Source organism: Nycticebus coucang, chromosome 1 (genome assembly GCF_027406575.1).
Source record: "Nycticebus coucang isolate mNycCou1 chromosome 1, mNycCou1.pri, whole genome shotgun sequence".
In the NCBI taxonomy this organism is placed as follows: domain Eukaryota; kingdom Metazoa; phylum Chordata; class Mammalia; order Primates; family Lorisidae; genus Nycticebus; species Nycticebus coucang.
In genome coordinates, this window is record NC_069780.1 from 152,217,897 (window position 1) to 152,738,119 (window position 520,223).

Consider the following 520,223-nt stretch of genomic DNA (forward strand, 5'->3'; position numbering starts at 1 on the left):
TTCCCAGTCTGTTCACAGTATTTATCTCTTCCCTCAAAAGGTTCCCCAATTGACTCACTGGACATTAAGGGAGGAAAAAAAATTTTTTTTTTTTTTTGAGACAGAGTCTCAAGCTGTCACCCTCGGTAGAGTGCTCTGGTATCACAGCTCACAGCAACCTCAAACTCTTGGGCTTAAGCGATTCTCTAGCCTCAGCCTCCAAAGTAGCTGGGACTACAAGCGCCCGGCTATTTTTGTTGTTGTTGTGATTGTCATTGTTTCAGCAGGTCCGGGCCGGGTTCGAACCCAACAGCCTCGGTGTACGTGGCTGCACCCTATCCACTGGGTTACTGGGGCCGCCCAGGGAGGAAAATTTTTAAAGAAACCACTCAAGCTTTCTCCCTTCGCCTGCTTCCCTTCAAAGGCGAATGAACAGGATACTGGGTTTGGGGCTTTGTTTGTGATTTTGTTTTCAAGAGAGAGGCAGGACTTAAGAACATAACGGTGACACAAAGAAGGGTTAGACGGCCCAAATCCTCCAACAAGCAACAACCAGTTTCACCAAAAAGCGCTTATATACAACGGTACTACAAGCATCTTTGTTCCGAGGAAAAGCAGTGCAAGGATTGGTAAGACGACTCCTTGGCCTCCTCTGCAGGCCTCACGCCCAGATTTGGGGCACCAAGGGAGTGTTAGGACTTTCAGGCAGAGGGCGGAAAGGCTCCAAAAAATGGCTTCGAGCCCCCGCCCACCCCATCTGCCCTTTGGCCCCAAGGACCGCCACCGGGAAGCCCAGACGGCCAGGACCAGGCAGAGGCCGGGGCTAACTAAAGAAAGGCCCACTCACCTCCCAGCTGGTTGCTCTCCCCGGGGCCTCGCAGGTGCCGACGCCGCTTAAACGGCTGCACGTGCAAGACGCCCACTGCGACTGCGTCTGGCACGCTGCTCCAACAACAAATGGCACCAGGCAACCAGCACCACCAGCCAATCAGCGCTCAGAAGGCCAGCGCGGTCCCTCCCCCCGCCACCCCGTCTCTGGAGCGCATTCCTTACTTGCTCGCGCTGGGGGCTGCTGTCGCCGGGTCTACTGGCCTTTTCACGGAGTGGCCCGTTGGGCCTTAGGGTATGAGGCTGGCTGTGGTCCTACTACCCCACTTGTATCCACATTTTGGGGTGGGATGCTCAATCTAGAGAGGCTCTAGATTTCCCCTGTGTTAGGGTTACAAGCCAAAGATGTCTGTCTCCCCTTTTCTAACAAAAAGTAAAAACCTAGAAGACAATGCCCTCCCTCAGATCCCTTTAGCATTCTCTCTCCTTTTATCTACCACAATTTCTGCCCCAGGCTGTATTTCTGAGAAGCCTGTCTGCACATCCGGGGATTCCAGGTGCCTCAAGGTGCAGCCCAGGCTGGTAGAAGTGGTGCATTCTCTTTCCCTTTTCCTCCTAGTAAAAAGGGCAGGTGAGACTCCGTTCAGCTGTACCCGAGGAAGCCTGTAAGAATTGGGAGTCCATTTCTTTAGAAAGAAAACAGCCTGTGATCCAATAAGGAAGGGGAAATTGTTGTTCAAATAGGTTGTCCATCAAGGTTTGACATTGTGGTCCATCTGTTTATATATGTTTGGTGCTGGCCAAAGTGGCACAGGGTCATTTCAGTACTTAATGCTGTCATCAGATTTTCTTCTTCCCCCCCTCCCTACCCCTGCAAAAAGCAGGTAAAAATCCCTTAGTATTTTCCTCATCCCTCCAAAAATCAGGGCAATGGGATGCTTAAAAAATGCAGTTCTCGGGCGGCGCCTGTGGCTCAGTCGGTAGGGCGCTGGCCCCATATACCGAGGGTGGCGGGTTCAAACCCGGCCCGGCCAAACTGCAACCAAAAAATAGCCGGGCGTTGTGGCGGCCGCCTGTAGTCCCAGCTACTCGGGAGGCTGAGGCAAGAGAATCGCTTAAGCCCAGGAGTTGGAGGTTGCTGTGAGCTGTGTGAGGCCACGGCACTCTACCGAGGGCCATAAAGTGAGACTCTGTCTCTACAAAAAAAAAAATAAAAAATGCAGTTCTCATTTTTGGTTTTATTTACATTATTTTTCCTTCTCTGAATCTTTGAAGAAATTCCAGAATATCTCACTCAGGAACACAAATCTGATCAACACAACCTAATACTTAGGCATAAAGGATAGGACACTTTATAGGCTCCAATTTGCTTCACACATTTTATCTTTAGAACCACCAGGAATGTCAGGATTTATCTAGCTCACACTAATTCTCAAGATGAATTGTTTTTAAAGGATTATATTTGACAAAGACAAAACTGTCACAACTCCATAAACAAAAATGTCTTTTTGCAGTTGTTTCAAGTTCCCATGCCAGTAAAATTTGCTGACCAGAACTTTGTAGGTTTCTATTTCACTGATCCCTCCCTTTTGAGTTGTCAGAAAGTTGACCCTCCTTGCGGTAGCGAGATAATCACTATGCCTTACACTACTCAATTGATCAGAGAAGTCAAGAGAAGCGGCATTCTACCTCAAATGTTGCCCAAGGACCCGCTGAGCAACTTACTTCACATCACCAAAATAAGCACAGAACCAAAAGATGACTGATATTAACCCCTAGCTCATTACCATACTAAAATATCCATCCTAGGAGGGGCTTATTTGCCATTTTTGATCATGTAATACATGTACAAGTGTGATTTCTCACTGCTCTTGGATGCCCTGTACTACACCTCAGACCTGTAATACGTTCACCTACTGGGTCCATAGTAGGATATAGGCTAAGACAAAAAGAATTGCAAAAATATAAACTATTTCTAGGCTGGGCAAAGTGGTTCATGCCTGTAATCCTAGCACTTTGGGAGGCCAAGGAAGGAGGACTTCTTGAGTGCAAGAATTCAAGACCAGCCTGAGTAAGTGAGATCCTCATCACCTCAAAAAACAAAAAAATTAACCAGGCATGGTGATGGTTGACTATAGTCCCAGGTACTTAAGAGACTGAGGCAGGGGGATAACTTGAGCCCAGGAGTTGGAGGTTGCAGTGAACTGTGATGATGCCACTGCACTTTAGCCTAGACAAAAAAGCAGACCATTTAAAAAAAAATTAAAATATAAACTCAGAGTTAATAACTCAGATATAATAAGTTCACATTCTTAAATTTGAACTGGAAATATCAGTATGAACTCACGATATATTAACTCCTAAAAAGAAATTCCTAGCTACTGAAAAACCCTAGAAACAATGACCAACATACTATCAATAAGCATTATAGCACACAGATTGCAGTCTCTAAATACCATTTCCTACTACAAGAAACCAGTATCCTCAGCAAAAAGCAAGAAAGTTTTCAAAACCTTCCACAGCACAAGAAATCAACTCAAATGGGCTCCCTTTGGCCAAAATCTGGGACAATTTGATCATCAAAGTAAACAATGATAGTAACAGATTAAAACTCACTGAATAAAATGAGAACCCATGACATACACTAATAAGAAAGGAGGTAAGCCTTTCTTATTTTTTTTTACAACAGAATGCTAACAGAATATAAAAGAACTACTAGAAAGGTTGTTTCACTTGTGAGACAGGATCTTGTCCTATCTCCTGAGCTAGAGTACAATAGTGTCATCATAGCTCACTGGCAATCTTCCTGCCTCAGTCTCCCAACTAGCTGGACGTATAGGCACATACCACCATGGTTGGCTAATTTGTCTGTTTTTTATAGAGACAAGGTCTCACTCTTGCACAGCCTGACCTCAAAATCATGGCCTCAAGTGATTCTCCCCCCCTCCACCTAGGATTATAGGCTGAGGGTTTTTTAAATTACCATTTTGCAACTATCATAGTAATATTTCATTCTAGCTTATTAAAACTAACAGCCAAAAGTTAAAGAAAAAATTACATTAATAATATTTTAAACTAACTCCCCACAAATTTCTTTTTAATTAAAAAGAAAAAAATAGTAACTATAGAATGGCCAAACCTGGCAGACACTATAACCAAATGATCAAAGTTTATTCTGGTGATCTATATAAAATTTGGTGGCTTAAAATAATTTATTATTATTCGTGGTTCTGTGGATTGAAGGGGATCAGTTGGGATCTCTCAGACAGTTACATTCAGATGTTGGCTCGGACTTGATTCATCCAAAAGTTCAATATCAATTTGTTTAAACATCTAAGATGGCTACTTTACTCAGACATCTGGTGGTTAGAATGGCTGAAACAGTTGGGTGCTGGCCAGACAGCTAGCCGGGCTTCCTCACCGGTTGGTGGTCTCAGTCACACTTCTCATGACTGTTGCCTACCCCTAGAGAGAACATTCCAACCAAACAAACATTCCAAGGACAGCAAAAGCTGAAAACTTCTTCGGATCTAGTGAAAGTAACACAGACTCAACGTCTGTCACATTCTATAGTTACAAGCCATAGGGCTAGTCTAGATTCGAGTATGGGACTACATAAGACCTTGAAAACTGGAGATATGATTCACTGAAGAACTTCAAGATGAGCTATTAATGATGACCAATGGGCATAACTTGACATCATGTGCCTCCTGGTGGGATATAGTGAGAAAGACATTACAATACTTGGGCTATTTATGCCAAAAATGCTAACCTTGAATCTAATTATTAGAATATTTCAGATGAATTCAGACTGAGGCACATTGTTCCAAATGGCCTGTACTCTTCAAAAATGTCAGTGTCATGAAAGAGAAAGAATAGCTAAGGAATCATTCTGGAGTAAGGGAGCCTAAGGAGACATGGAGACTAAATGCAATTTATGATTAATCCTGCACTGGATACTGTATGAGAAAACAATTACTCTGCAGGACACTGGTAGAACAATTGGCAAAATGTGACGAAGATCTCGTAAATGTATTATAACAAGATCTAATTTTCATAATTGTACTGTGAACATCCCTATTCTTAGGAAATATACATTGAAGAAACTGGAGGAAGAAAAATATTGTCTGCAGCTTAATCATAAGTGGTTTAGGAGAAAATGTGTGTGGAAGAGGGGAGGGAGAGAAAGAAAAAGGGAGCAATCATGACTCCATCAGGAGAAAAGGAAAAAGAGAATGGTAAAACAAATATGGCAAAAAATTAACAATGGGTAACTCTGGGGGAAGGATAAATGGGAATTCTTTAATACTAACTTTATAACTTTTTGTAATTTTGAAATTACTTCAAATTAAAGCAAATTTAAAGAAAATTCAAAGGATTGAAATACACCAAATATTTTATAATTCCATGGCTTTACATCATAATGATACCAAAACAAATGTCAAAAGCAAAAAACCTCTGTGGCCACCATTGCAGGATGCTAGAGAACCAACACATTTGGAAAACTGGCCAAAAGAAAGAGCAAGTGTATAGACTGCATTTCCTAAAAACACTTTATTTTAGGCAATCAAATTGTTGATGGCATCACAGCTCACAGCAACCTCCAACTCTTGGGCTCAAGTGATTCTCTTGCCTCAGCCTCCCAAGTAGCTGGGATTACAGGCACCCGCCACAATGCCTGGCTATTTTTTGGTTGTAGTTGTCATTGTTGTTTGGCAGGCCCAGGCTGGATTCAAACCTGCCAGCTCTGGTGTATATGGCTGGCACCTTAGCCGTTTGAGCTATAGGTGCTGAGCCTAGATCAAATTATATTCTTTTGAATCATATGTCTTCCAGCCCAGTTTTCAGTGGTCACTATCATCTCAAGCAATTGTTGGGCAAAATCCAACATGGAACAGGAAAGACAGTGGTGTCCCATCTGATTTCAAGGTTTGAGAGGTTATACGGTAACAGGTAAACACATCCCATTTGTAAGCAACTGTGGTTATTTAAGAATGAAATAGAAATATTCTTTCTTTCAATTTATGTGTATTTTTAATTTTTCAGAAAGAAACATTTCATAGGAACCTATGAACAGAAGCTGTGTCCTGGTAACAAGAGACATGAGATGGTGGATTCCATCATTATTATCCCCAGCCAGTAAGCTAGACAGCCCAGGCACAATAGGATTTGGAAAGCAACCTACAGTTACCCAAGGCTAGTTATCATGTCCTAACTGCCCATCAAAGTGGTTCCATGGTGATGTCTGAACCATGAGGAAAGCCTAAACCAGGCACTATAAAACAAGACTCCAAACCAGGGGCTCCTCCTGTTAAGACAGGGGTCCAGTCATGGTCTGTGCAAATGTATTTTGCTCTTGCTCTGTCAACCTGCATCTTGCTGTTGCTCTATAAACCTATCTTTCTCTCCCCCAATAAACTGTTTTGTACTTGCCTGGCTTTTTGGTGTTTCTGGTCATTCTTCGGTCAAGAGCACACCAAGAACCAAGAAACACAGACACAACTGCATGAACCATGACACAAGTAACTGGACCTAGGTCAAGACCCCTCTTTCAGTTTTGATAACAGTTCCAGAGTCAGTGCTAAAGGAAAAAGTATTCCCTGCTCATGAGTGTGGGTTAGAGATATTGGTGAAAGATTGGGGACAGAATATAGCTTAGGCTGACATTCCAGAGGGTTGGTTGACAAGTGCCTGGATTCCTCAGGACCACCCCACCCCGCACATGGTGACACATGCACACTGCACATAGTTCAGGGTTGTAAACAACCTTGTTCAGCAATAAGATTGCCCAGAGCTAACATTCCTGAGTTCATGGTCAATAGCATGGACTCCTGTGATACCGGCACACCCACCCCCCACACCCTGTGCTACACACAGCACCAACTGTGGCCTGAACAAAATGTTTAGCAATTATAAATTAAGATCTACTGGGCAAGTCAAAGTATAGAATGGGACCAATAGACTCAAGTTTACCTAACTTTACCCCCTAAGCCAGTGGTTCTCAACCTTCCTAATGCTGTATCCCTTTAATATAGTTCCTCATGTTGTGGTGAACCCCAACCATAAAATTATATTCATTGCTAGGCAAAATTAATTTTATGGTTGGGGTCACCACAACATGAACTGTATTAAAGGGTCGTGGCATTAGGAAAGTTGACAACCGCTGCCCTAAGCATTGTACCCATTTCTTTCATAACTTTTTGAATTTATGTTTATATGATGCTCTTAAGATGTTCTCTTTTGTTTTTTCTATTCTTTGTTCTTCACTGTTATGGTAAAAATGACACTTATCCTTATGTTGAGTAATGAGGTTAGAGTTTTTGTTTATAATTAACTTTTTATTCTGTGAATAAAAATGAGGAAAGCCTAAACTAGACACTATAAAACTATGTTAACACGTATGCATTTTTCATGCTCTATAAAAGATCCCTGAGGTTTTCTTTCGGGCAGTATTTCCTTGTTACTTTCTGAGCATGTGAAGTTGCTTGCGCCTCTGAGCTTCATCAGTTATTGCACTGCACATAACTGAGTGTGAGAATTTTCTTTCCATGCCGACCCCTCGCCAGCTTATGCACAGGTAGTAGAGGACTACACAGGAGTGCCTCCTCCTTCCACTCCCCCTGTAACATGATCCTATATAAACTATTTTATCAAGGAACTCTTCTGAGTACTGCTTTCTCCAGTAGAGTGTTTCTCCAGCAGCCCCCCAAACAGCATGAGTATGTCATTTTATGTCTTTTATTCATAAGGGTAGCTTCAGTTAACGTCCCATAGAAAGGCAATAAATGCTATTCAAGAGAAAACTTTCTAGTCCAAAATCCCAGTAGTTGCCACTGGGAGGAGTTCACAGGCTTTTGCAGTAAACTGCAGTAAATGCTCCACAAAGGACTCTCAAGTGGAGAATTTGTCCCCACAGCATCCCCGCCTCTCCTCTGTCCTCTGTGGGCTCTGACAATCTTACTGATTCTCATTTAGCATGTCCAATTAATACTACTCCAAGGTTAGATTTACATGCCTTCTGATTTACAATACTAGGTGGGAGAAATAATAAGATGCAATCTCCATTCCCATAAAACATTTAGGTAAAGGAAATACAAACACTTTACATAAAGCCTGGTTAAACATTCTAACTTTCATAATCCTATCAACATTTACATTTTTATGTTCTAGTCCCAGGACCTTCTTCACCTCTAGATCATCTAACCCTCTCTTGCAAGAAAGGATTTGGGTTCTTGGCAAGGGTCCGGAGCCCTTTTGTCAATCTTTCTGTTGAGTAACCCCCTTGACCAGGCGTCCTCAAACTGTGGCCCACTGGCCACATGAAGTGGTGTGAATTGTATTTGTTCCCGTTTTGTTTTTTACTTCAAAATAAGATATGTGCAGTGTACATAGGAATTTGTTCATAGTTGTTTTTTTTTTTTTTTAACTATAGTCTGGCCCTCCAACGGTCTGAGGGACAGTGAATTGGCCCCCTGTTTAAAAAGTTTGAGGATGCCTGCCCTTGACATTGCCCCTGGCAATTTTTGGTCAGCTTTCTCATTGTAATCTTTGCCTTCTGATTGTTTTAAAATTTCTTCATTCTGGGTAGATACTAAAAACTGGTTTGGGGTCCTTTAATATTGGGGGACCAGCAGGGTTTCCCTTTAATTTACTCAACTTTCTGTAACATTGGATTAAGAGCTTTGTTTTAATCCCATCGATTTGTGTTTTATACATTCCATTTTATAAAAGTCATCTAAAAATGTCCACCCTGCTGGGATGAATCCCATGACTTTTCCCCACTCCTTTCTAATTGCAGTTTACTCAAAAGGTAAACAAAAATATTTTATTGTCTCATTAATACTTAGAACATTCATTAATACATGAAATCTTATTTAAAAGAGAAAACCATAGGGCCAGTCGCAGTGGCTCCTGCCTGTAATTCTAGCACTTGCAATGCCTGAGCTCATGGGTTCAAGACCAGCATAAGCCAAAGCCCATTTCTAAAAATAGCCAGGCACTGTGGCAGGCGCCTATAGTCCCAGCTACCTGGGAGGCTGAGCAAGAGAACTGCTTGAGCCCAAGAGTTTGAGGTTACTGTGAGCTATGACACCATAGCACTCTACTGAGGGCGACAAAATGAAACTCTGTCTCAAAAAAAAAAAAAAAAAGACAGAAGGAAAACTGTATGTTACTTTTAGTGTATGATCAATACTAAAGCTAATTTTAATAAAATTCATAAACAGCTAGGTGCAGTGACTTGTGCCTGAATCCCAGCTAGTCAGGAAGCTGAGGTGGGAGGATCACTTGAGGCCACTTATACCCGAGGATCACACCAATCCCTTTCCCTCCTCCTATCCTCCTTCCAATTTTTTTTTTTTTTTTTTTGAGACAAGAGTCTCACTATGTCGCACTTGGTAGAGTGCTGTAGTGTCACTGCTCACAGCAACCTCAAACTCTCGGGCTCAAGCTATTCTCTTGCCTCAGCCTCCCAAGTATCTGGGACTACAGGCACCGCCACACTGCCCAGCCATTTTTTTTGTTGTAGTGTCGTTGTTTAGCAGGCCCCTGCCGGGTTTGAACCTGCCAGCCCCTGTGTATGTGTCCAGCACTCCAACCACTGAGCCACAGTCACCAAGTCGCCCCTCCCTCAATCTTGAATTGAATTGAGTTTTTCTCTCATTTGGGCATGTATTAGATCTGGTTTCATATTAGTTCTAGAGTTTCGAAAACAGGTGACTCTGACAATTTTGCCAGCTTATTTGTTACCTTTGCAGAGAGATGGAGTTTTTGAGTTCCCTATTGTGACATTTTTGCTATAATCATACTATACACTTTTGTGCCTCCTAGCCTCACTTAAAATTATTTTCTCAGCCTGGAAAGAAAAGAAAGAAGAAAATTTTGCTAACACCGAAGCTAGCAAAAAAAAATGTACTACTGACTTGAAGGCAGGACCAATGAGCAAATGCAAAACTTTTTGAGTAAGGACACCATCAATAACAAAACTTTTATCACCCCTTAAAGCAACATTCACTAAAACACTTGCCATGTACTTGTAAAGCCTTCTAAAACAGAGGTAGTGTTTGAGGGTAAAGTTTGAATTCCAGATCTGATGCCACTTAATAGTCATTTGGCTTAGTACAAGAGACTTTTCCAGGTTTTCTTAGTTTTCCTTAGTTGTAAAGGGTAAAGGGTAAAGACTTCCATTATTGTGGTAAAGACTTAAAAATATATTACATGTAAAATTCTTGGCACTCATTGTTAACTATTTAATTTGAATTTTTAAGTTCTAGTTCTTTATTGTATTGTTTTTCCTGGTTGCACGGTTAAAGAAAAAAAGCCACTGGCTTCATATGTAAAAGGTGCTTAGTGATTGCCATATAGTTTTCCGGGAATTACCTTGAGATGTTTTTCATTACAAATACATTACAAAATTTTGCTTGTATGTTTATTTGCGGTGGCTTTGTGAACAATTGCTGGGGAGGGTCCAACCCTTCTAAAGCCTCTCTTTAGTCTAAAGACTCATTTTCCAAGACACAAAAAAACAAATCCACATGAGTAGACTAGGGAGGAAGCATGCCAACCTAACAATTTTGTTTGTTTTTTCAAATCAGCTTCCCTTGCTGACCACAGGATCCAAGCACGGGACCACAGTACAGAATATGAGCCGTGAAAGCCTAAGGCAGTGGCTCTCAACTTTCCTAATGCCGTGACCCTTTAATACAGTTCGTCATGTTGTGGTGAACCCCAACCATAAAATTATCTTCTTGTTACTTCAGGAACTGTATTAAAGAGTCGGCAGCGTTAGGAAGGTTGAGAACCACTGGTCTAAGGAGTCAGCCCTATTTGGAGATGGCGCACCAGCGTTTTCTCACGTGGCCTCTGAGAAAGCCTTCCTCCTCCTAGATCCCTAGGGACCTCAAGTGGCGAAAGGAGGTTGGAACCAGATCACGTTTGGACCACACTTGCCCCTGCGCTGGGGACCGGCAGCACGCCGCCCGAAGCCGGAGGGCTGGGCTCTGCGGGGAGGAGCGTGTCGGCAGCCGCAGAGCTTCCTGGGAGTTGTAGTCCGCGGTGGTGGCAGGCTTGACAGCGGCCGCCGGCTTGGCTCGCTCAGAACTTCAACCCCCGCCGGTCCCCGCGGCGAGGCCGTTTCGCTTCCTGTTTGGTGGACAAGGAACCCCGCGGTCACAAATCGCTAGGGTTTGGGAAAGGGTCTTTGTCTTCCCGCACAGTTCTCTGTGATTTAGGGCCTGGCCTACCCAAGTAGAGCACGTTCCCACGTTGAGCAAACTCACCCCTTGGGGAGGTGGGAAGGGAACTGAGGGGAGGAGGCTCGAAGGGCTGAGCAAGCGGCAAAGCCAGCTGTCAACCTGCGGTAGTTCTTTGGCGCAACGCGTCGGAACAGTGACTTCTCGGGGGAGCGGTAAGGCCAAAGCCGTGGGCTGCAGAGACTGCCCCGGAGGGGCGGCGCGCGCTTCTCTCAGGGCTCGAGTGCAAGAAAGCCTGGGAGTCCCGCGGGGGCTGAGGATCGCCGAGAGGCTGCGGGCGTCGGTCAGAGCCTTAGGGAAAAGGCAGGGTTAGGATAGATGAATATCCTGAACCCCAGGTGAGAGAAGGAGGGAGAGGAGAATTGGGGGGATTTTAAGAATGGAAAGACTGTCTATCCCAAGAAGGAAAGAACTGGAGAGGGGAGATGCGGAAGGAAGCCCCTTTGAGCTAGCGCCACGGGTGCGGTGAGGACCATGACTGGTAAGCCCTCGCCAAGCTTTTCACACGAGTCATTTGGGAGCCTCAGTATCTTTTTTTTTTTTTTTTTTTTTTGGCCTGGGCCGCGTTTGAACCCACCACCTCCAGCATTTGGGCCGGCACTCTACTTCTTGAGCCACAGGCGCCGCTGGTTCTTGAGTATCTTGATAAGCGGGGTCTTGACATCTTGAAACTCTAGAGCTGAAAAGGGAGTTAGAGAGCAGCTAGTGATGTGCATTCTCCTCACTTCCTACAAGGTAAGGAAACTGAGGTCCACCGAGTTGGAGAAACCCACTCGGCAGCAGACAGCAATTTAGTGACAAACTTGATTAAAACCTAATTGTCATGACTCCCAGACAGAACCTTATCTATTGCTGACATCAGATCAGCAAACCACCCTTTCTTTTTTTCCTTCAGACAAGATAAAGATTTGATATGTTCAGGATAATAGGCAGTCGCTAAAGTTTTTTTAAAGTTTTCAATAGGTCAAAATAACACTTGTTCTAACATGAAGAAAACTCTCTGCCTCATGAACTACAAACTTCATATTGACATAACAGATTAGTAGTAAAGATGTCACCTGTAGTTCCTTTTGCTTCTAAAATAATAAAATTAATCTTTCTTTCTCCAACCTATGTCCACTAGAGCTCTGGGAACAGTTAGCCTTAGATTTCTTTTCACAATCTTAAATGCTGTATTTTTCAGTTATATACATAAAAATAATAAGCTTTTAGTTGTGTTATTATAATACCGTAAATATTTACAATAGAGAATGAACTCAGCATAGGAGGATGGAATACCAATCCGAATTACAGGCTAAAATAATGCTGTATAGTACTTTTTCAAAAGGATATTTGGATAAAAGTTTTTTTTAAAAAGTCTTTAAAATCGGGTGGCGCCTGTGGCTCAAGGAGTCGGGTAATGGCCCCATATACCGGAGGTGGCGGGTTCGAACCTGGCTCCCGCCAAAAACTGCAAAAAAACAAAAAACAACAACAAAAACCTCTTTAAGAGGTTAACAATTTCTATCAGGACTACTTTTTATTATTATTATTATTATTGGGGATTCATTGAGAGTACAAGATGTGTCACACAGTAGACCCCACCCTCCCTCCCTCCTCCTCTTTCTGCTCTCCCCTCCCCCCCATGTCATTAATTGTCATTAATTGTCCTCTAATGACAAGATTGAATGCATAGGATTCATGCTTCTCCATTCTTGTGATGCTTTACTAAGAATGATGTGTTCCACTTCCATCCAGGTTAATACAAAGGCTGTAAAGTCTCCATTTTAAATGGCTGAATAGTATTCCATGGTATGTAATTCAGGGGTCCTCAAACTACGGCGGTATGATTGTATTTGTTGCCGTTTTGTTTTTTTACTTCAAAATAAGATATGTGCAGTGTGCATAGGAATTTGTTCATAGGTTTTTTTTTTTTTTTAAACCATAGTCCAGCTCTCCAATGGTCTGAGGGACAGTGAACTGGCCCCCTGTTTAAAAAGTTTGAGGACCCCTGTACCACAGCTTGTTAATCCATTCCTGAGTTGCGGGCCATTTAGGCTGTTTCCACCTTTTGGTGATCGTAAATTGAGCTGCAATGAACAGTCTAGTGCAAGTGTCCTTACGATAAAAGGTATTTTTTCTTTCTGGATAGATGCCCAATAGTGGGTTTGCAGGATCAAATGGGAGGTCTAGTTTGAGTTCTTTGAGGTTTTTCCATACTTCCTTCGAAAAAGGTTGTTTTACTTTATAGTCCCACCAGCAAGGTAAAAGTGTTCCTTTCTCTCCACATCCACACCAGCATGTGTTGTTTTGGGATTTTGTGATGTGGGCCATTCTCACTGGGGTTAGATGATATCTCAGGGTAGTTTTGATTTGCATTTCTCTAATAATTAGGGATGATGAGCATTTTTTCATATGTTTGGTAGCCATTCGTGTCTTGAGAGAAGGTTCTGTTCATCTCTTCCCCATTGATATATGGGATTATTGGCTTTTTTCATGTAGATTAATTTGAGTTCTCTATAGATTCTGGTTATCAAGTTTTTGTCTGATTCAAAATATGCAAATATCCTTTCCCATTGTGTAGGTTGTGTATTTGCTTTGGTTGTGTACAGAAACTTTTCAGTTTAATTAAGTCCCATTTGTTTATTTTGGTTGTTATTGCAATTGCCATGGCAGTCTTCTTTATTTTTTTTTTTTGGTTTTTGGTCAGGGCTAGATTTGAACCCGCCACCTCTGGCACATGGGACCGGCGCCCCATTCCTTGAGCCACAGGCACCGCCCGGCAGTCTTCTTTATAAAGTCTTTCCCCAGGCCCATATCTTCCAGTGTTTTTCCTATTCTTTCTTTGAGGATTTTTATCATTTCATGCCTTAAATTTAAGTCCTTTATCCATCTTGAATCAATTTTTTTTTTTTTTTGCAGTTTCTGGCCGGGACTGGGTTTGAACCCACCACCTCCGGCATATGGGGCTGGTGCCCTACTCCTTTGAGCCACAGGTGCCGCCCATCTTGAATCAATTTTTTGTGAATGGAGAGAGGTGTGGGTCCAGTTTCAGTTTTTTGCACGTGGATATTCGGTTCTCCCAGCACCATTTATTAAATAGGGAGTCTTTCCCCCAAGGTATGTTCTTGTTTGGTTTATCAAAGATTAGGTAGTTATAAGTTGTTAGTTTCATTTCCTCGTTTTCTATTCGATTCCAAGTGTCTATGTCTCTTATTTTTGTGCCAGTACCATGCTGTCTTGACCACTATGGTCTTGTAGTACAGCCTAAAATCTGGTATGCTGATGCCCCCGGCTTTGTTTTTATTACTAAGAACTATCTTAGCTATACGGTGTTTTTTCTAGTTCCATACAAATACAGAATCTTTTTTTCCCAAGTCTTGAAAGTATGACGTTGATATTTTAATAGGGATGGGTTGAATCGGTATATTGCTTTGGGAAGTATAGACATTTTAACAATGTTGGTTCTTCCCAGCCAGGAGCATGGTATGTTCTTCCATTTGTTAATGTCCTGTACTATTTCCTTTCTTAGGGTTTCATAATTTTCTTTATAGAGGTCCTTCACCTCTTTTGTTAGGTATATTCCTAGGTATTTCATTTTCTTTTTTTTTTTTTTTGTAGAGACAGAGTCTCACTTTACGGCCCTCGGTAGAGTGCCGTGGCCTCACACAGCTCACAGCAACCTCTAACTCCTGGGCCTAAGCGATTCTCCTGCCTCAGCCTCCCGAGTAGCTGGGACCACAGGCGCCCGCCACAACGCCCGGCTATTTTTTGGTTGCAGTTTGGCCAGGGCCCGGTTTGAACCTGCCACTCTCTGTATATGGGGCCGGCACCCTACCGACTGAGCCACAGGCGCCACCCAGGTATTTCATTTTCTTTGAAACTATGGTAAAGGAGGTTATGTCCTTAATTAGCTTCTCATCTTGGCTGCTGTTGGTGTATACAAAGACTACTGATTGTAGACATTGATTTTATATCCTGAGACATTACTGTATTTTTGATGACTTCCAAGAGTCTTGTAGGACTACATTTTTTTTTTTATTTTCTCTATACAGTAACAATGTTTAAGATAAGGACTAGAAACAAAAACCTTGTAAAGAATGAACAAAGATAAATACATTCAGAAAAGAAATCAGATGATTGCTGCAACAAAATATTGAGCAATAATAATGATGCAAAAAAAGTAACATTCACATTGTCAGATAAAGTATGTCTACCATAAAATGCTTTGACTCTGAGGTTAGTTTGGAGTCATCAGTTAACTTCTTCTTCTTATCTTTTTTCCAAAGTCTCAAAAAATAGACAACTAATATTATAAATAAACATAAAAGATAATTTATCATGCCAAATCTTACAGACAATAGGAAAAGAAGAAATACTTCAAAATCACTCTACTTCATCTGGATATACCTGATATTAAAATTGGAAAAAATATATTATTATAAAGGGAAATTACAAACATATTTCACTTATAAATGAGGATGCAATATCCTAAACAACATATTAACAAGTTGAATTAAAAATTAATGTTCAAGTAATGTACTTTGGTCAAAATTAATCCAATTTATGTGAGAATTAGTCACTATTTTCTTTTCCTTTCCCTCACCCCCTCCCTCTTTCTCTCTCTGTCTGCTCTCTCTTCCCCCGTACCCCCACCGTGTCATTAATTGTCATTTTAATGGACTACATTTTATAACACATTTACACTTCAGTCCTCTAGTTCTTTCTTTCTTCCTGCCTAAACATTACTTGAGCATCTAGTGTTACTGATGTAGAAGGAGAGGTTCTTTGGTGCTATAGCATAGCTTTGACTGGTAACTTATCAGACCACACTGTCCTCTAGCACTGTGAAGCATTTATTGATCGGGTTGGAAGTATGTTCCAACTGCCACATCAGAATTGGAGCATAATGAGATCTGACAATAAAGTTTGCGAACTTGCCAATGTATGCTTACATTGTTGGCGGCACTGTACAAACCACTCATAACCTTGGTATGACCCAGCTGGGTTTGTGTTGTGTGTGGCTGTGTCTTGCCAAGTGGCGTTCATTATTATTGCATGTTTTTATGTGTCATTACAAGAATATCAGAGCTTAGAGTAATGAACAAACATTTAATTTTTTGTTAAAGTTAACAAGAGTGGAAGTGAGATCAGGGACATGGTAGTCCAAGTTTATGGGGATAATGCCACTGTATAAACAGATTAAATTTTTTCTGAGGGGGGAGAAAGTGTCACCGATGAAGAGAGGTTAAGATAGCCAGTCACAAGCAGAACTGACGAAAACATTGCAAAAATTTGTCCAGTTGTGCATCAAAATCATCAGCTGACTGTGAGAAGCATAGCAGACCAAGTAAACATTGATAGAGAAACAGGAAAATCTTAACTGAAAATCTTGGTGTGAAAAAGGTGTGTGCAAAAATGGTCCTGAAGGAGCTCATCAATGAAGTTTGCCAATTTTTGGAGAGGCAGGACAATGTTTTGGGCCATGTTATCACTGGTTATAAAACATGGTATACCAATATGACCCTGAAACAAAACATTCCAGTGCATAGTGGAAGTCAGACAATTCTCCATGATCAAAAGTGTTCTCTCAGTCCAAATCAAGAGTCAAAACAACGTTGCTGACTTTCTTTGATGTCAGCGGGATTGTTCGTTATGATTTGTACCAACTGGACAAACAGTTAACCAAGGTTATTATTTGGAATGACCTAACTTTTCACCAACAACTCATGGCTCTTGCATCGCGACAATGCACCAACTCACACAGCACTGTCTGTGAAGGAGTTTTTAGCCAGTAAACAGATAACTGTATTGGAACACCTCCTTCCTCACCTGATCTGGCCCCCAATGACTTTTTTTCTTACCTGTAGATAAAGAAAATATTGAAGACATTTTGATGGCTTTCAGGACATCACAGCTTTGATGGCTATTCCAGGAAAAGAGTTCCAAAATTGCTTTGAGGAATGGACTAGGCCCTAGCATTGGCACATAGCTTCCCAAAGGTGACTACAGTGATATTCAGCAATGAGGTTTAAAGCACTTTTTCTAGGGTGAGTTCACAAACTTAATTGTCAAATCTCATATAGCTCTTATTGGTTCCTAAGGAAAGGATTTAGATAAGTTTGTTACTGGACTTCATAACAATTACAGACTTATATACAAGAAAATACATAAACATAGCATAACGGCTTCCACCAAGGTACCTTTCCTATGGTGTGTTCTGTTTGCTTTTATCTTGACATTCTATAGAGGTAGATAAACTATGACAAAATTTAGCCTACTGATAGATATATTTTCTTCTTATAAAGTTTTATTAGAACACAGCCATGCACATTCATTTACATATTGCTTTTCATGCTTAAAGGTAGAGTTGAGTAGTTGCAAAGAGCATATAGCTTGGAAAAGCTTAAAATATGTACTGTCTGGCCCTAAGAGAAAAAAAATGTGTCAACCCCTCGCCTAAGTAAACTGAACATAAATACAGTACTTGGAACCCTAGAACATGCAAAAGTATTAGGTAATACTAATTTTTAGCATCTGAGAAAGAACATGTAAATGCTTGTATGTAGGTCCATAGTCCCATATGTTTGGGTACAAGCTAGCGTATTCTATTATAGATTTTAGCATCTTCACATAGATATTATAGATATTGCTTTTGCAAAGAATCTGAAGTTTCTAAGCCTGTTGTGGAAAGGGCTGATATTCTTTGAGACATACTGATAATCACAGTCAATACCTTTTTAAAATAATATCGCACTGTCTTTCTTTGGTTGTTCTCTATGTACTTTTTATGAAGAGGGGTGCACCAACATTTTAAATAGAACTTGAAAGTACCAAGCAAGTCAGTGAAGCTTTTGATTCTCTACTCGGACCTTTCTCAGTCTGTTCATGCTGCTATAACAAAACACCTGAAACTGGGTAATTTATAAACAACAGAAATTTAGTTCTTATGGTTTTGGAGGCTGGAAAGATCAAGGCAACAGCATGTTTGGTGAGGGCTTGGTTTCTGCTTATAAGATGGCCCCCTGTAGCTATGTCCACACGTCGTAGGAGGGACAGAAAGGCCAAGAGCAGCCTAGCCAGTTTCCTTCAACCCAAGCAGAAGATTGCTAATCCCATTTGTGAGGACTCTGCTCTCATGACTTAATTATCTCCATAGGCTTTACCTCTTATACTATAACATTGACGATTAATATGAATATGAATTTCTTTTTTTTGAGACAGAGTCTCACTCTGTTGGCTAGAGTATAGTGTCATCATCATAGCTTACTACAACCTTGAACCTGTGGGTTCAAGTAATCCTTCTGCCTCAGCCTCTCAAGGACTACGGGTATACACCACCATGATTAGCTAATTTTTCTACATTGCTCAGGCTGTCAACATGAATTTTGGAGGGAACACAAATACTCATATCATAGCAAGACCCCATATTAAAACCAGTCTTAAAGTAAACAATTAGGGACTCATTATTAAATGACTGAGATTTGACTTAGTAGTCTTGCATCTGGGACTTTTTTTTAAACTCAAAGATTGAGTGAAATACTAGAAGTGAAATATCTGTTTACATCATGTTACATATTTAGCTCCCACCAAATTATATTTGTGTTATGTCTATGACAATGCTGTTGGAGTATTTAGCATTTTAATAAATTATTGATAGACTATTCTGTGTTAATCTATATAATATTGGCTGTGGCACTCTGATTTACCTCTCAACCTAATTCATCAAACTTCAGAATATCTTATCGTTCTTACTCTGGAAGACATTAAAGAAGGCATTACATTTCTTTTGAAACAACATTCATGAGGAATTTGAAGATCAGGTGAATTGAGACAACTGAAAATTACCAATTTCATTATAGTTCTTCATATTTTCTTGAATAACATTAAATTTTTGATTAAAAGGAAACAGGGACTTCGGGCTCCTCATTTATGATATGTTATTAAATCACTGTGCTACTATCAGTTTTCTGCTTGTTTGGAATAAATAGCTAATTTCACTATGCCACAAAATTTCAGATTTGCTCAGAACAAACCCACATATCTGACTAAAATGGAACCTTTCATTCCTGAATTCACATTTCCCTCTAACCTTGATTACCACTTTTTGATAAGATTGATTGAGATCCAAGTATCTGTCTAGATTTCTCCCCATTCCTGGCTTCCTCACATTCAATCCTTAGTTAAATTATTAATCTCTAGAAGTTGATAGGATCCTCTTTCTTTAAACCACATTCTCAGTTTTGGTTAGGAACCAATACTGCGGAGTGTAATGGTTTACAAAGTAAATCAAGAAGTGTCGCCATGTATTTATGCCACTGTTTAAGCACATATCTTTTTGCTACTCTGGGCTATTGTCCTTTCATCTATTTCATTACCACTGGCGGGAAAGGTTGTTGCTGGCTAACAAAATATCTAGCCTTAAGACATAATATGCAGCAAGAGAAACAAATTCATCTAACCTAGTTTGCTTCAAGAATAACAAATTCATTTTGTTTAATTTTTAATCTGGTTACCTAGGCATGCATTTTTACTCATTCTAGTCCCAGCCATTTGCTATTCTAGGTATTATTGATCTTTTACTTACAAATCTAGAAAGGAGATTTGATTTTCAGGTGTTTTTTTGTCTTCAAAGTAGGCTAATTCCTTCTTTAAGGCCCATACAAGAGTATAGTGGAAACAGCATCTGGGATCATAATGACCTGGTTTCAATCCCAGATATGACTTTAGTAGCTAAATGATTTAGGACAAACTATTTCTCTGAGCTCCAATTTTTTTCTTTTTTTGAGATAGAGTCTCATTATGTCACCCTGGGTGGAGTGCTGTGATGTCACAGCTCACAGCAACCTCAAACTTTCGGGCCTCCCAAGTGTCAGGGACTACACGCACCTGCCACAACACCCAGGTATTTTTGGTTGCAGTTATTATTGTTGTCCACCTGACCCAGGCTGGGTTCGAACCCGCCACCCTCCGTGTATGTGGCTGGTAACCACTGTGCTGCAGGCACCATACCTGAGCTCTAACTTTTTTTATTATGAAAGTACTACCCATTTCCTGAATTTGAAGGATTTGTCAGAATTAATATGTAAGACATTAGGGCAATAGTAGGCATTTAATAAATGTTAGTTCCACCTCCCACCTTTCTTTTTTTTTTTTTTTTTTTTTTTGAGGTGGAGTCTTACTATGTCGCCCTTGGTAAAGTGCTGCGGTGTCACAGCTCACAGCAATCTGTAACGCCTGGGCTTCAGCGATTCTCTTGCCTCAGCCTTCCAAGTAGCTGGGACTACAGGCACCTGCCACAATGCCCAGCTATTTTTTTTTGTTGTTTGTTTTTGTTTCTGTTGCAGTTGTCATTGTTGTTTAGCAGGCCAGGCTCAAATCCACCAGCTTCATTGTATGTGGCCAGCACCCTGCTCACTGAGCCACGGGTGCCAAGCCCACCTCCAACCTTTCTATTAACTTGTCTTTTTTTGAGATTTCCTCCAAAATGACACCCAGTTTTCTTTAGAAACAAATTTTTTTCCTTTAGCACTATTTTATTTGTGATGGTTCAGTAATTCTACATATGTCAACCTTTTTATTTTTCAGACCTCACTGAATTTACTTGCTTTACACTAAATGTGTGTAATGTCAGCTGATTTTATTCTGACCGAATTAAACTAATATATAATTTTTCTAGTTACTTTTAAAGAGCTAGATTCATAATAAAAGTGATAACTATATTTATTGAGTACTCACTGTGTGCCAGACACATTGTGTGTATTGTTTCATTTAAATCTCAAACTCTGTAAGATTTGGATTTTTATTATTTCCCAGATTGGTGAGTCTTAGAGAATTTAAATAAGTTGCCCAAAGTCACATAGTGAATGGAAGAGCCAAGATTCAAATCCAGGCAGTCTTACATGTAAGACTCTGCTTAATAGAGACCACCAGACTCTGCTTAATAGAACTGAGACAGGCCATATCCCAAGTTACACAAGGCGTATAATTCAGACAAATGATGCCTTGGCAATTCTTTCTCAAGGTGTTCTGTTTTGTTTTGTTTGTTTTCGAGACAATCTTACTCAGTCTCCCTGGGTAGAGTGCTATGGTGTAATAGCTCACAGTAACCTCAAACTCTTGGGTTCAAGTAATCCTCTTTGTCTCAGCCTCCCAAGTTGGTGGGACTACAGGTGCCCACCACAACACCTGGCTAGTTTTTCTATTTTTAGTAGAGATGGGGGTCTCACTTTGCTGAGCTCAGGCGATCCACCCACCTCAATCTCCCAGAGTGTTAGAATTATAGGCATGGCATGAGCCACTGCGCCTGGCCTCTAAAGGTATTTTTATCAGTTGTTGTAGACTTGGGAATGATAGGGTTCTGCCCACTGATCACTATTAAAATTTTTGTCTAGCATTTAACGACTCTATAGATTGCTTTTCCTCCACGTAGTATAAAAGTTTCCTTAAGTTCAGAAATAATAATACGAAACTCTTATAAAGAGTTTATTAGTGTTTGACATGGTTCTAAATGGGTCTACATATGAGCTTATAGATTTTTTTAAAAGTATGTGTTTTAGATTTTCCGTGTAAGTTTTTCCCAAATTCTTATTCTTTTTGGATATTAGCTTCCCTCTAGTCATCTTTTCAGTTTACAAAATATTTAATTTTTTAAATTGAGAGACTGCTATGAAATTCTATAAAGCTATAACAAAATTTTAAATGTAACTTGTCTACAATATATTTATTTTCTAAGCTTTTAATTCCCATGCTACACCTGGCTTATTTATAAATGTATCTTTCATTAGTATGTCATATAAAATGTTTTCCCCCATTACATTCAGGGAACCATTTTTTCAAGTTAGTCAAATTGTAACTTAGTTGTAAACTATGCCAATTTAATAGAAGTGTTATTCCTAATTTCATAGATTAGTAGATTAAAGTAATTTTGAAAAATTCTGCCTTTTAGTTTTGAAACTTAAGATCAGATAAGTCAATTGAATTGTTAATCACTTTTATTATATAGGAAGGAACTGAAAGATCAACCTTATGGTTTTTACTTTTCAACTGTTTTAATGAAATTAATTAAATTTATCTTAATTGCTCCCATCTCATGGGATTTTAGTAAAAATTACCATTGAATAATATACTTTATATTCAAGAACATTTCTTATGCTATGAATTTGAATATGTATAGTACATATGAATCTGTTTCAAAGAGTCAACTAAACTTTTTGCCTTAAAAGATTAAATAGTGCACTGATATTACTAAGCTAATTCAGAAGCTAGGGTCAACAGTTGGTGTAGAGTTGAGCTAAAAGTAAAATGATGAACTGAAAATTAGAATCAGTAATTAGTATCCTATTAGGTTTTATTGTAATATTTAAGTGATTTAGGACAAGTTACTTGACTTCTCTGGACTTCGCAAATTATATTTTTTAAGTTTATTGAGGGTGACTGACTTTTTAAATTAAAAAAAAATATATTTTTCTCGGGCAGCACCTGTGAGTCAGTGAGTAGGGTGCTGGTCCCATATACCGAGAGTGATGGGTTCAAACCCAGGCCCGGCCAAACTGCAACCAAAAAAAAATAGCTGGGCATTGTGGCAGGCACCTGTAGTCCCAGCTACTCTGGAGGCTGAGGCAAGAGAATCGCCTATCCCCAGGAGTTGGAGATTGCTGTGAGCTGTGATGTCATGGCACCCTACTGAGGGTGATAAAGTGAGACTCTGTCTCTAAAATATATATATATATTTTTTTTTTTTCTCAATACCTTATCATTTTGTGGGGCTCATTACAAACCTGTTGAATTAATATATAGGGGGGTCCATAAAGCTCATGTGCAATTTAAAATAGTTTAACATAGTAAATTGCACACTAACCTTTATGGCCACCCTGTATTGTTCAAAGTTTACTCATTACTCAGTGTTTTAGTTGTTTGATTTAAAAATAATCATTTTTACCATCATACTACTCTTTGTTATAAGATATAGAAATAAGCCCTTCTTGTTAGGAGAATATTTTGTTTTCCCATTTTTTTTTTTTTTGAAAAGTTACTTTAACTTTTTCTTTAAAACTTTAATGTTTTCTTTAACATTGTCTCTGATAGGACTAAGTTAAGGAGAGCTTTAACTTGCTTAAATGTTAGGCAGGAAAGCAGATGAGCAAAATGAAAAGAAAAGAAAGAGAAAAGAAAATGTACATATTTGGGGAATAGAACATGTCATAGTATCTGTGTCATATAATAATCAGTGGCATGTTAACATTTGCCTAGCTATTCATTACTGAAGAATTTTCCACTTAAAAAAAGGAAAGAAACCTTAGGAGGCTGCATATATTTTTTTAAAAAGCAAATATTTTAATTTGGTTTTTGATGAGAACAGTAATACATTTGAACATTTATATTTTCCCATTACCAAGTACTAACTGAAGTGTGCATCATCTCACTGAATCCTCAAACAACCTCGCAGAATTCATTTCAGTTTTGCAGATGGGAAAATGGTCTCATGAAGGCCAGATGGCTAGTGCTAAATTACACAGGTAGTAAGTGGCAGATGATACAGACTTCTGATTCAAAAACCTTATTTTCCTTGTATTCTTTCATAAATGTTACATTTAAAAAATTAAGAAAAGTGGATGTAAGGGTCCATTAAACACATATGGCAATAATAAAATAACTTATTAAGTAGTCTGAAAAGAAAAACAAAAAAGTAGTCTGGGCAGTAACAAGAACAAAAGTCGATGCTGAAAGACAAAGAACTTACAATCAATCCCAGCACTATGGTAAGTAGAGATGGGAGCGTCACTTGAGATCAGGAGTTTGAGGGCAACCTGAGGAAGAGTGAGACCCCATCTCTACAAAATAATAGAGACATTAGCTGGAGTGGTGGTGGACACTCCAGTCCCAGCTACTCAGGAGGCAGAGGCAGGAGGATCACTTGAACCTAGGAGTTTGAGGTTGTATTGAGCTATAATGGTGCCACTGCACTCTAGCCTGGGTGATAGCGTGAGACCCTGCCTCCAAAAAAAAAAAAAAGAGAGAGAAAGTAAAAAAAAAAAAAAAAAAGGCAACAAACAGAAGAGACAACATGAGATAGTAGTGAAAAGTACAGATTCTGGACTTAGACTGCCTAAGTTTGAATTCTAAATCAGCCATTTACGAACTTTATGATGAGTTACTTAACTTCTCTGTGCTTTGTATCCTGATCTACAAAATGCGGATACTGATAGTAACATATCAGATGAGTAATAAAGACATATCACTTGCCTTTGCATGTTAAAACCTATTCATTCATTTCATTGTATAGAGTTCTCTGCCTTTTTAAATTGTGAAATATACATATAGACAAGTATACAAAACATATGTACACACACATATATAAAATAATTATAAAGCAAATGGCCATGTAACCAGAATCAAATTGAAGAAATCAAATATTAGGCTGGGTTTGGTGGCTAATGCCTGTAATCCTAGCACTCTGGGAGGCCAAGGCAGGTGGATTGCCTGAGCTCATAAGTTTGAGACCAGCCTGAGCCAGAGCCAGAGCAAGACCTCTCCACTAAACAAATAGCCAGGCTTTGTGGTGGGTGCCTGTAGTCCCACCTACTTGGGAGGCTGAGGCAAGCGAATCGGTTAAGCTCAAGAGTTTGAGGTTGCTATGACCTGTGACGCCACAGCACTCTACCAAAGGCAACAAAGTAAGACTCTGTCTGAAAAAAAAAAAAAAAAGAAAAGAAATATTGACTTTACCATATAAAGCCCCATCCTGTCCTTCCATATCTCAACCTCCTATTTTCCCCTTGGAATAGGGTTTCCTAGCCTCAGAAGTACTGAGATTTTTTTTTTTTTTTTTTGAGACAGAGCCTTAAGCTGTCACTTTGGGTAGAGTGCTGTGGCATCACAGCTCACAGCAACCTCCAACTTCTGGGCTCAAGCGATTCTCCTGCCTCTGCCTCCCAAGTAGCTGGGACTACAGGTGCCCGCCACAATGCCCGGCTATTTTTTGGTTGCAACCATGATTGTCGTTTGGCGGGCCCAGACTGGATTCAAACCTGCCAGCTCAGGTGTATGTGGCTGGCACCTTAGCCGCTTGAGGCACAGGCGCTGAGCCAGAAGTACTGAGATTTTTGAGCTGAGTGATTCTTCATAGTGGGAGGCTGTCCTTTGTATTATAGGATGTTCAGCAGCATCCCTGATCTCAACCCACTAGGTGCCAGTGGTATTCCCCACTTTGTAGTGGGGTGAGGCCAAATTCCTTTTTATCCCCATCTCTACAATTCTTTCCATGCTATTTAAAGAGGACACTGTAGGGGGATAAGGGAGAGATTGTAGAAGCAGGGAGCTGGATTTGAAAGTGTTGCAGTAATCTTGGTAGGAAATGATGATCAGATTCTGAATATATCTGAAGGAAAGCCAATATGATTTCCTAATGGATTGAATATAGGTGTGAGAAAAAGAAGTTATGAGTGATTCCAAGAATTTTGGCTGAGCAACTAGAAGGATAGTGATTCCATCAACTGAAATCAGGAAAACACTGGGTTGGAATAGTTTTGGAGGAAGGAAATCAAAAGTTTAGTTTTTGGACACATTGGGTTAGAGTTATCTGTTACATTCCGGTGAAGATGTTGAAAAAGCAGTTGGATATTCATGTCTGAAATTCATAAGAGAAGTTTAGGCTAGAGATGTTAATGTGGAACATTAATGTGGTTAGCATTATCATTGTGTAAATCAATAGAACTTTCTATAACAATGGAAATGTTTTATATCTGCTAACCACGTATGACTTTTGAGTACTTCAAATGCAGCTAGTGTTACTGAGATACTGATTTTTTTATTTTATTTAATGTTAATTTAAATTTAACTAGCCACACGTGACTAGTAGATACTATATTGACAAGCAAGGGTGTTAAAACCATAAGGATGGATAAAATTACCAAGAGATTGAGGGTAGACGGAAAAGAGAACCAAGACTAAACCTTGGGACTCTGCAACTTTAAAGAGCTCTGGGAGTTGAAGAGCAAATAGCAAAGGAGCAGAGGAAGAGGAAGGACCAGTGAGGCAGGGAGAAAACCTGGAGGACTAATGAATCTAGTTTATTGAAGAGGAGATAAACATTTCCCTTTTAGCAAATATTTCTGACAGGTCAAGTAAGTTAAGGACTGAGAAATAACCACTGGCTTTACGCAGTCTGTCAGAACAGACTCGGTGTAGTGATAAGAAAGATAGCCTGATTAGCATGGGTTTGAGAAAGAATGAGAGAATCTTATTTATCTTATACTTTGTTTTTCCCACCTATTTTATATTTTCTTTTCTCTTTTTTGCCTTATTTTCACTTTTTTTTTTTATTTTTTTGTGGTTTTTGGCCGGGGCTGGGTTTGAACCCGCCACCTCCAGCGTATATATGGGACAGGCGCCCTACTCCTTGAGCCACAGGCACCACCCATATTTTCACTTTTTTTTTAATCATTCTCTTCTATAGATTTAAAGTTACACATTGTTTTCTGTTATGCTAATAGTATCTTTATACTGTCTCTGGGAGGCTAAGGTGGGTGGATTGCCCAAACTCAGGAGTTTGAGATTAGCCTGAAGCAAAGTGAGAACCTGTCTCTAAAAATAGAAAAACTAGGGCGGCGCCTGTGGCTCAGTCCGTAAGGCGCCAGCCCCATATACCCAGGGTGGCGGGTTCAAACCCAGCCCCGGCCAAACTGCAACCAAAAATAGCCGGGCGTTGTGGCGGGTGCCTGTAGTCCCAGCTACTCGGGAGGCTGAGGCAAGAGAATCGCTTAAGCCCAGGAGTTGGAGGTTGCTGTGAGCCGTGTGATGCCACGGCACTCTACCGAGGGCCTTAAAGTGAGACTCTGTCTCTACAAAAAAAAAAAAAAAAATAGAAAAACTAGCTGGGAGGCTGAGACAAGAAGATCACTTGAACCCAAGAGTTGTGAGCTATGACACAACAGAACTCTACACAGGGTGACTGAGTGAGACTTTATCTCAAAAAAATATATATATAAATATATACACACACACACACACCTTCAATATGTTATGTTGTCCTGGGCCTTACAAAGATCTTTAACACTTAACTTCTAAGACCTTTACCTGACTTTTTTTTCTTGTTGATCTGGAATTTAATTCTTTTTTTTTCTAACCATATACTGTATTGTTTATTAATTCTCTTAGTTTCATTAAACTTATTGAATCTGCAAATTGTATCTTTTATGAATTCTGGAGAATTATCAGCCATTATCTCTTCAAATATTACCTCCGTCTTCTCCATTCTTCTCCAATTACATGTTTCTTATACCTTCTTATTCTATCCTCCATGTCTCTTAACCACTTCGCACGGTTTTTTTGTCACTTTTTTCTCTGCCACATTCTAAATAGTTTCTTATAACTTATCTTTCAGTTCATTAATTTTCTCTTCAACTTTTAAACTTATCCATACATGTTAAAGTTTGGCTATTGAATATTTTTTTCTAAAAATTCACTCTTGTTCCTTTTCAAACATCCTAAGTCACTTTTTGAAAATGTCCTTGTATTTATTTAAACATGGCATCGTTGTTTTATTTATATTTTTATTCTGACAGTTTTTATATTTGAAGTTCTTGTGGATCTGTTTCTGCTATTTTCTCTGATCCTCATAGTGTGTTTTCTTCCTTTCATACTAGGTTATTTTCATCTTTGTACTGTTTGTTTCCTTAAAAGATTGTTAGCAGGACTTTCTTCAGGCATAGGATGGAGGTGTGTCCTCATAGGAAAGAGTTACATTTGCTTCTATATCAGTTACCTGCTACCAAGCAGGTTAATCTTAAATTACATTCACAGTTTAAAGTGCTTCTTGACCGTTTTGTTAATCTCCATGAAGTGCAGTTTATGGTAACAGATGATCAGTTTATGTTGACCAATATAACAGTTCCCCCTGCACAGATAACACTCACACACCCTGGCTGTGGTCAGCATTAAGAATACTTCTCTATAGTTCCCTTGTGAGGGAGTTAGGCACTTTTACATCCTATTAACCCCCACTCCGATGGTAAAGTTCTTTAGAGTTCCAGCTGTATTGTGGTGGGGAAGTAGAGAGAGGGGATAATTTCTTACCTTGATCATTCCTTACTTGGGATGAACACCAGGCTTTGTCTTCTGTTTCCCTGGTACTACAAAAAGCTTCGAAAACCTCAACCCAGATTCTCCTGGTGGGGTAAATACCTTCCAGGCAGCAGCAGTCTCCTTGCGTTTTTTACCTCCCTAGGTTCCTTAACTTCTTCTACAATGGCCTGACCTTTCTCACTATTTTTGATGTTTTTCAAAAATTTTTTGAATATTTCACCTGTATTTTTAGTTGTTTTCTGCAGGAAAATGGGTCCATATAGCCTAATCTGTTTTATTATTAGAAATGGATAGCTCCAATTATTTTTTGGTTAGCTGAAGTGTCAATGGAAAAGAACCTAAACTCTATAAAATAATTTCAAGAGGTTTATTCTGAGCAGAATATGTGCAACCATGGCTCAGAGAGCCACACCCAAGAAGCCTTAAGGAAGTGGTCTCCCTGTGGTTGGTTACAGTTGATTTTATACATTTCAGGGAGACAGGAATTACAGGTGTTAGAGTCAAAGGTGCCACAAAGAATCAGGCTTAGAGAGTGAATAGCAGAAGGTTGGAGGGTTATCTGCTGGAAATTTTTTGTAACCTGGAAGGAATGTTTTAACACAATCATAAAAACAAGAGAGTTCTATTCTGTGCTTAATGAATGTCCACTGCCACTAGAGCCAGAGAAAGACTAACATAACATGTAAAGTCATAAATCAATACATGGAATTTATACATTGGTTCTGTCTGAAAAGGCAACACGTCTGGAAGGAGGGCATTCCAGCTTATAGGTGGGTTTAAGGATTCTTTGATTTATAATCGGTTAAGGAAATGAAGCTTTAAAGGCTTGAAAAGTTTTAAGTTAAAATAAGGAAGTCTGTTAATCAGAAACTAGCCTCCAGGCGTGTATTGAACATAGACTCAAGTGACCTGTTAAGTAAATTGATAACCTGCAGGTGTGGTTTAAGCTTTGTATTGTATACACTGAGACTTGTTAGTGAGTTATAAAGGACATCTGGGAGAAGGGAAGGGGCCATCACAAGGAGTGTCTGACCTCCCTTCTCATGGCTAGCAGCTCAGCTTTAGGGTACTTCTGGGGTCTCCTTGGTCAAGACCAAGTCCATTCAGTCGGCTAGAGAGCTTACTATTTTATTTCAGTTCACAGAAGTAACTCCATTTCAAGTTAGTAAGCTTCTGATAAATATTTAGGCATGTATGTCATTAAGAGATCATTAGCCAGTTCCCACATTTTTTCAATTTCTTATGCATGCACATGTACAAATAAATAGTAAAATATTTTTAAATTAAATTATTTCTCTTCTGATTTATTTAGGACTAACTTCCTCAGTGCTTAGCCTCTGAGGAAAATGGCAAGTATGGATAGACATCCTCTCATCTCTGAGGTAGATCATGAAATAAATCCTGGTCCTATGAATATCCAGTTTGATTCATCAGATCAAAGATCCAAAAGGTAAGTGTTTAAAGTAACATACTTACTTTATAATTGGGTTTTTAATGATTTAAGTAGAATTAATTGTAACCAAACATGTATAGGTTTGATTATAAAGTACTCAATTTCTTACAGGATTTGTATGTAAATAAGTATATAGGGGGTAAGTAAATAGGAATACTATTTGTTGATATTTGAGATTATATATATTTTTTAAACTAAACTTAATATTTCTGTTGGGGGAAGGACTGGGTTAAGTTTTACAAAGTAAGCTACATTCATGTAATTTTTTTTGACAAATATGTGTTCCTTACCTGATTTATGCAAGTTAATATGCTAGGTGTTGGAGATAGAAGAGTACAAGTAATAGACAATCTGTATTACCTTTATTGATCTTAAATTTTAGCAGATAGTTCAAGATAATTTTAGTTTAAATACTATTTTATTATATACTGAGAAAACTGAAAATAATCCACTGAAAAACTATAAATAGTAAGAGAATTCAGTAAAGTGCTTACAAAATAGGCAAAAATAAATGGCTTTCCAATGAGAAAATTTAATGGAAGAAAAGATAATATATATGAAAAGAGTCTTAACAACTTGTGGCTCAGTGACTAGGGAGCTGGCCCCATATGCCGAGGGTGGCGGGTTCAAGTTCAAACCGAGCCCCGGCCAAACTGCAACAAAAAAATAGCTGGGTGTTGTGGCGGGCGCCTGTAGTCCCAGCTGCTTGGGAGGCTGAGGCAAGAGAATCGCTTAAGCCCAAGAGTTAGAGGTTGCTGTGAGCCGTGTGACGCCATGGCACTCTACCAGAAGGCAGTACAGTGAGACTCTGTCTCTACAAAAAAAAAAAAATATATATATATATATATGAGAGAAACTTTAAAGTGCTCCCAAGAGACATAAAATAAGATTTAACCAGTATTTCATCAACTCTGAGATACTACTGATTGTAAATTGCATTTCATAGAATGTTAACAGCAAGCAAAACTGCCACCAGTACTTCTTTTTTTTTTTTTAATTGTTGGGGATTCATTGAGGGTACAATAAGCCAGGTAGTACTTCTTTTTTTTTTTTTTATTTTTTTATTAAATCATAGCTATGTACAATAATGCGATCATGGGGCACCATACACTGGTTTTATAGACCGTTTGACAAATTTTCATCACACTGGTTAACATAGCCTTCCTGGCATTTTTCTTAGTTATTGTGTTAAGACATTTACATTCTACATGTACTAAGTTTCACATGGACCCTTGTAAGATGCTCCGCAGGTGTAAACCCACCAATGACCCTCCCTCTGCCCCCCTTCCTCCTCCTTCCCCTCCCTCTCCCACTTCCCCCTATTCTTGGGTTATAACTGGGTTATAGCTTTCATGTGAAAGCCATAAATTAGTTTCATAGTAGGGCTGAGTACATTGGGTACTTTTTCTTCCATTCTTGAGATACTTTACTAAGAAGAATATGTTCCAGCTCCATCCATGTAAACATGAAAGAGGTAAAGTCTCCATCTTTGTTTAAGGCTGCATAATATTCCATGGTGTACATATACCACAATTTATTAATCCATTGGTGGATCAATGGGTACTTGGGCTTTTTCCATGACTTAGCAATTATGAATTGGGCTGCAATAAACATTCTGGTACAAATATCTTTGTTATAATGTGATTTTTGGTCTTCTGGGTATATACCTAGTAGAGGAATTATAGGATTGAATGGCAGATCTATTTTTAGATGTCTAAGTGTTCTCCAAACATCTTTCCAAAAGGAATGTATTAATTTGCATTCCCACCAGCAGTGTAGAAGTGTTCCCTTTTCTCCACATCAACACCAACATCTCTGGTCTTGGGATTTTGTGATATGGGCGAATCTTACTGGAGTTAGATGATATCTCAAAGTAGTTTCGATTTGCATTTCTCTGATGATTAAGGATGATGAGCATTTTTTCCTATGTCTGTAGGCCATGTGCCTGTCGTCTTCAGAGAAGTTTCTCTTCAAGTCCATACCCAGCCTGCCATGGGATCACTTGTTCTTTTCTTGCTTATATGTTTGAGTTCTCTGTGGATTCTGGTTATTGTCTGAGACATAACCTGCAAATATCTTCTCCCATTCTGAGGGCTGTTTGCTTGCTTTACTTACTGTGTTCTTGGCTATGCAAAAGCTTTTTAGTTTAATCAGCTCCCAGTAGTGTATTTTTGAAGCGGCTTCAATTCCCGAGGGGGGGGTGGAGGCGGCGCTCCTCATAAAATATTTGCCCAGACTGATTTCTTCAAGAGTTTTCCCTGAACTCTCTTCTAGTATTTTTGTACTTTCATGTCTTAAGTTTAAATCTTTAATCCAGTGAGAGTCTATCTTAGTTAATGGTGAAAGGTGTGGGTCCAGTTTCAGTCTTCTACAGGTTGCCAGCCAGTTCACCCAGCACCATTTGTTAAATAGGGAATCTTTTCCCCACTGAATGTTTTTAATTGGCTTGTCAATTCAAATAACCGTAAGTAGCTGGGTTCATCTCTTGGTTCTCTATTCTGTTCCATACATCTACCTCTCTGTTTTTGTGCTAGTACCATGCTGTTTTGATCACTATCGATTTATAGTATAGTCTGAGGTCTGGTAGCATGATTCCTCCTGCTTTGTTTTTATTTCTGAGTAATGTTTTGGCTATTCGAGGTTTTTTCTGATTCCATATAAAATGAAGTATTAGTAATTCAAGATCTTTAAAGTATGACAGTGGAGCTTTAATAGGGATTGCATTAAAATTGTATATGGCTTTGGGTAGTATGGACATTTTAACAATGTTGATTCTTCCCAGCCATGAGCATGGTATGTTTTCCCATTTGTTAACATTTTCAGCTATTTCTTTGCTTAGTGTTTCATAGTTCTCTTTATAGAGATCTTTCACGTCCTTTGTTAGATAAACTCCCAAATATTTCATCTTCTTTGGCACTACTGTGAATGGAATAGAGTCCGTCACTGTTTTTTCAGCTTCACTATTGTTGGTATATATAAAGGCTACCGATTTATGAATGTTGATTTTGTAACCTGAGACGCTGCTGTATTCCTTGATCACTTCTAAGACTTTTGTAGTAGAATCCCTGGTGTTTTCCAGGTATACAATCATATCATCTGCAAAGAGTGAAAGTTTGATCTCTTGACCCTATATGGATACCCTTGATCGCCTTTTCTTCCCTAATTGTGATGGCTAAAACTTCCATTACAATGTTAAAGAGCAGTGGAGACAATGAGCAGCCTTGTCTGGTTTCTGATCTGAGTGGAAATGATTTCGATTTAACTCCATTCAATACGATATTGGCTGTGGGTTTGCTGTAAATGGCCTCTATCAGTTTAAGAAATGTCCCTTCTATACCAGTTTTCATAAGTGTTCTCATCATGAAGGGATGCTGGATATTATCAAAACCTTTTTCTGCATCAATTGAGAGAATCATATGATCTTTGTTTTTTAATTTGTTTATGTGCTGAATTATACTTATAGATTTATGTATATTGAACCAGCCTTGAGACCCTGGGATAAACTGACTTGGTCATGATGTATAATTTGTTTGATGTGTTGCTGGATTCTGTTTGTTAGGATCTTATTGAATATTTTTGCATCTATGTTCTTTAGTGATATTGGTCTATAATTTTCTTTTCTTGTTGGGTCTTTTCCTGGTTTGGGGATCAGGGTGATGTTTGCTTCATAGAACATGTTGGGTAGTCTTCCTTCTTTTTCTACGTTTTGGAACAGGTTGAGTAATATAGGTACTAGTTCCTCTTTAAAGGTTTGGTAGAATTCTGATGTGAAGCCATCTGGTCCCGGGCTTTTCTTTTTAGGGAGATTTTGTATGGTTGATGCTATTTCAGAACTTGATATAGGCCTGTTCAACATTTCCACTTGATTCTGGCTAAGTCTTGGAAGGTGACGTGTTTCCAAGTATTGGTCAGTTGCTTTCAGATTTTCATATTTCTGAGAATAAAGTTTCTTGTATATTCATTAAGGATTTTTTGAATTTCTGAGAAGTCTGTTGTTATTTTGTCTTTGTTGTTTCTGATCGATGAGTTAGAGATTTTACTCTTTTTTTCCTGGTTAGGGTAGCCAAAGGTTTATCTATTTTATTGATCTTTTCAAAAAACCAACTTTTTGATTTATTGATCTGTTGTATTATTCTTTTGTTTTCAATTTCATTTAATTCTGCTCTAATTTTGGTTATTTCTTTTCTTCTACTGGGTTTGGGGTTGGAATGTTCTTCCTTTTCCAGTTGCTTGAGATGTCCCATTAAGTTGTTAACTTCCTCTCTTTCCGTTCTCTTGAGGAAGGCTTGCAGTGCTGCAAATTTTCCTCTTAGGACTGCCTTTGCGGTATCCCAGAGGTTCTGATAATTCCTGTGTTCATTGTCATTTTCTTCCAAAAATTTGGCATTTTCCTTAATCTTATCTCTGACCCAGCTATCATTCAGCATAAGGTTATTTAACTTCCAGGTTTTTGTATAAGTATGCAGATTCCTGTTGTTACTGAGTTCAACTTTTATTCCTGGTCGTCCGAGAAGATGCAAAGAATAATTTCTATTCCATTAAATTTACTGAGGTTAGACTTGTGACCTAAGATGTGATTGATTTTGGAGTATGTTCCGTGGGCTGATGAGAAGTATGTGTATTCAGTTTTGTTGGGATGAAATGTTATGTAGATGTCTGCTAAATCTGAATGTTGGATGGTTAAGTTTAAATCTAAAATTTCTTTGCTTAGCTTCTTGTTGGAGGATCTATCCAACACTTCCAAAGGAGTGTTGAAATCTCTGACTGTTATGCAGCTGGAGGAAATCAAGTTGCTTGTGTCTGTTAGAGTTTCTCTTATAAATTGAAGTGCATTCTGGTTGGGTGCTTAAATATTAATAATTGAAATCTCATCATTTTGAGTATTACCCTTAACATATGAAGTGACCATTCTTATCCTTCCTTACTTTTGTTGGTTTATAGCCTATTGTGTCTGCAAATAGAATTGCAAAACCTGCTTTTTTCTGATTACCATTTGCTTGAAATATGGACGACTATCCTTTCACCCTGAGTTTGTATTTATCTTTTTAGGTAAGATGTGACTCTTGTATGCAGCAAACATCTGGCCTGATTTTTGTATCCAGTTAGCCAACCTCTACCTCTTTAGAGGACAGTTTAAGCCATTCACATTAATGGAGAATATTGATAAGTCTGGTAAAATTTGGGGTATCAAGTTTTTTGAAAGTCTAGTGGACATTTTTAATCCTTTCGCTGTTGCGGAAGTTGGAGTTTGATCAAAAGTTTCTGAGTGAGTTTACTCTTGTGGTAGAGGATTGGGCTGGTCATTATAGAGGATAGGTCTGAGAATATCCTGAAGAGCTGGTTTGGTTATGGCAAATTTCTTCAACATATGAATGTCATTAAATATTTAATTTCTTCATCATAAATGAAACTCAGTTTAGCTGGGCACAGGATCCGGGGTTGAAAGTTATTTTGTTTTAGGAGATCAAAAGTCAATGACCACCCTCTTCTGGCTTGAAAAGTTTCAGCAGAGAGATCTATAATCATTCTAATATTCTTCCCTTTGTAGGTAATAGATTTCTTACATCTGGCTTCTGTCAGAATTTTCTCCTTCATATTAACTTTAGTGAAGTTAATTATGATATGCCTGGGGGATGTCTTATTCGGGTTGAGTCGTGCTGGGGTTCTGAAATTGTGTACTATCTGAATTTCAGAATCTCTTGGCATGTCTGGAAAATTCTCTTTCATAATTTCATGGAGAAGAGCCTTTGTGCCTTGTGAAGCCACTTCATCACTTTTAGTGATTCCAATGAGGCGGATGTTCACCTTCTTTGAATTATCCCAGAGCTCTCTGAGAGACTGATTCATTTTTGCTCTCTATTTCTCTTCCTCTTTGAGAGTTTTGGAGCATTCAAAAGCTTTGTCTTCAATGTCAGAAATCCTTTCTTCTGCTTGCTCCACTCTGTTACTGAGGGATTCTACTGTATCTGTTACTGAGGGATTCTACTGTATTTTTCAGATCTTTGAGGGCTGCAAATTCTTGCTTCAGTGTGTCAGAATCTTTGGTGGTTTTGTCTTTAAATTCATTAAATTCTTAGGCAACTTTTGAATTTCTCCTCGAATTTCTAATTCTGACTTTTGAATAGCTCCTCGAATTTCTAATTTCAAATTTTCTTCCATTCTATTAATCTTGTTTGCAATCCAAATTCTGAATTTGACTTCTGACATCTCAGCCAGCTGTGTATGAATGGGATCTTCAGTTACATCTTCCATATCTTTCCTTGGGTGGTGGTGGGGTTGATCTATTCTGGTTATTCATGTTACCAGAGTTTTTCCGCTGATTCTGCCTCAGGGGTTTGCACCTGCCTGAATCTGTGTCTGCTCAGCCAGGCCGCTGCTCTCTGCCTCTATCCAGCAGGGGGGAGGTGAGGCCTAACAACCTTGGGCGCTTGATGGAGGCTGGGGGTTGTTCACTCAGTTCCAGCCCCGCCCCTGATTGATGTTACTGAACATCAGTAACATCAGAACAGAACAGAACAGCTTTGTGGGAATTTGTTTCTGTCCCTGTTAAATTCCCCTGCAGAAGAGAAGTTGTTTTGAGTTCCTAGAACCTGCGCCTCAGGCCCTGTCTTTGCTCCTGTAGGTTTGTACTCGCAGCACAGTTAGGTGTCAGTTCTAGCCTCCTGCCTTCCTTTATCTATAGGCTGACGATCCCCTGAGGGCCGGGTGAGTCTTAGGCTCGGTAAAGCGGTCCTCTCGGTCTGCCCCGCCCTGGGAATCTCCCAGCTCTGCGTGTGCGTTTTCTAGTCCCTGCGCTCTACCCAGGCCAGTACCGCCTCAGGCAAACCCTTTATTCACGGGGCCTGTGTTTCCGTCCCAGATCTGTTCCGTGGTGGGTGCCACCTGAAAAGATGCCCAGTTTCCTCTGGTTGCTCAGAGAGACAGGGGGTGTGACTTCGGAATATCCGGGGGTGAGCCCTATTGTTGCCAAAAACGGCTGCTGCTATGCGCCTCAGGGCACTGCCACTCTAGCATCATTCCCTCTCAGCCGACCGTCCTCTCCTCACTCTCGTGCTGCAAAATCAGCACTGACCAGCTGCAGTCCAGTCCCTGTCCACACCCCTCAAGAAATCACCCAAGAATCTGGACTCCTGGGGGACAGGCCTCCAGACCTCAGAGTGAGAGTGGAGGGGAGTGCTGGGAGCTCAAAATTGCAGGTAGAGAATATATACAGTTTCATACAGTTTTATGCCTGGCAGGAGAACACCACGGCACCCTAGTAGGGGAGGTAGGTCCAGTTTTTTAGAGGGTCTCTCCCGTGGAGTGTAGTGGGAGGACCTTTGAACTCTGCTCGTTTGTTTGTGCGGCACGCTGAGCTGTTCTCATGGGGGAGGGGATCCCATCTGCTTGGTGATGGATTTTATACCTTTTGTTTGCATCCTTGAGGTCGCAGCTCGCCTCAGTGGAGTTGATGTATGTTCTTCAACCTTCTCTCTTGGTGCAGCTCTAATCCACCAGGTTACTTGCTAAATTTCTGTCCTTTAACTCTCCTTCTGGACAGGAGCCTCTGTGGAAAGCTGGCTTCATTCAGCCATCTTGTCTCCGCCCCCCGCCACCAGTACTTCTGATGCAAAATCTCTTCAAACTTAGAATTTTTGTTTGTATTTACTGAACTCTTGGACTTACTGGATATTTTATCATATATTTCTTGTGCAATTATAAGAAGGAAAATTCAAATTATATCAGTTATTATTAATTCCTTACATTAGCATCTGATTCTTCTGAATCGCTTTTTGACTCAGAGACTTCAAAATAGGTGTTTTTTTACCACCCTGAAATTATCCTTTGTGCCATTAAGAACCTTAATGATCTAACATTTCTTGAAAAGGTTTTCTTCCGAATGACTGCCATTTTGTTCTGATGCTTGCACTTTCCTGATCTTACCAGAAGGTGTCACAGAAGGTTTTTTAACATGACTCATGTAAGACGCGTGGTCATTAAATGGTTCGTCTGAAATAACCAGGGATAGCAGTTACCCCTGTTATATCACCAGGAATAACTAATATCATATTGCCACCTATTAACAGTGATTAAAATGTGTTTTAGATTATAATTAGATACATACTTATTTAGAAATGTTTAATGTATATGTGAGGTTTATTTATTTATTTGTTTGTTTATTTATTTAGAGACAGAGTCCTGCTCTGTTGCCCTGGATATAGTACAGTGGTGTCATCATAGCTCACAGCAACTGAGCTTAAGCAATTCTTCTGCCTCAGCCTCCTCAGTAGCTGGAGTGTGGTACCACAGCTGACTGATTTTTCTATTTCTGATAGAGCTGAGGTCTAGCTGTGACTCATGATAGTCTGGAACTCCTGAACTCAACAGATCCTCCCACCTTGGCCCCCACAGTACCAGAATTATAGTTGTGAGCCACCACATCCAACTTAAATGTATGTAGCTAGAGGTAGCATTGGAGTTTATCACGTTAGAAATTGATAATTTTTGTTTATTTTGGCCATCAGAAAAGATAATGAAATGAATATTTTGATTCTCACTTATATATTTCAACATCAGTAAATATAAGCACTAATGAATGGTGACTGCTCAGGATTTCTTGAAACCTCTAAATTCTATGATAAATAATTGACCACTGTGACAATAGAACATAGGTCATAAAAGTGTCTTCCAGTACAGTAAGTTGGCAGGAGTTCAAACAGTCCTCTGAAAATTTCTTTAGCTTGGTAGATTAAATGGAAATACATTTTCTATAACAAAACTTGTCAAAGTAAGAGGGAATCAACTCTTTATAATAATGGCATAACTACCTAGGTAAGCATGTTTTGAGAAAGGCAAATATAGGAACCTAGTGATGCTGAATGTTGATTTTCGTGTGAAATAAATTCTATGGAAGAAAACAGAAACTATTTCATGAGAAAAAAGTGTGAGTACCATAAAACATTGTTATTTCTGTTAAAATATGGATTACTTTAAAATTCATATACACTAAGAAAAAAGTATTTTCCATTAGAAGAACCAGCTTAGACAACTATTTCCAAAATTTCATTTTAGAGTTGGCTTATCATTTTGTTTATATATCAGTATCACTTGTGTAATGTTATAATTTAATATTTCTTAAACTCTATTTACTTTTTAAAATTAGGGTTAATTTAGCTTTATCTTCACCTATTTGTGAAATGGTGAATTTGAAGTGTGGTTTATACTTTTTTCTAATATGCATTGCAGTAAATACCAACTACTTAAAATGTGTTCATCCTGTGCCACCTAGAATCACCTTACATATCACTATACTTTAGGAAACTTCTTTGGCTCTCATAGTACAAAAAACATATTACACTTTTGAATTACTGGTCCTCATATTAGCTTGTGGTTTTCAATCTCTTCCACTAGGTGGCAATCAAAATCATGTATTAGTTCACATGTAAGAATTTTAATAACTGCTTTGGACTAAAAGATAACATGCTGGACTTGCTTATCATTTTGATAGAACTGGGGTTCCAACTAAACAGGTGGAGGCAGGAGCATGGCATTATAGGGAAAGTATTCATGTCATAATCATTTGAATCATTTGGGGAGCTTTTCCAACTATACGGCTTAGTTTTTGCTCTGTACACCCTATCAATTTTCCACTTGGTTTGGGATGGTGAGACAGAAAGGTTTAGAAGTATCTTATGTTGATATATTTAATATATTCTGTTAGTAATTACAGGTCTAAGAGATTATTTTCCTGCTTTTCTCAGACTTTCTGTTAACCGACTATGCCCTGGGGGACTTGACCATCCCAGTCAGCCTACAACCAAATTGTGACAGTGGTTAATTTGGTTTTGAGCTTTGTTTTTTGTTTTTTTTTTTAAATCTTCCTCTACCACTGTTTCCTCTTCTATTGTCTCAGGTCCTAGGGCTTTCATATTCTCCTTTGTTTGTCCAGTGTTACCCAGGGCAAGAATTTGTTCAGATTTAACTCCCTAGGCAATACCTTGTAAACCATACTTTTCTTCTGCCCTTTATTTACCAGTGCTCATTGGTCCTATTCCTGCCAGCGCTCGGTTGTTACCTTGGTATTATAAAGGAAAACAATCTGATGTGTCAGAAACCGAATCTAATACCTTTCTGTGGCTATCCTGAAAATACAAAATCCTAACCTAAAAGGTCAAGGTTTTTCTAATAGATAACATTTCAAGTGCTCTGATAAGCCATTGGAGTAGAGGTGAGTATTTAGAATAGACAGCAGTTCTAGTGTCCTTAAACGCATTAGGTATGCTATGGCACCGTCTTTCTTATAATGTCTTATAGTCTGTGCCTCTGTAACTGGCCCTTCACATTCACCTGTCACTAATACTGTCATTGTAAAGCAGCCTAAACTGACTGTTGTTGGTGCATGTGGTCTTAGGAGAGAGAAAAGAAGAAAGAAAAATATAGAGAAAAAAGAATTGAAGAGGATAAAAGGTTTCCAGTAAGACTGGAAATAAGGTCCCAGTCTAACAAAGTATGCATTTAGTTTTAAGGCATCTCCAACTTGATGGCCATGATTGTCCTCTTGAAGCATAAGTAAGTCCAAGGCCATATGTATTTGGAGAATCCTGAAGAAAATGGTAGCTTAGTTGGGTTTGCCTAGAGCATTAGGGCCAAGTCAAAAGTGTGTTTTGTCGGGAGGAAAGGGTATAAAGCATTGGGCTAGCATCATTCTCTGATCAATATTATAATATATCCAAATATATATTTAGTCAAAAAGGTTTTAGTGCAATAATGTAATAGTACTGAAAAGCAATGAAACCAATGGCAAGTATATAACAAGAGATTTGAGACTTCTTTTAACAGACTTAAAGCCAAATAGTTGTTGAATTAGTGGAGGCACATGAAATGCAGGATCTTGTTAATGTCCAGCGATATGGAATTCTTGTTATTAAAAATCGCATAACGAGATTATGTGTCTTTGGCTTGCCTGGGTTTGTTTGTTTTGTTTTGTTTTTTTGGGGTGTCTTATTCTGAAATTGTCCCAAATTGTTCCAGGGGTTCTTACATTGATATTTCTTCTTCCAATCTGTTCTCTATTCCCTTGTCCCAAGTTATGGTTTCAAAGGTATTTTAAATATTAACAGATAAATGAATGCTTCAACATTTTAAATTAAGAAATATATTTTCCATAAAATAGTATTGGGAATTATTTTGGTGCTATACTTACAAAAAGGCCCAGCTCGTTTGCAAGAACATCAAGTTTCTTAATTTTTTCTACTTCAGTACTTTCTAGTTTTATTGGCATGTTATCACTACTTCTTAAGGTTATTTTTCTTTTTCATTTATTCAAACACTGGGTTTTTTTTTTTTTTTGTAGAGACAGAGTCTCACTTTATGGCCCTCGGTGGAGTGCTGTGGCCTCACACAGCTCACAGCAACCTCCAACTCCTGGGCTTAAGCGATTCTCCTGCCTCAGCCTCCCGAGTAGCTGGGACTACAGGTGCCCGCCACAACGCCCAGCTATTTTTTGGTTGCAGTTTGGCCGGAGCCGGGTTTGAACCCGCCACCCTCGGTATATGGGGCCGGCGCCTTACCGGCTGAGCCACAGGCGCCTCCCACAAACACTGGGTTTTTTTTTTTTTCTAATACTAGTTTTTATTTATGCCTACCAATACTCTGTTTCATTTACCTATACTTCATATATAGAATGGCTTCTTAAATCCTGGCTTATTTATTACAAATAGAGGCAAGCATTAGTCTTCTTTCTTATATCTTTGAGAATAGCTATGCTTGAGAATCTACATATTAAAATACATGTAATTTTGGCTCAGCACCTGTAGCTCAGCAGCTAGGGTACCAGCCACATACACTGGGGCTGGCAGGTTTGGGACTGACAGATTCAAAACTGGCCCAGGACCTGCCAAACAACAATGACAACTGTAACAAAAAAATAGCCAAGCATTGTGGCAGGTGCCTATAGTCTGAGCTACTTGGGAGGCTGGAGGCAAGAGAATCGCTTAAGCCCAACAGTTTGAGGTTGCTGTGAGCTATGACGCCATAGCATTCTGCCGAGGGTGACATAGTGAGACTCTGTATCCAAAAAAGAAAAAAAACATATAATTTTATTGTAAGTTACTTTCATTTTATTTCTCTCATGGTAAGAATTATTTTATTTTAAAAAATGTCTATACATACATGTATTCTCTATTTTATTAAGGCTGGTAAATGGGGTATTAATTGCTTAAAAAGAGGACATGGCCTTTGTTCACACATTGCTGGTGAATGGAAGCAAGGTTCATCCATTTTTTGAGAACAGTTTGACAGTCTCTCTTTTGAGGGACTAAACAAAGTTATCATATGACCTAGCAACTTGCTCCTAGGTATCTATCCAAGCAGACATTTACACAAATACTTGTGAGTACATGTTCATCATATTTGTAAAGACCAAAAGTATAAACCACCCAAATATCCATCAATTGAGTGCATTGATGGTATAGTGGTGAGTATAGCTGCCTTCCAAATGTCAATCAAAGTGTGATATATGTATCCATACACTGAACTATTATTTGACGATTTAAAAAATGAAGTACTGACATGCTACAATATGAACCTTGAAAACATGCTGTATAAAAGAAGCCACTCAAAAAAGATCACATATTATATCATTCCATTTATATGACATGGCTAGATTACGTAAAGCCATGAAGACAGAGAGTAGATCAATGGTGGCCAGGGGATAGGGAGAGGAGAAAATTGGGTCTGGGGATCTTTTGGTGATGGTAAAAGTGCTCTAGAGTGGATGATATGTAGTGATGGTGGCACAACTCTGCAAATGACAAATTAAAGAATTTGGACTGACCAAGTTGTTGAGAATAACTAGAAAAGTTGAAAAAATGTTTTTAAAACTGCACTCGAAGATACACACTATGGGTTCTAATGTACCCATAATAATTAAAAATAAAATAAAGGAAGGAAAAAGTATGCCCTAATAAATACTGATTTTCTCTAAAAAAATGAAGAAATCTGGTCGGAGACATGGGAAAACTACTAAAACAACAAAGACTTGAGGCCTAGAGCAGGAAGAAGATAGAAAGCCAGAAAGGAGACACCAGCATTTCCTCAAGAGTGGCTGCCAGGTCTAGGTTATTAACTTCGGTGCTGAAGTACTGACATGCTACACTATGTGTGAACCTTAAGCAGAGCTTTTGACAGCCTTATAGACAAGAATGAAACATTGGAATCTAGAGCCCACTAAGTAAGAATAGGCTTTCCATAAACTTTAGGTTGGAAGCCCAAAGGACTACAGCTGAGAAATAGGAGTAAATTTGAAATAGAGCAGCCTTGTTGCAGGGACTGAGGCCTAGCTTTAACTTGTTCAGTCCTCCAAACAGGATTAAGGTAAATCTAGGATTGCTCCTGTCTCAAATTGACTTTCCAAAAGCAATATGAACTCTTTCCGACCATCCTGAACAACTAGTAGTACGCGTTACTAAGCACCCCATAGGATCACCCGGTGAGCGACTATGCTGTAGGTTTTGGCTGAGCCCAACTGGGAGTGGAACAAGGTCATTTTTAGAACTGATGGTTAGGTGCTTTGGGAGGGTTTCTGTACAGGTCCTGCCCTGTGTAAGAAGATATGTTGTAGTAGTTGAGCTGAGGTTAATTTTCTTTTTGTTTGGTTTTTTTAAATTTGGCAGGGCAGGTTTTATTTTGGACTATTGCCTTTATATGTCTGTCTCATTTAAATATGAGATTTTGCAAGGGATAAAGAGGCCTTGGGATTCCTGGTTCTAAACATTTCTAAAGGGAAACCCTCTTCAGCTGCTCCCTGACATAGATGAGGTAAGGGCATTATAATCTCCTCCCCATTTATCCACTTTGCCCAAGAAGCAGAGTAGAAGCCTCTCCTCCAGCTCTAAGTCCCTGAGGGGACCTTCAGTGGTCTAGAAGTTGGCAAATATTTTCTATAAAAGACAAGACAGTAAATATTTTAGGCTTTGTGGACACATGGACTCAACTTTGCCATTGTGTGGTGAAAGTAGCCAGACACCAAACCTAAGTGCATGGACCTGGCTGTGTTCCAGTAAAACTTTATATGTGGAAACAGACTGAGCCCAGATTTGTCCCATTGGTCCATAGGTGACTGAGCCCTGGTCTGCAAGAAAGGATTCAAGTATAAGCAATTATGGAGACTGCTATTTCCTACCACTGTGACTTACAGGGATACCACTTGTTTCTGGGAAAGTTAACAAGTAAGGCCCACTCACCGTAATTTCATTCCACAGTCACAATTACTTCTAATAAAAATGTTTTGATCAAAATGGCTCCTTAGGCAACAATCTCTAGCCTCTCCCTAAACCCTGAAGCAAACCTAGAGTCCTGTGGAAAGATCTTCCAAAGATTTTAATTGCTATAAACCCTAGGGGATAAAGATTAAAGCTAAGAGTGATAGATAAGGGGAAAGTACTGGGTTTCAAAGGGTAGTAAAAAGTTTTACAGTAAAAATTGTTCTTAAAGATTGCTGAAATACCAAAAAAAGAAAATGTTATAAGCCTTTTCCATATTAGGAGTTCTTTCTAAACATCATCTGAGTAAATATATATTATTTAAATGTACATAATTTAATATATTTGAATATTAAGCTGTTTACAATTTTAATTATTTTATTTATTTATTTTTTAAGAGACAGCCTGCTAAATTGCCCAGGCTGTTCTCAAACTCCTGGCCTCAAGCATCCCCCTGCCTCAGCCTCTTAAGTAACTGGTATTACAGGTACAAGCTACTGTACCTAGCATTAATTATTTTTAAAAGGCTGTGATTAGCAGCTTTCTACATAATTTTATGCTACATTTTGATCTCTTTATATACAGTCTCAAAAGTATAATTATTAGAATAAAGAATATAAACATAGTTAAACCTCTTGATACATACAGCCAAATTGCTTTCTAAAAAGGTTGTGCCAACTTTGTTTAACCAGCAAGATGTGAAGTATTTTAACATGCCCTTTCTAACATTACTTTTTTCTTTTTTTTTTCTAAAATATGTCTCATATTTTGTTTGTAAAATTTTCCTATATGTAAAAGTTAGATTTGAGCCAATTGGCAGGGCAGGTTTTATTTTGGACTATTGCCTTTATATGTCTGTTCTGGTATTCTGGGACTGGTCTGTTGAATGACATGCCATGCAACTGGCAGTGGGTTCTGGTCAGGCTACTACAGTATTTGGCATCTAAATTGAAACTTTGGCCATCATCACCTGAATGACTGATTTGTGTCAGCCATTTGTTGCTAGTGGTAAAGCAGTTCTCTAGTCCTGTGGTCCCAATCCCTGGCCGTGTTAGGATCCAGGCCACACAGCAGGAGGTGAGCAGCAGGGTCATCAAAGAAAGCTTCATCTATATTTACAGCTGCTCTCCATCCTCCCACCGTGGAAAAACTGTCTTCCATTACAACTGGTCCCTGGAGCCCAATAGGTTGGGGTCCAGTGCCATAGTCCATCTGCCTTTTTTGAGAGCTATGATGCATATTTCTAAGGCTTGGTGTATAGAATCCCTTTTCTAAGTGTCTTAGTCTGTTTTGTGATGCTGTAATAGAATACCTGAGACTGTTTAACTTATAAAAAACAGAAATGTATTTCTCATAGTTCTAGAGGCTGGGGAGTCCTAGATCAAGGCACTGGCATTTGGCCTGGTGAGGTCTAAGCAGCAGAAGAGGAAGCTAGCCAAATGCTGTGTGGAGCCTTTTTTATAAGGGCCTTAATTCCTTAATGAGAAACAAGCCCTCATGGCTTAATCACTTCCTATAGGCCCTGCCTCTTAGTATCATCGTGTTGGCAACACCTACATTTTGGAGGGTACACAGTGGAGAGGAATAAGAGGCTCTCTTTCTTTGGTGATTTGTTTATAGAGTAGATGCGGTTTTGTTGTTGTTGTTGTTTTTTTGAGATAGAGTCTCAATATGTAGCCCTCAGTAGGGAGTACAATGACGTCACAGCTCACAGCAACCTGAAACTCCTGGGCTTAAGTGATTCTCTTGCCTCAGCCTCCCAAGTAGCTGGGACTACAGGCACCTGCCATAACACCCCATTATTTTTTTGTTGCAGTTGTTGTTTAGCCCAGGCCGGGCTCAAACCTGCCAGCTTTGGTGTATGTGGCCAGCGCCCTACTCCCTGAGCTACAGGCGCTGAGCTAATGCAGGGGTTTTTTAATTAAGAGAATTAAGAAAGCAATTTTGGTATTCATCTGAAGAATCGGTATTAAAAATAAGATGTATCTCAATATACTACAAATATATTTACTAACTTCTTTACCTTCTTTTGTTGTCTTTCTAGTTTTTAAGAAAAAGAAACTTTAGTTAAAATGTTACCCTGGCATTTTTCTTATTTCCCACTTTTTTTTCTTATGGGGAATTACTAGGTTACGAAACTGGAAATTTTATTCCTTTTCCAGAAATTCTTTTGGTAGATTTGTGTAAGAAGGAGAATAAAAATTGGCATGGTATTGCAGCCTGAACCCTACTCTTCATTTATAATTAAGGCAAGCCCTTTAGTTCAAAATATTAGGTTAATAATATCTGTTAAGTTATTGCACTTACATAAATTAATACTTTTTGTGCTTTATTTTGGCATTCTCATAAGTAGATAAAAGGAAAAGCTATGGGGAGCAGTGTGCCCTGTTGGGAATTTTTCCCATATTCCTAATCGTCCTTTGTTTAATGTTGTTCACTATGTCCTTTTGGAAGCACTCTTTCTAGGTAAAAGATGAGACAGAGTGGTAGTATTCCAGCTTACGTTAACCATGAGAAAAACTGAAGCATCTTAAACTGACTGAAGTGTTCCTGGGTGTTTATGTAACTCTTTAAGCCCCATTGTGGTACTGATATTAAAACCTCTGAAACCTTGCATTTCTGTTACTGGTCATTTTGTAGCCATAAAAGATTATTTACCTCAGCACAATAGAATTAAGACATAAGTTATGGATTTTTTTAATTTATTTTTTTATTGTTAAATCATAGCTGTGTACATTTGTGCAATCAAGGGGTACAATGTCCTGGTTTCATATACAATCTGAAATATTCTCATCAAACTGTTCAACGTAGCCTTCATGGCATTTTCTTAATTATTGTATGTAGACATTTGTATTCTGCATTTAGTAGGTTTCGCCTGTACCCATTCTAAGATGCACCGTAGGTGTGGCCCCACCCATTACCCTCACTCCACCCTGACTTCCCCCCTTCATTCCCCTCCCTTGGCCCTTTCCCCATATTCTTGTGCTATAGTTGGGTTATAGCCTTCATATGAAAGCTATAAATTAGCTTCATAGTAGGGCGGAGTACATTGGATACTCTTTCTTCCATTCTTGAGATACTTTGCTAAGAAGAATATGTTCCAGCTCCATCCATGTAAACATGAAAGAGGTAAAGTCTCCATCTTTCTTTAAGGCTGCATACTATTCCATGGTATACATGTACCACAATTTGCTAGTCCATTTGTGGGTCCATGGGCACTTGGGCTTCTTCCATGACTTAGCAATTATGAATTGGGCTGCAATGAACATTCTTTGTTCTTTGTCTTTGTTATATTGTGATTTTTGGTCTTCTGGGTATTTACCTAGTAAAGGAATTATAGGATCAAATGGCAGGTGTATTTTTAGATCTCTGTTCTCCAAACATCCTTCCAAAAGGAAAGTATTAGTGTGCATTCTCACCAGCAGTGTAGAAGTGTAAATCTCTGGTTTTGGGATTTTGTTATGTGGGCTACTCTTACTGGGGTTAGGTGATATCTCAAAGTAGTTTTGATTTGCATTTCTCTGATAATTAAGGATGATGAGCTTTTTGTCATGTGTCTGTAGATCATGTGTCTGTCTTCTTTAGAGAAGTTTCTCTTCAAGTCCCCTGCCCACCCTGAGATGGGATCACTTGTTCTTTTCTTGCTCCTACGTTTGAGTTCTCTGTTGATTCTGGCTATTAAACCTTTATCGGAGGTATAACCTCCAAATATTTTCTCCCATTCTGAGGGCTGTCTACTTGCTTTGCTTACTATGTTCTTGGCTGTGCAGAAGCTTTTTAGTTTGATCAGGTCCCAGTAATGTATTTTTGATACTGCTTCAGTTGCCTGGGGAGTCCTCCTCATAAAATATTCACCCAGGCCAATTCCTTCAAGAGTTTTCCCTGCACTTTCTTCAAGTATTTTTATAGTTTCATGTCTTAAGTTTAAATCTTTTATCCAGTGAGAGTCTATCTTAGTTAATGGTGAAAGGTGTGGGTCCAGTTTCAGTCTTTTACAGATCACCAGCCAGTTCACCCAGCACCATTTGTTAAATGGGGAATCTTTTTCCCACTGAATGTTTTTAATTGGCTTGTCAAAGATCAAATAACGATAAGTAGCTGAATTCATCTCTTGGTTCTCTATTCTGTTCCAGACATCTACTTCTCTGTTTTTGTGCCAGTACCATGCTGTTTTTGATCACTATCGATTTATAGAACAGTCTCAGGTCTGGTAGCATGATTCCTCCTCCTTTGTTTTTATTTCTGAGTATTGTTTTGGCTATTCCAGGTTTTTTCTGATTCCATATAAAAGGAAGTATTATTTCTTCAAGATCTTTAAAATATGACAATGGAGCTTTGATAGGAATTGCATTAAAATTATATTTTGCTTTGGGTAGTATAGACATTTTAACAATGTTGATTCTTCCCAGCATAAGCATGATATGTTTTTCCATTTGTTAACATCTTCAGCTATTTCTTTTCTTAAAGTTTCATAGTTCTCTTTATAGAGATCTTTCATGTCCTTTATTAGATAAACTCCCAAATATTTCATCTTCTTTGGCACTACTATGAAAGGAATAGAGTCCTTGACTGTTTTTTCGGCTTGGCTATTGTTGGTATATATAAAGGCTACAGATTTATGGGTGTTGATTTTGTAGCCTGAGACATTGCTGTATTCCTTGATCACTTCTAAAAGTTTTGTAGTAGAATCCCTAGTGTTTTCCATATATACGATCATGTCATCTGCAAAGAGTGAAAGGGTCACATCTTCTGACCCTATGTGGATACCCTTGATCGCCTTTTCTTCCCTAATTGCAATGGCTAAAACTTCCATTAGAATGTTAAAGAGCAATGGAGACAATGGGCAACATTGCCTGGTTCCTGATCTAAGTGGAAATGATTTCAATTTAACTCCATTCAATACGATATTGGCTGTGGGTTTGCTGTAGATAGCCTCTATTAGTTTAAGAAATGTCCCTTCTATACCAATTTTCTTAAGTGTTCTGATCATGAAGGGATGCTGAATATTATCAAAAGCTTTTTCTGCATCAATTGAGAGAATCATATGGTCTTTATTTTTTAGTTTGTTTATGTGCTGAATTACATTTATAGATTTACGTACATTGAACCAGCCTTGAGACCCTGGGATAAATCCCACTTGGTCATGGTGTATAATTTTTTTGATGTGCTTTTGGATTCTGTTTGTTAGGATCTCATTGAGTATTTTTGCATCAATATTCATTAGTGATTTTCTTTTCTTGTTGAGTCTTTCCCTGGTTTAGGGATCAAGGTGATGTTTGCTTCGTAGAATGTGTTGGGTAGTATTCCTTCTTTTTCTATATTTTGGAAAAGGTTTAGTAATATAGGTACTAGTTCTTCTTTAAAGGTTTGGGAGAATTCTGACTTAAAGCCATCTGGTCCTGGGCTTTTCTTTTTAGGGAGATTTCGTATGGTTGATGCTATTTCAGAACTTGATATAGGCCTGTTCAACATTTCCACTTCATTCTGGCTAAGTCTTGGTAGGTGGCGTACTTCCAAATATTGGTCCATTTCTTTCAGATTTTCATATTTATGAGAGTAGAGTTTCTTGTAATATTCATTAAGGATTTTTTGAATTTCTGAGGGGTCTATTGTTAGTTCATCTTTACCATTTCTAATTGATGAAATTAGAGATTTTACTCTTTTTTTCCTGGTTAAGTTGGCCAAAAGTTTATTTTGTTGACCTTTTCAAAAAACCAACTTTTTGATTTATTGATCTGTGTATAATTATTTTGTTTTCAATTTCATTTAATTCTGCTCTAATTTTGGTTATTTATTTTCTTGAGCTGGGTTTGGGGTTGGAATGTTCTTCCTTCTCCAGTTGCTTGAGATGTCCCATTAAGTTATTAACTTCCTCTCTTTCCGTTTTCTTGAGGAAGGCTTGCAGTGCTATAAATTTCCCTCTTAGGACTGCCTTTGCAGTATCCCAAAGGTTCTGGTAATTCGTGTCTTCATTGTTGTTTTCTTCCAAAAATTCGTTGATTTCCTTCTTAATCTCGTCTATAACCCATGTATCCTTCAGCATAAGGTTATTTAGCTTCCACGTTCTTGTATAGGTACGCAGATTCCTGTTGTTATTGAGTTCAACTTTTATTCCATGATGGTCTGAGAAGATGCAAGGAATAATTTCTATTTTTTTAAATTTGCTGAGGTTAGATTTTTGGCCCAGGATGTGGTCGATTTTGGAGTTTGTTCCGTGGGCTGATGAGAAGAATGTATATTCAGTTTTGTTGGGATGAAATGTCCTGTAGATGTCTGTTAAGTCCATATGTCGAATGGTTAAGTTTAAGATTTCTTTGCTTAGCTTCTTTTTGGAGGATCTATCCAGTACTGCTAAAGGTGTGTTAAAATCTCCAACTACTATGGAACTGGAGGAAATCAAGTTGCTCATGTCTGTTAGAGTTTCTCTTATAAATTGAGGTGTGTTCTGGTTGGGTGCATAAATATTAATAATTGAAATCTCATCATATTGAGTATTAGCTTTAACAAATAATGAAGTGTCCATCCTTATCCTGCCTTATTTTGGTTGGTTTAAAGCCTATTGCATCTGCAAATAGGATTGCAACACCTGCTTTTTTCTGCTTTCCATTTGCCTGGAGTATAGATGACCATTCCTTCACCTTGAGTCTATATTTGTCTTTTAATGTAAGATGAGATTCTTGTATGCAGCAGATATCTGGCTTGAGTTTTTGTATCCAGTCAGCCAACCTGTGCCTCTTTAGAGGACAATTTAAACCATTCACATTAATTGAGAATATTGATAAGCCTTTCAAGAGTCCAGTGGACATTTTTAATCCTTTTGCAACTGTGGAAGTTGGAATTTGATCAGAATTTTCTCGGTGGGTTTACTTTTGTGGTGGAGGATTACATTGGTCTTTATGGAGGATAGGTCTGAGAATATCCTGGAGAGTTGGTTTAGTTGTGGCAAATTTCTTCAACATGTGAATGTCATTAAAGTATTTAATTTCTCCATCATAAATGAAAGTCAGTTTAGCTGGGTACAGGATCCTAGGTTGAAAGTTACTTTGTTTTAGGAGATTAGAAGTCAATAACCTTCCTCTTCTAGCTTGAAAGGTTTCAGCAGAGAGATCTGCAGTTATTCTAATATTCTTCCCCTTGTAGGTAATGGTTTTCTTTCGTCTGGCTGCTTTCAGAATTTTCTCCTTCATATTAATTTTAGTGGAATTGATTATGATGTGTCTGGGGGATGTCTTATTCTGGTTGAGTTGTGCTGGAGTTCTGAAACTGTCAGCTATCTGAAATTCAGAATCTCTTGGCATATCTGGAAAGTTCTCTGTGCCTTGTGAAGCCACTTCATCAGTTTCAGGGATCCCTATAAGACGAATATTGCTTTTCTTAGAATTATCCCAGATCTCTCTGAGAGAGTGATCTGTTTTTGCCCTCCATTTCTCTTCCTCTCTGAGAGTTTGGGAGTGTTGGAAAGCTTTGTCTTAAGTGTCAGAAATCCTTTCTTCTGCTTGTTCCATTCTGTTACTGAGGGATTCTACTGTGTTTCTCAGATCTTTGAGGGCTGCAACTTCTTGTCTCAATGCGTCAAAAATCTTTGGTCATTTGGTCATTGAATTCTTGAGACATCTTTTGGGTTACTGCTTGGAATTCTAATTCGATCTTATTTGCTACCCAGATTCTGAATTCGATTTCTGACATCTCAGCTATTTGATTGTGCATGGGATTTTGTGCTGTGTCTGCCCCATTGTTCCTTGGGGGTATTGATCTACTCTGATTATTCATATTGCCAGAGTTTTTCCTTTGATTTCGTCTCGTGATTGTTTTTCACTGTTGCCTCTGGCCGTCCTCAGAGGGGTCGTGTCTCTCTGAGATTAAACTCAGGGGGATCACTCTATTGTTGCTGGACCTTTGTATTGAGTGATCCTGTGTAGCTCTTCTGGGGCTGCCGCAGCCAGAGAGTTCTGGTTGTGAGAGCAGCCCCAGAGTGTGACACCCCCAGATCCACCAACAGGGCGAGGGGTGGTGCACACGGTTCTGGGAGTGCATGATGCCCAGTGACTTTGGCACAGAGGGCCCAAGGCTCCAGCAGTCTCTGGCCAGGAGAAGGGCTCCGTGCAGAGGCAGGAAGGGTACAGGAGGAAGGACGCGGGATTGCGCGGCTCCCGGAGTTCCTGTTCAGGGCTTGGGGAGGCCCGGCGGGCTGGGTAGCAGGTCCCCGCGCAGCTCTTACCGTGGTCCGGGAGGGCACAGCTCTTACGAAGGTCCTGGAGGGTGCTGATCGCGGGTCCCAATGCAGCTCTTCCAGAGGTCTGGGAGAGTGCCGATCACAGGTCCTGCGCAGCTCTTCCAGAGGTGGGAGTGTGCGGATCATGGGTCGCAGCGCAGCTCTTCAGTTTATGGATTTTTTAAAAGCCAAAATCTGAAAGCATGAATTGCATTGGAAAGAATTTTGAAATCCACTCTTAGCAGAATCTGTCTTTAATTAAGATATATGGGCCTAAGAATTAATTTCAGGTCAAGTTCTTTGTCTATATGTTGTTGATGAGGATATTTACTTGCAGCTAAGTAACAGCTTAGAATTCTAAAATATGGAACCCATAAATTTCCATGAAGTGTTTTTTAATGTTTACTTTTTTCCACTCCTTTTTCAAATTAATGTTTTATTTGATACTTGGTGTCTGTAAATTTCCACATATGGAATATTTAATTTCATTGATTTTTAAATATATTATGCTTCTGAATATTTTTCAATTAAAATATTAGCTTTAATACTTGTATTACATGAAAGAAATACCAAGACAGTAGTAGAGTAATTTGCTTTAGTATTATAATTATTCCTTTGATTTTTTTGTTATGTTTAATAATAGATTAAAAGACCATTTAAATTCTTCATTTGGAAGTATTTAAATCTTAGAAAATTTTGAATTCATGTGTATATAATTGCAGATATGAGTTTTTATTGGTGACCCACAATATTCAGCAATAGTACTGTGTAACCAAAGAAACATTTCCTAACATCCATTATTAGAATTTTCTTTGTATAACACATTTTTTTAAAAAAACCTTTCTCAGATACTGTTAAAACACCACCATCTTGGCTGGGCACAGTGGGTGATACCTGTAGTCTCAGCACTATGAGAGGTTAAGGCCAGGAATTTGAGACCAGCCTGGGCAACCCAGTGATACTCTATCTCTACCAAAAAAAAAAAAAAGGTAAAAAAATTTCTAGACATGGTGTTGTATGCCTACAGTCCTGGCTACTTGGAAGGCTGAGAGGCAGGAGGATCACTTGAGCCCAGGCTGCAGTAAGCTGTGTTAATTCCACTGCACTCTAGCCCTGGCAGCAGAGTGAGACCCTGTCTTACTACAAAAATAAAAAACCCATACCATCTTTACCTTGAAGGGAGTTAGAGATAGTGTAAGTATGTAGTGGGGGGATTGTTTCTTGGTTTTTAATATCTGCCATGTACCTATGTATTATACTGTTGACATCCACATGTTGTCATAGAAGAGGTCAGCAAATGTGGAATATTTGTCTTTTTTGTAGAAAGAAACTAGATAATTCATATTTAAAATTGACAGTTGTTTAAGGTACTTTGCTACAAGATAACCAACAAATTTCTATATGGTGCAAAAAATTCTTGGGGTTCCTCTCAGTCTCATTACTAAATCTTGAAAGAAATTTTCATTTAAGATCAATTTTTAAAGCTTTTTATCATGATACATCACATGTACAGAAAAGTACATTAAATATATACAATTTAGGAAATAATTATAAAGCCGATACCCATCCAACCAACACTAAGTTAAAGAAATAAGCAGCACCCCTGAAATTCTCCATGGGTCCTTCAGCAAACATATCCTCCTTCCTCTCTAGAGGTGACCACTCTCTTGACTTTATTATAGTTTTATTGTCTGTATATCCTTAAATATTGAATTCAGTTTTACCTGCTTTGGGGCCTCATGTTGTGTATAAACCTTCTTAAGCGTCATGGAATTGTTATTAAACTTCAGAGAAGCATACATAACAGGTCAGTAAAAGGGTGGAGATGGATTTATAAGCCAAAAATCCTTCAGGAATTTGAGGAGTGAAGGGTAGAAAGGTGTTAGGTAGTAGTAAGGTTTTTCTATTTATAAGAAATGTATTAAATGAAAGTAGGAGGCTTGAATCACATTTGAAAATATTTTATAAATTCTGCTTAATACTAAAAGCATTTTTTCTGTGGCATGACCATAAATATTTATAAGGAAAAACAAATATAACTTCTTTATTTTCAGTGTGGCACAGATGAACTACATTTCAAATGACAAATAACATTGATAGGAAGCAGCCATGTGAAACTGTGTTCAAAAAATGAAAGTCCCAAGTTTCAGGTCTTTTTCTGAACATTGTTCTTTGTGTAGTATTGTTCAATTTTAAAAGTATTTTCAGATTCAACTAAAGTTCAGTTTAGAAATATAATTTATATTTTTACTTTCTCAAATGAAGCTTTAAGCATATGTTTCTAATAATTCAGTTAAAATATGCTGAGTTATGTATTTTTAAAGAGCATCTGTTTGAAAAGATTCCAAAATATTTGTTTGAACAGGCACTCAGCATCTCGATGAAAACTGTTGGAAAAGAAAAGCTTTCAGAGTCGTTCTGCCCTCAGAGTAGCCAAGCCAACTAAACTGGTACAGTTAACACTTCTGTAAGAAGCCAGGAGCCAAGAAACTTAGCACTTCCTGACTGCTTTTCAGCAAGCACGCCTTCAAACCAACTTAGTGGTTAATGTTTATATTATTGAATTTTCAGAGTAAAAAGCTACAAGTAGAATATCTACATCTCTTTCTATCAAGTAACCCATGGTCAGCTTCAATTTCTGCTTTACACTGGCACTAAAGCTATCATTCTTTCCTAAATTTTATGGGCCACCATTCTCACAAAGCAAGAAGGGAATGCACTATAGAGTGAGACCACAGGTATGATTAAAATGTCTCCCAGATAGAATATTTTTGCATTGCTTGATATAAATTATATGAGACATCATAATGTTTGGGGGACGATTGGTAGTAATATCAGGCTACCAAATTTATAAGTGGGAGTTGTTTATTCAGCTTCTGACCCATTCATTTTCCTTATGTCCCCTTCAAGTTTATTAACACCACTTAATTAATTTAACAAAGATATGCTTAGGATCTTAGTTCGTTTTGTGCTGCTGTAACAGAATATCTGAGAATGGGTAATTTATAAACAGAGATTTATAGTTCTGGAGACTGAGAAGTCCAAAGTCACATGTGGCTTGGCCCTTCTTGCTCATCATCTCATGGTAGAAGGCAGAAGAGCAAAAGAGCACACAAATGTAGGGTAGGAAGGGAGGGGGCTGAATTCGTCCTTTTATTAGGAAGCACTGCTGTGTCATTGCAGCCTACTTCTACAATGATGACATTAATTCACTCCTAAGAGCACTGCCCTCAGGACCTAGTCACCACTTAAAGGTCCTACCTCTCAATACTGTTGGCCTTGGGGATTAAGTTTCCAACACGTGGACTTTGGGGGACACACTCAAACCATAGTACTTAGTGTATAAGTACTATGAAATATACCATGTTGAGCTCAATCCACATATTGGCTCTAGCAAGTGTTCTACTTGCAAATTCATTGGATTTTAGATAGTACCTCCCATATTTAGGTACTGTGGTAGAGAGTGAATAAAAGATTCAGAGATTCTGTATGCTAACTAGAAAGATAAGACAAAAATCTATACTGCCATTTCTCAAATATCACAGAATTAGTTAGAAAAATAGCGTAAAATAAATTTATAGTAACTTGGTTTTTCAAATGCTTCCCACAAGATTAAGGATAACAGTGTCTCCCGAAATTATTACCATACCTTAATAAATTTTATACTTCTTTTAGAACCAAAAGTGTAGAGGAGTTGTTTGGATCTGTATATAACCTGAAATGACAAATTATATGCCATTTGGGCCACAGTGTCATGGATGGCTTTAGGGGCTCAAAGGATCAGCACAGAAGTGCAATTTTTTCATACAAGTCTGCCTGATCTCTCTGTTTTGGATAGAATGTTACTGGGAGCTTAGAAAGAAAATGAGGGAGTTTCAGAAAGGAACAGAAAATGCTGATGACTGGAAAGGATGATTGAATACAAAAATCTGCAGTTGATTAGGACATAGTCATGGAAAAGAAGCATACACATAAATAATAGGGTATGTTACTAAAATCCACAGAAAAATAAAATGAGGCAAACTATCTCTAGTGTCCTGATGTTCCATTTGACACTACTTTGAATAAGTCTCATAAGAGAGATGGTCGAGATTACTAATACTTAAAACATGAACCAAGAAATGAAAATTCTGTTTATCCTAGCAAGTAACGTTGACCCATAGGGAAGGAGTAGAGATTCTTCTGTTCAGGGACATTTTAGTCTATGATTTCTCTGATTTAGTGCCAGAAGCTTTTTTGAAAGACTATTCCAAGCTGTCTGAGTTTCACTGTTGGAAAGCAATAGCTGCTATATTTCTTTTTAATAACTAATTTAAGCTCTTTCTGCTATGTCTCCTCTGTTGCTAAATTTCTTAAGATTAAAAAAGGGTGTTTAAAGTAAAACTATTACGAGATAAAAGCTTTATTCTGTGACCAGGATAATACTTCTTTTATGACATTTTTCTTTCCCCACCAAAAGTGAGACGTGAATGCCTTGCCTTTGTGCATACCATTTCTAATGGAGGACAAGAAGTCATTTTCTTCAAAAGCTGATTTCCAGAATTTTTGGCTGAACACTTTTTGTCAAGTGTATATTCCCTTCTCTAGGCCTTTCTATATAGAGCCCACAAACATCGTCAATGTGAATAATGTCATTCAGAGGGTTAGCGACCAGGCATCTGCCCTGAACAAGAGAATTCATTACTACAGCCGGCTCACCACTCCTGCAGACAAGGCACTGGTAAGAGCCAAAGCATTACTAATTGTCTAAAGTTAAGTTGAAATGAATAGTGAACAGCATAAGCCTGGGCAGCTCCCAGGCATTGAACTTTTTGCTTCTATATTCCAAGGACAGCATTATCCAAAGTCAAAGATAGTGATTAATACATGCCCTGCATCTCAGGCTAGTTCATTCTTATATAGCCTGGCATGGATTCGAAATAATCTTTCAGTGTTAACAACAGGCTAGAAATTTTTTTGGATTAAATTCTGCTGATTTCCAATCCTAAGAACTCTGAGGAGGATAAATTATTTTTGATGTGGCAGGTTAGGGTATTGATTAATAACAGATTTTAGCAGGTCTGTTCGATTTTTAACTTTGAAGCTATAAGAGAAATTGTTTTAGAAATTTCTATAAGAGTAGGAAACAGAAATGTGTACATATATAAGTAATATTTTCTTTTTTAAAATTTCAGATTAATGTGAGGGTACAAACAGTTAGGTTGCAATGTTTGCATTTGTTAGGTAGAGTCCCTGTTGTAGTCCCCACAAATGTATTGTATTCTTAATTGGCATCATCTTTTTGTTGCTCAAAGACGGAGACAAAGGGCTACCTACTATGGCATGCTATTCTTCATTTTGTGTTTTAATTGTTAAAAATACAAAAAGTATTCTTAAGGAAGGGGTTAATATAATAATCAGGTTGAAGGCCAGATGTGTTGACCCTTGACCTTCTAAAATCTGTATTGCTATTTTAGAATCAGAAATATCTAAGTAATTTTGTTGCTTATAAAAGCTATCACATATAAGATATTCAGTAACTTGAAAGCTTAAAAAAAGGGAACATCCTGAGAGGAAAAAATATGATTTTTAAAAATAGTATTAGTAATAAGAAAGGACCTAATATTCATTAGATATTTACTAAGGGACAAGGTTTGGGCATCACTTGAACATATCTATCTCATTTAATATTCACCTTAGCCCTGAAATAAATGTTACGATCCCCTGTTACCTGGCCAAATTAGGGATTTCCAAAATGTTTTAAGAGGAACAACTTTTTCCCCAATTTTTTGTGGCATTTTTTTCCCTGTAGGCTTTTAAGTTAGCAATTGTGGTAAAGTTTTAGTTCCGTAACAGAATTATCTAAGTCTCCTAGGGAATAGAGGGAATCCAGTATTTCTGAGTCTAGTTCAGAACTTCTACAGGCTCTCCTCTTGGAAGCAAACTTCAGAGCTACCAGCTGGGCAAGTCTACACCTGAACATACATTGTTTGTGTGGTAATTAAGTTAGCATTGCTCACCAAGTTTAATCGTTTTTGTTAACTGACACTGAGGTGACTCTAGTAAATAAAATTATATAAAACATGATCTAAAATTACCTATGTGATATAACCATTTTGATTATTGATTTATACTCACTTTTTGAGAAACTCAGAATTATTTTTCCTAAAAGATTTTTAAAAGCAGACAATATGAAAGCAAAGGCCTTTTGGAGTATTTACAAAGTTAATTAAACCTTTTTATTTATGAACAATTTCCCATTTACATTAACATTTTTATTCTAAAATGGGGAAGGAAAGAAAATCATTTAGCTAAATCCCTGCTAATAAAAGTATGGCCTGCACAGGTTAACATTATAGGCATCTCTAAGAGCTTAGTAAAAAAGCAGTCTCAGGCCTCACTATAGACTGAATCAAAATCTTCAAGATTTCTATGTGGGGCTCCGCGCCTGTAGTATAGTGGTTATGGCACCAGCCACATGCATCGAGGCTGGCAGGTTCGAACCCAGCCCAGGCCAGCTAAACAACGACAACTATAAAAAAAAAAAAAAAAATAGCTGGGCGTTGTGGCAGGTGCCTGTAGTCCCAGCTACTTGGAAGGCTGAGGCAAGAGAATCACTTAAGCCCAAGAGGTTAAGGTTGCCATAAGCTGTGATACCACAGCACTCTACTGAGGGTAACATAGTGAGACTCTGTCTCAAAAAAAAAAAAAAAATTCCTATGTTATTCAAGTTCAAAAAGTACTGCTCTGGACTACTGCTAGAGTGGAATCCAATCCTCCAGTTTTTCAATATCTCCTAAGAATTTGCTGCTTCTTTTTGAGATAGGGTCTCACTCTTTCATTTGGGCTACAATGCAATGGCATCATCATAGCTCATTGCAACCTCAAACTCCTGGGTTCAAGCAATCCTTCTGCCTTAGCTTCCCAAGTAACTGGGACTATGGGTGTACACTACCATGCCTGGATAATTTTTCTGTGCTTTGTAGAAGCAAGGTCTGTGTTCTTCAGGCTGGTCTTAAACTCACAGCCTCAAGTGATCCTTCTGCTTCAGCCTCCCAATGTGCTAGGATTACAAGCATGAGCCACTGTGCGTGTCACCACTTCTTATCTTCTAATCCTGTCTTGTTTTGACTTTCCCTTACACCATGTTAGCTCATTTTATTCTTCTGCTACCATAGCAATTTTGTAAATTGTTATTTCTTTCTTACCTCATATGGGAGTTCAGTTACCACTTGGTTCTTGAAATTGCTCTCACTTCAGGCCAGACTCTCTTCCATCTAGATTTCCTTAATCTCAGTTTTTGCTGGCTTTACTTCCTCCTTTCTTTGTAAAAACGAAGAGAAAAACATTTTGACAGTTGAAAACCTAGTAATTTTATTTTAGATGGACAGTTTATTGTGTTTATAGCCTAAACTCTTACTTATTTAGATTTTCTACTATATTTGGAAAAGAATTTTTTAATTCACTAATCAGGAATATGTACTATTTGGTTGTGTTATTTAAAAATGTGTTTAGAGACTAGGTATTCTGATGTATAGAAAATACCTATTTTGCACATTCACTGATTCTAACAGCTCTCGGTTTCTTTTTTGCCAGCTTGCCCCAGACCATGTAGTTCCACCTCCAGGAGAGTGCTATGTGTATAGTCCATTGGGTTCTGCTTATAAACTTCAAAGTTACACTGAAGGATATGGTAAAAACACCAGTTTAGTAACCATGTGAGTAAAACTGCTTTTTGGAGCATGATATAAACTGTGTGTGAATGAATGAAAATTGCTGAGTATTTTAATTTTTGTTTTATATTAAAATATTTGAAGGTTCAAACTCCATATTTTTATTGCTATTACTCTGTGTTTTCAGTTTTATGATTTGGAATACCATGATGGGAACATCTATACTAAGTATTCCTTGGGGCATAAAACAGGTAATATAATTTTTCAGCACACTTTTTGCTTAAATTTTTTCTCTTTATATTGTAAGTTTTGTAATAGAGGTTTTAATAAATATACATAAAATTCATTAAAGAAAATTGATGAATTATGTTTAGTTTTTCACTGAGTTGTCAGGTTTTTCTCATGACTGTTTAGGGTAACATGATTGCATATAAATTTATGCTTACATGATGATATATGCTTTTCTATATTTTTATTTTTAAACAGGCTGGATTTACTACTGGAATGTGTGTCATCACACTGATGGGCTTTTTAACACTTTATTGCTGCTACAGAGTAGTGAAATCACGCAGTATGATAAGTAAGAATTTAACACAAAGTATTAAATGTGTGTGTCAACTGTGTGTGTCATGTGTGTCAACTGTGCACTTTGTATCTAAAGCTTTACTTCTCTAATTCACAGTTTTCAGCTGAACTGAGCTGCTTTTGATATTCAGAGAGACGGGCGGGGTGTTACTTACAGAATGCATTTACTTTGGTGCAGGTTTCTTCATAAGAATAACTCAGATATGCCAAATATTAAGTAATGTTTGTCTAGCCTTGGTTTTGGTGTTATAAATTGTTTCTCAGATTATCTGTATTGTTTCATTGATCTATATTTTTATGCATTTTTCTATAATGTTTTAATTGCTATTATAACATAATATGTTATAATATCCTTCTTTTATCTTTATCTAGCTTCATTGGATACAACTATGTGGGAATATCCAGATGTCTGCAGATATTATTTTGGCTCCTTTGGGCAATGGTCAAGTCTCCTTTTCTCCTTGGTGTCTCTGATTGGAGCAATGATAGTTTATTGGGTGCTTATGTCTAATTTCCTTTTTAATACTGGAAAGTTTCTTTTTAGTAAGTATCCATATCATATACTTTAACATAGTTCCTTTCAAGTACAATTACTACTGTAATATTTTAGTTCCAGCCTCAAATTCTAAGACTTGGGATAAATAAAGTAAGAAGTAATATATGTAATTCTGGAAAATAGATATATTTTATTCAGTTGGTTTTTTATGGTTTTGATCTCAAATACAATGTGTGTATCATGGTCATTTCCAAACATTAATTTTTAAATGAATAATATTCCTTCAAAATATTAATATAAACTATCAAAATATTAATATAAACAAAACAGATTTGTTAAGTATTATTTCAGTCTTCACCACAGAGTTTTAGTATAACAGAAAAGTTTATGAAGGCCATTGATGTTTGTTGCTAAAGAATTTCATATGTAGAGCCCCTATATCTGCCCCGCTTTAGTAATTTAAAAGACATTCCTGCCTCTTGTTTTCTTAGGAATTTTTACTAATGTGGTTTAATTTTATCAAGTAATTACATCTTTTGAGATAATGAAGAGATAATCAAGAGATTTGATTAAATTTCCTGTTTAGGCTTGGTATGGTAGCTCACTCCTATAATTTCCAACACTTTGGGAGGCCAAGGTAGGATGATTATTTGAGGTCAGGAGTTCAAGACCAGTCTGGGCAACATAGCAAGATCCCATCTCTAAAAAAAATTGTTTTTTTAATTAGCTGGGCCCAGTGGCACACATTATTTGGTGTCCAGTCCCAGCTAGTGAGACTGAGGCAGGAGGATCACTTGAGCCCAGGAGTTGGAGACTACAGCAAGCTATGATCAGGGGCACTGAACTCTAGCCCTGGTAACAGCGTGAAACCCTATCAAAAAAAAAAAGGAGAAGAATTTCTTCTTTAAATTGTTAATGTGATGAACTAAATGAATACATTTTATAACATTTAAGGTATTTTTATATTCTGGGGTAAACCTAATTGATTAGTCTTGATGTACGTATTTTTAACTCCTTACTACTAGATTGAGTTTGCTTTTTTTGGAGGGACAGAAATTAATAATATTTTATTTAGAACTTTTGCTTCTTTTCATAAGAGATCTTGGCCTATGGTTTTTATGTCTTGTGCTGTCCTTAAGCCTTGGCATGTTAGTTTCCAGAACAATAATAACAAATTATCATAAGCCGAAAGATTATAACAATAGAAATATATTCTTAACGTAATTATGGAGGCTAAAAGTTCAAAATCAAGGTTTAACAGAGTCCTGCTCCTTCTGAAGGTGCAGGATCCTCTTTTTCCTTTTCCTAGCCTTTGTTGGTTGCTGGTAATCCTTGGCATTCTTTGCCAAATAACTGCATTACTCCAATTTCTCCCTCTTTCTTCACGTGGCTGTCTTCTCTGTGTGTGTGTGTGTCCACATTTTCCTCTTCAATAAAAAAACAAGTCATTGGTTTTAGGGTCCACTCTAATTCAGTGTGAACTCCTCTTAACTTCATTGTATCTGCAAGGACCCTATTTCCAAGTCATGTTCTGAGGTTCCTGGTGGACACAAATTTGGAGGGAGATGCTATTCCACCCAGTATACTTTGTGTCAAAGTCTTACTAGCCTTTGGCATCAAGAAATTACATGAAGATTCATAACTTCGATCTTTAATCACAAGTAACCTTTGGAGATATTGTAAAAACCCAGAGAACTGTACTTCTCATAGTCTGTCTTGAGAAGCATATGTTAATGATGAATAATTCACATATTTAACTAATTTTTATGACCTTAAAACCTTATAGCTTGTTTTTACAACTTTATAACATAACCTAGCATCTTTTACCATCTTGTATAAGTTTCCCAGTAGCAAATATTTTTATTAATGCTTTTTTTTTAATTAAATCATACCTGTGTACATTAATGCAATCATGAGGTATAATGTGCTGGTTTTATATACAATTTGAAATATTTTCATCAAACTGGTTAACATAGCCTTCATGGCATTTTCTTAGTTATTGTGTTAAGACATTTATATTCTACACTTATTTATTAATGCTTCTTAAGGCTATAAAAGGTTAATAACAAACAGAAAACAGTAAACCTCAGGCTCATAAGTAAACACATTTACTATAGATTTTATTATATCGGGTATCTCCATATGCTTTTTTTCTTTGCTATTTCCTTTAGTCTAACTGAGTGGTTCTCATGAGCATGATGGTTAACATACACCCTTGATAATTGCTGTACTTTGTACAGCAATTTTCTTTTCTTTTCCACATAAGTTTAACTGTGTATGAGTGTTATTTTCCCCTTTTTGTACACTTTAGAACTTTACTCTCTGAAAGATATTAGTATACTTACATAAATTAGAAAAAATATATACACATTATCTTTATTCTAGGCCTTTAAACTATCGTTGATTCATTATTGTGAGTAGTTCTTTTTTAGTATGTATGTATTTATTTATTTATTTTGAGACAGAGTCTCACTATGTCACCCTTGGTAGAGTGCTGTGGCGTCACAGCTCACAGCAACCTCAAACTCTTGGGCTTAAGTGATTCTCTTGCCTCAGCCTCCCAACTAGCTGGGACTATAGGTGCCCTCCACAACACCCGGCTATTTTTTGTTGTTGTTGTTGTAGTTGTCATTGTTGTTTGGCAGGCTGGGGCCTGGCTCAAACACGGCAGGCCTAGGCCTGGTTCAAACCCACCAGCCCTGGTATATGTGGCTGGTGCCCTAGCCACTGAGCTACAAGTGCCAAGCCTTTTTTTTTTTAGTATTTAATCATAAAACTTATTCACAGTGGGAGTATGAAGCTAATGATATTATCATTCCCATAAGTGAAGAAAACTGTAGAAAGAGAAGCTATGTTATCAATGAAGTAGTTTGAGTTCAGTGTACTGCTTAATATTACTACACAGTAAATACTATGTATTAAAAATTTTATATGTCAAGCACAGTGGCTCAAGCCTATAATCCCAGTGCTTTGGAAAGCTGAGGCAAGAGGATCACTTGAGGCCAAGAGTTCAAGTCCAGCCTGGACAACATATTGAAACCCTTGTCTCTATAAAAAAAAGTAAAATGAAATTTGAAAAGCCGGGCATGGTAGCACATACCTGTTGTCCTAGCTCCTTAAGAGACTGAGGCAGGAGGACTGCTTGAGTTCAATAGTTTGAGGATGCAGTGAGTTATAATCAATGCCGCTGTACTCTAGCCTGGGTGACAAAGTGAGACCCTATATTAAAAAAAAAAAATTTTTTTATGAATAAAAGACCTTCGAGAATGATAGATTTATAATCATTCGATGTTAAACTATATTTCTTCCTTAATTTTTAGATTTTTTTCATCACATTAATGAGACAGATACTGTATTGAGTACCAATAATAGCAACCCTGGTAAGTAGTTTGGAATTTTATTTCTTTATTCCCCACTTTGCTCCAGAAAGGTTTTAAGGTAGAAACTATGACATTGTTTTAGGTAAATGATCACTACAAAATGATTATGTTTATTAATCTGTTACTAAATTGGTAACAGTTACTAAATTGGTAATTGTTTTTTTAAAAACCCTCCAAAAATGGTTATGTTGATGTGAACTAGACAATATTTAATTCGTATTATACAACTTGCAATTTTAACTGTAGTATCCATATGTGTCTGTGAATAATTAATAAATATTTTCAAGAACCTATGTCACTGCTAGTTGTATTAGATGTCCAGGAGCATAGTTCTCAGTTTGTTAACTTAGATTTAGAAATTTACTGTTTTAGTTACTAATATGTAGGCTACACATATTTATAAACTATAAAATAATTTCCTAATAATGAACAGAGGTTGGTAAGCAAATATGGAAAAATAAATGGAAGCTTTGGCTCTCAGAAAAAAATCTAATTTCTTAGAAAAGTTTCCTTTAATTTATTTGCTAAAAATAAATCCTTCTGGCCTATGCATTTAATCTAGGGTGGCAGTCGTAGGAAAAATGAATATAAAATTTATTGTAACCTTGTTAATAGTTATTCTGTTAACCTTGAGCATGACCTAAAGGTTTTATATATTTGGGGTTGAGGACTATGTTGATGGAGGTATACACTGATCGCTCAGAGGACAATTCATTTAAAACACGTATTAAGCCTACTATGTGTCAGACTATTCTAGGCTAGGGATATAATAATGAACAGACAAAAGTCCCTCCTCTCAGGAAGTGTATATTCCAATGTTTGCTATTCAGTGTCTTACTTTGCCTCTAAATTAAAACTGTCATTTGTTAACACTAGAAAATGAAAGAGTGAAATACTAGCTTTTATTCCTGTGGATATGCACACACATTCCTTTGAATTATTAGGCTAAAATCTCTTGCACCCTATCTTTTACCTCAGAAGTTTCAAAGGGCCAAATAACATTCTTGTCTTAAAAGAGAAAATTAGGCCGGGTGCAGTGGCTCACGCCCATAATCCTAGCACTCTGGGAGGCTGAGGAGGGTGGATTGCCTGAGCTCACGGGTTCGAGACCAGCCTGAGCAAGAGGGAGACCGCATCTCTTAAAGTAGTCAGGCTTTATGGCAGGCACCTATAGTCCCAGCTACTCGGGAGGCTGAGACAAGAGAATCACTTGAGCCCAAGCGTTGGAGGTTGCTGTCAGCCATGATGTCACAGTACTCTGCCAAGGGTGACAAAGTAAGACTCTGTCTCAAAAAGGAAAAATTATTGGGCGGCACCTGTGGCTCAGTGAGCAGGGCGCCAGCCCCATATGCCGAAGGTGGTGGGTTCAAACCCAGCCCCGGCCAAACTGCAACAAAAAAATAGCCGGGCGTTGTGGCGGGCGCCTGTAGTCCCAACTACTCAGGAGGCTGAGGCAGGAGAATCACCTAAGCCCAGGAGTTGGAGGTTGCTGTGAGCTGTGTGACGCCACAGCACTCTACCAAGGGCAATAAAATGAAAGTCTGTCTCTACAAAAAAAAAAAAAGGAAAAATTATTTTACTTTTGTCATTCTGATGTTAATTGATAGAAGTCCTACCTAGGAGGAATTCTTTTCCAGTAGGAAGTTTATCATTAAAGTCATGAATATCACAATTGCGTTTAGATGACTTGGAGATTACCATCAGCAAAGTCAGTTTACTTTGCATAGCCATATCTTATGTTGATTCCAGCACTTCTTGATTTCTCTGATAATGTTTATTTTGAACAGTGTGGTAAATAGATTATGACATAATCCACTTCAATTAATGTAATAATTACAACTAGCATGTATTGAATACCTACTATGCACAGGCATGTACAAAGTGTTTTACATCGACCTTTATTATGGTAGGTACCATTAACTCTGTTTTCTAGATGAAGAAACCAAGACACTGAGAAGTGAATTTGCCCAAAGACAGCTAACTATTAAGTGGCAGAGTTGGGATTCATTATGCCATTTACTTCTTCCATCCCTGTGCTCTTCATTACTGTAGTTAGCATAAGAAAAATTTATGCCCATAGCATAGAAGAAAAAATTACATGTTAAAATGCTGACAAAGAAAGAAGGAGACGGAAAATGAAACGTTTGGGCTTGTGGCATGCCAAATAATGAATAAAGAATAAAATCAAAAATACAACTGTCAGTGAATATTGTTTGTCTTTGACAAGTGATGAAGATGATGGTTGCCTAATATGAGTATTTTTTGCTATCATTAAGAGTTATTTATGAAGAGCTGATTATTAGCAAAAGCTCTGTTTTGAAAGTAGAAACAGTGAAAATGATTTGTATTCTATTAGCAGAAGAAATTGCCGCTTGTAAATCAGTATTTAAGAAAAATGCATTTTGCTGACTTTCCAGTTTGGATATCATCTTGGCTCTTGGGTTTCTATTAAGTGTGATAAACTTCCAGAATTACTTTGAATTATTGGAATTTAAGATTCATAAGCTTTCATTAATAAGTATGACACTATGGTAGCTATTTCAATGCCTGCTTTTTATTCCAAACCCGTAGATTTTGTTTGTTGTTCAAAAATCTCTTTGACCTTTGAGTGAATTATTAGTATAAGAAACAGTTGCTCTGAATTATTATATACATAATACCAAATGTCCAGTCCAATATTTTCCCTATGGCAGTGGAACCAAGGGATGTTTAGTGGGATATTTTTATAGCTTCCAGTAGAGTTGAAAGATAAAACCTCAAAAATTTTAAAGATTCTCTCACTTTTATTTATTTTTAGTTGAAAGATTCCAAATATACCTATATATAACCCTCTGGGTTTTTTCCAGAAAGGAGAAACTTAGTGCTCATGGTAAAGTTGAGATTGGTAGAGTAAGTGTCAGTCTCTGGGGGCGGTCATTTTCTGTTCTTGGTGGTCTTCTCTAACCTGACACTTTCCTATTACAGTGATTTGTCCAAGTGCCGGGAATGGTGGCCAGTTTGACAACAGCTCTATGATTTTCTATGCCAATGATACGGAAATCCAGCAGTTTGAAAAGTGGTGGCATAAGTCCAAGACAGTACCCTTTTACCTTGTAGGACTTCTCTTGCCACTGCTCAATTTCAAATCTCCTTCGTTTTTTTCAAAATTTAACATCCTAGGTAAGCCATAGCACTGAGTGGTGGAGCCTTTGTATTGTAGAATATATGGTGGATTCTGTGGAAATATGGTTTGACTGCGGAGAAAGTTACATTCCAGGCCTGTGTTTAATTTATTCCTTCATATGGTATCCTGATGTTTGTTCTTAATTGTTTTTTATGGAGTTTGACACAGAGAAAAATGTAGATGACCATTTCAAGTCTCTTTTTGGGGGGTGTTTTTTTTCTTTTTGAGATGTGAGTTGTTTGGTTTCCCATTCTCAGCAAGATGGATATTATAGGAATTCTCAATTCTAAGGATTGGAAACATTAGAACTTACTAAGGGAAGTTATAAACTATTTTTTCCTATCATCTCTATTTAAGAGTATAAAACAATTATTATCTGACTTTAAATCTAGGACAGCGGTTCTCAACTTGTAGATCACCACCCCTTTGTAACAATGAAAATACACCCTGCATATCAGATATTTACATTATGATTTATAACAGTAGCAAAATTACAGTTATGAAGTAGCAACAAAAATAATTTTATGGTTGGGGGTCAGCGCAACATGAGGAACTGTATGAAAGGGTCGCGACATTAGGAAGGCTAAGAACCACTGATCCAGAAGCTCATCCTGTAGCTCAGGCTTCTTAGGTTTATTCTGCTTCTGCTCTTCTCCGTGCTTCTTCTTTCATAGAACACTATTGCCTCTTTAGAAGAACAGACCTATTTCTGTGCGCTCTGTTTTTCAGAAATCACTAAAGGACTGTTTGACCTTGTTTAAGATAGCGAAAAGAACTCCCAGAGAAAGCTCATTTCTAGTATGAAGGATATCAGTGATAAGGAATTGACAATTCTAAATAAACCATAGAATTTCACCTCCTCCCTGATCTGATCTCCTGCTAGGCTGCCTAGAATATGAAATAATTAAATTACCATCAGAGGTGGCCTTTGTGTTTCCAGAAGACCAAGGAAGAAGTAAAGATATTTTTCTATACCTCTCTGCCTCACAGGAGGATTCACCATAAGCAGGCACAAACATGCAGAAAACGAAGAGTTGTAGTTATATAAGCTTCAGCCTCTTGTTTTCATCCTTTCTGAATGAGCTAATCTCCAAACCCACAGTAGAGCTTATATACCTCATTTGTGGTTTCCTGGTTTGCTTGCCAACTTTCCTATGGAATGAAGCTTTTAAAAGAATATAAACTTTATTGAAGGATTTGCTCATTTTGACAAAACAATCACCAGGCTTCCAACCAGGTTGATTATTCTCTAACTCTGTAAAGATATTCTGCTTTTGTCCTTTTCCTTGGTACTTTCCCCTTTTAAAACCATAGCTTCTTTAGAGAGATTAGCATACAGTGAACTTCCTGGGTTTCTTGACTCTACTCCATAATGACTGGACTTATTCCTTAAGAGGAATAATCTCTAACTTCTACACTATTAAAAAATTCCGAATATCTGCTTTATCCTGTGGGCCCAAATACCTGGGAATGGAATCTGGAATCTTTCCATCTAGCCTATAGTATTACCCAATCAAAACCTCATCTATGTATTAGATTATTCATGGATTATTTGGTTTATGATGCACATTCACTACTTTTCTTTCTTGACTTTTTTTTTTTTGAGACACATAGTCTTACTATGTCGCCCTTAGTAGAGTGCTGTGGCGTCACAGCTCACAGCAACCGCAAACTCTTGGGCTAAAGCAATTGGGACTACAGGCACCCGCCACAACACCTGGCTATTTTTTTGCTATAGTTGTCATTGTTGTTTGGCAGGCCCAGGCCAGGTTTGAACCCACCAGCCCTGGTGGATGTGGCTGGTGACCTAGCTGCTGAGCCAATTTTTTTTTTTTTATACAGGGTCTTGCTTGGGCTGGAGTGCAGTGGCATCATGATAGATCACTGTAACCTCAAATTCTTGGCCTCAAGCTATCCTCCTGCCTCAGCCTCTCAAGTACTATAGACATGTACCACCACACCTGGCTAATTTTTCTATTTTTTTTTCTAGAGGTAGAATCTCACTATGTTGTCTAGGCTGGTCTCAAGTTCCTGGCCTGAAGCAATAATCCTGCTTCAGCTTCCCAAAGTGCTAGGATTTTAAGTATGAGCCACTGTGCATGATTTACTTTTCTTATCATCTCACATTAAGTACTAGCCAGACTTCCAGCCTATTAACTATCTCTAACACTTCTGATACAAAAAACAGAAGTTAGTTTCATGGGTTTTTTTTCTTTTATGTAACCTTAAACTTTTGAAATGGACTTTCTGCTTGTATTCTTTCACTAATCTCGGCTTATAAATAAATAAAGCAGTTTTGCATTCAGCAACATATGCGTTTTCTTCATCTAATAATTCTTAGGCCTGTTAAATAATGTTTTGTTTTCTGGTAACTCACATAGCTTGTTTCTATTCTTTAGATCCTAGTTGGGGTTTTAGTGAGGATAATAAATGAGGGTAATAATTTTCCACATTTCTGAAATGTGGAAACAAAGCTTAATTTTAAAATGGTCTCTAAAACACACAAAGATAATAAATGGTTTCTGAATTTTTTCTCACAGGCACGGTATCTGTTCTCTATTTGATTTTCCTTGTCACCTGGAAGGCTGTTCGCTTGGGATTTCATTTGGAATTTCATTGGTTTACACCAACAGAATTTTTCGTACCAGGTGAGCTGTTTTGGCAAAATACAAAATTAATAAATTATAATAATGTTATCTTTGAGTTAATTATTATAATATGTCTTTCTAAAATAAATAATGGTGGTTTTTTTATGCTGAAAATTTTTATTAATGCTGTAAAGCTAAATGTAGGACTGACATGAGATTACTTTAGATTTCTTTCAGTTTATTGGTAACCAGGGCCTTTTGTTATTTCTTCTTGGGAGTTGAAATGCATTTAAGTCACAATACAATTGAAAAATCAAGAACTCATCTGTCAGACTTTTCTTTTTTTTTTTTTGTAGAGACAGAGTCTCACTTTGTGGCCCTCGGTAGAGTGCCATGGCATCACACAGCTCACAGCAACCTCCAACTCCTGGGATTAAGTGATTCTCTTGCCTTAACCTCCCGAGTAGCTGGGACTACAGGCGCCCGCCATAACACCCAGCTATTTTTGGTTTGCAGTTCAGCCGGGGCCGGGTTTGAACCTGCCACCCTCGGTATATGAGGCCGGCGCCTTACCGACTGAGCCACAGGTGCTGCCCCGTCAGACTTTTCTGAGAAACATACCTCTAAAACAGCGGTTCTCAGCCTGTGGTTCGCGACTTGTTTGTAACAATGAAAATACATTCTGCATATCAGATATTTACATTACGATTCATAACAGTAGCAAAATTACAGTTATGAAGTAGCAATGAAAATAATTTTATGGTTGGGGGGTCACCACAACATGAGGAACTGTATTAAAGGGTCGCGGCATTAGGAGGCGTTAGGAAGGTTGAGAACCACTGCTCTAGAATTTCAGAGACTTATTAGAAGGTGGTCAGTGATATATAGAGATAATAGTGCTCATTAAAATCATTTTTCCCCTTATGGGTTTTTCCTTTTTTTTAAGTATCAGTGGTTTTTAGGCTAATTAAAATGGTGTTTATTAAATGCTGGCCTTCTCCTACCTGTTTTTTTCTCCCAATTATCACTTGGCCATTTCTTCAATTTCACCCGAATTTAGAATATTTTGGATGTGGTAAAAGTACTATGAAACAATGAATGAATAATGTTAAATGGAGATACTACTATACTAATATCTTAAAAATTAATAGAAAGAAAACTCTGCACAATGCTGTGTCGATTTAGCTATTGGTTTCGGCAGTGTAGAATTCTGTTCCTTTTTTTTTTTTTAAATAGAGTCTCACTCTGGTGGCCAGGCTAGCGTGCAATGGTGTCATCTAAGTTCACTGCAACCTCAAAGTCCTGGGCTCAAGAGATCCTCCTGCTTCAGCATCCCAAGGAGCTAGTACTACAGGCATGCACTACCATGCCCAACTAATTTTTTCTATTTTCTTTGGAGATGAGCATCTCTTTCTTGTTCATGCTGGTTTTAAACTCCTGACCTCAAGCAATCCTCCCACTATGGCCTCCCAGAGTGCTAGGATTACAGCATAAGTCACCATGCCCAGCCTGGTGACTTTTTGAAATCTGTATTTATAGTCATCTATCATCCCTTCTGTTTCTTTTTTGTAACAACATTCTTGGGTTTTCCAAGTGTGTAGAGTTGGTGGTCATTGGAAGCTACTGTTTCTATTATCATGACCACTTATTTTCAGAACATTTTTGATTACATTAGCTTTGATTTAACATTTCTATAAGTCCATAAAGAAAAGTCAGTGCAAATTCAGAATAAAGTATAGGGGATCAAAAGGTGCTCTTCTCTCCAAGATTGTATTTAAAATTGGACACTGATGAAAAGGTAATGTTCAGCTAGTTCTTTCATTGATTGATAAAAATAGTCTAGGATACTATTTTCTAAAATTAGGTCCATTGTGATTTACACAGTCTTAATAATTAAAAATTCTGCTAATGATAGGACATTAGACAGATAAAAGGGAAAGATAGAGGATAAATAGTTATGTAGAAAACAGAACATGAAAAAATATTTAAATAGAAATCAAGTCATTTATTTCGCTTTGTTTTATTTCTGAATGTTACTCAAATTATCATATATGCCTTGAAAATATGTGCATCTAATATGTATCAATTAAAAATAAATAAATGGGCTCGGCGCCTGTAGCACAGTTGTTACAGTGCCAGCCACATACACCGAAGTTGGCAGGTTCAAACCTGGCCTGGGCCAGCTAAACCAACAATGAAAACTGCAAGAAAAAATAGCCGGGCATTGTGGCGAGCACCTATAGTCCCAACTACTTGGGAGGCTGAGGCAAGAGAATTGCTTGAGCCCAAGAATTTGAGGTTGCTATGAGCTGTGACACCACAGCGCTCTACTGAGGGAGACATATTGAGACTCTGTCTCACAAATAAAATAAAAATAAAAATAATGTCATGAAGGGGTAATTATGAGGTTTGTATTAATATTTGTGGTACTGAAATTATTGTATGGTGATTGAAGAATTTCTCAAGAATGAACATATATCAAAAATTTTTTTAGTAAAGGCTAATTAAGAATCAGATCCAATGGGCGGCGCCTGTGGCTCAGTCGGTAGGGCGCCGGCCCCATATACCAGGGTGGCGGGTTCAAACCCGGCTCCGGCTGAACTGCAAACCAAAAAATAGCTGGGCGTTGTGGCGGGCGCCTGTAGTCCCAGCTACTCGGGAGGCTGAGGCAAGAGAATCACTTAATCCCAGGAGTTGGAGGTTGCTGTGAGCTGTGTGATGCCACGGCACTCTATCGAGGGTGATAAAGTGAGACTCTGTCTCTACAAAAAAAAAAAAAAAGTAAGAATCAGATCCAAAATCAAAGCAAATTTAAAAAAAACATCTGAGCACTTCGGAAGGTGTGAATTTTTACTGTCCTACTCAGAATTCACAAAGACTTGTAGTTCTGCTTGAATCTTTGTTTATGTATATTTGTTTCTAAATATTTGTTTTGCAATGTTCCCATCACCCTTCTTCCCAGGTAAATGGAAAAATAAAGAGAAAATACTTAGGTCTTTCATCCTATACTTTCTTCCTACTCAAGTACTTGATTTTTACAGTTTTCCCTTTTTTCCTAAATCATGTGTCATTAAATTTTTCTTCTGCTGAACTATTCCTATAAGTATACAAATCTATCTCCCAAACTAAAATAAAAAGATTCATGTAACTATGCCATATTCCCTTCCAGCTATTGCTTCTCTTTAAAGAAAAACTCTTTGAAAAAGAAACTCTGAAAGAGTTGCATATGCTCCTTCCCTCCAACTTCTCCTTCGACTTTGCCTTGAATTCACTTCTGTTGGGCTTTTCTGCAGTCAACTTCACTATATAACCAATGACTTCATATTGCTAAATCCCATGATCAGTTCTTCCTACTCTTAATCAACCTGTCAGCAGCATAGGGCACATTTGGTCACCCTTCCATCTTAAAATACTTTCTTGACTTGACTTTTAAAATTCCATTCTCTCTTGATTTTTCTATGTTTCTATTTCTCTTTTGATTTTTCCTTCTCAAATTTCTGACCTCCAAATGATGGAGTCATCCAGGATTCAATACTCAAACCTCTTTTCTCTATACCCTTTTTCCCTAAGTAGCAGCATCTAGTCATTTGGTTTTACATGTTGTCTGTGTGGTGATTTGTTCTAATCTTATATCTCTAGCCCAGATCTCCACTGAAATTTATACTTAACATACCCACCTACCTCTTCTACATCCCCACTTGAATCTCTGTAGATCTCTCAAACTTAAATTGACAAAAACCAAAATCTGTTTCCTTCCTTGTCAACCCCCATCCATCAACCTGTATAACCTGCTCATTTCTCAGGCCTGTCGTAGAAAATGGTAGCTCCAATTTTTCAGTTGCTCAGGCCAAAAACTTTGCAGTCATCCCTGACTGTTCTTTCTGCACATCCCACATCTATTCATCTATAAAGTATTTCTGCTGTATTTCTTTTTTTTTTTTTTTTTTTTTTTTTGAGACAGAGTCTCACTGTGTTACCCTCAGTAGAGTGCTGTGGTGTCACATAGCTCACAGTAACCTCAAACTCTTGGACTTAAGCGGTTCTCTTGCCTCAGCCTCCCAAGTAGCTGGGACTAGACACCCATTTGTTGTTGTTGTTGTCATTGTTTAGCAGGCCCAAACCCACCAGCCCCAGTGCATGTGGCTGGTGCCCTAACCATTGAGCTACAGGCATCGAGCCTCTGCTGTACTTTTTTAAAATTAAAAATCTGTCTACTTCTTACCATTTTGACTTGAAAAATCTATGTCAAGCTACTGATCTCTCACTGGCTGATTGTAGTAGCCTCCTAACTGTCTGTTTCTGCCCTGTCTCCCCCACCATAATCTGTTCTACACCTAGCAGTTAGAATGGTATTTTTAAAACACAACTCAGAAAAACCTTTAATGTTTTCCCATCTCATTCAGAATAAAGACTAGTCTTTATAATAGTCTGTGGGTCCTATGTGATCTAGTTCCTGGTATCCTGTCTGATTTCATCCCCTACTACTTTTCCTCTTGTTTAGTCCACTCTAACCACGCTGACCTCTTTACTTTTATCTCAGAATCTTTTCACTTACTGAAAAGTGAGTGAAAAAGGCATTTCATTCGCATATTCCCTGTGCATGAAGTGCCTTTCTCTTTTCTCAGATATCTAGATGGTTACTATAATTAGAGAGGTCTTCCCCGACACCTGGCTACCTTTATCCCTCCTTGTTGTATTTTATCGCTCCCAAGTCTTACACACAGATGTCCTGGTTATCTAAATACATTAAATTCCTGATTCTGATAATGAGTTGGAATACTGGAGGGACACCACATTATTCTAATCTACTTGGTTCCTGAGTTTTAGAAACTCGGAGATGGGCGGCACCTGTGGCTCAGTCGGTAAGGTGCCGGCCCCATATACCGAGGGTGGCGGGTTCAAACCCGGCCCCGGCTGAACTGCAACAAAAAAATAGCCGGGCGTTGTGGCGGGCGCCTGTAGTCCCAGCTACTTGGGAGGCTGAGGCAAGAAAATCGCTTAAGCCCAGGAGTTGGAGGTTGCTGTGAGCTGTGTGATGCCACGGCACTCTACCGAGGGCCATAAAGTAAAACTCTTGTCTCTACAAAAAAAAAAAAAAGAAGATAGAAACTCGGAGATGACAAAGTATTTATCCAAAATTATTTCTAAATCTTTTTGATTCTTGAGAGGAAGGGCTTATAATGGGAGAATTGCATAAAAGTTTCTGGCAGGAATAACCAGATATAACACCCTTTCTCGAGCTAGCAAAAGATGAAAGAAACTGAGTCAGAATGTTCTGATCTTGGGTGGGAATAGACTTTAGCTGAAAATGGGAATTAAGTAAAAGTTCAGTTGGTAAGGAATACCTGTATTTATTTTTTTACTTATGTTATCTATCTCCGCCAACTGAAATAAGAACTCTCGATGAGAAAAGGAGTGTTCTTTGTTTTTTGTTATTTCTGTGTTATTCTTGTATCCCTCAAGACCTATAATACTTCCTGGCACATAGTGAGTTCTTAATAAGTATTTATTGAATAAATAAATGTGTTTATATCTACTCCTTCCTAAATCCCATTAAAACAATAGTAAAGAAATAAATTTAAAAATGAAACACAAAGAAAATCTATTGGAGAGACACAACAGCACACAAGAGGTAGCAACAGAGTTTTAGAAGCTGGAAAACTGATAGATGGTTGATAACAGTACAGCAGAGAAACTGAAATGTGAATGCCTGTAGAGAGGTATTCCAACACAAAGGGGGCTCATTTAAGCTATGCAACTCTTGAGAAGGTTGCATGCTGTCATTCAACTGCTGTACTACAACATTCCTCAGTGTATGCAGACCTTTTGTTAACTCTAAAAGCAAGGATGAGGGGAAGAGCTTATAATGGGAGAAGTTTCTTTCAGGAATACTTAGATTTAGCACCTTTTCCCTTCCCCTTCTCAATCTAGCAAGAGATGGAAGAAATTGAATCAGAAAGGCTCTGAACTTAGGTGGGAATAAGGCTGTAGTCTGAAACAGGAATTAAGTGAAAGTATGTAGGCTGATTGTTGAGATCGTACTACTTTCTCCCACCTTTCCCCCCCAAATCTCTTTTCTTTGCCCTTGGCTCCCAGAATACTGATGGCCAGATGAGATAATGTGGGATTCTCTTCTGGAGAAACTGACAAGCCCAAGAAGAACAACCTAGAGTCTCTGATATTTGGGTTCTACCAAAGAAATGGCCGAGTAGACCATTTAGATGTATACACTTTTTAGTGTTTCCCTTTTAAGTATAAAAGGATAAAATCACAAGATAGTTGAAGAAACTGTCTTTTTATTACATGAAAAAGAATCAAGAAAGAAAGAAAAAAGGAGCTTGGAGGGAAAAGAGAATAAGAGGGAACAAAAGAAAACTTCGAAAATGTTCTACCCTCAAAGTGATAAAAGATAGTGATATATCCATGAGGCAATATTTGGATGCCTCATGGAGGAAGGAAAGAAGGGAGGAATATGGCTTTGGAAGTTAAAAAGGATGAGAAAAGTAAATAAACTTAAAATTCAAGGAATTTGAAAGATAAAACTAAGCTCCCAAAAGAAAATAGAAAGGAAAGATAGAAGGGAGGGAAGAGATGAAGGAAAGTAGAAGAAAAAAAAGGTAAGAAAATTAGAGCATGAATCTTGGTGGCCCAAATATCCAACTAAGTGTAGTTCCATGGAGAAAGGAGAAGATAAAGGGCAGGAAATTATTAATTCCTTGTATAATTGGGGAAATTTTCCCAGAACTAAAATCCAGAAGTTTCCTAGATTTAAAGGGGCCAAAATTCTCAGCACCTTGAGAAACACCCACACCAAAGCATATAATCATAGAATTACAGAACACCAGGGACAGAGAGAAGACCCTAAAAGAACAAGTCTGTGCAAGATATGGAACCAGAATAGCATCAATCTGGCTTGTCAACAACTCTGAAAGCTAGAAGTCAGTGGAACCAATGTCATCTAAGGTCTCAGAATAAATTGTTTTGACCAAAAATTCTGAATCTCACCATGCTCTCTTTCAAATGTTGGAGTACAATAAAGATATTTTCCAAAAGTGAAGTCTTATAAAATGTTATCTTCCATGCACCCTTTCTCAGGAAAAATAAATGCAAAATGTGTTCCACCAAAAAGAAATAATAAATTAAGAAAGTCCCAGAGATGGTGAAGGGAAATTTCAGGAAACAGCTGTGTAGCAGCCCTAGTAAGCAAGCAGGCCAGATTACAGCAGGTAGACAGATGGCCAAAGGAGAGGGGTTTTTAAGAAAAAAATAAAATGCAATATAAAAAAATTATATGTGTTGTGCAGACAGAGAGAGGTTTTACAATTACTTTGCAGAGTTTGGGAAGGATTCCTATTAACTAGAAAAATGGGAACCCAAAAAGAAAAAGTCAATTATTACATCTGGAAAAGCAGGTCAACAAAAAGATTTTTATATAAAAAAAGAAATGAAATCATAATATATTTCATGGCTTAACTGTGAATAATAACATAATCATAAAAATTAAAGCACAATATTGTTTATGTCGAGGGATAAAGTATGGGAAAGTATGTGATGGTAGTGATACAAAAGTAATAAAGCCTTCTGGTGGGAAATCAATCAATTATATTGAAAATTAAGATATAAAGAAAAGGCCCCATGATCATATCAATGTACACAGCTATGATTTAATAAAAAAAAAAGGAATATTTACTTTAAAAGTTACTTAAAAAATAAGCTAGTTTATAACATTTAAGGTATGCTATACAGTTAGAAGAATTAGAAACACTTGCCTTTGGGAGTCAGGATTTAGGATAGGAGGTACAAAGCAAGAGAACGTGGGGGGTTGTTGCGTGTATAATAAGCCTTGCAAAACAATTTGACTTTTAACAATTAGAACACATTGAAGACTGCAATTAGTAGACATTATATTTTTTAAATGAAAAACCATTAAATGCTTTGAAACTGACTTCAAGGAGGCTTCAGACACTGATTTTCAAGGATTATAGGATGATTTACCAATTTGATAGGGACATTATATTCCTGTCACCAGAAAAGATAAATTTCTACCCATATGTGCTTTGAGTAGTTTTGTTATTCACTTGTCATTAGGAGAAGACTACATTTTACCACTCACTGATACTCAGTAGTGTCTTCACATATAATAGGATTTCTCTCTACATTTTTTTTTTTTTGAGACAGAGTATTAACTATGGTACCCTCAGTAGAGTGCGAGGGCGTCCCACCTTACAGCAACCTCAAACCCTGGGGCTTAAGCAATTCTCTTGCCTCAACCTCCTACGTAGCTGGGAGTATAGGTGCCCACCACAACGCCTGGCTATTTTTTTGTTGCAGTTGTCATTGCTGTTTAGCTGGCCCGGGCCAGTTTTGAACCTGCCAACCTGGGTATATGTGGCCAGCACCCTACCCACTGAGCTACAGGCACTGCCTACATTTTTTTTTTTTTTTTGAGACAGAGTCTCAGTAAGTTGCCCTCAGTAGAGCGCTGTGACATCACAGCTCACAGCAACCTCAAACTCCTGGGCTTAAGCAATTCTTTCGCCTTAGCCTCCCACGTAGCTGGGACTATATAGGCAGCCACCACGACGCCCAGCTATTTTTTTGTTGTAGTTGCCATTGTTGTTTGGCAGGCCCAGGCTGGGTTCCAACCCAGCAGCCTTGTTGTACTTGGCTGGTGCAGTAACCACTGTGCTATGGGTGCGGATTTATATTTTTTTTAAGAGACATGGTCTCACTCTGTTGCCAAGGCTTGAGTGCAATGGCATGATCACAGCTTACACCAACTTTGGATTTCCTCTTGTGAAGTACCTCTTCAAGTCTCTTGACCATTTTCTATTTAGTTGTCTGGGGGTGTTTAATTGATTTATAGGGGTTCTTTATGCATTCTGAATATGGGTTCTTTCTCAGATATATATTGCAATTATCTTCTCCCCATCTGCTTAAATTATTTCTTGATATGTCTTTTCAAGGCATAAAGTAAGCAATTTGAAAATGATCAGAAGTATTGGAAGGAGAGAGGGAAAGAAGGAAGATTGGGTAGAAATAGATTCAGAAAGTCTTATCCAGCTTATCCATGTGAAGCTGTGGTACAAAGATCACCTAAAGTCCAGGATGAGGCTAAAGTGGTCAGGCCATAGTACCCTGACATGCTTAGTCCTTATCTAGGAGCTGCCCAGGTGATTTCTGCTTGAACAGAGAAGCAGGTCCCAAAAGGGCTGCAGCTGGATGCTATCAGCTAACCACACTCTTTGCTTTAGGTTCTCACTTGAAAGGAAGCTGAATAGTAGGTCTCCATACTTGTCACAGTAAAGCTTTATAATATTTTAATATGAATTTGATATGTTAAAGTTATATGTAGGCCAAATTTATGTCTACTTTGCTATTGTAACTGGGATCCTTTTATTTGTCTTATAGCTTCTAACCAAGTAGTATAGGTATATAAGAAAGATGTTGGGTTTTTTAAAGACAATAGAACCTCTGTATGTTGACCACCCAAGGGACTATAACAAACTGGTAAACATAGAGAGGTGATCAACATAAGGAACTAGGCCTACTATGCTGATACATACATGTAATGCAGATCCAATCTATGAAAGTTAGGTCTACGTAAGGGAGTGGTCAATATAGGGAGGTGGTCAACTATGGAGGGTCTACTGTATGTGTTTTTCCTATTTAGCTACCTTACTCTGAATTCTCAGAGTAAGAGAATTTTTCAGTTTCTCTACTAAGAATATCTGCAAGTAATATGGTTATCTACAAATAACTTTCTCATCTTTTAAAAAACAGTGCCTCTATTATATAAATATAATGCTGACTGTTGGTTTGACATAATCAATCTTTTTTTCTTAAGAAATTGTCCTATTCCCAATTCATTAAGAGATTTAAAAAAAAAAAAAAACAAATGGGAGTTCCCCAAATTTTTATTTTATTGCTGCAATGCTAAAAATTGAAAAGATTATATACACAGACAAAGGGGAAATTTGCATAAGAAAAATACATTGAATTGCTTCCATAGATAAAATTAAGATGAAAGCTAACAGGCGAACAAAAAACTTGATAGAAAACTGAGTATGATGCAGGGCACAGTCGCTCATGCCTGTAATCCTAGCACTCTGGGAGGTCAAGGCGGGTGGATTGCCTGAGCTCACAGGTTCATGACCATTCTGAGCCAGAGCCATAGCCGGACTCTATAAATAGAGTTGGTGTGTCAGTGTTGTGGCAGGCGCCTATAGTCCCAGCCACTTGGGAGGCTGAGGCAAGAGGATCACTTAAGCCCAAGTGTTAGCGATTGCTGTGAGCTATGTCACTGAGGGTGACAAAGTGAGACTTTGTCTAAAAAAAACTAAAAAAAGGAAAAAAAACTGACTATGTAATTTCGTTGGTCTTCCTTCCTGGTTTCTTTTACATGTAGTGCCTAATTCTTAATTGTTCTCGCTTTTTGACCTAAATTAATATAGCAAAGAGCCAGTGGACTTTTTCTCTATTTCTACCTTTTACACTAAGGAATCCCTGAGATGGGTCATTGTTCTCTCCACTTTGCCACCTACTATGCTTTCCCAGCAATATTTTCAAGAAAATCATAGTCTTATTCTATATGAAATCAATTTTTCAATTCATCATTAGCAGACCTTAAAGTAGAAATTGGCAGTACTTTAAAAAAAGTTATTCATATTTCTAAAAACTTTGTGTTTATTATAGAAAATTATAGAATATAGGTAAGTGGTTAATTTTAAATAAAATCCCATCAACTGGAGATAACCACTATTTATATTTTTTCTTTGCATATGTATGTACATACACATTTTAAAAAAGAAAAGTAAAATCACATTATACATGCTATTTGAATCATGATATTTTGCCAGAGCATAAAATCTTCCTCTCCAACATGATTTTTAAATACCATATATCACTGTGCAACTGTATGTAACCAATTCCTTCTTGGTGCACATTTAAGATATTTTTCATATTTTTAATTAATGTTTTTTAGATTTATCATTGAAGAATGTTAAATGACTAATTCTCCCATCCATAATTCCTTTCCTAGAGATACTTTTCTGACAAATTCAGATATTAAAAAAATGAAGGGCTTAGTGTCATACAGATCCTGAATTTGAATTTTGCTCTGCCACATACTAGTTGTATGACCTCAAATAGGAAAAATGAATATAAGGTACATTCACAAAGTAGACATTTCTTTCTTGTTTCTTGTGTTTCATCTTTTAGTGTTTTGCCCCAGTACAATGCTGTTCTTGAGGAACTTTGTACAGATATTTTAGTATTCTTACTCCCTAAACTAAAAACTGACTTTTAGCATTGGCTGCTAACATTCAATTTGTAGTTTTCAGTTTTAACATTTTGTTTCTGTCTCTTTTTCTCCTAGAGATAAGATTTCAGTTTCCGCAGCTGACTGGAGTACTTACTCTTGCTTTTTTTATTCATAATTGTATTATCACACTCTTGAAGAACAATAAGAATCAAGAAAACAATGTGAGTAATTATCTGAGGAAGTGACTTGTATCTCACAAGGATAGACGTTATTTGAAGCACTTTATATTTGGGGTACACTTACGCAACTTTGTTATAGTATGTTAATTTTTAAATTTAATTATAGAGCAGGGGTCAGCAAATTTTTCTGTAAATGTTTAGATGGTAAATATTTTCAGGTTTGAGGGCCATATGGTTTTTGACACCACTATTCAACTCTGTTGTTGTGGCATGAAAGTAACTGTATATGATAAGTAAACAAATGGGTGGTGGCTATTTTCAATAAAACTTTATTTACAGAAACAGACAGCAGGCCAGATTTGGCCCAGAGACCATAGTTTGCCGACCCCATAGAGCAACCACCAAAAAAATAAAGATTACAGCTAAGGAACCCATAATGGTGATGTAATCATAAAAATTACCCAACTGATCCAAAAGAAGACACAGATAGAAAAAAAAGAATAGATGGGACAAATAAAAAAATATAATGGGACAAATAAAAAAACATATAAGCAAAATAGTAGATTTAAACCCAATCATATACATAATTACACTATATATAAATGGTCCAAAGACTGCAATTAAAAGATAGAGATTGTCAGACTGGTTAAAAGACAAAACCTAATTATATGCTGTCTATGTTAAACATGAAAATATGCCATGCAAACATTAGACATTAGAAGAGTAGAATGACTGTCTTAATATCAGACAAAGTAGAATAATGAATATTGCCAGATAAAAAAGGAACATTACCTAATGATCTGTAGGAATCAGTTCATCAAGAAAACATGATAATCCTAAATGTATATGTACCCAATGACAGAACTCCAAAGAAACTGAAGTAAAAAGTACCAAACTAAAAAGAGAAGTTGACAAATCCACAATTATAATTGGAGATGTTATCATTCCTCCTTCAGTAATAGATGGAACAAATAGACAAAAAGACAGATATAGAAAGCATGAAAAACACTATCAACCTACTCGATCTAATATTCATAAAAGTCTTCTATCTACATCGACTGTACATTATTTTTAAATACTTAGGAATACTTACCAAAATAGACCATATACTGAATCATAAAACAAGTCTCAATAAATGTAAAAGTATTAAAATCATACAAAGTATGTTCTCCTACCATAATACAGTGAAGTTACAAATTAATAATAAAGAAATGTGGGAAATTCACAAATATGTGGAAATTAAACAACATACTCCTAAATAACCAATGCGTCAAAGAAAAAAGATACTAGAAAAATTAAAAAATACCTTGAGATTATTAAAATTCAAAACATATGATATGCAGCTAAAGAAGTGCTCAGAGGGAATTATATACTTGTAAACACATTCATTAAAAATGGAAAAAGGTCTCAAATCAAAAACCTAATCTTCCACCTTAAGCCATTGGAAAAGGAAAAGCCAAACTAAACCCAAAGCACGTAGAAATTGTCTAGTTACTAGTTGCCTTGTTTGCAGATTTTCATCTCAATTTAAGTTTTTAACCATGTAAAAAAAATCATGATGAAGCTCAAATAGAAGTCTATGTAGTTGTTACTGAAAATACAAAGGAAAGAAGAGTTCGTTGTGCGTAGGGATTCTGAGAAGGCTTTGAGTAAGGGGTAATGTTTGGCAAAGTCATTAAGAAGGCAAAAGCTTTCTAAATGAAGGGAAGTTATCTCTCAAATGAAGGCAAGTCAAGTCCACTCTTCTTGGTCCTTACTGACCACACATCTGGGCATGTTACCTATAAATGGAGTCGGAGTTGAGTAAGTCTGTATTTTCCATACTTCTTAACTTGGTGACCTTATCTCACATATCATTTTCTTCATGTGTAAAAACAGCATTAATGATACTTAACCTCTCAGAGTTGTAATGAGAATTAAATATTATAAAATAGGAAACATGCATAACATGATCTGCCTTACAATAGGGGCTAGACATTTTTAGGGTATATTACCCTTTTTCTTCTTATATGCACAGCCTGTTTTCATAAGTCAACTTAGATAAAGTACCTCAGAAACCCATTTTGTGAGTAGAATTCTCATGCATTGGATTATTATATCCATAAGGCTGTGCTTTTCAAACTTTACCACCAAAATCTCCCTAATAATAGAGAACAACCTTGTATACCTGGAAATCTGAGGAACAATGTAATTTTATAAAATTCTCATGTTTTGTCTTAAATACTCATACACATTTTTATCTATTCGAAATTAGTTTGTGTTACTAGACAACAGCCTCAAAATAATGAGTTAAATTACAGGTAGTTCTCGTGTTGCATGATCCCTACTTGTGTACAAACTTCAGTTACTGTGGTTTAGTTAAATTACATCAGTCCCTCCCTCAATATTGTTCAAAGTTCAGTTGCCACAAGATTTGAACTATGAATACTTGCATAAAGTAGTAGCTCCTAGCCCTTCAGTTCTCAAATCACTATGTAAATAACAGGCATACATCATGATTAGTGACCAGTCACATTACTTCCTTGAAAGTCTGTCAGTGGTTGGTCACTATGTGTGTTAGTCACTTTATTCACAGACTGCAGAGCAGGTAGTTGTGTTGTCTCTTTGTCTCCCCGTGATGACCTGATGTGATGTTTTACAAAAATGAATAATTGAAAGAGGGAATTGAGGCCGGGCATGGTGGCTTGCGTGCCACTCTGTGAGGCCAAGGCGGATCCATGGTGGATCTCCTGAGCTCAGGAATTCGAGACCAGTCTAAACAAGAATGAGACTCCATTTCTAAAGCCAGGCATTGTGGTGGGCACCTATAGTCCCAGCTACTCAGGAGGCTGAAGCAAGAGGATCATTTGAGCCTAGGACTTTGAGGTTGCTGTGAGTTATGACACCATGGCACTCTACCCAGAGCAACAGAGTAACACTGTCTTAAAAAAAAAAAAAAAGGAACAATGAAACAAAAAGCAAGAATAGTGCAAGTGAAATTTGAATTGAACATAAATAGAATTAGAAAAGAAATAGCCAATTACGGAAATGTTGACTCTACTACCATTCAAGAGACTCTAGATGCAGCCAGAGTAACTTAGGGAAGGTGACTTTATCAACATATATTTAGAAAGTGATTGTGGTGACAAGAATGAAGAAATCTCAGATGAAATGACACTGTCAGAAAACTTCACATTAATTCTTAGAGATATTTCATAACATTGAAAGCACAAAGGATAAAATCTTAGCAGCAGATGCAAAGTTAGAATAAAGAACTATGATCACCAAAACTGAGAAAAATGCTTACTGCAAATTGTAATTTATACTATGAGGAGACAAGAATAGTTCAAAGTACTCTCACTAAGTTTCTACAAAGAAATAAAATACTTTAATTCTCAATGTTCTGATATTTAAAGTTACAGTGTACTAAATCAATAAATACTAGTTTTACTGTTTACTTATTTCCCTAGACATTTATAACTAACAGACTTTTTAATGTTTTGATAAAAATTGTTCAAGATTTCAGTGTTACTTGGATGAAGAGGGTCTGGCAGACTGTCACTGTTAGCCAATATGTGGAGATGGGGATAGGTCTAAACTTTGTCAGAAGATCTGCAATTTTGAAGAACAGTGAGAGTAGTTTTTTTAAGACTGTTTTGTTTTTTCATTTTTAAAATTATAGTTTTATATATTAAAGTTTATGGCTGGACCCAGTGGCTCACACCTGTAACCCTATCACCCTTGGGAGGCCAAAGTGAGTGGATCGCTTGAGCTTATGAGTTTGAGACCAGCCTGATTAAGAGTGAAACCTCGTCTCTACTAAAAATGAAAAAATACTGAGACAGGAGGAGCACTTGAGCCCAAGAGTTTGAGGTTGCTGTGAGCTGTGACAGCACAGCACTCTACCAAGGACAACAAAGTGAGACTTTGACTCAAAAAAAAAAAAATTTTTAAAGACTACATTAACTTTTATTTTAAATAATAATTAGTATAACTTAGTGATTTATTATATTTCAACTTTTCATTTAAAAGTTAATTTTTTATGGGCGGTGCCTGTGGCTCAAAGGAGTAGGGCACCGGCCCCATATACCAGAGGTAGTGGGTTCAAACCCAGCCCCCGCCAAAAACTGAAAAAAAAAAAAAAGGAAATAATTAATTTTTTAATTAATCTACTTAAGCTATTTAAGATAGGCATCTTTAGGAGGAATTAAATTTATAAAACAAAAGAATGGGAGACAAGAGGTAAAGGTCACTTAGGACCCAAACAGACCAAACCAGCTGTGTCATCTCAGCCCAAGCTTGAATGACTCTGTCTTATTCTCACTGCATGAGCTTTCATTTCTCACTCTTATTATCGTACTTCATATCTATGAAATAGATTTTAAGTAGAAATAATTATTAAGATTTATTGTATTTGTCTAGGGATTGAATTTATTTGGGTGAGGGCTAAGTTTAAAGTTATATTCAGAATAACGTAGTATAGTTAATAAAAGACAAAGGGTATATTAAATGTAATAATAAATAAATATGTCTAAGAATAATATTTTTTTATTTCAGCAGTTGAAGTTTTTAACTTTTATCTCTGCACAGTTTTGTAGATTATTGGTCTGGCTTGAGTTTGCTGGGTTTTTCAGGGGTATAAGGCAAGATGTGGAAATGACATAATCTAGATAGCTGGACTGTTGTAGGGGTTGTGAGGAGGACCTCTTAGAGGCCAGTCTTGTTTTCTCTTGCATTGGTCGTCAGGTCTTTTTCTCTAAGTCTTGAGGATAACCTGGCTATCACCTAGAACATAGTGTAGCTAAGGAGGTGCCCAGGAGTAAGTTTTTTGGTCTGGGTGGGTCTGTTATTGGAATATAGGTCTTGGAAGATATCTTAAAAATTATTTTAGGGTAAAGAAGTAAACAGAGGTCTAATCTAGCTTTTCTAAGTCAACATGGATGAAGTCAGGGTTGTGAAGTCACTTAGTAGTCACTTGGGATAGTGAATTGAGTGATTTTTGTTGAGCCTTAAGGTTTTTGTATTCTTTTTTATATTAGTCTTAGAGTCAGAAACAAATTTTACTTTTTTTTGGCATATCATCTATAGATTGGGACAAGCATATTAAAATGTTTTTAATTTTTTTCAGTGTCTACTTTGAAATTAAAAGATTTTACATATTAAAACTTAATATGTTATTTCAAGACTAAAAAGCAGTAAGAAAAAACAAGTTGGAATAAATCTGACTCTTGTACATAATTTTATATTTTTGGCAAGTCTTTTAGTCTTATGAACAGATAGTTTGGTTAAACAGCTATGTGTAATTTTGTGAGTTGGCATTGTAGACAAAGCTGACATCTAATATAGGTGAGCTATAGTTTTTTATTTTTTAATTCTATTTTGTCTTTTTTTCATTTTATTAAAAACGAATCATAGCAGGATTAATTTATTTGTCAAAATACACTGTATTTTCAGTATACTGAGTCTGATTATTATATAAAGTGAGGTAAGAAAAATTGTTATTTAGGCTTTTTTTATGATTGTCTTTACTGGAACCTTTTATAAGGAATCTCAGATTAGACTTGAAAGTCTCTTGTAAGTCAAGGTTTTATCTGTGTCATCTTTTATCTTTTTATCTCTTTTATGGTTTTGTCTTTTATCTGTGTATTAAGAAAATTATTATTTTTTCAAGGTCTCAAAGTAACTTGGAGTTTTTAGACATGTCAGAAAGTGACATTTTTTATTTATCACAGATTAGGAAATGTTTGATGAGATACCTAGCCAGTTTTTTCAACAGGCCTTTTTTTTTTTTTTTTTTTTGAGACAGAATGTCTTTGATAAAGACTTAGTTTCTCAAACAGTCTAAATAGCCAAAGTATTATGTTTTATAAGTGAGAGACGTTTTGTGGAATATAACATGACTTTAAGGTTTTAAGTTATTGAAAAGTATTTTAAAACCACAACATAGGCACCATCCCTGATGCCTTTCCTGGTTCTTGTAAGTCTCACATAGCCACATGGCATCAAAGATGGCTGCAAAGGATAGGACCTGTCTGTGTCTTTAATTTATTTACCAAGTGCAGAGTTTAAGACTAGACTACCCAAGGGGTAAAGTTTGAGCAGGGAAGGGGCATTGTGGGCTAGACTGTGCCTTGTAGTTGCTGTGTTAGGCAAAGGGAATAAATCCATAGTCCTCACCAATGGCAATTCTATAATCTTTAAATATCTGAACTTTACCAACAGGTTTAAAACTAATTTTATTTATCAAAGAATACTAAAGTCACCTGTACAAAAGGCATTTGAGTTCTTTTCTGTTTTTCTGGTAAAATATTTGATGTATATGCTTATTTTTTCCTTTTGGTAGTGAAAAGTCACAGGTATAAGACATATACAGACGCACAAGCAGATAGATCTACAGACAGAAGCAGACTTTATATTTGCTGGCTTTTAAACGAATATTTTTCTTTAGACTATTAATTTTTTAAATTATCTAATTTATTTATCTTAGCAGTTTACCTAGGTTTTAGTTATTGTTTTTAAACTCATTGTTTAGTTACTGTTTTTAAACTCATAAATTTAACAAGAAAAAACAAACCTAAGTATTTTAACCAGACTTGTTGTTTTAAACAGTGTAACATTATTATAATTCAAGAATCTATTTAAAGGCCACCCTTCTCCAGAGTCAAGATGATATATATCAGCTAGGCTGTATTACAGTAAAATTTCATTGTCTTTTTAGTTGTAGGTGGATATTCATACTGAGACCAATCAGACAGAATACACCCCAATGGGCTGTCATTTGTGATTGAGTCCTGAGCTCCCACAAGGTAGACTAAATATAGAAACACCAGATTTCTCGAGAACAAAACAAGAACTGATGAGATCTAAAGTTCTCAGTGCACAGCCATGCGGCCTGAGCTCCCATAATATTGACCAGATACAGAAACATCAGATTTCTCAAGAGCAAAACCGGAACTGATGAGAACTACTAAAGTTCTCAGTGCCCAAGCAGAATAATGCAGGTGAACCTTAGTGATTAGGGACAGCAGGTGCATGAGTGCACAACCTGAAGATTCCCAGGAGAAATCTCCTGGCAGCGCTAGGAGGGTTGGAACCCTGCACCTCTTGGGCCAGTTTGTCCAGGCAACTGCTAGGCTTCCCCAGTAGTACTTACTGGAGCTGTCTAGGGGTCCCGTTGTAGTCACCAGAAATGTTACTGGATGAAGAGGGTCTGGCTGCCTGCCACTGTCAGCCAATATGTAGAGATGGGGATAGGTCTACCAAATTTTGTCAGAAGGTCAGCGATTTAGAACAGTGAAAGTAGTTTAAAACTGTTTTCTTTTTTTCTTTCTTTTTTTTTTTTGTAGAGACAGAGTCTCACTTTATTGCCCTTGGTAGAGTGCTGTGGCATCACACAGCTCACAGCAACCTCCAATTTCCGGGCTTAGGTGATTCTCTTGCCTCAGCCTCTTGAGTAGCTGGGACTGCAGATGCCTGCCACAACGCCTAGCTATTTTTTGTTGCAGTTTGTCCCAGACCAGGTTTGAACCGGCTACCCTCGGTACATGGGGCCAGCTCCCTACCCAGTGAGCCACAGGCACCACCCTATTTTTTCATTTTTAATATAGTTTTTATATTTTTTATAGTTTTCATTTTTAATATAGTTTCATATGTAAAAGTTTAAAGACTACATTAACCTTTATTTTAAAGAGTAATTAGTATAACTTCCAATTGAAAAGTTAATCTCCTAATCAAGATAGGCATCTTTAGGATGGGTGCTAAATTTACAAAACAATAAGAATGGGAGACAGGAGGTAAAGGTAAAAACTTAGGAACTAAACCAACTAGACCAGCTGTAGCATCTCAGCCTTAGCCTAAATGACTCCATATTGCTTTGCACAATAATGTTTAGCAGGGGTGTCCAACCTGTGGCCCATGGGCCACATGCTGATTTTGTGAGGATTTTTTTGCTCATCTGTGGTGTCAGATTTCACAAGCGTGCATATTTCATGAAGCTCATGCACAGACCTTTTGTTTGCTAATCAGCTTTCATTAGTGTTTGTGTATTTAATGTATGGCCTGAGACTGCTCTTATTCTTCCAATGTGTGTACAGCAGAGAAGAAAAAAAGGTTGGATGCCCCTGGCTTACTATCTCACACTACCATGCAAAGGGAGGATTGTGGTTAACTTTTTGCTCCCCACAGTTCTTAAGTAGAATTGCTTGCTATCCCAGAATATGGAAAAATCACATCGTTTATCTAGAGGTGTATGTGCTAGTGTGAGAAGCTAGGACTGGATAGAGATGAATATTTTCCTTCATGGTCCCCCAAGGATTGAAGAAGGGTCACTGCTTTTCTTTTAGAACACTCAATGAGCCTTGAAATCTGTATTTCATATGTAAATACCATAAAAATGAGTTCTTATTTCCACTCAGTTTTGGAAGTAGGACTTTGTAACTAGTATGTGAGGATTAGCTAATAAAATCTGCCTCAACTTTCACTTGTGGAAAATGTTTTTAAGACAAGGGCTTAAAAGCAAAGGTTTAAATGGATGATGTTTTCTTTTTTTTTTTTTGTAGAGACAGAGTCTCACTTTATGGCCCTCGGTAGAGTGCCATGGCCTCACACAGCTCACAGCAACCTCCAACTCCTGGGTTTAAGCTAGTCTCTTGCCTCAGCTTCCTGAGTAGCTGGGACTACAGGCGCCCGCCACAACGCCCGGCTATTTTTTGGTTGCAGTTTGGCCAGGGCCGGGTTTGAACCCACCACCCTCGGCATATGGGGCTGGCGCCTTACCGACTGAGCCACAGGCACCGCCCATGATGTTTTCCTTCTATCATAACTAAAACTTAAGTATGAAGTGATGTCCAGCTTTCAAAAAACCACTTTGTAATTCATGTTATCTTCTTAACAAATTAGTAATAACTAGTGGTAAAATGAACATTTATTAAGCACTCTGTGCCAGCAGCATTCCAAACATTTTGAATATATATAAATATGTATCCTTTCTTTTGTTTGTTTCTTTGTTTTCAGCTTCCACGTCTCTCAGGGATATATCCTTTCTTTTGATTACTGAAATTGACTCATACGTAGTGTAAATCAAGATAATGGGTACTATACTTTGAGAAAAGCTTTGTCATTTGCTCTGGTTAATGATTATATCTTTTATCAGGTTTCAGTAAGTAATTTGACTTATAGAAGTCCTGTTAACATCATGGTATAATATTTTCTTGCGATTAAGTCAGAAAATGTGAAGTTTGCCAGGGATTCTGAATTCATAATATTGATATCAGGTTAGTTATTCTAAGCTCAGTAAACAAAGGTTTCAAAGTAGAAAAGAAGACATAGAGAATAGGAAAAGCCTTCTCTTCTGTATAAACTATATAGTATTTGAACTTGGAGCTAAAGACATTTTGAAACAATGACACTCCTAAATAGGTGTAGGGATCAAATTTTCCAGGTTTTCCAAGTTCAACTTAATTTTGTGTAATTTGGGGGGGAGGGGGTGTTTTGTTTTGTTTTGTTTTGTTTTTTGCTAAACATATTTTTACACATATAACTAAACAGGATATCATTTCTATTCCTTTGGCATAACTTACCCAAAAAGGGGGGAGGCTGAAGATTAGCCCACTCATTTCTTATCTTCAGAATATATAGTCCAGGGGTCCTCAAACTTTTTAAACAGGGGGCCAGTTCACTGTCCCTCAGACTGTTGGAGGGCTGGACTATAGTTAAAAAAAAAACAAAACAGGGCGGCCCCTGTGGCTCAGTCAGTGGGGCGCCGGCCCCATATACCGAGGGTGACGGGTTCAAACCCGGCCCCGGCCAAACTGCAACCAAAAAATAGCCGGGCGTTGTGGCAGGCACCTGTAGTCCCAGCTACTCTGGAGGCTGAGGCAAGAGAATCGCTTAAGCCCAGGAGTTGGAGGTTGCTGTGAGCTGTGTGAGGCCATGGCACTCTACCGAGGGCCATAAAGTGAGACCCTGTCTCTACAAAAAAAAAAAAAAAAAAAACTATGAATGAATTCCTATGCACACTGCACATATCTTATTTTGAAGTAAAAAAACAAAACGGGAACAAATACAATATTTAGAAGAACAAGTAAAGTTAAATCAACAAACTTACCAGTATTTCAATGGGAACTATCAACCTGCTTTTGGCTAATGAGATGGTCAATGTCTGGTTCCATATTTGTCACTGCTAGTCGTAACAAGTGATGCAAGTGTGCATTCGTTAGTCTAGATCTGGTTGGAGATTTCAGATGTTTCATTCTGGAAAAAGTCTGTTCACAGACGTAAGTGCTGCCAAAGATGGTTGCCATTTTGAGTGCATGGTTCCTGAGATTAGGATATGTCTCAGAGGACAGAGATGCATAGAAATTAGGAAGGCTGCTTGACTTGAATGCGTCTTTCAGAGAGTCACAATTCTGTAGGTCAGCCAGTTCCATTTGGTAAATCATATCCGCATTTTCAATGTCAATAGAAAATGGGTTACGGAAAAGCTGTATGTCCTGTTCATGGAGATGAAGCTCTTTAAATCTAAATTGGAACTCCTTTTGCAACTTTTTCAGTGAATCCACACATGTTTTATTTGGGAATGCAACCAATGGATTTTCCACTAACAGATTTAGAGTTGTGGGGAGATGGCAGAAATTTTCCTCCTTCACTTGTTTGATGAGGAGGCCTAATTTCACTTCATATGCTTTCACATGTGATTGCATATTACAGATGAGCTTCCCCTTTCCTTGAAGTTGCACATTGAAAGTGTTGAGTAGCTCTGTTACATCTGTCAGAAAGGCAAGGTGCCATTTCCATTCTGCATCATTGAACTCTGGTACTTCTTTGTTTTTTGAAAGCAGAAAAGCTATAATCTGTGGAAGTAAGTCATAGAAATGTTTCAAAACTCTCCCTCAACTCAGTCAACGGACTTCTGTGTGGTACAGAACATCTTCACAGGAAACATTTAGCTAAGACAGAAATTCCTGAAGTTGACTGTGATTTAGTGCATTACCGCTAATGAAGTTAACACAAGATACCACAGTTTTCATAACAGAGTCCCACTTCAGTGATTTACTACACAGCGCTTGTTGGTGGATGAGGCAGTCAGTGTATGGCTATTGGATGAGAATGGTTATGTTTGTCCATCTCTTGGTTAATGCAAGCAATTATTCCTTTCTTAGACCCCACCATGCTAGGAGCACCATCAGTTGTCACACTGGCTAGTTTTGCCTAGTCCAGCTCCAAACTATTCACAGTTTGGCAAACCTTTTCATAAATATCCTCTCCTGTAGTTCCTTTGATGCTTTGCAGTGCATCAAGTTCTTCTGTGACTTCGAAATAGTCATTCATCCCACGAATTAGAAGTACAGAATCATGAACATCATTACTTTCATCAAGTGCCAAGGAAAAATAGGAAAGTTTTTTTGTGGAGTTTTGCAAATGCTGATGCAAATTGTCTCCCATTTCTTCAATCCTTCATGTAATTGAGGGTCCTGAAAGACTCACTGTACTAAATAAATCAGCCTTCTCTGGACACATCTCTTTGGCAACAGAAAGAAGGCATTCTTTAACAAAGTCTCCCTCCACGAATGGTCTGCCAGTGCACGCCATTAGCTTGGCGACTTGAAAACTTGCTTGCAGTATGAAGTATTTAGCTGTTTCTGCTTCACAAAAGTATTTTGCTGAGTTGTCAATGTATATTTCAGTTTTAATATTTTATCTTTTCTCACTTCTCTGACCAAACAATTGTATTTATCTTTATGTTGAATTTGATAGTGTCGACACAAATTGTATTCTTTGAACACAGACACTATATTCTGGCATATCAAACACACAGCTCTTTCCTTGTACTGCATGAAAAAGTAATCATAAGTCCACTGTTCTTCGAATATCCTATGCTCTGAGACAATTTTTCTCTTTCTTGATATCATTGTTTCCTAGGGATTCCAAATTGCTATTAGTAAAATGCCAATACATATATATATATATATATACAGTGCTCCAAGAACAATATACCAGCAATAACTTTGCCCACACAGAGACATATAGACTGCACTGCCTATCAGTCCAGTCTGATCAGTGCCCATCAATGCAGCCTTGCCAGTCCACATCATTTCAGCCTCACCAGTGCCCATATAGTGGAACTCTGCTTTTACCTCAGGCTCACACTGGTGCAGTGCGGGAACAGGCACAATTACAGAGCCGGTTCCCCCACCACCTTTCCAGTTCACACTACCCTGTGTGAATCACACTGTGATCTGTGAACTCACACAGGAATCTGATCGCGTGGGTGAGAAGACCCATACGATCAGATTCCACTGCAGAAAAAAGAAGGCACGTATGCCTTTTTTCTTCAGAATCTAATGTGAATCTAATACACCGCTGAGAGATCGCAACAGTGTGAACTGGGGCTCACACAGCACACAACATACAACATCATACACAACTGAATAGCAATCAGAATATAAACGCACTTACTGTCAATTACATTGGGTTTCCTACTCCTTGGCTGTCTGCAGAGCCGGATTAAGTTCCCATGGGGCCCTAGGCAGATTACCAGTGTGGGGCCCCCATGCGATAACACTGAGCACTGACCATTTGCATTAACACGGACCTCTGACCATTTGCGATAACACTGAGCACTGACCATTTGCATTAACACTGACCTCTGACCATTTGCGATAACACTGACTGCTGACAATTTGCATTAACACTGACTGCTAACAATTTGCATTAACACTGAGCACTGACTGTTTGCATTACCTCTGAGCACTGACAATTTGCATTAGCACTGAGCGCTGACTATTTGCGTTATCACTGTGATGCAACCCCTCTAGAAACCACCCCCAACCAACTAACCAACTTAAAAAAAAAAGGCTCTTCTAACTTCAAAAAAAAGGCACCCCCTATCTGCAAAAAAAAAGACCTAACTTCAGAAAAAAAAGGCCCCCCTTAACTGCAAATAAAAGGCCCTTCTCACTGCAAAAAAAAAGAAAAAAGTAGACCTCCTAACTTAGAAAAAAAAAAAAAGTCCTAACTTATTCTTACCTTGGTCTTTAGGCAGCAGCAGGCTCTGCACAGGCAACCTGGTGACTCCTCCAATTACACCAGAGACTGAGAGGAGGAATCAAGAGACAAAGAGAAGGAGGAGAGTAGGAGGGGAGTCGGAGAATGTGGGGCACATTCCACATGTGGAATGCACACTGTGGGCCAGGACGAGTGGGCTGCTAAGCAGGACAGCAAAAACACCCCGCGGGGAGAGACAGAGAGAAAGAGCAGAGTTGGAGAGTTGGTGCACATTCCACACATGTGCACTGTGGCCCGGGACGAGTCAGCTGCTAAGCAGGACAGGCAGGGTGGCAAAAACACCCGGTGGGCCGGGACGAGTCAGCTGCTAAGCAGGACAGGCAGCTGTGGCAAAAACACCTGACGGGGCAGTAAATGTCCTAGGCGGGCCACCATTGGCCCTAGTTTGAGGACCCCTGATATAGTCCGTAAAACTCTCCTGGTATGTGGGTTAACCCTTTTATAGTTCCTCTTTGTGTTTGAATCATAACCTATATAGTGCTGTTTTTGTTCAGTTTAGTCTGCTCTTTAAAATGATTTGAGATGCCTAATATCTTAATTTATTTATTTCTTCCTTATTCATACAAGTCTGTAGTTTACTTGGCTGTACACCAGAAGTTTTTATGTAAGTGTTTGGAGTAGGTCTCTGTGGTTGGTTTCTGTCAGTCTTGTTAGTAAATACTTCACTGGATAGTATTTTCACTATGAACGGTTTGTGGAACAAATAATAAACCATGTTTGACAAACTGAATGTGCTCCCAGACCCACTTCTGGCCCTGTTGTAAATCCAGTCCTCACTCTGAGTTGGCATTCCATCTGTTTTTAGTTCCCTGCCATCGACCCTGCCAGCCATTGCTTATTGATGAGGCAGAGTAGGTTACCTTATTAATGTATAGGCTTCTTGACATACTACCAGTTCATACTATCACTTGTGTCTGTTTTTAAATCTACTCTTTACTTTGAGCCTCATTTTCTAAAAGATAACTTTTTCTACCCTTTCCCATTCAATGGGCTTTCAAGAGACTATATTTTTAGGCCTGGTATAGCGATGGTTTGGGTTTGAGCCAGAGAATAGCAAAGCTCACATATGTATATACCATTTGAAGGCGGTGTGTTTCCCAGGATCATGCTAAACCTCAGCTGCTTTTACAGTGAAAGCATCATTTCTGTTCATTAGGGTATTTTCAGATGAAAACAGATATGCAACCCTTGACCCAGGTCTACCTACGACACAGATACCTTGGTGACTAGTTAGCTCTCCATGATAATAGCTAAGGGCATATAATTTGAAATCAGAAAGACCTTGATTTGAATATTGGCATCACTAGCTACTTGCTTTATAGCCTTGAAGGAGTTTTAGAAACTTGCTGCACTTAGTTTACTTGTCTGTAAAATGAAGAAAATAGCCATGTCTACATTATAAGGTTGTTAAGAGGATAAAATGAAACAACACATGTAACGTTCTTAGCCCCCAGGCTCACACCTAGAAGCACTAAGTAAACAGAGCCAATGTGGTTATCATTTTTTATCTGCATTTACTGAGTTCCTACCATGTGCCAAATGTTTCTTTGGGTACTAGGGATATAAAGATAAAAAAGACACAGTTCCTATCCTCAGAATCACGTATTCTAGTGGTATGGATGAATTTAGAGAAAAATGAAAATAGCAACATGGTACAAGGACAATTATTTTGAGGATATCTAGGGACATTTTATCTCCACTTGAGATCCTTTATATCATGAATATGGATTGCTTTTATAAAATAAGCATTAATGACAGTTACAATACAGTATAATGGCTGTTGTATGTGAGATGTACATACAGAGAAAGCACAGGAGGGAGCCATCTTACTGGGAAGCCCTCACATCTTAGCCTTTGCATCGTCATCAGATTTCTCCCAACTAAGGTACATTTCTTTGCAGGAAGTCAGATAAAATAAAGTAGTGATCAAGTAGCATATAGCTAATGATTGTCCATGGAATGGTGGCTATCCCTTTTGACACAGAGTCCTCTCTGGCACAGCTACTTTGCCTCCTAAGATTTTTTTACAAGGCTGCCTCTGTTCTTGATTGGCCTTGAGAAGGTTGAGGGCAGAATGACTTTCAGACATCACAGTGGGAGACTACTACCCTTTGATATGAAAATAAGCATTTCTGTGAATCCTCTATTGCAGCGGTTCTCAACCTGTGGGTCGCGACCCTTTTGTAACAATGAAAATACATCGCAGCATTAGGAAGAAGGTTGAGAACCACTGCTCTGTGGTATCATAAGGCAACCCTAACCCTAAGGGATGACTGAAGTCTAGCTATCAGTCCTGAAGCTTCATGAACAAAAGAGCAAAGAAAGATTTTGAAACTGCCCCCAACCCCGGGTTGAGTTGTCCTCTTCTCCCTCATCCCTAAGCAATTAGAAGTTTGGGGTGGAGGGGCAAATGGAACCAATCTGGATATGCCTATCTGGCACCTAATAGAGGATTTGGAATCCTGGTTTGCTTTCAAGCTGATTGTCAACTTAGTACTGACCTTAAGATTTCTTGTAGCTTGTTACTTGCTTTTTAACTGAGTTTATCAACATTCAAGCTTTTAAAACTCTACGATTGCTCTAGCCCGTTTAAGGAGGAAAGTTACCCCCAAATCATAAATGCTCCCTAATACCAAACATCCAGTTTTCTTATTGTATCATCAAATTTTTAAAAATTGTATATAATTTTTTTTCTTAGCTTTCAAAGTAATTTGTGTTTAAAATGAAAAATGAATAGGCTCATTGCCATAATTTAGTTGTGCTGAATTGTTTGGCTGTAACTTCAGTGGTGATGGAGAACATATTTGTGAGCTGTGGAATCTGTTCTCTTTGGATCTGACAGCTGGCTGCATTAAGTATCTTGGAGCCTTTTATTATGCGTGGAGTTGGGAGGTTGGGAGGATGGGAACAGCAGTGAATAAAGCAGTCCACTTTATTTAATGTTCTCTGTTTGTTTGCTGACTCCAATAATAACATTGTGCAGCTGTTTGAACAGCTGCCTTTTGACTTCCTTTTGTTTACTGTTTAGCCTTATAAAGCTCGTCTTTAATATCTGCTTGTTGTGTGCTTTTTAACTAGCTTTCCTTTTGTATTAAATATATTTTAATATGTTCCATTCTCTTGTGGTCTCAGCATGTTTTGATGATATAAGTTTTTTTACTAAGGGAACAATTTTTTATATTTGTACGTCATACTAAGTGTGACTTAGGCTTGCTTTCTTGCTGTCCCTTAGCTGTGTAGTTAAATATTTTATAATTTGGTAAATAAATTATATTTTGAAATGAAGTCAAAATTTCAGTCATATAAAATTCACCATTTATGTTAACTTGCTAAGTAGGCCAACAAGTAGCTTAGTCTACTTATTCCAGACGAGTAAAAAAAAATAATAATGCTGGCAGACTAGTAGTGAAATATGTAGATTTCAGCTACTTTCTGTGAACAAATTAGATACCTAGAAAGTATACTCACACATAAGGAAAAAGATAAATTTTATATTTATTTGTCAGTCTTCTCATGTAACCTATCCATATAGACTTACTGCAAATTTCTATCGGATTGTGGGGATTTTATTCTATATTTACAGGTGAGGGACCTGTGTATTGCTTATTTGCTGGTGACGTTAACTTACCTCTATATTGGAATCCTGGTTTTTGCTTCATTTCCTTCACCACCATTGTCCAAAGATTGTATTGAGCAGGTAAAGCACCATGAACCCTCTGTGTGTGAAAGTTTACCCCTTCATATTTGCTTTGTAGACAGGGTTGTGTAGTGGCAGGATTTAATATCAGACAGGCCTGGGTTTGAATACCATCTCTACGATCTAAGTATGGGAATGTAGGTACCTTCCTCATTCTTTCTGAACTTTGGTATCCTTTTTCATTAAATAAATACATGTGCCATTAGATTTTTAGATGAGTTCTGAAATAACACCTGTGGTGCTAAGATAAATGACTGCTATCATTTCCCCTTGTGTGGAGAACTGTTACAAGTAGTAATTTATGAAACCTCCACAGAGAACAGTGAACTTCCTTATTTTCCAAAGCCCACATCTGGAAATGCCCTGGATAAACTGTTATCTTAGTTCACTAGTCCCTGATGATAGATCTTATTCTCATTTTGATACTTAGTGGAAGGCAGCAAAACAAAGTATTTGGCTGTTAAGAAAGAGAGAGAGAACGAATAAAAGACAAAAAAATCTTTTTTTTTTTTTCTGAGCCAGAGTCTCACTTATGTTGCCCTTGGTAGAGTGCTATGGTATCACAGCTCACAGCAACCTCACTCTTGAGCTCAAGTGATTCTCTTGCCTCAGCCTTCCCAAGTAGCTGGGACTATAGGCACCTACCACAATGCCTGGCTATTTTTTTGTTGTAGTTGTCATTGTTGTTTTTAGCAGGCCTGGGCTGGGTTCGAACCCACCAGCCCTGTGCATGTGGCTGGCACTGTAACCATTGTGCTACAGGAGCCAAGCCAGAAAAAAATCTTTTAATGAAAAGTTTCCATAAATAATATTTTCATTGATTTAACCTATCGAAATCTTAGGAAAGGAATAGTCTATACTTAAATGTGACTGAAGAAATTCTTATAAAAGAATTCTTATAAAAGTTCACAGGTGACTTTCTAGTCAGAAGAAATTTTTCTAATAGAGCATAGTTGAATATGCAATGTGATTTATTACTCCTGATTTGTGTGTATAATGGTTATTTTAGCCAAACAGTGTTAGTAGCAGTCTCATCTTTGTAAGAGAAATAAGTTTCAGTTACTTCTGTTAGGATAGCTTGAAATATTCTTAATCTCTTGATTTCAGAAATTCTTTGGCAGCCAGATGTTTGCAGAAAATTTCCTTGAGATGAACAATCCCATCTAAAGTTCACTCCCTTAGGAATAGGAATATTTGTGGTATTCGTATTTGAAAGGAAAAATAAAAATTCTGAGTGATTAGCTTTTTGTTTTGTTTTTAGATACCAAACTAAAATGGAAGAGTCATTTGTATTTGAAAGGAAAAGTAAAAATTCTGAGTTTTTTTGTTTTGTTTTGTTTTATACCAAACTAAAATGGAGGAAGGAAGCAGAAATACTTTTCAGTCTAGTGCTGGATTATACACATTGATAATACCAGGTGATGAACATACTCTCACCTGATTCCGTAATCTATTCTTTGAAAGTGCTACAGTGCCTCAGAGGAGGAAAAGCAAGAGAGCTAGTGAGGGTAAAATTTAGAATTAAATGTAATTAAGCCTTAAATCTTTGTAACAGATTTGGGTATTGTGCTTGAACCTTATAGAGCAGTGCTACTCAATCTGTCTATAGTGGAGGACAAGATTTTCTTTGTTGTTTTAATGTCAAATCAATTACCAGTTGATACTTTTGTAAAACAGGATAAAAATATGGCAACTTTCAAATTTCCATAAATAATTTCTGTACTTACCACATAAAAATAGTCAACAGGCAGTTTGTGGTTGGGTAACAGTCCACAAACCACAGTTTGAGTAGTACCTATATTCAAAATAAGCAGAAAACAGTCCATTTTATAAATTTGTATGTACTGAATGTGACTTTTAACACTGCCTCATTATCTTTCTTGGATTAGAATTTTTTGGACAACTTCCCTAGCGGTGACACCCTGTCCTTCATTGCAAGGATATTCCTGCTGTTCCAGATGATGACTGTATACCCACTCCTAGGCTACTTGGCTCGTGTGCAGTTGTTGGGCCATATCTTTGGCGACATTTATCCTAGGTAAGGGCTCTTCTCTTGACCAGCAAGATGTGCAAGCAACAAATGACTGTGCAAGCAGGTTAGTTTAAAGTGTAACTGATCCTTTTGCTATAAAAATTTGTCTGATGAAAATGATTACTAAGAATAGAGCATTGGTGTCCTTTTCCCTGAAGAGCTTTCAAAATAGAAGATATCCCATTATCTGGAATGATAAAGTTCATTCCTTTTAATATAGTTAATCATTGTAGCACTGATACCAGTTATATTTGTCTTACAATTTAGTTGCTATTAATCTACATATTGCCAAGAAGTTTATAGTGTATAGCACCTGCACTGGCAATGTGTAGCTAATGAGAAGCAACACTTGTAATTATTGGCCACTGATGCTTATTTGTATATTTATTAACATTTGTGCATTTTTACATGAATGTTTAGTTGTTTAGAATTGAAGTGAGATCTACAATGAGTTTAACTTCTTATTTGTTATATAATGAGTTTAAATTCCTGCTGTAATTTTTTTTTTTTTTTTTTGAGACAGAGTCTCACTATGTTTCCCTCTATAGAGTACAACCTACCAGCAACCTCATACTCTTGGGCTTAAGCGATTCTCTTGCCTCATCCTCCCAAGTAACTGGGACTATAGGTGCCTGCCACAATGCCCGGCTATTTTTTGGTTGTAGTTGTCTTTGTTGTTTGGCAGGCCCAGGCTGAGTTCAAACCTGCCAACTCTGGTGTATGTGGCTGGCGCCCTAGCCACTAAGCTATAGGCGCTGAGCCTCATGCTGCAATTTTAACCTCTTACCAGTGATGGAAGAGTGTAAGTCATTTCAAAAACATATTCAAAGCTGGTTACCCTCTTCCAAGAGAAATTTCCATGTCATTTCAGGGTTTCCCTGAAGCCTTCTCGTGAATCCCTGGTTAACTCCTACTCTTACATTAAGTTTTATTATAGGTTTAGCCTAGTGAAACATACCTTGTTGTTTTTTCTTTCTTTCTTTTTTTTAATAGACAGGGTTTCACTTTGTCACCCAGGCTGGAGTGCAGTGGCACAATCATAGGACTCTGCAAGCTTGAATTCCTGGACTCAGGCAGTCCCCCTGTCTCCCAGTTAGCTGAATATAGACATGTGCCACCATACCTAGCTACCTAGTTATATTTTATTAAAAATAAATTTTCTTAAATGAGGAAGCTTTTTTAGAAAATGTGAGGGGGGGATTGCATTTATAGTAAACAACTAAACAAGTGGTCTTAATCAGTTCTTGTTTGAAGTGAACTGATATAGTCTGTCCCATCAGTAAATAATTTTAGCTATAAATATGTTAGCTTAAAAAAAAGCAAAAGTTACCAGGACTCAAGCATTGATAACAGCAGCAGCTACAGTTCTAACATTGCTAATTTAGAAGACTGGAGTTCAGTAAATTTAAGACTTCTGTTGTGTTATACTCTGTGCTGTAATTATATGCACCAAAATATAAAACATATATAGTGAAGTCATAGATAAAAAGTCTAGGCAAATACATTATTCCTAATTTCTGCCATTATTTATTTAACAGAACGATGTTTGTTAGAAGAATATTTTTTCTTCTTGGAAAAAGTCTGTAATTTCCTTTATGTTTTCAGATTATATTTCTTTCCCTACCACCAAGAACACACTCAGTTACCCCGGTTACAAGTATTCAACAGAACATGCATACTTTGGAGCATACTTTTTGGTCTCAGAACCCCTTTATACTCTTAAGATTTATTGAGGACCCCAGAGGCTTTTGTTTATGTGGGTATATCTGTCAGTATTTAACATATGAAAAACGAAAACTGAGAACTTCAAAGTATTTACTAATTTCTTTTAAAAATCAATAAAACCATTACTTGTTAACAAACAATTTTTGAAAAATAACTGCTTTCAAAAAACTTATTTTCAAATGGCCGGTATATGCTGGCCTGTCTGCTTCTACATTCAATGTTATAATATGTTGTTTTCATTTAAATATGTGAAGAAAATCCAGCCTCATATAGATTCATAGTTGGAAAAAAGAAGAGGTACCTTTAATAGCCTTTCTAGATAATTGTGGATATTCTTCTTTGATACTATGTCAAAACTTGATAAGTGGTAGTTTCTCATTAGTTACAAAGTGGACTCTGAAACTTGGTTACATTAAAGCCTTTTGGTCTGTCTTACAGTTGGGATCTTTTACCTATGTGTGATTTTGTAAGGTCACATTTGGTCATTTGGAAAATATTGGGTCACTGAATTCTACAGATCTTCTGAATGTTGACACACTTCATCATACAGTATCAAAACCCACATTGTTATTATCCCCACTAATTCCATTATAGAAGTCTTTAAATATCTGAAAGCTTTCAAGGTCAGGGTGGCAAATACAAGTTCTCCAAAATTCTACTTTTTATTTGAAGGCTTAAATTTTATCTTTGGCAACAAATACTGCCAGTTGTTTCTCTTGAAGTGACAAGCTCATATTCATATTCTGGAAGATGTCTGTCAAACACCCAAGTTTGAATGACTATAGTTTGTCTTCATTTCAAATAAAAATAATGTTTGTTGGGAAAAACAGCTGGGTCAGCCTCCAGCTCAACCAGGAAATACTTTTCTCACAACCATTGCACTATACTTCAGAGTGCAACAGATGTGATTTATTATCTGCTTCCCATTTGATCACACAGCATATTAAAGAGATGTGTATTCAAAGCATGGCTTCTAATAGAACTAATAAGTTTTACTTCTTTATGGAATACAGATGGGTATACCTGCTTAGATCCATGTTAAGTGGCTAACAGTTTACTCACCATTGCTTTTGCAGAGCAAATAATATCTTGAATTGTTGTGAAAATAATTTGTAACTCAGGGACTTCCTGAAAGAGTGTTGGGCAACCTGGGGTTCACCCTTTGGGAGCCACTACTTTGGAAAATATATGAAGTTGTTTCCACTTACAATACAGAAATAACAAAGGCCCAGCCAATATCTCAAAGCTCTGAAGCAATTTTAGGGTTGGAGTTTCTGGATAAATAGTAAAATCCAGAAGCCTGATACCTTTGTAATTCATCAAGATGTATGACTAACCACTTATTTGTGTAAATAATTTTCCTTCTTTTGAATTCTTTCTGTTATCTGTATATGGGATTAATTAGCCTCTGATAACTTGAGGCTGAATGTTGCTTTGATTTGTACATTTGGCATCTGAGAATCATTTCTTGGGGAAATGGAGTTATTTCTTGAGCATCAAATTAATCTATATTACTTTCGAATCCAAAATTGATTCTCAAACCTTGAATTATTAATACATAGTTAAAGTATTTAGTAAATATTCTATTCGTGGTAAATGGACAGTAGCTTTCAGTGGTTAATCTTAAAAATAAAATCCCCTTAATATATTTTTCTACTATAAAAGTAAAAGAAACACTTCATAAAAATTTTTAAGTAGGCTCGGCACCTGTAGCATAGGGGTGACAGTGCCAGCCACATAAAGCAAGGTTGGCGGGTTCTAACCCAGCCCTGGCTGGCTAAACAACAATGACAACTGCAACAAAAAATGTCTGGGCATTGTGGCAGGCACCTATAGTCCCAGCTACTTGGGAGGCTGAGGCAAGAGAATCACTTAAGCCCAAGAGTTTGAGGTTGCTGTGAGCTGTGATGCCACGGCACTGATGGCGACATCTGTCTAAAAAAAAAAAGGAAAGAAAAAGAAAAAGTCTCTGAGGCTTGGAGTTTATGGCTCAGCAGCTAGAATGCCAGCCATATACACCAGAGCACCAGACCTGGCGGGTTTGAATCCAGCCTGGGCCTGCCAAACAACAATGACAACTACAACCAAAAATAGCCAGGCATAGTGGCAGAAACCTATAGTCCCAGTTACTTGGGAGGCTGAGGCAAGAGAATCGCTTAAGCCCAAGAGTTGGGGGTTGCTGTGAGCTGTGACTGCACAGCACTCTACTGAGGGCGACATAGTGAAACTGTCTCAAAAAAAAAAAAGTTTTTTAAATATAGAAAAGAGGAAATATCATCCAAAATCTCAAAATTATAACACAATAACTACTGCTTTTTCAGCATTTATCCGTCCGATTTTTTTTTTAATTTTTTGGATTTTCTATGTGGTGAAAATCTAGCTAGGTTTTTTCAAAATTGCCTAGGTATCTTTTAACCTATCTAAATAATAATGGTAATTTATTTTTAATAATTTTTAATGTGTTCTGTCAGGTAAATTGCTGACTTTCTATATCTAGGCTGTATCTTACTGTATCCTGATGTCCAAGATAAAAAGGTCTTGTCCATGATGTATAATATCTTTATGTTTATACAGTTTTTTCATGGTTTTGATTATTTTCCCAAGATATTCCAAATGGAATTATTGATCAAAGAATGGGGACTCTGATACATACTACTAAAATGCCAATGTCATTGTTTCATTACCAACATCGAGTGCTATTGCCTTCTATTTTTGCTATGATTTTGTCAAACTTTGTAATTTGCCTATTTTTCTGTTTGTTCTTCTTCCAAACTGTCAACTTCTAGCATTGTCCACGTACTGATTCTTAATATAATTATTGTGGGAGCTGGAGTGATCATGGCCTGTTTCTACCCAAACATAGGAGGGATCATAAGGTACTGCCTATAAGGAAACTGTGCCCTTTTGCATCTTGGTTTTTATTTTTAGGCTTTTCCTGTTGGAGCTATTGTTGTTATTGGTATAATTAAATTGTATGAAATTACCGTGGTTCTTTAAATGTAGTTCCCTGGTATCAGCTAAAGTGCTCATTAGCTTCCATTTCTATTTATTCCTAGTAGAGAACTGATTCTGGAAGCAACTTTATCCCATAGCCTCAGGCACGTTTCTTTCCTCCTCATATTCTATTTCCTTTCTCTTTATCCAAAATAAAAGTTATATTTTTAATATGTAATATATAACTTATTGGGGGTACCTGGGAGGTCTTTTATATATCAAGACTATATTCTAGCTTCCTCAATCCATTTCTTCTCCAAAACATATTTTGGTGTCAATTATAGTTAGAAAGGAAGATTTTAGATCCCAGATAGCGTTTTCCTTAATATCCTTTTCTTTTTTTTTTTTTTTTTTTCTGTAGAGACAGAGTCTCACTGTACCGCCCTCGGTAGAGTGCCGTGGCGTCACATGGCTCACAGCAACCTCTAACTCTTGGGCTTACGCGATTCTCTTGCCTCAGCCTCCCGAGTAGCTGGGACTACAGGCGCCCGCCACAATGCCCGGCTATTTTTTTGTTGCAGTTTGGCTGGGGCTGGGTTTGAACCTGCCACCCTCGGCATATGGGGCCGGCGCCCTGCTCACTGAGCCACAGGCACCGCCCCTTAATATCCTTTTCATAGAAACATTATGACACATTGAATTGAATGGAAATAAAGTTGTGACCTCAGATTCTCATGGGAAATGAGTCTAGAATGATCTGGTTTCTTTGGCAGGGCTGAGTCACATTTTGAAGATCTGTATCTAAGAAAGTAGTAAGAAACAAGAAGAGAGAAAAATAACCTAATACTTACTGAATATAAAGGATTTATAAATTCCTATTAAATCCTTCTTCAAGAAAACTCAAGTATAGAGAAAAGGAGGAGAAACTACTTATTTCTCTGTCACAGCCTCATATCTAGGCATTTTTGTTATTACCTTTGATAATTATGCTGAATGCCACAGAGGCACTCATCTATCTGTTCTTGTTTTTAAACAGATGCTAGCAGTCTCCCCCAAAACTCAGAATGCATAATTAGTTTATAAGAGATCAAAGATAGGAAGCCTATGTCCAGATGTTTTTGAGGAAGTAGCCACAATCACTCAGACATAGAGGAACTGTAGAGATTGAGGAATGAATAAAGTCTTTGTCAACCAGATGTTATAAAGATGAACAGGAAATAATATATTAACTTAGCAAGTAAAATTAAGTTTTAAAACCAAATGAGTTTTGTCCATGACAAATGAATCAAAAATAATTTTGTTTCAATACCAGACTGAGGATTTAAATTGTACTATGTTTATCGTAATTATAAATCAGTAAAAGCAAAGTGTGAGAGGAATATTAACCCCAAAAGCTTTTATTTTGCAGATATTCAGGAGCAGCGTGCGGCCTGGCCTTTGTATTCATATATCCATCTCTCATCTATATAATTTCTCTCTACCATGAAGAGCGTCTGACATGGCCTAAATTAATCTTTCACATTTTCATCATCATTTTGGGCCTGGCTAACCTGATCGTTCAGTTTTTTATGTGAAATCTTCAACTGTTTTCTCAAGATCTTTCATGGTATTTTGAACCTTGACCACAGTTCTACATAAATTTCCTTGTAAATGCTGTCGTTGCCATAATTTTAAATGTTTTCTAATATAATTTGAAAGCAAGAGAAATAGTATAGTCCACTAAGTATTTTTGATGTGGGTGGGGAAGGGAGTGAGAAGAATGATCTTGGTTTCTTTACCTTTCTCATATTCATTTGCCTCTTCATTCTTTCTGTCTTTTCTGAATAGAAATGTAGGCCTTTAGGAAAAGTCACGCTGGCTTTTGCTTTTAGAAATATAAGGTGGGCTGATTTATTTTGCCTACAGTAAAGATTCTCAGGGTGTCACGGCAAACACAGTGTATTTCCAGATCCTGTTTCTGTTTTCTGTTATGTGTATTCACTTTCATTTTCTTACTTGCTAGATGATTTCTCCTATTGTCCAAACTGTCCCATATTGTTACTGGGACAGTAAACCAAATACCTCATTTTTTTAAAGATGTTGCCATAGTATCCTTGTCAGTAGAGTGAAATCTTAGCTATGTCTTTAATCTCTATTTGAAACAAAAAAGGAAACAAACAAAAACAATGTCAGTATAGGTCCCATGGTCTTGAAACATATGAAATAAAGTAGGAGAGTTTGTTACTGTCTGACTTCTCTTATTTGTAATTCGGTACCACTGGCTTAGGTCAAAATTACAGTTCCCCAAGCCAGATTTTTGCAGAGAAACAAAAATGATTGTCTGTTTAGACTTTGGACATTCTTTTGCTTTTTGGATCCCTGAACATTACTGTTGTGACAGGCCAGTAGGGAAAGCATGGCAGAGAGGGACCAGTGAGTCCCACAGGAGAGAAGGGGACTAGAGAAGGGGCCAACAAAGGAGAGGCCTCAACCCAGATATCCTGTTATCCTCTGGAGATGAAAGTGGTTTCTGTACTGCAGAGAAGGATTCATTTTGATTGATGAGCTCCGGTAGGAGACCCCATCTGCTTACTTCTGTGACTGGCAGGCAGGGGGTTAAATCCCCATAAGAACTCCTCAGATCTGAGAAAAGTATTAGGCAATGTGAATTCTTGGAATTGACACTCTTACCTTTTTTACTTCCAAACTAAAAGCCAATCCAGAATCTAAATTCATGTCTTCCATGTACTACCGCCTCTGTGTTCAGCTCAGTTCTATAGGTTGGCAATGTTTCTTTTCTGAAAAGTTTGTTTTTCTCTAAAGTTTAGTCTAAAAGTTAAAAAATGTATACTCACGTCTAAGGACAGTATATAAATTTGTGTTATTTCCTTCCCTTGAGAAAGACAGGTGACATGGTTTTTTAAACTTGGTAAGGGAGCCCCAGATTTCAGACCAAGCTTAACTTCTTTCAGCAAAAATGTCTGTCCTGGCCATAGAACCATAGACCTATATTAATGATTAGCTGTATTTCCTAAAGCTCCTTTTTAAAAAATCTCATTTTGAAAATTCTCAAGCTGGCACAAAAGTAGAGAGAATAATATATTGAACGCCCAGATATCCATCTCCTAAATCAGTAATTATAAAACTTTGCCGCCATTGCTTCATCTATGTCTTGGTATTCTTTTCCACTGAAATATTTTAAAATCAATCTCAAACATTGTACCGCTTCCTCTCTATAAACCTTAATATACAGCTAATAGCCTTTGAACTCAGTTACGTTAATGGAGATAAGTCTGAAAAGTTTTTGTTAAGAGAAACAGCTAGTGGAAGTTGGGTTAACTATAAAATTCCGCAGTAGGTATCTGGATCGCTGTGTTAACCTCTCTCAGAAAAGGAGTTTAATGTGTGGAGAAAAGTATCTGTCTGTGCTGGAGGACCCCTAACTCTTTATGATGACCTCAGTCTTGTTCAGTTAAGAGACATAGGATTCAAAAACTAGGTAGCACTTTGAGACATCTTCAAGGCTTAATACCTGTTTATCCCTAGCTACCTCCCTCGGAAACAAAGTTTTCATTGTCTCTTCTCAATAATACACTTGAATGTTTTAACAAATGGAAAAAATGATTTTATATATTGTCTGTTTAATGAACAAAGTAAATATGACAGTGAATGTATTATTTACCAAACTAAAAAGCAACATGGATCTTTGCTTTTGTTTTCTTTAAAAAGACTTGATAATTTGCAACTTCTAAAATCTCATGTTAGACTTATGTAAATAATTTTGCTTTCTCTTTGTATGTAAGTGTACATGTCCTGGCCCACACATTAGAATGATGAGCTTTGAAGTTATTCAGTTACTCTCATTACAATTAAGTTTAGACTTTCTCTACTGTTACCTCTTTGAATTTTCTAATTAAATTTTTTTCACTTCTTGCTTAGACGTGGTTAACCCTAGTTGCTTTGAATTTAGCTAATTTGACATACACTGAAGGACATTATAAAATTTTAAATGTGCTGTTTAGAGAGATCTTCATTAGAAAGCCTATGGAAATTTGTCCATAAAAAGGGAAATATTTTCTTTACATTAAGTATACTTTACAGATACAGTGCCACTACTAGCTCTCAGAATAGAAGAGTTTTCTGTTTCTACCTGGAGTTCACTGGGAAAATTTTTGATTTATGTTTTGACTTATCTATTTCCATAAATAATTGAGTAAACTAGTGTTCAGTCTTTTGGAGGAGATAAATATGTGTAAGATGTTGTTCATATCCTAAATGAAATTTTAATCTAGTAAAGGAACTATGCACATAATTAACTGTGACACAGGGCAGTTTATGCTGAGGACTATTAGAGGAAAAAAAATAGATTCCTTTCAGGTCCAGTCCTCAGGGAGGGCTGATAAAGGAAGCTAAGTGGTAAAGCAGTGAAGACCTATTTTCAGGTCCCTTCTAATAACAGTCTAAAATTTAAATATTTGGTATGTTTACCAGCATATAGGATCATATATGTTATCTGTATTTGCTTTTGTTTTGGTAAATTGTCTGGAAAATAAGTTTTATGAGATGTGTTTAACTGCTCTGTCTGCCATTTCTTCTCTTTGCATTGTGAACACACTGTTTTATTTACTTCTGTGAACCTTGAACCAAAAAGCACAAATAATTAATAGAGGAAATAATTAGTAACACATTGGGTAATAGAAACAGAAATTCTATAGAATTTTCTCTGCAACGACTTGACTTATTTAAATGTCAGTATTAAAAATGTCAAATGTTTGATCTCATTGATAAGAGTAGAAAATATTGATGCTGTATGTTTTCTTTATAAATTACTACCCTATTGCTTTGTAGAATCCAGTAAAGGTGTTTTGTTTTGTTTTAACTCAGTTTCTTCCAAATTTGAATGTCCAAAACCAAATCCAAACCTAGTTGACACTTAAACAATAGAATGTTACATTAGTCCAGCGTGAAATGAATCCCCCACATGCACACAAGCTGGCCTGGCTGGCCTGTTTTACAGTTGACTGCCGACTTCACTTCTGATTATGTAAACACATATTGCAAAACAGCCCTGACGGGAACCTCATAACCTAAACATTATTCTCTGAGATGTAATTTGTTGTCTTTTATATAAAAGAAGAAATTAAATCAAAATTGTTTTGAAGAAAAACGAGTCTGGGATTTGTTTAATTGAATTTTGTTGGGAAATGTTATTGCCTGGTAGCACTGGCCCTCCAGACAGGAAGAGGCTGGTTCCTTCTTTTGCGGGGTCAGACTTCTCAAGTGACTTCATGGTAGTGTCTCACATCAGGTCACAATGGCCATCCCTGGGGACAATATACTGTTGTAACTTCTCCCTCTAAGAAGATTCAGAATGAAAGTGATAGCGGATAAGTGTAGCCAGTTTCTGCCAAAGAGCTTGGTGTCACAATGTTCCAGGGCCACTTAAGAAGTAAGAGTTCTAGTTTTCTGCCTTCTCTAAGTAATATTTTCCCCCATATCATTTTTTCCATTTCCCACTTCTTCTGCAAAGATAAAATAAATCTAAATATTTTTAAAAGATTAAAAACTTATCTATCCTTGTTATTTATCTTAAGCCATAAAATATAGGTCTGGGATGGGGATAGGAAAGAGCTCATGTTCCAGATTTTTCTTCCTTTGTCTGTCTCGTGATTTCAATTGGTCTGGTTATGTTTGGTCATAGCAGACACTTGATATACACCTGTTTAATCAAGTAATAGTCAGGATTCTACTTTAATGGAAAACAGTAAGTTGATCGCTATTTTCTAGGATTTTGTTCTGTACCCCCTCAAAACAAAACAAAATTGGGCCAGTCCGGTTCAAGATTAGTCACTCAGTAATATTTAACTACTCACTGAATACTAAGCATGTGCATACAGTGACAAACAAGCCAGATGTGGCCCTGACAGTTTAGCATCCTTGGCCCACCCTCCCATGCGCCAGCAACTGGGTCATCTGCCCCAGGTGCCACCCAAGTGCCACCTTTCCTCTTGTTGTGTCTACTGAATGATATGATATAGCCACATCATACGCATCTCACATTGGTGAGATTAGTATAGGACAGTGGTGCAATAAATAGGCTATGTAAAGTAAACTGTGTTTATCAAGGTAAAACTTTTAAAATCCTAGGTTAATTATAGTTATATAAATTATGTGGGCAAAAGCTGGAAGGCACCATGGAAGAATGAATGTGAGCGACCTATTGGGGGTTCTGAGTGAATCATTTATGTTGTTACTTTATTATCTGAATAACAAATTTTTCTAATAAGACATAGAATAAATCATGAAGGGTGGCTAACATAGCAACCTGTCTCTGTAGAAAAAAAAAAAAAAAGGTAGCTGGGAGTAGTGATGCATGCCTCTATTCCCAGCTACTTGGGAGGCTAAGGTGGGAGGATCACTTGAATCCAGGAGTTTGAGGTTGCTGTGAGCTATGATGATGCCACCACACTCCAGCCTGGGCAATAGAACAAGACCCTGTCTCTCTAAATAAATAAACAAATCATGGAAAAGAAGACTTGTAGAAATATATTTACAGTCAATCCATGAAATGACCTTTCTACAAAGGACTTTTAGAAGGGATAAAAGAGATCCTTGGTTACCAGGGGGGTAGATCCAGATTTTGTGGGGCCTGAAGCTTATATAGTTTGGAGTTCCCTTATTAAGGAAAAGCATACAAAATTAGGACCCGTAAATTAGGAGCCCATACAAGTGAGGCACCCTGATTAGCTTTTTCAGCAGTAAAGTAAATTATCACAAACCACTCTGGACAGGGTGATGGCAGGGAGTATTAGAAGACAGAGGAAGAGCTCAGGCACCCTGTCTGATATGTCAAGCTTTGAGTTTCTCACTACTTTTAAGAACTGCAACATTTACCAAACCTGTGCTTTTGATTTTTAGAAGTCAAATTGGATTTAGCAAAACAGCATGGAGTATAAATTGGGATCAAAATAGGACATTTTTTTCTATCTTAGATTGGAGAGTTTTTACCTAAGGATAGGTCTGTCAGGCTAGTCCTGTTTTTTTTTTTTTAATTTTTTTGGAGATAAAAAGTTAAAGAATACTGTTTAATTTTCAAAGTTATTAGTGTTAGTCTAGCTGCTGGATAAAGGACCTTTTAAGGGCTCTTCATGCAGAAAACAAGCTACCCAGAGCAACATTAGGGTAAGGCAATATCTATTCTGGAGAAGTCTTGTTCTGGAAAAGTTCTATTTCTATTACACTAAAGTAATATCAACTTTTAAGGATTAACCTGAAGAATTTTTTAGAAAATATAATTTCTGATGCTCCTTGAGGAGAGGAAACTCAAACATGATTCAAACAAATAATCTCAATTACTCCTCAGTGCTGTATTATAGTCCTTTTTTGCAGATAGAAAAAGCCCCATCCAGTGCAGCACACTTTTACTGATTTTACTGGATTTGGCAATGCAAAGACAGAGTCATCTGTCCATGCTGCCGGAATTCTTTTCATTGAACGTGAAACTGATCATATTTCTCCTCTGTAAAATTCCAGCAGAAACGTGGGCCTCTGTAACAGAACAAGAACTACAATAAACATGGGGGGGAGGGGAGTACAGCAAAGGAGGGCTGATACATGCTACAACGTGGATCTACCTCAAAACATGATGCTAAGTGAAAGAAGCCAGATGCAAAAAACAGCATACTGTATGCTTCTATTTATGTGAAATGTTTAGAAAAGGCAACTTTACAGAACAGAAAGCAAAACAGTGTCCCTGGGACTGGAGGTGGGAGCAGAGATTACCTGCAAATGCGCATGGGGGAATGTTCCAGAGCAGGAACCTTTTTTATCTCCTGGCACACTATAGTGAAACTTCCACAGCACACTTAAATTTTGAGCCAAAAAAATATATATCTACTATGCTTTGTACTTTGTAAGAAAATAATTAATGATCTTTAAAAATGTTTGCAGCTCACCTAAGATCCCACTCATGGAACACCAGTGTGCCATGGCCCACCAGTTGAAAATCACTGTTCTAGGGTGATAGAAATGTTCTAAAAGTGTATTGTGATGGTTACACACTATGTACCATGTACTATCTTTGAATTTCACACTTACATTGGCTGAATTTTATATAAAGTATCCCTCAAAGCTGTTAAAGAAAAAAGTTCAGTCCTACTATTAGGAAAAGTAGTATCTTTTGCTTTCTATTCGGCAGAGGCTAAAGATGATAATACCTCAACAAAGGTGTGGAAAATACACACTCAAACACAGTGGTCGCTGCACACGTAGGTACAAACTCTCTGAAGGTAACTTGGCAAAATAGATGAAGGCCTCGAAACACTCAAACTTTGACTCACTTCCAGTGGTACATCCTGATAAATAACTGGACAATGTGAACATACACACATGTTCATCTCTTTACTATTAATATTGTAGCTATTAAAAATGATGTATGTAATGTCAAAAAGATATCTGTAAGTATCTATAAATATGTACAGAACTAGAAACATCTGTGTATGTGCATAGATAAAGGGCTGGAAGTTTAACAGATATGAACATTAGTTATCTCTGGGTGCTATAACTGTTGGATGTTTCTTTTTCATTGTCTTTTGTTTGTATGTTCTGAAATTTTAAAATGTATCATGTTTTATGAGGAAGAAGCAACAAAAGTTTTTTCTTAAATCTTTAATTGACTTCTCATCACTTAAAACTACTTATAAGGACCCCTTTTGATATTAATAACAAAAATCTTTTATACCTTCTTACAGTAGTTTTAGTGTTTATTCATTGATAAAAGTGGCAAAAAGCTACTATAACTTCTATACCACTTATATGTAGCTTTGAAAATATTAAAATGTCTACAGACATTTAAACAATGGCACATTTCAGGCTTATTTATTCAGTGTACAGGACAAAACCCTTTGAAGCCCGGCACTGTGGCTCACACCTGTAATCCTGGCACTCTGAGAGACAAAGAGGGTGGATCTCTTGAGCTCAGGATCAGCCTGAGCAAACAGTGAGACTCTTTTCTGCTAAAAATAGAAAAACTTCCAGGCATTGTGGCAGGCACCTGTAGTCCCAGCTACTCAGGAGGCTGAGGCAAGATCATTTGAGCCCAAGAGTTTGAGGTTGGTGTGAGCAACCCAGGGAGCTTGCTCTACCCAGGGAGACAGAGTGAGACTCTGTCCCCCAAAAAACTAAATAAATAAAAACCCTTTGAAACAACTTTGTGGCCTGCAGGTTTGGAAGGATGAACTGAAAGAATAAATTGTTTAGCTTCATATCCACAGCCTTTTTTACTGCAGTCTTCATACAGATCCAATTTCACTCCATGCCCATTCACATGGAACTACTTGTTCCTTGACTGGCCCTGCTCCCTTATTTCGGCTGCTGTTGTAAGATCGGGCCTCGCACTTCCTTTTTCCTTTGTATCTTTCCAGACTCTGCTTGGAAAGCACCCTTCTTACCTGCCTCCCAGGTAGTTTTGATGTTCTCCTGGTCTGTGCCCTGCGTCATTTTATGTGTGCTTCTATCATACCATTTATCACACTGTATTGTAATTACTGACTTGTGTATGTTTTCCCAACTTAATCTCGTTGGAACTTGATCTTTGTACCCATGGGCTTAGCACATTGCAACACAAGAGGTGCTTGCAGTAAATTTCAGTTGAATGAATGCCCAGAAAAAGACCAGTCCTTGTGCTTAAGGGCTCACAGGCTAGTTAGGGAGATAGATACATCTCCAGTGTAGAATTAGTCCTATAATAAAAGATGTGAATTGCTTCCCAAAGTAGGGTCCATTTGAATTAGACTTATTTTATAATAAGTTGAAAAAGAAGAAAGGAAGAAAAGCCTTGAATTCATTCTACAGAAAAATAGGGATGACTCACCACGTTGCACCCTGAACCTCAGCTCCCCAGCTGTCCTCACCCCTCCATCTTCCCTTTGCTCTCAGCTCATTGTCAAAAAATCACTGACAATAAATTCTTTGTTAGGACATTGAATTGGCACTCTACTGTCCTGGCAGAGTCTGCTTACCTGACCAGATAGATGTTTGGGTGCCAAGAAGAAGAGCTAGATGAAGCATGGAAGAACCAGTTTCTAGTCCTGGCTTTGTCACAGACTAGCTGAATAGACCGGGTATGTGACACAGCACTTAACTTCTGGATGCTCGGTTTCTTCTTTGGCATAACAGAGGTGGTTATAATAATGACGGTACCTCTTACCTAACTCATACAGTGGTTTAAAAGAAGTTAGAGCATATTCTATGTACTTTAATAAAGTGATACACTGTTCCAATACTCAGTTTTAGGATTATATCATCACATTTCTGAAAACACTTCATGAAATCAGCCAGCCCACCTCTCCTGAGTGGCTTCCTAGCTTAAAAAGAGGAGCATGAAAGTGCGTTGGGCAACGAAATCTTGTCTCCCAGGTACAATCAGATCAGTAATGGTTTTCCAGTGAGTATAGGTGGTAAAACACATCAAAATTATAAAAACAATATATTGATGTCTTTTTTTTTTCTTTGAGATGGAGTCTCTGTCACCCTAGAACTGAACTCACAGTATCTCCGAGGTGTGGCTGTCATTATTATTATGCCTGCTGTGGCATCGTAGCTCACAGCAACCTCAAACTCTTGGGCTCAAGTGATCCCCTTGCTTCAGCCTCCCTAATAGCTAAGACTACAGGCGCCTGCCACAACACTGGCCTAGTTTTTCTATTTTTATTAGAAACAGGATCTCTTGCTTGGGCTGGCCTCAAACTCTTAAGCTCACGTGATCCACCTCGGCCTCCCTGAATACTAGGATTACAGGCATGAGCCACAGAACCCAACCTGATCTCTTTAATTATATCACACAAATAAGGATTATTTAGTCCTAATTTTATCAGCAAAACTGTGATTCTCTTACATGTATGCAAATAAAAATAGTGGAGGTATCCGACTTCTCAGATCTTTCTGCCACTATCTGAACCCAAAGTAGAGTTACTTGAGCTATTTACTCATTGTAGTAGTCAGAATTTTCCAGAGAAACAGAACCAATAGGGTAAATGCATATATAGGTATAGTGTATACGGCCACACCTTGGAGATACTGTGAGTTCAGTTCCAGACTACGCCAATAAAACAAATATTGCAATAAAATGAATCTCATGGTTCTCCTGTGCACATAAAACTTATGTTTACACTATAGCCTATTAAGCATGCTGTCTAAGAAAAAGTACATACCTTAATTTAGAAATACTTTATTGCTAAAAAATGCTAGGAGACATCTGAGCCTTCAGCGAGTTGTAATTTTTTGCTGGAGGAGGGTCTTGCCTCAACCTTGATGGCTACTGGCTAGTCAGGGCAATGGTTGCTGACAGGTTGGAGTGGCTGTGGCAATTTCTTAAAATACAACAATGAAGTTTGCTGCATTGATCAACTCTCTTTTATGAAAAATTTCTCTGGCATGTGATGCTGTTTGACAGCATTTTACCCACAGTAGAACTTCCTTCAAAACTGTAGTAAATCCTCTGAAACCCGGGCTCAGCTTTATCAACTAAGTTTATGAAATATCCTAAATCCTTTGTTGCCATTTCAACCATGTTCAAAGCATCTTCACCAGGATAGTTTCCATCCCAAGCAACTACACTCTTTGTTCATCCATAAGAAGCAAATCCTCATCCATTCAAGTTTTATTATGAGATTACAGCAAGTCAGTCACATCTTCAGGCTCCATTTCTAATCCTAGTTCTGTTAATATTTCTACCAATCTGCAGTTACTTTGTCCACTGAAGTCTTGAACTCCTCAAAGTCATGCAGGAGGGTTCCTATTCATTGATGTTTTGACCTTCTCCCATGAACTTCTGATGTTCTTAATGGCATTTAGGACAGCAAGTCTTTTCCAGAGAGTTTTAATTTGCTTTGCCCAGATCCACCAGAGAAATCACTCTCTATGGTAGCTATCGCCTTATGAACTATATTCCTTAAATAATAAGACTTGAAAGTCGAAATTACTCCTTGATCCATGGACTGCAGGGTGGATGTTGTATTAGAAGGCATGAGAATAATATTCGTCTCCATCGTATCACTTGGGTGACAAGGTGCTTTAGTAGTAAGAGGTAGTACTTCGAAATGCATCTTCCGAGCAGTGGCTCTCAACTGTGAGCATATTCAGTGAACCCTACTATAATCAGATGTGCTGTCATCCATGTTTTGTTCCTTTATAGAGCACAGGAAGAGATTTAGCATTATTCTTAAAGGTCCTAGGGTTTTCAGAATGGTAAATGAGCTTTGGCTTCAATTCAAAATCACCAGCTGCCTTAGCCCCTAATAGGAGTCAGCTTCTCCTTTGAAGATTTGAAGCCAGGCACTGACTTCTCTTCTCTAGCTGTGAACGTGCTAAACGGCATCTTCTTCCAACAGAAGGCGGTTTAACCTACATTGAAAATCTTTTCAGCGTAGCCTCCTTCATCACTTATCTTAGCTAGATCTTTCAGATAACTGTTGCAGCTTCGACATCAGCACTTGCTGACTCACCTTGCACTTTCCTACTATGGAGACAGCTTCTTTCCTTAAACCTCATGAACCAAAAACTCTCGCCTGAAACTTTGCTTCTGTAGTGTCCTCACCTCTCTCAGCCTTCATGGAGTTGAAGAGCATTGGGGCCTTGCTCTGTATTAGGCTTTGGCTTAAGAAAATGTTAAGGCTGATTTCATCTATTTAGGTCACTAAAACTGTCTCCTTATGAACAGTAAGATTTTAGTTTTCTTATCAGTTGTGTAATTTCACTGGAGTAGCACTTTAAATTTCTGTAGAGAATTCTTCCCTTGCGCTCTCAACTTGGCTAACTGGGATAAGAGGCCCAGCTTGAAGCCTATGTCAGGTTTCCACATGCCTTCCTCACTAAGCTTAGTCATTTCTGGCTTTTGATTTAAAGTGAGAGACACATGACTTTTCCTTTCACTTGAACACTTACAAGCCATTGCAGGGTTATTCATTTGGCCTAATTTCAGTATTGTGTCTCTGGGAATAGGAGCCTGAGGAGAAGAAAGATGGGGAAATGGCTGGTCCATGGAGCACTCACAACTTACATAACATTTATCAATTAAATTCACCATCTTGTAGGGATGTGGGTCATGGCACCCCAAAACAATTACAATAGTAGCATCAAAGATCACTTATATGTCACCATAACAAGTGCAGCAATAATGGAAAATGTGGTTGGGCTGGTGGCTCCTGCTTAGAATCCTAACACTCTGGGAGCCTGAGGCAGAAGGATCACATGAGGTCAGGAGTTCAAGGCCAGCCAGAGCAAGAGTGTGACCCTGTCTCTACAAAAAACAGAAAAATTATCCAGGTGTGCACCTGTTGTCCCAGCTACTTGGGAGGCTAAGGCAGGATGATCACTTAAGCCCAGGTATTTAAAGTTGTGGTGAGGTATTGTGGTGCCACTGGACTCTAGCCTGGGCTACAGAGTGAGACTCTGTCTCAAAAAAAAAAAAAAAAAAAGTGACACAGAGACTCAAAACGAGAACATGTTAAGCAATATCTGCAAAGCACAATAAAATGAGTTGTGCCTGTGTGTGTGTGGAGAGAGAGAGAGAGAAAGATTTAAGAAATTGATTCATGCAGTTATAAGGGCTGACAAGTCCAAAGATCTGCAGGTAGACTGTCAGGCTGGAGAACTGGGGAAAAGCTGATGTTGCAACTTGAGTGCAAAGACAATCTTCAGACAAAATTCTCTCTTCCTGGGGGATTTCAGGCTTTTTCTTAAGGACTCTAACTGATTGGAAGAGGCCAGCCACTATGGAGGATAATCTGGTTTACTTCAACTCTACTGATTTAAATGTTAATTTTATCTAAAAAAGTACCTTCACAGTAATATCCAGACATGTTTAGCCAAATATCTGAGTACAATGCCTAGCTAAGTTGACATACAATTAACCAGCACACAACTTACAAATCATAGCAGTAGGTTAGAAAGGATTTCCCTTCCTTTCCATATCAATTATCCAGGAATTCCCTGAGCATATGAATGTCCAAGGGTGATGGTCTACATGCCATGTTCAGGGAAGAGCATTGTATGATGGCAGGGCCAGCAGGCAGCATCTCGAAAGCACTAATGGGTGAGAACCACTGACAGCCATACCTGGGACCTGGAATGAAGTGCTCAAATGGGTCCTCAATCAGGCCATTGTTTAAGCATAGCAGCAAATAGTGTCCTCGCATGTGGCCAGAGAGCTGCTGGGCTCTCTCTTCCCTCTCCACTGGGCACTCCCAGGCTCCCAAAAAGAAGCATCAGGTCAAGGTTAGGTGACAACTGTCTTGTGGAGTGCTCAGAGCCTCTCCTTTATTCCCTCCCACTTTGAGATTTCCCCAAATCCAATAAGGCAGTTCTCACTCACTTTCTTGCCTCTGAGAATTGTACCAAAGTTCTACCTTTATTTGCCAGACAAGCTTTTTTTCCCTTTCTTTCTTTTTTTAATCCTTAATCTCAGGAGATTGTTTCCATGGCTTTCCATTTATATATTTACTTTTTATCAATTCTATTTTTTTCTTTTTGTCTCCCAGCACAAAAGTTTACAAAAGTTTCCTTGGGATAATGCTACGTAATATGGCAGTAATTCTATGCATCATTTTATTTTTATTTCTCATGAAGTAGGAAAAGAGCACCACTGTTCATTTTAGCCCTGGACATGGGCTTGATAAGACCAACATGGGTTAATCTACTAACCTCTCTCCCTTGTCCAACCAGCACCCCCTTCTGCATGGCTCTCTCAGTCACTTGGGGTAACTAGGTAGGAGGAAGGAAATGCTTCACCCACACATGCCCCTTAGAGTCCCTAAAACATAGCCACAGTCTTTCAGATGCTTCTTGGTTTTCACAAGAGGATTAAAGCAGATATTTAATTTAAATTACAGATAATAGGCCGAGTGCGAGTGCCGGTGTCTCTCACACCTGTAATTCCAGGGCTGTGGGAAGCTGAGGTAGGAGAATTGCCTGAGGCCAGGAGTTCAAGGTCAGCTTAACCAACATAGCAGGACCCTGTCTCTATAAAAAAAAAAAAAATTAGCTAGGTGTGGTGGTATGTACCTTGAGTCCTAGCTACTCAGGAGACTGAGGTAGGAGGATGGCTTCAGCCTAGGAATTTGAGGCTATAGTGATCTGTCTTGATGTCATTGCCCTCCCACCTGAGTGACAGAGCAAAATTCTGTCCCTAAAAACAACAAAAACTAAAACTTGACAAAATACACTAAATGAATCCAAAGACCACCTGTGAACCAGAGAACTAGAGACTTCTTACCCCATTTTACTCTAAAAATAAAAATAAAAATCTGCCTATGTAAGCAACGTGTGCCTATTATAAAACAGGAGAAAAGAAAAACTAGAAAATTCAGAAAAGCAGTAAGAGAAAACACATACTTATCATCAGATTAACATTTTAGTGTTCAAAAATAAAAATAAATTGAATAATTGAAACCTGATTCTTTTGGCATAAAATTATTTCCCCAAGTATTGAATATTTTTCAAATGATTGCATTACTATATGCTATTTTAATAATTTATTTAATCAATCCTTTATTATTGGACAACTTTCAACTTTGCTATGATTTTTATTATAAACCCTTGCAAACATTTTTTACTATATCCACATGAAACAAATGCAAATTAGTAGAATTGATGGGTCAAAGGCTAGCAATAACATTAGAGTTTTAGCTAAATATGGCCCAACTGTCTTCTTGAAAGTTATACTCATCTGTACCCCACCATCAATACATGAGTGCCTATTTAAACTATAATAGGCTTAAATTGGTTTCTTTCTGTTTCAGTTCGCTCTTGTTCAATTATAAATGAGATTGTTCTCTTTTTTTTTTCACATTTGATGATCAATTTGAGGTTTTCTTTAATGTTTATTGTACACAGGCCAAACCTAAATTGTCCCAGAATCCTGATCGGAAATCTTGATGGAGGTATATTTCTGTTGTTTTTCTAAGTGTTTTTAAAATAGTTCTCTTGGTTCCTTTGTTTCTGGTGGCTTTTTGTCTAGTAGCTGGAGCATGAATCATGCTCCATCATTAATCACATGTAGCCTGCTGCAGATACTGTTTTAACTTACCGATTTTACTCAACGGGATGCTCTGAGAACAAAGCTAAGATTTGGAGAGGTTCCAGCGGTTCTCCACCCTTTACCAATTTCACTCACTCTCAGTACTGTGCTGGAAGCAGTCAAACCACCCTACACAGCATTCCCCAACTGTCTGAAAATTGCCCGTTGTTACTGGCTCATCTCTCCCACTCCAAGTGTTTTGACTATGCTTTTATTCCTAATGCCTGCATCTTGTCAGACACAGATGGGCACTTGGGAACGATTTGTTGATGGAATGAATAAAATTTGTGATCAGAAGAAAGAGTTCATTGTAAACAAACTGCAAGCAAAATAGAAGAAATTGTGGATGAATGTTTCCCTCTACTCTGCATATATACAAACTATCTTAAGTTTCACAGCCATGGAGGAAATCACATGGAAAAAGAGCTGTAGATTTGATTGCATAAAAATATTAAACTCTAGAGATCCAAAAAATCACAAACTAAATTAAAAGAGAAGGTCAAACTGGGAAAATATTTGCTACATATATGATGTCATTATGGAATAAGTAAGGGGAGAAACCTAAGATAGTTCAGTACAAAAATGAGAGAAAAAAATATGAAACAAACATATTCATGATAGAGAATGAAAGATTTATGGCTATAATATAAGAAAGCCCATTTCCTGCCAGGCGTGGTAGCTCATGCCTATAATCCTAGCACTCTGGGACGCTGAGGTGGGTAGATTGAGCTCAGGAATTCAAGACCAGCTTGAGCAAGAGTTGGGACCCCGTCTCTACTAAAAATAGAAAAACTAGCCAGGTGTTGTGGCAGGCACCTGTAGTCTCAGCTACTTGGGAGTCTAAGGCAAGAGGATCCCTTGAACCCCAAAAGTTTGAGGTTGTTGTAAGCTATGACACCACAGCACTCTACCAAGGGCAACGGAGTGAGACTCTGTCTCAAAAGAAAAGAAAAGAAAAGAGAAAACTCATTTTCTTTTTTTTTTTTTTGTAGAGACGGCTGTGGCATCACACAGCTCAGAGCAACCTCCAACTCCTGGGCTTAAGAGATTCTCTTGCCTCAGCCTCCCGAGTAGCTGGGACTACAGGCGCCCGCCACAACACCCAGCTACTTTTTGGTTGCAGTTCAGCCGGGGCCGGGTTTGAACCCGCCACCCTCCGTATATGGGGCTGGCGCCCTACCGGCTGAGCCACAGGCGCCACCCGAGAAAACTCATTTTCTAATATCTGTTATTAACATAAAGAAAAAATTAATTATAGTATTCATTGTTGACTAGGGCACAGTGAACTGGGCACACTCTTTTCTAGATCTTCAAAGCCAAGTTTTTAAATCTCCAAAGCCAGACATTGACTCAGTCTTTTTTTTTTTTTTTCTTTTTTGCAATTTTTTCCCGGGGCTGGGTTTGAACCTGCCATCTCTGGTATATGAGGTCACCACCCTACTCCTTTGAAGCCACAGGCATCACCCTTGACTCAGTTTTTTTGGTCTGCATTTTAGCTGTTTAGACCTTACCTGAGGAGCAGAACATAAAAAAATCCTCAGTGCCACTAGAACAATGGCTTACGAGTAGGAAAGAATTAAAAACTATAGGATCTGGGTAGCGCCTGTAGCTCAAGAGGCTAAGGCGGCAGCCACATACACCAGAGCTGGCAGGTTTGAATCCAGCCCAGGCCTGCCAAACAATGACAACTACAACCAAAAAATAGCCAGGCATTGTGGCGGGTGCCTGTAGTCCCAGCTACTCAGGAGGCTGAGGCAAGAGAATTGCTTAAGCCCAGGAGTTTGAGGTTGCTGTGAGCTGTGATGTCACAGCACTCTACCCAGGGCTAAAGCTTGAGGCTCTGTCTCAAAAAAAAAAAAAAGAAAGAAAGAAAGAAAAAGAAAAGAAAACTACAGGATCACCTGGTGGCTCACACCTGTAATCCTAGCACTTGGGAGGCTGAGGTGGGAAGATCCCTTGAGGTCAGGAGTTTGAGACCAACTTAAGCAAGACTGAGACCTCATCTTAACAAAAAATAGAAAAATTAGTTGGGAGTGGTAGTAGGCACCTGTAGTCCCAGCTACTCAGAAGGCTGAGGCAGGAGGATTGCTTGAGTCAGGACTGGGAGACTGCAGTGAGCTAAAATGATACCACTGTACTCCAGCCTGGGCAGTAGAGTGAAACCCTGTTTCAAAAAAGGAAAAGATAACAAAAAAGGAAAGATTAACATTAAAATGTTATTCTATTCTATATTAATATTAAAGTAATACTCTATTAATAGTAAAATATTAAATTAATATTAATATATTAAAGTAGGTAGTAGCAAATATATTCTAGTCACTTGAGGTGAGGTGTTTCTACATCTAGTCTAGTCACCAATGCCTTCAATCAAAGGATCCTCGGTGACTTTAGACAATTATGAATTTAGTTGTATTATTAGTACTGCTTTTTACTGGCTACAGGTTTCTCAGAGGCACAGAGAAAAAGAAGCATCAACTTCAATCACATATAGCCATGTAATACAAATAAAAATTTACTGTTTAAAAATCGTTCCCCACCCTTTAAAAAAACCATTAGTTTATTCTCTCTGAGCAGATTTCGATAGAGATTGTATCACTAGTGTGGGCCTCAAAACAGAGACTTACAAACCATGTCAGTTTCAGAATGCCTTTTTTTTTTTTACTTGCTAATCACAAACCACAATGTGAATTTCTGCAAAAGCAGGGTGCCACGTCACAAAACATTAGTCTGGCTTCAGAGTCTCTCTTGCTGTGTTCCCTGCTCGGAGGACAGATTGTTGTTGTTATTGTTGAACCAGGACCATCATTTGCATCTGGTAGGACAATGGGCCATAGTCTCCTCTTCTGTCCACACAAAGCTACATTGACAACAGCAAGAGATAAGAGGTAAAATTTGGCTCAGCCAGTGCTAAACTTGGCCTGATTTTAAAAAGTAAAATGATCCAGTTAACATCTACTGAAGAGCAAAGCAGCTAGTAGATTTGAAAGTTTCCTTTGAAATTTCCTGACATTTTCCTTTGAAATTTCCATCCCAGTGTATGAAGTAATTCCAGACTCTAATGAGCTTCAGAGGCCTCTCTGTAGAAAGGACCCAGCACACTGTCTGTATTGGATCCAGCCCTTTCTGTGGCAGAAGACAATTTATTGCCGTGCTCTACATCCTGGCCTTCCCTCTGGGTTCTATGTATTCCCTTTTGCTTTCAGAAGCCTTTTCTAATATTCTCCTTGCTTCAAAGTGACCCTGAAGGATGAGTCAAAAGTTCCACATGGGGAAGCTGGGTGCCCAGAAAGGTAAAGCAAATTTCCTACTCTCATCTCACAACAAGGAACTCTGGGTTCTCAAGCGGTTATGGAAATTGTGTCAAAATGGAAATGAAACTTCTGCTTCCGTGGGTTATCTTTTCTGTTTTTTTTAAAATGAAATCCTTTCCATTTCATCAGTTTTCAGGGGACTGGTTTTATGAGATGTGTAAATGTGAAATCTCCTCTAATTGGAACCATTTTCTTCAGGACCCGCAAAGCATTGAATTATGAGGGGCCTCTCGTTAAGCCTCTTCTCCCCCTCACAAACACAGCCCTCTTTGTGCTGAGCAGATAATTGTTGATGAACTTCACCAGTTGATGGAGAAGGTTTAAGGACTGATCCGTCTACTGGCTCGGGAGAATGCTGTTTTTGAAACCCAGGCATTCGGGTATTCTTTTTTGGTAAAGCTGTTTAAACAGCTTTACCTTCAGAGTTGCCTTGTTTAATTTTAAATTCCAAGATGTTTTCATCATGGCTCAGCACCTGTAGCTCAAGTGGCCACATACACCAGAGTTGGTGGGTTCGAGCCCAGCCAGGGCCTGCCAAACAACAATGACAACTACAACCAAAAAATAGCCAGGCATTGTGGCAGGCACCTGTAGTCCCAGCTACTTGGGAGGCCTGAGGCAAGAGAATTGCCTAAGCCCAAGATTTTGAGGTTGCTGTGAGCTGTGATGTCACAGCACTCTACCGAGGGTGACAAAGTAAAACTCTGTCTCAAAAAAAAAAAAAAGGCATTTTCATCATTTGAGTTGGGAAGGAAAGCAGATTTAACTTAAGAAGCAGAAAAGTGGAGGAGTTCACTGGTATTGTGAATTTTAGGTTTTCCAGAGGAAAAGATGAAAAAAGAATAATTCTATTTTTTAAAAGAACAAAATTTTTGAGCTCTATAACGTACTTCTCTTCTCATAGGATGAAGTTAGAAGGAATCTTGAAGATTTTTTCAGCCAAATCTCCATATCTTAGAGATGAACACACTGAATTCAAATAAGTTGTGAATTTTTAGAGCTATTTCTATATCAATATATATAAATTTACCTTACTCATGGAAACAACCCTTTAGACAAATCAATAAAGGGGGGACAAGGTGAGAACTGGGGTAAGAGCCCCAAAATTCTATGAAGGAATGGGCTAGTTAAAAACAATGATAATGGGGCGGTGCCTGTGGCTCAGTGAGCAGGGCGCCGGCCCCATATACCGAGGGTGGCAGGTTCAAACCCAGCCCCGGCCAAACTGCAACAAAAAAAATAGCCGGGCACTGTGGCAAGTGCCTGTAGTCCCAGCTACTGGGGAGGCTGAGGCAAGAGAATCTCCTAAACCCAGGAGTTGGAGGTTGCTGTGAGCTGTGATGTCATAGCACTCTACCAAAGGTGATAAAGTGAGACTCTGTCTCTAAAAAAAAAATAATAATGATGAATAATGATTAGCCACTGTCCCCCTGTTTGTGTGCCTGTAATTACTAGTGTAGAGCCACACAGCTAGTGGTCACAAAGATTCTTAGCTTTCAAAAAAAAGTGTAAAAAAAAAAAAAAAAACCTTGGGCAGCACCTGTGGTTCAAAGAAGTAGGGCGCTGGCCACATATGCTGGAGGTGGCGGGTTCAAACCCAGCCCCAGCCAGAAACTACAAAAAAAAAAAAAAGATTCTTAGCTTTCTCCATAGATAACATCACTTTTTCTTTTTCAAAATCCAGGGGTAATTTCTGAGATATTTTCCAGGTCCCAATTCCAGTGGATTGGCTGACCCACCCAGACCAGTGGCTCACATCAAGAAATTGATTCAACTGGAATTGTGACACCTCCCCCCACACCCATAACTGAAGCATACAGATGTTGGTTCCTACACCCCTACAATTTTGCCCCAAACATAGCTGATTAGCAAACCAAATTGCCTAATCCTCTGCGTGCCAAACTATCCTTAAAAACCCTGTCTCTCAAATTGTCCAGGAGGCAGATTTGAGGAATTCTTCCCATTTCCATACTTAGTGATCTGGGAATTAAACTCTTTCTCTGCTGGGAGAAAAAAAATAAAATGGTTGGGCAGTAACAGCATTTTTTTTTTTAAGAGATGGGGTCTTGCTATATTGCCAGCTTGGTGTGCAGTAGCTATTTGTAGGCATGATCAAAGTTCATTGCAGCCTCAAACTCCTAGGATTAAGTGATCCTCCTGCCTCAGCATCTGAAGTACAGGTGCACAGCACCATACCTGGCTTTTACCTTATTCGTTTTAAAAGCTACATAATTTTCTGTAAAAATGTACCTTTATTTATTTACCCACTTTTTTTTGTTTGTTTTGTTGTTGTTGCAGTTTGGCCAGGGCCAGCCTCTAACCCGCCACCTCAGCATATGGGCGCCGCCCTAGCCACTTTTCTTTTATGAATATTTTGGTTATTTCCGGTTTTTCACTATTATAAACAATGCTGCAATAAATAACCTGTACTTGAATCAAGGTTCAATGTGTGAATATTTTTATAAGATAGCTATCAGAAGGGAAGTCAAAATTTTACTAGAAATAGTCCTCTTATGAGATTGCGCCTGTGGCTGCACATCCTCGCCAACACTGTCTTTTAAATATATTAGAGCCTCTGTTGAGTTGACTACCCAAGGAACTGTAACAAACTGGCCAACATACGGAGGTGGGCAATAAAAGGAAAAATAGGTCTACTGTACTGATATGCACATGTGGTGCGTGTCCAGTCTATGAAAATTAGGTCAACTTCAGGAGGCATTCAATGTAGGGAGGTGGTCAGCTATGAAGGTTCTACTGTAATTGTGGTCTTTTACATTTAACACTTTATGTGAAATTTACTCTTGAGTATTGACCTATAGTAAGGGCCAAACATTTTGTTTTTAGGAGGAGGAGTACCAGGTGTAAGAAGAATACGGAAGGCAGCTAAAAGCAACCACCAGTGTATTTTACAGAATCCACTCTCCAGGTGAACAGACCAGCCCCCTGTGACCACTGAAGGTGGCTAGTTTGTGACTGTTCATTGTTATAGTAGAGTTGCATGTATGCATTTGGAGATTTAACTATTACAGGCTTTTAAGCTTCTCAGGGCCTAATACAAGCCCTAATACAAGGCCTAATACGAGTCCAATTTATGGACATTTTAAGAGGCCTTTGAGTGTAAGTTTGCCTACAGTGATTTTTACCTTCCGTGTTGACAATAGAACCCAGAATGTGGCCCAACAAATCTACCCAAGATATGATTACAGCCTGATGTCTCTCGATGGTTTCATTGCATCCCTCACCCACAACCTCCAAGGATCTTATCAAAATATTCTTTCCAATCGTATCTATGCACATCTAGTAGGTTCCTAAAAGGAATTTGAAAATATTATTTTCTCCACTTCACAGGATCGGAGTCTTCCACTCATCTTTTTTTCCTCTGCATCCTTTAGGATTGGTACTTATCTGACCTAATCCATAATCCATAATCAACCTTTCTTCCTGAGCTTCAGCATTCTTCTAAACACAGTGTTCTGGAAGCCACTACGAACTGATAAGAGTTTGCACAGGTGAAATCAGTTTCTGTTCTAGGTCCTGTTAGTAAATGTCCCTCCCATAGTAGGCAGTCGTGTGAGATTTTTGTCTTGAGTAAATGTATTTTATCACCATGATTGTCCATCAGTGCTCTAGCCTGTAGATGTAAGACAAGGATTATTGGAGGTGGTCTGGCTACTCATGGGAAAGTGAAATGTAGCTCTTTGGGGAAGAAGACCTTTTCTCCATTAAAGGGCTGAGATGAGTCATAGGTCTTCCTCTTTTCTATAAAAGGGCAAAGCCAATGATATAATTGCAAATCAAGAGTTCAGAGATTGCAGAAGGGAGATATAACAGATGATTTTGGTGCTCCACCGTATCTCATAGACGCTCACTATATCTTAAAAGCAAGTGGCTTCCGTGAGTCAACTAACGACTTGGCTCAGGAGCTCACATACCTTGTGGATAGGGCAGATAGAAAGTGCTAGATTTCCCATGCTTCAGGAACAGAATTGAACTAATAACAGGTGGGAATTGTTGCACAACACTCCAGTGATATAACTCTGCAGTTTCCCTGGGGTCTTCCCATGGCCCCAGTGGTAACCACGTCATGAATTCATGCTCCCTAACTAATGCATCTTCCCTGTCACACTGTCCTTCCTTCTACCAGGATACCCTTCCTAGTAACCTACCTGTATTCCAATCCGTGTCTCAAAATCTACATATTTCTGGGAGAACCTAACCCAAAGCCAGAGGGAATACCATCTTTTTAGTGGGAGATGACATATCCTTTCGAGCACTGATACTGTACTAGCTGACAAGCATTTTAAGAACCCACGTGTAAATAATAAAGAACTTTAATTCTCTCTGTAAATAGATACAAAGACTCCTTGGGACAGGGCTGGGGTGGGGTAGTATCCGTTTTGGAAAAGCAAGGGAGCTTCAAAAGGGTGGGGATGAACCTCAGGCAAAGAATCCTTATCCTACCTGACGTCTCCTAGCTGAAGAGTGAGGACATGGGATTGCGAAGGATTCCAGGCTGCCTGTGCCGTGAGCCCCACAAGAGCCTGGGGCCTGGAGGAGAAGGTCCAGGCTCCAGCAGCAGGCACTGCACCTCAGGCAGCAATGACAAATAAAGATCAACTGACATTTTTTCCATTTAAAAAAATTATAAATACCGTATATCTTTTCTTTGGGAAAACAGTTACTTTAGGATTGCTAAAATGTCAGTTGATGAAAAGGCTGTCATTGTTCTTAGGTTTTATCTTTTTACTTTAAAAATGTATTAAAATAGTCATATTTTTATGAAATGCTATTAATAAAATATGCTCTTTTTTAATACTTAATTCTTAATTAAGTATTCTAATACTTAATACTTTAATTCTTATTTAGCAGGATTAAAAGCTGCCAACCATTTTTCACTGCCCCCTTTTGTGAGGAGCAGATCATGAAATCCTACACTCTGGGAGCCCCTGATCCCAAAACCACATGGACACACCCTCTCTGACACAGGATGTATACAACTGGCCACATAAGACAGGCAGGGTGTGACTGGTCTCTGGCAGCGAATGTGCTTTCTCACAGAGTGTTCTTCTGGGCCAACTGGCTAATCCTTGTCCCCTCATGCCCAGTGCCTGTCCCTATCCACCAGGGTTTCTCCAGGAAATTTCTTTTTTTTTTTTTTTTTTTTTTAGAGACAGTCTCACTTTATTGCCCTCAGTAGAGTGCGTGGGGCCACAGCGCACAGCAACCTCCAACTCCTGGGCTTAAGCAATTCTCTTGCCTCAGCCTCCCAAGGACTACAGGTGTCCGCCAGAATGCCCGGCTATTTTTTTGTTGAGTTTGGCCGGGGCTGGGTTCAAACCTACCACCCTCAATATATGGAGCCGGCACCCTACCCACTGAGCCACAGGGGCCACCGTCTCCAGGAAATGTGTAAGCTTGCAGCAGGTACTTGCTTCACTGTGCTTACTCCTCCCTCAGTACCTAGATGTAAGATAGAACAGACCTGCTGTAGTGCTCGGACCAGTCACCTGATCTCCTAATGCCCCCTTCGGGGACCTCTTTTGAAAAGACTCTCCCTTAACCATAAAGGCAATGTTTGTTGTTGATGCTGCTGCTTTCACTCCTCTGAGATCAGAATTTCACCCTCAATGAGGAGTTATTACAAGGTATCAACTCACTCCAATCTCTCAAAGTCCTCTTAATAAAGAGCTGTTGCTTTTCTGCATAAAGATGAAATTCAAGCCCATTCATGATTTAAAAGACACCATTAGTAACAAATAAGGAACACAGTTTTGAACAAAGTAGAAAGTGGAAGTTGCTATGCTGAGAATGTTCTCACAAAAAGAGATACTAAAGGAATGAACAGTCCACTCACTTTCTTAAAGAACTTGAGTATAAGTGCTAAAAATGAGCTCAATCACCTATTTTCTGGGCTCTGTGAAAATGCATTAAATGGGGGCAGCTTTTGAGCCAGGCACAGTGGCTCACACCCGTAATCCCAGAATTTGGGAGACTGAGGCGAGTGGATTGCCTGAGCTCACAGGTTCAAGACCAGTCTGAGCCAGAGCAAGACCTCATCACTACAAATAGCCAGGCGTTGTGGCGGGCGCCTGTAGTCCCAGCTACTTGGGAGGCTGAAGCAAGAGAATAGCTTAAGCCCAGGAGTTGGAGGTTGCTGTCAGCTATGATGCCATGGCACTGTACAGAGGGTGACAAAGTGAAACTGTCTCAAAAAAGGGGTTTTTAAATCTAGAAGAGATGGGGGAGTACTGTGCCCCTTGAAAAGCACCCCTGGATTTCCAGCCCCTTCCCCGGCCCCTACGGAAAGACGAGGCCAGGGGCCGTCCTGGCGAAGTCAAAACGTTTAGTCTGGCCTTTTCAGGTGAGGACCTCGTTCCCTATCCAGGCACAGTACCGGTACTAGCTCCCTTTAATTTCCCATGACTCCCTGCGTCCTCAAGCCCCGCCCACAGTTCCTCCGCCCCGCCCCGAAGTTTGAGGGGTGTGGATGGTTTGTGACCCCCTTCACCTGACCCTACCCCTCACCGGCTGAGAGAACTGATCTTAGACACGGCGGCCGGGAGCTGGCAGCCCTTTGATTCGGGTGGGTTTATGGACACCACTCCAACGCCACGGAAGTAGGACCGTCCAAAAGCGGAACCTTCACCTGAAAAAAAGCAGAGTCGGGGACCCTTCCACAACGTGGTCAGGGTAGTTCACAGGCTGAGAAGAGAGCAAAGGCCCTTGAGGTGGAAGATCTGGGGTTCTGCCCTGCCCATCCCCACAAGCGTTCCCTGAGTGTCTGCCAGTCGTTTTGGTCTTTCTTTGCCACGGTTTCTTTTTCTGTAAATCATGGGTGATGACATTAACCATCATACCATCAGTGGTTAGTTGTGGGAGTGATAAATAATTGCTACCATTTGTTTATTGAACATTCGTAATGTGCCAGGCACTGTGCTAAGTATTGTGCTTCGATGATTTCACGTCATCCTCAAAACAACCTTATGAGGTAGGTATGAATTTTAATCCCATTTTACTGAGGAGAAAGCTGAAGCTGTGAAATGTCGTTTGAGGTTACATATCTAGTAAGGGGCAATACTGAGATTATAGTTTTTTTCTGACTGTAGAGTCAGTTTATTAAATAAGGCTATAAAAACTATTCAGATGTTGATAATGTTCCACAAACATTCTTTGAATAAGTACATGGATTTATGCTGGTCACTATGGTGCAAAAAGACATACATGTAATCCTTGTCTGCCAGGAGTGTAATAGAGAGATAGACAGGTTGATAAGTATAATGAAGTTTTATAGGTGCTGTGAGAACAGTGTGATAATGATAATCACCAGACAGGATTTGCCCAGGGACAGGTGTGAAAGCAGCAGATTCTCTAAGGGAAAGAGTAGGTACTCCAAGGAACAAATAGATCTTTCCTGCCTTTCTAAGAAACTGCAGAGGGAGAACGTTCACAGTAAAAGAAGAGAAACTGAAATAAGGATTATGAGAGATGGTGTGGAATCTTTTCTAAATCACTTTCACTTGGGGAGTAATTTTTGTAGTCACAAGCCCATGGTGACCTGGGAAAGTGCTGTTTCTGGTGTCTGTTCCACATGGCTCCCCCCATGTAGGGCTTGCCAGAGGGTTTCAGAGGAGACAGATGTAGTGTCTGCTGCACAGTGTCTACTGATGGTCACTACAAAGTTGTCTCTTTGAGGTGATTTGACTTCACTTTTTTTTTTTTTTTTTTTTGAGGCAGAGACTCAAACTGTTGCCCTGGATGGAGTGCCGTGGTGTCATAGCTCACAGAAACCTCAACTTGGGCTCAAGCGGTCCTCTTGCCTCAGTTTTTCTATTTTTAGTAGAGATGGGGTCTCCATTTCCTCAGGCTGGTCTCGAACTTGTGAGCTCGAGCGGTCCACTTGCCTTGGCCTCCCAGAGTGTTGGGATTACAGGCATGAGCCACCTGCCCTGACTACTTTTGATGGTAGGTTAATTTTTTTTGACTTGACATTGGGGCTTGGATCTGTGATGAGAAATGAAATAAGCTGATTATGAAACAATCTGTCAAGGGTGGCTGCACAGTGCCTCCATAAGTGCCCTAAAATAAAACATTGCAGGCTTTTGGTCTCTCTGAAGCTACTTTGGAGGTTGCTCAGAGGACATGTTTGCTTTACCAAGTGATAGAAATCCTAGAGAAACTCAGGGCTTGGATGGCCGTGGCTCACGCTTGTGATCCTAGCACTCTGGGGGGCCAGGGCAGGTGGATTGCTTGAGCTCCGGAGTTCGAGACCAGCCTGAGCGGGAGGGAGACCCCCATCTCTACTAAAAATAGAAAAACTAGCTGGTTGTTGTGGTGAGTACCTGTAGTCCCAGCTATTCAGGAGGCTGAGGCAAGAGGAGTGCTGGAGCCCAAGAGTTTGAGGTTCCTGTGAGCTGTGACGCCAGGGGACTCTACACATGGTGACAGAAACAAGACTCTGTTTAAGAAAAAAGAAAAAGAAACTCAAGGCTCAAAGAAGCAAATGTTTTTGGCATCTACTAAAAAACAGTGATAACTAGCAATAGAGCTAGGCTGTGAGGTTCTCCTAGTGATCCTTCATTTTTGAGGGGTTGGAGTGTAAGTGAGGAAAACGTGTGGAATTTGAAAGAGTTGCACAGTAGAGGCAAAGGATAAGTCCTTAGCTTTAGGTTGGGGGTCTAGAGTTAGGACGGTTTGTCCAAAAAAAAAAAAAGAAAAGAAAAGCACCCCTGTTTTCCATAAATTGTAATTTCATAGCACATTTCTTTTTTTTTTTTTTTTTTTATTGTTGGGGATTCATTGAGGGTACAATAAGCCAGGTTACACTGATTGCAATTGTTAGGTAAAGTCCCTCTTGCAATCATGTCTTGCCCCCATAAAGTGTGACACACACCAAGGCCCCACGCCCCTCCCTCCGTCCCTCTTTCTGCTTTCCCCCCCATAACCTTAATTGTCATTAATTGTCCTCATATCAAAATTGAGTACATAGGATTCATGCTTCTCCATTCTTGTGATGCTTTACTAAGAATAATGTGTTCCACGTCCATCCAGGTTAATACGAAGGATGTAAAGTCTCCATTTTTTTAATGGCTGAATAGTATTCCATGGTATACATATACCACAGCTTGTTAATCCATTCCTGGGGTGGTGGGCATTTAGGCTGTTTCCACATTTTGGCGATTGTAAATTGAGCTGCAATAAACAGTCTAGTACAAGTGTCCTTATGATAAAAGGATTTTTTTCCTTCTGGGTAGATGCCCAGTAATGGGATTGCAGGATCAAATGGGAGGTCTAGCTTGAGTGCTTTGAGGTTTCTCCATACTTCCTTCCAGAAAGGTTGTACTAGTTTGCAGTCCCACCAGCGTGTAAAAGTGTTCCCTTCTCTCCACATCCACGCCAGCATCTGCAGTTTTGAGATTTTGTGATGTGGGCCATTCTCACTGGGGTTAGATGATATCTCAGGGTTGTTTTGATTTGCATTTCTCTAATATATAGAGATGATGAACATTTTTTCATGTGTTTGTTAGCCATTCGTCTGTCATCTTTAAAGAAAGTTCTATTCATGTCTCTTGCCCATTGATCTATGGGATTGTTGGCTTTTTCATGTGGATTAATTTGAGTTCTCTATAGATCCTAGTTATCAAGCTTTTGTCTGATTGAAAATATGCAAATATCCTTTCCCATTGTGTAGGTTGTCTCTTTGCTTTGGTTATTGTCTCCTTAGCTGTACGGAAGCTTTTCAGTTTAATGAAGTCCCATTTGTTTATTTTTGTTGTTGCAATTGCCATGGCAGTCTTCTTCATGAAGTCTTTCCCCAGGCCGATATCTTCCAGTGTTTTTCCTATGCTTTCTTTGAGGATTTTTATTGTTTCATGCCTTAAATTTAAGTCCTTTATCCATCTTGAATCAATTTTTGTGAGTGGGGAAAGGTGTGGGTCCAGTTTCAGTCTTTTACATGTAGACATCCAGTTCTCCCAACACCATTTATTGAATAGGGAGTCTTTCCCCCAAGGTATGTTCTTGTTTGGTTTATCGAAGATTCGGTGGTTGTAAGATGTTAGTTTCATTTCTTGGTTTTCTTTTTTTTTGTAGAGACAGAGTCTCACTTTACTGCCCTCGGTAGAGTGCCGTGGCATCACACAGCTCACAGCAACCTCCAGCTCTTGGGCTTATGTGATTCTCTTGCCTCATCCTCCCAAGCAACTGGGACTACAGGCACCCGCCACAACGCCCGGCTATTTTTTTTTTTGTTGCAGTTTGGCTGGGGCTGGGTTTGAACCCACCACCCTCGGTATATGGGGCCGGTGCCCTACTCACTGAGCCACAGGCACCAACCGAGATCATGTACTTTTTATAGGTCTTTTTTTTTTTTTTTTGTGGTTTTTGGCCAGGGCTGGGTTTGAACCCGGCACTTCCGGCATATGGGACTGGCGCCCTACTCCTTGAGCTACAGGCGCCGCCCCATTTCTTGGTTTTCAATTCGATTCCAAGTGTCTATGTCTCTGTTTTTGTGCTAGTACCATGCTGTCTTGAACACTATGGCTTTGTAGTACAGACTAAAATCTGGTATGCTGATGCCCCAGCTTTATTTTTATTACTAAGAACTGCCTTAGCTATACGGGGTTTTTTCCAGTTCCATACAAAACGCAGAATCATTTTTTCCAAATCTTGAAAGTATGATGTTGGTATTTTGATAGGAATGGCATTGAATAGGTAGATTGCTATGGAAGTGTAGACATTTTAACAATGTTGATTCTTCCCGTCCATGAGCATGGTATGTTCTTCCATTTGTTAATATCCTCTGCTGTTTCCTTTCTGAGGATTTCATAGTTTTCTTTATAGAGGTCCTTCCCCTCCTTCGTTAGGTATATTCCTAGGTATTTCATTTTCTTTGAAACTATGGTGAAGGGAGTTGTGTCCTTAATTAGCTTCTCATCTTGACTGTTATTGGTGTATACAAAGGCTACTGACTTGTGGACATTGATTTTATATCCTGAAACATTACTGTATTTTTTGATGACTTCTAGGAGTCTTGTGGTTGAGTCTTTGGGGTTCTCTAAGTATAAGATCATGTCATCAGCAAAGAGGGAGAGTTTGACCTCCTCTGCTCCCATTTGGATTCCCTTTATTTCCTTGTCTTGCCTAATTGTATTGGCTAGAACTTCCAGCACTATGTTGAATAGTAAAGGTGACAGAGGACAACCTTGTCTGGTTCCAGTTCTAAGAGGAAAAGCTTTGAGTTTTACTCCATTCAGTAAAATATTGGCTGTGGGTTTGTCATAGATAGCTTCAATCAGTTTTAGAAATGTGCCACCTATGCCTATACTCTTCAGTGTTCTAATTAGAAAAGGATGCAGGATTTTATCAAATGCTTTTTCTGCATCTATTGAGAGATCATGTGGTCTTTATTTTTGCCTCTATTAATATGGTGGATAACATTTATGGACTTGAGTATGTTAAACCAGCCTTGCATCCCTGGGATGAAGCCTACTTGATCATGATGAATGACTTTTTTGATGATAAGCTGTAATCTATTGGCTAGAATTTTGTTGAGAATTTTTGCATCTATATTCATGAGTGAGATTGGTCTGAAATTCCCCTTTTTGTTTGGGTCTTTTCCTGGTTTTGGTATGAGGTTGATGTTTGCTTCATAGAATGTGTTGGGGAAGATTCCTTCTTCCTCAATTTTTTGGAATAATTTCTGCAGTACAGGAATAAGCTCTTCCTTGAAGGTTTGATAGAATTCTGGAGTGAAGCCATATGGACCAGGGCATTTTTTGGTTGGTAGATTTTTTATTGTTTCTTTGATCTCAGTGCTTGAAATTACTCTGTTCAGGAGCTCTATTTCTTCCTGGCTGAGTCTAGGGAGAGGGTGTGATTCCAAATATTGATCCATTTCCTTCACATTGTCAAATTTCTGGGTATAGAGTTTCTGGTAGTATTCAGAGATGATCTCTTGTATCTCTATGGGATCAGTTGTTATTTCCCCTTTATCATTTCTGATTGAGGTTACTAGAGATTTTACTTTTCTATTCCTCGTTAGTCTGGCCAATGGTTTATCTATTTTATTTATTTTTTCAAAAAACCAACTCCTCGTTTCATTAATTTTCTGAATGATTCTTTTGTTTTCAATTTCATTGATCTCTGATTTGATTTTGGATATTTCTTTTCTTCTACTGAGTTTAGGCTTAGATTGTTCTTCTTTTTCCAATTCCATAAGATCTCTTGTGAGATTGTTGATGTGCTCTCTTTCTGTTTTTCTAATGTAGGCATCTAAAGCGATGGATTTTCCTCTCAAAACTGCTTTTGCTGTATCCCACAGGTTTTGGTAGCTTGTGTCTTCATTGTTGTTATGCTCAAGGAAGTTAATGATTTCCTGTTTTATTTCTTCCTGCACCCATCTGTTATTCAACAGAAGATTGTTTAATTTCCATGCCTTTGGGTGGGGTCGAGTGTTTTTGTTAGAGTTGAGTTCCACCTTTAGTGCCTTATGGTCTGAGAAGATACAAGGTAAAATTTCAATTCTTTTGATTCTGTTGATATTTATTTTGTGTCCCAGGATATGATCAATTTTGGAGAATGTTCCATGGGGTGATGAGAAGAATTTGTATTCGTTATCTGTGGGGTGGAGTGTTCTATATGCGTCTATCAAGCACAGTTGTTCTAGGGTCTCATTTAAATCTCTTATATCTTTGTTTAATTTCTGTTTAAAGGATCTGTCCAGCTCTGTAAGAGGAGTGTAAAGTCCCCTGTTATTATGGTATTATCTGATATCATATTGCTCAAACTGAGTAAGGTCTGTTTCAAGAATCTGGGAGCATTTAAATTGGGTGCATAGATATTTAGAATTGAAATGTCTTCTTGTTGTAGTTTTCCCTTGACCAATATAAAGTGACCATCTTTGTCTTTTTTGACTTTAGTTGCTTTAAATCCAAATGTATCTGAAAATAAGATTGCAACTCCTCTTTTCTTCTGAATTCCATTTGCCTGAAAAATTGTCTTCCAACCCTTGACTCGGAGCTTGAATTTGTCTTTTGAAGCCAGGTGTGTTTCTTGCAGACAGCAAATGGATGGCTTGTGTTTTTTAATCCAATCAGCCAATCTATGTCTCTTCAGTGGGGAATTCAAGCCATTAACATTTATTGAGATAATTGATAAGTGTGGTAGTATTCTATTCGTCTTATTTTGTGAGAGTCCATTGCTTAGTTTTATCTTTTGCATCAATGTGGAGGTTTGGTTCTGTCCTTTAATTTCTGAGTTCTTACTTTGCTGCTGATCCATTGTGGTGGTCAGTGTGCAGAACAGGTTGAAGTATTTCCTGTAGAGCTTGTCTTGTTGTGGCGAATTTCCTCAATGTTTGTATATCCATAAATGATTTGATTTCTCCATCAATTTTTTCTTTCTAGACAGAGCCTCAAGCTGTCGCCCTGGGTAGAGTGCCATGGCTTCACAGCTCACAGCAACCTCCAACTTTTGGGCTCAAGCGATTCTCTTGCCTCAGTCTCCCAAGTAGCTGGGACTACAGGTGCCCGCCACAATGCCTGGCTATTTTTTGTTGCTGTTGTCATTGTTGTTTAGCAGGCCCGGATTGGGTTCGAACCCACCACCATCAGTGTATGACGCTATAACCACTGTGCTATGGGCACCATGTCATAAAGTTTACTATGTTTTTATTTTTATTTATTTATTTATTTATTTGTAGAGACAGAGTCTCACTTTATGGCCCTCGGTAGAGTGCCATGGCCTCACACAGCTCATGGCAACCTCCAACTCATGGGCTTAAGCGATTCTCTTGCCTCAGCCTCCCAAGTAGCTGGGACTACAGGTGCCCGCCACAACACCCGGCTATTTTTTGGTTGCAGTTTGGCCGGGGCCAGGTTTGAACCCGCCACCCTCGGTATATGGGGCCGGCGCCTTACCGACTGAGCCAAAGGCGCCGCCCTTATTTATTTATTTTTGAGACAGAGCCTCAAGCTGTCACCCTGGGTAGAGTGCAATGGCATCACAGCTCACAGCAACCTCCAACTCCTGGGCTCAAGTGATTCTCTTGCCCCTGCCTCCCAAGTAGCTCCCGCCACAATGCCTGGCTATTTTTTGGTTGCAGCCATCATTGTTGTTTGGCGGGCCCGGGATGAATTCGAACCCACCAGCTCAGGTGTATGTGGCTGGTGCCTTAGCCGCTTGAGCCACAGGCACTGAGCCTCTCCGTCAATTTTTAAGCTTAGCTTAGCAGGGTACAGAATTCTGGGCTGGAAATTGTTCTGTTTAAGTAGATTAAAAGTAGATGACCATTGTCTTCTTGCTTGGAAAGTTTCATTAGAGAAGTCTGCGGTCACTCTGATGGATTTGTCCCTGTTGGTCAACTGGCGCTTACTCCTGGCAGCTTGCAGAATCTTTTCTTTTGTCTTGACTTTGGACAGGTTCATCACAATGTGTCTTGGAGAGGCTCGGTTAGAGTTGAGGCGATCTGGGGTCCGATAGCCCTCTGAAAGCAGTGTGTCAGAATCTTTGGTGATATTTGGGAAATTTTCTTTTATAATATTCTCTAGTATGGCTTCCATTGCTCTGGGGCATTCTTCTTCCCCTTCTGGAATTCCTATAACTCGTATGTTGGAACGCTTCATATAGTCCCATAATTCTGACAGTGAACGTTCTGCTTTCTCTCTCTTCTTTTCTGCCTCTTTTACTATCTGAGTTATCTCAAGAACTTTGTCTTCTACCTCTGAAATTCTTTCTTCTGCATGGTCTAACCTGTTGCTGATACTTTCCATTGCATCTTTAAGTTCCCTGATTGACTATTTCAGTTCCTTCAGCTCTGCTATATCCTTTTTATATTCTTCATATCGTTCATCTCTTATTTGATTCTGTTTTTGGATTTCCTTTTGGTTATTTTCCACTTTATTAGCAGTTTCCTTCATTGTTTCCATCATTTCTTTCATTTTTTTCAACATGTGTATTCTAAATTCCCTTTCTGTCTTTCCTAACATTTCTTCATAGATGGAATCCTCTGCAGTAGCTACCTCATGGTCCCTTGGCCGGGTTGTTCTGGACTGGTTCTTCATGTTGCCTGGAGTTTTCTGCTGATTCTTCCTCATGAATGATTTCTTTTATCTGTTTCCTTGCCCTAATTTTCCTTTCACTTCCTCTTGCTCTTTAAGTTCTCGTGCCTGTGGACTAAGGGTTACAGGACCAGAAGGGTGAGGAGGTTGAAGAGCAAAAAAGGGATGAAAGAAAGGAGGACCGAGTGATAAGAAAAAAAAAAAGAAAAATAGAGAAAGGAGAGGGGGTGGGTAAAAGGAATATTGACAAAAAGAATAGAGGCACAGAAAGAGGGAGACAGAGCAATACAGGTGTACAGTAGGGTACTTTGACACAACCTTTAAAAAAAACCACCTTCTGGGGGTGCCCAGTTTGGTGGGTCCCTTGAGGTCAGCAGCTCTTTGCTAACCTGATCAGACACAGTACCCCACCTCCACCAAGTAGAGAGGAAAGACAAAAATGCTATAAATCAAACCAAAACAAGCAAACAGAAAACTTTATGGGATAAAATTGGGTGAAAAACCAAATAATAGTGGTAGAAACACTAGCAAAAATGAAGTTCTAGTTATTGAAAAAGGCAGCAATGGGAAATTATAATTAAACTAGAAAAATTGAGAAAGAAAAAGGATCTGTATGGAACAGGTTGAAATTAAAAAACAAAACATCAACAACATCAAAATAAACAAAAAGAACAACCAAACCAAAAAAAAAAAAAAAAAAACACCACCAAAAACAAAGCAGTATGTATATGTTATTGAATATTGTTTGGGCAACACGTGGTCTTCTGGGGTATGAGATGTTAATCGCAGTTCTGATACGACTGGAGGCTGCTGATTTCTCAAACTCCAGCTGGTAGATACCCTAAATCTCTCTTCAGCCCACTTAAAAGGCACTTTGAACTTGTAAACTTGCTGAGCAGAAGCTTTCCCAGGAAAGTGCTTGTTGCTGGAATCACTGCTGAAGTGGCTATCCACTTACCCAGTGTGCCAAAACCGGTCTCACTCTGCCCCTGAGGGTTAGGGCTGCAAGGCGGCTCAGACCCCACCCTTAGGCTACTTGGTCGCTGGGTTACCAGCTCCCACCCGATTCTAGCTCTGCGACCCTGAGGGCGGAGCTTGCCGGGGCAGATCACTCACAATGGCTCCCTGTGACCCACAGCCAAACACCATTAGCTCCGTCTGGCTCAGCGGCTCAGACTGGGGCCCTAGACAAACGGCCAAAGTTCTCTGCACTCCCACTCAGGCTCTCCCCAAGGCAGTTCAACTGAGTACCAAGTCCAAAGACACCAAAACAGTTCACAGGTAAGGCCTTTCTGGTTTGCAGTCTCGCTGCTACTGAACTTACAGTTGTGGGCGGGTTTAGACGGATTGAACACACACGACCACTTGCCATTTTTCCACTGTTTTAGTCCTCCTCTTGGGATCCAGAAGTCTCTCGCTGACTCCCTGTATCCTCGCAGGGGTGATGATAGGCAGATCCCACCAGCCAGAGATGCCTGGAGTCCTATCTTCCCAGACTCACGGTGCCCAGATGCAAGGAAGCTGTTACTCGGCCACCATCTTGCTCTGCCTCCTATTTCATAGCACATTTCTAGACTAGAGGGCAGTGTCACCGGAAGGCACACAGGACAAGGAATCAGACACCCAGCTCCAAGGTTGTAGAACTGAGATTGCTGTTGAATTATTGGAGTTTGCTGGGGTTGCTGGAACAGAGGGCACAAACCAAGTGACTTAAACAAAATATATTGTCTCATCATTCTGGAGGCTTGAAGTGCAAAATCAAGGTATTGGCAGGGTTGGTTTTCTCAGAAGGATGTGGAGAAGAATCTGCTCCAGGCCTGTGTCTTTGCCTTCTAGACGGCCGTCTCCATGCTCATGAGTGTCTCTGTATCCAAGTTTCCCCTGCTCGTAGAGACAGCAGTTATACTGGATAACAGCCCACATCAATCACCGCATTCTAACTTGATTACCTCTGCTAAGGCTCTACCCCCAAATAAGGTCACATGCTGAGGCACTAGATATTAGGACTTCAATATACGAATTTTGGGGAGACACAATTCAGCCCATTAACACAAGGCAAGCTCCCCAGCTTTGGTTGAAGGTTTAGAGAATATTGGCTTTAATACTTCTCAAGTGTTCTTTCAATCCCCGTGTGCCAAGATTTACTCAGTCCCTTTGAAGCTGCCAAACCTGGCCCTGCTATCCAAGAGGCTATAAATATAAGAATTTTCCCTCGGGGGCCCTGCCAACCAGTCCTGGAGGGTGGGAAATGAATAGGGAAATGCTGCAAGGGTGGAGTTTTCCTTTAACCTTTTGTCATTTGCACGAGTTCTATCATGGGACAGACATTCAGGGTGTGGCGAATTGGGGGTCCTGACATCCTAAAGCAAATAAGCAAATGACATTTGTTCTTTTCCAAATCCGAAGTTTTATGTGCTCCAACTATAGATGACAAAATAGTTCCCGGAGAGCTGCAGTGTTTTGTTTTTCCTGCCAATTCATTAGCAACAGAACAGTTATTGGGCTGCAATCCAGCCGGCTGACAGCGGTTCTCCGGGAAAAGGACAGAACCAGCGCTCTCTGTGCAGCCAACAAGGGTCAGGAGGGCTCAGATGTACTGACACGTTGGCAAAAAAAAAAAAAAGAAGAAGAAGAAAGAAAGGAAAGGAAAAAGAAGGAAAGAGAAATGTTAAGAAAGTTTATGGAACTGAGGTCACCCAGTTTCTTCAAGGGACTCAGAAAGGTAGGAAGGAAGAGCCCCTGGGCATGATGATAACACAAATTAGTGTCTGGCCAGCATAATCTTTGGCGAGAATTTAGAAAAATTGGGGTTTGCTTACCTATAAATAAAAACCACCAGTTTTAGAAACCTAAAACTAAGAGTGTGTGAGCAAAAAGAAACCTATATAAGGAAGCAGAGCTGGGCTGTAGTTACGAGAGGCCCCAGAACAGCCCACTTCCTTTCTTTGTGCCTTTTTTATTCATCTCTAAATGTAGAGATGGTAATATGATTGCACTCTTCTCAACTTAAAAATACTTTTCTTGTGAATCACCTGACAAGTCTTTTTTCCCCTTGCACAGTGCTCAGATCCAGTAAGAGATATTGCAGAGCCACTTTGTCAGTCTCATAGAACTTGCTGGAAGCTTTCTGCATTCCAGATGCTGAATGCAGTCAGTCCACAGCTCAGTCACTGGCCCTGACCATCTCCTGTCTGAAGGATGCACCAAGGTACTCTATTAGCAACTTCTTGGGCTTTTTTCCATGCAATTTCTCCATCCCTACTTTTGGACTTTCCTCCCAGCTTTTGTGATATTAAAGAGTGAGCTTTGGACGCTGGTTTATGGCTTTTGAAAAGTCTGGATATTACACGAGTGTGTCCACGTCACACTTTCTGTTTCTATCATGTGCAGCAGCAGCGCAGGGGAGGGGAAAGAGCCACTCCTAGGGCCCCACTCCCAGCTTCTTGGAGACCAAATGTGTGCCTGATGGAACAGGCATATTTCTGGCTACTCCACGGCTGATCAAAGCTCTCTGCACGCAGAAAACCAAGTTATCAATAAGGTCATCATGAAAGGAACGTTTGGAGTTAGTGGGTTGATACTGCAACAACTTATTGCAATTCAACCCCATTTCTCAACTAGGTTACCCTTGACTTGCGTGCCTCCAACTGTTTTGTTTCGCTGCCTCTCCCCGTCTATACTCTCAGGTATGAATTCTTGAATCCTTCCAGTTAAATGAGACTCTTGGATACTAAACCTGGCCCTTTAGAAATCATATCTATTTATTTATTCATCTATTCATTTATTCATTCAAAAGCAAGAATGAACCGTCTACCATCTATCAAGCCTGGTGCTCAGAGAAATGTGAGGCAGGAACTACTGGTCCACTGTCTCCCCTGATCCTGGAGGGCTTCTGGACTTGGCTTTTGCCCTGACTTTTTGAACTTACAATACCCAGGTTTCCTTTTCAAGGAAGAACTTGACTTCCTTGCTGATACAGAACATGAATATCTGCCAAATCCCTGCTCTCAAACAGACTTCCAGTTCTGATTTCTCCTCATCCTTCCTGTTTCTGCCAGAAGCCCAGCATGACTGCCTCTTTGCCCAGAGTTTCCACTTGAGTTTGAAAGCTCTGTCTACCCAGTGAAGGTCATATCCATCCTGTTTGTTTCCTTTTGGGTCCACCCTAAGCCTGGCCACACTGGACTGTGATAGAGTTCTTGGCGCCGGTGTATCTGAGAGCTCATCTATGACAAATGAAAGTGGGGACCCAAGGGCCACATCATTTAGTTGTTTTCCTTCTCAACCAATGGAATCTGACTGCATGGTCAGAGTAGTGCGTGGTGACAGCAACCCTGCCAGGCCCCGGGAGGCCAGTTCTGCCCAGCACAAGTTCCCCAGCCACCAGTATTTCTTTGCCTTCTGTGGGGGTGGGAGGAGGGAGGCAAGGATTACTGTGTAGCAACATGCAGAGGAAGGCAAGTGGGTGCTGGGCACAGCATATCTAAGAGGTCATCATACTGAGAGAGTATTCCTCTTAAAAATGCTTAATCTGAATCTACTTGTGAGACAATAATCATTCAAAAAAAGGACAGTTGGTCTGGATGCTCTTCAAAGTCATCCATGTCAGACATGACAACCAAACACAACGTGTGATCCTTGATTGGATCCTGGATTGAAAAAAATACAGCTGTAACAGACCTTACAGGAACAATTACGGATGTGCTTGTGGGTGTGGGTGTGTTGAAAGAGAAAGAAAAATGTGCGAAATGCTAAATGTTAGTAAATCTCATTGAAAGGTACATGGCTATTGGTTGTACTGCCTTCTCCACTTTGCTGTAGGTTCAAAATTGTTTAAAATAACAACTTTAGAACTTTACCCTCGTCCAGTGGTGGGTGACTAGGCAGTAAGATGGGAGGAAATGGCATGAGCACACTGGCAGGAGCCAGGGCTCAGCACGGCAGGCCCAGACACCTTCTGGGCCAGGGGAGACAGACTGCCCCAAACATGGGGAAGCCACAGCTTAGTGGGCACCTGGAAGCCTCGGGTCAGCCCACCATCTAGGGACTAGGTGTAGGGACAGTAGGTAAACTCCAGATCCATTAACAAGCAAAGAAGTCCCAGTGAGGCCACATGTAGCCTTCTGAGTCTCAGGACTTGGAAAATGCTGAATGATCAGAGGCCAGACAGGACTGAAGCCAGCAGAAAGTGACAGGTCTGCCAGAAGCCCCAGGTAGGGATGGGGAGGTTGGAGTGGGTGGAGAGTTGGGGATGCTCATCAGGAGGCAGGAACCTCCCTGGGCTCCGCTTGCTCTTAACTGCATTTGCCAGATTAATTTACTGATTAAGCACATAGGTGTCATTCTGATTTCTATCTTTTTTGCCTTCTATTCTCTATTTGTCATTCTTTCTAGCTATCTTTGTTCCTTTCCTAGTTTTATGTCATTATGGTGTGTGGAAAATATTAGAAGACCTCTCTACAGTGACTTAAAATGCTTGAGGACAAAGATCAAGAACAAAATCTATCAAAGCTGGGTTTGGACGGGATAGCATGACGCACAGTTTCCAAAGGTCACGGAGCTGAACACTGAAGTGACCGAGCCCCCCGGCTTTGACATCTCCTGGCATTTCCATAAATTTTCTGGCCCTTAAAAGAATTGCTGATTTCTCCTTCCTGAATCTCTTTTAATCCCAGCTGTGCTGAGCAGGGCTTCCCAAATCCTGGACAGGCCTTCTGCTCTCTGGGGGTCCAGAGTTTTCTCCCCCATACATGGGGGTGTAAGGTGTGGGAGTTCAGCCAGAGTTTGGGGCAATGGACCTGACTAAACAGAGATCAGTTTCTACCATGTGGCTCAGTAACAAAGCAGCCGTGACAAGTGTTGCCAGGATCATGTGTTGGGAGCCAGGAGTAGATGAATTCCTGGTGTGAGTAAGGAAAACAGCAACTGAGTTTGCTACAACTGTGATTAACACACAGGATTCAGCCAAGAGTGGCTCCTACTTAGAAACTATAACATTTGCAGAAGTGGATTCAAGGCATATCCCAGTGGTTTTTAATCTCAATCTTTCTCTATTTTTTTTAAGTAGCAAATCTCTATGTTCAAATATAAATTTTAGGCAAGAAACAATATACAAACGAGATAAAAAACTTATTTGTCTGATTTTTTGTTATTATTATTAAATCATAGCTGTGTACATTAATGCAATCATGGCGCACCATGCACTGGTTTTATATTTCACATGTACCCTTGTAAGATGTACTGCAGGTATAATCCCACCAATCACCCTCCCTCTGCCCATCCCTCTTCTACCCCCTTCCTCCCCCTCCCTCTCCCCCTTCCCCATATTCTTAGGTTATAACTGAGTTATAGCTTTAATAGGAAAGCCATAAATTAGTTTCATAGTAGGGCTGAGTACATTGAATATTTTTTCTTCCATTCTTGAGATACTTTACTAAGAAGAATATGTTCCAGCTCCATCCATGTAAATATGAAAGAGGTGAAGTCTCCATCTTTCTTTAAGGCTGCATAATATTCCATGGTTTACATATTCCACAATTTATTAATCCATTAGTGGATCGATGGGCAGTTGGGCTTTTTCCATGACTTAGCAATTATGAATTGGGCTACAATAAACATTCTGGTACAAATATCTTTGTTATGATGTGATTTTTGGTCTTCTGGGTATATGCCTAGTAGAGGAATTATAGGATTGAATGGCAGATCTATTTTTAGATCTCTAAGTGTGCTCCAAACATCCTTCCAAAAGGAATGTATTAATTTGCATTCCCACCAGCAGTGTAGAAGTGTTCCCTTTTCTCCACATCCACGCCTACATCTGTGGTCTTGGGCTTTTGTGATATGGGCTAATCTTACTGGAGTTAGATGATATCTCAAAGTAGTTTTGATTTGCATTTCTCTGATGATTAAAGATGATAAGCATTTTTTCATATGTCTGTAGGCCGTACGCCTGTCTTCTTCAGAGAAGTTTCTCTTCAAGTCCCTTGCCCAGCCTGCGATGGGATCACTTGTTCTTTTCTTCCTTATACGTTTGAGTTCTCTGTGGATTCTGGTTATTAAACCTTTGTCGGAGTTATAACCTGCAAATATCTTCTCCCATTCTGAAGGCTGTTTGCTTGCTTTATTTACTTTGTTCTTGGCTGTGCAGAAGCTTTTTAGTTTGATCAGGTCCCAGTAGTGTATTTTTGAAGCTGCTTCAATTGCCCGGGGGGTCCTCCTCATAAAATACTCTCCCAGACCGATTTCTTCAAGGGTTTTCCCTGCACTCTCTTCTAGTATTTTTATAGTTTCATGTCTTAAGTTTAAATCTTTAATCCAGTGAGAGTCTATCTTAGTTAATGGTGAAAGGTGTGGGTCCAGTTTTGGTCTTCTACAGGTTGCCAGCCAGTTCACCCAGCACCATTTGTTAAATAGGGAATCTTTTCCCCACTGAATGTTTTTAATTGGCTTGTCAAAGATCAAATAATGGTAAGTAGCTGGACTCATCTCTTGGTTCTCTATTCTGTTCCATACATTTACTTCTCTGTTTTTGTGCTAGTACCATGCTGTTTTGATCACTATCAATTTATAGTATAATCTGAGGTCTGGTAGCGTGATTCCTCCTGCTTTGTGTTTTATTTCTGAGTAATGCCTTGGCTATTCGAGGTTTTTCTGATTCCATATAAAAAGAGGTACTATTTTTTCAAGATCTTTAAAGTATGACAGTGGAGCTTTAATAGGGATTGCATTAAAATTGTATATTGCTTTGGGTAGTATGGACATTTTAACAATGTTGATTCTTCCCAGCCATGATCATGGTATGTTTTTCCATTTGTTAACATTTTCAGCTATTTCTTTTCTTAGTGTTTCATAGTTCTCTTTATAGAGATCTTTCACGTCCTTTGTTAGATAAACTCCCAAATATTTCATCTTCTTTGGCACTACTGTGGAAATGGAATAGAGTCCTTCACTGTTTTTTCAGCTTGACTGTTGTTGATATATATAAAGGCTACCGATTTATGCATGTTGATTTTGTAACCTGAGACGCTGCTGTATTCCTTGATCACTTCTAAGAGTTTTGTAGTAGAATCCCTGGTGTTTTGCAGTTATACAATCATATCATCTGCGAAGAGTGAAAGTTTGATCTCTTCTAACCCTGTATGGATTCCCTTGATCTACTTTTCTTCCCTAATTGCGATGGCTAAAACTTCCATTACAATGTTAAAGAGCAGTGGAGACAATGGGCAGCCTTGTCTGGTTCCTGATGTGAGTGGAAATGATTTCAATTTAACTCCATTCAATATTATATTGGCTGTGGGTTTGCTGTAGGTGGCCTCTATCAGTTTAAGAAATGTCCCTTCTATACCAGTTTTCTTAAGTGTTCTGATCATGAAGGGATGCTGGATATTATCAAAAGATTTTTCTGCATCAATTGAGAGAATCATATGGTCTTTGTTTTTTAATTTGTTTATGTGCTGAATTATACTTATAGATTTACGTATATTGAACCATCCTTGAGACCCTGGGATAAAAGCGACTTGGTCATAATGTATAATTTGTTTGATGTGTTGCTGGATTCTGTTTGTTAGGATCTTGTTGAATGTTTTTGCATCTATATTCATTAGTGATATTGGTCTAAAATTTTGTTTCCTTGTTGGGTCTTTTCCTGGTTTGGGGATCAGGGTGATGTTTGCTTCATAGAACGTGTTGGGTAGTCTTCCTTCTTCTTCTACGTTTTGGAACAGGTTGGTAATATAGGTACTATTTCCTCTTTAATAAAGGTTTGGTAGAATTCTGACGTGAAGCCATCTGGTCCTGGGCTTTTCTTTTTAGGGAGATTTTGTATGGTTGATGCTATTTCAGAACTTAATATAGGCCTGTTCAACATTTCCACTTGATTCTGGCTAAGTCTTGGAAGGTGACATGCTTCCAAGTATTGGTCCATTTCCTTCAGATTTTCATATTTCTGAGAATAAAGTTTCTTTAATATTCATTAAGGATTTTTTGAATTTCTGAGGAGTCTGTTGTTATTTTGTCTTTGTCGTTTCTGATTGATGAGATTAGAGATTTTACTCTTTTTTTCCTAGTTAGGTTAGCCAAAGGTTTATCTATTTTATTGACCTCTTCAAAAAACCAACTTTTTGATTTATTGATCTGTTGTATAATTCTTTTGTTTTCAATTTCATGTAATTCTGCTCTAATTTTGGTTATTTCTTTTCTTCTACTGCATTTGGGGTTGGAATGTTCTTCCTTTTCCAGTTGCTTGAGATGTCCCATTAAGTTGTTAACTTCCTCTCTTTCCGTTCTCTTGAGGAAGGCTTGCAGTGCTATAAATTTCCCTCTTAGGACTGCCTTTGTGGTATCCCAGAGGTTCTAATAATTCGTGTCTTCTTTGTCATTTTGTTCTAAAAATTTGGCAGTTTCCTTCTTAATCTCATCTCTGACCCAGCTATCATTCAGCATAAGGTTATTTAACTTCCATGTTTTTGTATGAGTATGCAGATTGCTGTTGTTACTGAGTTCAACTTTTATTCCATGGTGGTCTGAGAAGATGCAAATTATAATTTCTATTCCTTTAAATTTACTGAGGTTAGACCTGTAACCTAAGATGTGGTCGATTTTGGAGTATGTTCCGTGGGCTGATGAGAAGTATGTGTATTCAGTTTTGTTGGGATGAAATGTTCTGTAGATGTCTGCTAAATCCAAATGTTGGATGGTTGGGTTTAAATCTAAAATTTCTTTGCTCAGCTTCTTATTGGAGGATCTATCCAACACTGCCAAAGGAGTGTTGAAATCTCCAACTATTATGGAGCTGGAGGAAATCAAGTTGCTTATGTCTGTTAGAGTTTCTCTTATAAATTGAGGCACATTCTGGTTGGGTGCATAAATATTAATAATTGAAATCTCATCATATTGAGTATTACCCTTAACAAATATGAAGCAACCATTCTTATCCTTCCTTACTTTTGTTGGTTTAAAGCCTGTTGTGTCTGCAAATAGAATTGCAACACCTGCTTTTTTCTGATTACCATTTGCCTGAAATATTGACAACCATCCTTTCACCCTGAGTGATGTGCATTCTTCAATCTTCTCTCTTGGTGCAGCTCTAATCCACCCAGGTTACTTGCTAAATTTCTGTCCTTTAACTCTCCTTCTGGACTGGAGCCTCTGTGGAAAGCTGGCTTCCATCTTATCTCCGCCCCTCAGTTTGTCTGATATTTTTGTGGGGATTGTGGACCTGGGTGGATCCTCCCTATAGCATAAGACACTTTAAAATTACAGCAGAACCTCCATAGTTGACCATCTCCTACATTGACCACCTCCTGATGTGACCTAATTTTGAAAGACCAGGCATGCGCCACATGTGTGTATCAGTACAGTAGGCCTAGTTCCTTATTCTGGCCACCTCTGTATGTTGACCAGTTTGTTACAGTCCCTTGAGTTGTCAACTGTATTGTCAGGGCCCTCAAAGATTCAAAGGGCGGAAAATCATTTCTTTGATCTGTCCGCCCCATGCAGAGGAAATCATGCCTTCTCACGTGCACCTCACATAACACCTCACCTGAGTATTTTTATGCTTCAATAAATACCAAGAACTTTGATGTCCCTTGATGAAAAATGCCTGAACTTAATATATTTCATCATCAAAAAAATATATATATATATATTTTTTATCCTATCAAAAAGTAAAACTGGGAACAGTGACTTATGCCTATAATCCTAGCACTTTGGGAGGCTGAGGCAGGAGGATTGCTTCAGGCCAGGAGTTCGAGACCAGAGTGAGCAAGAGTGACACCCAGTCTCTACAAAAAGAAAAATTAACCCAGCCTCATAGTACATGCCTCTAGTCCCAGCTACACACAAGAGTGAGGCAGGAGGATCACTTAAGCCTCGAGTTTGAGGTTGCTGTGAGCTATGATGACACCACTGCATGCTAGCCTTGGCAACACACTGAGACTCTGTCAAATAAATAAATATAATATAATATAATAAACCAATCACCTGCTCTTATTGTGTGATATTGAAAGCCAGTGTTCATAGATCCTTCCCTCTCCTCTATGAAAAGGAAGGACCCCTTGCTGTGGCTAAACCCACAGGTTCTTTTTTTTTTTTTGTGGTTTTTGGCCGGGGCTGAGTTTGAACCTGCCACCTCCGGCATATGGGGCCAGTGCCTTACTCCTTTGAGCCACAGGCGCCACCCCCCACAGGTTCTTTCTCATTGCCTTTATGTTAACATCTTGGAGTCAGCTGAACTTGCTTCAATTTTTTTCATTGTTACACACTGTGTTAGTCACTTAGATTTCCTGCCATTGACTGTTAGTTACATTTTCATCTATAACTGCAAACGTCATGGGAGAGAAAACTGTGGGAAAATTAATCTCTAAAGTAATGGAAAGTTCCCAAATGGGAGAATAACATGACAACCTATGGTGGGAAAGTCCACTAAACAGCTTTATTTCATCCCCTATTACAACAGCAATGACTCTTGAGATGGAAAAATTTTTATTTTATGGAGTTACCATTCTTCCCAAAAGAAACAATGCGATTATAGACCAATGGCCAACAAACACATGAAAAAATGCTCAATGTCTCTAATCGTTTGAAAAATGCTAATCAAAACCACATTGAACTATCACCTAAAGCCAATGAGAATGGCTCACATTGAAAAGTCCCAAAGGAACAGATGCTGGCCTGGATGTGGAGAGAAAGGAACATTCATACACTGTTGGTAGGAATGCAAACTATTAGAACCTCTATGGAAAGCAGTAGAGAGATACTTCAAAAAACTAAAAGGAGGGCGGCGCCTGTGGCTCAAAGGAGTAGGGTGCTGGCCCCATATGCCAGAGGTGGTGGGTTCATACTCAGCCCAGGCCAAAAACTGCAAAAAAAAACTAAAAGGAGACCTACAATTTGACCAGCAATCCCACAACTGGGTATTTACTCAAAGGAAAAAAGGCATTTTATAAAAAAAAGCACTTGCGCTCCAGTGTTTATAGCAGCACAATTCACAATCACAAAGATATGGAGACAAGATATGGTGTCCATCAATCCATGAGTGGATTAATAAAATGTAGTATATGTATACTATGGAATACTGCTCAGACGTTAAAAAAAAAAATGATAATCTAGTATTTTTTGTAAAAATCTAGATAGAATTGGAGACCATTCTCCTAAGTAAAAGTATACAAGAAGGAAAAAACAAATACCACGTGTACTCAATATTAAACTTGGAACTAGTTGATCTACACTTATGTATACATATGAAAGCAAAATTCAACAGAAATCAAGTAGGTGGAGGGAAGAGGGGTTGGGCAAATTCACGTCCAATGAATACAGTGCACACTTTCTGGGTGAAGGGCACACTTACAACTTTGACTTAAACTATACAAAAGCAAATTATGTAACCAAAATGTGTGTACCCGTGTAATATTCTGAAATTATTTTATTTTTTTAGTTATTTTTTATTAAATCATAACTTTGTACATTGATGCATTTATGGGGTTCAGAGTACTGCTTCGATATACAATGTGAAATGCTTACATTGAACTAAGTAACACATCCATCACAGTTATACTCATTTCTTAATAGTTTGAAATGTACCATTGCATCATGCACATTAGGTGAGGTCCCCCCAAATACCCTCCCTGCTCCCATATACCCCCATCCCCTCCCCCTCTCTCCTCTTCCCTTCTACTTTCTGGACTACAGTTATGTTTTGCCTTTTGTATGAGAGTATAGGTGGTTATATATTGATTTTGTAGTAGTATTGAATACATTGGATACTTTTTTTCCATTCTTGAGATACTTTACTAAGAAGAATATGTTCCAGCTCCATCCAGGTAAACATAAAAGATGTGAAGTCTCCATCTTTTTTTATGGCTGCATAGTATTCCATGGTGTACATATACCACAATTTGTTAATTCATTTATGGGTCTATGGGCACTTGGGCTGTTTCCATGTCTTGGCTATTATGAATTGGGCTGTAATAAACATTCTGGTGCAAATGTCTTTGTTGTAAAATAATTTTTGATCATTTGGGTATATACTTAGTAGAGGAGTTGCAGGATTAAATGGTAGGTGTACTTTTAGTTCTTTGAGTGTTCTCCAAACTTCTTTCCAAAAAGGTCATATTAGCTTGCATTCCCAATGGATAAAAGATTTAAACTTAAGACATGAAACTATAAAAATACTAGAAGAGAGTTCAGGGAAAACACTTGAAGAAATCGGCCTGGGAGAATATTATATGAGGAGGACCCCCAGACAATTGAAGCAATACCAAAAATACATTACTGGGATCTGATCAAACTAAAAAGCTTTTGCACAGCCAAGAGCATAGTAAGTAAAGCAAACAGACAACCTTCAGAAAAGGAGAAGATTTTTGCAGGTTATGCTTCTGACAAAGGTCTGATAACTAGAATCTACAGAGAACTCAAACTAATCAATAAGAAAAGAATAAATAACCCCATTTCTATGTGGGCAAGGAACTTGAACAGAAACTTCTCTGATGAAGACAGGCACATGGCCTACAAACACATGAAAAAATGCTCATCATCCTTAATCATCAGAGAAATGCAAATCAAAACCACTTTGAGATACCATCTAACTCCAGTAAGATTAGCCCATATCACAAAATCCCAAAACTACATATGTTGGCATGGATGCGGAGAGAAGGGAATGCTTCTACACTTCTGAAATTTTTTAAAAAAGAATTTTATTAGACAAAACAAACATTTCTTCTGTCATTCTGACTAGTTAATATATAAAGCATGATGAATTAAATTTGACCTTTAAAAAAATATATATGGTTTTAGTCATTCAGCTGAAATTTGTTTGGCTCATTCCTCAGTTGCTTAGTTCTTTTTCATTTTATTTTATTAATGGTTAGACTGTATCTCCTTAGTCTACACCAGCCAGAATGCTGTGCACTGTTTTTTTCTGTTTTTTTTTTTTTTTTTATTGTTGGGGATTCATTGAGGGTACAATAAGCCAGTTACATTGATTGCAATTGTTAGGTAAAGTCCCTCTTGCAATCATGTCTTGCCCCCATAAAGTGTGACACACACTAAGGCCCCACCCCCCTCCCTCCATCCCTCTTTCTGCTCCCCCCCCATAACCATAATTGTCATTAATTGTCCTCATATCAAGATTGAGTACATAGGATTCATGCTTCTCCATTCTTGTGATGCTTTACTAAGAATAATGTGTTCCACGTCCATCCAGGTTAATACGAAGGATGTAAAGTCTCCATTTTTTTAATGGCTGAATAGTATTCCATGGTATACATATACCACAGCTTGTCAATCCATTCCTGGGTTGGTGGGCATTTAGGCTGTTTCCACATTTTGGCGATTGTAAATTGAGCTGCAATAAACAGTCTAGTACAAGTGTCCTTATGATAAAAGGATTTCTTTCCTTCTGGGTAGATGCCCAGTAATGGGATTGCAGGATCAAATGGGAGGTCTAGCTTGAGTGCTTTGAGGTTTCTCCATACTTCCTTCCAGAAAGGTTGTACTAGTTTGCAGTCCCACCAGCAGTGTAAAAGTGTTCCCTTCTCTCCACATCCACGCCAGCATCTGCAGTTTTGAGATTTTGTGATGTGGGCCATTCTCACTGGGGTTAGATGATATCTCAGGGTTGTTTTGATCTGCATTTCTCTAATATATAGAGATGATGAACATTTTTTCATGTGTTTGTTAGCCATTCGTCTGTCATCTTTAGAGAAAGTTCTATTCATGTCTCTTGCCCATTGATCTATGGGATTGTTGGCTTTTTTTATGTGGATTAATTTGAGTTCTCTATAGATCCTAGTTATCAAGCTTTTGTCTGATTGAAAATATGCAAATATCCTTTCCCATTGTGTAGGTTGTCTCTTTGCTTTGGTTATTGTCTCCTTAGCTGTACAGAGGCTTTTCAGTTTAATGAAGTCCCATTTGTTTATTTTTGTTGTTGTTGCAATTGCCATGGCAGTCTTCTTCATGAAGTCTTCCCCCAGGCCAATATCTTCCAGTGTTTTTCCTATGCTTTCGCTGTTAACATACAAATGATAATGGTCTGCATGTCTCTGGCTCGCTGTCATCCTTATCAATGTCACATCTAAGAGTCCTCAGGGAACATGTCCCCTAGGCTTAGGAAAACATTCAGGGCCACCATGGGCTTCCACTCTAGTCCTCTTGAGCTCAGTCCCCCTTCAGAGATGTCAGCTTTCCAGCCTTCACCACACAGCAGTCTGAAAGTGTTTAAGGCTGTCTCCATTGTCCTCAATCAATCACCCCTACGGGCCCAGTGCCACTGCCACCACCCCTGTTACCTGGGTGCCTGTGGTGTACCAAAGTGGTGATGAATATTCTGGATGTCACCCAAGTGGAAGAATGTCTCTTTTCCTTTTGCATGATGTATGCAAGGAGCAATTACTGAGGCATTCCTCCCCTAGCATCCAATGTCTTGGGATTTTTTTATGACAATAATGCTTTTTAGACTTGACACACAAGCTTTTCCCTTCAGGAATTCAGTATTGAGTTCTTGGAGGCAGCACTAGAGCTTGGGGAGTCCTGGGTTTTCAGAGCTGTGCCTTCTCTCTCCAGAAGCCTAACAAGATTTTTCTGTTTCAGTCTCTCCTTCCTTAAATGAGTTCTTCTCTCCCAAGCTCATTGGTTTCTCTTAAAAATCAGTTTTTGGCAGCTCAGTCCACCAAACAGGTCCAGGTACATCTCAACCCCAGTGAGGGATGGGTTAGGTTTAAGCTAAGCCTGCTGCTATATAACTCAACTTTAAATTGCTTTGGGCTCTTTTGCTCATCAATATGAAGGCTTTAAAAAAAACCCATAACTTTGTTTATGTCAGTCACTCACTCTGAAGTTACTCATTTTCTTTTGCCTCATCCTTCAGAGCCTTTGGGTGTCAAATGCAGACTGGTGACATTATCACTGATCATTCGATTCATATACATGAACTACATGAGTATGGAGTGTATGTTTCCTCTTTCTTCGAACCATCATTCAGTTTGTCTAAAATACATTTATTCAAATGAATCTTTACTACAATGGGGAGAAATTGGAACCCTCAAATATTACTGGTGGGAATGTAAAATGGTACAACCACTCTGGAAATCAGTTTGGCAGTTCCTCCAAAAGTTTAACTTAGAGCTACCATATGACCTAGAAATTACACTCCTAGGTATACCAGGAAATTTAAAAGCATATGTTCCCACAAAAACCTGCACATGAACATTTATGCAAGCATGATGCATCATAGCTACAAAGAAGAAAGAACTCAAATGTCCATCACCTGAGGGCTGGATAAACAAAATATAAGCTCTTCATGCGATGGATAGAGTACTGACGCATGCTACAAGTTGGATAGACCTTGAAAACGTTAAGCTAAGTGAAAGCAGCCAGACTCACACAGGCACATATTGGGATTCCACTTATATATAAAATACCCAGAATCAGTAAATCCATAGAGACAGAAAAAAGATTAGCTATTGCCAGGGACTGAGAGAAGAGGAGAACAGATCTGGGGTTTGTTCTTGGAATGATGACTTTCTGAAATTAGATGAAGATGGTGGTTGCACAACCTCGTGACTATACTAAACATCACTGAATTATATACTGCAGAGGGGAGGTGAATTTTATGGTATGTGAATTCTCTCTCTCTCTTTTTTTTTCTTGTTGTTGCAGTTTGGCTGGGGCCAGGTTTGAACCCACCACACTCGGTATATGGGGCCGGCACCCTACTCACTGAGCCACAGGTGCCACCCCATCTCAGTTTTTAAAATGGATCTTTATACTAACCAGTTAGCACCAAAAAGAGCTTGCTTTTTATAAGAAAAATTAAATAGCTGCTTTACTGATCTATATTGATAACAAATTTCAGCTTTCTTATAAAAGGCAAAATCCTCTGACAGCCCAAATAGGAAGAATAAATGCATTTTAAAATTCATTCATTCAGCAATGACTGATCATATAGTATGGCACTATGCCAGACCCCCTGAAGACACAAGTAGTGATGAACAATATAGTCATAGTTCCTGCCTTCACAGAGAAGTTTGGGCAGTTCCCTCACAGTTCGAAAAGAGCTATGCCCAGGAAAGCACAAGACTCCGTGGGAGCATGTGAAAGGAGAAAGGAACACCCAATTCACATAGGAGGGCTCAGGGAAATCTGTCTGGAGCCCTTGACTTCTAATAGAAACCTGGAGTTGAACCAGAGTCAGGTATCAGGTATGCAAAGAGCAGAGGAAGGAGTGTGCCCGAAAGGGAGAATGGCCTGTGCAAAGACCTTGAGGTTGCAAATCAAAACTACAGTGAGATCTCATCTTACTCCAGTTAAAATGGTTTTTATCAAAAAGGCAGGCAATAAGAAATGCTGATAAGGATGTGGAAAGAGGGGAACCCTAATACACTGTTGGTGGGGATGTAAATTAATGCAACCACTGTAGAAACAGTATTGGAGGTGCCTCAAAGTATTGAAAGTAGAACTAGCACACTGGCCAGGCATATTCACTCACACTTGTAATCCTAGCACTTCAGGAGGCCAAGGGGGGAGGACAGCTTGAGCTCAAGAGTTTGAGAGCAGGCTGAGCAAAAGTGAGACCGTGTCTCTACTAAAAATAGAAAAATTAGCCAGGCATCATAGCAGGTGCCTATAGTCCCAGCTATTCAGGAGGCTAAAGCAGGAGGATCACTTGAACCCAGGAGTTTGAAGCTGCTGTGAGCTACGATAACACCACTGCCTTGGGGGAAGGGGGGCCAGCAAAGTGAGATTCTGTCTCCCCCACAAAAAACCCAAACAAACAAACAAATAAAAACTGCTATATGACCCAGGAATCCTACTCAGGTATATATCCAAAGGAAGGGAATTCAGCATATTGAAAAGATAACCTGTATTCCCATGTTTATTGCAGCACTATTCACAATAGCCAAGATATGGACCCAACATAAGTGTTCATCAGTAGGTGAATGGATAAAGAAATTGTGGATAAATGGAATATTATACAGCCACAAAAGAATGAAATCCTGCCATTTTAAAAAACATGGACGGAACTGGAGAACATTATGCTAAGTGAAATAAGCCGAGCCCAGAAAAACAAACCTCTCATGTTCCCACACATGTGTGACGGCTAAATAGTATAAAAACAATTGATCTCATGGAGACAGAGAGCAGAATGATGGTTACCAGAGGCTGGGAAGGGTAGCAGGGAGAGGGGGCTAAAGCAGGATGGTTAATGGAATCTCACTCTGTTGCCCTCCAGTTAAGTAGTTAGATAGAATGAAGAACAAAGTAACTATAATCAACAATAAGTTAGGTATACTTTAAAATAACTAAAAGAGTGGAATTGGAATGTTTCTAACATGAAGAAATGATAAATGCCAGAGGTGATGGATATGCCAGTTAACCTGATTTGATTATTTTACATTGTATGCCTGTATCAAAGCATCACATGTACTCCATAAAGATTCACAACTATTATGTAGCCATAATAATTTTTTTCTTCTTTTTTAAGAGACAAAAGTCTTACCCTGTTGCCCTCGGCAGAGTGCCATGGTGTCACAGCTCACAGCAACCTCTAGTTTGGGGGCGTAGGCGATTTTCTTGCCCCAGCCTCCCAAGTAGCTGGAACTACAGGCCCCCATCACAAGGCCCGGCTATGTTTTGGTTGCAGTTTGGCCGGGCCAGTTTGAACCTGCCACCCTCGGTATATGGGGCCGGAGCCCTACCCACTGAGCCACAGGCCTGCCCCACTATAATAATTTTTTTAAAGACCCCGAAGGGAAAAAGAACACAGTATATCCTAGAACACAAACAGTTAAGAATGACTCTTGAGCAAAGGTTCAATCTCAACACTGGTCTGAACTGAGTCCAGATCGTTATGTTTAGGGATTCAGTACTTTTGCCAGAGTTCCAACTTGTTCAAATTTCACTCTGTGTCAGTAAGAATGTTTTCAGCTGCAAGTAACAGAGATACTTCCACAGACTCAAAGATTAAGGTTATTGAAGACTGCGGATGGGGTGTGGATGGGGGGCACACTTCAGAGTTGGTGGACTCAAGAGCTTAACCGAGTCGCTAGGGCCCAGCTTCTCTTTCTCTCTCTCTCTCTCTCTGTCTCTCTCCCTTTCTCCCCCTCCCTCCCTCCCTCCCTCCCTCTCTCTCTCTCTCTCTTCTGTTTAGCTTCTTTCCAAGGCAACTTCCCCCTGACGCCACATGACCTGGAACAACATGCTTCCCTGTCTTTTCTCAGCAGGAAAGACACTTCTCTTTTCTGAAACCCCTTGACGTCTCCTTGGCACAAATTCTGAACTGAACCCAGATGAGAGAGGAATTATCCCTGAGTACTATCCCTGAGTAGCTGGGATTCATTATCCAGCAAGAGAATCAACGCTGGGGAGTCAGCCTCAGGGCAACCACACTGTGGACCCAAACAGTCGGCTGCCTTGGCTGGCACCGCATTCACCAGCACCTCCCTTGGAACCTGTCTACCTTATGCAACCAAAAACGTGTCCAAGTCCAACTTCAAAGCATGATGTAAAACGCTGTTTTCACTGCAAGTTTTGTATGAACTAGCTATCATTCTGATAGACTTCCGAAGAATTATCTTTAAACCTTTTTCTTTCCTCAAATTTCCACTCCTTATCACACCCACCACATCTCTTTCTCTCTGCCTCATCTTCCTCCCCAGACTGCTTATAGCCACGCTGGCTGTTACCTCCTTCCCCACTCCCTTTCTTCAAATCATTCAGCTTTCATTTATTTCTGACCCAGCAAAAACCAGTCCCCTTACCCCTAGGCCAAAGAACAGAATTTCAGGTCACCTGCTGTTCTTCCTACCTGCCCCCAAAGGCCTCGATGCTCACCCTACCATCAATTCAAGAGGAGATGGTTAGCTAACGTGAGTGATTCTACTCACGGAAACCTGACCAGTTCAAACTCTTTCAACTCAGCTGACTTATTAATCATCAGCCATTGTTAAAAGATATGGATAAGTCACACAGCCATTGTTCTATGTGGGAAGAAAATGGACTTTAATATAGTTTAAATATACAGCGAGCAAATCCAAAAACAAACACAAAAACAAACTATTGAGAAATAGTTGTAAAACACACATTGATTTCCTTACAAAAATCACTAAGAGGTAGATAAACATCCCAGGGCAAAAGATATGAGCTGTCAGTTTACAAAAGAAAGAAAACATTTATTTGGTTTTCTTTTCTTTCCTATCGGATTGGCAAAGACTCAAAAGCTTTGTATTACCCACTGTTGGCAGGAATATGGCTCAACACTATTGATGGGAATATCAATTGGAACGACTTTTCTGAGAGAATCTATATTTTTATCAATATTTAAAATAGATTTACTTTTGATCAAGTAATTAACATTCCTAGGAATTTATTCTATGGCAATATTCAGGCAAAAGCACAAAAATGTAGGTACACATATTCATCATGTCTCTTTTTATGGTAGCAAAAATGGAATACTGCTCAGTTCTAGGGAAGTAATTAATGAATAATGCAAGTTTGTGTTTGCAAAGACTTGCTAACCGAGGAATGCCTTCCTCCTGGCTAGCTCAGTGCTTGAATATTTCTTAAACAAATGAGGAAATACAGTAGAAAATTCTATAACCATTAAGAATGATGACAGAGATATATATTTATTGTTTTGGAAAATCATCTGTCATATGCCATTAAAAGGAAAAGCAGATTACATAACCACATGGATACAATGATCTTATTTTTGTATAAAAGCAAATGTGTGATAGAAAAAAGTTTAGGGGGAAAGGACAATGTGCCAGGAGAAGGAGGAGCAGGAAAAAAGAAACCATAGACTTTTACCTCGGCCTAGAGCAGCCCTCAAAGTGCAGGGGAGAGGTGGGTGGGTAGGGACTATCCCAGAACAGGCCACGGGAGGTATCAGGGTGACCTGGAACCCCCTTTCCCAAGACTATGAAAGTGGTGATGACTCTTACAAAGTGTTGGATTTAACTGAGTATGCAAGAACACACCGGTGGAATCAAGTGTTTGGCCACAGTTCCGGACGGCTGGTAGAAAAATACTCAGTAGCTACCCAGACTGTAACAGGTGGCATAACTGGCTGGTGCACAAGACTATTGTTCTAGAAAGTTGGAAAGCTTTGCAGCAACTGCAATAGGCGGTGGCTTTCTCCTTCAGATTGCCAGTCACAGTGGCTATGTGCAGATCGACTGGAAAAGAGTAAAAGGATGTAAACATAGCAAAAAGATTAAGAAATGAGCTAATAATGCAGCACCTGAAATCAACAATGTAAGTGAAGAAGCCACACAATTTATCAGACAAAACATCATGATATCCTGTGGATTTGTGGGAGGCTTGTTGGTAGGCCTTGCATCTTAAGGACATGAATGTTACTGCAGTGGATTTGATAATGAGAAGTGGTGGCAACAAGGTGGTCTGTCAACAGTATGCACTGCCAGCGTGCCAGGGCAAGGAGAAACCAACTAGCTGGACAGTGTTAACCTTACAACTTAGCGTTGTGCCATCTGAAGCTTGACAAACTTGTAACTGCTGTTAAACAACCTATATGTTATGTGAAAATAGCATCTCTGAGTAAAACATAGCTTTCATTAGTTTTTAAAAATTTGTTGAGAAATTAGCCTATAGGCTCGGCACCTGTGGCTCAAGCGGCTAAGGCTCCAGCCACATACACCTGAGCTGGCGGGTTTGAATCCAGCGTGGGCCCACCAAACAACAATGACGGCTGCAACCAAAAAATAGCCGGGCATTGTGGCAGGCGCCTGTTAGTCCGAGTTACTTGGGAAGCAAAGACAGGAGAATCACTGGAGCCCGGGAGTTGGAGGTTGCTGTGAGCTATGATGCCACAGCACACTACCAAGGGTGACACAGTGAGACTCTGTCTTAAAAAAAAGAAAAAGAAAGAAAGAAATTAGCCTACAAAATATCACCACTGGGTATACATATGAAGAGAAAAAAGTGTTGGATTGAAATATGATTCTCTTTTTATTTAAATAAGATGTTTTCATTGTGTTTTATGGTATAGTGCTGACTTTTTCTTTTAAAAGATATGTTTGCAAGAAATTGAATAACTTTTTTTAAAAAAGATTGAAGGCTAGGGTCAGTGGCTCATGCCTATAATCCCAGTGCTTTGGGAGGTTGAGATAGGAAAATTGTTTGAGGCTAGAGTTGGAGACTAAATAAATGAGCAAACAAACATAGTAGAAAGTTCTATAACCATTGAGAATGATGATACAGATATATATTTATTGAAGTGGAAAAGTACCTGTCACAAATTATTAAAAGGAAAAGCAGATTACATAACCACATGGATAGAGTCATCTCATTTTTGTATAAAAGCAAATGTGCTGGGTAATGTAGTGAAACCCTGTCTCTACCTAAAAAAAAATTTAAATTACCCTGGCTTGGTGGCACATACCACTGTAGGGGCTACTACACTTTGGCCTGGGCAATAGAGTGAGAACCCATCTCTTAAAAAAAAAAACAAAAAAAGCTCAGAAGGATATTTACCAAAATATAAATCATGGTTCTTTCTAAATGGCGAAACTATAGGTGTTTGCTCATTTGTAATTTTAAGTAACGCCTAGATTTTTGATAATGAGCATATGTTACTTTGATGAGTAGAGAAAAAATTAACATTTCCATTTTGAAAAACAACAAAAAATGGGCAGCATCTGTGGCTCAAAGGAGTAGGGGGCTGGCTCCATATACCGGAGATGGTGGGTTCAAACCCAGCCCCAGTCAAAAAAAAAAAAAAAAATGCTCTCTCTGAATACAAGTGATACTGAAACACACATACATGTAAGTAAGCATAAACTACTTTGTAGTTTTGTCTATCTTGCTAGGATCACCTAAAGATGACAAAGCAGCTTGCTACTAGGAAAACTCAACAAGTTGTCAAACATTTGTTCGAAGAAAATACAAAACGAGAAGTCATGGGGAATTCTTCAGTAACATATTGTGTGATAACCCATTAGGTTGACCCAGGAGCCAGACCTGGAAAGAGGGGTCTTTGCTGGGCCAAATGCTATGGGAGGCCCAGCTGTGGTCTTCCCATGGCCATAGTCCTCCCCCAGGGCCAGAGATCTAAGGAGCTAAGCTCACTCCCTTCTAGATTGTGCTCCAAATATCTGGGAACTAAAACAGTCCATTTAGTTCTTGCACAGATTTCCTCAAGTCTGACCTCCAGAGGATCAACTGCACCTCCAGCATAGGAGGTAGCGAAGGGGTTTATCTCTGGAGATGTGGATAACTGGGGTGTGTTAGAGTCCCTGGGAGTGGTACCTGGGGTATTCAGGAAAAGGCAGAGAATAAGGAACAGGACACAAGGTGTTTTGTTTTTTGATCTTTTTTTTTTTTTTTTAATTTTTTTTTTTTGTAGAGACAGAGTCTCACCTTACCGCCTTCAGTAGAGTGCCATGATGTACACAGGACTCACAGCAACCTCTAGCTCTTGGGCTTCCGCGATTCTCCTGCCTCAGCCTCCCAAGCAGCTGGGATTACAGGCGCCCGCCACAACGCCCGGCTGTTTTTTGGTTGCAGTTCAGCCGGGGCTGGGTTTGAACCTGCCACCCTCGGTATATGGGGCTGGCGCCTTACTCACTGAGCCACAGGCACCACCCTTTTTGATCTTTTTTGAGACAGAGTCTCACTCAGTTGCCCTAGGTAGAGTTCCATGGCATCACCTAGCTCACAGCAACCTCAAACTCCTAGGTACAATCATCCTCCTGACTCAGCCTTCTGAGTAGCTGGGACTGGAGGTGCCTGCCATACCTGACTAATTTTTCCATTTTTTATGGCGTTAGAGTCTCACTTTGCTCAGGCTGGTCTTGAACTCCTGAGCTCAAGCCATCCTCCCGGCTCAGCCTCCTTTTTTGTTCTTAGTAAGTCCTTAACCTATTAGAATTAAAACATCATGCAGGATTTATAGGCGTGAGCCACTGCACCTGACACCTGGTTTTTTTCATGTTGCCACATTTCAGAGTGGAACTCTGAGGGCTCTGATAATGGCACATTTGAAGTCACCCTTCCAGGTCATTATGAAGGTATATTTGTAAAGGTAGGAAGATTAAATATGCTATTTACTGCTCTACTATCTTGACTTTTAACTTTTAAATATTTAGACACATGGTATATGGACCTTTATTTGTATTTTTGCCCTGTGTTCCACAAATGTTAGGGATAGGGCCTGGAGACAGAGAATAAAACCAGTAGACCAGCTTTTCCTGGGAGGAACTCCAAGTGTCATCTGAGAGAGTCTACAGAAGAGCAAAGATGCTACTCTCTAACTGCATGGACAACTTAGAGCTAGACCAGTCTTGGGTGACATCCATGGCTTCTCAACAGGTTCTCTGGTAACCTCTGGACTCTAGTCAGAGTATGTAAAGCAGAGAAGCAATGACAAAAGGCCTAGGATATATCCATTTCATCAGTGGAAACAATATTTATTAAAGAACAATTCTAATAGGTTAAAGGACTTACTAAGAACAAAAAATAGTCCCTTTCCTCAGCTGATGGCAGGGTGTTCAGTTCTTTTGAGGAAGCTAAGCTCATGCTATGGTGAGGCCCTCACTACATCTGGCAACTAACTCCTAAATGGTGACCTCAGTCTCCAAGCTCACCTACACCTACTTGGCCCTCATGCTACATGAAAATGAGGTGGCTTTTACAGAAGATAAGATCAGTGCTCTCATTAAAGGAGCTGTATAAATGTGGAAGCTTTTTGGCCCACTTGTTTGCAAAGGCCCTGGCCAATGACATCATCAGGAGCCTCATCTGCAGGGTAGGGGCTGGTGCAGCCAGCACTGCACTGGCAGGAGGTCCTGCCCCCTCCACCATTGCAGGCCCCAGCAGAGGAGAAAGTAGAAGCAAAGAAAGAAGAATCCGAAAAGTCCGGTGATGACATGAGCTTTGGTCTTTTTAACTAAACTTCTTTTGTACTATGTTTAATAAAAAGCTGAACTCTTAAAGAAAAGAAAACAAGAACCATGGGATTCCCAAGCACTCAGACTCTGAAACTATAAAGATAATCTGGGATGTACTTGGTAAAGAAAAACTACTTCCCATAGAGATTTCTAGAATAGCACCATTTCCTGGGAGCCCTGACTTGGGACTAGGCCTGACTTGGAGGCGGAGCCAAAGATATTAACAAAGGACAATTCATAGAAAAGGAAATGCAAATACATTTTAAATATATGAAAATATTTTTTTTTTTTTTGTAGAGACAGAGTCTCACTTTATAGCCCTCGGTAGAGTGCCGTGGCCTCACACAGCTCACAGCAACCTCCAACTCCTGGGATTAAGCGATTCTCTTGCCTCAGCCTCCCAAGTAGCTGGGACTACAGGCGCCCGCCACAACACCCAGCTATTTGTTGGTTGCAGTTCAGCCGGGGCCAGGTTTGAACCCGCCACCCTCGGTATATGGGGCCGGCGCCTTACCGACTGAGCCACAGGCGCCGACCATGAAAATATTTTCAACCTCACAATAAGAAAAAAACAAATTTAAAGTACACTTTTCCCATGCACATTATCAAAAAATGGAATGATTTGATGATATGCAGCATTAAGTTAGATGTGAGACTAACATGCATTTTGGGGGGAACCATAAAGTGGTATACCCTCTTTGAAGTTATGTTTTGATAGCATCCATAAAAATGCAAAATGTTTATACTCTTTAAGACAGCTATTTCAGGAATTTATGAGATAGACATACACCTCTTTGTACTGTGCACAAAAACACTGTGCATTGCATCTTGTGATCATGAGGGAGGAATTGAAAACAACTTGAAAGTTTATTAATAGGACATTAGGTAAGTAAATTATGCCTTATCCATGTAATGGAAGGCTATGTGGCTATCAAAAAACAAATAGGCTGATTTTCAATTCCTTAGATCACTCTTCAAGATGTATCATTGAATAAAAGAAGATGATGCATGAAAAACAACTGGCCTGTACTCTTTTGACGCTATTAATATCATGAAAGACAAAGGTAGACTGAAGTATGTATCACAGTAAGATTGAATCAAGTCCCATGACGGTCAAGTACAATGTTTGATGCAGGATCAGATCTTGGTGTGGAGAAAAAAGAATTGCCACAAAAGATAGTATTGGGACAACTGGAAAATTTTTTATTTGAACCATATTTTAGACAACAGTATTGTATCAATGTTAAATTTCCTCAATCTGATCATTGTATCACGGTTATGTAAGAGAATGTCCTTGTTGTTAGGCAATATGCAGACAAATATTTAGTGATAAAAATGTCTGCAATTTCATTCTAAATGGTTCAATAATTATAATAGTAATAATAACAATTAAAATAAAATATATACATACATACATAAAGAGAGAATTCAATTGCAGCAAAATGTTAAAAATTAATGAATCTGGGTAAAGGCACACAAGAGTTCATTTTAGGCTCGGTGCCCAGAGCTCAGTGGTTAGGGCACCAGACACATACACCAAGCCTTACAGGTTCGAGGGTGGCGCCTGTGGCTCAAAGGAGTAGGGCGCCATCCCCACATGCCGGAGGTGGTGGGTTCAAAACCAGCCCTGGCCAAAAACTGCAAGCCTCACAGGTTCAAACCCGGCTCAGGCCTTCTAAACAACAACAACTACAACAAAAAAATAGCCAGGCATTGTGGCGGGCACCTGTACTCCCAGCTACTTGGGAGGCTGAGGCAAGAGTATCGCTTAAACCCAAGAGGTTGAGGTTGCTGTGAGCTGTGATGTCACAGCACTCTCTACTGAGGGCAACATAGTCAGACTCTGTCTCAAAAAAAAAAAATTCATTTTACTATTTTTGCAACTTTTCTGAAGGTTTGAATTTTTTTTTTTTAATAAAGAGGTATAGCTAGGTGTTGTGGTGGCTAATGCCCATTTAATCCCAGCACTTTGAGAGGCCAAGGCAGGAGGATTGTTTGAGTACAGGAGTTTGAGACCAGCTTGGGCAACACAGTGAGACCCCATTTCTAGGAAAAAAATAAATAAAAATTAGCCAAGTATGGTGGAACACAGCTGTAATCCTAGCTACTGGGGAGGTTGAAGCAGGAGGATTTGTTCAGCCTAGGAATCGGAAGCTGCAGCGAGCTATAGTCCAGCATTCCAGCCTGGGCAACAGAGAGCAACTCTGTCTTAAAAAAAAAAAAAAAGAAATAGATGTGCAGAAGAATCTGTAGTGTGATGTAGTGTGATGCCTTTTGGAAGAAATGCATACACTACCTCTGCAAGGGATCAGAAGAAACTGACACCAGTGGTTGCTTCTGGGAAGAGGAGTTGGCCTGAGGGACAGAATAGAAGGGAGATTTAGTGTATTATGTGCCTACCTGTACTATTGGGAGTAAAAATATATATATATTTATAATCTTGTGCACATATTCCCTATCCAAAACGAGAGAGGGGGCAGCAGGGAGGCAGGTAGAACAAGACGAGTTATTTTAAAATTTGCCACAGCCACTAACCAACCAACATTTCACTTCCATTATGCTCATGTTACAGTAACAGTTACTTTTCCTAATTCATTTTAGGCATTCCCATGTATACTGAACAAAAGTGGCCAGTATCGTTTTTAAAAAAATGAAAGGCAAAGCAAAAAATACTGCTGCCCAGAGACAAGCACTCTTAATATTTTCCTATGTCTCCTGGTAGCCTTTTCCTCACATACTTTTTAAACATAGCTGAGATCATACTCAGTTATAATTTTATGATCTCCCTCTTTTTCTTGGCTTAATATTATTATCAAACATTTTCTCATATCCTTAAAAACTCTTTTTAGACAAAAATGTTAATAGCTACATACTGAACCATCTTATGGATGTCTTGGAATTTACTCAACCATTCCTTGTTGTTGGACATTCTGGTTGTTTCTGGGTTTTTTTTTTCCATTATAAGTAAATCTGTGGTTGTAATAGTTTATGAAAGTTATGAAATCTGCATTTCAGTTTATTTCCTTAGGATAGAGTCCTGGTAGAAAAATCACTGGGTCATAGGGTATTAATGCATTTAAAGACTCTTGAGACAGATTATCAAATTCCTTTCTCAAAAGATTGCTGCAGCTGGCCCTTGCAGTGCCAAGGGCCTTTCCAGTCTGTGGTGATGGGAACGTCCCTCATCACAGACTGGATGAGAAAGCAGGGGAACTGTGTGGTGGTCCCTGCCTTGCCACAAAACAGCTGTGTGACCCTAACAAAAGCAATTGTTTTTAAAAACACCAAGGATAATGATTTAAAAATATATGTCCACTTTATATGGTTTTTAAATCACTTTCATGTGTTTGTTTGCTTTCTTGTTTATTTCTTTTGAACCTCACAACCACCCCCATGAAACAACAGGAATATATTATTCCCATTTGAACGATCAGAAAACAAAGCCAAAATGGTTAAGTGATTTTTCCAGAATCACCATCCGGTAAATGGCATGAAACACACAACTCATATTTCAGAATGATCTTCCATTAAGTCACACTTCTCTTTCTTTTCATCTTGTCCTGCAATCAGGTCTCTAGGTGGGGACTGTCCTAGTGCTTCTCAAATTTTACTGTGCACACAAATCACTCGGGCATCTTGTTGCAATGTAGAGTCTGACCAGTAGGTCAGGATAGAGCTCAAGATGAGACAATTCTAACAAGTTACCAGGGGATAGACACAGTGGTGCTGGTCTGTGAACTTCACTTTGAATACCTAGATGCAAGACAGTCTCTTAACTTCCATTCAGCAATAAGACTCCATATTTTGGTACGTTCACTTAGGATCAAATTAATGTATTGGAGCCACTTATCCTATGGAGCCCACCAGGTTCCAGAATGCACAGAGCAGTGGATAATCAGTAACTGGTCACAGCCTGGATACCATAGTTTTCTGCCTCACTGTCAAATAATGAAGCTAAAAAACAAAACAAAATATATCTCTCTGAGAAAGAAGTTTGTCAAAGCTAAGAACACAGATTGCAGGATCAGCCCAGCACGGAGCAGGGCATTTAGCTGAGGAGGTAAGAACTATATACACAGAGAAGTCAGCTAAGAACGCCAGGGTGCATGACTAAGTGTTGGCAAGGGAAGGCATTCCAGCTGGAGGCCGCAGCCTTGGAAAGGCAAAGGAAATAGGAATGAGTCAAGGGTCTTAGGGACAGTGAATAAACTCATTTGAGAAGAATGTATAATTCATGTTGGGAGATAAGATGGGAAGAGAAATTTTAGGACAGATTTTGATAGCCTGTGAATGGTTGGTTGAATGTAGACCTTTATCTAATCGTATATGGTCAAGGCCACTGAAAGCTTTTTAATAAAGGAGTGACATCATGAAACAGAGTGAGAAAGACAGATTTTTCAGAGGGGAGTAACTTTAACTGGAGTGTTAAAAGGCTGAGACCATATACAGCTGTGAGAGAAGAGCCACAGGAGTAAAAGTGAACAGGTACTGACACAAGAGAGATTGTAAGGGAGAAATAGTAATAGATTGACTCTACTGGCTAATAACATGTGGCAAGTCATAGAAGCCTTGAGGGTGACTATCTGATGCTTCAAGGCTGGACGATAGGAAAATGATGGTACCATTAGCAAAATTAAGGGATATCAGGAAAGGTGCTGATTTATTAAACATTTTCTCCCGGAAGGCGCCTGTGGCTCAATGCAGTAGGGCGTTAACCCCAAATACTGGAGGTGGCGGGTTCAAACCCGGCCCCAGCCAAAAACTGCAAAAAAAAAAAAACAACAACAATTTTCTCCCAATAAACAACCACAACAATTGCCTTGACCAACTTTGTATTCTGATACAGCCCATCACACACCATGGTCTCAGTGGCAGAAGAGAGTTGAAATAACTTTGACTTAGTTTTCTGATTTATTAGTTAACATTCTTTTGTCTCTAAAAGCTGCTGCTGGGCTCACAATTGGTTTTCTAGTAGTGATAGTTATATGTGCATTTCTGCCTCCTTTCTACCCATCACAACTGTCAGTGGTAACACAGCTGACTAGAAGTAGAGAGAGAAATTTGCATGCTGAGATCAGGGCCAAACTAAGGGCCTCTGTAGGTTCAGACCGGAAAAGTGGCATCGTGAATTCTGGCTTTCCGCCCACTCTCAGCACAAACACCTTAGAAAGGCATTGATCTGATCCCAGTTTCATTCTGACTTAATATGGTCTATAGAAACTTCCCTGCTGGAATCTGTTTACAGCTGAGTTCAACTCACAAACACACTGGCTTCATTGCCTTATAGAGACCTTGATGTCCTTAGAATAGCAGAGTTATTTGCGGCCAAGGGCAGACCTTTATACACCATTGGCAGCCTCTTTTCAACAGAGCTTGTGGGAGCCAGGGAGGAAGGAGCCCAGACATGCATGCAATTTTCTCGTCCGTTCATCAATCCACTCCATTGTGTTTTTCAGTGGTTTGACCTCGTGCCACAATTGTAAGGTATTTTGGAAAGTTCCAAGACATATTCATAGCTCTTGCTATACAGACGAATTTTTTTAATTAAAATAGAAGCAATAATAGAAACATATTCAAAAGAGGGTTGGTTTTTGAAAAGCCACATTGTCTTCATCAAATTCCTACTGGGGTAATTCCGTGTGTGGATTTTGTTCTTCTCACTTCTTATCACAGATAATTAACAAGAATTTGTGGAACATGCAGTGTGTTCAGAGCACAATAATAGAATTGCCCATTGTGGAGAGTTCAAAACAAATTGCTAATTCAATAAACCAATAAAAGAGTTTGTTTTTTTCCCCTTTGTAAAAGCCACTGAACATATTACAATGACAGAATTATGCAGTATCACATAGCATGATTTATCCTACACTAGCAGTTGACTACCAAATGAGATGGGACCTTTACATGGAGCCACCAAGAAAAGGATTTATCTCTATTTCCTGCCATTTCTGGCTCTTGATGGAAGCATACTTTTAGTGGTGGGAGAAATGTTCCAAGCCCAGCCAGACAGAGGCAACATCTGCACCTGCCACAATAGAGATGAGAAATGAAGTCTCAGGATAATTCTCTGTTTTTATTTGACAATCAAAACTTGACCTGTGTTTTCATTACTCTTTTCAATCACTTCTTGAATCAGTAATCCAGATGTAGCCAAAGAAATTCAGATATGTCTTCAGTCAAGGCAACTGATTCAAAACAACTGATGATTTCAACTGCTGTCTTCCAGCAGGAAGATATCCAAAACCAAATAAATGCCCCCAGAACTTTCATAAGAACAAAGAAAGAGAAGATAAGGCTCTGTGGAAAGGAGCTAGATTTCATCTGTTACTTCAGCTGTTTGGCCAGATCTTTTTTTTTTTTTTTTTGTAGAGACAGAGTCTCACTGTACCGCCCTCGGGTAGAGTGCCGTGGCGTCACACGGCTCACAGCAACCTCTAACTCTTGGGCTTACATATACTTTTGTACAAGTTTCTTATCTATGGAACCAGCTGAGTTCTTTGAATGTCACTTTATCTTGACATTCCAAATGATGATGTAAGTTTAATTTACTGGTTGTATCCAAATACAAGCTGAAGCAGAGAATGTAGGTATATCTATGGATGATTTGGTCCAAAAAGAACTGTCTGGGGAATTTGGACCCTGTATCAGTTATGTTTCATTTTCCATAAATGAGATAAGATGGACAGAGACTAAATATCCCGTGTTGCTTCAAGCTTTGCATTTATGTTCTGGGACGATATCCCAAATCTTTCAAAATATCATATTCATTAGATTTTATAGAATCAAAAGGTCATCTGAAGGTTATCTAGCTTTTACTTATGTTCATAAAGTTCAATCCATTGGCATCCAACCTCAAACTATTCATTTACAGATCTCTAGACATATGGCTTAGAATGTTCAGTATGAAACAAAAGAAATGTTCACTATCACATGAATATATCTTAGTATATATCCCTCATTTTGCAGTTAATGCTAAGTGCATCATAGATGGTTATCTCAGCATTGATGACAAAATATGTTATTTTTTAATTCAAATTTTTGTTGAGATAACTGTAGATCCACACACAGGTGTAAGAAATAACACCATGTATAGGGACAGCCCTTGTACACTTTTTCCAGTTTTCCCCAGTGGTAACATTTTCTAAAGCAGTAGCATAATATCACGTCCAAATTATTGACATTGATGCAATCCAGCTATCTAATAGATTTACTCTGTTTTACTCTCACTGGTGTGTGTGTGTGTTTACACAATACTTTTACCTATAAAGCTTTGTGTATCCACCATATCCTCAAGATACAGAAAAGTTCCATCAGCACAAGGATTTTTTGTGCCTTTTTGTAACCACACACACTCCCCCTCTCACCCCCCAAACTGTATTTTATATATATATATATATATTTTTTTTTTTTTTTTGTAGAGACAGCGTCTCACTTTGTCGCCCTCGGTAGAGTGCCATCGCATCACACAGCTCACAGCAACCTCCAACTCCTGGATTTAGGTGATTCTCTTGCCTCAGCCTCCCAAGTAGCTGGGACTACAGGCACCTGCCACAATGCCCGGCAATTATTTTGTTGCAGTTTGGCCAAGGCCAGGTTTGAACCCGCCACCCTCAGTATATGGGGCCAATGCCCTACTCACTGAGCCACAGGTGTCGCCCCAAGCCACAGGCGTCGCCCCAAACTGTATTATATTTGTGCTATAGGTTAGTTTTCAATGTATGTTAGAAAGTCAGGTTATTAATTAAGAGCGTAGGCGCTGAAGCACGGCTGCTTGGGTTTAGATCCTGGCTCTACCACCATGCTGGGTAATTATACGTATGTGATCTTATTTAGTGCTCACAAAAGCCCTGTGAAATGTGTATTATTGTCCCTATTTTCTTACATGGAAAGTGACCCTTAGAGAAATGCAATACAATATACTATTTGCCCAGACTAAAACAGTAAAATGCTAATACACATTCAAACTGAGATACAAAACCAGGTCTGTCTATAGACAGTTCCCCTATAGCCTGTCTCCACCTCTCGCCCCCTGCAGTTTCCCCTTTTCCCGTATTCACATCTTGCTTTAGTGTGGTACATTGTTATAATCAATGAATCAGTATCAATATGTTACTGTTAACTAAAGCCAATAGATTATACTAGGGTTCATTCTTTGTGTTATACAGTTTTGTGGGTTTTGACAAATCTATGATGCTATATATCCACCCTTACAGTGTCATACAGAATATTTCACTACCCTAAAACCCCACTATGCTTCTACCTACTCATCCCTGGCAATCACTGATCTATTTATTGTCACGATAATCGTGCCTTTTCTGGGATATCATATAGTTGAGATAATAATACATAGCATTTTCAGATTGGCTTCTATCACTTAGCAATATGCCTCTAAGATTCCTCCATGTTTGTTTATGGCTTGATAGCTCATTTCTTTTTAACGCTAAATAATACTTCATTGTGTGGATAATATCATATTTTGTTTATCTATTCAACTATTGAGGGACAGGGACAACTGGTTGCTTCCAGTTTTTGGCACTTATAAATAAAGCTGTTATAAACTTCTGCACAGAGGTTTTTGTATGGATGTAAGAGTTAGACTCAGCTGGGTAAATACCTAGGAGCATGTTGTTTGGATTATTATGATCAGAGTATGTATAGCATGGTAAGAAACTGCCACAGTGCCTTTTAAGTGACTATACCATTTTGCAGTCCAATCCAGTTTTTTAATCTAATGTAGCAATCTTATTCCTAGGTTTTTTCATCTAAAAACGACATACATTTAGTGTCCTGAATCCTTCTATGAACCTGTTTTGCCATGTTGATGACTTGTTAATTAACAGAGTAAATAAATATTTGATATGTACTCCCTTAAATAGTTGTATTAAGAGCTCTGATTTTCATTTTATAAAAATTGTACTTTGATAATAATAACTGTATTTCTCATGTGAAAGATGATACTACCAATCCACCACAGGAAGAAAACACCTCTGTCACTTTTCTAGTCATGATTATGACCTTCACAGTCACACCAAGATTTCCTAAGGGTCAACTCACACATAAACTGGTTTAACAACCCATTTAAAAGCTAATATTTTACAAGTGCAAAAGAGTACCCAGTGAACATTCCAGTGAACTGATTCATGGATTCATTTAAAAAGTGTTTCAACTTGGGAACCAATTACTGGATAAATACTAAATTACCCTAGTACAAATGCGATAAAAATGAATTTCTCAAGCCACACAGTCTCTTTTTTTCTATATAGTTTCAATGTAGTGGCCTCTTTTATGGGAGAAAATGAAATCAGCCCTCTGCAACCAGATCTTAGGCTTTTCTCCAAGAAATAAAATCCTCATAGGGTTTTGAGGCCTAAAGGCTAGATCCAGACACTGCACAGAACCTGCATGGGCAGGGGAGAGAGAGTAGAATTATGTGTCTCAGAATCAGGGGAGCTACGGTGTGTGGTTTGAATGTCAAGGGCATTCTTGGGCTTACTGCAAACCTCATTCTGATTCTTCCATTTTCAGACTATTGAACTGAAGTCTATTTCTCTGCAGTATTAAATTATTCCAAACCGTGGATAGAATGATTTGCTCTTCCCACCCTCCTCAGATGTGGAGCCACCAGGCAGATGGTTGGCACTGTGCATGTATAACCTGAACACACACACACACACCTCAACTAATGTAAAGCCCCCAACATAAACATTAGTTCTCACGAGTGTTCCAAGTATTTTAAAGGCTTTGGTGTTGTAAAAAAATATTTAGTCAGCTTGTGACAGCTACAATCCAGCTCCTGTTTCAGGTTTAAAAAAAAAAAAAACAAGGAAACCATACTCATTTCTTCCTTCCACAGCTCAGTGAAATTCCAAAAAATAGAAAGAATCCCTTAGCTTGCCTCATTGGTAGAAATGCCCGGTTGGGACATTCCTTTGGCCACTTTAGCTGAAAACTGCATACCTCTGGGACTAAAGCATCCCTGCTCCAGTCTCCGGTCTCAGAACTGACTGAGAACTGTCTACAAAGATAGGAGGACTCTGTCCAACACCCCACCCCACCCAGAGAAAACAGCACAAAACCACACCTGTCACCACATAGAGGTTGTGTTTTTAGAGAGAAAACACAGCCTCTGAGATAGTAGCATCCTTTAGGGGCTCGTTTAATTTTGCCTATTGAGCAGGTAACCATCTTCTTAGGAGTGCTTGGCCCTGTTTCCATCATATTCAAGGAAATGTAGGAAATTCTTCTGCCTGTGAAATAGGTCAGTTGTCATAAGGACACACTGTGGGACCTTCTTACAAGTAAAGAAGCCCTCCCCATAGGAAACATAAATGCTGACTGAGCTTTTCTATCTAGGATAATTATGCTCCTGGTTGTTTTACTACAGCAGCTTGGGCTTAATTTGTTGTTTTATTTGGCAGTGAGCAAGCAAGGAAAACGAGGGTGTTAATAATGATAAATCGACAATTGAACTTCCTGGGTACACCATGTACTTGTACCCAAGTGCTGAATAGAATTTTTTAAAAGAAATTATTTGTATGTGTGCACAAATGAGACCAAAAACTGCTGTGAGCTTAAACCATTCGTTTTCCTTTGTCCCAGAAAAACACATTTTTGTCTCTGTGGTATTTGAATCAACTCTTCTTTCCTTTCCTCATTTTGGCTTTTGAAAAGGTTTTATGTCATGAAATGACTTTATTTATGTCTCCTACAATTCTTTTTTTTTTTTTTTTTTTTGGTCTCCTACAATTCTTGCCATGAAACCTTTAGGGCAGAGTAATTAAAAACACAACAGTAAAGAATTGAAGCAATTTGATGATTTTCCATCAATGAAACAGTTTCCATCAGCATCCCTGCGAAAGTTGATGACTCATATTCCCTAAGTCTGGGTGCCTTTCTGTGTGGATTCTGGTGTGGCAGCCTTTCCTCATCTCTCCTTTGTTAGAAAGGTGGAAAATCAGCAAAGGGCGTAGGTGCCAAGAAAACAGAAGTCCTGGCAGGAGTGTCCTGAGGGCAGTACCATTTCTGGATTATGATCCATGGAATTCAAATTCTGGGGCCACTGAGGTCTGCTGCAGAAGTTTTCTTGGCATATTAACATCTTCCCACAAGAGAATTTACCAGAAAAGCAGACTCTGAGGTGAGGAGCTGGTTGGTGTCCACATCTTTGCATCAGATGGTCAACATTTCTGAGAAAAACTAAGCTGTGAGGTCTTCTGAGAAATAAGCTGACATCCCAGAGTGGAAGGACTTATGGCCTCAAGACTCGAATGCTCCAGAAAACTACCAAATTCGCTACTTGTTTAAAATCGCCTCTCGAGAGAAGTTGGTTAACGGGTAGGAAGGAAAATATAGTTAGAAGGAATAAGTTCTCATATACTCTGGGAGGAAAATAATAGTTCACAATAATTTATTGCACCTTTCAAAATAGCTACAAGAAAAAAACTGTAATGTTCCTAGCACAAAGAAAAGATAAATGTTTGAGGCGATGGATATCCCAATTATCCTGACTTGATCATTACACTTTGTACACATGTATCAAAAAATCAGATGTGCCCCCCAAATATGTACAACTGTGATACATTAAATAAAAAAATACAAAACAAACAAACCAAATAAAGGCTTGTCTTTAGGATTAAATAAGGCAGTACCTCTACACACTCAGCATAGTACTCGAGGGGTTTTAATAAATAATTTATTTTGAAAAATAATTGACTCTATCTTGAAGTCACATGCATTGATTACTCCTTAGAAACAAATGGAGAAGTTACACTGTAGGAGCAAGTGTCCTCTGCTCTAAGGAACTCCAACACCAACAGTTTTATGATTAACACAATGATAATAACACGTTTGGCAGATGTCCCCAGCAAAACAGTTTATATATCTATAAACTTAGATAAACTGAGATGTTTAAACACTTAGATGTTTAAATAACCAAATCTGATCCCTAGCCTGATGTGGTGGCTCATGCCTGTAATCCCAGCACTCTGGGAGGCCGTGGCTGGTGGATCACTTGTTTGAGAGCTCAGGATTTTGAGAGCAGCCTGAGCAAGAGCAAGACTACTCTCAAACTCCGGAGCTCTCCAACAAGTGATCCACCCGTTTCAGCCTCCCAGAGTGTTTGAAAACTCAGGATTTTGAGAGCAGCCTGAGCAAGAGCGAGATTGCTGTCTCGGCAGCCATAGCTCAGTGGTTAGGGTCCTGGCCACATACCCCGAGGCTGGAGGGTTCCAACGTGGCCCGGACCTGCTAAACAACAATAACAACTGCAACAACAACAACAAAAAGTAGCTGGGTGTTGTGACGGGTGCCTGTAGTCCCAGCTACTTGGGAGGCTGAGGCAAGAGAATCACTTGAGCCCAGGAGTTTGAGGTTGCTGTGAGCTGTGACACCACAGCACTCTACTGAGGGCAACATAGTAGCACTCTGTCTCAAAAAAAAAAAAAAAGAGTGGGGGTGGGGTGGGGGGAGAAGGGCGAGCACTGTGGAGGTGCCTGTAGTCCCAGTTACTCTGGGAAGGCTGAGGCAAGAGGATCACTTGAGCCCAAGAGTTTGAGGTTGCTGTGAGCTATAATGCCAAGGCCCTCTACCCAAAGCAACAGAGTGAGACTGTCTTAAAAAAATAATAATAATAATACAGGGTGGCCATAAAGTTTGTGTGCATAGTTACAACTATTTAAGCACATGAACTTTAAGGCCACCTTGTAATAATAATAATCATCTGATCCCTAACAACTCTTTCCCCTACTTTCTACATTTTTTTTCTTTTTTTTGTGAGACAGAGTCTCAAGCTGTTGCCCTGGGTAGAGTGCCAAGGTGTCATAGCTCACAGCAACCTCCAACTCTTGGGCTCAAGTGATCCTCTTGCCTCAGTTTTTCTGTTTTTTTTTTTATTTTTTTGTAGAGACAGAGTCTCACTTTATGGCCCTCGGTAGAGTGCCGTGGCCTCACACAGCTCACAGCAACTTCCAGCTCCTGGGCTTAAGCGATTCTCTTGCCTCAGCCTCGCAAGTAGCTGGGACTACAGGCACCCGCCACAACGCCCGGCTATTTTTTGGTTGCAGTTTGGCTGGGGCCAGGTTTGAACCCACCAACCTCGGTATATGGGGCCGGCGCCCTACCGACTGAGCCACAGGTGCCGCCCAGTTTTTCTGTTTTTATTAGACATGGTCTCTCGCTTTTGTTCACGCAGGTCTCGAACTCATGAGCTCAAGCTATCCACCCACCTCAGCCTCCCAGAGTGCTAGGATTACAGGTGTGAGTCACCACACCCGGCCCTATTACCTTCTTTTAAAATTACAAATGTAAGACATATGCATGGAATAAAATTTAAGCAGAAATAATTTTTTTAAATCTTTCATGGTTCCATCAGCTGGAAACAACCACCATAATGTATTTATTTCCTTCCTGTCTTTTTTCTGTGTTCAAATTTTATGTGTTTGTGTTATAAAACACATGTATCATACTATAATAAATTATAAATCATCATGCTTACTAAAAACAACATACAGAAATTAATAAAGGAGAAACTAACAGATTGTTATTACTACAAGGTAGCCATAAAGTCTGTGTGCAAATTACATAGTTGAAACTATGCATACAAATTTTATGGCCACTCTGTATTATTATTATTATCTCAATCCTAGAGCTAACTATTATAAAAAGCTTAATGTATACATTATTTATTATGTATATTTATAATCTTAAAATATAGTATCTTATATCTATATATGTTATTTATTACTTATTACATATACTTACTTTATTGAGTATTTTTTACCATATGGCTTATTCTAGCCATTCTATTCTATAATTTGCTCTTTTTTCATAGCAATATGTCCAGACATCTTTTAAAATCCAGATATGCATATCTATTCCATTCATAAAATGACTATAGTGTTCCATTTTGTGAATATACCATACTTTTTGAACTGATCACCGCTAGGGAAGATGTGTAGTTTCTAATTTGCTATTATAAGTAATGCAGTGGGTATCCTTATACATTTATCTTTGCACACCTGTTTGGGAAGTAAAATTGTTGGATCAGAAGATATTGTGCATACGATCATAATTATATCTTATTAACTGTGTCCTCCATTTCCAATAAAAATTACATCATTTCATGATAATACATTAACTTTATGTCATTTCAAAGGCTGCATAATATCTACTGAATCCATACTTTAGTTATATGACTATGATAATCAAGTTGTTAAAGTTTATATGAAACTTTGCCAACAGTATACATGAGACACTTTACTGCTTTCAACTACTAACACTATTAGATGGTTTTAACTACATCGTAAGTGGCTATAAAATGTGTCTTGCTGTAGGCCAAGAAATATGTAAGTGATTTTTAAATTTTTGTCATATTTATAAAGGGAAAAAGAGAAAAAAGGTAAAGGTAGTAGACAAAAGTCTTATATTCCATAATTTTATTGAGGAAATAAGCCAATATTTCAGAGATGGGAAATTATTTATTTGTTTATTTAGAGACAAAGTGTTGCTCTGTCACCCAGTCTAGAGTGCCGTGGCCTCAGCCTAGGTCACAGCAACCTCAAATTCCTGGGCTCAAGCAATCCTTCCACCTCAGTCTCCCAAGTAGCTGAGACTATAGGTACCACCATAAAGCCCAGTTAATTTTTTTTTTAATAGAGTCAGGGTCTCACAATATTGTCCAGGCTGGTCTCAAACTCCTGGTCTCAAATGATCCTCCTGCCCCAGCCTCCCAAAGTGCTGGGATTACAGGCATGAGCCATCATGCCTGCCTTATTTTTACTTATTATGTATATATATACATATTATGGGTATGTATGTATTTTTTTGAGAGGAGATCTCACTCGATGTTCAGGAACTCCTGGGCTCAGGAAATCCTCTTGCCTCAGCCTCTGGGGTAGCTGGGACTACAGGCACTCAACATCACACTCGGTTGAAAGTCTTTTTTTAATGTCTAGCTTAACTCAATTTAAACCAAAACAATAGTACAGTGTATTTACAAATATCATTAGACATTATGCTGTTAATAATAATATTGAAATTGGGCGGCGCCTGTGGCTCAGCAGGTAGGGCGGCGGCCCCATATGCCGAGGGTGGCGGGTTCAAGGCCAGCCCCCGGCAAACTGCAACAAAAAAAATAGCCGGGCGTTGTGGCGGGCGCCTGTAGTCCCAGCTACTTGGGAGGCTGAGTCAAGAGAATCGCCTAAGTCCAAGGATTTGGAGGTTGCTGTGAGCTGTGTGATGCCACAGCACTCTACTGAGGGCGATAAGGTGAGACTCTGTCTCTACAAAAAAAAAATAATAATAATATTGAAATTAACGTATCATTTGGATTTTAGTTGTAATATAAATATTCCATCTATTTTTATATATTAAATATTGTATATTTGTCTGGAGACTACCCTCATTCTATAATCCAGCTAGGCATGGTAGTTTTAATTCTAGTAAGATGAAAGAAAACTTGGAGGATTCAGAATTTTGAACTACAGAAGTTCCATCTTTAAACATTGCTTTAAAAAATGAATCCAGAGATCACCTACATCAGAATCATCTTGAGACAGGTAAAGAAAAATAGGTTTCTTTACTTGACCTCCCAAGATTCTTATTCAGTATTTGAGGGCAAGTCCAGGAATCTGTACTTTTTCAAGTGGTCTCCAGATGATTCCAGAGATAAGCCCATTTCGCCTAGGCTCAGGTGAGAAGTCAGCAGTAAGCAGGTGCAGCGGCTCAAGCCTGTAATCCGAGCACTCTGGCTGCAGTGGGTGGGAGCTCAAGACTAGCCTGAGCAGGACCCAGACCCTGTCTCCACCAAAAAAATAGAAAAACTAGCCACGTATTGTGGCAAGTGCCTATAGTCTCAGCTACTTAGGAGGCTGAGGCAAGAGGACTGCTTGAGGCCAAGAGGCTGAGGCAGGTGGATTACTTAAGCTGGGGAGTTTGAGATCAGCCTGACCAAGAGCTACTCAGGAGGTTGAGGCAAGAGGATTGCTCAAGCCCAAGAGTTACAGGTTGCTGTGACCTATGATGCCATGGCACTCTACCTAGTAGGACAGAGACTCTATCTCAACAAAAGAGAAAAAGCAGTTTTAGCAAGAGATAACAGAATTCTGGGACTGAAAGCAATGGCCAGTGACCAGCCTGAGCAATAGCAATATCCTCTCCCACTCCCATTTTTATTAAAAAAGAAGAAGAAGAGGGCAGCGCCTGTGGCTCAGCGGGTAGGGCGCCAGCCCTGTATGCCGAGGGTGGCGGGTTCAAACCCAGCCCCGGCCAAACTGCAACAAAAAAAAAAAATAGCCGGGCGTTGTGGCGGGCGCCTGTAGTCCCAGCTACTTGGGAGGCTGAGGCAGGAGAATCACCTAAGCCCAAGGATTTGGAGATTGCTGTGAGCTGTGTGAGGCCACGGCACTCTACCGAGGGCGATAAGGTGAGACTCTGTCTCTACAGAAAAAAAAAAAAAAAGAAGAAGAAAAGAAAAGAAAGAAAACAAATTAACCAGGCAAGGTGGTGCATGCCTGTAGTCCCACCTACTTGGGAGGCTGAAGCAGGATCCTTGATCCCAGTTCAAGGTTACAGTGAGTTATGATCATGACACTGCACTCGAGTCTGTGGGACAGAGCCAGAGGAGACCCTGTCTCTAAAAAAAAAAAAAAAAAAAGTAGAGAATTCTGGCAAGCTAACGTGGAGAGCTCAGCTGCAAGGAAAATAGAAAATAGGTAAGCGTTTGGCACCTGCAAAGTGTCAAAACAGTCCTGTCTCATCCTGGGTTCTTTGTTCTCAGGACAGCCCTGCTCTGCTCAGGGCAGCAGGGGCCTGACCCTGCAGTCTGCTTCCTAGGCCCCTTGTAGACTGACTTCCACCTGGGATCAGCTGATGAGAGGTGCTGAAACAAGTTCAGAGGGCTAAAGGGAAAAGCCAGAACATTCTCACTCTTTTCTGTCTTAGCCCTATTCTCTGTCTGCAATTATGTCTTCTTCTTGGTTCCAGCTTCCATCAGACAGGTCCACTTTGGTTCTTGCTCCACTGCTGACAGAGCCCCTGGCTCTAATCATATCATCTCCTTCCAGCTCTCCAGCCTTGTGGTGGACATGCCTTCCTGTTGGTGCTAATCTCTGGGATGCTTTAACATAGGCTTCTCAGCTACTCCATCACCCTTGTCACCAAATCCCTTCAGTAAATTCTCTCTATTCTAAATCCTCAGAACAGTTTCTGTTTGTCTTGTTGGTTGTTGTCTGATATAGGACCCCACCAGTCCCAAGGCTGCCTACATAATGTTCAGAACCAAGCCTCCAGTTAGTCCTGGGGCAGGTAGGACTGGCAGGAACAAGGCAGGGAGAGTCCCAGACATGGGGTAGGGCCCTTGGGTGTATACCCCAAAACTCCCCAACTGTTTCATGCACCTTAGTGCTCCCCTATAGGCACCATCCTGTGGACTTCAAAAACAATCACAGGCATAAAATACCTTCTGGAAACATACTCCTGGAGTTTCTAGCACATAGCAGCCGCCTAGCAAATATTCATGGTTAGATGTGCATAGTTTACAAGGGAAGCTATCTGATCAGATTTAGGGGGAAGAATTTGAAAGAGATTCTTTTTCACCTATCCTGTGAATATTTCTGGCATGAAAAGAAAATGAAAGGTTATTTCTCTAAAGCTATTTATTTTCATTTTGGGGCACCAAATGTTTTTGAACTGGACAATATTTTCTTGGAATTAAGTCACAGTTTTTTAAAACTAGAAAACCAGGCCTGTGAACAACAAATTTTTATCTACCTGGCAATGAGAATTAGTAAATTATTATTATTATTATTATTTTTTGAGACAGACTCTCACTATGTCGCCCTTGGTTGAATGCTGTGGTGTCACAGCTCACAGCAACCTCAAACTCTGGGACTTAAGTGATTCTTTTGCCTCAGCCTCCCAAGTAGCTGGGACTTCAGATGCCCACCACAATGCCCGGCTATTTTGTTGTTGTTGTTGTCACTGTTGTTTTAGCAGGCCGAGGGCCAGGTTTGAACCCACCTGCCTTGGTGTATGTGGCTGGTGCCCTAACCACTGATCTATGAGCACCGGGCCTGATTTTTCCTTTTTATTTTTATTTATTTAGAGGCAGTGTCTTGCTCTATTGCCCAGGCTAGAAGCTATGATATCATCATAACTCATTACAGTCTCTACCTCCTGAATTCCAGTGATCCTCCCACCTCATCTCCCAAGTAGCTGGACTATAAGTATTTGCCACCAGGCCTGGATATGTTTTTTCTACTTTTCACACAGATGGGGGGTGGTCTCACATTGTTGTCCAGGCTGGTCTCAAACTCCTGGCTTCAAGTGATCCTCCCACCTCAGCTTCCCAAAGTGCTAGGATTACAATTGTAAGCCATTCTAGCCATTCTATTCTATTCTTTTTTTTTTTTTTTGCAGTTTTTGGCTGGGCTGGGCTTGAACCTACCACCTCTGGCATATGGGGCTGGCACCATACTCCTTTGAGCCACAGGCACTGCCCCATTCTATCCTATTTTTAAAAACAAAGTTAAAATTGGAATATAAGCAAAAGTTTTTTTAAAAAAGGAATAGCAAAAATGTTAGCCATAAAAATGAAAATAAAAATTTTTTTTTGAGACAGAGTCTATGTTGCCCTCAGTAGGGTGCCATGGCGTCACAGGTCACAGCAACCTCAAACTCTTGGGCTTAAGCAATTCTCTTGCCTCAGCCTCCCAAGTAGCTGGGACTACAGGTGCCCACCACAAAGCCCAGCTATTTTTTTGTTGTTGTTGTAGTTGTTATTGTTGTTTGGCAGGCCCAGACTGGGTTTGAACCTGCCAGCTCTGGTGTATGTGGCTGGCGCCCTAGCCAATGAGCTACAGGCACCAAGCCTAAAATTTTCTTTTTTTGAGAGAGAGTCTCATTTTGTCACCCTCATTAGAGTGCTGTGGTGTCACAGCTCACAGCAATCTCCAATTGTTGGGCTTAAGCCATCTCTTGCCTCAGCCTCCCAAGTAGCTGGGACTACAGGGGCCGGCCACAACGCCCAGCTATTTTTAGCAATGAGGTCTGGCTCTGGCTCAGGCCAGTCTCAAACCTGTGAGTTCAGGCAATCCACCCACCTTGGCCTCCCAAGTGCTGGAGTTACAGACCTGAGCCACCAACCCTGGCCATAAAGAGAAAAATAACAAATTGGTTTGGTCTGTATTGAAATTAAGAACCTCTGCTCATCAAGAGACAACCAACTGATATCTTCAACAAAGGACTTATTCCCAGAATATATTAGCACCTCCTAAAAACTTAGGAGAAAAAGATAAATGACTAAATTTTTTTTAAAAGTCTGAAAGAACTGCATAAACATTGGAAAAAAGATGTGATCCAAGTGGCTAATAAACATATTTAAAGGTGCTCAGTTTCATTAGTCATTAGGGAAATGTAAATCAGAGCCATAATGAAATACCTTGATATGGGCCCGTGCAGTGGTCTGGGAGACCAAGGCCAGTGCATCACCTGAGCTCACAGGTTGGAGACCAGCCTGAGCCAGAGTGAGACCTTGTCTCCAAAACCTAGCCAGGTGTTGTGGTGGGCACCAGTAGTCCCAGCTACTTGGGAGGCTGAGGCAAGAGAATCGCTTGAGCCCAGGAGTTTGATGTTGCTGTGAGCTATGATGCCATGGCACTCTACTAAGGGCAACAAAGTAAGAATCTTGTCTCAAAAAAAAAAAAACAACCCTCTGTATACCCACTGGTATGTCTATAAAGAAAGAGATAGGCTATCAAGAAAAAATATTAGTGAGGATGTGGAGTAATTAGAATCTTCAAACATTGCTGGTATCTACTAACCCTGAACACATCCTTACCTTATGACCCAGTAATACCACTTCCAGGTGTAACCCAATAGAAGTGTGTTCATACTTACCAAAAGACATGGTATATGATATATAGCAGCACAATTCATATGAGAAACTCTCCAAGTATAAACAATAGGATGGACAAATAAATTGTGGTATATTCATAAAATATAGAAGTAGAATACAGAAAACTCTACAGCAATGAGAATCAAGAACTTACAACTTTATGCAATAAATGGGTGGATCTCACAAAAATAATGTGTGAAAGAAGCACATATATACAATTCCACTCATATTAAGTTGTTGCATTGATATTGAGTACCAACTACATACTTCCAAAGATATAAAGTTGAAATCCATGCAAAATTAATTTATTTTTTTTTGCTTTATGATATTCTAATGGGCCTGCCAAACAACAGGATGTTTAAGTGGTTTATATGTCTGTAACACCAACAGCTACATAAGCATCACATTTGTCCCTGTATTTTCCTCTTTAAACAAACCTTCTGTGGTAGGCAGAATAATGCCCCCCCCCAAAGACACCCATGTCCTAATTATTAGGACATGTGAATATGATACACTATGTGGTTAAAGGTACCCTCCAGATACGATTAAATTAAGGATCTTGGAAAAAAAAGATTATCCTGGAATATATGGGTGAACCCCATCCAAACTCACGTGTCCTTAAATTGGAGGACTTCTCCTGATGTGGTCAGAGAGAGAGATGTCACTAGGGAAGAATGGCCAGAGAGATGCCATGTTATTGGCTTTGAAGGAGGGAGCCATGGGCCAAGGAATGTGGGAAGCCTTCGATGCTGGAGAAGGCAAAGAAGGAGTCTCCCTAGATCCTCCAGGAAGAAACACATTCCTGCTAATACCTCAATTTTTGTCCAGTGAGACACATGATGCACTTCTGATCTATAAACTGTAAGGTAATATTAATAAATTTGTGTTATTTTATTTTCTTAATTAATTGTTTTAGTTTTTGAGAAAGAGTTTCACTTTGTCACCCTCAGTAGAGTGCCATGCTATAGGAGCTCACAGCAACCTTCAACTGTTGGGCTCAAGTGATCTCTTGCCTCAGCCTCCCACATAGCTGGGACTATAGGCACCTGCCACAATGCCTGGCTACTTTTTAGAGACGAGGTCTTGCTCTTGCTCAGGCTGATCTCAAACCTGTGAGCTCAGGGCAATCCACTCTGGCCTACCAGAGAGCTAGGCTTACAGGTGTGAGCCACTGTGCCTGGCCCAAATTTGTGTTATTTTAAGATACAAAGTTGATGGTAATATTTTATAGCAGCAAAAGAACTCTAACATACTTTTCTTCTCCTGATTTTTAGTTGGGAAGGCAACACTTAAATCTCATGCTTCCATCTTTTATGAGCTGCTACTGTCAGTAGCAGCAGCCACAGCAATGATCCTAGAACGTTGGAAATTTGGCAAGATTGAGAGTTATGAACTGTGTTGAATCAAATCAGATATACAAAGAGAAAAGGGCACAAAAGGCTCATCTTTAGTTTAACCCCTTCACTGTCTTTGAAAGTTCTTTCATAAAAAGAAGTACTGTTTCTACAAGGTACAAAGGCCAGGGCAATGCTTCTATATAAACCTGCTCTTGGTTTAACAACAAAAACACCTTCATAAACTGGGTAGTCATTCAAGTAAGCACATGGCATGCCAATGATCCTAAAAATCCATCCATGCATCTGAGAACTGGTTATAACTCCCTGACCTGGGGCCAGGAAAATGATCTCTTTAAGGTCTCCAACAAAGGAACGGTATAACTAAGCAAAGAACTTGGTTGTTATTAGCCACTTGCAAAGTAGCAACTTGGGAGTACATCAGTTAGTGATGACCCACTCTCTCCATGCACATTCTCTGATGGGAACTTTGGATGATTTTTTTTTCCAGAACACAGTTTCAAGTGTCCTTACCTATTCCATATAAAGGAATTCTGGAATTACCACTGGAACTTATATTTGATATACAATGTTGACACATCATCATTTATGGATACTTGCCAATTTTGGTAGAAAATTATTCAGACTGATTTTATAAAGTAGAACATATGCATGCATATCTGTATTAGTTTCCTATGGCTGCTCTAACAAATTAACACAAATTGGTGGCTTAAAACAACAGACAGTTATTCTCTCACAGTTCTGGAGACCAGAAGTCCTAAAGCAGCTTCACTGAACTAAATTTAGCATGTTATCAGGGTACCTTGCTTTATTCTCTTCTGTTTGGAATCACATCTCCCTTCATCTCCCACTTGAAAGGATACTTGTGGTTACAATTACAGACCACCAGATTATCCAGGGTAATCTCCCTATCTCAAGATACCTCACTTGATCACACCTTCAAAGACTCTTTTTCTATATAAGGTAATAGTCACAGACTTGGGGGATTAAGATGTAGATATGTTGGGGGGGCATTATTAGTTTACCTTAATACTCTAGCAATTCCACTCCTACTAAGTGCCCTAGAGATGCTCCTGCCTAAGTGCATCAGGAAATGTACAGGAATGTTCCTTGCCACATTTTTCAAAATGCAGTAAACCCAGAAATCATCCCAATGCCCATTGATAGGTGAATGGATAAGTAAAGGATAGTATATTCACACAGCCAGAAATTCATCCATTGGTGAAAATGATTTATCTATAGCAATAGGCAATGATGTGAATAAGCATTAGAAATAACAGGTGAAATAGCAAATCCTCACTTACTAGTGTATATGGTATAAATAGGATACTGTTTTTATAAAGCTCAAAACATGTCAAATATTGACTAGGGGCAAATATGTGGTAAAGCCATGATTTTCTTTTAAATGAAAGGCAACAAAAAGGACAAAATTCAGAATAGTGCCACCCCTGGATTGGTGGGAGTGAAAAATGGAGCAGGCTGGGTCTGTGAAATTGAAGAGAAACACCCAAGTAACTTCGTCAGTGTTTGGAGATGTTTTAAATCAGCAGTCCCCACCCTTTTTGGCACTAGGGACCAGTTTCATGGGAGACAACTTTTTCACGAATGGGGGTGGAGGATAGGGAAGGGGGAGAGATTGGACTCATGTAAGGAGCACACAACCTAGACCCCATGCACATGCAGTTCACAGTGGGGCTCACACTCCTATGAGGATCTAATGCTGACTCTGATCTGACAGAAGGAGAAACACATGCTGTGACAGGAACATTGAGGAGCTATAAATATAGATGAAGTTTTCTCCCCCCTCCCACCACTCACCTCCTGCTCTGTGGTCTGGTGTCTAACAGGACTGGTACCAGTCCATGGCCCGGGGGATGGGGCCCACAATCTTAGATCTTAAGTCAGGTGGTGAATCCTTTGGTGTTTATTTTGTTATGTTTTATAATTATAATTTATACATGTTATGTTTTGTAATTTATAATTTATACATGCTACACATGTAGCAAATGTTGCGTTTTAAAGTTACATAGGTATTTAGCAGCATATGTTAGGCCTTTTGCATAGCTAGGTATACAGATTTACTCAAGCTGGCTAGAAAATACAAAGGGAATTTTTTTTTTTTTTTACTGTGGGTAGAGTACCATGGAATCCTAGCTCATAGCAACCTCAAACTCTTAGGCTTACGTGATCCTCTTGCCTCAGCCTCCTAAGTAGCTGGGACTACAGGCACTCACCATAATGCCTGGCTAGTTTTTCTACTCTTAGTAGAGACAGGGTCTTGCTCTGACTTTGTCTGGTCTTGAACTCCTGAACTCAAACAATCCCCCTGCCTCAGCCTCCCAGAGTGCTCCCAGATTACAGGTGTGAGCCACTGTGACTGGCTGGGATTTATATTATTTTATTTTTTGCAGGTTTCTTTTCTTTCTTTTTTCCTTTTTTTTTGCTGGGGCCAGGTTTGAACCCACCACCTCCGGTATATGGGGCCGGCGCCCTACTCCTTGAGGCACAGGTGCTGCCTGTGGCTGGGATTTATTGCAAGAATTCATGTGTTTAGGCAGTGGGAATCGGGATTGGCGATTTGAAGTAGCCAACTACTTTCTCCTCTCCTCTTCTATAGTTTATGTAAAAATTTCTTTCTGCTTTTAACTCTTCAAATTCCTTGAGCAAGGAGGATCTTTTTGATTCATCAGTCACCATCATGCTGTGGGGAGTCACCGGTGGGCAAACCAGTCTAATCACCTGCAGCTAGCAGGGTAGCCAAAGTCAGTTCCCCTCCGAGCTTATGGGTCCTTTTCTCCTACATGGGCAGTAGGATACAGTAGAAGTAGCAAGCACTGGGAAGGTTTCCTGATTGCACAGAACATTCTTTCCTATCCCGGGCAGGAAAGAATGCTCTTCATCCCTTTCTTACATAAGCCAATGACTGCATGCATAACCAACACACTCTGGTTTCTCTCAATAGGGGCACGACCAAAGGCAAGCCCTGCTCTGTATCCAAAGGCTCCAAATGAAGCTGCCGTCCACCCTTCCTCTGGTTTTGCTGTTACTCTCACCATCCTGCTACGGATATGCTCACGGCAAAATTTAACCACTTTAATACATCCTGTATAGAATACTAGGAGGGGGAGAAAAACAACATTTATATACCAACAATAGCAACCTTACCAATTATTAAGTACAAATGAAGGCAGTGGTCCTGATTCCACACCTGGACACGGCTGGTATTTATGATTTCTATAAATCATAAATGTGTTTCCTTTGCCCTTACCATCATTACAGTGGCCAAGGAGTGTCAACCCTGGGATACTTTTCTGTGTCTGCTGCTTTGATGGCAGACAGAGCCCCAAATGGCCTGGAGCAGTCTTAGATTTCAATTAAATGGAAGAAGTTTCCAGGTGGAAGCATTCCTCTGATGGGTACTAAGACTTCAAGACCAGCAGAGTCTTAAAACCTGTTAGTAAAACTTTTGTAAGTGGTTTCCACTTGGTTTTCTAACGGATTCAGGATACCTCTTTTTAGGAGAGACCTCTGGACTCCATCTCACCTCTCTTGGTCCATTCAGAATGCTGTAATAAAGATTATAATGGAGTGGCTTCTAAACAACAGAGATTTATTTCTCACTGTGCTAGAGGCTGGGAAGTCCAAGACTGAGATTCCAACAGATTTGGTGTCTGCTGAGGGCATGTTTCCTGGGTCATAGACAATCATCTTCTCACTGAGTCCTCATATGGCAGAAGGGACAAGGCAACTCTCTGCGACCTCTTTTATCTCATTCACAAGGGCTCTATCCTCAAGACCTAGTCACCTCCTAAATGAAGGTCTCACCTCCTAATACCATCCCAAGGGGATTACAATTTCAACAGAGAATTTTTGGAAGGACGCAAATATTCAGTCTATAGCAAAACCTCACTAGCCAAGGAAAAGAAAGCAGAAAAGAGAAAAAGGAAACCACAGAGAGATGGCCGGGCATTCTCTCAAACCAAGGTAGCGCTTGCCGCTCTTGCCTTACCTACTGTTCGGAAAGACAAGGCAGCCGGGGGCAGTGAGTGAGGCAAAGAGACCAGCAGATGGTGGTGCTTCCCTAGGGGAAGCAGCCTGTGGGCCTGTTTCACCCTGGTCGTCTGATGGATTGAGAAATGTACTCAGCCAAGAAAACCTGGCTCAGCTGTATGCTTCTTGCATTTGACTTATCCATTATCAGTAAAGCTCATTTGGGAGGGTGAAGGGTAGTGGGGCAAGTGAGGGAGGACATGTTCATTTCTCTTAGTCAAGAGACAGGTCTTTTGAGGTTCCTAAACCCACCTTATCTTGTCTTCATATAAAGTTCCTTCCCTTCAATGGTTGTGAATTTTCACTTTCTGGCCATTGTTAACATGAGACTTGCCTCCAGCTCTTGGTTTCCTGACTTGCTGTGTGCTTTTGACCATGCTTGACATTTGCTTCACTTGCTTCCATTATTCACTCTCTGCCTAGTAATTTCTGACTCCTATTTCTACTACCCTGGCATGACATGGCCAGATAGACCAGGATTGAGGATTTGAATCATGGCTCTGCCAATTACTTTACTTTGTCACCTTGAGCAAGCAAGGTGATTAACTTCTTCAAGCTATTCTTCATTGAGAGAAAATGAATGTAATAAGATGCCATGTAGGTTCATATGAATGGTAAAACATAACTATAGTTCAGAAAGTAGAACGGAAGAGGAGAGAGATGGGAGGGGAGGATGGAGGAGGGAGAGTATTTGGGGTACCTCACCTAATATACATGCAATGGTACATTTCAAAACTATTAAGAAAAGAATATAATTGTGATGGATGTGTTAATCGGTGCAATGTAAACATTTTGCTTTGTATATCAAATAAGTACACTGAACCCCATAAATGCATCAATGCACACAGTTATGATTTAATAAAAAAAAAAACATTTTAAAAAAAGATACTATGGGGTGGCGCCTGTGGCTCAGTGGGTAGGGAGCCGGCCCCATATACCGAGGGTGGCAGGTTCAAACCCGGCCCCCGCCAAACCGCAAGAAAAAAACAGTTGGGCATTGTGGCAGGTGCCTGTAGTCCCAGCTGCTCGGGAGGCTGAGGCAAGACAATTGCCTAAGCCCTGGAGTTGTGCTATGAGCTGAGACGCCACAGCACTCTACCAAGGGAGATAAAGTGAGACTTTGTCTCTACAAAAAAAAAAGATACTATGCAGGGTTTCCGGCATAGAGTTAGTACTTAATTTATTCATTGTTCTTCTGTCTTTAATTCACTTTTCTGAACTTCATATTTCTCAGCTGTCAAGACTGCCAAAGGGCAACACATCTTTTTGATTAAGCACATCAATTGATTGAAATAACTGTTTCTGGAGTCCCTGCTATGGTTAAGACACTATTTTATATTCTGTTGGGCACACAAAGATAAGTGAAAAATAATTTCTAGCTTTCACTGAGTTTTCTACCTCCTATGGAGAATCCTGGGGCCTGTAATTTCATGTTAATATACTATGTTGGTAATATATGGTAAGCACTGTAAAAAAAAAAATACAAGTTTATGTGCAAAGGAGGAAAAGCCTGCTGAGGAAGCTATGGATAAATTATCTTTTTTTTTTTTTTTTTAAGAGATGGGGTCTTGCCCAGCCTTGAGTACAGTGGTGCAATCATAGATGATTGCAGCATCAAATGCCTGGGCTCCAGGGACTCTTCTGCATCAGCCTCTCAAATTGGTCGTATTATAGGCATAAGCCACCATGCCCAGCTCTTAGATTATCTTTGAGAGCACAGTTTCCTTCCCTAAATATGGTAAATCCCCATTTACTGTCATTGATAGGTGACAAATTTAGGTGACAAATAAATAGGTGACAAATTTAGGCAAAATAATATAAAGCAAAACCAATTTTGCCATAGACTAGTTAATATAAATAAGAGTTTAGTTTGTTTTTAGTGTTACAAAAACATCTGCAGACTTCTAAATAAAGACCAAAACACTTCTAATATTAAATATTGAAATAAATGTGAGCTATGTATACCTTTAAAAAAGAGTAATAAGAACAAGTAAGATAACAATGACCCAATTGTTGGCCAATCAGTGAGTGATGCGGTTGTAGCACTGGGGGATTCAATCAAGGAATAAATGTTTGCAAAATAAAATTGTAAGGAACACCTCCTACTACCATGCAGTTCAAAACTCATCACAAATACAGGCTTGCTGAGCACTTTTGCACCACGTAGTTTATTGTTGTGCATTTGTATGACTATTGTAGACTTGGTGAATTTTTATTTTACAGCAATTTGTATTCAGTTAGTCATTCATTTTCCAACCTAGTTTATCCAGTTCAGGGTCAAATGTGGCTGGAGGCCGTCCTGCCATCTCAGGGCATGTGGCAGGAACCAGCCCTGGCCAGGATGCCACCCCATTACAGGGTGCATTTGCATACCCCACACTCACACTGGGACCACATAGACACGCCTAAGATTCTAATGTGCAATTCTTTGGGAAATGGGAAAAAAAGCAAGAGTACCCAGAGAAAACCCACACAGGCATGGAGAGAACATGCAAACCGCACAGTCAGTGGCCCCACCAATTTTTTTCTCATTAAAGTTATAATGAAATGACATTGAATGAAATGATATAATTCAAGGACCTGTTGTATAAATTAACTTACAGTTAATTTTTTTATTTTGAGACAGTCTCACTTTGTCACCCTTGGTAGAGTGCCATGGAGTCATAGCTCACAGCAACCTGAAACTCTGGGGCTCAAGTGATTCTCTTGCCTCAGTTTTTAATTTTTAGTAGAGATGGGGGTCTCATTCTTGCTCAGGCTATTGTGAGCTCAAGTGATCCACCTGCCTTAGTCTCCCGGAGTGCTAGGATTACAGGTGTGAGCCACTGTACCCAGCTACAATTAATTTTTTAAATTACCAGATTAAAATGAATCAGAATTTCTAAGAATTGTGCTGGATAATCTACATACTTAACAGGCATTCCTTGTGATTCTTCTCATGAGGGAAATTTGAGACATTTTTAGAAGAGTGCATCTCTTCTAAAAGTTAATGTGTATAGAAATCACTGGGGATCTTGTTTAAAATGCAGTTTTTGATTCAATAGCTTCAGAGTGGAATATGAGAGCCTGCATTTCTATGAAGCCTTCAATAACACAGATGCTGCTGGTTAGGGGCACATTTTCAGAAGCAAGGCTCTAGAGCCCTGTTAGAGAATCTGGGAAGAGGAATAGAGCCAATTCACAGGAAAATGCATAAACGTAGAATTTACTATGCAATTGCAAAGGATTTGTGGGGTCCCTGAATACTATCCCTAGGCCCCAGATTAAATAGGACAAACCATCAACCTGGTTCTGATATGGAAGTGATGAGAATCTTTGAGTAATAATGTTCAACATCCATTGAGCACTGCCTATGTGCTTCAGTACCTTGCTAAGAGTTCTAGACATATCAGTTCATCTAATCTTAACAACAAACCTATAAGGTAGGTACTACTATTGTTGTTTTCATTTTACAAATAAGGAAACTGGCACACAGAAAGTTCTAAGTAATTTGCCCAGGGGTATTCAGTGGCGTATTCAGGTGCTCAATTTGTAAGCCTAGGTGTTTAATTATTAATACTATATAGTGCTTCCTTTATGTGCAGTAATTACTGTCGGTGCTGCTGTGGCACCCCGTCACCTCGGGAATAAAACAGCCAGGACACGGATTAGAAGTACATGCTTGCAAGAAGTGGACTTCCCATAGGTGCAGGGAGAGCCTCGAGGAACCGCTGCCATGGCCTTTTATTGAAGCATTATACAACAGGTGGGGGGTGGCCCATGTATAAGGACCACGTGCTTAATGATTGCTACGTGCTCTTTCCTCACGGGCTCGACTCCCACCCTGTTGCACCAAAAATGTCTAAGGTTCAACACCTGCTTGCTAACAAGCGACCTGTCTCCGGGCTGCCAAACATCTCCATGCTGGCTAGGAGATTGTCTCGCTCCCAGCGCCTCCCTCAAAAACTGGTGACTGCTTCTATAAGCCTGGTGCTCAGTCTCCTACAAATTACTTTGAAGAAAGTGATTATATTTTATTAAAATATGTCTGGGGAGTGAAAATGTAGATTGACTAGACTCAAGGTTCTCAAATTCTGATAGGTGTCAGAATCTCCTGGGGGATTTGTTAAACACAATAATAAAAAAACAACAACAACAATGGTTGGGTTCCATCCCAGCTTCTGAATTAGAATCTCTGGGGTGGGGCTGGGCAATTATATGTTTAATGTCCCTAGGTGATTCAGTATCACTGTCACAGACTTTTCTTTTTCTGTTTTTGTTTTGTTTTTTTGAGACGAGTTTTACTTTGTTACCCTCAGTAGAGTGTCCTGTGTCACAGTTCATAGCAACCTCAAACTCTTGGGCTCAAGCTATCCTCTTGCCTTAGCCTCCCAAGTAGCTGGGACTACAGGTGCCTGCTACAACACTGGCTATTTTTAGAGACAGGGTCTCGCTCTTGCTCAGGCCCGGTCTCCTGAGCTCAGGGCAATCCACCCGCCTCAGCCTCCCAGAGTGCTAGGATTACAGGCATGAGCCACTGCGCCTGGCCTATAGACTTTTCAAAATCAGTGGATTTTTGGTTATTTCAGGGGCAGGGGGTTGTTTGTTTGAGACACAGTCTAGCTCTGTTGCCCTGGCTACAGGGCCATGGTCATAGTTCACAGCAACCTCAAACGCCTAGGCTCAAGTGATCCTCCTGTCTCATGCTCCCGTGTAGCTGGGACTATAGGCATGTGCCCATACACCCAGGTGGTGTGTGTGTTCTTGTAGTCCCAGCTACTCAGCAGGCTGAAGCAGGGGGACTGCCTGAGCCTTGGAATTTGAGATTACAATGAGCTGTGATCAGGCCTGGGTGACTGAACTCCAGCCTGGGTGACACTGAGACTATGTCTCTTAAAAAAAAAAAAGCAGTTCACATTCTGGAGGACACAAAAACGTGCTTCTAAAGGAGTGTCAAGGATCTACATGGATCTATATAGGAGAATTAACCCTACTCCACACTTCCACCTCCAGACAAGATTAAGTGTGAGAGGAAAGAGCTAGAACAATAATAAAAAGAGCATGGGGCACAGCTTAACTGTCTCCTAAATTCCTGTTTTCTTTTTCTTGTTCTTTCATTTACTCAACCAATTTGTTTTCTTTTTTTCAGCTGCATGTGCTTTCATTTTGCCAAGTACAACTCTAGGAGCTGAAGAGGACCTGCTCCCTTCTCTTCAGGAGATCTGTTAATACCAGGATGAACACTAGGAGAGGGGTGAGCAAAATGTAAGAAAAGCACAAACATGGGTCAATGCACAGAAAACAAGTTGGAAGATGAAAGGAGTACAAATTTTATTATGATCTCCAAAACAGGTAAAGAAGGTGGATTCTTTCTTTCTTTATTTATTTATTTTTTGGAGACAGAGTCTTACTTTGTCACCGTAGGCAGAGTGCTGTTACATCACAGCTCACAGCAACTTCAAATTCTTGGGTTCAAATGATCCTCTTGCCTCAGCCTCCCAAGTAGCTGGGATTACAGGCACCTGCCACAACACCGGCTCTTTTTTAGAGATGGTGTCTGGCTTTTGCTTAGGCTGATCTCAAACTCCTGAGCTCAGGCAGTCCACCCGCCTCAGCCTCCCAGAGTGCTAGGATTACAGGTGTGAGCCACGTCACCTGGCACAAGAAGATGGGATTCTGATTAGGAACCAGTAACTGGATAGCAATTCTACTCAAGATTTTTTTTTTTCTTTAAGAGACTGGGTCTTGCTATGGTTGCCCAGGCTGGACTCAAGGAATCCTCTACCAGCCTTGGCCTCCCAAATAGCTGAAATTACAGGTTTGTTTCTGTGCACCTGGCCTTCCCAAGATTTTTATAAAAGAAAAATAAACATGATGTCTTTAAGACAATAGATATTTTTATAGGTAATTAATTTATACATCTCTGGTGATATATTTTTAAAAGAAATTGTTAAGGAAATAATTTGTAAGCATCCTAGAGAAAGGAAGTGGTGATCACCAGGGCCAGGTGTGGATTTACTAAGAACAAGTCATGACAAACCAACCCCATTTCTTTGGTAGATTAGGGAACCATGGTAGATACTGGGTTGAGTGGGTGGTAGGTGCTTTCCCAATATTGTTTTTGAAAAAATATGCATTGTATGAGCACATATGTCTGCCGTTTGCTAGGCAGTTGCTCCTGCGTTTTTGTATTTGATCATTACAATAAACCTGTTAAGAAAATACTGTCTTCCTAAAATACAATAACATAAAACTTGGGCCCTCTAAGTCTAACACTAAAGGAGTCTTGGTGCAAGAATACCTTCCTGGAGCTGGATTGCCCCTCCACAGGTCTCTAAATCTGTTCCTAGATGTTTACTTCCTGTTCGTGGTTTTTCACTAAAGATTTCAACTTACTTCCCCATACTTGTAGATGTGGCTCAATGTTAACAGAAGACTTTTGCCAGGGGTGGAAGTCATAAATGAGATTTTAGAAAAAATAGAAAATGGAAATAAACATAGAAAAGGATCAGAATCTAGATAATCTGATCTATACAGTGAACTATAAAAGTTGCCACCTTTATGTATAGTTCACTGCAAAGGTTATGACTTCCTTTCACTACCAAATAACTTGCTTTTAATGACTGTTTTTAGCATGTCATTACCTATTTTCAGCGATTTTTCTTTGCATCCAGACATACTTTTTAGCTACCAACTGTTAAAACCTGCCTGATAGAATCAATCATAGCTTCCTTTAATCCCCTAGGTGAGTTCCCCGTTTTACAGCCTTTCCTACTCAAAGGCTTCAGAAAAAGCCCTTTGTTGGGGGTGGCACCTGTAGCTCAAAGGAGTAGGGCACTGGCTTCATATGCTGGAGGTGGCAGGTTCAAACCCAGCCCCGCCCAAAACTGCAAAAAAAAAAAAAAAAGAAAATGCCCTTTGTTTTTCGTCCTCTAGGTTTTAATCATTGCTCAATTGTCAAAGTTTATTTTCCCTCAGTACTTTTTTTTTTTTGTTTGTTTGTTTGTTTTTTGCAGTTTTTGGCCAGGGCTGGGTTTGAACCCACCACCTCTGGTATATGGGGCCAGCGCCCTACCCCTTTGAGCGCCCTACCCCTTTTCCCTCAAATTGTTTAATTCAGGGTTTTGAGGTTTCAAGGACCAGAAATTCAGTAAGTTAGCTCATGTAAAAGGTTTTCTTAGAATACTGACATGAAATTTCTCAGAAATAGAAACCAAAGTACTCTTGAACCTTGCATCTGTTCAGACTACTTAGTACTCATAAGCCTCGTATCTGTTGTGAATATTTTAGGCTTAAATACAATTTTTTTTTTCACATAAGAAGAAATCTGGAGGTAACCAGTTGCTGGTTCTTTTAATAGTATCTCAGTATCATAAAAACCAGTGACACTGTCTTTCTCATTCTTTCTTTTATGATCACAAGAGGGCTGCTATAGCTCTAGTGATCATGTCCATGTTCAAAGCAGGTAGAAAGGAAAGGAAAGGGAAGCCAGTCTTTGTTTGGTCAGGAAGGCAAAAACTTTTACACAAATCTGCCAGTAGACTTCTGCTTACATTACATTTATAAGAACTCTATCATCACATAACTGCTCGTGAATGAAGTGAAGTAACAAGCCACAAATTATGAGAACAACATAATGATAGAAATAACTACTTTTTTTCTTTTTTTGAGATAGAATCTCACTTGGTTACTCTGGTAGAGTGCCATGGCATCACAGCTCACAGGAACCTCAAACTCTTGGGCTCAAGTGATCCTCTTACCTCAGCCTCCCAAGTAATTGAGAGTAAGGTGCCCACCACCACTCTTGTTTTTTTTTTTTTAGTAGAGAGAGGGTCTTGCTCTTGCTCAGGCTGATCTTGAACTCCTGAGCTCAAGCAATCCACTCATCTTGGCCTCTCAGAGTGCTAGGATTTCAGGTGAAAGCCATTGTGCCTAGCCAAAGAACTATTACTGAGAATATCTAAAGAATGTTTTATAATTTGGGCGGCGCCTGTGGCTCAAAGGGGTAGGGCGCTGGCCCCATATACCAGAGGTGGTGGGTTCAAACCCAGCCCTGGACAAAAACTGCAAAAAAAAAACAAAAAACAAACAAACAAACAAAAAAAAGAATGTTCTATAATTTAATAAGATAAATAACCCAATAGAAAAATGGCAAAGGAAATAAACAGGAAGTTAATAGAAGGGGAAACATTTTGGTGAATAAATTTAGGAAAAGATCAAACAAGTGAAGGTGATATTAAAAAAAAAGTTAGGAAAAGATGTCCAACCATATTAGTGATCAGGGAAATGCAAATTGATACTCCATTGAGATATACATTATACTCACTAAATTAGCAACAATTAAGAAATCTCAAAATATGGTGTTGATGAGATTATAGAGTCTTATCCACATTAGTAGGGTTGGGGGTGAAATGGTATAACCATTTAAGAATACAATCTGGGGTTATCTCATGAAGTTGAATGGGAGCATACTCCCATTCAGTATAGTATAGAGCTATAAGTATACAGCTACTAATTCTATACAGCAGACAGGTACATGAATGTTCATAGTAGTTGAACATGAACTTCATGAATGTTCATGAAGTTGAATGGGAGCATACTCCCATTCAGTATAGTATAGAGCTATTAGTATACAGCTACTAATTCTATACAGCAGACAGGTACATGAATGTTCATAGTAGCAATATTTGCAAAAATGGAAAGAACCCAGATAACTATTGTTAGGAGAATGAATAAAGTGATATATTTATATGAGAGACCTACAATTGAAGCAACATGAATTAATGTAACTAATATAACTGAGTGAAAAAAATCAAGGGCAGGATACTACATAAAAATCAAGGGCAGATACTACATAATATTTTTAAGAGCCAAAAACGAGCTAAATAATTATATTTTTAGAGATATATACATATGTGGTTCAATCATAGGGAAAAAAAACAAAGCAAGGAAAAAAACACAAAATTCAGAATAGTGGTTACCATTTCTGAACCAGGGAACAAGAAAGGGATAAAAGCACACTTGTAGATTCAAGGTCACTGTCAAGATCTAGGTGACCAGTTGAGTAGATGATTAATAGTTGCTCATTTTATTATTATGGTTCATAACTTATACGTTATATATTTATGTATAAAATATCATGACATAGAAACTTTAATAAGGTAAGAAAAAATAGTTCTGATAGTTAAGTATAAAAAAATTGTAATACACCATGCAGTGAAATTTTCTTTTTGGAGCATATGCACTGGGAAATCAGACATTCACATTTTTAGTTGTTTTAGGTTTACAGTATGATTTGAGTATAATAAAAACTGTATTTCTTTCAGTCCATTTGGGGAGAAAAGACATTCACAGATGGAAACACAAATACCCTAGGGGAATTGAGTCTTAATACTTTGCAGAGATTTTATGAAATACGTAAGTAGCTGAGACAGGGAGCAGTGTTGGAATGAAGAGACTTACCAATAATATTATGCTAAAGAGCACTGTAAGCACAGGAAAGAAAACAGGTATTTTAAGAGAAAATGGAAATGCGCTATGTAGATCACAGACTAGTTTTCAAGAAGTATAACAGTGACAGAAGAGGGGAAATTCATTTTTCTCTTCCTCAGGAAGCTTTCAGACTATTCTTCCCAAGCCCACCCTACTTTGCTTTTGTTTGATATCTGTATTATGGGAGAAAGATACAGGCCCAAGGCATTTAAGGAAGCCTCTCAGGTTTCACATTCATTCCTGGGAAACACATCTGCTTCCCCGGGATGTTAACAGTTTCCTTTTGTATTATTTTCACCACTATTTCAAAATTATTTCACTCATTCTCAATCCCAAAGATCACACCAAATAAAAACAAAGACTCCCCACCTCAAAACAAAATGAGGACTTATGAATTGCTTATAATCTGCCCATAGCACAGGTCCCATTAAAGAAAATTGGATATGACAAGGCATTTTAATGGACTTTGGTTTATTAGTCTATTTTAAAAGCTATCTGTAACTCTTCCAAAGGGCAAAAAACTTGTTGATCTATCAACTGTTTATTTCCTTTTTACCCAAGAAAATGTCTGTTGTTATTGGAGAGGGGCAGGAAAGAATATAAATTTTTCCTCCCCATGAAGTCTTTCCAGAGCTCCCAGGTAAAACCCCACTCTTTGCTTTGTGTGCCTGCTGTACACCAACACACTTCTATCACAATATTGATTTAATTACATACTTCCTAACTGGGTGTCAGGTTCATTGAAGGTAGAGACCTCTTGCTTATTTTGGTCTCTCCAGAGATAAGCACCAGGTCTAGTATATATTAGGGACTCAATAAACACTGAATGAATGAATGAGTAAACAAAATCATTAATCGATATGGAATTTTGAATGCTTACTTTTGAAAAAGCACTTTAAAAGTGAATGTTTATTTCAAAAGCTGTTTAAATAAGACACTTAGCCTAGGCTGTATCTGACACACAGTAAATGCTCAAGAATTTTTTAAATAAATAACCTAATATTTAGATATCATAAGTACTTTAAATTTATTGTGGCCTTGCAGTCTGGAGTCCTTATAACTCTGGAAGTAAGGAAAGCCACAATAAACAAGAGCACATCTTTCTCAGGTGCAAATTGTTCAAAGCTTTTATAAGCTATTCAAACAAAAGGTAAAATCTAAAATTCATATGAAAAGAAAAATATCCTTCTTCAAATACATTTTTTGTTGTGGGGGGAAATCACTTGAGGATATATCTTCAGACCCCCTGAGTTTAATGTTGTCTCTCCATTGGTTTAAGGTGCTATGCAGGAAAAGCCTGAGAAGTAGTAGGTGCATTTTGTGATTTGTATTTTACAACATTATATAAGAAGGTAAGTTATGAATGAGGAGGAAAGATACCAATTGGTAACATAGGCAGAGCGTTTAACTCTATAAAGCAATGTCCATATTATCTATTCTGGGCTTCAGTACTTCCTTTTATTTGGAACATAGAGCAAGGATTATCAACCCCGTTTTAAAGATTTGGAGACTGAGATTACTAAATCTGCTCTAAGGTCCTCCTGGGAATGGGGCAGGAGAAATGCTTGTTGTTGTTAAAGAAAAATTATTCTGACAATTATTAATCCACAACGAAAACTTTATTCAAGACTACTGCAATAGGGGTCATGGCTATTAAACAGAAGAGAGAAACTGAGCTCAATTCAGAATATAGCCAAGACAGGTGGGGACTTACAGGCAAGAAACAAGCAGAAAATGTGTGTGTGTGGGGGGGTGTCAGTGGATGAAAATTACTAAAAAGACATCAAGGGTAGGGAATGCTTCCTAAAGGCAGGCAGGACAAATACTTCTACATCAAAGGTGGATGTATTACAAATTTGATCAGCTGTCAAATATCAAGAGTGATCAGATATTGAGGAGAGATGATTTAGCAGGATTCTTGCTAAAACTGGGCTCAGCCAGTACAAAGGAAAGTCAATGATAAGGCCTAGCTGAGGAGAAGAGGGCTCAGAGGGACCTAACCAAAGTTTAGTCAAGGGAGAGTTTCTGTTACTGCTACTCTGACCTTTTTTTTTTTTTTTGCCCTCCCCTTAAACACTAGCTAAAGAATTTGACCTCTTTATTACCTGATCCCCGCCCATGCAAGAGGAGCAGAGTGGCAGGCAGCCAGTGCTCTAGGATCATGGCTAGGGGACCTAGCTCTCCTTTGAAAGCAGCAATGCCTAGCAGCTGCTGCTAAGGAGGCCGAATACGGAGACCAACCAGGGGAACTCAGATCCCACGCAGACCCGCCTTGCTCGGAACCGAGGCGCCCCCGCGCCCTGCCCCGCAGCTCGGCCTGCACCTAACTCCCAGCCAGGCTCCGCCGGTCGGGTGGGGCGGGGCCGGAGGCGCTGATTGGCTGCCGACCCGGCCTGGGGTTCCCTGGCCCCGCCCCTGCTGTGCTCCCTCAGTCCACAAGGCCGCGCGCTGGCCGATTCCGCGCTGCCCGCCGGGAGGGGCTGGAGTCCGTGTTCCTCCTCCCTACCGGTCCCCATCCTTAAAGCACGAGTCCGGACGCCCCGCCTGTTGGAAAGGGCGCAGGGATCTGGACGGCTAGCAGGCGGGGCAGACCCGGGCCGGCCGAGGAAAGTTTGAGGCGACAGAGCTGCTGCAGCTGGCTCGCGAGCGTCTCGGCCCTGACCGAGTGTTTGTGGGGGCTTTGAGGGAAGGGGTCCCGGGCGCCATTGCTGGAGGTCGGAACGCCGCCTGGTCCTAGTCTGCCCTCAGCTGCTGTCCTCCGGCTGGGAGCTGTAGCTCCAGGCCGTCGCCAGTCCCTGGCTCAGGCTCGAGAACTGAGGGCCTCGGTCGCCGGCCGAAGCTCTGTCCACTGCCCGCGCTGGGCAGCCCGGGCCAAGACCATGTTTGACAAGACGCGGCTGCCGTACGTGGCCCTCGATGTGCTCTGCGTGGTGCTGGGTACGTACGCGCCGCCGGCCCAAGGGGCGTGTGCACGCGAGCCCGGGGTAGGGTGCGCATCGCTGCGGACGATGCTGTCGGCTGGGAGAGTCGCGGAGCCGCAGACTGGCGGGCGTGGGGGTGTGCCTGGCGCGCGCGCCGCTGTGGGGCGAGATGCTGGGGCGACTTCCGCACGCGGGGACCCCGCTTTGCAGCCTGCATCCCGGCTCCCGGGTGGCCGTCGCTGTCTGTTTGTTGCCCGCCGGTGCACTGAGCCCAGCCCTGCTTGGACGCTGTTCACGCCTCTGCGCTCCGTCCTTTGCTCCTGTCCTCTGTTTCTAATTACACTCCAGCAGGGCAGGGTGGGTTCCTACTCTCTCTACTTTAGAGAAGCCTGGTCACTAGTTCATCAGGTTCACTAGCGAAATTGGAGGTTTGATTCTCTGGGGGTTCTCAGTAGCAGGCGCCACTGCCTGTTTATCTTATTAGGAAAAGCAGTTTTATTTTTTGGCTATAAAAGGCTAGAATGTTCCTAATTAGAAGATGTTGCCAGGTTGTAAATTGTCAGGTTGCAAATGGGATGAAAATGCCAAGTTTCTGCCTATAGGTCTGAAGCAGCTGGCTTTTGGGGCTGGGGGAAGACCTATTTCCAGTTCTCTGCACAGATCTTGCTGTGGTATAGCTTTCCATCTCCTATGACAGCCAGGAGAGGAGCTCTAGACATTCTTTGGCTGCAGCAAATTTGGTGCTGTCTTCCTAATTGGGAGAGTTCGGTACTAGGGCTTCTGGTTGCCAGTTACTTTGTTTGTTTGTTTTTTTGACAAGGAATAATTGGAGTCATTTGGATAAGAGATAGGCGTTGAAGGAATGCATTTCACCTTTTTAAAAATGTGTATTGTGTAAGGCAGTTATGTTGTGAACTATTTATATGTTACGGGAAAAAACAAACCCAAGAAGACCCGCTGGAGATTTGGGTAGTGCCACTCATGTTTAAGTAATCAGTATAGTAGTAGTACTGGCAAGTTCTCAGGGTCAGAGATCTGTCGCTTTAGTGTCCTAGATGGAAGTCTGCATAATGGCTTCTCATTAATTGGAAATTCCCCCATTTTTAATCCACTGTCTTGCTTCCAATCTGACCATTTAGGCACTTGCAATCTTGTTGAATTCTTAGAAATTCTGTTACCTTATATGTTTTTTTGTTTTTTTTTTTAGGAAAAATTCCTTTTTGTTATCTATAAAACATCTTCATTGTTTTGTCAGGATACTTCTTGTGGAAAAGGGAACATAATTTTGAAACACTATTTTTATAAAAACTGAGTCCTTTCAGATGCCAGGACATGTTAATTATTATATTAAAATATATTCAAATTTGTTTATTAGCATTGAAAAAAATACCTCTGGTAGAGATGTTAAATTTAAAAATTTATTAACTTCTACTCAGTATTAGTGGAGCTTTGTTAAACTTCATTTATGTTTTAGTAAAAGGAGAGGAAAATGTTAAATTGGAAGTAAAATTTTAGTAATCTAATACAGTGGATGTTATTCCATCATTGCCACATTGTGTACTTTCAGAATTGCATATTATCTATTCCTTTTCCTACTTTTGGGGAAGATTTAATTTAGGAAAAAAAGAACATGTTTTATGTAGGCCAAATACTGATTGGGAGAGATGAAACATAATAGTGCTCTGAGGTAGTTGAAGCTGTAATTAAACCCAAACCCATATGGTAGAATCTGTGTTTTTAAAAAATTCATGTATAGTGGAAGAACTACTGACTTGTACAATTTTATAAATTATAGATTGTAGCCTATATTTTCAACATGCAAACAAGGTTAATTTTATTGCTTCATTGAGCTGACAGTTGCAGTAGTATGATGGCTCTCAAAAATATAAAATTGTGTTTATGATTTTAAATGTCTTCAGTGGAAAAATTTTGCATTAAGTTTGATTTACAAAAAGATGCCTGGTCTATTTGAAACATATTTTACCTATTTTATATTGCTGGAGTTTCTTTTAATTTGGTGTATTATCAAGATAACCCCAGAATTTCCTTTTCCGAAATAGAAAGTGACTTATTTTACTAACTTAGATGGATATATGAGATATTAGATTTAACAACATCAACTCTGCATTACAAACAGCAGTGAGGGAGAACAGTGGAGCAAGAAAAACAGAATTTTTTCATATTGACTTTTGGAAGACACATGTTTTTATAGCAAACTCACCTTTCTAGTGGAGTCTGTCATATTGAATTTGGTTTTTATTCACCTTACTGATGGCAGGATATTGGCAGTTTAAAATCATGGTAGCTTGAAGAGGGTTATCAACTTGGTATTAACTTTTTTCCTAATTCTGTGGAGAAACTACAGGTTAAGAGTTGACTATATAGCCATCAGTACAGGGTTATGTGAAAGTGATTCATTATTATAATATGAATATGGTCCAGATTTTGTTATAGACCACTCCAGCATCACATAGTACATCTTTTTTAATATGACAGTGTTACATGGATGTGTCACACAACTACTTTATATTTTTACTGAGTGTGATGTCTGTTGAAGTGGTCATGAAACATGTGTGTATGTTTCTACACCAATTCAACTTTATCAGTGAAACATGAATTCCTCTTACACATTTCCAAAGTTTTAGTTAGTTTAGTGACTCTGATAATCCCTTGCAAAAAGAATGAGAATTTTGAGAGGTAATATGTATTGATTCCTTTCTGAAATGGAGCATGGTCTTACCATCTTTTCTTTGGCTCTTTGATTACTTGTTCTGGGATTCTGGAAAAGACTGTATACACAAATGAGCACATAAAAGTTTACTACAGAGAAAGAAGGTGGGTTGGTATGAAAGGGGCTATGTTTTAGTCTTGGGGTGGGGAACCTGTGGCCTTAAGGGCACATGTGGCCTTCTAGATTCTTACCTGCATCTTGTGGCTGAATTTAAGTTTTACAGAATACATTCTTTAATAAAAGGTCACACTTAAGGATCTAGAAAGCCACATGTGGCCTTAAGGCCGCAGGTTCCCCATCCCTGTATTTAGCCCAATGTGTTAAACCATGTCCTGAATACACCTTATTAGTGTTTAATTGGTAAGGGTCCGTTCAGATTTTAGGCTCCATAGCATTAGGCTGCCAATTAGTAGACACTGAGTACTTTAATTCATTCCGTGCACATTGATCGAAGGCCAACTTTGTGCCTGGTACCATGTTTCGGTTCTAGGGATGCAAACATGAATAAGACAGGCCCTGCCCTAAAGGAGCTCAGAGTCTAATGAGGGAGAGAGAAATAAACAAGAGGTTATAATACATCAAGATAAACCAATGGAATAGGTGCCCTTTGAGTGCAGAGAAGAACCTTAGATCAGCTTCATTATAGATAAATGGCTTTTCTGTTTATTCTTAGCGATGCAGAAATGTCAGAAATTACTTGGAATTATTCTTAGAATCTTTTTTGTTTCTTCCCCATCTTGAGTTAGAGGAATCCAGTTAAATACCATGTATATGACTTATTTGCAGGCAGTCTCATGATGATAACTAGCTAATTTAAATGGAACTTACAAAGCCTCTTTCCATATACCTGTGTTTTGCTGTGTGACAGTCATTTAGAATAGCTTTCTTTGCTGTATGTTCTCCATTTGCCTCTCCAGATCTTTTCTCCACTCTGCTCTGCTCTGGGAAGCAACTTCTACATGCTATATCACCCTTTTGACTTTGCTCACTGGAAGAGACATCAGCTTCTGCAGTTCCCTCCTGCTAGATTTTGTGTTACCAGGGCTGTTCTATATTGTGAGTAGATTACAACTCCTACTCAGTGACCCTCTCTGAAAGCTATATACAGTTACACATCTTTCTAGGTTCTGATAATCCTTCACTTGCTGGCTCCTTTATACCTGGAGATGATAGTGGCTTCCCAGTGAACTCTTAGGGGTATGCTCCTGTCCTTGGTTGCTTTCCCTGAAACCTGCCTATACCTTTTGAAATGGTGCTTTCATTAAATTCTCTTGAATACTTAATTTGAGTATATTATGTTTTGGCAGGACCCTGCTGATGATATCCATCTATGTCTAAAACAGATTTGATGTAGATTCCTTTTCTGCTCTAGACACCAATACAGCTATCCATAATAGCATATAGAAACAGGAGCCCATGGGTGCCCATCTTGGCTTTCTTGGGAGGGAGGGAGGGTTATGGAATGCTTCAAGTGTGGTATCACTATTATGCCAAATCAAAGTTAATAGGTGTAGAGTCAAATCTGACAGCAAAAACATTGGCAACAAATATTAGGTGGTTGTGGAATCCCTGTTACTCATTCCACACCAGTAATTATTTCAAGTGCTATATGCTGACATCATTTTGCCCCAGAAGGGCAGCCTTAAGGAGTGGTCCCTTTCTTAAGCCCTAGTCTGGTCCCCTTTGTTAAGAGGAAAAAAGTCAAATATTTTAGAAATATTCTTACTTGGTATTTAGTGTCCAGCATTTTGTGCCTTCCTGTTTCTCCTAACATTTATTTGACCATTCATTTGTTGATTGTCTATTAGGTGCTGGGCATTGTGTTAGGGACTGAGTATAAAAATAAATATTAATAGAACACAGTGTCTATCCTAACTTGTTATTTCAACTTCTGTTAATGTCTGGTAAGGAAAGTTCTTTTGCTTCTGATGGGAGTTTACTGGTTTTGTTTCTGTTTCGTTTAACTTTTCTAGCCACAGAGAGAGGGAAGGAATCTCAAAAAAACAAAAATTTGTAAAACTGGCATATTCGTGGGTCAGACTGGAATCTTGTTGCAAGGCTTTTTCTTCCGTTAATTGGGTAGTTTGGAACAAAAGCAGAGACCTGAAGGAAATTGCTTCTACAGGTATTTGGCTCTAGTTTGTTTTATTCAGTTGCGTTTTAACTTAAATGTACCCTGGTTGGAATAAAGTGTGGAAATGTTCAGAGAACTTTACCCCAATAGGTTTTATAAAATATAAATTCTTCCTTTATGTTCTCTTTGAATTACATCCTTTGGAAACTCACAGACATGCTATGAATTTTTATTAATCTCTTTCTCGTTTAGTCATATTTGGCTGAGCTCTACTAAATTTTCCAATGTGTTACTCAGTTTGGGGAATTATTCTGATTCTTTTGGATAAGAAATTGACATTTAAATTGTTAATATTTATCCTATTTAAAAAAAAAAAGTTGGCAGCAAAAGTCACTTAACTGCAGATTTTAAAGTGAACTGGTTAAAATATAGCTTCAGTTTTTATGGAAAGAAATTCATAATGTTAATCGTCTATTTCCTAATTTAGGTTCCTTAATTCAGCATTTGAGATGGAAATAAACGCAGTCTATACAACAAGGTTATTAGGGAGTATATAGATACTATTTTGTCTCTTACTTTTCAAAAAAGCATTCCTCATCCAGATATTATGAATGGTAATTACGTATACGTTTCTTGTCTTTCCTTCCATCCTCCTCCTGTCTCCTTTTACATTTTTCATTTTCACTCTTCTCATTTCCTCCTCCTCTTCCCTTCAACCTTCTTGCTGTGTAGATTTAGAGTTCAGTTGACTCAGGTAGTTTTGTTTTTTTTTTTCCTTAATCGAAACTTGTCTAAAATTGGGAATGACTTATTCTTTATAAACTGTGGGTTTTTCTTTAAAATATTAAAGAGATAGCATAGTCTAGTGATGGACTCTGGATTCAAATTCTAGTTCCTTCATTTACAAACAGCCTGACCTTGGGAAAGAAGTTAATATGCACTTAATATGTGTGATGTGTTTGTCAAGTATAATAATCCTGTATAATCCTCCATCTAAGACATAATTACTAGAAATAATATCAACTAGTTTTTGTTGTTGTTGTTGTTTGCAGTTTTTGGCCGGGGCCAGGTTTGAACTCTCCACCTCTGGTACATGGGGCCAGCACCCTACTCCTTGAGCCACAGGCATCGCCCCTATCAGCTAGTTTTATATTAGAGTCAAAAACAGTCTTTAAAAGATTTCCCATGGGGCTGGGTGCGGTGGCTCACGACTGTAATCCTAGCACTCTGGGTGGCCAAGGGAAGTGGATTGCCTGAGCTCATAGGTTCGAGACCAACCTGAGCCAGACTGAGACCTCGTCTCTAAAAGCCGGGCATTGTGGTGGGCACCTGTAGTCCCAGCTACTTGGGAGGCTGAGGCAAGAGAATTGCTTGATCCCAGGAGTTTGAGGTTGCTGTGAGCTATGACGTCACAGCATTCTACCAAGGGTGAAAAAGTGAGACTCTGTCTCAAAAAAAAAAAAAAAAAAAGGTTTTTCATGACTACTCGTGGAATGCCTTTGAAGCTTAGTGTTTTATCAGTCATGTGTGAAAACCATACATGATCACCCAGTAGTGGTAATCCCAGCCGTAGTGGAACTTGATCTGTATAGGTCTGTGGGGTGTAGGGTGTAGGGTGTAGCTAAACAAATGGAAAAACTGTTACTTAATACAGTGATAGTTCTGAATTTAGTTTACTCCAGAAAAGGGTTTAACTACCCTCCAGTCACCTTCACTATTTTTATTGCCCAAGTCTTAGGAGTGATTACTCTCTTTGTGAAAAAGTAGAGTTAATATCCCCAAAACTTTTGAATGACCTTAATTGGTACATTCTCATTTGTATAAATTCTATTATTTGAATTCCTCTCTGTAAGTGGGCAGCAAAGTAAAACTATTGGGTTATACTCCTCCATTTCTTCTCTCACTCTAGCCCTTGTTTTTAAATATTTCTTTTGACTTGTTAACCTGAAATTGTTTTTTATGTTGTGTGAGCACAATGTTTTTAAAATACTTGACTTTGACTTTGTATAATTTTTTATTTGTTGAGCACACATTACGTGCTTAGTAGAATGCTTAGAGCTGGAAATACCAGTATAAAGAAGGTAAGTTCTCGATACTGATCTATGACAGTTAAAGACGTTTATAAAGGCTATGAGAGAATTAAAACAAGGATATAAGAGAGTTGAAACGTGGAGGTAGCTGTCTTAAGGAAGGATTCTCTGAGGAGGGGGTACTTGAATTGAGAGAGATTTGACTTAAGATTTAGGGATGAAAATGAGTTGACCAGGAAGGAGCTGGGGGAAGATTTGAAACACAGGAAGGAGCAGGTGTTGAAGGCCAGAGGAGGAAAGAAAAGAGTGTTGCTGGAATATGCTATGCATCTGTGGCTTTTTTTTTTTTGGTAGCGACAGAGTCTCACTTTATTGCCCTCGGTAGGGTGCGATGGCATCACAGCTCACAGCAATCTCCCAACTCCTGGGCCCAGGCAATTCTCATGCCTCAGCCTCCCAAGTAGCTGGGACCACAGGCAACCGCCACAACATCCGGCTGTTCTTTGGTTGCAGTTCGGCCTGGCCAGGTTTGAACCCGCCATCCTCGTTATATGGGGCCGGCACCCTACACGGAGCCACAGGCGTTGCCCCATCTGTGACATTTTTAATAGTGAATTTTGTAACTTTTATTTCTACATGTCAGAGTGGATAAAAATAATAACTGACATTTACTTAGTGCTATGTAGGCTTGGTGCAGCCTCTGCGATCTCTTAACAACTTAGTCAGGGAGGGTAGCCTGGTCATCTCCATTCTGTAGGTGAAGGAACTGAGGCCTAGGGTATTTAGGCAGCTTACACAAGACAACCCAGCTAAGAAGCAGTATAGTTAGGAATTGAGAAAAACATTTTCGAGGATTGTAATTTTTGAATGCAGATTAACTGGTCCAGATTTAGGAAAGATTGTAATAAATGGAAAGGGTGAAAAAGGAGGAGTTAGGGGAATTAGTTGGCTACAAATGTGATGATTATTTTAGGTGGCTTAAATGTTTTATGACTATCTTAATCCTGTTGATGTTGTAGTTTCAGAGTCAATTTCTGCTTTCTATTTTGAGCATGTGTCTGCTGTCTAAAAAAGGCAGTTTTAATTTTTCGTATTTCAGACTCACAATAACTATTAAGAGTTAGCAATGAGGTTATATCATATTGGAGGATGTAACTAATTTGCCCTGTTCAATAACATGGTCATAGATTTTTTTTCTTCAGAAAGCATTGCTGTTGTGGGCGTTCCTTTCTGATCTTCTCAGGAAAGGAAGACCTTTGTCCTTCCCCAGTATTTCAAGTGAATCATGTGTAGAGTTTGAGTGACCTTTGGTAATGCATTCCAGCAGATATAGTTAGAACCTCGTGGTTAGTCCTCAGTTGTCATTGCTTGGAAATGTTTCCTGAGTCTTTTTCAGGGTGGAGTGTCCAGGAAAATGACATAAAGGAAATGTGTAGGGATGAGCTCTTTAGTTAATTGGCAGCTTGTTAAGCCAGGTTCTGCCTTGCCTTTTGGTTCGTTTGTGTTAGTAGTAGGAGGAGTGGGTTCGCTGCTTAGGTGCTAGGGTGCTAGGGAGGTAAATGAAAAGAGAAGAAAGCCATTATTTATTGAGTGCCTAGAGTGTGCCTTTGGTAAATGTTTTATATAAACTTCTATAATCATCACAGAACTCTGTGAAGTATATTCTGTTAGCCTCATCTTATGTCCCACCCCTGGAGATAGAAAAAGAGGTAGAAAAACTAAACAAAACCCATGGATCTGTAACAGCTTCTTGCTTACTGTGGAAGACAGACTCATAAGAAATAATATTGTATGGTAAGTTATTAAGTGCCTGTCATGTCTTAGTACTGAGATTACTAAGAATGAGTGAGATAAGGCTCTTTATCCTTAAGAGGTGCACAGAATCTTGTAAGATGAGATAGGCAGGTATTTTAATAAAGTCTATTTTTATTTTAAAACAGTTTTTCCTGGGACCGTTTTATAATTTTATTTATTTTAAAGACAAAAGTTTTGCTCTGTCACCCAGGCTGGAGTGCAGTGGCACAATCATAGCTAACTGCAGCTTGAACTCCTGGGCTCAAGAGATCCTCTTGCCTCAGTTTCCCAAGTAGCTGGGGCTATAGGCATGTGCCACCATGCACAGTTTTTTATATTAATGTTTTTTTATTTTTTTTAGAGATAGGCTCTTGCTATGTTGTCCAGGCTGGCCTCAGGTGATCTTCTATTCTCAGCCTGTGAAGTAGATGAGATCACAGGTACTGACTGCTTCTGGCGCTCTTTACAGCAGAGATAATGTAAACCTTTGGGAACATTACTTTTGGCTAGTGCTAAATTCTGAAGTAATTCCTGTAAATAGTTTAGAAGATTACCAATCTATCCACATTACTAGGTGAAAACAATGTAATATGGGTGCTTAGAAAGTATGTGGCACAAATATTTTCTAAAGGCACCCCTGGAAGTCCAAGAGAGACATATTAGGCTTATTTCATACATTAAAATCAATCAGGAAGAACTGTTGAATAAGAAAAAAAAAAACAAGAAAGTATGTGGCACACGGGTAAGCATTTAAATATTTGTTATGTAAATGAATAGGCAATATACTTGAGTCAGCCATTCTTCCAGGGTTTGGAGTCTAGCTCCATTTATACTAACTAAGTGACACTGGGCAGGTTATCTCAACTCTTTTGAGTTTCCTCCCTAATGAGGAAAAAGATGAAGCTAATAGTGCCTTCCTCATAGCGCTGTGAAATTAGATGAGATAATGTATGAGTCAATGTATGTGAAGTGTTCAGCATAGTCCTGGTCCTCAGTTGGCCTTCAAATATTGCTGTTGCATTATCATTATTAAACTAATAAACTAATTTGGTACCACTGACATGCTCTGCTATTTAAATGTGATTTAATGTGCTAGTGACTTTCTTTTACAACATTGTTTATAGTGTAATCCTAGGATACTTTAAATAACATTGAAATCAGAACTTTGCATTTCAGTTCCTGGTGCCCAGAATACTATTGGAAAATTTTTGATTACTTTTAACTTATTTCTTTCTGGAATCAGGTATCCATATAATCTTCTGATTATACTCCTTTGTGAGTAATATTTCCACAATGCACAAACAGGGTACCCAAATGAAGGTCCTTGGTTGGAGAGAGAAACCTAGAAATAGGAATAAACAAAGATGTGTGTGAAGTGAGAATGTCATGCTTTGGACAGTCATAACTTGCCTTACCACTTAGTGCCTAAAACATGAAAATTTTGTTTCTTGAATGTAAACTAATCAAGAGCTAACTTACAGTACAGGTTGAATGAACTAAACATACCAGCTCTCATCATAGCTTCTTTTGCTGAATATATTTGTAAATTATCCTTTCTTTCTATAGTTTAGGAAGTATACGTGTGTAATGATCACACATTTATGGTGTTCTGTGATTGTCTTAATTTTAGGTAATTGTATTTTTCAGAGAGGCAGCTTGTTAAATAGATGACTAAGTGTAATTAAAATTTATACTTTTATATTTTTCCTTAAAAATTTTTACACACTTCTAAAAGAACATCCCAATTTGCTTTAGAAAATATCCTTAGCATAGTTATGCAATATAGCATAGGCAACTGACATTTTTTGTCAAAGGGCATGGAATTTAAAGATGCTTCTCTTCAGATATTGTCTCTGACCCAATGGCTCACTTGGAGAAAAAGTTTCTTAAATTGTGATGTTATCAAAACTTGTTAGGCAGGTTATGGGTAATGCTCAACTTTCCACGTAGTATGGTTATCTATATTAAAACTTACATCCCACAGACTGAGTGAAACCTTAGTGCTGCCATTAAATATAGTCTAGTTATTAACCAAATACATATACAAATCAGTGTTTACCTTCTATGAAGGTACGTTTTTCATGGACTTCCCCCCTTCCTTCAGAATTTGACATTGGTAGATGATTTTTTAGTTACACAATTTGATTGTGTAATTTTATTTAAAGGGTTCAAAGTATGATCTGTTAGTAGAAACATTTGTTTTGGAAGTCCTGTTCTTGCCTGTACTACTCTGTGATCCCAAGGACAAGATGACATGGTTGCTTCATTTATGGATATGTAAATTATAATGAGAATAATGTTTGTCCTGCCTGTTTCTCAGGATCATAGTGGTAAGTGAACCTTGCTTATTAAGAAGAGTGGATTGCTGCAGAGTATCTTGTAGCAGTTGGCGCCAGTGGACTCAAGGTAGGAAGACAAAGAGCATACCGGGGACTATTTTGAGCAATCGAAGCAGACTTGTTGGAGCTCAATTATAGATCTGGCCTGGACAAGAAGGGGGTGAGTGTTACCGTCGGCAAGGGAAAAGCTGAAAACTGAAATATTTAGGAAGTATGGTGTGCATAAAGTAGGAAAATGGGCTCTGGTACAATGTAATGAAGGCCCCCTGCTTGTGTTTCTTTTTTTTGCCATATATAGGTAGGCCATTTCAGTGACAAAGTGACAGTGAAACCTTGCAACTATTTGAGTATTCCTGTGCCAGTCATACTGTGAGAAGTGATAACACATGCTCCTTTGAGAAGCTGGAGCAGAAAGGGATTTTGCAGTTTTGAAAAACCATAAAGATTAATGTTTACCTACTATTTAATAGAACAAACAGCAAAAACAAACCATAATTTCAACCTAGTCTACTGACTATCAAGACTGTCATCTGTATCAATAGCAGTTTGACTTCTTTTTTTTTTGAGACAGAGTCTCACTATGTCGCCCTTGGTAGAGTGCCCTGGCATCACAGCTCACAGCAACCTCTTGGGCTTAAGAGATTCTCTTGCTTCAGCTTCCCGAGTAGCTGGGACTTACAGGTGCCTGCCACAACGCCTGGCTATTTTTTGGTTGGAGTTGTCATTGTTGTTTAGCTGCCCCCAGCTGGGCTTGAATCTGCCAGCCTCGGTGTATGTGGCTGGCACCCTACTCACTGAGCTATGGGCGCCAAACCTAGCAGTTTGACTTATGATACTAGTAAAGTTGGTCACATTATTTTGGCAAATATCTTCCAACATGGAATCTCTTTTAATGTTGTAATCTACTTGCGACTTGCAGAATAATAAATAGGAAAGACACTCGTTTTAATAGCGTGATTACATTATTTAAGATTGTGTTTGTCTTTTCCTCAGTACTAATCTTATAGTTGTTAATCCAGTTAGTTTAGGATGGTGAGACTTGAAAGTGACTGTGTAGCTGTAGCTGGCATAATGATTTATTAGTATGTAGGGCATTGGAATATAGATATCATTGAACAGTTAAGGAATTTCGCCTGTCCTATAACCATGGAGACCCAATACCAATTGAAAATATGTATGTGTACTAGTGTTAAAATGCCCTGGCCAGAGTTGTTAGAAAAATCTTAACAAAATTCAGTGCCATTTAACACATTAACTGCCATGTGAGTTGTATTTCACTTACACTAGTGTTGAGCCCAGGGCCTCTGAAACATATATAACTCACCATCTCTAAACTATCTTGACCTAATAAAACACCATGGCTCCAAGGAGGAAAATTTTTTTTCTAATGCGGCAGTGTGTTAAGAGCCATATTCTCTGTTTGCTAATAATTTAAAACTTATACATTTAAAAGCATTGAAGCATGAAGTAGTTCTGGCTGAAATTTTAAATTCAAGGAGGCCTTTGCAGCCGATAGGCCCTGGAAAAAGAAAATAAAAAATTGAAAAAAGAAACTATTGCTGGTTTGTCTGTTTTTGCCTTCCAAGAGGGGTTTAGGAGAGGGTGAGGCTTCTTTGAGATGGAGTGTTATGCTTCCATATGCTTCTGAGAATATGCTTCACAAAGTCTGAGATTCCTGCCCAATGAAGAGATTGGTGAAGATTTTGATTTTAGTTGGATTAAGTCTAGAGTCACATTTATAGTGATCTAAATTTTCTAAAGTAAAGAATTTGTCCTTTTAGTTGGTCAATTAATCAGACTTACATTTAGGATTTACTAGGAAAAAAGGGCAGCTCATTGAAAGAGCTCTGTGGTGGTTGCCCTTAATTCATGTCCTTAGACTTTTCATCATTAAGGATGAAATACTGGATTTGGAAAATAGGTAATTTGGTCGACTATTTTGTAAGTTAAAGTTATAGCAAAAGTAGAGTAGTTTGGAATTTTGAACTGTCAAATATATCAGATTATAGCAGAAAGATTAGGGCTGATAAGGTAATAACCATAGACATATTTTAGCAAATTAATTGAATATAATTTAGGAAAAGGTGTTTAGGTTACATGAGATAAACTTTTTACAATAACAGATGTAAATGGATACTTTTTGAATGGGCTAGCATTCTCTTATGTAAACTATAATTCCCCAAAATTAGAGAAGAATAGGCTATTGTACAATTTTTAAGAGTTAGAATGCTAGAATGATTCTTACCTTACAATTTCAACATAACTTTATTAAAATATTTTGTATCTTACGAAGATACAAAACAAATTTCCATTTATTTTCATTCATGTATAACCATTTTGCGGAAGTCTTTTGTGTTCATGGTATGCATAAAGGTTAAAACTGGAACATACAGGTCTGAGCTGAATCGTAGTCCTGTCACCCAATGCTTGGATGAGTCCTTTAAGTTCACTACTTCATTATCTTTACTTGAAAAATACTTGGTTTTCTTTCTTTCTTTTTTGTTTTGTTTTGTTTTGTTTTGTTTTGTTTATTTGAGACAAAGTCTCAAGCTGTCACCCTGGGTAGAATGCTATGGTGTCATAGCTTGCAGCAACCTCCAACTCTTGGGCTCAAGCGATCCTCTTGCCTCAGTTTTGCTATTTTAGTAGAGACAGGGTCTTGCTTTTGCTCAGGCTGGTCTCAAACTCCTGAGCTCAAGTTATCCACCTGCCTTGGCTTCCCAGAGTGCTAGGATTACAGGCATGAGCCACTGCACCCTGCCAAAATACTGGGTTTTCATCTGCGTATTCTCTTTGGCATGTGGCCCAGTATCCATTTATTCCTCAAATATTAGTTGCTCACAGATTTTGTGCCAGGCACTGCCTTAGGTAATGGAAATACAAATAATTACACAAATATTAAAGCTGGACCAAGAAGTACTAAGAAGGAGGGGTATGGATGCTATATTAGTTTATACTAAGGGGTCTAAAAAAACAATAATGGGGTAGCTTTCTAAAATGATTACTTTGGGCTGTAGGGTGGAACAATAGATTAGAGCTAGGAAAAAATGGATTTAGCGAGATCAGTTAGGAGGCTCCTAAAATGGTCCCAAGTGAGATAGTGAGACTAAAGAGGAAGTAGGGGAAATGGAGAAGAGTGGATGGATTTGAGGGCTATTTGGGAGGTAAAATGTACCCATCTTGGTGTAATGTGAATGTGGAGAGTAGCAGAGAGAAAAATGTCAAGAATAGTTCTGGACAGGCATGGTGGCTCATGTATGTAATCTTTTTTTTTTTTTTTTTTTTTTTTTTTTTTTTTTTATTGTTGGGGATTCATTGAGGGTACAATAAGCCAGTTACACTGATTGCAATTGTTAGGTAAAGTCCCTCTTGCAATCATGTCTTGCCCCCATAAAGTGTGACACACACTAAGGCCCCACCCCACTCCCTCCCTCTCTCTTTCTGCTTCCCCCCCCCATAACCTTAATTGTCATTAATTGTCCTCATATCAAGATTGAGTACATAGGATTCATGCTTCTCCATTCTTGTGATGCTTTACTAAGAATAATGTCTTCCACTTCCATCCAGGTTAATACGAAGGATGTAAAGTCTCCATTTTTTTTAATGGCTGAATAGTATTCCATGGTATACATATACCACAGCTTGTTAATCCATTCCTGGGTTGGTGGGCATTTAGGCTGTTTCCACATTTTGGCGATTGTAAATTGAGCTGCAATAAACAGTCTAGTACAAGTGTCCTTATGATAAAAGGATTTTTTTTCTTCTGGGTAGATGCCCAGTAATGGGATTGCAGGATCGAATGGGAGGTCTAGGTTGAGTGCTTTGAGGTTTCTCCATACTTCCTTCCAGAAAGGTTGTACTAGTTTGCAGTCCCACCAGCAGTGTAAAAGTGTTCCCTTCTCTCCACATCCACGCCAGCATCTGCAGTTTTGAGATTTTGTGATGTGGGCCATTCTCTCTGGGGTTAGATGATATCTCAGGGATGTTTTGATTTGCATTTCTCTAATATATAGAGATGATGAACATTTTTTCATGTGTTTGTTAGCCATTCGTCTGTCGTCTTTAGAGAAAGTTCTATTCATGTCTCTTGCCCATTGATATAGGGGATTGTTGGCTTTTTTCATGTGGATTAATTTGAGTTCTCTATAGATCCTGGTTATCAAGCTTTTGTCTGATTGAAAATATGCAAATATCCTTTCCCATTGTGTGGGTTGTCTCTTTGCTTTGGTTATCGTCACCTTAGCTGTACAGAAGCTTTTCAGTTTAATGAAGTCCCATTTGTTTATTTTTGTTGTTGTTGCAATTGCCATGGCAGTCTTCTTCATGAAGTCTTCCCCCAGGCCAATATCTTCCAGTGTTTTTCCTATGCTTTCTTTGAGGATTTTTATTGTTTCGTGCCTTAAATTTAAGTCCTTTATCCATCTTGAATCAATTTTTGTGAGTGGGGAAAGGTGTGGGTCCAGTTTCAGTCTTTTACACGCAGACATCCAATTCTCCCAACACCATTTATTGAATAGGGAGTCTTTCCCCCAAGGTAAGTTCTTGTTTGGTTTATCGAAGATTAGGTGGTTGTAAGATGTTAGTTTCATTTCTTGGTTTTCAATTCGATTCCAAGTGTCTATGTCTCTGTTTTTGTGCCAGTACCATGCTGTCTTGAGCACTATGGCTTTGTAGTACAGACTCAAATCTGGTATGCTGATGCCCCCAGCTTTATTTTTGTTACTAAGAACTGCCTTAGCTATACGGGGTTTTTTCCGGTTCCATACAAAACGCAGAATCATTTTTTCCAAATCTTGAAAGTACGATGTAGGTACTTTGATAGGAATGGCATTGAATAGGTAGATTGCTTTGGGAAGTATAGACATTTTAACAATGTTGATTCTTCCCATCCATGAGCATGGTATGTTCTTCCATTTGTTAATATCCTCTGCTATTTCCTTTCTGAGGAGTTCATAGTTTTCTTTATAGAGGTCCTTCACCTCCTTCGTTAGGTATATTCCTAGGTATTTCATTTTCTTTGAAACTATGGTGAAGGGAGTTGTGTCCTTAATTAGCTTCTCCTCTTGACTGTTATTGGTGTATACAAAGGCTACTGACTTGTGGACATTGATTTTATATCCTGAAACATTACTGTATTTTTTGATGACTTCTAGTAGTCTTGTGGTTGAGTCTTTGGGGTTCTCTAAGTATAAGATCATGTCGTCAGCAAAGAGGGAGAGTTTGACCTCCTCTGCTCCCATTTGGATTCCCTTTATTTCCTTGTCTTGCCTAATTGTATTGGCTAGAACTTCCAGCACTATGTTGAATAGTAAAGGTGACAGAGGACAACCTTGTCTGGTTCCAGTTCTAAGAGGAAAAGCTTTCAGTTTTACTCCATTCAGTAAAATATTGGCTGTGGGTTTGTCATAGATAGCTTCAATCAGTTTTAGAAATGTGCCACCTATGCCTATACTCTTCAGTGTTCTAATTAGAAAAGGATGCTGGATTTTATCAAATGCTTTTTCTGCATCTATTGAGAGGATCATGTGATCTTTATTTTTGCCTCTGTTAATATGGTGGATAACGTTTATGGACTTGCGTATGTTGAACCAGCCTTGCATCCCTGGGATGAAGCCTGCTTGATCATGATGAATGACTTTTTTGATGATAAGCTGTAATCTATTGGCTAGGATTTTGTTGAGAATTTTTCCATCTATATTCATGAGTGAGATTGGTCTGAAATTCTCCTTTTTGTTTGGGTCTTTTCCTGGTTTTGGTATCAGGGTGATGTTTGCTTCATAGAATGTGTTGGGGAAGATTCCTTCTTCCTCAATTTTTTGGAATAATTTCTGCAGTACAGGAATAAGCTCTTCCTTGAAGGTTTGATAGAATTCTGGAGTGAAGCCATCTGGACCAGGGCATTTTTTAGTTGGAAGCTTTTTTATTGTTTCTTTGATCTCAGTGCTTGAAATTGGTCTGTTCAGGAGGTCTATTTCTTCCTGGCCAAGTCTAGGGAGAGGGTGTGATTCCAAATATTGATCCATTTCCTTCACATTGTCAAATTTCTGGGCATAGAGTTTCTGGTAGTATTCAGAGATGATCTCTTGTATCTCTGTGGGATCAGTTGTTATTTCCCCTTTATCATTTCTGATTGAGGTTACTAGAGATTTTACTTTTCTATTTCTAGTTAGTCTGGCCAATGGTTTATCTATTTTATTTATTTTTTCAAAAAACCAACTCCTTGTTTCATTAATTTTCTGAATGATTCTTTTGTTTTCAATTTCATTGATCTCTGATTTGATTTTGGAGATTTCTTTTCTTCTACTGAGTTTAGGCTTAGATTGTTCTTCTTTTTCCAATTCCATAAGGTCTCTTGTGAGATTGTTGATGTGCTCTCTGTCTGTTTTTCGAATGTAGGCATCTAAAGCGATGAATTTTCCTCTCAAAACTGCTTTTGCAGTATCCCACAGGTTTTGGTAGCTTGTGTCTTCATTGTTGTTATGCTTAAGGAAGTTAGTGATTTCCTGTTTGATTTCTTCCTGCACCCATCTGTTATTCAACAGAAGATTGTTTAATTTCCATGCCTTTGGATGGGGTCGAGCATTTTTTTTAGAGTTGAGTTCCACCTTTAGTGCCTTATGGTCTGAAAAGATACAAGGTAAAATTTCAATTCTTTTGATTCTGTTGATATTTGTTTTGTGTCCCAGGATATGATCAATTTTGGAGAATGTTCCATGGGGTGATGAGAAGAATGTATATTCTTTATCTTTGGGGTGGAGTGTTCTATATGCGTCTATCAAGCATAATTGTTCTAGGGTCTCATTTAAATCTCTTATATCTTTGTTTAATTTCTGTTTAGAGGATCTGTCCAGCTCTGTAAGAGGTGTGTTAAAGTCCCCTGTTATGATGGTATTATCAGATATCATATTGCTCAGACTGAGTAAGGTCTGTTTCAAGAATCTGGGAGCATTTAAATTTGGTGCATAGATATTTAGAATTGAAATGTCTTCTTGTTGTAGTTTTCCCTTGACCAATATAAAGTGACCATCTTTGTCTTTTTTGACTTTAGTTGCTTTAAATCCACATGTATCTGAAAATAAGATTGCAACTCCTCTTTTCTTCTGAATTCCATTTGCCTGAAAAATTGTCTTCCAACCCTTGACTCGGAGCTTTAATTTGTCTTTTGAAGCCAGGTGTGTTTCTTGCAGACAGCAAATGGATGGCTTGTGTTTTTTAATCCAGTCAGCCAATCTATGTCTCTTCAGTGGGGAATTCAAGCCATTAACATTTATGGAGATAATTGATAAGTGTGGTAGTATTCTATTCGTCTTATTTGGTGAGAGTCCATTGCTTAGTTTTATCTTTTGCATCAGTGTGGAGGTTAGGTTCTGTCCTTTGATTTCTGAGTTCTTACTTTGCTGCTGATCCATTGTGGTGGTCAGTGTGCAGAACAGGTTGAAGTATTCCCTGTAGAGCTGGTCTTGTTGTGGTGAATTTCCTCAATGTTTGTATATCCGTAAATGATTTGATTTCTCCATCAATTTTGAAGCTTAGCTTAGCAGGGTACAGAATTCTGGGCTGAAAATTGTTCTGTTTAAGTAGATTAAAGGTAGATGACCATTGTCTTCTTGCTTGGAAAGTTTCATTAGAGAAGTCTGAGGTCACTCTGATGGATTTGCCCCTGTAGGTCAACTGGCGCTTACTCCTGGCAGCTTGCAGAATCTTTTCTTTTGTCTTGACTTTGGACAGGTTCATCACAATGTGTCTTGGAGAAGCTCGGTTAGAGTTGAGGCGACCTGGGGTCCGATAGCCCTCTGAAAGCAGTGTGTCAGAATCTTTGGTGATGTTTGGGAAATTTTCTTTTATAATATTCTCTAGTATGGCTTCCATTCCTCTGGGGCATTCTTCTTCCCCTTCTGGAATTCCTATAACTCGTATGTTGGAACGTTTCATAAAGTCCCATAATTCTGACAGTGAACGTTCTGCTTTCTCTCTCTTCTTTTCTGCCTCTTTTACTATCTGAGTTATCTCAAAAACTTTGTCTTCTACCTCTGAAATTCTTTCTTCTGCATGGTCTAACCTGTTGCTGATACTTTCCATTGCATCTTTAAGTTCCCTGATTGACTGTTTCATTTCCTTCAGCTCTGCTATATCCTTTTTATATTCTTCATATCGTTCATCTCTGATTTGATTCTGTTTTTGGATTTCCTTTTGGTTATTTTCCACTTTATTAGCAGTTTCCTTCATTGTTTCCATCATTTCTTTCATTGTTTTCAACATGTGTATTCTAAATTCCCTTTCTGTCATTCCTAACATTTCTGTATAGGTGGAATCCTCTGCAGTAGCTACCTCATGGTCCCTTGGCGGGGTTGTTCTGGACTGGTTCTTCATGTTGCCTGGAGTTTTCTGCTGATTCTTCCTCATGAGTGATTTCTTTTATCTGTTTCCTTGCCCTAATTTTCCTTTCACTTCCTCTTGCTCTTTAAGTTCTTGTGCCTGTGGAAGTTGTGGGCGGGTTTAGACGGGTTGAACACACGCGACCACTTGCCGGTTTTCCACTGTTTTAGTCCTCCTCTTGGGGTCCAGAAGTCTCTCGCTGACTCCCTGTATCCTCATAGGAGTGATGATAGGCAGTTCCCACCAGCCAGAGATGCCTCATCATGTATGTAATCTTAACTACTTGGGAGACTGAGGCAGGAAGATTTCTTGACGCCAGGAGTTCTAGACCAGCCTTAGCAACACAGTGAAACTCTATCTCTATTAAAAAAATAAAGAGAGAGAATTCTGAAGTTTCTAGCTTGTATAATTGCATGGATGTTGGTTCCTGCTAATTACTGAGGAGGAGAGTACTAGGAAGAGTAAGATTTGATTTGGGGCGGGGGTGGGAATGGGAGACACAGTTTGGTTTGAGGCATGCAATGTTTAAATGCCTTTGGAGGCAGGGTCCAGTGGCTCACTCCTGTAATCCTAGCCCTCTGGGAAGCCAAGTCAGGAGGATTACTTGAGGCCAGGTATTCGAGACCAGCCTGGGCAACACAGGCCCTGAAAAGAAAAGTTAGCCAGGAATGCACTTGTAGACCTAACTGTTGGGGAGGCTGAGGCAGGAGGATTGCTTGAGCCCAGGAGTTTAAGGCTGCAGGGAGCTATGATGACACCACTGCACTCTAACCTTGGCAACTGAGCAAGACTCTGAAATGGAATGAAATAATGAAATCAAATCCTTTAAAAAATGCTTGTGAAATGTTTAAGTGGAAACATCAAGTTCTGATTTAGATAAACAGCTCTTGGATAAACGGATAAAAGTCAGAGGAATAGCCTGACTTTTTTTTTTTTTTTTTGCAATTTAAAATAGAAAACTATATTTATTTAAAATAGACATTTTGATGAAATAAAGGACATTTAAACATCATATATATATTTTTTTTTGAGAGAGAGAATCTCACTTTGATGCCCTTGGTAGAGTGCCCTGGTGCTGTAGCTCACAGCAACCTCAAACTCTTGGGCTCAAGTGATTCTCTTGCTTCAGCCTCCTGAGTAGCTGGGGAATGGCCTGATTTGGGGGATTCAGTTGGCATATTTGTGGTAATTGATGTTATGAGAGTTGATTAAATCCCAGGAAGAAGTTATAAAATGAAAGAAGATTTAGAACTAGGATTTGAGAAGTACTAACATTCCAGATTGGTTGGTGGAATTAAGACTACCAAGAGCAAGAAGAAACACCTTAAAAACCAGAAGAATATTTTTGGAAAGCCAAGTGGGCAGAGTGATAACAATGTCTACATTCTCCTGAAAGATCAAGTAAGATAAAGATTGGAGAGTGTTCTTTGGATTTAGTTATACAAAGATCATTTATAACTTCATGTGAAGCCATTGCAAGGGTGAGGTGGAAGACAAATTGGAGTAGGTTGAGAAGTGGGTGGTTGGTGAAGGAGTGGAAATTGCCAAGTATAGATTATTTTTAAAAGTTGGACTAGAGAAAGAAGAGGGAATACAATAGTTTAAAGGGGAAAACACCCAAATATTAGCTATATGAATAAATGTGCGTCATGAACGTCCTTGAGAAAATAAGAGCACAGGCTAGCAGGATCATTTCTGAGGGAGATGGGAGGGAGACCTGTTAGGGATATCTGAAACACTAATAGTCTGGGATCATAGTTTGTTATGTGGTGCCAAATGGGGGAAGAATGATCTTCCGGAAAGAATGCCATTTTTAGATTAATGGTATAGAAATAGTTGACCTCCCCTTAGAGAACCCTGTTGCTGAGAATGATAATTTGATACATTGTTTTCCAAAGTAACTATCACCAAGAATGGTGGAAAGAATCTAAGATTTAGAGCCTGGTATTCAAATTTCCAAATTCTCCTTTGCTGTTTTCTTGCTTCAGTTTAGCCCTGCTGAACTTCACTTTCTTCGTTTGCATAATGGTGGAAATACTGTTTATTTCACAGATTTGTTAGGGTTAAAGAACACTCTATGTTAATAAAGTATTTAGTGGGCACTCAGTGAACTACTATCTCCCCTTTTTCTTCCCATAGTAACAGTTGTTTATTGTACAGTTTTAGCATTGTATGTTTGCTCTTAGCCTTAAAGGATTTGTGAGAGTCCTTCCTCCTTCAGTTTGTCCTTTGTATAAAATAGAGTGGTACAAACTTTTTTGGGAAAGTGGATATATGGTTTGCTACTGCAATAATCCTAACCAATAAAAAAAAGAATTTGCCAGTCTTCAGCATGCCTTATATTTGTGTGTGTGTGTTTTAAACAAAGCTTACTAATTTAGATATGCCAATTTGGTGACTTCCTGAAAAAGTAAGACTTTTTATGTTTTCCTTCTGAGACACACCTTAGCATAACTTTATTTAGTTTCTGGATCATGGCCATTTGGCATAATTTCAGACCAAACATTGGTGGATCTACATACATACATTTAAGATTTAAAATACATTTTTTTATTGGGGGGGGTATATAAACTGTCAAAAGCAATTCAAGTCTCAGGTCTGGATTTTATTTGGTTGTTTATTTAAAATTTTTTATTTGTAATTGTGATTCTTGAAATTTTTCTACACATATTTTGAATGCTGAGGTAACTGATCTGTACCAAAATGACTGAAGTCCAGTCAGTCTGATATCTGTAAGTTTGGTTGCTGAAGTAGTCTCCTGAAAAGTTTATAAATGGTGCTCTCAACCACCACTTCCTCAGCCTCCTAAGAGGTATTTATGTATGAACCTTTCTCGAAGGTGAATATGCTGGAATTTTTATAAGAGCCAGCTTTATCCAAGAATCAATATACAGCAGTAGTAAATACATACTTCTTACGTTTTTTTGGAATATGGGCCTTACTGCTGAATGGGAGAAGTTATTTCTTGCCCGGGTACTAATAAAGGAGACTGCGTTGGTTAAAGGAATTTTGTGGGTGGAATTGCTGAGGCTGGAAGTCTTGTTGGTTCAAAGAGAGAAGTAACTTAACCAGGTGCTCCCACCTGAATATATGAACATAGGATGCTTTGTTTTACAAGCTTAAATAGTACCTGAACAAAACCCTACAGGTTACAGGTTCTTAATAAACTCTGTAGGAACTACACTTCAAAGGAAAACCTTCTCCTTAATTCACTAACCCAGATTGCCTTCTGAAATGTGTTGGCTTTTGACAAGCGTCTGAAGAGAGAGAAAGAGAGCTAACATACATGTAGTTAATATTTGATGAAGTACTCTGTGCGTCTGTTGTAGATTTTCCAAGTTCAAAATTGCTTTTCCTCGAGAGGAGCACCCCATATCTTGTTTCTTTGCCCAAAGGTATAAAAGTTTGTAATATATTCTACTTTTTTTGACTTTGGAAATATGTGGTATTTCATTGTGCAGTTTTGTCATAATCCACTTAACCTCCATTTTTGGATATCTGAATATGATATAGACTATTCTCATTAGTAAGTTCTAGGTTTATATTTTAAAATAATTCTGTGATATCCAAATTTTGTAAAATTAACATGTATTGGTAAATTCAAAAAAGCCCATAAAAAGAAAATAAATATCATTAGTAATCTCACCATCACCCAGAGATGTGACCCTTTTAAACATTTTGGTTTTGTATCTGTCTAGTGCTTTTTTTACATCCATATGCCCATGCTTTTTCAAAAACCTGGTTGAGATATTATTGCATGTATTCTGTATAATTTAGTCTTCCACAGAACTTCAGAGGTTATGTGTTATTTCATTGTATGCATTTGGCATAAGCCGCTTTTTTGAATACTTAGGTTAATTGCAGTTTTTTTTGTGTTACCACTGGTGTATACAGCATTCTTGTAGAAGCTTTGGAAACCTCGGGTTGCCCTTTCCAGGCCCTCACTGTACTCTGGCTTTTTCTTCCTGCTCTGTCTCTTCCAGCATCTCCTGTGGTATCTCCTTTAACAAGGTGAGAGCAAGTGGACAGATTATTCTTCAAACAGGTTCCTATTAGGTGATAAACATGTTGGCTTCTGCGAATTCAAGAAGCCAGCATGTTTATTAAGGGATTAGAGAGATATATTAACACATTTTATTTGAAGAGAGAAAGAGTCACAGCACATGAATTAAGTGTTGTGATAGACCATGTGTCAAGTCTGTGGGTGGCCCAGAAAGAGCAGGGGTTGTGAGGGCAGTAGGCAGAGAAGATCAGGGAATAGGCATTTGTTAAACCCTTTTAATGGGCCAAATGCTAAGTTAGGCACAGTACTAGACTATTAGTTTACAACAGTTCTGGAAGCTTTGTAAATACTGGGCCAAAAAATGTATACACATTTAAGAGATCTTGTTGCAAGTAAAATCGATCAAAGGTGTACATATTGCAGGTAAAATGGATGTGCGTAGCCTGTTTAGGTGCACTTGACCAGTAACAATACCTTCAATTCAACTTTGAAAAGTAATACACAGATAACATCTCTGAAAATGTGTATATGTATTTTTGGCACCCTCTGTAGTATTTATGATCACCTACCAAATGAGGAAATTGAGCTGAGACAGGTAAGTAATTTGTCCAAGCTCCCTCTAGTAATAACCGGGAGAATGCCAAAAGTAAACCCAGCCAGGTGTATTTAACTACCTAATTCTATCCAGACCCCACCCTGCCACTCCAAAGGATCAGTTCCAGGAGTAGCTGAACAGAAGCTAGAAGAGCAAGTAGGCATTAGCTAGTAGAGGGAGTTGGAGTCATTGCCTAGAGGTCCAGAGGTTTGAAACAGGTAAGGAGAATAGAGAGATGAGGCTTAAACCAACATGTAATAGTTTTTTTTTTTTTTACATTTACAAACAGTAAAATTTCCTCTTTTGGTGTACAGTTCTATGAATTCAGACAGTTTAAAATTTAATTGTGTATTCATTACACAGTCAAGATTCAGAATTTGTCTGTTACCTCCAGTGGTCCCTTATTCTCCTTTGTAGTCAGCTCCTCCCACGACCCTCCACCTCTGGCAACCACTGACCTGGTCTCCATTCTATGTCATATAGATAGAATCATGAGTCTCATCTCTTTCACTTAGCATAAGCATTTCTGATTATGCCCGTCATTTATTGTGTAAATGTTACTGTGCAGGTTTACTGTGTTTTTTTTTTGCCCCTTTCTAAATGTGCTTATGTCACTGCCAACTCTAGTTCCATGTGTTCAGAGTATTTTTTGTTGAGAAATGATTCCGTCATAGCTTCAAATACCAGGGAAGTGCCAGATAGATTACTGATAAGTACTCAGGAGAAGGTAGATCAGCTGTCTCTTCCCACACCCTTTACCTCAGTCATCTCCTTGCCTTTTACATATACAAATCACATGGAAAGTTTGCTGACTGTGACCTTTGCCAGCTTTAAAAAGAAAGGGAACAGCTGTTACCATGAGGGAGTGGAAGGAATTAATGTTGTTGGCCAGCTGGCACTATTTTAGTGTGCCTTTCTGGGGAGGGAACAACAGGTGAACAACTTCTTTTTGTTTTTGTTAGTGTATAAATATAGGTTAACTTGTTTTTTATTTGCACAGAAATCTGAGAGCCAATAGTAAAGTAATCTGCCCTAACAGTTCTAGATTTTTTTTAAAGCTCATTAAATATATACACATTTATTTTAAGTGTCTTAATGAACTGCAGAGTTCAGAATATTATAGGTAATCGTTGGCTCAAAACCGCAAAATGTAAAAAGCTTCTTCGGTAAATGCCATTTATATCTCAACTACTTTTTTTCCCTTTTTCCCGATTAAAAAAAAAAAAAAGATAATGAAGTATGGTTTAGGTGGCGCCTGTAGTTCAGTGGTTAGGGCGCCGGCCACATATACTGAGGCTGGCAGGTTTGAACCTGGCCTGGGCCAGCTAAAAACAACAGTGACAACTGCAACAATAACAAAAAAGAAATAGCCAGGTGTTGTGGCGGCACCTGTAATCCCAGCTACTCAGGAGGCTGAGGCAAGAGAATCACTTAAGCCCAAGAGTTTGAGGTTGCTGTGAGCTGTGACACCATGGCACTCTACCCAGGGGGAAAGCTTGAGACTGTCTCAAAAAATAAATAAATAAATAAAACAAAGTATGGTTTATAATAAAACCATACCAACCATAGAGAGGTGGTGACTGTAAGCTAGTGACCAGAATGTAGGCGCTTCTAAAAGCTGAGGATGCGCTCTTGCTCAAATGTGCTGTGCTATATACTGTGCTCTCTACCACCGACCCCTCCCACCTGCCACCTGGCGCGGCTCCTTTTCTATATCTGCCTTGCACGGATTCATTGTACATCTTTCACCAATTCCTTGCTCAAGAACCAGTGTTGATTTTTTTATTTGTTACTGAAGTTTATCCAAACTATTTACCTGAAATCGAAAACCTTCATCTGTGTCCTCTTGTCCCTCATTCCCCTCTCCCCTACCTTGGTTTGATCATCCTCTTTTTTAGCTCTCTGGCAACAGATTGAGTTCAGTTATCAATCTTTAATTCATTTATAATTCCATTGCACATTGTAGTGTTTAGAATAGTTTTTCTACTCAGTAACTACAATTGTCATCTGCTCTCCTTAGTTTTTAGCAAATGATATGGATTTCCACTTAATTTGGAAGGCTTTGAGTCAGATGAGTACAGGTCAGAATCCTGGGTGCATCGTTTGCTATCTTGGCTGGTATGTAGTTATGTATCTGAATCTTCCTTCCTCTGCCCATGATTCCTGTTGTCCTTGTCCCTCCCATAGACCTCCCCGTAATCCTAGAACAGAACACAACTTCCTCCTTACCAGGTGGCATCTGTTCTGAGTAGCCAGTTGCCAGCAAGGCACTGGTTGTTAATTTCACTCTTGCTTTTATCTGTATGATTTTAATTAAATTGCTTACTCTCTCTGAGTCACACTCTCATCTTTCAAATGAGGATAATAATACCTATCTTACAGGATGACTATTCATCAAATATTGTGTTGAGTGCCTGCCTTGTTCTAGGCAGTGACGCATAGGTACTTGGGATATATCAGTAGATAAAAACATCTGTGCCTTCTTGGAGTTTGTGCTCTAGAATTGTGAGGATTAAATGGAAATTAATGACAAGCGTTCAGTATGGTGCCAGACACAGAGATGCTCATGGTCTCTTAGCTTACTTCCCGGTTGCCATACGGTTTCCGTCGGGGCCCAAGGGAGTTGGGTAGGGGGAAAAATAAGCTGCTTCTTTGATTTGTAAGCACATTGTTCCTGGTGGTCTTAGTTCTCCACCTGTGCTTACAGTTCCTCCATCTTCTTTGGAACTAGCACCATCCATTCATTTTCATTCTCAAATTCTTAAGTTCATCCTTCCTCCATTTTACCACCATACCTCACTGTCTCATCTTTTGCATTATGAACAAACAAAAGTCTTCATTTTTCTGCCCTTTTTGGTATGGACCAAGTTCTCCCCTTCCTTTTACCAGAAGACGTTTAAAAGTTGATTTTACTCACTCCATCTTTCTTTTCAGTCTTTCTATTTTCACTCCAAGTGTTACAGTCCTGTCAAGGATCACTGGCAATCTCTTGTCTATACTTTGTTCTTTCTACTTAGCTTCTTTGCAAGTGGCATATGCTTTTTTTTTTTTTTCCAGCGTACACTTTTGTTAAGATCTTGTGAACCCAGCAGGCTCATGACCTCATTGACCTGGGTTTTTGTCCTACTTCTGCAGCCTAATCATCATTGGGCAGGTTTGTCATCTTCAAAATGTTATAATGATATTTACCTTATACAGTTTATTGAAAAATTAGAAAGCAGCAACACCTAGCACACTATCAGGACATATGGTCATAGTAAAAAGTAACTACTATTATTGACATAGTTGAAAAGTCCCCCTCTGTTTTCCTTGACAGGGAAAGGTGCTGTCATCATCTTTAGCCTACTTTCCTGATAGTTCGTTTCTTTTTAGTTGGCTATGTTGACTCCCTGTTTTCTTTCCAAGATTATGATCTGTGTCACTTTTTCTGGGTAATCTTAAAATCTCCTGGCTTCTGCTATCTCCTTTATAATTAATGATTCTAGATCTAGAACATATTCACCGTTAGTCTGCATTTTCTCCTGAGTGCCAGATATGAATGTTTAGTTGTGTGGTAGACATGGAAAGAAATATTTGTCAAATGATCAGGAATAATAATCAGAAAGGAGTCTCTGCATTTAATCTATAGAGGGAACAAACTATTTTACCTGGCAAACTTACTAGTTTTGTTTATTGGTAAAATTTTGAATGACTTTCTTTACTTTCGGGTACCTAATGATGTTTTGTAAAAAAGAGGAAGAAGACTGTTCAGAAATAACACTTCACTGTTGATGAGTTGGAGAATTTTTCATGTGACTCTGGAAGGAATTTGCAACACCTGTTTCCAAGGAAAGCAAGAAAAATACTGCATATTTTTCTTCCCAAATGTATTTTGTTCAAACTGACTTGGACACAAAGAATATTCCTTAAGTCTGGAATAAATAGAGCTTTTTGAAAACTGCTAAGGTAACACAAAGTAGTAAAGAGCAATACACACTTTATTTACTTCTAACCTTTGACAGCTAAAAGGAGAAAATGAAAGGGTTTGTAGAAGCAAACTTCACTAACGTAACTGCAGACTCACTTGTCAGATACAAATGTACATGTAGAAAAATGCACAAATATGGTTAAATTTACATATGCTGGAATTTTTATTTTTTGGAATGGAACATGTTTCTTACATGAGTTTTGTCTGTTTTTGGTGAAAATACAAAAGCTCTTAGAAGCAATTCCCTCACTACTTTTTTTTTTTTTTTTGTAGAGACAGAGTCTCACTTTATGGCCCTCGGTAGAGTGCCGTGGCCTCACACAGCTCACAGCAACCTCCAACTCCTGGGCTTAAGCGATTCTCTTGCCTCAGCCTCCCGAGTAGCTGGGACTACAGGCGCCCGCCACAACGCCCGGCTATTTTTTGGTTGCAGTTTGGCCGGGGCCGGGTTTGAACCCTCCACCCTCGGTATATGGGGCCGGCGCCTTACCGACTGAGCCACAGGCGCCGCCCACCTCACTATTTTTCTTGTAACTTATGCTGTGGTTTCACTTTTCTCTTCCATAGTTTGTAGCAGAATGTATTTAGACATTAGGATGTCTACTTAGCCCAAGTGTTGTAAAGATGTATCATAGTTCACATGGAACAACTCTACTGCCACTCCCAGTTTAATTGACAGAAGAAATGGTTTATTTCTCTCTATATAGAGCAGCTTAGGCTCATAGAATCACAGGCTGAAAGGAGCCTAACAGATAATGTCATTCTTCATTCTCATTTATGGATAAAGAAACTAAGACCATGGTAGTTAGACTCCTTTCCTAAGGGAGAGGTGGTATAATGTTGAAAGAGAAACTTTGTGCTAAAATCTTGGCTTTCCTGCTTACCAACTGTAAGACTGGTTATCTACCCTGTTACACACCCAGGAGCTCTTGGGCGGGTTACTTAGTGTCTGTGAGTTTCTGATAAAGTTTATGTGTGTGACACAATTACTGCCATTAAAAGTTTTTAGTAATTTTATTTGTGTTTTTCTTCTTCTTTTTTTTTTTTTTTTTTTGAGACAAAGTCTCAAGCTCTTGCCCCGGATAGAGTGCTGTGGTGTCACAGCTCACAGCAACCTCAAACTCTTGGACTTAAGCCATCCTCTTACCTCAGCTTCCCACATAGCTACAGGTGCCTGCCACAAACCTAGCTATTTTTTGGTTTTAGTTATCATTGTTGTTTGGCAGGCTTGTGTTCTATTCCAACCCGCCAGGTCCAATGTATGTGGGTGGCGCCCTAGCTGCTGAGCTACAGGAGCTGGGCCTTTCTTTTGTTTTCTTAAGCTAAAGAAAGACTGACTATTTCATTAACCTGTAAAAATGGGCAGTGCCTGAGGCTCAGGAGTAAGGCGCTGGCCCCATATGCCGGAGGTGGTGGGTTCAAACCCAGCCCTGGCCAAAAACTGCAAAAAAAAAAAAAAAAAAAAACAAAAAAACCCCAACAAACCTGTAAAAACCCCAAAAAACCTCATTTGGTTTTGTTGATCAGTTTTTTAAATTTTTTCCATTTTTTTCCCCATTTTTGTTCTATATTACTTTTACTTGATTGAGCTTTTGAAAAGTTGTACTGACTGTTTCCTTCATTTCTAATGGAGGAATTTAAGGCTCTATAATTTTCAAGTGTAGTATTTTAGCTGTATACGTTGTTTTGATTTGTAGTATTTTCATTGTTCACTTCCGACTGTTTTGTGATTTACATTTTGATTTTTCTTGACCTGTTAGTTATTGACTGTTAAGTTTTCAAATGGATTTTGAAAGGACTTTTGTTTTCTTCCTTATAGAATTGTTAGGCTTAAAGATAGTATATAAGCAAAAACCTGGCAAATAGTAGGTATTCAAAAAATGCTTTCGCTTTTCCTTAAAAAAATGAACTCCTTTTAAAATTGGAATGGGAAGTATATTATAAAATTGCCAATAAATGTAAATAATACTAGAAATGATGTTAGTTCTACAGTATAGCCAATTAAGGAGATGAAGTATAGAAGATAAAGGGAGATGACAGGAAGAAGGTATAAAATTGGGAGGAAGGAGGAGAAAGAGTTAGGGGAAGAAGTAGGAATATCAAATTCATTCTAGTTTTCTTTGAAGTCATTCTACTCTTTACTTTCTTTGGTGGGTTTCAAGCTGTTAATTATTTTAAAGTATATTTCTTATGCTTTTAGAATGGAAGTATCCATGGAGGGGAGAATGGGCAGATGCTCATGAAATTGTATAACAAACAGTTTTTATGTTTTTGAGGAAAGGGTCTGTAGTTTCATTAGAATCTTAAAGAGCTCTGTAATCCTCAAAAAGACCCTCTAGTTTAGAGACTTCACCAGGTGGGATAATTTGAGAAACCAAACAGGGGAGAATTTTGTCTTTTCCTGCTCTAATAGTAGTGACTACTTCCCACTTAAGTGAGAATTAACTGCTGCTTATAATTCCCCATGTTAGAACCAGATGACTAGGCAATATGCTAAACCCAAGATTTAGCTTTTAATGAAGTGAAACTTAAAACTATAGTGCACAATATTTACGTGCATAAATATTGTGATACCTGGTATGAATTACAAAAATTTAAATGCTTTTGATTAGTATAATTTATATACGGCTAAGCTGGCAGTCTTGGCCTCTCTTAAGGATAGTAGATAGTTCTAGGAGTAAGAGGAAGCAGTTGCTAGCTGGTGTGGAGATGGGATTGCTACAGAGGGGAACTTTGGGTTAGCCAGAAGACAAGACGCTGTTGGGTTAAAGACAGAGGGTTTTACCTAAGGAGAAGAGTAGGGAAGAGCTGAGGTTAGAGAGGCAGGAGAGTCCCCCGGACACAGTTGGGCATTTTGTTTCCCTTTATAAGAAGGCTAGCTGATTGGAGAGAGTAGCCAGTTCAAGATTTTTTAAATTTGAAGGATGCAGCAGGGATAGATTCTTTAAAGCAGTGGTTCTCAACCTTCCTAATGCCACAGTGTATTTTCATTGTTAAAAAGGGGTTTCGACCCACAGGTTAACTTCAAAGCAGCAGGTAACTGCTGCTTTAAAGGAAACAGCCATTCTTACTGGAGTTAGATGGTATCTCAAGGTGGTTTTGATTTGCATTTCTCTGATGATTAAAGCCGATGAGCATTTTTTCATGTGTCCGTATACCATGTGCCTGTCTTCTTCGGAGAAGCTTCTGTTCAGGTCTCTTGCCCATAGTGAAATGGGATCACTTGTTCTTTTCTTATTAATAAGTTTGAGTTCTCTGTGGATCCTGATTATCAGACCTTTGTCGGAAACGTAACCTACAAATATCCTCTCCCATTCTGCGGGCAGTCTTCTTGCTTTACTTACTATGTTTTTGGCAGTGCAGAACCTTTTTAGTTTGATCAGATCCCAGTAGTGCTTGTCTTCTTTAATCATCAGAGAAATGCAAATCAAAACTACTTTGAGATACCATCTAACTCGAGTAAGAGTAGTCCACATAACAAAACTACAGATGTTGGCATGGACGTGGACAAAAGGGAACACTTCTGCACTGCTAGTGGGAATGCAAGCTAATACGTTCCTTTTGGAAAGAAGTTTGGAGAACACTCAGGGATCTAAAAATTGACCTGCTGTTGGATCCTGCAATTCCTCTACTAGGAGTATATTCAAACGACCAAAAATCACTTTGCAAAAAAAATATTTGCACCAGATTATTCATTGCAGCTCAATTCGTAATAGCCAAGTACCCATTGACCCATGAATGGATTAATAAATTGTGGTATATGTATGCCATGGAATACTATGCAGCCTTAAAAAAGATGGAGCCTTTACCTCTTTCATGTTTACATGGAGGGATCTGGAACATATTCTCCTGAGTAAAGTGTCTAAAGAATGGAGGAAAAATTATCCAATGTACTCAGTACCTCTATGAAACCTACTTATATTTACTCACACTTTCTTACGGAAGATAGAATACAACTATAGCCCAGGATGAAGGAGAGAAATGGAGTGGGAAGAGAGGGGTTACGAGGGGTTAGGGGAGGTTTGACAGAGGGAGGGTAAAAGGTGGGACCACACCTATGGAGCATATGACAAGGGTACAAGTCAAATCTGTCAAGTGTAGAACATAGATGTCTTGGCACAATAATCAGGTAAATGAGGTGAAAGCTGTATTTATTGGTTTCATCTAACCATGTCAGATTGTATGAAATAAAAATCAGCACATTGTACCCCACATATGCAAAAAGAAAAGGAAACAGCCAAAGATATACATGTAGGAGAATTTTATTTTGAGCACTGGCTCATAAAAACCCATGTATACTCAGGTACTTTATTCTCTCTTAAATTTCTGGAATCAGAATTAGTTTTGTTGTGCATTAAGTGTTAATATGTTTTCGAAATTTAATGACTTAACTTGCTAGTTTATTTTTAGCTCCCTAAACCTCTACTAGTCAGTATGAGAGACATTAGCCACATGTAGCAATTTAAAATTTAATAAAATTTAGTACATCAGTCATACTAGCCATATATCAAGACTCAGCAGCCTCCTATGGCTAGTTACTACTGCATTGGGCAACACATGATGTTGGACATTGCTGTTTTCACAGAAAATTCTATTGGTTAGCACTTCCCTAAATGAAATTATTTATTTTCTTTCCTCTTTCTCCTATCAGAGTAAAGCTGGTGTGTATTAATATGCGATTAATTTTGATTTTGTAAAATCAAAATCTTGAAAGTCTTGCTAGAGTAATAGCCTTTTGTTAATTAAAATAATAATTAAATAATTTAAAAGGCAGTGCTGTGTTTATAATGATCTACATTAGTGCCATTGTTTTATAAGATTTTTCAAGAAGTGATGATGGAATTAAGGCAATAAGGCACCATTATGGCTTATGTTCAGTCCTTTGTACTAAACTGTTGAGTCTCTGATTATTTCTATTCTCTATATAAACATGTTCCAAAAGGGCCCAAAATGTTATAAGAAAAATTTTAATGTGAAAAATTAGTTTTGTTTTATGCATTTTTAAGGACATAATCACAGATCTTTTTTTTTTTTTTTTTTTTTTGTAGAGACAGCGTCTCGCTTTATTGCTGTGGCGTCACAGCTCACAGCAACCTCCAACTCCTGGGCTTAGGCGATTCTCTTGCCTCAGCCTCCTGAGTAACTGGGACTACAGGCACCCACCACAACACCTGGCTATTTTTTGTTGCAGTTTGGCCGGGGCCAAGTTTGAACCCACCACCCTCAGTATATGGGCCCGGCGCTCTACCCACCAAGCCACAGGTGCCACCCCATAATCACAGATCTTAAAAGTTGCAAGAGAAGAATGCTCCCAGAAGTATTTCACTATAGGCCTACTTGTCTGAGAACCTGTCAGTCATACATAGGTGCAAAAGGCTAGTTTTTTACTGCATTGCTTTTTGGTTTATAAAGAATAGAAAAATAGTGAAGACCATTCTCCTAAGTGAAGTATCTAAAGAATGGAAAAACAAATAGCATTTGTCCTCACTATTAAATTGGAACCAACTGATGGACACACATGTGCACAGAGGGAAGTGAAACTCAGTAGAAATCAGCAGGGGGAAGGGAGAGGAGAAGTGGGACAAAAACCTACCTCATGGGTACAGTGAACACTATTTGGGTGAAGTGCACACCGATAGCTGTGATTCACAGACATTCAGGGATTAAAAAACAATTTTGGTTACCTAGATAATATTTTGAAATAAAAAAGAAAACAGGAAAATTGGCTTTTCCTTTGCTGTGATTTCAAACAATCTCTTTACTATAGGTAGGACTTTTTCAAGTAGATTATATGTGTAATTTAGGTAAGTTATATGTATAATTTCCAGAAACATAATTTAAAATGTTTTCCTTGCGATAAAGCATTTTTAAAAGTTCAGATGTCATGATATTGGTCCTTTGATTATTGTAAAATATTTAAACATGGATGTGTATGCAGCAGGAAATGAGCCTTCTACCAAATTTGATTTGTATTAATACTGTCTCTGGAGACACCTGCTTTAAATTTGGTTATGTATTTTCCCAGGCTTTCCAATATATATATTTAGACAGAAATAAAAAGAATTTGTTTTAGATAAATAGAATAATATTGTATATGCTTTTACAGGTTATCTTGCCTACTTAACAGTGTAACAGACATTTTTACATATATCATCCAAACTTTTACACTATTGGTTAGATGTTTTTGTTTTTAATTTTCCAGATTTTATGGTAGGAAATCTGAAATAGAGATATATTCTTCTATGAAGATAATATATACTTGTATGTGCAAGTGCCTTAGCATGGTGGTGAGTTAATAGACATTCAGTAAATGTTTGTTTCCATTCTTCTTGGACATATACGAGAAGGGCTATGTAAGGTGATTAACTGTTTCTTTTGAATAGTGAAACTCTTAAGGACTCATAGTAAATATCCACGAACAACCAGCATATAAATATTTTCATTATAAAACAAACCTTTCTCTTGAGCATGTTTGTGTTTTCTCATTCAGTTTTATAAATTGCTCTGAGACTACCAGGATTGCTATTTAAGAGTCTTATAAGCGGGCGGTGCCTGTGGCTCAGTCGGTAGGGCGCCAGCCCCATATACCGAGGGTGGCGGGTTCAAACCCGGCCCCGGCCAAACTGCAACCAAAAAATAGCTGGGCGTTGTGGCGGGCGCCTGTAGTCCCAGCTACTCGGGAGGCTGAGGCAAGAGAATCGCTTAAGCCCAGGAGTTGGAGGTTGCTGTGAGCTGTGTGAGGCCACAGCACTCTACCGAGGGCCATAAAGTGAGACTGTCTCTACAAAAAAAAAAAAAAAAAAAAAAAGTCTTATAAGCTAGACTGCCCCAATTACTTTAAGTTATTCTAGTAAGAGCAAGTATTTTTTACTGGTGAATAAGAGACCACATTCTGGGTTATCCTTATTACATGGGGATCTTGGGACAAAGTTACAGGTGTGTTAACTCTTCAGCTAACTTTGAAGATGTGTAGATGGATGCTGAGTTTGGAAATCCAACACTTGTGTCATAGGTGGGATGTGTAAGTCTGTGATTTGTGATGCAGTTTCAAATCTGATTGTTTCTGCTGGTTTTAGAAAAGAGACCAGGATGGATCTGGAGCTGATTGTTACCTGTTTTGAAGTATGATTGCTTAAGCATCTCATTTGGAAATCTCATCCCTTCTGCTGTCCTGCAGGGAAGTTGTGGACCTCTGTTTTGGGTGAATTGATATACAGAATGGGCCCCAATTTCTTTTCTTATTGATAAAGGGTGAGATGTGCTGCCGAGATAAGTACTTCTATAAAAGCCATAATTGAAGCTTTGCGAGGAGATAGTCGCTGAATTGTACAAAAATTGCCTTAAAGATTTTAGGAGTTTGTGAATTTTAAATTAATTTTATCAGTACATGTTGGTATTTCTGTTTATCTTTGTTAGCAGTTTTTGTGTTTCCAATATAAATCAAGTTTGAGCAATAATTGTTACAGTATACACATGTAAGTCCTTACCTGGCACATTCTTAGACTTCAGATTGTTCATCATTTTTTGTCTTTTCTTGGTTTGTTTGTTTGTTTGGGCTTGAGTTCTTTTTTTTTTTTTTTTCCTTCAAGAGATGGGGTTTCACCTTGTTGCCTAGGGTGGAGTGCAGGGGCATGATCATAGCTCAATGTAGCCTTCTACTTCTAGCCTCAAGTGACCCTCCTGCCTCAGTCTCCCAGAGCGCTGGGATTACAGGTATGAGCCACTGTACCTGGCCTGAACTTTTTGAGCCTTTTGAAGAGAAAATCACTTAAAACTTCTCAGGATCTAAGTTTATGGTTACACAGGCTTATTATTTACATGCTTCAGAGGCTTTTGCTCACTTGTTCATTCATTTGTTCATTCAGTACATACTCCTAGAAGTGCTCACTGGAAGGAAAATTGTAGAGGGAATGCCATTAGATGGTAATTACTCAGAGAAAGGGAACATTGGAAAATGTGTTCTGCAGAGACACTAAAGACTGAAGGGGTGTGTGTATGTTAGAGACATACATATCTCTGTATACATAAAGACGTGGTCCACAGTTACGTAGGAACAACTTCCTAAACATCTTTAGAATCTACCTCTTCTTCCTATTCCTAGTGTTATTTCTGTATTTCAGGCCATCAGCATCTTTCATACACACTGATACTTCTTTCTTCTGACCTTGCTCTCTATTCTATCTTTGCACTGCTTTTCCATGTACAGAACTTTTCTCAGAGTCCCTTCGTTGGAGCATAGATTGAATGTGTATCTCCTTTTACCACAGAATAAAGTCTATAATTTTAATAGGTAATATTAATGTAGACTTTATAAATAGCCCCTTTATTAACCTCTCTTAATTCACTTACTTTTAGATACTGTCTGTTCACTACTGAGACCCCCCACCTGGCTTTACCTGCTCTTCCTTCTGGGTTCTGTGTTTCTTACGTTTGCCTTTGTGGACCTGTTCTCTGTTTTTGCCTACCCTGCTCTCAGGGCTGCAAAGCTGACCTTACCCTTTGGCATCTAGATGGGTTTGGACAATGGGAAGCCCTGACAAGAGGAGAGTGGATTACTGTGTTTATTCTGCTGGCTTCCTCCTGCCAAGTCATATCATCTTGGCTCTCCTAGAGGTCATGGTTCCTATCACATGGCCCTCTTTGTACCTCGGGCCTGGGTGTGGTAGCAGCCTTAGGAGTTGCCTTCTCTCTTAACTGTGCCCTGCCTTTCACACCTTATAAATAATCTTTTTGCTTTTTTTTTTTTTAAAGGTACCAACAATGACTTTATATTGTGTGTGTGTTTATTTCTAAGTATTACAAGGGTACAAATATTTTTGGTTGATGAATCACTTTTATAATGCTTGAATCATGGTTTTCAGTGTGCCCATCACCCAGATAGTCTTCACATAAACATTAGGTCGGTTTTTGCCCAACCCATCCTTTACCACCTGCTTGATTTCCACTGAGTTTTATCTCCCTCTAAGCACATGTGTACTCCTTACTTAGTTCCAATTAATAGTGAGTACATGTGATGTTTGTTTTTCCATTCTTTAGATACTTCACTTAGGTTATTAGTCTCAGGTTCCACCCAAATTGTTGCAAAAGGTATTAAGTCGTTTGTTTTCATGACTGAGTAGTATTTCATGGTATACATATACCACATTTTGTTAATCCCTCATGAATTGATGGGCACCCAGGTTGATTCCACAGCTTTGCAATTGTGAATTGTGCTATAATAAACATTCGAGTATAGGTATTTTTTTGATAAAATGATTTCTTTTCCTTTGAGTAAATACCCAGTAGTAGGAACGCTGGATCACATGTTGGGTCTACGTGTAGGCCCATAGAGTTCTACTGATTGGCAGTCCCACCAACAATGTAGTTGTGTTCATTCTCTCTGCATCTATCTAGCATATGCTGTTTTTGGACTTTTTAATAAAAGCCATTCTAACAGTGGTAAGATGCTATCTCATTGTGGTTTTAATTTGCATTTCCCTGATAATTAGTGATGTTGAACATTTTTTCATGTTTTTTGGCCATTTATCCTCTTTTGAAAAGCATCTGTTCCTGTCTTTTGTCTACTTTTTGATGGAGTTGTTTGGTTTTTTATTTTTCCTTGCTGATTTGAGTTCTTTGTAAATTTTAGTGATTATCCCTTTATCAGATGTATAGCTTGTGACTATTTTCCCCCATTTTGTAGATTGTCTATTTGCTCTGTTGATTATTTTTTGGCTGTGCAGAAGCTTTTTAATTTAATCAAGTCCATTCATTTATTGATATTTTTGTTGTTGCTGTGATTGCCATTGGGGCCTTCATAAATTCTTTGCCTAAACTGATATTTAAAAGAGGTTTGCCAACATTTTCTTCTAGAACTCTATGGTTTTCTGTCTTACATTTAAGTCATTTATCCATCTTGAATTAATTTTTGAGAGTGGCAAGAGATACAAATCCTATTTCATTCTTCTGCACGTGGCTGTCCGATTTTTCCAGCACCATTTTGTTGAATAGGGAGTCTTTTCCCCAGAGTATGTTGTTGTCTGATTTGTCAAAGATTACTTGGCTGTATGTAGATGGTTTTATTGATGTATCTGAGTTTTCTATTCTGTTGGCCTGTGTCTGTCTTTGTGTGCCAGTATCATGTAGATTTGGTTACTGTAGCCTTGTAGTATAGTTTGATGCCTAATAATGTGATGCTTCTAGATTTATTACTTTTGCTTAAGATCGCCTTGGCTTTTGGGACTCTTCTCGTTCCAAACAGTAGTTCTTTTCTTAAACTTTCTTTAAATTGCCTAGGTTGAGGGTACAATTTCCTGTTAGGATCCAGACCACTACATTGCCCAAAACTGAGCTACAGTCAAGCTTGTAGTTACAGCTGTGTTATTTTCCTGTAGCACTGATCTTCCTCTTTTTGTAAAAATTATTTGATGAGAGCTGTTTTATTCCTTCCTTCTTTTAGTCTTTCTAGTGCTGTTTCCTTTTCTGCCATTGTGATTCCCATATTATAGGAACTGAGATGTTTGAATGAATAAGGAGAAGATGGACATGTGAATTTCCCTGTGGTATAGCATAGTGTTTGTTTAGATATTTGAAATGAGATTTTTAGAGAAAATAGGGAAGAGAGTAGGTACTGAAGTCAGTACAGTCACTTCCGTAACTTCTAGATTTTTCATTCTTTTCAAAAAGTAAATTTAGCACTTGTTTTTCTTTACCTTTGCTTTTGCATATTAGATATTAACATTGGTTTACTTTTCTTCCATAAAATACATTTTATTATTATTAATGTGTATATATATATTTTTTGAGACCAATTCTTGCTCTGTTGCTCTGGGTAGAGTGTGGTGATGTGATCATAGCTCATTGCAGCCTTCAACTCCTGGGCTCTAATGATCCTCCTGGCTTAGCCTCCTGAATAGCCAGGATTACAGGAGCATGCTACCACATCCAGATGATTTTTTAAAAATGTTTTATTGACACACGGTTTGGCCATGTTGCTTAGACTGGTCTTGAATTCCTGGCTTCAGGTGATCCTCCTGGGTCTGCTTCCCAAAGTGCTAAGATCACAGATGTGAGCCACCGTGCCTGGCTTGTAAAATGCATGTAGATTTACTCTGTTGGAATATTTCATAATAGCATGTCTTTGAAGCAATACATACTATATAGGAAATGGGAGAGATTTTAATAATCACTTAACTGGGCACGAAAATAGGAAACATGCATGTGTACATCTATCTAGGTATCCATGTATCTTAATATACTGTGGAAGGAACGCAGTAAGAGCTGTTGTAGGGTAGATAATAGTTTTGTTTATCAGGATCACAATGTGTATGTGGTACTATACCCGTGCTCCTGGTAGGAAAGAGATGGCACATTCAAGCTGGACAGTTTGAGGAGGATTAAATGAAGAAACTGTTCACAAATATGTGGGCCATTTAGAACATCAACAAGAGATAATAGATCAGTGTAAGCATTTCACATTGTATGTCAAATCAGTACACTGAAACCCATAAATGCATCAGCGTACACAGTTATGATTTAATAAAAAATAAATTAAAAATGTTCTAGCAAACAAAACAAACAAACAAACAAAAAAACCAGCAAGAGATAATATAGTACCCTGGGCTAGCAACAGAAAGGATAGAATATTGCCCCTTAGACCTGAGGGGTAAAGAGAAGGAGTGGTTACTGAAACCTCCAAAAGGGAACTGTGAAGAGAAGGCTAGCTGACAACAGCTCTGGTCCCAGGTAGAGAGGATTAAAACCCACGGTGATCCAAGGTTCAGGAGGGGAGCCAGGGAAATAAATTCCCTGTCCCCATGTTCTTTGTACCCCTTGATTCCTGCCAGTGCTGCTGCCTTCCGTGCCACCCCCCCCCCCTAGCACTCACACTGCCCTGCAGCCATGCAGGAGGGGAGCCTGTTACCAGATTCCTTCTGTCCTTTGACTCCTGCCAATTCCACCCCCACCTCTCCATTGGCAAACCTAACTGGAAGACTGGGTGAGAGACTCCCTGGATACAGTCTGTAGGTCTGCCTCCTGGGGCAAAGTGCTGAACGAAGGAGGGTAGAAAGTGCATTGGCAAGGTATCTGCGAGAGAATGAAAACACTTTGCTCTCTGGTAATGATATACATGAATTATTGTTAATCTGTTATTGTGATAGGGGGAGATTCATTGTAAGATTATTACAGAATTTTAAAAGGGGATTCTCTTGAGGGAAATTTTAATTAAGAGAAAAAATATTCTAGAATTATGATTAGGGCCCACAATTATTTTTATGTCCTTTAGGTATTAAAGAAAGAATGTATCTATCCTATGAAAGGATTTAGTATGAAAACAATCTTCCTAGAACACTAACTTTAACACAGAACTCTCCATCACTTCTCTAAAAAATTACCATTAAAGGTGGCACCTGTGGCTCAAAGGCAAAGGAGTAGGGCGCTGGCCCCATATACTGGAGGTGGTGGGTTCAAACCAGTTGGTGCCCTGGCCAGCAACTGCAAAAAAAAAAAAAAAAAAAAAAATTACCATTAAAAATAATATTCCACTGCTTTTTTTGGTATTTGTTTACTCTAGAGCAGCTGTTCTCAACCTGTGGGTCACAACCCACAGGAACTGTATTAAAGGGCCACGGCATTAGGAAGGTTGAGAACCACTGCTCTTTGTGTGTTTGTGTGTTTGTATAATATATATGAGCAATAGAAGAAATCACTGTGACAAATTTAACTTGAAAAAAGGGACAATTACCATCCAATATGGAAGCTCAGGATTGAAGTTTCTTCATGAAGATACTACTGTTGTGTTAGTGGAAAGGGTGTAATACATTCTCAGTAAAAACCACTAATGGTCTTTACTCAATTCTTATTCTCCTTTATGTCAGCATTTGACATCCTACATTACCCAGATAAATCCTAGATAGTCTAAGCTTTGGTTTTTGTATCACTTTGTTCTATTTCTCTTTTGTTTATTCTTATGTCCAAAGAATGGCCATTGTATGCTGCTAAACAAGTCAGACACAGCCCCTGTGTAGTTATCCTTTCTTTTTCACTGTCCTACAGTCTCTTTTGAGATGCTATGGACACATAAGGGAGTTCTTGGCTGGGACTTAAAGTAGAAAGGAGAGGGCAAGTATTCCCAACAGAGGGCTAAGCACGCAGTCACCTAGGGTTTTAACAGGTGATGGTATGTTTGGGCAATAGCAAATGGTTCAGCATGATTGGAACTATAGGACTGCTGAGCATTTGGGAAGGTGCTAGATTGTCCCAAAGAATATTCTTAATAGTTAACAAATGTTCTTCCACCATAAAGGATGTTCCCCCTCATAACTTACACTTCTGTCATTGGGGACCATCATTCTCCCTACTTCCAAATCCTGAAGTACCATCTTCAAGGTCTGCCTCAGCAACGGTGATCAGTCCTCAGGTTGCATCATTTCTGTGTTCAAAACATTTTTCTATGCATCCATCCTTTTCTATTTTCACCATCAATACAGTACATTATGTGTCACCTAATTATTAGATTATGTCAAAACTGGATTATATATTCCCCCTTTTTCTCTCTGTCTCTCTCAAAATTTCTAAAATTCCTCCTTTTCCCATGTTGCTCATCTTGAACAAAAATGAATAATATTTTATTTCCTGCAAGATAACTTCTTTTCTATGCCAGTATCTTAAACACATAATCTTTTAATAAACACAAAAATCTCAAGCATTCTTACTCACAGAAAAAATCCCACAAAATTACAGAATTCAGAGATAATCTGCAGCAAAGAATATATCGTTCCATTAACTTTGAATTTTTATTAAAAACACAATGTGCTATGCTAAATGAGGATTTTTTAAGTACAGGTCCCTATTCTTCCAATAGTATCTTCTTCGCCACAATTCTAACCTATTTGGGTTTGTGTGTTATAATTTTCATTTTTTTGAGACATAGTCTCAAGCTGTCGCCCTGGGTAGAATACCATTGTGTCACAGGTCACAGTAACCTCAAACTCTTGGGCTTAAGCGATTGTCTTGCCTCAGCCTCCCTAGTACCTGGGACTACAGGCGCCCATCACAATGCCCGACTTTTTTTTTTTTTTTTTTGTAGTTGTTGTTTTAGCAGGCCCAGGCCGGGTTTGAATGCGCCAGCCTTGGTGTATGTGGCCGGCGCCCTAACCACTGAGCAATAGCACTGAGCCATAACCTATTTGTTTATCTAGCTAGATCACTTGTCTCCATGGGAAGCTATATTTTAACTGAACTACTCTGAAGATAGCCTGTTTTGGAATCTTGGTTCCGCTACCTATTAGTTTCAGCATTGTTACTCATTTCTCTAAGCTTCCATAACTTTATGTGAAAAACAAGGACAGTGACAGTACCTAGTTCACAGGGCTGAGGTATGGATTGAGTTAACCCGTGTAGCCCACTGTGAGCATGTGTGAGCACGCAGTGCATGTTGGCTATAAAATGTTATGTACCTTGCACACTTGTTGCTCATTCCCTCTGTGCTCTTGTTGACTTGCCTCCCTCTACCACTAAATGCCCCCCTGGTGGCTTCCATTATTGCTTGGGTTTTACTTGCTGTTTCAAGTTCATCTGTTTCCTCTTCTTTAGTAGTGTTTTCTAACTATTCCAGTTCATGTTGACCTCTGAGTTTCTATAGATCCCTTTATGCCACTTTAGTAATTAGTCATGTTTCTATTTTTATGGCATATTTCTGTCTTTTGTGGTATTTCTTTTTAAATTTACATACAGTAAAACAGTTGTGGAATTGCCATCACTATCGAGATACAAAACAATTTGCTCACTCCAAAACCTATCTTGGTATTTTTTTGAACAATTTCTTGAGTATACATTCTTTTTTAACATGTACAATTTAGATTCTTGAACCTAGTATTTATTTTACACTAATTTGTCTCCCCTCTATATGGCCGAGCCTAGTTTTAAGCATATGGTAAGTGTTTGAATGTTTGAATTATATAAACAAATCCTAAAAGTATGGTAAATTTGAACATATTAAGAAGCTACTAATTTCATTTATTTAACTGTGGTCTTTCAGGTCTTTTTCGTTTTGGTGCAGAATTTCAACTGAAATTATTTCTATATAACTTGACAAACAGGAACCCTGCCAAGGTTAATAAAACCTATTTTTTGTTGGTCTTTGGAAAACAAGAAGCTTCCTCCTCCATTCTTTTTTTTTTTTTCTTTCTGTTTTTATTATTAAATTTATACTTATGGCTTCTATTTTTTCTAACCCTATTAGTTTAAATTCTAATGTGAAGCATTAAAAATTTTACATGTTTCTTCCTCTTGACCATATTTGGCTATTATGATGTTATTAATTATTTGCAGAATTTTGCTTTTTTTCTTAAACACGGTCACATATTAAGCCATTCAATGAAAATGGAAATGACAGAATGCAAAATAGAAAACCTTTCTGTTTTCTGAGCTTTATTTTTCCATGGGCCACTTTTGTTCTCCTTCCTGGGGGGTTTCTTTTATTGATTGCCCCTAAAATCAGAGGTCAGTGCAAGTAAGAAAATTTATAGATGGATAAAGGTGGGGCTGATATGGACAAGCAAACCCCAGTCTTCACTCTTGGGTATAATGGAGTATTGCTTCTTCTCCATGAAGGATAAGTTATGGTTGAGATTTACAACTCATTCAGTAGACTTTACTACCAAATAGAGTTACTTGAATTGAATTTATTCATGTGTCTCTTTTTTTTCCCTTCCCCAACAGCTTCCATGCCTATGGCTGTTCTAAAATTGGGCCAAATAGATCCATTTCAGAGAGGCTTTTTCTGTAAAGACAACAGCATCACGTATCCGTACCATGACAGTACCGTCACAACCACTGTCCTCATCCTAGTAGGGGTTGGCTTGCCCATTTCCTCAGTAAGTAAATTAATAAATAGGTAGTTATGGGTTTGCTGTGCTGATGAAGTGATGGAATCGGGGTGGGGATGAACGCACAGTGCTGTCATCACCAGTGTTGATGTGGTGAAGGATTGCTTGAGGAATATACCCACTGTTTTAATCCAGGGGCAGTGTTTCCCCAGTTAAAGATTAAAAGTAGATGTTACCCAAAACAACTTGATGTCATCCTGAAGAATGATAGAATGATTATTTTAGAATGGAAGAATCCATTTAAATCATTTGGACCAACTCCTTTCAGTATGTAAGTGAAGAAACTTAGGCCCAGCTGCTTGCTCAGTAAGCTATCTTTTTATTTATTTATTTTTTTTGAGACAGTTTTGCTATGTCACCCTCGGTAGAGTGCCATGGTGTCACAGCTCACAACAACCTCATACTCTTGGTCTTAAGTGATTCTCTTGCCTAGCTTCCCAAGTAGCTGGGACTATCGGTGTCTACCACAATGCCTGGCTATTTTCTGGTTGTAGTTGTCATTGTTGTTTAGTAGGCCCAGGCAGGGCTTGAACCTGCCAGCCTCGGTGTATGTGGCTAGCACCCTACTCACTGAGCTTTGGGTTCTGAGCCCCAGTAAGCTATCTTATGGCATAGTTGAATCTAAGATTATGCTCGCTTTATTGTTACTAAGTAGAAATTGAGGCCATGAACAAGGAAAAGGTTTACTTATTAAGTTAACCAAAAAAACTCAGCAGAAAGATGATAAATATATAATAAAATCCTCAGAATATTATTAAAACTCTATAACTGTTAAGTTGTACTATCCTTTAGATGGTTCATCACTTTGTAAGATAATATTGGGTGATTTCCTTGTTTTAGATAATTGAAAAACGTTCATTCTAAGTTAAGATTAGCAAACTAGGTCAAGATTGCCACTTGGGATGTTGTGTCTACTTTCTTATCCTAGTCTCTAATTCCTAACTCTTGCCCTTTGTCATTCTATGTGAACTCTAAATAGAAGGGAAGGAACAGGGCAAAGATCTCCCTCCTTGAATGTTTTGAAAGTGCAGCAGACGACATTGTATATCTCGGTTGGCCACCTGTCTGTTGTCATTTGGCTTCCCTAGATACTTGACTTACAGAATTTCAGTGTATCAGCAAACTCAGCAGCCTTATTCCACAATAGGATTGGCTAGCTTTTCTTTCCCTATATTGCCCCCAAAGTGACTAAGAATAACCAAGTTCTTTACTTTTTCAGTTCATATGTTTTATGCCTTTTTGGCTGGGAGTTTTTAAAAAAATGGCCTTCAGCAGTATTCTGAAGGCTAAGGAGACTCGGATTTTATTATATTCCAAGATATATTTCTATGTATTTATAATTCTAATTTGATTGTAATTACTTTTATGAGAGTGAACGGGAAGAAAAATCTGAGAGTATGAGATATTTTTTTTTACTAAGAAATAAATGCTACCATAACTGGTAACTTCTGTTTGAGCCATGAGGCTATGAGAAACAGTGTGTGGGGAAGCACACAGTTTTGCCTCTTAGATGGTAATAGATGGTGTTACTGTACTTGTATGAAGTATAAGGTAGCTAGCTGGCTGGGAGCAATGGCTCATGCTTGTAATGCTAGCACTATGGGAGGCCAAGGGGGTAAGATCACTTGAGCTGCAGAATTTTGAGACCAGCCTGAGCAAGAGTGAGACCTCAAGACCTCATCACTACAAAAAATAGAAAAATTAGTATATACCTGTAGTCCCAGCTACTTGGGAGACTAAGGCTGGAGGAGTGCTTGAGCCCAGGCATTGGAAGTTGCTCTGAGCTATGATGATGCCATTGCACATTATATTCTAGCCTGGGTGACAGAGTGAGACCCTGTTTAAAAAAAAAGAAGTAGTACAGGTAGTTGTTGTGGGCATGATTGTGAACAATTATTGCCAGATAAAGTTTTTAAAAACTGTTTGAGGACATAATTGCTTGAGGGTTCAGGAAATTACTTTTAGTTATTTGACTTGGTACATTTAATCTTTTTCTTTAAGAAAGTTTAATTATAAAAATAATACAGACTCATTCTTAAATTTAAATAGTTTACTGTAAAGGACAAAAGAAAAAGAAATAATCCTTAGTTCTGCTTCCTGAAGATAGCTACAGTTAACATTTTGATAGTATTTCCTTTAGTTAGGCTGTTCTTATATCATTATGAGCACACTGCAAACTCAGTTTTGTGCCCTGTTTTTAATTTACTTTTGTAACAAATATTTGTAAGTTACAGTATTATAAACATCAAGTAGTTTAAATGAATAGTAATAAGGCTAATTGTTTCTTTAAAGAAGTAGTGGAAGAGGACCTGGTATTAAAGAAGTAGTGGAAGAGTCCTTAAATTCTTGGGTATTGATTCCTATGAGTTTGCTGTTAGAGAGAATTGACATGGCAGAATATTTTAACATAGGCTGGGCAAGATGGCTCACACCTCTAATCCTAGCACTCTAGGAGGCTGAGGTGGGTGGATTGCCTGAGCTTATAAATTCCAGACCAGCCTGAGCCAGAGCAAGACCTCATCTCTAAAAATAGCTGGGCATTATGGCAGGCCCCTGTAGTCCCAGCTACTTGGGAGGCTGAGGCAAGAGAATTGCTTAGGCCCAAGAGTTTGAGGTTGCTGTGAGCTGTGACGCCATGACATTTCACCTAGGGCGACAAAGTGGGACTCTGTCTCAATTCAGAAAGTAGTTATTTGGCCAGTTTCTGAGCCTTTAAGTTTGCAGGTGGCTTGTGGACTAATGCTTTGTGGAAAGGATTCTTGCAAATTCCTAGGGTAGATTTGTGTGTTTTATACATAACATCCAGATACAGAAGACAATTTATTTTTTATAAAGTAAATTGTTTGTTTTTATATATATATACCTTACAATTTGAGAAATAAGATTCTAGATGATAGAAAAATCCACAGTTTAAAGCAATGACTTATTTTTACAGTCCAAGGTCCATAATCTTTTTTAAAAAATGCATTCTGTACTGTTTCATTTTTTAGCTATCAAAGGTGGGATCTTGCTCTGTCACCGAGGCTAGAGTACAGTGGTATTATTATAGCTCATGGCAGCCTCAACCTCCTAGGCTAAAGGCATCCTCTTGTCTTGGCCTCCCCAGCATCTAGGACTACAGGAAAGGGCCACCATGCCTAGCTAGTTACTTTTATTTTTATTTTTTGTAGAGAGGGAATCTTGCTGTGTTGCCTAGGCAGATCTCAAACTCCTGGCCTCAAGTGATTCTACCACCTTGGCTTCCCAAAGTACTGGGATTATAGGCATGAGCCACTGCTTCTATCCTCCTTTTGGGTTTTAATGATCCACTTTTGGGTTTTTTTTTAGATAGTCTTACTATGTTGACCTCGGTAGAGTATTGTGGCATCACAGCTCACAGCAACCTCAAACTCTTGGGTTTAAGTGATTCTCTTGCCTTATCCTCCCAAGTAGTTGAGACTACAGGTGCCCGCCACAATGCCCGGCTATTTTGTTGTTGTTGTTATCGTTGTTTGGCAGGCCTGGGCCGGGTTCTAACCTGCCAGCTCAGGTGTATGTGGCCAGCACCCTAACCACTAAGCTATGAGTGCCAAGCCATAATGATCCACTTTGGATGTGACGCTGAATTTGTTTTTCCCTCCTTTTCTGGCTCTGTTAAGGTCTACCGTCTCTCTTGGCAATTCCTTATACATTTATTATTGCAAAGTTTTACATTTCTAGAACAATGATAGTAACAATAAAGTCAGCGTTAACTCTCAAGTCCACATGTTGCAATGAGCAAATGTACTTTATGTTTAAAATGCATAGTGTGGAGATAGAAAAGTTATCTATTCAGCCTAAAATAAGCATACACAGTGCTTATAAAACTTCTAAAGAGAGATGTATTATTTATGGTGTCTCAAACCACATCATTTCAAACTAGAAATGTATGTGGAAGAAGGCTTAATCATTTTATACGTCTTATAAATTAATGAGAAACAGATGAATGCCGCAAAGGTAAATGGGCAAAAGACAAAGTTGTCAGTGAGAGAAAAAAGTTGCCAAGAAATATAAAAAGATTCAAAATTCTTTTTTTTTTTTTTAAGATTCAAAATTCTTGAGAAATCAAAGAAGTTCATATTAAAATAACATTGAGAACATAGTTTAGCCTGTCACATTAGTAATAGAACTTTCTCAGCTTGTCAAGCTTAGAAAACAGGTACTTTCCTATCCAAATCTGGCAGAGGTATAAATTGGTATTAAAAAGAATATATTTTTGGACCTATAAATTATACTAGAGGCAATTTGTTCTGGAAATAATTTTCCTTCAGAGAATTAGTTGCAAGACTGATCATTACAGAATTATTTTTCATAGTAGAAAATCAGAAATAAATTAGTTCAGCTGTAGGGGACTGTTTTATAATTTACCCTAGTAATGAAATGTTGTGATATTCACTTATTTCATAATTTTTTATATTGACATAGGAAGATTTTTGTAATATATTGAGAGTGGAAGGGGGGAGCATAGTAATGGTTCTCTCTGAATAGTGGGATTATTAGTATATGACATTTTCATTTTATCTTCTGTATTTTTCCCTCCATTTGCTTTTCAAATAAGGAAGCCTATTTTTATTTAAAAATCTATTAGAAATTATTCCATTTTCATTTTCACATTCCTGAAGTTTAATTGTTTTAACTATTTACCCGTTTTCACATAGTTATTATGGAAGCTTCAATGTTAAGAGTGTGGGTTTAGTTTTGTCTGTTTCTAAGGAAGGACCAGAAGAGAAAAAAAATCCAAATAATGATATTTTGACAATGCCCAGTAAATCAAAACTCTACTCCTTGTAGTGGGGCTCAGAAGCCTATGCGGTTGACTAAGCTTTCTTTTTTTTTTTTTTTGCAGTTTTTGGCCGGGACTGGGTTTGAACCCACCACCCCACCTCCTCTGGCACATGGGGCCAGCGTCCCACTCCCTTGAGCCATAGGTGCCATGCTGACTAGGCTTTCTTAAGAGTGTTGTCTGTGGAGCTCAGTGGATCCACAGATAAATATGTGACTCCTTGAATGTGGAAAGTTTGTCTTAAATGTTGCAGTATATTATAATCCAGTTCTGATATTAACCACCTGGAGTTAGCATCTGACTTCAGGTTTAAGATCACAGTCACCACTAACACTTCCTTCACTGTAGTTTTCAGCTGCAGGTTTGAGGATCACTAGGCCAACCACATTTCTGACTAATTAGCTACAAATCTGGAGGATTCCTATGACCCTACTGGGTTTAGTCATTGTCCATAGCAACTCACATAACTCAGGAAGTCATTTTACTTATGATTATAGTTTTATTTCATAAAGGATACAAGTTGATGAGCCAAATGAAGATGCACATAGGGTGAAATCTGAGGCTTGGGGGCAGCCTAGACAAAGTTCTTTTGCCCTCTCCCAGTGAAATGAGGAAGTGTCACCCTTCTAGCACATTGACATGTTCACCAACCAGGCAGCTCCTTTGAGCTTTGGTGTCCATGTTTTTATTGGCCTTTCCTTACATAGGTGTGACTGATTGACTCATTGGCTACGCGAATGAACTCAATCTGTTCAGTCCTCCTCCCTGCCTTTAAGGTTGAATTGGCTTAAAGTTCCATCCCTCTAATCACATGGTTAGTTTTTCTGGTGACTACCTCCCATTCTGAGTTGTCTCCATTACCATAAACTCAGATGTGACCCAAGGCTCAAGAGTAACAAAGACACTCCTATTAGGAAATTCTAAGGATTTAGCTTCTCTTCCAGGGACAAAGGCCAGATTCTCTGTTATAGACACCTGTCTCAGTATTTTTTTACTCTGTAGATATGGTGCCTTGAATGTAGTTAAACACTCAGATGTAGATTTGATATAATTTAATTTTAAGAAGAAGTTTGTTTAAAAAAGCACAGCCTGAAAGTCTGCTAACACAAGTTTATTAAGGAGCTGGAGACTTTCTCTCTAATATGGGCTTCTATTATTGGGGGGAAAAAAATACTAATACTTGTAAGATGATAAAGAAGACTTTATTCAAGATTGTTGCAACAGGGGAGAGAGATTGAGCTCAACTCCTAATACAATAAGAACAAGGGGGATTTATAGCCAAGGGTCAGGATGAGAGGATCAGTGAATGTAAAATTACTAGAAGGAGACATCAAAGGTGGGGAAATTTTTTCTATACTGACCTAAGAAGATTCTTGCTGAAGCAGGCCAAGGACTTACACATCAAAGGTGGTGGATGAGAAACTTGATCATGTATCTAGGATGAACAGCTATTAAGGTCTAGGGAAATCTACTAAGCTGACTAGCAGGATTTTTGCTAAGATTGGGTTGTGCAAACCAGGCAAAGATAAGCTGGATGTGTCCCACTTTCCCACTTTCACTTCAATAGGCAACAAGATAATTAATAAGCTTCATTAGAGTAGGAATAGTCTGTGTTGCTCACCACTGGGTCTTTAGTGCAAACCACAGTGGTTGGCACGGAATAGGTGTTTAATACATAGAGGTAGCATTTTTAATGAAATACTATGAGATATGAAGTAGAATAAAATTGTTGTTTATGTTTGGCAATAACTACCATGGAAATTCAGCTTAACTTTGTGGGAATAACTTTGACTTTATTTCCAGGTCATCTCTTAATATCAGATACCTCATAGATGTGGTAAATAAATATAATAAATATCTCATAAATATGAGATACCCCCAAATGGGACGCAATTATATTGAATGTGTATCCTGAATAGAGATATCTTAAGATAAAGAGGAAATTGAAGTATTGAAGAAATACAGTATTGTGGAGGTTGGTTTCTTAGGTTGCAAAAAAATGTTATTTCATTATTCCCTTATTCCCATGTGAAGCTGAATCTCCAATATTCAGCATTGTAGAAAGTACTGATTCTGTGAGTTTTTATGAGCAATTTTCCCTGCACTCTTTCTTTATATAATTGTCATAAGATAAAATAATACCAAATGCATCCATCAGGGATTTGCTATAATCACAGATGTTTTCTTTGTTTAAAGCCATACTTTTTGGTTACAGGAGCCCAGGAATTCGAGGTTACAGTGAGCTATGATAAGGTGCCATCCTGGGTGACAGAGTGAGACCCTATCTCTAAAAAATATATATAATAACAAAAAGTGACAAAAAAACTGGGTGCTTTTGTGGTACCTTTGAAAGAGGTAATGTATAGAATTCAATATCCTAACAAAAAATGTACTGAGTACTTAGATCTGGTATATTAAGTATTTGTTACACATCCATTTTACAGAGACTTGAAATATCTTGGTAAATTTTATTTTATGTTGGATGAATTTAACAGAAGAAAAGTTATGTGAATATATTCAGCCTTCTGTGTCCATGGGTTCTGCATTTGTTGATTCAGCCAGCTGTGGATTGAAAATACTTGGGGGGAGCAACTCAATAAAAATAACAATAAAAATAATACAAATAGAAAACAGTACAGTATGACAACTATTTGTATAGCATTTACATTGTGTAGGTATTATAAGTGATCTAGAGATGATTTAAAGTACATGGTAGGATGTACTAGGTTATATGTAGTATACAAGTACTGCACCATTTTATATCATGGCCTTGAGCATCCATGGGTTTGGTATCTGGGAAGAGGGGGTAAGGTGGTAGAGTGGGGGCTGGAGCCCCGGAATCAGTCCCCCAATTATACTGAGGGATGACTGCATGGAATGTGTATATAATGAAAACTGAAGCATTATTAGTTTCACATTAGCCAAGTTTACTAAATTCTGTGGTTTTTCCCAAATTAAAGTTTACCTTAGTAGGGAAATATCTGTTCATAAAATCTTTTTTTTTTTTCTTTTTTTGAGACAGAGTGTCACCTTTGGTAGAGTGCCATGGTGTCCCAGCTCACAGCAACCTCAAACTTTTGGGCTAAAGCGATATTCTTGCCTCACCCTCCCAAGTAGCTGGGACTACAGGCACCCGCCCAACACTCGGCTATTTTTTGTTGCTGTTGTCATTGTTTTTAGCTGGCCTGGGCTGGCTTTGAACTCGCCAGCCTTGGTGTGTGGCTGGCACTGTAACCACTGTTCTACAGGCGCTGAGCCTGTTCATAAAATCTTAAGATTTTAAAGCCTTCAATGAATCCCCAACAATAAAAAAAAAAAAAAAAAGATTTTAAAGCCTTTTTGCATTAGATAAGTTAATAGTTTGGGGGCATGTTATGGAATACTAAGCTTAGATGGTTAAAGCCTGTTACCTCATGTGCTGAACTCAGTTTCACTAAATCAGTAGACATGATCTTTTAACTTTTCTATTGCATGTATCTTGGTAAGTCTGCAGGATTCAATTAGTTAAATGATTCTTCAGTAAGCCCTAAAAGCCGTTTCAACTACATGAGCTTCTTCAATGAATTATTTGTGACAAGAAGACAAATGAAATGAAGATGTGCTTGCTACTACCAGGAATTAAGTCTTTATAACCACCTAAACTTTTTTTTTAATGTTTTTAAAATAAATTTTATTGTTTATATTTATTTATTTTAATTTTTTTTTTCGTAGTTTTTTTTGGACGGAGCCGGGTTTGAACCCACCAACTCCAGTATATGGGGCCGGTGCCCTACTCATTTGAGCCACAGGCACCGTCCATATTGTTTATATTTAAACAACAGGATGTTATGAGACACATACAGTAAAATGGTTATGATAGTGAAACATTAACACATCCTTTATCTCACATAGTTACCAGTTATTCATCTCCCTCCCCTCTGGCAAGAGTAGGTATAATCTCATTCAGCAAAAACTCTGAGTACAATATGCTGTTAACTAACAATAATCCTTTTTGTTTTACATTAGATCTAAAGATTTATTTTATATAGCTACTTTGTATTCTTTGGCTTATTTATTTTTATTGTTTCAGAGTATAAAGATTTAGATTACAGTATTTGCATTTGTTAGGTAGAGTCACTCTTATAATTGTGTCCTGCCCCCAAGAGGTATGCCTACACCCTAACATTGTGCCTATTAAGTGGGAGCACCCCCCCTTCCTCCCACCTCCCCTTTTCCCGCTCCCTCGTTCTTCTGCCCCCCACCTTGAATTGACCTGTACTTGTAATCAGTTACGTTCCACCTCCCCTTTCCCTTTTTCAAGTAACATGATTTTTCTATTTGTTGAACAATCAATTGTCAGAATGGCCAATATAAATGTGTTTTGGATGAATGTAAGGGTATTAATATGCATAGTTATTTTAAATATATGAGCAATTTGTCTCCTTTCCACTAATTCCTAACCTTTGGTAGGACCAAGTCTTTTTTCCCTTTTATGCTCATCAGTGACTGTGCAGCAGCATCAGCACAATGTTGTCTGTATTTTCCTATTGTAGACCAAAGAATTTGAAGGCAGAGTGTCTCAGAAGACTGACTGTGGGAATATAGTTTGCCATACTTTGGAAAAAAGTGAAATGAAAGCATCTGTGTGTTAATAATTCATGGATTTTATTTTCTTTTTTCATAAATGCTATTTTGAAAACTGTCGCTGAGGATATTATATATTTTACCTTTTTTAGATCTTAAGAAATTGGTTGAACTTGTGATACTGTTTGTTAAAAAATTTCTTCTGTATTTGAAAATAAATTTTTACCTTGGGTTTGGCATGCGTTTTTAGATACTCATGTACCAAAAGCATGACCAATGAAGGAAATAATTGATAAGTTGGACTTCAGGGTATTTATTTTGACTTGAGATGGCTGGTTCTTTCCAAAGAAGAGTGTAAGCTTGTTTGACAGTTTAATAAACAGAATAAACTTTCAATTTAGAAGACTTAATAATCTAGTGAAGACTTAAATTTAGAAAACATGATAGTACTTACAAATTCGGGGCAGGATTTCAACTTTAATAATAAAAAAAAAAAAAACAAGGAACTGGAATCTTGTGGCATTTAGTCATTCCTGTATTTAAGGAAATATGTATGGGATATACTTAGTGCATTTTATGTAAGAGACTATTACTATTTCATAATTTATTATGCAATAAACTAAAATATTACAATTATTTTGACTTTCTGAAAAACAAAAAAGATTGAATTTAGAAGTATCCTTTAGTAGTGAAGATTTTATGTAAATACAAGTCCACAATCCATTAGAGCTAGAATTCTTTGAATTTTTGAATAATGTACATACGATTCATATGCCATGTGCAACACCCCTCAGCAGTCCTAGGACTTTACATCATAATCAAAAACTTTAACATTTATATAGTGACATGTAACTAGTTATAGTATGTGGGGGTGAGTAAAAGTTATATGTTCCTTCATTTGTTCAGGTTAGATTTTGTCATCAGGTAAATTCAGGTTGGGTTTTGGTGCCAAATGTTACGAAAGAACTGGGATTTTGAAGGGGTTTGGTCTCTGCATTTTAGGCTTTTTAATGAAAGCTGACTTAAAACTATTTAATTTCTTAGCCATGTTATATGGCTCTTTTAAATAATTTTTTATAAACCCCCAAATTTTGTTTTTGTTGAGGAACAAGACCCATGGTTAAACGTGTAAGCTTAGAACCACTTACATGGAATTACCTCTTTTGTGATTGGAGTGCAGGATTGGTGATTTAAGCCATAAGAAATAAATATGTGCAGCGCAGTACAGTGATTTTGAATAGTACCTTATTCAGAAATGGTGAAGCATGAGCAAAAATAGTGTCCTGGAAAGAAGCCATTCATGAATCACTTGGGTGTTTTTCCAGTTGCTACAAATATTAATAGCTTATATTACACATCTAGCTTTCTAGAATATCACTTAGCATTTTATTATAGCAGAATTCCTTCAGGCTCTATATTTAAATAAGTATAAAGGAATCTTTCCACTATTTCTGTCAATTACCTTTAAGCTTTGTACTTAGAATGAGATAGGGTCTTAAGAATTGTAGTTTTCTGCTATCCCATGAATCTGTGTTTCTAAGCTGACATGAAATGGAAATCTGTATTATTTTTTGTAGAAAGAAAACTTTATTTCTGTAGATCTGTTTTTGAACTGTAAAAAGTCAATACCAGCTCAGAGCATGGTTTTAAAGTAACATAATTTCAAAAGGAAGTTCCCAGTTGCTGCCTCTCTGTTAAGGGGGTAGGTGGCAACAATGAAGAGTTTTTTTAATCATTTTACTTGCCAATGGTTGTCCAGGCAGTTGTAGGGTAGATTTTATTATATCTAGGCAGGAAGGATAGACAGGAAGTCACTGGCAAAGGCAATAAGAGTAGGAAGAATGGCCTGGTGATATACTGATTTTTCTCAGTAGAACATATGAGAATTTTGAAGCATAATATAATATGCTTAATGCACGTATGTTAAAGCAGATACATTCAAGAGTCTTAATTTTCTGATATACCTAAAAGCATCTTTTTAGAAGTTATCAAAATTTGAGAGGGAAAAAAGAAATTTCTATGAAAGCAGTTTCTTTATAACTTGAGGGAGAATATCCTTGTTTAAATTTTGCAGCAGATTACCTGTTTCCAGCATGGAAAATAACTCTATTCCAAGGGACCTAGTAAGAAAATCAGTGGGCAAGGAAATAGAAAGAAAACAGCCAGAAAGGCACCCATGTTGTTTACTATATAATTTTGCTAATTACCCTTGAAAGTATAATTTGGACGATATTTGTTTGGCTTAAAATTTATGTATGCATGTGAGCAGAGGGCTGTGTTCTATCATTTATTGAGTGTTATATATGAAGCACTGTGCTAGACACATACAGATTTTTCCTATCGTAACAACTCCACGCGGTTCGTAGGTGTTTCTCTTTTATAGCTATTAAGTGGCCAAGTTGGGATTTTATCCCCAACTCTGCCTTACTGTATTCACATTCTTTATGGCAGTTTCTCACTGTCTTTAGTGTGAATTGGGTCTATTTTGATGGAAATGAGTAAATCCTGTAAGTTCTTTCGTTTGGTTTTATCACTTGCATGATGAATGTGAGTATAGGTAGTGAATATTGGATTAGGGAAAAATAGTAGGAAACTTGGATTAGTGTGATAACAGTCACCAAGGCATACAGTGGAGCTTGTTCATCTAGGTTGACTATCTGCTGGAAGAATTTCTGAATCCTGATCAGGACTTGTTAAGAATGAATGTTTGAATTTGAATGTTACTGTTTCTTAACCGTTCCATTTGACCTTATACAAGTCACTTCTCTAATGATGAAAAGGGTCCTTTTTAGTTTTGAAAAGGCCATGAAAAGGTTTGTTTCTTTGACAGAAATACCACATCGATCTTAAAGTCTATCTTTATTTCTAAGAAAAACAAAGCTCACCGATTTAGTTTTCAGTATAGCAAACCACTTTGGTATTGTACTTTAGAGAAAGGCATTGGTAATTATTCATCTATTAAGTGAGAATGAAGCTTCGCCCTTATTTCTTTTCCTTATTTGCTTTGTCTGTCTTTACTATTCATTTAGAGCTTCAATGAACTTTTCTCTTAAAACAACTTTGGAAGAATGTTTAGTTGCTTGTTGTACTTAATATAGTTCAGTAGCCTTCTTATGAATCTTTCAGGAATAAGTTGATCCTTTCCTTCTCCAAATTTAATGATACGTTCACAGTTCTTTAACTTTTCTACTTCAGAGATAATGTCCTCTGTCTTAGCAGTTCACTTTCCATGGTCATACTCCAGTTGTTGCCATTTTTACTAATTTAAAATCCTCTGTAATCTGAATCAGAGAGCATCCTACTGGCTGATCACCACTTCCATGGAAACGATTGTTAGTCACCAGCAGTTACTAAGTTGCTAAATCAGTGATCTTCATCTTATTTGATCTATCTAGCAGCACTAAAAAATGTTTTACTTGCAAATAATTTTATATTCACATAGAAGATACAAAAATAGTTCAGAGATTTCCTGTGTACTCTTTACCCAGCTTCCTCCAATAATAGTATCTTATATAACTAGGGTAAAATTACCAGTACTGTTAACTAAACCATAGACCTTAGTCAAATTTCACTAGTTTTAACATGTACTGTTTTTTCATGTGTAATTCTATGACATTTATTACATGTGTAGATTCATGGAACCATTATCACAGTCAAGGTTCAGAAGTGTTCTCTCACCCCTAAAGAAACTCTCTCATGTCTCCCATTATACTCCTACCATCTCTAAACAGTCACTGATCTGTTCTCCATTACTATAATTTTGTCATTTCAACCACAGTATACGAGTGGATTCATACAGTATGTGTCCTTTTGAGATTGGCCCCCTCTTTTTTTTTAAACTCCGAGGCCTTTGAGATCTATCTTGTGTGCCTTGTGCATCATTAGTTTGTTCCTTTTACTGCTGATTAGTACGTCATTTTGTGAATGATTATTTATGCATTTGTCTCTTGAGGGACATCTGGTTGTTCCCAGTTTTGGCTAGTACAAGTAAAGCTGTATGAACATATGTCTACAGGTTTTTGAGTGAATGTAAGCTTTCATTTTTTTCTAGGGTAGATAAGGCGTTGGATGGCTTAGTATGTCTAAGTTTATAAGAAACTGCCAGACTGTTTTCCAGAGCGGCTATACCATTTTGTATTCTTACCAGAGATGTATAAGGCATTCAGTTGTTCTGCATTCCACTAGCACAGGAATTATCAGTATTTTTTTATTTTAGCTATTCTAACAGGTATATAGTAATTTCTTCTTGGACCTTTAAATTGACTTTCTCAAATGCCTATAGATGTTGAACATCTTTTCATATACTTACTTGCTATCTCGGTATCTTCTTTGGTGAAGTGTATATTCAAATCTTCTGCCTATTTTTCAGGTAGTTTTTTTTGACTATGCAGTTTTGAGAGATGTTCCTGTATTCTAGGCATAAGGTCTTGTTTTATACATGTGATTTGCAAGTATTTTTTCCTAGTCTGCAGCTTATCTTTGCATCTTCTTCCTTTTTTTTTTTTTTTTTAAAAGACAGGGCCTTACTCTGTTGCCCAGGTGAGAGTGCAGTGGCATCCTTATAACTTACTGCAGCCTCCAACTCCTAGACTCAAGTGATCCTCCTGCCTCAGCCTCTCAATAGCTGGGACTATAGGTCCTCACTACCACACCCAACTGATTTTTGTATTTTTTGTAGAGATGAGGTCTTGCTCCTGCACAGGCTGGTGTCAAACTCCTGGCCTCAGGCAATCCTCACACATTGGCCTCCTAAAGTGCTAGGATTGTAAGCCAGTGCTCCTGGCCCTTCATTTTCTTAAATTGGTTTTTTGAGAGCAAAGATTTTTATTTCTTTTCTTTTTCATTTTTTTTTTTTTGCCAGGCCTGGGCTTGAACCCGCCACCTCTGGCATATGGGGCCTGCACCCCACTTCTTTGAAAGCCACAGGCGCCGCCCTGAGAGCAAAGATTTTTAATTTTGATGAATCAAATTAATATTTTTTTTCTTTTATGGATTGTGTTTTTGGTGTTATGTATAATTCTTTGCATAACTCTTAGTTATGAAGAATTTTTTCTTTGTTTTATTCTAAAAGTTTTGTTTTATACTTAGTTTTAGGATCCAAAAACTAAGTATTGTATAAGATATGAAATATAGGTTGCGTTTTTTTTTTTTTTTCTTCTTGCCTGTGGGTGACCAGTTGTTTCAATACTTTTGACTTTCATTTCTCCATTTTGTTACTTTTGTACCTGTGTTAAAAAAAAATACGTTGGCTGTATTTGCTTGGGTCTGTTTTTGGACTCTACTCTTGTTCTGTTGGTATGTGTCGAAGCTTCCACTAACACCATATCATCTGTAGCTGTGATATTTCAGGTGGTAAATATGTCAGGTAGCTTAAAAGAGAATAAGATATATTAGGTGGTTAAAAGAAAAGAAAATAGCATTGTTTTTCTCAAAAATATTTAGGGAATGTGACACTGACTTTAGTATTTATTTTCAAAATTGTTTTAGCCTCTCTAATTCTTTGCTTTTCTACTTAAGTTTTAAAATGACTATGTTTATATTTATTAAAAAGTCCTGCTGGAATCTTGATAGCAACTTCAGTAAACCTACAGATCAATTTGGGACGAATTAACAACTTTACCTTATTAAGTATTCCAATTCATGAAGATGATATGTATTTCCATTTATTTTAGGTTTTTAATTTTTTTATCAGGTCTTCTGGTTTTCAGCATACAGAGCCTACATTTTTTTGGTTAGGCTTATATGTAATTATTTCAGTTTTTTAAGTCACATTAAATGGTATTGTGATTTTAATTTTGGTTCCCATTTTTCATTGCTAGTACATAGAAATGAGAGATTTTTTGTGTGTTGACCTTGTATCCTGTGACATCACTACACTTGCTAGTACTAGGACTTGGGGGTAGATTATTTGGGATTTTCTGTGCTCTCCTTTTTTTTGTTTCCACCTTACTGGCTGCTTTTATTTATTCTCCTTTGTAAATTTCTTCTCTTGTCCTTGACCTTTTAATTTGGAATTCTCTGGGGATTAATACTCAGGTCCTCTGGGAGGAGAAAACAACAAGGCAAGGATGCAGAGATGACAAATTCTATGGTAGGGCAAGGTACTGCCAGCAGTCCTTTCAATACTTAGGAATTTGTAAAAATGGTTTTTGTGGAGGAGTATCACCCTGGGTAGAGTGCCATGGGGTCATCCTGGCTCACAGTAACCTCAGGCTCTTGGGCTTGAGCAATCCTTTTGCCTCAGCCTCCCAAGTCAGTAGGACTACAGGCATATGCCACTATGTCTAGCTAGTAGAGATGGGATCTGGCTTTGCTCAGGTTGGTCTGCAACCCTGAGCTCAGGTTCCTAGTTCTCTGCCTTAGCTTCCCAGAGTACTAGGATTACAGGTGTTTTTAACTGTAGTTTCTCAGTTTTTCTGGATACTCCACCACTAGTCTTTATGACTAGAACAGTGTGTTAGTATTTGTGTTAAGGTTCCAAGAGCCTGTTGTGCAGGAGAACGTTAAAGAAGAGACGGCATGACTATATACATGTACTGTCTTCTCCTATCTCTGGTAAAGGATGGAGGAAGATACTTGTGATACTTAGTTTTTCAGTCTCTTTTGAACCATTATAAATTAAATATTCACTGGGAAAAGACAGCTGTATTTATTTGTGGTTGAGTATGGCTTTAGTGTTCAGGGAAGCTAAGCGTTAAACAGGCCAACTATGATTAGCCACGCAAGCATATTAAAAAGCAGAGCATGTGGGAATATAAAATGGTGAGCCCACTTTGGAAAAAGTTTGACAATTTCTTAATAAATTAAACATAAATTTACCACATGGCCTAGCAATTCCACTTACAGACATCTACCCATTAGAAATAGAAACAAATATCCATACAGAGACTTCCTGATGAATGTTCATGGTAGGTAGGATTAGTCATAATAGCCAAAATTAGAAACAATCCAAATATCTATTAATCATTGAATGGATAAACCAAATGTAGTATATACATACAGTAGAATAGTATTCGTTAATTAAAAAGAACAAATTGCATGCTACAACATGAATGACCCTCAAAAACATTATACTAAATGACATAAACTACATACAAAATATTATGTAATGTATAATTTCATTTATATGAAATGTCTAGAAAAGGCAAATATATGTAGATAGAAAGCAGATGAGTTGTTGTCTGAGAGTGGCAGTAGGAACAGGGATTGAATGCACATAGGCTCAAGGGAATGTGGGAAATAATTAATATGTTCTAAATCTAGATTGTGTTGGTGGTTGCACAGCTTTATAAATTTACCAAAACAATTTAATTCTGTACTTAGAATGGATTTTATGGTATGTAAATTAATACCTCAATAGAGTTCTTTAAGGGTGGTTGTGAAAATGAATTTTACTAACTGAAGTATTAAGTGGTACCTTATTTGACAAGTGTAGTCATTTGAGGGGTTCTTGTAGAGGTGTAATTTGTAATCTTTCTTTTTTTTTGGAGGAAGAGTCTCACTCTGTTGCCCTGGGGTAAAGTGCCATGGAATCATACATAGCTCACAGCAACTTCAAACTCCTAGGCATGGAATCATACATAGCTCATAGCAACTTCAAACTCCTAGGCTTGAGTAATCCTTTTGCCTCAGCCTCCTGAGTAGCTGAGACTACAGGCACCTGCCACAACGCCTGGCTAGTTTTTCTATTTTAGTAGACAGGGTCTCACTCTTGCTCAGGCTGATCTGAAACTCCTGACCTCAGGGGATCCACCAGTCTAGGCCTCCCAGAGTACTAGCATTATAGGTGTGAGCCACTGTGCCCATGGCCTGTTCTTTCAGTTAACAGGAAAAAGCTGTTCGATGTGAATTCCTAAAAGAATGGAGTTCTTTCCCTTTTGTCTTGAAAGCTATAGTAAATGTTAAAAATAACATTAAATATCTACTTAAATTTTTCTGTTTCTCCACACTTCTTAATCTGATGGGTTCTCAGTCTCCTTTTTTTCTTTTCTCTGTAGAGTGGTTTCTTTTTTTTTTTTTTATTGTTGGGGATTCATTGAGGGTACAATAAGCCAGGTTACACTGATTGCAATTGTTAGGTAAAGTCCCTCTTGCAATCATGTCTTGCCCCCATAAAGTGTGACAACACCAAGGCCCCACCCCCCTCCCTCCTTCCCTCTTTCTGTTTCCCCCCCATAACCATAATTGTCATTAATTGTCCTCATATCAAAATTGAGTACATAGGATTCATGCTTCTCCATTCTTGTGATGCTTTACTAAGAATAATGTCTTCCACGTCCATCCAGGTTAATACGAAGGATGTAAAGTCTCCATTTTTTTTAATGGCTGAACAGTATTCCATGGTATACATATATCACAGCTTGTTAATCCATTCCTGGGTTGGTGGGCATTTAGGCTGTTTCCACATTTTGGCGATTGTAAATTGAGCTGCAATAAACAGTCTAGTACAAGTGTCCTTATGATAAAAGGATTTCTTTCCTTCTGGGTAGATGCCCAGTAATGGGATTGCAGGATCAAATGGGAGGTCTAGCTTGAGTGCTTTGAGGTTTCTCCATACTTCCTTCCAGAAAGGTTGTACTAGTTTGCAGTCCCACCAGCAGTGTAAAAGTGTTCCCTTCTCTCCACATCCACGCCAGCATCTGCAGTTTTGAGATTTTGTGATGTGGGCCATTCTCACTGGGGTTAGATGATATCTCAGGGTTGTTTTGATTTGCATTTCTCTAATATATAGAGATGATGAACATTTTTTCATGTGTTTGTTAGCCATTCATCTGTCGTCTTTAGAGAAAGTTCTATTCATGTCTCTTACCCATTGATATAAGAGATTGTTGGCTTTTTTTCATGTGGATTAATTTGAGTTCTCTATAGATCCTAGTTATCAAGCTTTTGTCTGATTGAAAATATGCAAATATCCTTTCCCATTGTGTAGGTTGTCTCTTTGCTTTGGTTATTGTCTCCTTAGCTGTACAGAAGCTTTTCAGTTTAATGAAGTCCCATTTGTTTATTTTTGTTGTTGTTGCAATTGCCATGGCAGTCTTCTTCATGAAGTCTTTCCCCAGGCCAATATCTTCCAGTGTTTTTCCTTTGCTTTCTTGGAGGATTTTTATTGTTTCATGCCTTAAGTTTAAGTCCTTTATCCATCTTGAATCAATTTTTGTGAGTGGGGAAAGGTGTGGGTCCAGTTTCAGTCTTTTACATGTAGACATCCAGTTCTCCCAACACCATTTATTGAATAGGGAGTCTTTCCCCCAAGGTATGTTCTTGTTTTGTTTATCAAAGATTAGGTGGTTGTAAAATGTTCGTTTCATTTCTTGGTTTTCAATTCAATTCCAAGTGTCTATGTCTCTGTTTTTGTGCCAGTACCATGCTGTCTTGAGCACTATGGCTTTGTAGTACAGACTAAAATCTGGTATGCTGATGCCCCCAGCTTTATTTTTGTTACAGAGAACTGCCTTAGCTATACGGGGTTTTTTCCGGTTCCATACAAAACGCAGAATCATTTTTTCCAAATCTTGAAAGTACGATGTTGGTATTTTGATAGGAATGGCATTGAATAGTTAGATTGCTTTGGGAAGTATAGACATTTTAACAATGTTGATTCTTCCCATCCATGAGCATGGTATGTTCTTCCATTTGTTAATATCCTCTGCTATTTCCTTTCTGAGGATTTCATAGTTTTCTTTATAGAGGTCTTTCACTTCCTTCGTTAGGTATATTCCTAGGTATTTCATTTTCCTTGAGACTATGGTGAAGGGAGTTGTGTCCTTAATTAGCTTCTCATCTTGACTGTTATTGGTGTACACAAAGGCTACTGACTTGTGGACATTGATTTTATATCCTGAAACATTACTGTATTTTTTGATGACTTCTAGGAGTCTTGTGGTTGAGTCTTTGGGGTTCTCTAAGTATAAGATCATGTCGTCAGCAAAGAGGGAGAGTTTGACCTCCTCTGCTCCCATTTGGATTCCCTTTATTTCCTTGTCTTGCCTAATTGTATTGGCTAGAACTTCCAGCACTATGTTGAATAGTAAAGGTGACAGAGGACAACCTTGTCTGGTTCCAGTTCTAAGAGGAAAAGCTTTCAGTTCTACTCCACTCAGTAAAATACTGGCTGTGGGTTTGTCATAGATAGCTTCAGTCAGTTTTAGAAATGTGCCACCTATGCCTATACTCTTCAGTGTTCTAATTAGAAAAGGATGCTGGATTTTATCAAATGCTTTTTCTGCATCTATTGAGAGGATCATGTGATCTTTATTTTTGCCTCTGTTAATATGGTGGATAACGTTTATAGACTTGCGTATGTTAAACCAGCCTTGTATCCCTGGGATGAAGCCTACTTGATCATGATGAATGACTTTTTTGATGATAAGCTGTAATCTATTGGCTAGGATTTTGTTGAGAATTTTTGCGTCTATGTTCATGAGTGAGATTGGTCTGAAATTCTCCTTTTTGTTTGGGTCTTTTCCTGGTTTTGGTATCAGGGTGATGTTTGCTTCATAGAATGTGTTGGGGAAGATTCCTTCTTCCTCAAATTTTTGGAATAATTTCTGCAGAACAGGAATAAGCTCTTCCTTGAAGGTTTGGTAGAATTCTGGAGTGAAGCCATCTGGACCAGGGCATTTTTTGGTTGGAAGATTTTTTATTGTTTCTTTGATCTCAGTGCTTGAAATTACTCTGTTCAGGAGCTCTATTTCTTCCTGGCTGAGTCTAGGGAGAGGGTGTGATTCCAAATATTGATCCATTTCTTTCACATTGTCAAATTTCTGGCATAGAGTTTCTGGTAGTATTCAGAGATGATGTCTTGTATCTCTGTGGGATCAGTTATTTCCCCTTTATCATTTCTGATTGAGGTTACTAGAGATTTTATTTTTCTATTCCTCGTTAGTCTGGCCAATGGTTTATCTATTTTATTTATTTTTTCAAAAAACCAACTCCTTGTTTCATTAATTTTCTGAATGATTCTTTTGTTTTCAATTTCATTGATCTCTGATTTGATTTTGGATATTTCTTTTCTTCTACTGAGTTTGTTCTTTTTCCAATTCCATAAGATCTCTTGTGAGATTGTTGATGTGCTCTCTTTCTGTTTTTCGAATGTAGGCATCTAAAGTGATGAATTTTCCTCTCAAAACTGCTTTTGCAGTATCCCACAGGTTTTGGTAGCTTGTGTCTTCATTGTTGTTATGCTCAAGGAAGTTAATGATTTCCTGTTTTATTTCTTCCTTCACCCATCTGTTATTCAACAGAAGATTGTTTAGTTTCCATGCCTTTGGGTGGGGTCGAGCATTTTTGTTAGAGTTGAGTTCCACCTTTAGTGCCTTATGGTCTGAGAAGATACAAGGTAAAATTTCAATTCTTTTGATTCTGTTGATATTTGTTTTGTGTCCCAGGATATGATCAATTTTGGAGAATGTTCCATGGGGTGATGAGAAGAATGTATATTCTTTATCTTTGGGATGGAGTGTTCTATATGCGTCTATCAAGCACAGTTGTTCTAGGGTCTCATTTAAGTCTCTTATATCCTTGTTTAATTTCTGTTTAGAGGATCTGTCCAGCTCTGTAAGAGGAGTGTTAAGGTCCCCTGTTTTTATGGTATTATCAGATATCATGTTGCTCACACTGAGTAAGGTCTGTTTCAAGAATCTGGGAGCATTTAAATTGGGTGCATAGATATTTAGGATTGAAATGTCTTCTTGTTGTATTTTTCCCTTGACCAATATAAAGTGACCATCTTTGTCTTTTTTGACTTTAGTTGCTTTAAATCCACATGTATCTGAAAATAAGATTGCAACTCTTCTTTTCTTCTGAATTCCATTTGCCTGAAAAATTGTCTTCCAACCCTTGACTCGGAGCTTGAATTTGTCTTTTGAAGCCAGGTGTGTTTCTTGCAGACAGCAAATGGATGGCTTGTGTTTTTTAATCCAGTCAACCAATCTATGTCTCTTCAGTGGGGAATTCAAGCCATTAACATTTATTGAGATAATTGATAAGTGTGGTAGTATTCTATTCGTCTTATTTTGTGAGAGTCCATTGCTTAGTTTTATCTTTTGCATCAGTGTGGAGGTTAGGTTCTGTCCTTTGATTTCTGAGTTCTTACTTTGCTGCTGATCCATTGTGGTAGTCAGTGTGCAGAACAGGTTGAAGTATTTCCTGTAGAGCTGGTCTTGTGGTGAATTTCCTCAATGTTTGTATATCCGTAAATGATTTGATTTCTCCGTCAATTTTGAAGCTTAGCTTAGCAGGGTACAGAATTCTGGGCTGGAAATTGTTCTGTTTAAGTAGATTAAAGGTAGATGACCATTGTCTTCTTGCTTGGAAAGTTTCATTAGAGAATTCTGCAGTCAATCTGATGGATTTGCCCCTGTAGGTCAACTGGCGCTTACTCCTGGCAGCTTGCAGAATCTTTTCTTTTGTCTTGACTTTGGACAGGTTCATCACAATATGTCTTGGAGAAGCTCTGTTAGAGTTGAGGCGACCTGGGGTCCGATAGCCCTCTGAAAGCAGTGTGTTAGAATCTTTGGTGATATTTGGGAAATTTTCTTTTATAATATTCTCTAGTATGGCTTCCATTCCTCTGGGACATTCTTCTTCCCCTTCTGGAATTCCTATAACTCGTATGTTGGAACGCTTCATAAAGTCCCATAATTCTGACAGTGAACGTTCTGCTTTCTCTCTCTTCTTTTCTGCCTCTCTTACTATCTGTGTTATCTCAAAAACTTTGTCTTCTACCTCTGAAATTCTTTCTTCTGCATGGTCTAACCTGTTGCTGATACTTTCCATTGCATCTTTAAGTTCCCTGATTGACTGTTTCATTTCCTTCAGCTCTGCTATATCTTTTTTATATTCTTCATATCGTTCATCTCTGATTTGATTCTGTTTTTGGATTTCCTTTTGGTTATTTCCCACTTTATTAGCAGTTTCCTTCATTGTTTCCATCATTTCTTTCATTGTTTTGAACATGTGTATTCTAAATTCCCTTTCTGTCATTCCTAACATTTCTGTATAGGTGGAATCCTCTGCAGTAGCTACCTCATGGTCCCTTGGCCGGGTTGTTCTGGACTGGTTCTTCATGTTGCCTGGAGTTTTCTGCTGATTCTTCCTCATGGGTGATTTCTTTTATCTGTTTCCTTGCCCTAATTTTCCTTTCACTTCCTCTTGCTCTTTGAGTTCTCGTGCCTGTGGACATGACTACTGCCACCGCAACATCACACCAGCTTCTTAGGGGCCTGAAAACACACCCAGCCCACTGCTCCCACTATCAGCCTCCTCTCAGTCTCTTCTTAAGCCAGTCTTCCTGGTACATGGCCCGGTACTTTTGTCAGCTCAAACTTACTCAGTCTTTGTTCCCAGTTCGAAATCTCTGGCACAGGAATCTGAAATAGCTTATCTTTTAAGCTGTTAAGTGGGTCAGTGAATAATCCATGGTTTGGTCTTTCTTTCTATCCCCTTTTGGGGTCTAGATTTACGTTTAGGGAGTTAGTGAAAATGTAATGACATTGATGTAATACATCTCATGGGTTTATAAAGGATGGCAAATATTTGTTATTATCTATTTAAAAATATTTTTAAGTCCTTTATTGATACAGTCTTTTTTCTTTACTCTCCTAAAAGAATACTATGCGTTTGTGGTAGATTCATGCTTATTTTCTTATTACTTTTTACTAAAACCTCTATAATCTGGTATTCTACTCTTTGTTCCTTCATTTTTATTTTTTGACACACAGTCTCACTATGTCACCCTGGCTAGAGTGCAGTGGTGACATCATGCAACCTTCAACTCCTGTGCTCAAGTGATCCTCATGCCTCAGCTTTCTCATTAGCTGAAACTACTGGTGTGTGCACCATGCCTTGCTAATTTTTTCTATTTTTTTGTATTTTGCTCTTGCTCAGGTTGACCTCAAACTCCTGATCTCAGGCAGTCTCCTAACTTAGCTTCTCAAAATGCTAGGATCATAGGCATGAGCCACCACACACATGGCACTTTCTTCCTTATTAAAATCTCTTTTTATTAAGACTGGCGATTGAAAACCCATGGGATGCAACGTTGGACACTGTGGACAATGTCTACCTCCTGAAATGCTCTCTTCTTCTGACTTGGCCTCAAGCATGTTCTCCTCTCCCGACCTTCCCTCATCTCACATAAGTCTCCATCTGCCAGTCTTCCTCAGTTCCAGCCTCTTCCCCTGTGCTTGACCCTGTGTTTTCATTTTATGTCCACCCTGCACGGTGTCTTTCACCTTTGTGGCTTTAGAGATCCTTTATATCCCTAAATCTCCTTCTCTATCCCAGGCCCCTTACATAGAGGTTCAGGCTCTAATAAATCACCAGCTTATTGACTATCACAACTTAGAGCCTCATAAACTCTCCTCTTTTGAACCCTCAAAGTTCTTTCTATCTGTTTATTCTTTACTACAGTAACTGTACCCTACTCTATGTTACATTCCTGGTAGTACCTAGCAGAGTTCCTCACATAGATTTATTCAACATTTGCCTATTTGAATATTCCTTTTTTTTTTCAGTTAGGGACTCCCTGTATCACCCATACTAGTCTTAAAACTCTGGGACTCATTTGATACCCCCCGCCCATGTATCTGGGACTACAGGTGTGTACCACTATGCCTAGTTAATAGTGCTTTTTTGTTTAAATGGACTGTTACACTTGCATGTGATTTTTTTTTTTTTTTTTTGTTCGTCACCTATCCTAAGAAATGCCCACAAGCTTTTTTTTTTCAAGATCTAAGAATAACTTCTAATGTGTGTGTATGTGTGTTCAGAGGGGAAAAAACTTTAATGGATATGCATTTTTCAATATATTTGGGTGTATTAATATGAATTTTCTGAGAATAAGGACATGAACACTAATAAATTTTCAACTCTAGTTGTATTACATATGAATTTAATTTCTAAGTATCTTATTCCAGAAGAAAGAAATGCTTATTGAAAAATTCAACCAATTCAGAAATAGTTTATGTAGATAATAATGGTTTTCATTATTTTGTGTAGAGTTCTTATAAATGAATTTTGGAAGTAGTTCTGAGCCAGGTAAGGTGGCCCACACCTATAATCCCAGGAACTCTTGAGGCTGAGAAGGAAGGATTGCTTGAGGTCAGAGTTCAAGACCAGCTTGGGCAATAATAGTGGGTGGGGGGTAGTGGGTCTTTGTAAATACAAAATCAAAACAAATTTGCCCATTGAGTTGGAATATGGTTACTGGCTGAAGGCCAAGCCTTTAGTTACTGTATAGGGCAGGCAACAACTGAAATCACTGCTCTGTGTATTTTCCTCCAGAGTGTGTGCTAATAAGTGCAGAAGGTTTGAGTACATGTTTTGAAGTTGTACTATGACTATGGTAAGTGTGTTTAAAGGCTTAGACATTTCACCCCATTCCTGTGAATGCAAGCAATTTGATGAATCAGAGGATAGTCTGAATTCAGATATAATAGCTAGTATAAAGGTCTGTTAGCAAAGTCAGTTCCAGTTTATTATTACTATTGTTTTAAGTGTAGCATTTACTAGAAGTATGTCTTTGGGAACCTTATAGCATCTTAAAGACTTTTGAAGGGTTGGCAGCTTTTGACAAATTGAGTAACACAAGGAATAAAACTTTGGTTCATGTGTTCATGTCTGAATGGAAAAACAGGAAAATAAATGAAAGAGCTAGGAATGAAAGAAATGTGGTTTCCTTTTGGCCCTAACAGATTTGGGTCAAACTGTCTCTTTTACAAAGCAGTACCAGTCAAATGTTGTAGTATTAATCAGCAGCCCCAGTGAAATGAAGTAAAAGAACTGAATTCTTAAAGATCATTTAGGAAAAACTTTGGCGTTTTAGGAGGGGAGTGTGAGATGTGATCTTTATGGAAAACATTGGTGATAAAAACAGAAAGTTGTCTGTCAGATGCTTTTGTACTTGACTCCATTGTCATCTTAAGAAACTTTTAAGTTCAGACTCCTTTTTGTGGAAGGTTTAAACCTGCTGTACACAGTATAGTAATGAGTGGATAAAACTTTATCTAGATACTGTGATAGCTTAGCCAGTGACCATCACCTGTCCAAATGTGGTAGTGATGAAAATGGAGAATGTCAAGAATTTATTTTCCTTTTAGAAGCAAAGCCATAACATACTGGTTTGGGAATACTATTGAAACCTTGATGATTAAATGACAACAAGAGCATGAGAAGAGATTTTTCTAAAATCCATTTAATGTGTTTGGGCAGAAACAGAGAAGGTGCTTTTTGTTAAATTGGTTAATAGAGGACATGGAAGTTTTGTTTCCTGTAGAAAAACCAGCTTTCCCCTAAATGGTAATCTTTCTAACTTCTGTTGCATGCATTGCATTTCCTTTTTTTATGTGTGCTCTCATTTATTTTCATGGCAAATGCATTTTTAAACAGTCTCTGGGATAATTATTGCCATTAATTAGTTTTGTTATTTCTTTTTTAATGATATTTTCATTTATTCCCTTTTGCTAGCTGGATTGCCTTGTGCAATTCTTACTTCAAGGCATACCCCCTTCCAGCGAGGAGTATTCTGTAATGATGAATCCATCAAGTACCCTTACAAAGAAGACACCATACCTTATGCGTTATTAGGTGGAATAATCATTCCATTCAGTATTATCGTTGTAAGTTAAATCTCCTTTTCCAAGTTTATAACCTTTGGGCACTTGGCTTACTTTCGTGTTAATCTCTTAATGATTAAATGTATAACCTTCCCAAAACAGTGTATGTTTTTTAGCTTTTAATTGATGGTTTATTTGGTCAAGATAATCTCAGCCATTTTAAGTGGGGCCAGAAGAATAACAATATATAAATAAGAGAGCTGGGCATGGTGGTACGTGTCTTAAGTCCCAGCTACTCGGGAGGCTGGGGCTGGAGGATAGCTTGAGTCCTGGAGTTTGAGGCTGTTTAGTGCTATCTGTGCAGTGATTGTGCCTGAGAATAGCCACTGCACTTTAACCTGGGGAGCATAGTGAGAGTCTATCTCTAAAATAAATAAATAATAAATAAATAGTTAGAAAAATCTTACTGAATATGTGTAGATTTTATGCCAATCTTTTCCATGTTACCATAATTGTAGGACTCTAATTTCCTTTGTTTCAATAATTGTGTGATCAACAGTTCAATGTTTGACAATGTTTCTAGCATACTTTATACATAAGATAATATTTTATAATTTATTATAGCTATGTATATGTAATTACTCTCTTTGATTCTCCCTCTCTACTGAGTTTGGAAAAGAAAAATTGCTAACTAATATTAAAACTTTGTTTACACAGGAGATAAAAGCTACAGTTTTATGTATAATTAATAGTGAACATGAAAGAATTTTTACTAGTACTGAAGGCAGGACTGAGTTTTGAACCACAATAGTAACTGTTGTTTTCGAGAATGTGTCTAGGGAGAAGACTTCAGAGATTAGTGATTTTTATAGTCTCTCAAATCAGAAATTGTATGACTCAATTCAACAATGTTGTGCTCTGTAATTTGCAAGTTTATGGATCCAGCATGCTTTGGCTTCGTGACTCTGCTGCCTATAACTTTAGAAACAAGATTTTGTTAGTTAAAAGCAGAACATGTGGTTCTGTCCAGGAGATAGACCAACAAAAAGACAGTATATATATTTATCTTGTCTGGTTTAGAGTTTATTTTAAATTTAGAAATGTATTATCTTTATCAAAAATGATTATAGTACCTTATTAGCAGTGAAGATTAATCAGTTCATGATTTGTGGTACGTAATTAATAAAAGAAATGCTACACTATATGAATGTTTGTTTCCCTCGCTTTGAGCTCCTTAAAGGCTGAGGAGGGTACCTTGTTCATATTGGTGTCCTCAGTGCCTGGCATGGAGCCCTCCATGTACTTGAATGAAAGCTATGCAGTAATTGTGCAGTAAAGTTGTGACTTTCCTGCAGTTTGGTGAAATTTCAAGAAATCTAGACAAATCTTTATGTTGAATTTTTACTACTTAAAGAAAGCAAGCGAAGCCATTTTTTTTTTTTTTGGAAAGTATATATGGATTGGAGAGATTGCTAACTGTTTAAATATAACATTTTTAGTAGCAAATAGTAACTCTCAGACAAGATTCAAGTATTCATATAAGCAATGTTAGGAATATAATTGCTTTCAATTTTGCTCTGTGTCTCAGTGAAAAGGATGCTGCATAAACAAAACCACAGAAATTCACTGTAGCCTAGAGGGCTGCAACAGAGCAGAGTGCTAACTGCTGGGCACTGTGTGCAGCCTGTGTGGCATACACAGGGCCTTACAAATGCTTAGTTAGCAAAAACTCAGGAATTATATTTAATTAACTTGGGATTTTTAACCATTTCAATATAACTTCTAAGAAAGTTATCTTTACGTTTAATAAAACATCAAGTAAATTAATATGAGTATTGATTTCTTTAAACCGACTGCTATAAATCCAGTTTAAGTCAGCCTCTTCTAGGTATTACTTGGTAAGCCTTATATATGCTTAATTTTATTTACTAGAAAGTAAATCACTTTTAAAAAAAATTACTGATTTAGACTTCATACCAGGCCTTTGAAATGAACTTGCAAGTGACCCATTAATAAATGAGTGATTGAGGGAGACTGGTAAAGAACCAAGATTAATAGTTTCTCAGAAGACTTGGGAGAATTTTAATAAGGAGGAAATGGTCAGTGAAGTCAAATACTACTGAGAAGTTTAAGTAAACGGGGTTAATAAATATCTGTTTAATGAGACAGTGTTGACTTTTGAAAAAGATTCTATAGAATAAAGGGAATGGAGGTGGTTAGATGGATTTAGGAGGGAGTGGAAGATGTAGAAATGTGCCATTGATTTTAGACTATTCTTTTGGGAAGGTGAGCTCTGAATGAAAGACACAAAACTATAGGGAGAGTGTAGAGACATAAAAAGTCATCTTGGTTGTTGGAGATATAAAGGAGATGGTGAGAGAATGCTATGGAGCATAGGTATAAAAGGTTGAATTACACTGATTTAAATAATTATTTAATTAGCTTTGATTTTCATAAGTATTCTGTTTTACTCCCCCAAATTCTTTGTATAGTATATCCTTAGGATCTAAGTAAATAAATACATAACAAGTTGTCTGAGTTCCAGGATTAGACCACAGTTTATGTGTAGACTTCACCAAAGAATGAGAAATGGCACAAATGGCTCAAAGGGCAGGATAAAGTTTTAAAATGAAACTGAAATCATATGGCTATCTTGTCTAGACAAAATGGACAGACATCTTACATTTACTTCATAAGAATCCATTTAAAAGTTGTCTATTGTCTGTTTCTCAATAAATAGGGAACACATAATGAAATATGATGTTTGCCAGCTTTAGAATCCCCCACCCCTCCTGCACTCCCAGTATTGTGAAGTTTCAGCTTATGCTACTTCTGTAGATCAGCTTTTAATCTGTGCCCAGTACTCTGAATGTTCCTAGCAAACTGATTTTGCAATCATCAGTGGATTGAGCCAGGATTTGGGTGGCCATAAACTATGATGATTATGACTAGGAAGACTCACAGAGCTCAGTTTCTGGAAAATAAATGAGTGCTGAAGAAGAACAGCTGAGACATGGAAATTTCAACTTCTAAAATTGCGATTGACTAATACACTTGGTATGTTTTTAATTATCAAACATCAAATTCCATAAGGAATTGTTGGAGAAGGCCTTTCTCGGGAACTACTGACCTCCTTAATGGCCTGAGGAGGCAACCTGTACTTAAACACAAGGCTTCTGTAGGTGATCAGGGATAGCCCTGAGCAGAATTGTGAAGATATGAGATCCCTAGAAGTATACATAGTTTTCCTCTCTTGTAACCTGGTCTCAGAAAAGGATGTGATTAATACATTCAAATTAAGGACTGTAATGAGGACTATATGTTTTGTTACATAATGTTTTTAAACTAAGAGTGTTTGCCTTTTCCCCAAGAAGCAGTGCCTTCAATTAAAATTTATTAACAGCCTGCTTCATTTTTAGTCATCATTTGATACCAGCTTTCTGTTCAATAATTAAGAAATCTTCCTTGCTTTTATAGAGGTCATAGTCTAGTAGCCAAAGTTAAAAATTCTAATTATGGAGTTCTGGGAGCCATTGAGCCAGATAAGGAAAGAATTTTTGGTATCAGATCTTGAGATCCCTTTTAGGAAGCAATCATTTATTTCATGTATGATAAGGCTCACCCTAAAGTCAGTTAATCCTCACCAAATGGAAATGTTTGAATGCGTTATAAAATTACTTACATAAATCTAAGATGAAGTGGGGAAACCAGAATGCATCTCAAGTGAAACTTTATTACTTACATTCCTTGCACACAAATTAGCAAGCAGTTTAAGTGTTTCTTTTGATCCCAGGTAAAGAGGGTGTTTTGCTGTCTTATTTAATCAGCGGATTTTATCTCTCTCTCTCTCTCTCTATATATATATGTATGTATGTGTGTGTGTGTATATATATATATATATATTTTTTTTTTTTTTTTTGGCAGTTTTTGGCTGGGGCTGGGTTTGAACACTCCACCTCCGGTACATGGGGCTGGAGCCCTACTCCTTTGAGCCACAGGGGCCGCCCAGCAGATGCTATTATTTATAATGTGACCATTCAGTATTCTTTGAACTTCTCAGGATATTGTTTTAACTTGTAAAGCATTCGGAAACCTTTTTATATCTTTAAACTCATGATTCAGAGTCCTATATAAAGGTCTCTTGGAAATCAGGACTGTTAGACCCTGTCAGTTAAATCTCTGCTCTCTGTACCCTTTGGCATCAGTGTTAGAGCCTGGCTTTCATATTAGACTTTCTATTCCCTGAAACTATTTTACCCTTTTTAATATGATGGATGTCTTTGATTCAAAGGAATGTTTGAGAAAAATGAAAGACTGTCAGAAGTACTTAGATAAGGGAGTTTCTGCTTAGGGAAGTTTGTGTTTTTTGAATAAGCCATGGTTTTTGTCTTCCAGGATACATCACTGTCTACTTATGGAAGCTCAGTTTGAGTGCAAGAAAAGAAATAAGGTCTTGTTTCAATTAGGCTATGAAATAATTTTGGCTAAGCCATGGCTTTGTAAGCAGTGCCCATAGTGGATCTGACACATTTTTTGTATGGTTTAGAATTACATATCCTAAGTCATCTCTTCATTTGTTAAAAAAAAAGGGGGGGGTGGTTTGGGGGGGCTGTGTTTACAACAAAATCTTGTTGTGATTTACGGTTTTCTGTGTTTTGTTCAAAGTGCTGCCTGCTTGCTAGTTTAACATATTTTTCTGTTTCTTTTTCAGATGATTTTTGGAGAAACTCTGTCTGTTTACTTTAACCTCTTGCACTCAAATTCCTTTGTCAGGAATAACTACATAGCCACTATTTACAAAGCCATTGGAACATTTTTATTTGGTGCAGCTGCTAGCCAGTCTCTGACTGACATCGCAAAGTATTCAATAGGCAGACTGCGGCCTCATTTCTTGGATGTGTGTGACCCAGACTGGTCAAAAATCAACTGCAGTGATGGTTACATTGAAAACTACATATGTCGAGGGAATGCAGAAAAAGTTAAGGAAGGCAGGTAAGTGCCAAATCTCTGTTTGTTTTATCTTGTGTATTCTTTGAATATCCATCTACTAGCTTACAGAGAGAAGCTATTATAATCACTGGGAGGTGAAGTGAAGTCGTGTTTGACCTGTTATCTCTCTCCTCATTCTTTTTTTCTATTTTATTCCTATTCTTTATTTTAGCATTTCACTGTAACTCTTTTCATTGCCAATGCATAAGAATGTAAAATGAACCTTATAGATCATTTAATCTAGAGGCAGCAACTTTTTCTTAAAATGCCAGATAATATTTTAGGCTTTGTAGGCCATATGGTCTCTTGTACAACCATCAAACTGCTGTTGGAGCAGGAAAGCTACTGTAGATAATACCTAAAAGAAAGGTATGGCTGTATTTCAGTAAAACTTTACACAAACATTAGCTGCCCCCATAGTCATAGTTTGCTAGATCTTTTAGTATTTTCTTAAAATAGTTTTTTTTATAACATAACTAGGTTCAGGTTATAACAGCGGTAGATCCTCAGGTTGATAACACACCTACTGTCTATATTAAGGGGGATTATTAGATATGAATGAAATAGAATGTTTAGAACTAGAAGGTCTAACTCCTTTAATTTAGATTGAGGAAATATGAGAGGCTCAAGAACATTAAGTAAAGCCACACTTCAGTAGCAGAGCCAGTTCCTCATCTCAGGTTTCAGAATTGTTAGCCTTATCTTTTCTATGTGGGTGACCTTTCTCTATTTTAAGATAGGTTAATTTCTCTTAGTTGTTTATCATCTAGCAAATAATTTCTCGGGTAAAACATCCTTTGTTTGATTGTTTTTTGTATATGATTTTCAGACACTTCATTGTCCTATTGGTTCTCTTGCTTAAAGCATAGGCCTGATAGTAGCTCCTTTTTTTTTTTTTTGCATTTAGTGGTGGTGAAAAAGACACCTTATTTAACTAGCATATGCACTGTGTTGTGTGCTGGCGATTCAGCAGTGAACAAGACATTTTTGGTCCCTATTTTCTTGGCTCTCTAGCAGGGAAATCCACACTAAATGAATGATAAGAATGAAAGAGAACTTTCCTGATGATGATGAGATCGAAGAATAGGAAAGTAAAGCTGTTCAACAGCAAGCTTTGGTGGTAAGGACGATTGATAATGGGTGTACAGTCTTTAGGAGGAGAAGGAGGAGAAATGAGGAGATAGTTGGAAAATAGATAGTAGAAGGTGATAATTGTTGACTTGGGCTCAGATGAACAAGCATTTTTATCAGAGAGGCAGAGGAATAATGGGCCAGAAAGGGCTTTAAGGAGTGATGAAGATACCAACATCAGCACTGGACTCCTAAGGAGTGTGGGATGTAGAGATCAAGCAGTATCCTAGGGAAAGGCCCTTTAATTAGATGACTCTGCAGTCTAGTTACCCTTCAGGGAAGTGTGTGAAGACACGGGAAAGGTAGAGAACTTCAGCAGTAGAACTAGAGTTCCAGTATATAGAAGAGAAGTGGGATAGAGGGGATGAACAAATGGCTTGTTTGGAGAAGGAAAAATATTGAAAGTGAGACTGAAATTTAGGACAAATTATAAAGAAGAGCAAATAGCTGAGTTAAAACATATGAGAAAAAAAATCTAACAATAAAATTATCATGATTTCTTCTTCTAAGGCTTAACCATGTAGCCTTTTAAAAATACTATACATATTTAATGAGCACAATGATGAAAACCACCTCTAAGGATTTAAATCACAAAGGAAAAGAAAATAGATTTGTTGAACTATCCCCCCACCCCCACCCCCTCATGGAGACTCACTCTGTGCCGTGGGTAGAGTGCCGTGGTGTCACAACTCACAGCAACCTCAAACTCTTGGGCTCAAGTGATTCTCTTGCCTCAGCCTGCCAAGTAGCTGGGACTACAGGCGTCCACCACAACAACCGGGTATGTGGTTGTCCCGTTTTGCATTCTCCTCAGCAATGTGTGAGTCCCAGTGATCCCACATTCTTGCCATCACTTGTTAATGGTCAGTCTTTTTGATTTTAGCCTTTCTAGACGGTTTTGTTGTGGTATATCTGTATGTATTTAATTTGTATTTCCTTATTGACTAGTGTTGCTGAGCATCTTTTCATGTATTTTTCATCCATTTGGCTATTGTCATTTGTGAAATATCTATTCAACTTTTACTTATTTAAAAAAGTTGGATTGCTTGTCCTACTGAATTGTAAGAGTTCATTATATGTTTTGCTTAAAAGTTCTTTGTTATGGCCGTGCCTGTGGCTCAAAGGAGTAGGGCGCTGGCCCCCTATGCCGGAGGTGGTGGTGGGTTCAAACCCAGCCCCAGCCAAAAACTGCAAAAAAAAAAAAAAAAAAAAAACCTCTTTTTTTTTTTTTTTTTTTTTTGCAGTTTTTGGCTGGGGCTGGGTTTGAACCCACCACCACCTCCGGCATAGGGGGCCAGCGCCCTACTCCTTTGAGCCACAGGCGCTGCCTGCAAGTTTTAAATTTTGATGAAATCCAATTTATCACTTTTTTCTTTTATGGTTTGTGCTTTCTGTGTCTTGAGAAATCTTTACTTGCCTGAAGATTACCAGATTTTTTCCGTGTCGTCTTCTGTAAGTTTTATGATCTTAGTTCTTATATTTAGGTTTGTGATCTGTTTGAACTCATTTTCGTTTATAGTATGAAGTAAGTGTCACTGTCTACTTTTCCTCCATTGAATATCTGGTTGTTCCAGCAGTGTTTATTGACAAAACCACCCTTTTTCACATTGAATTACATAGGCATCTTTGTTGAAAATGAATTGACCATATAAATCTAGGTCTATTTCTGGACACTTAATCTGTTTTATTGTTTTCTTCCAAAGCTGTACTGCAACTTCCTAGTAGGCCTTAAAATGAGGTAGTATAAAGCCTTTGACTTTGTCTTTTTTAAATCTTGCTTTGTTGTAGGTCCTTTGTGTTTTCTTTGCCAAAATTTTGATCGAAATTGCTTCAAATCTATAGATAATTTTTGAAGAATTGCTGTCTTAGTGTTGAGTCTTCCAATCCATTACTATGTTATATCTCTTCATTTACTTAGGGTTTTGTTTTTTTTTTAGTTTCTCTTGCCAATAAATTTAGTTCTCAGTGTCTGGATCTTACACATTTTGTTAAATAGATCACTAAGTTCTTAATGTTTATGCCACTGTGAGGAGATTTTTCTTTTTAATCAGCTTCCAGTTGTCAATTTTGAATATATGTACAAATACAGGTAGTTTTATGATGATCTTGTGACTTTGCTAATTTAACTAATTTATTAGTTGGAGTAACTTTCATTGATTCTTCCAGGTTTTCTGGATTCCCATTTATATTGTCCGTAAATAAAGGGAGTTATATTTCTTTTTACTTCTATATTGTCTTTTATTTATTTATTTATTTATTTATTTATTTTTTTGCAATTTTTGGCTGGGGCCAGGTTTGAACCCACCACCTCTGGTATATGGGGCTGGCGCCCTGCTCCTTTGAGCAACAGGTGCCACCCTGTCTTTTATTTATTTTGTTTCCCTCGCCTTTTACACTGGCTAAGACCTCTAATACAAGGCTGAAAGAAGTGGTTAACAGATTTACTTTTCTTTTTCCTGACTTTGGGGTAAGGAACAATCCTTTACCAATACTGTGTTATATGCTGTTTGTAGATGCTTTTTGTTCAGTTTTTTTTTTTTTTTTGTAGATGTTTTTTGTTCAGTTTTTATCATGAATGGGTATTGGATTTTGTCACGTGGCTTTATCTGTGTTTGTTGAGATGGTCGTATTGTTTTCCTTCTTTATTCTCTAATACAGTTTTATTACATTAAAGTTTTGAATCTCATAATAATTTTTTATTCCTAGGATATACACTTGGTCATGATTTATTATATATTTTATATTAACTGGATTCTATTTATTAATATTTTGTTAACTATTTTTACGTCTTTGTTCATGACTTACTGGTTGATAACTTTCAGGTAAAATCTTTGTTTCACTTTGGGTCAAGTGTTTGGTATTAAATGCTTATAAAATTCATCAGGAAAGCCATTTGGGCCTGGAGTTTTCTTTGTGGGAAAGTTTTAAACATGATTTCAGTTTCTTTAATATATATATAGGACTGTTCAGGTTACCTGTTTCTGGCATGAGCTTTGGTTATTGGGCTTCCATGGGAATTATCCATTTCATCTAACTTGTCAAATTCATTGGCATCAAATTCTGTAGGAATTGTAGATAGCCCCTCTTACATTCTTGTTATTGATAATGTATATTTTAATCTCTTTTTTCTTGATATATCTAGCTTATCAATTTTATTAACTTTTTGATTAGTTTGATTGGTTTTCTTGGCTTCATTGATTTTTCTCCATTGTTTTTCTACATTTAATTTAATTTATTTCTATTTTTATTTTTATTTACTTTTTTCTGCCTGCTTCAAGTTTTATTTGCTCTTGTTTTTTCTAGTTTCATAAAGTAGATGTCACGAATTTTGGTATGTTTGAGCTTTATTTAACTGAAAATACAGTTGACCTTTGAATTGCAGGGGTGTGGGGTGGAGGGTTAGGGTGGTAGCCTCCTCCCCAGTCAAAAATCTCCATATAACTTGACTCCCCTCAAACTTAACTACAAATAAATAGTATGCAGTTGATTGGAAGCCTTAACTAATAAAGTAAACAGTTAACACAATTTTGTATATTCTATGTATTATATACTGTGTTCTTACAATAAAGTAAGCTAGAGAAAAAATGATATGAAAATCATAAGAGAAAATATATTTACTGTTCACTGAGAAGTGGATGTTTATAAATATTATTTCATTTTTGTTTCAAATTGAGTAGGCTGCGGAAGAACAGGGAGGGGTTGGTCTCGTTCTCTCAGGGATTGAGGAGGCAGAAGAGGTGGAGGAGCTAGAAGGAGCAGTAGGAAAGGGAGGCACAGTTAGGGTCTAACTTGGAAAGACATCAGAGTTTCCTAATTTCATGTGTGTCTCATCCTGTGGGCTACTTAGTGATTTTTCATTTATCTTTCTGTCATCAATTTCTAATTTAATTCCATTGTTGACCTCTCCACCCTCACCCCCAGTTTTTCAGCATATAGTCTGTTCTGAAGAATATTCCATGTGTACTTGAGGAGAATGTATATTCTGCTTTTTTAGGGTGGAGTGTTCAGTAGATGTTAGGTTGGTCAAATTGACAGTATTATTGAAATCTGGATCTTTACTGATTTTCAACCAACAAGTTCTATCAATTTTTTTTAGGAGTTTCAGATCTCTAACCATAATTGTTGAATTGTCCTTGTGTCCTTCATTTTGCCAGCTTTTTGTTTTCTTTATTTTACGGCTCTTCCTTCAGTGTACAAGCAGACAAGTTGCCAACTCATCTTAGAAAAAGTGCTACATACTTCATTGCGCAATATCACCATGGTCACCTTCTGCTGCGCACACACACCTAGTCCACCTGTCAAAGCCCTTTTCTAGGGCGCGTTCATGAACTTAATTGTCAGACTTCCTAGGACAGTGGGTCTGGCCATTCCAGAAAAAGAGGTCTGAAGTTGCTTTAAAGGGTGGACTAGGTCCTGGCATGGGCACATAGTATATGATTCTTAAAGAACACAGTTCTTCACATATATATTGTTTCTCTGGTTCAAGTACATCTTAGCTTGAAATTTTCTTGTGATATCTTATTGATGAGATATTTCTTTTCTGCACAAACCACTTTGATAAAATGTAAAATAACATGCTTCCTTTTAAATAACATAGAATTACCATATTTTGCCATTTATGATGTGCTCCTGTGCATAATGCATACTCATGTTTTCTTTTTTTATTATTAAATCATAGCCGTGTACATTAATGTGATCATGGGGCACCATACACTGGTTTTATAGACCATTTGACATATTTTCATCACACTGGTTAACATAACCTTCCTGGCATTTTCTTAGTTATTGTGTTAAGACATTTATATTCTACATTTACTAAGTTTCACATGTACCCTTGTAAGATGCACTGCAGGTGTAATCCCACCAATCACCCTCCCTCCCCTGCCTCTCCCTCTTCCCCATATTTTTGGTTATAACTGGGTTATAACTTTCATATGAAAGCCATAAATTAGTTTCATAGTAGGGCTGAGTACATTGGATACTTTTTCTTCCATTCTTGAGATACTTCACTAAGAAGAATATATTCCAGCTCCATCCATGTAAACGTGAAAGACGTAAAGTCTCCATCTTTCTTTCAGGCTGCATAATATTCCATGTTGTAGGGTAGCGCCTGTGGCTCAGTAAGTAGGGCGCCGGCCCCATATGCCAAGGGTGGCGGGTTCAAACCCAGCCCCGGCCAAACTGCAACAAAAAAATAGCCAGGCATTGTGGTGGGCGCCTGTAGTCCCAGCTGCTCGGGAGGCTGAGGCAAGAGTATCGCGTAAGCCCAAGAGTTAGAGGTTGCTGTGAGCCGTGTGACGCCACCGCACTCTACCCGAGGGCGGTACAGTGAGACTCTGTCTTTACAAAAAAAAAAAAAAAAAAATTCCATGTTGTACATATACCACAATTTATTAATCCATTCGGGGATCGATGGACACTTGGGCTTTTTCCATGACTTAGCAATTATGAATAGGGCTGCAATAAACATTCTGGTACAAATATCTTTGTTATAATGTGATTTTTGGTTTTCTGGGTATATCTAGTAGAGGAATTATAGGATTGAATGGCAGGGCGGCGCCTGTGGCTCAGTGAGTAGGGCGCCGGCCCCATGTACTGAGGGTGGCGGGTTCAAACCCGGCCCCGGCCAAACTGCAACCAAAAAAAAATAGCCGGGTGTCGTGGCGGGCGCCTGTAGTCCCAGCTACTCGGGAGGCTGAGGCAAGAGAATCGCTTAAGCCCAGGAGTTGGAGGTTGCTGTGAGCTGTGTGGGGCCACGGCACTCTACCGAGGGCCATAAAGTGAGACTCTGTCTCTAATAAAAAAAAAAAAAAAAAGGATTGAATGGCAGACCTATTTTTAGATCTCTAAGTGTTCTCCAAACATCTTTCCAAAAGGAATGTATTAATTTGCATTCACACCAGCAGTGTAGAAGTGTTCCCTTTTCTCCGCATGCACGCCAACATCTATGGTCTTGGTGATATGGGCTAATCTTACTGGAGTTAGATGATATCTCAAAGTAGTTTTGATTTGCATTTCTCTGATGATTAAGGATGATGAGCATTTTGTCATATGTCTATAGGCCGTGTGCCTGTCTTCTTCAGAGAAGTTTCTCTTCAGGTTGCTTGCCCAACCTGCGATGGGATCACTTGTTCTTTTCTTCCTTATACGTTTGAGTTCTCTGTGGATTCTGGTTATTAAACCTTTGTCAGAGACATAATGTGCAAATATCTTCTCCCATTCTGAGGGCTGTCTGCTTGCTTTACTTACTGTGTTCTTGGCTGTGCAGAAGCTTTTTAGTTTGGTCAGGTCCTAGTAGTGTATTTTTGAAGCTGCTTCAATTACCCAGGGGGTCCTCCTCATAAAATAGTCACCCAGACCAATTTCTTCAAGAGTTTTCCCTGCACTCTCTTCTAGTATTTTTATAGTCTTAAGTTTAAATCTTTAATCCAGTGAGAGTCTATCTTAGTTAATGGTGAAAGGTATGGGTCCAGTTTCAGTCTTCTACAGGTTGCCAGCCAGTTCACCCAGCACCATTTGTTAAATAGGAAATCTTTTCTCACTGAATGTTTTTTTTTTTTTTTTTTTTTGTAGAGACAGAGTCTCACTTTATGGCCCTCGGTAGAGTGCCGTGGCCTCACACAGCTCACAGCAACCTCCAGCTCCTGGGCTTAAGCGATTCTCTTGCCTCGGCCTCCCGAGTAGCTGGGACTATAGGCGCCCGCCACAACACCCGGCTATTTTTTGGTTGCAGTTTGGCCGGGGCCGGGGACGGGTTTGAACCTGCCACCCTCGGTATATGAGGCCGGCGCCTTACCGACTGAGCCACAGGCGCCACCCACACTGAATGTTTTTAATTGGTTTGTGAAAGACCAAATAATGGTAAGTAGCTGGGTTCATCTCTTGGTTCTCTATTCTGTTCCATACATTTACCTCTCTGTTTTTGTGCCAGTACCATGCTGTTTTGATCACTATCAATTTATAGTATAGTCTGAGATCTGGTAGCGTGATTCCTCCTGCTTTGTTTTTATTTCTGAGTAATGTCTTGGCTATTTGAGTTTTTTTTCTGATTCCATATAAAACAAAGTATTATTTTTTCAAAGTATGACAGTGGAGCTTTAATAGGGATTGCATTAAAATTATATATTGCTTTGGGTAGTATGGACATTTTAACAATGTTGATTCTTCCCAGCCATGAGCATGGTATGTTTTTCCATTTGTTAACATTTTCAGCTATTTCTTTTCTTAGAGTTTCATAGTTCTCTTTATAGAGATCTTTCACGTCCTTTGTTAGATAAACTCCCAAATATTTCATCTTCTTTGGCACTACTGTGAATGGAATAGAGTACTTAACTGTTTTTTCAGCTTGACTATTGTTGGTATATATAAAGGCTAGTGATTTATGAATGTTGATTTTTGTAACCTGAGACGCTGCTATATTCCTTGATCACTTCTAAGAATTTTGTAGTAGAATCCTGGTGTTTTGCAGCTATACAGTCTTATCTGCGAAGAGCGAAAGTTTGATCTCTTCTGATCCTATATGGATACCCTTGATCTACTTTTCTTCTCTAATTGCGATGGCTAAAACTCCATTACAATGTTAAAGAGCAGTGGAGACAATGGTCAGCCTTGTCTGGTTCCTGATCTGAATGGAAATGATTTAAATGTAACTCCATTCAATACGATATTGGCTGTGGGTTTGCTGATAGAGATGGCCTCTATCAGTTTAAGAAATGTCCCTTGTATACCAATTTTCTTAAGTGTTCTGATCATGAAGGGGTGCTGGATATTATCAAAAGATTTTTCTGCATCAATTGAGAGAATCATATGGTCTTTGTTTTTTAATTTGTTTATGTGCTGAATTACATTTATAGATTTACGTACATTGAACCAGCCTTGAGACCCTGGGATAAATCCCACTTGGTCATGGTGTATAATTTTTTGATGTGTTGTTGGATTCTGTTTGTTAGGATCTTATTGAGTATTTTTGCATCAATATTCATTAGTGATTTTCTTTTCTTGTTGGGTCTTTCCCTGGTTTGGGGATAAGGGTGATTTTTGCTTCATAGAACGTGTTGGGTAGTATTCCTCCGTTTTCTATACTTTGGAATAGGTTGAGTAATATAGGTACTAGTTTCTCTTTAAAGGTTTGGTAGAATTCTGACGTGAAGCCATCTGGTCCTGGGCTTTTCTTTTTAGGGAGATTTTGTATGGTTGATGCTATTTCAGAACTTGATATAGGCCTGTTCAACATTTCCACTTATTCTAACTAAGTCTTGGAAGGTGACGTGCTTCCAAGTGTTGGTCAGTTTCCTTCAGATTTTCATATTTCTGAGAATAAAGTTTCTTGTAATATTCATTAAGGATTTTTTGAATTTCTCAGGAGTCAGTTGTTATTTCGTCTTTGTCGTTTCTAATCGATGAAATTAGAGATTTTACTCTTCTTTTCCTGGTTAGGTTAGCCAAAGGTTTATATATTTTATTGACCTTTTCAAAAAACCAACTTTTTGATTTATTGTTCTGTTGTATAATTCTTTTGTTTTCAATTTCGTGTAATTCTGCTCTAATTTTGGTTATTTCTTTTCTTCTACTGGGTTTGGGGTTGGAATGTTCTTCCTTTTCCAGTTGCTTGAAATGTCCCATTAAGTTGTTAATTTCTTCTCTTTCCGTTCTCTTGAGGAAGGCTTGCAGCGCTATAAATTTCCCTCTTTGGACTGCATTTGCGGTATCCCAGAGGTTCTGATAATTCGTGTCTTCATTGTCATTTTCTTCCAAAAATTTGGCAGTTTCCTTCTTAACCTCATCTGTGACCCAGCTATCATTCGGCATAAGGTTATTTAACTTTCATGTTTTTGTATGAGTATGCAGATTCCTGTTGTTACTGAGTTCAACTTTTATTCCGAGAAGATGCAAGGAATTATTTCTATTGCTTCAAATTTACTGAGGTTAGATTTGTGACCCAAGATGTGATCAGTTTTGGTGTATGTTTTGTGGGCTGATGAGAAGTATGTGTATTTAGTTTTGTTGGGATGAAATGTTCTGTAGATGTCTGCTAAATCCAAATGTTGGACCGTTAAGGTTAAATCTAAAATTTCTTTGCTCGGCTTCTTATTGGAGGATCTATCCAGCACTGCGAAAGGAGTGTTGAAATCTCTGACTATTATGGAGCTGGAGGAAATCAAGTTGCTCATGTCTGTTAGAGTTTCTCTTATAAATTGAGGCACATTCTGGTTGAGTGCATAAATATTAATAATTGAAATCTCATTATACTGAGTATTACCCTTAAGAAATATGAAGTGACCATTCTTATCCTTCCTACTTTTGTTGGTTTAAAGCCTGTTGTGTCTGCAAATAGAATTGTAACACCTGCTTTTTTCTGATTACCATTTGCTTGAAATATGGACGACCATCCTTTCACCCTGAGTCTACGTTTATCTTGTAAGGTGTGATTCTTGTATGCAGCAAATATCTGACCTGAGTTTTTGTATCCAGTCAGCCAACGTGTGCCTCTTTAGAGGACAGTTTAAGCCGTTCACGTTAATGGAGAATATAGATATGTGTGGTAAAATTTTGGGTATTGAGTTTTTCGAAAGTCCAGTGGACATTTTTAGTCCTTTCACCACTGTGGAAGTTGGAGTTTGATCAAAAGTTTCTGAGTGGGTTTACTTTTGTGTTAGAGGATTGGGCTGGTCATTATGGAGGATAGGTCTGAGAATATCCTGAAGAGCTGGTTTGGTTATGTTAAATTTCTTCAACATGTGAATGTCATTAAAGTATTTAATTTCTCCATTATAAATGAAACTCAGTTTAGCTGGATACAGGATCCGGGGTTGAAAGTTATTTTGTTTTAGGAGATTAAAAGTCAATGATCACCCTCTTCTGGCTTGAAAGGGTTCATCAGAGAGATCTGCATCACTGTAATATTCTTCCCTGTGTAGGTAATGGTTTTCTTACGTCTGGCTGCTTTCAGAATTTTCTCCTTCACATTAACTTTATTGAAGTTAATTATGATGTGCCTGGGGGGTGTCTTATTCGGGTTGAGTTATGCTTCGGTTCTGAAACCGTCTGCTCTCTGAATTTCAGAATCTCTTGGCATGTCTGGAAAATTCTCTTTCATAATTTCATGGAGAAGGGCCTCTATGCCTAGGAAGGCCACTTCATCGCTTTTAGGGATTCCAATGAGGCGGATATTAGCTGCCTTCAAATTATCCAAGAGCTCTCTGAGAGAATGATACGTTTTTGCTCTTCATTTCTCTTCCTCTTTGAGAGTTTGGGAGCACTCAAAAGCTTTGTCTTCAGTGTCAGAAATCCTTTCTTCTGCTTGCTCCACTCTGTTACTGAGGGCTTCTACTGTATTTTTCAGATCTTTGAGGGCTGCAAATTCTTGCTTCAGTGGTTTTGTCTTTAAATTCGTTGAATTCTTGAGACAACTTTTGAATTTCTCCTCGAATTTCTAATTTTAACTTTTGAATTGCTCCTCAAATTTCTAATTCCAAATTTTCCTCCATTTTATTAGTCTTGTTTGTAATCCAAATTCTGAATTCGCGTTTGACATCTTGGCTATCTGTTTTTGAATGGGATCTTCAGTTACATCTAAGATATCTTTCCTTGGGGGGATTGATCTACTCTGGTTATTCATGTTACTAGAGTTTTTCCGCTGATTTCACCCCATGATTATTTTACACCGTTTTACTTGTCCCTTGGAGCTTTGCCTAGGACCCGTACAGTGCGACAGCCTGAGAAACTGGGGACCTGTTTGGTGTGGTGGGGTAAGTGGCTCTGTCTTGTTTTCAGCTGGTCTCTGTCCTACCCTAGTGAAATAGTTACTCTGGGTTGAAGTCTCAGCTGTGGAGAAATACCAGCAATTAAGTCACCCCATCCCCCACAGGCAACAACTGGAAACGGAAAATCAAACTTTCCTACAACCACACACCTAGGGCACCACGTGGATAGTCCTTGGGCGATTGGCTCATTTCAAAAAGTCCAAATCAATTGTCTCAGTCAGCACCTGTGTCAGGTAGAAAAGTTTAAAAGGTCTCTGGCAACTAGATTGCAGGGGTCTGCTGACAACTCAAATATGACTTGCTCCAGTGCTCTGTGAGCTCAGCAGGACCCACTCAGCAAATAGATTAGTCTGGGAGGGTTGATGCCTCCTTCCCCTTCTTGCACCTGTGTCACACCCAGTCACTGGTAACCCCACAGGGCTGTGATCCAGTGCCTCCAATGAGCAGATACTCCAGGGTTTTGCACCTTCCTGAATCACAAGGAAATCTGTCTCCTCTGCCAGGCCGCTGCTCTTTGCTTCTATGTGTCAGGGGGAGGTGAGGCCTGACAACCTTGGGCGCTTGATGGAGGCTGGGGGGTGTTCACTCATTTCCAGCCCCACCCCTGATTGTTGTTACTGACCGAACAGAACAACTTTGCGCAATTTGTTTCTGTCCCGGCTACATTCCCCTGCAAAAGAGAAGCTGTTTTGAGTTCACAGAACCTGCGCCTCAGGCCTTGTCTTTGCTGCTGCAGGCTTGTATTCACAGCATGATTAGCTGTCTGTTCTAGCCTCCTGCCCTCCTTTGTCTAGGCTGATGATCTCCTGAGGGCCGCATGCATCTTAGGCTCAGGAAAGTGGTCCTCTGGGTCAGCCCCGCCCTTGGAGTCAGCTGGCATTGTGTGTTTGTTTGCTAGTCCCCGCGCTCCACCCAGGCTGGTACCACCTCAGGCAAACCCTTTACTCACGGGCCTGCATTTTTGTCCCAGATCTGTTCCGTAGGTGGTTGCCACCTGAGAAAATGCCCGGCCTCCTCTGGTTGCCCAGAGAGACAGGGGGTGTGACTCCAGAATATCAGGGGTGAGCTCTATTGTTGCCAAAAACGGCTGTTGCTCTGCGCCTTGGGTCACCGCCACTTCGGCGTGGTTCCCTCTCAGCTGACCGTCCTCTCCTCACTCCCATGCCGCAGAATCAGCACTGACCAGCTGCAGTCCAGGCCCTGTCCACATCCTTCGAGAAATGTCCCAAGAATCTGGACTCCTGGGGGACAGGCCTCCAGATCTCAGAGTGAGAGTGCAGGGGAGTGCTGGGATCTCAGATTTGCAGGTAGAGAATATACACAGTTTTACACAGTTTTATGCCTGGCAGGAGAGCACCATGGTACCCTAGTAGGGGAATGTTTAAGTCCAGTTTTTAGAGGGTCTCTCCCATGGAGTATAATGGGAGGACTTTTGAACTCTTGCTCATTTGTTTATGGGGTACTCCATGCCATTCTCATGGGGGAGTGGACTCCCATCCACTTGGTGATGGATTTTGTACCTTTTGTTTGCCTCAGCGGGGTTGGTGTGCGTTCTTCAACCTTCTCTCTTGGCGCAGCTCTAATCCACCAGGTTACTTGCTAAATTTCTGTCCTTTAACTCTCCTGCTGTATGGGAGCCTCTGTGGAAAGCTGGCTTCAGTCAGCCGTCTTGTCATACTCATGTTTTTGGACAAACTCTCAGGAAGAAAATATTTTTTTATAACTTTTTAACTCATATTTTTATTTGTTTACATTTAGGTACTTGTTTTTTGTCTCATATAGGAATTTTAGGATTTATTTTTTAACATACTATAAGAAATTATATGTAACAAATAATTACAAAGCACAAGACCAGATACAAGGTACAAGAAATTTTTTGTATCAGTAACAAATAGTACTATCCACGTATAATATGCATCCTTATTTTTCCCTCAAAAAATTGGGGGGGAAAGGTGCACTTTATATACAGCAAAATATGGGTATGTTTTGGTCTCTCTGTGTCTCTCTCTTCTTAGTGTGTATAAATTGGCTCACATATTACTGTGATTCACTTTTGGCCTTTTTACTCAGTCTTTTTATCCTTCAAAGTTTCAGCCTTTTAAGTTTCTATACTAATGCACATGCAATTCCAGTTGCAGTTGTCCCCTTAAAGTCCCATCTAAGCGCTGGGAAAACAGTCTCTTTAAAAATGGTATGAATATTGAAATACCTCAAATTGAAGAGGTATAGACATTAAAAATAACTATTATTTAAAAAAAAAAACTATTATTTATAGTTTTCAACAAGATCTCTTGGTAAGCTTTGGGATTCTGAAGCAAGGAGAAAGGAAAATCACATGTAGAAATAAAGTTTTAGGAAGGCTTTTATCTTCCTAGAAAAATGTGATTTCTGTCAGTGTTTCCAGAATGAGTCAGTTGTTGCCAGTTTCAGAGATGTGTAATATTGGTACATAATTGTGGCTTTGCATTACTGTTCTGTTGTGGAGTATAGGTTGGCAGGATACAGATTTTCCTCTTCTTTTTCTCTTGAATTTTAAAAGTCAGGATGCCAAAAATGTAGAAACCATTTTGGTGTAAATATTGTCTATAGTTATTAGGATCATTGTGTAATCTGCTCTTCTACCTTTTTTACCTTCACAGCCTGCCACATAGAAGTTTTTAATTATAAAATTATAATGCTCAGCAGTGAGGGAGAAGGAAACATAAGCATCCAAGTGAATCATTTTGTTGGACTGTGTAATGAGTCAGATTTACATGTTATGATGAGAATATCCTTCTACAATTTTGGTTTTGTTCTTTATTTTTCCCCTCTTATTATTTTCTCATTTTCACTATCATCGTGTTTCCTGTGTGTGTGTGTGCGCGCGCATGTGCGCGCACCCTTTTGTGCTCTGTTACTGATGGGGCAGGACTTCACTGGACTTCAGTTTTGGTGGCCATTAGGTCCTAAACATGGAAGTGAGAACACAGACAGACATCAATGAATACTTTTATCTGGGGAGTTTTTATTCATAGAGTAAATTTTCAAGTATTAATTTTAAAGTAACTTAAAAGGGGCTATACTTGCAACTTTAAAATATCCACTTATTAGGACTGTTCTTATGCTAGTGAAATGCATTATTCTCAGTTAAAAAAAAAAAAAAGCCTAATGAGCACAGATTGTTGAGAGCTGTAGCTCCCTCACCAGGTCAAGATTCTCTTTAGACTAGTAGTGGCTTTCAAACTTTACCAGTTCATTGGAATCATCTGGAGGGCTTGTTAAAATACAGATTGCTGGGCCTTATCCTCAAGTGCAGGAGTCCTCAAACTTTTTAAACAGGGGGCCAGTTCACTGTCCCTCAGACCGTTGGAGGGCTGGACTATAGTTTTAAAAAAAAACTATGAACAAATCCTATGCACAAATCTTATTTTGAAGTAAAAAAACAAAATGGAAGCAAATACAATATTTAAAATGAAGAACAAGTAAAGTTAAATGAACAAACTTACCAGTATTTCAATGGGAACTATGGGCCTGCTTTTGGCTAATGAGATGGTCAATGTTCGGTTCCATATTTGTCACTGCTAGTTATAACAAGTGATACAAGTGTGCATCAGTCTAGATCTGGTTGGAGGTTTCAGATGTTTCATTCTGGAAAATGTTTGTTCACAGACATCAGTGCTACCAAAGATGGTTGCCATTTTGAGTGCATGGTTCCTGAGATTAGAATATGTCTCAGAGGGGAGAGATGCATAGAAATTATGAAGGCTGCTTGACTTGAATGCATCTTTCAGAGAGTCACAATTCCGCAGTTCAGCTAGTTCCATTGGGTAAATCATATCCACATTTTCAATGTCAATAGAAAATGGGTTACGGAAAAGCTGTATGTCCTGTTCATGGAGATGAAGCTCTTTAAATCTAAATTGGAACTCCTTTTGCAACTTTTCCAGTGAATCCACACATGTTTTGTTTGGGAATGCAACCAATGGATTTTCTGATAACAGATTTTGAGTTACGGGGAGATGGCAGAAATTTTCCTCTTTCACTTTTTTGATGAGGAGGCCTAATTTTGTCAAATGCTTTCACATGTGATTGCATGTCACAGATGAGCTTCCCCTTTCTTTGAAGTTGCACGTTGAAACTGTTGGGTAGCTCTGTTACATCTATCAGAAAGGCAAGGTGCCATTTCCATTCTGCATCATTGAGCTCTGGTACTTGTTTTTGAAAGCAGAAAAGCTGTAATCTGTGGGAGTAGGTCATAGAAATGTTTCAAAATTCTCCCTCGACTCAGCCAGTGGACTTCTGTGTGGTACAGAACATCTTCACAGGCAACATTTAGCTCAGATAGAAATTCCTGAAATTGTCTGTGGTTTAGTGTATTACCTCTAATGAAGTTAACACAAGATACCACAATTTTCATAAGAGTGCCACTTCAGTGATTTACTACACAGCACTTGGTGGATGAGGCAGTGTATGGCTGTTGGATGAGAATGGTTATGTTTGTCCATCTCTTGGTTAATGCAAGCAATTACTCCTTTCTTAGACCCTACCATGCTAGGAGCACCATCAGTTGTCACACTGGCTAGTTTTGCCCAGTCCAGCTCCAAACTATTCACAGTTTGGCAAAACTTTTCATAGATATCCTCTCCTGTAGTTGTTTCTTTGATGCTTTGCAGTGCAGCAAGTTCTTCTGTGACTTCGAAATAGTCATTCGTCCCACGAATAAAAATTAGAAGTTGTGCAGAATCACGAACATCATTACTTTCGTCAAGTGCCAAGGAAAAATAGGAAAGGTTTTTTGCGGAGTTTTTCAAATGCTGATGCAAATTGTCTGCTATTTCTTCCATCCTTCGTGTAATTGAGGGTCCTGAAAGATTCGCTGTACTAAATAAATCGGCCTTCTCTGGACACATCTCTTTGACAACAGAAAGAAGGCATTCTTTAACAAATTCTCCCTCCAAGAATGGTCCGCCAGTGCACGCTATTAGCTTGGCAACTTGAAAACTTGCTACAGTGATGAAGCATTTAGCTGTTTCTGCTTCACAGAAGTATTTTGCTGAGTTGTCAATGTGTATTTCAGTTTTACTATTTTATCTTTTCTCACTTCTCTGACCAAACTATCATATTTATCTTTATGTTGAGTTTGATAATGTCGACACAAATTGTATTCTTTGAATACAGACACTATATTCTGGCATAACAAACACACAGCTCTTTCCTTGTATTGCATGAGGAAGTAATCATAAGTCCACTGTTCTTTGAATATCCTACACTCCAAGTCAATTTTTCTTTCTTGATATCATTGTTTCCTGGGGATTCCAAATTGCTATTAGTAAAATACCAACATATATTTTGCTATTTTACTAATAGCAATTTGGAATCCCTAGGAATATATATATAGCGCTCCAAAAACAATATACCAGCAATAACTTTGCCCACACAGAGACATATAGACTGCACTGCCCATCAATGCAGTCTGATCAGTGCCCATCAATGCAGCCTTGCCAATCCACATCATTTCAGCCTCGCCAGTGCCCATATGGTGGAACTCTGCTTTTACCTCAGGCTCACACTGGTGTGGTGCAGGAACAGGAATGATTACAGAGCCAGTTCCTCCACCCCCTTTCCAGTTCACACTACCCTGTGCGAACCACACTGCGATCTGTGAACTTGCACAGGAATCTGATCTCATGGGTGAGAAGATGAATGTGATCAGATTTCACTGCAGGAAAAAAGAAGGCACGTATGCCTTTTTTCTTCCAAATCTAATGCGCATTCAGCCGTACAAGCATATGGCTGAACTTGCACTGCTCAGAGATCGCAACAGTGTGAACCAGGGCTTACACAGCACACTACATACGACATCATACACAACTGAATAGCAATCAGAATATAAATGCACTTACTGGCAATTAAATTGGGTTTCCTACTCCTGGGCTGTCTGCAGAGCCGGATTAATTTCCCATGGGGCCCTAGGCAGATTACCAGTTTGGGGCCCCCATGCGATAACACTGAGCACTGACTATTTGCATTAACACTGACCACTGACCATTAGCGATAACACTGACGGCTGACAATTTGCATTAATACTGAGTACTAACAATTTGTATTAACACTGAGCACTTACAATTATCATAACCAGTGAGCACTGACTATTTGCATTACCTCTGAGCTCTGACCATTTACATTACCTCTGAGCGCTGACAATTTGCATTAGCACTGAGCGCTATTTGCATTATCACTGTGATGCAACCCCCCCAGAAACTACCCCCAACCAACTAACCAACTTAAAAAAAAAGGCTTTCCTAACTTCAAAAAAAAGGATCTTTTAACTTCAAAAAAAGGTGCCCCTTATCTGCAAGAAAAAAAAAGACCCCTTAACTTCAGAAAAAAAGGCCCCCCCCAACTGCAAAGAAAAGGCCATACTAACTGCAAAATAAAAAAAAGAAAGACCTCCTAACTTAAAGAAAAAAAAAAAAATCCTAACTTGTTCTTACCTCAGTCCTTCGGCAGCAGCAGGCTCTGCACAGGCAACCTGGTGACTCCTCCGATTACACCAGAGACTAAGATGAGGAGTCGAGAGACAGAGAGAAGGGAAATTGGAGAGTGTGGGACACATTCCACACATGCGCACTGCGGCCCGGACAGTGAGTTGCTAAGCAGGACGGCAATAACACCTGGGGGAGAAACAGAGAGAAGGAACGGAGTCGGAGAGTTGGCGCACATTCCACACATGTGCACTACGGCTTAAGCGGGGCAAGTTGTCTAGTAAGCAGGATAGGCAGCTGTGGCAAAAACACCCAGAGGGCAGGATAAATGTCCTCTGCTGGCCGCAGTTTGAGGACCCCTGCTCAAGTGTCTGATTCAGAAGGTTTTGGTTGGGGCCTGAGAATTCGTATTTCTAGTGAGTTTTCAGTTCGGTAGGATGTTAAGTTTGTGCACAGCTACTGGTCTGTTTATGAAGTACAGTATAGAAGCTATTGGCTGCTTTAAGAAATGTACTTTTTTTGTCTTTTCTTTAAATTTTGTTTACAAGCTCAGTGTTTCAGATCAATTTTGAGTGACAGATCTCTGGATATATGAATCAGATGTTCAACACAAAGGCATTTCTGTTTGGATTCTGGCAGCCTTGTGTTATTTCAGTGTTTAATTGCAATATGTATGATTGAGTATAAGAAATAATTTTCCTTATTTACGGTACAAATAACTAGGTTTGCATTTGTTAGGTAGAGACCCTCTTATAGTTGTGTCCTGAACGCAAGAGGTATGCCATATACCCTTACATTGTGCCCATTAAGTGGGAGCACACCAATCCTCCTCCCTCCTTCTCCTCCTTCCCCTCCCTCACCTCCCTCCTTTCCTCCTTCCACTCCCTCCTTTCCCTGCCTCCTTCCCACCTCCCTCCTTCCCCTTCCTTTTTCCCTTCCCTCTTCTCTTCCCCCTTCCCTCCCCTCATCTCTCTCCTTCCCCTCCCTCACCTCCTTCCTTTCCCTCCTCCTCCCTCACCTTCCCCCCTTTCCTCCTCCCCCCTTTCCTCCTCCTCCCTCACCTCCTCTTCCCTCACCTTCCCCCCTTTCCTCCTCCTCCCTCACCTCCCCCCTTTCCTCCTCCCTTTCCTCCTCCTCCCTCACCTTCCCCCCTTTCCTCCTCCTCCCTCATCTTCCCCACTTTCCTCCTCCTCCCTCACCTCCCCCTTTCCTCCTCCTCCCTCACCTCCCCCCTTTCCTCCTCCTCCCTCACCTTCCCCCCTTTCCTCCTCCTCCCTCACCTTCCCCCCTTTCCTCCTCCTCCCTCACCTTCCCCCCTTTCCTCCTCCTCCCTCACCTCCCCCTTTCCTCCTCCTCCCTCACCTTCCCCCCTTTCCTCCTCCTCCCTCACCTTCCCCACTTTCCTCCTCCTCCCTCACCTTCCCCCCTTTCCTCCTCCTCCCTCACCTTCCCCCCTTTCCTCCTCCTCCCTCACCTTCCCCCTTTCCTCCTCCTCCCTCACCTTCCCCCCTTTCCTCCTCCTCCCTCACCTTCCCCCCTTTCCTCCTCCTCCCTCACCTTCCCCCCTTTCCTCCTCCTCCCTCACCTTCCCCCCTTTCCTCCTCCTCCCTCACCTTCCCCCCTTTCCTCCTCCTCCTTCACCTTCCCCCTTTCCTCCTCCTCCCTCACCTTCCCCCTTTCCTCCTCCTCCCTCACCTTCCCCCCTTTCCTCCTCCTCCCTCACCTTCCCCCCTTTCCTCCTCCTCCTTCACCTTCCCCCTTTCCTCCTCCTCCCTCACCTTCCCCCTTTCCTCCTCCTCCCTCACCTTCCCCCTTTCCTCCTCCTCCCTCACCTTCCCCCCTTTCCTCCTCCTCCCTCACCTTCCCCCCTTTCCTCCTCCTCCCTCACCTTCCCCCCTTTCCTCCTCCTCCTTCACCTTCCCCCTTTCCTCCTCCTCCCTCACCTTCCCCCTTTCCTCCTCCTCCCTCACCTTCCCCCTTTCCTCCTCCTCCCTCACCTTCCCCCCTTTCCTCCTCCTCCCTCACCTTCCCCCCTTTCCTCCTCCTCCCTCACCTCCCCCCTTTCCTCCTTCTCCCTCACCACCTCCTCCCTCACTTCCCTCCTTTCCCCTCCCTCACCTCCCCCCTTTCCTCCTCCTCCCTCACCTCCCCCCTTTCCTCCTTCTCCCTCACCCCCTCCTCCCTCACTTCCCTCCTTTCCCTTCCCTCCTTTCCCCTCCCTCACCTCCCCCCTTTCCTCCTCCTCCCTCACCTCCCCCCTTTCCTCCTTCTCCTTCACCCCCTCCTCCCTCACCTCCCTCCTTTCCCCTCCCTCACCTCCTTCCTTTCTCTCTCCCTATTTTTCTTTTTTAAGTTCAACTCATATACAGATAAATAAAGCTAAAGTTTAAGGAAATACCTTCTAAAATAGTGAAAACCCATTGTATCTAGAGTGACTAGCTCTAGTACTTAATTACTTGGTAAAATCCGCTTTATACTTTGGGAGAATGAATTCTTCCATGTGATCTAATTGTAGATATTACTGGGTAAGCCTTTATGATTCCAAAAAGATTATTTTGTGTTCAGGGCTTATTTCTCATGCATGTTTATATCCTCTCTCACCTTCCCCCCTTTCCTCCTCCCCCCTTTCCTCCTCCTTCTTTTTTTCCTTTTTTTCTTTTTATCTTTTTTTTTCTTTTGAGACAGGGTCTTGCTCTGTTACTCAGGCTAGAGTACAGAGCACTGACTCTTTTGCCCCAATTTTTCTCACACTGGAGCTGCACTGGAAACTCCTAAAGAATTTGTTAAAGTATGGATAGCTGGGCCTCACAGAATTTCTGACAGTGGGTCTGGGGTGGTGCCCAAGAATTTGAAGCTGCTGATTGGAGAACCACTATCTTAGCCTCTTCCATGAAGTTGTAGATTCAACTAATGTCTATTGCTCTTATATCCCAGTCACTGTGGGAGCTACCAAGATGACCATCTTGCTCTTACAGTGCTCGCTACATGGATGAGGCGTGTTGGAGACTGAGTGCATGCTAGTTGGATGATAGAAGGTGATACGAGCCTTAAAGATAAAATGCTACGTGAAATCAGAGGATGGCAATTTTTCTTCTGACCCTGTATAGTACAGTAGCTTTAAATGGAAACGTATTAAAATCAACATAAAAATAAGTCAAGAAGTATATTATAGGATTTTTGCTGCTAATGAAAAAATTTGTTCTGTGTTATATTTCAAGGAAATGAGTTTATATTCTTTGTTGCATTATATTTAAGTTAATTTTGGTTTGGACCATTGTGTATTGTTTTACTATTACCTTCATCTTTGTACCCTTTGGGAGAGAGATACTCTGTGGTTCTTATATTTTTAGAAATTTCTAGAAATCTAATCTTAAGGAAAAAAAAAAAACTCTTTTTCCCAAACATTCAGCATGAAAATATCATATTTATTAGCTCTGTTACTTGCAAAACAACCGAGTTAACATACTGAATTTCATTCAGTGTATTTGAACTGTGAAGAAACCTTTAAAGAAAATGCCTCATGTTGCAATTTGATTTTTTTCATTTTTGTCTTTAGAGTGTACAGAAGATAATTTGGAAGGCATTCTCTTTAAATGATTATACATTGGCAGAAATCTACTTTTTCATAGATTAAGTCCAATTTCTTCTTTGTATATTTATTTCACACATTTTGCCACACATAAACTATAATCCTTGTTCTTTCTGATGAGTACTCCGTTGGCTAGAGATGGCAGGATTAAAGTTCCTTCTTGGTAAAAAACAAAACCCAAAAAGTTCCTCCTGGGTTTATCTGTCATTCACAGGAGTGAAATCATGACACATTTGGAGAGAGCTGGAAGACTCAGATTTGAGTCTCAAAGTGGTATGACTTTTGATCAAGTAAGCAAATCTATATGAGCACATTGGAGTTTTATGAGGAGTGGGAACACTGTATCAAGTACTTGAACATACTCAGTAGCTTGTCGGAAAGGCTGACAGCCTTTCTGCCTTAGATTGCTTCAGGAATCAATTTCAGGATGGTTGTTAGGAGAAAAAAGAAGTTCACCTAACTTGCAGCAGAGCCAACTTTGGCATACCCAGGGAAATGGTGGTATGGTAATAATTGGAAGCATTTTGAGCATTGGTCACTATATAATTAAAAGCAAATTTCTCTTACTAAACTATTATGTCCTAGTAAAGTAACTGGCTTTAGGTAGCATTGCATTAGTTGTAAGTCCTATTTTAATAAAGCCTGCTTCTGTTTCTGGCAATATGGAGGATTAGAAATGTCTACTGATACAGTTTAAATAAATGTGCTAAATAATATATTACACACACATTTCTGTGTATTTTACCTTAAAATGTAGATAAATCTTAAAACACATACAAATGTTTCAAATAAACAGGTCAGCTCGTGGGAGAGTAAAGGAATTTTTCTGAGGCCAGGGTCAGGTGGTATCATTGATCCAGTGTGGTCCCTGAAAGTATCTACCAATTCCTGGTAGTCTGGAGCCTCAGTAGTGAGTATGGGGCACGGGAGATAAAGATGAAGGCCGGAGGAGAGTGGGAAGATGCCTAGGAGACAAATGGATAATAAAGGACTTCCAAAGGGTAGCATCCTCCCTGTGGGAGTGATTAAAAAGGATTCGTAACCACAAGATCACACTCACATTGGTCTACAGCCAGAATTCATGTTATTTGGCTAAAAAAGAGTCCTGAAATTTAAAGTGGAGTGGGAGTGAGCCTAGCAAAGGTGAACACAGATCTTCTCTGGAAGGACTTGCTTTAAGCCAAGGCCTGTGAGAGTCCCCATAAATAGAGTTGGAAAGGCCTGAGCTCACATTCTAATATAAATAAACATCTACAGGAAAAAGCTACTCACCGTAAGAGTAGAGTATATAAATCCTCACATACAGGAGGGCAGTGATTATTAAACCAGATAAATAAAAAGAAATCCCCACTAGATACATGATAGTAAAACTTCGGAATATTGATGAGGGTGGAAGGAGTAAGCAGAGAAAAGACAGTTAACCCCCAAGGAACGGCAGATGGCTTTTTAACAGAAAAGTAGAAGACAGAAGATAATGTAATGATAGCCTCAAAGTGATGAGAAAAAAAATTGTCAGCCTAAAATTCTGTACTTGAAAAAACTATCATTCAAGAATGAACACAAAATAAGATATTTCCAAACTAAAAGAAGACCTGACAGGGTGTGGTGGCTCATATCTATAACCTCAGCACTCTGGAAGGCTGAGGCAGGAGGATCATTTGAACCCAGGAGTTGGAGATATGGAGGTACAGTGAGCTGTGATCACATCCCTGCACTTCAACCTGCAGGAGACCCATCTCAAGGAAAAAAAAGAATAGCTAATAGTATAACTGTTTTGTAACCTTGGAGAGTGGGGAGAAGAGGAAAATTGGGTGGTGGAGAAAGGGCATATGAGCCCCAAAATATCAAATTAAGAAATGCTTTATAAGTTGATTGTTTTGGATGACTCATAAAGGCTGGATTTGGTCGTCTTTGCAATTTATAGGGCCCAACATGGATGTGGACGTTAGGATGCAGAGTTGGAAGACACAGGGGCTGGGAGATGGGGAGATGAATCTCTGAAGGGTATGAGATGGGGTTCAGGCTCCAGAGTAGCCAGGACTATATAGGTTAAGTGCTACCACATGTGGCTGATTTTTTTTTTTTTTTTCTAAAAGTCTCACTTTGTCACCTTTGGTAGAATGCCATGGTGTCATAGCTCACAACAACCTCAAACTCTTGGGCTTGAGTGATCTTCTTCCCTCAGCCTCCCAAGTAGCTGGAACTAGAGGAGCTCGCCACAGCACCTCGCTGGTTTTAGAGACAGGGTCTCGCTGTAGCTTGGGTTGGTCTTGAACTCCTGAGCTCAAGTGATCCACCGCTTTGGGCTCCCAGAGTGATGGCAGATTTTTAAAAATGTTTTATGTAGAGACAGGGTCTTGCTATTTTGCCCAGGCTGGTCTTGAACTCTGAAGGCTGTGATATGGGGTTCAAGCTGAGTTTATTCAGCTCTCCCAGGAGAAAGAGGTTCTCAGCTAACAAATGTAAGGAAAATAAAGCATCATCAATTTGTCATTTGGAATAGAATCCCATTCATAGTGAGTTACATAGTCAAAACCAGTCTATTGCTAATTGAAGCTTACTGTTGCTTACTAGACCAATAGTCCAGGGTTGGTGAAAGCAGTAGCATTTCAAAATACATTTTTATCGCTGCACATTTTCTTTCTGAGAAAACTTTCCTAAGATTTGATGGAAAACTAGCTTAAATTATTGCTGTACTATATCAGCCTTCATCAGAGAGGCTATAATGAAATGAGGTGGTGGTTTAGGATTGGTTAAAATCTAAGGGGAGGGTTCTTAGGCCAGGGCCAAAACTTAAACATTTCAGTTGAGGTCACTGTGATGAAAACGGCATTTTGACTACTCCTTGGATTTTATTAAACTACTCATACAAATATTTAGTTTGTTTCTAAATTATGGGTATAATAAGATACTTTTAGGGGATATATCTCATAGACATCCCTGTAAAGGGTTAGATTTATATAGAATATGAATAATTTGAATTTATATTTTTCATGCTTTATTCTGATCATTTTCTTTTTAATAGAAAATAAAAGTCAATATCACTATGATTTGCTTGATAAATTACTATGGATAAAGACTTAGAAACTGAGGTTGAATATAATTATCTCTTTGGGTTTTTTTGTTTGTTTTTTGAGACAGAATCTCACTTTGTCACCCTCCGTAGAGTGCTATGGCATCATAGCTTATAGCAACCTCAAGCCCTTGGGCTCAAGTGATCCTCTTGCCTCAGTCTCCCGAGTAGCTGGGACTACAGGCACCCGCCACAACACCCAGCTATTTTTAGAAATGATGTCTCATCCTGGCTCAGGCTGGTCTTGAACCTGTGAACTCAGGCAATCCATCTGCTTCAGCCTCCCAGAGTGCTAGGATTATAGGCGTGAGCCACCGCACCCAGCCTATCTCTTTGTTTTTAATTCCTTTATGAAGTTCTAGCCAGACTTCTTTGCTGATTCTATACACAATAAAATATCTACGTATTTTTGTATTCATAATAAAAAAAAAAACTGAAACCATTTTGTTTTCAACTAATGAAATCACTCTGTGGCTGATTTGGATCTGTTTAAAACGATTACCTTTGTGATTTATGATTTTGTGGCACCATATACAGGATTTAGCAAAACTTAACTTGCATGGCTTTGAGAATATTTCTGTGATCATGGTTATGTTGCCTTAGTAGGCTTTGGTAGTCCTTCAGATTGGCTCTTATTAACTTGTAGGCTCTTCAATAAAACTTGTTGAAACTAATCATAAAACATACAGAACTCTGCTCTAATTATTGAATTTAAAATAAGAATTTTAGGTTGGGCATGGTGGCTCACACCTATAATCCTAGCACTTTGGGAGGCTGGGGTGAGAGGATCACTTGAGCCCAGGAGTTTATGACCAGCTGGGCAAAATAGCAAACTCCCATCTTTACTAAAAAATTAGTCAGTCATTGTGGCATGTACCTGTAGTCCCAGTTACTTGAGAGTCTGAGGCAGGAAGATTGCTTGAACCCAGGAGTTTGAGGCTTTGGTGAACTAAATTGGTCCATTGCATTCCAGCATGGGCAATAGAACAAAACCCTTTTTCTACAAAATTAGGATTTGTATTGATCCATTCTCTATGGACAAATAATAAGGCTAAAATGTGGTTTATTTTTCTTGTTTACATAGATTAAACCCAGAAAATTATCAGGTTTAGTTACATAATTCATGGTTGGCATTGGAAGTTAGAAGATTCTTTTTCTTAAGAATGTATCTGATTACAAAAAAGATCAAAATTCTTGGTAGAAACATTATCAGTATATACTTAAGTAATCAGTTTCCAGCATACACACATGACTTCTGGGATGAGTTTTGGGAATCTTCTCTCTGAATCCAAGAAACCAACATCTCCCTTAAATGCCTTTTGAATAAGGCGAAGTGTAGTAAGTAAAGAAGTGAAGTTGAGGTCTGTCCCTCCTGCTTTCATTCTTACCTATATGTAGGGAAAGAGAGATACGTGAGCATCTTCTCAGGGCGTACTTTCACTGTGCCTAACACACTTGCCTTTCTGCATCAGTGGCTAATTCTGCATAAGCAGAACTTTAGATCTTGAATGTTAGTGAGCTTTCTTTTTCTTTTTCAGATGTGCTATAAAATTAAGTTTTGTGAGCATTGCCATTTTTTAGGTGGAGAGATGCTATTCTGATATTTATAGAATATAACACTGAGAGAGGTAATTCATCTAGGGCAGTACTTAACTGTTAGTGCACAATTTTAAAATGAATAACAAACCAAAGCACTGAATCTGGTGGGAAGTGTGAGGCAAGAAGTGAAATATTAATATGGATGGAAAAAGTAATCAACTTCTGGGTGTTCCCAAAGGAGGGATTGCATTATTCGTGGCTTAACTCTGCAAGTGGAAAATAGAACTTTAACCATGGTCATATAAATTTATGTGTAGTAAAGTCAAGGTCATTTATACCAGTTATGGCTTATCAAGTATTACTCTTCTAACATCTACAGAAATGCTTGGCAAGTTTGTTCTCATGGTTCTTCCATCCTGAAAGTTTCTATAAAATGATAATGTCTAGAAATCTGACCTCACAGCCTTCTTGGGCTCTTTAATGTTCATGTCCTAATTGTCACCCTAGCTTCACTCTTCTAATTTCTAAAGGTGTGGAGGGAGGGAGCTGTGTTCACCCAGAAGCTAGGAGGCAGTTTATGAAATCAAGAATGTTCTCAGCCTCCAGAGAGCAAAATTGACATTTCTCTTCTTTCTCTTCTAGGTTGTCCTTCTACTCAGGCCACTCTTCGTTCTCCATGTACTGCATGCTATTTCTAGCAGTAAGTACCTCGTGTCTGTCGAGGTTGGGTTATGTGCTGTGGAATTAATGTGTTCAGCTTCTGTGTCTTCTCCTGGGTTGATGATAAACCAGCAAGTGGCAGAAGCCTAAACAATCAGCAACTCTGTACATCTTGGCTGAGAATGAGTTACTGTGTGCCAGTACTTTGGGGTATTTTATAAAGTGGTATTCTGGAACACAGACACAGCTCCTGTGCCGGCATAGCAGGACACTGATCAGAAGGGCCTGGACAAGGAGACAGTTGTTGCTTGCTAACTTCCTAATTGGGAGCTGCTCTCCTCATCCGCTTGGTGTGGACACTGAGCCACTTTCCTCCCAGGCTCTGCTGTGGTGAGGAGGTGGGTTTTGATCATTGGAAGTAAAGGCAGCTGTCCTTGCTCCTATTCATCAGGTTTTATTTTTCTTCCATTTTCTGAACCATTTCCTAGACTGTTATGCATAGGACCGGAAAGGTTTCAACTTCTGGGGGAGGCATTGCTGCTCAGGGTCGATTCTAATGCTGATCTGTAGAGTAGCCTGTGGTTTTGCATTTGCATGATACAGAGTTGGCAGTGAGAAGTTACAAAAGATTTGCACCCACATTGTGCCTATCAAACTACAGATGTAATATGTAGTTTTTTTGAGAATAATTAATGGTAGATAAGGCTTTAGGACATATGCAAGGGATCTTTAAAGGTCATTCTTAATTTTTGTTTTTATAACATTTTTTCTTTCTATATGTAAAATAGTATTTATAAAATATTATATATATGTCTGTGTATATATAGCATTACCAACATTTTAGGGGAAAGGGAAAAGAGAAGAGGGGAGACAATCTCTGCCCTAACAGACAGCTATCATTTTTGTGTCTTTTTAAAATTTTCTTTATAAATGAAGTTTTATTTAGTTGTGTATTGTGTAAATTTGTACCCTCTTGTTTTTTGTTTTTTTTTTCTTTAAGATATGAGGATTTGCTGCTAAAATTTAAAAACCATGTGTAACATTAAGGGTAGACTATTGATGTTACAGCCCAACCAGGTTCATTGCCTGCTGCTTGAGAGAAGCCACAATCCACTGCTATGCTGGGGTTACAGCAGAGAAGCAGTTTAATAACACAGGCATCATCCAGGGAGGTGGGAGGAATTTCTCAAATTCATTTCCCCAAGAATTTGGGAGAAAGTCTTTTTAAAGATAGTTTGGCAGGAAAGGGTTAGGCAGTTGGATCTGCTGATTGGTTGGGTTTGGGGCAGAACCTTAGTGGTGTAGACATTGTGAGTCAGTTCCTGGGTGAGGGGGTCACAATACCAGTTGAGTCAGTTTCTTCACTAGTCTGACTGGGTCAGCTGTTCCACCAGAATCTTTCAGGGCCTGAAAGATAGCTCAAAAACTAGCCTTAGGTTTCACAAGAGTGATGTATCTATGGGAGTAATGAAGAAAGCTGGGAATCTTTATGACCATCAAGCTATGTGACTCCTGAGTGGTAGGCAATTATATGAAAGCAAGCTAGTGAACAATGGCTGGTTACATATATATTTCCCCTACCATAGTTCTCACCTCACGGCCTTTTATTAATTGTATAAAGTGTAGTTTTAGTAAGAATTAATTTAGTCTTAGATTAGAGTTTAAAATAAATTTTATTAGATTCTTTTATTTGAAAAACCAAATTCTAGGGGCAGCGCATGTGGCTCAAAGAAGTAGGGCGCCAGCCCCATATGCCAAAGGTGGCAGGTTCAAACCCACCAGCCTTGGCCAAAAACTGCAAAAAAAAACCAAAAACAAACTCTTAAAGTTAAAAGAATATAAATATAGCAGATGTGTCATATAAAATTCAAACCCACAACTTCATACCATGACAACAGAGCTATTTTTTTTTTTTTTTTGGAGACAGAGTCTCACTATGTTGCCCTCAGTAGCATCGCAGCTTACAGCAATCTCAACCTCTTTGGCTTAAGCTTTGCCTCAGACTCCCAAGTAGCTGGGACTACAGGGGCCCGCCACAACACCCAGCTATTTTCTTGTTGCAGTTGTCATTGTTGTTTAGCTGGCCCAGGCTGGGCTCAAACCTGCCAGCCTTGGTGTATGTGGCTGGCGCCATAACCACTGTGCTACAGGCGCCAAGCCAACAGAGCTAATTTTTAAGGCTTTCATCATATCTTACTTTAATTTTGCGAGGAGGCAGAGAGTACTGATACAGCAGAATTTAGGGTTTGCTTTTTAAGACAGATATCCAGATGTTTCTGCAGATGTGCCATAGGAAACGTGACTTACATGAAGGTAGTTAACAGCAAATACTGTTTTAACACCTTCTGTTCATTATCTTATTTGGCATTTTTTTCTAAAGGAAACCAATATACATATTTTTCTGTTTAATAGGGAGTGGGAAAGGCCAGGTAGTGGCTCCGTCTATTAATATCCTGAGACCGTTTTCCAATGCATGAAGTAGTGTGGACTGGCTTTGTGTGGCCTGGAGCTAGACCTCCCTGGGCCGCTTTTGTGGTTTGTTATTCACTCACCTGTGTATGTCAGTCCTTCTTTATGGGAGATCTAGGAATCTGAGTTTTGGCTGGTGTTGATTTGCATTTTAAACTACTTTTATTTTGACTCTTTCTGATGACCTCCATGAAGTCAGAGATGAGGGAGGATTGCCGGCCGGTTTACAGATGGAGGAATGGGAGTCTTGGGAGGGGGCTGCTGAGGTCTGTGAGCTCTCTAGGTGTTCTCTTGTTATCAGGGTCCCTTGTTTTATGCTTGATTATGTGGTCTGAACCCTAGTGTATTTATTTTGGAAAAGGTTAGGTATGCAGATCTCTGGAAGTAAAATGGCAGTCAGGAAGTGACCAACAGGTAATTCTAACCCACTGCTTTTAGTTTTGAAGAAAATTCTCAGGTATATTTCATATTTTATCAATTTCTTTTCTTCTTTCTTGACCCTTCTCAAAACATCTGTATATTTGGTCAAGTAGTGATTTGTGCTGAGGGCTCTTTTGTGAAATGTGAAGTTAATACATAGAAGATGAAATTAATGTATAGAGGGGCTACCTGGCAGGCCTGCTGTGTGGACATGCAGGAGCACTTGAGGATGCATGTCAGGGGTGTAAGTGCAGGGAGAATTGCCTCCCCTGTAGTTTGGTAATTGAGTTAGTAAGAGGTATTTAGAGAGTCTAGATAAATAGGTTTGGTTAGACCAATGCCTTTGTGGAGAAGAAAGCAGGTCAGAACCACCATGTACTGCCTTTCACTGACTCTAGGTGGTAGAAATATTTGCTTGATGTGGATGTAGGCCCCAGCTTTGATTTCAGCCCCGAATACACAGATGTCTCCAGCTTTCACATTTATGTTCAACATTTAACCTTTGCCTCCCTACTCCCAAATTCCTTAGGCAGTGACTCATCTTGTTTCCCTGGACATATTGGCATCCTGATTTGGTCCTAGATTCGGGTGAAGATGTAGTCGATTAAATCTTTTCTGAGAATAGTCTTTGATAGCCAAAACCTTCCTGTCAATTACTGACACCAAGAAATTAACTTCTAATTAAAAATGTCTCTTAACCTGACCACTGTCCCCTGGTATTTTTTCAATACAGTGAGAAATGTATGAAAACACTTTTCCTGAGACCATTCTACCGAGTCTGAAACTCCAGATTGTTTATATCACTGCCTGTTAGGAAATTCCTCTCACTATTTGTGCTTCAGCTAGACTCTCCTCCCTGCCACAAAATGCCTGTTATCTGGGTCTGTCCCCCTCCCCTATGTTTAGATGGTGCTGCCCACCCATCTCAATCTTACTCAGACTTCTTCACACCCATCCACTTTCCTCAGGATTCATACAAGCTCCCATTTAGCACTGATGATTTACTGGTTGGCATTATTGATATTTCATGATGATGTTTCTCAAACTGGGCTAACGCTGGGCATTGGGTAAATGCAGAACAATTCTATGGCCTGTAGACTATAAGGCAGACCTCAGTTTAGTCTTCTTAGGGGTTCCATTTCACTATCTTTAGGATCCATGGATTTTTTTTTTTTTAATTTCAGATTAATATGAGGGTACAAATGTTTAGGTTACATTGTTTCCATTTCTGAGGTAAAGCTCAAGTTGTATTTGAGCCCTTTGCCCGAAGGCTGAACACCCTGACATTGTGCACATTGGGTGAGATCCCACCAGTTGCCCTCTCTTCTCCCCTCTTCCTTCTCTCCTCTCTCTCACTGGATTATACTTGTGTTTTTCTTTCGTGTGGGCGTGTTGTTCATGTATTGCTTCCTTCCTTCTCCTTCCTTTTCCTTTCTTTCTTTTCTCTCTCTCTCTTTCTTTTTTTCTTGGTTAGGGTTAGGCTAGGGTTAAGAAACCCTAGAAAGAAAGGAAGGAAAGGAAAGTTCTTTCTTCCATCAAATGGAAGGTTGACTTTTAGTTCTTTGAGAATTTTCCATACTTCTTTCCATAGAGGTTGTATTAGTTTGCAATCCCACCGGCAGTGTGAGTGTTCCTTTCTTTCCACATCCACGCCAGCATCTGCAGATTTGGGATTTTGTACTGTGGGCTACTCTGACTAGAGTTAGGTGATATCGCAGAATGATTTTTATTTATTTATTTATTTATTCTCTGAGGCTTAGGGACAATGAGCATTTTTTCATGTGTTTATTGGCCGTTCATCAATCATCCTCAGACAAGTTTCTATTCTAGTCTTGCCCACTTATAAATGGGGTTGTTTGCTCTTTTCTTGTTGGTTAATTTGAGTTCTCTATAGATTCTATCAGGCCTTAGTCATACTTGTAGCATGCAAGTATCCTCTCCCATTCTGAAGGCTGTCTTTTTACTTTAGTTGTGGTACCCTTGGCTGTGCAGAAGCTTTTTAGCTTGATCATGTACGATTTATTTATTTTTGGTATTGCTGCAATTGCCAATGGGGTCTTTATAAAATCTTTTTGCAGGCCAATTTTTTCAAGAGTTTTCCCCACACTCTAGACTCTTCTAGACAATGTCTTAAATTTTTTATCCAGCGGGAGTCAGTTTTTGTCAATAGTGAGAGGAGTGTATCCAATTTCAGTCTTCACTATGTGTGGCTAACAAGTTCTCCCAACACCATTTATTAAATAGGGACTCTTTTCTCCAGTGCATGCTTTTGTTTGGTTTATCAAAGATCAAATGGTAATGGGTGGCTGGGTTTACCTCTAGGTTCTCTAGTCTATTCTATCTCTGTTTTTGTGTCAGTTACCACACACTTTTGATTACTATAGACTTGAAGTATAACCTGAAGCCTGGTAACTTGATGCCTCCAGATTTGTTTTTATTCCTTAAATAAAAGAAATATTGGCTATTTGGGTTTTTTTCTGGTTCCATGTGAAACGAAGTACTATTTCTAAATTTAGACCTTAAATAAATCCCACCTTAAAATTTGGCCTGCTTTACGGTGTTCTGGCCAGATCTGTTGTTAAATATAGGTAGAACAATTTGGTTTGCCTGACTTGGTCTTAAAAGAGGTGTTTCTTTGTGTTGAACATGCTATTGTTAGTCTATTTCAGGGGTTGGTGAGTTTTTCAGCAAAAGATCCGATGATAAATAGGCTTTGTAGGTTACATATTCTTTTTGGAAAGTAACCCTTAAAAAATTTGAAACCATTCTTAAATTGGATGCTGACCTGTTGACTATGCAGAGTTTAAAGTAGAAAAAAAAAAAAAGAACACCTCTTATTTTAAGAAAAGGGTATTGGGCGGTGCCTGTGGCTCAAGGAGTAGGGCGCTGGTCCCATATGCCAGAGGTGCTGGGTTCAAACCCAGCCCTGGCCAAAAAAAAAATAAGAAAAGGGTATTAACAGACTGAGATCATACAACATTTCGTAGTTAAGAAGTATTAAGGTTACTCAAGGAAAGGCAAAATAAAAATAAACTGGTTTCAAAAAATATCTTGCTCAACATCAGATTTATTTTAAAGGCGAGATTTTGCAATTAATTAGATCCTTTAATTAAAGCTAAATGTTGAAAGTGAAGATTAGTGGTATATGGGGCCAGTGCCCTACTCACTGAGCCACAGGCACCACCCTAGGCTAATTCTTTCATTAATGCTCTTTGCTTCACCTTTTAAAAATTCAGTTACTATTGCAAATTTCCTTCAACATAGTTCTGTGGATTAGTCCCTCTTTTCTGACTTTCCATAGTGGATATACTAATGTACATTCCCACTAGCAGCTTTTAAGAGTTCCCTTTCCTCTTCGTTTTCTTTGGCTTCTGGGTTTGATAATAGCCATTCTAATTGGGACAAGATGCTATCTCCTGGTGGTCTTGCTTTGCATTTCCCTGATTATTAGCAATGCTGAGTATTTTTTCATATATCTGTTGATCATTTTTATGTGTCCTTTTGAGAAATAATCATATCCTTTGCCCACTTTTTAATAGGATTATTTTTTACACTTGGTGGTTGTATAGTCTGCATGTTAGTTCCTTACAGGATTAGTACTTTCCAAATATTTTCTCCTATTCAACAGGTTTTTTTCTTCATTATGCCAGTTGTTTCCTTTGCTATGCACAAGCTTTTTAGTTTAATATAGTGCTGTTTATTTTTGTTTTTGATGCTTGTGCTTTTGAGGTCTTAGCCAAAAAATCTTTGCTTGGACCACTGTCCTCAATTGTTTCCTCTCTGTTTTCTTCTAGTGGTTTTATAGTGTTGGATCTTGCATTTAAGCCTTTAATCCATCTGGAGTTGAGAGATAGAGGTCCAATTTCATTCTTCTGCATGTGGATACTCAGTTTTCCCAGCACACTTTGCCTTTGCCCAGTGTGTGCTCTTGGTTCTTTTGTTAAAAAACCAGTTGGCTGTAATTATATGCATTTGTGTCTGGGTTCTCTGTTCTGTTCCCATTTACTTTAATAACCAATACCATGTTGTTGTGGTTACTATAGCCTTGTATTATATTTTGAAGTTAGGGAGTGTGATGCCTCCAGCTTTGTTTTTACTGACGATTGCTTTTTAAATTTCATACAAATTTTAGATTTTTTTTCTATTTCTTTATTCTTTTCTATCTTACCAAACTTCTTTAATATCATTATTTTGAACTGTTTTTCCGAGATTTCATAACTTTCTTTTGTATTGGAATCTGTTATTGGAGAATTAGTGTTCCTTTGTGACTCTTTTTCCTTTTTCATGATTTTTGTAATCTTACATTAATATTTATCTGGCGTAATAGTCACGTCTCTCAGTTTTTTGAATTTGCTTTTGCAGTGGAAGACTTTTCCTCAAGATTTACGTGTGTTGTTGGTTGGGTAGGACACTTTGTCTTTGACTTAGGGAGCATGGAGTAGTGTAGTCTCCATGTGATTTCTTTGGCTGTAAACAGTGTTAGTAAGTAGTGTCTAACTCCTTTTCAATGGCATGGGGGTGCAGATGTTAGTTCCTAGGGTGTTTTGCTGAGGATGGGGACATTAGGTGGGCCAGTCCTCAGGACCTGATTGATGGCAGCAGTGGGCCAAGTGTACTTGTCCTTGTACCCAAGAGCAGCCTATGCTAGTAACCAATGTTAGTGGGTTCAGGCAGGCTCATTCTTGGGCTTCCAGATGGCTTGCTCAGGTGCTGGCAGGAGCAGTGGGCTGGGTGGGTGGGTGAGTCTTCAGACCTATGAACAATGGGTGTGATGTGGGTGACCCTGGACTCTCAGTGGCTGTGCTGCTGTTGGCAGGAGTTGTGATGGGCTGGGCAGGCCAGTTCCCAGGTCTGCAGGTGGCATGAGTGGGCATCAGCCATGGTGGTAGGAACTGATTGGATGGTCGTCTTCAGACCCCTGGGAGGAGTGTTCAGGTACCAGTGGTAGTAGATTGCCAACCCCCTGGATGGCATTCTCAGGCACTGGGGTGGGAGTGGAGGCAGGTTGGGGGTGGGCCTGTCTTCAGGCCACCACATTGGTGTATATGGGCACTGGTTGTGGTTGACAGGAGCAAGGTGACTCCCAAGCCTCTGACAAGATGCTTGTGTGTGGAGGTGGCAGTGGCTGCACTGCAGCCCTGCTGCTGGGGGCAGAGGGTGGGAAAGCCTGTTCTCAGGTGCTTGTAAATGAACAGCGGCACTCCTGTGGTGAGGTAACTGCTAATAGCTGGCATTTCAGTCCTGGTGGCAGAGGGAGCTATGGTTCTGGATGTACGTGGAAGATGTCACTAGGGCTCTAGGGATGTGCGGATGCAGCGACTGCTGTTCTCTGGGATAGGATACAGTCTAGTGGGGGGGCGGGGCTCTCAAAACAGCACCTTGATGTAGCTTCTCAGGACTTGGGATGCGGCAACCCAACATGAGCTCCCTCTCTGGAATAATGCCATCTAATAGTCTCTAGGTAGCACTTGGTTAGTCACAGAGTCTGTGTGAGTTGAGGGACTCCCCTGTGGCTAGGACTGTGGGGGGAGTCTGCACTGGGAACATGGACCACTGGGGTCATTCACCTGTTCTTTACTAGCATTGGAAAACCTCCCAGCCATGCAGGCTGCCTTGCTTTCCTCTCCTTCCTTTCTTTAGGTGTTTCCTGTCACTTCTCTGTTGAATTCCAGTTCTCTCTTAGGTGATCTATTTGAGGTGTGATTTTTCTGTTCACTATCGTGGTTCTACTTTGTGGAGGACATGAGTACCAGATTCTTCTAGTCAGCCATCTTGAAGCCTGATCCATTGTTTTCTACTAATTGGTTTGCTTTCCTTGAGTAACCATAGCCTTGCTTCTTGCTAACTTTAGTTTTGTAAATAATCTATCATGTACCCATTAGGTGTTCTTTCTACAACTTCTGAAAGTAGCTCCTTCATACGATAAATTCCAGAGGAAGAATACAGGCAGTCCCAGGTTATGAACAAGATAGGTTCTGTAGGCTTCTTTTTAAGTAGGATCTGTGTGTAAGTTAGAACAGGTACATTTACCTATTACCTGTAATAGCCTGTTTCTAAGTGTGCGTTGTATGTAAGTCGGATGTTTATAACTTGAGGATTACCTGTAGACCCAGGCAGATCTCTGGGAGAGGCCTGGTGTAAGTCACTGGTCAGTGCTGTCTAAGAGGAAGGCAGTTAAGTAGTACATGGTCCAAAAGGGCTGCCTCTTACACTGTTTGGTAGTAGGAAGCCCTCCAGTCCCACACACTGTATTTGTCGTGAATTTCTGTAAGTTGTTAAAACCCTGAAAAGAGAAGATCTGAATACCTTACTTAGAATAGGTTTAGTAAACATATAATAGGCAAATGGCATGTATGGGAGGGAGGAAGAGTGAAGTTTGTAGAGGCAGGGATCTACAGATACACAGGCTTCTTTGTACTAAGTCTGGCATTAAAACATGAGCTCTGTCCCTGTTTTTAATAGAGATGGGGTCTTGCTCTTGCTCAGGCTGGTCCTGAACTCCTAAGAAGGTGGGGCACATTAATACTTAACGTATCACTGCAGGCTACCTGGAGTCAAAGTCATGGTACTTTGGAGGAAAATATTGTTAAGAGGGATTTTAAAGTCACAAAGACCTTGAAAGTCCTATCTGAGTTCCTATAGGTTGAAAGTACAAATGGGACTAGCTTAAGCACATTTTAGATTTTTCTTGCTTTGCCCTAAGTGAAGTTTTCCTTAAGATGTATGTATTCAAAAGTACAGACCCTCCATAGTTTTCCATCTACCTAAATTGACCACCCCCTTAAGTTGACCTAAGTCTCAGACTAGACATGTACCACATGTATGTTATCAGTATAGTAGGCTGAGGCCCTTACCTAGGGACTTATTATAGGTAGTCACTGTGGAGGACATGACTCCTAAGGTAGTCAGCTTACACTGTTACTTATCAAAAGGCAGGTAAATAACCAGATGGATACAGCTAAACTTTTTGACAGTAAAACTTTGGTTTCATCTGTAGTCAGTGCTGCTTAAAATGAACCGCTTCCAGTGGAGGTAGAAATAATAACGTGAATCTTAAGACAATTAGCAAGAAATAAGAACTCCCTAAGATTAGCACTTAAACTAGCTAATGAGTCAGACTCAAACATCTGGTATGTTCTTTTAGAACTAGATAAACTAAGTAGTTGATTGACAACTCTGTCTTTGCCAACTGCTAGGAACTGAACATCCACAGCAGTGCTCCAAGAACTGGGAATGGATTTGTGCATCTATTTCTTTTTGTTGTTGTTGTTGCAGTTTGGCCGGGGCTGGGTTTGAACCCGCCACCCTCGGCATATGGGGCCGGCGCCCTACTCACTGAGCCATAGGTGCCGCACGTGCATCTATTTCATATAGGGGCAGAGCCATGTGAATTGTTTATTGAGAATTGCATTTAATAAAGTCTGCATCATAAATTATAGAACAGAATTTTAAAAGTGAATGTCAAAAATTATACTTTTATTAGATAGAAATTAGGCAGTTTTTTTTTTTTTTAAGGAGAACAGATTCACTTAAAAGAGTGAACATAAAAATTGCTAGGGATGCCCCTAAAGTCATAGGCGTGCTGACACAGGAAAGTGGAAATTCTTAGGGCTCATTAGTAGGAAATGCATACAACTTAAACAGGGCACAGGTGCCACTGAAAGAACCCATTCCTTTACTTGATCATGACTAAACTACAGTCTGTTTATATACTTATCATGGCAGATGATTTAGTCTCAATTATCCTGTTACATAGTTTGAGGCTAGCAGAGCTCTTAAGTAAATTGAATAGTCCCTAGGTAGAGCAAGGGCAACCTATGCCCAGAATGCTAGCAGTTTATTCCAAGACTCAGAACTAAAGGCAGCATTGGCCGTTGACCATCAGAATTATAACCCAAATTTTGAGGGGAGGAAGATGCCTGTGAAATCCTGTCTAGAAAGTCATAAACAGGGACCCTTGCCTGGTTTACTTTTTGAAAGGTGGTGTAGCCAGATAGGTAATAAATATTTATAAACATAAGTTACCAGGGCATTGTTTTTTTCCTTCTGTTTAAAAGGATTAACTTTCAAGCATTAATACATACAAGAATGCTTCCCTAAATAGGTCTTATTCCATATGTAATATGCCAACTCTTCAGAGGTGCAGTGATACTTAATACAAAATATAGTTTTAAGTTGGCATGTTACATAAACTTTTATTTTTATCTTTTCTTTTAGCTTTATCTTCAAGCCAGGATGAAAGGAGACTGGGCAAGACTCTTACGCCCCACACTGCAATTTGGTCTTGTTGCTGCATCCATTTATGTGGGCCTTTCTCGAGTTTCTGATTACAAACACCACTGGAGCGATGTGTTGACTGGACTCATTCAAGGAGCACTGGTTGCAATATTAGTTGTAAGTATACAGAGTGGGACCCTGTTTGTTGATACTGCTAAACTTTTGGATAAATAATTAGAAAAAAATACCCAGTGAAAAAATTCCTAGTGCATAAAACTCACACATTATTAAGTCATATTTGGGTAGGCAGCAGGCAAAAACTAGGTTACTCTTTGCAAAAATTATAAAAATCTTAGTATTTTTATTGTCAAAAGCTCTTGCTATAAAGTTTCCTTTTTGGTATGAATTGAAAACACTAATTTACATGAAGTTACTAGCTCTTAAGTGTTAGCAAAATGAAACTGCTGCAGACATAAGAAAGCAACTCTCAATTTGGAATAATCTCCTTAAAAAAAAAAAAAATCCTGGGCAGCGCCTGTGGCTCAGTGAGTAGGGCGCCGGCCCCATATGCCGAGGGTGGCGGGTTCAAACCCGGCCCCAGCCAAACTGCAACAAAAAAATAGCCGGGCGTTGTGGCGGGCGCCTGTAGTCCCAGCTGCTTGGGAGGCTGAGGCAAGAGAATCGCGTAAGCCCAAGAGTTAGAGGTTGCTGTGAGCCGTGTGACGCCACGGCACTCTACCGAGGGCGGTACAGTGAGACTGTCTCTACAAAAAAAGAAAAATCCTATTAGCCACTAGTTTTCTGTATCCTTAATCTGTACCCCTCTAATGTACATACTTTTATTTATACTTACTTTATGTAGGAAGCTGATTACTGCAACTCTGTGTATGGTTTTTAATCTTGTGTAAATTATACCATTACATATCTTGCCCTAAATATAATCTGTTCTTTATAGGCTGTATATGTATCAGATTTCTTCAAAGAAAGACGTTCTCCTTTTAAAGAAAGGAAAGAGGAGGACTCCCATACAACTCTGCATGAAACACCAACAGCTGGGAATCACTATCGGAACAATCACCAGCCTTGAAGGGCTGCATGGTGCCCAGGTGAAGCTGGCCTGCTTTCTTGCTACCAGAAGGCAAGAGGAAGCCTTTCTTCCCAGTGTACAGGCCTTAAAGGACTGCTGCTGCTGCTATGCCTCTTGGATGCCCACTTTATCTGTGTGTATATAGTTACATTTAACGTAATGGTTATCTAATAGCTCTAAGTTCATTAAACAATTTCAAGCCTACCACCGAAACAGTGCCCCTCCTGTACATTTTTTAATTAAAAAAAATGTAATGCTTATGTATAGATGTGTATGTAATATGCTTTCATAGAATGATGTTTAATTGAAATACAATACACATTGAAATGTTGGAGGATAACTGCCTTGAGATGAGAGAAGCAAATCAACACTTGTAGCCAGTTGTAGTCAACTGTAATCACACAGGTGGTGAATAATTTAAGATACCACATTCCTTTAGCTGACACTTCATAAGTAGAGGCTGGCAGCAAACACAATATCTCTCTTGATTTTGGTGATTCCTAAGAGAAAAGAAGATAAAGTTTTATCCTTTTAAGACCACAAAACACCTACTTCTCTCTCCTGGGGTTGTAAAGTAAAGATAGCACAACAATCCTGATTAAATGGATTAAGGAGAGCAGGATGGAAAATAAAGAACTTTGTTGGACACCACACTTAGAAACCAGACTCCTGTTCTTCTGATTCTGAAGTACCCCAGGGGATAGGGATGGTGATGTCTAAAACTATTCAGAAAAACAAATTCTGGGAAGGACTAAACTGTTAAAAGAAGTTTATCCAAAAGCATGGAATTTCAGCCTACATCAATGTATTTCCAGTTACTATATGAAACTGTTTCTGGACTAAGGCAGTAAAGGTTTTATTTATGAGTTATTTAAAAAAATTTTCATATCTACACTTAAACCCCAACTGATTAAATAAACTTGCCTCTATCAACACTGTGGAAACCTAAGTCAGTTTTTGCCAACTTCTGAGGACACTAGTTGTTTGCAGAAATCACTGTCATCAACTGGCTTGGAGCAACAATGTTCTTGCCATTCTTTGATACTTTAACACATTGTCCTTTTTCTTGGTGAAGATTAGTTGTAAATGACAAAGCTACTCATGAGCATGCTTATGTCCCCTGCCCTCACTGCCTCATGATCTGGTCTCCCTACTTCCACCTTGCTACTATACAGGCTTGCTCTCAATGCAACAGCAGGAATTAACATTGTAAAGTCCAAGTTAGAGCACAAAAGTGTTGTGCTCCAACCCTGTAATCACTACACAGCAAAAAGCCTGGGCCCAAGAGCTACATGGCCATTTCCTTTCTTCCTCGCACCCACACTGCCCTACTCGCTCTGCTTCAGCCACACTGGCCTCTTGCTAATCACGCAAGCATATCAGGAACATATAAAGGCCCCAACTGCCACCTTCATCCAGACCGTCTTATCCATCCCCCCATTTGCTATTGTCTTTCCTGTTTTTTTTTTTCTGTATTGATAAATTTAATTATTGTTTACTATCTCCCTACATTAGAACGTAAACTCCACGAACACAAAGGCAGGGATTTCTTTTTGTTCACTACTATGTCCTCTGACACTTAAAACAATGCCTGTCACATAGTTTAAGTGCACCCAAATACATGTAAATGAGACATATATAAAGTATTCCCCCCTTCACAAATACCAAAGTTTCATAGAAACACTAGTAGAAGGCTCTCAGTGAGAACCCAGCATTTCAAAAAGTCTTCCTAGGTTGTAGTCAAGGGATCAAGTTTCACAAGATCTGCCTAAATTATTAGAAAAACCTTATGAAATAGATTCTGACCTTCTGCAAATTTATTTTCCAGCTCAGTGTTTCCAATGGCTTTTGCTGCTTGACACATTTGTCGAAGCAGTTCTTCTAGGCGCCTCATACAACGAATTATGCTGCCTGGACAAAAAAAAACAAATCACTTGTTAAATGGAAATAATCAGGAACAGCAGAATTTTTGTTATGAGGCAAGGCAGGAGAACATGGGATAATTAATAATACTCTCAGTAATCTCCCATGAAGTAAATCAGACAGCAAACTTGACTGGCTGCCTGCTAGGTGTTAGGAACACTAAGATCAAAGGTTTAATTCCCATCCTTGACTAACCGTAGACACATGGATTCATTAATAATGTGTAGATAATGGTTATTGCTGAGGTAGGGAGCACAGGAGAAAGAAACTTTGGGTGAAGGCCAGCATATGACTTTTAATCTGTGCTTGTAAGTAAGGATGAGGCACTCTGGCAGGCATCAAAAAGAGAAGACCATTGAAACAGTGCAGAAAAGCCCAATAAATGCCATCTATTCTAGGACCCTCGGTGTGGCCTACTCAGGCTCCACCCATACTATCCGGGAGAGAGAATGCAACAGATTTTTAAGCAGGAGAGTAACAATCACATCTGTCATTTTAAAGGCGCAATCACTCATTCTTCCTGACTTTCCACAGTGTGTCCTCGAGGAAGCACAATAAAGAAGCCTTTTCCTGTGGGTCTTAACTCTGAGAAAAGTGTCTCAATGCTAAGCTGTAAACATAGCTTTACTTTTGTCACACTTGTGCAAGGAAGGGCCTGAGATCTTTTCTCTAAATGCTACTACTACCTGCCTAAACAGAAAACTCTTTAGGACTTCAGTTTTTATTATCTGAAATGTATAAGGAATATCAGTTCTCAAAATGCAATCTGTAAGAACAATGAACTTATACTTTGGGGGTCTTTATAACTCTTTGCAATACTATAATAAATCATTAACATTCATCAAGTTCTTACATTCATTACTCAATGGTGAGGCTCCTCGTTACCTTTTTATGCCCTCCGTATTTTGGATGTTCCACTGTGCCCCAAGGGAGCAGCTGAGTGATTTAACTCATAAGGCAGAAAGGAATTTGAGCTTGGACAAGGGCAGAGTCCAAGCTGTTTATCTAATAACTCGGTCCAGCAGGACATGCCCATGCACATGCAGAGGACCTTCTCTTTCAGTGGGGCATCCAGGAACCCAAGGAATACTGCACTAACAGGCCAATAAGGACAAAATGTCTAGTTTCTGAACACACCTAGGGGCCACAGCAATGAGAACACAAATGCTATTTCAGGTAGCAGAAGGTTTATGAGATGAGACGGGTCAAAGAAGAGGATCGAACCAATAAAGAGGTCTCTCAAAAGAGAAATGCGGTGTCCCACCTAAAAGGAAACCGTCTCCTACTGTACAATATTCACTTATTTTAGCAGTAGTTCAAAAGAGTTGAGGAAGGAGGGACACGTGGGTTGTAGTCCAGACTCTGCTGCTAATTATAATTAGCTCTACGATCTGGGTCTTTATGCCAAATTATTTTACTTCCTTTTTCATTTTTAACGGTAATAAAAAATTTTAAAGGATTTGCTCTATTCATTCTGAATTTATCTCACTTGAGATAAGATATGCACAAATTCTTTGAAAAGGACAAAATCTCTGGAAGACTGTAAGGTCATTATAGATCCAAAATATTCAAATCTATAGCTTTTTTGTCCCTTCTCGACTCCTCCCATCAAAAAGTCCTCACAGTTGTTGGAGCAAACCCCCATCCCTCAATTATAGCGTGTTTCCACTATACATTTGTATAAAGTTATTTATTGAGCTCCTAGCAGAGGAAAGCTCATTAGATGAGCGTCAATAACAAAAAGCGATAGCCAGAACAGAGAAACAAATCCCATGAAATTCAACTATCAAACACCAAGGTAAAGAGTGATATCTCACCTCACACAGGTACATTGTAACCCTGAGAGCTTCAACATATTCTAGGAGAGTAACAGATGTTTATAGAGACATTCAGGCATCACAGAAAGGTGAAATTAAGTTTGAATATGTTTTGAAAAAAACCTTTGTGATGTCCAACATTTTCTAAGCACTTGTTTTATGGCAGGTCTGTACTCTGTATTTTATGTGAATTCTCTTATTTGGTCCTCACAAATCCATGAGACAAATACTGTTACTTCTATTTTACAAAGAGAAAAAGAAATTCAGAGAAGTTACATACATCATTTGACCAAGGTCAGAGCCAAGATTTGGGATCTGAATCCAGACAGTAAAATTCTCGAGCTCAAGAATTTAACCATATTACATTATAGAACCTCTTACAGAGGTTTTCGTTTTCTATAACATAATTTTCAACTTATAGTTACATTCAGTTTGTGCTTTTTCCCCCTGAGACAGAGTCTTACTATGTTGCCTTGGTGCCATAGCTCACAGCAACCTCAAACTCTTGGGCTCAGCCTCCTGAGTACCTGGGACCACCGGTGCCCACCACAATGCCTAGCTAGTTTTTCTTATTTTTAGTATTTATGGGGTCTGACTCTTGCTCAAGCTGGTCTCAGACTCCTGAGCTCAAGCAATTCACCAGCCTCAGTCTCCCAGAGTGCTAAGATTACAGGTCTGAGTCACCACACCCAGCCCAGTTTGTGTATTTCAAATAATACTGTAAATATTTTAATATGTTTTTGGTCTTACTCTAAATTCTTCACTTCAGTAGAAAACTTCATTACTAGGTAATTCCAAAGAATTTATATTAGCAGATTGCAAGAAGTAGGGATTTGTTAAAACATGACCAGTGGGTTCCAGTCAGATGAAGGGTCTGTTTTCTGAATTTGGCAATCAGTCATTTGTGACTTGTAATTACAGAGACAGGGTAAGACATTACTGTGGACTAAGAAGAAAATGGGAGGTCAGGGACTAAAGGTGGTCTATTCTTGACTTCCTAAGATCCTGGCTACAAAAAGAATAAGGGATTGAGGGTGACAAGAACAATAATGTAAGTGTTAATACAAAATGATGGCAGCAGCTAACATTTATTGAACGCCACATGCTAGGCACTCTACATGCATTCTGTTATCCTCACAATGAGGTAGGAGCGCTTATCCTCCTCAAAGAAACTGAGGCACAGCTGAGTAAAACCGGCCCAGGATCATTTCTCTAGTAGGTGAGCAGGATTTGAGCTCTTAATCATCATGTTGGTAGCTGGAGAAGGTGTGGATGAGAAAGTCAAGCATATTTAAATGCCAAAATGGTAGCAGTTAAGGATGTGATGGAAGAGTGAGGAGAGTGGCAGAAATTGTGGAGGAGACCCCAGGATTCAGAGTAACAGGAAGAAGGATGGTCCTTCCTCTGAAGAGTAAAGAATAAGGAAAAAGAATATAAGTACATGAGTTTCTAGGTAAAAAGAGAGGTCTCATGGATTCTCCCCTCCTTCTGAAGCAGGAGTGATGAGCAGGTGGGGTGGAGTTCTTGAGGACAGCAGTGAGGATCTAGAGTCACTTCTAAGAGAAGAGGCAGAGGAAGTCCAGAGGGAAGTCCTGGAGAGAGGACAAGAGTCTCTGGAGGTAGACAGAACTGGAATTGCATTTCAGGTACGCCATTTACCACCTGAGAGACTGTACTCAATAGAGTACTAATGAGCTGTGATAAAGACTAAATCGGCAACAAGTATAAAGTGCCTGAAACAGCTGGTGCTCAGTAATTATTTTCTACTACTCCTATTACTAGGAAGGTTTGCTATAATTCTGAGGATAGAGACAATGGTTCTTGGTGGCACTAATCCATACAAATTAATTATCCTGCAGTAGAACACTTCTGCAAAAATACTGGAATACAGAAAGATAATAGAACCAAGAATAATCTAAGCAGTTTCCTAATCTATCTCCATAGCCAGAAAAGGAGAAAATGGGCCCTGGGGAAAGGTTTGTTTTTTTTTTGAGACACAAGTCTATATCACCCTCCATAGAGTGCCATAGTGTCACAGCTCACAGCAACCTCAAACATTTGGGCTTAAGCAATTCTCTTGCCTCAGCCTCCCAAGTAGCTGGGGCTATAGGCGCCCACCACAATGCCTGGCTATTTTTTTTTTTTGGTTGTAGTTGTCACTGTTTGGCAGGCCTGGGCTGGGTTCGAACCCCCCAGCCTCGGTGTGGCTGGCGTCATAACCACTGTGCTACAGGTGCCGAGCCAGGGTAAGGTCCTTTCTAAGCAGAGTCACTGTGTCCTCTCCACAGCATGCCTCTGAGAGAATAAGGAAGTGACTATGTGATATCTACCTACAGGGTACTTCCTGTTATTGAGGCAACTCATTCTCATCTGAATAAACTATTTCACGTTTTTATAATCAACAGAACAAATAAAAAGTAAAGAGGCTTTTTGCTTCTTTTACTTGTGACTTTTAACAGGGAAAACAGTGATTTCACAGAAGACACTGTTTCCAAGTACGAGAGGACCGAGTCACTAGCCACTGGTCCATCACAAATGGACCATCCAGAACCAAATCATCAGGGCTGAAGCAGACTCACTAACACTTTGTACTAGGACTTGAATGTGGAGAGGACACAGCCACTCTGCTTAGAAAGGACCTATCCCCAGGGCCCATCAGACAGTTTTCCTTTTCTGGCTATGGACTTAAGACTAGGAAGTAGCTGAGATTGTTTTTGGTTCTGCCTTGTGCATCTCTATTCCTGTATTTTTTACATATGAAAAATGGAAGAGACGTTTAGTATCTTTCAAGTTCAGGTTAATGATTTTAGATTTAGAATTAGAAACCAAGTCTTCTGACCCCCCACTTGAAATGGTGGAGACAACTGCCTACACCAGCTATCCTTTAGAGCAGGCGTCCTCAAACTTTTTAAACAGGGGGCCAGTTCACTGTCCCTCAGACCATTGGCAGGCTGGACTATCGTTTAAAAAAAAAACAAAACTATGAACAAATTCCTATGCACACTGAACATATCTTATTTTGAAGTAAAAAACAAAATGGGAACAAATATAATTCACACCGCATCATGTGGCCCGCGTGCCGCAGTTTGAGAACGCCTACTTTAGAGCAATGGCTTCTCTTTCAACCTTGAGGCTAAGAGTTCATGGAAGAAGAATCCTGGACTTTTACAAGCTGAAACAGTGTAAAAGTTGAAAGGTTTTCTTTTTTTTGCTGTGACTTGCCTGAGTAAATTAACTACTTAATGAACAGACAAGGATTGGTGAAGGAGGAAGCTCAGTTAATGGCCTGAGAACAAAACTTAAAGGTCTTAATTACATCTAACAGAGTTACCCGAGGTGAGATTGGGAAAACCATGTGGCAAACACAACAGACCAGCTTCACAAACCAAGAGTAAAGAAAGGGTTACCACTCTATTTCCTGGGAACAGATGGCAGTTAGTCAGATGGCCAAAGCTGCTCTGAAACCAGAAGGCAGGATCCCCTCCCTCCACAGGTAAATTCATGGCTTCACAAATGGATAGCACCTTTATCTCTTCCCCCGGATTGGACAAGACTTGAGCGCAGCCATCATATGGGTAGCTGGGGAGCCTACAGTACCCTTCTGCTCCTCTAACTTCGTGTAAACCTTCTGATATCATTCATTCAAGTGCTAGAAGGAAGCTCTAGTGAGTCTGCTTCAGCCATGATGATCTGGTTCTGGATGGTCCATGTATGATTTTATTTTTTAGTATTATGATAATCATTTGGGACCCTCAGTGATAACCTTTAATATGTACAAACTTTAATCATCAGCCTATCACCTAGGTTTCTGCTGTACTACTTTTAAATAAATGAAAGCAACTCTCACTTATTTTTTATAAATAGGCCTTAGTTATAAAAATAAAATTCTATAAAAACAAAAAACAAAAATAAACTATTCTAATTAGATACTATTTTTTAAAAAAAAGCTGATAACCCAGATATATTACAGGGAGCCGAAACTCAACATTTCCAAAAAAAAAAACTCATTATCTTTCCTTCCAAATCTCCTCTATTAACTATGAAAAAGAGTTTATTCAGTTAGATAATAATAATCCCTACTTAATGGAGTTATTGTGAGAAATGAATGAAATAATGTATGTAAGGTGCTTACTAAGTTTCAACAATACAACACATCATTAAATGTTGGGTCTATTAGTTCTATTTTTTTTTTTCCAGCTGTTAGAACACAAGGCTCTAATATTGCCTTACAATGAAAGGAGAAATTCAGGTGCAGAAACTTCTGGGTGTCTAGAAAGAGGTAGGGGTTGGGACAGAGAAAGCAATTAATATCATATTACCTATGCAACCAGATACTCGATGTTATGCAAACAATTCTATTCAAAGGGAATTAAATTTGGTAGCAGCTTAAAATATAAATATATGGCCCTTTAACAAAAGAACAGAATAGATTCTCACAGGTCACTTAGGACTGAAATGAAATCCTTTACAAAGTCTTCTGCTATGTAGGGCACCAAAAAACCAGGCACTCACTCTCACCAACACTGCTCTGATTTCAAATGTGTACCAAGAGACAAATCTCGTATTTTAGTATTTCTATAAATTTAAGTAACTCATGCTAATAATTAAAATCTGCAAGGTATCAGAGATGAAATCATAAAAAGTAAATTATTAAGAAAAAGAATAAACTAAAGGCAAATAATCACACATCCAGGCCAGAGAGCACTGCTATAGCACACTTTGTAAACACTTCGATTCAATTTCTGGAAAATTTAGTTCTGATACAGTTTCAGTAGCAAGAGAACAATTAAGAAAATGAAGCCAGTAGGTACAGGGGTGCATATACAGTGGCTATGGTTGTCACACAGAGTCTCATCAACAAATCACTGTATGTGTGCACAACACAAACTAACCATCCACAGCTGCCTTCAGCATAAAGCCTGCTCCCTGCAGGGATTAATGAAAATTGCTGTTAAGTAGTGAATTATCTAGCCTCTTTCCTACCCTACCACAGTTCTCTGTAATCAAAGGGCTGTCCTTACTCCCAGCTTTGGAAATGATTTCACCTCATCAATTAGGACCAACCTCACCAGGGGCTAGAACAGTGATTTTCAACAGTGGTATGCCATGGAAAATTTTAAAGATCATTAATTAAATTAATTTCGAAAGAAGTTCAAAGCACAGTGAATATATTCTTTTTTTAACTCTTTCTTTGGATTAACAATTTTAGTGTGCCATGAGATTTAAAAAGTGGAAAAACACCGGGCTGGACAAAAGCTTCAAAGCCATGATCCATCCGAGGCTATCTGAAGTGGACCAGAAACAGAAATGAGTGTAACAACCTAACAGTTGGTTAACCAGTCTTTTCTTCTGGTCCTGTCAGAGGAGAAAGGGAAAACTGAATTCTTTCTACTCATTGCCCTTTTATTTTTCAAATAATGATAAAATAAACAAAACATAAAGTTCATCATTTTAACCATGTTAAAGTGTACAATTTAGTGTCACTGACCTTTAAAAAAAAAAAATACCAATTCAGGTTTACATCACCATCCCAGAAGAACTTACATTGAAATATAATTCACATCCCTTAAAAAAATTTTAAATAAGCATAAAATCCAGTGATTTTTGCTGTGTAACCATCATCGTCTAATTTTAGAACATTTTTATCACCCCCAAAGAAACCCTATTCACATTGAACAGTCACACTCAAATCCTCCTCTCCATGTAGCTCATGGCAACCACTTATCTGTTTTATGTCTCTATGAATTTGCCTATTCTGGACAGTTCATATGAATGAAGTTAACATAGTATGTGGCCTCTGTATCCGCCTTCTTTCACTAAGCTTAATGTGTTCCAGGTTTGTCTACATGGTAGCATGAATTGGTAGTCTTTTTCTTTTTATAGCTAAAAGCTGTACCACTGTATGGATATAATTTCCGGCTTTGGAAATTTATTTACGTGTGGAGGGACATTCGGGAATACATGCTTACATTTCAGGGCATTTTTCATAAACACCAGCCTTGTCTAGTTCAATACCAAAATAGCGTCACTCTCATTAAGAACAGAAAGCGGCAGATTTCCCTGAACAGTATTTCTATCTTCAGCGTCTGGCATTCCCTAAACTCTAATATTCCTATCTAGTTTGGCCTGAGGTTAGGATCACATGTATATTCTACAACTACTTAGCTCTAAATCCGAGTTCGCGCTGAACTCTTTCTTGAAGGCAGAGATTCTTGCTTGCCCTGTACTCTGCACAATGCCTCATTCCCATTATGGTCTCGAATTATGCTCTTGAATTATTCATCAAATGAACTGAGTATTAAGTACTAATTTCTTACAGCATTTAGCACTACAACTGTGCCAAAATTCAAACATGGAAACAATACATATGTAGTATTAATAAAATGTTATTCTATTATTATTAGCAACGGTATTTTTAAACCCACTGGAAAATCCTCATCACACTGATGTACCCTGTCTTAGGAAAGGGTAAAACTGGCATCTGAAAGGCAAGCAAGAGAAGGTAAGGTGGGGACACGCTTGGGGAATACATTTCACAACATTGGCTTTAAAAACCTATGGCAGGCAGAAGTAGAAAGTTTCAAAGAGATCAGCTGTCATAGAAGCTTTCCTGATCCCTTTGTTCTTCTTTATTCACAGTTAAGAGTACAGTATTGTTTATACAGATTCAGAAATAAACACTAAAAGCTTCCGTCTTGACACAAAAGATCAACTCACATTGTAGTAGTAGATTGAGACTCAAGGTAACAGTCCATACAAATATTTTGTTTAATATATTATAGTTCAATGGAAATAAAAATAACTATATGCTATCATTTTTTTCACAGTGATAACAGAATAATTATTTATAGACTTCAAAATTCTTCAACTGAACCACATTATAAACATTCTCTTGAATCAGAATCTCCAAAATAAATGGTTTTTATCATTACATTGTTAACTGCCTCAATTACTGTTTGAAGAATACTTAAAACTACTTCAGAAGCTCAGGATATTAAATGATCATACAGTTTTACTTTCACATATTAAGAACAAGTACAGTTTGAACACAGTAAATCAAAAGTTCCAGTGGAATTATTTTGCTTGTAAAAATAACAGACACACTGTACCATGAGCTAGAGCTTTGATTATAGTATTTTTCTAATCATTTAAAGCATGTACAAAAACAAGATGCAGAGAGAACGGCTATTCTGAAATGGAAGAACTAAATAACATGGTAAGAACACAGGGAGAGGCAGCGCCTGTGGCTCAACGGAGTAAGGCGCCAGCCCCATATGCCAGAGGTGGCAGGTTCAAACCCAGCCCCAGCCAAAACGGCAAAAAAAAAAAAACAACAAAAAACAGAACACAGGGAGAAATAGTATGCTGGAAAAAGGAAATACTACCCTAAATAAATCAAGGTTCTCAGTTATGTTTTGCTGCTAATACTAGTTTTTTTTTTTTTTTTGTAGAGACAGAGTCTCACTTTATGGCCCTCGGTAGAGTGCCGTGGCCTCACACAGCTCACAGCAACCTCTAACTCCTGGGCTTAGGCGATTCTCCTGCCTCAGCCTCCCGAGTAGCTGGGACTACAGGCGCCCGCCACAACGCCCAGCTATTTTCTTGGTTGCAGTTTGGCCGGGGCTGGGCTTGAACCCACCACCCTCGGTATATGGGGCCGGCACCCTACCGACTGAGCCACAGGCGCCGCCCCAATACTAAATAGTTTTAAGAACTACTATATAGCCCATCCCAATTTTGTTCTTTACTTTTTGAAATAAGAGTCTCACTTTGCAGCGCTCGGTAGAGTGCCATGGCATCACAGCTCATAGTAATCTCAACTCTTGGGCTCAAGCTATTCTCTTACCTCAGCCTCCCAAGTAGCTGGGACTATAGGCAACAGACATAAATCCTGGCTACTTTTTTGAGATGGGGGTCTCACTCTTGCTCAGGCTGGTCTCGAACTCCAGAGCTCAGACAATCCACCCAAAGTGCTAGGATTACAGGCGTGAGCCACTATGCCTGGCCCCCATCCCAATTTTAGAAATAATCTAATGGTATAGCCAGACCAGAAAAAACACAAAAACTGGGCTGATGTCAGACCCAATTTCAAGTTATAGCTATAAAACTGAACTTCTTGAATTTTCAAACTTAGATTTCAAGTAAAATGTGATGTAGAATAAGTTTCTGGGAAACTGAAAGGGAACAGAATAAGACGTCAGGAGTGCTAGTGTGCTGTCAAAGGTCAATTCATAGGCGGTAGCCAGTAAGAACCAAACTGTCTTCAATTTCACAGCTTAGGATTTATTTTCCGTTCTGTGATAATTTTTCCATTTAAGCAGAAAATACAGAAAAGTAATCCACAAAGGATTACTTATAGGAATTTATATATATTATCTATGGGTTTGTAATGGATAAAATTTGTATGTGTATATAAATGCATGCACATACAGAACAAATTAAAATATATGTAATGTATCACTATTGTTTTCTGTCATTGTTTTGACTTCTCAGAGAAACAGATATTATATAAACATTAACTTTTAAATTAACAAGTGTTAGGATTAGACACAGAACAGCTATTAGTTTCATCCCTATGTTCCAAAAAGACTTCAAACTGAAGAGAGGTGGTACTGTAACTGACTGTCTTGATACCTCTGAAAAACATAAGCTATCATACTGAGACCTGGGTTAATGTGCTAAAGTTAAGCATTGTTCACGATGAGGTGAAGTATGTCATGCTTCCCTCTTCTCACACTCTACTATTGGTACCTATCACGAATAGTCTCACTATGTCACCCTCGGTAGAGTGCCTTGACATCACAGCTCACAGCAACCTCAAACTTTTGGGCTTAAGTGATTTTCTTGCCTCAGCCTCCCAAGTAGCTGGGACTGCAGGCGCCCACCAAAACACTCAGCTATTTTTTGGTTGTAGTTGTGATTGTTGTTTGGCAGGCCCAGGCTGGATTCAAACCCTCCAGCTCCAGTGTATGTGACAGGCGCCCTAGCCGCTGAGCCACAGATGCCGAGCCCCTAACAAACCTTCTTACCATTCCTCCAAGCATGAATTATCTGTGGATGGAGATGATATAGTCCATTTAGGGTTTAAGAAATTTCATTGTTGGGGGGGAGAGGGCAGCAAAGAAATAAAGAGAAAAAAAAAGAAATTTCATTCAGGGCTCGGTGCCTGTAGCTCAGAGGCTAGGGCGATGGCCACATACAACTGGAGCTGGTGGGTTAGAACCTGGCCAGGGCCTGCCAAACAACAACGACAACTACAACAACAACAACAAAATATAGCTGGGCATTGAGGCGGGCACATATAGTCCCAACTACTTGGGAGGCTGAGGCAAGAGAATTGCTTAAGCCCAAGAGTTTGAGGTTGCTGAGAGCTGTGATGCCACAGCTCTCTCCCAAGGGTGACATAGTGAGGCTCTGTCTCACAAAAAAAAAAAAGAAAAAGAAAAGAGAAAAAAGAAACTGGTCAACATAAGGAATTAGGCCTGTTGTATTGATATACACATGAGGTGAATGTCTGGTCCATGAAAACTAGGTCAACTACAGAGGTTCTACCCTACATTGTTCTTATTTAGTTAAAATAATACCATCCTAAGTATATCTTTTGTATCAGAGATATATGTGTACTACCAGTATGAAGCCAGTAGATAAACTAATACATGCCTACACAAGAGAAGAACTCAATTCAAGTTGGGAAAAGGGAAAAGAGGGGAGAGGAGTGAAGAAAGGGGGATTGGTATGCTCCCACCTAATAGGCAAAATGTAAGAGTACATGAAAAACCTCCTAACAAATGCAAACACTATAACCTAATCATTTATACCCTCATATTAATCTGAAATTTAATATATATCTGTGTGTACAAAATTTAACCATACCTTCAAAGACATCTGTCATTTTACAGATATGGGCAAACGTAGCTCCAGTTGCCCAGGTATACACTACATCCATTAAGTGAGGTTTGAATGAGCTTAGGTAAGTTTCTTCATCAATTTCCAATTTGGCTTCTGCTGAAACTTTTGCAATTCTTTTAGCACATTCCTTTAAAGATAAAAGATGTACTTAAAATTTCTTATTTATGATCTCCCCATATTATTTTTTTCTTCAGGTTTCCCAAGCCAGTATTCTAAGAAGTCCCTATTTCTTTCTACATATTATGTCTGCAATGTGTTTGTTCTGCTTCTAAGCCTGTTTCATTGCTGAGTGATACAAGAGCCACGCTTTCCCATTGTGTCGAAGAGGTTAAATGAGAAAAACATATCAAAATGATTTTCACCAATGATACCTTTTTTATAAAAAGAAAAGGAGAAAAACAAAAAAAACCCCTCTTCCTTAAAATTATTCAAGGATAGCATTTAACTAACCCATAATTGTTTCACTAACAAAACAAAGACAGTAACAAAACAGATGTAGGGAAAAACAAATTCTATGGCAAAGTAAACCCCCCCACAACAATACTTTAAAAAATGTAAACCTTAATATTTTCTTTTCTGTACAATAAGAAACTTTAATTCATCATTTTCTACTTGGTAATCATCAAAAAGGTCAAAACCTCCTAGGCCTATAAAGAATTCCCTGGTCTGGAAGCTTAAATTTCTTAATGGTTCCCAGGGATATTAAATGTCTCATTAAAGGAGCCTCTTTTATGATGAATTTTGTGTTCTTCTTTTCTAATGCCTTACACCTGCGTTTTCCTGTTTAATATTGAAAACGAAGATAAAAATCAGTTCATTCTAAGAAAATAAAAGACATAAATTTATTATTATAAACTACTGTGGCTTTGAGGATTCAGAGAGAAATAATTTCCTACAATATAACAAAATTTAAAACTTAAACTAACTAAATCCTAGTCCATCAACATGCCATTTGTAATAAGGAGGAAGAAAATGATGCAAGTACTGATTGTCAATATAAGTATAGCCATTTACATTGTACAGTTTTAAATCTATATTCACAGCCACTCTATAATCCATTATGATGTGAAAGACGTTAAGATAAAAATCACAAAAGATATAGTTATCAGAATAACATCAACTGACATGACTGACACCAAGTGATACATTTACTCCCTATGGAAGATTCTCTGTGGAATGATAAATCACTATGATTATACTGTCAGAAACATTTATTTACAATCTACTATTCATAAAATATGTAGTTCAAAAACATCTTACCTGCATTTGACGAAGAGGTCCTGCCAATTGCTCTGTTAATTTGGGCATCTCACTAGACTACAAAACAAAAGAAAAATTAAATATTAAAAACCCAAGTTTAAAGTTCTTGAGTTTTCTTATTACCTGTTTTAAGAAATGAAACAAAACAATTAATAGCAAATAAAACCTTACCCGTGAGCACTCAAGAGTTTCTAATCAATTTAGTTTACACACAAAATCACTATTCCTCTTGTCCTAAGTTTAATATTCTATTACATTGTATAGGAAAATACTACAGCGCTAAGTTTGCAAAGTGTGCTAACTAGCTATTTTCTGTTAATATAAATAGAACTGAGAGGAAACAAATATTGTAAACATACACAGTGGTTTGGTTACATGCAACATTAAACAGGTTTATCACAGATTAATTTTGAAACAGTTTTAGCCTTTAGGCAATGTTAGCATTAGGCAAATTTCAATATGTAGAAACTGATGACATCTGGGATGAAGGACATTAAAAAAAAATGCTCTCAATTTTTATTTTATCCAGATGTTTCTACCTCTCTAACCAAGTACAAAATAGGTAAAAGTTTATTCTGAGTTTCAGTAATCTTTGTTTTTCTTTTTTGGGGACAGGATCTTGTTCTACTGCTTACACTAGAGTGCTGTGGCATCTGCCTAGCTCACAGCAACCTCAAACTCCTGAAATGATCCTCCTGCTTCGGCCTCCTGAGTAGCTAGGACTTCAAGCACTTACTAAGATGCCCAGCTAATTATTTTTTCTTTCTTTTTTTTTTTGTACAGACAGGTCCTATTCTTGTTCACGCTGGTCTCAAACTACTGAGTTCAAGGGATCCTTCTGCCTGGGCCTCCAAGAGTGCTAGTGATACAGGTGTGAGCCACTGTACCAGGCCAGTATTCTTAATATTGCTTTCTTACTGAAAGTTAAGACTTCTTAATAAAGTCTGTCAATTTCTCAATTAGATAATAAGAATGAGTTTCAGTTCTATTACTAACTAGCCAAATAAACGTCAACGAGTTGCTTAAATTCAGTGTACTGGCTTCTTATTCTGTCAAAGAGAAATAATAAAGCCACATTCTCAAAACTGACAGGTATGTGTTGAGAAAATATAGTATTTGTAAAGAAATTATGACAAAGATAGAGTTTCTATACCAAAATAAGTTTATTATAAGAATGGCATGTATTTACAGCTAAGGAGACAATAACCAAAGCAAAGAGACAACCTACACAATGGGAAAGGATATTTGCATATTTTCAATCAGACAAAAGCTTGATAACTAGGATCTATAGAGAACTCAAATTAATCCACATGAAAAAAGCCAACAATCCCATAGATCAATGGGCAAGAGACATGAATAGAACTTTCTCTAAAGATGACAGACGAATGGCTAACAAACACATGAAAAAATGTTCATCATCTCTATATATTAGAGAAATGCAAATCAAAACAACCCTGAGATATCATCTAACCCCAGTGAGAATGGCCCACATCACAAAATCTCAAAACTGCAGATGCTGGCGTGGATGTGGAGAGAAGGGAACACTTTTACACTGCTGGTGGGACTGCAAACTAGTACAACCTTTCTGGAAGGAAGTATGGAGAAACCTCAAAGCACTCAAGCTAGACCTCCCATTTGATCCTGCAATCCCATTACTGGGCATCTACCCAGAAGGAAAAAAATCCTTTTATCATAAGGACACTTGTACTAGACTGTTTATTGCAGCTCAATTTACAATCGCCAAAATGTGGAAACAGCCTAAATGCCCACCAACCCAGGAATGGATTAACAAGCTGTGGGCGGCGCCTGTGGCTCAGTGAGTAGGGCGCCGGTCCCATATGCCGAGGGTGGCGGGTTCGAACCCAGCCCCGGCCAAACTGCAACAAAAAAATAGCCGGGCGTTGTGGCGGGCGCCTGTAGTCCCAGCTGCTCGGGAGGCTGAGGCAAGAGAATCGCGTAAACCCAAGAGTTAGAGGTTGCTGTGAGCCGTGTGACGCCACGGCTCTCTACCGGAGGGTGGTACAGTGAGACTCTGTCTCCACAAAAAAACAAACAAACAAAAAAAAAAAACAAGCTGTGGTATATGTATACCATGGAATACTATTCAGCCATTAAAAAAAATGGAGACTTTACATCCTTCGTATTAACCTGGATGGAAGTGGAAGACATTATTCTTAGTAAAGCATCACAAGAATGGAGAAGCATGAATCCTATGTACTCAATCTTGATATGAGGACAGTTAATGACAATTAAGGTTATGGGGGGGAAGCAGAAAGAGGGATGGAGGGAGGGGGGTGGGGCCTTGGTGTGTGTCACACTTTGTGGGGGCAAGACATGATTGCAAGAGGGACTTTGCCTAACAATTGCAATCAGTGTAACTGGCTTATTGTACCCTCAATGAATCCCCAACAATAAAAAAAAAAAAAAAAAAAAAGAATGGCATGTATGTATATATGTGTGGGATAAGGTTAAAAGTAATTATAGGAAAATTTTTCAAAAAGCAATTATAAGTTAGATGCAATACATCTGTCATTATTTGAAGCATCAATAGTTATACAGGACTTGATTTCGATTTGTATCATGTACGTACTTATGTTATATAATAAATCATGAATAGGGTTCTGCATTTTTCCTGTTAAAACCAATAAATGACAGCAAAATGGCCAGATTGAATTCAACATCTCAGTTCAGTAGAACAAAGAATGCAGGACTGCTAGATGTCTGATATTGTGTCCATTTCTGGTCAACAGTCACTGATCACCTTCCTCTCTGCTGGTCCCTACAGGTAAAAGGCACCAGTCCTGACATAAGGAGTCCAACTGTGACATTACCAAAGCTCTCCCACCAAGTATGTGCACAGCTGTTCCCTCATCTCTCCTGTAGATCTCAATATAGATTTCACTTTATAAGTAAGGCCTTTTCTAACCCCATCTTCCCAATGATCTCCACCTGACTCTTCTCACTTTTCTCTAAAACGTTCATCAGCATTTAAATTTCGCTATATCTCTAGTGCTTAGAACTGTACAGAACACACACTGGGTAGTTAAGTATTTGTAGACACTTGCTCTTTAGATTATAAAGATTTATGTGATCTCTAAATACTTTTAATGTTATTAAAAATGTGGGAACACAATTTTAAAAACATTTTATATAGAGTACATCAAGGATATTTAATCTTACTTATGTATCTTATGATATTTACTCTTTAGGGGCTAGAAAACATTCTGTTTAAAGTATCAAGAAAAATCCATGTGACTTTTAGTACAAATTTCCATCTCAGTGCTGAAAGGCACCTCTATATGAACTGCTGACACAGTACATAAACACTGTGTTGTTTCACCAAACAAATAGTAACCACATATAGTTACATCCTGCCCCAAGATTTAAGAGTTGTGGTTTAGCTAAACACAATTCAGCTCCTTTGAAAAGGTCATATAGTTGGCTTCTCAGAGAACAGTACTAAAAGCAGTGCCACATTAAAAAACAAACAAACAAAACCAATCACGACGTAAGAAATTAGCCACAAAGTCTGACAAGGGTAGAAACCTCCAACAATCTATAAACCTAAATTTCTGAAACTTTCTTGTTCAAAGGAAATTTGTCAAATGACCCTAACTATTATCTTGGAAGTGGGTATAATAAACTTTTCAACCTAAAAAAAATAATAAACACAATAGTAATACATTCCTCTTCTATGCAAATTACTTCACAGACTCATGAAAGGCAATCTCAGAAGGGCACCAACTATTTATGGATCATTGTCATATTTGTTATTACTGCCACTATAGTTGTCATTCTAATTAGCACTCAAGGACCCACCTACTTCAAGAAGTAATATATTTGATCTGATTAATAAATATGGAATCAGGCTGGTAGAGGTGGCTCATGCCTATAAGATCCTAGCCCTCTGGGAGGCTGAGGCAAGTGGATTGCTTGAGTTCAGGAGTTCGAGATCAGCCTGAGCAAGAGTGAAATCCAGTTTCTTCTAAATAGGAAAAAAAAATAGCTGTGCATAGGTCTTATTCTCATTCTATCTATTTCAACTACAAGAAATAAAGTCTTATATTTGAAAAGTAAAGCATGGGCTGGGCATGGTGGCTCACACTTGTAATCCTAGCACTCAAGGAGGCCAAGGTGGGAGGACTGCTTGAGTTCAAGATCAGCCTGAGCTAGAGTGAGACCCCATCTCTAAAAATAGCCAGGCCTTGTGGCAGGTGCCTATAATCCCAGCTACTTGGGAGACTAAGGTAAGAAAATTGCTAAGCTCAGGAGTTTGAGGTTGCTGTGAACTATGGCACCACGGTACTCTACCCAGGGTGACAAAATGAAACTCTCAAAACAAACAAACAAACAAACAAACAAAAAAACCATTGAAAGGTAAAGCACATTTTACTTTTTAAAACTAATTATACTAGTTTCTGGAATGCAGTACAAAAGTATTTAATGTCCCTGTGTATTCTATCCACTATTTCAGTTTTTGATTTCAGGGTTGTTGAAAGTGAACTAATTATTCATGTGAAAAAATCATGGCTAAACCAACAAGAATCTTATTTAATTCTCTCTTACTATATTTATGCTGAAGTTGCTTTGATTTCCAGCCATAATAAGTAAATACAAAGCAATACATTATAATTAAAAATAGTCATATTATAATAGTATGTGCTAAATCTATTAACTCACATTTTCTTGAAACACAAAGCAGCTTAATAATGCCGTTGCCTGTTCTGCAGTAAGATCATTGAAAAGGCCATTAAACATCATCTCAGTTAGAAGGAGCTCATCAGCACTATAATGACAAAAAAAAAAAGAATAAATTTAAAATGTCAGAGTATAAAGACACATTTGCACACACAGACCTTAACATGTAGTTTTTATAAAAGTATCTGACTTCAAGGACTAATGAATGAGGAGTGACAGATTTATTCAAGGAAATGGCAGGTCTTTATAATTACCAATATATAATCAACATAAAATGGGTATTTCATAGTCTCAATTACCGAAATGCACATTCTCACTATATTCGAGCTTGAGCAACAGAGCAAGATTCTGTCTCAAAAAAACCAAAAATAAATAAAAGTTAAAATTTAATTTGGAAAGAGTATTTTAAGGAGCTTGAGGAAGCTTGAGGAAAGAGTATTTTAAGGAGCTGCAGTCTAAAGGGGAAGGCAGACAAGTCAACCAATAATCACAAAGAAGTGATGTAACAGGGGCAGCGCCTGTGGCTCAGCGGTGGGGCGCCAGCCCCATATATCGAGGGTGGCAGGCTCAAACCCGGCCCTGGCCAAACTGCAACAAAAAATGGCCAGGCATTGTGGCGGACGCCTGTGGTCCCAGCTGCTCCGGAGGCTGAAGCAAGAGAATCACCTAGGCCCAGGAGCTGGAGATTGCTGTGAGCTTGTGACACCACAGTACTCTACCGAGGGCGATGACTTGAGACTCTGTCAAAGAAAGTGATCTAACAAAGATTTATAGAGGCATTTATACAAAAAAAAAAAAGTTAAGAAGCCTAAAATCAAACTAAAGAAGTTCACAGCAAGTTTCAGATGATCTTGGAAAAATATGCAGGAATAGCAGGATATGGGGTAGAGGCAAAGAAAAGTTTATGGTAAGCAAAAGCAGCAGCAGGTATTGCATTCAGCAACAGACAGGCTAGCGAGGGAGCACTCTCTATTACAGAATTTATCCTAACAACAATAAGGAATCACAGAGGGACTTTTTACCAATTAGAGTAATAAGATCGGATTTGTGCTTTAAAAAGAATACTCTAGAAGCACTCTAACGATGGGTTGGAAACTCCAGACAGGAAGGCAATGAAAAATCAAGAGAGCTATTGCAGTAATCCAGACAAGAAATAATAAGGGATACACAGTACTTGGTAGGAGCGTTTAAAAGGCATGAAGGTAGAAGAGACACTAAGGAAGATGTGGGAAGACAAAGAGAAGGGCAAGGAGGGAGTCTAGGATGACTCCAGGATTTTGCAAATTTGAGGGAAAGTTAATGAATTTTGGTATTGTTTTCTCTATAAACAGAAAATGTATAAAATCAATATCCATACTTCTAATACAAATCTAGCTACAGCTACCCTAAGAGAAATTAATTTCTATATTGTTAAACACTAGGAATTAGGCAAAATGAGAATGGAATAATTCCAATAACATTAACTCTGGTATATGAATCAGTAAACCAGGCTACATTTATCCTGTAAATAATTAATTAAAATCTGATTATCACATTACCCTGTGACACCAACTGGAGCTGTTTAATCACTGACCCCTTTGGGTGGCCAAGAGCTATCCACACATGGTCCTGGGCAGACATTTGAATTTATAACATCTGAACAGATGAATAATATGAATAAATCTTCACCATGAATATCTGAAACCATTTATGAGGCCTGTAATTCTTAGGTCCCGTCCATTAGGGATGGACATGCTAAGGATATAAACTGTTTCAAAAATATATTTTATTGATTCATTGAATGTGACGATCATCTCTGCATGGACAAAACAAGATTTATCATCAGGCTGTATACTGCTCATGAGCCACCTGCTTGTGACTTTCAAGTTAGAGTACAGAGGCAAGCTGGCTTCTGAGGCAGGAAACACTTCTCACGGTGGGAAATCACTGATGAATTTTGAGATAGTGTCATACACTGTGTTTTCTAAAGATGGCCACAAAACATCTCCTATTCTTCCTGTTCTCACACAGCACCAATCTATGTAGACTACCACATGCACATGGCAATTCCAATTTAAATCATATAAAATTTAAAATTCAGTTTCTCAGTCTCACAAACCACATTTCAAGTGGCTGATGGCTATGTTATAGAATAGCACAAATACAGAACATTTCCATCATCACAGAAAGCGCTATTGGACAACAGCTACAACTCCATTAAAAGGTACAGTGTAATTATCCTCTCCTTGAAATCAGGAGGGTTTATGTGTAACCAAGAGAATGTGGTAGAAGAGATACTATGTGATATTCAAGCTAGGATACAAAAGTAAAAGCTATAGGAAAGAGACAATGCAACTTCCACCTTAGCATACTAGAACTCTCCTCACAGTGGAGCCTGCAGCCTCCATGAAAGCAGTCCTTACATCCTGAGGCTGTTACACTGTGAATAAGCCCAAATCAGTCCATGCAGAAAGACTACATGAAGAAGCCGAGAGAGACAGAAAGAGAATGCCCCAGACTTCCACTGTTCCAGCTTAACCACTTCTTGATGGCAATCATAGAGGACCCTGAGCCAGAACCATTAACTGAGCCCTTCCTTAATTTCTGACCCACTAAAAACCATGACAGAATAACTGTTGTTTTAAATCACCTAGTTTTGAAGCTACTTGTAATGTGGCATATGATTACTAGAACAGAACATAATGAATTTTAAGCTACAGCCTATAATACACTCTGTTGTAGTATCTTATTGTTAGCCTAAAATTTCAGTAAAATCTGCTACACATGCAAAACGATAATGGTTTACTAGATTAAGTTTTAAGGTGGGAAAATGTTAATAAATGTAATTAAAAAGTACACTGAGTTGTATATAAACTATAATTATATAAAAATCCCCCAATATCTAAAGCAAAGTCAAAGGAAATACAACCAAATGCTAGGGATGCTTGTGTTAGCTATTGAGATCCAAAAAATATTTTGCAATTTCATGGTCCAAACTGTCTTTAATATGGAAGGTATTGTATAAAGTTTATATTTTTAGCACAGCCCTTTTTCACTTTTTTAACCACTGATAACCCTTAATTTAAAAGTAGTATCCCATTTTAAAGTGAAATTTCTATAAGAACAATCAGATTTTACCTGCTTATCTCACAAGCCACTCGTCCTTTCATCTCTATGACATCAGAAGAAGTAGCAAATCCCAACCTTCTTAAAACACGTTTGCGACATTTGAGTTCATCCATTTGCAGGACTGTTCTTGCTTTCTTTAGTTCTCGCTTTGCAGATTTAATATCTATTGCAATCTAAGGCACATAAAAGTATAAAGAAGGTTCAATAATAAAGTGAAAAATGTACAAAATTTTATTCATGAAATAAAACAAAAAATATTTTCTAAGAACACCTTTACAACACACTTCTCAGTTAAAAGTTTCAATGCTGGGGAGATGGGGAAAGTGAAATAGAGGAGCTTCTTAGATACTTTCCTAGGCTGCTAGAGTAATGATGTGTTTCCTCCATGATACCTTATGATGTGAAATGTGTCCTGTAGTAACTAGGAAGCCATAATAAGACTTTTCCCCTAAAAGTTTTGCCAACTGTTTGTATTTTTCTTTCATTAAAAAAAAAAAAAAGCACACCTTATAGACAATGGGGGGAGAGGAAGGGATAGAAAGAAAACAAAAAGGTATAGTATAATCCCATTGCCCTTTAAGTTCTTCTTTTAGTCTTTTCCAGTGTGTGTTTTTATTTTGCTATTTTGATGGTCTACATCAATTTTAAATCCTACTTTGTTCATCTAATCTCACACATAGGCATTCTTCCACATAAGTTTATTTGTCTCTTCCCCTAGACACTAATTTATGCCTTTCTCAGCAGCTCAATAATGGCTTCACCTATCTGTACTGATGCTTTCCAGTCATCATTCAACCAGCAAGTCTCCCTGTTCCTGTGTCGTGGAAACTTGAAGGCTGACCATTGGAAGCAGGTAGAGAGCAGGTGCAATGGTACTGGTGACATCTGAGCAGGCAAGGATCACAACTAGGTATTTATAGAAATAACTAAAGTTTTTTGTGTCTCAGTTTCCTCATCTTAAGATGAACCTGACAAGTTTCCTGGAGAAGTTGAAAAGAAATAGATAGTGAGAAGGGATGTGTTCATATCAAAAAGCTTTTACTGGGTAGAGATTATAGCTAATTACCTTTGAAAGGTGAATTACTACCACTTGACACCATTAGGATGGCTATAATAAAAAAAAATACAGATAATTACATGTGTTGGTGAGGACATGGAGAAACTGGAACTTTCATAAACTGCTGATGAGAATGTGGTGTAGCCACTTTGGCAGTTTTCCAAAAACTTAGTTGCCATATGAAAACATATGTCCACACAAAATCTTGTACAGAAACGTTCACAGCAGCATTATTCATAATAGCTAAAACTAGATACCCATCAACTGTCGAATGAGTAAACAAAATATGGTATATCCACACAATGGAACGTAGTTCAGGCCTGGAAGGAATAAAGTACTGATTCATGTTACAATATGGATGAGCCTGGAAGATACCATGCTAAGTGAAAGAAGGCAGATACAAACACCACATGTTAAGTGATCCTATTTAAAAGAATGTCCAGAACAGGCAAATCTGTAAACAGAAAATAGATTTGTGCTTGCAGGGGCTAGAGGACAGGGGAAACAGACAGTGAATGCTAATGGATAATATAAAGTTTCTTTGGGGGTGATAAGAATATTCTGAAATTAGATAGTGATGATGATTGCAACTATCTATGTATAGTGTATTAAAACCCTTGAACTGTACACTTTAAAAAGGTGTCATATGAATTATATCTCTATTTTTAATAAGAAAAAACTTTTTAAAAACCATACATCAAATACCAAGCTACAGCAAATGCACTTCATCTTGTCTTGCTGATGAGAGCTGACAGGTTACAGAGCTGATAGTTTATTTAGAAGACAGACATTTTCCTGTTTTAGCTGATAAAACCAATAGTACAAGAAAATAAAAAATATTTATTCGCTTAGTGATATACACAGAATTCTACTTAAAAAAAAAAAAAAAAATCAACAAGTTTCTACCATACCTGTGCTTTTTTTTCACACAGTGTATACACAGTTTCCAAGTCTGGATCATTGTGAAGTGGATGAGAATACATTCGATGCTCGAAAGCCTCTACTTTCTGAATGACTTTTTTCAGTCCTTGATCTTGAATGCCCATATCATCAATAGGATCTAATAAGGGAACACCATCTGGAAAACGCTTCTGAACTTCCTGAAATAAAATGTGTAAAAAATTTTTTTCATCTTATAAAGCAAATTACTAAGACTAAGCTAAATCAATATTTCTTTATTCTTCTATGCACATGGATATAAAAAGGATGATCCATATATAAGTTTGTCTTTTTCTCATTTAAATTACATGGCATTTTTCTACACACTTGTCTTTGAAAACTCCTTTTTAATGCTATTCTATAATTAACTGATATGGGGATATCTCATAATTTACTAATAATTTTAGTATTACACATTCAATAGTCCTGGATGTGGCACAAATGACTGATAAACCCATTATTGTACATTTAGGTTGCTGTTACTTTTTGCCATCATAAATAATCCTATATTGAACACCTCTGATGTGTAAATTATCTTCAATTTTCAGGTTATTTCCTTGGGGTTGATTTCCTAGGGAGGGCACTAATGAGTTGGAATATTTAAACTTTTTTTTTTTTTTTTTTTGTAGAGACAGAGTCTCACTGTACCACCCTCGGGTAGAGTGCCGTGGCGTCACACGGCTCACAGCAACCTCTAACTCTTGGGCTTACGCGATTCTCGTGCCTCAGCCTCCCAAGCAGCTGGGACTACAGAGGCCCGCCACAATGCCTGGCTATTTTTTGTTGCAGTTTGGCCGGGGCTGGGTTTGAACCCGCCACCCTTGGCATATGGGGCCGGCGCCCTACTCACTGAGCCACAGGCGAATATTTAAACTTTTTAAAAGGTCCTGATCCCTTCCTTCTGCTACTGGTACATAATTAACGGTCAAATAAAGTAAGAATAAGAGTACAGAGAAGAGATAGCTCACTTATAGGCTAATACCCCACTGCGAAATTTTCAGCATCTTAGATAGCCCTTAAAGGTTAGATATGATTTGGCTATTTAGGAATTAGGGTGTAGGGGTAGGAGCATGTTAATAAAAAAAAAGGTTCAAAATCATTTTGAACATTACTGTCCTAAAAAAGTTAATAATGAAAGGTTTCAAGAGACTAGTTATCTTTGTTAACCGCATATAATACAGTTTCCAGACATGTTTGTCCCAGTCAAAGGGGGCAGTGTCAGTATAAAACCACAGAACCTGATTCATTCTGATCAATCTGGCCAAATTTATATAGAAAGAAACTGAGTCACAGGTAAAAAGTTCATGAACAGAAAAAACACTAAAATTGTAGTTCTAAAGTTCAAAAAGGTACAATTAAGGGGCGGCGCCTGTGGCTCAACAGAGTGGGGTGCTAGCCCCATATGCCAGAGGTGGCGGGTTAAAACCCAGCCCCGGCCCAAAAAAAAAAAAGTACAATTTAAGTGGCAAAAGGGAAATCTTTAGTCAAAAGTTCCGTTAATAGGCTCATTTTCCTTCCTCTGGTTTCCAAATATGTAGTGACCAATGTAAAGGAAACAACAGTCTAATCTTGTTTAAATCGTCAGACAAAACAGAAACTGGTATGTGATTACTTAAGTTGATGTCAAAGCTGAACTATCTCATCACCAGATACAACACAGGTAAATAAAAGGAAGCCTGAAATCCGCCAAAGACTTCAGGAAAAATTCATTTCAATTTAAGTTTAAATTTAGCTAAATAAAGACAGACTAATTTGGAAGCACAAGCAATCAGCATTTTCACAATAACAGCATTCCTTATGCCAGTTTGATGACTAGTGGGTATTTCCCCTTAAACCTAGGCTGCTACTTTTGAAAAAATTTTTGCTCGCCTGTAGTCCCAGATACTTGGGAGGCTGAGGCAAGAGAATCGCCTAAGCCCAGGAGTTGGAGGTTGCTGTGAGCTGTGTGAGGCCACGGCACTCTACAGAGGGCCATTAAAGTGAGACTCTGTCTCTACCAAAAAAAAAAAAAAAAAAAGAAAAGAAAAAATTTTTGCTATTTTGAAGATACTAGAAAAACATTTCAGTGAGATTTATACTTCAATGAACTTATAGTATTTGCTATCAGACTACTAGTTTTAAAAATTTCTAGTAATTTTTTGAAATGATATCCACATCTACATGAAAATTTTATAAAACTGTCAAGAGAATCACTTCTTTCAGGAAGCCTACCTATGGAGCACAGCTTAAAAATTCCTACTCGACACAGAAAGCATCCTGCTTATTTAACCTTTGTTTTCGCAGGTTTTAGTACAGAGCCTTCACTGCTCATTAAACGCTATTCAAATGCTTACTGACTAAAATAACTTCGTTAAGTCACTTCTTTTTCATATTGGAAAAATAAATTTTCTAGAAAGTCTTATTTCCTATTGAAAGTATCATTCATCTATTAACTATATTCAAAAATGGCCAAAAGTCCTGGCAGCACATTATTTTATACTTAAAAATTTTAACCCTGGCCTGGGTGAATATTTTATGAGGACGACTCCCCAGGCAATTGAAGCAGTATCAAAAATACACTACTGGGACCTGATCAAACTAAAAAGCTTCTGCACAGCCAAGAACATAGTAAGTAAAGCAAGCAGACAGCCCTCAGAATGGGAGAAAATATTTGCAGGTTATACCTCCGATAAAGGTCTAATAACCAGAATCCACAGAGAACTCAAACATATTAACAAGAAAAGAACACGTGACCCCATCTCAGGTTGGGCAAGGGACTTGAAGAGAAACTTCTCTAAAGAAGACTGACGCCAAGATCTACAAACACATGAAAAAAAGCTCATCATCCTTAATCATCAGAGAAATGCAAATCAAAACTACTCTGAGATATCACCTAACCCCAGTAAGAATAGCCCACATAACAAAATCCCAAAACCAGAAATGTTGGCGTGGATGTGGAGGAAAGGGCACACTTCTACCCTGCTGGTGGGAATGCCCACTAATACGTTCCTTCTGGAAGGATGTTTGGAGAATACTTAGAGACCTAAAAATAGACCTGCCATTCGATCCTATAATTCCTTTACTTGGTGTATACCCAGAAGACCAAAAGTCACAATATAACAAAGACATCTGTACCAGAATCTTTATTGCAGCCCAATTCATAATTGCTAAGTCATGGAAGAAGCCCAAGTGCCCATCGACCCACAAATGGACTAGCAAATTGTGGTACATGTATACTATGGAATACTATGCAGCCTTAAAGAAAGATGGAGACTTTACCTCCTTCATGTTTACATGGATGGAGCTGGAACATATTCTTCTTAGCAAAGTGTCTCAGGAATGGAAGAAAAAGTATCCAATGTACTCAGCCCTACTATGAAGCTAAATTATAGCTTTCACATGAAGACTATAACCCAACTATAGCACAAGACTATGGGGAAAGGGCCAAGGAAGGGGAAGGGAGGGGGGAGGTTTTGGTGGAGGGAAGGTAACGTGTGTGGCCACATCTATGGTGCATCTTAGAATGGGTACAGGCGCTTGCACTAATGTACACAGCTATGATTTAACAATAAAAAAAAAAAAAAAAAAGGAAATCATTTGACCAGCCAGGTGTCATGGCTCATGCCTGTAACCCTAGCACTCTGGGAGGCCAAGGCAGGTGGATTCTTTAAGCTCAGAAGTTTGAGCAAGACTGAAACCCCATCTCTACTAAAAATAGAAAAATTAGCTGGGTATGGTGGTGCATGCCTGTAGGCCTAGCTGCGCGGGAGACTGAGGCAAGAGATCGCTTGAGCCCAGAAGTTTAAGGATGCTGTGAGCTAATAACACCACAACACTTTACCCGAGCCAGACTCTATCTCAAAACAATCGGACAAAAAAATCATTTGACCATTTAGGGGAGGGTTTATTTCTGGGCTCATAAACAGTTTTTAAATAAAAATTTGCTCTTGTGTCTTTGTTCAAAATATCTGTTTCAGCCATTGAAAACCTTTTGGCATTTAGTTTTTATTATGAGATTTTGTGACCAGGAATTTTTTTTTTTTTTTTTGAGACAAGAGTTTCACTATGTCACCCTGGGTGGAGTGCTGTGGCATCACAGCTCATAGCAACCTCCAGCTCTTGGGCTTAGGTGATTCTCTTGCCTCAGCCTCCCGAGAAGCTGGGAGTACAGGCGCCCACCACAACGCCCGGCTATTTTTTGTTTGCATTTTGGCTGGGGCCAGGTTTGAACTCGCCACTCCCCCACCTCCCCAAAAATTTTAACCCTTTGACTGCGAGGCATTCAGAAATAAAACGTGCCAATTGAGGCATGCCGTGATCCCAACAACTCTTATTACAGGGTTGTATTACACATAGTGTGATACTGGATGTTCTATGGGTTTCTTACTAATCAAAATAATTCACCCAATTTGGTTTCAGTTTCAATATTTTGTATTTATAAAAAAGTAACATGCAAACAAAATTTAATATGAAATGATAAAGCTTATATCAATTAAAATTTAATAATTTTTATTCATTTTTTTGTGTGCTACAATATAAAACACAGTTTGATATATAATCCAATATTATAATGTATGCATTGATACCACGTTTTGCTTCAGTTTTTATGTTTTGTGCAAATAACACATCTCTGGCAGGTGTTTTACTATATATTCTTGCTGGACTGCTATGAAGATGGAAGATGCCTTTCCATGAGACAGAATGGATTGTTATCAAAAACAACTTTTCCTCCAGAGTTAGTTGTCTTGTCAACAGGTATTTTTCCAGGATTTCTCTAATTAGGTGTATATGAAATTGTATAAATTTTAAATTTTTATTGGTTGGAATTTTATAAAGTCAACGTTATAAATTGATAAATCAAGCATGCAGAAACTTTTTATAACTTTCATGTTTTCTGTATAATATTTTATAGAATTTAAGAGCCTATCAATCTTGTCAACTGCACCCAACAAACAATTACAATCCACTGTAACACTTGGTTTCATTATTGGTCTTCCTGTTTTATAGTTTATTTTTTTCATTTCTAATTCAGCAGAAAGATAGGTTGGCAAAATTCAAACCTCTTTTGTCCATCATTTTTTTTTTCTCTTTTTGGAGACGGGATCTCAAGCTGTCGCCCTGGGTAGAGTGCCATGCTGTCATAGCTCACAGCAACCTCCAACTCCAAGCTATCCTCTTGCCTCAGTTTTTCTATTTTTAGTAGAGAGGGTGTCTCACTTTTGCTCAGGCTGGTCTTAAACTCATGAGCTCAAGCAATCCACCAGCCTTAGCCTCCCAGAGTGCTAGGATTACAGGCACGAGCCACTGCACCTGCCCTGTGTCCATCTATTTTAGTGCTAATAATCAATTTGTAGATCATTATGTTATTTGCCTGTATGTAATTTATTGGCCATGTGGGGCATTCCATACCAAGTTTTCTTAACAGTCACAAATACATTTTTTTATTGTTGTGTAGATGCAAGTAAGTATAATGATGGACTTGTATACCAGTCATCACTGACCAGCATATGACCTTTTTATAGATACAGTTTTAGCAGTGTCATAATAATATTTCCTGATTTGTCAACTTTAGCACAATATTCATTACCATTTATTTTTATATATGACCTGCAATAAACAATAAAATCTTTAACATATCCAGTTTTGCAGTCACACAGAACAAAAAATTTTTACCCCCAATTTACTTCCTCTGAATAATAACAGACTTTTACTGATTACGTACACATTGAAAAGGGTAAAATGACTATGAAGAGGAATCCTGTAGTCTATTTATAATGCTATATATTTTTATTACTGGATCCTTAATTGTTGTTTATTTGGTATCATGAAATGTACAAATTCTTTCAGAAACAACGGTGAAAAATATTGAGAATGAAGTATATGATCCTTATAGACCCTTATATACTACTGTTAAGTTACTGTCAGGTAACTTAACAGTAGTATGTGTCCTCAAGTTTTTGTTTGCAAAATGAACAATACAAATGAATACCTTGTTTTCAATGCCTAAAGGTGTTGTTTACACCAAAGGTATATCTTATTTAAACGCCCACAGGCGTGTTGTTTCCAATCAAAAGGTTAATACAGTCTAGTTATTTTCACTCACAATGAATAAAGCAGAGCATTTAGTATATAATAGTGAAGATTAATGGTACAGTTTTCCTCTTTGAGTTGTCCTTAAGGAAATGAATCTGTTGGTGGATTAAGAGAAAGGACAAACACACATGCAGATCTGCTGCCAGTCTTTTTATGAAAAATAAATGCTACTACTGGTAGTACGTCCATAAAGTTCGCGTGCAATTTACAATGAAACTATTTTAAATTGCACACAAACTTTATGGACACCCTGTATTTATACTTTTTCTGAAAGCAAGCAATATATTTAAAGCATTTTAATTGTTTCTTCATAAACCCCATTTATATTTATATAAAATTTATTTAATGTACAAAATTAACACGTACCTGTATTGATTTTAAAACACTCTGTCTATTGTCCACTGGCCGAAGGTCTTTGGGAATGTAAAGTCTAACACTGCTGATAGCAGACAGGAGATGCACCAAAACCGGGACAACCTATGAATGAAAAGTTACATAATATTATAATTTTTTTTGCAGTTTTGGCTGGGGCCGGGCTTGAATCCGCCACCCCCAGTATATGGGCCGGCGCCCTACTCCTTAAGCCACAGGCATCGCCCCATAATATTATAATTTAAATTGCAGATATTCATATCGTGTTATTTCCTAAACTTGGATCTTTAAAAGGAAGCTGCATTTAACAGTACGTGACAGGTATAAGAAGATAATAACTGTGGACCAGCTCACCACAGTAAAGCTTATCTTCCTAGAGGCTATTATTTAAAAAGTAAAAACTAACACAAACTTTTAGAGGTAAATACCAAGAAAATAAATGATACATAAAAAGAAGAGATCCTGTCAATACAGTAACAATGACAAAAAAGCAAGCCATCATTAGAACACATAGTTTGAACTATCAACTCCTGTTAATCAATGTTCTCCAGAGCTGTGTACAGTGAGAGCCTGTCAAGCTTACGCTCTCACTCTCAAAACGCACACGCAGAAAAAAAAAGTTCAATGTTTATTTCATAGGTAAAAGGAAAAGTCACTTAAGAAAGTAGTCTTGGGTGGTGCCTGTAGCTCAGTGAGTAGGGCGCCAGCCCCATATACCAAGGGTGGTGGGTTCAAACCCGGCCCCAGCCAAACTACAACAAACAATAACCAGGCGTTGTGGCCAGTGCCTATGGTTCCAGCTACTCGGGAGGCTGAGGCAAGAGAATTGCCTAGGCCCAGGAGTTGGAGGTTGCTGTGAGCTGTGATGCCATAGCATTCTACTGAGGGCAACAAAGTGAGACACTGTCTCTAAAAAAAAAAAAAAAAAGAAAGAAAGTAGTCTTGTGGCATCACATACAAAGTCACTGAAGGGAAAAGATGATTATGGAAATTTCCAATCATATCTCATGCAATGGAAGTGTGTTACACAAAATCGCTGCAGTAAGAGCTGAGGTTTATTTTATACATTACCCATAGAACAAATCCCTATGTTCAGGATTCTTATTCAAGACAGTAGTCTACAAAACCTAACAATATATTCTGTTTAAGACACAGTCCTTTCTATTACTCTATGCCTCTGTCATTCAGCCATAAAGAAGAGAACATATGAGGCTTGTTCTGAAAAGGATGTTTCATGCTATGTACCTGTAGCTTCCTTTGCTGAGAATGTAATTCGAATGTTTGAAAAAGTTCTTACGTTCCTACAAGTTTGTATAGATCTCACTACTTCTTTTACAAAAGCTTCTTTATAAATTAACCTCCCTAGGTAGTTCTGAAGGACAAAATGCTCCCCATTAAGCTGGAATCTCCATGAAGTCGTAGACATATAAAAATCATGGTAACCCTTCTTCCCCAATTTCTTTAGCAGTGCAGACTGAAATAAATGGAATAAAAAAATGCTACAGGAATAGAGGAAAGCCCCTTGGTTTGCCCTGGATTCAGTGAAGGCTTCCTTAGAGAGGTTGTTTATTAAACTGAATCAAATCATAATTATTAAGGATGGCAAAGCTTCTCCGTATCATTAAGTACAACACACATAGCAACTAGCCTTAATAAAACTTCAGCCAAGCCCAGAGCAGAACAGACAGCAAATAGGTTTCAACTAAAATGCTTAACTTCAATGAATTAGTCATAGCTATCTGTATAATTTTCTTGGAAGAGTAAGCTTTCAGTGTGAGAAGGTTACTATGATTCATTAAGTAGGTCTGCCAAGAGAAAGGGAGAATATTGGGATATGTGCCACACATTTGCTATTCTAAGTTGCAATAATTCCTGAAGTCCCTGTAGATACAATGAATATGTACCAAATTGTAGGAGTTTTAGACTCTTTTTAGGCAGTCAATCAATAAAATAAATGTAAGGGGGAAAAATCATACAAGTTTCACCTGGTGGTAGAATCATGGAGGTGAATGCATTAGAAGACTGAAAACCAGGGACCAAAGGCTAGACGTATTCGGAATTATAAATAAACTTAAAACAATGTTTTATCAATGAACTGTCCTTTTAAATCTTGCCAAATCGGAAACCCATAATCACTTATTGGTCCAAAGAAGCTGTCTATAATGCTGCAATGGCAGATTTTACTTTCTATAAACCAATCTTCCAATAACAAATATCATTAAAATGAAATGTCCTCAAATACCTAACCAATATGCCACATATTTAAAGCAATCTTTAAAAGTAACAGAATTTCACTATTAGACTTTAAACAGATATTTGGAGTCTCTACATTAAGATTTTACCAACAATTGTTTTTTTTTTTTTTGTAGAGACAGAGTCTCACTTTATGGCCCTCGGTAGAGTGCCGTGGTCTCACACAGCTCACAGCAACCTCCAACTCCTGGGCTTAGGCGATTCTCTTGCCTCAGCCTCCCGAGTAGCTGGGACTACAGGCGCCCGCCACAACGCCCGGCCATTTTTTGGTTGCAGATTGGCCGGGGCCGGGTTTGAACCCATCACCCTCGGTATATGGGGCCGGCGCCTTACCGACTGAGCCACAGGCGCCGCCCCCAACAATTGTTTTTATTTATACTAATATAAAAATAAAAGAACATTCAAGAAATATGAGCATCTCATATTTGATGGGAATGAGGTTTGTTCTAAAAAGCAAGTCAAATGTTCTACACTTCATTAAATGAGTATGTGAATTAAATAATGTTAACTAAGGAAACTAAGGTAGGAATTTTTCGTTACCAAAACAATGCTTAAATCATTACAGATGCTCCTTGAATTATGAGGTTACGTCCTGATGAACTCACTCTAAGTTGAAGATATTGTGAAGTCAAAAATGCATTTAATACAGGAGAATCTAACCCACCACAGGTTAACATCTATAACCTGCATAACTTAGCCTAGCCTACCTTAAACATGCTCAAAACACTTACACTAACCTACAGCTGCCGAAAATCACCTAACAAAAGCCTATTTTATAATAAGTGTCAAATATCTCATATAATTTATTAATGTTCCATTGAACACATACTACTTTCACACAATCAGAAAGTAAAAAATAAATCCTATGTCAGTGACTGCCTGTGTTTCCATGAGAATGGAAAATAAATAGCATAGATGGAGTCAAACTGTAAAATTAGTCAATCACAAACAGTAATAATGAAAAATCTTTATATCCCTGGTAAAATCTAGGGGCATATGAAAGTTAAATTATTCTCTTTGTCTTTATTTACCTTGTCATAATTTGATAAAATAAAAACCTGAAATCTCATTAACCATCCCACTGATATTTTTGATGATTTTAATAATTTACCTTTAGAAGTTTTAAAGACTTCTTTAGAAATCATGATAGAATGTTCGGTATAATCACATTCAGAAACTCGAGTCATTAAAAATAATTCAAGAAGATGAGAAAGTAAAGCACAAACCTGCATCTCCCCTTTCTCATCAGGTTTAGCCGGTTTTGCAGCCTCAGTAGCTGAATTTTTCAAGCTCTCTTTGCTGCAGCGCAGAAGCACTTCTACTACATACAATGGGTCCAGCTCACCAGAATTAGGCTAAAAAAACCAAACAGGATAAAAGAAGTTCATTAACTCTTAAACACTGGTCCAGAAATTTTGAGTTCCATGTGTACAGGGACTATTTCATCAGGGCTTAGCATTATGACTGGCACACACTGAGCAGAAAATGTTGATTTTATGAAATTATAGCTGTCTCTCTGCATTCTTCAATATGTTCTGCTGGATGAGAAAATACAAAAATAACTTCATATTTATAAATTCTAATTTAGTACAGAAAAAAGGAAAAAAAAAATTGAGCACTTCCAAACTCCTTATGCCAGAGGGAAAGCTAAGCCAGGAGGCTGAGTGAAGCACCAGAGGAATAGCTGTTACTTCACAACTTTGTGTCAAAGTATTATACATTTGCCAGACCCCTAGGGAAAGACAAAAGCCCTCAGGCATCTAGAGATGACTACCCGCCCCAAATCATCCAAGAGCAAATTCTTTGCTGATGTCTAAATCTTTCACAATTATGTAGGTTGTGAACATGCCAACTGTAAACTGTCATGGAATTTAACTCCTAAATTTCAAGTCTGTTACTTTAAACAGTGATAATGTGATTCCATTCATATAACGTCAATTACAAATTTATCTTTCTTGGTGAAGAACAAAGACAAGATCAACCATTCCTCCACCTACCCAGAGCCATTTGCATAACCAGTTCTTCCTTAACTCCCTTTTTCCTTCAAACTGTTCACCTTATATATAATAAAAAATGTAGATTTAATGGGCACTAACTAAAGTCCCACAAAAATGTAACCATTTGCTTTATTGCCAACTGTCTCTCTTCCTACATGCCTTTCTCTCTTTAAGGAAGTATGTAAATACTAACCCTCCTGAAAATCTCTTTGGAAAAAAAATCCACAGATGCCCCTGTGACTCCTGTGGACACGCTCTCAAGTTCTGTCTGAATAAACCTAGATTAATTGAGGCTTTTGCCTCACTCATTCTGCTGGTATGATCACTGTCAACTGTGACAGAGAATGACACTTTTAAGTTTCTAATAGTTTTTAATTTTATTTAATACTATTTCAGAATTAGAAAAACCAGAAGGAAAAGAAATGATCAGTATCATAAAATTAATTTGTATCTTCCAAACACACTAATTAAAGAACATGAGAAACAGATTGATTTTTATTCCTTATTGCATTGGCATTTCTATAATGTATGATATTTTATTTTATAAATATTTTATTTATTTTCTATTCTGTATGATATTTTAAAGTTTTTTAGTCTTTTACATTCTCTAGTAAAACTATGATTCTCAAGATCTAAGGACTAATCACATCTTCTGCACTATGACCACCGATATTTGAGAATAGTGCCTTTCAAATAGTAACAGAAGACTTTTTACTCACTAAAGAATTCCTCCTTATTTTTTAATAAAATATTGAAACAATACATTTTGCATAAAATAGATAAAAGTTTCTTTGACTGAAGGGGAAACACAGCAAAGACCAGATTGCTTGACCTCCACCTAGGACAGTCACTATTAAAAGATGAAAATTTGTCAATAAATGATAAGTAATCCATCTGTAAAATCTATTCTGCAATAAACTACCAATTCTTTAACAAGAATAAAATGTATTTCCAAAAACACGATCACAACTATTTTAAATCACGGAGTCCAAATTTCCTCAAAGAAAATGTAAGCTCCATTTTTCCAGTCCAAAAGGAAAACAAGCTTTTTCTCAGCATACATTTGTTCAAAACATGGTTATTTTAAAAGAAATTTCAAAACATTCTTCAATTTAAACACAAAGCAAAGATAGTATTTTTTTCGCAAAGATAATATTTTTGACTAGATAATCTCCATCTGCAAAGATTTATGTATATACATAACTCACTCATGAAATTAGTTTTATAAACAAAGAGCTAAACCAATAATTATGACCAACTGCCAGCACTTCCTAAGAAGCCAATCATTAGAAGAAAACTCAGTAGTTGTCTTAGCTTTTCAGAAGGGTAAAAATTCTGAGTAAGAAACATTGTACAATTTGATGAAGGAGTTAACTCTAAAGTACTAGGGAATATGTGAGTATCTGGACAGAAATAATCTAAAGCTTATGCAATCTAGAATGAATCTAGGCTCGGCACCTGTGGCTCAAGCGGCTAAGGCGCCAGCCACATACACCTGAGCTGGCCGGTTCAAATCTAGCCCAGGCCAGCCAAACAACGACAGCTGCAACCAAAAAATAGCTGGGCCTTGTGGCAGGCACCTGTAGTCCCAGCTACTTGGGAGGTGGAGGGCAGGAGAATCGCTTTAACCCAGGAGTTTGAGGTTGCTATGAGCTGTGATGCCACAACACTCTATCCAGAGTGACAGCTTGAGGCTCTGTCTAAAAAAAAAAACAAAACAACAAAAAAAAAGAATGAATCTAGATACTCTAGAACCCTGTTGTTGGGTTTGGTTCCAGTTACATAGATATTATTTATAAATTTAATATTCTCCATCTGTAAGATACAATACACACAAAAATGATTAGGACTCAAGCATATCATAATCATCTGTCTTTGCAGAGCTTCCAAAATCACTTACAGCAAAGTTAGGGAAATAGCCCCAAACATTATATGCAAAACATCAGAAAGCATTCTGAATTGTAGCATTAAATAAAAATTTGCTGTCAAAAATATTTTCTAGGATGATAAAATATTTGAGTTAACTTATTCTGGTTCTGAAGTGGGATCAATAACATCACCTTTCACATAAGAGAAAAGTTATTAGTTTTTCAATGATTTGTCTTACCTTATTATTATTTACATTTTTGTTAAAATGTCCTTTTTTTTGAGGCAGAGTTTTGCTTAATCACCCCACTTATAGTACAGTAACATTGTCATAGCTCACAGCAACCACAAACTCCTGGGGCTCAAGTGATCCTCCTGCCTCAGCCTCCTGAGTAGTTGGGACTACAAGCAATGTGCCAATGCACCTGGCTAATTATTTCTAGGGGTGGGGGTGTCTTGCTCCTGCTTGGGTTGTATGGCATTCCTACTTGTGACCTCAAGTAATCCTCCCAGAGTGCTACGATTATAGGGATGAGACACTGCCTGATCCTAATTTTTACTTCTTAATCACATAATTGAACTTGCTTTTTCCTAACATCTTTTTCACTCCTTTTAAAATGTGGCGATTTCTTGAATAGATTGAAATTACCAAATTAAGGGCAGCACCTGTGGCTCAGTCGGTAAGGCGCCAGCCCCATATACCGAGGGTGGTGGGTTCAAACCCGACCCAGGCCAAACTGCAACCAAAAAAATAGCTGGGCGTTGTGGCGGGCGCCTGTAGTCCCAGCTACTCGGGAGGCTGAGGCAAGAGAATCGCTTAAGCCCAGGAGTTGGAGGTTGCTGTGAGCTGTGTGAGGCCACGGCACTCTACTGAGGGCCATAGAGTGAGACTCTGTCTCTACAAAAAAAAAAAAAAAAAAAGAAATTACCAAATTAAAACAAAATTTAAAAAATCTCAAACTTGTAGAAAGGAAGCAAACAATATAAAACAAATATTCACAACTACATTTTATTTCTTTAAAATGCCTCAAACTGGCTGGGCGCAATGGTTCATTCCTGCTGGGAGGCCAAGGCAGGTGGACTGCCTGAGCTCACAGGTTCGAGACCAGCCTGAGCCAGATCCAGAGCGAGACCTCATCTCTAAAAACAGCCTGCCTGTGTCGGGCACCTATAGTCCCAGCTACTTGGGAGGCTGAGACAAGAGAATTGCTTGAGCCCAAGAGTTTGAGGTTGCTGTGAGCTATGACACCATGGCATTCTACCAAGGGTGACAAAGTAACTCTGTCTCAAAAATAAATAAAAAAAAATGAATGCCTCAAACTATTTTTTTCACTGGTGTGTCTTCTCCCTCTACTTTTGGCAACTCTATTGGCCACAAAAATCTTTGGATTAGTATTCTTATCTAGATTCCACAATTAATAAAAATGTACTTCACATTTTAGCGAACAAATAAATAAAGTAGCTCAATGGAAAAATTAGTTTCATTATCGATTTAAAAAAAAAAAAAAGAATGTGTTCCTCTCTAGGCCTCATTCCATCCTTGCCTCAAAGAACTCTCATCAACTGGTGCTACTTTAATATGTGAATTAAGGATCCAAAATGTCTTCTCTGTATCTGTGCATAAATGTAATTATACTAGCTATAATTTTTCTATCCTAAAAATGTAAAATCTAAGATTTACTACTGGACCGTGACAGTATACGGAACTCTGTAAGCCTGTCCCCCAGCAAAACCGGACAAAGTTTATGAAACACCAACCATTTAAATTTCTGGAAATGATCCTAAGGGAATATATCACATGAATAAACATCTAGTTAAAAAAATTTACTGAAATTCTGTGAGAGCAGCAAGAGTCTGTGATATATGAACCAACAATGCTCCCTCCCTCACTCCTCCCAGCTCAGTGAGACGAAAACTCCATACTGGTGAAGCTAAAAATACAGGAGGCTAATTCCCAGCAGTTCTCAGTTAGAGGTTAGCTTTCCAGGAGGGGCAAGATGTCAACACTCTCACACTGTTCCCATCTACCTACCTACCATTAAGCCAAAGCTGGCAGTAACCATAGGGTTAAACAGACTTAAAAGCAGCCATTATACATCTACGCAGAAGGAAAAAAATCCTTTTATCATAAGGACACTTGTACTAGACTGTTTATTGCAGCTCAATTTACAATCGCCAAAATGTGGAAACTGCCTAAATGCCCACCAACCCAGGAATGGATTAACAAGCTGTGGTATATATATACACCATGGAATACTATTCAGCCATTAAAAAAAATGGAGACTTTACATCCTTCGTATTAACCTGGATGGAAGTGGAAGACATTATTCTTAGTAAAGCATCACAAGAATGGAGAAGCATGAATCCTACGTACTCAATTTTGATATGAGGACAATTAATGACAATTAAGGTTACGGGGGGGGGGAAGCAGAAAGAGGGACGGAGGGAGGGGGGTGGGGCCTTGGTGTGTGTCACACTTTATGGGGGCAAGACATGACTGCAAGAGGGACTTTACCTAACAATTGCAATCAGTGTAACCTGGCTTATTGTACCCTCAATGAATCCCCAACAATAAAAAAAAAAAGTAGCCATTATAAATATGTTAAAAGCACTAAAGGAAATCATAATTAAAGAAGTAGAAAATAAGTATAGTAATAAGGTAGCATCAAACAGAAAATACCAATAAAGAGGGAAAGTATAAAAGGAAATTTTGAGTTCAAAAGTATATTAACTGAAATGAAAAAAAAAATCACTAGAAGGGTCCAACTGGAGATCTGAACTGGCAGACAAAAAGATTAGCAAATTTGAAGATATGCTAATACAAATCCAAAGAACTGAGAAAGAATGAAGAAAAAATGAACCAAGACTCAGAAAAATGTACGACTTCAATAAGCCTAACATATACATAATAAGAATTCCAGAAGTGGGGGTGCCTGTGGCTTACTTATTGAGTAGGGCACCTGCCCCATTTACCAAGGATGGCAGTAACCTGGCCCCAGTCGAACTGCAACAAATTACTCCAAAAATTAATTCCTTATGGCAGAGATTATTACTCCTTCTCTTGAGGTGATACTATTTCTACTTAGACCAATTTCATGAGTCTGAAAAGACACTTTACTAAAAATTTATGTACAATTCTAATTTAAGAATTCTACCTTAACATTAGATTTTTTGGAGAAATTGACCACTACTCCCCAGCCAAAGTCATCTCCTTCATTCTTGACCTGAAAAAATAATAAAACAAGTAAACAATATTTGTATCTAAAAGTAATTTTAGTCTTCCACATTCACATAAGCTAATAAAACTTTTTGAATTTAAAGCTGCCATATTTTTAAATAGTATTTCATAACTGGAAACATTTTATAAATTAATCCAAAAACTACCTACTTCATCTTACATTCTATAAAATGAAAACCAACGGTGATTAAAAGGATATCACATGAGCTCCTATAATCAGTGTCATGTGAAACAGGTAAAACAATTAATATAAATCAATTATTGTAGCACAAAGCATCTTACCAAATTAAGAAAAATCAGAATCTTTATCCAAAATATTTTAAAATAGTGAAATATTTGTTTTTATGAAGAAACAGTGACATACCTTCACCAAACGACCTGGTTGTAGAAACGGCAAGCAGTATTTTGGTTTGTGAATATATTCTTCAATTTCTTTACCCAGTTTGGCAAGCTGCTGTCTAATCTTATAATAGATGACTACACTTTCTTCATTGGGAATTACTATTTTATTATACTGTTCTTCTGAGTTCTTTACCTCTGTAAATAAAACGTGCAAAATATATAGACCTTTCATAAATTATACTCTAAATCAATCTAATGGCTGCATGTGTGGGTATAATTACCCTACTATGCATACCCTAACACTGTCAAGGAAGAATAGTTTAAAGTTGAATTCTTCTTAAGTATTAAACTAGCTTGCAACCTTATACCCATTTCAATGACAACATCTGAAATTTCTATAAGATAAAACTAATGAAATTTCCTTCCTTAGTACTAATCTGATTTTAACCCTTTCTTAATTCAAACCCAAAATGAAAATGTACTTGAATCTTGTTGATCTTGTTTTTTATTTTATTTTATTGTTTTTTTTTGTAGAGACAGAGTCTCACTTTATGGCCCTCGGTAGAGTGCCGTGGCCTCACACAGCTTACAGCAACCTTCATCTCCTGGGCTTAAGCGATTCTCTTGCCTCAGCCTCCCAAGTAGCTGGGACTACAGGCACCCGCCACAACGCCCGGCTATTTTTTGGTTGCAGTTCGGCCAGGGCCGGGTTTGAACCCGCCACCCTCGGCATAGGGGGCCGGCGCCCTACCGACTGAGCCACAGGCGCTGCCCTTTATTTTTATATAATTTTTGGCAGGGGGAGGAAACATTTATAGTTATTTTAAAAATACAATTCTGAGACTAAAATCATACCTTACCCTGGATGTGGTGGCTCACGCCTGTAATACTAGCAATATGGGAGGCTGAGTCAGGTGGATTGCTTGAATTCAGGAGTTCAAAACCAGCCTGAGCAAGAATGAGACCATGTCTCTATTAAAAATAGAAAAACTAGCCAGGTGTTATGGTGGGCACCTACAGCCCCAGCTACTTAGGAAGTTGAGGCAAGAGGATCACTTGAGCCCAAGACTTTGAGGTTGCTGTGAGCTATGATGTCACCATACTCTACCCAGGGCAACAGATTAAGATTCTGTCTCAAAAAAAAAGAAATACTGGTAAAATCATACTTTCCTACTTTGTTAAGACCATAGTTTATCAGCTCCACACAAATGGCTTGAGTACTTTTACAAGAAAGTAATAAAATGTAATGTGATCTGAAATTATGTATGTGCCACTAATTATATATGGTTTCATTTTAAAAATTCAATAACTTTGGGGCGGCACCTGTGGCTCAGTGAGTAGGGCGCTGGCCCCATATACGGAAGGTGGTGGGTTCAACCTGGCCCCAGCCAAATTGCAACAAAAAAATAGACTGGCGTTGTGGTGAGCACCTGTAGTCACAGCTACTCCAGAGGCTGAGGCAAAAGAATCGCCTAAGCCCAAGAGCTAGAGGTTGCTGTGAGCTGTGACACTACAGCACTCTACTGAGGGCGACAAAGTGAGACTCTGTCTCTGGAAAAAAAAAGAAAATTCAATAACTTTGCTTATAGAAATTTAGTACAGGTGAGTCTTAAAACCAGTTCAATTTTGCTCATCTTTGATTTTTTTTTCAGATAGGAATTACTACATCTATTCTCACAACTTTATTAAAAAGGGATGACCCATGCTTTAATAATAAAAACTAAACTGACGGGTAGCAGAAGTCCAAGATTCTAAAATTCAGTACTGCCATCCATCAAATGTATAATGGTAAGATACTTCTCTAAATACCTCCCTTTAAAAAAATCTGTAAAATGATGGTAAAGCTCCATCTGGCTCTATGGTTTGTAATGAGAAGCTTTTCTTAACTATGACCTAAGGTATTAAGAGGAAATATCTCTCATCCAGGCAAGGGTTACAAAAAAGTCATTCAACTCAGTTGGTTCTTCTAAGCCTTTTTCATTCGTCTACAGCACATCATTACACTTCATTTAATTTTGGCTACACAGAAAAATGTGTGGAATTTTCCTACATACTCATGATAGAAAACAATCTTAAACTTGCCTATATTGTTATTAAATCATGGTACATTTATAAAACAGAAATACTTGTCAGTCATTAAAAATCATACACTCAAGGGATACTTGAAATTAAATTTTTTAAAGCCAGAATCAATGAACTGGTGAATGTTAAGTATTTGACATTAAGGGTAGGCACAGGGTAAATATTTAACAAATGATACCAATTATTACTGTAATAAGTACCATTGTGTAATAAATACCATTATTACACAAACTCTACATGTGATTTTGCCTTAAAAAACCAAAAACACATGTTTTTATAAGATTTATCCAAACCAGTAATTTAAATCCTTGCCTCTATTTTATTATTTAATCAGAATCAGCGCTTATGATGATCAGCCACAATGCTCTCGAAAACAAGGATCAAAGCACAGTTCTATCTCCTGAATACAGAACACTTCCTTTTTGGACTGTAATAAGGATTATCTTAATATTGGGAATTGAATATCCAAAAAAAAAAATCTGAACTCAGGCTCGACCAGAGTTCGTACTCAGCCTGGGCCAGCTGAACAACATAACAAGTGCAACAAAAAAATAGCCAGGTGTTGTGGTGGGTGCCTGTAGTCTCAGCTATTTGGGAGGCTAAGGCAAGAAAATCGCTTAAGCCCAAGAGTTAGAGGTTGCTGTGAGCTGTGACACCACAGCTCTCTACTGAGGGCAACATAGTGAGACTCTATCTCAAAAACAAACAAAAAATCTGAACTCAAATTCAAGTTAAAGCATAATATTTCCTTAATCATTCATAAGCTTATGCTGCGGCATCCTATCATAATGAAAAATGGTAAAAGGGCAACATGAGACTAATATGTATACATAAGTTTCTTACAGGTCAAATTTTAATACACTAGGCTTCTGTTGTATCATTATTCAGGGACATGAGTTCTATGACATATGTGTCTAAAAAATCAAATTACACTAAGTTTGAGTCAGGTATAGAAAATGGTCCTGCCAGGCTTATCTTACCTTCTTCACTTTGAAATGCCTCAGTTACAATGACTGGACTACAATTGTACAGTCCTTTTTGTAAGGACTAAAATTTGGATTAGAATAAAAAAAAAAAAAAGCCAAAGCAGGCAATAATGCAGTCATTTTGCTATTAATCTTCTAGTTAACCTAAGTTCTGTTACGGTAATTTTATACTTACTCTCTACAACTCCTGGAATTGCTCTATAATGCTGAAACTGGTAGAAGGATTTTTCCAACATGTACTCAGGATTAATTTCTTCTACACGCAGTAAGTTCAAAACCATATTATAAGTCAAATGGAAAGCACTATTTAGAGGGTCAGCTGAGCCCTAAGAGGAAAAAAATGTCAATTTTGTAGGTTTTTGAAATAGATTTACACAAATATTTTTAACCTGCTATAATACTTAATAATTTAGTCTATGTTTAGAAATACTATAGAAATGTGTTAGTTCTTTCCCTCAGTTGATCGATACAAAATGAGAAAAAGTTGATCTTTGGGAAAGTGAAGGGTAAAAAGATCACTAGAACAGATAATTATAACACTGTTTACAGAATATGTTTAGTTGTCTTACAGGCACAAGACAGAGGATTGCTCTTCCTAGCCATCACCTCCCCCTCACTCACACCCCCATGGGATCAATAAGTTGTAAAGGAAAGTAATGTGTCACTTCCTAGCCAAGTATTTAATTGCTGGTACGAAAAACTAACTTCTTCCCTTCTGGCACAGTGACTGACAATGTTCAAGGAGGTGGTGCCTCCATCAGACTGGATCCCTAAACAATAATGATGAGCCAAACCTCTTTAAACCCACAATGAACACAGTAAAGAAATAACCTTCAAATTATTGAAATTTAGGTTTGTAGTGCAGCATAATCTAACCTGTATAGGGTACACAAAATTTATTTCAGAATGATACTCAGAGTATCCTGAAATTCTCAGCTTCCTGGGATGACATAAAACTGCTATTGTATTCCTCTCCAACTTACATAACATTCTTTGTCTACACTTTAATGATTTCTCTTAAAATATTTAAAAAAATTTTAATTATGGCTCGGTGCCTGTGGCTCAAAGGCACCAGCCACATACACCTGAGTTGGCAGGTTCCAATCCAGCCCGGGCCCGCTAAACAACAATGACAACTGCAACCAAAAAAAAAAAATAGCTAGGCATTGTGGTCCCAGCTACTTGGGAGTCTGAGGCAAGAGAACTGCTTAAGCCCAGGAATTGGAGGTTGCTGTGAGCAGTTATGCCACAGCACTCTACCTAGGGCGACAGCTTGAGGCTCCATCTCAATAAAAAAAAAAAATTTTTTTTAATTATTATGGATACATAATAGTTGTGCATCTTTACAGGGTACCTGAGATATTTTGATACAGGCATACAATGTGAATTAATCAAATCAGAGTAACTGGGGTATCCATTACTTCAGGTATTAATCATTTCTTTGTGTTAGGAACATTCTCAATTCTACTCTTATTTTAAAACAGTTATTTATAGTCACTTTGTTGTGCTAGCAAATATTACTCACTCTATGCATCTAACTGTATTTTTCCATTAACCATTCCCACTTTATCCACCCTCCCATTCATCACTACCTTTCCCAGCCTCTAATAACCATCATTCTTACTATCTCCATGACATCCATTGTTTCTAATATTTAGCTCCCACATAAGAATGAGAATATGTGAGATTTGTCTTTCTGTGCTTGGCTTATTTCACTTAAAATAAGGTTCTCCCGTTCCATCACATTGTTTCAAATGGCAGGATTTCACTATTTTTGTGGCTATGTAATATTTCACTGTGTTTATGTACCACAATTTCTTTATCCTTTTGTTTGTTTGTTTTGAGACACTATGTCGCCCTCAGTAGAGCGCTGTCATGTCACAGCTCACAGCAACCTTAAACTTTTGGGCTTAAGTGATGTCACAGCTCACAGCAACCTTAAACTTTTGGGCTTAAGTGATGTCACAGTGCACAACAACCTTTAACTCTTAGGCTTAAGTGATTCTCTTGCCTCAAGTAACTGGGACTACAGGCACCTGCCCCAACACCTGGCTATTTTTTGTTGCAGCTGTCGTTGTTTAGCTGTCCCGGACTGAGTTCGAACCTGCCAGCCTCGGTGCTACGGGTGCCAAGCCTATCCATTCGTTTGTTGACAGACACTTAGCGTGATTCCACATCTTGGCTATTGTGAAAAGTGCTGCAATATATATGGGAGAGCATCTTTTCAATCTGCTGAATTCCCATACACTTTAACGATTTCTTTTTGTCCTCCTACCTGTGGCTGTTACCAAAAAAAGGGCTTGGGTAATGATTAGACTATATAATCTATTTTACTGTAAAATACAATAAATTCTATTGTAGAATAATGTGACCTAAATTCACAACATGGTTTATATCCAAAATACTTCCAAGACATCTAAACTTTTTTTTTTTTTTTGTAGAGACAGAGTGTCACTTTATGGCCCTTGGTAGAGTGCCGTGGCATCACACAGCTCACAGCAACCTCCAGCTCCTTGGCTTAAGTGATTCTCTTGCCTCAGCCTCCCAAATAGCTGGGACTACAGGCACCCACCACAGCACCCGGCTATTTTTTTGTTGCAGTTTGGCTGGGGCTGGATTTGAACCCACCACCCTCGGCATATGGGGCCGGCGCCCTACTCACTGAGCCACAGGCGCCGCCCCGACATCTAAACTTTTCTTTCAATTAAAATACTTCGTAAGTATGAAAATGATTACACGGAAGGACCAAATTCTTGGAAGACACATACAGAAATATTTGTAAGTGAAGCATCACTATAAGTGTGTGTGCCACATACTTCTAAATGGCATAGCAAAATACACAAATATTCTCAAAGTACTCAGGGTCTCTTAAATTGAGGTCCACAGGCCAATCATATGGAATTCAGAATTTTAAATGTATACAGGCATGCTTTTATGACAAGAAAGGAGAGAACTTTCACCGGAGTCTCAAAGAAGGGTATTTCTTAACTCTCAAAAAGTCAAGAGCCACCCATTCTAGGGGGACTGTTAATTAAGTCTCTAAAACCTGATTTTTATCCACTTTCCTTAAAAATAGGGCCAAGAGGAGGGATAAGCAAGCACGAAAGCCAGATTCTTAGAGAAGATAGAAATTAAAGACAACTTCAGCTAGTTTATAATTTTGCAAACAGAATGTTCTGCTCGCAGACTTTCCTGTTATTCTTCTCTATTATTACCTCCACTAAGAAATATGGAACTTCAATATAGCTAATTATTTCCAACCCTAAGCTCTGCCCAACTGAACTACAAATACCCATCTGACTTCTCAGTCACTTAAAACTCAACATGGCACTTTGAACTGTATACAAGTGTGTCAAGGTGTCAACTTAGACAGATGGTGTCAATTTAACCCTGATATAGTGGTGTAATTATTAAGGAATTAAGGACCTGCTTACACCCTTAAAATATTCTCATTTGGATGATGATAATATGGTTATACTGTCCATGATGAAATTTCCTTCTTCCTCTTTTCATTCTTGACCAACTTTCTGTTCCACAAAGACTAATGGTTAATGAGCTCTCAATTTATAAGTTCCAATTAAGGAGTTCGATGTTTCTTTCTCCTGTTTTATTCCTTCCTTTTAATTAATTATTGCAAATTAATAACAATAATTATTGTAATTGTGTATGGGAAATGTAAATATTCCTTGTTACTGTTACTAAATAAATTGCCTCCAAATTCTTTTTTTTTAATTTTTAATTTTGAAGAGATAGGATAGGGTCTCTGTCACCCAGACTGGAGTATAATGGTGTGCTCATAGCTCACTGCAGTCTCCAGCTCCTGGGCTCAAGAGATCCTCTTGTCTCTAGCTAGGACTAGGTACGTGACACCATACCTGGCTAATTTATTTTTCTTTTTCTTATAGAGACAAGCAGGTCTCTAAATCCTGAGCCAAAGCAATCCTCTCACCTCAGCCTCCCAAAATGCTAGGATTACAGGTATGAGCAACTATACTTGGTCAAATTTTTAACAATAGGAAAACTGAGAAAAATCATAGAGGAAAAATACTATATAGCAGTTAATCTCAATGAAAGAACTGCTTCTAGAAATGCAGATACACAAACATGTACATCCTTTCACTCAAACTATATAACATTCAAAGTGAAATGTTCCACTTCATTTTCACTAGGACAGCTGAAAATCAAAACAATACTGAATAAGTGTTCGGTATAATTCAGAGAAATTAGAACCCTCATATGCTGCTGGTGGGAGTGCAAAATGGCACAGCTGCTAAGGAAAACAGTGTGGCAGTTTTTCAAAAGGTTAAACATAGAATTAATGTGACCCAGCTATTCCACTCCTGGGTACATAACCAAGAGGAAAAGAAAACACATATTCATGCAAAAATTCATTCACAAATGTTCACAGTGGCATTATTCATAATAGTCAGAAAGTGAAAACAATCCAAATGTCCTTTCACTGATTTCACTGATGACTGAATGAAATGTGGCATACCCATACAACGGAATATTATGATCAATAAAAAGGCACAAATTATTGACACGTCACAACATGCATGAAACTTGAAAACATTGTGCCAAGTGAAAAAAGGTCAGATTTAAAAGGCCACACATTGTATCAGCCTTCCAAATGTCCAGAACAGATACATTTATTGAGACTGAAAGTAGATTAGGAGTTGCTTCAGTGTGGGGGGGAGGAATTTCAGGAAGACTGTTATTAGATACAGGATTTTTTTCGGATTAATGAAAATGTCCTAAAACTTACTGTGGTAAAACTTTGAACACACTAAGGTTGTTATTAGATACAGGATTTTTTTTGGATAAATGAAAATGTCCTAAAACTTACTGTGATAAAACTTTGAACACATTAAGAACTACAGAAATGACTGACCCGGAATACATATGAATTATACCTCAATAAAATTATTTAAAAAGTTATTTTAAAAAGTGAAATAAAAGATAATAGAACTTTATACTTACTAGGGTAACAAACACAGAAATGTTAAGTGAATGGAATAAAAACTCTGAACTAAAGGAACCAGATCCTGCCATTAAAATATTACCTTCTAGAATCTGGCAATTTGATTCTGTTCTTTTCGTACATGGAGTAAAAGGAAAGAAAAATAGTGTTTTGTTATGTCTGGCACAATTTAAGAAAAGAATAAAAACAAAATTTTAGCTCTGTTTAATTTTCCTTTTGTGAAGAACTAAAATTATATGGACCCTTAAAAATAGGTTCTCAGGTGTTAATTTTTAAAACTGAGTAAAACTCCATATCATCACTATGTATATGTACAGATAAGCTTTGTCTTTACTCTTATATAATACAAGTCCTTTATCTATCTACTTCAGGATACCAGGCTTCCTACAACTTTATCTCAAAATCTCCACATAGCTTCCAAATTAAACAAAGTCTATTTTGTAGATACTCACCTAAATGTGTCAGAACATATTTTAAATCTTCATTTTAAGTAGCTAATGAGCTGGTAACTAATTTTATGTTTTTAATTAAAGTTTCTTCTCTCTCACTATGTAGATAAAAAGAAACCATGTCAGACTTCCTTAAGAAGCTCTTCAAAACCACCCCCCCAAATCCTAGATCATCCAAAACTCAAATACTAAGCAAAAAAATATAAGACTAATTTGCAATAAAGCTTAAAAAACTATACTTACGACTGGACTATTTATAATCAATAGGGTGAACTGGAAGGGTAGACTGTTAATCTATTAAGCTATCTGGGCTTGCAAAGGTAGGGGAAGCTGTCTTCCCCCAACTCTGATATCATGTGTCCTACTTCGTGTTCCAATAGATAAACAACAACTCATACAGTGGAGGGGACAGATATAGAGATATCTTAAATTTAGAGGACAAAATAAACACTTCTGGCCTCTTTCGTCATCTGCACACCTGACCATTGTATGAGTTGCTCTTCACTTACTAAGCGAAGTAGGATTCAAGATAATCAGTATGTAGAGCAGTCAAGCTCTTCTACCTTCCCAAGCCCAGATAGTTTAATAAATTATCTTACTTATTAATAGAAAGGTATCTAAACTGAAACAATGAATTTTGAAGTGGTTCCTGAAGTATGTTCCCAGAATTGTTGGTAAAGGCACAAAATCTTGACTTAGTTACCTTAAGTAATTGTTTTCCAATTGTTGGGCTCATCTTTTCATCCACCATAAGAATTACAATTCCTCTGTCATCCATTCCTCTCCTTCCAGCACGACCAGACATCTGAATATATTCACCAGAGGAAATCTGAAGGAATGTATTTAAAATTCAGAGTTTAGGAGAAAACCTTTTTAAAAAACACATCCTTAAAATTTTTCTTATTGTAAAATTCACAAGTAATGTATTCCAAGAAAGAAAACACGATTAAAAACAAGTAAAAGCACAATAATGCAAAACACTTGAGAATAATGTTACAAACCTAAATTTTATATACAAAATGACCTAAATTTAACAGTAAGCCAAGAACTGTTCTTTTATACTTTGAAATATACCACAGCTACCAGAAAACACTGACTAACTTAGTGGTATAAAAAATACCATTTAGATATTCTGGAAAACAGCAAAATCTAAGAATGCAAACAATGACCTAAACTTAACCAAACATCATTCTGACATAATTATGACCAACTTTCTTAATCTGTAAAGTGAGATGAATATAAATTAACACTTTAAAAAACTGCATAATTCTATTTTCTTGGTATGTGTACTTGGGAGTCTGGTATAGTCCATTTGTCACTAAAAACCACCCAGTAGGAGAAGAAAGTAAGCCTTCTATATATAGGTTTTTACAGGAGTACTGAACCACCTGAATACTGGGCAATGTTTTTCTGTAACTGTATGTGTATTTTTCTCCTGTGGAAAGGGTCTGGATTCTAAAATAAATTGTGACTCAAGAAGAGTTAAGAACCATACGGGACACGACACTGACACCTGAGGATGGTGGAGGTGGACCAGGCCCAGACACAGCAGAGCTACTAAGACAATGAAGAGCCTGCCAGCCACCCCAAATTGCAGACGAGGAACTACCAGCAGAGCTGGTCCTGTCAGCCTCAAGAGAAGGTACCCTTGTGTCCATGGTGGACTGTGAGACAAGCATGCAAGGTCCTTCCTAAGCCACTCAATGATGTCCAGTTGGATCTGGTCAAGAAGGTGAAACCTTCCAATGGCACTAAGAGTGATGTGTCTAGCACTCCTGAGGTGGACAGTGTTGATCTTCTCAAAGCTGGACTCCCAGCAGCCAGTCAATATGCATACCTTTGCCCTAGTGCCTCCACTACTGGCTACACACAACCTCCTTCAGGGTTGTGTGCAGGGCCAGGGTGGCTAAGTATAGGTCCAAGTTAAATCCATGTATGACTGCTAAGTATGACACCAAGGCCCTGATTCAGGGGCCAAGGCAGCTTCAGCCAAGTGGTACATGGAAAGCACTGGGCAATCTGGTAGCCATATGGCATCAAGATGATTGACACCAAGTACCAGAAGGGGCAGGAGATATGTGAATCTGATCTCCGTGTGGTGTGTCCAAATGTTATGCCAATATCATTCAGCTGGTGTACAATTTAAGACACAGGAGCATGTGTATATGGTGCTATATCTGGCCACTTGTGGACAGCTCTTCAAATGTTTCATCACCAAGTGTTCTTTCACTGATGCCACACTGGTGCTATAGATGGTGCTAGAAAGTATCCAGAATCTGTAAGCACTGGGCATCACATACCAATTCCCCAAGCCTGAGATTCTGCACTGCTTCTACCTGTGCACCGGCTTTAAGATCATCATCACTGACTTCAGCCTGGCCAGTACCCAGGAGAAGGGAAATAACTACCTGAGGAAGACGACCTGTGGCATGCCTATGCACACTGTCCCTGAGGTTCTGGTCCACAACCTTATACCAACTAAACGGACACGAGGGAACCAGATGTCATCACTTACATACTGCTCAGTGGCACCATGCCCTTTGAAGATGACAACTACACCCAGCTTTTCCAGCAGATTCTTATGGGCAAATACAGTTACCTGGGAAGGAGCCCTGCCACAACATTCAACTTGGCCAAGAACTTCACTGACCATCTGCTGACAGCTGACCCCAGAGCCCATAAGACTGCACTGCAGACCCTGAGGTACCTGTGGGTGGTTAGCATGGTAGCCTCAGCCTTTTCATCCATGAAGAATCTGTACCACTCCATCTTCCAGAACCTTTTCAAATGCCGCCAAACCTGTGTAGCCCAAAGGTTCCAAGTGCTCAGGACAGCCCAATAAGCTGTGCTATGTGTGGGACTATGAGCTGGGAGGGGGTGCGGGGTATAAGCTATGGGACTATGAGCTGTGGGAATAAGAGCTGCGAGGGCTCAACTTGCGCTACAAGCAGAAGTACAGTGGCTAAGCCCCCAGGCTGTGGTACAGACATGGTATGGTCCCAGCTAGGCCACTCAATGCTGTGCCATCTGGGCCTGAGAGACTTTCTGGAGACAGACTATATAGCAGTTGTACATAAAGAATGTCTGGCTCCAGTCCTTTCTTTCTGCCTTCAGCAGCCCCCATAATGACCAAGGGCCTGGGTCAGGTAAGAGAGAACTGAGATGGCCCAGGGTCTGTGACCCCTCTGAATTAGGAACAAGGCCTGACACTGATAACCCTTTTGGTGGGCAACTGTTCTAGTGTGGGCTAGGAGGAGAGATAGGACCTTGCCTCCAGTGTTTCCATTACACTTTAGTTCTTCCCCAGATCAAATGAGCCTGCAATTCTAGGTGGAGAATGTTCTATAGCCTCAGGATCTTTTGGGACATTTACTTCTGGAACTTGGTCCCCTTTCCTCCAGAGAGCTTTCCTCTCTGGCCCCCCACATTCCATGGCATCCTGATCCTCAAGATTATGCTCCAGTGCCTTGAATGTACCTGAAATCCCTAGCTCCACCCAAACAGCCTCTCCATCTCTTACCCCCATTTTCAGTACCCCCAGAAACCCATTCTAGTCCCAGGATGATATGGCTGTGGCATAGACCTTAGTCTTTCTGAACAGTGTGGCCATACTGCTTGCCTGAGGCTCCCACCCTATGAAAGTGTCCTTGCCCACCAGCCCACCACTCTCAGTGTCTTCTCTACAGAGCCCATAATTACCTCCTTTTCCTGTTTCATGCCCATTCCATTCCCTAGGAGCCTTCTTCCCCATTGTGCAATTTAAATTCCACATGAACTTTATGGAGACCCTGTATTTTGTTTTCATTTTTACTTTAGCAATCCCAGTATATACCAGAGTTCTGAATCTATTATTTTCACTTTGGTAATTATTTGCTAAATGGTATGATTGCTTCTGGATTAAGGATTTGCTTTTTCACCCCAGTTCACTGTTTGATGTTCTCAACTTTCTCTTTCCGTCTGCCTTGGAAAAGACATGTACAAACCTGTTACAACTTTTATATTTTAAACTTGATGGGCAAAATAGTGGCAACTACAGCCCCTGTAGTAGTGATGCATTAAATAACTTAAACTTTAAGAAATGCAAATTCTAAATATATTTAAAATGTTTTAAAACATTCATGAATCACTTACACACTAAATGCCCCCATCCCCAAACTCCTTCATCTAAAGAAATCTTTTTATGTTTGATGGTGGGAGGGTGACAGGATAGAAACTGAAGGGATCCTCAGTTTAACCTTGATGAACTAACTGTATTAGCTCAGGTACAAGTTCTTAAGTAGTCGGGACTAAAAACCTGGGATAAAATAATTAAGGTTAAAAAGTATCTGAATATATGAATTACTTTACTTACCCATCGGAAATCTTTCCCATCAAATTTGCGGGCATTTGTAAATAAAACCGTTCTAGCTGGCATGTTAATTCCCATAGCAAAAGTCTCTGTGGCAAATAAGGCCTAAATAAATGAATACAAGAGTTACATAATTAAACATATATTATAAGCTGAAAACCTACTTTTATAAATCAAGGGTAAACAAATTCATCAGTCATTTTTTAAATGTAGGGTTTTTAGATGCACTCCTAGCGCAGTGGGCAGCGTGTCAGTCTCATAAATTTAGGGGGGTTTGTTTGTTTGTTTTTAAGATAGGGTCTTGCACTCTGTTGCCCAGGTTAGAGTGCAGGTGGAATCCTGCCTCACCACAGCCTGGAATTCCTGGGCTCAAACAATCCTCCTGTCTCAGCCTCCTGATTATCTGAAACTACAGGCAAGTACCACCACAACCAGTTAATTTTTTTTTATTTTTTATAAAGGTATAGTGTCGCTATGTTGCCCAGGATGTTTAATTAGTTATGAATGAAAACCTACAAAAATAACAAATAACATTGCAGCCCCAGACATATTTCAGTATTTTACAAAATTATTAAATAATAGTTAATATCTCTATATCCCAGAAACATTTTAATTCAAAGAAAATCTACTTTCCTAAATTTCACGTAGTGGTAAATGAAGATAATACACACTGGAATTATATTCAATGGCCTAACAGGAGTCCTCAAACTGCGGCCTGTGGGCCACATGAGGCAGTGTGATTGTATTTGTTCCCATTTTGTTTTTTTACTTCAAAATATAAAGTATAAAATATAATATAATTATATAAAATATAATTCCTGTGCAGTGTGCACAGGAATTTGTTCATAGTTTTTTTTTTTTTTTCAACTACAGTCCAGCCCGCCAACGGTCTGAGGGACAGTAAACTGGCCCCCTGTTTAAAAGTTTGAGGATGCCTGCTTAGGATATTGGACAATTTTCTAAACATAGGCAATTTCCATGCTGCTTCACTAATGATGCAGGAGTTTCGGGAACCACATCATTATTAGGATCCCTTAGGGGAGATCAGAATCAGTTACTCTTTAAGGTTACTTCTAAGACTTCACCAAAAACACTAGCGGTTTAGACAGAAAGGATGTATGTGTTAAGTCACCAAAGTACTACATTTTTCATCAATAGGAAAGATTATAAGACTTTAGTTCATCATCTCAATAGTTAAACTCTATATATTAGAAAGAATGAAAACCCACATGGCAAAATTGCAGAAACAATATAGGTAGTGTAATGACTTTTTTGTTTAGAAAAGAAACTGTGTTTTTTCTATGTGTGCTAATGGGTACTTCTGGGAAGTAAAAGGGATGATCTTTTACTTTTTAACTTTAGATACAACGATTTTATTTGAATTTTACAACCAATAAGTATCACTCATTAAAAAAAAAATCCTTTAAAAGTAAGGTTCAGCAACATATTATAACACAACAGAGAATACTAACAGGGATTTACCAGAACCCAGGTACAAATACTGACCAGTTGCTGATCTAAATTACTTCAAACACATTCTTCAAGGTAAGTAAATTTCTCTTACTTATCTACTTAGTGCCAAGATTCTCAAGATAAATCTCTTCCGTGATTTTTAAAATTCTAATAATTTTTAAACATAAAATAATTTATGAGTCATATGTGGACTCATGATTAAATTTTGAGGTTTCTCACTTTTAACTTTCCATTTTTGGATATAAACATTAATGTCATTATGATTCTGAAACTGAATCAGACTCTTTTTGATTTAAATTAGAACATCCTAAAAACTTTCTTTCCTACGTCTATAACCAGCAACTCTCCTTATCTTCTCTGAACTAATCCTTTTAATCTGTATGTAGAAATAGGTCCATTTGTGAACATCACATCTAATAATTAAAAAGCATCTTTTTAAAAATTCTACCATATCCAATTGCATTATCATTTTTTACTTTAAGAAAGGAAACAATGTTTTACATACGATCCTAAACTTTACAAAGTATAACATCATATACAAAAATCAAGTTCATTATCTAAGTCATTCCATACAAAACCGATTTTTAAAAATTACACAAAACTGCCTATAAACAATGTTCTCCATAATTTTCAAACTGTTCATATGACACAATTCTGGGGCATAAAAAATAAAAATAAAAACTATACCTTTATTAATCCTTCAGAAAAGAGAATTTCTATAGTTTCTTTCAAAATAGGAAGTAAACCACCATGATGAATACCAATTCCCCGCTTCAAAAGAGGAAGTACATGTTCAACCTGTGATTTTAGAATAACATGCAATTTACATAGATATGAGGGAAGGAATTTTTAAATTTAAATTAATCAAATTAAGAAGAATGGGTGATTAGAGAAAGGTTGCTCTGTGTTTGAGGAAATTGTTAGTAAAACCTTTTCAGAATAAAAGCAAAACCTGAACCTATATTCCCAATAGATTATTAATGTCAAAATGTAATTCAGACCTAGCCCTCTTTAAGATGAAAAGGTATTTACAAATGCTTTGCTGCCTTAAATTTTCCACTATCACCTCATCATGAAATAACTATAAAACATACTTAACATGAGTATGTGCTCCATTTAAAAACACATCAATTACTGAACAGTTCATTCTTATTAACATTTATCAAATACCATTGATACCTACCATTAGAAATGTGCATGTATAAATAGATGGCCTAGCACTTAGATAATAATAATTTAGCTGAAAGAATAACAAAATAAAGCTTATAAATTAAATACCCTTTTAAATGCTAAGAAACATGCTACCACAGTTTCATGGTATTAATAAATCTCTAAGAAATCAAAGCATTCACATTCGTTTGTAAAGTATCAACTCCCAGTTTTTCTTTTCATGTAACCTTTCATGTATTGGGTTGGTCTAAAGCAGTAGTTCTCAGCTTTGGATGCACAGCAGAATCATCCGGGAGCTTTGGAAAAGATTCTAATGGCAAGGATATGCGTCACTCTGATTAAATTAGCATCTTTAGAGATGGCACCCAAACAATGGCATATTTTAGAATTTTCAGACAATTTCAACACTCAAAGAAATATACACTGGATTAAAGCAGAGTAGATGTTAAATGGCTCACTAAACATAATTTTCATTAGATGTGTAGCCTTATGAATTAAAAAAATGTAATGACTTAAAACTAGTATTTAAAATGTTGTAATATTAGGAACACTAGCAGTCGTTTCCAGATCATGCTAGCTTTCAGAGGAAGTTCTTTAAAGAAGCAAATCTTCCTCCTGTTGCCTTTTCAGAATTTTAAAATAAAAATCTAGATATTATTTCAGTCCATGCAACATTCATGTTGTAATCTGCAAATAGTACAAAACCAAGAAATGCAAATCTATGTATTAATACCCACACTTTACCAACTGATATTAAAAACTTACTTGAGGGAGTTTTTTATCTTCATCAGACAAGCAGTCAATTGCATTACTGAATACTTCTTCAACCATCTTCTTTTCTTCATCTAGGATGGAAAATTCAAGAGTATAAAAATATCAAAATGAGTGAAGTGATACCAAACTTCACATTACAAGTAGTAAGACACTAGAAAGAATAAAGAGAGTCATATTAGCAAGAAAAGAACAAGGGATCCCATCTCAGGGCAAGGGACTTGAAGACAAACTTCTCTGAAGAAGACAGGCGCACAGCCTACAGACACAAGAAAAAATGATCATCCTTAATCATCAGAGAAATGCAAATCAAAACTACTTTGAGTATCATCTAACTCCAGTAAGATTAGCCCACATCACAAAATCCCAAAATCAGAGATGTTGGCATGGATGTGGAGAAAAGGGAACATTTCTACATTGTGGTGGGAATGCAAACTAATACGTTCCTTTTGGAAAGATGTTTGGAGAACACTCAGAAATCTAAAAATAGACCTGCCATTCGATCCTACAATTCCTCTACTAGGTATATATCCAGAAGACCAAAAATCACATTATAACAAAGATATATGTACCAGAATGTTTACTGCAGCCCAATTCATAATCGCGAAGTCATGTAAGAAGCCCAAGTGCCCATTAACCCATGAATGGATCAATAAATTGTGGTATATGTACACCATGGAATATTATGCAGCCTTAAAGAAAGATGGAGACTTTACCTCTTACATGTTTACACAGATAGAGGTGAAACATATTCTTCTTAGCAAAATATCTCAAGAATGGAAGAAAAAGTATCCAATGTACTCAGTCCTACTATGAAACCAATTTATAGCTTTCTTATGAAAGCTATAACCCAAATATAGCCCAAAAAGAAGGGGAGGGGGAGGGGGGAAGATGGGTGGAGGGAGAGTAATTGGTGGGACCATACCTATGGTGCATCTTATAAGAGTACGTGTGAAATAGACTAGGTGTAGAATATAAATGTCTTAACACAATAACTAAGAAAATGCCGTGAAGGCTATGCTAACCAGTTTGATGAAAATAGTTCAAATTGTATATGAAACCAGCACATTGCACCCCATGATTGCATTAATGTACACAGCTATGATTTAATAAATAAATAAAAACAAAATAGGTGGTAGACTGAAAAAAAAAATATGGGAATCACATTTTTTCACTCTTTTGTTTTATGATGAGAAACTTGTACCCAACATATAATAAGTATTCAATAAATATTTGTTAAATGAAAAAAAAAAAAAAAAAAAGAATAAAGAGAGTCAGGATGACCAAAAGGGAAAGGTGATAAAAATTACCACATTAATAAAATTCACTACCTTCCAAAACATATCTAGCAGACTTAATCCACAAAGGAAAAGTACTATCTTATAAATGGCAACAATAACCACACATACTGCTTTACATTTAATTCTAATGGTTACAGTACAGAGGAGCTATTATAACCAACCTTTTACTACTAGGGAAAGCAAAGTTAGTGTAAATAATCAGCACTGCTATTAACTGTTAGAGAAACAATTCCAAAGCCTATGTTCCTAACTATTGCACTGCCTTCTTGTAAAGTGTCTATCATGTAACCTGCAACTTTAAGCATATTCAGCATTGGTGGTTAAGAGAAAACATCTATAAAGCTGAACAATTAACTCAAAAAACATAAAATATTATTTGCTTTAGGAGGCTATGTGGGTTATTTGTCATTTGTTACTTTTACCCATGAAAAAGTTAAGAATCATCTTTAAAATGCATTAGCAAACGATACCTTCCTTGATAAAGACATATAATTTTGAATGATTCATGATACTATTTACTTCTCATTGTACAGGATGACATATGTAAAAGACAAAGCCAAACAACAACTGGGTTTGTATTCAGCACTGCACTTCTTGGCCAACAATATGGTATAAATATGTCTCCTAAAGACCAGGTGCTGGCAACTTAATCCCAATGCAACAGTAAAAGGTGATCAGGTCATAAGGGCACAGCCTTCATGGATTAATGGATTAACACTTCTTATCATAGGATAGGGGTAGTTCCTTTAGGAGAAGGTTCCTTATAAAAGGATGAGTTCAGCCCCCTTACCCTTCCTTCCCTCCTCTCATGCATATGCTCTTGCCCTTCTGCCTTTGGCTGTAGGATGACATAGCAACAAGGCCCTCATGAGATGTGGGTACCTCAAACTTGGACCTCCCATCCTCCAAAACTGTAAGAAATAAATATCAGCCCTTTATAAACTATCCACCCTCAGGTATACTGTTATAGCAGCACAAAAGGGACAGCCAGGCTGTGCTACTATCTAACTGTGTGACTTTAAGTGAATCGCATTTACAGTTAATGTAATTTATTAATTGGTAGAAGTTACATTACATTATTTGAGAATTACAGCACAGTTAAGCAAAACGGAGGTCTTCTTGGCTTAGAATTCAGTGACAATGAAGCACAGTACTTTCTAATCCAACCATGATACTTATCGTAACTAAAGAGTTTATGATCCTAAAGTATAAGAAGGCACAATTCTAATGTTTCTAAGTGGGGTTCTTTGAATTTAATACAGGGCAATGTACTCCTATCTAATAAAGGAGAGAAAAGAGGAAAAGAAAGAAATTATAAGGGCATCTTAAAGCTTTTACGAATGTGCTAAGTACCTATTGTTAAATATAAGGTAAACTGCATATCTTAGTAATACACAAAAGATAAATATATTAACAAAATATGTCTGATATTCATTTTCACATAACATTTGAAACTATACTGAAATTATATAGTACCTGTGTTGAAATCTAATTTGGTCATCTGAAGTGCATAGGCTTCACAATCCTTTTTACTAAAACTGAAAATAATTACAGGTTGGAAATTTCTTTCCATAATCATCTTCACAATTTTGAACACATTTGATGGTCCTGCAAAAAGAGTAGGCAAATTATCCCAAATTAACTAAAAAAAAAAAAAAACCACAGATATAAATGTAAATGCTAAAACTATGAAATGTTTAGAAAATATATAACCAGTGTATGGTGCCCCATGATAACATTAATGTACACAGCTATGATTTAATAAAAAAAAAGAAAGAAAATATATAAATATCCATAATCTGGAGTTAGACAAAGCATTCTTGAGTATGACTGCAAAAGCACAAGAGCAGAAAAAAATAGATGAAGTAGACTCTACCAAAATGAAAAACTTTTTTGTGTTTTAATGGATACCATCAGTAAAGTGAAAAGAATGGGAGAAAATATTTGCAAATCATCTATCTGATAAGGGTCTATAATCCAAAATGTCTAAAGAACTTACAACTCAACACCAAAAGACAAAAATTCCAACATTAAAACAAAGAATTTGAATAGACATTTTCCCAAAGTTACACAAATGGCCAACGAGAACATAAAGGGGCCGGGCGTGGTAGCTCACGTCTATAACACTAGCACTCTGGGAGACTAAGGCGGGTGGATTGCCTGAGCTCAGGAGCTCAAGACCAGCCTGAGCAAGAGCAAAACCTTGTCTCTAAAAATAGCCAGGAGTTGCAGCAGGTGTCTGTAGTCCCAGCTACTTGGGAGGGACTACAGCTCTCCCAGCTCTCTTGCTGAGGCAAGAGAATTGCTTAAGCCCAAGAGTTTGCAGTTGCTGTGAGCTGTGATGCCATAGCACTGGCACATCACTGAGGACAACAAAGTGAGACTCCGTCTCAGAAAAAAAAAAAAAAAAAAATTTTTTTCTTCAGAGTAATTTGAATATACAATTTACATGTAAAATTCTCTCAAAACAAAGTTCTAAATTACCTTTTGTTCCTCCCTTCCGCCCCTTCTGGTCTCCTTTTGCCAAATCACCTGCATCTCGAAGCACTTGCATTGCAGTATTAAAATTATCCTCTCTGAAGTCACCCTGGAATCACAGATTTTTTTCTGTGTAACTTCACTAATACTTAATTCAAACAACTTTCATGAACAAAGCTTCCTCAAATAATAACAATTTAATGTGATGATAACAACAGAAGTCAATAAAATAATTTTTCAAATGATTGGTGGTAAAAGGTAATAAAAGAGATAAAGAAGTAATAAAAACTGGAAAACAGCAAAACATTAAGATATCTGAACATGTCCAGAGCCCCAATATTCTCCGGGCATTTTTAAATACTGAGAAAGGAGGAAAATGTAGTTTATGTACTACATTTTAAAGAAAAAGTCTGAAGAAAAAACATCAATTATGAACTGTGAAACTACTTGAGATCAAAAGAAAAAAAGGTCTCTGCCACTATTCTCTATTTCAAAATTAAGGAAAAGCAAGGTATTAACAATGAAGTATGACATTACAAATGTAAGAATGACAATTACTCCCTTACATTTTCATCCACCACAAGGTGCAGGCCATCTCCTCCTGCTGGAAAAATGTAGTGTTGCAATGGAGTGGGCCGATAATCTGTGTAAATTACATGACAAGGCTATAAAAAGAAAGAAAGAATTTAACATATAGAATTTTATTTCTTCAAAATAGTATATTTGACCTACCTAAAAGACCTTACGGAAATAAAATTATAAATCCAACATTTCAAAAACATACTTTAAAAACTAGGCAAGAGAAATATATGGAGAAATTAGGTCTATCAAATTATACTACCATTTTCTGAATTTTCCAATTCCTTAAACAGAGCCAAACACACAATCTGAGCTTTAATTACTCATCACCTAGCCCTGGGATGCTGTAATGACAGAAGAGAGCTCTGTTTCTATGGAACAGTGTGGTGATACAAAGGCTCACTGAGATAAAATGAGATTTTTCTGTCCCACATACACTTTTGAAAACCTTAGCTCCTCCAGAAGATCCACTGGGTTTCTACTCTACAGTAACGGGGGGAATGTTACAAAAGCACATCTAGAGAGCTTATAAACAGATAAGAATAAATTCATGAGGATACTAGTATAAATAGAGAGGGGGAAAAAAGGCAAGAATAAATGCAACCTATGTAAGCATGGATTTGTTATAAAGATCTACATAGACACTAAAACCAGACTAGAATGGAATTAATTAAGTTTGACTGTTTACATGAGAAAAATCAAGATTGCTCAAGCAATCTCCAGCTTTTCCTGGTATCAAGGCATTAGAGGAAATTTTCTATTGTGTACTTGAGTATCACTGAGTAAATGTAATATTTTCTAAACCAGGCAGGATCAAGTTGGAAACGTTTGAAAATCAGAGCTTCCAAATCTACTCATGAAGATTTAGATACACTGGGTTTGAGATGAGGCTCAGGACCTGGTAGTTCATGGAGGCTGAAGCAGGTGGATTGCCTGAGCTCACAGATACGAAACCAGCCTGAGCCAGAGAGAGACCCCCATCTCTAAAAAAAAAAAAAAAAAAAAACAGCCAGGCATTGTGAGGGCGCCTGGAGCCCTACTTGGGAGGCTGAGGCAAGAGGATCACTTGAACTTAAGAATTTGACCCTACAGCACTCTACCGAGGGTGACCAAGTAAGACTCTGTTTCAAAAAAAACAGAAATCAACATTTCTAAAAAGCTTGTCAACTGATTTTGATAAGCTACCTGATTTGAGAACTAGTTTCACATTAAAATAGCTTCTTTATTCTGGATAACATTATGCAAAAAATATAGGGAGAGTATAGTAAGGCCAATCTTTTTTTTTTTGAGACAGAGCCTCAAGCTGTCACCCTGGGTAGAGTGGTGTGATATCACAGCTCACGGCAACCTCCAAATCCTGGGCTCAAGCGATTCTCCTGCCTCTGCCTCCTCAGTAGCTGAGATTACAGGCACCTGCCACAATGCCCGGCTACTTTTTTGGTTGCAGCCGTCATTGTTGTTTGGCAGGCCCAGGCTGGATTCGAACCAGCCAGCTCAGGTGTGTGTGGCTAGCACCTTAGCCACTTGAGCCACAGGCACTGAGCCAGTAAGGCCAATCTTTAACATTTTGAATACTAATGTCTTAAGAAAAGAGGGGGAAAAGTACCTGTTTATGTAAATGACAAATCCATTCAGCAAACTGTCGGGCATTTGGGATAGTAGCCGAAAGGAAGACATAGTGGACATTATCAGGAAGCAAAATAATGGTTTCTTCCCATACTACACCACGCTCTGAAAAAAATAAATATACAATGTCACTTTGCTACTGTATCTAAAATTATATTCTCTGAAGCTTTATAATTAGAAATATACACCACTTTACCCAAGAATATGTTTATCCACAAAACCTTAGCTCTCACCACAAATCTGTCCAGTAGAAAGTTAGACCAAACCACTATAAACACAATGTACTCAGACACAGACTGCAAAGAGCGGTTTCAGACTGAATCCTTTCAAACAGCATAACAAGAGCCCCAAAGACAAGACAGAAGAACAGTCTTTCTACTTCACTTTGGGAAGCAGTAGTTAGCCTTGCAGAAAGTTGTAACAAATTTCAAAGATAATATTACTATTCCATATGGCATCTTTCATCCAAATTACCCTCATGATCCTCTGGAGATGAAAAATAATTTTGTTGAGTCAGTTTTTATTAAAATGGAAAAAAAACTGGAAAAATCAGTTTGATAGTTCTCCCTCGAAAATAAATCAATATAGGATTCATGATTTTAGAACCCAAACAACTTTGTTCAGAGCTTAATTTCACAAATTTAGAAAGAGTAAAATATTCAAAGGGCGGTGCCTGTGGCTCAGTGAGTAGGGCACCAGCCCCATACCCCAAGGGTGGCGGGTTCAAACCCAGCCCCAGCCGAACTGCAACAAAAAAACATAGCCGGGCTTTGTGGCAGGCGCCTGTAGTCCCAGCTACTCAGGAGGCTGAGACAAGAGATTCGCCTAAGCCCAGGAGTTGTAGGTTGCTGTGAGCTGTGTGACACCACAGCACTCTACCGAGGGCAACAAAGTGAAACTCTGTCTCTTAAAAAAAAAAATAATAATAAAATATTCAAAGGGTAACGGTTTCTTAAATTGCATTACTTTTACCAAAAATACAAGTTAACTCAGTGCATTCGTTAAAATAGAAACTAAATTCTACTTGGAGTGTGTACATATTAAACATTAAACTTCTCAATGTGTCTGATAATATTAGTCCTCTCAGCACCTCCAAAAATCCAAGTACACTTACTTTTCCATTATATTATTATAATGGCCTCAGTAAAGGGTATTTATAATCTTTTCTTTTTGTTCATTTTTATTTCATAATCCTCACATTTTTACTATAAATACACATTTACAGTTTTTTTAATAAAGAGACAGGTACAATCATAGCTAACCACAACCTTGAACTCCTGGGCTCAAGCAATCCATCTGCCTTAGCATTCCAGGGGCTAGGACTATTGGCACATGCCATCAAGCCTGGCTGACTTTCAATTTTTTTTTATTTTTTATAGAGATGGGGGTCTCACAGTTACCCCAAGCTGGTCTTAAACTCTTGGTCTCAAGCAATCTTCCTGCCTTGGTTACCAAAATGCAAGGATCAAAGGCATGTTTAATATGTACACACTCCAAGTAGAATTTAGTTTCTATTTTAACGAATGCACTGAGTTAACTTGTATTTTTGGTAAAAGTAATACAATTTAAGAAACCGTTACCCTTTGAATATTTTAGCCATATTTTATAGTTTGTTTTTTTTTTTTTTTTTGGCCGGGGCTGGGTTTGAACCTGCCACCTCCGGCATATGGGACCGGCGCCCTACCCGCTGAGCCACAGGCGCCGCCCTATAGTTTGTTTTTTTAAAGAATAAACTAACTTAATAAAAATCAAGAAAGTTAACTTTGCAACCCAGAAGTTTTTAAAATTCTTTAACATTAGCTACATCAGGCCGAGTGCCATGGCTCATGCCTGTAATCCTAGCATTCTGGGAGGCCAAGGCGGGTGGATTGCCTAAGCTCACAAGTTCAAGACCAGCCTGAGCCAGAGTGAGAACTCATCTCTAAAAATAGCTAAACATTGTAGTGGGCATCTATAGTCCCAGCTACTCAGGAGGCTGAGTGAGGCAAGAGAATAAGCCCAATTGAGGTTGAAAGAACCACAAGAAATCGAGGTTGCTGTGAGCTGTGATGCCATGGGACTCTACCACGAGCAACAAAGTAAAGACTCTGCCTCAAAAAAATAAATGAATGAATAAATAAAAATAAAAAATAAAATTAGCTACATTAGTAACTTCTCTATTAAAAGCAAGCCAGTTTTTAATTCTACTTGCTGTATGTGAATTTATATTTTCTCATCCAGCAAATTTTACTATTCAAACGATTGTTCTTGGGTGGCACCTCTGGCTCAGTGGATAGGGCACGGGCCCCATATACCGAGGGTGGCAGGTTCAAACCGAGCCCTGGCCAAACTGCAACAAAAAAATAGCCGGGCGTTGTGGCAGGTACCTGTAGTCTCAGCTACTCAGGAGGCTGAGGCAAAAGAATCGCCTAAGCCCAGGAGTTGGAGGTTTCTGTGAGCTGTGTGACACCATGGCACTTTACCAAGGGCGATAAAGTGAGACTCTGTCTCTACAAATAATAATAATAATAATAATAATAAAGGGTTGTTCTTGAATGAAATCCTAATGGGAAAAGTATATTATGTTGTCCTCAATTTAAAGAGCAATAGTTTATTACAACTCTAGCCACATGAAAACTGAAAATTTAATAAATTCTCACTCAAAATTCCTAATGTCATGCTTAAGGCACAGCACAAATCTCAACACTGCAGAATATACCTGAATCTCTCATATAATGGATTTCATCAAATATGACCCAAGCCACTTCTCGCATAACTTCCGAACCTCTGTACAGCATACTTCTCAAAATCTAAAGAAAAAGATTTATTTAGCAGGATTTTAACATAACAACTAATTAGTTAAAACTATTTCCTCTAATAAAGAATTTTGGATACTCTTTATTAAATAGTAATTTTAAATTACTTTTGGGGGTTACAGATCTTAAGAATATTTCATAAATCAAATAATCTTTCTTTTCTCACAAAATCAAAGTAAATGACTTCTAAACAGTTACTAATCAGATACAATCCATGTAGAGAATTATCACCTCTGTTCTCCATATATCTGGAATATGAAATGACTTCCTTATACACACAGCACCTTTCTAAGATCCACACTTTGTAAAATATGAGAGCAACTTAAATTATCCTATATATAAAACATTGGATCCCATACTCTGTCTAATTTCTTCTGCCTTTAGTGAGTTTTTCCTAACAATATTTATCTTAATTTTCAGAGTTAAAATCTTTGACAGTTGAAAAGAAGTTTTAAGAACAGAAAATAAACTTACACAGAGCACCCAAATGAAAAGTGAGCTAAGAAGCTAAGGAGCTATGTATACTCACTACTGTACCATACTTTTTTTGTAAAACACAAATATATAATTAAAGTATGTACAAAAATAGTCAAGATAGCTAGTCATGTCAAAAACTTAAGATGTTAAGTTCACATATATGCAAAAATTAATAGTGATGATAAAGGGAAGCTAAACATAATACTGCATTCTTTAAAAACTTAAATTACTTACCTACTTGCATCAATACTCAAATGTAGAAGAAATAAATCACATGAAACAGAGTCACTAATTACATGAAACTATGTATTCAAAAACTGACAGCTATGTACATAAAACCAATGAAATATTTTCATGTCATTGACAGTAATAAGCCTTTAAAAATAACTAAAGAACAAAGTATCTGTTACAAGACAAATATCAGAAATACTGGTAATTTATAAATAAACATAGTGTTACTAAAACATTCAAAAATAATTTTATTCATTTCATGTAAGTCTACTTAGAAAACAAAGTATTATATTTTATCTAAATAATCAAAAAACATTACATGTTCTAAGTGAATGGACAGATTAATGAAACTAAAAAGGAAAAGTCAGGTGGGCTCTATATAAATTACCTCTGTGGTCATAACAAGACAAGATGCTGTAGGATTAATAGTAACATCTCCTGTCATCAGACCAACATCTTGAAATTCTTCATACATTTCACGGTATTTTTGGTTACTCAGAGCTTTAATTGGGCTGGTAAATATTACACGCTGTTTTTCCCTTAAGGCCAATGCAATGGCATACCTAAAAATGTGAAAATAAATAAGAATAAAGTAATTACACAACCATAAAATTATTTTTGTTGTTACTTAAGTAGCAACTAAATTTGTTTTAGAAATAATCTACGGAGGTTGGGGGTCACCACACATGAGGAACTATATTAAAGGGTTGCGGCATTAGAAAGGTTGAGAACCACTGGAATAAATTAACATTTTAACTTTGGTCAGAGTTAACACAATTAAATCACAAACTAAACAGATTACCAATGGTTACTCTATTTCCTGCGAGTAAAACACTGACAGCTACAGAAGGCCCTCCAAAAACTTAAAACCTCTGCTTGTCAGTTTATACATATACAGAAGACAAACAATTACGAAAATATTTATAGTCCCTGCAAAATGAAGTGCTTTCCCCCTAAGTTTCAAAATTAACTTAATCCATATGTATTCTTTTCCTGATAATAGTTAAAATCAGTTCTATGAAAACTATAGTACATTCTCATCATGGAAAAGTTCTTCCATAGCTATTAACAGGATGTAATGACAGTAATTTTGTGTTTAAAGAAAGTTCAGGTTAAATGCTTAAACACAGATGATAAAATAAAGATTAAGCTTAAAACTGTGGTAGACATGGATTATGATGCAACCTTAAAGAAAGATGGAGACTTCACCTCTTTCATGTTTACATGGATGGAGCTGGAACATATTCTTCTTAGCAAAGTACTTCAAGAATGGAAGAAAAAGTATCCAATGTACTCAGCCCTACTATGAAACTAATTTATAGCTTTCATATGAAAGCTATAACCCAATTATAACCTAAGAATATGGGAAAGGGAGAGAGGGAAGGGAGGGGAGAGGAGAGGATGGGAGGGAGGGTGATTGGTGGGACCACACCTACGGTGCACCTTACAAAGGTACGTGTGAAACTTACTAAATGTAGAATATAAATGTCTTAACACAATAACTAAGAAAATGCCAGGAAGGCTATGTTAACTGGTGTGATGAAAATATGTCAAATGGTCTATAAAACCAGTGCATGGTGGCCCATGATTACATTAATGTACGCAGCAATGATTTAATAAAAAAAAAAAAAAAAAGAAAAAAAAACTGTGGTAGATCCTCCTTGTTTAAAATACAGTTCCTGCTCATAACAATTTTATTGTCTATTTGGGGGAAATTAAAAATAATGTTCACCCCAACCATCTCCAAAATAGTGAAATGAGCAATTAAAAAATTAAAAGTTGTCCAAATATGATCAAATATGAATTGTAAGACATACATATGAAATAAAGAAGAATACAGAGGTGCTACAATGTAACATCTAAAATGTCTATTATTTAACAAAAATTGCAAGATACAAAAACAACAGGAAAGTATGATCCATACTTAGGGAAAAAAAGTAGTCACATAAAATTGATTCTAAGTGATCACAGATGAAGAATTAACAGACACAGACTCTAAAGAAGCTATTAGGAAGACAGCCAAAAAAGGGAAAAAAACAGCTATGATATATGTTCCAAGAATTAAAAGGAAATAGACCAACGATTCTACAAATAGACATCTCAACAAAGAAACTGAAACTATTAACAACCTAACCAAATGAAAAAACTCTACAGATTAAAATTACAATAAGAAAAAGGAAAAATTCACTAGAGGGGCTCATGAGCATGTCTTAAATAGAAGAATATTATCAGTAACCATAAAAATAAATCAAGAGAAATTATCTAATCTAAAGATAGAAAGAAAATAGAAGAAAAATAATACACACTCAGAGATCTGCAGGACAACTTCAAGTGTCCCAATGAAAATTTCAAACGTTAGAGGCAGAAAAAAAGTTTGAAGAAAAAAAAAAATAGCTGGGTGTGGTGGTTCACGCCAGTAATCCTAGCACTTGGGAGGCCCAGGTGGGTGGATCGCTTGAGCTTTCGAGACCAGCCTGAGCCAGAGTGAGACCTTATCTCTAAAAATAGCCGGGCATTGTGGCAGATGCCTGTAGTCACAGCTACTTGGGAGGCTGAGGCAAGAGAATCACTTAAGCCCAGCAGTTTTCGGTTTCTGTGAGCTATGACACCACAGCACTCTACCGAGGGTGACAATGCAAGACTCTGCCTCAAATAAATAAATAAATAAATAAATAAAACACTCTGTAAATGTTTTAAAAACAACCTACAAACCCCAAAAGCTCAATGAACATGGGAGGGAAAAAACTGAAAAACAACCATACCTAGAAATATGATAAACTGCTGAGTGACAAAGAAAAAGTCAGATATCACTACTCTAGCTCAGGCAACAGAGTGAGATCTTATCTCAAAAAAAATGAACAAGAACAAAAAATTGTATACTAATAAAGAATTCTTTTTTTTTTTTGAAACATTTTCACTATGTTGCCCTCGGTAGAGCACCGTAGTGTTACAGCTCACAGGGCTTAAGTGATCTCTTGCCTCAGCGTCCCAAGTAGCTGGGACTACAGGCTCCCACAATGCCTGGCTACTTTTTGGCTGTAGTTGTCCCTGCTGTTTGGCAGGCCTGGGCTGGGCTCGAACCTACCACCTCCGGTGTATGTGGCTGGCACCCTAGCCACTTGAGCTACAGGCTCCGAACCCTAATAAAGATTTCTTACAATGCAATAAAATTAACAACCCAATTTAAAATATGACTAAAAGACTGAAATAATTCACCAAAGATACACAAATACACACATGTAATGGTGCTCAACCTAAGTCAGAGAAATGTAAATTTCTACATCACTACATACCCACTAAAATTAGTATAATCAAAAAAGACAATACCAAGAGCTTACAAGGATACAGAGAAACTGGGACCCTCATACATTACTGGTAGAAATATAAAACAACACAGTCACTTTGAAAAAGAGTTCATCAGTTGCCTAAAGAACTAAATACATATTTGCCTTAAGATCCAGCACTTCCATTCCTAGTTATCTACCCAAAATAAATAACAACAGATGTCTCATCAAAAGCTTGCACATGAATGTTCGTATCAGTATTACAACAGCCAGTAACATGATAAGGGTTCACCCAGAGCTCATGGTAGGAGGGGTAGATTTTAATGCAAACACTCACAAGAGAATTAGATGTCTTCTAAAACTGGTGAGGGGTACACAGTTATACCAATTTACTAAAACTCATTCGACTAGGTATTTAAAATGGGTGAATGTAATGGTAAATAAATAATACAATAAAGCTATTCACATGGAATAAAATTACCAGCAGGGCCAAGAAAACTACTCAATTACATAAATAAACTGGTACCAACATGTTAGTCCTAGTACCAGGTTTATAAGTAAAATGTTACATCCTGCTATAGCTATCAGCTAAAGTAGTTTACTTGAAGTTCTTTCATTCCTAGGAAAAATATTCTTCTGAGATTCATGAAGCATTCCCTGTGTAAATATACAAACCTGTATCTTATCAGATTTATTTTGCTTTGATCTGAAATTCATATAACAAAATCAATCATTTCAATGTATATAATTTAGTACATTCATAATGTTGTGCATCCACTACATTAATCTAATTCTAAAATTTTATTCCCCCCCTCAAAACCCTATACCATTAAGCAGTACCCATTACTCCCCTCCTCCAACTAGCCCTTGGCATCCACCAATCTTTTCGCCTCTATGGATTTACCTATTCTAGTTATTTCACATAAATGGAACTTTATAAAGTAACTTTTTGTGTCTAGTTTCTTTCACTAAGCATAATGTTTTTGAGGTTCATCCCTGTTGCAGTGTGTACTTGTGTCGATGCTCTTGTTTCTTTTAATGGCTGAGTAATATTCCATTATATGGATATACCACACCTTATCCAGTCACCTAGTGATGGACATTTGGATTGTTGCTCTCTTTTGACTATTGTGAATAGTATTGCTATGAACATTTGTGTATAATTATTTGTTAAGTATTTGTTTTTGATTCTTTCAAGTATATATCTAAAACTAGAATTACTAGGTCCACACTATAATTCTATGTTTAACGTTTTGAAGAAGTGTCAGACTGTCTTCCACGTCAACCCTCACCAGATTTCCAAGTGACTATGACCCTGGTGAATTTCTTGAAATTTTCTTTATGGTTTCCTAGGCAGAGTTTGAGAGCAGGTTTCAATATACACAGTAGAACCTCCATAGTTGACCACCTCCTTAAGTTGACTTTATTTTCATAGACTAGACATGTACATATCAGTATAGCCTAATTCCACTTCTGACCACCTCTGAATATAAACCAGTTTGTTACAGTCCCTGGGTTGGTCAAGTTACAGAGGTTTAACTTCCTCTACTGGAAGTCTCTCTCTTGTAGAAAAAATGAAAGAAGGTTAAGACAATGGTCAGAATTCAAACAACTGTACACGTTAACTTTAAATGCTTAATGCAAAATGTACTACTACTAAATTTGTTTTTCTGAGATAAAAAAACTGAACTAAGAGTAATCAAAACTCTTCATCTACGCCTGTTCCTCAGGAAGAAACTAGCTTTTGACTTTGGCAACTTCTGAAACGGAGTGGAGCACTACGAAATTAAGTCTTACTCCCATGAGTCCTTACCAACTTTGGTGGTAAAGGACAATAATGTGTTTAAGGATAAAAAATAGACTATTCTGTAACTATAACTGGCTGATACCATCGAGATGACACTGTAAGATCCAAACTTCATTCCCCTGACTGTGCAAGGAGAAAAACTGGGACTTGCATAACTAAACCAAGGTATACATTGACCAAATACTCCCTGATCAGAATGAAAAACTATTCAGCACCCAACAAGGTAGAATTGATAATGTTTTGGCATGCAATACAAAGTACCAGGTAGGCAAAGGAGCAAGAAAATATAATCTATAATGAGAAGGGAAAATATCAATAAAAACACAACTAAAAATGAGACAGATGACAAAATTAAGAACTATTAATACAGTGACCAGATAAGCCTAAAGAAACTGTATGCGTATATATAGGCATGCAAAAATATTCAGCAGCAATCAAGGTAAAATTCGCAATTTTTTGGTATGTATAAAAAAGTATCAAGTGTGGCCCAACTAAAGATGTAGGGGGGAAAAAAGAAATAAGTATGCAAAGAAGCACAAAATACACTGAAAAGAAAAAAGAAAAACAAAAACAGATTTAATAAAAACCAACTTGTCCATAAACCAGACAGATGAGAATCAGTAAGCAATAATTTTTTTTTTTTTTTTATGCGATGGGATCTTCTCTGCTACCCAAGGTTAAAATGCAGTGGCCCCATCATAGCTTGCTATATACTCAAACTTCTGAGCTCAAGTGATTCTTTCCCTTCCCTTCAGACACCCAAGTAGCTAGGTGCACCACACGTGGCTAATTTTTTTTTTTTTTTTTTAAGAGATAGTCTTCCTATATTGCCTAGGCTGGTTTTAAACTTCTGGCCTGAAGCAATTCTACTGCCCATACCTCTCGAAGTGCTGAGATCACAGGTGCAAACTACCACACCTGGTCTAAAGTAAAGATATTAAAAGTTACTATAACTGTATTCTATACGCTTAAGAAGGTTGAGGAAAGATTTAATAGAATGTTAAGGAGAAAGATGTGAAAACATTAAAAGATCCAATCCATTTAAAACTGAAAAATCTGAGTGTCTAAAATAAAAAACACAATGGATAGTATTAAAAGCAGATTAGATACTGCACAAAAAAAAGATGAAAAAAGTTGAAGTCACAGCAATAGAACCTATCTGAAATTACATAGAGAATAAACACAAAGATAAAAACAGAACATCAGTAGGCTGTGGGACAACTTAAAAGAGGCATATTATAAATATATTTGAAGGAATAAGAGGAAGGGGGATATTTGAAGTACAGATTGGCTGAAATTTCCACAAATCTGATGAAAGCTACAATAAATCCGCTGGTTTAAGAAACCTAACAAACTCAAGCACAAGAAACACGAAAGAAACTGTGTTAAAGTCACAATCATTAAACTGCTTAAAGTCAATGACAAAATGTAAAGCAGCCGAACATCCAAATAAAGCAGTATCCCAAGAGCAGGAAAATAGTTGATTCACGATAAAGTCAATCCACCAAAACAGACCAGGAAATAACACAGATGAAAAAAGCAGTCACATGAAGACTAACAGCTTTTACAACTATATGTCAGATGTTTAAAAAGCTAAAGGAAAAGCTAAGAGACAGGGAAGTTATTAAAAATAAATAAATTTAAGGCAAAGAAAATACAGTATCTGAGATTAATGCAATGAAAACTTAGGATCAGCGCAGCGCCCGTAGCATAGTGGTTACGGCACCAGCCACATACACAGTGGCTGGTGGGTTCAAACCCAGCCCAGGCCAGCTAAACAACAATGACAACCATAACAAGAAATAGCTGGGCCTTGTGGCGGGGCTGTAGTCCCAGCTACTTGGGAAGGGCGACATAGTGAAACTCTGTCTCAAAAAAAAAAAAAAAAAAAAGAAAAGAAAAGAAAAGACGAAAGAAAGAAAATTTAGGATCATGAAACCTAGAGTCTCATTAAAAACTCAATGAAATTAAGATTAGAGAATTCATACACAAAAATAAATTTTAAAACATAGCATTAGAAATGACACAAAAAAGAAACAAACAAAAATTAACATAGCATTAGTGAGTTGTGAGACAGCTTTATGTTACTTAATATAAACAAACTGCTTAAAACCAATAGTAAAGATAAAATCTTAAAAGCATCAAGATCAAAAAAGACATATTATGTACAAAGGAACAAAGTAGTAAGGATCATAGTGAATGTCTTATTATAGACTATGTAAGTCAAAAGCAGTCTTAAATGAAAAAAAATTAGAATTTTATATCAAGGGACAACATGAGGGCTGTCCAGAAAATATCCAGCCACGTATGTCTGTATTTTCCATATTACATGGCTGGATACCTTCTGTACATCCATCGTTATCTCTCAAAAATAATAAAGTAAAAGAGTTTTTAAGCACTCTGGGAAGCCAAGGCAGAGTATTGCTTGTGTTCAGGAGTTCGAGACTACTTTGAGCGTGAGTGAGACCCTGTCTCTACCAAAAATAGAAAAACTGTCTAGGTCTCATGGTACATGCCTCCAACTACTCAGGAGGCTGAGGCAAGAAGATCACTTGAGCCCAGGAGTTCAACGTTGAGCTACAATGATTCCACTACACTGTAGCTGGGGTGGCAAAGCAAAATTCTCTATCAAAAAAAAAAAAAAAAAAGACTTTTTTTTCATGTGTCTGTAGACCATGCACCTGTCTTCTTCAGAGAAGCTTCTTTTATTGGAGGATCTATCCAACATTACCAAAAAAAAATCTTTAAAAAAAAAAGACTTTTCTTTTTAAGACATACTAAGTTAAACATTTTGGGCGGCACCTTTGGCTCAACAGAGTAGGGAGCCAGCCCCATATGCTGGAGGCGGGTTCAAACCCAGCTCCAGCCAAAAAATAAAAAATAAAAAGTTAAATATTTCTCATCAGGAGACTTACCCTGTGATAAATGCTAAAGGAATTTTCAGACAGAAGGAATATGATACCATACAGAAAAGTAAATCAAATGTAACTTGTATGACCTATTAAATTATTTTAAAAACCTATCAAATTGAGACTGGGCACAGTGGCTCATGCCTGTAATCCTAGCAATCTGGGAGATGAAGGTGGGTCACCAGCCTAAATGCAGGAGTTTTGAGACCAGCCTGAGCAAGTAGAGGTTGAGACCCCACCTTTACTAGAAACAGAAAGCCTAGCCAGGCCTTTTGGCAGGACGCAAAAGGATGGCATGAGCCTTAGAGTTTGAGGGTGCTGGGAGCTATGATGCCAAGGCATTGTAGCCAGAGCAAAAGAGTGAGACTCTGCCTCAAAAAACATATCAAATCAAACATAACAAAATTTGTGGGATGTAACTATACAGGAAAATTTCCATGACTAAATGCATATGTTAGAAAAAGATGTCCCAAATCAGTTACCTCCCCTTTCCTCCTTAAGAAGTTAGAAAAAGAAAAGAAAATGCAGTCCAAAATAAGCAGAAAAAGAAAATAAAGATCAGAGTAAACAATGAAATGGAAAACAGAACAGAAAAATCAGTGAAACCAACAGCTTTTTTTTTTTCCAGAAGATCCTAACTGATAAACATCTAAACGGATTGATTAGGAAAAAACAGATATAACCCTCGTACCAAACCAGAAAAATATACTGAAATTAAAAACTAATACCCCCTCTTCTCCACTCCCACTGCTTCACTTGACTAGCCTAAAAAAAACAAAAAACTAATACCCCCTATGAACCACAGATGCAAAAATTCTTAACAAAACAAATCCAATATAATATGTAATAAGGTTATACAACCTGACCAAGTGAAGTTTATGTCAGGTTTGTCATTTAAAAACCAATCAATGTAATTCATCACTCTAGCAGAACAAAAAAAAATTTCATTAGATGCAAAAAAAAAAAAATCATTTGACAAATTCCAGTATCTAAATATTAACATATTATGTGCATATATATATATATATATACACACACACAAACATACACATATAAAAAATCTCTGCAAACTAAGAACAGAGGAGAACTTCCACAAAACTTATGAAAAATCCATAGGCAATATCATGCTTAATGATAAAATACTGAGCTTTTCCCTATCAGAATAAGGTAAGAATAAACTTGAACATTACACTGGAGGTAAATAAGATTTAAAAAAATTAAAGTTATTCAAAATAGAGAACATAAAACTATTTGCTGAAATTAAACAAAAAAAAAGAAAACTTTTAAAGCATAAAATAAGAAATACGGTGATTTTAAGATTTCATTTAAAAAGAGAGCTACTTACTCAGCGCATACAGTTTTTCCTGCTGATGTATGTGCAGATACTAAAACAGACTGATTATTATCAACACACTGAATAGCTTCTCTTTGAAAAGCATCAAGAATAAATGGGTATTCCTATAAAAATAAAATATTAATATCTGCATGAAAATACCTAACCATATCAGAGCATACTGAAAATCAAAAAAGAGGTTACTTTCTAAAGTATTCTGGGAGCATTCTTTTGCCACTGTATTTAGAAAACATACCCCCAACTAGTGAAAATTAGAAAGAATAAAAAACATTTTTATCCAGACAGCATAAGTTAATTCTGTATCTTTCAATTATTACATTATGTTTGTAAATATTGTATTAATAATAAAATAATCTTTACCATTTACCAAAAACATGCTCTGTGGTAGGCACGGTACAATGTTTTCTATATATCATTATTAATTTTCACAATAACCACTACCACAGATATTTCTTTTCATAGATGGGAACTCTGAAGTTCTGAAACATGATGTCCCTCACTAAGTTCACTCAGCAGAGTCAGAAAAACACATCTATTAGACTTAAAGAATTTATGCTTACTACACCATATTGCCTTTTTTATTTAAGAGATTACTTAGAAAATTTGATCTTAAAAATCTGTTAACCTTTTAAGATCTATCAGGACTTCAAACTCCATCTAGTAAAAGCACAAAGTTTGGGTTTCACTAGAAACTTGTTAAATTGCTACAACTATAGGCAAAACTTGTATACACGCATTTATCTCCTAGAGAAAAGCTGGTAACTTTCACTACATTTTTTAAAAGGTTGACAATACTATTTTAATATTTTAAAATCTTGTTACATCATGGGTGGTTTCCACCAGCATTACTTAATCTGGTTCTATGTATGTGGCTCCAGTTGGCTACTTCTTGATACACACATTCATACATATACACATGTGGAAGTATAAGAATCTCATCCCCACTAGAATCTCCATAGTTGACCACCTCTCTACACTGACCACCTCAAGTTGACCTAATTTTCATATAAAGTCACACCCACCACATGTACTTATCAGCATAGTAAGCCTAGTTCCTTACGTTGACCATCTCCATATGCTGACCAGTTTCTTACAGTCCCTCGGTGGTCAACTTAAAGGTTCTACTGTAGTTTATTTTTAAGATGTTTAAGAAAAAGAGTCTCACAAAACCATACAAACTATCATCCAAAGTACAGACCTTTGCAGCTTTTCCAACTCGAGGTTTAAGTGGTAAATAATCTTCATCTGCAGGAAGGGCAACCTGATGTCAAAGTTTAAAAAAAATACCATCAACTTACTGTTTAAGAATTGATATACTCAACATGATGGTTTTAAAAAGTAAAAATGATAAACTGGAGTGTTTCTGAAAGTCTTAGACCCTGTAAATTAAATAACTGCCTGCCAGTAAGAACAAGGCAAAAACTAAAGTTTCAACATTCAAAAAGAACCTCTACTAATAGTATGTATCTAATCATAATTAAAAGCTTATGTTTATCTCCCTGAAGAAATTAAGTGTTTATTAAGGTCTAGGACCTATCTTGGGTATTTTTATATTTTCCATACCTAATGAACCTGCCTGACATTAATCAACCCTCAAAAAACCTGATAGACATAAAACACCACAGAAAAAAAACTATGTAAAATAAAACGACAGGCTCAGCACCCGTAGCTCAGTGATAGGGTGCCAGCCACATGCACCAAGGCTGTAGGTTCAAGCCCAGCCTGGACCTGCTAAACTGCTAAATAACAATGATCAACCAAAAAAATAGCCAAGCATTGTGGCGAGCACTTGTATTCTGAGCTACTTGGGAGGCTGAGGCAGGGAATTGCTTAAGCCCAAGAGTTTGAGGTTGCCGTGGCTGTGATGCCACAGCATTCTACCAAGGGCAACATAGTGAGACACTGTCTCATAAATAAATAAATAAATAAAAATAAAATGATAGCCGGGCATGGTGGCTCATGCCTGTAATCCCAGTACTTGGGAGACTGAGGCAGATGGACTGCCTGAACTCACAAGTTTGACACTAGCCTGAGCCAGAGTGAGACCTTGTCTCTAAAAATAGCCAGGCATTGTGGTGGGTGCCGGGTATTGTGGTGAGAGGCTGAGGCAGGAGAATCACTTAAGCCCAGGAATTTGAGGTTGCTGTGAGCTATGATGCAATGGCACTCTACCAAGGGTGACAAAGTGAGAGTCTGTCTCGAAAATAAATAAAATGATAATCATTATTTTCTGGAACAGGAAATTAATTTTCCTCCAGTGGAGATTAAGATCTGGAGTTCACAATATACCTAAATTCCCATGAATTAAAATATTAATATGGGCAATGTTTACATGTTCCTAACTGTACAGTGGGAATAGTCCATAGGATCAAGTAAACTGTCACAGAAAAGAATCATTTCTAAGGGCAAAACTTCAATAAACAAAGATTCAATGACATTAGCTGCCTTAGAAATAATGAGATTCCAAGTAAACTTGCAACTCAATTAAAATCAAGTTGATGTGGGTAGTTTCAGAAAGGAATGACTAAAATCTGACTATAATTAAGAAAAGTAGGAGTTTGGAGGTGAGTGGGGCAGAGCTGATCAAAATTTACTATTCAGACAAATACGACTAATTAAGTACTGGCATGTCATACTACCCAAGGACATAGCCAAACTGGTCCCTACAACCCATTTGATGTCTTAATCCGAGTAGAAGAATCTTAGCATTCAGCGGAGTCAGGGATGGATCTATTATATGATCCATGAACCAGAACCTTACATGTTGCTATTCCGGCACCCACTATCCAAAAAAGCCAAAGAAATTAAGGTGGTGAGACACTTTCAACCTGAAGCTTTAAACAGTTGTCCTTACTTTCTCATATTTTTCTGACAACATTATTATGCTGCCTTCTTGTTTCTATTCACTGTTGAAATGTGCTGGTTACTGCTTTACTTCCTAAGTAGAGCCAAATACCACTGCCAAACCAGAAGAGGGAAAAAAGCCAGTAAATCATGAAACTTAATAATACTCAATATAAAGAATGTGTCAGAAGAAATGTGATGTTCTAAATGGGATCTAATCTAATATCCTCAAGCTAATGAAATATGTGGAAAAGTTAGTCTGCTGAGAAAGTGAGAGGAAATGACAGGACAATGGACTTGAAAATAATCATGGAGTACAGAAACAGCTTTTGACCTCCTGAGGAGTGGGGGGGGTGTGTGTGTGTGTGTGTGTGTATGCATTTACCATCTTTTGTAAGCCCACAACACTAAATAGGTTCTAATATACACCTTGAAAAAAATGATCAAATGGACATCAGGCCTGCCAGATTAAGTGCTGTTTTTAAAGAAACATAAAGAACTTCCAGTAGAAAAATGGGTACTTTAAAAAATAAGGGTCTAATCCTATTAGCAAGAGCAATTTTTGCTAATTTGGAGTTACTCTGTTCACTCCACAGATCTTTAATAAAGATTCTCCAAGTACCTGTAATTCTAACTTGCTGTAAGGTTTACATTGTAGTGATAAAAGGTTTAAGAGGAAAAAGAGTATCAGGTGGTGCCTGTGGCTCAAAGGGGTAGGGCGCAGGCCCCATATGCCGGAGGTGGTGGGTTCAAACCCAGCCCTAGCCAAAAATCGCAAAAAAAAAAAAAAAAAAAAGAATATTATAGTTTCCATATGTCCCCTTCATATATGAACTCTCATGTCTAGCTATCAATGACCACCATCTTGTGGCAAAAGAAAGACACTGCAATTTAACAGTCATTGGAGCAAGACATAAAATAGCATGTAACCTGCAAAAATAGCACTGTTACTTTAGGAGTATGAAAATGAATGTGTACTAAACACACAGTCTGTGCTGAGTACTCACTCTTCTTCATCCCAACTTACAAATTAAAAAAAGAAAAACAATGTTCAAAGAGATTAAGAAACTGACCTCAGATTGTAGTTAGGAAAAATGCTGGGCCAAGATCTCAACTCAGTCAGATTTGATTACAAAATTCCAACTCTTCCACTAGACCAGCAGACCCCAATCTTTTTTGGCACCAGGGACTGATTTTATGGAAGATAATTTTTCTATGAACAGGTAGGTGGCTTAAGAAGGATGGTTTTGATCTGAATCTGCAAGCAATTGATTTATGGTCTCCATGCAGTCAGACCTCTCTACTTCTGATAACGATAACCTGTGCTGCTCCCAGCACTATCATCTCTGCCTCACTTCCATCTTAGATCATCAGGTGTTAGATTCTCATAAGGAGAGCACAACCTACATCTCTCATCTGTACCGTCTATAGTAGTATAGTAGGGTTCATGCTCCTTTTAAGGAATCTAAAGCCACCTCTGATCTGATAGGAGGCAGAGCTCACAGGGTGATGCAAGCAATGGACAGTGGCTGTAAAAACAAATGAAGCTTCACTTGCTTTTCCTCTACTCACCTGCTGCTGTGCAGCCGTGTTCCAAACAGGCCACAGACTGGAACCGGTCTGCAGCCTGGGGGTTGAGGACCGTAGCACCAGATTATGAGCACCCCCTAAAAACGATCTGTTGTTTCAAAGGCCCTCAAGGCTCAACTGCTTCCTGATCATTATATTAGATAGTTCAAAGAAAAATTGCATTTATTTACACTAACCTACTATTGCCAACTGCACTTACCTCATGTGTACACCCTTCGACAGTTTCAACGGACTGCACTTTGACTCTGGGCATCAGGTCAGCCAAACTTTAAAAAAAAAATGTTAAAGTTACATAAAAATAAGTTATTTTTCTATAATTTGTTAAGCCTCTTATCTGCATTAAGGAAAATGATACAGCCCAATTATCAGGATTCCAAATCAGAAAAACTTTTGCTATTAAGAATATTCAGGAATGTTTTCACATTATTCAAATAGATGCTGAAAATCCAAAATTGTCAGTTAACATTACTTTCTCTTTTTTTGAGACAAAGTCTTACTCTGTCACCCCAACTACACTGCGCTGGCGTCAAGCTCATTGCAACCTCAAACTCCTGGGCTCAAGTGATCCTCTGCCTCAGCCTCCCACAGTGCTAGGATTACAGGTGTGAGCCAATGCACCATGCCAGTTAACATCTTTTATTACAAATATAGAATAGAATGATATGTAGATTATTCACAGAATTATGCTAGGTTAGTTTCAGTAACTATTTTAAATTAAAAGTGCCTATGTAGAGCATTTTCACTGTATCAAAATACAAAGCTGGTTATAAAAACCATTATACAATAGAAAGTACAAAATATACTAGGCCAATTTAGATGTTGCCATAATTTATAAAACCATTCCTTATTCAGATCAAAATCTCAAGTTATCTAGGTTTTCTGTGGTCTCTGAAAGGACCCAACTATGGATAAACTAAAAAAAAATAGATGTCTGTGCTGGATTCATTATTCTCTTATTTATTATGCTTCTGATATTTCCATTAGACTAAAACTCAAAAGTTTAGTTTTTCACCAGGTGTGGTGGTTCAACCTATAATCCTTGCACTCTGGGAGACCGAGACAGAAGGATGACTTCAGCTAAGGAGTTGGAGACACTTTCTACTAAAAAAAAAAAAAAAATTAGCCAGGTGTTATGGAAGGTGCCTATGGTCCCAGCTACTCAGGAAACTGAAGCAGGAGGATTGTTTGAACCCAAGACTTTTGAGGTTGCTGTAAGCTATGATGACCCCAAGGCACTCAACCCCAGGGCACAGAGTGAGACCCTGTCTCAAAAAAAAAAAAAAAAAAAAAACTCAAAAAAGTTACAACAATTAAGAAATGACTTTATACTAACAATATTCTATAACCTGTTACAGTAGCTTGGGCAAACAGTATACCAATGGTTAAGTATTTCAATGACACATCTATCTCTATTTATAGTTAGATAATTTTATTAGCGACAATTAGGTGGTTTAAAAACATCATGGAGAATAAACTCTTCATGGTAGGGCAAGCTAAGAATATGGCACAAGAAGAGAGAAACAAAGTTATAAAGATCAATAGAAAACAGGTCATCCAAAGACATTGGCATCAACTTTTATAAAGTTCAGCTTTCAAAATGAGATAAATACCACCTATTTCAGTCACTAATATCCATGGCAGGTGTCTTGAAATTCATTGCCACTCTATTCTTACGAGCAAAATGAAAATCTAATTCCTTCTAATGTTCCTTCTTACTTATTCCTTACATTGGGTCAGTTTTATCCAGTGATCCTCTTTTTGGGACACTAATAAATGAATAAAGTAAACATGTATTTTCTTTAAAAAAAAAAAAATCAGGCTTTAAGATTCTTCCTTAAAATTCGATTATAAAGTAGTAAAAGTTAAGTCTTTTCTATATTTTCTAATTCCCCAAACTCAGATAAATATTCTATATGTACAAGTTTATATGAATACATGTAAAAGAATATTTATCTTTATCTCAGCAAATACTTTTTTAAAAGATCAACGTGTAATCAATCTTTAAAATTTCATGCAACTATCTGAATTAAGAGTTATTAACCTTTATGACTACGGAAATATTACCTTAAATCTTCAGTTATTGACTCTTCTATCCTGGCCTTTTTTCCAAAGATGGGTTCATCTGTGCCTTCAAAATCTGCATCTCTCTTATTTTTTCCAGTGTTAGTTGATTCTGATTGTAATTTGCCATCAAAACATTTACTGAAAAATAGTTCAGAATGAATTCCGTAGTATCAGTTCTTACAAGTGATATCATAAAATACTGTTTGACACGATTAACAGTCATATTTTAAATAAATGAATGTTACCAATGAAAACTGGTGAGTTCCTAGAATACTAAATTTCTAACTAGTAAAACTGAACACTACTCCTTTAGCATTTCATATTTTCTTAGAAGGTTTGTTTTTAAATTATTTTAAAACTCACATTAACAAAATTAACACAATTTTCTTCAAAATTGTACATTAAAATACCATGAGACATTTACATGAGGACCTTCAACATGTAATGCCTTCTCTGACAGCATACAACTATTTGGAAGAAAAATTTTTTTGTAGTTGGATTTACTGGTCAAAAGTAATAATGACAGTAAAGGGTGCTCAGCAGACCGCAAATCCATTGGGGAATTCAATCTGACCTCTACCCTCATCACAGACAAAAATCAATTTCATGTGAAATTTTACATATAACTATGAAAAGGCAAAAACAACAAAGACTTCAGAATGAGTAAATTATCTTTATGACTTCTTAAACAAGACACAGAATTACTAACCTAAAGTGTGATAAATTGAGCTGCACTAAAATTGAGAACTTCTGTTTATCAAAAGCCATTAAGAGAGTAAAGAGACAAGAGTGGGGGAAGATGGCTGAAACATAATTTTAATTTTTAAAGACATCTAAAATATTGAGGGATGAGGATAATAAAGCAATTTTTTAAAAAGACACCTCAGTTTAAAAAAAAGCAAAAGTAAATTTAACAGGCATTTTACAAAAGACGATATACAAATGGGCAACATATGAAAAGCTCAACATCATTACTTACCAGTGAAATGTAAATTAAACAATACCAGGTCATTTGCTCAAAAGTTTTGGTTTTAGAATGTTTCCCAGTCTTATAAGTTATGAAGGACTCCAAAAATAAATTTTAATGAGGATGCCATTGTTTTATATTTTTGTAAATCTCTTTACTATCTGGCTTAATTGAAACAGCTGTTTCTGTTTCTATATTCAATTTGTTGTGATACATTGTTTTGTTTGAAGCATATGAAGAAAAATCCAGTTTCATATAGGTATGTAGTTAAAAAAGAGTGGAGTATTTTACTAGACTTCAGATAACTGTGACATTTGCTTTTGGTCCTACACCAAAATTCAATCACACTTTGAGAATCACTACTACAACTATAGTCATGTACAAACAAAGCCGAGCCAAAGCCAGACCCAAAAGAGTGTATTTCAAATGCTTCCATTTATATAACAGTAAAAAACCAAAAAACTAACATGTTACCAAGATAGTCACTTTTCTAGGAAAAACAGAAGAGTTTTTCCAATATTCTATTTTTTGTCCTGAATGGTGGCTGCACAGTTATCTATGAAAATCCATCCCATGACCTGCACATTTTTATGCTTTAAAGAATTTTTTTAAAAAAAGAATAATGAGGCTGGGGATGGCAGCTTCAGCCAGTAATCCTAGCACTCTGGGAGGCCAAGGCAGAAGATCCCTTGAGCTTAGGAGTTGGAGACCAGCCTGAGTAGGAGACCCCCAATCTCTACTAAAGATGGAGGAAAAAAAAAATAGCCAGATGTTATAGTGGTCACCTGGAATCCCAGCCATTCAGGTGACCCAGGTAGGAAGATCAATCACTTGAACCCAAGAGTTTGAGATTGCTGTGAGCCACACTGATGCCACTGCACTCTAGCCTGGGCAGCAGAGTGAGACTCTGTCTCAAAAAAAGAAAGAGGGTGGCACCTGTGGCTCAAAGGAGTAGGGCACCAGCCCCATATGCTGGAGGTGATGGGTTCAAACCCAGCCCCGGCCAAAAAAAAAAAAAAAAAAGAAAAGAAAAAAGGAAATCAAATCCAGGATATGGGAAACTCCACAGGACAATAATAGCCTTGTTTCTCCCCTCATCCATTCTTCCAAAAACAAATCAATGGCATAAGGAAAAAAAGAGAGAGGCTGTTGTAGAATAAAAAATTTAAGGGACATAACCATCAAAACAGTGTATTGGCTTTGTCTGAATCCTGATTCAAATACCAAGTACCAAAAATCACTTTCAAGACAACTGGGGAATCTCACTGTGGATTAAGTATTCAACAGCATTAGGGAACTATTGTTAAGTTTTGCTGGATGAGATGAATACTGAAACATTTAAGGAGGAAAAAAAACAAGATGAGTAGCATTTGATTAAAAAAAAAAAAAAAAAAAAGGCCAAGTATGTTGGCTTATTCCTATAATCTTAACAACACGAGAGGCCCAGGGAAGAAGATCACTTAAGGCCAGGAGTTAAAGACACCAGTCTGAGCAAAAGTGAGACACAACACCGCCACTCCTGTCTTTATTAAAAAAAAAATTAGCTGAGAGTGGTGGCACATACCACTACTACTACTTCAAAAGAAAGCTGAGACAGGAAGATATCTCAAGCCCCAAAGTTTGAGGTTGCAGTAAGTTATGTTGATGCCACTGCACTCTATCTGGGAGTGCAAGACCCCATCTCACACAAAAAAAGGGGGGGGGAGGTGAAGAGATAGACCATGATTAGGTATTTCTGAAGCTGAGTATGGGTACATGAAGTTCTTCATACATTTTTTTTGTATGATATATAAAGTATGACAATTCTCATAGAGTTTAAAAAAAAAAAATCCTACTTGGTCTAGAGTATTAAATACATAGGACAAGTTCCTCTAAAGTTCCAAGATTTGCCCGCCTGTGTTACGCAGATCAGATAGGAATTTTTTATGTTTAATGTTCTTATACTTTCTCTAATATTCACATATTTCCTAATAATATTAAAATGTGAATTAGATTATTTTTATTTTCACTGTTTAAAGTTGTAAAACACCCTTCCTCCTACTATGCTGTAAGTCAAGCACGTATGTATTGTCTTTATAATATAATTGCCCATTTGAACACTGCAGCAACTATTCCTGTCTTGAAAAAAATTAAAAAAACAAAATAAACAAAAAAAAAACCCATCAACCTTTTTCATGTTCTCTGGAAAGTTCTCCCAAACTCTCCCACTCCCTCCAGCTCAACAAGGGAGTTGCACTTTGTTCTCTACTGTGACATTTCACACTGATTTTTCTGCCATCTCTCATTTAGTCTTATGCATCTTCTCTAATAGTTCTGTGATAAGTGACACGGGGATTCTCCTCTTCAACAAGCACCAATTCCAATGACATTCAAAGATATACTTCCAGTTCTGGTCTTTTTCCAAACCCCTATTAAAACTACCCAATAGACATTTATTTCCATATGGATACACTATCACCTCACTTTATCTCCAAATCGAAATCTCTGAACTTCTTTTTTTTACCCTGATATCCAAATTTTGACTCCCTTTCTATTGCTTTCCTCAATTAAGGCCTGTTAAATATTTTCCTTAACATGTTCCTATCTTTTCATTCCTTTTGCAACCTCCTGAGTTGAGGGGTCTTTTCACCTCTACAACTGGATAACTGAAATACTAATTTACATTCCTACTACGAGTGCCTATTCTCTTTCAGTCAGTGTGGTACAGGTACTCTGCCAACCACTACCCTATTAATTTTCCTAAACTGTCACTCTATTTACCCAAAGACTGAGTTAGGAAACAAAAACATTAAAAAACTGGTTCAACTGGGTTTTAAAAATGAACTCAAAACTCCTCTGCTTGGGCCTAGCACAGTGGCTCACACCTGTAATCCCAGCACTTTAGAAGGCCAAGGCAGGAAAATCACTTGAGACCAAGGTTCAAGACCAGCCTGGGCAACAATGAAACTTCCATCTCTAAAGAAAAAACGTTTTAATTAGCTGGTTGTGGTGGTGTAGGCTTATATGGTTCCTGTAGCTCTAGCTACTCAGGAGGCTGAGGCAAGAGGATCCCTGGAGCCCAGGGGTTCCAACCTGTGCAACAGCAAAATCATACCTAATTTAATTTCAAGCCATCTATCAGGTAGGTCCCCCTCTAAACCAAGAGTACATTTAGCTGTTAATAATGAATCACCTTACTTTAATTCAAGTAATAGCTTTCCCTTGTTCTACTATAAATAGCTCTGTACACTTTCACGTGATTATATTCATTAGTCTATACATCTGAGTAAGGTTCAGTGATCTTAAATAATTTTCTAAATAAACTTATGAAGGCAGCGCCAGTAGCACAGTGGTTACGGCGCCGACCACATGCACCGAGGGTGGCGGGCTCGAACCCGGCCCGGGCCAGATAAATATCAATGACAACTACAACAAAAAAATAGCCAGGCGTTGTGGCGGGCGCCTGTAGTCCCAGCTACTTGGGAGGCTGAGGCAAGAGAATTGCTTAAACCCAAGAGCTGGAGGTTGCTGTGAGCTGTGACGCCACAGCACTCTACTGAGGGCAACATAGTGAGACTCTGTCTCAAAAACAAAACAAAACAAAACAACTCTGAAGATACCTAGTATTCGTTTATTATGTGCTAAACATTGTTAGGCGCTTTACACATTTAACCTCATTTAATCATCACAACTACCCTAGTGGTAAGCACTATCATCTCCATTTTATGGGAGAGAAAACTACAGCTCGGAATTTAAATTTCTCTCCTTTCTCCTGCTGCTCTTTGCCCTTTCTACCCCAAAAATCAATTCAAATCACTTTTCTAAGCTTCTTCGCCCTTTACTCAACTAATCATTCGTTTTGTTCGCCACTGCTGTGCTGGTGCGATGGGCACACAATCTCAGGGATACCGTTCCTGCCTGGACGACCTCACGGCGAAGATAGGGGTAGAGTTAGCCACATAGACGTAAGGAAAGCGGAGAGGCAGAAGCCCACGCTGCCTGCCTACATCAGGAAATGCCAAGACCCCGTTTCCCCAAACCAACATTCTTCCCCCCCCCCAACTTTTTTCTCAAACCCCTTCACTTCCCGATATCATTCAATGTACGTCTCACTTTCTCCCGCTCTTCAGAGTCGTTTTTTTCCCTTCGCACCGACAGAAGAAATAAAAACTGGTACATCTTCCTTACCTGGCCTTGTCTGCAGACCCTGGAGGCCCCTTCCATTTCCCCTTCTCCTTTTCCTTGTCTTTTTTGGTTCCAGCCGCAGTGGTCGAGTCGTCCTCGAACACGCTGAACAGCTCATCCCCGAAAGCGTCCGCCATCTTTCAAGCTGCGAGACCAATCTCCCTCTTACCCACGATGCCCCGCGACCGCACCGACAGTGACGCCCAGTGAAGGCTCAACAGTGGCCCTTGGGAGGCAAAAGTATTCGAGTCGCACGGCGGACGGAAATTCTCTCCTGACTTTTCCCCCTTTCTTTCTCTTTCGGATCTCTACTGAGTGGTCAACTCGAGCGCTAAGAAGGAGCGCGACGCCATGCGGCAGGTACTCGGGGACGCAAAGAGGCGGAGTCTGCAGAATCGGACCAATTGCGAGGCAGCAGTCTTTTCTGCCCGAGAAGCCCGGATGGAGGACGCAGGGTGGCGGCGCCGGAGCCGGGGAAAGTGAAGAGCGTTTGGTGGTGGTACTGTGGAGACGCTGGGGCCTAGGTCGCAAGGGATCTTCTACCACAGCTGCAACATGGGCGGCAAGAACAAGAAACATAAGGCGCCGGCAGCCGCGGCGGTTCGGGCCGCTGTGTCTGCTTCCAGAGCCAAATCCGCGGAAGCCGGAGCTGTTGGGGAGGCTCAAAGCAAGAAGCCAATGGCTAGGCCACCCCCCGCCGCTGCTGCCAGCGCCCGGGAGCCCCGGGTCAAGCAAGGTACGAGAGGTCGCCCGGCCCCTGCCTATCTGTCCTGAGACCCTGCTGCTTGCTCAAAGGAACGAGCTTTCGAACCCTAAGGCTCAAAATTTGTTTTCTCCTATACCCGTGGTTGCCGGTTCCTCTTAGGGTAGCCTTGTTTTAGATCTAAGCTCTTTGGGCCTCCAAAATTCTGTTGCAGCCTGGCGTTTCTCTTCCAAGAACAAAGTAATTGCATTATTTCTGTTTTAGTGGAGATCTGTCCTGAGCTGTCATCTCAGGTAGCAAGGCTAGTGCAGAGAAACGGGTAGTGAGTGGATTTCCTAACCTCCTGGTACCAGCCCCGTGTTTTACCTGTGTCTCTATGTATGCTAGAAACATCAGTACCTAATAAGAAGTACAGTGCTTACACACTGAACATTGGTGTAGCCTATTGTGAAATTATTTTCGCTGTTTTCCGCAGCTGTGCATTTTTGCTTACTGTGCAAATTGGCTTGATAACTCCACTTGGCGATGGCCAATTCCTGCTGCACATCAGCGTGCCACAATTATGGCTGGTTTCAAAAGATGAAAGATTATACTTTTTTTTTTCTGCTTGGATCGTTTGCTTGTAGTTCTTACTGGAATATTCAACAAATATTTATTGTGCATCTTTATGTAATATACGCAAATACTGTGGCTGTGACACTGAGCTGGGGAAGAAATGAGAAAAATAGAGATATATGTCATATAGTTTACCAGCCTAATAATAGAAATAGGCATTAACTGATAACATATTGCTTTATATTGATAAGCGCTGCAAAGGAAATCCCAGAAAGAGGGTTTTACAGTGTAAATTTTTTTTTTTTTTTTAACTTTTTTTTTTTTTTTTTTTTTTTTTTTTTATTGTTGGGGATTCATTGAGGGTACAATAAGCCAGTTACACTGATTGCAATTGTTAGGTAAAGTCCCTCTTGCAATCATGTCTTGCCCCCATAAAGTGTGACACACACTAAGGCCCCACCCCCCTTACAGTGTAAATTTTTACTGGGGAGGAGCAGGGATCATGGGTGGTCTCGGGAAAAAAGATCAGGAGAATGAAAAGGAGTTAACTCTGCAAAACATGGAGGAAATAGTATTCCAGGCAAAGGTAATGAACACCTTATGCAGAGATCTTGAGTCAGGCAAGAGCTTGAAGCTTGTGAGGAATTCATAGAATGCAGATATTGCCATAGGAGAAATAAGTCTGAAAAGCAGGCAGGTACCAAACCTTTACCTAGAAGGTGGATAATAGTTCCTTGTTCTGCAATTTATTGAAATGTTTTAGTTACAAAGTTAGCATGTTTGTAATTACAAATATATAGAATTTCTCCTTGACTACTCTGGCAGTTTTACTCTGTGGACCAACTTCTTTTTTACTTTTGTCTTTCACTTAAATTTCTCTGAATTGTTTGAACTTTCTGATAGTCATTTGTTATACTCTTCGTAATCCCTTTCCTTCAGCTCCCAAATGGACCCTTTCTCAAGGTGTCTATCCTTGCCAGTAAAGTTCCCTCCTACAGCCCTTCTAGGAGAGTTATCTAATTCTATTATTTCTATCTTTTCCTTTGTAGATGACTTCTCTTCCAAGCTTAAATCAGCCATTTCTACGTGTACTTGGCCTATTTGGCCCTTTCTTTTGCAGGCATCTCTCCTTTAACATGGTTAATACCAAATTACTCTTCTCTCCTCAAATCTAACTTTTCTTCCTACTCATTTCTGTCTTTCCATATTCCTGTTTGTCAAACGTTAAAATTTTAATGTGTTCCTTTCTTTCTTGCAAGCTGTGCAGTTTTCACTTACATATCTTTCATATACAAGGAATGACAATTAAGTTCACAAACTCATTCTAGGAAAAGTGCTACATATTAATACTTTATTGCTGAATATCACTATGGTTGCCTTCAAATTACTCCCTTTGGGAAACTATGTATTGACAGCGGCACCTAGTCCACCCTTCAAAGCAATTTTGGTATGTTTTTCTGGAATGACCATCAGAGCTGTTGTTATCCTACGTGCAAAACTACACAAGAACATTAAGGAACGCCGCCACTCAGCAAGACACCACCACATGTTGACATGAGCATAGCTGTGACACACTTATATACCAAGATTGTACAGTGCTGCCAACGTAAGTGCATGGTGGCAAGTTCTTGAACTTGTAAGAACTTGAAGACGGCTCTCATGAGATTTTATTTCCTTTTTTTGGGGGGGGGTGACTGATACCATGAATAAACTCATAAAAGCCATCATAAATTTTGTTTTGGTCAGGAAAAATAAAGCAGGAGGTATTATGAAGGACAGAATATAGTGACTTAGTAAAGATTAAATAGGGACAGAATATAGTGACTTAGTAAAGATTAAATAGGGGGTCTATTTTGGTTTGAAATACACATAGTTTCCCTTAAGAACAGCCAAGCTATCAGAGTATCTGGAGACAGATGTGGGCAAGAGAACAACAAACCCAAAGACACTAAGATGGGAATCAAGCTTATCAGATGTGGCTGGAATGAGAGAAGAAAAGTGTTAAAATGAGATTAGAGGGCTAGGAAAGGAACCAGACCAAATGCAATGGGAAGTTGAGGAAAGTATATCAGTTCACCCTTATCTATTCCCTTGGCACTCTGTACTCTCTCCCTTCATAGCTTATTTGGGTAATTAGTTACTTACAAATTTCGTTACTCCAGATATAAGCCTCATGAGAACCATGACTGGGTCTTAGTTACCACCAGAGTAGAGTCACTATTTGGATTTTGTGTTTGATTAACTTTTTTGCACATGTACTCATTATTGATCAAGGGAGTTAGAGTACTAACAACTCAAAGCTAATGACTTAGTGGTGGTGGGTCATTAGCATCTTTGTTTGATACGAAATACATTGTAAAAATATAGATCAAGAGAAAGTATTAGGCAATAAGAAACTGATCCAGGGTTTTTTTTTTCCTAATTAGCTGTGTCATTTTAAGGAAATCACTTAGTTTATCTGTGTTCTAACTTTCAGATAATATTTTTGAGAGCCAGTTATAATATGGCACTGTTTCATGATCTTTCGTTTATAAATCTGGAATTCATAATACTTTTGCCTTTGAGATTCTGCATACTAATCCTTACTTCTAGTCAGATTTTCAGTAACTTTTATTGTCTGAAACACAAAACCAAAAGTTGTGGAGAAACAGTAAGGAAAGTAGTACTTTCTTATGTACGTTCTTGGCAAAAGATTGGGAACCAGCTTTATTCCATGCCCTATTAGTATGGTATTTGAAATTAGGGCTATTAATATAACAAGTTTGAATATCTGTTTTTTTCTGGCACCTTTACTTTTTAATTAGGTTAAAATTAATACCTCCTGCTTTATTTTTCCTGACCAAAACAATTAAAACAGGTTAGAAGGTGTGGATGGGGAGCTGTTAGGGTGAAGTTCTAAAAATGAACAACAGCTGAAGGAGAGGAGAGGAAAGAGGCACTAAATACTAAATAGAAAATTAGAGCAGTCTCAGAGAATTGAGTAAAAGATAAGCTAAGCCTTTCCTTTTTTTTTTTTTCTTTTGAGACAGAGTCTCATTATGTTGCCCTTGGTAGAGTGTTATGGTGTCATAGCTCACAGCAACCTCAAACTCTTGAGCTTAAGTGATTCTCTTGCCTCAGCCTCCCAAGTAGCTGGGACTACAACACCCAGCTGTTTTTTGTTGCAGTTGTCATTGTTGTTTAGCTGGCCCTGGCTGGGTTTGAACCCACCAACCTCAGTGTATGTAGCTGACGCTGTAACCACTGTGCTACGGGCGCGGAGCCAAGCTAAGCCTTTTCAATACCCTCTGCAAACCTTAGTGCATTGATAGATATTTATAATACAAATGTATCATGAAAACCTTTGAATTTTGCTTATTATGCTCTATACTATCCCAGGAAATGTAAATCATTCTAGAAGGATTTCCTTCAAAAATTATAAGTGCATTTGGAATTTGGAGATTTTATTCGTGCAGGTTAAAATTGCATACATACATGTTTCAGGAAGAATCTGAAGATGATAGAGCTTTACCAGTGGTATCTCTATGATGATATGTTATTATTGCTTCAGTTCCTCAGGGTATTGATTAAAATGAAAACATAACCTCTTCTAGGGACCATGTTTGCCACCCAGTGAATGTGGTAGCGGAATTCCCTGTTTTGCCTGATGATTTTTCAGCTCTTTTCTTATTTGCCCTCTGGAAGTTTGTAGTGTTAGCCAACCTCAGGGGTTGGTTGTTAGGGTGAGATTAAACCTCAGAAAACTGATATGGTTGAAAGTCTCAGGTGAAATGTTTGGAGGAGACCAGTGAGAGTTAACTTTAATCTTTTTAATTCACAAAATTAAACAAAAACCAACAGTATTTTAAAAGGAATGTACAATCTCACTCCTGTCAATGACACATCAACTTTGAACTGTTTTCTCAGAATAGTTTTGATAACAAACTTTATCTATGTGTACCTTTTTAAGAAGGGTTATAACTGGGGCCCCTTGATGGCTTTGGGGACCTCTAAAACTTTGTATGCTAAATTTTGTGAATGCACTTATTATTAACTGTTAAGACCCTAAAATGATTAAAAGCTACTAATGACATTCTCCTTTATGGTCATTGACATGAATTTATGAGGTTACTAGAATTAAGGTAAAATTGGAAACTAGAAAATAAGGAAACCAATACTACTATGCCCAGCTAATACTACTATGCTAGAATTGTTACTGTTTTTTAACATATTTCAGGTAGACTTGGTACTCTCATATAACTATATATTAAACAGTAATTGGGAGAACCACAAATGTCCCTAGTTCATACTCCCCAAATGTAAAGTAGTTAATTTTCCAGTAGTTATTCTCAAAACTTGTTTTTCTTTTAAAATATTTAATTATATTAGCAAGTATCAAGACCAAAGTCTTCAACATGCCCTGAGGGTGATTAACCTTTATTAAAGATGCTTTTTTTAAAAAGCAAAAAAAAAAAAAAAAAAAAAAAAAATTTAAATTTAATATTTAGGTGTCTCAAAGTGAAAAAAAAAAAAAACAAACAACTTTCCCAGTTTAAGGTTTATAAAAACAGTAATAAGGTTTTATAAGATTCTGGGATTATTCTTTACAACAGTGGTGCTCAAAGTGTATTCAGGAGGTCCTGAGGAACCCTGAGGCTCTTGGCAAGGACTCTGTGAAGTCAAAACTATGTTGGTAATAATTCTGAGATGTTAGTTGCCATTTTTTGTGTTCAGTTTTCCATGAGTATATGGTGGAGTTTTCCAGAGGCTACATGATAATGTAACATTATAGCAGATTGAATGAAGAAGCCAGATGTTATGAACTGAATGTGTCCCTTCAAAGTTCATATGTTGAAACCCTAACCCCCATTGTAGCTATATTTGGAGATAAGGCCCCTAAGGAAGTAATTAAGATTAAATGAGATCATAAGAATGGGGCCCTGATCTAATAGGATTAATGTTCTTGTCAGATGAGACACCTGAGAGCTCAGTCTCTCCCACTAAGTACAAAGGAAAAGCCATAGAAATGTACACCAAAACAGTGGCCACATACATGCCAAAAGAAGAGCCCCCAGAATATAACCTACCTTGCTGGCACCTTGATCTTGGACTTCCTAGCAAGAAACAAATTTCTGTTGATTAAGCCACCCAGGAGTCTGTGGTATTTTGTTATGGCAGCCTGAGCGTACTATGACACCAGATATTAAAGGGATTTGCAAAAATGGAAAATATTTTGTTTTGTTTTAGAAAAATAGCCATGTTTTATTAACAGTGTTATTTATATTAATTACAAGCTTATTTTTAATTCACTTAAAAATATTACCCTTTATAATTTGGTAAATATAATACCAGTAGATAAAAAAACAAAAACATAAAACCTATTTGGATTCTTAAGGTTTAACCAAAAGTTTGAAAAGCTTTATACCTTCCTGGTTACTCATTGTTAGAGAACTAAGACTATATAGCATTTCTTTTGACTGGGACAGATTTGGCAACTGTAGCAAATGGAGTAAATATTCATGTCCACCTGGAACCTCAGAATATGATCTTGTTTGGAAACAGGGTCTTTGCAGATCTAATAGGCTAAGAGTCTTGAGATGAAATTACACTTGTTTTAGTGACTAGTGAGTGACAAGAGAATGGTGAGGCAGATTTGGACTCAGAGATATTGGGAAGAAGACTATATGAAAAGGGACAGAGATTAGTGTTAACGCTACCAAAAGCAAGCAAGCAACACCTGGGGCCACCAGAAACTGGAAGAGACAAAGAAGCATTTTCACCTAGTGCCTTCAGAGGGAGCATGATCCTGCTCATAACCTAATTTTGGACTTTAAGACTTGAGAATTGTGAGAGAATAAATTTCTGTTGTATTCAGCTGTCAAGTTTATGGTAATTTTTTATAGCAGCCATTGGAAATTTAAGTCCAGGGAGAAAAGAGAACTTAGGAACTCCCACTTCCCTGTTCACTTAGTATCCCACTTTGGGGGAAGGTGCTTTCTCTTAAAAATTATCCATCTTCTCTGCCAACAATCTAATCTCTGAGATGTCTTGCCTCAGCAAAGTGCCAGGCAGAAAAGCATCTCATTAAAAAATAGGAAGATGAAGATAAATTTAACCCAAAATATATACAGGCATTTGCAGAAACTGGTTAACCTAGAGAAATGCTAATTGGAAAAATGTTGAAAATTTAGAGGGGATATTACTAGATGGAGTTAATTGGTGAAATATGGGGGGAAGCTGAAATCAAATATTTAATATTTATCCATCTTTAGTGGAAAATTAAAATAATGGGTATTATTAAATTGCCTTGACTGTTTGTCATCTATTATGTACAGGTCCAAAGATTTATAGTTTTAATTCTACAAATGATTCTGGTGGTCCTGCAAATCTGGATAAATCTATTTTGAAAGTAAGTAACCAAGATTTGGCATCATTTCAAGAAATGTTCCCTTTTTCAAAAAAATGATGTATACTTAAAAAAAGAAAGTAAATGACGGAGCATTTAAAATTTTCATAAACAGTACGAGGAGCTTTTCTCTACTAAATAGAAGTAAATTGTACATAATATGCTGAGAGCCTATAAGACATTAAGGAAGGTCTGGTTAAGATCCAAACTTTGAAGCATGAGTTGATGCTGGGTTATAATTTGTCTCTTCATATATGTTTCTTGGTTTAGACCGGATTCCTAAAATATATTTTTGTGCTTGGTTCACAGTAGGCATCCTGTTAAGTAATAAAAGGAAGGTATTTTTGTAGGTAGATTCTTGTATATTCTTAAGTTAAAAATAATGAAGAACAAAAGATAAATTGGCCAGTCGGAAAAAATAGGCATCAAACTCTGGATGCCAGAAGAATTTGTGTGACCTATTATTACTACATATTTAGTTTTTAAATTTCAATTGATTATCCCCTTTTTAGTGTAGCATTCTTATAGGTTATGTGCTTGGGCTGGTTTACATGAAGGCCAATTTCTAGGCTCCATTCTCAAGAATTCTGATTCAGTATGTGTAGGATAGGGCTTAGGAATCTTCATGATGGCACCTAAGGGTAGTCCAAGGACAATGTCTTGACATTGGCCTCCAGAGGCTTTATAGGAAAAGGTTTTTTTCTTGCCATAAGTTATCTTTCTACTTTTCCATACCTGATTTTTTATTAAACATGTTAGAAATATGGTCAAATGAATGGTAGTCAAAAAAAAAAAAATCTGAGTTTAGCTGATATTTTGGGCTTGGTTGACAGAAATATAGAATATGGTTTGCTTCTCATTTTTAATTATTTTTCTAATTAATATGACCTTTTTGGCCTCAACAGGTGGTAATTAATAATAAGCTAGAGCAAAGAATTATTGGAGTGATCAATGAGCATAAAAAGCAAAATAATGACAAGGGAATGATTTCTGGAAGACTTACTGCCAAAAAATTGCAGGTATTTTGCAAAATAATTTTAAGTCCCTGGGTTTTAGTGGAGGATTTTCTTCACATGTGAAATAAAATGACTTTTCAACTTCCATTGAGATTTCATGTATGTCATGTCCATCTTCAAGAATAGAGAAGGAATTGTGCCAGGTGCAGGTCGCCACCTTAATATGGTGATATGAAAATTAAGTTATATTTCCAAAATTATATTATTGAACACCTACTATATTAGACCCTGTGGGGGGGGGCAGTTTGCTTATGTTATCTCCGACATGGCTGTCCTGCAAGGTAAATGTATCTGGCCCCCTTTAAGTGAAAGAAGTAAGGATAAGAAAGATGACATAAGTTGTAGTTTAAATTTATTCATTAGTAAGTAGTAAACAGCTTGGATTTGAACCCAATTCTGCCAGTTCCAAAGATCATGCTTTAGAAAGTGCACTAAAATACTTTACCCTTATGTATAAAGGTTTTCGTTGAAGCACTGCTTATAGTAAAAAAAAAGAAAATATCTTAAGTGTTCTGTCATTAGAAAATGTGTAGTTAAATTATAATAGGTCTATCCAATGGAATATTATGTAACTATTCGAAGTGATGATGAAGACTTTCTGATAACTTGGGAAGATACTTATAATGTTAAACAAAATTTTTTTCTTTTTTTTTTTTTTTTAGAGTCTCAAGATATTGCCATGAATAGAATGCCCTGGCATCATAGCTCACAGCAACCTCCAATTCTTGGGTTCAAGCGATGCTCTTGTGCCTCAGTTTCTTTCTTTCTTTCTTCCTTTTTTTTTTTTTTTGAGACAGTCTCACTTTGTTGCCCTCGGTGGAGTGCTGTAGCATCACAGCTCACAGCAACCTCCAGCTCTTGAACTTAGGTGATTCTCTTGCCTCAGCCTCCCGAGGAGCTGGGACTACAGGCACCCGCCACAACGCCCGGCTATTTTTTTGTTGTTGCTGTTTGGCTGGGATCGTGTTCGAACCCGCCACCCTCAGTATATGGGGCTGGCACCTTAGTTTCTTTTTTATTTTTAATAGAGATGGGGTTGTGCTTTTTACTCAGGCTGGTCTTGAACTTGTGAACTCAAGCAAATAGTAATTTGGATAGTGAGAATATGAACAATTTCTTCTGGTCATTTTTTTTTTTTTTTTTAAGATATCTAGTTTCCAAATTCTCAATTCAGTAAAGCACATTTAACTTTTAACTTGGGGGGGGGGGGTGGGAGATAATTTTGAAATTAGAATTTGTGTCAGAGTTTTGGTTTAAATTGAATGAGAGAATAAAATTAGTAATGAAAGAAGAGAAAATTGACAAATACGACTTTCTTATATTTCACTTTCACAGGATTTATATATGGCTTTACAAGCATTTTCATTCAAGACTAAGGATATTGAAGATGCAATGATCAATACACTCTTACATGGAGGTGATCTTCATTCTGCCTTGGATTGGCTCTGTTTAAACCTTTCAGATGGTAAATAGTATTATTGTTATATTTTTTCAGTTTCTAAAACTTTTTGAAATAGTTTAAATATTTGTGTCAACTTTTTGGCTTGTACTTAAGTTTTTTCACTGTTACAGTTATTTACTTTTAAAATGTTTTTACCTTTTTCTGTTCTTTTCCATGTATTATCCTATAAGATTGTGGTCCAAGAAGGAAATTTGATGTGTGTTGCTTCCATTTACAATGTACTTACTACAATGGATTCTCTAAATTTACCTATGAATAATATATTAGACTGTGTCTCCTGGTTTTTTGTTTAGAAATTTGGGCTATCCTTGGATAAATAATATTTAAACAGAGGGTTATGGTTATAATCTTTGGCAAGAATCTGGAGAATAAATAGCCTATGGGGCTGATTAAGGATGCTGCAACATGCTATGACAGACAATTAAAGAATGGGAAGGGTTAAGATTCTTTTATGAAAATTTAGGAGCCTAACATACTGAGCCTGAAACCAGTGGCCAAATAGAAGTGAGCAAGCTGTCATCTGATGAATGTACCCACTTCTATCTTAACAGATAAAACCAGCTTCATCATAGGATTTCTGTTCTTGGGACATGAGAGAATAGAAGAAAATTAGGTGCTCTAGGCCAAGGCTAGTTTATGTATATGCTTAACAGATGTTTCTTGGTTTTGTGTATGATATGTGCATTTATTTTCAACATAGTTTCTTTTATTTTAAGATGAACTTCCTGAAGGATTCAGTCAGGATTTTGAAGAGCAGCAATCTAAAAGTAGGCCAAAATTCCAGTCTCCTCAAATACAAGCCATTGTTTCACCTCCACTGCAAATGAAAACCAAAAACCAGAAAGAAGACTCTAAGACAAAGGTAATTTAAGAGTTAAGCATTCAAAGTTCTGTAGCATCAGAATGAAGTACATGTACTAGTCCATAAGAGTCCATGAGAGTGTAAAGATTAGCTTTCTAAGGATGGCACATGTGGCTCAAAGGAGTAGGGCGCCAGCCATATATACCGAAGTGGTGGGTTCAAACCCGGCCCCGGCCAAAAACTGCAAAATTAGCAGTTTTAGAAAGATTAGCTTTCTATAACATTTTTACTTCTTGAAAATGACTAATTGATTTGCCAAATTTTTCTGTTACTGTCTGTTTCAGTCATCTATTGTTGCATAACAAACCACCCCAAAATGTAGTGGCTTAAACCAACAGTTTGTTATTTCTCATGATTCTACAGTCTGAGCTGGATATGGCTAGGCCATTGTTCTATTTCAGAAGGTGTACTGGGACTGGAATGTCCAAAAGGGCTGCATTATTCACATGACCAACACCAGCTGGAGGCTAGCCAGGCATCCTCCTCCCTATGTGTTTTCTCCACATGACTAGATTGGGTTTTCTCACATATGGTGGTCTCAGGGTTGTCGGACTTCATACATCTAGTTTCCAAGAGTAAGTATTTCAAGGTACAAATTCTTACCAGGCCTCTGCTTTATCACTCTTACTAATGTCTTAGGGATTGAAGCAAGTCACACAGCCAAGCCCATGGTCTCAGGAAGGGAATTACAGAAGGGCATGAATACTGACTGGAAGATGAAGTTCATTACAGCATGATACTTAAAAACTTTATATATTATAAAACCTCTACAGAAGCATCATCCACATAAAACCACTGTTTTTAAGGAATAATACCAGTTTTTAACAGTCTACTTTTCATCTTTTTTTACCCCCTTTATGTAAACATATTCTTTAGGTTCTGCAAGTGTAGACTTTTTTAAGTAATTTTTTTTGGGGACAGCATCTCAACCCAAGTAGAATGCCTTGGCATCATAGTTTACAGCAACCTCAAACTCCTGGACTCAAGCCACTGCCTCCTGAATAGCTGGGACTACAGGTACCCACCACAATGTCCAGATAGTTTTTCTATTTTCATTAGAGATGGGGTTTCACTCTTGCTCAAGCTAGTCTCAAACACTTGAGCTCAAGCAATGCACCCACCTAGGCCTTCCAGGGTGCTAGGATTATAGGCATGAGCCACCACATCCAACCTAAAGTAAAGTTAAGCTCAATTTATTTGTACCTCACTGAACAATAAAGAGTATGATTTTTTTTGTAATTTGTGTGTCTGCTCTTTTTGTGTGTGAATAAATTATAAAAGCTATGACAAGATAGTTTTGACACTTGTTCTAACTTTGATTTTTCAGATATTTGTTTTCTCTTTCTAGCCAAAAAAGGAAGGAACAAATGTGGAAGTAAATATGAAAGAATGGATTTTGCGATATGCTGAGGAACAAAGTGAAGAAGAAAAGAGTGAAAATTCTAAAAGCTTAGAGGAGGAGGAAAAGTTTGACCCTGTGAGTAGAAATTTATATTAGGCTTCTGGTTGGCTATTCTTAGGCAAGATATATTTAACTTTTAGGAGCATTTGTTTCCTAATTTTTAAATTGGATAAATACCTGTAGGAGTTGATATGAAGATTAAACAAAATAACAGGTAAAAACTTGGCACAAAGTAACTGCTCAAGAGATGTAAATTACATTTCCTCCATGTTTATAGGTATAATTATTTTTAAATGATTGTTATCTGTGTGAAGTATGCTAAATTCTTTGAATAATAAAAAAGAATAAAGCATAGTCCTTTACAAAAGAAGTTTATAGTGTAGAGAGAAAACAGACATCATAAGGTAAGATAAAAAAATATATAAGGCAGAGAATATACTCAATAGTATATTAAGCAAGATATACTTGCCATAGATAAAAAAGCAAGTTGTAGGAAAAATACTGCAATAAATACATCTGACAAAGGACTCTGTCCATGATAATACAAAGAAAAAGGGGACTTCTATTCACAATAACATAAAGAATTTTAAAGACACTTTGTAAAAGTAGATATATGGATGATCAATAAACATTTGAAAATGTATGCAACATCACTAGTCATTAGAAAAATGAAACTAAAAGGAGATACCACTATACATCAAAATGACAAAAATTAAAAAAATTCCTAAGATCAAATGTTGGGAGAATATGGAGCAACACTCATATATTGCTAATGGTAGTGTAACATGGTACAGTCACTTTGGAAAACTGGGCCTTTCTCATAAAATTAAACACACATTTACCGTAAGTCATATGGGAGAAGGGATGGAGATTTATTGATTAATGGGTATAGAGTTTGTTTTGCCAGATAGCGTTCTAGAGATAAATGGTGGTGATGCTTGTACAATAATATGAATGTATTTAATAACACTATACACATAAAAATGATTAGGATGGTAAATTTTGTATGAGAAAAAATTAAGGAATCAAAAGCGGCAAGAGATGCGTAAGTGGAGGGCTGGTGGTATCAGGGCTAAGGATAGGGTAAATTTGAGGAGAGAGCTAACTCTCCTTTCTGTTTCGCTGTGTTGATATTTGCTTCTACGCAAAAGGGCCCCAGAATTCAGCTGATTGTACTTGCTTAGTCAGTTCTGTCCCCTTCCTTTTAATAGTTGTGTTTCATAGCAACACCACATAAACCATCATCTTCTCCACTCTATGGTTTTATGCTTCTAATTTGCTGTCACTTATTAACTTAAACCTTGGAGTTTAAATTTAAATTCCTTTTAGTTTTTGCCCAGTGGAGTCATGTCTTTGAGTTTTGTGACATCTGTTTTTATCAGAAGCTTTTTTTTTTAAATGTCCCTGACTGTGTATCTTTCAGATGAGTATTACATTATTGCAAGTACAGTCCTTTATTTACACATACTTAAAAAACAATTTTTATAAAAATGGTCTTATACTTTTTATTCTGCAAATTATTTTATTAACATGTCAAAGGTATTTCTCCTGTGGATTACCCTCTTCCTTTTGCTACCCCATTTTATTTTCTAATTATTGGTGTTTTCTTTATAGAGATGTCCCATATATGATTTTCAGTTTTTCTTTTACAGTCAGTGCTTCAGTAGATATCTGTGTACTTGCAAATCTGTGCATTTGTATTGTTTCTTTATGAAAAATTCCTAAAATTTTATCTGCTGAATCATAGGTTTTGAATACTGCACTGACCATAGATAATCTCTTTTTTTTTTTCATTTCCTCCTCATGGTTTTATTTGGATCAGAATGAAAGGTATTTACACCTTGCAACAAAACTTCTGGATGCAAAGGAGCAAGCAGCTACCTTTAAACTAGAAAAAAACAAGCAGGGCCAAAAAGAGGCCCAAGAAAAAATAAGGAAATTTCAAAGAGGTAAACACTTTCGAATTCTTAGATGTATAAATGTAAGTGTCTTTTATTTGTTGACTTTCCTAGAATAGCTGAGCCTCTTTTTAATACATCTGCACTTTTGTAACAGTTTATACTGGGATTAGCAGCCTTTTTCTGTAACCAGCTAAACAGTAAATACAGAGGGTGCTAAAAAAATGCATATACATTTTAAGAAAGGAAAAGACTATTAAAATTGTAATACTCAAGTCACGTTTAACTTCTATAATTACAAGAGGTGCTCACATGTGACTTATTCATCTATTGTTATTGGTATGTATTATTACAATTTCAATACAGCTTTTTCTTTTCTTAAAATGTGTATATATTTCTTTGGCACCCTCTGTACTACAGATTTCATGGCCATACATCCTCTCTCACAACTCTTCAGCTCTACAGCATAAAAATCGCTATAGACCACACAAAAATAATTGGCTGTGTTCTAATCAAACTTTATTTATGAACACTGAACTATAAATTTCAAATACTTGTCATGTCTCCAAGTATTCTTTTTATTTTTTCCACCATTTAAAAATGTAAAAATCATTCTAGTTTGTAAGTCATCAAAAACAAGCAATGGACTAGATTTGGCCAGCAGGCCATAGTTTTCTGCCTCTGATTTATACCATAAAATACAATCTCCATTCAAGAAAGAAAAGTGAATACAATTTCATAAGTATTTATTTTTAATGAAGATGTTTTTCTAGGCTTACTACATCTATTACATAATTTATTTTAAACTTTTAGTATATATTGTGAAAGGTAATAGATTGCCTCTGACTTCTAGTGCAGATTCCTTATAGGAAATATTAAATAATTGGTTACAGGGAAAAAGAAGAAATGCTGTTCATCAAATCATTTTGCAAAGTAAAAAGGTATAAAAAACAAATATCTGAAACTAAACATTGTCTGTTTTCTTGACAGAAATGGAAACTTTAGAAGACCATCCAGTATTCAATCCAGCCTTAAAAATTTCACATCAACAAAATGAAAGGAAAAAGGCACCTGTAGCTACAGAAGGAGAGAGTGCTTTGAACTTTAATTTATTTGAAAAATCTACAGCTGCTACTGAAGAAGAGAAAGGTAAAATGAAGGGAAAGTAATCTGAGTGTAACTAATAAATAAAATGTCAAGAATTATATAATTTTAAAATGTGTTAATTTCTATTCGGGTAATGAAGTTACATCCGCAAGCTTTCTTAAAAAAATACTAACAGTTACGATAACTTAAGTGGATCTCTCTCAATCCATCTTCAAACTGCAGAGATATCTTTCTGTAATAAAGATATAAACATAAATTTTCTGCAAAAATACCTGTAATGATTCTGAACCTGCTGACATCACTAAACAAGTCCAGAGCTTTTAGTATCACATTCGATATTTTTTGCATTCTGCCACTATCTACCTTTTTACTTTATTCTCCCAGGTATACATGTATACTTCAGATACTTCAGCTACATCATTCTTTAAAACATTTATTGTTTTATAATTCCATTACTTTGCATATTCTTCTAACTCCTAGTTGGCCAACCTGTAGCTTCAAGGCTTAACTAAAACAGCATCTCTTCTTTAAGACTTCCCTACCTCCTTCCATACCACCAGACAAAAGTGATCATGTGCTTCTTTGTGCTCCCAGGAAAATTATTGATATATGTAGTATAGTATTTATCCAATAAATACTATTTATATTATAGTACGTTGAGTCCCACAATAAATTGACAGTTTTTAAAATTATTCGTTTAGTGATATTTATTCTTTGAGTTTTATTGTGCAAAATGGCAAGTACTACATGTACAGTAACAAAATGTTCTAGTCTCTGCCTTCTTGAAGTGTATAGTAGGGAAGGTAAGCTTTAAATGTACATAAATAATACATAATTACAAACTATGATGCGAGCTTTCAAAGAGGAGGCTTCTGATACAGATAACAAGAGGTTCTAATTTGGATTGGGGAATCCTTGCTAAAGTCATTTGCTCTGAGATCTGACAAATTAGATATTAGCTTGGTGACAAGTTGGTGGAAAGAGCCCTCCAAGAGGATCACAGTACTCTAGAAGACTGAGGTAAAAAAGAGAGCAGCACTATTTAACAGAACTTTCAGTGGTGGGAATGTTCTTACTGTATCTCACTATCCAATGTGTAGCCACTAGCCAAATACTGAGCACTTGAAATGTGACTAGTGTAAAAGACTGAAATTTTTTATTTTAATTCATTTACATTTAACCACATGTGGCTGGTGGCTACTGTATTAGAAAGTATTTTTGTTGTTTTGAGACAGTGTCTAATTTTGTCACCCTCAGTAGAGTACTGTGTTGTCATAGCTTATAGCAATCTCAAACTCTTGAACTCAAGCAATCCTCTTGCCTCAGCCTCCCAAGTAGTTGGGACTATAGCCACCCGCTACGATGCTCTACTATTTTTAGAGACAGGGTCTTGCTCTGGCTCAAGCTGTTCTCAAACTCCTGAGCTCAGGCAATCCACCTGCCTTGGCCTCCCAGAGTGCTAGCATTACAGGCATGAGCCACTGTGCCCAGCCCCATACTTAGGGCATTTGAGAAACTGCCTGATGGCCAATGTAGTTACAGGATAGTGAGCATGAGGGAGGAGTGGCAACAGAGAGGTAGAGCTGCACCATCCATGGTGCAGCTTTAGTAAGGAATTTTTTGGACTTTTATTTTATACATAACAGGAAACCATTAAAATTGATGATGGTAGTGGCTGCTGTTAAAACAGAAATGACAGTTGATTTTGGTTTGTTTGTTTGTTTGTTTTTTGATGATCTTATACCTATAGGGCAGCCTACCAGACATTATAATTCATCTTAAATTCATCACATGGATAGTATCATAGATGCTTTGCAAGAACATGTAAGTTCCTTAAAATAAGTTTTTTTTTAAGATTGAAAGTATTCCATGGTTCTATCCATCAAGAGCATGTCATTAACATCATTTAGAGAAAAGCAAGCCTTTCTATCCTTTCTTCACCTATTCTTTTCTAAAGTGCTATTCCCTCAAATGAGAGGACTTTGAGCACTCAAAAAAGAAATTCAGATTACTGCATGACCTTTTTTAAAGAACCAATCTTTGTCTATCATTTTAGATAAAAAGAAAGAACCCCATGATGTAAGAAATTTTGACTATACTGCTCGAAGTTGGACTGGAAAATCTCCCAAACAATTTCTGATTGATTGGGTCAGGAAGAATCTTCCCAAGAGTCCAAATCCTTCCTTTGAAAAAGTTCCAGTAGGTAGATACTGGAAATGTAGGTATGTTTTTCTAGTTAACTCAGTGAACTTTTAGGAAAAATGTAAGATAAAAATCTGTTTATTTCCTATGAATTTAGACATTTAAGGAAGCCTCTAATTCTACATCTCAGGTTCATAGTGCTTATAAATTATCTAGTGCATGGTTTCCATGGAAATATTTAAATAACATAAATTAAGTTCAGTGTTACTGGAATTATGAATGTTTTTTATCTGACTTCACAATTTTTTTTTTTTTTTTTTTTTTTTTTGCTTCTTTGTAGGGTAAGGGTAATGAAGTCTGAAGATGATACCCTGGTAGTATGCCCTACAATCTTAACAGAGGATAGCATGCAAGCTCAGCACTTAGGAGCTACGTTAGCCCTTTATCGTTTAGTGAAAGGACAGGTAAGACATTTTAGGCCTAGGTGCTTCAAAATTATTTGTGGAATAATGAGTGTACTATATTTTGTTGACATAAAGCTATATGCGTTTGGAAGGTAGTATTTAATTATGGCCGTCTGGGCTAATTTTCTCCTTATTGACTACTGCTTCTAATTAATCCTTATTTCTGATTATTTATAATTTGGTTTCCTTTTGATCCTGAACACAGGTCAATCTTTGTCTTTCTTAGGCAAGAATTCTGAAAGGGGCAATCTATTTGATCCAACTTTTTGGACTATATTAATTTACAGATTAAAACTAATTGTGTTAGTTGACTAAGAATTTTAAAGTCTGTTTTCCTTTAATTTTATGTTGTCTCCCAGCTTTAAAAACTTGTGGATGTGGGTTACATTTTTAAATGTTAGATTATATTAACCATGTACTTCTAATTTAAGGAGAGATTAAAGTACTACTGAAGGAAGCTTTTCAACAGAACACAACATCCTTTTTAAATTTAGATTATTGGGGCAGTGCCTGTGGCTCAGTGAGTAGGGCGCTGGCCCCGTATACCAGAGGTGGCAGATTCAAAGCCAGCCCTGGCCAAAAACTGCAAAAAAAAAAAGAACATACACATTAAATTTAGATTATCAGTATTTCCTTTTGACAATAAATGTGTGTATCTTCATATGAAATTAGAACCATTGAAAATTTTAGACACTGATTAAGTGCAACTCTGAACAATAATTTTGTTTTCAGTTTCTTCCAGTAAATGCTCTTAATGTCTTTATTTTTCTTATTTTGCAAAATAAGGTATAAGTTGTGTTTACTTGATAAGAATGACTATCAGTGTCAGAGAGATAACATTCTTTAATAGCACTAAATTGAATAACTTAGATTTCATTTAGTGTAGTTTACTTAATATATTTTGACTTGTAACATTATACAACTGCCAGAATCTCAATGGAAATTTTGTATGTTTTAGAAATACTCTATTGCTCATCTACATTTTGTATAGTGCCACTTCAGGAATAAATAATAAACATTTCTTTAGTACATTACCATGTTTCAGGAGTAAGCATGTATTTAAAGTTAACCTTAGGGCTCAGCACCTGTAGCTCAAATGGCTAAGGCGCCAGTGACATACACCAGAGCTGGTGGGTTTGAATCCAGCCTGGGCCTGCCAAACAACAATGACAACCGAAAAATAGCTGGGCATTGTGGCAGGCGCCTATAGTCCCAGCTACATAGGAGGCTGAGGCAAGAGAATCGCTTAAGCCCAGGAGTTGGAGGTTGCTGTGAGCTGTGACACCACAGCACTCTACTCAGGGCAATAGCTTGAGGCTCTGTCTCAAAAAAATAAATGAATAAAAATAAAAATAAAGAAATTTGACCTTAGAATATGCCTGTAAGCGAGGTACTATTACTAACCTCATTTTAAAAATATTAAAGCTGAGGCATATACAGGCTAAGTTACTTGCTCAAGGTCATATAGCTAGGAAGTCCAGAAGCCTAAATACGATGTGTTATTTTTGAATTTGCATCATATGTATATTAAATAACTTAATAGGTTAGAGCCAAATTTCATTTTGAGAGAAATATAACCATTCAAAGTTCTAACCAATTGAATTCCAGTATTCAGTAGTTACCAAAAATAATGCATTGCTGTTTTTTTTCCCTTCAGTCAGTTCATCAGTTACTTCCACCCACTTACCGAGATGTTTGGCTGGAGTGGAGTGATGCAGAAAAGAAAAGGGAAGAATTAAATAAAATGGAAACAAATAAACCACGTGATCTTTTTATTGCTAAACTTCTGAATAAATTGAAACAGCAGCAGCAACAGCAACAACAGTGTTCTGAAAATAAGAAAGAAAACTCTGAAGATCCTGAAGAATCTTGGGAAAATTTAGTTTCTGAAGAGGATTTTTCTGCACTGCCCATGGAATCAGCAAATGCAGAAGATTTGGAACCTGTTAGAAACCTCTTTAGAAAGTTGCAAAGGACACCTAAGTATCAAAGACTTCTAAAGGAAAGACAGCAATTACCTGTGTTCAAACATCAAGATTCAATTGTTGAAACTCTTAAAAGGCACAGAGTAGTGGTTGTGGCAGGTGAAACAGGGAGTGGTAAAAGTACTCAAGTACCACATTTTCTCTTGGAAGATTTACTTCTAAATGAGTGGGGAGCAAGTAAATGTAACATTGTCTGTACCCAGCCCCGAAGAATCTCAGCAGTAAGTTTAGCCACTAGAGTGTGTGATGAATTGGGCTGTGAAAATGGACCTGGAGGAAGGGTAAGCTATTCTTCAAGTTCTCATTGAATGATGACATTACTCACCATTGCTCTTGGGATCCAAATGGAACCTGTAACGTATATGAGTTTTAACCGTTACTGGTTGTTCAACAGAGAATTTTGGGCATTTTTTATGTTTTCTTTGACAGATTTGCTAATATGCTGTTGCCCTTAATATGAAAATGGTTATCCATAATTCTGTCATTAAAATTCTCAAATAGAAATAAAAATATATTAACTTTAATAATTGAACATTCAGATATGTTACACATTAAATTGCACATTCAAAGAATATGGACAAGCCAGGTGTAGTGGCTCACACTTGTAATCCTATCACTCTGGGAGACTGAGGTGGCAGATTGCTTGAGCTTAGGAGTTCAAGACCAGCCTGAGCAAGAGTGGGACCTCATCTCTACTAAAAATAGAGAAAAAAACTAGATGGACATTGTGGCCAGTGTCTGTAGTCCCCACTACTCCTGAGACTGAGGCAAGAGGATTGCTGAAATCTAGGAGCTTGAGATTAATGGGAGCTGTGACGCCAGGGTGACAAAGTGAGACAATGTCTCCAAAAAAAGAAGTTGGACGAATTCAGATTTGACTAATCTCATAATATCTCAAATGTTCGCAATTTTTTTTTTTTTCCAGAGACAGAGTCTCACTTTATCGCCCTTGGTAGAGTGCTGTGGCATCACAGCTCACAGCAACCTCCAACTCCTGGGCTTAGCTGGTTCTTTTGCCTCAGCCTCCCGAGTAGCCGGGACTACAGGCACCCGCCACAACGCCTGGCTATTTTTTGTTGCAGTTTGGCTGGGGCCGGGTTCAAACCCACCGCCCTTTGGGGCCAGTGCCCTACCCACTGAGCCACAGGCGCCACCCTATATGCAAATTTTTTTCTGTAGAATGTATCCCGAATGATTTTTAGGCTGAAGCGGAAGGATCGCTTGAATTCAAGACCAGCCTCAGCAAGAGTGAGACCCTGTCTCTACTAAAAATAGAGAAATTATTGGACATGGTAGTTCATGCCTATAACCCCATCTAGTGGGGAAGCTAAGGCAGAAGGATTACTTGAGCCCAAGAGTTTGAGGTTGCAGGGAGCTATGATGTCACTGCACTAGCTGGGGTGACAGCAAGAAAGACACTCAAAACAAAGGAAAAAAAAGAAAATACTAGCCAGCGGTGTCCAACCATATACCCCACAGGCCACCTGCAAATTATTTGAGCCTATTTTGCTTATCTGTGGTGTTGGATATGGCAAAAATTATGCATGGACCTTTTTATTGCTCATCAGCTTTTGTTAGTGTTTTTGTTTTTAATGTGAAGAAGAGCAAACAAAATAGCTCTTATTTTTCCAATGTGTGGCAGGAAAAGGTTGGGCACTCCTGATTCCTATTTTCAAGCCTTGTATTTTTTTTTTAATGGGAAAAATTGTTTAAATATCTGTTGTCATGCATTTTGTCATGAAAGTTTACAAAAAACTGGCCAAACCTTAGCCAGAGTGACTATAAATTATAGGACTTTAATTAATTGATTATACTGGTTAGAAGCAAATAAAATGAATTGTGAGTTCACATAATTCAGATTACTTAATACTTTGAATTGTTCTTTCTGAAGATGGTGTATAATATTTTTTGTTTCTAGGATGGGTACTCCTTCATTAAACATGTTTTATTTAGCAAATTGAGTTACTGTCGTGAAACAAAGGAGGATAAAAAGGCACAGTTTTTACCCTAAGAGAATGATAGACATGTACACAAATGAAACAAAGGAAGGAATGATTGAAAGAGTAAGAAAATACGATAGGAATAGATGGGACATCAAAATTCCCATTAGGTACCACTGGTAAGATAATGGTGGCAAGTTCTATGAGATCTTGATAGAAAAATAGAAGAAATTGTAGGAGCTGTGCTAAAATTCTTTACCTGAGTAAGCCAATATTTTGCTCAATTCATTCAACATCAATTATATTTTTATAATTATATTAATGGAACTTGAAAAGATGAACAGCTTTTTTCTCACCATCATGAAAAGAACAAAGTTTTTTCTCCATAAAACTACAAACAAATTGTATAGTTTCATATAATTGAAACCATGGAAAAATACTTTAATAAATTGCACTAATAGATGGTAACAAATTGCACTAAATAGATTTACTACTAATTAATTGCAGTTATTTATCACTAATACTGTACATATATTGTAATTGCACTAGATTACTTAGACTGCTCCATATTGTTGCAAGGTCAGTGCCTAGACTTTACTTTGTAAAGCTTGTTTCCCAGATTCCTTGTGAGAATCTAAGCCTTATATTCTTCCTTCAGAATTCTTTGTGTGGATATCAGATCCGAATGGAATCTCGAGCTTGTGAATCTACCAGGTTACTCTATTGTACAACAGGCGTTTTGCTAAGGAAACTTCAAGAAGATGGTCTGCTAACTAATGTATCTCATGTTATTGTAGATGAGGTGAGTAGATTTTCTATTGTGTTCAGAATTTTGAAATATTTTTGTATTGAAAAGATGTCTTCTGATCTAGCTAACTTTTTTTGTACTTACTACTAAATGCCAGATACTTTTGTGTAATAATGTAATTTCCTCTAACAAACATCTTGTGTTAATTGACTAATAAATGCTATTTGTTGTATGCAAATACAGCATATATTTATGCATAACATTTATATAAAAATATTTATTTAATACTTCCAGCAACTCAGTGAAATAGAGTTATATATTTATTTTTCGAAGAGACAGGATCTAGCTTTGTCACCCTGGATGGAGTGCAGTGGCACAATCTTAGCTCACTCGGCCTCTAATTCGTGGGTTCAAGCAGTCCTCCTGCCTCACCTTCCCAAAGTGCTAGGATTACAGGTGTGAGCCACTATATCTAGCCTAGCTTTCTTTCTTTCTTTTTTTTTTTTTTTTTTTTCTTTTTTTTGCTAGGGACAGTGTCTCACTTTATTGCCCTCTATAGAGTGCCATGGCATCACACAGCTCACAGCAACCTCCAATTCCTGGGCTTAGGCAATTCTCTTGCCTCAGCCTCCTGAGTAGCTGATAATACAGGTGCCCGCCACAATGCCTGGCTATTTTTGTTATTGCAGTTTGGCCTAGGGCTGGGTTTGAACCCGCCACCCTCAGTATATGGGGCCGGAGCCCTACCCACTGAGCCTCAGGCGCCGCCTAGCCTATCTTTATTTCAAATTGAGATACATAAAGGTCAAATAGCTTGCTCAAGTTCACTTAGCCAGTAAATTCTGCAGCTAAGGTTTCAAACCCAGCCAGTGTGTCTCCAAATCTGTGCTTACAAATATGTCTCTCAGCTGTTACATTTAGTCATTAAATGATCTACTCTAATTCTTATAGAAGATAAGAAATCTTCAATATGTCATTTCTCTAGAGATAATGCCCTTGAATCAGTTTGAATACACATTTAAATTGAATTATGCCAAAGATTTCACATTAGAATTATTTTTAAATGGTGTACTAGCCTTGTCTGTGTAAACTAATCTGCTTTCTTCAAGAACAGACAAGATATATAGCATTTCTGTTATTCAGAAAATACTAAAAATTGGGTGGCACCTGTGGCTCAAAGGAGTAGGGCACTGGTCCATATGTCAAAGGTGACAGGTTCAAACCCAGCCCCAGCCAAAAACCACACACACACAAAAAAGAGAAAATAACTAAACATTTTGCTAATGTAAAGTTTTTGTGAATGTCTGTTAATTCACTGTGCTTAGAAAGCAATAGTGAAAATTTAGTTATTTATTGACTTTTAATTAATAGGCTATGTATCAATTGTTGGGTTATTTTCCTCTTTTTGGTTAGAAAATATTAGAAGCATAGAAAAGTAGGAAAGTGAAAATAAGTATTATAATCTCATGATCCAGAAAAAAATCAATGTTAACATTTAATTTGTGTATTTGTATATGTGTATATTTACTATGTGTATTTATAATTCTTTCACATGATTAGTCAAAAAACATGACTTTTTAAATAGCTTTAAATATATAATTAGGATATCCCATAATTGATTTAACTGTTTTCCTGTTATGGACAAATTTGGGTAAAGACATAAAATAATCTCATATTTTGTTAAGAGATAAGTTTTTATAAGTTTATCCAAGGATTTTTAAATTTCCTAATGGGAAAGGAAATTGTACTGTTATTACTAAGATGTCAAAGAGAAAGAGGCTGGATGGCTGCATTAGTAGCCCATGGATAACTGCTCCTAGGCAGGGAAATGCAGAAAGGAGAATGTCAAGTAATGGAGTTGCATATCCAAGACCTACATTTAATCAGTATCATCAAAGATTGACATTAGCCAAAATGCTAATATGCCTATTTATGATAAAGTTTTTACTGCTAAGTAAGTTAAAATATTTGTATCGGTTAGTCAGTCAATCAGTTAGTTCTTTGGAATCCCAAATTATTATTAGAAAGTTGCTTGGTAACTTTCTAATTAGGATTAATGCTGATCTATATCAGAACAACTTCAGGAAGCTGTGATTTTTGATCGTTTGGTATTAGCCTTCATAGGCATAATTAACTTAATCATGTCTATGATTAAGTGTGATGCCATCAATCTCTTAAACATTAAGAATAAAAAAGAAATGGCTCAGGGCGGCACCTGTGGCTCAACGGAGTAGGGCACTGGCCCCATATGCCGCAGGTGGCAGGTTCAAACCCAGCCCCGGCCAAAAACTGCAAAACAAAAAAAATAGAAAGAAAAGTTTCGGCACCTGTGGCTCAAACGGCTAAGGCACCAGCCACGTACACCTGAGCTGGCAGGTTTGAATCCAGCCTGGGCCTGCCAAACAACAATGAGTGCTGCAACCAAAAAAAAAAAAAAAATAGCTGGGCGTTGTGGCAGGCACCTGTAGTCCCAGCTACTTGGGAGGCGGAGGCAGGAGAATCGCTTGAGCCCAGGAGTTTGAGGTTGCTGTGAGCTGTGATGCCATAGCACTCTGCCCAGGGCAACAGCTTGAGGCTCTGTCTTAAAAAAAAAAAGAAGAAGAAAAAAGAAAGCTCAGGCTCGAAGCCTATAGCTCAGTGGCTAGGGCGCTGGCCACATACACTGAGGCTGGTGGGTTTGAACCTGGCCCAGGCCTGCTAAACAACAATGACAACTGCAAAAGAAAGATAGCTGGATGTTGTGGCAGGTGCCTGTAGTACCAGCTAGTTGGGAGGCTGAGGCAAAAGAATCACTTAAGCCCAAGAGTTTGAGGTTGCTATGAATTGTGACACCATAGCACTCTACCAAGGGTGACATAATGAGATTCTGTCTCAAAAAAAAAAAAAGCTCAGCAGAATTCATCATGCTAAATATATCAGAGATTTGGGAGCAGGGTTCATTATATCATACAGCACTCTCTGTACAAAGATGCTTAAGGACAGTGCTCTTTCTGGACTTATTAGGAACAGTCATATGATTTGGGGTTTTTTTTCTTCTTTTTAAAAATTCTTATTTGTACAAATTACCAAATATTTGATGAGATTTTCCAAATCTATGTCATCCATCAGGAGCTTCCTGAGCTTCAGAGATGAATATCCAACTACCTACCTATTAGATTCCTTCAGTTGCAGCAACTTCAAACTCAGGATTTCCAAAACTCAACATCTCCGCTCCCTGCTCAGTTTTTTATAACTTGAGCCACCTCCTCCTTTGTGAATCTCAATGAATGATCGCCACAATCATCTGGTCAGACTACCAAATTAAAAATGTCCAATACTGGCTTGGCGCCCATGGCACAGTGGTTACCGCGCTAGCCACATACACCAAGGGTGGTGGGCTCAAACCCAGCCCGGACCAGCTAAACAACAAGGACAACTGCAACAAAAAAATAGCCAGGCGCTGTGGTGGGCACCTGTAGTCCCAGTACTTGGGAGGCTGAGGCAAGAGAATCACTTGAGCCCAAGAGTTTGAGGTTGCTATGAGCTGTGATGTGATGGTACTCTACTGAGGGTGACATAGTGAGATTCTCTCTCAAAAAAAAAAATAAATAAAAAGTCCAATACTCTTCCTTTCTCCCACATCCCTACAGCCAATTACCTAGTCCTTTTGTTCTGCCTTTCTCAAATTCATTCATTTTTTTCCATAATTGCTGATGTTTTCCTTGCAGAGGCCACCATTATCTCTTTATTTGCTACAAAAGCCTCTAATGAATTAAATTTTTTGCTTTCTCCTTTGCTCACCTCCACCACATTCTCCACAAGGTAACCAGAAAATTCAGACCACATGATTCTCCTGCTTTACAATGCTTTAATCACTGCCCTAACTCCTTAAACCTTCCTAATGCTGCGACCCTCAGTTCCTCATGTTGTGGTGACCCCCAACCATAAAATTATTTTCGTTGCTACTTCATAACTATAATTTTGCTACTGTTATGAATCATAATGTAATTATCTGATATTCAGGATGTATTTTCACTGTTACAAAGGGGATTGTGACCCACAAGTTGAGAACTGCTGCCTTAAGGTAAAGTCTCTATTCCTTAATATGTTTTACAAGGCTTTACACAGCAATTTAACAAGTACCTCTCTAGCTTTATCTCTTACCCATTGGTCATCCCATTCTCAAGTCATTGTTTTTGTTTTTCCTGTTTCTAAAATTATTATTCCTCTTTCCACCTTGTTTTTATACACACTGTATCCCGTCATGAACACTTTTTCCTTCCTTTCTTATCCTTTTTCTTCCTCTTCCTTTTTTTCTTTTCAAATTCATCCTTCAGTTAGCATCAATGGCAATTTGACTTAGTAACCTTCCTGACCATCTTGATTAGCTATCCTTCACATATAATTTCAAACCATCCTGTATAGTATCTTCATACTGCACTGAAAACTCTGAAATGACGAGAACTTGGTCTTGGTCTCCAACATTTAACATAATGTTGAGTAATTATTATTTGTTAGTCTCTGTTCTAAGGGTATTACCGCATTTGATTGCCACAACTCTGTAAGCTTTGCATTATTTTAGTCTCTTTTTATAGAAGAGGTAGATGTAGAGATATTTAAATAGTGTTCTCTAAGTCATCCTATAAGCAACCAAGCTAAGAATTGCCCAAGCAATTGATTCCAGAGCCTGTACACTTAACCACTACTGCCTCTCTTCTTAAATCTGCTATGAAATAAGATGGGATAGAAACAAGTCGGAGTACAGAAAGTTGAAAGATAGACTTTTGTATATTTAGCAAATCTTTGTTACATTCTGATAACTTGCCTGTGCCCTACAGCATTTTTACAGTGCTCTTCCCTAACATACATGTGTTAGAAGAGAGATGGATAAAGAGAGTAATAGGGACCCTGTTATATTCCTACTATTCAGCTTCCCCCCTCCTCCGCCTTTTTTTTTTTAGAGACAGAGTCTCACTTTGTTGCCCTTGGTAGAATGCCGTGGTATCACAGCTCAAAGCAACCTCCAGCTCTTAGGCTTAGGCGATTCTCTTGCTGCGACCCTCAGTTCCTCATGAGTAGCTGGGACTATAGGCACCTGTCACAATGCCCGGCTATTTTTTTTTTTTTTTTTTTTTTTTGCAGTTTGGCCAGGGGCCAGGTTTGAACCCACCACTCTTGGTATATGGGGCCAGCGCCCTCCTCACTGAGCCACAGCTTCCCTTTTTTTTACATAGTGGATAATCCATCTATCTTTTATAATAGTGGGAGAGATTTAATGGTCATCCTTACTTCTAAGTGAAATTTGGGATATACCCTAATCTTACCAGCTACATCTGATGTGATTTGCAAACCATCTCCTGGGATAGAGTCCTATTGTCATGGCTAATCATGTGCATTATATGCTGATTTTCAATGGCTTCAGTATTCAAGAATGACTTTATTTTTAATTTTGAAGATCTGCCCTATTTTACAGATTCCTTTCCTGAACATGTACTGACTATACTTAAATATTGGTTAACTTTGAGTAGATTTGAGTGGTTGTTTAAGCATCTTACTAGACTTTATACAGCATATGATTAGTTTTCTTATTTCCTAGGTTCATGAAAGAAGTGTTCAGTCAGACTTCCTACTAATTATCTTGAAGGAAATTTTACAGAAACGTTCTGATCTACACTTGATTTTAATGAGTGCCACTGTGGACAGTGAAAAATTTTCTACATACTTTGCACACTGCCCTATTCTCAGAATTTCAGGAAGAAGTTATCCTGTTGAGGTAAGTTTTCTTTCTCATGTGTGTAAGCAGAAACTGAATTCCTGTCAGAATGTTTTCCCCCAGAAGATGGGCCCTTGTAGTCTGAGTTCAGAGTTATTCCTAGTTACAGTGACTGAACAGAGGACCTGGATATGGCCTTGAGAATCAGAGGGTTGGTACTGCTCTGCCTGAGGGCTAGGAAGGAGGGAATGGAGAGTTTTTTCTTTTTTTGTGTGGAGACAAGAGTCTCACTCTGTTGCCTGGGTGTAGTGCCCATGGGTTCATCATAGCTCACAGCAACCTCAAAGTCTTGAGCTCAAGCAATCCTCTTGCCTCAGTCTCTCAAGCAGCTGGGAGTAAGGGTGCCTGTCATGACACTTGGCTAGTTTTTTCTATTTTTAGTAGCCAAAGTTTCACTATTGCTCAGTATTTCAATATTTCACTATTCTCCAACTCCTGAGCTCAGTCTACCTGCCTCAGCCTGCCAGAGTGCTAGGATTACAGGCATGAGCCACCATGCTCAGCCAAAAGGAGGGTTCTGATGAAAGACAGACCTGAAGACTACAGAATATAAAACTTAATTTTACATCATCATTGTATCCAGATAAAGAGAGGCTACCTGGCAAGGAAAGATAAAACACAAATACAGTCTAGCAAGAGGGACAAGGGAGGGCAATTGGCGGGATTGCACCCTAATGTGCACAGTGTGAGAGTACTTAGCATGACCCCTGAGTGAGGGGCTCAACTACAACTTGAACTTTACCTTAGAATTGAAAACAACGTAACCTAGATATTTGTTCCCTCATATGACTTTGAAATTTCAAAAGAAAAGGTGACTACCTGGCAATTAAAGAACTCTACCCCTTAAATTTGGGTTGTCTTTGAAAGCTTCCTTTCTGCATATTTTATTCTGGTGGGTTTTTTTTGTTTGTTTGTTTTGCAGTTTTTAGCTGGGGCCGATTTGAACCCGCCACCTCCAGTATACGGGCCAGCACCCCACTCCTTTGAGCCACCAGGCACTGCCCTGCATATTTTATTCTTGATGCTTACCTTTTTAGTTCAGCTGATAAAGTCTACTCTTTTAACTATTTCACATTAAAAGAAAAAAAACTATGCAGCATAATGTAATTTGCCCTGAAACTTTAGAGACAACTCATCTGTATCAACCAAGTTCTTCATTCACTGAAAAATAATGTTTTCATGATATTCTAAATGAACATTTGTTCCCCTTATTCTCTTTAAAATGATACTTACTACAATGAATTTGAATTCACCCACTTATGTACCTTACTTTATATAGGTTTTTCATCTTGAAGATATAATAGAAGAAACAGGCTTTGTGCTAGAGAAAGACTCAGAATACTGTCAGAAATTTCTGGAGGAGGAAGAAGAAATAACCATTAATCTTACAAGCAAAGCAGGGGGAATAAGAAAGTATCAGGTAAAAAGAAAACATTCTGAAGGATGCTCAGTATCCAGGGCATAACCTGGCACTGGAGTTATGCCCCAAGAGTTAAAATCATGTGGCTAATTCCATGAATTTGCATATAATTTGGTAGAAGAGGAACAGATAAGAGTTTGAGCAGGCAGCGCAAGAGTTTGAGTAAATATTAAAGGTCATTTCTTTAACCTTCATTTCACAGACTATAGTTTTTGATTTGTGATATTTTAACTGTCTTTTTATGCTATAATGGGCCATTTAGATATACATATAAAATCAAGCAACTTCTTTTTTGTTTTGACGCAGAGTCCCAAGCTGTCACCCTGGGCAGAATGCTGTGGCATCACAGCAACCTCAAACTCTTGGGCTCAAGCGATTCTCTTGCCTCAGCCTCCCAAGTAGCTAGGACTAAAGGTACCCACCACAACGCCCAGCTATTTTTTGGTAGTAGTTGTCCTGGTTGTTTGACAGGCCCAGGCTGCGTTTGAACCCACCAGCTCTGGTGTATGTGGCTGGCGCCCTACCCGCTGAGCTACAAGCACTGAGCCAAGAAGCAACTTCTTACAAAAATTTCATACCAGTGATCAGTTGTCAAGGAGCATATATATAGGGACTTTCTCTCAACACTAACTTGTTGGTTAGTGGTCAGGATGGGGCAGGCATAAACTCTAGATCAGGCGTCCTCAAACGTTTTAAACAGGGGGCCAATTCACTGTCCCTCAGACCATTGGAGGGCTGGACTATAGTTTAAAAAAAAAAACTATGAACAAATTCCTATGCACACTGCACATATCTTATTTTGAAGTAAAAAACAAAATGGGAACAAATACAATTCACACCGCTTCATGTGGCCCAAGGGCCACAGTTTGAGGACACCTGCTCTAGATCCTTATCTTTGGTTTTCTTAGCAGCCTTTGTCTCTATAGCAAAGCTGTCTAGGGCAAGCATAGTTCTTCTTAGGGAATTACAGGCAGTCCCCAAGTTAAAAACAACCAGTTTAAATACAACCCACACTTATGAACAGAGGCTTTTACAGTAAGTCCCTGACTTACAAACATCTGACTGATATACAACTCACACTTATGAATGGATTCTATTACAGGTAATAGGTAAATGTACCTATTTTAACTTACATACAAATTCAACTTAACAAATCTAGAGAACCTATCTCGTTTGCAACCCAGGGACTGCCTGCAGTCTAAATTATGTTTGTCTAGAAATAGCGCAAAAGCTACATTCTCTTGGATTTTAGCCAGTGGTACTAGATACAACATTTTCATTATATCTATGATATTTTATACATGTATCTAATCTGATGAAAAAAGATAAAGTTACTTTATCTTTTAATTAAGTAGATAAAATAAGCAAAAACTAGAATCTTTTCATGAAAACACCAGAAATAGAAATTATGAACTAAAGAAAGACTTCAGAAACGTATAGTTATTTAAAAAAATGACTAGAATTCAGTAGCCAAAGTAGAATGTAGAAAAAATGAGACAAGTATAAACTACTAATTGCAGTTATTATGACCTCTCTGTTTTTTGAGACAGGTCTCATTCTGTCACCCAGGCTAGAGTGCAGGCTAGTGTCATCAAACTCCTGGGCTCAAGTAGTCTTCCTTCCTTAGCTTCCCAGAGTGTTAGGATTATAGGCATGAGCCACTGTACCCATGACATTTCTTGGCCTACCTGCTCTTTAGTTGATACAGAATGATGCATACATGATTACGTTTGTCTTCTTTTAGTATATGCATGCCAAGATAAAAAGGTTTTGCTATACTTAAAGGCTGGATGAAATTAAATTATAGGAGATGAAATTTGCTGAAACTTTTTCCACTTTTAAAAATTTGCTTTTCCTATATTATAACAAAATAATGTGTGACAATGAGAAAAATACAGAGTTGAATGAAAAGTTCCTTTTTTCCTTCTTTGTCTTATAAAAATTATTAATGTATTGTTCAGCTCCCTCTGGTTGGGTTTCTTTTAGGAATACATCCCAGTTCAGACTGGAGCAAATGCTGATTTAAATCCATTTTACCAAAAGTACAGCGACCGCACTCAGCATGCTATTCTCTACATGAATCCTCATAAAATCAACCTGGATCTCATTTTGGAACTTCTTGTGTTTTTAGGTATCTTTTTATTTCTAATTTGTCTCCATTTGTTTATAAATGTTTGATAAAACATTTCTACTAATAGATATTTTAGTAATATTTTATAATATGCTATTCATTATCTTATTTATCTTTTTTAAAATTTCAGATAAAAGTCCCCAATTCAGAAATATTAAAGGAGCAGTGTTGATCTTTTTACCAGGTCTTGCTCATATTCAACAGCTGTATGATCTCCTGTCAAATGATAGAAGATTTTATTCTGAACGGTAACTACACATCTTCATTTTATACTTGGTAGTTTTTTTGTTTGTTTGTTTGTTTGTTTTTGAGACAGAGTCTCCCTATGTCACCCTTGGTAGAGTGCCATGGTGTCACAGCACATGGCAACCTCAAACTCCTGGGCTTAAGCTATTCTCTTGCCTCAGCCTCCCGAGTAGCTGGGACTACAGGTGCCAACCACAACACCTGGCTATTTTTTTGTTGCAGTTGCATTGTTTTTTTTTAGCTGGCCAGGGCTGGGTTCAAACCCACCACTCTCGGTGTATGTGGCTGGCACCCTGCTTATGCACAAACATTTGCTTATGTGTCAAGACACAGGTCAAAAAGAAAAAAAAGAAAAGAAAAACACTTGCTTAGTACATTAAAACTGTTGGTGAGCGTTTTCAGTCTTTTTACTTTTAGTTAAAATATCTGTTGTGAAACAATTTTTCATTTTAACATTTCTATTTTAGCATTTTATCTACCAAAATTTTTTAGGTACTCCATCTGTATTTATTCACATTTTCTTATGTGATATGTAGAAGGAATCCTGTAATTACGAGTATGATGACTGAATTATGCAAAACCCCAAGATTGAGGTTTATCGTTTATACATATTGAATCAGCTATTTACTATGTCTGTTTTGATATAGTTTATTACTGCTATAATGGTTATCACTTGAACATTAAACCTACACTTCATATAATTTATTCATATTAAAGTTTTTGTTCTATGATAGTTATATATGGGGTTTCATTGTATCATTCTTTGTTGAAGTTTTATGTTTGAATTTTTTCATAATAAAAAATTTTTAAGTTGCTTTCTATATGCAAATAAATTTTGTTATTCTTTGCAGTGTCTTCTAAAGAGAAACTCTTGCTAAGAACTATGATTTTAACTTTCAGATATAAAGTGATAGCTCTGCATTCTATTCTTTCAACCCAAGATCAAGCTGCAGCATTCACACTCCCTCCTCCAGGAGTCAGGAAGGTAAAATTCAGTACAGCAAATTTACATGTGATCACCTGACAGTATTTCATGAAAGCCTCATAACTTTTTATCATGAAAGTGCATTGTCAATATTAAGTGCCTTATAAGATATGGCAGACTCCAAGCAGATTAACATAATAAATAAATCCAATATTAAAATTTAAGCAATTTGAATATTTGCATTGTGTGCTATTTAACAGATAAGACTTTTGGTAAGGGAGTGGTTGAAACGTTATGTGGATATTGCTTGCAAAAATAGTCACAGGCCGGGCGTGGTGGCTGTAATCCTAGCACTCTGGGAGGCTAAGGCGGGTGGAATGCTTGCGCTCAGGAGTTAGAGACCAGCCTGAGCAAGAGTGAGACCCTGTCTCTAAAATTAGCCAGGTGTTGTGGCGGGCACTGATAGTCCCAGCTACTCAGAGAGGCAAGAGAATCACTTGAGCCCGAGAGTTTAAGGTTGCTGTGAGCTAAAACACCATGGCACTCTACCAAGGGTGACAAAGTGAGACTCTTTCTCCAAAAAAAAAAAAAGTAATAATAAGTCACTACTTTTTTCCAAGAAGGCATCATGAAGGAGATTGGATGTCATATTTAAGTCCTGGGTGGATTCATGTTCCCTAGGCTGTTCATTCCTGTCTTTTTATGATACATAGACCACTAGGTAGAGAAAAAAATCTCTGTGCTTTCATTGTGTCCTCTGTTCAGGATTCTGAATGAAGAGATACAAAGAGTTTCTCAGATTTTACTTTTTGAAACAGGATCTCACATTGTCTCCCAGGCTAAGGGACAGTGGAATGATCCATAGTTCCCTGCAGCCTTGAATTCTTGGGCTTCAAGTGGTCCTCCTGCCTCAGTCTCCCAAGTAGCTGGTATGCACCAATTCACCTGGCTTATGTGTTTCCTGGGCTGGTCTCACTCTCTTGACCTCAAACAATCCTCTTGCATTGGCCTGTCAAGAGTTTCTTAGATTTCCACCCCTCTCTCAGGAGAAAAAATAGCACAGTGTGGGAACTATGGGGAACACAGAGCATCTGAAAAGAACTTGACTGTAATGCAGAAGGCCAGGGCTTTCGTCTCTAAACTGCTGCCACCTGTGTAGCCTTTGGCACCCACTCAACCTCTCTTTTCTCAGAAAGAATTGGATTAAATTGATGGCTTTCTAACTGGTCTAAGAACTCCATGATTTCTAAGGCTTTGCTCTCATCTATAACATGTGGGCTTCCCTATAAAATTTTATTTAAGGCCAGGCACTAGAACTCCGGGAGGCTGAGGTAGGTGGATCACCTGAGCAAAGAGAGTCCCTGTCTCTATTAAAAATAGAAAAACTAGCCAGGTGATGTGGCTGTAGTCCCAGCTACTTGGGAGGCTGAGATAAGAGGATTGCTTGAGCCCAAGAGTTTGAAGTTGCTGTGAGCTATGACATCACGACACTCAATCCCAGGGCAACTGAATGAGACTGTCTCAAAAAAATTTTTTTAATTTAAAGAAGAACTCCATTGCTTAATAATAAGAATTGACTGCTACCGATGTAGAATGATCACATAGGTACCATCCAGCTCTTAATAATAATTTAGGTTCGATTTTCTGGGATAAATGAACAAGAAAAGCAATCATTCAACATTGAAATACACAGATGAAATAGAATTATGTATTGATTTTGACCTAGAATTTCCTAAATGTTTTATCTCCAAGAATTCAACAGAAAATAATGCAGAAGATTGCACTGTTCAGCCATCATTGTTAAGAATTTTAGAGCTAGACCTAAGAAATCATCTATTTCTACCTCCCAATTTACAGTTGAGGTAACTGAGGCCCAGAGAGGTAAAGCAACTTGCCCTAGGTCACAAAGCTAGTAACACCACCAGGACAGCAACTCAGTTCTTCTCATTAATATGCTATTTCTTTTTCCCAAATAATTATGAAGGATTGTTCTAAGCTATCTCCATTCTTTGACTCAGTTTCCCATTCTACTTCTGTCATTTTTAAGATGACTGACTGGAATTAGGGGAAATGATATTTTTGTTAGAATAAAAATCTGTAACTTTTCTTAGCAAGCTGAGCTGATTAAACTAATGAAAGCAAATAGATTGTAAATTTTTGTGAATAAAAATTGGAATTCTTTAAATCCATCAGTTCAAACTAAAGAAATTTAAATGATGGTATATTGCTGAAAGTTGCCTAAATGTTTTAGTTTTTTGTTTATTTTCAGATTGTTTTAGCAACAAATATTGCAGAGACGGGTATCACTATTCCAGATGTTGTATTTGTAATTGATACTGGAAGAACAAAAGAAAATAAGTAAGTTTGAATTTCCCAAGTCAAAATATTTTAACCTGGAAGGAGTTTGGGTCCCTCGGATTCTTAGAAGAAATCACAGAATGATAATATATAGGAAAAATCCCAAATGGCCTAATTCTGCCCAATGCAAAAAGCCTTAGAGAAACACTGTAGGAAACTGTAAAATGTCTGAGAGTAAACGTCAGAATTTCACATCATGGGTTTTCCCAGTGTACTGTTGTAATACTTTTAAAAATTCTAAGAAAAATTTCAGAACATAAATTTTTATAGATACTTTTTTTGTTTATAAAATGATTTAAGAGAAAGCATTATTTGTGGGATTATGACAAAAGATCATGGGTTTTGGAGTTAGAGCTGGATTTAAATCTCTTCAGCAAGTAATACAACCTCTCTAATCATCAGTTTCTTCATATGTAAATGGGGAAAATGAAAATTTCATAGCTGAAAGTGCCTAGTACAGTAACTAAAACATAATAGGTAACTATAATTAAATCTTCAACAAAATGATTACTACTTTATGAGGACCACCTTTAGTAGTTATTATAATTTGTATACACTGTCCTAAATATTAGGAAACTCTGGCAATATTTGAGAAAGAGTAATGGAAAATAAATTCTTGATTCTTTGAAGTGTACACAGTAAGTACCTTTAGAGGAAATGTTTTCAGGATTTAACTATCTTTTGAAAGGTACCTTAAATTGTAATGTTCACAGTAGCATTTCTCAAACTATTTCAAAGAATTCTCATTGCATAATTAATATTCCCACTAAAATAAAAAAGATTCCATGGTCAGTTTAGTTTGAGAAAAGGGAAGTTTTTTTCCTTGTGCCAGATCTTTTAATTTGGTAGTATGAGGTTTAATATGCAGTGTTTGGTAAATTATTTAAATATGAAACGTGATTTGAGAAATTTTGGTCCACTATAATAATGAACTTTTTTAAGCCTATGTTCAACTTAATTTTAAGAGTCAAATACTCCTACCTTTGTCCAGTTTTGACTCTAAGTCAGTTATCTACATCTTCTCCCCTAAAACATTTCTTTAGGTACCATGAAAGCAGTCAGATGAGTTCTTTGGTTGAGACTTTCGTCAGTAAAGCCAGTGCTCTGCAGCGCCAAGGTAGAGCTGGGAGAGTCAGAGATGGCTTCTGCTTCCGAATGTACACGAGAGAAAGGTAGGGCATAGTGCTGGAAATATTAAACCCATAAATCAGTACTGTGTGGCATTTCTGATAATCTGATAACGTATATTTAATTTTTCAGATTTGAAGGCTTTATGGACTATTCTGTTCCTGAAATTTTGCGCGTACCTTTGGAGGAATTATGTCTTCATATTATGGTAATCACAAGGAGAAGCATGAATGAATTTTGTTCTTCATTTCTTTCTAGGGAAAAAACAAAGATCTAAACTTAGCTCATATTGCTTTACATTTTCAAATATTTTACTCTTTCCTCTTTTTGTATTTTACCTTCCTTCTTTTTGTAAGTAAAGCTAGTGTGTTTTGATTTTGCCATAGATACTTACACTTTATAGATACATATATAGCCTCATAGCCTAAACCAGTAATTCTCGAATGGGGACAGTATTGTCTGCCAGGAGACATTTGACAATGTCTAGAAACATTTTTTGTTTGTCATAACTGGGCAGGGGGAAGATGCTACTGATATCTAGTTTGCGAAAATTGGACAGTCCATAGGACAGCTCCCTAAACAAAGAATTATCCATCTCTAAATATCAGTAGTGCTGAGATTAAGAAACCCTGATGTAAACCAAGGTCTTTCTAGACTGAAAGATACATAAAACTAGGCAGCGCCTGTGGCTCACTGAGTAGGGCGCCGGCCCCATATACCGAGGGTGGCGGGTTTGAACCCAGCCCCAGCCAAACTGCAACAAAAAGTAGCTAGGCCTTGTGGTGGGCGCCTGTAGTCCCAGCTATTCCAGAGGCTGAGGCAAGAGAATCGCCTAAGCCCAAGAGCTGGAGGTTGCTACGAGCTGTGACACCACGACACTTTACCAAGGGCAACTAGTGAGACTCTGTCTCTTAAAAAAAAAAAAATACATAAAACCCTTCATTTCTTAGATTTTTGAATGTGAAAATCAGCAATGAAGAAACTAAAAATGTGGATTGCAAGATTTTTTTTTTTTTTGAGACCATGTCTCACTATGTCGCTCTCAGTAGAGTGCTGTGGCATTAGTTCACAGCAACCTCAAACTCTTGGGCTTACGTGATTCTCTTGCCTCAGCCTCCCAGGAGCTGGGACTACAAGCACCCGCCACAACAACCCAGCTGTTTGTTATTGTTGTCTAGCAGGCCCTGGCCAGGTTCAAACCCACCAGCCCCCGTGCATGTGGCCAGTGCCCTAACCACAGAGCTATAGGCTCTGAGCCATAAGATCTCATCTTTATCCTCTGCACCCCCAAACACACATATTCTCACATACTCTCTCTCCCTCTCCCCCGTCCACTATAAGACAAATAATAGGATAGTCCTGTTCACACATTTATCCTCTTTGTTCAAAATTTAACTGAACTCAGATTTAGTCCAGTAACATCTCTGTGGGCAGTATTAATTGTTTATGATCATATACCAATTTTATCATTCTTTTTTAACCTACAGAAGTGTAATCTTGGTTCTCCTGAAGATTTCCTCTCCAAAGCCTTAGATCCTCCTCAGCTTCACGTAATCAGCAATGCAATGAATTTACTCCGAAAAATTGGAGCTTGTGAGCTTAATGAGCCTAAACTGACTCCGTTGGGCCAACACCTTGCAGCTTTACCTGTGAATGTCAAGATTGGCAAGATGCTTATTTTTGGTGCTGTATTTGGCTGCCTTGACCCTGTGGTAAGTTAAAAGACACTGTTGCCACTTCACTTTAAATATCATTTGCCCAGGAAATAATTAAATTAGGAAACACTGTTTAAGTTTTAATTTAAAAGTTTTTTTTTCAGTAAATAGAATACCTATACTAACATTAAAACTCAGGTGGCCTAAATGCTTGATGAGAATTTTTTAATAAAATAATTAACAAATTCTGTGCATCTGTCTGAATCTCTGAACACATATGCCTCCTGTTCCATTCATTCCAACTTTCCAACTGTATCAATATGTGACCTTTTCTGGGATTACAAATTGAGGTGTTTAAAAATAGAATGGAGAGAATATAACTTTGACACTGGTCTTTTTCTTTAGTGTTAGAAATAGATACCAGAATTGTGCCCAAGTTTAAAAAATAACCTCTTCCACAACAGTTTATCTGAAAACCTTTAACAATAAATGGGTTGCTACATGTGAGGCTGTGGCAAGAGAATCACTTAAGCGCAAGAGTTTGAGGTTGCCGTGAGCTGTAACACCACAGCACTCTACCAGGGGGGACATAGTAAGGCTGTCTCCAAAAAAAAAAACAATAAATGGGTTGTTATGTAGTCCAAATTAAATTATTTTTAAAGAGCATTGCAAAAAATGGAAATTTAACAATCTGAGTCAAGATAATTGACTAAGATTGCCTTTAACTGTATAACAGACTATAAATTCCTTACACAGGTGTTTAGTTTTTTCCTCTGATTCTGGTGATATTACCCTCTTACCTCACATAAGTGGTATAAAAATAAAGTGATACGTTTTTTAAATTCCATAAAATGAAACTAAAAGTAACTATTTAAAATGAAAGTAGTGTGAGCCCAGCCGTTTGAGCTGTAGTTAGCTATGATGATGCCATTGTACTTTAGGCTGGAGAACAGAGCAAGACCCAGCCCCGGCCAAACTGCAACTAAAAAATAACCGGGCATTGTGGCGGACGCCTGTAGTCCCAGTTACTAGGGAGGCTGAGGCAGGAGAATCGCCTAAGCCCAGGAGTTGGAGGTTGCTGTGAGCTGTGTGACGCCACGGCACTCTACTGAGGGCAATAAAGTGAAACTCTGTCTCTACAAAAAAAAAAAAAAAAAAAAGTAGGTGGCACCTGTAGCTCAGTGGCTAGGGTGCCGGCCACATACCCCAAAGCTGATGGATTCAAACCCGGCCTGGGCCAGCTAAAACAACAATGACAACTGCATTAAAAAAGAAAAGAAAAGAAAAATAGCTGGGCATTGTGGTAGGCGCCTGTAGTCCCAGCTACTTGGGAGGCTGAGGCAAGAGAATCACTTAAGCCCAAGAGTTTGAGGTTGGTGTGAGCTGTGATGCCGTGACTCTCTACCAGGGCAACAGCTTGAGACGCTCAAAAAAATAAATAAGTAAAATGAAAATAAATACAAGTTAGCTCTGGTAGAACATGATAAATGCGCTGAAAATAAGGAACAGGCCACTTAAAGTGTGATTGTTTTACAACCTGCTTTCTTTTATAAATTAACTGCTTTGTATATCTCTTTAGTGATAAATTGTTTGGTTATTTACCGATAGGCAACACTAGCTGCAGTTATGACAGAGAAGTCTCCTTTTACAACACCGATTGGTCGAAAAGATGAAGCAGATCTTGCAAAATCAGCTTTGGCCATGGCAGATTCAGACCATCTGACAATCTACAATGCATATCTAGGGTAAAGAAATAGTCTAAGTGTTAAACTGAGGTTATTTACTTAAAAAAAATTTTTTTAATTATACATCTAAGATGTAAATTTATTTTTAGTTATTTCATCTGTCAGGTATAATTATTTTAGGGATTCATGTTTTATAATCCTAAAATTTAAGAATCATATACTTGGTATTATAATATATATATTAGCTCATATTTGAAGTAACTTAATTTATTGTTACACACAAACAGAAAAAATATCTACTGCAGTTGAAACTATTATACACAATTGGTAGCTGCTATAAGAAGGAAGCCCTCTCCTCTTTTTAAATGATTATAATTTAACTAAATCTTACTTTGATTACTATCTCTGAAAGACAATTTGGAAAGAAAACATAGTGACCTTTGTTTATCTATTAACATTTTATCTATCTAGATGGAAGAAAGCACGGCAAGAAGGAGGATATCGTTCTGAAATCACATATTGCCAGAGGAACTTTCTTAATAGAACATCACTGTTAACCCTAGAGGTAATTCTTAATATAGCTCCCTAATACACCGTTACATGGATAACTATAATAGGTTATTTTGGAAAAAAGAATGCCTTGGATAGTGCTTTACATATAGTAAGGGCTTAGTAAATGTAGGTCAAATCAATACATTTGTGATTTTGTGTGTGTGTTTCTTCCAACAAGTAACTATATGTATTACATAGTTTAAAATAGTATTTAACATCATAACATATTTAAGAAATGATTAAAAAGAGGCAAAATGATTTCATAAAAATAACTCTTGGGGCTCGGCACCTATAGTTTAGTGGTTACAGTGCCGGCCACTTACACAAAGGCTGGTGGATTCGAACCCAGCCCGGGCCAGCTAAGCAACAATGACAACTGCAACAGAAAAATAGCCAGGCCTTGTGGCGGGCACTTGGGCACCTATAGTTCCAGCTACTTGGGAGGCTGAGGCAAGAGAATCGCTTAAACCCAAGAGTTTGAGGTTGCTGTGAGCTGTGATGCTCCAGCACGCTACCAAGGGTGACATAGTGAGACTGTCTCAAGAAAAATAAATAAAAACTCTCTTGGGAAGTAGGATAGTTAATCTCTTTAAATCTCAGTTTTTTGGCTTGGCACCCGTCGCTTAGTGGTTAGCGAGCCTGCTAATGACAACTGCAACAAAAAAAAAAGCCGGGCATTGTGACGGGCACCTGTAGTTCCAGCTACTTTAGAAGCTGAGACAAGAGAATCACTTAAGTCCAACAGTTGGAGGTTGCTATGAGCTGTGACTCTACAGCACTCTACCAAGGGCGACATAGTAAAACTCTGTCTCAAATAAATAAATAATCTGTTTTTCATTTAAAAAAACAAGTTGAAGAGGGAGAATCTACAGTTCAACTCTGAAATTTGGCTGTTGTTTTTAATTATAGAAAATTTCAAACATACATAAAAGTAGACAGAATAGTACAGTGAACTTTTGTGTGCTTATTTCCCACTTATATAGTTAAATTTGAGGTCAATCTTGTTTTAGTTTATTCTCCCCTTATTCAATTCTCTGCCCTCTAGATTAATTTGAAGCAAATCCAAGGTATCAGATTATTACGTGTCTCTGAAGTATAGGACTCATTTTTCTTTAACATTATACATTAAAAAGAAATTCCTTAATATCATTACTTATATTGACAATGCTTACATATCCCCAGTTGTCTCATAAATTTTTTTAACAGCTAGTTTAAATTATGATCTAGACTAGGCCTACATATTAAATTTGGTTGATACCATACATGTCCCTTAAATTTCAATCTACAGTTACCCTCTCTCATTTTTTTCCCTATTTGTCATTTATTTTTTGAAGAAACCAGGTAAATTGTCCCATAGAATTTCCTACATTCTGTGGGTGGCTATTTGTATAGCCTTGTAATATTGTTTAACATGTTCTTCTGTGCCCTGTATTTCCTATAAATTGGTATTTATATTGAGAGGGTATAATCCAATTCAGGTTTAGTTTTTTTTGTTTTTTTTTTTTTCATTTTCTTTTGGAGTTATCTGCCTTTTTGGAATGTTAAGATTTCTCAGTTGGAGTCAATCAGATTCATCCTTTTAAAATTCCCCACTTTTCAGGGCGGCGCCTGTGGCTCAGTGAGCAGGGCACCGGCCCCATACGCCGAGGGTGGCGGGTTCAAACCCAGCCCCGGCCAAACTGCAACAAAAAAATAGCTGGGCGTTGTGGCAGGCGCCTGTAGTCCCAGCTACTCGGGAGGCTGAGGCAGGAGAATTGCCTAAGCCCAGGAGTTGGAGGTTGCTGTGAGCTGTGTGATGCCACGACACTCTACTGAGGGTAATAAAGTAAAACTCTGTCTCTACAAAAAAAATAAAAATAAATAAAAAAAAATAAAAAAATAGGGTGGTGCCTGTGGCTCAGTGAGTAAGGCGCCAGCCCCATATACCGAGGGTGGCGGGTTCAAACCCAGCCCTGGCTGAACTGCAACCAAAAAATAGCCGGGCGTTGTGGCGGGCGCCTGTAATCCCAGCTGCTTGGGAGGCTGAGGCAGGAGAATCGCGGAAGCCCAAGAGCTAGAGGTTGCTGTGAGTCCTGTGTACATCATGGCACTCTACTGAAGGCGGTAAGGTGAGACTCTGTCTCTACAAAAAAAAAAAAAATTAAAAAAATTAATTCCCCACTTTTCATGTGATGGTTTTAGCAGCTGTTGATAACACTTAGATCCATTGTTACATTAGGTTACAAAATGGTGATATTATAATTCTGTTTGTTATCTAGAATTTTTTTTTTGTAGAGACAGAGTCTCACTGTACCGCCCTCAGGTAGAGTGCCGTGACGTCACATGTCTCACAGCAACCTCTAACTCTTGGGCCTACCGATTCTCTTGCCTCAGCCTCCCAAACAGCTGGGACTACAGGCGCCCGCCACAACACCCGGCCATTTTTTTGTTGCAATTTGGCCGGGGCTGGGCTTCAACCCGCCACCCTCAGGGTATGGGGCCAGCGCCCCACTCACTGAGCCACAGGTGCTGCCCTATCTAGAATTATTTTATAAGGAAGAACTTCTCTCATCAATATACAAGAAAGTTAGGATAAATACTTAATTCTTTCCTTTTACTTAGCAGTTTTCATAATGACCTCACTCCATCAGTGAATGTTATTTTTTATAAAAATCATTATAAACTTACTGATTTAAATATATTTAATGTATTTGATTTCTCTATAGTTGTTAATTTTTTAATACTCAAATTGTCCCTTGCCTACAAAGTAAGAGCTGAGTCCTTTTCACATAACCTAGGCAATTTTCCTTGCTTGGGAATGATAAGCTATTCAGGCTTATCTTGTGTATTATATGCTTCAGGCTTGAAATCAGTCATTTTTCCAAAGAGCCCTGATTCCTTTTAATGAAATTCTTTTACATAGATCATTACAAAAGTTTTGAGATACACAAAAATCAAGAAACATAAAGTCCACACAGACGCCAGCACGGGTAGATTACCTGAGCTCACAGGTTCAAGAGCAGCCTGAGTCAGAGCAAAAGCCAAGACCTCATCTCTAAAAAAAATAATTGAGCACTGTGGTGTGCACCTGTAGTACCAGCTACTTGGGAGGCTGAAGCAAGAGAATTACTTGAGCCCAAGAGTTTGAGGTTGCTGTGAGCTATGACATAACAGTACTCTACCAAGGGCAACAAAACGAGACTGTCTCCAAAAAGAAAAAAATCCATACAGACAGAAACAAATGAAGCCCTCAAGCAACACTGATAAGTTGAGCAAGTTGAAACTTGCATGGGTTGACTGTGTTTCTTGGAAGTAAAATAATGGACTAAACACAGCCTGTCTCAAAACTTTGACAGTGATCTACTATATGTTCCTAACATACAGTGCCAAGCCAGCTAGGTGGTTACAACATGGGATGGCTATTTATGAAAAGGCATCCAAGGTATACCCTGTGGCTGGTGATGACCACCTTTGCCTAAATTCAGGTTGCCATTCATGATCAGAATTATGTCTGGAAAGACAGAGAGTAGAAGTGGAGTTAAAATGTAAGGACAAGTGATTGTGAAAAGCAGCACTCTTCCACAAACATGATCTTTATGTTTTTATTGCTATTTCTTTAAAGGGAAAAATATTTAATATAGATAATGCTATAAAAATATAGAAAATAAAGTTAATATGTCTTTTATATAACTATTCTATTGTATTGTCATTGTAAAAGGTTAAAAAAATATTTTTTTCCGTTGGATTCCACTACTTTTTATGATTTAAGAGGACTCCTGGGATGGCAACAGGGACTCCTATCTGTAATGAATTTTGTCCTTCTCAGAGCAAATAAAGGCTTAAATTGAAGACATAGCTACCTCTGGGCCAGTTGATTAGGATTCAAGACGTAGAAAGCACATCAGTGGACCCTGAGGTGGCTATGCCTTCAATCTAGAAATTTCTCCTTTGTCCCTCTCTAGTTCCTCTCAGCCTCCAAATTCCTTCTATCCCCTTCTTTCTGTGAGGTTTCTCTTCACTTCCCTTGGGGTACAATGTTTTTAATGTCTTTACCAACCCTGTGGTGTTACAGCGCCTGTCTGTTTGGTCTTTCCTCCCCTGTGATCAGAATCCAATTAAGCCCCAAACCAAAAATCTGAAAGATATCCTAAATGTTACTGTAATTGCTTTTTATCCTGTGTACTCATCCTTCCTGTAGTAGTTTTGTTGCTGATGAGCACTACTAAAGGTAGAAAAACATATTAGATGACAATTTTAGATTAAATGAAGTTGCCATTAATAAACTTTGTCAGAGTTCTTTAAGAAATTAAGGTGAGGACACAAGAGGGAGTCTGTCTAACAAATGCAAACATTATAACCTAGTTGTTAGTACCCTCTCGTTCATCTGAAATTTTTTTTTTTTGATGGTGAGATTCCAGAATCTTAGAACCTAGGAGCAAGATTTCTCTGTAATTCTTTCTCAATGTTGGCTATCCTCACTGAGTAAAAATGGCCCCCCAAAAAGCTACTTTTAAAGTATGTAGTGAATGAAAATGTGTCTTGACACATTTTTATTGCTGTCACTTTTTAGACAGTCTTATATTTGTGGCATCTCAAGTCTGTGGGTTGGGGACAACAACTGACTCTAATTCTTGACCTCCAAGTATCTTATTTTTCTTCCCTAACCTAATTCAGGCTATAGTTAACTAAATAATTGATATCCTGTCAATTTTTATAGAAAATAATAATATAAACTACGATGTTATTTGGAAATGTCTCTCTTTTAATCAATTATGATTTCTCTTTTTAACATAAACCAACCTAGGATGTAAAGCAGGAGTTAATAAAGTTGGTTAAAGCAGCGGGTTTTTCATCTTCTACAACTTCTACCATCTGGGAAAGAAACAGAGCCTCACAGACCCTCTCTTTCCAAGAAATTGCCCTTCTTAAAGCTGTCCTGGTGGCTGGACTATATGACAATGTGGGAAAGATTATCTATACAAAGTCAGTTGATGTTACAGAAAAATTGGCTTGCATTGTGGAGACAGCCCAAGGCAAAGCACAAGTACATCCATCCTCAGTAAATAGAGATTTGCAAACCTATGGATGGCTTTTATACCAAGAGAAGGTAAAGTACTCATGCTTAAATTCCAGTATTCAGGGACTATTCTGTAAGTCATTCATAACAAGTTTTGTATGCCCTAACAAGTATTTTATTTGGTTTCCAAATTGAGCTGTTCATTTTTGTGGACATCTAAAATCAAGATGCATGTAGTTTCTCAAATAAAAAAATTACTTATTTGTCTTAAAAAAAAGGCCAGGTACCGTGTCTATAATCCCAGAACTTTGGGAGGCCAAGGCAGGAGGATAGCTTGAAGCCAGGACTTGGAGACCAGCATAGGCAACATAGCAAGACCCCATTTTTTTTTACAAAAAAAATTTTTTTAATTAGTCAGGCGTGTTGGCATGTGAGTGTAGTCCTAGCTGCTTGGGAGGTTGAGGCAGGAGGATCACTTGAGTCCAGAAGTTTAAGCCTTTAAACTTTAAGTATTGAGCTTTGATCAGGCTACTTCACTCCAGTCTGGATGACAGAGTGAGACCCTGTCTCTTAAAAAAAAAAAAAAAAAGTAGGATTTCTACTCTGACCATCACCTTTTCTACTTGCAATGAAGAGAATAATAGCAAATAGCTATTGCCTAATAATGTATTAATTCCTTGAATATTTTCTAAAGGTGCTCACATCTCAAAAGTGAAAAAAGAAGACGAGTTGTATATGCTGTTTCCAAATAAGGGGAATTTTGGAAGGGGTAGAATTGTGGATTTGGCAACAGTGTGTGAGTCACAGTATCACTTAAGATAATAGCAAATATTTATAGATCACAATTGAAACAGTTAACCTTTTGAATTGTACCTGCATTGCCACGCCATTTTCTTAGATTTCAACATACAGTGATGGTTAAGATGATATTTTCTGTTCAGATTTTGGATTTTTGCTGCTCATCTTCTTCACTCTTTTAAGGCAGTATGAGAAGAAAAAATATGTCAAATTGAAACGTATTTCTTCTCCTTTTACTAAAAGACTTTATTATGTTTCTTGACCTTCAAAGTAACATAGATCCATAATTTTGATTACGGGCTTGAATAATTCTCAACATATCATCAAACTTAAATGTAAAATGTGACAAATTACTGACAGATGGCCACAGCTGAACACTGGTCTAGAAGCCAGAAACTCTGAAATTTAGCCATAATTTTAACATTATTTAAGCTCTTAGGCATAAGATTGCTTGTACCTAGTTTAATTTATGTTCAAGGTATATAATTCAGTCTTAAAAATAATATTTAAAATGCATTTTCGTAGTACTATATAAATGCACAGATAGTAATGGCAATTATTATAAAATGAACGAATTATGCATGTGAGAATGAAAACATAGGTCTACAAAAACTTACAGCTTAAGATTCAGAATAGAAAAATGCTTACATGACAAAGATAATTGAATTTATTATATTTTTAGAGCCTGAAGTTCTCTTCCCCCTCTTCTTTCTTTCCTATGTAGGTAAGGTATGCCAGAGTATATTTGAGGGAAACTACTTTAATAACCCCTTTTCCAGTTTTACTTTTTGGTGGTGATATAGAAGTTCAACATCGAGAACGTCTTCTTTCTATTGATGGCTGGATCTATTTTCAGGTATATAGTACAACTAATTTTATTTTACTAATTTTAATTACTAAAAATGTTTAACTCCCAATACCACTGAGATAGAACTTTTAGAAGTTTAGTAGTATTTGCATATTCCCTTACGTACTGAGGTGGTGTTACATTCAGGTAGCTATTCTGGTTGCTAAGGCAAGAGGATCAGTTGAGTCCAGGAGCTTGAGACCAGCTGGGCAACATTTCAAGACCCTATCTCAGTAAAAGAAAAAAAAAAATTAGACCAACTGCAATGGCTGGTGCCTGAAATCCTAGTGCTTTAGGAGGCTGAAGCAAGAGGATCGCTTGAGGCCAGGAATTCAAGACTAGCCTAAGCAATAGTGAGACCCCATATCTACCAAAAAAAAAAAAAAAAATTAGTCAGATGTGCCAGTGTATGCCTCTAGTCCCAGCTACTTGGAAGGCTGAGGCAAGAAGGATTGTTTAAGCCCAGGAGTTTAAAGTTGCTATGAGCTATGATTAGGCTACTGCATTTTAGCCCAGGCAACAGAACAAGACCCTGTCTCCACAAAAACAAATTATATTGCTATTAAATTTTATTTATCATTAGTAACAATTCTAACTTGCTAGGTGTTGGGTACTTTAATAGTTAATAGATTATCTCAAATATAATATCAAACTTGTTATATAATTTCTATAATTTCTTTTCTATAGACAGATACTCAAGCTCAATGAGAAATCTCTGACTATAGCTGTTTATCTAGAATTGGAGAGGTGGATTTTAAATGCAACTTAAAAAATATATGCAGGAGTGGCGCCTATGGCTCAAAGGAGTAGGGCGCCGGCCCCATATGCTGGACATGGTGGGTTCAAACCCAGCCCTGGCCAACAACTGCAAAAAATATATATATATATGCAGTTTGTGCAAAGAAACTAGGATGGTGGAAATGTTCTAAAATTGGGTTATGGTAATGGTTGCACAACTCTTTAAATTTCTTAAAAGTCATTGAAATTAGATACTTAACAATAAGGGGAGTTTTATGGTTTATAAAGTTATACCTCAGTAAAGCTGTTTAATATTTTTCCCTCCCCAGAACATCAATCTTAACTTCCACAGAGTTGATGTAAGAGGAGAAAACAGAATAACAGTTGGTTTACTTTGCAGAGTTGTTACATTTAATAAAGAAATTAAGAAGTTTGCACACAAGTATGCTTCTATTTTCCTCTTGTGTTTTATAATTAAAACCAAGATGTGCTGCAGCAAATTTTAAGATATATGTGCTTACCCCTTGATTTATTTAAACACATTCACACTGTCCTGCAATAACTTTGTCCAATTTTACATCTCTTTTCAATAGGCCCCTGTAAAGATAGCCGTCATTTTCAAGCAGCTAAGAGTTCTCATTGATTCGATTTTAAGAAAAAAGCTTGAAAATCCAAAGATGTCCCTTGAAAGTAAGTGTTTGATGGTAAAGTAGGTGAAAGACAATGTACATACATGTGTATGTGTACATATACAAATACATATGTGTGTGTGTGTACATATAGATACAAATACATGTATGTATTGATGTGGGGGAAAACTTCCTTAGAAAAAGTGTGAAAGATTGAGTCTAGATATCATGATTTTTTTAAACATTAGAATGTACTATTAGCACATTGAAGTCTTAAATTTCACATGATTAAAAATTATTTTAATAAAATTTATTTTATGCTGAATTCCATCAAACTTAGGTAATTCTTAGAATTATTCACAACCTGATTATCCTTCTAATAGTCTTTTAGTTTATTCTTGTATCTTCTGAACTTCTGGCCATTTCCTAGGGGGAAGAAAGGCTTAAAAAATTGAGCATAGTAAACTTGCTGCTTACTAGCATCCTAGTAAACTGGTAATGTAGTTATTATTTAAAAAATGTTTTTAAATGACAAAACCAGCTTCATCCTCACACCTGTAGTCTTAGCTTTTTGGGACGATCACATGAGCCCAGAAGTTCAAGGCCAGCATGGGCAACATAGTGAGACCCTCTCTCTAAAAATTACATGTATATAAAAGAATCAGCGACTTTCTGTGAGGTTTATCCCAGCATGTCTTTTCCACCATACATCTCACAAATGCAGAGGTAGTAGTCTATATAAAATAAATACATTATCCTTCAACAGAAATCTGAAATGGACATCTGATTTTTCAGTTTGCCTGGTGCCAAATCATCAGAATCATCCTGGCAGTTGTAAAAAATAGTACAAGGTCTAAAGACCTACCCTGGACGTAGTGATCTCTATAGGATAGTCTTGTTGGCTACCTCATTGTTATTTTTTAATCTTTTATTCTGTAACACTTCCCCTCTACAACTATGTCCCTTTTTAATGAACTGGGTTTTTGGTAAAATGTTCCACATTTAGGATTTGGTTGTTTGCATCCTAGAGCTTTAACATGTTTTGTAAACTGGTAGTTATATCTGGGGGCTTGATTAAAATCAGGTTTTGAGGGAAAGAATGTTTTCTATTTGGTGCTATATTCTTGCTATTGTATTACATCAGGAAGCACTTACATTTGGTTTTCTTGCTTTCAATGGTGGGAATTGATCAGTCAGTTCTATATGGTTGTACCTAATGATCAGTCAAGTTGTAGAGTTACTGATATACTGCTGCTACTCTGAAAAAGTCACATACTCTGTGTTTATTTGCATAACTGAATGTGAATACATAAGCATTAAACTGTATTGATTTTCTTGTGCTGCTGGAAACCTAGATCAGGTCTACATACTGAGACACATAGGCTCTTTTCTTAGGCAGCTTTGTGCATTACAACTTTAACATTAGAAAGAATTACATGATATAAAAGACAGATTGAAGCTAGACTTAAATAAAGCAAAATGAATTTTTAATGCTTTCAGTATTTCCCTTTGCCATAAAAGAGAAAGCAAAACTTACCCTTGTGTGTAATGTATACTTTCAACTTGGAATTGAGAATGAAATACATTAGTGTCCTCTCTGTGAACTTACAAAGAAAAGTTGTGGTAGAATGCCAGACTTTTGAAAATGAAGTTAAGTGAAGTTGCTCTTGTGCTTTCTTTTACTCTCTACTCTTCCTCAAATTAAAAATCATAATTCTTTCTAAACTTGCCATTGTTCTCTACTTTAGACAACTGACCTCTCTTTTTCCGGCCCCCTCCACTTTTTTTTCCCCAATGCAATTGTAGCTTCCCCTCTACAACGATATCCCTTTTTAATAAACTGGGTTTTTGGTAAAATGTTCCATATTTAGGATTTGGTTGTTTGCATCCTCATACTTTAACATGTTTTGTAAAATGGTAGTTCTGTCCGGAGGCTTGTTTAAAATCAGGTTTTGAGGGAAATCAGGGCCAGGTTATCAAAATATCCATTGAAACCCATAGCATTCTTTGTATTATCTAATATAAATGTGGAATTTCAGTCTTGCGGCCCTGATAACTAAAGAGTGGTTATGAGGTTCTTGGGAAGTTGCAACTTCAGAGCAACTATAGAAGCTCTGTTAACAAAACATCCTTAGCAAATAATATAGCCTCTGTTCCTCTGTCAAATCAATTGGTATTTGATTTCTCCGTAGTCCATCACTTTCCCATTGATACGTCTCAGTTCCCCATTAGAATTTTTTGTTTCTTTGGGCTAAATATGGAAAAACTGGTAACAATTTTTTCTTCTGTACACATTTGGAAATGCTGCCATACTCCAAGAACACTCAAGAGTCAGTGGGACCTTTGGTATATTTTAGGCAGGTGAAAAAATTGGAAAACTTCTTGTCTTAAAAGACTTTTTAAAGAAATAGTTCCTTATAAAGAGAACAATTTATATCACATTATCTCTTTGGGTCTTAGCCTGGACATACTAATTTTTTTCAAAATGTTAATTTTTTTATTGATGTAGGTATAGCATAACTATAGCAATAATTAAAATCATTTATAGGACATTTTGTAGGCATCTCTAGTTTTATAGTGAATATTGCTGGTGTTCATTTGGTATTCTAATTTAAGAAAATCTTAATGAAGTATGCCTCTTACTTGCACATGTATTCTTTGGAAAAGTTAGCCAGTGTTGCATTTACTCATCATTTTTTTTTTCTTTTTCCACTCAGATGACAAGATTCTACAAATCATTACGGAATTGATAAAAACAGAGAATATTAATTAAAACTAAAATTCACAGTCAACTGCTTTAAAGATTAAGATGAAGATACAGTTATAAAATTATGTGAAAATGGACTCCCATTAAGTATTTCATTACTTAAAATGTTGGTACTGGTCATTAGCGTAAATGTGGCGGAGGGAAAAAGCACATACTTTAAATGTGTAATTTTCTAGTTCCTTTTTAATGATGATGATTCTCAGTGTATTTGCCACTACATTTACAATAAACTCTTTTGTATTATCCATGTTTTATTAAATGTTGTGCCCTAAGCACACAGCCTGTGTCCATAGTTATCTTTAACTTAATGTTGTGATTTCCTGTGTAGCTACCTAATCTTCTGTCAGTCCTCGATGTCTGCAAAATTTAGACTGTCTTGGCCCAAAAGAGAAAATGAGTTTCAAAACCAATTATAACTAAATTTCCATGAAAAGGAACAACTTCAAAAGTTAGTTTAATTTTGATATTCAAAATCAGAACATAAGTAATTAGGGTCTCCATTCTTTTTACACCTCCTTAGTCTAAGAAGAATGATCTTTTCAAAAGCTATCTGTCCCTTGGGCGGTGCCTGTGGCTCAAAGGAGTAGGGCGCCAGCCCCATATGCCAGAGGTGGCCGGTACAAACCCAGCCCCAGCCAAAAACTGCAAAAAAAAAAAAAAGGCTATCTGTCCCTTGGACTTGCATCGTCTTTAATATAAAATTTAATGTTCTGAGCATGATCTGCAGAGCCCTAGGTGACCAGGACCTTGCTACCCTCCAGACTCATCTCTCTTCTCCCACTTCTCATGGTGTACCAGCCACCAGGCTCCTTTTCAAGTCCTAGAAAATGCCAAGCAGTTTTTCTAAGCATTTGCACTTGCTGTTCTCTGCTGTAATACACTGCGTCTGCTTATTTACCAAGCACACCTTCCTGTTCAGTGCTCCATGTACAGACCATCCTACTAAAGCAGATCTCCCTTTTCATTCATGTCACAATTCTCTTCTCCACTTTTTGTCATCTCCCACTGGACCATATACTGCACCACAACTGTTTCATTCACTGATACGTACCTAGTGCAATGCCTGGCACATACAGGCATTCAGTAAATGCTGAATGAATGATTGCAGTGTGAGGAGGGCCAGGGTAGAGCTATCTTACAGAAGCCAAGAAAGAAGAGTTTCTGGAACCAAGAGTATTTATTGTCAATAGATACTATGGACTAAGGAAAGGCTGCTAGATTGAATGAATGCATCAACATTTTGAGAGCAGTTTGAATTGATGGTGGTAATGAAATCCATCTACCCCTTAGGTAAGTCACTGGAAGGACTTGCAGTAATCAGATCAGCCTACAGTTAATTATAGAGAAAAAATACACAGTGGAAAGAAACACCAAGAATAAAGCTACCAAATGAAGCCTGAAGAATCTAAACATAGGCTTCCTATGTGTTGTGTTTCAGCCCCCAGGAAGCCCACTTCAGACTCCAAGGATTTTCATTAGGGGCAGGTCACATAAGCGCATAGGCCAGGCATAACTATCAAAATTCCAGACAGCCAGAAAAGGAAAGCCCTTAGAAGGCAAACCGTGTTACCTGAAAAGTAGAGAACTTTTTTTTTTTTTTTTTTTGTAGAGACAGAGTTTCACTTTATGGCCCTCGGTAGAGTGCCATGGCATCACACAGCTCACAGCAACCTCCAACTCCTGGGCTTAAGTGGTTCTCTTGCCTCAGCCTCCCAAGTAGCTGGGACTACAGGCACCCGCCACAAGGCCTGGCTATTTTTTTGTTGCAGTTCAACTGGGGCCAAGTTTGAACCCGCCACCCTCGGTATATGGGGCTGGAGCCAAAAGTAACTGAGCCACAGGCGCCGCCCAGAAGTAGAGAACTTTTTAACAGCCAAGTCTGCAGGCTCCAGCCAAGGGCTAACCCTACAAGCAGACTGTTCTAAATACTGTTGGCACTATATAAAGACCTTTCTGCACATACACAAATCATAATTTTAGTGTGTTAGTAAAAATAAAAAGGTGGTACAGCAAATAAAGAGTATTTTGTTTGTGGATGTGATGAAGCAAAAGAGAAAGCATAAAAGGTTAAGGAAAGATACTTTAAGAAGGGCAGACCCTCATTGATTTGCAGGCAAAAACAGAAATAACCAGCAGGCAGCGAGGAAAATGACATCATAAGAGAGCTCAGCAAAGGACTAGAGAACAACACGGAAAAACTTAGAAAGGCTTTTTGGCTTTCCTCAGCAATGGTTAGTGGCCTGAGAAGTAGTACAGATAAAGCTGATAGTGGGTGGGAGATTTGGTTTTTCTTTTTAAGATTCAAGTGCCCGGCGGCACCTGTGGCTCAGTCGGTAAGGCGCTGGCCCCATATACGGAGGGTGGTGGGTTCAAACCCGGCCTTGGCTGAACTGCAACCAAAAAATAGCTGGGCGTTGTGGCGGGCGCTTGTAGTCCCAGTTACTCGGGAGGCTGAGGCAAGAGAACCACTTAAGCCCAGGAGTTGGAGGTTGCTGTGAGCTGTGTGATGCCACTGCACTCTACCGAGGGCCATAAAGTGAGACTCTGTCTCTACAAAAAAAAAAAAAAAAAGATTCAAGTGCCCATAGTATCTTAGAATTAAAGAGACTGTATCATTGAAATGGGTGACCAAAAATGCTTATATAGAAGCAAATGGGGCCAAAAGAGAGGCCATCAACCCCCAGGAAAGTAGGTCAGGATCTAATCCCAAATTCACTGTGAAAGATAAAACCTGAGATATAAGTCTTACAATGATAAAATTAAAGGGTTTCCCTGCTGGTGGATAGCAAGATGAAAGTATGTAGATCTTCCATTTGATTCTGCAATCCCATTACTGGGCATTTACCCAGAAGAAAAAAAAATCATTTTATCATAAGGACATTTGCACTAGACTGTTTATTGCAGCTTAATTTACAATTGCCAAAATGTGGAAGCAACCTAAATGCCCACCAACCCAGGAATGGATTAACAAGCTGTGGTCTATGTATACCATGGAATACTATTCAGCCACTAAAAAAGATGGAGACTTTACATCTTTTGTATTAACCTGGATGGAGGTGAAACACATTCTTCTTAGTAAAGCATCACAAGAATGTAGAAGCAAGAATCTGATGCACTCAGTTCTAATATTAAGGCAGTAGATAATTTAATAACAAGGTGGGGAGTAGAAGAATGAGGGATAGGGAAGGAGGGAGGAGAATGGGAAGTCATGGTTTATGGCACACCTCTTGGTGGTGGGACACAATTATAATACGGACTTTACTTAATAATGAAACAGTGCAATGTAATTCTTTGTACCCTCACTGAACCTGAAGCAATAATTTTTAAAAAAGAAAGTAGGGATCACTGAAGATAGGGACATCTTCTGTGGTCTGCAGCCCCTCTGAACAGCCATCTCAAAATAAGCCAAAATTTACCTTGGGCAGAGAGAAGTGTAAAATATTCCGTTTTATTTCAGTGGCAAAAGGATAGATACATACGAGGGTCCTTGACTTACAATGTTTTTACTTTATAGTGGTGGGAAAGTAATATGCATTCAGTAGAAACTGTACTTTGCATTTTGACCTTTGCTCAGACTAGCAATATGCAATATGGTACTCTTCGGGCAGCAACAGTGATCCACAGTTCCCAGTGAATCACAGTATCACAAGGATAAATCGATAGTTCACAGTGCACTAGGTTGGCAGAGTTTTTTGCATGTTATGTCTTGTGTTTCCCCATCTCGTCATGTCTACAAAATGCCCATCTGTTTCTCCTGCTTCTGGTGGGAAGAGGAGGAAAGCAATTATGCATTTATGATTTATGATATTTCAATTAATGAAAATGGAGTTTATCAGGCTATCACCCATTGTAAATTGAGACACATCTGTAGATAGATCTATGGAATAGAACTGGGATTCTGAAATAAACCCATGTGCCTATGATAAGCTAATTTTTAACAAGTATATCAATGGGGGAAACAATAGTCTTTTCAATAAATGGTGCTAGAACAACTGGATAATCACATACAAAGTAATGAATTTGGACCTTTACCTCACACCATGTGCAGAAATTAAAGTGGATTATAGAGCTAAATGTAAAAACTAAAACTATAATACTCTTAGGAGAAAATATAGAAGTAGATCTTCAGGACCCTGCATTAAGTAATGATTTCTTAGATAAGACACCAAAGTATAAGAAACAAGAGAAAAAATATATGGTACTTTATCAAAATTAAAAAATTTTTCCAATATAGAATGATTCTACTTATGTGGAATCTAAAGGAGTCAAATTTACAGAGGCCAAGAGTTGAACAGAGGCTTCCAAGGGGTGCAGAAAATGGAGAGATAATGGTCAAAAGGTACGAACTTTCAGTTATAAAATGGATATGTTCCAGGGATCTGATGTACAGCATGGTAACTATAGTTAGTATTGTTGAATGGGTGCAGTGGCTCATACCTGTAATCCTAGCACTCTGGGAGGCCAAGGCAGGTGGATTGCCTGAGCTCATAGGTTCGAGACCAGCCTGAACAAGAGAAAACAGATAGGCATTTGGCAGGTACCGGTAGTCCCAGCTACTCGGGAGGCTGAGGCAAGAGGATTGCTCAAGCCCAAGAGGTTGTGGTTGCTATGGGCTATGATGCCATAGCACTCTACGCAGGGTGACAAAGTGAGACTATGTGCCCATCCCACCCAACTAAAATACTGTATTGTTTACTTGAAATTTGTTAAGAGAGCAGATTTGAAATATCCTCTATTCCCCACACATGAAATGGTAACTATGGTAAAGAATGTGTTAATTAATTTGATCCTGGAAATCATTACACAATGTATATGTAGATCATATTATTTTGTATACCTTGAATATTTATCATTTTTATAAATTTTATCTCAATAAAGCTGGATACAGTTTAATTAATTAATAATGAAAATATATGTCCTTCAAAGGACACCATCAAAAAAGTGAAAAGGCAACCATGAAATGGGAGAAAATAATTACAAGTCATCACTAATTCAGGACTTGTATCCGGAGTATATAAAGAGCTCTTACAACTCTATAATAAAAAGATAAATAATCCAATTTTAAAATGGCACACTGGGAATGGAGGAAAATGATAAAGTCCATTTATGACCATCCCACAGTTAGCATCATACTCAACTAAAAAACTATTAATAAAATGTTTTTGTGTAAGAATAAGTACGAGGCAGGGATGCCCGCTCTTGTCGCTTTTATTCATCTAAAGTAGATAAGCAAGAAAAAGAAAAGGCATCCAACAATCTCTGTTCACGGAATAACATGATCTTACATTTAGAGGATTCTAACAATTTCACACACAAAAGTGTTAGAAATAATAAATTTAACAAAGTTGCAGCACACAAAATCAACATACAAAAATCAATTGTTTCTATAGACTAACAGCAATCAAAAAATGAAATTAAGAAAATGATCCCATTTACAATAGCATTGGAAAGAATACTTAAGAATAAACTAAGGAGGAGAAAGAATTATATACTGAAGGGCGGCGCCTGTGGCTCAGTCGGTCCGGCGCCGGCCCCATATACCGAGGGTGGCGGGTTCAAACCCGGCCCCGGCAGAACTGCAACCAAAAAATAGCTGGGCGTTGTGGTGGGCGCCTGTAGTCCCAGCTACTCGGGAGGCTGAGGCAGGAGAATCGCTTAAGCCAGGAGTTGGAGGTTGCTGTGAGCTGTGTGAGACCACAGCACTCTACTGAGGGCCATAAAGTGAGACTCTGTCTCTACAAAAAAAAAAAAAGAATTATATACTGAAAACTGTAAAATATTGCTGAAAGAAATTAAAGACAACATAAGTAAATGGAAATATATCCTGTGTTTATGGGTTAGAAGACTTAATATTGTCCATACTTCCCAAAGCAAATAAATTCAATGCAATCTCTATGAAAATCCAAATGGCATGTAAATGTCTTAACACAATAACTAAGAAAATGCCAGGAAGGCTATGTTAACCAGTGTGATGAAAATGTGTCAAACAATCTATAAAACCAGTGTAAGGTGCCCCATGATCGCATTCATGTACACAGCTATGATTTAATAAATAAATAAATAAAAAACAAATTCCACTCAGCAAGACACCACCAAACACCTACATGAATACAGCTGTGAGACACTTATACACGAGGGTTATAAACCCTTACAGAGTTATTTGTACAGTGCTGTCAACATAAGCACACGATGACAAGTCTGTGAACTTAATCATCAGACTTCAATATGCTTACAAGTGGGAAGACTGAATAATGTACAAATATCAATTCCTACCAAATTTATCTATAAAGTCCATGCAATTCCATCAAAAAAAATCCAAATGGCATTTTTATAGAAATAGGAAAAAAAAATTTAAATTTATATGAAACCACAAAGACCCTGAATTGTCAAAACGATCTTGAGAAAAAACAACAAAGCTGGTGGTGACCATACACTTCCTGATTTCAAACATATTATAAACCAACAGTAATCAAACAGTATGGTACTGGCATATAGACCAATGGAACAGAACAGAGTTCCATAAATGATTCATATGTGTATTTCCACAAGCTGATACAGCAATAGCAGATATGCAAATTAGATTACTCAAGGACACAGAATTTCTGTCTTCCAAAGGTATCAGGAAACATTATTCCTGAAAGATACAACATCCAGACTTGCCACCTGAAAACTCAGCCACTCCATCCATCCATTCATTTCAAATCTGTACAACTGAACACTCTTCAACAGGGCAGTTCAACCTGCTGTACCCTGAGCCCTTGTGTTAACTGCAGGCCCTTGGTGTCTTTTCTCTTAAATTCTAAGAAGCATATGACTAGACAGCCCTCAACAGCTGCTCTGTTTTGATCTGTACCCTGTGATTAGACATTCAAATAGGTAGGTTACTCATTGTGCCCTTCAGCTTCCCCTTTGTTGCTTTTCAATAGGACTAGTTTTGCTTTACATTTGGGACAGAGGTTTACTTTACCATGGTCTGAAGATACTAATTGCTGCTCTCTGTGTTTTCTGTGTGATACAGAAAGAGAAAATAGGAGAGATCTGCTCTGTCCCCAGCAGAGAAGCCTGAGGTTATGATAATGTAAGATGCCCCACGGGGCATAAGAAGTCCTTTCTCCTGGCTGGATGGTCACCATTTAAAGTCATCATCACTAGTAACAACAATACAGAGTTGCATTATCTTTATCAAGCATTCATTCAGAAAGTACTCCTGGTACACAGTGAGCCTACTGTACCCTCCTACTCCTTTACAGATTACCTTGAAATAACTACTTTTTGAGGATTTAACTACCAGTATCTAAACATTTGTAGGATTCTCACCCACTAGAAAATGTTGCACCCCAAACAATGACTCAACTTAAGTAACATTGTGAGAAATCTCACTTAGGTAATGGATTTACACATTAAAAGACTAACATTTGACTTGTGAATGCTAGCAACACAGGAGAACACTCTTCAAAGGGGCATTTCTGACCGTGTAATTTAAAGTACCTACCCATTCACACTCACTACACTTTTAAATCCATGCAAAGAACTCCTATTATTTATTGCCTGATAGAGTTCACGTTTTTTTTATTATACTTGCAGCTGACCCACTTCCTGCTCTATGCAAGCAGGGCCCTTATGTGTCTTACTCCCTGCTGCAAACATACAGCAATGCCCAGCACGTAGCAGATATTTCTTAAATATTAAGATTTGTTGTGGGAGAACAGAGAGACAACTATAGTGTCCAGATACAATCACATGCTACTGACAGAACTTTTTAAGAGCTTATGGTTTATCTTAGGTCTGCTATTTCATGTGAAATATATGTTTGAATCAGGAATTGAAGGTAGAAAAATAAGCTGTAGCTATAGCTCAGTGGCTAGGGTGTCAGCCACTTACACCGAAGCTGGCAGGTTTGAGTCTGGCCCGGGCCTGCCAAACAGCAATGACAACTACAACCAAAAAATAGCTGGGTTTTGTGGCTGCTGCCTATAGTCCCAGCTACTTAAGAGGTTGAGGCAAGAGAATCGCTCAGGCCCAAGAATTTGAGGTTGCTGTGATGCCACTGCACTCTACTGAGGGCAACAGCTTAACACTTTCTCTCAAAAAAAAAAAAAAAAAAAAAAAAAAAAAGAACCACTGATTTATCAAAAAAAAAAAAAAAAGAACAAAGGCATGAGCTTCTCCCACTCGCCAGGCCAGCATGCTTACTGAGACCTCTCTTCACTTCCAGCAATGCTGCCAGTTAAAAGATTTTGTATTCTTTAGCCGATTTAAACTCACCTATTCAGTACCAGTGCTCTCTCTGAAAGGTGAAGTAAACTGTCAATTCTTTATGTGATTACCTCCTAAGAAGTGGCTGATTCCTAGAAATTAGATGCATTCTATGATCATCACACTCCAAACACCCATATACTTTCTTTTGCTTCAAAGTCTTTCTTCCGATACTCCATTTCCAATTCCAGCTCAGTTTTTACATGCTAGCATATACTTGGGCAAGGGAATTCTATCTGCCTTGCTAAAACACACCTCAGAGCCTCCAAGATTTATCACAAGAAAGTGTAACCAGCTCTGACTTTGTGGGGCTCTTTCCTTCAGCTTTGTTCTCCTTTCACAGCCCAAGGATGGACTTAAAGCCTTCCCTTGGTTCCCTCTTAATACTTAATAAATACACAATAGCACAGCAGTGAATGATCAGACTGGAATCACAGAGTTGGATGTCTATCCTGAATATTCCACTTACCAGCCATACATCTTCAAGAAGCTCCTTAATCTGTCCGAACTTGTTCTCTCATCTGTAAAATGGAGACAACTGTACTGTCTTACATGGTTGAGGTGAAGACTAAATGCTCCAACAAACACATCGTACAACCTTATGAACTAAAGAACTCAATGACATCACCCTACATGATGCGACCCCGTGACCTCTCTGACCTCACCTACTATTCCCCTTCTCTCTCCTACTCCGGCCATATTTGCCTCCTTGCTGTTACTCCAAACTCCAGGCCTGCCTCAAGACCTTTTTGGTGGCTGTCTTCTCTGCAGTAGGATACCATTCCCACAGATGTCCATGTGACTGAGTCCTCCACTTCCAAGAGACCTCTTCTCACGTGTTACCTCTCCAGTGGGCTTTCCCTGACCAGCTTCTTTGCTACCACAACCCACCCACTGGCACACCCAGTTCCCCTATCCCTGTACTGTTGTCTTTCCCTACATTGCCACCCATATAAGCTCCACGAAGGCAGGGAATGTTCTCTTCACTGAGAGAATCCAAGTGCCAAAACAAAAAGCAGAACCAGAGTCATGTCCCAAGTTACACCACGTAGCTCCTGGGGTGTCCCCGCCCTGCTGGGTTGCATCCACTCTTTTCCAGTGCTCACATATGATAGCTTTCAATGCCTCAACGTCCTCTCCTAGGCTCCCTGCTTTCTAACTTTCAGGCAACTCCCTATTAAAAGCACTTTTTAAAACAAATTATACCTTCAGAGTTCAAAATTCAAAAGGTAAATGCAGGTATTGAGGTACAATAAAAAGTCCCTCCTCTTTTTATTTCTGTCTCTTAGTCTCCCAGGTTTTCTTCCCAAAGGCAGCCAGTGTTACCAATTTCTTGTCTGTCTTTCCAGAGAGCTTCTGTGGCTATATAAGGATGTACGTGTGTACGTGTATAAACGTATATATTTCACACAAGTGACAAAATATGACATACTGTTTTGTACTTGAACATTCTATTTTGAAAATCCTTTTACATCAGTCTTGAAACATTTATCTGTCTCATTCTTTTGTGTGTGTGTGTGTGTGTGTGTGTGTGTATGAGAGAGAGAGAGAGAGACAGAGTCTCACTCTGTCACCCTGGGTATAGAGTACTGTGGCATCATCACAGCTCACAGCAACTCACAGGGCTCAACCAATCCTCTTGCCTCAGTCTCCTGAGGAGCTGGGACTATAGGCTCCCTCCAGGACGCCCCACTAGTATTTCTATTTTCAGTAAAGATGGGGTCTCGCTCTTGCTCAGGCTGTTCTCAAACTCCTGATCTCAAGCAATCCACCCACCTCAACCTCCCAGAGTGCTGGGGTTACAGGTGTGAGCCACCATGCCCCCCAAGTCTCATTCTCTTTATGAGTGCATAATATTCCACTTTGGATGTCCTTCATTAAGTATAATCAATTTTTTTTAACAAGGATATTCCAATAAATATATTTTTATAAAGTCATTTTGCTCTGATATAGAATAACTATCCAGTAGAACTACTGAGTTAACGACTACATGCATTGTAAATGTCTACAAAGCTGGACATGGTGGCATAACTGTTAGCTCAGCTACTTGGGAATCTAAGGCAGGAGGATCTCTTTTTTTTTTTTTTTTTTTTGTACAGACACAGTCTCACTTTATGACCCTCGGTAGAGTGCTGTGGCATCACACAGCTCACAGCAACCTCCAACTCCTGGGCTTAAGCGATTCTCTTGCCTCAGCCTCCTGAGTAGCTGGGACTACAGGCACCCGCCACAACGCCCAGCTATTTTTTGGTTTGCAGTTCAGCCAGGGCCAGGTTTGAACCCGCCACCCTCGGTATATGGGGCCAGCGCCTTACCGACTGAGCCACAGGCACTGCCGGCAGGAGGATCTCTTGAGCCTAGGAATTTGAAGTTCCAGCCTGTGTGACAGAGATCCTGTCTCTAAAAAAATAAAAACGTATTTACAGATCTTGCTAGATTTTTCTCCAGATGGTTGTAACTTATGTTCCAACAAAGTATTGAGGGCCTGTTTCCTTACATCCTCTTATTGATTGTTTGGATTTTTTAAAAAGATCTCAATTAGTAGGAAACAGGCAAATATTTGGATTTGTATCAGATTAAGTGCAAAATAATATCTCATTATAGTTTTAATTTGCATTTTTCTTATGGATTTGAGCATCTTTTCACATAAGACATTTTCCCTGTGAACTGTTTGCTCATTTTTCTATTAGATTGTTACTCTTTTTCATACTAATTTATAGTAGCTCTTTATATTTTAAGAAAATTAAATATGTGGTGTTTCTAACAAGAGATGCAATCATTTTTCCAAATTTAACTAGAAGTATATTTTTCCCAGTAAATACTTGTTTTTTTTTTTTTTTAATAACCAAACCTCTATAAGTCTTTTCCGTTAAATTCTCCTGGTTTTGTGTCATACTTCCCTATTCTGAGAATCTCACAAAATCTGAAGCATAGTACTTCAACACTCACTGTTGATGAACAAATCTCCAAGACACCCCAATTAGGGTCACGGAGAAATATGGGAAAGAGATACTTCTTTCCTATAAATTACCAACATCTTTCCTTTTACTATGGTTTCTTTTCTGGAAAGCACTCCTCTTCTCTGAGCAAGTGACATCAGGAATGACTGTATTCTTCAGGTAAGACTCTTCCCTGCCCCCATACCCTGGTAATGACATGGTAAAGCTACATAGTAATACCCAGGCGAGTCTGATAGTGTAACATCTTGACCATATCACAATGAATTGTAACACTCTAAGCCTTATACCCATCATAGTGTCAGCAAGGTTTGTTGCTCTTGACACCCTGAGTTTATATGGGCAACACCACCATCTAAAGGGAACCAGTCAATGAATATTAAGGGAATCCGGTAAAGTTAGCATCAGACTATGAACATAGATGAAATGTTCTCAAGGCCCACAGAGACAAGTCACTTATTCTCCCACACTGTGAAAGCTAAGGCCTGGGCTGGCTTCAAGCATATTATGCCGTGTGCTTATTATCTTTTCAGTTCTTCTTGACATCCACTTCTGATGCATACCCTACTAAGGACAGAGGCCACTGCTGTGATATTTACCCCAATATCACATTTGTCTTCTAATAGCTAGAACTCAGCATTTGAATGCAGCCAAGAGATGTACACTAGGCTCGGCGTGGCACAGTGGTTATGGCGCCGGCCACATCCACTGAGGGTGGCAGGTTTGAACCCAGCCCGGGCCAGCTAAGCAACAATGATTACTGCAACAAAAAAATAGCTGGGCATTGTGTCGGGCACCTGTAGTCCCAGCAACTTGGGGGGCTGAGGCAAGAGAATAGCTTAAGCTCAGAAGTCGGAGGTTGCTGTGAGCTGCGACTTCATGGCACTCTACCGAGGGTGATACAATGACACCCTGTCTCAAAAAAAAAAAAAAAGAAAGAAAAAGAGAGAGAGAGAGAGACACTTTACAAAAGTAAAACTTTTTTTTTTGTAGAGACAGTCTCACTTTATTGCCCTGGGTAGAATGCCATGGTGTCATAGCTCACAGCAACCTACAATTCCTGGGCTTAGGCAATTCTCTTGCCTCAGCTCCCAAGTAGCTGGGACTACAGGTGCCCGGCACAACACCTGGCTATTTTTCTGTTGCAGTTTGGCCAGGGCTGGGTCGGAACCTGCCACCCTCAGTATATGGGGCCAGCGCCCTATTCACTGAGCCACAGGCACTGCCCTACAAAAGTAAAACTTCTTAAATATTGCCCCAGATCATGCTTATTTGAAGGGCCTCAGCTGTAGTTCAACACTTACAGACCAGACTCAAGATTCAGATAAAGTCTAGGAGGACAGTAACATGAATAGTTGTCGGGGTTTTGAGGGGATCCCAATATGGGCTGAGGGCCGACAAGGGAGATGGTGATGAAGGAAGGAGACTTCACACCAACTTAATGTTTCAACCGAGAAGCCTGGACAGGTATACATTGTCTCATGCACCAAGTGGAAGGCTGAGGCAATGTAGTAGCACTCCAATTCTTCAGAAACCTTTTATTGATCTCTAAGATAAAGCATTTATGAAAAAAATGCAAAGGTGTCAAAATTCAAAAATAGAAAGATAAGAATCCCAGCCCCCTGTAAAGTTGGGTGGAAGAGCAACAGCTGCATAATTGGGGTCGCAGAGTAATAAATTGTCAACAATGGCCCCACAATGCATTTAGAAAGGGGGAAGGGAAAACAAGTTTCATCTCCACAGGGCAGAGGAACCAGCTTCCCTAACGTAACTGCTCGACAGCAGTCCAAAGGTCCGCGTACCTGCTGATTCTCCATGCGCGGATGGTCTTGATGACATTACCCTGTCTGGGATGCCTCTGGGCTTCTTTCATCTTCAATGGTCTTGCCGAGAAGCTGCAGAGATGGCCTGCTTTGGGGTTTTACACTGAATTGGAGGGCCCACAGAGAGATCAGCCTATCTACCTCCCACAAATAGTAGCCTCTTTGCAATTATAAATCACTCATACGCACACTCACACACACACATATAGAAATCATAACAAACTGAAGAGTAGGTATTATTTTTCCCTACTATCCTAGGTGACAAAAACACTCATAATTTAGCTGGACAAAAATGATAGTTAATGCAGAAGCTGATCATACCAACCATACATGAATATATTTTATATCTTATTTAATCCTGACAACTGTATCATGAAATACTCTTACTACCCCTTTTTTCAACAACTAGAGAAACTGAAGAATAAAGAGACAGATAACTTGCCCAAGATCACAGAGCTAGTGTGCTGCAGCTAGGGTTGAACTCCAGGAGTTTGACTGCAGAACCAAAGCTCTTAAGCACTGTGTGATACTGCCTGTGTGGGCAAACTGCCACAGGTGGGTGTGAGCCGAGACAGAAAGCACATCTATGCGTGAAGGGAGAAGCGAAGCAGGCCACCTGAGCGTGCGCACTGAACCTTTGATGAACTGGGAATTGGTAAAATGCCAGGAAGGCAGTTAACAAAGAGATAGCCTTTTCTCCAGGTGGTCATTTAGACATGTAAGTCAAACGTCCGGGTTTAAGAAATGTGCTGAAAAGTCTTGCCCTTTGTTTACTAAATACCAGTAAAACTTGTCTGACTTCAAGTACCTTAAATACTTCTCAATTTTGATGCTTAAATACATTAATAGAAAATGGAGTCTAAAGTTAATGTATTTTTTTAGTGACATAAAAACTGAGTTTAAGTATTATTAAAGGTGCTAACAAAGTTGTCCACATTTAAGTGATAACTCATATTGTTTGCTAAGATGAGATACTGTCAGTAAATTCATTGTTCCTACTTCATTCCCTTCACTGAGCCAGGGAAAGGTGAGAGTAGGGGTTTTTGATCTATACTCAAAGTGCCAAACTAGAAACAAAACAAAACAAAACGAACTTTGTTCTATTATGTTAATATTCCCTTGCAGATGTTTATTTGCAGTTTTTGGCCAGGGCTGGGTTTGAACCCACCACCTCCAGTATATGGTGCCGGCGCCCTACTCCTTTAACCCACAGGTGCTGCCCCTCCCTTGCAGATTTTATAAACCACACCTGAAAACCAACACGTCAAATCATGGTTAAGCAGCTTTCATTATAGCAGCTGGGTTTAATTAGGTTTTACATTTTTTAAGTGTTTTAAGTTCACCTAGTGCATTTATGATGTATTGGGCCCAGGTCCCAGAGAGATTAAACAGAAATTAATTTTAAAGATCTTTCCTGGGGAAAATAAAATGACATTAACTTGGACCATATTGTTCATACCAAAAGTACTGAGGAATGGAAAATGTGGCACTGATGTCTCTGAGTGAGAGTCTTGTTTTAAAAACTTCAGGAAGTTGGGCAGCGCCTGTGCTCAGTGGGTAGGGCACTGGCCCCAAACACTGAGGGTGGGTTCAAACCCAGCCCCAGCCAAACTGCAAAAAAAAAAAAAAGAAAGAAAGAAAGAAATAGCCAGGTGTTGTGGTGGCACCTGTAGTCCCAGCTACTCAGGAGGATGAGGCAAGAGAATCACCTAAGCCCAGGAGTTGGAGGTTGCTGTGAGCTGTGATGTCACAGCACTCTACTGAGGACGATAAAGTGAAACTCTGTCTCTTAAAAAAAAAAAAAATTGAGAAAATGGAACATGGGACCAGAAGACGTGAATGGATGTCACTTTACATGTTCCTTCTAAAGCTACATTAAATTGGGTTTAAACAGTGCATCCTATAATAAGGAAGTAGAATATCAGAAAAAACATTGTGTGGCTCGGTGCCTGTAGCACGGTGGTTATGGGGCCAGCCACATACACCAAGGCTGGAGGGTTCGAACCCGGCCCAGGCCTGCTAAACAACAAGTGCAACAAAAAAGGCATTGTGGTGGGCGCCTGTAGTCCCAGCTACTTGGGAGGCTGAGGCAAGAGAATCACTTAAGCCCAAGGGTTTGAGATTGCTGTGAGCTGTGATGCCACGGCACTCTACCGAGGGCAATATAATGAAACTCTGTCTCAAAATAAAAGAAAAGAAAAAGGTTGTGGTGAGATGAAGGGAGCCACAAAATTCATTAATGTCACTTGTGTTATTTACCTTTACTCATTGATGACACCGAAATCCACATCTCCAGTGTGGACCTCACTCCTGAACTCCCAACCTGCAGATTCAGACCCCTCCTCAACACCCTCACAGTGACGCCTACCACTCAGCCATCTCACGTTTAACACACTCAAATCAAACTGCCTGTCTTCTCCACAAAACCGTTGCCTTCCCTTAGCCTTTTCATCTTACTCAATGACAGTGTCCTCTTTTTGATTAATCAGGCCAGAAAATGTGGGGTCATCCTTGACTCTCTCATACCCTAATATCTTTACACTGAATTCTGTTGGCCGATATTCAAAACACATCCAGCATTTAACCACTTCTCACCACCTCTACTACTGCCATCCTGGTTCAAGTCACCATCATCTCTCCCCTGGATTGTTGTAACAGCCTCTTGAGTGGTTTTCTGTTTTTGCTTGTGTCCCCATTCTGGCTACCCACATGTATTCTCAGCCTGGATGATCCTTCTACAACAGTGCTGTGCAGTGGAGATAGGGGAGGTGGGCCACATATATAGATTTTAAGTTTCCAGAAATAATTTTAAAAGTAAAAAGAAAGAGTTGAAATTAATTGTAGTAATAATGCTTGACTTACAAAATCTAGGCAGCCCTTGTCAGAACCTGTCTGTCTTCATCTCCTGCTTCTCTGACCCCTTACTGTACTCCAGGCATTCCCCTGCTTCAGAGCCTTTGCACTGGACGTTCCATTTGCCTGGCATGCTCTTTCCCCAGTGTATGCATGACTCATCCTCAACCCCTTCAAAGTGTTGTTCAAACATCAGCTGCTCACTTAGGCTTTTCATGACTTCCCTATTTAAAATCCGTATAATCGCAAAATAACTAAGAACATGCCAGGAAGGCTATGTTAACTAGTGTGATGCAAATGTGTCAAACGGTCTATGAACCAAGTGTATGGTGCCCCATGATCATACTAATGTACACAGCTATGATTTAATAAAAAAAAAAAAATTATGTGAAAAGAAGAAAAAAAAAAAAGAATACAATTCTGTCCTTTGTGGCAACATGGAAAACCTTGCAGGACATCAAGTTAAGTCCAGGCACAAAAATGTAAATACTGCATGTTCTCACTTATATGTGGAAACTAAAAAAGTTAATCTCATGGAAGTAGAAAGCAGAATAGTGGTTACTAGAAGCGGAGGGGTGATACCTAAAAGTTGGTTAATGGATACAAAAACATAGCTACGTAGGAGGAATAAGTTCTAGTGCTTTAAAACACTATAGTGATTATAATAAACAACTTACTGTATATTTTCAAATAAAAAATAAAAACGTAATTGGAAATTAAAAAAATAAAATAAAATCCGTATAATCGAGTGGGTACCCGTAGCCCAGTGATTGCGGCACCAGCCACAAGCTGGTGTCAAGCTAAGCAACAATGACAACTGCAACAAAAAAACGTAGCTGGGCATTGTGGCCGGTGTCTGTGGTCCCAGCTACTTGGGAGGCTGAGGCAGGAGAATTGCTTAAGCCCAAGAGTCAGGCTGCTGTGAGCTGAGACACCACAGCACTCTACCAAGGGCCACAGGGTGAGACTCTGTCTCAAAAATAAATAAATATATAAATAAATAAAAATAAAATCCCTATAATCCCCAGGCCCTTTCCTGCTGTATTTTTCTTAGCTCTTTTAAACCATCTAACATATTAAATATACATTTGATTACTATGCCTCCTCCCACTTAAAACATAAGTTTTATAAGGGAAGGAATTTGCATCTGTTTTATTCACTGCCATATTCCCAACACCTAGAAAAATATCTGACACCTACTACTCAATAAATATTTGATAAATTAATGAATGACAAAAAGTAAACATTGCTTTTAACAATGAGCACAAGCTGCTTCAGAGAGTGGAGGAAAGAGGTTAAGGATGTCATACTGGCCACTGTCATGGAGAGAGAGTGGTTATTTGCTTTCCTATTCCATAGAGGAGAAATGTAAAAACCCCAAATGCCAGAAAGATGACTAAGGAGCAATAAGACATGGCTCTTCTTGGGAGCAATAGACAGAAATCCTAGAGATAAAATCTAGCTCTCACCTTTGAAGGCAAGTGAAAGAACGGGTTTTTGTATCCACGTTAAATCAATTAGAAATGAGGTATCAACCAACCCAAAGAATTAAAAAATACATAAAAAGACTGCTTATGCTTTTATCTACTCATTGGTGGGGGGTGGTGGTGGAGGGGGAGACTGCCTGTGACTGAAATACTACACTAAGTCAGAAAAGCTCCTTTAAGGTTCCTCCTCCCCAAATTCCATGAAGCGCAGTGGAGCTATGTGCAAGTTTATATCGAATACTTTCATAAATTAATTTCCAAGGCTGGGAGTGGTGATTCACGCATGTAATCCTAGCAATCTGGGAGGCCAAAGTGTTGAAGGTTAGAAGTCAAGGCCTCCAAGTCTGGCTTATGCACCCAGGTAAGGAAATGGATGATAGGTAAAACAAAGCCTTTATCAGTCTAATTAAAGTAAAAAAAAAATTCTGTGGTCAGGTGTTGTGGCTCATGTCTGCAATCCTGTAAGGATCTGTAAGGATCACTTGAGCTTAGGAGTTTGAGACCTGCCTGAGCAACATAGTGAGTTCCTATTTATACTAAAGTTAGAAAAAATTAGATAGGCATTGTGGCAGGTACCAGAAGTCACAGCTGCTTGGGAAGCAGAGGCAGGAGGATCACTTGAACCCAGGAATTCTAGGTTACTGTGAGCCAGACTGACACCACAGGACTCCAGCCTCTGGCAACAGAGTGAGGCAGGAAGAAAGGGAGGGAGAGAGAAAGGGAGGCAGAGAAAGGGAGGGAGGGAAAGAGAGAAATAAAAGGGAGAAAGAAAAGGAGGAAGGGAGGAAGTAAAGAAGGAAGGAAGGAAAGAAAGAAAGCGAGCCTGAGCAAAAGCCAGACCCCATTTCTACTAAAAATAGAAAAATTGAGGCAAGAGGATCGCTTAAGCCTGAGTTGCAGGTTGCTGTGAGCTATGATGTCACGGCGCCCTACCCAGGGCATCAGTTTGAGACTCTGTCAAAAAGAAAGAAAACAAAAGAAAGAAAAGAATTCAATTAAAATATTAGGGTTATTGTTTCAACTAAGCAACAATTGTGAATAAAGTATAACTACTTGTACATAATTATATATGTAACAATATATTCATTATTTAAATATTGCCTCCTTTAATACTTGCATCCAGACTGAGTTCTACCTTTACAGTAAAGGCTTAATTGAACAGAAACACATGACATTTTCAATTTTTTATTTTATTTTAGTAGAGATGGGATCTCACTCTTGCTCAGGCTGGTCTCAACTCCTGAGCTCAAAGGATCTGCCACCTTGACCTCCCATAGTGCTAGGATTACAGACGTGAGCCACAACACCTGACCACAGAATTTTTTTTTTTTTACTTTAACTAGACTGATAAAGGCTTTGTTTTACCTATCATCCATTTGCTTACCTGGGTGCATAAGCCAGACTTGGAGGCCTTGACTTCTAACCTTCAACACTGAGACTCACTTTACATCTATTTCCTAATCTGTAGAATCTAACCTCTTATCTCTGTCATCACTACCCACCACTATCTCTTCCCTGAATTACTGCACTGAACTGGTCTTCAACCTTGCCTGGCCAATCCATTTTCTAGACATTTTCCAGCCACAGTAACTTTTAAATCTTTTAAATAAAAGATCATCTTGATCAGGTCTCTTCAGTAGCTTCAGGCAAAGTCTAAACTTTAACAAGTTTAATCTAAACTTTAACAAGCATGTTGAAGTTGTTGCTGTTGAGACAGTACAGCATGGCGTTTTATGGAACAAGGAGCTAGGTTAAGTTTGAATCCTAGTTCTGCCATTTACTAGCTTTGTGCCCTCGGGAAAATTACCGTATGCTTAGTCTTCTTATTTACAAAATAGGGACAATAATAGAAGCTATCTCATAGAGCCATTGTGAAGATTAAATGAGTATAAAATACATGAAGAGCATAACACAGTACCTGGCATATAACAGGTTTTATGTTAAGTGTTAGTGATTACCTCCCTACATCCCTTGCCCTTAATTTTGTGTTCTAGTCACTCTATATCAGGTGGGCCCTAGGACATTCTAGGAATCATGACTCCATATCCCCCAACATCCTGCTCCTCTATTGACAAGGTCCTTGCCCAAATCCCCCTCCATTATTCTTTCCATCCCCCTCCTATCTCAAACCCTAACTTGTTTTAGGAAGCCTTTACAGACCGGGCCATTGGCTCCTACTTTGGGTTTATGTGGCATCCAGGTAGGACTACCTAGTGTCAGGATACCCTGTTCATTTGAATGTCAAATAAATGACAAATAATCTTTTTAGTAGAAGTATGCCCTATGCAATAATGTACTAAATAACGAATACCTTTTCCTTATAAATATTTTGTGCAATATTTGATACAAGCTTACATTAAAAATGTGTTATGTGACAACATTGGTATTTTATCTGTCAACCCTAAACCCAGGAAATCCTCTACTATCACCCTTCTTACATGTTAGTCACTTAAATAAGTGGTTATTTGTTTCCCCCACTGGAGTGTCAGCTCTGTGAGGACAGGCGGGTGCAGCATGCTGTTTTAGACCCAGCAGGCATTACACAAATACTGAGAAAGAGATCCCTCAAGCCAAAGTTCAGGCACCACCTGTGGGGAGTTGACTAACTACAGGCAAATTTCCTGGGCAACCAAAACATTTTCTGTACGGTTCCAGGAGACCCTCACATCCCGAGGTGAATCAAAAGAGGACACTGCATGGCTCGGTGCCGTAGCACAGTGGTTACAGCTCCGGCCACATATACCGAGGCTGGCGGGTTCGAACTCAGCCCAGGCTAGCTAAAATAATCACAACTGCAACAAATAAAACATAGCCAGGTGATGTGGCAGGTGCCTGTAGTCCCAGCTGCTTGGGTGGCGGAGGCAAGAGAATCAATTAAGCCTAAATGTTTGAGATTGCTGTGACTGTCACACCATGGCACTCTACTGAGAGTGACATAGTGAGACTGTCTCAAAAAAAGACCCTGCTTTGTAGAATACCTCCAGTGTGATAATATTGTTGACTCCCCAATAACAACATTAAGGTAACCCCCTCTATTTTGCATTCAAAGAGGGCTTTGATTTTTCACACCTATTTCACTTGACACTCCCCCCCAAGCAAGTAATAATATCCACATTTAGCAGAAAAGGAAATGGGAGATTCAAAGAATGTAAAAGCCTTCTTGCCTAAGAAAACCAATAAAAGCAAGTGACAATTTTGACCCTGAGGACTTGACTTTATGCCTTTCTCACTTCATGCCATGTGGGCCAATATAAAGAATCAGACTTCCTGGGTTCTTCCTCTCTCCCAGAAAGCTTCTCGAGGAAGAAGTCTGATATCTCCTCTCATAATGTTCCCCAGCAATAGCAGAAAGAAGAGAGAGGGAGGCCTGGTACCCTCCCAAGTGATCTTAGCACATCTCCCACATTACAGCTAACACTAGGCAAGGAAAATAAAGAGCTTGCTCAGAGTTACAGAGAAATAGGGGTAACCGAGGCTAGAAGCCGAATCGCAATTACTTTTCTTTGACCCGCATTTCTAGGAGACACCACACTCTACTGATTTTTTTTTTTTTAAACTTTGTCACCCTCAATAGAATCCCATGGCATCATAGCTCACAGCAACCTCAGACGCTTGGGCTCAAGCGATTGATTCTCTTGCCTCAGCCTCCTGAGTAGCTGGGACTGTAGACATGGGCCATAGCACTGGGCTATTTTTAGAGACAGGGTCTTGCTCTAGCTCAGGCTGGTCTCCAAACTGTGAGCTCAAGCAATCCACCGCCTGGGCCTGCCACAGTGTTAGGAGTACGGGTGTGAGCCACTGCTCTCGGCCTCTAATGAATATTTGAGAACAGAAATGTGCACGCTGATTACATGTTTCAGCTTTCTTCTGGAATGAGGTAAGGATAGTGTAACCTGGTCTTGGTTTGGCACCTAGTAACTTCCCTCTCTGAGCACCTCTGGAGAGCTTATCAGCTGAAGGTACCTGGACTTTCTCCCACCAGGAAATACTTATAGATAGATTAGGGCTGTTTGTGCTTGTAGAGCCCCTTCTCCTCAAGGGTTAGGAAGCCTCAGGAAGATCCACTCAGGCCAGAGAAGGACTCTGGCTTCTCCAAGAACAGGAGATGGACTAGCCTAAAGGCGCCTTCAGGAAACTGCCCATCTGCCAGGGCCTCCTGGTTCCAGCTCTGCTTCCCTGAGCTTAACGCTGTAAGGAGCAGAAAGGAGAAGTAGGGATTAATCAAGAAAGGATTGGGCTGCCCCGGGTAGAAGGCCAGAAGCTAATGACCTAAAAAAGAACAGGCTGTGAACAATGCGATAGAACTAGAAATACGACCCCCTCGGAATTAAGCCTCTACTACAGTCTCAGCTTAACTTGGCTTGGGGCGGAAAGTGCAGGAGAAAGTCTTTACAGGACGGAAGATTTGCTGTTTGAGGTTCATGAGGCAGTTTGTTTTGTTTTGAGCAGGAAGGCCCAGCTGGCTGGACTAGCGCCTGCATACACAGAGGCGCAGAGGAACCTGCGGAGACCCGCGGAAGAAAGTTCACTGGCTGCTGGGATACTGACAAACAAAACCCACAAGCGCAATTGAACTAACACTATGGTTTGTTTTCTGTCACCGAAGAAAATTTCTACTGTGCTGACAAAATTCTAGCCTAACCTGGGTTTGGAGCTCAGAAGCAAGCCTTTACAAAAAATTACCGACCTGGATCAGAGCCGGCGTGGAAAGTGCTCCCATAGACCATCTGGTTAACCACAGGGAGATGTCCCCTGGGAGAATCTCTCTCTCTCTGGCACAGCGGAGCCCCAGGGCTGGGCCCACCGCTCACCTGGCTGCGCGGCCGCCTCCCCATTCCACCCTCTGCGCGCGCCTGGTTCCCGCAGCTACCCGGGCTCGGGTTGCCTGGGTAACGCCGGACGCGGGCGGTGGAAGGCGGGCACTGCTGCAGTGCTGCTCCCGCAGGTGGAAGGCGGGGGCTCTGTGCTGCTGGCGCTCCGGGGGACCCAGTTCTCCAGCCCCGAAAGCCGGGCTCTCGCGTGCCCGTCTGGGCTCAGCCAGTGAGCGGCCGGGGGTGTGGTAGAAGGAAGGAGCGATCCGGTACTTAGGGACGCGCCCGGAGTCCAGCCCGGCCTCTCGCATACTTTCGTGCCCGCGTTTGCAGCCCGCTGCAGCCAGGGATTTGGCAGTAGAGCGGCCACCGGCTGCATGATGGTGGCCCCCTGTCCCACCAGCCTGGCTAGCCCTGCCACCCGGGTGGGGAGGCGGGACAATGACCCAAACCTCCGCGCCCCGGTGAAGAAGAGTAGGCGCCCGCGCCTCCGAAGAAAGCAGCCGTTGCAGCCCCTGAACTCGTGCTGGCTCCCGGGAGACTCTGGCGTTTGTGATCTATTCGAGACCCCCAGCTCCGGCTCGGACATTGCAGAAAGCCCCACGGCGTCCGCCGCGCGGGGCGGCAGCCCCCAGCCCAGCCCTGCCTTAGCGCAGCTAGATCTACAGAACTTCCGCGACTATGGCCAGAGTTGCTACGCCTTCCGCAAGGCTCAGGAGAGCCACTTCCACCCGCGGGAGTCGCTGGCGCGGCAGCCACAAGTGAGGCGCTGGGAGAGTCAGCTCCTCGCCGCCTCTCTCCTTCCTCTCCCAGGTTCTCCCGCTCCGCGGAGCCCCGGCCCGCCCCGGCCCAGTTCTGCACCAGTTGGGGCAAAAAGGGGTGTTGGAGGGAGGACCACTAACCTTATTCTACAGATGGAGAAAAGTGGGGGGCACAGACGGCCTAAAGGACTTGCCCCAAGTCTCCATGCTGGTTAGCTGGGCCTGATAGAGCGAGAGTAGTTTTCTAGGTCGGATTGCAGATTCCTACCCTCCTCGGGCCAGCTACTCAACAATTCTTGAGTTTGTGTCTTCATTTGTGTCCTCCCCTTCCATTGGATTGCTGGGAGGATTACAGGAGGGTAATCTGTGTGACGCGCTCGGCGGTCCAGCTCAGTGCGGCCCGCGTGTTCCCCAGTTTCCAGTGCATTTATAGCTTTCCCCCTCTCTTTCCCGCCTCCCTCCAGGGAAGCCCCCCGGGTCTTATCGGCCCTTCCCTTACGCAGCCCCTCTGGGCTCGGGTCTCAGTTGGCCCGCCCCCTCCTCCCTCGCTGCAGGTAACGGCGGAATCCCGCTGTAAACTGCTCAGCTGGCTGATTCCGGTGCACCGCCAATTCCGCCTCTCCTTCGAGTCGCTGTGCCTGACCGTGAACACTCTGGACCGCTTCCTCGCCACCACGCCGGTGGCTGCAGACTGCTTCCAGCTACTTGGGGTCACCTCCCTGCTCATTGCTTGCAAACAGGTACCTCCACCCAACAAGGGGGGTAGGGGTAGCTCAAACTCCCGGCCACTCTCAGTCTGCCAGGCTTTGCATAGCAGGCGATTCAGTCCTAAATTCCCTGAACTCATTTTGGCAGATGTTTGTAAATGTATAGAGCCCTAGCCTTAACGTCACAATTCTCCACAAACTAACAATCCTGTCACCCAGGCCCCAAAGAAATAGCTGTGGTCAGTCCCCAGCAGCTCTCTGTGGCACCTGCATTCTAGTCTCCCGAGCCTTCGAAGTTTCCCAAACCTTTTTTTGGACAGTAGTTAGAGGGACTGTGCTGAAGTACGTCCCAGGTGACCTCAAGTGGGAGTCGTGGGGAGGTGAAGTCCCGAGAGTCCTCTGGAAGGGATGGGGAGATGGCCTCTCGGAATCCAGGAGGGGGTGGGCTTCGGCCTGGAAGCCGCGAGGCGGGGGCTGAGCGCGCTCTGTGTTGCAGGTGGAAGCCCACCCGCCGCGCGTGAAGCAGCTCCTGGCCCTGTGCTGCGGCGCCTTTTCCCGGCAGCAGCTCTGCAACCTCGAGTGCATCGTGCTGCACAAGCTGCACTTCAGCCTGGGCGCGCCCACCATCAGCTTCTTTCTAGAGCATTTCACGCACGCTCGCGTCGAGGCGGGGCAGGTTGAGGTCTCTGAAGCCCTGGAAGCCCAAGCCTTGGCGCAAGGGGTGGCGGAGCTAAGTCTAGCCGACTACGCTTTCGCCAGCTACGCCCCTTCCCTACTGGCCATCTGCTGCCTGGCGCTGGCTGATCGCATGCTGCGGCTCCCGCGCCCGGTGGACCTGAGCCTGGGAGAGCACCCGGAGACGGCACTACAGGACTGCCTGGGCAAGCTGCAGCTGTTGGTGGCCATAAACAGTACTTCACTGACTCACATTCTGCCCCTCCGGATCTGTGAGAAGTGCAGCCTGGCCCCCAGCTTGAAATAAAACAGACCCTTGGTCTCCCCTCCTCTAAGTCCCAGGCCGGGCTGCTGGCCCTCACCCATTGCTTTAGAAGAGTGTAGTAGCAGGGTTCCTGCTTTGTCAGTTGCAGGTTGTAGATAGTGCGCGACAGTAGCGTCTAGTAGTTTGAGAACACATGAGGGAGCAGAATCTTTTCCCCAATAAACAGACTGTCAGTAGTGATTTGTCTGCTGCTATTGCACGCATCTGTGAGGGGAGGGAAGGTGAAGTCAGGTCAGGAATAGGGGAGACTTGGCAACGTTCAAAGGGTCTAACTCTCCCACCAAATCATTCTGTAGTTGGTATCTCTGGCAGGCTAGGTCCAGGATACTGCTGTTCCAGAGTTTAGGCGAGGCAGGGTCATTTGCAGCTTTGGGTCTTTTGTGTTGGGAGTCCGGACATTGCAGCATCACCAGTGGTCTAGAGGGCTGGCTGGAATGTGAGGCAGGATAGAAGTCACACAAGTTGATGAACTTGGGAGGGGCCAGGGTTACAAAGGCTGGGGAGCTTTGGGGACCACGCAGGCCACCTAGAGGAGGGAAGCAAGAGAAACCCAGACACCAAAGAAGTTTGTGTGCAACTGATGTTGGGAAGGAAGGATTTACAGGTGTGTTCTTGGCCATTGCAAGGTGAACTCATTTACCCTGTCATCACATGGTTCAGCTGTTACTGAAGCAGCATGTGAAACCCACGGTAATAAGGGCATTAAGTCATAATGGCTATATTGAATGCTGTTGTGATATACCAGGTACTGTGTTTAGCATTCTTCAACCTTCTAATAATTCTGTTTGTTTTTTTTTTGGTAGAGTCTCATTTTCACCCTCCGTAGAGTGCTATGGTGTCATAGCTCACAGCAACCTCAAACTCTTGGGCTCAAGTGATTCTCTTGCCTCAGCCTGCCAAGTAGCTGGGACTACAGGCACCTGCCACTATGCTGGGCTATTTTTAGAGACAGAGTCTCACTGTGGCACAGGCTGGTCTTGAACCTGTTCAGTTCAGGCAATCCACTCGCCTTGGCCTCCCAAAGTGCTAGGATTACAGGCATGAGCCACTGGTGCCCGGCCAGCTTTCTAACAATTCTATAAGCAGAGTCTATTATCCCATTTTTCAGAGGAGGACACTGGGGCACAGAGATGCTAACAGACAACAGCTAGTATTCGAAGGTAAGAGATAGGAGTCTAGAGTCACTCTTAGCCACACTGCTAAACTCCTCCCATTAATAGTTCTCTACAATTCTCAAAAACCCCCCTCTACCTGAAGTGAGTGCTGGACAAGTTACTCAGTGCTCTTCAGTGGGGACTACAGAGAATATACATGGACAGCCAGCACAGCCCTTACCTCCAGACATATTACAGCACCTGTTTTACAGATGAGAAAACTGTTGAAAATGAGATAGAGGCTTGCTGGAGTTCTTTGACTTCACAGCTGTCACAGTACTTTCAGGCTCACTATCATAAATCCACTGCAGGCCCTGAATCTCAGCTCTTACCTCCAGTAAATTTCTTATTCTCTCTGAGCTCTATAATTGATTTCAGTGTTGTGAAACTTAGATTAAACTTAAGTGTTGCAAGGTAGACTAGAGCAGAGATTAGTGGGCTTTGGATATCTATGCTTTTGTCTCAACTGTAAAAATAATAGTACCTATTTTAACATGGTTAAGGTATGGCTCTAATGATATGCTCCAAATAAATCCCCCATCACAGGTCCTGGCACATGGGAAGCCCTCAAGAAAAGGCTGCTAATGATAGCCTGCACAAAGATGGGAGGAGAGAGATTCTACAGAAAAACTTGGAGCAAAGAAAGAGAAAATATGGAAAAATGTTAACTGGGAGTGAACATATGGTTCATTGTCCTGTGTTTTCAAATTTTCTGTGTGGTTGAAAAAAAGTTTAAAGGGGGAAAATCTCAGTCACATTCCACTGTATTTAGAATAAATCAAAATAACGGTATGTGACAAACACAAATAAAAAAACTCAAAGCAAATTTAGAGAAACTTCTTTGCACTTCTTCCCAATGTATCTTCTAAGTCAGGGGTCCTCAAACTATGGCCAGCGGGCCACATGCGGCGGTGTGACTGTATTCCCATTTTGTTTTTTTACTTCAAAGTAAGATATGTGCAGTGTGCATAGGAATTTGTTCATAGTTTTTTTTTTTAAACTATAGTCCGACCCTCCAACGCTCTGAGGGACAGTGAACTGGCCCCCTGTTTAAAAAGTTTGAGGACCCCTGTTCTAAGTGCTCTCCAGAGTCAGGAGGGGACTCCCTCTGGGCCCCTTGGACCTTTCTTCTGTTATGTTGATATGCTAGGCTCTCCAGGAACTTTTCCTTGACTCAGGAAGAAGTGTTCTTCAAGCTGTTTGGGGAAAAGTTATTTTTTGGTGTCAAAAAAATCAGCTGTCCCAAGTTTCAGATTATTTGGGGACCTCAGCCTGGTTATAAGAGGGTGGGGTCTGGTCCATCTGCAGGAGTGACTTCGGGAGGAAATGTCTTCACCGGTATCTACTCCATCACTCAGCCATAATTGCTATGGGCAACTGGTTCTGGAATCATCCAGACTGTGAGTCATGGAACCATGCTATTCCAGTCCCCATTGTTACAGAGAATTTATTGTGCAACGCCCATATTTCATGGAGTCCCTAACTTGAGACTCCATGATTATTTGAAAAATGGGCTTATCCTGGATAATCTTGTCTCCATGTGTAGAGATCTCCTTGAAGCTCAGCTAAGAACTCCCCTACTAGTTTTACAGACTGGAAAGTGGGTAAGGATTGGGTAGAAATAGACTGGTCAGTGGCTGTACTACTCAGGAACCAGAAGACAGAGCCAGAAACAGCTGTGGGAAGCTGGAAGTATAGCTGAAAAGGTTACCTAAAACAAAAACATTAATTTACCAATACCAAGCACAGTCACTTTTACATAATTTCACAGCACGTCTATAGAGGTCAGTAAACACATGGGGCTCACAGAACTAGTGCATGGGCACTCTGATATGCCAAAGCTCACCCTTCGCTGCCAGCTTACCTGGCTGACCTGCCCCAACACAGTTCCTGCATCTATTCGTGAGTGGGGGGAGGGGTGTCTCTAAAAGGATTCCAGCCCTACCATTGTGTTACCCTCCACCACTGTTAGGGGAATCTCGTTTCTTACTCCAGAAAATGGGTGAAAATAAAAGGGATGGTGACACTTTAAAAGATCTTTCAATACTGCTAGGTGTAAGGGGAAAACAAGGTGCTAAATAGGGTACACAAAGATTCCAATTTCAGACAGTTGTTCAAATTGGACGAATATGAAAGGTCCTGAGAGAGGGTCCAAACCCAAGGATGCCCTTGCTGGGAGATGAGCCTTCTCGGGAGAGGGCTCAGCCTTGGGAAGGGCAAGTCTCCTGGTCTTCCTCTGTGGCACAGCAAGAAGGACAAATGTAAAGAGAGCAACCGAGGCCACTAGGAGAGACAGGACAGGGTTTTAGAGGATTTGTCACGTTTGGGTTTTCAGAAACTGGAGGAGAGTTTCTTGAGTCACTTTTTCTTTTTCTTTTTCTTTTTTTTTTTTTTGTAGAGACAGAGTCTCACTGTACCGCCCTCGGTAGAGTGCCGTGGCGTCACAGGGCTCACAGCAACCTCTAACTCCTGGGCTTCCGCGATTCTCTTGCCTCAGCCTCCCTAGTAGCTGGGACTACAGGCGCCCGCCACAACGCCCGGCTATTTTTGTTGTTGTTGTTGCAGTTTGACCGGGGCTGGGTTTGAACCCGCCACCCTCGGCATGTGGGGCCGGCGCCCTACTCGCTGAGCCACAGGCGCCGTCCCGAGTCACTTTTTCTTAATCAACTCTTTTAAAGGTTGTGCTCACAGGCCACACTGTTCGGAAAAAACGAGGGATGGGGGTGGTGGTGGTGGAGCGCGGGGGCTGGGCTCTTAGCATAAGGTCAGGAAAGAAAAAAGTCAAAAGGGAGAACGTTGCCCAGGTTTAGGGGAAGGGGCTTCTGTAATCGGGAAGTCCCCCACGAAATCCTGCAGGGCACAGCAAATGAGCCTAGCTTTGGCGAGTGTCACTCCACGTTTATTTCGTGCCGTATGGCTGGAGTGAGAAAAAAAGGAAATAAGACTCATTAACGTTTCCATTCCCGCTGTGGGTGAGCGGGAAGACAGAACCCAGCGCGTGGGACGGCTGGCGCTCGCCCGCCCCTCCCTTCTTTTCTTTTTAGTTCCTGGCGCGGCCGCGAGGCGACGGCGCCAACGCCAGCCGAAAGGGCGCTCGCGGCTCCCGGGGGAAGCCTGGTTGCCGGGTTGGGTTTAACGCCTGCGCCCGCGCGCAGATTGTCCGGAGCTGAAGGCGCCGCCCCCTGCACTCAGGCGCAAGGCTCCGGTTCCGCGCCGCGGCCCCCCTCCTCCGCGCCCGCCCAGCGCGCCTCGCCAGCCGCCCCTCGACTCCGCCCCGGCCACGCGCCTGCCCCTACCTCCCGCGGGCTTCTGAGCCCACAGGCGGCAGGCGGAGCGCAGGGTGTGCGTCTGCCTCGCAGCCGGCAGCCGCCTCGGAGCAGTGGACACCGGCAGGCAGGATGCAGGCGTGCGGGGGAGGCGCGGCGGGACGCCGAGCCTTCGACAGCATCTGCCCCAACAGGATGCTGGGGGCGCCCGGCCGGTCACTCGGCAAGCCGGGGAAGCTGGAGAGGAAGGTGGGGCCGCAGACTGGGGCCAGGCGGGGTCTGTGCTTCGTACCCCGAGGGCTGATCAGCGGTCACGGTTTCTGTGCCCGCTAGTTTGCCCCTCCTCGAAACTTCTTTCCCGGATACACTGGCTGCATCCCAGTGTCGGTGTACGAGGATCCCCCGGACCCAGAGCCTGCTGCGCTGCCAGGTGAGCCCCGTGGCACCCGCGCGACCCTTTGGGTTCTCCGCGCCGGGTGGATACGGGTCCTGCGGCTCGGAGGAGTTTCTCTCTCCCGGGCTCTGATGTCCCAGCCGGGGTTCCTGCTGCCAGCCTGGCAGAGAGGCTTAGGGTCCAACCGGCGCGTGTCTCCTGGTCTCCCCGCGCAGCCCTCACCACCATAGACCTGCAGGACCTCGCGGACTGCTCCTCGCTCCTCGGGACCGACACGCCTCCTGCTGGTGACCCGACCGCGTCGCAGGTACCTCCCCTTCTCGTGGTGCCTGGTGGCCACCCACAGCCCAAACCCAGATTGGGGGACAGTGGGTTTATTTCCTCAAAGACTGGTCTGAGGCTTGGAGTACAGGCACATTTAGCTCGTGGAGGGAGACGTGGGCAACCTGAGCCTTCTTGATCAGAACTTCTTTTCTCCTGGCAATGTTATGACAGCCACATTTCCAGAGCTGTTCTGACCATCTTGGTACAGTGGGGCTCACCTGGAGAGATCCCTGCTATTCCTTTCCCCATCAATTTTGGAGCACCAGGCAGTGTGGAAATCAAAACACTTAGGGACCAGGCCGGTGGGTGGGAGCAAAGTTATGCCCTCTGCACCTGATGCATGTCCTGTTTTCTCAACATCCCCTTTCTGACCATTCACTCACCATTTTCATTCCACGAGTATCTAAGGAGAGTGGAAATCAACAGATAACTTCTTGATCAAGACTGGAAAAGAGGAAGAGTCTGCATTCGGAGAAAGCAGGAAGGACAAAGGACTCTGGAAGACATCTGGCAGAAACCTTTCCTTTCTGCAGAGGTGGCTCTTCAGCAGTAGGGCACTTTTTAAAAAGCCCTCTTCTGCCTCTTCAAAAGCTTTATTCACTTACCATTGTGGAGCAAAAAGACATATGACTTTTTTCTTTCCTCCTCAACCTGTCTTTTAACTTTTTTCCCACTTTCACTACTTGCCAGAGCTGACACCTACCAGGCAGAGGATGGAGCTTCCTAGCCCTGGTGTCTGGGAGGCCAGAAGCCTGGCTCATGGGTAGTATAAGAAGTGCCCAGGAGGATGGGGATCTTAGTCAATGCAACCCACAGAAGAGTGTCAGTTCCAGCTTCCTGACAGCAAGTGCTGTAGCCTGGGAACAGGCCCAGTACAAAACTCTCCAGAAGAGTTGACTGCTTCTCAGAACTGGGGTTGGTGGAAGAGCAAAGCTTCTCAGGCCTCCTCCAAGGGCTTCTCAGAATCATGAGCTAGAGCCCACAGGGACTTAGGGTAGGTGACGGATAAGACCAGAGATTGTTAAGGAAGGAGGTGGGGATGGGCATTTCAGTGTTGGTCATTTAATTGTACTTTTTTGATCTGTATGCTCAAATAAGAAAAGACAATAACTAAGCATCTTCCAACTGACCTAGAGGCCTAGGTCATTCCCTCACCCCCCCCCCCCATATTATTTTCCAAGAAACAAAAACCAGGCAGCTCTTGCTGAATTTTTGCTTATGTCTACAGGATTTATTTCCTTTTATTTTTTATTTGTTTGGGACAGGGTCTTGCTCTCTTGCCTAGTCTACAGTACAGTGGTGTCATCATAGCTCACAGCAACCTCAAACTTCTGGGCTCAAGCAATCCTCCTGCCCTGGCCTCCTTAGTAGCTGGGCGTACAGGTTCACATCACCACACCTGGCTAATTTTTCTATTTTTGTAGAGATGGAGTCTTGCTCTTGCTCAGGCTAGTCTTAAACTCCTGACCTCAAATAGTCCTCCTGCCTGTGCCTCCCAAAGAGCTAGGATTATGGGCATGAGCCACCACAGCTGGATTGTTCTGTGTTATTAATATTTTTTTCTAGCTGTTGTAGTTAGATAAATGCCAGATTTATGCAATTGGGGAGGTAGGATTCAAAGTTTCAGGGACCAAAAGGTCCAGGAATTTTCCTAGGAAAGAGAGCTCGTACAGAGAAGAGAGACCTCTAAGAGAAGAACCTTTGGGGAGACCCTTGGCTGGTGCACACTCAGGTCACATTTCCCCTTCCCTTTCCTGCTAGGGAAAGTGAACAGAGAGAGGAAGTAATCTAGAAGTGTTTGGGGCCAAAACCTGGGATAGCATAGGAGGTAGCATTTGTTAGGTCCTAGTTCCTGAGTTGGCCTCCAGTCTCCTCACGGTAAGGGCTTTTCTTGCTTTTACTGAAAGGAGACCTTCCAGTCCTTGATGAATGAGTCTTATTTCAGACTCCTTCAAAGAGGGATGAACTCCAGGGTATCTCTAGGCCCTGAGTCCTTCCTTTCTCAACTTCTTTTTATTTATAGCCTCTGTCCAACTGGTGCTAGAGGCCTCCCTGATTGACTCTTTCCTCCTTGACAAAAAACTGATACTTGCACATTTTTTGAACTTATCTCTTTTGAAGAGATACGTTTCTCTTCACAGCAATATCTGAATAGTAAAGAAGGGCTTTGGGGAGAACAAGGTGATCAACACAAAGAAATCATCAGCAATGGAATCAGTGGAACCAATATTTCCTTCTAGTGGGCATATTGGATGCATTCTCTCACGTCAGCATGGCCTGTGAGAGCCTCTCTCTTGCCCAGGGCCATGTTTGCTGGAAGCTAGGTTTCCTAAACAGAGAGAAGGGCAGGCCAGGCACCCATGGCTCATGCCTGTAATCCTAGTACTATGGAGGCTGAGGCAGGTGGATTGCTTGAGCTCAGGAGTTGGAGACCAGCCTGAGCAAGATCAAGACTCTGTCTTTACTAAAAATAGAAGAACTAGCCTGGCTAGTGGCGCAGGCCTGTAGTCCCAGCTACTTGGGAGGCTGAGACAAGAGGCTCACTCAAGCCCAAGTGTTTGAGGATGCTGTGAACTATGATGCCATCACACTGTAGCTAGGGTGACAGAGTGATACTCTGTCAAAAACAAGCAAGCAAGCAAACAAACAAACAACCCAGAAAAGCTTGAGGAAATGAAGTATGGAGGAAGGAGGGTTGAAATGAGTAACATTCCAGGGCAAGAGTCCCCATTCCATTATTTGAGAGTAGGTGACTTTGGGTAACTACTTCTCTGAACTTCAGATTCTTCAGTTGAAGAATCACTTCCCAGGCCTGGCCTGCTTCCCACACTGGTGTGAGAGTTTTGTCAACTCTAAATGTCCATGAATTAAGGGACTAAGAAGGTTCCCCTGGGCCTCCAGCCTTTTATAGTCTCATGCACTCAGACACCGTGCATGGACCCAGGAGAGTGTACAGTTCATTATGCTGGAGGTGCGTTCCAACTTTTTGAGAAACTGAAAAAAGCAATAGAGGCCATATTGCTGTGTGCTGTACACAAGCATTCCCCACAGCCTCCTGGCCCCCTGAAGCCATAGCCTCCACTTGCCCATTGGTTGTGGCAGTAGGGGTAGCTATGAAGGAGCTTTGGTGGGCAAGATGGCCTCATGCTTTGGAGGACCCTTGCCTGTTGTCGGGTCTTGGGAGGAAAGACCCGGTGGTGACATCACGCTCTGTCCTCTTAAAGCAGTGGCTTCATGGAAGGTCCGGGTAAGTTGGAGTTGACGTTTCACGGGCACAAGGGGATGGCGCCGTGCGGGGCTGCACGGAGGCGGCCGGGTGGCAGATGGCCAGCCAGTGAGAGGCACAGGGACTGTGCTGGTCCCGGAGGCCGGGCGCTACCCCCCGCCCCCACCTCCGCACTGCACAATAAGGGACTGACCGCGGACACACTGGCGCTCACGGTTTCCGCGCCCGGTGGGAGGTGGGGAAGCCTCCTGGGATGTGTCGGTGTTCTGTGCGTCCGGCTCCCCCAGTCGCGTTTCCTGTTCCAGTTGGGGCTTGAGTCTTCAGGTAAGAGCTGGGCTGTAAACCCAAGTGGTGCTGGCCCCGCTGCCAAACCCGGTCGGACGTCTATGGGTCTGGAACTGTCCCAGACCAGCCAGACTCAACGTTAACCGGTTTGCACGTCTGGTTTATTTTAGAACCATTCCCTCCAAACTGAGACTGTCTTCGATCTGCAGGATTTCAGAGACACGGTGGATGATCTCATTGCAGGCAAGTGAAGTCTTGCAGTTTAATAACAGCGGCGTTGTCTGCCACCCCCAAATCAGATTAACTCAGATTTTGTGATCCTGAAGGTGGTAAACGCAGCCACCTGTCAAAGATGCTCTAGCAACTCATCAAAGGGCCAGGCTCTTCCGTATTTAGAAAATACCTCTCGGGCGGTGGAGAAGTTGACTGCTGGATCTGTGGCTCTGTACCCACTAGGGGTTTGAGTTTTGGGAGAGGCAGCCCTATGCAGCGATGTGACAGGAGTGTGCAGAGAATCTAAGGCCTAAGTGACTTCCAGGCCTGGGATTGCTGTGTTCTGGTCAATCCAACAGGCATATATTGAGCACCTGCTGTGTAAGGACAGGATATCAGGAACGGCTTGGGAATCTTAGGCGTTGTGGAGTGAGGAGGGGTGTGTTAATAAACAAACATCTTCACATAAACCCCGCGTGGCATTTTCTCCTGTAGCTAGCCGGGCTTGCACCTGAGACTGCAAACTCAGCTCTCACCCTTCCCCAGACTCAGCCTCTTTGATGTCACCTCCCCTTGCCAGCGGAGACTTCCCCTTCTCTCCCTGCGATGTACCGCCGTTGGGGCCCTGTCTGTCTCGGTCGCTGGACCCACTGACCTTGCAGTCACCGACGCTGCGCCCTCCAGACGTGCCCCGGCCTGAGCAATACTGGAAGGAAGTGGCGGACCAGAACCAGAGGGCGTTGGGGGACGCGCTTGTTGAGAATAACCAAGTAGGGACACTGGGTTGGCGACCAGGAATCCTGGGGCGGGGCAGGGTGTGGAGCACCGGGCGGAAGAGGAGGTTGCCAGAGCGATGAAGTGATCCTGTGGACGTCAGAACCAGTGGATTGGCTACCGGTTCACGTGGCTGCTATTGCTCCAGCAGCTTCACCTCAGTTTCCAACTTCACTATGTGGGAACAATCCTATGCCACCAGGTTTTTTTTTTTTTTTTTTTTTTTTAGAGATAGAGTCTCACTTTGCCGCCCTTGGTAGTGTGCTGTGGCGTCACAGCTCACAGCAACCTCCAGCTCTTGGGCTTAGGCGATTCTCTTGCCTCAGCAAGAGAGGAGCTGGGACTACAGGCTCCCGCCACGACGCCCAGCTATTTTTTTCTTTTGCAGTTTGGCCGGGGCCGGGATCGAACCCGCCACCCTCGGCGGTATGTGGGGCCGGCGCCCTGCTCACTGAGCCACAGGCGCCGCCCTGCCACCAGGTTTTTAACAGGGCCACCAATGTTTATGGAAGCTGTGCCTGGCCGGCGCTTGTCTGTTTACTTTCTCCTTCCATTTAATGTTCATAATCACTGAGCTTGATGCTCTTACCCGTCCCATTTTACAGGTAGGGAAATCGAGGTATAGGATGGTTGAACTTCATAGAAATTGAACTTAGATCTTCCAGTTGCTCTCTTCAAGATCAGGCTACACGGAGTATTGAGATACATACTCCAGGTGGTTTGTTAAAAAAAAAAAAGTCATTCTCACCAGTGTAAATGCTTTTGAGTTCCCAGTTCCTCTGAGACGTCACGATCTGGGTTTGATTCCTGCAGAATATGCAGATAAGACTGAGCACAGGGGACTGCCCCTGAATGTTGGGTCTCCTCCTGCAGCTGCACGTAACGCTAACACAGAAACAAGAAGAGATCGCCTCGCTCAAGGAGCGGAACGTGCAGCTGAAGGAACTCGCCAGCCGGACCCGGCACCTAGCCTCCGTGCTGGATGTAAGTGGGGGCGGGGGTACATGGGACCCTGCAGGACCTAGAAACTGTTACAGTGCACTCCCCACCCTGCTCCGTACATTGGAACGTGGCGTGGGCCTAGGACAGAAGAGGATGGCTAGGCGCCCGGTGCGTGGCGCACGCCGGTCTCCCTTCGCGCTCCAGGCACCGGGGTGTCCGGCAGCACCAGGGTGGCACTCTTCCCTATCTTTCATAGAAGCTGATGATCACACAGTCCCGGGATTGTGGGGCGACGACCGAGCCCCTGGTGCTCAAGGCGACAGCCAAAAGGAGCCTGGAGGAGCTGTTGAGCGCTGCAGGGCAGGATTGCGCGGAAGTGGATGCCATCCTGAGGGAGATTTCCGAGCGCTGCGACCAAGCCCTGCAGAGCCGCGATCCCAAGCGGCCACGGCTGCAGTCGGAGTCTGCCAACACCGACAGCCGGCCGGAGAATGTGCACGGCGCATTCCAGGGGCTGCATACCGACTGCAGCCCTAGCGCATTGAACCTGAGCCACAGCGAGCTGGAGGAGGGTGGCTCCTTCAGCACCCCCATCCGCAGCCACAGCACCATCCGCACCCTCGCCTTCCCCCAAGGCAAAGCCTTCACCATCCGCACAGCCAACGGCGGTTACAAATTCCGATGGGTACCCAGCTGAGCTGAAATGTGGCGCTCCAAAACACTGCCCTGTATTTCAACTGAAGTGCCTGGAGGCTGAACGGGAATACCTGGGACTGTTTCTGGAATCTGGCTTTCCAGAATAACTCTGCCTGCAGAGCGAAAGCCGCCCTGAAACTTAATTTTTCAGGAACAAAAACGTATTAATAACAAATAAGCTGTAAAGTTCTGTCACAAAACATTGTACTAGCTCCTACCCTTTTTACAGAGAAACTGTATATGCGTGCGCCAGTGTGTACCTATGTGTATATACATATGTCACAATTACAAATATTTATTTTTAGCAGCTTTGAATTAAGTAGAGCAGGAAGAAATTTAGAAACCACAGCTATTTTCATAGTTATGTAATGTCCTAGTTTTTAAGGAGGACAAGGAGGTTCTAAGAGGGCAATTTTCTACAGCAGGAAGCATTATTGGAACCTTCCAATCATCTCAGTAGTCATTTGGGCCTTCTAGACCCAGAATCCTGGTTTCTGGGTGAATGTTTTAATACATCAGTGAACTTCCCTCAGTTCTGGAAGGACACCTAATTTACTATTGAAGACGTTTTAGCTGCCAGAATAAAAAATAAGGAGAGAAGAGAGTTTGCCTTAAGAAATTGCAGATTCTTAAAGTCAATAGGCTATGAATAAAATGGGTGTTAAGTATTATTTGCTTGTACTGACCATATCATTTTGGAAGATTTATGGTAAATGTTTACATTAATTACACATACAGTGTTATTTGTTTTTTAATTTTTATTCCCCCCCCCACTGTCTTCCATGAGGCAACATACAGTTTTGTGTGCAAACTCAATAACTACCCCCAAAGCAAACATTGTTAATGAGAAATGTAAGTGGTTTTAAGAAAATGGCCAGAAACGAAATGTAGAGATCTTGGTGAAAGTAAAACTATCTATTTGAATCCCACAGATAAAAATGGGGGTGCACATTCATGTTTTACATTTTTAAGCTTGGTCTTGATCAGCTCCATAACATGGAAGAAAAACATTTTTTTTGAGAAAGAGGAATTCACTCTGTCACCCTGGGTAGAGTGCCATGGTGTCATAGCTCATAGCAACCTCAAACTCTTGGCCTCAAGAGATCCTCTTGCCTCAGCCTCCTGAATAGCTGGGACTACAGGCACCAGCCTCAAGGCCTGGCTAGTTTTTCTGTTTTTTGTAGCGATGAGGTCTCACTCTTGGGCTTAGGCTGTTCTCACACTCCTGAGCTCAGGCCATTTACTGCCTGGCCTCCCAGAGTGGTAGGATTACAGGTGTGGAGAAAAACTTTTTACATCAAAACCTCAAAGTGCTTGACTTCTGTTGGTTTCTTTTTCCACTCTGTCCTACCATCATATGAGTAGCATATGTCAAGACCTTCTCAGGTCTTGTCTGGACCTGCGCAGTTCTCAACACAAGGACTGCTCTTTGTGTTCGGGGGCTCATTTTGGGTGAATGTCCAGCTGTTATACCTCATAGCAGTTGCTGGTTCTGCCAATCTGAGTGGCGATCTCAGGTGACGGAGAGTTGGGCAGGGTGACAGAACCTGCTGCTCCAGTTTATCCTGTGCACACTGTTATCCGTATTCAAATAGCCATTTAGAAAGCACAAAAAAAAAAAAAGGTGATAAAATAGACCACATTTCCTCATATTTTGTCTAACAAATGGACTCTTAAAAAATATAGTGGATGGTTCAGGACTTTTTTTTTGGATCAGTACAGGATCAGAAAAGACAAAACAAAATAAAAATGAAAACTTGCCCCCGCAACCTGTCCCAAAAGCCATTCAGCTCACGCCTATAATCCTAGCACTGGGAGGCTGTGATGGGTGGATGTTTGAGGTCACGAGTTTGAGACCAGTCTGAGCAACAAGACCCTGTCTCTACCAAAAAAAGAAAAAATTAGCTGGCCAGCCTGAGCAAAAGCGAGACCCCATCTCTATTAAAAATAATGTTAGCTGGGTGTTAGTTATGGAGGGCCCCTGTAAACCCAGCTACTCAGGAGGCTGAGGCAAAAAGAATTGCTTGAGCCCAAGAGTTTGAGGTTGCTGTGAGCTATGATGCCATGGCACTCTAGCCTGGGTACCAGGGTGAGATTCTGTCTAAAAAAAATAAAAGAGAAAGAAAAGGAAAGAAAAGAAAAAATTAGCCTGGCATGGTGGCGGGCTCCTATAGTCCTGGCTACTCTGCTGAGGCAAGAAGATTGCTTGAGCCCAAGGGTTTGAAATTGCTGTGAGCTAGCCTCATGCCATGGCACACAACCCACGGGATTAGAGTGAGACTCTGTCTCAGAACAAACAAACAAACAAACACCCTCCAAAAATACCAAAACCCAATCAGCTTATCAAAATTCTTTTCCTCTGACTTATCTATTAGAATTCTCATAATGAATTACTTGCAATAAGCACAAAGTTTAAAAAATATTTAAGAAATATTTTAAATATTTCTATGTATGTCTTATACCTGGATTTAAAAAAGTATGATTCTTACTGCCTTTAATATTATAGCCCCATGATTGCCATGTTAGCCATTGGCAACTCTAATTGCTTAAGTATTTTTTATTTCCAGGGGTAGGGAGAAAGTTATCTTGTGAACTAGTGGCATAAATGATGAAATTTGCATTAGTTAGCAGTAGTTGAGTTAAAAAATTCATCTCATTCATTTATTCAGCAGATATTTATTGAGTGTAATTGAGAATCTCAGTAATACAGATACTAAGAAAATAGCAAAAGAACAAAATACAAAGATTTTGCCCTCATGGAGCTTACTTTCTCCTGGGAAGGATAAATACTAAAGAAATAAATATAGGTAAGGCACAATGGCTCACTCCTTAATCCTAGGAGGCTGAGGTGGGAGGATTGCTTGAGTTCAGGAGTTCAGACCAGCATGAGCAAGAGCAAGACTCTATTTCTACTAAAAATAAAAAAATTGACAGGGTATTTGTCATGTGCCTGTAGTCCCACCTATTCACTCAGGAGGCTGAGGCAAGAGGATCTCTTAAGCCCAGAATTTGAGGTTGCAGTGAGCTATGACACCATGGCACTGTACCCAGGGCAACAGAGTAAGACTTTGTCTCAAAAATAAAATAAATAAAACAAAAATAAAATAAAGATGCCTATGAAAAGTCTGAACAAAATTATTCATGAAACGTGTTAAGGACCTCATTCTTCAACTTTGAAGCTAGGATAACAAAAGTTGTGAGGACTGAATGTGGTGAGGCATATCAGATGTTTGTCATAGTGTCTGTTATCTGGTACTCAATACTTGTCATCTGTTAATGTTAGTTTTGTACAGCTGCTGTAACAAGTTAACATAAACTCTGAATTACAAGTAAACAAATGTATTATCTAATAGTTCTGTAGGTCTGAACTCTGGATTGGCTCAGCTGGTTTCCCTGCTCTGAGTTTCTTGGACATCAAGGTATGGTCTGAGTCCTTATTGGGAGGCTCTGGGAAGACACCATATCTAAGCTCATTCAGTTGTTGGCAGAGCCTGTTCTGCAGTGGTAGAACTGAAGTCCCTGTTTCCCTGCTTATTGTAAGCTGAGGACTTGTCTGTACTTTTAGAATCATCACTCTGGTCCTTGCACATGGGCTCCTATATCCCAAAGCCAGCAAAGATGTCAAATCTTACTTTCACCTGGAACCTCTCTAACTTCTCTTTGTACTGTATTTCCCTTTTGCCTCTAACTGGAGAAATTTGCTCAAAAACTAAAAATGTAGGCATGATTCTTTTGCTCAAGAACTAAAAACGTAGGCATGAGTCTTTTGTTAAAGATGTAGGCATGCATTACCTGGAGAGTAATGATAGTGTCCTTGTCCGAGCTATATTTTCTGGAGCTTTGTCAAATGGAGGAAATCCAGAGAGCAGCCTTCTTAATAAATGCTGGAATATATTCACAATATTTCTCTACTTTTGGAAGGTCATAATGTTCATCAAATAGTTCTCAACCACATATAAATAATTTCCTTACCTTTACTCAGTTCTGGCACTATTTTCCATTTTCAGTGGTAGCCCATCTCCTTGCAGATGCTCTTAATAAATCTCTGCTATTAACTCCACTTGGCCTGGTTCTTTGCATCCCCTTTCTACCTTTTGATAGCTAATGGTTTCTTAACGCTTTTAGGCAATTGTGGGGGAGGAAAGGACAGTTAAAATGAGTACCAGTAAATGTAAGGAAATCAGCATGGGTAACCAGGGTAGTACTTCGCTCCAATTCAATTATTCCTAAAATTAAAGATGTATAGCCTTCCTTTAGGAAAACACCTGTTTAAACTTGAATAGCCAACAACTTTAGTTGCCAATATTTACTTTCAGCAAGCTTAACAAAATACTTGGTAAATCAGACACGACAGTTATTTACATTTATTTGTATTGTACTGGGAAAAGAAACTCCACAGATTTACTTAGGATTTATATGGGTAGCCAAGTAATAATTAGAAATTGCATCAGTTATAGGATTTAGACAATTCAATTATTTCTAAGCCATGCCATGGCTTAAAGCAAAAACAGATAAAGACCATGTTCTGTGAGTGACAGTAACAGTGTCAAGCATTTGCATAAGACCATGCCTGACTCCCAAGCTTTCAGGATTTGTACTGCATTTGTTTCCTTAAAATGGAAGTTCCTAATGTAGAAGATATATCTTGGGGTTGCCCCAAACTCATAGTGATTCTGCCTTTTCTAGGAATAGAGCCATGTACACACAGCTGGGACTGTGTGGTTGGGCTTGTGAACTCACTTCCTCTCCTTGACCCCTCATCATCTTCATCACCACCAATAGCTGAATGAGCCAAGAAATTATTTTTTAAAACAGATTTATTAAGATATAATCCACATCCTTTTTTTCTTTTTTTGAGACAGAATCTCACTTTCTTACCCCTAGTAGAGTGCTGTCATAGCTCACACCAAACTCAAACTCTTGGGTTCAAGAGATCTTCTCACCTCAGCCTCTTGAGTAGCTGGGGCTATAGGCATTGGTGACAAGACCTGGCCAATTTTTATATTTTTAGTAGAAATGGGTCTCTCCCTTGCTAAGGCTGGTCTCAAACTCTTGAGCTCAAGCAATTCATCCACCTCAGCCTCCCAGAGCCCTTGGCCATGACTGGCTTCTTTCACTTTTTATGTTTTCAAGGTTCACTTATGTTATAGCTTGCATCAGTATTTAATTCTTTTTTATTGCCAAATAATATTTCATCTATAGATCTTTCATATTTAGATACTTCCATATATAGAGACTCCATGTTATATTTATGCATTTATCAGTTGTTTCTACTGTTTATGATGCATACAGCTATGAACATTTGTGTACAAAGTGTAGACATATATACGCACACATATGTGTATGTATTATATATACACACACATACATAGTTCTCCCATGGTTAAGGATTTAGACATATATTTTTGGATTTCTTGGGCATATGAGGTTTGACAATTAAATTCATGAATTTATCCTAGAAAAAGTGCTACATACCTCATTCTGAAGTTCACTACAGTCACCTTCAAGGTACTCCCTTTTGGGAAACGATGCACTGATGCTGGTGTCTAGTCCATCCTTCAAAGCAATTTTGGAACTCTTTTTCTGGAATGACCATTAGAGCTGTCTTCTATGAGGTCTGCCAAATCATTCTAAAAAAAAATGCTACTACATACCTTGTTGAGTATCACTACAGTTACCCTTGGCCATCTGTTGACTGTAGTGATACTCAGAAATGAGTTATGTAGCTCTTTTTCTAGGGTGAGCTCATAAACTTCATTTTCAAACCTTATATACCTAGGAGGGGAATTGCTAGGTCTTATAATGACTCCCTGTTTAACATTTTGGGGCTATGAGAAGATGCCAAACTTTTTCCAAAGCAGCTGCACCATTTTGCCTTCCCAGCAGCCATATATGATGGCTTCAACTTCTCCACATCCTTGACAACACTTGTAATTGTCTGTCTTTTTTTAATAATCATTCCAGTTTGTGAATTTTTGTGAATTAGTATCTTATTGTAGTTTTCATTTCTATTTCCCTAATGACTAATGATTTTGAACACCTTTTCATGTTCTTATTGGTCATTTGTGTATCTTCTTTGGAGAAATGTCTTTTCAAATTCCTTGCCCACTTTAAAATTAGGTTGTCTTCTCATTGTTGAATTGTAAGTGTTCTTAATATACACTGATTACAAGTCCCTTGTGTTCAGATATGTTATTTGCAAACATTTCTCCTCTTCCCTAGTTTGTCTCTTCATTTTCTTGATGGTATCATTTAAAGCAAAAAGTTTTTATTTTGATGTAGTCCAATTTATTTTATATTTTGTCACTTCTGCTTTTCACCTCACAACTAAGAAATCATTGCTTAACTCAAAGTCAGAAAAATTTACTCATATGTTTTAAGAGTTTTATCTGTTAATTTAAATCTATGATACATTCTGAATTTTTGTTTATGGTCTGAGGTGTACAAATTTATTCTTTTAGTATTGAGTCATTATTATTATATTATTGCATTGGAAACTTTTTACCCATTATATCGTCTTGGTGCTCTTTTTGAAAATAAATAAAAAATAAATGTAAGGGTTTGTTTTTGAGCTCTCAGTTTTATTCTGTTGATCTATATGTCTATCTTTAAAGGAGCATCATGGCATCTTTATCAGTTGTTTGTGGTAAATTTTGAAATCAAGAAGTTGGAATCTTCCAACTCTTTAAGATTTATTCAGCAATTTCGGATTCCACATAAATTTTAGGATTAGTTTATCATTGTCTGCAAAAAAGCCAACTGTGGTTTTGGTAGGGGTTGTACTGAATCTGTAGATCTGTGTGGGAAGTATTGCCATTTTAACAATCAGATCTTTTGATACATAAATAAGGTATGTCTTTCCTTTTTAAAAAGGTTTTCTTTAATTTATTTCAACAATATTTTGTAGTTTTCAGTGTATATGTCTTACACTTCTTTTGTTCTATTTATATATAAATGTTTTATTTTTCTTGATGTTATTGTACCTAGAATTGTTTTCTTAGTTTCATTTTTTGTTCATTGCTAATGTATAGAAATACAACTGATTTTTGTGTATTGATCTTGTATCCTAAAACCTTGTTAAACTAGTTCATTAACTATAATAGCTTTTAAATCAGTGGTTCTCAACCTTCCTGTATTTTTATGTATGAAAATACATGCCGTGATGTATTTTCATTGTTACAAAGGGGTTGTGACCCACAGGTTGAGAACCGCTGTTTTAAATGGGTTCCTTAGGATTTTCTATATACTAGAAAATGTCATCTGCAAATAAAGATAATTTTACTTCTTCCTTTCAAATGTGAATAACTTCTATTTTTTTTTTCTTGCCTAATTGCCCTTGCAAGTATTTGCAGTGAAATGTTGAATAGCTATGGGGTGAGACATCCTTGTCTCTTTCCGTATCTGAGGGGAAAAATTCTGTCTTCACCTTTAAGTATAATGTCTGCTTTGTGTTTTTCATAGGTGCCCTTTATCATGTTGAGGAGTTTCCTTTTTTCCTAGTTTATTGTTTATCAATTCTTTCATGACCATGCCTTTTATGTTGTATCTAAGAAATCATTGCCCAATTCAGGTTTATCTAGATTTTCTCCTATGTTATTTTCTAGCATTTTTATAGTTTTGCATTTTGCACTTAGGTTTGTTATCCACTTTGAGTTGACTTTTTTGAAGGGTGTACAGTCTGTGTCTAGATTCATTTTTTCACATGTGGATGTCCAGTTGTTCCAGAACCATTTGTTGAAAAGACTATCTTTTCCTGAAGTATGTAAAATCCTCAGGGAACTCAAATTAGACCTCACATTTGTTCCTGTAATCCCATTACTAGGCATCTACCCAGAAGAAAATAATTATTTTATCATAAGGACATTTACACTAGATTGTTTTTTGCAGCTCAATTTACAATTGCCAAGATGTGGAAACATCCTAAATGCTCAACAACTCGGAATGAATTAATAAACTGTGGTATGTGTATACCATGGAATACTATTCAGCCACAAAAGATGAAGATTTTACATCTTTTGTATTAACCTGAATGGAGTTGAAACACATTCTTCTTAGTAAAGTAACATGAGAATGGAAAAACAAGTATCCAATGTACTCAATATGAAGCCAGTAGCTGATCTAATACTTGCCACACAAGAGAAAAACTCAATTCAAGATGGGAGGAGGGGGAAGGAGGGAGGAAAAAGATGGGAGGAGGGGGGAGCTTTGGTGTTCTACCATTTAATGGGTACAATGTAAGTGTATATGGCACACCTTCTGGGTGCAGGACATAACTACAACAGGGACTGTACCCAACAAATGCAAATATTGTAACCTAATTGTTTGTACCCTCACATTAATCTGGGAAATAAAAAAACAAAACAAAACAAAACACAATATTTTTCTCCATTATATTGCCTTTGGTCCTTTGTCAAAGATCAGTTGACATTTGCATAGGTCAATTTTTAGACTCTCTATTCTGTCCATTGATCTATTTGTTTATTCTTTTGCCATAATGTCTTGATACTGTAATTTTTTTTTTGAGACAGTCTTACTCCATCACCCATGCTAGAGTACAGTGGTGTCATCATAGCTCACTGCAACCTCAAACTCCTGGGCTCAAGCAATTCTCTTGCTTTAGCCTCCTGTGATTACTGGAATATTATGGTGAGTCCTGAAGTTGGATAGTGACAATCCTCCAACTTTATTCTTCTCCTTCTATTTTGTGTTGCTGTTCTGTGTCTTTTGTATCTCCTTATAACCTTTAGAGTCAGTTTGTTGGTATTCATAAAATAACTTGCTGATATTTTAATTGGGATTGCACTGAATCTATGTTGCATGATTCTAACAGTTGAATTTTCCCAGTAGTTGGGAAGAACTGACACATTGATGATATTGAATCTTCCTAACCATGAACATGGAATATCTCTCCATTTATTTACTTCTTCATTGTTTTCTTTAATCACTTTTGTATTTTTCCTCTTACAGATTTTGTACATATTTGTTAATTTTATACCTAAGTGTTTCATTTTGGGTGCTAATGTTATGGTATTGTGTTATTAATTTCAAATTCTTCTTGTTCATTACATCTTGTTCATTGGTAGTATAAAGGAAAGTGATCTTTTGTATATTAACCTTGTATCCTGCAACCTTGCTATAAGTGCTTATTAGTTCCAAGAGGTTTTTTTTTTTTTTTTTGGTTGATTCTTTCACATTTTCTACATAGATGATCATGTCATTGGCAAACAAAGAAAATTTTGTTTTTTCCTTTTTAATCCATATACGTTTTATTTCCTTTTCTTGTCTTATTATATTAGCTATGACTTCTAACATGATGTTGAAAAGCAGTGGTAAGAGAGAGATCCTTACTTTGTTCCTGATATTAGTAGAAAAGCTTTGTATGTTTTTGTAGACATTTTCAAGTTGAGAAAGTTCCCCTCTATTCCTACTTTGCTGAGAGTTTTTATCATGACTGAGTATTGGATTTGGCCAATACTTTTTATCTATTGATATAATCATGTGATTTTTTTTCTTTATACTGTTGATGTGTGGATTACATTAATTGATTTTCAAACATTGAACATACCTGGTTTAACTTGGTTGTTGTGTATAATTCTTTTTTACATTATTTGATTCAATCGGATACTGTTTTGTGGGATTTTTGCATATGTATTCATAAGAGATATTAGTATGTAGTCTTCATTCTTGCAATATCTTCATCCAGTTTTGGCATTGGGGGAATACTGTCCTCATAGAATGAGTCAGCCATATTTCCTCTACTTCGAATTTCTGAAAAAGATTGTTAAGAATTGCCATAATTTCTTCCTTTGATGTTTGGAAGAATTCACAAGGCCTAATGCTTTCTTTTTTGGAAGGTAATTAATTATTGATCTAATTTCTTTAATCAATATAGGCTTGCTTATTTCTTTATTTCTTTATTTTAGACCGAGTCTCACTCTATCATCCTGGGTAGAGTGCCATGGCATTATAATAGTTCACAGCAATATCAGTCTCTTGGGCTCAAGTGATCCACTTATCTCAGCCTCTCAAGTGGCTGGGGCTACAAGCAGCCTGCCCCCATGCTGGGCTAGTTTTCTATTTTTGGTAGAGACAAGTCTCATCATGCTCAAGTCTTAAACTTCTGAGCTCAAGCAACCCATCCATGTTGGCCTCCCAGAGTGCTAGGATTACAGGTGTGAGCCAATGCACCAGGCCAGTATAGGCCTATTTAAATTGTTTCTTTTGTGAGTTTCCGCAGATTGTGTCTTTCAATTTCATCTAGGATATTGCATTTGTGAGCATAGAGTTGTTCATAGTATGCCTTTATTATCCTTTTAATGTCCATGAAATCTGTAGTTATGTTCCCTATTTCTGATATTAGTAATTTGTGTCCTCTCTTTTTTTCTTAGCCTAGAGGATTATTGATTTTATCTTTTCAAGCAAATTTTGGTTTCATTACTTTTTCTCTATTGATTTCTGATTTTCAATTTTAATTCTTTCTTTTCCAGTTTATATTATTTGTTTTCTTCTGCTCACTTTAGATTTAATTTACTCTTTTTATTCTAGTTTCCTAAAATAGATGCATAGATGATTGATTTTAGAGTTTTCTTTCCAATACAGGAATTCAATGCTATAATTTCCCCTCTAAGCCTTGAATATGCTGAATTCTATAAATTGTTTTTTCATTTTTATTTAGTTAAAAATATTTTTTAATTTCTCTTAGATTTTGTTCTTAATCTATGTATTACTTAGATGTATGTTATTCAATCTCCATGTATTGTGAGATTTTTGCAGTAATTTTTCTGTTATTGATTTCTAGTTTAATTCCATTGTGGTCAAAGTGCAGACATTTTATGATTTTTATTTTTCTTATTAAGGTATATTTTATGGCTCAGAATGTGGCCTACTTTGATGAATGTTCCATTTGAAGCTTGAGAAGAATGTGTATTCTACTATTCATGGGTAGACTCGTCTGTAGACAGCCAACATATTCAACGGATTGATGGTGTAGTTGAATTCAGTTACATCCTTACTAATTTTCTGCCTGCTGAATCTGTCCATTTCTGATAAAGGGAAGTTGAAGTCTCCAAATATAATATTAATATTAACTATTTCTCCTTGCAGTTTGTGTTACATGTTTTGATGCTCTGTTGTTAGGCCCATACACATTGAGGAATGTAATGTCTGGAGAATTCACCCCTTTATCATTTTTATTTCTGATAACTTTCCTTGCTTGGAAGACTGTTCTGTCTAAAATGATTGTAACATAGTTATTCCTGCCTTAAACTTTTTAATTTTAAAATATTTCATTGACAAATATTATATACATTAAGGTATACATTGTGATGATTTGATATATATTATGTAATATACATTGCATAATGATTAGCAAATTTAAATTAATTAGCATACATTACCACCTACATCCCCCTGTATTGCACATTAGATCCCCAGAATTTGTTCATCTTATAATTGGAAGTTTGTACCTTTCTTGTTTTTTTTTTTTTTGAGACATAGTCTCAAGCTGTCACCCTGGGTAGAGTGCTATAGTGTCACAGTTTGCAGCAACCTCCAACTCTTGGGCTTAAGTGATCCTCTTGCTTCAGTCTCCCAAGTAGCTGGGACTATAGCCGCCACAACGCCCAGCTATTTTTTGGTTATAGTTGTCATTGCTGTTTGGTGGGCATGGGCTGGATTTGAACCCGCCAGCCCTGGTGTATGTGGCTGGCGCCCTAGCCACTTGAGCTACAGGCATTGAGCCGGAAGTTTGTACCATTTAATCAACATGTCCACATTTCTCCCACTCCTCACTTCCTTGGCAAACACCATTCTATTCTCTATGAGTTCAACTTTTTTAGATTCTCATATAAGTGAGATCATATATTATTGGTCTTTCTTTGTCTGGTTTATTTCACTTAGCATAATGTCTTCCATTCATGGTATTTATCCATGTTTACACAATTGTCAGGATTTTATTCTTTTTATGGCTGAATAATATTCCATTGTATATATGTACCACCATTTATTTATGAACTCATTTGTTGATGGATACTTAGTTTCTATGCCTTGACTATTGTGAATAATGTTGCAATGAATGTGATAGTGTAGGTGTCTCTTTGAGCTATTGATTTCTTTTCCTGTGGATATATATCCAGAAATGGAATTGCTGGATCACATGGTAGTTCTAATTTTAATTTTTTGAGAACTCTCCATACTAATTTCCATAATGACTGTACCAATTTACATTGTCACCCACATCATGCAAAGCTTTCCTTTTCTCCATGTGCTCGCCAACACTTGTTTCTCTTGCCTTTTTGAAAATAGCCATCCTAACAGGTATGAGAGGATACTTCATTGTAGTCTTCATTGCATTTCCCTGAAGATTAGTGACGTTGAGCATCTTCTCATGTGCCTGTTGGTCATCTGTATGTCTTTTTTGGAGAAATGTCTATTCAAATCCTTTGCCCATTTTTTTTTTTTTTTTTTGTAGAGACAGAGTCTCACTTTATGGCCCTTGGTAGAGTGCCATGGCATCACACAGCTCACAGCAACCTCCAACTCCTGGGCTTAAGCGATTCTCTTGCCTCAGCCTCCCGAGTAGCTGGGACTACAGGCGCCCGCCACAACGCCCGGCTATTTTTTGGTTGCAGTTTGGCCGGGGCCGGGTTTGAACCTGCCACCCTCGGTATATGGGGCCAGCGCCTTACTGACTGAGCCACAGGCGCCGCCCTCCTTTGCCCATTTTAAAATCAGATTTTGTTCTTGTTGTTGATTTGTGTGAGTTCTTTATGTATTTTGGATATTAACCCCTTATCAGATACATGATTTACAAGTGTTTCTTCCATTCCCTAGGATGTCTTTTCATTTTGTTGATTGTTTTCTTTGCAGGGCAGAGCTTCTTAGTTTGACATAGTCTATCTCATTTATTTTTGCTTTTGCTGCATGTGTTTTTGGTCTTTTATTCAAAAAGCCATTGCCAAAACCAATGTCAAGAAGCTTTTTCCACTATGCTTTCTTTTAGGAGTTTAGGAGTTTTACAGTTTCAGTCTTTAATCCATTTTGAGTTAATTTTTGTGAGTGATGTAAGACACTCGATTTCATTATTTTGCATGTGGATATCCAGTTTTCCCAGCATAATTTATAGAAGAGGCTGTCCTTTCCCCATTTTGTATTCTTTGTACCCTTATCACATATTGGTTGGCTGTACTCCCACTTTTGATTGTGTTAGCATGGCATGTCTTTCTCTAGCCCCTTACTGTTAATTTATGTACATGTTTATACTTAAAATGGGTTTCTTATAGACATCACATAATTATGTTTTATTTTTTGATCCACTCAGACAATCTGTATTTAATTGATGTGTTTAGACCATTGACATTTAAAGTTATTATTGATGTTGTTGAATTAATAGCTGTATTTTTACTGTATTCTATTTGTTGTTCTTATTCTTTGTATCTATTTTTATCTTCTACTCTTTTTCTGCCTTTTGTGGATTTAATCAAGTACTTTACGATTTCATTTTTTCTTTCTTATCACGTGTCATGGTATTTTTATTTACTTTTTTTTTTTTTTGAGACAGAGCCTCAAGCTATCGCCCTAGGTAGAGTGCCATGGTTGTCACAGCTCACAGCAACCTCAAACTCCTGGACATATTGTAACATACATTTATAATTTATTCAAGTCTACTTTCAGAAAACACTATACCACTTTATGAGTAGTGGGAGTACTTTATAATAACAAAATAATCCAAATTGCTCCCTCCTACTCATTATGTCCTTGCCGTCATTTGTTTCGCTTATATATAAGCACACATACATATACGAAAAGTCAAATACATTTTGGATACTTTCATTTTGAACTGAGGGAATGCATCTCTGAGGAAGAGATTTTAAGTATTAAATTTAAAATTTTATCAAAATAATACATACACATGATTAAAAAATAAAAGAGAGCTTATATGTAAAACAATTATCTGTCTCACATTCCCATCCTCACTTACTCACCAGATGCAGCTGTTTTTAATCTCTCGTAGCTGTTTTTAGTGCTCATTGCTACCCTCTCTAAGTCACTGTTTTTTAGCACTGGCTCTCATTTGAATCACCTGGGGAGGTTTGACACCTGTATGAAATGTGTGTGCCTCACCTGCCAATATTCTGCTTTAATTAGTTTTGGTGGCATCAATATTTATTTTTATTTTGGTTGAGAACATAAGATTTTGATCTTTTGAAACTTACTTAGTTTTAGAAACTTAGAAACTTACTTTGTTTGATGACTCTGTATGTGTTCTAAATTGGTGAATGTACTATATATGTCAAAAAGAATGTGTATTATAAAGTTATTTGGTATAGCCGTGCTTTAAATGTCAGTTAGATTGTTTTAAATGTTAATTAATTAAAGTGGTTGATATTATTGCTCAGGCCTTGTATATCCTTACTGATTTTTGTTCTTTTTGTCTTATCAAATGCTATTAAAATCCCCAACTATAACTGTGGAATTGTCTATTTCTTCCTTTTGTTCTGTAAGTTTTTGCTTCATGTATTATGAGCTATGATTAGCAGACACATATATACAAGTGTTATATGTATTTTAAAGTACTGAACACTTTATTATTACAGAGTATTCCCCTTTGTCTATAGTAATATCTGTGTCTTGAGGTCTATTTTTCCTGATATTAGTATAGTTACACCTTATTATCTTCATTTTAAAGTACTTTCTTACAGAGAGCATGTACTAGATTCTTGATTTTTATTTATTTATTTTTTTAGAGACAGAATCTCACTTTTTCACCTTCGGTAGAGTGCTATGGCATCACAGCTCACAGCAACTTCCAGCTCTTGGGCTTAGGCGATTCTCTTGCCTCACCCTCCCGAGTAGCTGAGACTACAGGTGCCTGCCACAACACCCGGCTATTTTTTGTTGCAGTTTGGCTGGGGTTGGGTTTGAACCTGCCACCCTCGGTATAAGGGGCTGGCGTCCTACCCACTGAGTCCCAGGTGCTGCCCATCATATATACAGCTTTATGAAAAATCAGTACATTTACTATTTTTTCATGGTTTAATCATTCTTTCTCAAAAAGAATCAATTTTGGTCTTTTTTTAATGCTTATTACAAACATAAGTAAATGATCCACCACTCAGCATACCTGGTCTTTTCCCACAACAATGACATCACCTGCATTATCAGATTGCTGACATCTTCTTCTTTTGGCATCTCTGCAATTTCTGTGTCATCCTCACTTGCTTCTTACGTTTCATCAGCTGCTTCATGAACTTTTATGCTAGTCTATACTATAGTCAATGTTTCTTGGAAAATTGCTTCTGGGTTCATTACAGGGTGCCACCTCATCATCCATTGCAACAAAACCTTCAAAATCTACTCTGAATTCTGCCAACGGAGATGGGCAGTCGGATGGGACCAAAACATCGTGCTTTTATGTTGTGAGAAATCCAACTTTCTTGAAACACTTCTGTTATCATTTGTGGCTGAACCTGATTCCAAGCAGAACTGATCCAGAAGATGGCATCCAGAGTATCACCCCGGGTAGAGTGCTGTGGCATCACAGCTCACAGCAACCGCCAGCTCCTGGGCTTAAGTGATTCTTTTGCCTCAGCCTCCCACTACAGGTGCCCGACACAACGCCCGGCTATTTTTGGTTGCAGCCATCATTGTTGTTTGGCGGGCATGGGCTGGATTTGAACCTGCCAGCTCTGGTGTATGTGGTTGGCACCTTAGCCGCTTGAGCTACAGGCACCAAGCCAGCATCCAGAGTGTTATCTGGATGTTATTTACTGATACAGCAGATGAAGTTGCTTCCCCAGGCAGAACAGCACCTCCTGGAGTTTTTTTTTTTTGGCCGGGGCTGGGTTTGAACCTGCCACCTCTGGCATATGGGGCCAGCGCCCTACTCCTTTGAGCCATTTGGAGGCAGAAATTTCAGTGTCATATTTGTGAGATGATTTACTTGCCAGTGGCGAGGACAGTTGTCTACTGTAGAACAGAGTATTTTTTCTTCTTCATTTATTGGTTGATATTCCTTATCCGCTCCTCAAATGGGGCACCAGTCATCCATGCCCATTTGTTTGATCACCAAGTGACAGGAAGTCTTTGGGCTTCACGTTTTTGAATACATATGGCTTTGCTGATTGACCAATGACCAAGGGCTTTTAGTTTTTCTCCAATTGAGTTAGTGCAAAGCAGAACTGTGAAAAATTCTTTCTTTTTTTTTTTTTTTTTGGTTGCAGTTCAGCTGGGGCCGGGTTTGAACTAGCAACCCTTGGTATATGGGGCCGGCGCCTTACCAACTGAGCCACAGGCGCCGCCCAGAACTGTGAAAAATTCTTTAGACAGTTTTTCTGCTCTTCCATTTGTCACCCTTCATGGGGAGGCTCCTGTCAGTCTGCACTTGTCAGTGTTGAAGATGTCATCTTTTAAGCCTCTGGTAAAGTCCAGGAACTTTTTGATGAACTCTTCCACAGCTTCTACTGGAACTTCACTGGATTCGCCACACAAGACTTTCTGGGAGAGCTTGTGTTGCAGTTTAAATTTCTCAGGCCAACCACTTGTTGCTTGGAAATTTGCTACCTAGAATTCTTGTGGGCCTTTTTTAGCAACTTCTTGGATCTTTGGCCCAGAGATTCAGGAGTTAACTGCCCTCATTTGTTTGAACCAGCTGAATGTGGCTTCACTGATTTTGGTCTCTACTTTCTTTACATGTCTCTCCCAAGTACTCATGTTTACATTTTTTGGATGTTGCTATATGTGGTCATGCTAACACCAAAATGTCCCACTGTCTTTCTTTGGCTGCTGCTTTCCAGAAAATGTAGAAGACAAACATTTTCTTTCAATATCAACTGTTTTACCTCTTTCCTTTGGGCCATGATGTCTCAACTGATTGTAAAATTTTCAATAATTGTAGGAAGCATCTACATTTCAGATCACTCTTTATGTTGAAAAATCCCCCACAACACATGATAAACAATAAAATGTTAGGCCAAATCCAGCTCGGCACCCATAGCACAATGATTACAGTGCCAGCCACATACACCGAGGGTGGTAGGTTTGAACCTAGCCCCCGCCAGCTAAACAACTGCAGCAAAAAAATAGCTGGGCATTGTGACGAGTGCCTGTAGTCCCAGCTACTTGGGAGGCTGAGGCAAGAGAATCGCTTAAGCCCAAGAGTTTGAGGTTGCTGTGAGCTGTGACACCATGGCACTCTACCAAGGGTGACATAGTGAAACTCTGTCTCAAAACAAACAAAAACATGTTAGGCCAAGTCCAATTCTGGTAATAATAAAACATGAAAAAGAACTTACACTAAAGAAAAAATAATACATCTAAGGGCCAAAGCCCACACCTTCTACTCCTTCATGTAGAGTGGAATCAACTAGTTAAAATTATATACGGTACATTAATATTGTGTGTCACAGTCCAAGCGATCAAGGTACAACTTACAGAGGCTTTCATATATAGAGGTCAGTCTTCCATAGAGTACATGTGGTGCATGTCTAGTCTATGAAAATTAGGTCAATTTAAAAAGCTGGTCAGTGTAGGGGGGTGATCAATTATGGAGGTTCTACTGTGTAATATGTATGTATACTTTTAGACAGACTTTATTTTTTAGAGCAATTTTAGATTTACAGAAAATTTGAGAAGATGCACGGAATTCCCACATATCCTCCTGCACACGGCCTCTCATGTTATTAGTAGAGTACTAATAATTTAAGTACATATCTTACATTAGCAAGGCATAATTAGTAAATCAATGTTTCATTGTTATTTTATTATAAATTTCATTATAAATGAAATTAGCTTTCATTATTATTAATGAAAGCCACGATTTATTCATATTTTCTCAGTTTTTAGCTATTGTCTTTTTTTTTTTTAATGCCAAAATTTCACGCAAGAAACATTACCTTCAGTTGTCATGTCCTGTTTTGGCTATGGCAGCTTTTAAAATTTTTTCCTTGAAATAATTTTGATGTCCTTGATAATTTTGAGAAGTACTGGTCACATAGTTTGTAGGATGCCTCTCTGTTGAAATTTGTCTGATTGGTTTTCTTTAGTTAGACTGGGATTACGTATTTTTTTTAGAGAGAGATCATATCATATGAAGGGTATATTTTATCAACATGATCTATGACTATTGATGTCAACCTTGATCAGCGGCTGATATAGTGTTTGTCAAGTTTTTCCACTGTAAAGATATGCTACTCCTCACCCTCCCCCCCACCCATCCCATGCTGTATCTTTCAAGTGAGTCATTGCAGCCTGTGTTTAGAAGTGGGGAGTTAGGCTTCTCCTTTGGAGCACTGCAACAACCTAAATTATCTGAAGTTCTTCTGCATGGGAAATTTGTTTCCTATCCCTCAGAACATTTGTATTTTAATGCTTTTATCTATCTATCATCTCTCTATCTACTCTTTCCTTTTCAGGTTATACAATGAAAACACTAACAAATTATCTTGCTCTATAAGGTTCAATCTTATTTCTAAATCAAAAGTGACTTATCTTTTATCTATGCTACAACTTAACTAAGCAGAATGATATGTATATATATTTTTTTGAGACAGAGTCTCACTATGTTGCCCTTGGTGCTGTGAGCTTGTGGTGACACAGCTCACAGCAACCTCAAACTCTTGGGCTTTTAGAGATTCTCTTGCCTCAGCCTCCCAGGTAGCTGGAACTACAGGTGCCCACCACAATGCCCAGCTATTTTTGTTGTTGTTGTTGTAGTTATCATTGTTGTTTTAGCTGGCCTGGGCCCGCCTGCTTTGGTGTATGTGGCCGGCGCCCTACTTATTGAGCTATGGGTGCCAAGCTTGGAATGATTTTATGTTTGATTTCATTTTGACTACTATGCAGCTTTTATCTAAAATTCTCTGTGCCCTTTTGTTACTATTTTTTGCACAGTTTAGCCTGTAGGCTACTGCTATTAACCTCATTTTTTAGGTGAAGGAGCAGAGAGGTCAAGTGCTATTACTAAGTGCTTACAGCCAATCAGTGGATGAGCTGCCTCTACAGCTGATTCCCGCTTTTGTCTCCAACCCTGCATCACTGAACCTTATTACATTTAATTATCGCATTGTAAATTTTAAGACGTTTGAGAAAAAACATTCCTCCCATTTTTCTTTGAATAATGAATGTTACATATAGTTTAGTAAGCTGGAGTGGAGAAATTATAGCAGGTTTTTTTTGTGTGTGTGGTTTTTTTTTTTGGCCAGGGCTGGGTTTGAACCCACCACCTCCGGCATATGGGGCCAGCGCCCTACCCCTTTGAGCCACAGGCACCACCCCTATAGCAGGTTTTCATGTAATTCTTAGGAAACCACCAAAGAGCAAAAACTAAAAAGTAAAATGGGACTGTTACTTGGAAAGCAAGATGAACACCAGTATTGCACAAAGCAAATGTAAACTACAAGTCTGACAACAAATAAAGAACTTACAGGTGTTACTACTTAGAGAGACCTTAACTTTAAGCTCTTTTGTTTCTGTATTGAAAGCAAGACATGCTTGCATCTAAATTTGGAAAGTTTTGCTGATACCTATTCTTAAAAGTAAATACTCCACAGTAAGTGGCTTAACCTTAATGCGTGTATTCCTGGAATGGGGTGTCTACTTTCCTAAGTGGAAGAATGGAAAGGAGAGTGTTGGTGCAGGGGAGCTTGGTATAAAGAGTGGGCTCAGGAAATGGAGTTACCTGTATGTGTTAAACTTGATTTTATGGGAACTTTTAAATGAAAATTTAAAATTGTTAAATAAATAATGAAAGTAGCTATATTATTTATATATTTATATTATTTAAAAAATCTTTATGTAATTGTGGGATAAACAAATATGAACCAGTTGGGGGAAGTGGCTCATACCTATAATCCTAGCATTCTGGGAGGCCGAGGTGGGTGGATTGCTTGGGGTCACAAGTTTGAGACTGGCCTAAGGAAGAGTGAGACCCTCGTTTCTACTTAAAACAGTACAACAACAACAACAAAAAAAGAACAACCTAGCCAGGTTTGGTGGTGAGCACCTGTAGTACCAGGTACTTGGGAAGCTGAGGCAAGAGGATTATTTGAGTCCAAGAGTTTGAGGTTGCTGTGAGCTATGAAAATGCATTCTACCCAGAGCAACACAGTGAGACTTTTTCAAAAAACAAAAAACCCCAAATATGAACATCTAAAAGCCACATCTATAACAGGGGTTTAAGTGTAGAAAAATATTTACCCAAGAAGTATTTTATCTTTTGAACAAAGAATTAAAGTATCTTAAAGCTAACTACATGATGGCACAAAAGGATTTAATAGATTTTTACTGGAGAGAAAAATTTTCTAGCTAGATTGAAAAGCCATCAACTAAATGGAACCAGTAGATCAAATCAGAATAACAAATTAAAACTAAGAGCACATCAGTAACACATTGTCAAAATTTCGGTAAACTAATTTTTGTCCTATAAATGACATGTCCTTATTCTAGTAAATGTATTATATTTACTGATGACACATTTTTGTCAGGCCTGCTATGAAATCTACTGTACCATATTATATTGATAGGCGATTTTTAGTTAATCAGGTACTTAGCAACTTGTTAAGAGGTCTAACAGACTCTTAGCTTAGGTATGTTTTCATTCATTTTTGGAGAGAGAGTTACAGTGAGAGGATTTGGGCTAAATGTAAGACCTTGTCCAGGATGGTATCTATGATTATTATTTGGGCCAACCCATTTTTAGTGCTTTTTCTTAAAAATACCCAATGCAATTATTTTACTTTGAGAGGTTAAAACAAAATTCAATTTATTAGGAAAAAGAGAATTCGCACGCTATAAAATAAATCACACATAGTTTACAAACAAGTGTGTACATGTTCACAGCAGATTACAAAGGATGATAGCCTCATTGTGTGCTTGCAATTAATAGACAATCATTTCCCATGTGCTGATGAGAAAGCCCTGGGTCAGAGCCATTTAATCTCTCTTTTATGTATATATATATATATTTTTGTAGAGACAGAGTCTCACTTTACCGCCCTTGGTAGAGTGCCATGACGTCACAGGACTCACAGCAACCTCCAGCTCTTGGGCTTCCATGATTCTCCTGCCTCAGCCTCCCAAGCAGCTGGGACTACAGGTGCCCGCCATAACACCCGGCTATTTTTTTGTTGCAGTTCAGCCGGGGCTGGGTTTGAACCCGCCACCCTTGGTATATGGGGCCAGCGCCCTACTCACTGGGCCACAGAGTCTCATTATATTGCCTCAGTCTAGAGTGCTGGGGTGTTAGCTTAGCTTACAGCAACTTCAAATTCCTGGGTTCAAGTGATCTTCCTGCCTCAGTCTCCTAGCAGCTAGGACTACAGGCACCCACCACACGTGACTAATTTTTCTGTTTTTATTAGAGACAGGGTTTTGCTCTTGCTCAGGCTGGTCTCAAACTCCTGAGCTGAATGGAGCCTCCTGTCTTGGCTTCCCAAGAGTGCTGGGCTCTTGATTACCTCTTTCTTTTAAAAATTCCTTTTGGACGGCCAAGATCATATTGAATGGAGTAAAATCAAAAACATTTCCGCTCAGATCAGGAACCAGGCAAGGTTCCTAATTGTTTCCACTGCTTTTTAGCATTGTAATGGAAGTCTTAGCCATCGCAATCAGGCAAGAGAAGGCGATCAAGGGTATACAAATAGGGTCAGAGGAGATCAAACTTTCACTCTTCACAGATGATATGATTTTATACCGGGAAAATCCCAGGGACTCAACCACAAAACTCTTAGAAGTGATCAAGGAATACAATAGTGTCTCAGGATACAAAATGAATATTTACAAATCAGTAGCTTTTATATATGCCAATAACAGTCAAGCTGAAAAAACAGTCAAGGACTCTATTCCCTTTACAGTTGTGCCAAAGAAGATGAAATATTTGGGAATTTACCTAACAAAGGATGTGAAAGATCTCTATAAAGAGAATTATGAAACGCTGAGGAAAGAAATAGCTGAAGATGTTCAAATGGAAAACCATACCATGTTTATGGCTAGGAAGAATCAACATTGTTAAAATGTCCATATTACCCAAAGCAATTTACAAGTTTAATGCAATCCCTATCAAAGCACCACCATCATACTTTAAAGATCTGGAAAAAATAGTACTTAATTTTATATGGAACCAGATAAAACCTTGAATAGCCAAGACATGACTCAGAAATAAAAACAAATCAGGAGCAATCATGCTACCAGACTTCAATCTATACTATAAATCTATATTGATCAAAACAGCATGGTATTGGCACAAAAATTGAGAGGTAGATGTATGGAACAGAATTGAGAACTGAGCGATGAACCCAGACACTTATCATCATTTGATTTTTGATAAGCCCCTCAAAAATATAAATTGGGGGAAAGATTCCCTATTTAACAAATGGTGCTGGGACAATTGGGAGGCAACTTGTAGAAGACTGAAACTGGACCCACAATTTTCACCATTAACAAAAATTGACCCTCACTAGATAAAAGATTTAAACTTAAGACATGAAACTATAAAGATTCTTGGAGCAGGAGAAACACTTGAAGAAATTGGCTTGGGAGAATACTTTATGAGGAGGACCCCCTGGGCAATTGAAGCAACACCAAAAATACATTACTAGGATCTGATCAAACTAAAAAGCTTCCGCACAGCCAAGAACACAGTAAGTAAAGAAAGCAGACAGCCCTCAGAATGGAAGAGGATATTTGCAGGTTATGCTTCTGACAAAGCTTTGATAACCAGAATCCACTGAGATGTCAAACTTATTAACAAGAAAAGAACAAGTAATCCCATTTCATTGTGGGCAACGGACTTGAACAGAAGCTTCTCTGAAGGTAGGTGCATGGCCTACAGACACATGAAAAAATGCTCATCATCTTTAATCATCAGAGAAATGCAAATCAAAACCTCTTTAAGATATCATCTAACTCCCATAAGAGTGGCTCACATAAAAAAAATCCCAGAACTACAGATGTTGGCGTGGATGTGGAGAAAAAGGAACTCTTCTGCACTGCTGGTGGGAGTACAAGCTAATACGTCCCTTTTGGAAAGAAGTATGGAGAATACTCATGGATCTAAAAGTAGACCTGCCGTTTGATCCTGCAATTCCTCTACTAGGTGTATATCCAAAAGACCAAAAATCACTTTATAACAAACATATTTGCACCAGATTGTTCATTGCAGTTCAATTCATAATAGCCAAGTCATGGAAGAAGCCCAAGTGCCCATCAACCCATGAATGGATTAATAAATTGTGGTATATATATACCACGGAATATTATGCAGCCTTAAAAAAGATGGAGACTTTACATCTTTTACATTTACATGGATGGAGCTGGCACATATTCTACTTAGTAAAGTATCTCAGGAATGGAAAAAAAATCCTATGTACTCAGTACTATTATGAAACCAATTTACAATCACTCACACTTTCATATGAAGAATAGATCACAACTATGGTCCAAGATGAAGGAGGGAGGGGGAATGGGAGGGGAAGAGGGGGTCAGAGCAAGGGAGGGTGAATGGCGGGATCACACCTATGGTGCATAATGCAAGGGTACATGTCAGATCTATTAGTATAGAGTATAAATGTCTTAACATTAACTAAAGGAGATGAGGTATATATTAACCAGTGTGGTGTAAGTGTTCCTAATTCTATATGAAACCAGCACATTGTACTCCATAAATGCATTAATGTATACATGATCTATGTGTTTATGATTTAATAAAAAAATTTAAAAAATCACATTATACCCACACAAAAAATAAAAATTCCTTTTTGGTATCATTCCCTGGCCTATTTCTATATTCTCTGATACTCTACACTAGTGCATTTGAAATTGACTCATCAAATAACCCAGAGAAAAGGGTCCAGAAGTAGAGACAGGAACGTGGCAAAGTTAAATTCTAAATAAGTTTCCTGTGGGGTGTTGAAGTCAGAGTAGTGTGACCTATGAGAAGTACTGACTGGGGTAAGGGAATGAGGAAACCCCATCGGGGTGGAAATATTCTGTCTTTATCTAGGTGATGGTTACACAAGTGTATTCATTAGATTGTATTCATAAGATTAGTGTACGTCATGCGTCAGTGAAAAGGTAAGTGTTTCCCCTTATGGTTGGCCCTCTGCCCGAGGTGGGAGAGGTTTGGAAGAGTTCTGAGTCTCCTGCTCTCTCCTGTACTATATTGCTCTGTTGACAGGCCCTGGGACGCAGACTTGTATCATTACTAGATCTACATGGCTCCACTATATTATAGATTAAAAAGGGTTTGGTCAACTAATTTGGGAAGTTAAATTAACTTCCATTTAAAATAACTCTGTAGGAAAGTGCAATTGATTTATGAAAGAACATCTGGAGTGTAATTCAGCAACATTCAGGGAACACCTTTACTTTGTTTAAATAGTACTCTGACCTGAGAAAGTCTCTAAGATGAAAGAGATCAGAATCCTGCTGTCAGGAACTTGATCTTTCCTAGGTTAGGGTCTTTCCCAAATTCCTATTGGTTCAGGTCTTGGTTTTTCATGTTTTGGAAATAATAAAAAGATTATGAAAAGATACTGTTTTCGTCCATTTTATGCTGCTATAACAGAATGTTACAGATCAGGTAATTTATAAAGAACAGAAATTCATTCTCTCACAGTTGTGGATGCTCTGGAAGCACCAGGTGCCAGCAGGTTCCACCTCTGGTTTCAAGACGGCATTTCATCGCTGTGTCTTCTGGAGGGGAGGAACATTGTGTCCTCACTTGTCAGAAGAGAAGAAGGTAGAGAAGGCCCACCCTGAAAACACTTGTATGGCTGCATTAATCCATTAATTGAGGAAGATCTCTCTTTTCTTTTTTTTTTATTTTTTTTATTGTTGGGGATTCATTGAGGGTACAATAAGCCAGGTTACACTGATTGCAATTGTTCGGTAAAGTCCCTCTTGCAATCATGTCTTGCCCCCATAAAGTGTGACACACACCAAGGCCCCACCCACCTCCCTCCTTCCCTCTTTCTGTTTCCCCCCCTATAACCATAATTGTCATTAATTGTCCTCATATCAAAATTGAGTACATAGGATTCATGCTTCTCCATTCTTGTGATGCTTTACTAAGAATAATGTCTTCCACGTCCATCCAGGTTAATACGAAGGATGTAAAGTCTCCATTTTTTTTAATGGCTGAATAGTATTCCATGGTATACATATACCACAGCTTGTTAATCCATTCCTGGGTTGGTGGGCATTTAGGCTGTTTCCACATTTTGGCGATTGTAAATTGAGCTGCAATAAACAGTCTAGTACAAGTGTCCTTATGATAAAAGGATTTCTTTCCTTCTGGGTAGATGCCCAGTAATGGGATTGCAGGATCAAATGGGAGGTCTAGCTTGAGTGCTTTGAGGTTTCTCCATACTTCCTTCCAGAAAGGTTGTACTAGTTTGCAGTCCCACCAGCAGTGTAAAAGTGTTCCCTTCTCTCCACATCCACGCCAGCGTCTGCAGTTTTGAGATTTTGTGATGTGGGCCAATCTCACTGGGGTTAGATGATATCTCAGGGTTGTTTTGATTTGCATTTCTCTAATATATAGAGATGATGAACATTTTTTCATGTGTTTGTTAGCCATTCATCTGTCGTCTTTAGAGAAAGTTCTATTCATGTCTCTTGCCCATTGATATATGGGATTGTTGGCTTTTTTCATGTGGATTAATTTGAGTTCTCTATAGATCCTAGTTATCAAGCTTTTGTCTGATTGAAAATATGCAAATATCCTTTCCCATTGTGTAGGTTGTCTCTTTGCTTTGGTTATTGTCTCCTTAGCTGTACAGAAGCTTTTCAGTTTAATGAAGTCCCATTTGTTTATTTTTGTTGTTGTTGCAATTGCCATGGCAGTCTTCTTCATGAAGTCTTTCCCCAGGCCGATATCTTCCAGTGTTTTTCCTATGCTTTCTTGGAGGATTTTGATTGTTTCATGCCTTAAGTTTAAGTCCTTTATCCATCTTGAATCAATTTTTGTGAGTGGGGAAAGGTGTGGGTCCAGTTTCAGTCTTTTACATGTAGACATCCAGTTCTCCCAACACCATTTATTGAATAGGGAGTCTTTCCCCCAAGGTATGTTCTTGTTTGGTTTATCAAAGATTAGGTGGTTGTAAAATGTTAGTTTCATTTCTTGGTTTTCAATTCGATTCCAAGTGTCTATGTCTCTGTTTTTGTGCCAGTACCATGCTGTCTTGAGCACTATGGCTTTGTAGTACAGACTAAAATCTGGTATGCTGATGCCCCCAGCTTTATTTTTGTTACAGAGAACTGCCTTAGCTATACGGGGTTTTTTCCGGTTCCATACAAAATGCAGAATCGTTTTTTCCAAATCTTGAAAGTACGATGTAGGTACTTTGATAGGAATGGCATTGAATAGGTAGATTGCTTTGGGAAGTATAGACATTTTAACAATGTTGATTCTTCCCATCCATGAGCATGGTATGTTCTTCCATTTGTTAATATCCTCTGCTATTTCCTTTCTGAGGATTTCATAGTTTTCTTTATAGAGGTCCTTCACCTCCTTCGTTAGGTATATTCCTAGGTATTTCATTTTCTTTGAGACTATGGTGAAGGGAGTTGTGTCCTTAATTAGCTTCTCATCTTGACTGTTATTGGTGTACACAAAGGCTACTGACTTGTGGACATTGATTTTATATCCTGAAACATTACTGTATTTTTTGATGACTTCTAGGAGTCTTGTGGTTGAGTCTTTGGGGTTCTCTAAGTATAAGATCATGTCGTCAGCAAAGAGGGAGAGTTTGACCTCCTCTGCTCCCATTTGGATTCCCTTTATTTCCTTGTCTTGCCTAATTGTATTGGCTAGAACTTCCAGCACTATGTTGAATAGTAAAGGTGACAGAGGACAACCTTGTCTGGTTCCAGTTCTAGGAGGAAAAGCTTTGAGTTTTACTCCATTCAGTAAAATATTGGCTGTGGGTTTGTCATAGATAGCTTCAATCAGTTTTAGAAATGTGCCACCTATGCCATACTCTTCAGTGTTCTAATTAGAAAAGGATGCTGGATTTTATCAAATGCTTTTTCTGCATCTATTGAGAGGATCATGTGATCTTTATTTTTGCCTCTGTTAATATGGTGGATAACGTTTATAGACTTGCGTATGTTAAACCAGCCTTGCATCCCTGGGATGAAGCCTACTTGATCATGATGAATGACTTTTTTGATGATAAGCTGTAATCTATTGGCTAGGATTTTGTTGAGAATTTTTGCGTCTATGTTCATGAGTGAGATTGGTCTGAAATTCTCCTTTTTGTTTGGGTCTTTTCCTGGTTTTGGTATCAGGGTGATGTTTGCTTCATAGAATGTGTTGGGGGAAGATTCCTTCTTCCTCAATTTTTTGGAATAATTTCTGCAGTACAGGAATAAGCTCTTCCTTGAAGGTTTGATAGAATTCTGGAGTGAAGCCATCTGGACCAGGGCATTTTTTTGGTTGGAAGATTTTTTATTGTTTCTTTGATCTCAGTGCTTGAAATTGGTCTGTTCAGGAGCTCTATTTCTTCCTGGCTGAGTCTAGGGAGAGGGTGTGATTCCAAATATTGATCCATTTCTTTCACATTGTCAAATTTCTGGGCATAGAGTTTCTGGTAGTATTCAGAGATGATCTCTTGTATCTCTGTGGGATCAGTTGTTATTTCCCCTTTATCATTTCTGATTGAGGTTACTAGAGATTTTACTTTTCTATTCCTCGTTAGTCTGGCCAATGGTTTATCTATTTTATTTATTTTTTCAAAAAACCAACTCCTTGTTTCATTAATTTTCTGAATGATTCTTTTGTTTTCAATTTCATCGATCTCTGATTTGATTTTGGATATTTCTTTTCTTCTACTGAGTTTAGGCTTAGATTGTTCTTTTTCCAATTCCATAAGATCTCTTGTGAGATTGTTGATGTGCTCTCTTTCTGTTTTTCGAATGTAGGCATCTAAAGCGATGAATTTTCCTCTCAAAACCCGCAGGTTTTGGTAGCTTGTGTCTTCATTGTTGTTATGCTCAAGGAAGTTAATGATTTCCTGTTTTATTTCTTCCTTCATCCATCTGTTATTCAACAGAAGATTGTTTAATTTCCATGCCGTTGGGTGGGGTCGAGCATTTTTGTTAGAGTTGAGTTCCACCTTTAGTGCCTTATGGTCTGAGAAGATACAAGGTAAAATTTCAATTCTTTTGATTCTGTTGATATTTGTTTTGTGTCCCAGGATATGATCAATTTTGGAGAATGTTCCATGGGGTGATGAGAAGAATGTATATTCTTTATCTTTGGGATGGAGTGTTCTATATGCGTCTATCAAGCACAGTTGTTCTAGGGTCTCATTTAAATCTCTTATATCCTTGTTTAATTTCTTTTTAGAGGATCTGTCCAGCTCTGTAAGAGGAGTGTTAAGGTCCCCTGTTATTATGGTATTATCAGATATCATATTGCTCAGACTGAGTAAGGTCTGTTTCAAGAATCTGGGAGCATTTAAATTGGGTGCATAGATATTTAGAATTGAAATGTCTTCTTGTTGTATTTTTCCCTTGACCAATATAGTGACCATCTTTGTCTTTTTTGACTTTAGTTGCTTTAAATCCACATGTACCTGAAAATAAGATTGCAACTCCTCTTTTCTTCTGAATTCCATTTGCCTGAAAAATTGTCTTCCAACCCTTGACTCGGAGCTTTAATTTGTCTTTTGAAGCCAGGTGTGTTTCTTATAGACAGCAAATGGATGGCTTGTGTTTTTTAATCCATTCAACCAATCTATGTCTCTTCAGTGGGGAATTCAAGTCATTAACATTTATTGAGATAATTGATAAGTGTGGTAGTATTCTATTCGTCTTATTTTGTGAGAGTCCATTGCTTAGTTTTATCTTTTGCATCAGTGTGGAGGTTAGGTTCTGTCCTTTGATTTCTGAGTTCTTACTTTGCTGCTGATCCATTGTGGTGGTCAGTGTGCAGAACAGGTTGAAGTATTTCCTGTAGAGCTGGTCTTGTTGTGGCGAATTTCCTCACTGTTTGTATATCCGTAAATGATTTGATTTCTCCGTCAATTTTGAAGCTTAGCTTAGCAGGGTACAGAATTCTGGGCTGAAAATTGTTCTGTTTAAGTAGATTAAAGGTAGATGACTATTGTCTTCTTGCTTGGAAAGTTTCATTAGAGAAGTCTGTGGTAACTCTGATGGATTTGCCCCTGTAGGTCAACTGGCGCTTACTCCTGGCAGCTTGCAGAATCTTTTCTTTGGTCTTGACTTTGGACAGGTTCATCACAATGTGTCTTGGAGAAGCTCGGTTAGAGTTGAGGCGACCTGGGGTCCGATAGCCCTCTGAAAGCAGTGTGTCAGACTCTTTGGTGATGTTTGGGAAATTTTCTTTTGTAATATTCTCTAGTATGGCTTCCATTCCTCTGGGGCATTCTTCTTCCCCTTCTGGAATTCCTATAACTCGTATGTTGGAACGCTTCATAAAGTCCCATAATTCTGACAGTGAACGTTCTGCTTTCTCTCTCTTCTTTTCTGCCTCTTTTACTGTCTGAGTTATCTCAAGAACTTTGTCTTCTACCTCTGAA

The 520,223-nt window shown here is 38.7% G+C and overlaps 6 protein-coding genes and 2 pseudogenes across 20 annotated transcripts; 7 read left to right on the top strand and 1 right to left on the bottom strand.

Moving 5' to 3' along the window:
- Positions 1-10,936: 10,936 nt before the first annotated feature.
- SLC38A9 (solute carrier family 38 member 9) lies at positions 10,937-106,982 on the top strand. 6 transcript variants are annotated; one of them, XM_053590457.1, is made up of 16 exons: positions 10,938-11,212; positions 16,907-17,086; positions 29,434-29,571; positions 56,614-56,746; positions 59,602-59,723; positions 59,866-59,929; positions 60,165-60,258; positions 60,636-60,806; positions 64,080-64,139; positions 67,104-67,298; positions 69,843-69,950; positions 81,268-81,374; positions 97,960-98,073; positions 99,963-100,111; positions 104,617-104,706; positions 106,173-106,982. In XM_053590457.1, exons 3-16 carry the CDS (start codon positions 29,468-29,470, stop codon positions 106,336-106,338), a joined length of 1,677 nt encoding a protein of 558 aa, XP_053446432.1. In that variant the 5' UTR covers positions 10,938-11,212; positions 16,907-17,086; positions 29,434-29,467; the 3' UTR covers positions 106,339-106,982. The 6 variants fall into 6 exon arrangements, with proteins under 6 accessions (XP_053446461.1, XP_053446432.1, XP_053446421.1 ...); XM_053590446.1 differs by lacking the exon at positions 16,907-17,086; XM_053590467.1 differs by lacking the exons at positions 10,938-11,212; positions 16,907-17,086 and adding an exon at positions 11,226-11,538.
- Positions 106,983-159,941: 52,959 nt separating this feature from the next.
- Positions 159,942-160,527, top strand: LOC128591311 (FUN14 domain-containing protein 1-like; annotated as a pseudogene).
- Positions 160,528-163,761: 3,234 nt separating this feature from the next.
- On the top strand, positions 163,762-164,093 carry LOC128591321 (60S acidic ribosomal protein P1-like; annotated as a pseudogene).
- A 37,210-nt stretch (positions 164,094-201,303) lies between these two features.
- On the top strand, positions 201,304-316,769 carry PLPP1 (phospholipid phosphatase 1). Of its 8 annotated transcripts, none has more exons than XM_053590558.1 (6): positions 201,304-201,794; positions 271,388-271,539; positions 276,188-276,468; positions 303,667-303,724; positions 314,791-314,967; positions 315,746-316,218. In XM_053590558.1, exons 1-6 carry the CDS (start codon positions 201,737-201,739, stop codon positions 315,875-315,877), a joined length of 858 nt encoding a protein of 285 aa, XP_053446533.1. In that variant the 5' UTR covers positions 201,304-201,736; the 3' UTR covers positions 315,878-316,218. The 8 variants fall into 8 exon arrangements, with proteins under 8 accessions (XP_053446533.1, XP_053446532.1, XP_053446526.1 ...); XM_053590557.1 differs by lacking the exon at positions 271,388-271,539 and adding an exon at positions 245,390-245,544 and having other exon boundaries at positions 201,318-201,794; positions 315,746-316,769; XM_053590560.1 differs by lacking the exons at positions 201,304-201,794; positions 271,388-271,539 and adding exons at positions 212,604-212,737; positions 245,390-245,544 and having other exon boundaries at positions 315,746-316,769.
- MTREX (Mtr4 exosome RNA helicase) lies at positions 316,094-403,830 on the bottom strand. Of its 3 annotated transcripts, XM_053590521.1 has the most exons (27): positions 403,462-403,830; positions 398,328-398,465; positions 396,463-396,529; positions 393,028-393,090; positions 391,821-391,933; positions 382,864-383,038; positions 381,671-381,761; positions 378,953-379,077; positions 377,334-377,432; positions 376,774-376,876; positions 375,766-375,897; positions 372,983-373,062; positions 371,735-371,845; positions 369,578-369,679; positions 365,930-366,055; positions 359,972-360,122; positions 356,751-356,923; positions 356,304-356,372; positions 350,512-350,640; positions 347,027-347,137; positions 340,561-340,749; positions 338,602-338,765; positions 335,467-335,572; positions 330,787-330,843; positions 329,491-329,653; positions 317,684-317,788; positions 316,094-316,377 (listed from the first exon to the last, which is right to left on the bottom strand). In XM_053590521.1, exons 1-27 carry the CDS (start codon positions 403,593-403,595, stop codon positions 316,325-316,327), a joined length of 3,129 nt encoding a protein of 1,042 aa, XP_053446496.1. In that variant the 5' UTR covers positions 403,596-403,830; the 3' UTR covers positions 316,094-316,324. The 3 variants fall into 3 exon arrangements, with proteins under 3 accessions (XP_053446496.1, XP_053446515.1, XP_053446506.1); XM_053590540.1 differs by lacking the exon at positions 371,735-371,845; XM_053590531.1 differs by lacking the exon at positions 356,304-356,372.
- A 35-nt stretch (positions 403,831-403,865) lies between these two features.
- Positions 403,866-454,998, top strand: DHX29 (DExH-box helicase 29). The gene is made up of 27 exons (XM_053590507.1): positions 403,866-404,194; positions 411,031-411,104; positions 412,007-412,120; positions 413,453-413,582; positions 414,296-414,441; positions 415,790-415,918; positions 417,666-417,792; positions 418,732-418,890; positions 420,905-421,070; positions 421,331-421,454; positions 423,112-423,720; positions 426,038-426,181; positions 431,703-431,879; positions 433,159-433,299; positions 435,286-435,430; positions 435,561-435,678; positions 436,577-436,661; positions 438,871-438,959; positions 440,003-440,131; positions 440,220-440,295; positions 441,575-441,799; positions 443,351-443,487; positions 443,899-443,992; positions 448,763-449,065; positions 450,498-450,629; positions 451,952-452,048; positions 454,705-454,998. Exons 1-27 carry the CDS (start codon positions 404,014-404,016, stop codon positions 454,758-454,760), a joined length of 4,107 nt encoding a protein of 1,368 aa, XP_053446482.1. The 5' UTR covers positions 403,866-404,013; the 3' UTR covers positions 454,761-454,998.
- Positions 454,999-477,321: 22,323 nt separating this feature from the next.
- CCNO (cyclin O) lies at positions 477,322-479,498 on the top strand. Its single transcript, XM_053590578.1, has 3 exons — positions 477,322-477,702; positions 478,257-478,442; positions 478,906-479,498. The coding sequence occupies exons 1-3, from the start codon at positions 477,322-477,324 to the stop codon at positions 479,389-479,391; spliced, it is 1,053 nt and encodes a 350-aa protein (XP_053446553.1). The 3' UTR covers positions 479,392-479,498.
- A 4,463-nt stretch (positions 479,499-483,961) lies between these two features.
- On the top strand, positions 483,962-490,684 carry MCIDAS (multiciliate differentiation and DNA synthesis associated cell cycle protein). Its single transcript, XM_053590583.1, has 7 exons — positions 483,962-484,078; positions 484,163-484,259; positions 484,439-484,530; positions 488,229-488,301; positions 488,818-489,041; positions 489,919-490,029; positions 490,244-490,684. Exons 1-7 carry the CDS (start codon positions 483,962-483,964, stop codon positions 490,682-490,684), a joined length of 1,155 nt encoding a protein of 384 aa, XP_053446558.1.
- Positions 490,685-520,223: the final 29,539 nt, after the last annotated feature.

Excerpts from the sequence above, each read along its gene's own strand:
- MCIDAS (XM_053590583.1), top strand. The coding sequence starts at position 483,962 with ATGCAGGCGTGCGGGGGAGGCGCGGCGGGACGCCGAGCCTTCGACAGC. Across the intron at positions 484,079-484,162 it reads CGGGGAAGCTGGAGAGGAAG|TTTGCCCCTCCTCGAAACTT; the intron begins GTGGGGCCGCAG and ends TGTGCCCGCTAG. Across the intron at positions 484,260-484,438 it reads AGAGCCTGCTGCGCTGCCAG|CCCTCACCACCATAGACCTG; the intron begins GTGAGCCCCGTG and ends CTCCCCGCGCAG.
- PLPP1 (XM_053590551.1), top strand. The coding sequence starts at position 201,866 with ATGCTGTCGGCTGGGAGAGTCGCGGAGCCGCAGACTGGCGGGCGTGGG. Across the intron at positions 303,725-314,790 it reads ACTGCATGCTATTTCTAGCA|CTTTATCTTCAAGCCAGGAT; the intron begins GTAAGTACCTCG and ends CTTTTCTTTTAG. Across the intron at positions 314,968-315,745 it reads CACTGGTTGCAATATTAGTT|GCTGTATATGTATCAGATTT; the intron begins GTAAGTATACAG and ends TGTTCTTTATAG.
- CCNO (XM_053590578.1), top strand. The coding sequence starts at position 477,322 with ATGGTGGCCCCCTGTCCCACCAGCCTGGCTAGCCCTGCCACCCGGGTG. Across the intron at positions 477,703-478,256 it reads CGCTGGCGCGGCAGCCACAA|GTAACGGCGGAATCCCGCTG; the intron begins GTGAGGCGCTGG and ends CCCTCGCTGCAG. Across the intron at positions 478,443-478,905 it reads TGCTCATTGCTTGCAAACAG|GTGGAAGCCCACCCGCCGCG; the intron begins GTACCTCCACCC and ends TCTGTGTTGCAG.
- MTREX (XM_053590521.1), bottom strand. The coding sequence starts at position 403,595 with ATGGCGGACGCTTTCGGGGATGAGCTGTTCAGCGTGTTCGAGGACGAC. Across the intron at positions 376,877-377,333 it reads ACCTTGTGGTGGATGAAAAT|GGTGACTTCAGAGAGGATAA; the intron begins GTAAGGGAGTAA and ends CTGTGATTCCAG. Across the intron at positions 340,750-347,026 it reads GTGTTTTAAAATCAATACAG|GAAGTTCAGAAGCGTTTTCC; the intron begins GTACGTGTTAAT and ends ATTTTATTTCAG.
- DHX29 (XM_053590507.1), top strand. The coding sequence starts at position 404,014 with ATGGGCGGCAAGAACAAGAAACATAAGGCGCCGGCAGCCGCGGCGGTT. Across the intron at positions 417,793-418,731 it reads AATAAGGAAATTTCAAAGAG|AAATGGAAACTTTAGAAGAC; the intron begins GTAAACACTTTC and ends TTTTCTTGACAG. Across the intron at positions 418,891-420,904 it reads TGCTACTGAAGAAGAGAAAG|ATAAAAAGAAAGAACCCCAT; the intron begins GTAAAATGAAGG and ends CTATCATTTTAG.
- SLC38A9 (XM_053590457.1), top strand. The coding sequence starts at position 29,468 with ATGGCAAGTATGGATAGACATCCTCTCATCTCTGAGGTAGATCATGAA. Across the intron at positions 29,572-56,613 it reads TCAGATCAAAGATCCAAAAG|GCCTTTCTATATAGAGCCCA; the intron begins GTAAGTGTTTAA and ends TCCCTTCTCTAG. Across the intron at positions 64,140-67,103 it reads TACCAATAATAGCAACCCTG|TGATTTGTCCAAGTGCCGGG; the intron begins GTAAGTAGTTTG and ends TTCCTATTACAG.